Below are 576,716 nucleotides of genomic sequence, written 5' to 3'. Positions count from 1 at the left end.
GGTGGAGTATTCTTCAACATTGGACCAATACTTAGTTAATATTTATCGAGGACTCCCTCATGCTGGAAAGTACCAAACGACTTATCTAAGAAGGGTAGAACAACGGATCCTCAAAATTATACACTAATGGGAAAAATCGCAACACGAAGAAAGAGATGCGCAACTTATTCGAAAATTGGTAGGCGTGTTTCAACATCTGAAAGATCATATCTGTTCAAATTCAAGACCGGTCGCATAACAGTGGAACTACTAGTGCCACTATGAAGATGCAAATCATGTTGTAACGGTCCTGAGCGGTAGTTACCCTTGAGACCGGGCGTGGTGATTTGATGTTAGTCAAGAATAACTTTAAGCTGACAAACACGCCATTATCTACACCTCACTGAGTTTGAATGAGGTCGTGTACTAGGGATACGAAAAGCTGAATGTTCCTTCTGCAATACTGCAGAAAGACTTGGCAGGAACGTAGCCACTGTACGTGATTGCTGGCAGCGGTGGTCAGTAGAATGTTCCATCGCAGGGAGACCGGGCTCTGGACAGCCACATGGCACTACCGAGAGGAAAGACCATCGATTTCGGTGCATGGCTCTGGCGTATCGTACTGCATCTGCAGCAGCAGTTTGTGCAGCAGTTGGCACCGCAGTGACACAAGCAACTGTTACAAATCGGTTACTTCAAAGACAGCTCCGAGCGAGACGCTCTGTAGTGTACATTCGACTAAACCCAAACCACCGCCATTTGCGACTTCAGTGGTGTCAAGCGAAAGGTCATTGCAGGGAAGGGTGGAGTTTTGTTGTTTTTTTTATTAAGAAAGCTGGTTCTGCCTTAATGCCAGTGATGGTCGTGTGTTTATTACGAGGAGGCCAGTTGTGGCCCTGCAACCAATCTATCTTTATGCTAGTTACATTGGACCTACGTCTTGATTTATGGTCTGGGTTGCGATTTCGTATGACAGCAGGAGCACAATCGTCGTTATCCCAAACCGTTGGTCAGTCTGGTGATTCAAGCTGTTGTGTTGCTATTCATGAACAGAATACCAGGGGATGTTTTCCAACAGGATGACGCTCACCCACATACCATTGCTATAACCCAACATGCTCTATAGAGAGTCGACATGTTGCCTTCGTCTACTTGATCATCAAATCTATCTTCAATGGAGCACATCTGGGACATCATAGGACGATACGTTCAGCGTCATGCAAAACCAGCGCTAACCATTCCTCTACTGACAGATCAAGTACAATTGGCATGGAGCTCCATCCTACAAACTGACATCTAGCACCTGTGCAACACAATGGACGCAGGTCTACATGCTTCTGGCGGTTACACAGGTTATTATTGAACCAGCATTTCACATTTAAAATGGACTCTCTTACCACTTATTCTGATTTACGATATTCTAATGTTAATCAGTTAAATATCTAAGCGTAATGTTGCAAGTGAGAGGAAATGGAACGAGCACGTGGGGTCTGGGCACGGAAGGCGAATGGTCCATTCCGGTTTATTGGGAGACTTCTGGAAAAATGTGTGTCATCTGTCCAGTATATTGTGTACAAAACAACTGTGAAACACGTTGTTGAGTACTGCTCGTGTGTCTGCGATTCTCCCTACACCCCCACCCCACTAACCCGCGGCGGGTTAAAGGAAGACATGGAAGCGATTTGTTACCGGCTTGTTCGAGCAACACGCGAGTGTTACGGAAACGCTTCATGATCTCAAATGATAATTCCTGGACGAAAGAAGACGTCTTTTTGACGAAAATCCAAGTTTTGAGTAAAGCCAATTGCGTCAGATTGCAGAACGTCCGACGGCCAATAACATACGTATCACCTAAGTACCACGAAAAAGGAAAGGTCATAGGAATCAGAGCTCGTACGGTAGGATATAGACCCCGTTAAGTGGTTACAAAGGAAAAACCAGTCGGGAAGTCATTTTACTGGCACGCGCGAATTTGTTAAAGGATCATGGAGGCTGTTGAGGTTTCATATTAATTTCTGCACGCGTTTGGTTTCTGTTTGGGCATATATAAAGTAACCTTTAAGACACGCTTTCATTTAAACACTATACAGGTTAATTATAGGTTGATATAACCATTACGCTCCGATGGTTCGAACTTTTCTCAATACAACTATTCGATAAAGTGATGTGACAATGCATCAAGTACACATTGACGTCTGCATATACACGATTAGTCTGCAATTCAGAATGTCTCCTACAGAGGGTTCATCAAACCACCTTCGAGCTATTTCTCTAAAGTTCCATTCTCGAACAGAACGCAAAAACATGGATACTTAAATCATCCCGCAGGAGCTCTGATTTCTCTTATTTAATTATGATTATCGTGTCCCCCTCTGTAGGAGGGCGTCAACCAAATATTTTCTCATTTGGAGGGGAAAGTTGGAAATTGAAATTTCGTGAAAGATCATCCAGCAATGAAGAACTGCTTTGTTTCTATATTTGCCACCCTAATTCACGTATAATATCCGTGACACTCTCTCTCCTGTTTCGTGTTAATACTAAATGAGCTGCCTTTTCTTAACTTTTTTGTATCCTGATACGGATCCCACACCGCGCAGCAATACTTCAGAAGAGGACGGATAAGCGCAGTGAAGGCAGTCAGCTTAGTGACCGTGTTGCCAATAAATCTCAGCCTATGGTTCAACTTTCCCCACACTAATACTATCGTTCCAATTTAATCTGTTCTGAAAGGTAATCCCTAAGCGTTCACTTGAATTTAGAGCCTTCATGCGAGCGTTGGAAATTTAATAGTGTATACTATTTATTTACAGCTCGTACAAAATAGATACGTTTTTCAAACTTTTACTGACCTTCAAAGTAGTCACCAGTATTGTGTATAGCACGTTGCCAGCGATGTGGAAACGGTAGGATACTCTTAGCAGTGCCAAATGTGTAGACAGCTAGTTGCAACATATGACATAGCTCCATTCAGCAATACTAAACAGTCCTCCAAAGTAGTACGTTCAGTCAACGATTTAACAATTGCAAATTTCAGGGAGAGCCTACAGCAGTTAGACTGGGATGAGGTGTACCGTGAACCTGATGCCAATTTAAAATATAATTTATTTCATGACATTTTTGTAAATGCATTTGAAAACCGCTTCCCCAAGAAAATAGTTAAATATACTCATAAGAAACCTTGTAACAAACCATGGCTTACTAAGTGTATAAAAATATCTTGTAACCGGAAAAGGGAAATGTATCTGACAGCAAGAAAGAGTAGTGACCCAGAAACTATCAAACATTATAAAAACTACTGTGTTATATTGAGAAAAGTTATTAAAAAATCCAGAAGTATGTGTATCATGTCTGAAATCAGCAACTCTGATAATAAAATTAAAACAATTTGGAATATTATTAAAAGACAAGCAGGTCAACCAAGAGCACAGGAAGCCAGTATTACCATCAAATTGAATGAAAAATTTTCAAACAAGAAGTCAGACGTTGAAAATATTTTTAATAATGATTTTCTAAATGTTGTGGATATAGTAGGATCCAGGTGTTCATTAGAAGATGCTAGGCTGTTAATGGAAGAGGCCATACCTATGCAATTTGATACAATTGAAATCTCACCCACTTCTCCCTCTGAAATTAGGAAAATAATAAACTTGCTTAAAAGCAAAAACTCACATGGAACTGATGGTATTTCCAGCAAAATACTAAAAGCTTGTTCTCAACAGATTAGTAAGATTCTCAGCCACCTGTGTAATAGCTCTGTGGAACAGGGCATTTTCCCTGATAGACTGAAATATAGTATTGTTATACCTTTGCATAAAAAGGGGATAGATCTGATGTCAACAATTACTGTCCAATCTCCCTTCTAACAGCTTTATCCAAAATTTTTGAGAAAGTAGTGTATTCAAGAGTAGCTTCACATATCTGTAAAAATGAAGTACTGACAAAATGTCAGTTTGGTTTCCAGAAGGGTTTTTCAACAGAAAATGCCATATATGCTTTCACCAATCAAATTTTGAATGATCTGAATAACCGAACGCCACCCATTGGGATTTTTGTGATCTCTCAAAGGCTTTTGATTGTGTAAATCATCAAATTCTGCTAGAGAAGCTCAAGTATTGTGGCATGAGTGGGACAGTGCACAAATGGTTTAATTTGTACCTAACTGGAAGAGTGCAGAAAGTTGAAATAAGAAGTTCTCATAATATGCAGAGATCAGCACATTCCTCCAAGTGGGGAACTATCAAGAATGGTGTTCCACAAGGGTCAGTCTTTGGTCCTTTGTTGTTCTTAATATACACTCCTGGAAATGGTAAAAAGAACACATTGACACCGGTGTGTCAGACCCACCATACTTGCTCCGGACACTGCAAGAGGGCTGTACAAGCAATGATCACACGCACGGCACAGCGGACACACCAGGAACCGCGGTGTTGGCCGTCGAATGGCGCTAGCTGCGCAGCATTTGTGCACCGCCGCCGTCAGTGTCAGCCAGTTTGCCGTGGCATACGGAGCTCCATCGCAGTCTTCAACACTGGTAGCATGCCACGACAGCGTGGACTTGAACCGTATGTGCAGTTGACGGACTTTGAGCGAGGGCGTATAGTGGGCATGCGGGAGGCCACGTGGACGTACCGCCGAATTGCTCAACACGTGGGGCGTGAGGTCTCCACAGTACATCGATGTTGTCGCCAGTGGTCGGCGGAAGGTGCACGTGCCCGTCGACCTGGGACCGGACCGCAGCGACGCACGGAAGCACGCCAAGACCGTAGGATCCTACGCAGTGCCGTAGGGGACCGCACCGCCACTTCCCAGCAAATTAGGGACACTGTTGCTCCTGGGGTATCGGCGAGGACCATTCGCAACCGTCTCCATGAAGCTGGGCTACGGTCCCGCACACCGTTAGGCCGTCTTCCGCTCACGCCCCAACATCGTGCAGCCCGCCTCCAGTGGTGTCGCGTCAGGCGTGAATGGAGGGACGAATGGAGACGTGTCGTCTTCAGCGATGAGAGTCGCTTCTGCCTTGGTGCCAATGATGGTCGTATGCGTGTTTGGCGCCGTGCAGGTGAGCGCCACAATCAGGACTGCATACGACCGAGGCACACAGGGCCAACACCCGGCATCATGGTGTGGGGAGCCATCTCCTACACTGGCCGTACACCACTGGTGATCGTCGAGGGGACACTGAATAGTGCACGGTACATCCAAACCGTCATCGAACCCATCGTTCTACCATTCCTAGACCGGCAAGGGAACTTGCTGTTCCAACAGGACAATGCACATCCGCATGTATCCCGTGCCACCCAACGTGCTCTAGAAGGTGTAAGTCAACTACCCTGGCCAGCAAGATCTCCGGATCTGTCCCCCATTGAGCATGTTTGGGACTGGATGAAGCGTCGTCTCACGCGGTCTGCACGTCCAGCACGAACGCTGGTCCAACTGAGGCGCCAGGTGGAAATGGCATGGCAAGCCGTTCCACAGGACTACATGCAGCATCTCTACGATCGTCTCCATGGGAGAGTAGCAGCCTGCATTGCTGCGAAAGGTGGATATACACTGTACTAGTGCCGACATTGTGCGTGCTCTGTTGCCTGTGTCTATGTGCCTGTGGTTCTGTCAGTGTGATCATGTGATGTATCTGACCCCAGGAATGTGTCAATAAAGTTTCCCCTTCCTGGGACAATGAATTCACGATGTTCTTATTTCAATTTCCAGGAGTGTATATTAATGACTTGCCATTCTATATTCATGAAGAGGCAAAGTTAGTTCTCTTTGCTGATGATACAAGTATAATAATCACACCTGACAAACAAGAATTAACTGATGAAATGGTCAATACTGTCTTTCAGAAAATTACTAAGTGGTTCCTTGTAAACGGACTCTCACTGAATTTTGATAAGACATAGTTCTGTACAGTGAATGGTATGACGCCATTAATAAATATAGACCTTAATCAGAAGCATATAGCTAAGGTAGAATATTCCAAATTTTTAGGTGTATCCATTGATGAGAGATTAAACTGGAAGAAACACATTGATGATCTGCTGAAACGTTTGAGTTCAGCTACTTATGCAATAAGGGTCATTGCAAATTTTGGTGATAAACATCTTAGTAAATTAGCTTACTACGCCTATTTTCACTCATTGCTTTCATATGGCATCATATTTTGGGGTAATTCATCACTGAGGAATAAAGTATTTATTGCACAAAAGCGTGTAATCAGAATAATAGTTGGAGTCCACCCAAGATCATCCTGCAGACATTTATTTAAGGATCTAGGGATATTCACAGTAGCTTTTCAGTGTATATACTCTCTTACGAAATTTGTTATTAACGACCAAACCCAATTCAAAAGTAATAGCAGTGTGCGTAACTACAATACTAGGAGAAAGGATGATCTTCACTACTCAAGATTAAATCTAATTTTGACACAGAAAGGGGTGAATTATACTGCCTCTAAAGTATTTGGTCACTTACCAAATAGTATCAAAAGTCTGACAGATAACCAACAAGTATTTAAGAAGGAATTAAAAGAATTTCTAAATGACAACTCCTTGTACTCCATAGAGGAATTTTTAGATATAAATTAAGAAAAAAAAGAAAAACAATCAAACAAAAAATTATAACAAAAATTAAATAAAAATAAAAAAACACAAAAAAATAAAAAAGTTGTTATATTAACTTAAGTATGTTGTTAAATTAACTTAATTGTGTCATGTATTGGAAAATTTGACTCGTTCCACATCATTACGAAATATCGTATTCATGATCCATGGAACTAGTATTAATCTAATCTAATCTAACAGTTCGAGAGGCGCGGTCTATTGCCTGACGAATTTGTAGAAGTTGCGAAGCGAATCCCGTGAAGTGTTTATCTCAGTTCATAAATCGAGTTGAACTCACGAGGGCTTAAGTCAGCTGATTGCAGTAGGTGGTATAGCACGTAGCAGTCCCATCTCTCAAACAAATTAGTAACAACTTGCATTGTCCTGCAAAATGATGGTCAGGTCCTGCAAAAAGTGTTATCACTTCTGTCTCTAAGCTGATCGTAGGTTCTGTTCCAAAAATGAACAGCCTAGAGATTAACTCTCCTTTTAGTCTGAGAAATAACAATATATCCAGTTCTACACAACAAATAGTGAAACAAACGAAGTGAAGTAACAAACGACCAGGAGCCTGCTGATGTGGCCGAGCGGTTCTAGGCGCTACAGTCTGGAACCGCGCGACTGCTTTGGTCGCATGAGCGTGGATGTGTGTGATGTCCTTAGGTTAGTTAGGTTTAAGTAGTTCTAAGTTCTAGGGGACTGATGACCTCAGAAGTTAAGTCCCAAAGTGCGCAGAGCCAATTGAACCATTTTTTTGAAACGACCAGGAGTCAGTAAACAGAACAGAAAGTTCGAGTGTTTTGGGTGTACAGATCGATAAAAGCTCGTTCTAGAAGAAGCATATTACTGAGTTGCACAATTATTTCAGTTTAGTTACTTTTTCTCGTCTTGGAAAGAAATGCGTCACCCTACCAATATAATTAGCATATTTTTACTCTTGGTCTTTTGGAATAACTTTATCAGGTGATTCATTACTTAGAGAGTAGTAGTTGGACAAAGGCGAGCAGTGAGAATAATATGTGATGTCCACCAGTAGTCATTTTCTAGGCCTTTGTTCAAGGTAGTTTAACTGCTCCCCCTAGATACATAAAAATTCGCTAGTTAAATTCGTCCTAATTAAACCATCATAATTTCAGTAAAGCAGCAGTATCCATACCTATAACGTTAGGAGGAAAAACAATTGTTATTACTCATTATCAAAGCTGTCAGTTCGACTAGCATGACAAGATGTTTTGATCAAGAATGCCTGACATAGTAAAGATATTTATAAAATTAATGTGAATTATTTCATGTGTTCCCTTTTGTTCCATAGAAGAATAATCATTTAGGAAGTGGTTGCCCACTTAAAAAAAAAGAAATGCTGCATTAGTTTCTGTTGTAACCGCGTGAGTATACCTAAAAAATAATGTGTTCATTAATTTTGAATGAAGGTTAGTTTGTCGCTTAGGAGTCTGTAAATGACCAATATACTAATATGTGAGACATCTTTTCAGTTAAAAAAGTCATTGAAGGGATCTGTGGAATACATAAATAAGTAATACATAATGAGAACCATGTTTCTTTTGATGAAGACATAGTACTGAGCGCCGCTTGTGCCTATAACGATTAATATCATCTTTTATTGCTTTTTCCATTGATCCTTATTTGATTAAAAATATATTAATATCACATCGCGAGATTTGTGCTACAAAAATTGATTCTAATCTGTAAAACAAGTAACGTATCGTAACTACTACATAACACATGAATTACAGCCTACTGAAGATGCTTCACAAATAAAATAAGCCAAATGCGTATGGCAACAAACAAATTGCCTTTCATTCAGTTGCGTAGATGGAACATACCTCCATGAATATTGAAGAACCTGAGGGAGACGGAAAATGGGAAAAACTTCAATCATACAGCCATGTCACGCATTTCCCGTCAAGGTATACAACAGTTTCAAGAATATCAATCCCAGACTGCAAAAGACCATCCAACATATTACATTCAATGAGACTTGCAAAATAAATAATAATTCCGAGTTATATTAATGTAAAGGTCAGGATAACTCTTTTGTAACCCAAGGAACGAAGTCATTTGCTGGAAAGACTTGGTTAGGGATTGAAATCAAACCTCTTTACACAGAGAAGTTCACGCTTAACAGAAAGCTATATGATGTGCATCTTACGATAGCTGCATTTATTAACAGCTCAAGAGAGACGAGCTACATAATACAAAAAACTGAACACATCATAGCAAGAACACTGCAATGTACACAGAACAAATACAAATGCAAGATCAGAACACTCACTAAAAAAATAAGCTGAAAGAAAAGCAAGATAAAGTACTACACTCACCACCACACGTTACACCCAAAATTCACAGATTCAGAATTAACAGAGAAAGAAAAACAGCTTTTAGACAAAGGGGTCAAACACAACATTAGAACAAAAATATACAACCACTATATAGAAAACCATATTGTAGAAACAGAAAGCATCCTGACAGTGACGGAGGAACAAGAAAATACTACTATAAATATTGGGCTAACACGCAAACGAGTGAAGAAAGTAATAATCAACTTAATCACCATATCAAAGAAAGAATAAAACAAGAAACTTCAAACAGAAAACAATGTCATTAGGAAATTAAAAGCAAAATTACAATCGAACAACAACATAGCCACAAGAGCTGATATAGAGAACAGCAGAGTACTGATGAATAAAGAGCAATATACAGAAAAGAAACTAAAGATTTCACCTCCTCTAACAAGATCACAAAATTGAAGCCTGAAAACAGTGTATCTTCAGACTTACATAAAAAACAACCACAAAGACATGAAACACATACTCACAGATAAACAAAAACAACACATCATAGAGAAGAATCCAAAATCACCAACACTCAAAAGCCAACCCATATTTCACAAACCACTTTGTCCATTGAGGATTGTTATTAATTTCACGAATACACCATCATACCATGCAGCAAAACACAAGAAACAATTATAATGCAACATTATGAGATGAAGGACAGCAGAACAGTGAAAAACGCAAGTGAATTGATAATACAAATAAAAGACTTACATATTCCAAAACTGGCATCACTCATCTCTTCTGACTTAGACAACATGTTAACCTCAGTACCCACTGCAGACAGAACAAAACTAACTGACGAAAACTTACTGACATGCAACAAACTACCTGCAGCCAATATAGATGTAACAACTAAAACCCTCAAAGCAATCACACCCCAAAATTACGTCCAATTTGAAAAGGAATTTTATTTACAGAAGGATGGGCTTCCAGTGGGATCCCCAATATCAGGAACATTGGAAAATATATTCATCAACCACACAGAAAACACAATCTTTGATACAGTCATCACAAAGAGAGGATACAATATTGTTTACTGTTACAGCTATGTGGATGACATAATCAGTTTGATAGATGAAACAACAGAGAAAATTAATAAACTTCATACAGATATAAACAATATGCATAAAAATATTCAATTCACCATGGAAAAATAAATACGAAAGCAGTTACATTTCTTGAATATAGCAATAAAGAGAGACAGCAATAAGCAAACATCTGACATCTTCAGAAAGCCACAGATACAATTATAGATGTTTCATTCAACCATCCATAAAATGAAAAATAAACGGCCCCATGGCATAAGTTACACAGACTAAATAACATGACAATCAGCAAAGAAAATTATTAAAAACAATTATAAACAGTATAACTCATAACCATAAACAATGGAAAATACAGTACAAAAACTCAAAGAAAAATTTAAAACACAACTAAAGAAAAATAAAAATGAACTTAGAATACAAACACGAAAGAAATCCACAGACATTAGAGCACACACAGAAACACAAAACAGTAACACCCATGACATGGCAAACAGTGAAATATGGTGTAATTTAACATGCAGACACAAAACAATTCGCAGGATACGAATATGTTAAAGAAACAATAATTAGACATTGCTTGCAGAACAAGAAACACACTCCAGTCACATTTACAAACAATAAACTAACCAGATAAATACCAAGGAGCAGGCATATACCAGTTACAGTGTAAAGAATGTAAAACAGTATATCTGGGGATGACAGGTAGGAATTACAAAACTAGGTATAAAGAACATTTAAGAAGCTGGAAGTACGAAAATAGCCATTCCACCTTCGCCGAACACCTGATGAGACATGGACATGAACCATCCAACATGGAACAAGACATTCAAGTTATTAGAGTGTATAATCACAACAAAAAACTCCTGACATTACAAGAAAACTTTCACATACAAAAGGCCCTAGCAGTGAAAAAGAAAGCACATAGTGGACAAATCCTTGTATAAGCAATAACTCTCTGACCATGTCAGTCGCTAAAACAATAACAAACAGAAATCATCTGAAACATAATCAGAATAAATAATTAATGAATATTCGTCTCCACCTTCTCTCTGTCTCTCTCTCTCTCGCTCTCTCTCTCTCTCTCACACACGCACACACACACACACACACACACACACACACACACGCACACACTCAAACATGTCCATTTAAGAAACACCACACTCTCACAAAGAACGACACAATTTACACATAGCAAAATAAACACACCCTCACACGTAATACAAATGAAAAGTATCAAACCACACACACGCAACACAAACAAAAGACAAACGATAAACACGCAGCGACACCTGGCAACACTATACACTGTAAACACACACATGTTGCTCACAAAATGAAAAGTGTATGTGATCTATAAAAACAAATTGTGGGTGAGAAAACGCCGGAAATCGGCAAGCTGGAGTATGGGGACTAATGAACTCATCTCCAGGATCATACATTCGGGATAATAGCACTCGTAATCGTAAGTCACACCAACCGATAATTTCACCCATGAAATTTGTGCTGGAAAAGTTAATTATAATGTAAAAATCAAGAGGAAAACATGACAAAATGTAACATAGTAACATATTGTAAGTACTTCATAAAACATTGATTATATGTCTAAAAAGGAACATGTATTACAGGCCAATGAAAATGCTTCACAAATAAAAGAAGCGAAACGCATATGGCAATAAACAAACTACCTGTTATTTAGATGCATAGACGGAACATACCTCCATGAGAAAATAGTAATAACTAACGGAAAACCTTAATAGAGCATGTTTGACAGTAGGCTTCAAAATGAAATGGTGAAAAAAATAAATGTATTGAAAAGAAAAGTGTGTAAGTTGAAAATGGATTCATACAACCATATGATTGAGTTCTGTAATTAGAGAGTTGAAGATAGCGACTGGACGTCTAGTAAAAAACGAACATAACCTTAAGATTGCAGAGGAGTGGTTTATATGATATAGGACGTTGTTAAAAACTAAACTTCCGACGTGTTTGACAAGGAAAGTTTTCTGCCAGCGTCGAACAACAGCTCTGATTTCTGGCAGTGTGGCATTGTCTCTTAATGAAAAAAAAAAAAAAACGTTAATAATCTGAAATTTTCGCAGGAAGCAATCGACAGTTGCATGTTGGTACTTGCTAGAAGAGACAGAAAGGCCACATGTAATGGGTCAGGAAATAGACGACCGTGGATTCTGTAATTGTGAGCAACACAAAACTGAAGTTCAAGGCAGGTAGCCAAGCGAATTGATTGTGGAAGAGGAAAGGAAATTTTTACTATTCCAAAAGATAAACGCAGGCCGACACGACGCCCAATGGAAGGCCAGTGGATAACATAAGTAAATGACTTGCAGCAACATAGACAGGTCAGCTGAAGACTGTAATGTACGGAAAACTTAGAGTTGGCTTTTTGTCCGACAGTGGATGTGAAGTTACCTGGCGGCGATGATGAGGATGAGTTTATTTTTTGTACCGCATGTAAGTTCTCGAGCAAGCAGCATTGGAAATTGTAGAATTGATTGTATGCGACACCAGTGAGTTAACAGTCATCTGATTAGTGTAAGATAGTGCAGGGAGATTATCAGCGAGCAAATGAGTTTGGCATGTCTTTTCGGTACTCACGTTTTGCATTATAATATCTCGTAGCTACGGTTCATTATAAGCTGTTGCCAGCGGCAGTTCTGTTGTAAGAAATTAGTTTACAAGTGCGGATATCAATCCTTCATTATTGCAAATATGTGAAAAAAGCTAATAATATCAAGATATAAGACAGGTGTCCAGTTGTGGTAGTATTTGCTTTTCGCCCTCGAGGACGCCAAACGCACAATGAGTCTGCCCGATACAAAGGCGTCCGTTATTACACCCTCCTCTTCATCATTTTAATCTTCCAGACACAATGAAACAGCACCTGCTACGCGCAGAATAAATTGTTCCTTTGAAGAAGACTGATTTCTGATCCCCACAATAACAAAGAGCTTATTTGTGAAACTCTCTCATTAGCGAGATTCCTACTGCAGCGTATTTTGGAAATAGCCCGGAAAAAGGTTTCTCTCGACATCATCTGAGCGAAAGTCTAGATATCTGTTTTACAAGCAGTCATAATCGGGAGAAATGAACAAAAATTTTTCATTGAAAATCAAGGCAAAATCTCGCTCCAAGAAAATCCTCAACAGCACTTCGTGTCGATTGTGGAGAAATTATGTTTTCCATGGATTTCTTATATCACCTAATGCCAATGCCAGTTTTCTAGCGTGACTGGCTTCATTGAATTTAAACAGACTATGTTTTGAATTAATCTCTGTTCGTTAGCCGAGGGTAGCCCAAGGCCAGTATATAACTACATGAATGTGGAAAATTTCCCAAAATTATTTACAAAATATTCAGCAAAACCTATTTGTAGCTGCATAGGATTGCGGCAAAGTAATTTTTTTCTGTCGAGATCGGCACATTATTGTGCAACATGCCAGGTGGAATCCATAAATCGTAGCTCTTTGCATGTGGTGTTTTGTGGCACCCATAGATTTTGAGAAGTTCCCAATCATGGTGATCATGTTTATTTTCCCCTTCTAGCGCAGAAAATGTTTGTTCCCATTTTTTCTTTGACCTGTAGCACAATAGCTCTTACACGTAGAACTGATTTCAGAATCAGGAAGTTGTCATGGATTTTCCTTTATCACAGATAAACGGCAAACTACTGCTGTAATTCTGAAGTGCGTCAACGGGAGGGGACGTCCTTAGGGGAAATGCGGTCAGATGACTGGTACGTACAATGCTCCCACGCTTATTTCATGGGAATCGGCGCCGGAGTAGGCCATTAACGAGAAAGTGACAGAGCAAAACTTGGAGACATTATTTCGACACGGTTCTGTTAAGGTCTCGTATCCATCTTCACTGAAGGTCAGAGCTAAAACTACATCATCACCAAGGAATCAGTACAGAATGAGGAAACCAATGATGAGGGATAGTTGTTAAAGCTGCAGTACTTCTCGGTGCGGTTGGCAGTGTTAAATGTGCAATTTAGTGGAGTCGTAGATAAGGATTGTTATAAATTCGAGGGAATACTACCACGAATAACGAGCAACTGTCCTGATTCCAGTGGAGGGTTCCTTCAACATTTACATCTACATAAATATTCCGCAGCTCAGCGTACTACGCATGTCAGAGGATATCACGTATCACTGATAGTCATCTCCTTTCATGTTGCACTCGCAAATAGTGAAGGAAAAACGATTATCTGTATGCCCCATACGAACCCTAATTTCTCCCGTCTTCGCAGTCCTTACGCTAAGTGTACGTTGGCGGTAGCAGAATCAATTTGCAGTCGGTCTCAAATGCCAGATCTCTGAATTTCCGCAATAGTGCCTCACGAGAACATCGTCGTCTTCCTTCCAGAGATTACCAGTTGAGTTCATTAAGTATTGCATAAAAACGTGCATGATGATCGAACCTACCGGTAACAAATCTAGCAGCACGCTTCAGAATTGCTTTGAAGTCTTCCTTTAATCCGACTTGACAGTGAACCCAAACGCTCGAGCAGTACTCAGGAAATATTCGCACTAACTTTCTATACGCCGTCTAGATGAGTTACACTTTCCCAAAATTAACCCAATAAAACGAAGTCGAGCTTTCGTCTTGGCAACTGCCAACCTGAGGTGTTCATTCCCTTGCATTTCGCTATGTGACGTTACGCATAGATGTGACTGTGCCAAGAAGCACCCTACAAACGCCTGTAGTCGAAGGTTACAGGATGGTTATTCCTACTCATCCATATTAACTTCTATTTTTCTACATTTATAGCAAGCTGCCATTCATTTCTCAGACTGCAAATTCATAATGTTATTTTTTATTCAGTGATCGCGACTGATTGTCATGATCGCCAGTGGACGAGATGGACAAGTTTCTGCATTGACGGACATTGTCCCTCATGAATGTGGTGCTCTGTTGGCTCAGTAGATGACAGTTTCAGGCACGGGATTCCGTCTGAAGTTTATTTTTCTCCTAGAACGCTCTAAAATCTTCGGTGTTTTTTGGTATTCAGGAGGAAAATAAAAGCCAAATGGAAATCCTTGTCCAAAATCGCCATCCACTGAGGCAACAGCGTTTTGCGTTCAAGGGAGACAAGGCTATCGACGAAGTAGCTAGCCCCATCCTCTTCACTAGGGATCGTGGCAGGCAGTTGCGATCGCTGAATGAGAAATGACATTCCTAGACGTTACACCTACCGTTCAACAGCGTATAAAGCCACATTTGCTGTTGAACAGGTGGCATAGCGGCAGGCACCGATGCCTATAGCTTCAACGCTCTGTATCGTCGTTGGATGAGGTTCTTATCCTTAGTTTATTTCTCAACACTCCCTCTTAAAACCGTCGAATTTTCTTCGATAGCATTTCTTAACACACTGTGTACATCCCGGAGGCCTAAAAGTTTCAAAGGGGATTAATAATAAATAGAGAAATTGTTAATATTATGGTTATAATGCTTCAGATGTTTCAACAGGTCTCCCTTCACTTGAATCCGACGCTGAGAACTTTCATATAACCACTTGATACTGCCAGGAAAGTCCTTCTTTGGGATGTTGTTTTCAAGAGGAAAATAAACTGCTAATAGAAAGCCTTGTCCAAAACCGTCATCCAGGGAGGCAACAGAGCATTGCCCTCATGAGAAACGATGTCTTTCTATGCAGTAACTACCTCCATCCTCTTCACATGTTGGCTTGAATTTCGGTTTTGTCGCCAAAGTGTTAATCCTTCATGTGAATTTATGCACTCTGTCATTTTGTGGCAGATTCGTATTGATACTATCAAGTCTCGCCACCAGTGAAGGTTTTCTCAAGAAAGAACTGCCCGCATTTTGACCTGCAATCGAGAAGCGGCAGGCGACCAGGTGTCATCGTTATTGGTTGGGATTCGAGGTGTGTGAGAAAAACTTTGTACACACTTTCCTCTTCCTCAAAACATTCTTGAACACTTGATTTGGAAATGATGCCCTACTGCGATTTGTGGCGCAACGATGTTGACACATTGTGGCCGTACGTACACTGCTTAAAATTGCGTGCTCTCAACTGGCAGGTCGATTGCATATCTGTTGATTACATTTGTTAGTTCAAGCTGGTACGGAAGTTACTGCGCTGAAGCCGCTTACATGCCACAAGTAAAATCAGTCTCGGAACTTTTGGGACAGACAGTCCATCGAAGACGTACCAGATATAGCCTTTTTCTGTGTACCTTACCCATCAATAATGAAAGGATTATTTATTTAGATAGTTTTCCACAGTTACGAGCATAGTTTGTTTAATTCTTTACAGTTACACCGAAGAGTTGAATTTTTTTGTTAGAATAGTTTTTTGTAGAACACAGGTTTTATCTTTAAACTGACTGAGTAAAAATCAATGTAAATAAAATAGCTATCCATTACAGTTAGGAAACTATAAATTTATAAAGATTTAGGGAGGGACGCAACGTATTGTTCATAGCTAGGTGTATATAGGTGGATGTTCTGGTGGCGGAATTTTCATTTAGGTCAGATGTTCAAACGAGTGCTCGTTACCCTGGAAGCACCTCTGCGCCTTCTAAACGATATGTGGACGCTATACAAAGTGGCTGTCTTCACGAAGCTCGTCATGGAGCTGCCTCTGCACACCCACCATCCCCGTCCTTCACCCCTCGCATGTTGCTAAACACTTGTGCACAGGAAGAAGACCCCTTGAATTTTCAGTATCCATTGGAAACTTTTTTTCTGTGCAGCTCAATTCACCAACTGCTGGAGATAACAGTAGCAGTTTTTGGGTTTCATTGTGATTAATTGAGAGGGTGAGAGTACAAGTGGTAGAAGTGCTAGCTGGAGCAAACTGGGTAAATGACTGCCAAAGTTGAATAACTATTTATAAATGACGTGTGTTACCAAACTGCCTATTGGCTTCCGTCTCGGGTTCTTCGGCCGACGTTCATGTAATGATTTTTCTGACGTTTCGCCAGCACGAGTGGCTGGCATTGTCAAAGCTTCACCCTCCATTGCCGGTGGTGAACTGGGGCCGAGCTCGCGGCCGCAGACTATATGTACCTGTCGCGCCAACGTCCGAGGGCTTCTCCGCGGTCATTTCCGGTGCGGTTCTCCTCTTGCTACCTGCGACGGTCGTTCGCTGCAGTACGGGAAGCCAGGATCCGTTTACCTTAAGGCTTTCCTCTTTCTTGTTGAAACTGTTAGCGTGTTTTTGTATTTCTACAGCTTCTCTAAACAAGCGCGTGTGATAGTGCTTCTCTAAAGCCAGAACTTCCGTGTCGGCGAATTTTATTACGTGGTCGGTCTCATTCAGTGCGTGCTCTGCCACGGCCGATTTCTCCACCTGCCCCAACCTGCAATGTCGCTTATGCTCTTTGATCCTGGTGTTAATTGACCGTCCAGTCATTCCGACATAAACTTTTACGCATGTGCATGGTATACGGTATATTCCCGACGTTGCAAGTGGGTCTCTTTTTCTCCTTCGCCGATCTAAGACATTCTTTGATCTTCCTTGTCGGTTTGAAAATCGTCTTTACGCCATGTTTGCGCAATATACGGCCGATTCTGTCCGTCACTCTGGGAATGTATGGCAGAAAGGCCGTACCCGACATTTCTTTTTGTGGTTCCTTACTTCGCCGAGTGTTTGGCTCTGTTACACTTCTAATGTAATTTGTGGAGTACCCATTGCTCCTCAGAACAGTTTCCAGGTGTTGCATTTCTCGTTTGAGGTGTTGCGGCTCACATATTCGTCCTGCTCTCGTTACGAGCATACTAATCATGCCTCCTTTCTGGCTCGAGTGGTGGTTTGACAGTTTGTGCAGGTATCGGTCCGTGTGTGTCGGTTTTCGATACACGCTGTGTCCCAGGTTTCCGCCGTCCCTTGTGACCAGCACATCTAGAAATGGCAGTTTCTTGTCTTTTTCTACTTCCATGGTAAATGTTATGTTGGCATGGAGGCTGTTCAAGTGCCTTAGAAAGTCACCGAGCTGTTCTTCGCCATGGCTCCACACCACGAAAGTATCATCGACGTACCTGTACCACACCTTAGGTTTGCAAGTCGCCGAGTCCTTAATGTATGTGTCGGTCTTCCCCACGTGTGGCTGGAGCAGAGAGGCCAAGTGTTTTGCCAGTTCATACGTTGGTGAGCCAGGAACGCTAACGATCCGTCTCAGTGGAACGTTGTTCTTACGGATCTTGGGTAATCCATACAGCCGAGGTGGTAGGGCTTCTGTGTTGCGCAGGTTTCTCTGTATGTCCCCCGGCAGAGAAGACGCCTTGATTAATTGATTCGTATTCCGAGTGATACGTTGCGTCGGATCTGCACTTTGTTTTCGGTACGTCGTCGGATCTAATAGGTCTCGGATCTTTTGCTCATAATCTTCGGTCTTCATTACGACTGTCGCATTCCCCTTATCGGCAGGCACTACCAATATACTCTTGTCGGCGTTGAGATTCTTAATGGCTTGTACCTCTTCTTCCTTCAGGTTGCAAGCTGATGGTTTTGCTCGGCGCAGTATCCTGGCTGTTTCAGTTCGTATTTCCTCTGCCCTTTCACAAGGAATGGTCCGAATGGCTGCTTCGGTGTTGGCAATATTTCCTCCATAGGTATAGTTCTCGGGACGATAGCGAAATTCCCTCCCTTTTGAAGAACAGACACTTCCTCTTCCGTCAATTGTCGTTCAGTGAGGTTGAACACTGTGTGTGACATGTCGGGAATCGTCTTGTCGGTTTGCTTCCGGCATCTTTCAAACTTTTTCTTCTGCCGCTCGGTGCAGCGCTCGAGTTCGTTCTGCATGCTCCTGTGAGTGATGCTGTCGATCTTGTCCCAGTCGTCTCGATGCATTCTGCTACTTAGTTGATAGAAAATGTCCAGAAGTTCCTCACCCGTTCTTGCCAAGACTCTCCGTGTTGTATGTATTCGCTCACGAAGAAAAACTCGTTCCATTCTGTTGTGGATACGATGTGCTTGGGCGGTGGTGAATAGGCGCTTACATCTCAAGAACTTCGGTGTAGCACATTAATCTCGGCATCGTGACAGAAAGGCGAGAGAGGACATCAGTCGCGCTTTCTTCTTCCGTCGTTGGTCAAGGCGTCGGTACAATCTGCAAATCTCCTCCCCGTAGAGGCGTAATACAAAATTGTTAAGGCTTTCGTGGCCACTTGTTGACAAACTGCCTATTGGCTTCTGTCTCGGGTTCTTCGGCCGACGTTCATCTAATGATTTTTCTGACATCCTCTCAGTCCAGTGGTGGCCAACTTCTTCATGGAACAGTTCGAAGCACAGGCACTGGACTCGGCGACTTGCAAACCTAAGGTGTGGTACAGGTACGTCGATGATACTTTCGTGGTGTGGAGCCATGGTGAAGAACAGCTCGGTGACTTCCTAAGGCACTTGAACAGCCTCCATGCCAACATAACATTTACCATGGAAGTAGAAAAAGACAAGAAACTGCCATTTCTAGATGTGCTGGTCACAAGGGACGGCGGAAACCTGGGACACAGCGTGTATCGAAAACCGACACACACGGACCGATACCTGCACAAACTGTCAAACCACCACTCGAGCCAGAAAGGAGGCATGATTAGTATGCTCGTAACGAGAGCAGGACGAATATGTGAGCCGCAACACCTCAAACGAGAAATGCAACACCTGGAAACTGTTCTGAGGAGCAATGGGTACTCCACAAATTACATTAGAAGTGTAACAGAGCCAAACACTCGGCGAAGTAAGGAACCACAAAAAGAAATGTCGGGTACGGCCTTTCTGCCATACATTCCCAGAGTGACGGACAGAATCAGCCGTATATTGCGCAAACATGGCGTAAAGACGATTTTCAAACCGACAAGGAAGATCAAAGAATGTCTTAGATCGGCGAAGGAGAAAAAGAGACCCACTTGCAACGTCGGGAATATACCGTATACCATGCACATGCGTAAAAGTTTATGTCGGAATGACTGGACGATCAATTAACACCAGGATCAAAGAGCATAAGCGACATTGCAGGTTGGGGCAGGTGGAGAAATCGGCCGTGGCAGAGCACGCACTGAATGAGACCGACCACGTAATAAAATTCGCCGACACGGAAGTTCTGGCTTTAGAGAAGCACTATCACACGCGCTTGTTTAGAGAAGCTGTAGAAATACAAAAACACGCTAACAGTTTCAACAAGAAAGAGGAAAGCCTTAAGGTAAACGGATCCTGGCTTCCCGTACTGCAGCGAACGACCGTCGCAGGTAGCAAGAGGAGAACCGCACCGGAAATGACCGCGGAGAAGCCCTCGGACGTTGGCGCGACAGGTACATGTAGTCTGCGGCCGCGAGCTCGGCCCCAGTTCACCACCGGCAATGGAGGGTGAAGCTTTGACAATGCCAGCCTCTCGTGCTGGCGAAACGTCAGAAAAATCATTAAATGAACGTCGGCCGAAGAACCCGAGACAGAAGCCAATAGGCAGTTTGTCAACAAGTGGCCACGAAAGCCTTAACAATTTTGTATGACGTGTGTTACCATCGAAACACTAGACATCTTTTTCTAATGGTCAGATAATCTCTGCGTAGTTGTAGGTACGTATATGCATTGTAATGCCCTTGTGTTTTTCTTTTTTTTTTTTTTTTTGTAAGATATATTTATATTCCTTCATCTTAAACTTTTTCGAGTAAAACAGGTACAAGAACAAAAAAAATTTTTTACAATACTTTATTTTAAAGATTTTTGGGTACAACACATATGATATGAATAGTGCAAGAAGTAATTATTACAAAACAAGAATATATAACTAATTAAAGCGAAATTAATACAAAGAGATGAAAAAGAGTACGTAAATAGCAAATAAAATTAAAATACAAAATAGATCGTGTATTGGTGTCTTTCCAACACATATGGGAGATTATTCATAGTCACCTTCAACAATCCCCTTTCTGTTAAAGTCTATGGACTAAAAATAATTTCCGTGAAGAACGTTCTTTCTGGTTAACACTTGTTATAATGTACCATTGTACATTTTTCAGTCATTTCGTGCCCTTCTTTGACAACGTCCTCTACTTTCTCCCTTCCCTCTTCTTACGCCCATGGTAAATCCTGTCGGGAAGTGGGATATATTGTTATAGAACTTGTGCTAAGGAGGACGGATAAGGTTCTTGATCTCCTGAAGAAATTTGTATTTCCAAATTTTATCTTGCTGCAAATGCTAGAGAATAGATACTGACGGAAGTCCAACACAGGGCCTGCTAAAGTTCGTTTCTTCAACAGAAGATCACGTTTTAATGAATATTTGAACTGAATTGTTAGATGATTGTTTGGCTGAATCAGATCCACCTGGAATTCCTCCGTTGTATTTTGTCTCCTTCTGTTTTTTATCAACTTTAGCTTTTGCTATGGACAAGATGAATTCAACTGAAATATATTTCTTTGTTTTCATCTCCACTACGAAAAACTTTCTGCTGAGCTGCTTCACTGTTTCCATCCTACTAATACTTGTTTGCGGTGCGCCTTTGCCTTTTCCGAGAGACCAAAATCTTTATCAAATTCGATATATGTCTCGCCAGGCTCAACGACTTAATGATCTATTGTGTCAAAATGCTGATTTTGCTCAAGATTTATAAGCGGTATTTCAAAACATGATTTACTTAAATAGGCATCAGATGTATAAATACTCTTACAAGCGTACAAATTAGGCCACTGCTATATTTTCAGCAATACTTACCTGAACTTTCTTTCAAAATACCAGCAATTCTCCTTGTGTCCGTTATTTCGCTTGTACTAGTTGTATCTTAAATGCTGACCAGGCACTTGCTTAGACGTCAAAATTTATCATGAGAGAGTGCAGCAACATACAAGAAATCGCTTGTAGTTATTTTACTCATAAGAGATCCACATATAAGCTTTCCGAAAGTGCGCTTGTATCACTTTTTTGTGAAATGTCACTTGCATCACTTTTAGTTCAGTCCCTCAATTGTTTGTCAAACATAGGTCACATTTTTCGGTCTTTTCGTGGATTCCGAAATGATTTAAAAGATATATAGACTGGTCGGTAAGCATGTCACATGATGATACTGTTTGAATGTGGTATCAGTAGTGATATTATTTTCGAATGATGACTGTTTTGCTACCAATGAAATGTTATTGGTGAACGATTTCATGACGCTGGAAAGAGAGCGTCAATCGCAGTCACTGATCATGAATACCAAAGGATGAATTCCTTTATTTTATGTAATGTATGAGGAAAAAAGTAGGAAAAATCTACAACCGTGCTTCGGGCAGCCTGGAATATATTCACTGAACAGGATAGAAGCCTGTCTCGAGAAGAGAGTGATTAAGAAATTTCGAGATGATACCCCTCAAAGTAAATCAGTGCCAAGATGTATGAAGATAAATTTACCACTGATGCGAAGTACTTGAGCGACAGATGAACGAACATGATACAAACACAAGTCAAAGGAGCAAATTCTTCCATCAACGCATTACTTCCATAGAAGGAAGCAGTCGTGAATCTTCTTCTCCGCGGCACAAAATGTGATGAGGGAATGTGTTTTTTCGAAAATTATGACACTTATTTCTGCAATAAATCCCCCCTGTGCAATTTCGTCCTCTCATGTGTGCAGTAGTTGGATTTATCCTGGTTTGATCAAAGGAAAAATAGCAAATGCATACTTTCTTCGTGCAGTGACAGAAAGTAAGAAGTGTTGTAAATCACCCGAGAGGACGGAGGAAATAAAACCATTACAAAGGTAAGATAGGCGAAACGAACACTGATGAGGCAAAGCATTACGACCACTGCCCACCTGAGATTGAAAATCACCTGGTGGCATAGAGGAGATGTGAAACGCTAAAGGAAATACCAGAGGCGTTCAGTAAGTAATGCAACACATTTTTCTGAAAACAGGCTAGTAGGTGCTGGTTGATTATTCAGGATTCCAATACAACATATTACTCCCCACTCTTTGAGCAGCCGGCCGTGGTGGCCGAGCGGTTCTAGACGCTTCAGTCTGGAACCGCGTGAACGCAACGGTCGCAGGTTCGAATCCTGCCTCGGGCATGGATGTGTGTGATGTCCTTAGGTTAGTTAGGTTTACGTAGTTCTAAGTTCTAGGGGACTGATGACCTCAGATGTTAAGTCCCATAGTGCTCAGAGCCATTTGAACCAATTTGAACTCTTTGAGCTACAATAAGCCAGTTTTCAACACAACCACCGTTTAGTGCAACTTACTGGACGGCCCGTGTGCCCACATGGTACCAGTCTACGACGACGGAGCCAACGTCTTGCTGCAACAATAAGCTCCCCATCATCTACTTACTACTTCCCCCTTAGTACATCCATTGGGCCAAACATATGGAAGTCGTTATATGCGAGATCCGGCTGAGGAAGAACAATCCAATGAAGTTTCATGAGCTCCTCTCGGGTGTGCAGACTTGTGTGAGGCGTTATGTTGTCACGTAGAAAGAGAAGTTCGTTTGCATTTTTGTGCCGACAAACACGCTGAAGTCCAACACTGCAGGAGTCACAATTGTGTGTGGCCGGCAGGCAAGCGGGAGATGGGACAGGTTTGCTCTATCTTCCTGCAATGGTCACAGACTCCTCGCCTAGTGGCTCAAAGTACTTTTGTTCACTGCCAGATCTCAGTACACATTTTGCAGGCAGCTGAGAAAATCTGCCATGCTGTGGTTTTCCGCCAAAAGTAATTCAATGCTAACTCTCTGTTTGAAGCGCACCGTTGTTACAAACGCCATTTTGAAGTCAACGTATAGCGCCGCTGCCTACTGGGACTTCATGAAGCGGGAATAATCCACGACGTCCCACAACAAATTCCACATGTTTTCAACCGAAACGGGTCGAGATGAAGAACGTATTGCGTTATTTATGGACCGTCTCTCCTAAATGAGTGGAAAAGTGGAGGAATAGGGAATCAATCTAGCGACGAGAGACGAACCGTAAATGGGGGAAACCCACAAATAAAAGCGACTTTGATAAAGGGTAAATGCTTGTTGACCGGCGACGGTCAACGAGCATCGCGGAAACGAATCTGGTGGGCTGTTCGGAAGCTACCACTGTGAGAATCAGTGTGAAGTGGTTGAAGGACGAGTATGTGACAAAGTGTTGGACATCCACGCCTCATCACCTGAGGGTAGATCGCTTTGTAAAATTGGAGAGGTGTCGATGTGTGGTAGATTTGACGCCATGCAGGTGATGTCACAAGAGTGCCGGAGCACGTGGTTTAGTGCACACTATCGAACTTCGAGTTCCGCAGCAAACGGTCTCTAAATGTCCCCATGTTGATCCAGTTCCTGTTATAGTGAGTCAACGAGATTGTATCGGAGATCAATGGAAACTTATTGCCTGGTCGGATGAATCATGGTTCTTGTTATACCAGGTAATGGTTGTTTTTCGATATGCTGACGTCTAGGCCACCGTTTGTCAACCTTTCATTATTCGCGACCCATTTTCCATTCCATAATTTACCTTTAACCACATACCTTATTTTCAATATTTTGATGCTACAGCTACAGATTTACAAACCTTACCAACTATCAAGAATAAGTAAGTTAACTGCTGTTTCGTAACACCCATCCGCTTCATTGACACTGCGAAAATCGATGACCCTCTATTGCCATCTGTGTTACAAGCAGCGAGCGAAAATACTCCTGAAGGCTGCTCAATTGTCGAAGAAGGAGTCTGTCATAGACGTCGCTGCAGGTGGCCAAGTCAAAAGACAATTTAGTAATAACCCGCTCTTTGAATTTAGGGCACTGATGGAATGATAAGTCTTCTGTACTGAAAGCGGGGATATTTCGTAATTATCTGCTTTGAAGACAAAACATAGATTTCAAATGAACACTGAATAAGAACTCAGAATGACTGTTTTGTATTATTTAACCCTACACTGAAAAAATTTGCCCTGCAATTCAGGCCTAAAGAATGCACTAATGATAACAAAATTTAGTTTTTAGTGTAATGATGAAAAGTTTATTATTAAATTAATTGTCAAGTACTGATACAATCTTATTTAGAAGTGCAGTATATCAATGTAAATGTGAATTTTAGTTTTTCATTACATCAGATTCTGTTTTGCTTTTCTTTTTTTTCAGTAAATTAATCCATTTATAAATTCATTTTCTTTTTCTTTTCAATAAGTCCGCGTCCCCATTTAGAGTTATCATGGTCCTCTAATGGGGCGCGCCCCACAGTTTGAGAATCGCTGATCTTGGCGAATGGCTGCTCAGAACAGTCATCAAGTTACGTACGCATTCCCGTGGGGGTAGAATTGTGCCATGGATTATATTCATGTGGGATATGGGACATTCATTAGTAATCGAATGCACCAGGGCAGCTGCGGACTACATGAACATTATGGTGGAGCTCCTGAATTCCATCGTACTTGATGACTTCCCTGATGCCGATATCACAAAGATACAATCATGCTGCAGTATTTTTTAGAGCATGACCGCGAACTCATGCACATGTTTTGGCTACCAGATTAGCCTGAGCTGAGCCCTGTGGAGTCCATCTGGGACACAATTGTGTGCCAACTCCGTAATTTACGGGAACTGCGTGACCTCCATTTTCCTGATGTCACCGTTCTAAAAAATAATAGAATCAACTGTGAAAGATAGATTAATGAATTACTCGAATAAATGCAACGTTTTAAGTGAATCAGAGTTTGGTTTTGAGAGTGACAGAAGCACAGAGTCAGCCATGACAGAAGCACAGAGTCAGCCATAGTAGAAAAATCACAGTTTGGGAGTGACAGAAGTACAGAATCAATCCTGGTCGAATTCACGAAAGTGTTACTTGGTGGAGTTGACAAAGGTTTTCGTCACAGCCATATTTTGAGATCTTTCTAGGCCTTTTAATTCTGTTGGCTGTAATATTTTTCTAAATAAGCCAGAAGTATTAGGAATAAGAGGGGTACCTGATAACTGGTTTCCAAAAAATGTGTGTGAGGTCTTATGGGACTTAAACGCTAAGGTCATCAGTCACTAAGCTTACACACCACTTAACCTATATTATCCTAAGGACAAACACAGACACCCATGCCCGAGGGAGGACTCGAACCTCCGCCGGGACCAGCCGCACAGCCCATGACTGTAACTGGTTTCGATCATACCTATCAGGTAGAATACCAAGAGTAGAGATATCATGTACTTCAAATGAAACACGTATCAAGAACTAATACATTAACATAAGAATTCGTCAGGATAGTAGATTAGGACCAATACTGTTCCTGATATACATCACTGACTTTCCCAGTGGCATTAAACATGGAGAAAATTTCTTTTTGCTGATTAAGGCCGTATTATAGCCACTGAGAAAACAAGAAAACTCCCTGCAGAGAAAGCAGATGAAACCGTCAAGAAAACTTACAGTATTGGTCAATAGTCAATAAAGTGACACCTATGATAAACAAAACAAATGCCACGAATTCCGGTTTGAAGACTGAAAGTGACCTAGTTACATTAAATGTAGACAACAGTACTATAGACTGCGTAACAAACACAAAATTTATAAGAATGAATATTCATTCTCGGTTGGAGTGGTGTGAATACGCAAAAATATTAGGGAACAATTTCACCAACATGTTACGCGCCTGGCTTCCTTTCATCAGTATGCAAGAGGTAGCGTCTTTTAGTTACGCACTATTCATATGTACTCTCAGTTCTTAGCTACGGCATTCTTTTCTGGGTAACAAATGGACAAAATATGAACACAGTTTTCAAATTTCAGATAAGGGCCATAAGAACAACAAGTAAAAACGGTAGTCGAGATGCTGGGGATTTTAAATGCACCACGTGAGTACCTGTACCAATCCCCTGTATGCATCGAAAATAACATTGATGATTGCTGCATGGACAGCTCCATCAGTGACCATGGAACAAATTCTAGGTCGAACTTTCTTTGAGCATGAAAGAATAAACATAAAACTGGAAACAGGATTTTCTTTCAAGAAGTAAATTGCCAAGGGGGATCACAGGAATTTCTAAAACTACCTAATTAAAAAGGCAGTTAAGCAATATATGTTATGCAGTGCACTCAACATATTGAAAGATTACTTTGGTAACACAGAATAGGGATTTCTAAATAATGTAACACAAATAAATAATAATAACGATAGTAAAACATTCATTCGATAAAGTAGTTTCACACTACATTTTTTGTTCTTTTCTTTTCTTTCCTGGGAAACATTTCCAATACTAACGACTTATGCTCTCCCTGAGCTCAACGTGTCACTCGTCACAAAGGGAATGCTGACTCAGTTTTTGAGGCTAGAAAATGAGATGTTGTGCTGTACAAAATGGTAACATCGTCTGCTGATCCTGTGTATAGTGTTTCGAGCCAATTTGTTTATAGTGTGTGTAGTGTGTGCCACGACTGGGAGTGAGAAATGAATGAGCACTGTAGCGTTAGAATTTTATATTATGAAATAACACTATTCAAAACTTGGGATGGACAAAATGAGATAGCACTGCTTTACACCGAGTGGCCTCGTATTCGGGAAGACGGAGGCTCCAAACTTCATCCGAACATCCTGATTTCGCTTTTCCCTCATTTTCCCAAATTGATTCCGGCGAATTCTCGGTTGCTTCTTGCTATAAAAGTAACGTAAATGTCCAGTATCCCTGTTAAAGATATCTATGAATAAATAAAACTCCCCCACTTCTTCCTCCTCCTCCTCCTCCTAGTACTACTACTATTACCGATATCCTCTACCAGATTTTTCCGAGAAACTTATCAAGGGGTTGTTATATCCGTATCACGCCGAATCGCTACTGCATTGAGTTCCAAAGGCTGACCAACCTGCTGAGTGTCAGAAACGACGTTAGAGAAATGAACTACATAAAGCTCCTTCTGCGAATTTTTATTTAATACTTTTGTGAATAAAAACACATATTTTTTGCCAAAGTTTTGGTTTGTTCTTCAGAAACACCTAGTGGGTTTCAGAAGTGAGTGTGCGAAAACTATAAGATACACAGACAATATACACAGATTGGAGAGAGCATTGCTAGAAGTTTTTAACTTTCATTATAGGTGCACTGTTTATGATGTAGAGTTGTAAAACTAAATAGGCTATAGTAGACTATCGTAATAGGTGTACACAACAGTAATTTTCCTAGACACTTGGTAGTTAAAATCCTACCCGTCTTAGATGTAATTAGGTGGTTTGCATACCTATCAGGCGGACCTCATTTCGATAGCTTTGTTTACATGTGTGATCAGTGTCTTACCGGATTCACCACGAAACGGGAAGCGTTCTACAGAACCCGTGGAACATTAGTAGGCGACTAACGTTCTTCAGCATGCCTCTTTGTTTGGAAATGTGGGAATTGTACAATACAAGGACCACTGAAAACATGACAGAAGCCATCTGTGAGTTCTGTGGAATCATATGTATGTCACAACACGGTGGCTCTCGTCTGCGAGATATCCTCCAGCAGTGTAGATTCTGTTCACTGTCTATATGTGTTTGGGGCAAGAACCTTTACAGAGATCAGGAAAAAATTTTGAGGACCACTTCTGAAACAAGTAATGAAGCAACGATGTCTACTATGTCTGACACCTCACTTGATGAAGAATTAGTCTCTTGAATGGCACATCGTCAGTTTGTCAAGCACTAGTACAACAACTTCTGACTGACGTAGAAGTTGTCGCTAGAACCGTTTATGCTTCACGAGCCTCGTTATCGTTGTTACAGACCCAGTACTGGAGGAAAGCTTTCCATTTAACTTGTCCTGCTTATGAACTATCTAACCACCAAGCTATGGGTACCATGTTGCTCAACACTGAATATCAACATGTTCACGCTCTTGTCACAGAAAAGATTAAACGCTAAAATGCTCCCGTTGGTGGATGGACAGATGTGTCCAGACAGCAAATGATTTATTCCATTGTCAACACACCAGAAAAAATTTTGTTCGATAGTATTCGTTCTGCTGAGTGCAGACGAACAGCACAATTAAGGATGAAAAATACACAAGAAGTCGTCAGTTCCCCATTTCACCAATACACATTCAGTTATGTTTATTTCCCTACCAGTGCTACCGATACTACTGGTAATCCTTCCAATTACTACTTCATTTATGTACTGTACGAAAGCTACCGAACCGTCGTTTTGGTAGAACACAACAGTAGCCAGATGGTCAATGTGGTTCGGAGCGAACGCCCATGCGATTGAAGTCACTGCTGTTGCTGCCAGGAAGGCGCAACGACAGGAGCTCGCTTTGGAAGTCTGCTTTTGGGTTATCTCTCTGCAGGCGTGAACTAATCAGATGGTACAATATAGAGTAGATGATTTGCCTACATGGTCTGACATGCCTGCTCCCTAGTGGTGCGCTCTGCAACTACTCCATGGCATGTATTAAAAATCTAAGCTTGGAGTGATACTGTATCTACTGATACATGTCATTTTCCTTTGTTTCTTATAATGATTTTGCTCATTAGATTCAGTTTTCGTTCCATAGACCCATAAATGAGATGATTCTCGTGGATGTGGAGCAAGTCAGAAAGTATAACATGAAAAATATAAAACAGCTGAATATAATACACAACTACTCCCATTGTTTGGCAGGATATTGTCAAAATAGGTGATTACATTACAGTAAATTGGTTAAATATTTACTGTGTTTTAGAAAGCACCGAGACATTAGGCTATTGGCCTCCTTTTGTTTCTATTCCTTTGATATAAGTTTATTTGATTTGTTTATGTATTTAATAATGTGTGTTAGAGCATGTTTATGGTCCACCTGTAGGAGTATGAATTTAATTTCAAGTTATTTAAACGTAAATCCAGTATTTCGTATGTGTTTCAATATGTTTTTGATTGTGTGTTGGCTTGAAGAAATGGCGGGAGTGCTCTAGCCAATCACAGTGTTCGTTAATGGGGAGACTGGATGTAAGTAAGGGGAGAGTGCGGGACAGGACAATGGGTGCTGGACTAGAAGTCGGGACAGGCAGCCGCAGGAACTACGTTGGAGAGTAGGGCAGTTTGCGTATGGTCACAAGAGATAGAAATATTTCGTAGTGACGACTTGTGCACGTGTCAGATTTCCATGGCTTCTGCAGTGAAGGTGTAGTATGCATTTAAAAGTGAATATCTCATGAGCTATGTTGTTGTTCATAACTAATTATGTGAAGTGGTGGTGGTGGTTAGTTTTTAACGTCCCGTCGACAACGAGCTCATTAGAGACGGAGCGCAAGCTCGGGTTAGGGAAGGATTGGGAAGGAAATCGGCCGTGCCCTTTCAAAGGAACCATCCCGGCATTTGCCTGAAACGATTTAGGGAAATCACGGAAAACCTAAATCAGGATGGCTGGAGACTGGATTGAACCGTCGTCGCCTCGTGATGACTGGGTGTTGTGTGATGTCCTTAGGTTAGTTGGGTTTAAGTAGTTCTAAGTTCTAGGGGACTGATGACCATAGATGTTAAGTCTCATAGTGCTCAGAACCATTTGAACCATTTTTTTTGAACCGTCGTCCTCCCGAATGCGAGTCCAGTGTGCTAACCACTGCGCCACCTCGCTCGGTAACTATGTGAAGTAGGAGAATCTATTGATTCTCTGTTATTCAATTTATATTTTATTCAACTGCTGGACCATCGACACCAATAAGTGTTTTGCAGCAATAAAAGGCATTCCTAAAGGCACTTCTGCTATTGTACTCGTCATTTAAAATCGTTAAAAGTCTTACCTGCAGGTTTTATTTAATTGCAATCTTTCGTTTATAAATTTCTTTGACACATTCAAAATTCGCAATTGCCAAGTGATAGGAACCTTCGACCATTCGATTCATGTGTATATTCATGTTGTATACTGTAGACTCAGCAGTATTTGTCTTGTAATGCGGCAACTACGTATCTCGGCCCCTAGACAAAGAAAGCAGCCAAAACTGTCAATATTTCAACTCTGAGTCTTAGAGTACGTACTTGAGGGCCACACCTCATTTTTTTTGAAAGCCTGCATTCTTCATTCTGATACACCACAGACCTGCTCGGTGTGAAGTGACACATGCACACTAATTCCAGCTTTGCAAGAACTCAACAGTGCCCGTACCATTATTTTTTTGCAAGACGGGGCTACAGGACATATCGCTTTCCAGGAGAAAGATTTGCTTGGAGAACATGCCAGTAACGACCGCATCATGTATATGCAATTCGAAGAGTTATAGCCTCCATATTCCCTACCATAAATCCGTGTGACTTCCAGTTATGGAGTATTCGAAACATCATTTCTATCAGGAGCGCATCCGAACGTATGACTCTACACCGGGTGTGCTGCAGGCGATGTTGACCATGCCCCATTAGACATGCAGCATGTTGCTGAATGGAGAGACCATATTTAACATATATTCCTCCCCTTTTCCTGCACCCACACCACATTCTTACTGCTTATAGCGTCATATTTTCACCTGGTCGCAAAAAGTGGAACAATTATTTTTATCAGAATACTGAGCAAGTTCACCGCTTAAAGAACATAACTACGCTGTTTCCGCGTCCTGCGATCTATGCAACCTGCACTGCAGCACTTGGAACACAGTCCCTTTAATTATAACCACCAAATACATCGATGGAAGAAGCCTGTAAATGTCATTTAACTGTATTGATTTAATGTACATAATTTCTACAAGACTTCAAAGACTCTCGAAAAGTGGTTCAACTACCGTTCTGTTTACGATGTTGTGAAGTCTGCTATTCTAATAATTTCTTTTTCCATAAATGTGACTTTATTGTCACCCTTTTTTTACCTTATTTGTATCTGGAGTTACAAACGCTAAGTACTGACCTAGCCACCCTGTTTTCGGAGACCGTATCATCTCTACAGACTGGCCCTATTCAATTCCATTCACTCGATCCCTACAGACACATCTCCCGGAACCACGGTTATCGATCGCATAATTCCCGGCTTCCTCCGTCATTACTGCTTCAAAAGATTTTTGCAGACTTAATTAGCGATCTCCGGTGCTTGACTGGTTAATTTCCGCTCCCTCTACCTGGAAGGCCGCGCCAGCGGCGACACTCAACGGCGATAGGCCACCGGCGACAATGAAAGGAAATGGTCGCAGGCGTGAGGAGGTTCCCCCCTGGGGGGGGGGGGGGGGGGGGGGATGGAGGGGGAAGGGAGGCGGGGCCGAGTGTGGGAGGGAGGAAGCGGAGATTCGGCAGTCGCTCCCTGATACCGCTCTTATGATTAAGATTCGGCGACACCAAAAGAGTCGCCGCGCTTAGCGCCTCCTAAGTTCTAATATAAGGCGGCGGTCTTTGTGCTCGCTGAGCCCTGCCGCTGACGAGAAAAGGAACAAAGGCACAAAGGGCGCCCCCTGCAATTCTCGAAGGAAATGCTCGTTGTCCGAACGCCGCTCTCACCAACGGTGAAGAATAAGTAAGCGGACTGTCTCTGAAATGTGTCACGTAATTCGCCTGAACATAAGCAAAAAGTAATGGTGTTGCAGACAGGTCGGTAAGGAAGTGTCACTATAGACACAAGGAAACACACTTAAACGAAATACAGTGAAACAACACAAACGACTGAGCAGAACCATTTCGAGGAGGATGCGATATAGGCCACCGAAAAGAGCGCAGACACAAGGGTGCAAAAACTGACTGGAAATAAAGAAAAAGTAAGGAAGAACGAAGCTTTACAAAACATAATAAATAAACAAATTCCGTGTAGATCACTTCTTTTATTACCGGCTGCCGGTTTCATTCTACGCTGCAGACCATCTTCATGTCCAGCTGGGACATGGAAAAGAGGCAACAATAGTAAAAATTACAAAAGTGGGGCATTACAAACATTTCCGTCAGAGGCTGTACAATCAACAATAAAATATTATGAGAACCGACACATACATGACGCCGCAAAATTCCGTTTGTAGAAGACAAAAATACTAGGAGTACACAGAGATTGGAGTATGTTCAACACACACACACACACACACACACACACACACAGACAGATACACGATTTTAAAGCTACTCGTTATAAAAAGATCGACCCTGCACAGTAGTTTGCGTACGTAAACAATAGTATTAAGTTTTTGAGGAGAAATTTCATTAAATAATCCAAACCTATTATTATTTTACATCACGACTTTAAGAGGTGATGTATAAAATGACAATTCGATCAAGTTGAAACTCGTGTCAGTTGTGAGCAAAACTTTTCGCGTGACGCTCGGAAATTTACAACACTTTGAGAGATATGTTGGAATAGTGTAGTGACTAGTAGCACAGTATACGGTAATCTGCTCGTTTCCGTGAACGCTGCGTAAGCACTGAGGAGAACTCAAGAAGTGGAAGGCCGTCAATTGCAACAGTCTACGGCTCTCAGGTTATCGTTAATGTCATTTTGAGAAATAGTAGATGAAAAACATGTGAGGGAGCTGCATGTGAGTTAGTGTGTCTGTCACATCAGTGTACAGAATCATAACTGGAAAGTTAAAGATGTGTAACATTGCTGCCAGCTGGGCTCCACATGATCTAACAGAAGAGGAGATAGCAGGTCGCAGAAGAATTGCTTGAACGTTATCCAACAGACAGAAAACAGTTCCGGAAAAGGATTGTTGCACTTGATCAAACCTGGATACCAGATTTTAAGCCATAACTGAAGTCCCAGTCGTCAAAATGGAAACGTTCATGCTCTCCACGCCCGAAATATCTCTATCGGTAACCTTCAAAGGAAAAACTAATAACGATCTTTCCAAATGGCATGAATGGAGTCGTAGCCACAAATAGTGCCCCGGTGGACGTCTGTAAGAGGCAAATAACATAAGCTACTTCTGCAAAAGGTTTTGCACCCCAAAATTCATCAAACACGGCCAGCCATGCTTGCAGCTGGTGTCCTCATTTTGCACGCCAATGCAACACCACGTATTGCCATATCAGTGAGAAAAACGCTCCCTAAATATGGATGGGAAATACTTCCCCATCCACAATACAACCCTGTCATGAGCCAACCAGACTCTGATCTGTTTCACAAGTTGAAGCAACCACTCCTTGAGAAAAGTCTTGATACAACTGATGAAGCTCCCAGTGAGGTGACCTGAGTAATCAGATAACTCAACAACTAAGATGTCCACTCCGGAATACAGAAGTCGTCAGAAAGTTGGGAAGCTGTCATAAGCAAGAAGGAGATTATATTGAAGGCTTGTAAAAGTATTTTGCAAAATAAATTGTTGTTTCAGCTCTGTCTGACAGTGTTCTGAATTTCTCAAATGACCATCGAATGAATGAATCTGATATTAAAATAATACCAAAGAGGAGCCCAAGTAACTGATTACGATGTCAGGACGGGCACACGCAATCTCTTCTTAAGCTACTGATAGGGTCCTCCGAATACAAAATCATTCAAGGTAGAGTTAAGCTTACACATGTATTGACATAAGATTTACTGAGAAGGAATGAAAGAAAACCAGTACAATAATGAACGTAATATAAACAGAGATATCGAAAGTCACACTGAAACATTGAAACAATTAACAACTATAATATGTGGTTCGCAACACCATTCATTCGATGGGTGTAAGTTACGGATGCTAACGTGCTACATCTGCTTGGCCACAATGGAACTATAACGGCACATACTTTTAAGGAGGGTGGTTGTACGATCGGACTGCTTATTTAGATATTTCCCATGTACCGAATCCTCGCTTAAAGATAAGCGAGCCTTGTGAAGAACTGTAAGAGAAAGCACGTGATACTTGTCAAGGAAGACCCCCTTGACCTAACCGTTTATAATTGTAACTGTAGTTTTGAGATCGCGCTCCTCCGACATGCCTTACCGTTCGTGTGCTGGTACTGCTGTCGTGTAGAACATGATACTGCCGCCGGAAGTGTCCTAACTGTCCATGGTGTATCGCCAAGTAGCTCCACGTCTCCGTCCTCCGTCCAACTCCGCAGTACCGTAGCACTGAAAAATCTTAAAGTCCCTGTCTATCCTGAATTGGCACCCACGATGTTGAGATACCGAAGGGCCCCAGCTCTAAGAGAGCCTAAGGCGGAATGCTCTTACCTCATGTGTTCCACTCCTGACTTAGCTAAGGTGCTGTGCCTCCTCGCTTAGCCCTCGAACGATACCTGGGACCACGCGAAATGCAACTTCCAATAAGAAAAATTTGCTCCTACCACGTGACGAAGAGAGCCAATCAGATTTGCTCCCACGTAAGACAGAAAGCGCGTCGAGAACCATGCCTCCAGCGACATGCTGCTATGAAACTTCGTCTGCCACAAAAATTTAGAATGACAACAAACATACTATTTTCTGTTGCTTATCTGATCACCAGAATCCAGCGAAATTGCTATTGTGCGCTGAAAGCCCTGTCACTTGCGTTGCTAGGTCGCGGGACAGATTCGAGCATCAACTGACGCCTATTCGCTCGACCTCCACGACTGAAGCGAAAATTAATGCCCTATCTCAGCTGCCCAGTATTGTTCTTTCTTACGTATCTGAGAAGGACTGGACTGCCCGTGTGGCACAGTCCGTACGTAACAATGACCCCCTGCTGTCTCAACTGTACTTTGGCGGCGGCCCATACAGCATCTGAACGCGACTGCGTATTACCCATGCGAATACCTGGGTGGCGACGCTCAGCTGACACCCTGTCGGGCATAGCATCGTTTTCCAGTTTTTGGTTCTCAACTGAACCGAGGGGCACAAACTGGCCCAGAAAACTACCGGTGAGAACACTTGCACTGTTAGAATAAAAGCTGCAAGAAAAAGTTGTGAAAATAATTTACTGAACAAACATTATCCCCGAACCTCGTAGGCACTCACTTATTGATCGATACAAAATTGAAGGTAACATCGACACAAAATTGTATAAACTCGAATGAGATTAATAACATTGCAGAATTGAATGCGAGGGGGTCGCCAAATAGTACGTCACATCATACAGCTCATGGTTCTGAGTTGGGATTTTGTTCTTTCTGAATATAGCGGAGTACCTCATACGTCGCTTCATACTTTAGGAGCTCTTCAAAAAGCTTGGCCAATATCTGACTGTTTCCCATGTCACTATATGCTACTGCTCCTTCGTTGTTCTTAAAAACTAAGGTTTGGCGTGTTGGGGCTTATATCTATACAAATTATTATGTGATGGGGGCAAGATTGTTTACTACGAAATAGATATATCAAATTCAGATTTGCCTAGTTTAATTTCTGTAACAAACACGTAAATGAGCAAATAAATGTATAGGATAACTGCGTACGAGTGGGAAACAAGAACTTTTAACAAACATTCGAAAGGATTACTTTGATTATACATTAAGTACTGTTAAGTGGGCGAAACTAAATGATATTTATCATCTCTTAAGATGTCGCTTAAATTTACGTTCATCGCCTGCGCAAATACATTTTCATGGACCATGTCATATAAACAAGGTGTTAATTAAACATGGAAGACGTTAATGGTACGCACTTGGCACTGTACGAGCTGTGTTGCGAAATTGTGCGCACTCGAGTCATTTACGTAACGTCCAGTCGTGAATCAGAGAAATGTAATGATTAAATCATTCACGTAGACCTGAGTAAATCACGCGACCCTGTAATGTCCGGTAAGGATTTACGATTGCCACTCGAGCCTACACCCTATCACTTGCACTGCAGCGAAACAGTGCTTACCAGACAAAGAGTCGAGGAGTCCGAAATCAGAGACTGAGGCCTGCAGATACGGCTGCCAGCACCTCAAGGCAGCGTCTGTGCCAGTATAAATCTCAACCCAGAGCCCGAGTCTGGAACCATCGGAACCCAGTGATAGAATGTCAAATGCACCCTGTGTGTGCAGGTCGAGGTCTGAACCTAGAATCCGTGTCTGTGTCCGTTGGAATCCGATACCAAAGTGTCAAGACAGCGTCTGTGTTGGTCCACATATGAACCCAGAGTCCATCTCTTGACCGGCCAGAATCCCATGTTAGAGTAAAAGGTTCTGGTCGGAATCTGAAGACAGAGTACCAAAAGATCTTCGGTCTTTCACTCCCTCTAGCGTTCCTGTGGAGAAAACCGTGGCTAGACTTGTATCAGCCATAACACTCGTCACCAGTGGAAACACAGTTTGATGAGTGGAGACCGACTTTTCGAAAAGAATTTTGAGAGTTACCAAATGGACGTTTCAGCTCATGAAGGAGAAGCTTGTTTTATTCATAAAACATCAAACGCAACCGAAAATTCTCTTCTTAAAAACATGAGGAATGTAGCTGAACGTGGCAGTCGCCCTCGGTGGCACATAACGTTCCACCGTCGTACCCACGGTGGCCGCTGAACCATGCACAGAGGCTGTGGATACAGAGAACTGCCGGCGCTCACCTGCGTCCGCTCAGGAGCAGCTGTTCCACTGAACACCGACTCATCTCACAAAGACTGACCTACTTGAGATACTCGTCATTTGACAAGCCCCAGGAGGTATAGGTGGCTTATTGAATACCACTGACGCAGTGAGCATCTTGTAAACTGAATGATGTTGTATAGTGAGCATGGCTCTTGTAAGAAGTATATGACGCTATTCTTAATATTTGTTCAACTGCCAATGAATCCATAGATTACATGGTTCAAATGGCTCTAAGCACTATGGGACTTAACATCTGAGGTCATCAGTCCCCTAGACTTAGAACTACTTAAACCTAACTAACTTAAGGACATCGCACACACCCATGGCCGAGGCAGGATTGGAACCTGCGGCCGTAGCAGCAGCGCGATTCCGGGCTGAAGCGCCTAGAGCCGCTCGGTCACAGCGGCCGGCATAGATTCCATGATTCGAGCACCTAGTGTCGACTTATAATTATCATCGCTATTAGTGACTCTTTTCTCAGATTGAGAAGTGATAAACATGAGAACAGGCACTGCGAAAGTGACAGGCAATTACTTCCTAAGAGAACTGTAACGCGAAACAGTTTTAGGAAATACATGAGAGATCTAAATGCCACTGTTCGTCGTCCCAAGTAGAGAACGGAGTGCGGTGTGGTGGGGTTGCGGGTGGCGGAGAACGCCGTTTCCGCTGCTTTGTCTCGCCTGTGTAACGACTGTAGTAGGCGAAAGTGGCTCTAACTAAACAGCCAGCAACAAGCAGCGAAACGTGCTGCTGAGACGTTCACAGCACGCATAGGATCGATAATGTAATCTTTGACTAGACTATTTGATGCCCGGCAACTGTATGTAGTAAATAGCATGTGCATTGTACGGGTATATCCATTAAAGATATATTTATCGGTACTTGCTTCAAGTGCTTTAGAGTATCTCATCGAATATACTTGACGTTGTATTATTTCAGCCATCCGACAGGATAATTTAGAGCTCTGATCGTGCCATATTTAAAATTAATCTGTTTTCAGCGTTCAAGCTTCTCAACAAAACACAACTACATTGTTATTTTTTTTTACCTACTCTTAAACCGACAAAAGTTAGAAGAGGAATAATGTAAAAGAGTAGATAAAATGTTCCAAATTTGTTATGGTAAGAAAAAAACAAAAATCATAGTTACGTAAAAATACCTAGCTCTCAACCTGGATTTGACCTACACATTTTGAAGATGTGAGTATTTGAAACACATTCACTCTGATGGTGTTGAAAACTGCGAAGTAAGTATGTTCTACAAGGCTGGAGGAAAAGAAAGACTGTAGTGTTAAACTTCCTGATAGATTAATGCCATGATTAGGAGCGACCTTCTGCTTTATCAGGCACCGCTCTACCCCAGTGAGCTGTCCGGCATTGACCAGCAACTCACTTCACTGCTCCATTCCTCCAGTTCCTCTTTCCCGTAGGTATTTTCTGTGGTAACTTCCCGAATCTGCGTTGAATTAATCAATGAAATACAAAAAACATGAGTATAGTTGTTCTGGTATTGAGAAAAAGTTGGAACCGATCGCTGTGAAATACGAGCGTTGTGTCAGCGACCGAGCTACCCACCCGACCAAAAATTAATACTTCGTGGTTAATTTATTACAAATTAGTCCAACAGAGCTCTTCATTCTATCTTACGCCCACGTCACGCTATTACCTAAGTTGGCGGTGTATTTTAAGATGAAATATGGAAAGACTAATTTTTACTGCACGCATACTTACTCATTTCGCTGTTGTCTTAGGTAACGGTGACTAACTGAAGTCAAATTAGGTTTAATATGTTTATGCAGCAGATGATTTGCATACATCCAAGTATTAATTAGGAACGTTGAGTCTATTCAGGAAACTAATACATAACTAAGTTATGGCGAAAGTGTGATGCTTAGTCGTCCTTCTGACATACAATAAACGTTCTAAGAAGCAGCGTTATATGAACTTTGTTTCTCTATAAATAGAAGAATAAAAACAGTTTATCGTCCTTCCTCGAATGGTAAAAGGACCATCGATAAATTCATTCGTCAATGGCTTATCAGTGGAGTGATCGCGAATTTGTCTCACTCCGTTACCCATTGCTCCTCTACTAAAGCGTTTAACGACGTTCGGTAATGTGATTTGCTTTGCTTACCAAATGAAGATCAATTTACATGCAAACTAGTTTCCTAAATGCTGATTTACGTATCACATTTGAAGTGCAAATTGTTGGCTCCGTATCGCCTGTGAGAAACTGTACCCTTAAGCAACCTAAATGCGTTTACTAAAACACATCAACACACAACACTGGCATATTTCCAGTGGACTGAAAGTATACAGTTGAGTAATAGACACACACAAATGGAGTGCATTTAATGTAAATCAAGTTTAAGACTTAAGTATCACTTTTATTTTCTTTATTTATTTAATCGTATGGCTAGGGCCCCCGTTGGGCAGACCGTTCGCCGGGTGCCGGTCTTTTAATTTGACGCCACTTCGGCGACCTGCAGTCGATGAGGGTGATAGGATGATAATGAGGACAGCACAACACCCAGTCCCTGGGCGAAGAAAATTCCCATACGCAGCCGGGTATCGAACCTGAGCCTAGAGAATTGACAAACCGTCATGCTAATAGTTTTCTTTTCTGATGGAAGCAGACCGACAGAAAAGACTTGAAGATGAATGAATAAATCACAGCTAAATATTTGACATTGTCCTGGAATAGAACAGCAACACCCGTTAGTAGCTATCGCTGCAGTAGGAATATGACATATCATTGCAATACTGATACCTGCCATTTATTTAACCTTTAGCACTGCCAACGTTCTGTTTTCTTCTGCTGAGGTATTTAGATGCGTGCGTTCGTAGTAGGCTCCGTGTAATGGTTTTCAGGCGGATAAAATGGTCAAAATTAATAGCACTGACACCGAGTGCAAGAAATGCGATTGGATCTTTTTTATAATCGTATTAACTTAAAATTAACATCACTTTATTTTCTGTCTCTCATTTTTTAAAACGTCAGAAAACTATGAAAACCGGAGGTTACAATATTTGAATGTCCCAATATCAAGAAGATCATATTAGCGATATTCCATCTTCTGTACATTAATGTTGTTATAATTAGTAATTCATATGAATGGAGACCTAGAAAAGAAAAGATTCTCACCATAATTGTAAAGAAATAATTTGCATTAGTTGATAGAGCGATGTACATGGGTTGCGGCTTTTGTTCTGTCGGTGGTCTTAGGGTATGCATCACAGGAGAGGGCACATCTTGATGCCATACGCTATGGTTTTGACTTCTTCCCACGTGGTGCATGGGAATTTAGCCATAAATATCAGCATTATGGCTACATTCTCTGCAGTAATTCTCACAACTAAATTACGTCATTATTCCAGAAGATTCATGGCATCTGTGGTAGGGCTCCAGCTTGTGAATTAGGTCTTACTTTATGTTCTTCTTTGTGGTTTTGACTAACCTGTCATATGTAGAAGATTTAGAGAATAAAGGTCTACCTTGTAATTTGCCGTAATAATGAAAAATTAAGCAAGATGGAATAATTGACACTTTTGTCGCGAGAAAGAGACTTGACACGTGGCTGACTAGTTGTAAGTCATTACATCTAAATGATTCCGGCTTGAATCATAATGAATTAAAACATTCCAAAGTCTTACAGCTCCGTCGTTCCCCTGCGCAGTATGGAGACTGAACGCTTTTGAAATATCAGGACCGTTTCCATACTCTGATCTTTCAGAGTCATTTTACCGCTGTGTGTGTTGTCTTTAGCATAAGTTAGTTTAAGTTAGATTAATTAGTGTGTAAGCTTAGGGACCGATGACCTCAGCAGTTTGATCCTATAGAACCTTACCACAAATTTCCATTTTACCGTTGACCACAAAAATGATGATCCAAGACACTCTGAATGGTTCGCCTCATATGCTCAAACAGAATAATATGTGAAAACAGTTCAATTTCTTTCTTACCACAACGAACAATATTTCTCTTAATCAGTAAACCCCATGTCGAATTTGCAAACACAAAATCCCATGTCAGTTTTTCATTGCCACAGGAACAAACTAACTTAATGACGTCAGCAGGTGAACTGTAGAGAGGATAGTTTCGAAAGGGAGTGCAGCCCGTGTGCGTACAGTTTCTCTCCCGCCAAGAGATTACTACGGAGATGAATCACGCATAAGAGATGAAAGCCTTAAACTGGTACTTTGAAGCACCCCCGAAATATAAACGGAGAAAAGTTACCTAAAATTTATACTTTTGTACACGAACAGCTACACTATCGTTTGGCCTTTCGTTGTACTCAGATGAGCCAAAACATTATGACCACTCAAAACATTATGACCACTGCCCAACGCAAGATTGATTGCCGCCAGCTAGCGATGCGGCCACGTGGTGGAGTGACGAAAGTACGAGAATATGCGTGAAGCATAGGCGACGATACGAGCCGAAAACTGGGAAATCCACTGAACACAAGCAACTGTGGCAGAGGGCAGAGTGTTGTGGTTCGTCTTTCAGGAACGAGGGACTCGGAAACTGTGAAGATATTTGGCTGATCGCCGGCCGGAGTGGCCGAGCGGTTCTACGCGCTACAGTCTGGAACCGAGCGACCGCTACGTTCGCAGGTACGAATCCTGCCTCGGGCAAGGATGTGTGTGATGTCCTTAGGTTAGTTAGGTTTAAGTAGTTCTAAGTTCTAGGGGACTGATGACCTCAGAAGTTAAGTCCCATAGTACTCAGAGCCATTTGAACCATTTGAAGTATTTGGCTGTTCGCGACAAGGTGTTCGACTTAACTCGACTCGTCACAGAATTTGGCGGTCAGAGGCTTGTTTGCTCTGTGAAATGGGGTAGGCCCTGATCTGTGGCAGATGTGACGGCAGGGAACAACGATGGTTCAGGGACAAATGTTTCCGAATACAACGTCGAGCGCCAATTGTTGAAAATAAGACTTCGTAACAGACGACCCCTATACACTCCCGTACTGACCTAAGAACATCGTTAGTTGTGACTTGCAGTGGGCACAGGATCATCGACATTGGACAGTGAATCAACTGAAAAGTACCGCTTGGTCTGATAATTCGCATTTCTTGTTGCATCAGGTCGATGCTAGTGTTAGGATCCGTCTTTATCCAGGCGAAAGATTGCTTGAAACATTCTCCGTGTCACGGAAGTAGGCCGATGGTGATAGCATTATGCTATGGGGCACATTCATCTGTGCTTCCCTGGATTCTCTGGTAGTAATCGAAGACACCATGACAGCCGTACTCTACGTGAACATTATTGTGTAGCATCCGAAGTCCATCGTGCTGGATGTCCTCCTTCATGGCGAAGGCATCTTCCAGCAGGATAACAGGCCAGATACTTTCGACAGTGGTTTAACTTCTTTATTTGTGAATTTTAGGTGATAGCCTTCCTATCAAATTCACCTCAAATGAATCCGATGGAACACAACTGAGACGGTATCTGGCGCCAGCTCTACACCCACACACCAACATCTCGTAATTTTCTGATATTGCTGACCTGCGCTCAGCCATCTGGTGCCACACCCCACTGGAAACATTCCAAGGACTTAACGAATCAATGTCACGCAAATCGCAGCTGTATTGCAATCGGAATGTGGCTCAACATGCTACTGGCCACGTTGTAATAATATTTTGGCTCATCCGCGAATATTACTACTTTTCCCCGTTGCCAAAAGTGGTCCTTTCATCTCCTTTAACGTCTCACGGTCCTTCCTCTTGGGTGATATAAATACATGGATCCCTTTGGAAACATCAGTGGGCCCATGCCATGATTGTATCTGTTCCATTCTTTTCCTTCCACCGATGTTTATTATCTCTTGTTTTGGTGCTTCTGCGTTGCTTTACGTATTTATTCACTCACATGATATCGCACACGCTGCAATTCCTTCCATTGTCTTCATTTTTACTACTGTTATACTTTTTATTTCTCTTTGTGAGAATCTGTACAAAACATTTCTAAAGTACAGTAGGAACGGCAAGCGTTACTTAAACTTTCACAACGTTCTCCCTTTCTTCTCTTTCCTCTTTTTGGTAAAATATTAGAATGTTCCCATTTTATTTTAAACGTCAATTTTATCCGGAAAATAATTTGAATGAAATATACCTTTCTGTATGTTTATGTTGCATTAGTGCTTTATTTCTGGTAAGTTCGATCTACGATGTACACTACTGCCATTAAAACTGCTACACCACGAATATGACGTGCTACAGACGCGAAATTTAACCGACAGGAAGAAGATACTGTGATATCCAAATGATTAGCTTTTCAGAGAATTCACACAAGGTTGGCGCCGGTGGCGACACATACAACGTGCTGACATGAGGAAGTTTCCAAACGATTTCTCATACACACACAGCGGTTGATCGGCGTTACCTGATGAAACGTTGTTGTGATGCCTCGTGTAACGGGGAGAAATGCATACCATCCCGTTTCCGACATTGATAAAGGTCGAATTGTAGCCTGGGGCGATTACGGTTTATGGTATCGCGACATTGCTACTCCCGTTGGTCGAGATTCAATGACTGTTAGCAGAATAGGGAATCGGTAGGTTCAGGAGGGTAATATGGAACGCCGTATTGGATCCCAACGGTCTCTTATCACTAGCAGTCGAGATCACAGGCATCTTACCCGCATGGCTGTAACGGATCGTGCTGCCACGTCTCGATCCCTGAGTCAACAGATGGGGACGTTTGCAAGACAACAACCATCTGCACGAACAGTTCGACGACGTTTTCCGTAGCATGGACTATCAGACAAGAGCGCCTGCGATGGTGTATTCAACGACGAAACTGGGTGCACGAATGACAAAACGTCATTCTTTCGGATGAATCCAGGTTCTGTTTGCAGCATCATGATGGTCGCATCCGTGTTTGGCGACATCGCCGTGAATGTACATTGGAAGTGTGTATTCGTCATCGCCATTCTGGCGTATCACCCGGCGTGGTGGTATGGGGTGCCATTGGTTACACGTCTCGGTCACCTCTTGTTCGCATTGGCGGCACTTTGAACAGTGGACGTTACATTTCAGATATATTACGACCCGTGGCTCTACCCTTCATTCGACCCCTGCTAACCCTACATTTCAGCAGGATAATGCACGACCGCATGTTGCAGGTCCTGTACGGGCCTTTCTGGATACAGAAAATGTTCGACTGCTGCCCTGGCCAGCACATTCTCCAAATCTCTCGCCAATTGAAAACGTCTGGTCAATGGTGGCTGAGCAACTGGCTCGTCACAATACGCCAGTCACTACTCTTGATGAACTGTGGTATCGTGTTGAAGCTGCATGGGTAGCTGTATCTGTACACGCCATCCAAGCTCTGTTTGCCTCAATGCCCACACGTATCAAGGCCGTTATTACGGCCAGAGGTGATTGTTCTGGGCACTGATTTCTCAGGATCTAAGCGCCCAAATTGCGTGAAAATGTAATCACATGTCAGTTCTGGTATAATTTATGTGTGCAATGAATACCCGTTTATCATCTGCATTTCTTCTTGTTGTAGCAATTTTAACGGCCAGTAGTGTATTTGATCAAAATACGATGGTTTCCTAGAAAGTCAAGCATTACACTTCTTTTCTTCAACACTCCTTTATTGAACATGATAAGTATTACATACACGAAGGAATGGTGTTCATCTACACATCCTATTTTGTTACGTAATCTCCATCCCGTTCTATGGCCTTCGTCCAGCGCGAAACAGGGGCGTGTATGTCCTCAAACTGCCTCCCATTAATGAGATCTTTTAATGACCCTAACAAGTTGAAGTCCGAGGGGGCTAGGTCAGGAGTGACAGCCGTGGATGGTCACCCCGACCGCTGCAAATCGTGGAGCTCCGCCGAACCGCCTTGTGATGGCCTCAGCCTCTGTGGCTAACGACTAACTATACTTGTGTCGCTAGCTGTCCATATACTTTCCACAAGCGTTTGTGAATATTCCCCAAAGTTTCTTTCTCTGCAATGAGAAATTCAGTGGCGGCACGTTGCTTGTAACGTACATCACCTACAGACGCTATCTGGAAACTCTATATGTCGCAAGTTACGGAAACTTGGCGCGCTCACTCAGGAGACTCCAAATAATACGTACGTAACGTTTGGCATTCGTAGCATTGTTTCCGGCTGAGAAAAAAAAATGCGGTGCATTCCTTTCTGGGCAGCCCTCGTATTAATGCATTTTAACTATGAATAGGAGTTCATAAATGGCTCTTTTAAATATTGATCTCTGTTCGAAATTAATTTGTTATAAAGTCGTCAGGAACTACAAAAGTCAATATGTGACTGCGTTACATAATTGATGACGTCGTCGTGACTGGACGTCTATGTGCCGACAGCACATTGAGGGATTAAATTTTTGAAAATCCTTTCGTAGCCGGCGTATTCTTCACATCTCTATGGTGAATTGTTGAAACTGTACTTGGCTTCATAGACTGCAGCACGTCGCCTCGAAATTATTCGTACTCGTCTAAGCCGCTTAGGTCTTGAATTTTACAAAATAATTTCGCACTGTGTGCCTCTGACGAATAAAAAATTTCTAGTCAAATTCATTATTTTTAATGCCAATGGTTTTGACAGTGAGTCAATTAAGCAAAATCTTTCAACTTCCATTTCACCCCCTAGGAGCGGTAATTTGAAAAATTCTATCTTAGCAGCACCCCATGTCATATTCCCTCCAAATTTCACTTCATAGTTATATCAGAAGACCAGTTATTCCTTTTATGTATGTAGAAGGTACACATATACACTCCTGGAAATGGAAAAAAGAACACATTGACACCGGTGTGTCAGACCCACCATACTTGCTCCGGACACTGCGAGAGGGCTGTACAAGCAATGATCACACGCACGGCACAGCGGACACACCAGGAACCGCGGTGTTGGCCGTCGAATGGCGCTAGCTGCGCAGCATTTGTGCACCGCCGCCGTCAGTGTCAGCCAGTTTGCCGTGGCATACGGAGCTCCATCGCAGTCTTTAACACTGGTTGCATGCCGCGACAGCGTGGACGTGAACCGTATGTGCAGTTGACGGACTTTAGCGAGGGCGTATAGTGGGCATGCGGGAGGCCGGGTGGACGTACCACCGAATTGCTCAACACGTGGGGCGTGAGGTTTCCACAGTACATCGATGTTGTCGCCAGTGGTCGGCGGAAGGTGCACGTGCCCGTCGACCTGGAACCGGACCGCAGCGACGCACGGATGCACGCCAAGACCGTAGGATCCTACGCAGTGCCGTAGGGGACCGCACCGCGACTTTCCAGCAAATTAGGGACACTGTTGCCCCTGGGGTATCGGCAAGGACCATTCGCAACCGTCTCCATGAAGCTGGGCTACGGTCCCGCACACCGTTAGGCCGTCTTCCGCTCACGCCCCAACATCGTGCAGCCCGCCTCCAGTGGTGTCGCGACAGGCGTGAATGGAGGGACGAATGGAGACGTGTCGTCTTCAGCGATGAGAGTCGCTTCTGCCTTGGTGCCAATGATGGTCGTATGCGTGTTTGGCGCCGTGCAGGTGAGCGCCACAATCAGGACTGCATACGACCGAGGCACACAGGGCCATACCCGGCATCATGGTGTGGGGAGCGATCTCCTACACTGGCCGTACACCACTGGTGATCGTCGAGGGGACACTGAATAGTGCACGGTACATCCAAACCGTCATCGAACCCATCGTTCTACCATTCCTAGACCGGCAAGGGAACTTGCTGTTCCAACAGGACAATGCACGTCCGCGTGTATCCCGTGTCACCCCACGTGCTCTAGAAGGTGTAAGTCAACTACCCTGGCCAGCAAGATCTCCGGATCTGTCCCCCATTGAGCATGTTTGGGACTGGATGAAGCGTCGTCTCACGCGGTCTGCACGTCCAGCACGAACGCTGGTCCAACTGAGGCGCCAGGTGGAAATGTCATGGCAAGCCGTTCCACAGGACTACATCCAGCATCTCTACGATCGTCTCCATGGGAGAATAGCAGCCTGCATTGCTGCGAAAGGTGGATATACACTGTACTAGTGCCGACATTGTGCATGCTCTGTTGCCTGTGTCTATGTGCCTGTGGTTCTGTCAGTGTGATCATGTGATGTATCTGACCCCAGGAATGTGTCAATAAGGTTTCCCCTTTCTGGGACAATGAATTCACGGTGTTCTTATTTCAATTTCCAGGAGTGTAGTAACAAATACACTGTGCAAAACGTAAGGACGAAAATAACTCCCGTGTGATGTGGCACTCTCAAGTAAAATAACTCAGTCAAACACGGACCATACAGAGAAATAACTGCTGCAATCTAGTACTCCAGATAATTTTTTCACGGGTTCGTTTTTTATGGCAACTCAGCGAAGGTACGTCTATTGCCGTCCTATTAAAAATGTGATCAAATGACTATATTTAATTTTTGATAATTTTATTTTTGTGATTTAGGACTAAAAATTATGGCGGTACGTAATATCACCACTGCACCTTTGTAAGGTATTAAAACTGGGGAGGGGGGGGGGGGGGTGAATGGATTTCCCACTTCCCTTTTGTGTGCTGTTATGTGTTGCCATTGTACGTAAAACATTAATTAATAGAATTTTCTGTTTTTATTTTATGTTTTCTTTTACTTTATTACAAAAATTTCTTACCGGTATTAAAGTTTACTTACCACAGTATGAAAACAATCCTTGAAACTTTATCACACAATAAAGGTATGAGCTGTTACAGGTCACAATAAGAGCTTATTACAGTTGCCTACCAATGTGTTCTGACGACAGTATTAATCCCACGAGAAACAGAAACTGAATGCTGCACCAGTTTCCATGCACCTGGTGCAGAGCACTACCACAAGACGTCAGACATAGTTAGAGTTAGGACAACATATTCCCAAAACCTTTCCGACTCCTCCAGTTGGTGGTAAGTATGCTTCCTAATGACAACGAATGAATTTTGCGGTAAGTATAATTCCCAAGCCCCTTCCAGAAACTAAATTGGTGGTAACCATACTTCCAAATAACCGTTACAACACCGTTGTTGGGTGGGATATATACCGCCTACAGTCCTCAAGGCTATATATCACAACAAACAGAAAGTAAAGCTCTGCAGCAGACTGCCACTGGTGGCCAAGATGGTATAGAATTGGTAACACTTATTCCCTTACACGATGTAAAGAAATAGTTTGGTGAGATGTATGTCCCCCATGGCCTGGGGAAGGGATAAATTAAAGAAGTACCTAACGAGACGAATACAAACTATACTTTTATTCAAAGACAATAATTACTCAGAAGCCACCGTGATTTATGATGGTGCCCTGAAAGTTACAAAAGGCGGGACATGGTTGTTAATAGGGTATGTGATTATGACAGACATCAGTGCATGTTACGCAACGTGCACCCGTCCTGACCACGGGGTTGCTAAGGAGTTATTGCGTTAGGGCGTTCCATTCGTCTACCAACGCCATTAACAACTGAAGTATGGGCGTTAGTGCATGTCGGCGTGCTACAATATGTCATCCCACCGCATTGCACACGTGCTCGATGGCATTTAACTCGGGGGACGGGCTGGACGGTCCATTCGCCGAGTACCTTCTAGTTTCAAGAGCTGCTACACAGTCTCCTTTCGATGCGGTAGCGTATTATCATCCATAAAATTAAAATATGGGTCGCATGTAGACCTGAAAGGCGCATATGGGACAGAAGTGCATTGTCACAAAAAAATAACGTTCATCGGTGGATGTGCCTTGCTCAAAGAACTGGAGGTGTGTACGTCCAAGAAACTTTATGAATCCCCACACCACAAAACTGTGACCAGCAAGTCGATCGCGTTCGACAGTGTTTGCTGGGTGTATCAGTTTTATTGTGTGAGGAGGCATAAAGTTTCTTGGAGGTAAACACGTCCAAATCTTTCAAATGCTTCAAATGGCTCTGAGCACTATGGGCCTTATCATCTGAGGTCATCAGTCCCCTAGAACGCAGAACTACTTAAACCTCACTAACCTAAGGACATCACACACATCCATGCCCGAGGCAGGATTCGAACCTCCGACCGTATCGTTCGTTTGGTGACAGACTGAAGCGCCTAGAACCGCTCGGCCACAGCGGCCAGCTCCCAATCTTTGAGCAAGGCACACTCACCGAGCTACGTTATTGTGACCACTGTGCTTATCCTCATTTGCATTTTTCAGGTCTACATTCGGCACTGACTTCATTGTTACAAATGACAGTGTATCACGCTTTGACGTACTCTTGCAAGGGAAACGTGCTCAGCGAATGTACTGGCCTGCCAGTTCACACCATTTAAACCCTATCGAGTACATATGGGACCCTTTGAGGAGACGTATTGCAAAACGTCCACAAGCACAAGCGATCATGCAGCGGCTGTGAACCTGACTGGTGTAGGAATGGAATATCCTACCGCAAGGATTGCGTACCAACCTTACGGGCAGCATGGGAACAAGTTGCAGACCAAGCATTGTCGTCCATGGTGATCACCCACCCTATTCATAACCACGTCCCGCCCATTGTAATGTCCAGCGGACCATCATAAATCGCGATGTCTTCAGTGTAATTATTGTCTTCGAATAATAGTGTCACTTCTGATTACTTCGGTCCGTCAGTTTTGCACGCATGTGTTTACTGATATATGAGATGACGGCAGTCGAGAGATAGCGATATGCCCATATACAGACGACGTTAGTACCGCATGCACAAGGTATAAAAGGGCACTGCATTAGCTGAGCTGTCATTCGTACTCAGGTGAATCATGTGAAAATGTTCACGACATGACTGTCGGCGCACGACTTTGAACGCGGAGTTGTAGTTGGAACTAGACGCATGGGACATTCCATTTCACATATTGTTAGGGAATTTAGTATTCCGAGATCCAGAATGTCAAGAGTGTGCTGAGAAAACCGGATTTCAGGCATTACCTGTCACTACAGACAAAGCTGTGACCGCAGGCCTTCACTTAACGGCCTAGAGAAGCGGCGTTTGCGACGAGTTGTCAGTGCTAACAAACAAGCAACACTGCGTGAAATAACCGTAAAAATCAAGGTGGCACGTACGACGAACGTACGCTTTAGGACAGTGCGACAAAATTTGGCGTTAATGGGCTATGGCAGCAGGTGACCGACGCGAGTGTCTTTCGCTGACGCCACGATTATCGCCTGAGGCGCTTCTCCTGGGCTCGTGACCATATTGGTTGGACCCTAAACGATTGGAAAACCATGGTCCGGTCAGATGAGTCCAGATTTTAGTGCCTAAGGGCTGATGATAGGGTTCCAGAGTGGCACAGACCGCACGAAGACATGGACGTAATTTGTCAACAAGGTACTGTGTCAGCTATTGGTGGCTCCATAATGGTGCCAGCTGGGTCCACTGGTCCTAATGAATAGATAATTGACTGGAAGTGATTATATTCGGCTACTTGAAGACCATTTGCGGTCTTTCATGGGCTTCATGTTCCCAAACAACAATGGAATTTTTATGAATGGCAATGCCCCACGTCATCAGGTCACAATTTTCCGCGACTAGTTTGAAGAAAATTCTGGACAATTGGAGCGAATGATTTGACCACGCAGATCACCCAAAATGAACCGCATTGAACATTTATGGGACGTAACCTAGCGGTTAGTTCGTGCACAAAATCCTACACCAGCAACACTTGCGCAGTTATCGACGTCTATAGAGGCCGCGTGGGTCGCTATATCTGCAGGGGACTTCCAAGGACTTGTACAGTCCGTGCCACGTGGAGTTGCTGCACTACGTCAGCGAAAGGACGAGTGACACGGTATTGAGCTGTGTCTCATGTCTTTCGTCACCTCAATGTATGTTCGATCGAAGACGCAACTTGTAACTACACCACTTAGTTTCGTATTGCAGTATATAAATTTAAAAAATGAAGGTTCCGTACGAACAGAACGCGTACATCGGCAGTATTAATGACAGTGGTATCCACAGGGTTGCCTTCGGTTTTACTGAGAACTATCATAATGTCTGAATATAGCGTTATCTTTCAAATGCCCTGTTGAAGAAGAAGTCGCAAGGACCGTATTTACAAACGCCGGTATTCGCCGCAAGTCTTTTCGGGGAAAATATGGAATAACACCTTTATTTTGCGCAAACCAGCCGAGTGAGCTCTCCACGTCATTGGTCTTTCAGAACAGTTAAACTACTTTCGCCCCTTCTGTCGTATGTCTTCTTAACGTAGAACACGTTCTGCAGTGACCATTTATCAAGTACAATCAAATGGCTCTTATCACTATGGGACTTAACATCTATGGTCATCAGTCCCCTAGAACTTAGAACTACTTAAACCTAACGAACCTAAGGACATCACACACATCCATGCCCGAGGCAGGATTCGAACCTGCGACCGTAGCAGTCGCGCGGCTCCGGACTGAGCGCCTAGAACCGCTAGACCACCGCGGCCGGCTATCAAGTACATGCGGAAATAAATTGTAACTTGTTGTCTTGTTGGGTCATCTAAATTAGGATTTCCCAAATTGTGTTCCGCGTAACGGTGGTGTTAACGCAGTAAGTGAATAAATCACCCACGAGAAACTATCAGTAACATGACGTTATTTTCGACATTCCTTCTTATTTATTTAAAATTTTATTGTGATTTCTGCGTTATTAGTTATGATTTTTTAATTGAAGTAATCACAGAGTAAAACAAGTTTTCCTGATTTCAAAAATTTTTGATAATATTATTAAAATTAAAATAAACAAACTGTTCAATCAAAGTACCAGAATACTCAATGTTCCGTCGGAGGAAAAGTGTGAGAAGCTCTGGTCTAGATAAGAGTGTCTCAGACGAGTCAATCCACATCATTTGTGATAGATGAAGGCCTTCACCTAACCGTTTTATAGAATTCTTATTTACACATTCATAAAAAAATTTTTTAAACTGTGTGATACTGAAATTACAAGTTTGCACTGTTTAATCGTTAAAATATTCTCTGCAGAAAGGTGAACCATTTCGAGTAATTTACCCTGTTTCGTTTCACTATGTTGTGGAATAAATCCAGCACATTTAACTAGCAATATGGTATAATACTGAAATAAAGGACTTTTCGGCAAGGATGGATTTCATCACTCTGTTCCTTGTGCGCTATGTTGACTACAAGGGACGAGTTAGAAGTGTGTTTGCGACCATGGGAGCATGTCATATTTCAGAACTTTTTCCGCGACTCAACTACCAATCCGGCAAAGCGTTTGAACCACTCACGTATAGTATTTTGAATAGTTAATTAGCTTTTTAAATTTATTAGGTTACTCTAGCAACAGCAGTAATTACACGTTTGTGATACATTTTTAACCTGTCTGTATATAAATACAGTTAGCAATTGCAGACTGACGACGTCTTCAATTCCCATTTGGGCCAACACCTATTCCACTACTTATCCTTATTCTATTGAGCGCAGACCAGATTTGCGATGATCTTGAAAACCTGGTTGACTGACATATTTATGTCCGTCGGTCAGTTTAAATTACTCCGTAGGCCTTCTAACACTTGGGATCTTAGAGAGGTGGATGAAGGGAGCGTCGTCTGCTTTTATGCTGCAATGTAAAGCAAACGGCAGGGAAATGTCCAAAAAGAAAATTTGCCACCATTTAAATAAAAGGAAGCTTTTATAATGAAATTTTTATATTGAGAAAAACCATAATGGAACTATAATGCCAGATTTTTTTTAAAATATTCACTTACTTTCAGAAGACTATGTATTCTACATGGATGGAGATAGACACTCGTGCATTTCATTTTATGCGCCGAAAATAAAAGTTTACGTTGGTGCCAGCTTTTAAGTTGCCACTTTGTGTGATTACTGGTTGGCCATTTCCTCATGTAGTTATCTGTATAGTTCACCATCTGATGTGCGTCCAGTCGAGATGATGACAACCCAACAAAATGTTTTGCGTTCTGTATTTCAACAGGTGCAGTGCAATTACAGCGCGTGGCGTTATTTTCTTCGTTAAGACCAGGTTCTCGTTCAAAATGGTCGAAAATTCGATATTTTCAGTTGAATTTTTTTAAAGTACATGTGTCCAGAAGCTTGGGACGAAAAGGCCCTTTGATCCGTGCATTACAAAAGTTTCTACAGCCCAGTGTCACGGCCGCCGAGGAGCGCTCTAAGCCGCAGACACCCGGCCCAGGTAGAGTCCTTGTCTTGCCGTGAAGCACGTTCACAAAAGATGTATACTGCAGTACACATCAAAACATATTCGCTGAAAGAGCGGCGTGTGCAGGCTGCCGAAAGCAGCATATCCAGCTCAGCCAGATCGGCTTTTCTCGCCAAGAAGAACGAGGGAACTCCTCTCCACGAAAAATTCGAGATAGACAAAGAATTCATATAGGTCCTGGTATTACAGTCTAAATGTAAGTATCGACCGGCCTCTGTGTCCGAGCGGTTCTAGGCGCTCCACTCTGGAACCGCGCGACCTGTTACGGTCGCAGGTTCGAACCCTGCCTCGGGAATGGCTGTGTGTGATGTCCTTAGGTTAGTTAGGTTCAAGTAGTTCTAAGTTCCAGGGGACTGATGACCTCAGATGTTAAGTCCCATAGTGCTCAGAGCCATTTGAACCATTTGATTTTGTAAATATGGAAAACAATTTTTTTTGCTCAAATTTTGGTCAAAACATATTTTTTTCGTGCCATATTGGATTATCCATATTAAATTTTGAAAATCTAATTTCACATTTGTTTTCAGCGACATCAAAAATATATAATAACACGTAGTTTTTGCGCTAATTGAACTATTTTCGAGAAAAGATGAACATTAATTTTCATACTTTTGTAAAACTCTATGGGATGTTTCATCGATCTTGGACTGTCTGTGTTTTTCCATCTATGATAGATAGAGGACATGTATTTCTGTTTAGTTCACCAGTAATTTGAAATATATTAATTCTTATGGTACGAAGTGAACTTCACTTACTAGCACATTATTTACCTGATCTGTCAAACTGTGGACCGGTATCTGTAATACGTCGCATAAACAAGAAATCTGAGCATTGTCTTCGAAGAAGAAGAAGAGGAGTTAAATAACTTCAAGGCTCGAAGAACTATCACCAATTAATACAATTTTATATGTTACAGATTCTTCGTATATACAAAAAAATCACAATCTTCACAGTCTGGAATGTGCGTCGCTGTGCGTGAATTACCTGAGACACACGCTCCTGAGAAATTTACTATTGTTGGGCCTTTTGTGCGGCGCCAGCAAGTCTCCTTCGTAATTGCTATTCTTAAAATTATTAATTAATCAGTAGAACTGACGGCCGTTCAGTGGACATTGCGAAATACATTAGACAGTTCCAATAATTAAGCGATTAAAACATGTTGTACAACATTCTATTGTACTAATTGCTCTTTATTTATTTTATTTCATGATTGAATATTGCCGAGGGAAAACGAAGGTCAAACACTACATGGTATACGCAAACTAAAGATAATTAACCGTCGGAAGTGTAGCAGCAACATTTAAGAAGATTGTCTAAGGTAGAAGAGAACTCCCAACTCATAGCTCGCCTGACTGGAACTCCTCCATCAAAAGTAATATCGTTACCTTACCCTACCCAATCACAAAATTTAAGCATTTTTAAAAAAAGTTGGTATCTGGGTTAACATTATTTTGATTTTTTGAAATGTAAATACAAAAATTGAAAAAGGCAACAATAAGCTGGATAATTGACGTATATTACATCACGTCCTGATCGGTAAAATTATCGGAATCAATTTTAAGATTAAAATTCAGTTTTATTTCATATTCATAAGTTTAAAAAATAATTACAAAATGGAACCAGTTAGAAAGGTTGCACCTACTAATGAAAACAGTGTTGTTATTGTGATCTTCAGTCCTGAGATTGGTTTGATGCAGCTCTCCATGCTACGCTATCCTGTGCAAGCTGCTTCATCTCCCGGTGCTTACTGCAGCCTACATCCTTCTGCATCTGTTTAGTGTATTCATCTCTTGGTCTCCCTCTACGATTTTTAACCTCCACGCTGCCCTTCAATGCTAAATTTGTGATCCCTCGATGCCTCAGAACATGTCCTACTAACCGGTCCCTTCTTTTTGTCAAGTTGTGCCACATACTCCTCTTCTCCCCAATTCTATTCAATACTTCATTAGTTATGTGACCTACCCATCTAATCTTCAGCATTCTTCTGTAGCACCACATTTCGAAAGCTTCTATTCTCTTCTTGTCCAAACTAGTTATCGTCCATGTTTCACTTCCATACATGGCTACACTCCATACAAATACTTTCAGAAACGGCTTCCTGACACTTAACTCAATACTTGATGTTAACAAATTTCTCTTCTTCAGAAACGCTTTCCTTGCCATTGCCAGTCTGCATTTTATATCCTCTCTACTTCGACCATCATCAATTATTTTGCTCCCCAAATAGCAAAACTCCTTTACTACTTTAAGTGCCTCATTTCCTAATCTAATTCCCTCAGCATCACCCAACTTAATTAGACTACATTCCATTATCCTTGTTTTGCTTTTGTTGATGTTCATCTTATATCCTCCTTTCAAGACACTGTCCATTCCATTCAACTGCTCTTCCAAGTCCTTTGCTGTCTCTGACAGAATTACAATGTCATCGGCGAACCTCAAAGTTTTTATTTCTTCTCCATGAATTTTAATACCTACCCCGAATTTTTCTTTTGTTTCCTTTACTGCTTGCTCAGTATACAGATTGAATAACATCGGGGAGAGGCTACAACCCTGTCTCACTCCCTTCCCAACCACTGCTTCCCTTTCATGCCCCGCGACTCCTATAACAGCCATCTGGTTTCTGTACAAATTGTAAATAGCCTTTCGCTCCCTGTGTTTTACGCCTACCATCTTTAGAATTTGAAAGAGAGTATTCCAGTCAACATTTTCTCAAAAGCTTTCTCTAAGTCTACAAATGCTATAAACGTAGGTTTGCCTTTCCTTAATCTTTCTTCTAAGATAAGTCGTAACGTCAGTATTGTCTCACGTGTTCCAATATTTCTACGGAATCCAAACTGATCTTCCCCGAGGTCGGCTTCTACTAGTTTCTCCATTCGTCTGTAAAGAATTCGCGTTAGTATTTTGCAGCTGTGACTTATTAAACTGATAGTTCGGTAATTTTCACATCTGTCAACACCTGCTTTCTTTGGGATTAGAATTATTATATTCTTCTTGAAGTCTGAGGGTATTTCCCCTGTCTCATACATCTTGCTCACTAGATGGTAGAGTTTTGTCAGGACTAGCTCTCCCAAGGCCATCAGTAGTTCTAATGGAATGTGGTCTACTCCGGGAGCCTTGTTTCGACTCAGGTCTTTCAGTGCTCTGTCAAACTCTTCACGCAGTATCGTATCTCCCATTTCATCTTCATCTACATCCTCTTCCATTTCCATAACATTGTCCTCAATTACATCGCCCTTGTATAGACCCTCTATACACTCTTTCCGCCTTTCAGCTTTCCCTTCTTTGCTTAGAACTGGGTTTCCATCTGAGCTCTTGATATTCATACAAGTGGTTCTCTTTTCTCCAAAGGTCTCTTTAATTTTCCTGTAGGCAGTATCTATCTTACCTCTAGTGCGATAAGCCTCTACATCCTTACATTTGTCCTCTAGCCATCCCTGCTTAGCCATTTTGCACTTCCTGTCGATTTCATGTTTGAGACGTTTATATTGCTTTTTGCCTGCTTCATCAACTAAATTCAATATTTCTTCTGTTACCCAAGGAGTTCTACTAGCCCACGTCTTTTTACCTACTTGATACTCTGCTGCCTTCACTACTTCATCCCTCAGAGCTACCCATTCTTCTTCTACTGTACTTCTTTCCCCCATTCCTGTCAATTGTTCCCTTATGCTCTCCCTGAAACTCTGTACAACCTCTGGTTCTTTCAGTTTATCCAGGTCCCGTCTCCTTAAATTCCCACCTTTTTACAGTTTCTTCAGTTTTAATCTACAGTTCATAACCAATAGATTGTGGTCAGAGTCCACATCTGCCCCTGGAAATGTCTTACAATTTAAAACCTAGTTTCTATATTTCTGTCTTACCATTATATAATTTATCTGAACCTTCTAGTATCAGAGAGATAGTGTAGAGATATAAAAATGTCGCCTCAATGGGTGCGACGACAAATGACAATGACACCAACAATTACACATTACACAGATTCTATTTATGCTGATGACCATAATGTCTTATTTCATGACGCCACCATGCTCACGGTAGGCGAGACTAATTCCAAAATCTAACCGCGAAACATTTTCTCGCATGAAGGCACTGAAAGACGCGTTAGTGCAGAATCAGTAAATTTCAATTTCTACATGTCACGAGAACTTTTATCAAATGTGACAGAACAAGGTACTAGGTACACAAGACCCTAATGAGTCAACAGTGCATTCAGTTCAGGACATGCACGGCGTGGATGTGCAACACTGAACTTTCAGAACATGTAAATAAAACCGTAAAGTAAGAGAGCTGGCACGTCTTAAATATACATTAAAATAAGATTGGCTTCAATAAAGGTACTTTAAACTCTGGTCAGACCAAAGATACAATATAAGTTACAACTGAAAATAAAGTAAAATACGTTATGATAGTATATAGAAAGGGCACCGCCTCTGTATACTGTTGTCTGGTAATCGTGGACCACGCTATAATACAATAGGGGGACAGTTGTACTGGAACCTACGCTGGTTTACCTAATGGATATATTTTTTTATTTTTCGGTCTATTTTTATCCATTCATCCCCCTAAGCAGCTTACGGCAGCGGTTAAAATGCGCTATGCCTACAGCAATCAAGCCTGCGAAGCTATCAAGAAAAGATGAAGAACATTAATTTTCTTATGCTTGTAAAAATCCTATTGGATGTTTCATCGATCTTGTACTGTCTCTCTTTTCCCATCCATGATAGTGAGAGGACTTGGATCTCTGTTTAGTTCACAAGTAATGCGAAATATATTAATTATTACGGTAAGAAGTCAACTTCATTTACTAGTACCTTATTTCACCTGGTCTATGTATCTGCGTGCTGGTATCTGTAATACTTAGAGAAGCAAGATATTTGAGAAGAGCAAGCCGTACACCACAACATTGTCTCCAAAGAAGAAGAGAGGGTTCGAAGAACTGTCCTCTAATAACACAATTTTGTATGTTACAGATTTCTTCGTGTGTACAAAGAAAAAAAATCTTAAGGCTGTCTGCCAGGAGTGTGCGCCGCAGTGCGTAAATTCGCTGGGATACAAGTTCCCAAGCGAACTCACTATAATAACACTTGTTGTGCGGCAACAGCAAATTTCCATCGTAATTATTATCCATAAAATTACGAATTAATCAGTAGAAACAGTGTGCGATTTCTTAGCGTGGGGCTTGTGCAAGATTCCATCTATGTGCCTCCCCTTCCAACAAATTTGAGTGAATAGCAACGATACAATGCAGTAGAAGTGAATGCAATAACTCGAGATATAATTGTGAAAGTATGAGACAGATTTGAATATTATCTGAATGTTAATCCCAGTTCCGGTGGAGGGGACGTAGACAACTTCTGAAACGTAAATGAAAACATTTATTCAAAACGTATTATAAAAAGTAGCCAAGGTTGTGTGTATATGTACGTAATATGTATATACTCGTAACACTGGATGGTTCTTCATTAAAAAAAAAAAATTGTCAGTTCAATACGTAAGTTGAACTTCGTCCCAAGCTTTCGTCTTCATTGATGTCGAAGGTAATGTTTTATACCTACTGAATTTTATTGAAATAACCCTTATTTTTTACTTCAATTTGAAGGGATATTACGGTTTAACGTGTCGTCGGCATCGAGGTCATTGGAAATGGTGCACATGCTCGCATTGTTTCAAGGATGGGGAAGGAAATCGGCAGTGCTCTTCCAAAGGAACCATCTCGACATTTCCGACCAGTTAGGATCACCTGTTATAATATTTGTGGGATATACATGTAATATGGTAATATGCCAATATTATCCGTGTTAAGCATACATAAGAAATTGGTATTTCATGAGACAATCGGCAGTACAGTAGGAATTGATTAAATTTTGAACCACATAGACTGGAGTATAGCGATGTATGGAAGTCAAAAATCTATGATTAATAGTTTAGACGAGAAGAGAAGCTTTTCAGATGTGGTGCTACTGAAAAATGCTGAAGATTAGATTGATAGACCGCGTAACTAATGAGGAGGTACTGAACAGGACTGGGGAGACAAGAAACTTATAGCACAACTTGACTGAAAGAAGGGATCAGTTGATAGGACATATTCTGAGACATCAGGAGATTATGCTTTACTATTGAAGGGAAGTGTTGGGTGTAAAAATCGTAGAGGGCGACAAAGAGATGAAGCCAGTAAGCACATGAAGAAGGATGTGCGTTGCAGTAGTTATTCTGAAATAAAGAGGCTTGCACGGGATACAGTAGCACGATGAACTGCATCAAACCAGTCTTCGAACTGAAGACCACAACAACAACTACAACAACAAGAACAGACGTATTACTAACATACGAGTAGATGAGAAGAATTATGCAATGAACAGGAAAGAGGCGAGATTTCATCATGTCAATGGGGACAGGTCCAAAACGTTTCAAATTCTCTCATCTAGAAAACTCTACATTGAATTTCATAAGCCTATGTTTCTATAAATTTATCTTCTTATACAGTGATTTATTTAAAAACTCAACTACTCCCAAACGAATTATGCCATCGATATCTCTAGTACTGAACAGAACCTGATAACTGGAAACGTCGTCGTGATTAACTGTCTGCACCGATTATCTCTAACTGCGTTCTTTCCTCCAAAATCCTAACAAATGTAAGATTGCTAAGGAATAGCAGTCTATAAGGCACGAAGCAACAATGGATAAGCCACAAAAAAACAGTTGGTACGTCTCTCTCGCAACGGTGTTTCGTAATATGCAGCGGTACAACTCGAGACCTTTTTGTTTTACTTATCTTCCACAGTCACCCATTCATAATCTGAATATAGGATGCGAACACGTCTTCATTCTGTTTTTCGAAAATGTGAACATGAGATAGCTCTCCAGCGAACAGTACGTTGGTGAAGTCTAATTTGTGTGCACACAGAACGTATTTACACACACGGTTTGCATGCTGATTTACAGGATACAATCCTGTTAGAATAGATCCCCTAAAAGCATGCATTATCCTTTGAGATGGCCCTTAATGATTCTTGTTTATGTGCTGTTACGTTGCGCACACCTTGAGTCTACTCCCACATGAAAACCACTATTTACATTAATATTAACATGTAACTGAAATATTTTCTGCATTTTCCAACCGGAATAGAGAATTTGAATGTTTCCGGTTCTTTCAAATGTTGCTCTGGCATGTTTCAAGTACTATTCACTGATATCCGCAGACAGCGATAGAGGCGCGGTCTTTGTTTTGAAGTACAATCGTGGACAAAACGAGCGAGACCCCTCGGCTTTTCGTTATGCTGATCTGCACAGCTGTAAAGTCTGCTATACAGCATAACAGGCAAGGCGACGAAGTGCTACCAACATGGACATGCGTGAAATTGACGAACTATCCAAACTTTGTCAGACAGTTTTCAATCATATGTAAGACTATACGAAGGTTGGAACTTTAGTGGCAACTATTTATTCACATCCGATACAAAAGAGTTACATGCTTGCACCTGTTACTGTCCTTCAAAGTAGCCACCATCGTTGTGTAGAACCTGTTGCCGTTACTCGCTAATAACAGTATTTTGTTATTTAGATAAACATCCCGAATGATTGTCATATAAGTGGTGACATAAAGGTAGAAAATTCACGTTTTAGAGTAAAGAAAGTTCTGTGCAACAGAAACTGCAGATCATTTTGCCATTTACATTGTGAAATTGCCGTCTTATTCATGTCTGGGGTTTTGTCCACGACTGTACATCTGCTTTTCCTGGGTTGTCTGCTAGCGTAGTGAAAGGTAATTGTTACTGCAACGGAGGTCTGGTTTGTTTTCGGTTCTAATCTCGATGGAGGAAGGTAGACTATCAGTAAAGCAATTTGAAGAAATTCTAGCGCCCCCAATACGTTTTATTGCTACATTTATTCTCTACTGGCGCCCTGTGGATGTCAATATGAATCTCCTGTAGAATTTCATACTTGTTACTGCCTTCCCTTTTCCGATTCTGTCAATAATTGAATTCACTTACGTGTGGCAGTGAATGATTTTTAACTGAATTTCGTTATGAATATTCACGCATTGCTAAATTTGCACATGGTAGGTCACCAACGGTAATCCACTATGACTGGTCTGAAAGCTGACACAAACCGTTTCGCGACCGAATGCACATAATACCTTGCTAATTCGTAACGATCTGGGGTACTTTGTCTTACTAGAACAATTGTGTTATCTCGATAAGCTGAAATTCATTTTTATTAATAAAGTCATACTAATTAGCGTTTCTTCTTTCATTTATATATTATATTTGCATATTGTGTTTATCACACTAATCAGCATTAGTATAGTCTTACACATGACTGAAAACAGTCCGACAAAGTTCGGATAGTTTGTCAATTTTACGACTGTGCATAGTATGTTGGTAGCACTTCGTCGCCTTGCCTGTTATGCTGTGTAACAGATTTTAAAGCTCTGCGGATCAGCATAACGAAAAGGCGACTGGTCTCGCTCGTTTTGTCCACGTCTGTACATCTGCTTTTCCTGACCTGACTTTGGTAGGAGAATGTTGCCAACTAGCGAACACGCGATCTTAATATGGCCACTGCATGCTCTACCAGTTACAGTTAAGGTCGCACCTTAAGAATAAACAGGGTGAATCACCTAAAACTTCAACCGCAAATATTGCGGAACTGGAATGTGCTATTGATGTGCTGTTTTGACACACTAAATTGGTAGCTAGGAACTCGTAATGTTAGCGAGTTAATAGACTGTAACAATACTTTAAAGTATGCATTTGTGAAAGCATACACTTTTTTTAAATGGAACAATGCTTATTGATATTAACAGACAAAAAGTGAGGTAAATTAGAATGTCAGTAGTGCAGGATTCTCCCAACTGACACGTGTACAACACCGGCCGCACACAATCTAAAGGACATTACAAGTACATACAATAGTTACTTCTATACTGACCAGTAACGAGACGACAATTGACCATCATAAGTTGTGTTATCTGTAATTGTCGCTCTAGTTGTCATTTCGCTAGAATGAACATACATTTAAAATTTGAAAAACGTAACTCCGCGTCGGACGTGTTACTTGTTCATTTTGGTGGATTGTGCACAGCTTCCCATTGTGAGAGCCCCGGACACAGGCAGCGTGAGGTGCACGCTTGAGTCTCAGGACCTGCGCTAGCTGTGCACTTCATTGATTTCAAGTGTCAACTTCGCTTGGCAATTTCTCGGGATGTAATTGATGTATTGCGATGTAACCAGCGACATTATTTTTGTGATGTTTCATGCTGTTGAATGAATACAAAATAATAGGGAGTGTCCATTTAAAAATACACAAGTTTGTGTTGAAAACAATAATACTGTACGTCTTATAATTTCGCATAGTATTTGATTTTCTAAGATCCCTGCCGTACGTTCATGCTGGTTAAAATCTTTTTTGATTATCTATTATTGTTCCAGAGGTATTTGAGGTATCAGAGTTAGGTGAGACACCATATATCGACTACTGGCCATTAAAATTGCTACACCGAGAAGAAATGCACATGATAAACGGGTATTCATTGGACAAATATATAATACTTGAACTGACATGTGATTACATTTTCACGCCATTTGGGTGGATAGATCTTGAGAAATCAGTACCAAAAACAACCACCTCTGGCCGTAATAACGGCCTTGATATGCCGGGGCATTGAGTCAAACAGAGTTAGGATAGCGTGTACAGGTACAGCTGCCCATGCAGCTTCAACACGATACCACAGTTCATCAAGTGTAGTGACTGGCGTATTGTGACGAGCCACTTTCTCAGCCACTATTGACCAGACGTTTTCAGTTGGTGAGAGATCTGAAGAATGTGCTGGCTAGGGCAGCAGTCGAACATTTTCTGTATCCAGAAAGGCCCGTACAGGACCTGCAACATGCGGTCGTGCATTATCCTGTTGAAATGTAGGGTTTAGCAGGGATCGGATGAATGGTAGAGCCACGGGTCGTAAGACATCTCAAATGTAACGTCCACTGTTCAAAGTGCCGTAAATGTCAACAAGAGGTGACCGAGACGTGTAACCAATGGCACTCCATACCATCACGCCGGGTGATACGCCAGTATGGCGATGACGAATACACGCTTCCAATGTGCGTTCACCGCGATGTCGCCAAACACGGATGCGACCATCATGATGCTGTAAACAGAACCTGGATTAATCCGAGAAAATGAGGTTTTGGCATTCGTGCACCCAGGATCGTCGTTGAGTACACCATCTCAGGCGCTCCTGTCTATGGTTCAAATCGCTCTGACCACTATGCGACTTACTTTCTGAGGTCATCAGTCGCCTAGAACATTGAACTAATTAAACCTAACTAACCTAAGGACATCACACACATCCATGCCCGAGGCAGGATTCGAACCTGCGACCGTAGCGGTCGCTCGGTTCCAGACTGTAGCGCCCAGAACCGCACGGCCACTCCGGCCGGCGCTCCTGTCTATGATGCAGCGTCATTGGTAACTGCAGCCGTGGTCTCCGAGCTGATAGTCCATGCTGCTGCAAACTTCGTCGAACTGTTTGTGCAGATGGTTGTTGTCTTGCAAACGTCCCCATCTGTTGACTCAGGGATCGAGACGAGGCTGCACGATCCGTTACAGCCATGCGGATAAGATGCCTGTCATCTCGACTGCTAGTAATACGAGGCCGTTGGGATCCAGCACGGCTTTCCATATTACCCTCCTGAACCCACCGATTCCATATCCTGCTAATAGCCATTGGATCTTGACCAACGCGAGTAGCAATGTCGCGATACCATAAACCGTAATCGCCACAGGCTACAATCCGGCCTTTATAAAGTCGGAAACGTGATGGTACGCATTTCTCCTCCTTACACGAGGCATCACGACAACGTTTCACCAGGCAACGCCGGTCAACTGCCGTTTGTGTATGAGAAATCGGTTGGATACCGTCCTCATGTCAGCACGTTGTAGGTTTCGCCACCGGCGCCAACCTTGTGTAAATGCTCTGAAAAGATAATCATTTGCATATCACAGCATCTTCTTGCTGTCGGTTAAATTTCGCGTCTGTGGCAAGTCATCTTCGTAGTGTAGCAATTTTAATGGGCAGTAGTATCTATCTCTCTCTCTCTCTCTCTCTCTCTCTCTCTATATATATATATATATATATATATATATATATATAGAGAGAGAGAGAGAGAGAGAGAGAGAGAGAGACAGAGAGAGAGAGAGAGAGAGTGTTAGATAATATATATTGATAATGAAGCAGTACAAAAGAAAAGAAGTTAATTAAGAAATTTCTATATGTAGCCACAAATTATTAATTACACAGTTTTTACACATTTAAATACGATCATTCTGAAAATTCTGAATGTACCATTAACTTCACTAAAAATCGGAAGACTTGTTTTGCTTACTCTCAGTTCTGTTAAGCTTTTTATTACATCTTTTAAATTTACCTGACCAACAATTTCATGCCCAGCTGCCAAAATGACCAAGCTATTAAGACGACTGTGTGCAGCAGTCGAACGTAGAAAGTTCTTTCACCACTTGTAACACTTACTGGTATCGTTAGTGATATTCATAATGATGTAGTAAGACTTGGGGCGAAATTTAACTTTATACTGGAAACAGGATTCCATACGTTAAGCGTAGGCATCAGTTAACCAAGCTGGTTTCGATGAAAGGATCGCTGAGCAGGAAGCCGCCCAAGCTCTTTACCTGGACATCTCTTTGGAAAAAAAAGTAACGTTAAAATTTCCTTTTTACACGTTGGTACTTTAACAGTTGTCCCACAAGATGTCCGAAACAAACAGGGTAATGGCTTATGGCCCTCGAGTAATTAAGAAACAAATATTTGTGTACAACCTTTGAAACATATATTAAGAATTCCCACAGTTAAGAATTCAAACAACTAGAAAAATGTATTAAAAAAGCTCAACACATCAGATATACAGTCAGAGAGCTCATAGCCATCTTAAACAAGGTTCAGTAATTTAAAGAGCACATCAAGCAGAATTCAGTACTTATTATGAAAACACCAATTTTTAAATAATAATATCGCTCAGTAGAAACTTACAACAACAATATTCGCGCACAACAAAGCTTTACTTTCTACTATTGAAGCAAGTTTTGCAGGTTAACAAATTAACAATTGACCCAAAGCACTGGTATTAACAACGTTAATTAGAAAAAAGAATATATAGGAAAATAAGAACATATATAAATATGAGACAGTAAGCGAAAATAGTCCTCCTGTCAGAGAAATAAAATTATCTGTACAAGAAAAAAATGTTCAGTAATGTGTAAAACATCTGTTTACGTTTATTGTATAGCGTAGTAATTTGCTTCATGCTGTACATGCTCGTATTTATTTGAAAGTTGTTTTAATCCCACAGGATTCAATAATATAGTTAAGAGCAATCTATCTAATTTTTTTAAAAAAGGGTCTCTTTCACTATCGAGAAATAACAACGGCTTGTCAAACGGCCCCTTTTCTAAATCTTGCGTATGCAGTGCCTCACAAAATAGTTTCTCCTAAATTTTATAGGCATTTTATGGACCTCGTAGTAGCTTTGTGTAAAAGAACGTTTCGTGAATACAATATGAGTGTTATAAATGCCTACAGATGTTACCAATTTGAGGTGGCACCCGTTAAGTGCCACCTGACAGCTAACGTTAATCCAACAACAGAAACTTACACCTACAAGAAATGTTAATTCTGTTGTTGATTCCAGAAACGAAAAAGGTGAAGTTATTGTGAATACATATGACAGGCAAAATATCTTGAAGATTAGTAATGCTAACAAAGTGCCTCACAAAACCAAATACATCCACTTTGAGAACATCGTTAGCTACAAATATTGTGTACTTTGCAAAAGTGAACGATGGCGGAAATATATTGGCGAAATGCACCTATCCAGAGGCAAATGGACCTGCTGGGTTTCCTGGAACAAAATCATAGCAGAAAGAACAAGACAACGAAAAGATTATCTTTAAAAAAAATCAGGTCCTACAGTAAAGAGGAATAAAAAAGCATTCCGTGTTCTGAGATAGAATCAGAACCTGAAGGAAGACCTCAAGTCAGTGTCCACGAGAAATCCTAAGGAAGAACCTGATCAGCACATATTCCAGAATCAGAGAATAAGAGGCGAAAATGCTGTTTCTGAGCGATCTTGAACCCTTCAGACGCAAGTATTTTAGAAGTACAAATTAAATCCTTTGATACCTATAAAGTATGGGAACTCAGAAATCTGTCTTGCGGGCTTTTGAGAATTCAAAATTGTAGGTGTTTTCTGGCCCATTAGTGCCATAACACAGAGTAAAAGTACCAATGTTTTGCCAAAAAAAAACTGTAAATTGTACGTTATTTTCTTTCAATATGGAAGTCACTTTATGTACAATGTTAACTCAGAAAAGCCTGTACAGTTTAACAAAGAACATTTCAAAGGAAATAAATATGCAGAACGTGTTTCTTAATTATCTCAAATGGAAAAGTGGTGATAAAGTGAAACTTTAAAAAGCATTAAGTAAAAACACCTACTTTCCATCCCCATTACTCACCCTGTCATAACTCACTCAAGTTTAAGAACAGAACTTTTGAGCATTCATGTGGTTCAAATGGCTCTGAGCACTATGGGACCTAATTTCTTACGTCATCAGTCCCCTAGAAGTTAGAACCACTTAAACCTAACTAACCCAAGGACATCACACACATCCATGCTCGAGGCAGGATTCGAACCTGCAACAACAGCGGTCGCGTGGTTCCAGACTGTAGCGCCTAGAACCACTTTTGGGCATTAAAATTACTCAGTACCCGAAATTTTCGACAAGAGGTCTCTTTCGCTTCAGGTGTCACAAAACAGCCCTTTTCTGACTAGACATCCACTGCGGCGCTTTACCCCATTTGGGGGCACATGTTCAGTAAACTGGCGTCGGCTCTGTCACATCTGGCTGAAGCACAACCTTCGACTTCCATTTGTATCGTCTGCCAGTTTGTCACGCCACGTGCCAAATTAATTAAATGCTTCAAAAGTAATAAAAGGTCTCTACAGCAGAGAGCGGCACAATTAATTCACATGTAATAAAGTAAGTTAAATAAACAACGAGTAAAACTACCCTACCCCAGATAAATAAATGGCTGCTACTGACAGTGTAACAAAAACCAGTAATTTAAACAAATCACGGCCACATTGGTCAACAGTTTAAGAAACAAAGTATAATACAGTGTAATGCTAAAAGAGCACATGCTGGAACCTGTCTTCTCTGAGAGCAACGTGCAAGACCGACCTTTATTCCGAGGTTCGAACTAACGGCCTTTCGTTCGCCACTCATACCCGACCCAATGATCACCAAGCAAATTTTATTGTTCAGAAGATATGAAGAAACTTCACTTGGCTGTAATGGCCAGCAACCTCCCTGCGTTGATCAGACGTAGAGGTTGAGAGCGAAACTTCAGCTTTCAGTACAATGTGGTTTTCACCTCGCATACCATGGCCGTTTGGCCCAGCGACAACCACTGCTCTTTCTCTCTCTCTCTCTCTCGCTCTCGCTCTCTCTCCCTCTCTCGCCCACCTTCGTGTATCTTCCGGACGACGGCAAATCTAAAACCGCCGGTCCGTCTGGCTGTCGGTCTCGGGCTTGAACACCAGTAAGTGACCCCGAGCACCGACTTCCTCCTGCTGCCCGGATTACGCCCCACTCACTCTCCACAGGCGAGACTCAGTTTCGCGCTTGTGCGCTGCTTAAAAGTTCTCCCGACACTGCAGCAAGCGCCCTCTCGTAACGAGGAGAACCAGTAATCCCTTACGACGGTGCAGTCGATCCGGAGAGAAATCGATACAAACGTATCAGTAATTAGACTCAGTACACTGCTAAGGCTTTCTCCGTTGCCCGAAAGTGCAGATACTGCTGCAACGTCCTCTGCTAATTCTACTTCGCTTACGTCAACAGATACACCACCAGCTGAAATACATTCTAAATTCTCACAGTGTTTCAGTAGTACTTCTGGTCTTTAAGTCGTAAATGCAAAGAAACTGGTATAAGTATGCGTATTCAAATACAGAGATATGTGAACAGGCAGAAAACGGCGCTCCCATCGGCAATGTCTGTATAACACAACAAGTGTCTGGCGCAGTTGTTAGAATGGTTACCGCTGCTAGAATGGCAGGTTATCAAGGTTTAACAGAGTTTGAACGAGGTGTAATAACCCCCTCCCAGATGATGAACTTCACCCTTCACTGTGACATATACCCTTCCTTCCAACTATAATCTTGGTCTTGTTCTCCCCCCCCCCCCCCCCCTAACGCACCTGGGCCCCTCCTTCTCCCAGGGCGGAAATCTCCCCCCCCCCCCCGCCTCCTGAGACACTGCACCCCATCCTTGCCTCTTTCTCTCCCACGTCCCTCCTTACCTGGCCCTCTTCAAGGCGCCCCCCACCCATCTCCTCCTGGCTCTTCCCCTCCCACCCTTCTTCCCTTTTCCCTCATCTCCTTGCGCTCGGCAGATCCTCCGTTTTGATCATCGCCAGTACGTCACGTAAATGTTGTGTTCAGTGCGGTTTCTCATGTGCGTCGAGAAGTCTGATCTTAATTATGTACTGGTCTTGTACTTAGTGTTACTATCAGCGTTTGTTATGTGCTACGCCATCCATCGATATTTTTATGCTCTGGTCATACTGCGCCTTGTGTTCTTTTAATTGTCCCAGTGTGTGGTTTTTTGAGTGCGCTACTTTTTTACGGTTTTTATCTCCATTTTACAGTCGCCCCTTTTTTTGTCTATTATATTCCATGATGTTCCCCTTTTCTATATATCTATGTTAACCATGTTTTCTCCTTTGTTATGTTCAAATGTCTTCTATTGTTTGTTCTATGTCTTTGGGCTGAAAATCAGTGCATATGCTGCTGCCAGCCCACCCCGATGGGGAATTGAAACACAATAAAGGAAGAAAAAATGGTGTTATAATCGGTGCACGAGCGGTGTGTCACAGCATCCCCAAGGCTCCCATAAAGTGGGGATTTCCCCTTGCGATCATTTCACGAGTGTACAGTGAATATCAGCAATTTGGTAAGACATCAAATCTCCGACATCATTGCGGCCGGAAAAAGATCCTGTTGGAACGGGACCACTGACCGTTGAAGAGAATCGTTCAGTGTGAGAAAGTACAACCCTTCTGCAAATTGCTGCAGATTTCAATGGTGGGCCGTCATCAATGCTAGCGTGCTAACCATTCAACAAAACATCATCGTTATTGGCCTTCGGAGCCAAACGTACCCCAGTGTATCTTTGATGACTGCACGACACAAAGCTTTACGCCTTGCCTGGGCCCATCAACACCGACATTGAACTGTTGATGACTGGAAACATGTTGCCTGGTCGGTCGAGTCACTTTTCAAATTGTATCGAGCAGATGGACGTGTACTGGGGCGGAGACAACATCATGGATCCATGGACCCTAAATCTCAGCAGGAGACTGTTTAAGCTGGTGGAGGCTCTGTGCAGTTTGTGTGATGTGGGACCTATTATATGTCTAGATACGACTCTGACAGGTGACACATGCATAAGCATTCCGTCTGGTCACCTGCATCCATTCATGTCCGACGTGCATTCCGACGGACTTGAGCAATACCAGCAGGACAATGCGACATCCCACAGGTCCAAAATTCCTATAGAGTTTCCCCAGGAACAGTCTTCTGAGTTTAAACACAGCCACTAGCCACCAATCTCCCAGACATGAGCATTATTGAGTATTTCTGGGATGCTTTGCAACTTGGTGTTTAGAAGAGATATCCACCCCCTTGTATTCTTCCGGATTTATGGACAACACTGCTGGATTCGTGATGTCATTTCCCTCCAGCAATACTTCAGACTTTAATAGTCTTAGCCACGCCGTGTTGCGACACTTCTGCGTGCTCGCGGCGACCTACACAATATTAGGAAGGTGTACCAGTTTCTTTGGCTCTTCAGTGTATAAGAATCGAAAATAGTTACTACGATTCCTTGGTTGTTCACTTGTTCAGTCTAGAATCCATTTCATTTAGTATTTGATCGATTCCCCCTAAGAGACATTGCTTACAGCAGAAACATCCAGAGGTGTTTTCAGTCTCGACATGAGTAACGAATCCATACAACAACAACAACAAAAAAAGAGAGAGATCGCTTCTGTATAGTCGTAGAGAATCACAGGGAATGTTTCCCGTTGCGCGCCTTGATGTTTTAACTATCATTTTACCAAGACAGAGTTGTTGTTGTTGTGGTCTTCAGTCCTGAGACTGGTTTGATGCAGCTCTCCATGCTACTCTATCCTGTGCAAGCTTTTTCATCACTCAGTACCTACTGCAACCTACATCCTTCTGAATCTGCTTAGTGTATTCATCTATTGGTCTCCCTCTACGATTTTTACCCTCCACGCTGCCCTCCAATACTAATTTGGTGACCCCTTGATGCCTCAGAACATATCCTACCAACCGATCCCTTCTTCTGGTCAAGTTGTGCCACAAACTTCTCCCCAATCCTATTCAATACTTCCTCATTAGTTATGTGATCTACCCATCTAATCTTCAGCATTCTTCTGTAGCACCACATTTCGAAAGCTTCTATTCTCTTCTTGTCCAAACTATTTATCGTCCATGTTTCACTTCCATACATGGCTACACTCCAGACAAATACTTTCAGAAACGACTTCCTGACACTTAAATCTGTACTCGATGTTAACAAATTTCTCTTCTTCAGAAACGCTTTCCTTGCCATTGCCAGTCTACATTTTATATCCTCTCTACTTCGACCATCATCAGTTATCTTGCTCCCCAAATAGCAAAACTCCTTTACTACTTTAAGTGCCTCATTCCTAATCTAATTCCCTCAGCATCACCCGACTTAATTAGACTACATTCCATTATCCTTGTTTTGCTTTTGTTGATGTTCATCTTATATCCTCCTTTCAAGACACTGTCCATTCCATTCAACTGCTCTTCCAAGTCCTTTGCTGTCTCAGACAGAATTACAATGTCATCGGCGAACCTCAAAGTTTTTATTTCTTCTTCATGAATTTTAATACCTACTCCGAATTTTTCTTTTGTTTCTTTCACTGCTTGCTCAATATACAGATTGAACAACATCGGGGAGAGGCTACAACCCTGTCTTACTCCATTCCCAACCACTGCTTCCCTTTCATGTCCCTCGACTCTTATAACTGCCATCTGGTTTCTGTACAAATTGTAAATAGCCTTTCGCTCCCTGTATATTACCCCTGCCACCTTTAGAATTTGAAAGAGAGTATTCCAGTCAACATTGTCAAAAGCTTTCTCTAAGTCTACAAATGCTAGAAACGTAGGTTTGCCCTTCCTTAATCTTTCTTCTAAGATAAGTCGTAAGGTCAGTATTGCCTCACGTGTTCCAGTGTTTCTACGGAATCCAAACTGATCTTCCCCGAGGTCGGCTTCTACTAGTTTTTCCATTCGTCTGTAAAGAATTCGTGTTAGTATTTTGCAGCTGTGACTTATTAAACTGATAGTTCGGTAATTTTCACATCTGTCAACACCTGCTTTCTTTGGGATTGGAATTATTATATTCTTCTGGAAGTCTGAGGGTATTTCGCCTGTTTCATACATCTTGCTCACCAGATGGTAGAGTTTTGTGAGGACTGGCTCTCCCAAGGCCGTCAGTAGTTCTAATGGAATGTTGTCTACTCCGGGGGCCTTGTTTCGACTCAGGTCTTTCAGACAGAGTATACCGCTTAAATCTTGATTTAGTACCACCCTGCACGTATGGTGATCAGCAATATGACCTATACAAGAGATACGGTGGTAAAGCATTTCAGCACAATAGCCTGATTATTCCACGTAATGAAATAAAATCAATATTATATGGTGACAGAGGAGACTCACTCAGAAACGGTAGACAAATTTTACAAAAGACCATAAATTGACCTGGGTGGTCTCCAGGTTTGGTGTAAGAGATTGAAATTAGGTGTGGGTCATTTATCACTTCACCATCATTAATCATATGAGCTTCATAATGTAATAGACCTCTTTTCATCTAACAAGCATAGATGTGTGATGCAAAGACTTTGGAACACATAGTATATACTGTCTGACAAGAGAAGTGAAGCACCCAGAAAACACGATCGGTTGTCAGTGGATACGTAAGTGATTGAAGCTGCATTTCTCTGTGACAAGTAGAACGGCAACCAGAGTGCATTGGTATTGTTCATGTTTAATGTTGTTACCAGGAGTTGTAATGGATATAAAGGCTGTGAACACCGTCAGTTGAGTGATGGTAGTGAAGGACCCAAAGGTGTCTCGTATTCATAAGAGACAGAGTTATCTACTCCTGCAGAGTTTTGAAGTATCCTAAAAGTGAGCCTCCATTTGGCCAGCTGGTCGAATCGTCTAGTTTCCAGATTAGTGGGACGTTTGGACGTGACAGTGAACTGACGCTGGACTGGGATGGAACATTAGGGCACACAAGCTCCTCGTCAAGGTTCCAGTCGACAGAACTGACCACCGCAGAGGAGGATCGCCATATTGTGCACCAAGCATACCCTAACACCTGCACACTGCACCTGGCGTCTGAGAAAAAATAATGGACTCCCTGTAACATTCTGCTTCATTTTGCAGTGCTGATCGGTCACTGGAGAACAGGTCTAGGACATTACCGTCCGGTGTGCAGGCTGCTGTTAATATAACAACACAAAAGGTTGCGTTTGGAGATATCCTATGATCAGGATACATGCACTGCCGATGAATGGTACCGCATCATGTCCAGCGATGAATCGTGGTTTTCTGCATTATCCCGCATCACTATAGCCAATGAGTATGGACTCGATGTAGGTAGACGGCCCGTTCTGCCAATGTTTTCGGGAGTCACAGTGGTATTACTAGTGGCCGCATTGTGTGGTGACCTCATGACATGTCCTGTAGTGATTGCGGGAACTCTGACTGCACAACAGTACGTCATCAACATTGTGAGTCCTCATGTGTTATCTTTCATGCAGTAGTATCGTGGCGCAATTTTTGCAACAAGACAACGCTCTGCCAGACATGTCAGGTGACGATGAGCTGTCTGTGAGGTGCTGAGGTACTGCTGTGGCCACCAAGATCTCCGGATCTCATCCAAATAGAACACGTATGGGACCAACTCTGTCCTAGCGCAAGTGTCCAGTGTATAAAGGAGCAGTTGCAAAGAGCGTGGGCCGTTTTGCCTCAGATCATATAACGTCTGTGACAGCCCTCCCCTCTATTGTGTTCCCTGGATTTCAAGATTACGATGTGCCGTTTCCTTCTCCACGCGGATGTCTTCGACAACACGATGACGTAGATGTAGTGGCAGCCACGCAGATGGATATTATTTACATGTTCATTGTGTCAATTACGCATCCAATAAGATGTTATCAAGAAGCCGTTGGAAAGGTTCAGAAAGTTCATATAAGAAAGTTCAGAAAGTTCATATAACGGCGAAATGAATTTTATATTTTGCGCTCCAGATCATAGGGATATTTACTACCTACGGGGAAAAGACGAAAGAAGGAAGATTAGACTTACCGTCTCGTTGAAATTGAGGTCATTAGAGATGGAACACAAGCTCGGATTGTGGCAACGATGGGGAAGGCAATCGGCCATGCCCTTTCAAAGGAACCATCCCGGAATTTTCCTGGTTCGATTTACGGAAATCATGGAAGACCTAAATTTGGATGGCCGGATGCAGGTTTAAATCGTCGTCTTTCCGATTCCGAATCCATGGGGAGAATCCTCTGTGTTATTGCACATCGCAGCATCTCCACTTATTTAAAAAGCCTGCAGCAGACGGTGTTCCCACAATCTTCGGAGCACAGACTGCAAGCGAGACCTGTAGTGTAGCGCGGCTTTAAATCCTCGGTGAGCTGGGATGTGCCGACACAGACCACAGAAGAGAGCAAACAGGCAGGCGAAATACATTGTGAGCACTGCCCACGACTAAAACAAGGGAACACCGCCATCAAGGATTCGGTAAGGAGCAAGAGGCAGAAGGAGTAAAGTAGGTAAACTGTTTATTATTTTACAAGTTATCGCCAAAACTGATAATACATTTTCCAATGCCTTCGTGAAAAATGTTTGCAGCTGCCTACGGAACCATAATTGTGCCCAGGCGTATACCTCGTCCTAATCAAATTGACGACCACGAATGTCTTTCTTCAGGGCACCAAAACTGTGAAAATCGCATAGGGGGATATAAGGACTGTATTGAGTATACGAAAGGAGTTTCCAGCGATTCTTCTGCAGCGGAGCCGAAACAACCTTGGCATCATGTTGCTTACGCTGCAGAAGCATCGCTGAGAATCCCTTTAATATCATCCATACAGTCCCGGTATCTACCCACGCGATTTACATTCCTTTGGTACCCTGAAGAAAGACGTTCGTGGCATTGACCGTCTTGTCTCGTAGTGGGAGAATATATTAACAGTTATCGCAATTACTTTTCAAATAATTAACGGTCTACTTAGAAGTAGCGGTGTAAATGTGGAAACCGAATTTGTTTTTGCTGTATAAAAGAAATGTTTACTTCTCTTTTAGCTTCAAAAATTAGCCAACGCTAATTGTTTTAACAATGAATGTAATATTATGAAACAAAAAAACTAAAAATGTTAAAAATTAAAAAACATTTTTTGCTTACACAACTCATTAATTTTTCAGGAAGTGCGGGTAATGGGAAGCGCCTTAAATTTGTGGGAAACTGACTACTTCAAACGAAAACTATTAAAAATTTTAGGAACTTTTTTATTTTATATTAAATTTAAATTACACAAAAATATTTTTAAACGCAACTGTAATAGAAAAATGCTTCATAAGCGAAGTTCACTTGCAAAAATCACATTTGTAAATATCTCCTTCATTTCAGGCGCACAAAGAGTGACTCCACTCCTCACACACTACACACTTAATCCACAATTTTCCCCGAACGTCTTTGGAAAATGCGCCTCCACAAAAAATACAAATGGCATCTTGTTCAGTAGGTTTTTCTACCCCAACTGGGAGATTCAAATCTCACTCGCCTGAAGATACAGTTGGTGCATTGGGCTCTTCAGCTGAATCATCAGGTAACTTAAGGAGTGTTTACTGTACTCAGCTTCCAAAATATCAAAAAACTTGTCTACAGCCTCTTTGTTGAACCCGTTTGCTCTCAAGAATGAGGTCCCCATAGGTTTGTGGATTGTGACTTTATTTCTGTATCGTCTGAGAAAAAGGTCAAACAAAGTTCTACCTGCAGCATTTAAAGTAAAGGGATGATTAATATTATTTCTTTCCGCTAGCCGATATGCCTTTGTCTTGACATCTAATCTGGTAAGGCCGTAGAAGCGATTATCCATTTCAATGAGATACTGTACCAACTGTTTCTCAATAGCATCAGGTAGTACAGGTTTACGTACAAATCTCAAAGAAACACATTCTTCAGGTGACATATCACTATGTACAAACCTTTGAAGTGTCGTCTGAGGTACACTGAAAGCTTTTACTGCTCTTCTTAACCCCAACTGGTTTTCCCTTAAGGCTATTACAGCCTTAATCATGTTTCCAGCATCCCACATCTTCACAATTGCTCTTGGCTTCCGATCAGTTAGCTTTCGTGACATCTAGAAACAGACGCAAAACGTATTGGAAGTAATGTATTTGATGCTGGTATTGTGGAAACGTTTCCACAATGCCATCGTACGTATGCTTCCACATTATCTACACAGTGGTCATTTTAAATTTCGGTAGATTACATTAAGCAACTACCCATCTAAGGCTGACAAACGACTGCTAAAACCTATGTACCTCCCTTTATAAGCTATCAGACGTAAAGAAAAGATAACTACAAAGTATGTAGATAAATATAATACCAAAACTTGCCTTGAAAAAGGTTTAGAAAATGCGCGAACATAAACTGCATCATTGTCTCGACGTCTGTTACTCAACTCACTGCTAACACTCTGTCGTGACAAATAGGAACTATTGCAACAATTTCTGGCTGCCTCTCTACAGTGCAGCACTCTGCAGGCCAGACACTAGACGTTTCCACATAACCCACACGCTTGCACATTTACACCCCTACCTCTACTTTTTTCCACCTGTCTCATTTTTATTTGACTGCCACTTATACTACAGCTGCAGCGCATTGCAAATAGCATAGAGTGATTTCCACTCAGTTACTCTGTTGGTGTTACAATGGGAGCTCAAGTCTCATGCACTATTTAAACTAAACAGCCCCGTCCCTGGTTAATTTCTGTCTGTCCTCTTAGGACACTGTCCAGATATTTAGAACTGGACGCAATAAGCTTTGAATCCGAGTTGTACTCGTATATGGGCCGCAAGTAGCGAGGCAGCGCTCCGTAACCAGTGACTTGTATGTCTCGAGTAAACGATTCATCTCTATCGTCCACTGCGCCAAGCTTCTACAGTGACGTACAAAAAGCAAGCCACTGCTGCATTAAACACGATAGACCCTTAGTATTCCCTAGACATATAAGACGTTAGTGGAATCTGTCAAGTAGTTTCCTTCTTAAGTGAAAACAAGAAAAGAAAAAACAGGTAGAGGCCACTTAAGAAAGAACTACGTATTTTGAGTTTGGGCCAGCAATTTTCTGACTGGTTTCATACTTCTCCTGTGACTTCATCTCGGAACAACACTTGCACTCAATGTGCTCGACCATTTGTTAGATATATCCCCGTCTTTTTCTTCCTCTATAGGTCTCACCCTCTACAGCACTCTCAAGTAAAGAGGACGGTATTCGTTCGTGTCTCAGTAGATGTCCTATCATACTGTACCTTCTTCTTGCCAATATTGATCGATGTTTCCTTAAGGACCCTCTCCGTGACGCTTCCGTGCAGAATCTTCTCATTTCTTATCAGCCCACTTATCTTGCAACTTTCCTCTATAACAGAGGTTTCTAACCTTTCTGGGAACTTTACTCCTGAGTGCAAACACGTATTAGCTAGAATGAGATTTTCACTCTGCAGCGGAGTGTGCTCTGATATGAAACTTCCTGGCAGATTAAAACTGTGTGGCGGACCGAGACTCGAACTCGTGACCTTTGCAGGAGAGCTTCTGTAAAATTTGGAAGGTAGGAGACGAGATACTGGCAGAAGTGAAGCTGTGAGGACGGGGCGTGAATTGTGCTTAGGTAGCTCATTTGGTAGAGCACTTGCCCCCGAAAGGCAAAGGTCTCGAGTCCGGCACACAGTTTTAATCTGCCAGAAAGTTTCACATATTGGCTAGTGTCCTATTCCTCCCCCCACCATCATCAACATTAACGGCTAACTAGACTTTAGAATGAGAAAGAACTTTTTGACACTTTCATTTTAAAAATGACGTAAGGTAAATATATTACATTTAGTTTATGTACGTGTCTATTTAAATTGTGAACTAATGCGCCGGTAAGGCAACTGATACTCTTTGTTTCTACCAACCATTTTTATTCGATGATGAAGCAGTTCTCAGTGTATCGCAAGTTCTACCTACAATTCCTTCTCAGAAAAGAAGCAAACTATCCACATTGAGGACAGCCACTTGTTATAAAACATACACCCTCTGCGCAGCTTCTGTCCCTAGTTACACTTGTTTCACACACACAATACACCCACAGTTAAGTTACTTTAAGTTCGTACCGTACACGGCTCAGGAATTTCTTCGTCACCGAAATATGGAATAGTTGCTGTTCGCGATAAATCAGGTTTTTAAGGGTGATGTCGTACAGCAGATGCGGTGGTAGCTACTCCTCACGATGGACCCGCATATATTGTGGTAGTGCTACACTTGTTGCTAGTAATAGAACCTTCGATAGTTAACGCACTGCTTCCTCTTTCCGAAAGTTTGAATGTTGCGGCGCGAGCTCTTGTGCCTACTCAAATGTTATCCAGAACCCATCCAATGTGACTACTCGCAGTTTGGTATTACGCCGTTATCTTGTAATCGATTCAAAGCTGGCGTCGAAAATCGCGGGTATGTGATCGGAAGAGCAGCATTCCTAACGTTACACAAACAGTCTATGCACAGTGGGCCATCTTAGATTGCTAGGTAGATGGTTGAGTTTTAAAGGCAAATTAGTTAGAGGTTCCTATCATTAACAGCCAGTAATTTGAAACATAATGATATAAGGAAGTTTACACTAATTTTGGATATTTTTCGATTACAGATCTCTTACAATTTATAAACACATTTAAAGGTAGTAACTGTTACTCGTACATTTTCCTTTTTCCGGCACCACGTTTAGCCATAGAAGTCTCATCAGCAGGTAACTGTAATATTAAATAATATCCTACTGATACAATGATTGTGCATCACATTAGTGTGTTAGCGAGTGCTGTTGAGAGTTAAAGAGAAAGAAAATCTTCAGATTTTTTTAAAAAAAGTTGTAACACTATAATTAATACTGTAAATATTTTGTACTGATTAATTCTGTTCAATGTCAACTATGTAATTTTCACTATGTAATGTCTTTGACCTATTGTAAGGAAGTGGAAAGTTGTGTAGAATGTTTTCTCTTTACTATATAAATTCTTTGTATTAATTGGAGGAAATTGTTATATAAATATGTGGTTTTTGTGTTGACATGTTAATGCATTTAAATGTTAAGATTTTTTAAAAAGATGTTTGTTTACAACTACGTACAAGCTGGTTCATACCTAGGGACTTGCATTGTATAAAATGAAAAGCAACAGTAATTCCCATTTCCAACTGAAGCGCACGCTAAAAAGTGGTTGGCGCGGGCTAAAAGGTGGATGTGGAGCTCGGTCTGGGCGCCAAGTTAGAGAGCCCAGTCAGTCGGCAGCTAGCTACTGGACAGTTTGGTCTAAGCAGCAATAGAGTGAACTGCGGGGGTCCTGGGTGAGGCTTCCAGTAAATGGAAGTGATATGGAAAGGTCTCGGATGTGTGTACGGCTATAAATTGGTGCTCTATTAATGGAAAAGGCTCTAATGTTGCAAATGTCGTCGCCAAGAAGAAGATAATAGGGCCAATTACATCCAGATAAGAGACCAGTAGCCTATATGTACTCGCCATCGATATTGCGCAATCACTTCAGCAGTTACAATAGGTCAGAATTTTGTCAAAGTATGAACCAGTGCATTTATGTGAAACTTGTGTCCAATCCTTGATTTGGTTCCCCTCATGATACCTCTTAGGTTCGACTGCACATAAATACTAACTTCCGAGTATTCTGTGGGTTAAAAACTGATGAAAATGAATATATGTGTATTTGCATAATTCTGAATACAAAAAGATATATAGAAATAAGGTCGGTTTCATTGAAATCAAGGGAGGCAGTTGATATTGTATTTATGAATACCTCCATAATGTTTGATTTGTTTTAATTCAAAGTATTTGTGCTTCAGAGACTAACTGCATTTAATTCTGTCAGTGAAAATTACTGGTTGTGCTAATGACAAAAGGAAGCTCGTTATTTTGAGGTTGGTTAGAGTAAAATGCATTTAAAGTCATACTTAAGAACCTGTATAAAAATCACCGGCATTCACTGTTTTAAAAGTCCTGCATGCTGAGTGCAATTTGTGAAAGACTAATTCCTACATTTCCATCTTACAAATTGTCTCAGAAAAGTGTGTTTAGTTTGCTTGAAACTAATGGACAGTTTAAGGGTCCCCAAATTTGAGTTGCTTAAAATGAAAAAACAACCTGCTTGAATAATGAATATATTAGTTGCAGTTGAAGTTAATTTTTAATTTTGTGTACTTTGTGTGATGAAGATAGGAAAGCCAGTTTGAGATCCCCCACCAATAATTGTGTTTATTGAAGATAAAGTTATTGTAATTTGCCCTTATTCATAAAAATAGAAACAAGATTGCTTCATAGAGAGTGTAAATATCCTATTGCAAGTGTCTTGTAATTATCTTTGCTCTATATGAAAAGTAGCTATTGAAACAGGACTATGTCCATGTCCTATATGGATTAGTAGTGTCGTTAAAAACATTTGATGATGAAATAACTTATATATGACAAAGTATTGCTGTTAAGAAGAGATAAAGTGTCAATTGCTCCTGTGAGAGCTTGCACATACTATTTATATCTGCTGGTATTCACTGTATCACTTATCTGATTATAGATTCATTGCACTACTCTGGAAAAGAAGTAATGATAGCTTTCCTTATACCAAAATTCAATACGAATTCTTTAAAAGTAATGTTTCATATTACTATGCCTAATTAGGTTGGCGACCGTATTTTATTTCCTTTAAGTAAACTTGCTTACTTAAGAAGTTTTCCAAATTTCAATCTTTAGCTTTCTGTTTTCTACTATTATATTAAATTCAGGTTCGATAATTCAAATCCATTAGGTAACTCACGGTCAGTTTACCTAAATACTCCCAGAGGGTAACATTTACTGCAACGTATTACCATATTTGGTAATATACGTTGTGCCAGTATAACAAACGGCGCAGTATAGTGTTGTATTTGGCTTTTCCCATTGTAGTAGCTTTATAAAGTGTTACTTCGTTCACTGGTCGCTTATAAATCTGAGATAGCGTACCAATACATAAATTTATTCATTTTCACAATAGTCGAATAGCTATGGCGGCTCCACCCTACACTGACCAACTTTGAACTCTGGCAACGTCTTCTGCGGTCACAGACTTTTAATGTGCAGGGTGATTCAAAAAGAATACCACAACTTTAGGAATTTAAAACTCTGCAACGACAAAAGGCAGAGCTAAGCACTATCTGTCGGCGAATTAAGGGAGCTATAAAGTTTCATTTAGTTGTACATTTGTTCGCTTGAGGCGCTGTTGACTAGGCGTCAGCGTCAGTTGATGCTAAGATGGCGACCGCTCAACAGAAAGCTTTTTGTGTTATTGAGTATGGCAGAAGTGAATCGACGACAGTTGTTCAGCGTGCATTTCGAAAGAAGTATGGTGTTAAACCTCCTGATAGGTGGTGTGTTAAACGTTGGTATAAACAGTTTACAGAGAATGGGTGTTTGTGCAAAGGGAAAAGTTCTGGACGGCCGAGAACGAGTGATGAAAATGTAGCACGCATCCAGCAAGCATTTGTTCGCAGCCCAGGAAAATCGACTCGCAGAGCTAGCAGAGAGCTGCAAATTCCACAATCAACTGTATGGAGAGTCCTACGAAAAAGGTTAGTTATGAAACGTTATCGTCTGAAATTGGTTCAAGCACTGTCTGCAGCTGATAAGATTAAAAGAATCGATTTCTGTGATTTTATCCTTGCTCAAACGGAAACAGATGAATCTTTCGTTTCAAAGATTGTGTTTAGTGATGAAGCAACTTTCCACACTAACGGGAAAGTCAACCGTCACAATGTCTGTATATGGGGCACTGAGAATCCGCGGGAAACAACTCAGTATGAACGTGACTCGCCTAAGGTGAGCGTTTTCTGTGCCATTTCAGCCAATAAAGTTTTTGGTCCCTTTTTCCTTGAAGGTGCTACTGTAACTGGACTACAGTATCTGGAGATGTTAGACAATTGGCTGTTCCCTCAGCTCGAACAAGAAGCGCAACAATTCATATTTCAGCAGGATGGAGCGCCACCACATTGGCACTTATCTGTCCGTAACTACCTGAACGTCAACTACCCGAGGCGATGGATCGGCCGCCAGGCAGTCCGTGTCAGAGCACTTCATCACTAGCCTCCAAGAAGCCCTAATCTTACCCCCTGCGATTTTTTCTTATGGGGGTATGTTAAGGATATGGGATTTCGGCCACCTCTCCCAGCCACCATTGATGATTTGAAACGAGAAATAACAGCAGCTATCCAAACTGTTACGCCTGATATGCTACAGAGAGTGTGGAATGAGTTAGAGTATCGGGTTGATATTGCTCGAGTGTCTGGAGGGGGCCATATTGAACATCTCTGAACTTGTTTTTGAGTGAAAAAAAAACCTTTTTAAATACTCTTTGTAATGATGTATAACAGAAGGTTATATTATGTTTCTTTCATTAAATACACATTTTTAAAGTTGTGGTATTCTTTTTGAATCACCCTGTATAATGTCACATGCAGAGTTAGAAGTCACGCCCTCCTTCTATAACTTCGTAATCGTGATGATACAAGCCAAAATCCATTTACATTATATCACAGTGGGGAGAAATTAAAAATACTGACCATGAGAACAAAACAGTCAATCACAGGGCAGTATTTATCCATCCATTAAAATGAAACAGTCAGTCAGTAAGTAGCCACTGTATTCGAAAGTCTTTGAATGATCTGAATTTTTAGCCATCTTCAGAAATATCGTATCAACCAACCTTATTTAACAACATATGTAATCTTCACCTAAATCCCCTGAATGGTGTTACGGCTTAAAGTCAAGTGTCGGCACGCCAGTCGATGACAAGAGAGCAGAGAGGGCAGTAAAGAGGACGTCAGCCAATTGCACCCTGACCGACGCCTCTCCAGGACGACAACGCGACAGCAGCCACATCAATGCGAAGAGAAACTAAGCGCCGTGCCCGACATGTCGCCGACCAGTACTGCAGCTGCTTCAAGACTAGTCACTTTGCTAGTACGAGGTGCATTCAAGTTCTAAGGCCTCCGATTTTATTTCTCCGGACTGGAAAGAGATAGAAACATGCACATTGTTTTAAAATGAGGCCAAGTTCATTGTTAATACGTCCCAGAGATGGCAGCACCATACGGCAGATGGAATTTTACCGCCAGCGGCGAGAATGAGAACTGTTTTAAATACTTAAAATGGCGACGTTTGTCTTACTTGAACAGCGTGCAATCATTCGTTTTCTGAATTTGCGTGGTGTGAAACCAATTGAAATTCATCGACAGTTGAAGGAGACATGTGGTGATGGAGTTATGGATGTGTCGAAAGTGCATTCGTGGGTGCGACGGTTTAATGAAGGCAGAACATTGTGTGACAACAGACCGAAACAACCTCGGGCTCGCACAAGCTGGTCTGACGACATAATCGAGAAAGTGGAGAGAACTGTTTTGGGGGATCGCCCAATGACTGTTGACTAGATCTCCTCCAGAGTTGGCATTTCTGTGGGTTCTGTGCACACAATCCTGCATGACGACCTGAGAATGCGAAAAGGGTCATCCAGGTGGGTGCCATGAATGCTGACGGACGACCACATGGCTGCCCGTGTGGCATGTGGCCAAGCAATGTTGACGCACAACGACAGCATGAATGGGAATTTCTTTTCGTCAGTTGTGACAATGGATGAGTCATGGATGCCATTTTTCAATCCAGAAACAAAGCGCCAGTGAGCTCAATGCAAGCACACAGATTCAGCGCCACCAAAAAAATTTCGGGTAACCGCCAGTGCTGAAAAAATGATGGTGTTCATGTTCTGGGACAGCGAGGGCGTCATCCTTACCCATTGGGTTCCAAAGGGCACTACGGTAACAGGTGAATCCCACGAAAATGTTTTGAAGAACAAATTCCTTCCTGCACTGCAACAAGAACTCCTGGGAAGGGCTGCGCGTGTGCTGTTTCACCAAGACAACGCACCCGCATATCGAGCTAACGTTACGCAACAGTTTCTTCGTGATAACATCTTTGAAGTCATTCCTCATGCTCCCTACTCACCTGACCTGGCTGCTAGTGACATTTGGCTTTTTCCAACAATGAAAGACACTCTCCGTGGCCGCACATTCACCAGCCGTGCTGCTATTGCCTCAGCGATTTTCCAGTCGTCAAAACAGACTCCTAAAGAAGCCTTCGCCGCTGCCATGGAATCATGGCGTCAGCGTTGTGAAAAATGTGTACGTCTGCAGGGCGATTACGTCGAGAAGTAACGCCGGTTTCATCGATTTCGGGTGAGTAGTTAATTAGAAAAAAAGTCGGAGGCCTTAGAACTTGAATGCACCTCGTACTACGTAGCATTGTCTATACCGAACAATCATGTTTATTTCATAAGTCGCCCTTTGCTTGCGACACTTATGTGTTATTGTCAAAGTTAAGTACTGTCATTGTTCATTTCGTGATAAAATTCATTAATACGATTTGCTTGAATTATATGTCCAGCGATCCGAGAAAGCGGGTTTCCTAGACACCCCATATCGACGACTAGGCAGGTTTCAACATGTCGCCAAACACACACAAGTTTGTGTCATGTGACACGACATTAATTTCTTGTCTAACATGTCTGTCAGTATATGATAACAGTGTAGTTTAATAGATTTCCACATGTAAAATATATGTTAAAACTATGTCAACAATATGCACAATGTTCATGTCTGGTGTCACATGTTATTAGCAAGTATCACCTGACAACTGCAACATTACTGAAAACTTAATAATTACGTGGAACTGTGCTAAATGCACGTCTAAATTGTTCTATAGCTGTAAGAATTGTATGTAGCTAAAAGTGGGCTCTCACACTATAACGATTACTTACGCTATACTGAGTTGTTTTTTAAATTTCTCACCATTTTAATCTTAGCACAATCAGGCTAGTTCCATCTTCAGTTTTTAAAATTTTCCACCACCAGTATCTCGGATATTTTTGCGTTTTCTGCCACCGCCAGCTTGCATTTTTCAAACTCACTTTAACATCATATTGCAGTTCTGTGGCCGGTCGGAGTGGCCGAGCGGTTCTAGGCGCTACAGTCTGGAACCGCGCTACCGCTACGGTCGCAGGTTCGAATCCTGCCTCGAGCGTGGATGTGTGTGAGGTCCTTAGGTTAGTTAGGTTTAAGTAGTTCTAAGTTCTAGGGGACTGATGACCACAGCAGTTAAGTCCCATAGTGCTCAGAGCCATTTGAACCATTTTTTGCAGTTCTGAATTTCCCACCACACTAATCTTTGAATTTTTCAGCGACTGCAGCACCGACCAGCGGAGGCCGCTTAAGTTTTGAACTGTAATGCCTATAGTCTCTCTACTCACGGTGGATGAATTGGTGGTGGTATTTAATGCCACTTGGTAATCTCATCTACACAGGTAGCCTATGGACACTTACTAACATAACACTGTGTAAAAAAATGGTTCAAATGGCTCTGAGCACTATGCGACTTAACTTCTGAGGTCATCAGTCGCCTAGAACTTAGAACTAATTAAACCTAACTAACCTAAGGACATCACACACACCCATGCCCGACGCAGGATCCGAACCTGCGACCGTAGCGGCCGCTCGGCTCCAGACTGCAGCGCCTAGAACCGCACGGCCACTCCGGCCAGCTGTAACACCGTGTAGTTTTAGCTCTTAGCACCAATGGAGCTTTAATCAACTGTGCAGGCGACATTGCGAAGTGACTGCTCTTAGCATCACTATCAGGAAGAACATTTACTCTTGATTTTTCAGTTTCAACACTCCATGATAATCTCTTTACTAAACACCATCTAGACAGAGAAGGAGACAGACTTTACACAGTGATTTCCGAAAGTTAGTCAGATAAGTGTGCCTCAAGTATCCAAAATTGCCGAACACAGTGAGTTCTTATTCAACAGCACACAAGTGAACTAATTAATTCAATCTTAGACGTGTTACACTTCCGTTACATCATAGGTGTTCTACAATTCATACCAAGACAATAGCAACACGAAAAATTATTTTATATTTAGAAAAAAATGTTTTTCTGTTCTCATATTCACCCGAAAGTGGGCTGAAAACTTGTTGAACAAATAAAAACTTAGACGAGACACAAAGAAACTCTGACTAGCACTGGTTACTGTAAAACGTTTTATCAGTGATCTTCCTCTTCCCTCTCGATGAAACGAATTTCTCCGGTTCCACGCTACTAATATTTTTTCTTGGAATAACACGACAATTATGCTCTGAAATGAAAAAAATCGGCTTCTGTTCGCACGAAACAGGGTAATTACGCAGCTGCAACGACTCACCCTATAAAAACATTCAGGAGCTTGTGCACGTCGTTGAGGCCGCCTCTGTCTCCCCGTTTCTGGCCATCTCAGTGTGTCCGTAGTTTCAGGCGTCCCCGGGGCGGCGGTGCGCTGGAGCGACCCTGCACGGCAAACGCAGAGCATCGACCTACGGCCTCAGCCCGTGTCTGACGCCTCTCGGGTAACCGCGGCAGTTTACCGGCGGCTTCTGCTGCCTCACAGCGGCCGAGGGCCTCTTGAGAACTTCAAGCACAGCCACGGACAGCGGTCGCTGCGCTACTGTTCGCACTGTACGTCCCATAACGAAGGCCGAACACGAAGTGCTCAGAATTATGCTGTCTCTCAGTGCCTGACACATGGTAACTTCGTCTGTGCAGATCGTATTCACAACAACATTTCGCAAAGATTCACATTCTACATACCCGTGAACCGTTTAGAAGCGTTGCGTGCATTAATTATTCGTTTGGTATATAGTTGTGTAACCAAACTTCTAAAACAAAGACAGGTAGCTGAATGGAAATTTAAATGAGATGGGAATTGGGGAAAACCTTTGAGGTTGTTACTAACTCGTCACGCTTGCTTCAGCTGCTGTATATTCAAATTTAAGACACCATTTTTTTCGGGTAGTTCTCTGTTGTTTGATATGCCACTTGACGACTTTTACATTTGAAAATTACGATTTACATCCAAGATGGCTGTTTCCGAAAGTACTGCCACATAACATAGTAAGTTTCCACCCTCTCTCATCTCATACTGTTTGAGTTTTGAATAACTGTTTATCCACGTGTATTTGTTTCAGACTCGTGATCCACACCTATGAAACACCCACTACTCTGCTGGCCATCAAAGTTTCAGCACGGCAAAGGATATCAAATAACGAAGTTTTACTAACTTTCCGTTAAATAAAAAACTATCGCCTTTAGTCAAAATCGTGATTTTATTTCCTTGCGCGATGCTTTTCGAGCCTTGAGTCTCATTTTCAGGTACTTGGTCGTATTCACAAATATTCGTTTTACAGATTATATATCTGTATAATTAATAATATAAAAGCTTCGGATATTCTTTGAAACAATAACAGCTACGTGTTTGTACAAATTCTGTGACTGATTGTGACTTGCATTTACAAATTTTCTGAATAATGGGAAGTATATATAAGTACATAAACACACTTATACGTCATCATGGTGCTGGTCACCCAGCCTAGAGTCGTCTGGAAGAGCGATGTAAAGTCATAGAGCACTGGTCGTCAAACTTCGTCCTGCGGACCGCATGAGGCCCTGTCAAATATTTGTGTGGCCCGCGATTCTCGGCCGTATTTTGTAAAGATACGGATCTACCAACTAATGGCACAATTCAAATTCGTGCACTAGCGTTTAGAACTTCGATGTTAACGTGTGCTTAATTTTAATTAACTTTGGTAGACTCGGCCGTGAGCTAAGTGAAACTGATCGCTTACCTCGAGGGAAGAGGGGTAAGTAGCGTGGCCACAACAGGGCTAGACGATGTGCGAGAGGGAATGTTTTACTGGCGGACATGTGCGACTCTTACCGACCACCTACTGTGGTATAAATTTCAGAAATTTCAAATAGAAGTACATGGATTCATGAACGTGTTATAAAGATTGTCATCATCAAATTCAGTATGTATTTGTAGCAAGGAAGCCTGTGCTTAAGGCCCCCGAGGAATGGCTCCAGTGCGATTGCATAAAGGTAGGATGGCTCTGAGCAGTATGGGACTCAACATCTGAGGTCATCAGTCCCCTAGAACTTAGAACTAGTTAAACCTAACTAACCTAAGGACATCACACACATCCATGCCCGAGGCAGGATTCGAACCTGCGACCGTAGCGGTCTCGCGGTTCCAGACTGCAGCGCCAGAACCGCGCGGCCACTTCGGCCGGCTACAAAGGTAGGAAGAAAGTGGACAACCTTGTCGTAGAAACCTCTCAGTGCGTACTGGTCTTACCGTCCTTCCATTGACCTGGACGTGTGAGTTGGCTGCGGTCCAAAGACGATTGAAATCGATGGAGACGATCGCCGCTCTCAGACGGCACGCAGAGGCGTTCGCTATTAAGTCCCTCCAGTCACCGGTGGCCGTGTGTATGTTGGCTTCTCCCCACTACGACGTCTGTTCTGGGGCGAGAATCATCGGCAATGTCGTCTTAATACGGCCCGCCATGAGCCTGGTGAAAATCTTGTAGTCGGAGTTCAGCATTGTGAGTGGCCGATAGTCGTTTATTGATAGCCCTCCACCTGGATTGTGTACCGGTATGAGAAGCCTTTCTACAAACGTTGGTGGCACAACGCAGTCTGGAGACATTCGTTCGTGGAACATTATAACTCAGCGAGGCATCATGATGGCACCGAAGGTCCGGTAGAACTCGACGGGCAATCCATCAGGCCCAGGAGACTTATTGGCCGCACCTTTGTCCAGGGCGTCTTCGACTTCTTCGAGGGAGACTTACTCCGTTAGTGCATTTACTGTAGCCTCATCGATAGTACGTGTTACCTGCTGCAACACTTCTGTAGTGGCCTCATCATCTACGGTTCTCTCCTGGTAAAGATGACCGTCTTGTGTCCTGAGTTGTGTGATTAAGTTTTGGCGATGTCGGTGCATATCCGCCACAACGTGGTGCGTAGTGGGTTCCTCCGCGGCCGTTAGGTCGTGTCGTCGCGAGTGGACTGCGGCACCTTCTACTGGGCGCTTCGTCAATGATAGTATGTGAGCCTTGATTCTGCATTGGTCATGTTGTCTCTCCGGCGAAGGGGGGTAAGTTATCAGGGTCCCACAGTGCCGCGTTGTAAAAATTTAGGACCTGCTGATGCAACGCACCTACATCTTTGACAAACTGGATAAAGGAGCCACCACTCCAGAGTCGAGGTGTATTGAGGGTGTTGGCGTTCACAGTCAGTCCACGTTGCTTCAACTCGACAACGGCAACCCAGATCCTGGAGGTGAGATCTTCCAAAAACTATTGCTGCGCCAGACTTGTTGGGGGAGGAGATGTATAGTGCAGATACAGGCACTATTATCGGAAAAGTGCTGAGGCCATAGTTCGGCGGCCACCACTCCTTGTGAGAGGCCTTTCGACACATATATGCGATCTAGTCGGCTGGCCGAATGACTGGAAAGATGAGTATGGCCAGAGCGATTACCGTGGACTTCTTCCCACGTGTCGCACAAGTGAAGTTCCTGGGCCCATCGCACCCAGTTCCCGACAGGGCATGTAGTGTGGGATTTGGTCCTTGGGGTCAAGTACGCAATTAAAATCGACGGCGAAGATGTTATCGTACTGTCCGAGGAAAAGGGGGGCCACATCTGTGGAGTAGAATCTGGCGCGATCGAGACGTCTGGTGGTACCCGACGGCGCGTAAACATTAATGAATCGGGTGCTGAGCACCGTAAGTGCTATTCCTCGAGCAGAGGGAAGATACGTGACGTCATTAACTTCAATACCATCACGCATTAATATTTCCACTCCAGTGTCTGCAGGGCCATCGGGCGTCACATATGTTGCGTAACCATAAAACTTCGAGAGTGCGGTCGTTTTCACTTCTTGCAGGAAAGCAATATCAACTCCAGTGGCTCGTATTGTTTCTTTCAAAAGTTGGATCTTGACAGAAGAACTTATCATGTAGATATTCATTGTCGCCAGGCGGTAGGTTGGGCGAGGCTATCCATGTCGATGTTGGAGAGAAGCGTACATCGGAAGTGTTGTCACCCGCCGCTGAACGTGGTCCTCCTTGTGCTGCTTATGCTGCATGATCCGGCGGCGCCGCAGCTGGCCCCGGGTCGGGACGTCCTCGGCCCACGAAGCGGGCACGGATGTCTGTTCATGTTCCATAAGCTCGGAATGTTTCATAGGAAGGGACCGCGCGACTTTGCTGCCTGCACTGGTACCTTCCTGCTGCTCACTGTTTATTTCAAGGGGCTGGTAGTTCAAGGCTGCATGTTGCTAAGTCTGTTCTGCAAGGTTGGAGTCAGTGGAAACGTTCTCAGCCCCGCGGTTGGCTTCTTGAGTGGTCAGTTGTTCTTCCCTGGCCGAATGGGAACCGCCGTATTCCGACACGTCTCCCGACACGGTCCTACGACGGCGCTTTCAGCATTTCGGTGATCGCTGCTTCCGTACGTGGCCTTCATTGTCAGAAGACGGCACTGACTAATGCGTCGCCGGGACATATGCTTCCGTCTGTACGATAAGTGAATCGATTGCATCTTGCTGTCGTCAATGTCTGTCGTATATGATAGACTATTTTCCACCACTAGCCAGGCCGGAAAATCAACCAGGTTTCTGCCCGTGGAAGATTATTCCCTTACCGCTCAATCAGTCGGCTGTGTCTGTTTTGTTGAGAACGTCGTGAGCGCCGCCGCGTAAGTCACAGGGAGAATAGTCTTCGTCGGTGGAGGTGCAACGTCCGTCGGTGGTAGTTGTGTGATCCGACGCTGGAGGCTCCTAGACAGAAGGTGACCTTCCTTGCCGCATACGGATCACGTCTTCAGCTGGCCGTCATAGCTATGGTCCGACACCCTCCTGTCTGTAGGTAGGACGGTACGTGTCGTCGGAGGTGAATGCGCACTTGGCGTACTCCATTGAGCACTGGGTACGTCTTAAACTGGGTCCATTTTTCAGCCACGTGTTCGTGTACCGTGCCGTAGGGGCGGAGGGCCGCCATAACGTCTGCCGCAGGGAGTTCAAATGGTAGTTCGAATATACGGATAGTTGCCAACATTTCCGTCTGCGTGGCAGAAACGGAGTTATTGCCTCATCTCACGAAGCATCTTGGCGGATGTAGCTTTGTTTATTACATAAACTGTGCTACTGACGATCTAAGATTGGATGCCGACAATGTCGGCAACCGGGATCTTGGCTTCCTCTTTTAAAAAGCGTTCGATTTCGAGCGCCTTTGGTCTGGTAAAGTCGTTCCGAAAGGAGAATTTCGAGTTTGATCTTCTGTATTCGTTTACCATGATCTTGTATCGCTACAGCATCACGTAGTGTCGGCCGAAGGAAGTAAACAAGGTGCTGGCGGAAAGCACACTCTGCACGTCTGCCTCGCTCGGCTGTGAGAGCCGGACTTTACAAGGCAGGAGAGTGATGATGATGTTTGGCTTGTGGGCACTCAACTGCGCGGTCATCAGCGCCCATATCAAGTCCCAATTGTTTTCACTCTTCAATTTTTTACATTGTCCAATTGAGCCATTGGCACGAATGATGATGATGGTGAAATAATGAGGACAACACAAACACCCAGTCCCCGGCAGAGAAAATCCGCAACCCAGCCGGGAGTCGAACCCGGGACCCCTTGATCCAGCGGCAGCAACACTGTCCACTAGACCACGAGCTGCGGACACCACCAGGCAGATGTGTTAACCATTGCTCCATACGGGACACAGTGTTATCGCAGCTGCCCGGACTATCTCGGCACGATTCACGGCCGATCCACAATCCCCCGAGCGCCACCTACCAGCAGACCCAGTCCATTCCCTCCAGGCTCGGTAGTCTGAGCTACTCGCAAGAGACCAGAGATACTGGTGCAACAGCAATGAAGAAGGCAAATCCACTGCAAATCTAGGCGAATTAACGATATGAAAGGACATGTCCCAAAGGACAGACACCACACATTCACATAATTCGCATAGATGGGCAGTGGATCCCCATTCTTCAGTGCAGAGGCACAAATGCGCCCAACCTCCTGCGGAAATCTCAGAGTTGTGAGCATGGAGGAAATGGCCATGAGTATGAGTGTGACTCGGCCCTGAGGCGTGCCGGGACAATCCGTGAAATTGCGATAATACTGTGTCCCGCTTGGCGCAGTGGTTAACGCATCTACCTAGTAAGCAGGAGATCCCGGGTTTGAATCCAAGTCCCGTACACATTTGCACTCGTCGCAGCAGATTCCACGTAATGTCCCGATATAGCTGACATCAGAAATCCCTTTCCTTTCTCCCCACCTCAACCTTCAATTTTCGTACAATACATTACCATGTGTAGTACGGTACAGGGTAAACGCTTTCGCTCAAAACAGCTTACAGTTGTCTCAGAATGGACAAATTGAGTTCTTGAGTGGTTTTCAAGGGAATATTACACCATTCTTCCGGCAATATTGTGGCAGTTTCAGGAAACGATGATGATGGCGAATAGTAACACGCATCGTTTCCCTAAAGTAGACGACACAGGTTTAATAGCAATGAGATCTGGTGACTTTGGTGGCCGCGAGAGATGTCTCAATTTATCCGCTTGCTCTAAAAACCTGTCCCGGACGATGCGAACGGCCTCAACATTATCCCTGCCGTCTTGGATCACATCGTCACCATTGGGGAACAAACACTGTACCACCTGATAAAATTGCACCACAATGGTATACTAACGTCACTAGTGGGTTACGGCTCGGGAGTCTGGGCACACAGGCTCACAAGGATGGTGCCCGCCATGACAGTGAGAAGAGTACAGAGAAACATGTTGTTAAGATCTTTGGGGCTTATAGGAAATCTCCAGGGGGCCCTATTAGTGATAATGCGGCTCTGTCCTCTGGACATCAAAATTAAAGAGTAAGCAGCATGGTATTGATCTAAGAAAGGTGATGATATGAAAATGGAAAACATTTTGGGAGTTCAAGCTAGGGACAAGGGTGAAATAAAGAAAAGGGGCGAAGATATATGGTAGGAATTATGGGAAATGGACGAATCTGGTAGAAGAACTTTCCGAGTCTTACCAAACGTAAAAGATAGGTTAGGTATGGGGTATTTTGAGCCAACCAGGTGTTCAATTCATTTTCTCACTGCTCAGGAGACCTATCCGATATATCTATGCCGGTTTGGGAAGAGGGCTACGTCCGAGTGTGACTGTGGCGCATCGGAGGATACTCCCGACCATGTGGTTTACGAGCTCCCCCTTTTCGATGATGTAGCAGCTGCATTACGACAGCAACTACCAACCAGCGACACATACGACTTGCTGGGACACGGTGAGACTTTCCAAACCTTGAATAATCTGGCTAACGAGGTATCACGAAAAGTTCTGACAGCATACCTGAGGGACATGCGTAATCAATAACAAACTACTAAACGTGTCCTAGTACCCTAATCCTGTACCGGCTGTGCGTGTGCAGGTCGACTCGTAAGTTGGAATCCGTCACGTGCAGGACTAGGGGGAGTGGGGTACATTAACTTCACAATAATGACATGCTCCGGACTTGACGTAGGTTAGTTAGTAGTTAGTAGGATTTAGAAATAGATAACGAAATAGGAACCTGCAGCGACTAGTAATTTTCGCTTGTCTAGTGTCAGGAGCACGCTCATCGGGATTAGCTCGATGATCAAAGCATTGCAGTAGGTTTATATCCACACTGACACACCTGTAACGCTGCAGGCAGTTAAGATTACGTACAGGTAGGTAGTAGTGTGTATAGCTTAACATAGATCTAAGTTTGCCCATTAACCTGTACTGTCTATACTGTCTGTAGTTTACAAGTTAAAATGTGATTAGCTGCAAATAACAACATTGTATCACTTAGGATCCACTAATCATTAAGGTGGTGGGTTAAATTTGTGTAATTATAATGTATTGTAAATAAAGATTTTTATTAAAAAAAAGAAACGTTGTACCATGCGATGGGCGTGGTCAGCAAAAATGGCCACATTATTCTTGGCATTAATGCGATCTTGCAGAGTATCAGGAGCCCCATAGAACACAACAATATGGCTGCCCACATTAACAACGAACACCAGTCATGTTTCACTCTCTGGACGTAAACCCAGCGAGCATTTGGAAATAGTGTGAAACAAGACCAATCTGACAAAATACCATTTATTCATTGCTTTCTAGTCCACGTTTAATGGCTTCGGCTCAACGTTTCCCCGTTACTTGCGTTTGTGTCGCTCATGATCCTTTTTGTACTTCTAGCTGTGCCAGCAATTTCCGTCTGACGGAGCTCTCTTCTTGTTGTTTTGGTGCTGTCAGTGTCCGCGCGTCTGACATTCAGTTCCGCAGTGACTCTCGCAGCTGTCGCCCTCTTATATTTCCTCACAACCTTCCTCAATGGCCGTCTGCCAAAATCACTTAACACTCACTTTCGTCCGCATTGTGACTTAGTGCATGATATTTTTTCCCCTTTCCCCGTATGCGTCATAAATCTTCTATACAGCGACTCCTGAAGCGCCAAACAATTTGGCTACCTCGATTACGGAAGCATCCACCGCTGGAACACCTACATTTTGGCCGCGTTCGACTTCACTTTGCTACGACACAGTGCAGATATTAACACAAGGAACACTGTTCTGACCGAGTCTTTTGCAAAGTACTGAGGAGACTGCACAGGTGCCGTTCGTGGTCGAATACAACATCTCAACCTGCAGACTTGGACAGCATCTACATCTATGTTCGAGCCTGCATTTCTAGCGGTGTCTCCATATTTTCGTCCAACTGTAGTCTTGATAGGCCACGAACCTGTCGCTGTCTAATTTGGGAACGGGTTAGTAGGCGTTTCTCCCTCTCACACATGGCTTAACACAATCCTTCCACAAACAAACAACAATCAAATGCAATTTGTGAATGCGAAACTCGTTGTGTAATCTTTCCTCATATGAGGATTGTAGATGGCGTTCCACATACCTGTATTGGACTGATGCATTGAAAGGCAAATCATTTGTATATCCAAATATGTGGAGCACATCATTTCAATTTGACGTTTATTGCACTTCACAGAGCTGCTTGTTTAATTGACAACCGTGTATTCGGGACCCTGTTGCATCGATTTTGCGAGTTACTGGTTTATTCCACATAGCACAACTATCTGCAGTTGCAGTGATCACTGCATTCGTATTTTAAATACAAACAGGGCAAGATACTGCCAGTGCGTGGCCGACGAATATTTCATATTACTATAGCTACATTCTATCAAATTCGGCATGAATATGGAATGAAGGAAAGCTGACCGTCTTTAGGCCTGCATGTAGAGCAGTCTTTTGTACCTATTTCGTAGAGAGTTCAACCCTCATCTACCATTTATGAAGTTGCAAGTCGATTCAAATCTCTTTTAATTGAAACGGCAGTAACGAGAAACGGTGCACTAGAGAATAGAGGTTTTTCTGAACTTATTAGTAACTTCTGCAGCTGAGCCAGGTAGCCGGTAGAAAGACAGAATTCAAACTTTTATGCATTTCTTTATGGTTAATCGTTCTAAAATAATTTCTTATGCACACCCAATTTTAACTCAGTATATTCAAGATGCTTAGCTTCTACTACAAATACACTTCTTCCCATGTCAGGAGCTTGTCTCTTCGATTGACATTTCCGTTTGCCATGAAAATGTTCAAAAAATGTTCAGATGTGTGTGAATTCTTATGGGACTAAACTGCTAAGGTCATCAGTCCCTAAGCTTACACACTACTTAACCTAAATCATCCTAAGGACAAACACTCACACCCATGCCCAAGGGAGGACTCGAACCTCCGCCGGGACCAGCCCCACATAAAAATGTCATTGCTATAAATTTCTGGCCTTAGAAAACTTAGAATTCCAAGTATCATGTAGGCCCCGCATCGTTTCAACAATGTTTAGGTCTCCGGCAGTGTTTTTATGTGTTTCTTTCTACAATTCATAACTAATTTCGAGACACATTCATCTATATGACTCAGTTCTTGAAGTGTGATGTACTTTAAGCCATCTGCAGAAAAGTTTATCTTGACAAGATCGAGAGACGGCCATACTAAAAAAAAAAAAAATTTAAAAAAACACGCCTTTTGGATATTACTCGTACTCAGCTACACTGTTAGGTGAATATAATGTGCGATGAATCCCAGATATGTTGATTCGTGTAGCGGGACCGTGCAGCTCTCAACTCTGTGGAATAAGTACAGGAATTATCAGGTTCGGTTCTCACACAACCAGCAAAGTCTCTGGTTCTGGCCTTCCACAGGCTGACAATCAGAGATCCACGTTCTAATAACACTGCTGTAGCTTACTGGCTTCGTTGGAACACAAATAACGTGGCTAGTAGTTCTCATGTCCTTTTGAAGCCTTCAGAAGGTACTAATACGACGTCAGAACCCATGCAACAGAATAATTTGTTGCGAAGTTGGAAATACTCAGGAGGTGACTGCACTGTGTGTCCTATGTTCCTGCTGGGACGGCATCTTCAGCTTGTAAGCTTATTCACCGCGTTTGCCCATCGCAGTTTCACAAGGCGGATAAAACGACCAAAAATATGCAGCGCCTCTTTGGAAAACAGTTCTCTACAGAAAAAGGCACGTGTTATCTAGTGTTAATCAGAATTACCTGTTGATTTCTGCAACTGGATCAGTATCAAAGACACAGCAACCGGTTTAAACTCACCTACCTTACCATGCCTGCAATCGCTATGATATTGTGCTCAAACTGGTAGCACAAATACAATCTTTTATATAAATGACAGGTCCGGGAAGAGGTCTATTGGCCTTTAAATAAGTAGTGAATGATTCTGGTAAAAGTTGACTATATTCTTGACTCCTTGGATCTCCAATTAGGTTGGTGTTTACAGAAACAATTTAAAATCAAAGATAAATGTGCATCTCACTACAATTTGAGGAGCTTTCACGGAAGCCACCAACTGAAAGAAATCGCCCACCAAATGTTAATTTGACAAACTAGCAACACCGGTGGGAAACCAGACAGAATAAACTGCCACGCAGGACTTTTTAATAGAAATATCGGGATAGTTTCAATCTGCTCAACCCAAGAGATTCTCCACTACCATTAAATTTCAGCACTAGATCGCAAGCAAAAGGCCATCTACGTTTACCTACCACAACAATGAGTGTGTACGCAGTAAGACAGAAAATGTAACACTGCTTACCAGTACGAACCTGAGACATGACGAAATAGCACGACATAAGCTTTGTTCATCTGATGTAACCAAACTAAAATTTGAGGTTACTGTCACATTTTAAAATATATCTTTTGAGCACCAAAGTCACTTCCTATGCGCATAAAACTACATCCGAATAGGCCTCGTCAGGCCCAATGGGGACCGACCGACCGCCGTGTCATCCACAGCCGATAGATATCACTGGATGCGGGTATGGAGGGGCATATAGTCAGCACACCTCTCTCCTGGCCGTTGTCAGTTTTCGCTATTGACGCCACTACTTTTCAATCAAGAAGCTCCTTAATTGGTCTCACAAGGGCTGAGTGCATCCCACATGCCAACAGCGTTTGGCAGACCGTCTACGATCACCCATCCAGCTGCTGGCAAAGCCTGACAGCATTTAACTTCGCTAATCTGACAGGAACCGGTGTTACCACTGCAGCAAATCCGCTGGCCAAACATCGTATGAACTTACAATAAAGCTTAAAAATGGCTCTGAGCACTATGGGACTTAACTTCTGAGGTCATCAGTCCCCTAGAACTAAGAACTACTTAAACCTAACTAACCTAAGGACGTCCCACACATCCATGCCCGAGGCAGGATTCGAACCTGCGAACGTAGCGGTCGCGCGGTTCCAGAGTGTAGCGCCTAGAACCCCACAGCCACTCTAGCCGGCAATAAAGCTTACTGTGGTGCTGAGGCTCACTTGTCACTTGTTATGTGAGGGCTGGCCACTGCGTACCAAACTTCACGCGTGCAACATGTGCGGATTGTGTGAGGGCCAAGGCCTGGCCTGCCACTCGGCTTTTCTCGGTCCTTCTCGGAAGTACCCGGAATAGCACGACATTTCATTTGGCATTACGGCGCGGCATATTTCGGTCGGCACAACTCTCTGAGTTCGGCAGAATCGTGGTGTCAGCGCTCTTTACCTTTCGCTGTTTGTTCGTGATATGAAGGAGTTTCACAGGTACAGTGGCCTTTTCCACACAAAGGGGCTCCCTTGCAATCTGTCGTCACAATCCTTTAAAATGTAAGGTAATGACAGAAGAGAGGGATGAGAATTCTCAATCCGCGTAAGTGATGGGTACAGCATACTTGCTATGAAATGACATTACAGTACCATGTAGAAAGAATTTAAGGTTCAAAATTGGCTCTGAGTACTATGGGACTTAACTACTGTGGTCATCAGTACCCTAGAACTTAGAACTACTTAAACCTAACTAACCTAAGGACATCACACACATCCATGCCCGAGGCAGGATTCGAACCTGCGACCGTAGCGGTCACGCGGTTCCAGACTGTAGCGCCTATAACCGCACGGCCACTCCGGCCGGCAAAGAATTTAAGGATTCAGTTGCCAATAAAAGAGCAGAATATTACAACCATTGACAGACGGGATACATTGATCTGTACATCAAGAAGCACTTTATGCAAAATTCCCAGGCATGGATCTCTTGAGGAAATTGGTGGTACCAATAGCAAAATTTGTGAAGTTGCACACATTATTCCATTTTCAATTCCAACAGTATTAAATGGAACTGAACGATGAGTATGGACACTTCATATTTTACTGCAAAGTACGATGGTTAAGTCTCGAGTTAAACTTCGCTATTGTTGAATTTATGAAGGGAAAAATACCGCAGGAACGAATATTACAACATCGGGAATGGATTGGAGACTCGCATTTTAAGTAAACTTAACTGCACACTGACCACAGTAACACACAGCAAGATAACTTCTTTCTGATTTGACGAGGATGTATTTAAAAGCAAAATCGCGTTGCGGAAGGAATACATTTTGACAAATACAGTCCAATTCCATAAGTTCACAAGGCAGTAAAGAAAACGCGAGGTTTGAAGAGTTCATTGCATCCTTGAAATATAAGACTAGTTTTGTAAGGGTTTGCGGACACTGTCAATATTGCATCTTTTTCAATCTGTTTTCGAGACCGATTGCCGTTTCAGTTGAAAAGTTCCCTTTGCGTTTGTAGAAGTAACTGATTGACCTCCAGGATAATCCCATTTTTAAGGACAAATCTTTTTACGTTAAAAGTGCACTGGACATCTACATTGCTATCCTAAGGTAGAGCTCCCAATTCCCCAGAATGAAATTGCAGAAGTGCTACAATATTTCGATCTACATACTTATATGACAGACTGTTATACATTATGAAACACAATAAGTCACGAATGCATGGCAATCTGAGTGTGAAACTCTGTGAAATTCTCTGCGTCTGTACATCTGCCGACAGCTTCTACCAGATAAAAATTATATTATGTCTTCATCAAGCCAAAAATAATTTATTAATGGTGAAAATCTGTTTTGTCTGCGTTCTGTTTGTTGAGAAATTTGAAATAAAAAACCAAGTCAAACGCAGTGCAAGTGCTCTGCTATTGAAATGCGGTGCGTTTGCAGTTTTCCCCCGTTCCTCCCACTAGCACTCAGGTAGTGTAGCTTGGCGGTGGGACAAATGTGCAGTGAGGCTGAGCACTTTTGCCCTTCAGCCTGGGCATGGCATGCGAACCAAAATTTTGGCCACCGATGTGCTATATGATGTGACTTCAGTGAACACACGTCACTGTCTACCGTAAACAAAGAGACATTAGCGCTATTAGCAATTTTTCAGCAAACTGTGATATCAGATACATAACGTTTCTAGGTATTCACATTTAACCTACTTTTCTTAGTTACACCAGTACCTCATGCTTATACTTGCTCAGAGCACTTCTTTAAATAATTTTGCTATTCCTCTGTACACTATGAAACCAATTTTTATGGAGTGACTGTTTTGTTTAACCACACTTCAGGGCCAGGAACTAAACCAACCTGTTGTTTATAAGGGGTGTCCTTCCTGTAAAACTACATCTTAATCTTGAGTTTCGGCAGAAGTATTCCTACACTAATGTTGTAGAACATTCGAGACGCCTCGCTTCCATAAATGATTTGGACAGGGAAATATATGCAAGTGCCATGTCCCAAGTTGTGTATCGGTGTCATTTGCGCACATTAAGACACACGTGTATTCCATGGCGCAGCAGGCAGTAATTGTTCAGTGCAGCTATACTCTAAAGCTGTGTTGTGAATAGTACTGGGTCGTATTGTGCCAAATGAACACAGTTCGTTAAAGGATATGCCATTACTGAAAATAGAGCTAAGTGGATGCTTTCATACTGAACCATTTATGTAATTTGCAGCGTTTTGTACATCGTCCGCTGTAGTGTAGTCGCTGCCTGATGACACTCGGGCCACCGCATCAGTCCCCGTCTTCTGCAGCTAACAACGTTTAACATATGTAATTTCTGGAAACGTATGTGATGTACTTCTGTATGGATGCTGAAATGGACTACGATATCTTATCTAAATCATTTTGCAATTGGTTTTGATCTTTCGATGACTTCTCTAGACGATAAACGAAAGTATCATCCGAAAGCAACCTGAGACGGTTGCTTAAATTGTCTCCGAAATTGTTTATATTTATGGTGCAGCAAGGGGCCTTGGGGAACTCCAGAAATCACTTCTGTTGTACTCGATGACTTTTCGTCAGTTTCTACGAACTGCGACCTCTCTGACAGGAAATCGCGAATCCCATCACATAACTGAGACGATATACCATACGCGCGTAATCTGGTTACAAGCTGCTTGTCAGGTACGATGTCAAAAGCTGTCTGTAAATTTATAAATACGGAATAAATTTGAAATTCCTTGTCTACAGCACTACATGCTTCGTGTGAGTAAAGAGCTAGTTGTGTTTCAGAAGAACGATGTGTTTTAAATTCGTGTCAATGGCAGTTCTCTTCAAGGTAATTTATGATGTTCGAACACAATATAGGTTCCAAAACCCTGTTGCATAGCGATGTTAATGATGTGGGCTTCCAATTTAGTGGATCACTCCCATTGCCCTTCTTGAACATTTGGTGTGATCCGTGCAACTTTCCAATCTTTGGGTACGGATATTTCGTCGAGCGAGCGATTTTATACGATGGTTAAGTATGGAGCTATTGCATCAGCATACTCTGAAGAGGACCTAATTGGTGTGCACTCTAGACTTTCTTTTATTAAATGATTTAAGTTGCTACACTACTCCGAGGATATGTACTTCTGAGTTACTCACATTCGGAGCTGTTCCTGATTTGAATTCCGAAATTTTTACTTCGTCTTCTTTTATGAATGAATTCCGAAATGCTGTGTTTAGTAATTCCGCTTTAGCACCACCGTAATCGATAGCATTTCCATTGCTGTTGGGCAGAGAAGGCATTGATTGTGTCTTTCCGCTAGCATACTTTAGATACGACCATAATTTCTTTGAATTTTCTACCAGGTTTCGAAATAATGTTTCGTTGCGGAAACTATCATTAACATTATGCATTGAAGCACGCTAAATTTTGAGATTTCAGAAGTATGTAACATTTCAGTTCGATCACGTTACGAGGAAACCTGAGAAGGATAAGGCCTGAAAGTTGGTGAGACAATTCATGGCACCTGTATCACGATAACGCACACGCACATTCGTCCCTGTTGGTGCGTGACTATTGCACAGAGAAGGAAATCACTGTGCTACCTGATTCTCCGTATTCCCCAGACCTGGCCCCTGAGGACTTTTTTTATTTAAAAAGTTGAAAATCCCGCGGAAAGGACGAATATTTCCTACCGTAGACGAGATAAAAGAAATTTCGCTGACGACACTTCATGCGATCCAACAAGAGGCATACCAAAATAGTTTCCGAAAGTGGAAACAGCGTTGAAAGCAGTGTATAAACTGTGGAGGACAGTATTTCGAATGAGAAGATGCACAATACGTAACAAGTAAGCGTAGAAAAATTTTGCTGAATTTTTAGAGCAGACCTTTTATGCTGAAATTAAGAAAACATTTAACGACAGCCAGCATCAGGTCCGCATATAAACAGAAGATTTGATCCGAATTTCAGTGGGGGAATACAGAGTTATACATACACACATCTTTGTCGTTGTACAACACTGTCAAGTTTAATACGTTTGTTTATTCTTTGTTGAAGCTGTTCAGCGTTCGGTACTACTAACACGTAAGAGTGAAAGTTCAGAAATGGCTCTGAGCACTATGGGACTTAACATCTGAGGTCATCAGTCCCCTAGAACTTAGAACTTCTTAAACCTAACTAACTTAAGGACATCACACACATCCATGGCCGAGACAGGATTCGAACCTGCGACCGGAGCGGTCACGCGGTTCCAGACTGTAGCGCCTAGAACCACTCGGAAATTTCGGCCGGTTAAGAGTGAAAGTGTTTGTAGACTTTCTTCCTAAGCCGATTAGCCACATACCCTACAATCCGGCGATGTGACAATACTTCAGCCATACAGAATTAACTCCTGCTAGTTTATTATAATATTTTCTTCTTGCCCTTTTCGTCCATGTAATAATTTAAGGATGTTGAATAGATGTGTCCTTCTCCATATTCTCTCCACTCAAACGAAAACGACGACAAATACTGCAGTTGGTTGATTATACCCATTCGTCATGCATCCGAATGAGTCTGAGCCGTGAATTTCCGCGATGGCCTTGGCAGGACAGAATCTCTGTCGCGGTTACGCGCTTTGCGGCGTCCTGGTTGGCTGGCCTGTTTAGGAGGCCGTGGCTCGCGACGTGACGGGGACTCGGTCGGGGCAGTGAGGGAAACTCGGTCGGTGGCAGTAACAAAGGGAAGACAGCGCACGGAGAATCGCGAGTGATCAGTCGGCGCATGGTTTACTGCGAGGACGCACGGTGTTGACACTCCGGCCCCTGGGTCTGGCACCGAGCAGGACTGGAGTGCGGAAGCAACCACCGGTCAACATAGACTAAGTGTAATAGTAGTGTCTACCTCGAATCCTGAGGAGAGCGCGGATGTTTAACCTGGAGTGAAAGATATCAGCAAGCTCCTGGACTAACGTTAAATGGTGAGCAATTTTGTGGTGGAACTTTTGGATGTGATTGCCCCCTCGCCAGTCATTACTCGAACCACTTGGACGTGGAGTCGGAATACTTGGTAGTGCAAGTCCACATAACTGCGCTGTGCCCTGGCTACCTTGCAATTATCTTGAATTACAAGTGTGGCCGATATTCGGCGGTTCCTCTGTATATTATTATTGTCAATATGTTAAGTGATAAATTTTATGAATCAAAGTTTATTCTCTGCATAAAACTTCAGCCGCTAATTTAAATTGGAAATGCAATTTCTTCCTTGTTGGCAACTATAATGGTAACAATTTTGCGCCATCAAACGGTACTTTGATATTTAAGGTTGTGTGCGGATTGTCTGATCATGATCACTTTGAGCTGTTTGTGGTTTATAAACTTATCAGCTGAAATTTCACATCATAGGAGATTGTTTAATGAAATATTATTTTAATAGTAACTGCGGTTGTCACACTGTAACGATTAACATCTCTTCCTGCATTTGGCGCTACCCACTGCTTGACTGTTGGTTTTAGTATTTTAGTGAACTGTGTATTAATACTGGCTTTTTGTGTTCTAGAGGCCGTTATTGGTGGCGAAGGCCCTCCTGCCTGTTGTTGTCTCTTGAGCTCTCGTGCACGGAATTCAGACACGCGACCGATGCGAACGCCAAACGTCGAGAATGTGCTGATTGCTGTGTAGCAATAACAATCAGGCTATTATGACATCATATTGCCGAATGTTTTCCATAATACGCTCATGCTCATAAATTAAGGATAGTGCTGATACATGGTGAAACAACACTCTGGTGGGCGGTTTTGCGTTTAAATCACCTAGGGGTATGACTATGCCGTGCATTTGACCTGAGGTCGTCGCAGGGTGGCGCTGGCAGCAGTCCGCATACGCAAAGGTGTGTTGGTGCATGTCAGAGTACGGTGCAGCGAGTAAGTGCGCAGACGTTTCCAGACGCGCTAATTGTGACTGTGTCATGAAAATGGCTCAAAGAACACATATTGATGACGTTATGAGGGGTAGAATGCTAGGACGACTGGAGGCTGGACAAACACAGCAGATCGTAGCACGGGCCCTCCGTGTGTCAAAAACTGCGATCTCAAGGTTATGGCAACGATTCCAGCAGACAGGAAAAGTGCCCAGGCGCAACAGTACAGGACGTCCACAGTGTACAACACCGCAAGAAGACCGATAACACACCATCAGTGCCCGCAGACGGCTACAGGCTACTGCAGGTAACCTTGCTCGGGACCTTACCGCAGCCACTGGAACAGTTGTCTCCAGACACACAGTCTACAGACGACTGAACACACATAGTTTATCCGCCCGGAGAACTGCAAGGTGCTTTCCACTGAACCCTGGTTACAGGAGAGCCCGTAAAGCCAGGTGTCAAGAACACAGTACATGGTCATTGGAACAGTGGTCCCAGGTTATGTTCACGGACGAGTCCAGATATAGTCTGAACAGTGATTCTCGCCGGGTTTTCATCTGGCGTGAACCAGGAACCAGATACCAACCCCTTAATGTCCTTGAAAGGGACCTGTATGGAAGTCGTGGTTTGATGGTGTGGGGTGGGATTATGATTGGTCCATGTTCACCCCTGCATGTCTTTGACAGAGGAACTGTAACAGGTCAGGTGTATCAGGATGTCATTTTGCACTAGTATGTCCGCCTTTTCAATGGTACACCTTCCTCCTGATGGATGATAACGCACGGCCCCACCGAGATGCCATCGTGGAGGGGTACCTTGAAACAGAGGATATCAGGCGAATGGAGTGGCTTGCCTGTTCTCCATACTTAAACACTATCGACCACGTATGGGATGCTCTCGGCCCACGTATCGCCCCACGTCTTCAAACCCGTACCGCACTTCAGGAGCTCTGACAGGCACTGGTGCAAGAATGGGAGGCTATAGCCCAGCTGCTGCTCGACCATTTGATCCAGAGTATGCCAACTCGTTGTACGGCCTGTGTACGTGTGCATGGGGTACATATCCCATATAGATGTCAGAGTACATGCACAGGAAACAGGGCGTTTTTGTAGCACATGTGTTTCGGGACGGTTTTCTCAACATATCACCAATACCGTGGACTTACAGATCTGTGTCGTGTGTGTTCCCTATGTGCCTACGCTATTAACATCAGTTTTGTGTAGTGCCACGTTCTGTGGCAGAACCTTCTGCAATTATCCTTAATTTATGAGCATGAGTGTAGTTAATTCACGTATTTTTGAAATCTTGCTATTTGAGTATTTATGAAACCAAATAGCTTTTACAAATTGTTATGTTTTGTATTCACAAGGCTTGATAATTGACTTAATTTCACGACTAGTGAGCTCAGATCTGCAGTTATGTTATAGTTATATTTGTGTAAAGTAACTTTTTATTAATCCAACGTTGGGGTCATAAGGTTGTTTTTCTTTTAAAATTATTTGAACTCTTCTCATTGCTTTTATACCATTGACTTATCGGTATAGATCACCGCAATTTGCAAATGCTAATTAATTATTGTGTTGTTTCCAGTACTCTGTTCTAATTAATGTGGTAAAAATAAATTTTTTTACCCTCAAATGGGATCAGCGTTCCACTCCAGTAGCCCATGTGCCCTTCTTACCAATCTCTTCTTACCAGAGTCTACTGCATTTGGCTATGAAGGTAATGTAATTTAAAATTAATGTCTATCGCAGTACGACAGGGGGGGGGGGGGGGGGCGGCAAAATATAAGACGTATCAGATCGTCAAAAAGTTCCAAAAGCTAGATATAAAAGTCCCGCCGACAGACTTTCATTATAAACACAGGTCAAGCTAGCTTGGTTTCAAACTTGGGAGGAGTATTCTACATTGCTTTGAGATGTTACATCATCAGGCTTTTGTACTGACCGTGTACCATGTTTCCCAAGATTCACCATGGAGATACGATTTCACTTCGCATTCGCAGGTCCACGTATACAACACAAAGAAGTGCAATTTGCGGTTGCTGTGCTGCGGATTCCGCCTCCCAAGTCTCTGTACGTATTCAGTTTCTGTTAATTAACATCGAACAGAGCATCTACAGTTTTCTCTTTTTTCAATTTATTTTTAATGTCTGCAACGTTGCGGGTGTGTAATTGAAGTTAATTATCGACTATCACACGCTTCATTACCGGTGAACGAACTTCAGTGAAATGTTATTAATCAAATTACGCAATGATATGAAATTAATTACAATTTGAATGAAAAATTTCCACAAAATGATAAAAGAAAAATTGCCACAATTGAAGAAATCATCATCAGTTCAATTTAAAGCTATCTCGCTGACCTCTGACCCATCTTACTATTGGCGTTGATAACCTTTAGTGTTTTTTCCTTGGAAAGATCAGTACGGTGTGACACACAGAGGGATTAAAACAAAACATGGAAGACTGGGACATCGGTTTACCGAAAAGTACTTAGGTATCGTAATTTATGAAAGCTATTCCCTATAAATAATGTAGTGCAATGAAACTACAGTCTTTGGGTGGCTTCTATAATGACTTCTGTCTACGTTATATGTTCAAAAGTATCCGGACACCTGGCTGAAAATGACTTACAAGTTCGTGGCGACCTTCATCAATAATGCTGGAATTCAATATGGTGCTGGTCCAGCCTTAGCCTTGATGACAGCTCTCATTCTCGGAGGCATACGTTCAATCAAATGCTGGAAGGTTTCTGGGGAATGGCAGCACATTCTTCACGGAGTGCTGCACTGAGAAAAGGGATCGATGTCGGTCTGTGCGCCTGGCACGAAGTCGGTGTTCCAAAACTTCCCAAAGATGTTCTATAGGATTCAGGTGAGGACTCTGTGCAGGCCAGTCCATTACAGGGATGTTATTGACATGTAACCACTCCGCTACAGGCCGTGCGTTATGAACAGGTGCTCGATCGGGTTGAAAGATGCAGTCGCCATCCCGGAATTGCTCTTCAACAGTGGAACGCGAGATGCAGGCCTGTGCTGTGATAGTGCCACGCAAAACAACAAGAGGCGCAAGCCCCCTCCATGAAAATACGACCACACTATAACGCCACCGCCTCCGAATTTTACTGTTAGCACTACACAAGCTGGCAGAAGACGTTCACCGGCTATTCGCCACACCCACACCTTGCCATCGGATCCCCACGTTGTTTAATGTGAATCGTTACTCCACACAACGTTTTTCCACTGTTGAATCGTCCAATGTTTACGCTCGTTACACCAAGCGAGTAGTCGTTTGGCTTTTACCGGCGTGAAATTCAAATTTTCTCACCTCCCGTCTAACTGTTATAGTACTTGCAGTGGATCCTTATGCAGTATGGAATTCCTGTGTTATGATCTGGATAGATGGTTGGCTATTACACATTACGACCCTCTTCAACTGTCGGCGGTCCCTTACAATCAACAGACGAGGTCGGCCTTTGCGCGTTACTGCTGTACATGTCCCTTCACGTTTCCACTTCACTATCACATCGGAAACAATGGATCCAGGGATCTTTATGAGTGTGGCAATCCCATGTACAGACGTATGACCCAAGTTACACCAAATCAGCTGACCACGTTCGAAGTCCGTGAGTTCCGTGGAGTGTCCCATTCTGCTCTATCACGATGTCTAATGACTACTGAGGTCGCTGATATGCAGTACCTGGCAGTAGACGGCAGTACAATGCACCTAATATGAAAAACGTATTATTTTGGGGGTGTCTGGATACTTTTGATCATATAGTGTATCGCTACACTCTCATGAGTATCACCATCCGGAAGAACTGATCTGCACGGCAATTATTATTGTATTTTTGAAATTGTGCTCCTTTATACTGTAGGGGATCAATAGAAACACATAAATCGAAGCACGAAGTTTATTAGCAAGCTCTGAACTCATTTTGATGAAGATTCTTGGTAAACTGGCCACGTCAAATTCGAATTAAGTCACAGCCTCTCGATGACTGCCTCCATCGTGATGTCAGTGGATACGTCAGACATATGAGGGAGGCACTCATCGAAAGCTCGGAATTTTATAAGACTTTTACGAGGCAAGTTTAGCAAGAACTTTTTATTCAACGATTCCGTCGTACGAGGTTAGTTAACCCATGCACGTCTTCTTTGCCTGTTGGCTCTTGTCTCGCGTTCTTCGGCCGATGTTTGTTTTATGATTTTAATGACGTTTCGCCAGTACGACTGCGTGGCGTTATCAAAGCTTCACACTCCATTGCTGGCGGTGGACTGCTAACAAGTGGCCACGAAGGCCTTAACAATTTCGCTGTAGAAACTAAAAAGCTAGATAGTTTTGTGCTGGTTTGCAACCATTTACGCTTTTATTTATTGTGGAGAAATTGTACTAGTGCATTAAAATCGTATTCTGAATCACTCATCGTTCAATTGTATTCGTCGTCCAAGTAAAATCGCTTGTCCAAAAAATAGGTGCTGAGTACGTTAAGACAGCAAATTTTAAATAATTCAGAATCACTTATATCTCTTCCATTTTGTGGTCATGTTTCTGTGCAACAGAGCCGAGAGACCTGTCTCGGTAACAACCTTTCTTCGTAATAAGCAGTCAGAGCTCGAAAATGTGTCTGTAAAATTTTGTTTAAATATTCTGTTATGGCATTACGAAATGAGTGAGGCATTAATCAGTGAGATCTAGTGTCTGGGTTTTTGGCAGTGAAATAAAAGTTTTGAATGTTTGTTTAAGTGTGATTGATCTATTTTTGGTCGGAACAGAGACCAAACACAGATTTTAATGGAGCTTTGCTACTTTTCACACAATGTAAGGACCATAATTTCTCTGTTTATTTCCGATACTATGTAAATTATCTTCTTCGGCAATTAGACGACGAATAAACTTGATATATGTGGATGGCTTTGCATAAAAAGTTATTAAATGTTCGTAACTATGTGTCTGCTTTATGTGCAGAAATTATTGTTGTTGGTTGTCAGGTTTTCCAGCGTTCACATTTTCTGTTCTCTTTGCGAGTTCTGAATTTGACGAGTTTGAAACTAGTCCAGTTGTACACGTGGGATCAACTCTGTGAGAAGAAGTCGCAGCTTATAGGCGGTTCATTTGGTACGCTATGTCTGGCATTTAACATTTTACTCCAATAGCCCCTCATGATAATATGCTGTTACTGTACAGGGCGTTAACTACCATGTGGGAAACCTCTGCGGAACCGGTGGAGGACAAAAAGAAGCAATAAAGCTCATACACACCTACAAATGGTCAATGTTTTTATTTTGGTAATTACAGATACATTTTGTTACATGTTTTCTTCTTTTCTTTACTTTTGTTTTCAAATTTCCAAGTTTTACGTCCAAAATGTTATCGAAATAAAACGCTCAGAATGTCTACCATTAACTCTAACACATGCCTCTAAACGCCGCAACATGGGCTGTCTTGCTCTATTTTTCAGGTGTCTGCAGTATCTGCTGAAATCTTTCTTGAACAAGCTGGCGGAGACTATCAACAATCGCAATAGGTTTGAAAAACTCTAGGTCGTTAAAATTCCCCAAAAAGTAAAATCAATTGGATTTAGAACAGGAGATCGAGCAGGTAAAGGTGTTGGTGCCCTTACAGGCGGCGAATCATCCTGCAGGAACCAAACGTTCTGACTTATGTGTAGCGTAACGTCTTCCAGCAAAACACTTAAATATAGAATTAAAAATTCATTGTGTGATGTTCCAGTCAGTGTTCGATAGAAAATGGATGATCCAGTCAATTCATCTCCAATTATGCCGGACAGTAAATTACTACTGAACAGTTGTTGATGTTATTTTTCCAAAGCAGCAAAGGGATTCTCATTCGCACTTAAACGGATGTTGTGACATTTCTGCTCTCCATTCCTGGTAACTTTGCTTCATCAACGAGTAGTATTGTGGACAGAACGAGTTTGTCCTGAGGATACGTCCCTAGTAACAAAGTACGAAAAGCTTCTCTGGATTGAAAATCTGTTCCAATAAAACCTTGTACTATCTGAAGATGGCGTGGACAAAGCAGATGCTCTCTTAATACTTTCCATACATGACCCACATTCTCAGTTTCAGCTATTTCTCGGTATTGCTTCCATTGATGTCCTCAATACATTGAAGTACTCGATCTTCTAAATAAGTTATTCTGACGTTATTTGGTCTTCAAAAATGAAATGATCTTTTCTCAGAATAGCCGGCCCGTGTGGCCGTGCGGTTCTAGCCGCTTCAGTCTGGAACCGCGTGACCGCTACGGTCGCAGGTTCGAATCCTGCCTCGGTCACGGATGTGTGTGATGTCCTTAGGTTAGTTAGGTTTAAGTAGTTCTAAGTTGTAGGGGACTGATGACCTCAGATGTTGAGTCCCATACTGCTCAGAGCCATTTGAAAAAATTTTTCCCTCAGAATAGCCTGTCTCCACGAGACGTTCGTGTAATACTCGACACTTGCCCAGTAAGAACACGGCCGGGCAGGTGTCACGCCCGTGAGTGGAAGCCAGGCGCTACACGACGCCCTGCAGCTGAAGTCGTTAGCGCACGCTTGTTTGGCGACGCCCTCCGCGGAAACAGCGGATTCGGTCCCTTGCGGGGGAAGAATGTTCGGTACACACTAAACATCAGTCCACTAAGAAAGGTAGAGTAAGCTGCCACTACTGAGTGTGTTCTCAATACTTAAAGTATTTCTTTATTTACTGGTAACATGGCAAGTAAGTTAAACACAAGAAGGTTTTAATTTAACACCTTCCAAGACGATGCCGGCCGGTGTGGCCGTGCGGTTCTAGGCGCTTCAGTCTGGAACAGCGTGACCGCTACGGTCGCAGGTTCGAATCCTGCCTCGGGCATCGATGTGTGTGATGTCCTTGGGTTAGTTAGGTTTAAGTAGTTCTAAGTTCTAGGGGACTGATGACCACAGATGTTAAGTCCCATTGTGCCCAGAGCCATTTGAACCATTTTGAACCCACGATAATCAACGTTGAAAAGTAAAAATACCTGTGGAACCTAGCTGGAAATCTGAAAATAGAAAGACATGAAACAACAAAAAGTGTAACTTAATAAAAAAAACTGACGAGTTGTAAATCTGAACTTTTTGCTTATTTGTAAGTCCTCTATCCACTGGCGTTTTCATGCCGAAGGAGAGGTTGCTGCACGTGTAGACGAAGTCTTCGAAATTCGATTATAGCACGCTGTTGCTCACCCACTGGCTTGATTCGTTACGCACCGCGATGTTACACGCTACGATTCTGAGACCTGTAGGACCGAGGGCTGCAAAAATGTAGACAAGAAGAATAGATATGTATTATGTTGATAAAGTTTGTTTCATTTAAAATGCTTTAAGAGTTTTGACGTAAAAAATTCGGAGGAATTACTTTTCAGCACGCTCTCGTACAATCAAAATATCTACCTGAAATTTACGGGAATGAGGTGACTTATGTATGCAGATGCGGTACCAACTCCCTCCAGCGATCGTGCGTCTTCCCCATTCTACGCACGGAGAGCACGGTCACTAATACCATATCCACCGTGCGTGTGCCTTACTAGCAGTCATTCCTCGCCATCAGCACAAGGATTGGTACCGATAGAGTATACACGTCCTTGTATCGCGCTGTGGGAAGGCCATAGAACGGGGTGGAGATTACGTGGAAAAGTAGGGTGTGTAGACAAAACACAATTTTTTCGTTTGTGTGGTTCTCATTACGTTCAGTGAAGAACCGTTGAAGAAAAAAAATGTGATTCATTACTTTCTCGTCAACCCTCGTAATGCACTTTGAAGAAAATATCACAATTTTCACCTGTTTCAAATTTCGTTTGATCTGAAAAAAAAAGTTTTTAATGGACGTGTGCCAACATTAGTACCGTCAGCAACAGAGAATTCGCTGACGACCGCTTCCCGCTTCCCCTTAACCACAGGCCGATCCTCCGGCCCTGTCCACCGGCACAGCCCTCCCTGCCGAGCCCTGTCTGCCGACGGTGGACCGCCCGCCAGACCACACATCAGCGCTCGCTTCTACTTCAGTCCAGCTGACACACTGCCGCCATCGGAGCATCTACCCAGAACGGCCAATGTGCATTACAGAACTGTGATCTTTTTCGATTTTGGGGCTCAGTAATCACGAATGCGATCTCGGAATTACAGAGTTCAAAACGAAGATTCCAGTATGGTTGAATGAAAATTATAATGATGAAATTTTCAAGGACTTCAAGCCGCGTCCGGAGGTTTAAAATCCCCGAGATATCGCCCGAGTTCTCCTCGGGCATTGTGCAGTGGTGACTGTCGAATGATTGCTGTTCCCGTCTTTATATACACTACTGGCCATTGAGATTGCTACACCAAGAAAAAATGCAGATGATAAACGGGTATTCATTGGACAAATATATTGTACTAGAACTGACATGTGATTACAGTTTCACGCAATTTGGGTGCATAGATCCTGAGAAACCAATACCCAGAACAAACACCTCTGGCCGTAATAACAGCCTTGATACGCCTGGGCATTGACGAAAACAGAGCTTGGATGGCGTCTACAGGTACAGCTGCCCATGCAGTTTCAACGCAATACCACAGTTCATCAAGAGTAGTGACTGGCGTATTGTGAGGAACCAGTTGCTCGGCCACCATTGACCAGACGTTTTCAATTGGTGAGAGATCTGGAGAATGTGCTGGCCATGGCAGCAGTCGAATTCTTTCTGTATCCAGAAAGGCCCGTACAGGACCTGCAACATGCGATCGTCCATTATCGTGCTGAAATGTAGGGTTTCGCATGGATCAAATGAAGGGTAGAGCCACTGTTCAAAGTGTCGTCAATGCGAACAAGTAGTGACCGAGACGTGTAACCAATGGCACCCCATACCATCACGCCGGGTCATACGCCAGTATGGCGATGACGAATACACGCTTCCAATGTTTGTTCACCGCGTTGTCGCCAAACACGGATGCGACCATCATGATGCTGTAAACCGAACCTGGATTCATCCGAAATAATGACACTTTGCCATTCGTGCACCCAAGTTCGTCGTTGAGTACACCATCGCAGGCGCTCCTGTCTGTGATGCAGCGTCAAGGGTAACCGCAGCCATGGTATCCGAGCTGATAGTCCATGCTGCTGCAAACCTCGCCGAACTGTTCGTGCAGATGATTGTTGTCTTGCAAACGTCCCTATCTGTTGACTCAGAGATCGAGACGTGGCTGCACGATCCGTTACAGCCATGCGGATAAGATGCCTGTCATGTCGACTGCTAGTGATACGAGGCTGTTGGGATGCACCACGGCGTTCCGTATTACCCTCCTGAACCCACCGATTCCATATTCTGCTAACAGTAATTGCATCTCGACCAACGCGAACAGCAATGTCGCGATACAATAAACCGCAACCTCGATAGGCTATAATCCGACCCTTATCAAAGTCGGAAACGTGATCGTACGCATTTCCCCTCCTTACACGTGGCATCACAACAACGTTTCACCAGGCAATAGCGGTCAACTGCTGTTTGTGTATGAGAAATCGGTTGGAAACTTTCCTCATGTCATCACGTTGTAGGTGTCGCCACCGGCGCCAGCCTTGTGTGAATGCCCTGAAAAGCTAATCATTTGCATATCACTACATCTTCTTCCTGTCGGTTAAATTTCGCGTCTGTAGCACGTTATCTTCTTGGTGTGGCAATTTTAATTGCCAGTAGTGTAGCTGCGCTGTATAAGGACGCCATCAGAAATCATTCAGCAGTCACCACTGGACAATGGCCGAGGAGACTCGTTCATTGTCAAGCTGTGCTGTATAAGGACGGCTGCAGCAATCATTCGACAGTCACCACGGCGCAATGGCCGAGGAGGATTCAGCCGAAAGCTCGATGAGTTTAAACCACTAGACGCGGCTAGAACCCCGACAAAATTGTATCAGTATATATCACTGCCAAGCTATGCATTCGTATAAAAGTTATAAATTTGGGGATTCGATTCAAACGTCGATGATAACGTAGTTTGAGGTGACTGACAATGAATCAGAAATCGGAATTGCCGCACTGCAGTATTTTAAGCGGTGTTTTACATTTTCAGTCGAAATCGTTGCCATATTCGTTGCTTGTGTCATTTTCGTTATCAGAAAGGTCGCTCTCGGGTTGCCGACTGGGAGATGATCCGATCTCTTACCTCAGGCGGCATGTGATTATGTTCTTCAATTGTAGTTTACTGGAAGCGTGAGATCAGTGGACCCGAAGATCCAACGAGACGATGGAATACGTCCTACATTGGTTTCTGAATGAATGTTTCAACATTTACGATTGTAAATGCGTAAAATTTTCTTTACATTCCGAATCTGATAATCAAGAGCATTAAATGTGACATTATTTATTGGAACTCTGTCTTTGGCGGTAATGGTATTAGAAAACTGGTGCCTTTTATTATCTTTGGTTAAATCTCACTTCTTTCGTAAAAATAGAGAATGGTAATAATACATTTAACTTTTATTTAGTAGCTTCGAAACAATTCGTTTGGTTTTTTACTGACCGCGAAGAAAAAGGAAGTTTAGTTTCATAATAAGTGCACTCAAAAAATATATGGGACTTAGAGAAAAACAAATGACTGCGGGTTGTAATGAATGTGATATGCAAATAGTAATTATATAAAATATGGTTTTAAAATAATCGCAAACCAGACAAAAATCTTCCATATTTAATTTCTTCACTTTTTTATGAAAGAAATCTGTTTTCTCTTTTTATCCAAAACGGAAACCGATCGTCAAATAGTATATTACATATTGCTTTAATGAGCATTTAATCTACACACTTATATATAACTCACTTTTAATAATATAGCTCAGCGACAGCGATCGAGAAAAACCTTATTCCCAACAAGACCTAATCGCTAGAGAACAAGAACGTAAGGGAGCGTTAAAGAAAAGAGGGTTTTTCACACTCATAGATGTCGTTTATTAATATTGTGACAGTGTTACTTACTCACTGGTCATACCGGACTCGAGAGTCTACCGCAGCAACGTATTTTCGCCATCTGTCACTGTCTTGGGCTATTTCCTTCCATTCACCTTCAATACCGAGGCTCCTCAAATCAGCCTTCACATTGTCCTCCCATCTACGCCTCGGTCTCCCCACAGGAGGTTTTCCCTCCAAGTACCCTACCAGTACTTTGCGCGCTGCCCTGCCCTCATCCATTCGAGCTACGTGACCCGCCCATCGCAGCCTACGTGATTTAATAATACTGATTATGTCAGGGCTTGAATAGAGTTCGTGAACCTCTTCGTTATGCAGTTTTCACCACTCTCCGCTAATGTCATCCCTTTTTGATCCGAAAATTTTCCTCAAAATTTTATTTTCAAATACTCGGAACGGCTTTTCGTTTTACACAGTGAGAGACCAAGTCTCACACCCATACAGCATAACTGGTAGAATAATAGTTTTGTATATTCTAATCTTTAAATTCCTAGACAATATCCGTGATGAAAGTAATCTATTCAATGAGAAGTAGCACGCATTTCCCACCCGTAATCTCTTCTTCAATTCGGATTCAACCTCAATTCTCAAAGTGATGTCCACGCCTTGATACTTAAATGTGTCCACTTTTTCAAACTGCATGTCTCCAACTCTTAACATTTCCTTATCTACTGCTGTTGGCATTCTAGTAGTAACCAGGTATTTAGTTTTGTCTTCACTTATCCTTAGACCTACATCTTCACTAGCCTTGATTAACGCATTCGCATTTGCTGTTACAGAGTCTTTCCTATGGCTAACGATGTTTAGATCATCTGCATACCCTAATATCCTAATATTTCCATTTAACTCCACACCCTCTGAATTGTCTGCTACCAGTCGTACAATATATTCTAGGACTAAATTAAAAAGTAGCGGAGACAGGGCATCTCCCTGCGTAAGTCCGTTCTTTATTACAAATTCTTCTCACTCCAATTTCCCCACGCGTACTCCACCTTTTGTGTTTTCCAAACTCGCTTCTATAAGACTAACATACTTCTTTGGTATTCCAAGTTTCAAAAGAATTCTGTACAATTTTGATTGCAATACTGAATCATATGCTTTTGTAAAATCTATGAAAAGATTATGAACTGGTTTATTGTATTCCCATTTCCTTTCCAAAATTTGATGCAGGGTGAATATTTGGTCTATAGTTGATCTGTTCCTCCGAAAGCCGGCTTGGTAATCCGCCACAATTTCGTCTGCATATGGTGTAAGCCTGCTTAGCAGAATATTCGAGAAAATTTTGGAACATACTGGTATTAGCGATATCCCTCTATAATTACTACAATCCATTTTGTCACCTTTCTTAAATTTGGGATCAGAATCGAATCCTGCCACTCTTCAGGTATCATCTCTGTGTTCCATACTTTAGTTATCATTTTGTGAACTACTTCCACCAATTTCTGTCCCGCATTTTTAACTAATTCTGCAGCTATGCAATCTGATCCTGGTGCTTTATGGTTTTTCAAATTAATGATTGCATCTCTTACTTCCTTTAACGTTGGCTCAGGTATCTGGGGTTCTGCTGTATGTATTTCGTACGCCTGCTCATTTCCTGCTTCCTGGTGTACGTTTAATAGATGCTCAAAATACGCCCTCCATTTACTTAATATAGCACTGGGGTCTATCGGTATACCCCCAGCATCCCCTTGAAGTGAATTTGTCCTAGCCTTGAAGCCCTTCCTATACCCATTTATGTCTAGGTAAAGTTCCCTAATGTTTTTTTGTTTTACTGTTTGTTTCCATTTTTGTAATTTGATTGTTCAAATAACCCCTCTTCTTTGCCCGTAGCCTACGACCAACTTCCCTTCTCAAGTTCAAGCACTCCTCTCGTTTTCTGTCGCCCATTTTATCCCAATCTAATCGCGCTTTTCTCATTTCCTCTACCAATTTCTTGCATTCCTCATCAAACCACGGTTTCCTCCTGTTCTTCTTAATTGAACCTATTGTGACCTTCGCTGCCTCTTTGGTATTATTCCTCACAGTGATCCACTGTTTATTTACATCCTCGTCTTGATCTTCCTGTGTCCTGAGAGCATCAAACCTATTTGAAATTTCTATCATGTACCTTCTTCTAAAGTTTTCATCATTTAGCTTGTCAGTGTCGAACCTAACAAGTTCTGCATTGTGACAGCCGGCCGCGGTGGTCTAGCGGTTCTAGGCGCTCAGTCCGGAGCCGCGCGACTGCTACGGTCGCAGGTTCGAATCCTGCCTCGGGCATGGATGTGTGTGATGTCCTTAGGTTAGTTAGGTTTAAGCAGTTCTAAGTTCTAGGGGACTGATGACCACAGATGTTAAGTCCCATAGTGCTCAGAGCCATTTGCATTGTGACACTTTGATGTTGCTGTAGATAGCCGTTGGTGAACTTTGGCAACTACAAGAAATTGATCAGAATCTCAGTCTCCTCCCCTGAAAGTTCTAGCATTTTCTATACTAGTGTGCCATCTCCGATCTACAAGAACATGATCAATTTGGTTTCGGGTGTGTCCATCAGGAGAGACCCAAGTTGCTTTATGAATGTCCTTCCTTTTGAAGTATGTGCTCTCAATAATCATGTCTTTTGAAACAGCAAAATGAACCACCCTTGTACCATTATCATTCGAAATGTTATGCAAACTTTCTTTCTCAATTGTAGGCCGGAATACTTCCTCCTTCCGTATCTTCGCATTAAAATCACCTATGATTAATTTTGTATCATACGAGGAGAACTCATCCCACAGTTGATATAGTTCTTCATAAAAACCGTCTTTAACAACCTCTTCAGTTGGTGCGTGTACATTAATTACAACTAGTCTATTCCACCTGTCGGAGAACACTATAACGGATAGTCGGTCACTAATGAACCTTATATCTCTGATTGCGTGAAGCACTTTTTTTACGTACTGCGAAACCTGTTCCGAAACTGTGAGCTTCCGCACCTCCATAGAAAAATATACATTTACCCCGCTTTATGCTACCCTCCCCCTGCCACCGAGTTTGTTGAATAGCTGTAATGTCTACATCGTATCTATCTAATCCGTCTAATAATGTCTGGAACGTTCCTGGCCTGTTCAAACTTTTAACGTTCCATGTTCCCAACCTGAAAGTTTCTTTCAGCCTGAATCTCTTCGAAGTAGGTTCCGCCCGGAGATCCGAATAGGAACCTAGTTTACCTCCAGAATATTTTACTTCAAAGGGACCCATGCCCATTAATGTTGCTGATTCTTGATGAATAGATTTGATAGTAAGAGAAGAAGAAACAGGGATGGTTCATCACGCCGTCGCCTGCTCCCCATCGGCTGTCCGCGACTGCTTATTTTTTGTATTCGCAGCTACCCTTCATATCTGAAGGCCGTATCCCCTATCCGCAACCTGGGGACGCGCTGTGCCGTGGTGGTAGGGGCCCACGAGACAGTGTTGTCTTCGCGTAATTCTTATTTCAGTTACTTGTTACACAGTTCGTGCACCGCTGAATTACATACATGTCTTAATCGGTAACATTAAATATTGTTTTGTTAAAACTTACTATTCGCCGTAATTTAGTAATTACTTTTCTTGATATGGAGGTAAATTTGTGAAGCCTGGCGGTGATGCCACCATGTCTGTGCTGATTTCTGTGGGTCTCTATGCGCCTTCTGGTATCTGGCCGCTTGCTGTGGTGAATTTGTTGCAGCGGCTGTCTTGCAATATACTGAACGGAGCAGGTGCAGCACCCGCACAAACGCTCATTTGCGTGCAATACACGAACTCAGCAGCTCCGGTACGCGATCTGAGTTCATGCTGAGGCGCTTCGTTCCTTCGGTCTGGTCGTCTAAGGCGGAACGATTCCAGTTAGACGTCTTCCTTCCGGTCGTTTGTCTGGGTTGCTGCTCTGCATCTACGGCATTCTCATTAACGCAGAATTAATACTATCACATTAACATAAAAGCACGAAGTGTTGAAATTAACGATAGTACGAACGCGGACGGTATTCACTACAAATGCAATTGACCCGTTCAATCACACATTATCAGCAATGTCAAATCAGTCGTGTTTCGTTCGGATTCGTTTCACCTCATCTACAATTTCGAAAAAAACTAATCGCCATTCATTTTCATTAGCAGCATTCGGTTGCTCCAGACTGCCTCAGTCCTCAGACAATTTTCACTATACAGTCGCGACTTGACTGTCAGTTCCTTCTGGGCATACATCTTGCACCAAGTCTCCATACGTGTCGAGGTTTCTGAATGGGAAACAGATGCTGAAAAAGAAATCAATCTAAATGTTCATCACAGAACAATCCAAAGTAGGTTTGTCGATTATTTTTCAGTTTACTAATAATCAAGTGTCTAAATGATTGTCAATTTCTTTGTTAATTATTGTAGATTATTGCGCAATAATTTCCACAATATTGAGGATTTTTACAGAATACTGTGCACTAAGTACAATTTTTGTCTACTGTGTGATATTACCCCGGCCGGCCGCGGTGGTCTCGCGGTTCTAGGCGCGCAGTCCGGAACCGTGCGACTGCTACGGTCGCAGGTTCGAATCCTGCCTCGGGCATGGATGTGTGTGATGTCCTTAGGTTAGTTAGGTTTAAGTAGTTCTAAGTCCTAGGGGACTGATAACCACAGCAGTTGAGTCCCATAGTGCACAGAGCCATTTGAACCATTTTTTTTTTTTTGATATTACCGCACCGTAGAGAACGGATCGTCTATTAAAACGACCAAATATGCACACATAAACACGTTTGAACTTGTTAACTGTAGTACTAAGATTATAGGAGGGCCATTTACAAAAATGAAGACCCGCAGAGGAAATTTGGTAACGAATGATTTCGGGTAATATCGGTGGTAGTTACGTTTTAATTCGATACACATCGTAACAACAGTTAAAAAGTCATAAACACACGTTCTGGACCATTCTAATTTATTCGGACGCCTGGGCAAAATCGGTATCCTCGTACTAAACAGGGCAAACAAACAGTAACTGAGAATTGTGTTGCCGCTCGGTTCACTGTTGCTGATAACTATCGCAGCAAATATCAACTCGACTTGTGACTGGAATGTAACCGCAGCATTGAAGAAGTTCTCGTATGCACCAATGCTGACTGCATAAAATTTCGAGGGACGAAAGTCGAACCGCGCACCTTTTCCCATTTCTGTTCTGTCCAGTTTTCAAGCGGGTTGGCCAACTGTCAAAAGGTTCAATAACGAACTATTGCAGCATGGAGTCGGCCGCTGTGGGCGAGCGGTTCTAGGCGCTTCAGTCCGGAACCGCGCTGCTGTTACGGTCGCAGGTTCGAATCCTGCCTCTTGCATGGATGTGTGTGATGTCCTTAGGTTAGTTAGGTTTAAGTAGTTCTAAGTCTAGGGGACTGATGACCTCAGATGTTAAGTCCCACAGTGTTTAGAGCCTCTTTTTTTTTTTTTTTTTTTTTTTTCAGCGTGAACTGCTGCGATGTGTACATGAAGAGAGTCAGTAAGGTTTTGAAAGATACTGACTGTTTGAATAATGAATTATTAAAGTGCCGACTACTGAGATGTGTGCAGGAGGAGAGTGAGTAAGGTTCTAGAAGATACTGAGAGGGATGTGGAACCATGACGGCTCCAATGCCGCGTTCAGCTGCGCAGGGTTCCTCGGTTGACGATGCATGTCGCGAACAGCCCGATTTAGGTTGGCTCACAGATCGGGTTTAAACCTAGGGAATTTGGTTCAAAAATGATTCAAGTGGCTCTAAGCACTGTGGGACTCAACATCTGAGTCAGTCCCCTAGACTTAGAACTACGTAAACCTAAATAACCTAAGGACATCAAACACATCCATGCCCCAGGCAGGATTCGAACCTGCGACCGTAGCAGCCGCGTGGTTCTGGACTGAAGCGCCTAGAACCGATCGGCCACCGCGGCCGGTGGAATTTATGGCGAGGGAAGTACAGTAAACTCATCCTGATGCTCTTCGAATCACGCTCGCACTGTGCGGGCTGTATGACGCTTTGTATTGCCCTGCTGGTAGATGACGTCGTGGCGAGGAGGAACAAATTGCGAGTAGACGTAGACCAGGTCCCCAAGTATGCATGCCTATACATGTTGATCCATTGTGCTACATGTGTTGACCCATTGTACCTTCCATAATAACGAGATCACCCAGGGAATGCCCCAAAAACATTCCCCAGAACGTAACGGTGCCTCCTCATGGCAGAATCCTTCAGACGGTTATTACAGCGTGTTCCCTTCCAGACATTTCACGCCGTACACCCCAATGGATATCTGTCCGATGGACCATAAAAAACGATTCGTTTGAAAAGGTCACCTGTCGCCACCCTGTTGACGTCCTGTTGTGGTACTGGACGCAGATGAAAAGCATTCAGCATGGGTGGTTAAACGAGGCACTTGCTATGGAGGTTCATATGCTGAACGGTCGTTGGGGAAACACTATTGGAAGCTCCGTGGTTCATCTTGGCGGTCAGCTGCTAAATAGTCGCCCGTAAACACCTCTGCAACAATCGTTCACCCATGCCATCTACAGCCGGTGGTGCAAAACAGGTGGCCAGCCCTCCGTTTAAAATAGCGCCATTTTGCCATCCACGACAAACTTTAACTAGTGACACGCTAACAGTTTATAGACTCAGCCGTTTCGAACATGTTTTCACGCTTGTCCCGAAGGCCAAGGATCATGCCCTGTTTCTGTTATCCGACAAGGCCTTCACTGTTTCCCGCGTCCTCCCTACTTGCTTTACGTACCCCACATTGGCAGTAGTGCCAACTGCTGACTGTGAGCGGTTATTGTACGTTGACACCGAACGTAGGCGGCGGTCACATTAGTATGACTGGACAGTGTACTAGGTTCTAAATCTTAAGCATGTCACCTGTGCCATATATCCTTTCTATTTGAAGAGTGTTTTTATTTTCATTTAGATTTCCTGTCAATCAGAATGTCTATTCTCGTTTGTCGGCTCTCAGCTTAAAACGTTGAACTTCTATTTTTTGTCCTTTCGTAAATGGTTCAAATGGCGTTGTGGTCAGTGCTCGAGAAGTCTACACTCTACAATCATAAGCCACGAGTTATTCAGAATTCAACTGAAACATGAATATAAATTCTACACCACCACAGAAATTCAAGATTTATGTACGCAACTTCCAGCAAAAGTATTGAACAGTCCTAACTGCAGGAGGGATTGACAAAATTTACAGCGTAATGCTTCGGACTGAGTGATTAAGACAAGATTCTATAATCAACTTCCAGCTCACAAAAAACAAACTGTCCCTAAGACTCTGTTACATCTCGCTTCTAAGTACCAAAACAATTTCGCAGTTTGCGAGAAGTTCAACTCGCGAAATGACTGCAACATAATTGTGCGAATACGCATACCACTTGACGGGAAGGACTGAAAACGTTGCCCTTTAACAACCACTGCACATAACTGCAACGGTCTCACCAAATTTCGAAACTCTAGCCCTCTCTTCAGAATCTGCTACTACTCCTCGCCTCGACGTCCCGAAACAAAGTGTCTCGATGTCTCGAGCGTAGCCCAACTAACCTTCCAATTCGTTGATTGATTGGACCCGTGAGGAACGCACGCTAGCACAGCAGTGCCTCAAATACCGATACAGGTAACTGTAGTCTTTGTGAAAAGTTTTCAAAGAATAATTTTCAGAATTAAATAAATAAACTGTGGCAAAATTGAAAGTTTTGACTCAACTTACTAGTGAGGAACTCAATCTGAAGGTAGCTCGTTAATATCCTGGTGGACTTCAGGCGGTAACACGAAGACGTGTTGTGCAGTCCTGAACGTCACACTGTTGTATCGAAATCCCATATTAAACGGTCAATATTTCCGCAATCTCATATGTAGTGAAATATGTATAAGGAATTCACCAGATAGTTTTAAAATCACAATCATAGTTTTGAAAGCCGTTCTGTAGAATGGCAAAAGCTTGTCTCTGAAACATCCGAAGGAAATAATGAAAGACTTGGTGTTTCCAGATAGGATGCTCAATGGCAGATCTAATGAAATAAACAGTGCAAAAACATATTAAGATTACGCAGTTTCACCCTCTATAAATAAATCAAAAATGAGATTTATTCTCAAGTTAATTGGTATCTGTATTTTTAAGTGTTACCAGCTAAAAGCGTGAGCTCGTTGTCACATGAAATCAGTCTTCGTCACATATGAAGAAGTTGTAATACTTTACTGTAATGCGACTTTAGTGCAATTGTAAAAGTGGTTATTCTATGAAAAGTAGCTTTGTAGTAGTTATTCTATTAGCATGTGATGTGGAGGGACAGTTTGAATTCGAATATTTATCAGCACTAAATTGGAAGGAAGAATTCAAGTTATTCATTCAATGATACTCTTTCTTGGGATGATGAACCGCTTCCCGCCAGAGTTCCTTCCATCATTAGGCTATTGTAACACCAACTGGAGCTTTGTTTGGCTCGCATTGTCTCCCGGTCAGGCGGCCTGGCCTTCTCAGGCCGCCAGATGGTTGCGAGGCGCCAAGTTGGCGCGGCCAGAGTGGCGCCCACTATTTTTACTACAGGTATTCTCAGAGCCGCAAATGGACCGTGCGTAATTAATTTTTAAACTTCAACGACGGCAGGGTTTTCCCAGACGGTCACTGACCAAGGCAGTTACAGCTGCCAGCTACAGGATGCTGTTGGCAGATGTTTGCTCCATGCAGTTCGTTACGTCAGTGTTGGAATAACGTGTTAACATGAGCGTCATTCAATGGAAAAAGAAAACCGAAGGGGAAACAATCAGGCATCTTTGTTAGTTCCACTGTGGCAATAATAATACTTAAATCACAGAGGCGGAAATGGATGCCTCGATACCTCTGTCTCTCCTGTGTGGTACGTACGGCTGTGGCCACAAATTTGTCGTCATCCGTTTCTATCTTGCCATTCACTCTACACTTCTTCTATTACTCACTTTCTCGTGGCCTTCTGCAACCCATCTAACGAGGCAATCTTCGGTCCTCATCTTTTTTCCAGAGGATTATATAAGATTTTCTTTGGGCATCTTTCATTCGCACTCCACAGAGGGCGAGTTGTCGCTCGTCTGTTCTACCTGTGATGCTCCCTTCAGTCTGATTCATTTGCCTAATCGTTTTAGTTCTTACCTGGTCTCACCGATGTATTCTACACGGACTTGTGAGATATGTAGCTCATTTCTACAACTCTTGGTTTGTTTTTATTTTTTACAACAAGCTCTCAGCGCTTGAATCCATAGGTCATTATACGGGGTCATTCTGCGATAATGTTACAAAGTTTCAAAGATAATGGAGTAGGGATAGCTATTTGAGGCAAGGGACCCTGCTCACGAAAGTCCGTATCGAGAGATACGATTATGTGTGAAAATCGTTCTGACAGTTTTGACAGTGGATCTCTTCTACTGAAAGCTCTTAGCTATCATGTTTTTGGAGTAGGTAGCATGGAGTAAAACAAGAAAAACTGTGTAGTGAACATGGGTTTGGAGACGCATACCTTAAGAGCTATGAGCACTCTTTCGTCAGAGATAAATAATTTACAGTAGCAAAGCTCAATAGATGTTCATAGCTCCTAAGGTATGCATTTTAGAGTCAATGTTCATTTCAAATTTTTTATCCACTTTGGTCCAAAGTATGGAAAGCAAAGAGCTTGCAGTAGAGCTCCGAAAGATTTTCTCTTATAACTATCGACTAGGTCGTTCCCGGACCAGGGTTCCTGAAACTGATGCATTTACACTTCTCCATCACCCTTTAAGGTTTCTAATATCATCACGGAATTAACCGGGGCTCGGCAGTACTCTATAGGTCTTCGTTGCTTTCCATCTTATCCTAGAAGAGAGTAACAGAGTAGTTCGCTTCTGAACTGCCACATATTCACTTTAAGATAAGGAAAAACGATGCCTAACGAAGCAATTATGCAAATGAGACGCAATTTGGTAGATGTGATGCAGATATACAGACAATTAAATAAATGTAGGTTACTTATTACAAAGAAGAAAACAGCAACCAGCCACTATTAACACTGCTATTTATTTAGGTAAATAGTGCCATTACCGGTTTCGAACTGGCAAGTTCATCATCGGACGGCTGTTCACATGATTTTAAAGATACACTTTACATTGTCGTCCGCTTTTAATTTTTTAGAGAGAACGTCTCTGACACTGTTGTGTATGTAAATCTGCAATCTCTGTGATAACTTCACATGTGGCATATTCTTTTTGGAGTGTGTGTTGTGTGTGGTGCTTTGCACAATATGTTGATATACAAGTTACATAAGTGCTGGATATATTTAGGAATATGCGAAAAATACAATCCTGCAACTTCGCAACAAAATCGCTCGGAATTTTCGACGGCAACAACATATCAAAAATAATTCGCCACAGTAGAATAATAAAAAAAAAATTAAAAAAACGGACGATAATGTAAAGTATATCTTTAAAATCATGTGAACAGCCGTCTGATGATGAACTTGCCGGTTCGAAACCGGTAACGGCGCTATTTACCTAAATAAATAGCAGTGATAATACTGGCTGGTTGCTGTTTTCTTCTTTGTAAGAACTAACCTACATTAATACTATACAGCCACGGTCTCACCATGTCAGTTTTAGACAAAATAGCATATGACAATTAAATATTTAGAGTTTCAGAAAAAATTGGAGGATTTACTCAAGAGAAAGAGCTTCTCTAATTGAGTAAGTCAATAACGCGTTGGTCCACCCCTGGTTCTTATGAAAGCAGTTCAAATGGCTCTGAGAACAATGGGACTTAACATCTGAGGTCATCAGTCCCCTAGACTTAGAACTACTTAAACCTAACTAACCTAAGGACATCACATACATCCACGCGCGAGGCAGGATTCGAACCTGCGACCGTAGCAGCACCGCGGTTACGGACTGAAGCGCCTATAACCGCTTGGCCACAGCGGCCGGATGAAAGCAGTTATTTGGCTTGGCACTGATTGAATGAATTGGTCGATGTCGTCCTGAAGGATATCGTGCCAGATTATGTCCAACTGGTGCGTTAGATCGTCAAAATTCAGAGCTGGTTGGAAGGCCCTGCCCACAATCCTCCAAATGTCCTCAGTTGGGAAGAGATCCGGCGACATTGCTGTCCTAGGTGGGACTTGGCAAGCACGAAGTAGAAACCCTCACCGTGAGTGGGAGGACTTTATCTTATTGAAATGTAAGCTCACGATGGTTTTCCATGAAAAGCAACAAAACGGACCACAGAATTTCGTCGACGTACCGGTGTGCTGTATGGGGGCCGCGGACGACAACCAAATGGGTCCTGTTATGTAAGGAAATGACACCCTAGAATGTCACTCCTGGCTGTTGGACCGCATGGCAGGCGACAGTCATGTTCGTATCCCATCGCTATCAGGGGCTTCTCCAGATAAGTCTTCGCTGGTCAGCGGGGTTCATTTCGAAGTGGATCTCTTCATTGAAGACAGTTCTGCTCCAGTCACAGAGATTCCAGGCCGCAGATGAGTCTGGAGACGACCGGTACAGAAGTTCTGTACCATCGTTACTCTCGCCCTCCATACGGCCCGACGACCTGAACTGATTGTCTTGGGTGTCATTTCATTTCATAGCAGAACCCATTTGGTTCTCATCAGTGGCACCCTTAGGAGACAGAGGCACTTCGATGAAATTCTATTCCCCGTTATGTAGCCCTTCATGGCAAATCATCCTGTTCTTATATTCGAATAGGGTAAAGGTCACCCTTACACGGGGAAGGTTTCTATTGCTTGTCATAGTGCTTGCTAAGCCCTACCTTGGGCAGCAAGGTCGTCAGATCTCTCTCTATTTGACAACGTTTGGAGCATTGTGGGTAGCGTTGCACTACCATTTTTTAACAATCTTTATAGCAGCGCTATGCCAAACGCCTTACCGAGGTCTATGAGCACTTAATGGCTGATCATATTCCTTTCAAGTCTCTTTAGCGTTTGTTATCGTAAAGTAAAAATGCTGTCATTACTAGAATTTCCATTTCGAAATCCTCTTTTAGAACCTTATAACATACCAATAGAGTTTGTAACACTAATCTACGGTAATTTCCACAAAAGTTTATATTACCTTCTTGTAATCTGGACTTAGATACCGATATCCTTCGATATCGAGATCATTAAGAACGAAGTATTAATTTAGTTGGAGATCGATGTGGCAAGACATTAACTATGTAATTGTTTAATGACCCATCTTAGTATTTGCATCAAGCCACTTCAAAGAACAATCCGTATTGCTAAAACGCTGAATCTGCCACCTAGTCGTCCTTTCTAGTTGTGGGTCGGCTATCTAAGAACTTCGAGTGACAACAAAATTTTCGTGTTCAGGATTTCATATAATTGGTTAATGAATCCAAAAATTTGACGATCTGTCATTAGCTACTCATTAACACGATTATCACGGATAACATTACGTTAAAGGTTTAACACAGTATTCCAGTATTAAAGTTACAAACTGTGGAGGCAGTGTACCTCAGAGTACGCAAATTACCAACAGTGCATTCACACAGTATTTGAGAATGAGAGAAATTAGCGATTTGTAACAAATTTCATACATGTAATTTGTATTCTAAACATTTTGTCACTGATACTCCCAGAAAAATAATGAGGGGAAAATAGATTTGTCACTTGTTACAATATCACTGTTCATGCAATAAAACTTAATCATCAAGCTGGACTTTTTAATTTATTACTTCTTTATTACTGATCGTAATCGCAACGCACTTTGCAGGCCATATCTACATGTAAGATTAAATGCTCCTGCAAAGTTATGTTGTTGTGCGATGCACAGTTCATGAGATACGACGTGGTACACATGGGGGGGGGGGGGGGTTGCATAGTTTTTCTTGAACCTGATCGAAAATTAACCAGTTTTTCTTGAACCTGATCGAAAATTAACCAGACTATATTCATCCAGTGTTTGATAATGAGAGCGCTTAGCGACTTCTAACAATCTCATCTGTATAGTAACCTGACGTTTGAGGCTGTTTTATACACGTACTTCCGACTCCTTACTGGATCGGTGGTGCAGGTGTTTAGTGGTAGGAAATCTGGAAATCTAAAGGTACAACTGCGTGCACATGTAAGTTAAATAGCACGAGCAACCGAGCAGTACATGGTGGAATGAACATCATATCAGTATTACTGCCACTCTATGAAAAGAGTGAAACATGACTGTCTATAAGAGATGTTGAGTAGCACATTGTAGGTTGTATACTAGCTCCAAGTACATGTTACGTTTATTTTCCCCCAGACAGCAGGTTAGGTTTTGAAATGCGGATTAGCCGTAGTCCACTTACTGGTGCAGTTGCGACAGTGCAGAAAACTTCGGGTAATAAATTATGTGGCGTGTTTGCGGGAAGACTGTTTGATGAAGGGAAAAAACAACAAACACACCGATGTAGGTTAATACTCAGATACCAGCTATCACAATATCTGCAATTGTATCCCTAACACCCTGTATGCCTCGGTGCTCTGTCTTATCTCCATTACTTTATCCTCGTTGTCCTCACGTGCGATGTACAACGGAGGCAGTCTTCCTCAACTACTGATTCTCTAAATTACCCACCAGGGATTCGCGAGAACGACAGAGATTCGTATCTAAGATCCCCAAACATCTCTTCTACACTTTTGTGTGAACTGAACTGGTTTACCACTATTCCAGCAGCTTCAACTACTGCTGTGTTACCTACTTGACAAGGACCTCAAATGTTGGAGAAGTACTCTAGCTTCCCCTTACGTCAAAAAGCGGAGAAATGGAGGCGGACCAGAATCCACTGCAGGCACAAGACTACTTCTAAATGACCAGGGTGCAAGGATAGAAATCCAAAGACAAAACTTTAACTTCACAAATCGACAGTCTATCCAATAATCTTAAATGGTTGCGCGGCTGTCAGTGTCAGTCAACTGCGTCAGTTCGCTGATGTCGGTCCACAACATTCTTCTTCTTGTGCACTTTCCGTGTTGGGCTAATTGTGGATTTCACAGTTTCAACCTTCCTCTCGTCCTGCCAGGATCTCTTTTCCCTTCTGATTTAAGGCTATTTATCTGTTTTGGCAGCCTCTCTGGATCCATTCTTCGTAGGTGGTCATGCCATTTCTATTTGTTTTCATCAGTTTTTCTTTAATACTTCACATTTTCAACTCCTTTCGAATACCTTCATTTCGTATTTTGTCTGTTTTTTACATCTCTTCACTGCTCTAAGTAACCTCATTTCTACACACTTTATTTATCTTTTATTCAAAATCCGAGGTTCACTTCCGGATAGTAAGTAAAATGTGACCGTTGTTTCAAAATTCTCTTAGATGGTTCAAATGGCTCTGAGCACTATGGGATTCAACTGCTGTGGTCATAAGTCCCCTAGAACTTAGAACTACTTAAGCCTAACTAACCTAAGGACATCACACACATCCATGCCCGAGGGAGGATTCGAACCTGCGACCGTAGCGGTCGTGATGTTCCAGACTGTAGCGCCTTTAACCGCTCGGCCACTCCGGCCGGCTCTCTTAGATGTTCCACAGGTACTTCCAAATTTATTTAACTTAATCTACATATCTTCTTCGTATCTATACGTTAGTTTACGTCAAAGATAGTTAAGTATTAAACCTGTTGTTTTGATTTTCATGAACGACTAAATTAGCTCTCATTGAATATTTTGCATGAAATGCCATTCAGTTAGATTTACTACAAAAATTTTGATATTTTTGTACATATTTTATTTAGTTCAAAAATTCCTTCTTGTAAATCATCTTGCCCTTAAAATATATATTAGTGATCTAACTTTACGAATTGTTAAATTACACCTCAATGCTTATCCTAGTAATCTGCGAACTGCATAGTCAATGTAAATACTGTACAGCATAGAGGAAAACTGCCACCTTGGCTCACTCATTTACTCTTTTATTAATTTTTTTTATTTTCTGTATTCCACAACCAGGGACAAATGTAGTCCCTCTAACAATAACTACGAGAAATACAATACGAATCAGTCAGTACTAACCATAAGCCCACAGAATGTCACACTATTTCGAAACGGACTATCTTCTCTGAAAGTAACACTACAGGCAAGGTGAAAAATAGGTTTGAATAATAAAGAATGCTAACGTTTACTCTCAAACCTCACATCCACCCACCACTTCAGAAGCACGAGTAGTTCGTAACAATGGCCAAACCTGCGAATGGGCGACGTTCCCCCTAAAGCCGTTGCCCTGTCTGCGTGCTTCCAGAGCTTTCCATAGTTTTCGAGCGGCTATATCTGAAGAGGCTGCAGCAACCCAACCAGGACGAGCAGTTCCAACGCGTTGAGTAGCTGGAATTCCAGCGCTACCAATCTACGACGTACCAGTTGCTTCTACTTGCAGAGAATGCCATGGAAGCTACGGAGCGTCGGCAGGTCTTTAAGACACGACATTTCCCGATCCTTTGATACCCTCTGGCACGAGGACCTACTCTACAAACTTCTGATCCTCCGAGTCCTCGTGGTAAATGTGAAGCTGCTCGAAACCTTCCTGTAGCAGTGGTCCTTCCATGTCCGCACTGGATTGGTAAAGTAAACATGTTGGAAAATCTGCGCTGGGCTACCGCAGCGCTTTCTACTGGGAACGGTGTTGTGTTTACTCTTCATGAGTGACACGTCACAGGTGAGAAACAGACGGTTGGCGCTATATGCTGATGATACAGAGCCCCTGAATAAGATTAGGATTCCCCGCACGCACCAACGTCTTCTACGACGATGTCTGGACTAACTCACTAACTGGGTCACCACAGATCACCTGGCACACGACACAGACAAAACAAAGTGCATCATTATTGCCTGGTGATAAATTCCAGTCGCACACCTATCAGTTGCGACCCATGGCACACCAGTTCCACGGATGAAGGCAATCAAGCAGTTGGGTGTCGCACTTGCCACCCGTCTCATGTGACCCAATAACGTTGAGAATATTTGCTGCCAGGCTGTGGAATGACTGCACCAATTTTATCAAATTGCCAATCATCGATCAACACTGCCACCAGGCATTTCTCTCACCATTTAGAAGATGCTCTTACAGCGGCTCATTTATTTTGCAGCTTTCGTCTGGACAACGCCACAGAACAGTACGTCGGCCGACTCCCCGTGTCCAATACTGGGCTCTTAACTTTGCGCTGCATCTACCGTAGGACTTCCCAACGGGGCTGGTGCACCAGATGGCAAGTGAGCAGTTCCTCATAAAGTCACGAGCCTTCTTCTAAACGACAGAAGAACCCGTGAACAGACACAACTGGGTGACGGGATACAGTCTCCGCGTAGCAGCACCCACTGGCCATACCTGATGCGCATTTTAAAAGTGCCAGCCAGTAACAGATAGAACAAACGAAAAGAATGAGTACCACAAACAGCCAGGCATGAATGGAATAAAGGACTACTCAAAAATAGGAGATTCACCCTCCACCATTCTCAGGAAGAAAGTAGCCCATTTCTCTGGAAAGAAGTAGCCCATTAAAGATCTCTTGACTACTGTTGACAGGCACTTCGTGCTTAAATGTCTGTCTGCCTTATGTCATACACCACGCTGCCACCTCTGTAACCATGATTTTGCTTGCAGATTCACCTTAGACTAACGAGTTATTGCTGTCCATCGAACTCTGCACTTGACTGTCCTACGAACTATTATTATAGTCAAACTGTCTAACTTACTGGTGAGTGCTAACCCCGGACTCTCATTGGATCTTTGAAACACAAAAAGAATCATTGAAGAAAAACCGATTGAACAATGTGAGAAGCGCATAGCTCTAAATTTGAACACTAGCGTAATACAAAATAAAGAGTGGTGCTTGTCACACATCTATCTCACCTGATCCCCCGAGCCATAAATCCATTTCCAAGAGATTTACGCTCCCTGGCCGCCCGCCGCCGTGGTGGAGGAAATGCGTCTCAAAGAAGATTACCGATTCCTGACCAACTTAGCGAAAACACACTTTGTCTAGACGCCCAACGTGTTGTGGTGGTAACCGCCCTGTCAATGCACCAATATTTTAGGATTGATAAATCTCCGTTAGCTCACATGCTACCCATCGGCCAAAGAGCATATTCAACCTGTTTTTAAAACATTTTATTTCCATACATACACAGGAGGAGGAAAGCAGCAATGAATGCACAATTATTAATTCAACCTTGTATTCAAATTGTCCTACAAGCAGGATGGGGAGAACAGCAGTCATACTGAATCCTTTTCTAAATCACTGAAATGAACACATCGACACACTTCTCTTCCCTCGAGGTCTACTACTGGCACCACTGAGTAGCGAGGTGCAGAAATGATAACACAGACATGTCAGTTACGTGAAAGGGATGTAGTGCAATCCTTTCAACAGAAATGCTCGAACCACTGAATAATGATAGGATGACAAAAAGTCCTACTTGGAGCAAGAAAGGCACCACAGGTAATTTTAATTTCTACTACTATACTTTTACCAATAAATTCATAAAATTTTGTCATAATGACCAGGAAGAGTTCAGGATTCACACTCACAGCAGTGGAATTTCATAAATATAACAAAATAAATTTTTGTTCATGTAAATTTCAAAAAGCGAAACTTCACATTTAGAAATAAACTCAAATTTTATTGTTAATTATCTCAATTTTAACCACAGTTTTTAACGGATTTGGAAAATTCTAGAGTTTCATTGACCTGTAAGTATGTTTTGTATGCTATGAAAAATTCATCGAAGAATCTCTCTTACTTATGAAGAAAAGTGTACCTACAGCAACAAATGCAGCCAATAGTAAGTAAAAAAATGATGCAATTTCACACGTAAAAAAATTATTTTGTTATGTTTTTGATCTTCCACTGCTATAAGTGCTAATCCTTCCTGGTCATGCCAACAAAGTTTTATGAATTTATTTGCGAAAGTATAGACATTGGAAATTAAAATGTCCTGTGGTGCCTCTCCTGCTCCAAGTAAGCACGTTTGACGTCCAAACCCCACCCTTTAAGTGAGAATCCTTGGATGAAAGAAGACGTAGTTCTCGTGAAAGCATGTTAGAAAAATTTAAAGAATCTGTAATCCAAGAATACTGTGCCATCATTGTGCAGCCAGTTGACATCTCGAGTAGGTATCACGAGAACACGACACGAGTGATGAGGGCATGTGCAGAGGCGCGTTGGCAGGAAGTTTTCCGTCGCTGAGTACGCGAATGGAACAGCAAAGCAAAACGATGATGTTGGCACAATGTGCCCTCTGTCACAAACTGCACTGTTGCTTGCCGAGTATGTACGTATATATAGACGGTGAATTATGATTCCTGAATCCTTGTTGACTTGTGATGAAATCTTCTCGGGCTTCCATCCGGGTAGGTGCATCGAAAATCCGCGACGTTTCTGGCGAAGATGATGAGAATGACACTCATCGAAACGTCGCGGATTTTCGACGCACCTACCCGGATGGAAGCCTGAGAAGATTTCATCAGCAGTATACACCGGGAAAGCCTACATTCACATACTCTGCTGACTTGTTTGCATAAAGATTCTATTACTTGAGGAATGAATGTGCAACCGTCGATCGTTAAAGATAGGACGACAATGTAAACCGTGCACCCTCTAATGCGATATCGTCCCTGCACCCCGATGTGACGGACAGTGCGCTCGTGGCTGCGAGACACGTGATACGTCACGGCAGATGGGCCGTCGCTGTGTCCGCAGGACCGGGATCACACACGGGCCCTTATCTCCAGCAGTCAGGACACCTCCTGAACAATCACCCAATCCGTCTCCCGTGGCGACGGTATCACATCTGCATCTACTGTGTACTCGATACTTGGTGAATAAGCCGACATTCATAACTGTGGTTTGTTCTATATTTCTACCTGTAGTTAAAGGCAACGGCCAGAACAGAAAATGTGATTCCGTCGAGGTTACTCTGGCTTACTGTACAAAGTCACTACAAATGACTGACGCGATTTCACAGATTTGCTGTAGCTATATTACAGTACTATCCATTAAAACTGCTACACCACGAAGATGACGTGCTACACACGCGAAATTTAACCGACTGGAAGAAGATGCTGTGATACGCAAATGATTAGCTTTTCAGAGCATTCACACAAGGTTGGCGCCGGTGACGACACCTACAACGTGCTGACATGAGGAAAGTTTCCAACCGATTTCTCATACACAAACAGCACTTGACCGGCGTTGCCTGGTGAAACGTAGTTATGACGCCTCGTGTAAGGAGGAAAAATGTGTACGATCACGTTTCCGACTTTGATAAAGGTCGGATTGTAGCCTATCGCGATTGCGGTTTATCGTATCGCGACATTACTGCTCGCGTTGGTCGGGATCCAATGACTGTTAGCAGAATATGGAATCGGTGGGTTCAGGAGGGTAACACGGAACGCCGTGCTGGATCCCTACGGCTTCGTATCACTAGCAGTCGAGATGACAGGCATCTTATCCGTATGGCTGTAACGGATCGTGAAGCCACATCTCGATCCCTTAGTCAACAAATGGGGACGTTTGCAAGGCAACAACCATTAGCACGAACAGTTCGACGACGTATGCAGCAGCATGGACTGTCAGCTGAGAAACCATGGCTGCGGTTACCCTTGACGCTGCACCACTGACAGGAGCGCCTGCGATGGTGTACTCAACGACAAACCTGCGTACACCAATGGCAAAACATCATTTTTTCGGATGATTCCAGGTTCTGTTTACAGCATCATGATGGTCGCATCCGTGTTTGGCGACATTGCGGTGAACGCACATTGAAAGCGTGTATTCGTCATCGCCATACTGGCGTATCACCCGGCGTGGTGGTATGGGGTGCCATTGGTTACGTGTCTCGGTCACCTCTTGTTCGCATTGGCGGCACAATTGACGTTACATTTCAGATGTGTTACGACCCGTGGCTCTACCCTTAATGCGATCCCTGCGAAACCCTACATTTCAGCAGGATAATGCACGACCGCATGTTGCAGGTCCTGTACGGGCCTTTCTGGATATAGAAAATGTTCGACTGCTGTCCTGGTCAGCACAGTCTCCAGATCTTTCACCAAGTGAAAACGTCTGGTCAATGGTGGCCGAGCAACTGGCTCGTCACAACACGCTAGTCTCTACTCTTGATGAACTGTGGTATCGTGTTGAAGCTGCATGGGGAGCTGTACCTGTAGACGCCATCCAAGCTCTCTTTGACTCAATACCCAGGCGTATCAAGGCTGTTATTACGGCCAGAGGTGGTGGTTTTGGGTACTGATTTCTCAGGATCTATGCACCCAAATTGCGTGAAAATGTAATCGCATGTCAGTTCTAGTATAATTAATTTGTCCAATGAATTCCCGTTTATCATCGGCAATTCTTCTTGCTCTGTTTGTGGCCCACTACTGATTCTGCAGATGTCAATTTTATAATCAAGGCCTTCCCACGTTCAGATCAGACGTCCTTATCAGTCTGTTGACGCGAGCTCACTGTTGTGGTAGGGTTATTGGTAGGAGGCGCAAACACTGAATCTTTCACATAAATTCAACAGAAAAATCGCATGGGATTAACCCGGGAGAGCGTGGAGGCCATGACGTGAATTACTGATTATAATCCTCACCACCTCGGTTTCTTCACTTGCTGTTTTAAAATTCTTGAACAGCGTGACGGAAGTGGTGCGAAGCATCATCGAATCTGTAGACAAAGTCCACATTGTAGGTCTCCAGTTGTGGCATGAGCCGATTTTCCAGCACGTCCAGATAAACGTGTCCCTTAACGGTCTTTTAGTTTACTCGGCGCCTGTCGTCATCTTACCAAGCTGCTCACTGGTGATTCTCGTAGCATAAATCTGAAGAACAGCTGCAAAAATATAAAACTTTTTTAGTTTTGCTATGTGTGTGCTGAGTATTGTGACAAAATTTAACGTAGCTACACTGAATTTATGAAATTGTTCAATGATTTATGATAACCTAATTCTCTGTTGATTGGCGGCTGTGGACGAGTACTGTTCACACGGATATCTTGGACTCGGTTCTCTGTAACCGAGATATTTTTCGAACGAGAGGGCCTGGATCAGCAACCGGTCAGCCTGCTAACTTTAAATGAGAATACTAATAAAATGATACGTATCTCGTTTTTCAGGAAAGATAGATTTTTCTCGAACTTGAAGACTAACTTGTGTAGCCTCTGTGCCAGTTTTTTAATAACTGCTGACGCTTAAAACACTATTCCATAATTATAACAAATTAATACGTATTTTATGTTGTGGCGTAACAAGCTAGCTACGCCACACTGAGAAGGGAGCCGAAAGGCACGCGTACACACACGCCGACTGGCGTCAAGTCTGGAACAGGATACGTTATGACTGCTATAAGGAAAATACGTAGCTTTGGTATATACTTAACTTTTAATCACTCCTTGTGATACATCTCTCTTGACTATACAAATGAGACTCGTAAGATACATGCACTGTTACAATTGGCGCCTTGATAGGTCGTAGCCATGGACTTAGCTGAAGGCTATTCTAACTGTCTCTCGGCAAATGAGAGAAAGGCTTCGTCCGTATAGTCGCTAGCAATGTCGTCGTACAACTGGGGTCGAGTGCTCTATCGTATCTCGAGACCTGCCTTGTGGTGGCGCTCGGTCTGCGATCACACAGTGGCGACACGCGGGTCCGACATGTACTAAATGGACCGCGGCCGATTTAAGCTACCACCTAGCAAGTGTGGTGTCTGGCGGTGACACCACATTTTATCTTTGGAGATATTTATACAGAGATTCCCAAATTTTTGGGGCAAGAGGATAGGTGCTCAGTAAATGTATATATTAAAATACTATTATCATAAAATCTGAGGCACTCTACCGTTCACATAAATGCTGTATGAATACACAATGGAAAAGGAAAAAGTGTTAAACGAATTGTAGTTTATTCACCAGATACTAGGTAATGTGTATTCCTGTCGTAAAAGCATCTTTCATTTTGAATCATACATAAGCTCGTGTTAAATCTTTTGATGCATATGAAATACGTGTCTGGCTCTAGTCTTGGCCTTGGGAAACGAGAGCTAAGCTCACACTGCCACCCCAGCACATATCGAAGCCTTGAGTACAAAGTAAGGCGAATTTAGAGGCAAACAAACTTTGAACCAAACTACGGAACATTTCTGAAGCTTTTTGCTAGTCCTACGCACGAATTAAAATATATTTATTAGGAAGTTTCTTGCTTTATATTGCTATGTCAGTTTAGCGTGGAGAGTGAAGGCGGTAACAGCTCATAGACGAAGTTCGTGGATAGGGGATTGAGTTATGTTTCCGACACAGGTTTCATCCGGAAGGAAGTTCCATTACAGTATGCTCTCCACGGAGGAGAGATAATCTCTTTTCCGTCATATATTTCCCGCCATGCGAGCTGGACCTGGAAACAGTGGAGAAGAGTTCCTGAAGAATGTGTGAAGTGGGAGATGTGGAGGACAGCGAGTTGTGCCACGATGTTTCATACGGTAACAGTATTAGGTGAGGAGTGCAAAGAGTTCCAATCCGGCAATCATATTTAATCTGCCTAGAAGCTTTGAAATCATTTTCCTTGTTCCTGTTGTCACCGCATTATCAATTACATAAGCTCACTGAACATAGAGTTAGTCACCCTAGTGCGCACGCTCAGATTGATCGTCAAATCTTTACAGATGGTGCAGCAATCGCGTCATATGTCAGCTGCGCACGTACTGCCTCCTCGAGAGCATAAGGCAGCGCGGTCAGTGAGATAATTACGTTCCACGCAGGCATTGTACGTAAATTTTGGTAAACGCAAGGACCTGACAGAGTGGCAGGGAGGAGCAATTGTGATTGGCCGCGCCCATGGTAATACAGTGTGTTAGGTTGCTGAATTTGTTGGACTGTTCAACGTGTGTACAAGCAGTGGAGTAACACACGTGACCACGAAACGTGACGTCGGAACTGTGATCGGCCTAAGATCCCTCCCGTTAGGGATCAGAGACTCGTTACACGGCTTGTGAATAAACGTCGGTTTCCAACTCCACAGGAATTTCTATAGGCAGTGAATGAAGGTCCGTCCCAACCTGTTAACGAGAGAACATTGGGACAGGAACTCTGTGTAGCGAACATTTGGAGTAGGCCATTGCTCACTCAGGCACATTCTAAGTGGGCAGCTACTGTGTTTGCAGCGCTGTGTAGCGCTTTGCATTGGATCTCTGACTGCGCTCTCTCTGTAAGAGACTCTGTGGCTGGTTGGACACGTTTTTGGAAGTTAGAGGCCAGCAGTGATGGATGTGCTGTTGGGTAGTTGGAGGTGAACAGTCAGCAGTGATGGATGTTAGATGTGAGAAGTCAGCATTGATGGAGGGAAGAGGTCTGAAGTGTTAGCCTAGGCTAACGATCTGTGCATGTTCGACTTGGATATTGAATAATATCCATGATCTTTGTACTGGATGTCAATGACGATTTATATTCGTGTTTGAACTGGATGTCGTATTATTAAGGTAATAAATACATTATTTGGTTTGCAACAAAATCTTTCCTTTGCTAACCACATTACTATTAGTAGTTTGTGGCTTTAATAGTTATAATCTTTTATTTAGCTGGCAATATTGACGCTCGCTCTATTTCAGTAGTTCGCGTAATGAGGATTTTTGTGAGGTAGGTGCTTAGTGAAATGTATAGGTTATTGTTAGGATTTCTCTTTAGTCAGGACCATTCTTTTGAATTAATTATTTGAAGTCAGGTTATTTTTATTTTGAGCTGTCAGATTGTGTGGTGCTAGGATATTCATTCAGCAATTTAAGTACACACTCACACATGTAAATAAAGATGTTTCAAAATGAACATGACAATAACAAAGTTATCGGTCTGAAGGAACATGTAAATCAGTACATCCCTATCCTATTTTATCTCGATTGCCCTGCAGAATCATTTGACTTGCACCCCGTAGAACATCTGTGGGACTTGTTGGAATAGCGGGTGAAACACTGACACCAGCATCGCTACAATATGGTGGAATTGCGCGATCAAATCCTCAGCCTGGATGCGACGTACCTGCACAACCTTGCCAAGACACTTCTTAATCGAATCAGGAAGTTATCAAATGCAGAGGCGCATTACACGGTATTAAATGATGCTAGTAATGATTTCTCTATTTGGGTGACTAATTTTTGTCCGGTGAATTCATCTGCATGCTATGGCTAAGGGTGACATGCGATTTCAGCAATAAAGCTTCTACTTTCATACAACAGAAAAGGGTTGTCAGGTTCATCGTTCCCATCATATGGATGAACATATGGATAAAAACATCTCACCCAACAAGGAACATGCGTTACTTGTCTCCAACTCAGATCACCGATGACACTAAAAATTTGGTTTTCAAAATGGCTCTGAGCACTATGGGACTCAACTGCTGAGGTCATTAGTCCCCTAGAACTTAGAACTAGTTAAACCTAACTAACCTAAGGACATCACAAACATCCATGCCCGAGGCAGGATTCGAACCTGCGACCGTAGCGGTCTTGCGGTTCCAGACTGCAGCGCCTTTAACCGCACGGCCACTTCGGCCGGCAAAATTTGGTTTTACACGGGAAGTTAGGATTTGAGTAACACATTTTTTTAAGAAGGTCAAGATGGACGGCCGAAACTAAACAGTGTTAGTGATTAATTTCATGTGGACAACGACAGCACTACCAACGAAAACAATTATCTTGTTGGGCAAAATCCAATGGAACATAAAAACAATCATTGTCTATGTTTAGGAATTTTCGTTACGAAACTTTCACAGAAGATACAAGAAAATCAAAGCACCCCTCTACAGCTTTGGATCTGCCCATAGAACAATTAACGAGAGAACACAAAGTAAGCACATCAGATTTACATAGTATAGAGCAATGAAACTATTGAAACTCCCTGGCAGATTAAAACTGTGTGCCGGACCGAGACTCGAACTCGGGACCTTTGCCTTTCGTGGGCAAGTGCTCTACCAACTGAGCTACCCAAGCACGACTCACACCCCGTCGGAACAGCTTTACTTCTGCCAGTACCTCGTCTCCTACCTGTGTGAGGACGGGGCGTGAGTCGTGCTTGGGTAGCTCAGTTGGTAGAGCACTTTCCCGCGAAAGGCAAAGGTCCCGAGTTCGAGTCTCGGTCCGGCAAACAGTTTTAATCTGCCAGGAAGTTTCATGTCAGCGCACACTCCGCTGCAGAGTGAAAATCTCATTCTGGAATGAAACTATTGTCGCACCAGATTTCATCATAACTCCAGTTAAAATAGGTATCGGGAGAGAAATAGTGTTCCCACCCCGTGTATCATGTTGTTTACTTCATTGCCATAATACTATTCAATAAATAATGGAATGTATAACCGGAGTCAGATCTAAGTATAAAGAAATAAAGAACTAGTTTGCATTAGTAGTCATAGCGTATGAGTTATTAAAGTATACAGAAATAATGACACAGTGGCAAGTCAAAAATACGGAGGCACCTAGGACAGTTGGATGGTATCGCAAAACCTGGAGATCTTGGTGTCAAAGTCCTGATGCCATAGTAATGAGACTTTCCAGCTGATATCCATGAAGCTTCACTTGAAGCATCAAGTAACACTACATAGCTATTCCTTTCAATAGTCATCATTTCAGATTAACTGCGGCATTTGGCTGGGCAGAATATGAGAAATCTGTTACTCATACTTGTTGAATTTGAAGTGTATGGGGTGAATGTATTCCGGGACGAGTTCGTCACAGCGGCAGTGATGATCTCTGTTCACAGATGACATTATGGACTGCCTGGCTCCGTTAGAAATAGATATCACTCCGCGTGTCCCAACCTGCAATACCGTTCAAGTACAATGATCCTGTTAGTGATGGATCGTCCAGCCATTTCCGCATAATTTTTTCTGTAAGTACACTGTACGTGCTATATTCCCACATGTCAGTGGGTCCCGTTTGGCGTTTTCCGATTCGGGACACTTTTTGATCATCGTTTTCTGTGTGTGTGAAGTATTCAGGAGTGTTTGCGCAATATACGGCCGCGTCAATCTGAGACTGTCTGGCAGAGAGATCGTATCCGTCATTTCTTCTCCCGACATGTCACTTGCATAGTTCGTTTCACGACAATTCTTATGCAGCATTTGGAGTACCCTGAGCCCTTCAGAATGCATTTCAACTGTTGCATCTTGCGACCGAGATTATGTGGCTCTCTTATTCGTTTTGCGCACATTACGACAACATGAATTATTCTTCTCCTCTGGTTCAGTAACGTACAACACTAACATGTGAGTCGCTGCACCTCAGACACGAAATTCAACATCTGTAATATGTTCCGAGGAGCAAAATTAAACACAGCAGCACTAGGAGGTCATCAATCACCCGCAGCTTCGTGTGATAAGATGGCATCACCTGGACGCTACCTCAAGACATGCCCCTTCGTACGGACCCGGGCTCTGCAGTTACCCTACGTGAAGTGTTTCCAGAAATTTTGTGGGTTTCTTATTTCTACAAATGGAATATTTTGCAGCTGATCCGTCATAAAACTTAAGCAAAAATCGAAGATAATATCGCTAAACATTCAGCCTAGTTTACGCCAGAGCGAACAAGCAGACAATTCTCCACCATTCGCTTATACAAGCTTTTGCACTAGAGTGAACAGAAGAAACACGAGCATAGCCCATGAATACGGCGTTAGAGTTGATGCAAGTAATCAGTATACCACACAGTTAGATCCACGACGCAAATCTCTTTGATGTATTATTTTATACACTGTTTTCACGATGGATGATGGTTCAAATGGCTCTAAGCGCTGTGGGACTTAAAAGCTGAGGTCATCAGTTCCCTAGACTTAGAACTACTTAAACTTAACCAACCAAAGGACATCACAGACATCCATGCCCGAGGCAGGATTCGAACCTGCGACCGTAGCAGCAGCGCGGTTCCAGACTGAAGCGCCAATAAGCGCTCGGCCACAGCGGCCGGCTTCACGAAGGAAGATGAGTGGTGTAGTAAACAAGAATTTACGTACCTGAATTTGTACGTAGGCGTTAAATGAATGGATAAAGTGCCCTTAACACTAAATTGCAGCTTAATCTTTGCTTAGCATTAATCTAAAGCTTTGGACATATATCGGATGACACTCGTCAATACAATTAAAAATCAGAACACTACCATAAATACTCTCATTATTACCAACGAGATTCGTTTACGTTTTTTAAATAGCTTCTATGACTCTGATAATTTATGATGGCGCTTTTCAAGAATTTATGTGTAAAGAAGATACTGTCAACAATATTCAATGTGAACTGTATGTACAACCTGTCACACTGCCTACTTGAGAAAATCTGTTATTTATCATCAAAAAATCACTAGCAATGCATCAGACGTGTAGTTATAGCTTGAATTAACGTAAGAATTCTTAGGACTTTCGTATATTTTAAGTAGCATAACAGATATATGTTCACACCTGCATACTTGTAGAATAGTTATTCACGTGCGTTTCGTTCTTAATACAAAGTTTGTATTCATTCGCGCCTGATGCAAGCATCTCATGTTTGCCACATCTCCAGTTGGAACAACTGAGTGATTCGGCAATTTTCTATCGGTATGATTACATTTTCTTCAACTAATATCAACAAAACCACAAGTAAAAAAGGCAATAAACGAAAGCTTTCTGTATTGGATGGGGTGTGAAATTCCTGACAACGACTGGAACGCAAGAGAACGCGGCTGAATGCAGATCGTTCACACTAGCCCATCGAAAGAATTCTTAGCTCATTCGCCTTGGCATTTTTTAGAATCTGCACTCTGAGTGAGCTTTTTAGTCTGGAATTATATGTGTAATACAAATAAATAGTGACGTTTTGAGCCGGCCGGTTTGGCCGTGCGGTTCTAGGCGCTTCAGTCTGGAACCGTGTGACGGCTACGGTCGCAGGTTCAAATCCTGTCTCGGGCATGGATGTGTGTGATGTCCTTAGGTTAGTTAGGTTTAAGTAGTTCTAAGTTCTAGGGGACTGATGACCACAGATGTTAAGTCCCATAGTGCTCAGAGCCATTTGAACCATTTTTTTGACGTTTTGAAACAGGTTTCATCTGGTTCGTAACGATTATTTTTTAAATCTAGTGCAAAACGCTGCCTTCTTTTCTCTGGGCGGAGATAACCCGAGGAAAATATTCTTCCACGATTTTATTTCTTCGAAATGGAGAAAAGGAAGATTATGGAAGAGTAGGCTTATGTGTCTCCTGTTGCTTGAGAAGGATGAAGGAAGAGGTGGACTGGAATCTGGAAACTGATGGGTTCTTGATGAGTAGACAGTTCACACCAGATAAGAAAATGCCGAGAATGCTCATATACAGGTACTTTATCTGCTGGGTTGGGTTCTGGTATAATATCAGAGCCTCAATTTGCGGAAGTCATTCATGTCTTGAGGTTTGGAACGTATGTTTCTCTGCTTTCGGCTACCTAGTTGTACCTATTTTTCAGGGTAACCCAGCTACCGACATTCGGCTAATTGTTAAGATCACTATTACATGAAGAAGCAACATCCACAGTCTTCTATATGTAGGAGGCATAGCCAAATTTTTGAGTATCTAAGAGACTGGATTGCAAGTACAAGCATATTTAGAAAATATGACCGGAAGTGCCATCACGAGCTCTTGGAGATTTCGAGTATACACCAAGCCTTGAGGGCCACAACGGTCAGTATTCTGTGGTAGCATAAAGTATCGATATGGCTACCTCCAAAGTGCTGTAAGCGGAAGAGAGGATGACTGGGTCTTGTCATGGTTCTCTGCCGGATATTAGATGCAGTTGCAAACCAGAAGAACGTCCTGGTGAAGGTACAGTAACTTCTTTATGCCTGCTTCGTTAATTTATTCAGCTTAGCTCCTACATGTAACTGGTCAGAAGTATCTGCAGACTGCATGAGGGTCAACACAGACAAGTCTTTAATCTATCCATCCAACTCATATAGTCATCAGAGTGATTTTCCGTCTTCATCTAATATCCTGGTTGCAGGGGCAGGTGAAACAATGGGCAGAGGCACAGGAATACGAGCCACTGACAAAGTGGTATGCCGTCCCGTCGCACTCACATGAAGGCCACATTGCAGCCACTGCTTGTGGCTCAGCTGCGGGGCAGTGCGGGGCAAGGCACTTGTACTTTGTGGCAGGTCGTGGCGACGGCGTTGCCCAAGAACAAAGTCTGGACCAGTAGCTGAAGAGAGGAACGAATAGCCGGCTGACCGTTGGCTGCAAGGGCCAGCAATAGGCGAGGTTCCCCCGATTGCGGCTCGTTATCGACAGTGGCGAAGATTCCCCTTTTCTCCGGATGGGTATCACATACTGCCCAGCTGACCGAATGCTCAAAGGATACTCCAGGCGTAGTGCTGTGGCTCCCAGCTGAATTAATGGAAAGGCTGCGTTTGGGTGTCAGCCCGAACCATTGGGAACAGGGCCATAACTGGGGTCTGTTTTAATCGGTAGTAGGTCGCCTTTAGTAATTAACTCAAGACTGTGCTGGTGTCTTCACGTAGAAGGATACGACACGAAAACGGTGGCTGTTACACTGAGCACGTGTGCAGACGACCAGTACTTGGCTGACTCCCTTGTGACGTTATTACAGTCCTGGTATTTTTCCACAGTCTCCAGCAACCGTTATATCTTTCACCCTTCACAATTCTCCACTCTTTGGGAAAAATACGCTCTCAGATTTTGATGAAACATAGACATTGGCTTATTTACAATTATTTGCTCTTCACTTTTCCTCCTCCACTCACAGTGTCACTTTGACTTTGCACAACGTACATATTTTGTCTGACATCACTGGTACTCGGCTCTAAACGGAGGTGTTTGCTAATGGTTCATTTTGATTTAATCAAATTATTTCTCATCGGCAACCAGCTATTGCCTTCACTAAGTGGAAGGAAACAGGTATCAGGGAGGATTCGCAGCACTTGCATCTGATTTCCTCTAGCCTGTTCCTCCGCATATCATCGCCTACTAGTTTTACGGTAACAGCTTACTACACTCAGTTTCACAAAAAAAAAAAAAAAAAAAAAAAAATGCTAGAGCGACTAGGGACATGACGTGCATATTCACAGTTCATGTACATTAGCATGTTCTTCATAAATGGTTAGCGTTGCACCATGTCAGCCGTCGTGTTCAAGGTCAACATCGATATTGCACCTCCTGCCGCTAAAATGTGCCTGCGGCTGTCGTTGTTGCTATAAAGCGAAGGTAATGGATCAGTGTGACTGGAGCAGACGTGCAGAATTCCTCGTAGACGTATGAGGGAGCAGTAACAGCAAGTAACTGAGTTTCAAAGATTGTGTATTACTGGCATGAGCGAATGTGGTGCAGCAATCCCGGAAACTGCAGCTCGTGTGGGACGGTGTGTTCTTGCAGTGCAACGGGCGTATACAGAATGGTTCACGGAATGCCGTAGAACGCGTGATGGGTCACGTTGCACCACACAGACCACACCACGACAAGATCAGCACGTCATCCGAATGGCATTGCAGGACAGATCTGCGTCCTAGCCACAGACCACACAACGACAAGATCTGCACGTCATCCGAATGGCATTGCAGGACATATCTGCGTCCTAGTCGGCTCTGGTGCAACAGCGGAACAGCGTAACACATCGTACACTACCAGGAGTGCCAGTCCGTCGCTGTGTATTACGACATGCTTACGTGCGCGCCGTCCACTTCTCAGCCTACCTTTGCCGAATGTGCAAAAACATGCTAGACGCGATAGTGTATCTCATTGGGGACAGGAATGACATCAGATAGTATTTTCGGAGGAATCCGGGTTCTGTTTGTTTGAAAATGATAGCAGCATGTCGGTTCGCCACAGAGAGGGGGAGAGGCGTCACAGTGACTGAGTTTGCATAAGACATAAAAAGCCAGCTCGTGGCCTTATGGCGTGAGGTGCTACTGGGTACAGCCACATCACAGTTGGTGCGTGTCCAGCGCAGTGTGACCTACGTGAATGACATCCTGAGACTCGTAGCCACACCCTTTCTGCACAACACCCCAGACGTCATTTTTCAGCAAGGTAATGCATGACCACATGTTGCCACACGAACACGTGCCTACTTGGAGTCACGAGATGTCAGCCTTTTCCCTGGCCCGCCAGATCACCAAACCTGCCACCATTCGAAGACGTGTAGGATATGGTGAAACGACGGGTGCAGTTCTGTGAGCCGATGCCAACCTCCACACGTGAACTTTGGAACCAGGTGAATGCAGCATGAACGTCTATACCACAGTGTACCATTCGCGCCTTATACGCGACTATTCATCACGCATGGAACAAGATATCAGGGCACATGCCGGACAATTTTCCTACTAGCCAACAGGACACATGCTGAACCGAGGTGACAAATGCTAATCATTTCTGCAGAACATATTAATATACTTGGTGGTCCATTGATAGTGACCGGACCAAATATCTCACGAAATAAGCATTAAACGAAAAAACTACAAAGAACGAAACTCATCTAGCTTGAGGGGGAAAAAAAGATGGCGCTATGGTTGGCCCGCTAGATGGCGCTGCCATAGGTCAAACGGATATCAACTGCGTTTTTTTTAACAGGAACCCCCATTTTTATTACAACTTCGTGCAGTACGTAAAGAAATATGAATGTTTTAGTTGGACCACTTTTTTCGCTTTGTGATGGATGGCGCTGTAATCGTGATACATTACTCGTCTTAAAATGGATCGTTTACCAACTGTGGAAAACGTCGATATCGTGTTGATGTATGGCTATTGTGATCAAAATGCCCAACGGGCGTGTGCTATCTATGCTGCTCGGTATCCTGGACGACATCATCCAAGTGTCCGGACCGTTCGCCGGGTAGTTACGTTATTTAAGGAAACAGGAAGTGTTCAGCCACATGTGAAACGTCAACCACGACTTGCAACACATGATGATGGCCAAGTAGGTGTTTTAGCTGCTGTCGTGGCTAATCCGCACATCAGTGGCAGACAAATTGCGCGAGAATCGAGAATCTCAGAAACGTGTTGAGAATGCTCCATCAACATCGATTGCACCAGTACCATATTTCTATGCACCAGGAACTGCTCGGCGACGACTTTGAACGTCGCGTACAGTTCTGCCACTAGGCACAAGAGAAATACGGGACGATGACAGATTTTTAGCAGGCGTTCTATTTAGCGACGAAGCGTTTCACCAGCAGCGGTAACGTAAACCGGAATAATATGTACTATTAGGCAACGGAAAATCCACGATGGCTGCGACAAGTAGAACATCAGTGACCTTGGAGGGTTAATGTACGGGAGGAAGGATAATTGGCATGACAGAATGACGATGAACTTCCAACTTGATGGATGTCCGGCACATAGCTCGCGTGCGGTTTAAGCGGTATTGAATAGCATATTTCATGACAGGTATATTGGTCGTTCATGTTCACCGGATCTGTCGTCCCCGGATTTCTTTCTGTGAGGAAACTTGAGGGATATTTGCTATCGTGATCCACCGACAACTTACGTTAGCGCATTGTCAATGTATGCGCGAACATTACGGAAGGCTAACTACTCGCTGTTGAGAGGAATGTCGTTACACTTATTGCCAAATGCACTGAGGTTGACGGACATCATTTTGAGCATTTATTGCAAAAAAATGGCTCTCAGCACTATGGGACTTAACATCTGAGGTAATCAGTCCCCTAGAACTTAGAATTACTTAAACCTAACTAACCTAAGGATATCACACACATCCATGCCCGAGGCAGGATTCGAACCTGCCACCGTAGCGGTATTTATTACATTAATGTGGTATTTACATGTAATCACGCTGTAACAGCATGCGTTCTCAGAAATGATAAGTTCACAAAGGTACATGTATCACACTGGAACAACCGAAATAAAATGTTCAAACGTATCTAAGTTCTGTATTTTAATCTAAAAAACCTACCTGTTACCAACTGTTCGTCTAAAATTGTGAGCCATATGTTTGTGACTATTACAGCGCCATCTATCACAAAGCATTCATATTTCTTTACGTACTACACGAATATGTAATAAAAATGGGGGTTCCTATTTAAAAAACGCAGTTGATATCCGATTGACCTATAGCAGCGCCATCTATCGGGCCAGCCATAGCGCCATCTGGTTTCCCCCTTCAAGCTTGACAAGTTTTGTTGTTTGTAGTTTTTTCGTTTGACGCTTATTTCGTGAGATATTTGCCCCGGTCACGATCAGTGGGCCACTCTGTATATGTCCAGTGGGCTATATCCTACCTTAAATAACCGGCAACAAAACTGACATAGGCAAACAAAATAATACGTGCACTGACTTATAGTTTGGCGATACTGGTCTTCATGAACTCTACGGTTTGCACACTGTCCTCTTGCTCACTATTCCTATAGTGGCATGTTAGCAATTCTCGAGACATCGTGACTCGGTAATCCATTCAAACTCTCCTGATATTTTTGTTGAATATGCAATACAATCTCTGTCTTCCTCTACAGTTGCTATCCTCAGCAGCTCCGATTAGAACCATGCAAGTTATTCCCTGATGTCTCAACACACGTCCTATCATCCCGTTCCTCCTCCTTGCCAGTGTTTTTCAGTCTTCCACATGATCGTTTCTTCATCGATTTTGCGGAGAAGTTCCTTATACATTACTTTATCAGCCCACTCAATTTTCAGCTTCTTGTGTAACACTACAACGCGTATGCTTCGATTCTCTTCTCCTCTGGTTTTCCCACGGTCCTTGAATCACTACCATATAACGCTGTGCTCCATACGAACATTGTCAAAAGTGTCTTCCTCAAATTGTGGTGTATTTTTTTATCTTAATAGGCTTGTTTTGGCCAGGAATAACCTCGCTGGTTGTGCTAGTCTCCTTTGTATGTCGTCATTTCTTTGTCCATCTTGCTTATTGTGCTTCCAGGGTGGCAGAAGTCCTTCACTTCGTCCATTTCGTGATTACCAATTTTGATGTTAAGTTTCTCGTTATTCTAATTTGAGTTACTTCTCTTTATTTTCGTTTTTCTGCGGTTAACTGTCAATCCAAAATCTGTTTCCACTAGAATGTTCATTACATTTAATAGGTAGCGTAATTATTCGTCACCCTCTGTAAGTGTAGCAGTCTTATGAGTGACTCTTATAAATGATATCCTTTCAGCCTGAATTTTAAACCCATTCTTGGACCTTCCTTTTCTTTCCATCGTTGCTACGTTGACTTATTAGTTAAACGGTACGAGGCGAAGATTGTATCCCCATCTTAGACCGTTTTTAATCCTGGCACTTCGTTCTTGGTCTCCCAATCTTATTGATCCCTATTGATTCCAGTACGCACTGAACATTACCCGTCTTTCCCTGTACCTCACCGCTATATTTCGCAGAATTTCTGTATTACACCATAATATATTGTTGCACGCTCTTTCCAGGTCGGCAAATCCTATCAGCGTGTCTTTATTTTTCTTCAGTCTTACTTCCATTATCAAGCACCTTTGGCGTCATCACCTTTCATAAAGCCAAATCCATCATTATGTAACAGATTCTCAGGTTGCATTTCCATTTTCCTGTAAATATTTCTTGTCAACAGCTTGACTGCATTAGCTGTTAAACTGACTGTGCAATAGCTTTCCGCCCTTGCTATCTTCGGAACTGTGTTTACAATATTTTTCAGAAATACATAATGGTATATCACCATTTTTACTGACTGCACACACCAACTTGCCTATTCGTGTGTTTGCCACTTCCCACAACGGCATAGAAATTCCGCTGGAATATTATCTACTCGTACTGTCGTATTTGACCACAAGTCTCATAAAGTTCCTTTAAATTCTGTCTCTAATACGGGATCCTCTATGTCTTCCATATCGACTCCAACTACTTTTTCTTCTGTCACGTCATCAGACAAGTAGTCCCCCTCACTGAGGCTTTCGATGTACTCTTCCACCTATTCACTCTCTCCTCTGCGTTTAATCCTTCAGCATTTAGCGAGGAAGGCTAGATCAACTAACAAATATTCTGAGTTTTGATTATTATTGGAGAACCTGCACAATGTTGTTATTGATGCTAGCAACATAAATTACGCCTAAAACGGCATCGTTCTTAGTAACAAGAATTTAAATGTGCTTGCATTCATTGCAGAACCGTTCTGTGACACCATTATAGCGATTAAAATCTGTGATCAAGCGTACAGGCAAAAAAAATTAGGGAAGAGATGGCCAGTAAATGCTACCGAATGAAATGTGTAGTTCGTTTAACTATTTTCTATTAATAATTGTCAACGTGAGAAATTCTCCAATTTGATTTCTGTGAGAGTTGGTGTCGAGGTGAAACTACAATTTCTGCTACTTAGAGAATGCGGATACCAGAGGAATGCCAAAAAAAATTGAGAAGGAAATCATTTCAAGGAAATGTAAAATCCTGTGGCGATACAGTTTTAAGTGGAACTGGCTGATGTCAAATTGGATGTTCTGATGTACTTCTGGCGGAATATTGCAACAGTTCTATGTAGACGACTATTGCCTTGTGGACCTGGATCGAATGAAAGATTTTGCTGGGACTTTTAACAAAATGGAGATATATGACAATCTAAAATTATACCATGACTTCCATGTCAAGTAGACGGCTAAGGAAACAGCACTGTATTTGTGAACAACGATAAGCCTGTTGCAATAGACTGTTAAATATGATCAGATCCATCTGCCGTATAAAGATACATAACAAATTTATGTGACACATAAGAAGCCTATGAACCAACAAAATTATTGATAATCATCTTGCCGGTTTTATAAAGTTTGCGAATATGCATCTACAACAACTTTTACCTGTTCTTTGGCTAAAGAACGTGCTATTACCGAACTGGAAACTGCGATTTATAGCTACTGATCAGACGGCGTCTTTGACCCCGTGGAAGACTGGGTCAGTGTACTAAGTGCCAATGAACAATATTTACATTGCGCTCAGCGCCAATAGCTTCGATGTCATGTCAACTATCAGATAGATTACAGAACAGTTCCTGTTTAATATTTAACACTGTTTCCAATTTTCCTATAGGGGTAATAAAAATACGCCAAAGCTGGCTGGTTTAGAAGCAAACCTCCAAGAAAAACAAGGTCTTGCAAAAATCGTAAGCTATGTTCTGTAAGTCTATACTTTTAATTATTTGCATTTAAACTGTGTGGAAATTTTAACACAGACAAAAACCAAAATAACCTAAGTCTTGCACTAAGTGTTATAGTAAAGCTAAGAAAACACATTTTTCTCAATCCAGGATATCGTTCACCACGATAATATCAAATATAGCATTAGCCTATTAATACTGTTTTCCACAAAGATGTCTTTCTACAGTCTTAACAAAAGGAACAAATATATCTGATAGACTTGGATCATTTCCTTCTTAAGGAGATGAGTCCTTTACGTGCAATTAACGTATTGTGGATACGTAAAAGAAAACTGATGATGGAAGAGATAGAAGTCAGAAAGCGAAAACTGGAGCATATGGTGAAAAGTTGACTTAGCCAAAGAATATAAACCGTAGTTGCAACAAGAAGGAGTCATTTCAGATGTGTAGACAAACTTCACAATTTACTTCAAACACAGTGTATGGAAAAATGTGGTAATTGCCAGATCATCGGCATACAAGGAATTTGGCAATACGGACCGGTGTTGGTTGATCATTTGTGTATGGATTAAATTAAAGGAAGAGCCAGGACACTGCCATAAGGGAGACCGTCCTTTTGTCGACTTTTTGTAACCTCCAGCGTGGCATAAAACCGTCTGTTTCGTAATAGAGGTTAAATAATGTTTATAAGCTAATGCTCCTTCACTGAAGTGCGCAGTTTATTTATGAGCATTCTATGCATAGAATTTGACAAAGAATGGGAATTTGAAGATCGCTATATGATGTACATGTTTTTTATTTAATTGTCTCGATAAAATTATATCTTCGAGGTATACAATAGCCATATTCTGAATGTACAATAGATGTAAAAACAACACTATTTTCTGCTACAATAAGAGACTAAAGACAAAGGACGTAAAATGCAACATAAAAACGATCAACCTCTTATTCTTCTGCAGTGAAACAACTCGTAACAATGTAAAATAACGTGAGTCAAAACTGGCATGCATACTTTAGTAAGTATTCCAGAGGTCGTCGATAAATGCTCAATGTGCACATAAATCATCACTGTAATTCAGTGGAGTTTCACTTAATAGTATATATCTGTATAGAATTATCAGTTGTATTTAACTAAGAAAAATTTTTATTCAACCATCTGAAGAATCTATTTGTCTTCGGACATTATAAAGCTGGTAAAAATATAAGAAAACGTTCGAAAAAAACTGATTATCGATATAATTTTAACTTCATTACACTGTAATAACTTTGAGCAATATAAAGGAAGGAAATGGAATCAACTTCGAGAAAACGTGTATTGATCTGTCTCGCGTTCAAACATAAATTGTGATTAGAGCAGCAACTTATGAAAATAGACCTGAAAGGAAACGAACGTGAAGTGACAAAAAAGAAGAAAGTTACGTGAGCATTTCAATAAAGTAAGAGGGAGATAACATAATTTGTAGTCAGAAGGAAGTGAAGGACAGCTGTCGTCGCCTTATGGCACAGGCGAGACGTAATTTTAAACGAGGTCTGTTCAAAAAGTTCCGAACTACTTCCAGAAAATATACCTTTTACTTATTCTACATGGTCTTCTTCGAAATACTCTCCTCCACAATTGATACACCGCTCCCAACGCCGTCTTTGCTTCCGGGAGCATTCTAGGTGCGCCTCTTGCTGGATCGCTCGAAGTGCTATATGCGAATTTTCTTTTATCTCGTCTGTCGTTGAAATATTCGTCCTTTGGACGGGGTTTTCAACTTTGGAAATAAAAGAAATCCGCAGGGGCCATGTTCGGAGAGTACGGAGGATAAGGAAGCACCGACATTTTCGTTTTTTGCTCATTAGTCACGCACCAACAGGGATGAATGTGCGAGTGTACTATCGTGATGCTAGAGCCATGAATTGTCTCGTCACATTTCAGGCCGTTTCTTTCTCACGTTTTCTCTCATGCGTCGGAATTCGTCGCGATAGTACCAACGATTGACAGATTGTCCATGTGGTACGAATTCATGATGAACTAATCCGTTAGAGGCAAAGAAAATTACGAGCATGGCTTTGACATTTGGCCTCTCCTGCCGACCTTTTAATGGTCTTGGAGGACCTTTCCCGACCCACTGTGAAGATTAGACCAACGTCTTATCACCAGTTACGATTCTCTTAAGGAATATTTCGTTCTCACTTGCGCTATCCAAAAGCTGTTCGCTGACTGGTGGGGAAAAGTCTTTCTGTCTCGACTCATGAGCCCCGAGACGATGTTTTCTTGGCGGCAAAGCGATTAATTCCAAAATGTTGTGTCAGGATTTCATGACATCATCAAACTGAAGCCTTACACTCTTCTTCAGTCTCTAGAACAGTGAGCCTTCGATTGGCACGCACAATTTCGTCAACGTTCCTGACTTGAACGTCGTCGGTAGACGTCGAATCGCGTCCTGAACGAGGGTCATCTTTAACTTCCGTCCGCCATTTTTAAACCATGGGAACCATTCTAAGACCGATTACGGCTGAAGCACTAATCACCGTAGGCTTCCTGCATCTTTTAGTGTGTCTCTGTAAAGATTTTCTTGAGTTTCACGCAACATTTAATGAAAGCACTTTGCTCCTCTATCTCCGCCATCTCGCAATTCGCAAACTGTGCGACGTAACGTTCTATTCAATACAGCACTGAGGAATAACTAACAGACATGCAACAATGAAACTTACGGCAGTTACACATTAAACACTTGCATCTGCAGGGATGTCAATCGCATTTCGCTCCAACACACCTTTGACGCGAAATTACAAATGTTCCGGAATTCTTTTAACAGACCTCGTATTAGCGTATCTTGGCTAGATTCTTGCTGGCCTGCTCCCTGCAGGAGAATGAGAGGTATATCGTGTTAATATTATAAGGGGTTATTCAAACTTTTTATTACAGGCTTCTACGGATCGTAGAGGGAACCTAGTATGGGAAGTTTTGTTAAGGAACCCATGTTCAGAAATGTACCGTTTGGACGTTTGAAGAACGGAACACTTCAAATCTTTCGCTTCAGGTACACACACAAGCTGAGAAGAGAGCGCCGTGTTAGTCCATGTTACAATATTGTGACATCGCATTGACACCTTCGCCCGACTACAAGAACAGCTGCTAAAAATTGGCATGTTTGTGGCTACGGAGCTCTACGAACGCGCCGCACTCTTGACTTTGAAGTGGACGTCCTTCATGATGCAGAAGAGAACCTGAGGACAAGTACTCGAAATGGTACCCCAGCCATGTGCTTCTACAGCACATTGGTCAGAATTCGCTGTCTTCAGAAGACAGTTCAACTGGAAAAAGCTCCTTCGGCTCAATTTTTTCAGAACGTGGATGAAGAAGTCATAAAAAGCAGGCCTTATCCAGAAAAATACGGAGATTTTGTGTAGTTAGTAAAGAGCATCTCCTGTATACGCATTCCAGGAAGAACTAGAACTGTGTTCTTACCTGGAGTTGTCATACGCTTAAAAGTGCTGATTCAGAGGTATGAACTGCTTTTCGAAAACGATCTATTCTCAAAAGAGACAAGACAAACAGGAGAACAACTTAGCCAATCGATGGCAACAACACAAACAAACAAAAATGAGATAATCTACTCGAAAGTTTGGGTATGAAACACAGTTGTCGACAAGCCTGGAAGCTTTTGAGAAACCTTAACGGAGGTCCTACACTTTCGGGAGTGAGCAAGGTCATCGCTGAGCAAATGGCACGCCAATGCTGTTGAATAGCAAAACCACAAAAAGAACAAAAGAAACAAAACTCAAACGGTGTGATGAGATGAATGATTATCTTCGCACCCCTTTCACTTATGAAGAACTGAGAACTGCTATTCTTCGGATGAAAAATAACAAATCTGCAGCCTTAGACAACATGAGATCAGAATAAATAGAATACTTTGGCCCTGTAACTATCAACTACAGCTGCAAATGATACACACTTGTATTGCTAGTAAGGTTAACCAAAAGATCTGGCACAAGGAAAAAGTGGAGGCATTGTTTAAACCTGGCTGAGAACCTCATAACCCCAAGAACTTCAGACATCTATCACTTCTGTGAAATCCATTTAAAGTTCTGGTGAGAAGGATTTTGCATCGAATTTATAAGTCTGACGAAAGAAATATAATTAAAGAAGAGCCAGTTTTCAGTTCAGGTCATGTAGTAGTCAGGTACTTACCATAACCAAGAAAATCGCGGAAGGGTATGAAAGAAAGCAGATCACAGGATTTGTCATTATCGATATTAAAGCTGCTTTGGACACCGTGAATCATGAGAACCTAACAAAGAATCTGTACACAACATCTGAGGACTAAGGATGGACGCAGCTTACTCAGTGTCTGCTGCTGAAGAGACTATTTCCGTCACTCTAAATGGCAAAAAGAATCGATGGGAAATGCAGAAGAATGGCCTTCCCCAGGGAAGTGTGCTGGCCCTAATATTATATGACTTATATACCAATGATCAGACAGTCAATAATGGAACCTGTTCCATCATCTACGTAGATGACACAACTGTTGCTGCTCAGGAAGCGACATTTGAAAAAGAAAATTCCAAGCTAATATCTACTCTTGCAGAACTTGACATCAACTATGACAAAAACCACTTGAAACTGAAGCCGCGTAAAACTCAAATGTGTGCATTCTGCCTACGCATTAAGATGGCCAGAATAAAGTTGAACATCATCTGGAAAGGACGCAGTCCAAATCACTGTGCCCACTCCCAATATCTAGTTCTGAAGTTGGATCGTGTCTTATCCTATAAAAACGTTGTACATATACGAGACAGAAGGTATACACTACGAAAAACCTTATCCGAAAGCTGACCAACACCACATGGTGAGTGTGGCCCAGCGTTCTCAGACCACCCGCACTTGGGCTGTTTTTCTTTGCTGGAGAGTATGCCGCGCCAGTTTGGAAGAACTGTGCACATGGTAACCAAGTTGATGTGGCCAGAATGACATTTTCACTCTGCAGCGGAGTGTGCGCTGATATGAAACTTCCTGGCAGATTAAAACTGTGTGCCCGACCGAGACTCGAACTCGAGACCTCTGCCTTTCGCGGGCAAGTGCTCTACCATCCGAGCTACCGAAACACGACTCACGCCCGGTACACACAGCTTCACTTCTGCCAGTACCTCGTCTCCTACCTTCCAAACTTTACAGAAGCTCTCCTGCGAACCTCGCAGAACTAGCACTCCTGAAAGAAAGGATACTGCGGAGACATGGCTTAGCCACAGCCTGGGGGATGTTTCCAGAATGAGATTTTCACTCTGCAGCGGAGTGTGCGCTGATATGAAACTTCTTGGCGGATTAAAACTGTGTGCCCGACCGAGACTCGAACTCGGGACCTCTGCCTTTCGCGGGCAAGTGCTCTACCATCTGAGCTACCGAAGCACTTGCCCGCGAAAGGCAGAGGTCCCGAGTTCGAGTCTCGGTCGGGCACACAGTTTTAATCTGCCAGGAAGTTTCATATCAGCGCACACTCCGCTGCAGAGTGAAAATCTCATTCTGGAAACATCCCTCAGGCTGTGGCTAAGCCATGTCTCCGCAGTATCCTTTCTTTAAGGAGTGCTAGTTCTGCAAGGTTCGCAGGAGAGCTTCTGTAAAGTTTGGAAGGTAGGAGACGAGGTACTGGCAGAAGTGAAGCTGTGAGTACCGGGCGTGAGTCGTGTTTCGGTAGCTCAGATGGTAGAGCACTTGCCCGTGATAGGCAGAGGTCCTCAGTTCGAGTCTCGGTCGGGCACACAGTTTTAATCTGCCATGAAGTTTCAAGTTGATGTGGTATTGCATGAGTAAGGCCGCATGGTCACAGGGTGCCTAAGACCAACCCTTCATTCAATGGAGTGGCACCTTCAAATGTAAGAAGACAGGGAGCAGCAGAGAATGTAAAGGAAAAAAAGAAACAGATCCAAGGTATCAATTATTCGGAGTCCACATCTATCCACTGCGACTGAAATCCAGATGTAACTTACTCAGACCTGCAGCAACTTCAAGTTCAGCGAAGCCCGCCGACCTCAGACCTGAGCTGTGGAGAACAAAATCTCCTGGAGGATTACGGACAGCAAAAAAGAAGCTATCATCAGGCTTCCATCTGCAATATGGAACCTCGGAACCCTCACATTTCGAGATTAAGGTTGACAAGGTGCAAGACCAATTAGAAAACGTGGGGTATCAGTGGTGAAGAATGTAGTGAATGTGGTACTAGGCAGTACTCAGAACAGTTGTTGGTCTACAGTAGCCTGAGCGAACCCTGTGACGAGGAAGAATTAATTGCAGCGAATAACTGTAATATGCTGGTTGCCGAACATGGGAGCCATAAATTGTGAAATTCTCTGTAATCAACATTAGATTGTAGTTTTTATCATATTGTAATTTAGTGTTCTATGAACTCGGATGAATGAAAAAATAAATTTTACTCCACTGTGTTTGAGAGTAGGGCAATGGCCTTGCCGCACTGGATACACCGGTTCCCGTCAGATCACCGAAGCTAAGCGCTGTCAGACGTGGCCGGCTCTTGGATGGGTGACCACCGGGACCGCGCTGCGCTGTTGCCATTTTTTGGGGTGCACTCGGACTCGTGATGCCAGTTGAGGATCTAATCGACCGAATAGTAGCGGCTCCGGTCAAAGAAAACATCGTAACGACCGGGAGAGCGATGTGCTGACCACACGCCCTTGCTACCCGCTTCCTCTATGAGGATGACACGGCGGTCGGATGGTCCCGATGGGCCACTTTTGGCCTGACGACGGAGTGCTGTGTTTGAGAGTGATCCGATCCTCAAAAGGATTTTACATCCAAACACTACACTTCCCGATGTGGGTCCCTTATCGTTACTTCTCTAACTTTGTACACAAGCCTGTAATAGGAATTTTGAACCACCCTGTATTTTCCGTCCTTTGTTTTTAATCTCTTATTGTATCAGAGAGCATTTTTTTCTACTGTTGTAAGTTCTGAAGATGGCTACTGAGTAGCCGAAACCGGTAATTCTATTGAAAAACTTTCGGGATCAAGACAATTACATAAAATTTTATGAGCATTCTACGGTTGAAAATTTAATCACCCTATGGGTTTATCTTCAAGAAGAGCGTGCAACTGACGTAGCAGTGTGCCGAGATTTTAGAGGAAGAATGGGGAGCGCATTTGCGACGGCTGCTGGTTTTATGCACATCGGGAGAGTGGAGGGCTGCGAGGCGGAGGGGCCGCTTTTACGAGCCCGAGACGCGCGACGGGACAGACGAGAGCCGGGGACCGGGCCAGCCAGCGGCAGCGGGTCATTTCGGAGCTGAACGAGCGGCGACCTCGGCGGCCCGGGGCGCGCTCGACAACTTCTGTGAGAGGCCCTCGTCCTGTGAGCTCCTTTCAGTGTTCGTCAAAGGGCCGACTTTCAGACTGATTTGTGGACACACAAACACAAACGCACGTACACGCGGACGGCGCAAGAGCAGTTTCTGGGGCTTTCAGGAAAAGTTCCGCTCACTAAAAGTAAATGGCCATATGCGTATACGTCAAATGCATGACTGAAGTTACTTGCAGACAGGTGGCCAAAATAGTGTGACCAAGAAAATTTTCTTTTGGAACATGTACGTTTGAAGTATGACATTACGTAATTGACAGTAGTCTGAAACACAGCTGTTAGAATGGGAATGGCATGTGAACGCGTATTTTATCTCGTTTTCGCGTTTTCGTCAATACGGTATCAGAACGTTTAAGTTCTAAAGTTCTACCACTGTAAAAACGGAACAACCGCGATTCGGAATGTCAGAACCGTGTAGTAAGTAGTGGCAGGATCACCACCACAAAATTAAGTTATACTAACACTCCAAACCATCGACTGTCGGAGAGAGATTTTAACCGTGTTCAACCTAATGGTAAAGTATCGATCTATTTTTCTCCGAATCATACAGTTTGTGGGAAAAAGCAATGAGGATAATTACTTTTGGAAACCTTTTATCAGACAAATCCTGTTATAACAATAAACTGTTTCGCTTAATAAAACGGCCGCCAGCCAAAATCGGGCACAGTGTCTACACAAAAAGATGAAGTCAAATTTCGACACTGAATAAATAACTACTTTCACTTACTACGTGATTTAAACACAAACACTTAATTTCCATTTACTACGGTCACTTGGCAGTAGGTACCATTAATCCCACTTTCCGTTACTTATGGAATTTATCACTATACTTCAGAAATTGCTGGCCGGTGTGGCTGAGCGTTTCTAGGCGCTTCAGTCTGGAACCCCGAGACCGCTACGGTCGCTGGTTTGAATCCTGCCTCGGGCATGGATATGTATGATGTCCTTAGATTAGTTAGGTTTAAGTAGTTCTAAGTTCTAGGGAATTGATGACCTCAGATGTTAAGTCACATAGTCCTCAGAGTCATTTTTTTCAGAAATTATTTAAAGAAGACACATATGTTTCAACAAGGATACAAAAAAAATTAAACTTATAGCTATCATTCATATCACCAAAACTATTGTTTAACACGCCTAACTTTCATATCTTTAGGACTGTTATTTGTTAACATTTTACTAACACCAATATTTGTCTGGCATTCTTTGACATGGAGAACGAACACGAACAATTACTGTTAAGATTGTTGCAGTTAAACAATTGTGTTACTTTACTTTCAGAAATGCTATTGAAAACTTGTCGTCATGGTCAGGCAAAGCGGTGGCCCTTAAAGTGATACGTGCAAACTTTAGTATTTAATAATGATTTTCAAAATTTACTACCAAAACAGTACTATTGCCAATAATTTACTATTATTCAAGCTTCAATAAACATCAGGATACTCAGAATAAATTCGTTTAGGTACGGTTAAACACAAAGGTACATTTAACACTTATATTCCACTGATTGAAGATGGATGGTTCATACTGTGATACATTTCTAAATAAAGCACTTTGCCTGTTACTGACGTTGAAGGTGGCGTGAGGCGGTGCTGCGTAGTAACATTGCGCAGGTACGGCTCTTGATGTACATAGCTCTGTCTTCCTCTTGGTGTCGACGATAAAATTGCAAATTTCTGGTCTATTAATTTATTGCCGTACTGCGCCAATCATGTGTAACACGTCCGAGGCCAAAACCCAGTCTTGCAGGTAAATTTGGGGCCTCTAGTGCTTGACCAACGTAATGCGTGTTCACCACTTGCAGGGCAGCTACTGACTGTCTGAGCCACTTGCGCGCCAAATCTCACTCGCGCGCCCCACCACCTTTTCCATTCCACCAAAGAACGGCGTTCCGTTCTACCAAAGATCCCTACATCTTTTCAATTTACGCTTCTGCTTACAAAAACCATAAGTATGAACCATCTACAATTGTATGACAGCATATACATACAAAATTGACATAATTAATTACAGTTGTACTTGAAATATTACATAAGTACTTATAAAATATGTTTCAATACATTTATTCCACCTACATCAAAGAGATTATTTTAAACATGTAAACTACACTTAACAAAAGCTTACTCTCGTTATACTATTTGCTTAATTTTTAAAAGTATTACAGAATAAATTTTTTTAAAATATACAGATTAATGGCAGTGTTATATTTACAATAGCATTACACCTTGTGCGCTTTGCCCTGTACTGAAATTTTCTGATTGCGAGAATGTAAATTTAATTGAGCTGCGAGAATGTAAACCGTCAGTAATTTTAAACCAAACCAAAACTGCATGAATTTACATAACTCAAGAACTGAATCTGATGAAACACTATTGATTCGAAATTGGCCCTGGTAATAAAGCAAAACTTGGTCAATTTGAAAATAATGGTCCCTGTGCTTAATAAATGCTGTCCCTGAAATAATAAAATTTCTTATATATATCTGCGCAGTGGCAGCACTCCCCGTACTGCTCTCTGTTAGTGTTTTACATTGCATATTTAGCAAACAGCTATTGTGCAAGGCTATTGCTTAGCATTCATTTTAATTAAATCGAATATTACCTAGACAATAGCGTCTTGAGAAAAATGGGAACTGAAATTGACTTGGAGTAACAGTATGGCACTACCTTTAAAACTTTTGAGTTTTTAAAATCAATAATGCTCACAATTAACACACTCAAACTGATTATACATTAACAATTAGCTTTACAAAATCATTGAATGTTACAGCTATACATTGTCTCAATCATCACTTATGAATATGCACATTAGTAACAGATCAACATTATTGACCTTAATTATTTACAACTACTGTTGAGATTCCTTTTACAGTCGTCAAACATCATAGTATCTTGCAAATACGAGAGCTTTTCAATAAAGAATGACCATAATATTTTCATGGTCATAATTTCTAGCGCTAAAATTTAGTCTTATGATATTCTGTTAGATTAATGTGCAACAAACACGCCGTAGTAGTTTCATTGTTGGGTCTCCTGGTTCCCGCCTGTGAGAGGCAGGAAAGGTCAGACATGTTCAGTAACGCCTACTGCTGCAATGTAGGCAACACGCGAGGAACAAAATGCGACTTTGAAATTCTGCTTTCGTCTCAACAAATCTTCATCTGAGACCTATACAGTGTTACCGGAGGCCTATGGAGAGTCTGTTCTTTCCTACAGCACAGCTCGAAGGCGATTTAAAATGTTAAAGGAGGGTAGACAATCAATTTCAAAGGAAAGTAGACCCGGCGCTCCAGTTACTACTCTTAACGAAAAAACATCAACACTGCTGCTGCCATTGTGAGAGAGGATCGACGAATTACCTTAACATCACTTTCTGAAATACTGAACATTTCATTGGGTGCTACCCACATGTTGGTGACAGAAAAATTACACATGACACGTGTTTGTGCGCGATGGGTTCCCAGACTGTTTATTCCCGAACAAAAGGACAATTGCGGGCAGGTCTGCATACAGTTAAAGTTGATGTAACAGGAAGATCCTGAGTTTCTTTCAAATGTAATCACTGCTGATGAAGTTTGGCTACATCATTTTGATCCTAAGAACAAACAGCAAAGCTCAGTGTGAAATATCCTTCATCACCAAAAAGCAAAAGTGGTTGCTTCTGCTGGGAAAGTTATGTCATTGTTTATCAGCAAGTTGTACCTGCACGCACATCAGTAACTGGACAATACTACAGGGATCTCCTGAAAACATTGCAAGTCCATATCAAGCGCAAAAGACCACATTTCCGTGAATCAGGCTGGATATAGCATCACGATAATGCGTGGCTGCATATTTCCAATGTTGTTGCTGAATATCTAGGAAAAAATCGACGTGAAGTGCGTCCCTCACTCTCCCTGTATTCAAGATTTAGCCACATGTGACTTTTTCTATTTCCTAACAAGAAGAAACATCTTCGTGGGAGGCATTGTCAATCATCAGAAGCACTGGTAAAGGCTGCGGAGGCTATTTTGAAGGACCTCTGAAAAAATGGTTTCCAGCACGTATATGAAGATTGGTAGAAACGCTGTAACAATTGCATCGCATTCATGGGAAACTACTTTGAGGTGGACCATCAACATTATGAGGATGAGTAAAGGTATGTTGTCAAAAAAAATTATGATCATTCTTCATCGAACAGCCCTCGTAAAAATCGCTACTGCCCATGGCGAGGATGTATATGTCCAGCACACATGAGATACATCACGTCTTTAAACTTGAGATTCCTTCACACTGCTCTCGATATGTAGTTACTCTAATACATTACCCATAACACCTTGAATCAGCGATCGCTATTGAGCAGCGACGGTACCAAGCAATCGATACTGCATTTGGCCATCTCTGGTTCAATATAATATTTTCTTGCAAAACTTGAATTAATTTACCCTGTGTAATATGCCTTTCACTTTTTTCTTGCGGCAGGTTATAAATTCTACACTGCCGCTATCCAGTAGTTCAGTTTTTCACTTGAACATGTCTACTACACTGTACATTCGACCCCACGGGTTCTAGAAGCATACATGCAGCAGCAGACAGTAGATGTCCCACTGAGTTGAACCACCTTCTTATGGTTTTTACGCAGGTTCACTCCCTTACCGCTGTTCTCCAATACTTCTTTATAGCGTAATTTTTAACGACCTTCTAAAACCGAAGTCCGATTATGAGTTGTAATAAGTGTTTTTCAGCTGTGAAGACCCGTAGAATCTGTGATTCAGGCTGAAACAACGAGCGATATTCCCTATGTACGCTAATGGTTAAAGGTTTTCCATCACCCGTGCTAAAAACTATATACTTTATTTCAATGTATAAACACATAATACAAACTAAATAGACATCTACATCTACATTTACTTGGATACCCTGCCAATCACATTTAAGTGCCTGGCAGAGGATTCATCGAACCACCTTCATAATTCTCTATTATTCCAATCTCGTATAGCGCGCGGAAAGAATGAACACCTATATCTTTCTGTACGAGCACTGATTTCCCTTATTTTATAGTGGTGATCGTTCATCCCTAAGTAGGTCGGTGTCAGCAAAATATTTTCGCATTCGGAGGAGAAAGTTGGTGATTGGAATTTCGTGAAAAGATTCCGTCCCAACGAAAAACACCTTTCTTTTAATGATTTCCAGCCCAAATCCTGTATCATTTCTGCAACACTCTCTCCCATATTTCGCGATAATGCAAAACGTGCTGCCTTACTTCGAACTTTTCTATGTACTCCGTCAGTCCTATCCGCGAAGCAGTGTTCTAAAAGAGGACGGACAAGCGTAGTGTAGGCAGTCCCCTTAGCCCCTCAGTAGGTCTGTTACATTTTCTGAGTGTCCTGCCAATAATACGCAGTCTTTGGTTAGCCTTCCCCACAACATTTTCTGTGTGCTCCTTCCAATTTAAGTTGTTCGTATTTTGTAATACCTCGGTATTTAGTTGAATTTATGCTTTTAGATTAGACTACTTTATAGTGTAACCGAAGTTCAACGAGTTCCTTTTAGCACTCATGTGGATGACCTCACACTTTTCGTTATTTAGGGTCAACTGCCACTTTTCACACCATTCACATATTTTTTCTAAATCGTGTTGCAGTTTGTTTTGATCTTCTGATGACTTTATTAGTCGATAAACGACAGCGTCATCTGCAAACAACCGAAGGCGGCTGCTCAGATTGTCTCCCAAATCGTTTATATAGATAAGGAACAGCAAAGGGCCTATAACACTACCTTGGGGAACGCCAGAAATCACTTCTGTTTTACTCGATGACTTTCTGTCAGTTACTACGAACTGTGACCTCTCTGACAGGAAATCACAAATCCAGTCACATAACTGAGATGATATTCCATAAGCACGCAATTTCACTACGAGCCGCTTGTGTGGTACAGTGTCAAAAGCCTTCCGGATATCCAGAAATACGGAATCGATCTGAAATCCCTTGTCAATGGCACTCAACACTTCATGTGAATACAGAGCTAGTTGTATTTCACAGGAACGATGTTTTCTAAACCCGTGTTGACTGTGTGTCAATAGACCGTTTCCTTCGAGGTAATTCATAAGGTTCGAACACAATGTAGGTTTTAAAATCCTGCTGCATATCAAAGTTAACGATATGGGCCTGCAATTTAGTGGATTACTCGTACTACATTTCTTGAATAATGATGTGACCTGTGCAACTTCCCAGTCGTTGGGTACGGATCTTTCGTCGAGCGAACGGTTGTATATGATTGTTACGTATAGAGCTAAAGCATCAGCATACTCCGAAAGGAACCTAATTGGTATACAGTTTGGACCAGAAGACTTGCTTTTATTAAGTGATTTAAGTTGCTTCACTACTCCGAGGATATTTACTTACACGTTACTCATGTTGGCAGCTGTTCTCGATTCGAATTCTGGAATATTTACTTCGTCTTCTTTTGTGAAGGCATTTCGGAAGGCTGTGTTTAGTAACTCTGCATTGGCAGAACTGTCTTCGATAGCATCTCCATTGCTATAGCGCAGAGAAGGAACTGATTGTTTCTTGCCGCTAATTTACTTCACAAACGGCCAGAATCTCTTTGGATTGGATTGGACAAAATAAACATTTTCTCTCTCATCATGAAGAACATCACGATATGTTTTAGTTTTTACCATCTTTAAAGTATCCATTCTTTTGCCTTCAGAACAGCTGCTCAAGCTCTTGGCCTTCTGGAGATAAAGTTTTGTAGTGTTTTTGTACATATTGCAGTCCAACAAGTCTGTAAGTTATTATTTAGATTTTCAGCATTAGGTGATGTGAGTTTTCAACACCCCGTCTTAAGTTCGTCCCGTAGGAGTACAATGGTAGTTAAGTCGGGTGACTGACTTTGCCATATCATATTCTGCATTTCTCCACATTTCCCTCTTGTTTTCACACTCCAGTGCGCAATTGGAAGCATGGCTGCGATCATTGTACATCTCCAGAACAAACGTAGACCAGGGGCTTTTGATATCCATCCGTCTTAAACGTTCCAATAATTATCACTAGATCGCCGACTTTATCATCCACAAAACATTCTCACACCATCAGCGACACTCCACCATGGTTCACCGTTGCCGTGCACGCTGACTCTTCATAGTTCTCCGCGAAGTCGAAGAACAAATATCAGACGATGGGTTACAAATACATCAATCTTTGGTTCCTACGCGAATAACATCTTGGGACACTGCTGCATGCACGTGTTCTTATTGTGCTCTGCCAATTGCAGTCTTTTCACCTAATCTTGTTGGCGTAATACAGGTTTTTTGGTCGCTATGCCCCTCTTTATTCTACATATACGTAGATACTCCACAAGGATACTGTATGTGGCGGAGGCTACTCTGTGCCGCCATTAGTCATTTCCTTCCCCATTCCACTGGCAAACAGAGCGAGGGAAAAACGACTATCTATATGCCTCCGTATCAGCTGCAATTTTTCGAATCATCTTCGTGCCCTTAAGCGCTATGTTTGTTGGTGGCAGTCGAATCGTTCGGCAGTCAGCTTCAAATGCTAAATCCCGAAATTTTCTAGACTGTGTTTCTCGAAAAGAACGTCGTCTTCAAATGATTCAAATGGCTCTGAGCTCTATGCGACTTAACGTCTAAGGTCATCAGTCCCCTAGAACTTAGAACTACTTAAACCTAACTAACCTAAGGACATCACACACATCCATGCCCGAGGCAGGATTCGAACCTGCGACCGTAGCGGTCACGTGGTTCCAGACTGAAGCGCTTAGAAGCGCACGGCCACAATGGCCGGCACGTCATCTTCCATCCAGACATTCCTGCTTGAGTTTCCAAAGCATCTCCGTAACACCTAGGCGTTGTTCGAACCTACCGGTAACAAATCTAGCAGTTGTTGTTGTTGTGGTCTTCAGTACTGAGACTGGTTTGATGCAGCTCTCCATGCTACCCTATCCTGTGCAAGTTTCTTCATCTCCCAGTACCTACTGCAACCTACATCCTTCTGAATCTGCTTAGTGTATTCATCTCTTGGTCTCCTTCTACGATTTTTACCCTCCACGCTGCCCTCCAATGCTAAATTTGTGATCCCTTTGTGCCTCAGAACATGTCCTACCAACCGATCCCTTCTTCTCGTCAAGTTGTGCCACAAACTCCTCCCCAGTTCCATTCAATTCCTCCTCATTAGTTATGTGATATACCCATCTAATCTTCAGCATTCTTCTGTAGCACCACATTTCGAAAGCTTCTATTCTCTTCCTGTCCCAACTATTTATCGTCCATGTTTCACTTCCATACATGGCTACACTCGATACAAATACTTTCAGAAACGACTTCCTGACACTTAAATCTATACTAGATGTTAACAAATTTCTCTTCTACATTTTATATCTTCTCTACCTCGACCATCATCAGTTATTTTGCTCCCCAAATAGCAAAACTCCTTTACTACTTTAACTGTCTCATTTCCTAATCTAATTCCCTCAGCATCGCCCGACTTAATTCGACTACATTCCATTATCCTCGTTTTGCTTTTGTTGATGTTCATCTTATATCCTCCTTTCAAGACAATGTCCATTCCGTTCAACTGCTCTTCCAAGTCCTTTGCTGTCTCTGACAGAATTACAATGTCATCGGAGAACCTCAAAGTTTTTATTTCTTCTCCATGGATTTTAATACCTACTCCGAATTTTTGTTTTGTTTCCTTTACTGCTTGCTCAATATACAGATTGAGTAACATTGGAGAGAGGCTACAACCCTGTCTCACTCCCTTCCCAACCACTCGCAATCTAGCAGACCGCCTCTGAAATTCTTCGACGTCTACGTTCAATCTGACATGGTACGGATCCCAAACACTCGAGCAGTACTCAAGAATAGGTCGCCCCGGCGTCCTTTTCACGCTCTCCTTTACAGGTGAACCACTATTTTTTAAATTCTCCCAATAAACCGAAGTCGACTATTCGCCTTCCCTACCACAGTTCCCATATGCTCGTACTATTTCATATCGCTTTGCAACGTTAGTCCGTCCCTCAGATATTTAAATGGCTTGATTGTGTCAAGCGGGACACAAGTAATACTGTAACCGAAAGTTACAGGTTTGTTGTTCAAACTCATCCGCATTAATTTACATTTTTCCACATTTAGAGCTAGCTGCCATTCATCACACCAACTAGAGATTATGTCTAAGTCGTCTTGTATCAGCCTACAGTCACTCACTTTAACTCCTTAGCATACATCGCAGCATCGTGAGTAAATAACCGCAGATTTTGCCCAACCTTACCGCCAAACAATTTATGTATTCAGAGAACGACAGTGGCCCTGTCTCACTTCCCTAGGGCACTCCTGACGATACCCTTGTCACTGATGAACATTCGCCATCGAAGACAATACATTGGGGGTTCTATTACACAAGACGTCTTCGAGGTACGCACAAACATGTGAACTCACTCTTTATGCTCGTACTTCGTCAACAGCCTGTAATAGGGCACCGTGACAAATGCTTCCCGGAAATATAGAGATATGGAAATATGGAATCTGGCTGTTGACCTCCATTCGTAGTTCACAGTATATCATGTGAGAAAAGGGCAAGCTGAGTTCCGCACGAGCGATGCTTTCTAATACCATGCTGATTCGTGGACATAAGCTTCTCAGTCTCAAGAACGTTTATTACATTCGAATTGAGAATATGTTCAAGCATTATGCAGCAAACCGAAAATTGGAATATTTGTCAGTAATTGTGCGGGTCTGTTAGCCTTCTTATATATTGGAATCACTTTTGCTGTTTTTCAGTCACTTGGGACTTTGTGGTGGGCGAGAGATTCGCCATAAACACAAGGTAGGTAAGGGGTCGATGCCGTACAGTATTCTTTGTAAAACACAATTGGCATTCCATCCGGACCTGGTGATTTATTTGCTTCCAAATTTTTCAGTTTTTTTCCTACGCCAGGGATGCTTATTGCTATGTCGTCCATACGGAAGTCTGTTTGGCTGTCAATTACGGCATGTTTGTGCGATTTTCCTGTTTTAACGATTTCTTGAAAGTGAAATTTAAAACTTCGGCGTTCATTTTCCTACCTTCAACTGGCACACCAGACTAGTCAAGAAGGGACTGAATGGAAGTTTTACAGCCACTTCATGGTTTTACATAGGACCAGAACTATCTCGGGTCCACTGCCAGATTTTTTGCTAAGGTGTGGTGGTAATTGTTGTACGCGTCGCTCATCCATCTTACTGGAACTAAGTGATGTCACTTCGCTGTGTAAGTGAGACGCTAACAACAACTTAGTATCTGCTCAGTCTAGCGGGAACACTATCCTAGCCTTCTTGATTGATTTATTAACTTTCGTAACCATAGTTGCTATAATGACATCATGATTGCTAATACCCATTTCTATGCCGATATTGACGATAAGGTCCGTCCTGTTTCTAGTTACAAGATCTAAAATATCTGCATTGCGTGTGGGCCGCCGAGCTAGCTGCTCAAGACAGTTTTTAGAAAACGTGTTCAAAAGTATTTTGGATGACTGGCTGTACCCCCTCCATCTCCGCAATAAATCCTTAGACACCCCAGTCTACATTCGATAGGCTAAAGTCGCCTCCAACTTTTATTGCAAGATCTGGGTATTTTCGCGCTACTGACAGTACACTTTCTTTGAATGACTCTGGAACTGTCACAGCGGAATCAGAAAATTAACCGGTTTCACTTACACCTATTGTACACGACCAGATTACTTCACTGTCATCCTCAACTTCGACCTCAATAGAAACATTACTTTTGTCAATTGCAGTGAACACTCCCCCACGTATGGCCTCTATTCTGTCTTTCCGATATACGTCCCACGACTCGCTAAATATCTCATCGCTTCCCACTTCCTCATTCACGAAGACGGGATGTGGCAAAGGGGAGTGAGTTCTTACAACCAGAATCCTGCTTATTTTGAACCATTTACGATTCGCTTTAAACGTGCACACGGCCTAGTGAGCTTACGTTATGCCACGACCATAGGCAAAACACAAGTTCAGACACCGCATGATGCATGCGCGGACCTTAGCGTCAGTTGCTTTCCGCATAGCCAGCTCTATGTGGCTCACTTCCGTCTTAGTGAAGAAAACAAGCTCATCGGAAATATCGGCAATTATACTGCTTCTAACGTCGTATACAAAGAAGCTTTATAAGTGAAAAATGAATTTCACATTTAGGAAGTCTCTTTTTCTCCCTTTATTGTTATTTCATTCCACTTGGCCTATATGGGCAATGAATGGGCTGCAGCAACACGTACTCCCCTCTTCAGCTAAGTGTATGTATGTGTAGGGATGGAGGGATGTGTTTGTGAAGATGCGGCAGCACACCAGGGCTGGTGAGCAGAGGTGAGACAATGGAGTTATTGGAATCTAGTTTGCGGTGGTATATGACATGCCAAGGTGTTCGATGTGGGTGAACAGATGGGAGAATTCTATGAGATGGTAGAGGGTCCATGGGCAGAAATCGAGACGGAGTGCAAGGCGTCCGAGTATTTGGAGGGTCTAACACCACCTTGGTGGGGCAGAGATCTATGCCAAATTTGCGTTGCAGAGGTTGGATCAGATCAGGGTATCGTAAATATGGAGAATAGTAGAGGGGTGTTTGCCCCAAGTTCGGCCTGTTAGTGGTTTTAGTCTATTGTGGTTTTCTGTTGGATGGCTAGTAGGTGAAATTTGGAAATTTGTGGTAAGGTTTTATGGGACTAAACTGCGGAGGTCGTCGGTCTTAACTTAAACTAACTTAGGCTGAGGACAACACACACAACCATGCCATGCTGGCCGAGGGTTAGTGGAAGACATAGTGTGTTACTTAACTGGATGTGACGGTCGTATATTGTGTTACTTAACTGGATAGGGCAGTCGTATATCGTGTTACTTAACTGGATAGGACAGTCGTATATCGTAAGGCAGAAGTCAAGGAGGCAGAAGGTGCAAGTGGTAGCATCATATTAATTATTGCCTGATTTTTTTGGAGGGGTTGATCTTGAGAAGCCATTGGTCACATTAGGAAGTATACTGACTGAGGTGCATTTAGAGGATTCGATGGGGTTTCTAGACGTATGAAGTCTCGCGCACAGATGCAAATAAGCAACCGGGTTACAATATGCATAATACTACACAAGAGCGAATTAAGTAGCCCGGCCGTACCGGACACGAGATTCGAACGTGTGATCAATTCACGACGCAGCAACGTTCCTCTGGCTACATGGTCTTTGTGTTTTTGTGGGCTTGAGGACGATTGGCCGGGAGCAGCCGCCGTGTAAACAATCCAATCTCGGGCGGAAGCTGAGCCGTGGATCATCTTGGCTTACGGGCGCCGTAGCGCCAATGCGTGAGCGCTGCTTGCCGACTCCAGTGAGAAAGGAGCACACACCTGGTGCCCCCAGGCTGTTCACTAACGATGAGGGACAACCCTGTCTATATCTACGTGCACAGCACGGAGGTGTCTAATGTAGGACAGATTTTTTCGTGCCATTCGAGGATCAACTTGGCTGGCTTCGTTGTTATAGATAGTTGTTCTCTGGTGAGTCACAACAGAATAATTAAATTTCGTCTTGGATTTCAGGGAGGTCACCACCACCTACGAATTATATATTATAAATAGCGACCTACCGCAGCTTCACGCTGGTAGCAGCAAGTATCTGCGGCACGACCGACTTGTCTGGCGTAGTGGTAATCTATACTACATAACGAAAAGTCATAGTGTAACTTTGTTACCAAACTTCTTGAGAAGTTCTTTACCGATTTATCTCATACTTTCACACGACATTCAAATGGAAGTTCTGAGGACATAGGGTACACATTTTTAAATAAAAAAATGGTTCAAATAGCTCTGAGCACTATGGGACTTAACTTCTGAGGTCATCTGTCCCCTAGAACTTAGAACTACTTAAACCTAACTAACCTAAGGACACCACACACATCCATGCCCGAGGCAGGATTCGAACCTGCGACCGTAGCGGTCGCGCAGTTCCAGACGGTAGCGCCTAGAACCGCTCCGCCACCCCGGCCGGCCCATTTTTGAATATATATGGTATATAAATATATGTTTATAACTATAAGTACCGGAAAGTTCTTGACAGATTTACTCCAAGTTTATACACGATACTCTACTAAACGTAAGGATAGACATGTGTAATTATATGGATACTATATAAATGGGAAAGGTTTTTAACTAAAATCTTGAAAATTTCTTGACCTATTTCCTTCAAATTTTTACGTGATACTCTAAATAAACATTTTGGCGCACACGCACTGTGTTCTTTTTTAATATATGATTCATAAAAATACAATGATGGAAAAAAAATTTAGTACACATTTTTAGGAATTTCAAATTTGGTTGTTGTAACAGCTCATATGGAGTACATCAGATGATTATATTTACACATCAGCAGCACAAGCGGTTCTGAGGTGCCAGATTTCGTCACATACTGAGACACCCATATTATTACGTGATGAACCGTCCACGAGCAGTCACACAGGCGATGACTCTGGCACCCAGAAGATCGTACTTGCCAGAGACAATCCTGGGATATGTTATGCCTCGCCTACTTCAACTGTTCACATAGTTCTGTATGAGTTGTTGGCTGATGAGCCTCAAGAGTCAATTCTCGTCCCATTGTATCCCATACGTGCTCATCTGGAAATTTTGGTGGCCAGGGGAGGTGCTTCACGTCTTGCAAAGCACGTTCAGTTTAATGCGCAGTGTGTGGCAGAGCAGTATCCCGTTCGAATCATACATCATCTTCCTGTTACCAGAACGTCAAACGAATGGGTCTAACAACATTCTCCACGTACCGAGCGCTTGTTAGCGTCTCTTCGAGAAACACTAAATTTGAACGATAGTTGCAGCTTATCGCTCTCCAGACCATGAGGACTGGGGTGGAGCCAATGTGTCTTGGAAGAATGCACTTTATCGAACAGCGCTCACCAGGCCTACGACGTACTCGCAAACGACCATCACTTGCGGCAGGCAAACATCTTCTTTCATCGCTGAAGAATAGGGTGCGTCATTCCATCTTCCAAGTGATGCTCTGATGGCACCAGTCGAGCAACGCAAGTCGATGCTCTGACGTGAGTGGAAGGTATGCGCGCTTGTAACACCACTGGTAACAACAGGTTCGCTACAGTTCGAGTTGGCACGTCTGGCCCCACAAGCCCTCTTCTTTGTGCTATTGTAGCTGTACGATCTGCCACTGCTGCCCTTACCATGCGACGTGTACAGGTTTTCTTTTAAAATCGACTCTGTGGAAAAAATGCTTATGCTATGAAAATATGTCATTTAGTTTCCCTTCTCGAAGTCAAATTTAACTGCGATATCAGACTATGTAAGCCATGAGATAAATTGTTTCTCCTATATACACTTTTCTCTGTACCAATAATTCCAAACTGTATTTCTGTACTTATTGGTTTCCATTTACTTATCACAGTTGGTTTTAACAGCAAACTGTATTTATTACTTACTGGCTTATTATTAGAATATTACTGCAAAAATTGATTCTTCCGAAACTTTCAAATCCTACCTGTCTGCTAATTAAAACCATGCGAAGTACTCTCACAGAAGCTGCTATCACAAAGATACAGCGGCTGTAGAGGTCTCTCTCAACACCATACTCCGACCATCTCAACCATTTTATTCAGTTCTTAGTGACGGTTTCTTTTAAAACACCAATAAACAAGGCTTCAAGTGAGAGAGAGGGGAAGAGTAGGTAGACAGAGAGGGGGCAGGAAATGAACACAGACACACACACACACACACAGAGAGAGAGAGAGAGAGAGAGAGAGAGAGAGAGACAGAGACAGACAGACAGACAGAGAGATGGGGTGGAGGAAATGGACAAGAGGGAGAGAGGAAGGACCTGAACGACAGCGAGAGAGGTGGACAGTGAAAGGGGCTAGAAGGAAGAAATGGACAAAGAGATGAAGGAGGAATAGGTGGACAGACAGAGGAGAAAGCTGGATATTGGTATTTCCAGCCCAGTCCCACATATATTTACCAGTTCCGAATCATTGTCGGGTTCGCAAATATATTATACACACAAAACTTCGTTGTGAATCGGCCTATCCGTTACTGAAAACCGTATGAAAATCCCTACAGTAGTTCCTGAGACTAGCGTCCAGATGCAGACAGAAAAACAAGGAGGGGCACTTTAATTTATAATTTGAACAGATCGTCAATGTATCGAAAATGTTGCATTGTCTTTCACTTCAACAGAATATTTAACGAAACTTCCTGGCAGATTAAAACTGTCTGCCAGGAAGTTTCATATCAGCGCACACTCCGCTGTAGAGTGAAAATCTCACTCTGGAAACATCCCGCAGGCTGTGGCTAAGCCATGTCTCCGCAGTATCCTTTCTTTCACGAGTGCTAGTTTTGCAAGGTTCGCAGGAGAGCTTCTGTAAAGTTTGGAAGGTAGGAGACGAGATACTGACAGAAGTAAAGCTGTGAGGACCGGGCGAGAGTCGTGCTTCGGTATCTCAGATGGTAGAGCACTTGCCCGCGAAAGGCAAAGGTCCAGAGTTCGACTCTCGGTCGGGCACAAAGTTTTAATCTGCCAAGAAGTTTCATATCAGCGCACACTCCGCTGCAGAGTGAAAATCTCATTCTAGAACATTTAATATCCGTCAGGATCAGGAATACACATTGTGTGAGGATTATCAGTTCTAGTTTATTTAACATATGGTTCAAATGGCTATGAGCACTATGGGACTTAACATCTGTCGTCATCAGTTCCCTAGAACTTAGAACTACTTAAAAGCTAACTAACCTAAGGACATCACACACATCCATGCCCGAGGCAGGATTCGAACCTGCGACCGTAGCGGTCACACGGTTCCAGACTGAAGCTCCTAGAACCGCACGGTCACACCGGCTGGCATTTAACAAATGATTTTATAATATTCCACTAAGGTAGTGGTATGTCTTTTCAACAAGCCTATTCCAAGGAAAATCTTTCCAAACTCTCTCTTTCACTCATAAGCAGTGTACCTTCTTTGATACATAATGCATGTCATTAAACGATGTCATGATAAAAAATACCTGTGACATTTTTATGTGAAAGTTCTTGCATTATTTTAAGCGAAACAAACTTTATTAACGTCATGCATTTTAATTCTTCATATTCACATATTTTTCCCTCTGCCGCTAAGGCCTCCGAACTATAGCATGCAACAATGCGGTGTGAAACGTAACTACCGTATGTAGGTGGGTGAGAAACAGTGTGCTGTACTCGAGTTTCGAAATCGAAGAGTTCGACCACACTCGGAGAACTCACTTCTTCAGTATGACAATGCCACGTCACAAGCGGTTGCTGTCACAGCTGCAGCAATCCGATGCGTTTGGCTCCCTGTTATCGATCGTTCTCCATACAGTCCCGAATTGGCCCAATCCGATTTTCATGTATTTCCAAAACTTGAAGGACACCTTCAAGGACCTGAGATTTATGGTAATGAAGCGGTGTACATAGAGATACTGTTGAGGCTCCCTCAACAAAGTCGAACTTTTTACAGTAACAGTATCAACAAACTGGTCACTCGTCGGCAGAAACGCGTTCGTCACCAGAACGACTATGTTGAGAAATAAATATATAGACAAAAAAAATAAAGATGTACAATGTTAATAATATACAAGGTATTTGAAAAGCAATAGGAGTTTTCAGTAAAACATTCCCCAGCATCTCTTTTCAGTACGCTCCCATGGGTTTTATACTATTAATAAACTGGTATGACACAAGGTTCTCGGCAGAATCGGCGACGAGAGAAACATTTGGAACATTTCAACTAGTAAAAAGAAGAATATGATAGAACTTGTGAGAGAATGAGTGTTCCTAGAAGAAGCCATAAAAGGCAATAATTACAGGAGAAGACGCAAACTGCATCGCATAAAACAAATGATTGCACGTGGTGTAAATAGTACTCTGAGATGAAGGGATTACCACAGGAGACAAATTCGTGGCTGGTCGCATCAAAACAGTCTGAAGTCAATGTGACACTAGTGGTATCTGTTCCACTTCCAAAGTCGCAATACGGTAGACGCTGCACGTTGCTCAATATTGTTTCCCTCATTCTATTTTACACTCTTGAATGAAGTGGTAGTAAGTGGCTGTGTGTATGTGTGTGTGTGTGTGTGTGTCTGGTTTTCCGTTAAACTTGTGGCAGATACAATGGAAATAATTTATAGAATACCCCAAAAGTTGGATCAATAAAACTGCTAAGCACTCTTTCCCAGGTTGGATGTACTATTTTTTTGAGACGTTCACATAAGGATTGTAGTAAAACCATTGTTGGAACTAAGATGACCGCTTATACGTTTAGAAATATATCTGGTAGTATACCTTCTGTCAGTCTTATATCATCCCAGGTATAGGAATTTCTATTCAAAACGTGGTATGCCCTTGGATCTTACATAGAGTCTCATCAGCAGTTACTCTACGAATGAATTCAGTTCTCCCAATAAATTTAAGTCCATTCCTCCATCTCATAAACAACTGCTTTTATGCGCTCATACCCTAACATATCGCTTTCCAACATTACGTTTATAAATTATGTTGGTAAAGGGACCGCCGCATTTTACGGTGTAAACAATTCCCAGTAAGGAATATTGACCGTCGACTTATCGGACGTCGTGAAACAACAAAAAATTTCAAGCAAACGTAGTAGGAGTACCGTACTTTATAGTGTCTCTTTACAAATGAAATAATTCAACAAAGTCATTTCATATAATCAAGGCTGACAAAGGTGTGGTCAACGATTTATAATAAGGACTATCAGCAGAACAAGTCCGTAAGAAGTAAATAATAAATTAAACAAAATGGCTTCAGAAAAGCACACACACACGCACACACACACACACACACACACACACACACACACACACACACACACTACACTACACCACACCATGTGGACTACGTTATTATGAAACATACAGAAAAATAATACTGCAAATGGTGAAAATAGCCGGCCGATGTGACCGAGCGCTTCTAGGCGCTTCAGTCTGAAACCGTACGACCGCTACGGTCGCAGGTTCGAATCCTGCCCCCTTAGGTTAGTTAGGTTTAAGTAGTTCAAAGTCTAGGGGACTGATGACCTCAGTGCTCAGTGCTCCCATAGTGCTCAGAGCCATTTGAACCATTTAAGCCAATAAGCTATAAATACAACTTTTCTGTTTGCTAACAACGTTTCGCCTTACACACGCACATATAAAGCCTGTATATGTAATATATAAAGAGAAAATACAGTTACCAAAAAAATGTCAAAATACAGAATGTAAGTTCCTGATTTTCTTCAAATTTTTATGCGTTTTACCCCATATATATAATAGATAATGTGAAAACACTGTTAGCGAAAATCTCAAAATATAGCTTCCCGATTCCCTTAAAATTTTTACTGGTTACAGCAATAAACTTTTGTGTGTACAAATTTGAAGGAAATCGGAAAGGTACATTTTGATATTTTTGCTGACAGTGCTTTCCCTTTATACATTACATCTACAGGGTGAATCACCTCAGACTTACACTGCAAATACTGCGGAAATGGAAAGTGTTTTTGATGAGTGGTTTTCACAAACTGTCAGGGATTCGTATTGTTAGCCAATAAACAGAGTGTTATAATACTTCGTAATTTTATTTTTTGTCCAAGCATACACTTCTTTAAAAGTATCAATGCCTATCGACATTATTACAGTAAAAGTACGGTATATTAGAATGTCAGTTCCGTTTGTGCAGTGTTTTAGTGCGATTCTTATACAAGAGATCGTATTCTGAAAAGTTTCCACACCAGCACGTGTCGCTGAATGTACCAAAACAAATATACCATTGTGCGACACATAGTTCAAGAGATATGACATCATACACTGAGAGGCGTTAAAAATGCCAAAGAAAGCATAAAGTTTTAATATATTGTTGCGGCTACATGTAGTAAGCATTGCCTCACGCAGTGGAGAATGGCAAAACAGAGGCAGCTGGCGATCGCGGCATTGCGAAGTAAGCGCGGCACAGATAGCCTTGCTGACAGTTGCAGTCTACCAACCGTGTGATGCAAGGACGCACGCAGACCGAGCGCCGACTGAAGCCTGGAGAGTGCTGAGTAAGGGGAAATGAGGCCAGCACTCTAAGTTTCGATGCAATATCCTGTGGGAGTAACAACAAGAAGCTACCACCGAGGGTAAAAAACGTCCTGCTGCCGGATATAAACAGTGGAGCGCAGGCAGCAACGGACAGAAGCCAATAGGAGGCAGTTCGGATCTGAGGACGGACGTGGTCCGTGTCCGAATGTTCAATCTTCGTAGGTGACGATTCCGGAAGTCTGTTCCAGCTCGCTGGACTCATCCGTTCGCCGCCAGATCTAAACCTCAGCTCTGGGGGTCAGCCCGAGTTCGGTCGGCACCATGGCTGAGTAACTACAGCGAGAACTTCCAGCAGGACCGGCCGCAGCGCGGTCTTGGTCACAGGCGCCGCCGGGTATTGACGCCCGGACTTCACGGCAACCCGGCCTCCCCGCGTGGTCCGTCCATGACGGGACCTCGCGGACATCGCGACTGACGGCTTCCCAGCCGACGGAGCAGCAGACATCGGCAGCTGACCTCACGGCGACGCGGCTGCCGAGCGGCGACGAGTTCATCTCAACCACAGGGCATCCTGACTTCAGCGGAGCCATGGTAGCCTGAGGCTCCGAGTGCGATCGGCGGCGCGCATTGTCGGCGAATCTACACAGCAGCAGCCAGGCGGGGGGATCATCAGGGCTGGGCAGCGACGACGAGGGAGAAATTGTAAAGAAAGTTCAATAAATAATTATAAAACTCCACACCGTCTCAGTCTTTGGCGCAGCCACTGTGTGTGCTGCTAAAAAGTACTGCAGAAGTCTTAACAAGTGGCCAACGGCCGTAACAATATTTATTCTGTAATACTAAGGCACTCGTACAGTCGAGTCAGCTTAAGGATTCCCTGATACCTGGTAGCTTTTCTGACAATTTTCAAACGCATTGCGGAAACTTATGTAGACGAAAACAAAAGCCGTCTGCGGGGCTATGAAGAGGCGTTGCCATAGAAACGTTCATAAAAAAATTTGGATACTGTACTTTACATTTGCACATTATGTTTATTTCTTTATACGACTGTTTCATAATTTCAAAGGTGATTTCAAGAATACACGGAAATGAGATTTTGTCGAAGTTACAACACAGACACAGTTAATTTTTTATATTTAATCGAAAACTGGCAAAATGAATTCCAGGTCAGTGCCGGGATTGTGGGCTATTCATATAATAACAATGTAGGAAAACATTGCTGCTTACCGTACCTACCTTGAAGAAGACTTGCCGGCCGAAGTGGCCGTGCGGTTAAAGGCGCTGCAGTCTGGAACCGCAAGACCGCTACGGTCGCAGGTTCGAATCCTGCCTCGGGCATGGATGTTTGTGATGTCCTTAGGTTAGTTAGGTTTAACTAGTTCTAAGTTCTAGGGGACTAATGACCTCAGAAGTTGAGTCCCATAGTGCTCAGAGCCATTTGAACTTAAAGAAGGCTTGTTAAGCTGCAGACAGGAAGAATGAATATGCACTTATACGAAGCAAAATGAATTCCAGGTCAGTGCCGGGATTATGAGCTAGTCATATAATAACAATGTAGGAAAACATTGCTGCTTACCGTACCTACCTTAAAGAAGACTTGTTAAGTTGCAGACAGGAAGAATGAAAATGCACTTATACGAAGCTTTCGGCCACAGCCTTCATCAGCAAAAGAGAAACATAGATCATTCAACACACAAGAAAGTACACCTCACGCACTCATGTTCGCTAGCTCCGGCAGTCGAGCCAGGATTCGAACCTGCGACCGTAGCAGTCGCGCGGTTCCGGACTGAGCGCCTTAACCGCGAGACCACCGCGGCCGGCGGACTAACTGACATCAAGTCTAAAGCGATGGCATTGTATGTCAAACGAACATGGAGCATAATGTGTAACGACCCGGGGCGCATTACAGCAAAACTATACGACATTGTAAAGCTAGAAAGTGTTGAGCCGCCGATTAATATACAAAAAATAAGTTTTAAACTAAAACATTTTAGGGAGTTTTATCTTGAACTAAGCTATCTCGGTAAAAAGCTTTTAAACTCCAAAAACGTTACAGTCAAGGTGATTTTAGCTGAAAAACAGAAACATAAAAGGAAAAATAACATAGGAACTAAATATGCTGGAATAGCATGGAACGTGATCTGGAAAAACATCAGTAGTGGTGTTCTTTCGTCTGACGTGAGAACAGCGCGGTACAAGGTATTCAATAACATCATATGCACTAATGAGCGTCTCTTTTCCATCAGTTTAAGTGGTTCAAATAGTTCAAATGGCTCTGAGCACTATGGGACTTAACATCTGCGGTCATCAGTCCCCTAGAACTTACAACTACTTAAACCTAACTAACTAAGGACATCACACACATCCATGCCCGAGGCAGGATTCGAACCTGCGACTGTAGCGGTCGCGCGGTTCCAGACTGAAGCGCCTAGAACCGCTCGGCCACACCGGCCGGCTCAGTTTAAGTGACACTACCCTCTGCAGCAAAAGCAACCTCGTTGACAGTGTGCGTCATCGGTACATATGCGCAGATCGGAGTATCAACTCGAAGTGTACCAGGGAGAAAATTGCTCAAATGAAAACATCTTCAGCAAACGATATACCGAGTACCATTTTCTTCAGACCAGAGGACAGTTACTACCCTCAAGCCAAAAATAACGCAGTGATATGGTTAATGGGCAAATATACGGGTTACTCATCGGCACACATGTGGAGATCGGATTTGGGCAAATATAGAGGTTAAATTTTTAACAATACTGGGAGCGATGAACATATCGAATACAAGATGTAAATGATAAATGAATTCGAGAAAACACGTAAGTATCAAAATCACAAGAGGTTTGGTAACATCCTCTGAATTGTCTTCTACAGAATGGGTATAAGTTAAGATCACGTGGTTTCCTCGTGGAGAGGGGATGGGTTGGGTCACGTTTCCGACCCTAACATCACCTGCAAGTCACACATAAAAGTGAATCAGTAGTATAACAGATACAGGAATGAGATGGCAAACATTTCCTGTCTGTTATAAAGGGAGACCTTGAACTCCCTAGAGATGCTTTTAGAAGGCTTAAACTGACAAAAAAAACAAGGTAGTGAAGGACTTTGCGATGTCACTGTTCGGGACTGCTCTTATGTCCACGTAATTTACTCTGGAAGGAACACATTTCAAGGATTTACTGAATGATCAGTTAGGGCCTGGGATATGATGATGAGGAACGCCAGTCTGCTAAAGCAGTTGAGGGTGACAGTGAAGATGGTAAACGTGTGCTACTGCTACAGGGTGTTTAAAAATGACCGGTATATTTGAAACGGCAATAAAAACTAAACGAGCAGCGATAGAAATACACCGTTTGTTGCAATATGCTTGGGACAACAGTACATTTTCAGGCAGACAAACTTTCGAAATTACAGTAGTTACAATTTTCAACAACAGATGGCGCTGCGGTCTGGGAAACTCTATAGTACGATATTTTCCACATATCCACCATGCGTAGCAATAATATGGCGTGGTCTCTGAATGAAATTACCCGAAACCTTTGACAACGTGTCTGGCGGAATGGCTTCACATGCAGATGAGATGTACTGCTTCAGCTGTTCAATTGTTTCTGGATTCTGGCGGTACACCTGGTCATTCTAGTGTCCCCACAGAAAGAAGTAACAGGGGTTCATGTCTGGCGAATAGGGAGGCCAATCCACGCCGCCTCCTGTATGTTTCGGATAGCCCAAAGCAATCACACGATCATCGAAATATTCATTCAGGAAATTAAAGACGTCGGCCGTGCGATGTGGCCGGGCACCATCTTGCATAAACCACGAGGTGTTCGCAGTGTCGTCTAAGGCAGTTTGTACCGCCACAAATTCACGAAGAATGTCCAGATAGCGTGATGCAGTAATCGTTTCGGATCTGAAAAATGGGCCAATGATTCCTTTGGAAGAAATGGCGGCCCAGACCAGTACTTTTTGAGGATGCAGGGACGATGGGAATGCAACATGGGACTTTTCGATTCCCCATATGCGCCAGTTCTGTTTATTGACGAAGCCGTCCAGGTAAAAATAAGCTTCGTCAGTAAACCAAATTCTGCCCACATGCATATCGCCGTCATCAATCCTGTGCACTATATCGTTAGCGAATGTCTCTCGTGCAGCAATGGTAGCAGCGCTGAGGGGTTGCCGCGTTTGAATTTTGTATGGATAGAGGTGTAAACTCTGGCGCATGAGACGATACGTGGACGTTGGCGTCATTTGGACCGCAGCTGAAACACGGCGAACGGAAACCCGAGGCCGCTGTTGGATCACCTGCTGCACTAGCTGCGCGTTGCCCTCTGTGGTTGCCGTACGCGGTCGCCCTACCTTTCCAGCACGTTCATCCGTCACGTTACCAGTCCGTTGAAATTTTTCAAACAGATCCTTTATTGTATCGCTTTTCGGTCCTTTGGTTACATTAAACCTCCGTTGAAAACTTTGTCTTGTTGCAACAACACTGTGTTCTAGGCTGTGGAATTCCAACACCAGAAAAACCCTCTGTTCTAAGGAATAAACCATGTTGTCTACAGCACACTTGTACGTTGTGAACAGCACACGCTTACAGCAGAAAGACGACGTACAGAATGGCGCACCCAAAGACTGCGTTGTCTTCTATATCTTTCACATCACTTGCAGCGCCATCTGTTGTTGAAAATTGTAACTACTGTAATTTCGAAAGTTTATCCGCCTGAAAATGTACTGTTGTCCCAAGCATATTGCAACAAACGGTGTATTTCTATCGCTGCTCGTTTAGTTTTTATTGCCGTTTCAAATATACCGGTCATTTTTGAAACACCCTGTAAACACTGAATATCATTCCTCGTTATATGAATGCTGTAATTTATGACTGCAAATATCTGTCACCTTATTTATGTCATTTCATTGTAAGCTAGCCAGTTTTGTTACTGTATTTGGGGAATAAAAAGAAAAAAAAAACAGGCATCATTGGATTCGGATATGGAGGGGCATGTGGTCAGCACACCACTCTCCGGCTATATGTCAGTTTACGAGACTGCAGCCGCTACTTCTCAGTCAAGTAGCTCCTCAGTTTGCCTCACAAGTGCTGAGTGCACTCCGCTTGCCAACAGCGCTCGGCAGACCAGATGGTGAACCATCCAAGTGCTAGTCCATCCCGACAGCGCTTCGCTTCAGTGATCTGACGGGAAAGGTGTTACCACTACGCCAGGGCCGTTTCCTATCTGAGAAAGAATCGAATTTACTGTGTCATTACAAGTAGCATGCCGGTATCGTGTGAGAAACATATAGTGCCATCACAAGGATATTCTGCAAGCCATGAAAGCAAGGAATTGTTCGCCCAGACACAATGACAAGTAGCATAAAACTGGCAAAAGGCACTGTGTCGTTTAGGTGAACCTCCTTAAATAGCAGACAACCAACAAAAGAAAATCGGACCGTTAGTTTTCTTACAGGAAATCATTGTTTACCCCCTGCATCCATAGATCTACATGGTACTCCCTTAATGTCTGGCTTTGGCGTTTTCCTTGCGGTTCAGTTAAATTGGGCTCGTAGGAAAATTGGCTTTACATTAGAACCTTAACTTTTTATGGCAGAATTTAATAAACCCTTGCTATTATTATTAGCTGGTCTGTTAATTTCATTATGATTATGAATGGAGTAAATAAAATGTGAAACATACCTGAAAAGAAATTATAATTATATTAATACCTTCAGCTGTTAATGGGCGTTGATATATATCAACTGGGACAGGTGAAAATTTCTGACCCGACCGGGACTCGAACCCGGGATCTCCTGCTTACATGGCAGACGATCTATCCATCTTTTTTTTAATAAAAAATCTCATTTTGTTCGTTTTCGTTTGTTGTATCTGCTCGGGGCGGACGTTGCAAGACACCCGTTTCAGTTCGTCGTTGATCCATTAACTCAGTTTTTTTATTACAATAGAGGGCAGCTAACTATTTGACCGAACACGCAGAGCTACCGTGCCGACGTATCCATCTGGGCCACTGAGGGCACAGAGGACAGCGCGACTGCAGGGACTACCTCGCGCACTCCTCCGGCGAGACCCACATTCTCACCTTGTATGTCCACACACTACGTCCGTAGTATCCCACCGCAACACACTCATTACTCGTGGAAGACATCCTTACCAAGTCCCGTAAGAGTTCGGGGAATATGTGTGCATCCACACAGAAGGAGGAGGTCATGGCCGGTATTGCCAGAACTATACACTTATATGGATATGGTGTCTGTTCATTCGGATATGTCCGAAAGAACAGACACCATATCTCTATAAGTATACCTGAAGCGATCCTCCTCTCCATTCACCTATCAAAGTACTCCTGAGGTAATAAGTTTGGCATATTTCAGGTGAATAGTTTCTTACCACCTTAAAGTGACTATCTTTTCCATTTATTTTGTTGTTCAGTTCATATAGCAGTTGGCATAGGATTATTAATTTGAAATTGTATTATACACAGAAAGGTGTCCAGTGGAAACATGTAGCAGATTTAATTTTTTTCTTCAACTGTGAGATGGACATAGAAAAAATTTTTCCAATGCTTCATATAACATAATGGTGGTTTTTCACATTTATAACATTTTAATTACGCAGAAGAATACCTCAGTATTGAAACTACTCATTGATCGGTCGATACTGTTTCCCTTACGTTAACTGCAATTACGATCACCGTACATGATACAGGGTAAAATTTCTATCCGATCTCCTGCAGAGTACATGGTACCTTTAACTTTATTTCTTGGCTGGTCAGGTACTATTCGTACAGTAAAGATATTGACGAAAGTTCTTGAAAGATGGAAGAGTACCGAAAATGTGCAACAAATGACATTGATAGAACCTATCTGTCAAACTGCGTGGCGTGCTAGAATATCTCAGTCTATTGTACCTTATTTTACTACTTGGGAGACGAAGTAATTGGTGCCTCTAGAATTTAGAGGGAAACGATCGTCAAGATTTGGAAACTGGGTTTTTCCTGCAGGCAGCACCTGCTGTGAAAGGTTCCCCAGAAACGCGCACGAAAGCTGGGCAGCGGGTTTTAAGATGTTCCAGGAAGGTTACGGTAGCTGCCCAATGATTCGTGGGAGCTCAAACACGATAAAATGCAGCCTGGCTAACAAGCTTGCAACGGGAGGTGATTTTCCTGCCACAGAGAAAATTTACATTACGGAGTAATTTAAAGCCATATTTACTGTTAATCGACCGTGACTGTTGCATAAATATGGAAAGCTTTTTCAGAGGCCACTACCAGTCATAAATTTTTCTTGGCTTACTTGTGTTATTTAATAAAGCAACACGTTTCGAGGTACAAACTGCACCTTCCGGCTACAATGGCCACGTAAAAAAATATTTAACAAGCGTATACATAAATATTGAAGGCTGTAGGATTCCTGCTGGGTTTCAAAGGGGATTAACTATGAAAGTAATCGCTAATATGATCTAAATTAAGTAAACAATGCCCTCTCATATACAAGGTTTCGAGTAATGAATGAAATTAGTCGCGCGATCTGACTGCAAGGAGTGTGTAGAAAATTACTCAGGCAGTGAAAACATACTTTTATAGCATAACAATTTACAGTGGGCGTAGCAGAAGGAAAAATGAATTTAAGTGAGCATGAACAATTGTACCAAATATCATGCATAAAAATGTTTAAGGAATGTGGCTTATGGCCATTTGCAGTGCAACGGGAATGTGAACGCATTCTGTTGTAGTGGGACACAAAAACGTAAGACATCGAATTAACGCTCGTTCATTAGAACAAAGCGCTGCTTCCCTGCCATCTGCGTCTGAACCAAAACTCACCTGCTGAAACCATGCAAAGAAGTGTGAAGTAAAAGCACTTAGAAAAACAAATGCAGGACCAATAAGGAGTTGAGCGACATAATCACAATTGAGCAGGCATTTTTCTATATCTGAAAGATTATGTCTATTCAGATTTCGCGCTAATAGCGCCACTATGAGAATTCATATCAGGTTTCCCTTAAATGCAGTGTGTAACGCTCATGATCGTTAGCTACCTTCGAGATTGGACGTGGTGGGTTAATGTTAGTCAAGAATGTCTTTAAGATGACAAAGATATCATTATCTCACTGAGTTTGAACGACGTCGTGTAATAGGGCTACAAGAAGCTGCATGTTCCTTGTGCGATACTGCAGAAACGCTTTGCAGGAATGAAGCTTCTGTCAGCGGTGGTTAAGAGAATGTACCACCACAAGAAAACAAGACTCCTGACGTCCACGTGGCACTTCCGAAGATAAGACCAAAATTTTCGGCGTATGGCTGTGGTACATCATATTGCATTTACAGCAGCATTTTGAGCAGCAATTGGCACGACAGTGACACAACGAACGTAACAAAAAGCAGGTTACTTCAAGGACAGCTCAGAGCCAGACACCCTGGTCAATTCACTGACCCCAAACCACCGCCATTTGCGACTTTGTTGATGTCAAGCGAGAGATCGGTGGAGGGAAGGTGGATGTCTGTTGTCTTTTATGAGGAAAGCTGATTCTGTCTCGGTACCAATGATGGTCGTGTGTTGTTTAGAAGCAGACCACTTGAGGTCCTGCAACCAGCTTGTCTGCATGTTATACACACTGGATCTACTACACTTGGAATTAGGGACCGATTTGCTGTTTCGTGTAACCGTAGGAGCGCACTCGTGGTTACGCCTCGCACCCTGAACACAAATTTTACGCCAGTCTGGAGATTCTAATATTTGCTCTGCCATTCGTGAACAGCATTCCAGGGTGTATTTCTCAGAGGGATAACGGTTGACTGCGTACCACAGTTGTAACCCTACATGCTCTTTATACTGCCGCCATGTTGCCATGGCCTACTAAATCACCAGATCTGTCACCAGTCGAGCACGTATGGGACATAATCGGACGACACCTCCAGCATCATACACCAACAGCACTAGTCACCCCTATACGGACCGACCAAGTGAAACAGGCAATGGAACACCATACCACAAACTGACATCTGGCTCATGGACAACACAATGCATGCATGTTTACATGCTCGCATTTGACATTCTGGCCGTTACAACAGTTATTGATATATCAGTATTTCACAGTTGTAGTGGCTTACCTCGTGCTTACGTCCGTCAGCCTGTGATCTTTCAGTGTTAATCATTTAAACACGTTACCTATGCAAATGTATTTCCAAAATTTCATTACTCAAATTAAGTTTTGGAGTTCAGTTTTTTCCGTCACTGTGTTTGTAATGCCGGCCACGGTGGTCTAGTGGTTCTAGGCGCGCAGTCCGGAACCGCGGGACTGCTACGGTCGCAGGTTCGAATCCTGCCTCGGGCATGGATGTGTGTGATGTCCTTAGGTTAGTTAGGTTTAATTAATTCTGTTCTAGGCGACTGATGACCTCAGAAGTTAAGTCGCATAGTGCTCAGGTTAGTTCGGTTTAAGTAGTTTTAAGTTCTAGAGGACTAATGACCACAGATGCTAAGTCCCATAGTGCTCAGAGCCATTTGATTTTGTTAAGTGCCATAGTGCTCAGAGCCATTTGGACCATTTGAACCACCTGTCAAACGCCTGAATAACCACCTTTTGCGAAGCAGACTGCTGCGAGATGTGCAGAAAGAGGGCCGAGGAGGTTATGGAAGGTAGCGACAGGCATATGGAGCCATGTAGACTCTAGTGCCGTAGCTAGCTGCGTTGTTTTCCGGTTGAGGGTCATGTAGTAAACGGTCCAGTCGAGGTGGTCCCACAGATACTCGATTGGCTTTAAGTCCGGGGACTTTGATGGCCAGAGGAGTACGGTAAACTGATCCTGATGCTCTTCAAACTACGCACGTACACTACCAACTTTGTGGCATGTTGCATTGTCGTGCTGGTAAATGCCACAATACCTAGGAAAAAGAGATCCCATATAGGGATGGACATCGTCTCTAAATGTAGATCCATATTTGTGATAACCCATTGTGTCTTCCCGAGTGGCACGTTGCATTGTCCTACTGGTAAATGCCACCATGCCGAGGAAAAAGGGACCGCATGTAGGGATGCATATCGTCTCTAGATGTAGTTCCATACTTGTGATAGCCCATAGTGTCTTCCAGATAGACGAGATCACGCAGTGAATGTCACGAAACCATTTTCCATCTCATAACGCTCGCTCCTGCGACCTTGACCCTTCCGACGGCTGTTGCAGTGTGTTTGTTTTCAGAGGTTTCATTGCATGCGCGCCAACGGCGATCTGTCCGATGGAGCATTAAGCGTGAATCATCTGGAAAGGCCACCTGTCACCATTCTGGGTCATCCATTTGCGGTACCGGGGTACAAATTGCAGCCTTGTTCTCCAGACGCATGAACCAGGAATCTGCAGCAACTTCCGCTGAACAGTCGTTGAAGAAACACTGTTGGCAGGCCCACGGCCATAGGCGGTCAGTTTCTGAGAGATGCACGCCTATTCTCCCATTCACATCGCTGAAGCCGTCCTTCGCCCCTATCAAATATGGTTCATCGTGTATCCCACTTGCCTCGGCGCCTATTTTGGATAGCGCCATTTTGCCATGCACGGTTTATTTTAACCACAGTGATGTTCGAACAGTTTACCAACTTAGTCGTTTTGACTTCCAGCCTTGGCCCGAAGGCCAACAACTATGTCCTTCCGGGCGTCAGAGAAATTTCTCCGTTTCGGCATTACATCGCCTGCACTGTTTCCCGCGTAATCCCTACACGTTTCATATACCATCCAACGACGGTGCCACATGGCTATGGTCACAATAATGTCACTTGACAGTGTATATTGCTTGAATGATATTAACAAGCTACAAGTTTACACAGCGAAAGCGGGCTAGGCGCGATATTTTGGCGTGACGACGTCCAAAGGTACCGTCCATTCATTGAAATTGAAATTTGTGGTTGGGTCTTATGGGACCAAACTGCTGAGGTCATCGATCCCTAAGCCTACACACTACTGAATCTAACTTAAACTAACTTACACTATGGACAGCACAAACACCCATACCCGATGGAGGACTCAATCCTCCGACGGGGGCAGCCGCACGGACCGTGACAAGGCGCCCTAGACCGCGCGGCTACCAAGCGCGGCGTCGTCCATTCATTAACGCCTCTAATAGGTTGAGGAAGACATCTGCAATTGAAGTTGTGGCATATGTCAAGACCATCACAAAAAAGTTTGACACAGAGTGTTCTCCAGACTTAGATTCTGAATGGTTTACAAGCATTTACACTAATGCAGTCTGTTTAGTTTTATAGGGATCTCAGGAATAATACTGATTCTCCCACCTTCGCTGCCAGTTCATGCAAGTAACCGAATCAAGCGAGTAGTGCAGAAATTTCGGACAAGCGCGCTGAGGCCTTCGATTATTCGGCTATTTCAACATCTGACCATTAACCTACATGTGTACTGTATCTGCCGTGATCCAGTCAGATGTAACCAGAAATTAGGTCACCACAGATGATATAAGGGCTTTCGTAATGGCTATCTCGTAACACTGATGGATTAAATCCAGAGCAGCTTACCTGTCAGTGCTGCGGCATACACGTTCGGGGATCTAGTGGAAGCGATAACATATTATACATGACGAAGACCGTTTCTTGATGATCAGAAACAATTGAAAATAGCAGTAATGTAATATCCGTCCAAATTACAACCAAATTATAATGGAACGGTTCTGTTTATCACAGGTAAGCGCACAAAGCTATGCTATTTGCATTCCATTATTAGGATCATCTTTGGGAAAGCTTAGATGTGCCGTGAAATACTCATGCAAATACCGACACGTCTGAACGAAAAAGTAAGAAATTCACAACTATTAAAGGAAAGACTAAAGAATCTTTTCAACGTCATTGCTAACGAGGAATAATCCTAACTTTTCTTATTGTAATTCTGTAGAAGCAGTTAATTTTCTATTTCTTTTCTGTTGTAAAGGAATGTCTCGATCGTCATTTTAAACTTCCCACTTCTCTGCATGTATGCCGATGTCTGTCTTCTGTCAGTCTAGGCCTTATGGCCTGTTACGGTCTCACCATTTCTTCCTTGACATTCCCGCACTCTTCTTCCAATTGGATTGTATTCCGTTGCTTGTCGAAGGATTCTCTGAGATGACACGCGCAATACATGCACCCTCTCGAATCCTGCTTTCGTTGGATTACTTTCTCGGTCAGTGGCTGTACCCCAAGTCCTTTCCTTATTTCTTCATTTATTATTCTGTCTTCTCTTCTGCAGCCTTTCACTGATCTAAGTAACTTCATTTCTGATGTTTCAAGTTGTCTTAGATCATTTGATCTTGATGTCCAACTTTCTGCTCCAGATATTACTGTGGGTAGTGCCATGACTTTGTATATTTGATTTCATTTTCTCTTCTAGTTTTAACCTTTCGTGCCACATTTGTGTTGATAGGTGTTGCGTTTCTTATTTACGTCTTTCTTTTCTTCAAAAGTTACTTCACATCATATACACCTGTTTTCATGTTATTGACGATTATCTTAATCCTTATTGGGCACTTTCTAAATGAGAACTGTTTTTCTTTTTTATGTGTGTAGATTTTAATTTAGGCTTATACTGTTTAATCTATGTACTGCTATCTGTGATTTGTCTTCTGTGTTCTCCTCGTCGGCAAAAAGCATTATATTTGGAAATGTTCCCGGCCCAGTTTTTCTACCTTCAGGTATTCTCTCCATCATCCATTCCCCGACCAAGTCACCGGTGTAGGTGTTGAACAGTGTTAAAGACATACTACATCCTTGCCTTACTTCCTGGTGTATCTCCATTTCTGATGTCAGTTCTTTGCCAGTATCTGTTCTTATTTTGGTGTTTTTGTTTAAACTTTGGCATACTATTATCAGGTGTGTGGGGAAACCTCTTTCCTCTATTACTGTCTGAGCTTTTGTCTGTGGGTATAGTCAAATGGCTTCTCAAAGTCGGCAAATGTTGGCTGTGATCCCAAGTTGAATTCTCGTGAAGCGAGTATGAAAATTTGTACAAGGACAGGGTACCAGCCTTATCGCATTGCTCTCAACTTGGAGGAGCAGGCTTTGTTACTGAACGTTCCGGAAAGTATAAATGATTTTATATTGGTGTTGCATTTACTGCATAATCTACTGCATCTGTTTCCGTGTCAAAATGGCTCTGAGCACTATGCGACTTAACTTCTGAGGTCATCAGTCGCCTAGAACTTAGAACTAATTAAACCTAACTAACCTATGGACATTACACACATCCATGCCCGAGGCAGGATTCGAACCTGCGACCGCAGCGGTCACGCGGTTCCAGACTGAAGCCCCTTTAACCGGTTTCCGTGTCTATTGATAATCAATTTATTAGTTAGTTAGTTAGTTGTAAGTTTCGTAAATCACGATTCTATTATGGAAATGATTTGGAACGAGGCAGTTTTCAAGATACGTATACACATCTTTTGTCTCCTCCTGCTCATGCAACTTCACTTAAAACTTGTTTCATTTATATTTTTTATTGGTTTTAATTTCATTTACAGATCATCAGTTTTTAAATAAAAATTCGTCTGCGGAATATAAAATGATATTAGGTTAGACTTAAAACTTGCTTTTCTACCTGTGAGACATATTGTTTTATTGGGAAAATTATCAAGAATGTTTGCTGCTGCATATTGAACTTATGTGAGCCACTGCCAGCTTAAATAATGGGCAATAAAGGTCGTTCTTCCTCTGGTGTTGTAGATATGCACGTCACTACTCTTCTCTAATTGTGATGGATAAAGTATGACCAATCTCACTAGCGAATTTTGATGGTGGAGTTAAAATTCCTGACTCTTTGATAAAGTACCGACATGACGACCTTAAGTGAACACCTCTTTGTACTTCTCCTTGTGTGCAATCGATAGTTTTCTTCTAACTGATGAGTTACACTAGAAAGCTATTACATAAGACGTATTCAGTTGAAATATTCCAAATGTTGTGTCTAGACAAGACAGCCTAGACACAATGAGAGGAAGCCGAAAGGCACGCGCTAAGCTAAAGCAGGATGGCGTGAGGTCTGAAACAGGATACGTAATGAATGCTATAAAGAAAAGTACGTAGCTGCTGGAATACTTAACTTTAATCCATCCTTTTGGTACATCTGGAGATTGTGGCGATACAAGTGAGACTCTTTAGATACATGCAATGTTACTAATGGCGCCTTGCTAGGTCGTAGCCATTGACTTAGCTGAAGGCTATTCTAACTATCTGCTCTGCAAAGGAGCGAGGCTTCGTCAGTGTAGTCGCTAGCTACGTCCTCCGTACAACTGGGGCGAGTGGTAGTCAGTCTCTCGAGACCTGCCTTGTGGTGGCGCTCGGTCTGCGATCACACAGTGGCGACACGCGGGTCCGACATGTACTAATGGACCGCGGCCGATTTAAAGCTACCACCTAGCAAGTGTGGTGTCTGGCGGTGACACCACACCAAATATGTCAGAACGCTGATTCGTTTGTTTCCAAGACTGGGAATTATACGAAGAACAAAAACAGCTGCAAATAGTTGTTTGAGAAGTTTAGAAATATGCTTCTTCCAGTTCAAGTTTGCATCAATATGTACACCCAAAAATTTGAAGCACTCTGCCCTACTTGCTGACTTCTCTTAATGTTCTACAGCAATTGTTGGTATGACTCTACTTGTTGAGCAGAATTGAATATAATGTTTTACCACAAAATTAAGAAAAAGTACGTTTTCAGGGAACCACTTAATGATTCTTTGAAAAACATCATTAACAATCTATTTTGTTGCTTTCTCTCTAATGGGCTTTATTATATTAGTAGTTTCGTTTTCAGAAGGTACCAATTCCGAATGGTGACTATTAAGTAGATTGTCATTCATATATACAAAGAAAAGAAATGGACCCAAAATAGAATCCTGTGAGAGTCCCTTTGTGATTTCTCCCCAGCTCCTTTTAGAATGTTATTTGAATTTGTCAGCATAACATTAGCATTTGTTTGTTAAGTATGATGCAAACTACTGGTGTGTAAAACCATCAATTCCATGAAACGTACGGTTTTCTACGAATGTAATATGAGCTACACAATCAAACGCCTTGAAAAGATCACAAGAAATACCTATTGGCAATATTTTATTATTTAAGGCTTGTAATGTACGGCGGCTGACTGTGTAAGTTGCATTCTGAGTCGAGCGACCCTCCTGGACTCGAAATTGTGATATGCTAACGAAACTGTTTGTAGTTAAATGTGAGACTGCTCTGGACAACATAACTTTTCAAACATTTCGGCAAAACTACTTTGGCAGGTCATAGTACTCCACCCCCCCCCTCCCCCCAATGAACCATGGACCTTCCCGTCGGTGGGGAGGCTTGCGTGCCTCAGCGATACAGATAGCCGTACCGTAGGTGCAACCACAACGGAGGGGTATCTGTTGAGAGGCCAGACAAACGTGTGGTTCCTGAAGAGGGGCAGCAGCCTTTTCAGTAGTTGCAGGGGCAACAGTCTGGATGATTGACTGATCTGGCCTTGTAACACTAACCAAAACAGCCTTGCTGCGCTGGTACTGCGAACGGTTGAAAGCAAGGGGAAACTAGAGCCGTAATTTTTCCCGAGGGCATGCAGCTCTACTGTATGGTTAATGATGATGGCATCCTCTTGGGTAAAATATTCCGGAGGTAAAATAATCCCCCATTCGGATCTCCGGGCGGGAACTACTCAAGAGAACGTCGTTATCAGGAGAAAGAAAACTGGTGTTCTACGGATCGGAGCGTGGAATATCAGATCCCTTAATCGGGCAGGTAGGTTAAAAAATTTAAAAAGGGTAATGGATAGGTTAAAGTTAGATATAGTGGGAATTAGTGAAGTTCGGTGGCAGGAGGAACAAGACTTTTGGTCAGGCGAATACAGGGTTATAAATACAAAGTCAAATAGGGGTAATGCAGGAGTAGGTTTAATAATGAATAAAAATAATAGGAATGCGGGTAAGCTACTACAAACAGCATAGTGAACGCATTATTGTGGCCAAGATAGACACAAAGCCCACGCCTACTACAGTAGTACAAATTTATATGCCAACTAGCTCTGCAGATGACGAAGAAATTGAAGAAATGTATAACGAAATAAAAGAAATTATTCAGATAGTGAAGGAAGAAGGAAATTTAATAGTCTTGGGTGACTGGAATTCGGTAGTAGGAAAAGGGAGAAAAGGAAACGTAGTAGGTGAATATGGATTGGGGGTAAGAAATGAAAAAGGAAGCCGCCTGGCAGAATTTTGCACAGAGCACAACTTAATCATAGCTAACACTTGGTTCACGAATCATAAAAGAAGGTTGTATACATGGAAGAAGCCTGGAGATACTGACAGATTTCAGACAGATTATATAACGGTAAGACAGAGATTTAGGAACCAGGTTTTAAATTATAAGACATTTCCAGGGGCAGATGTGGATTCTGACCACAATCTATTGGTTATGAACTGTAGTTTAAAACTGACGAAACTGCAGAAAGGAGGGAATTTAAGGAGATGGGACCTGGATAAACTGACTAAACAAGAGGTTGAACAGAGTTTCAGGGAGAGTGTAAGGGAACAAATGGCAGGAATGAGGGAAAGAATACAGTAGAAGAAGAATGGGTAGCTTTGAGGGATGAAGTAGTGAAGGCACCAGAGGATCAAGTAGGTAAAAAGACGAGGGCTAGTAGAAATCCTTGGGTAACAGAAGAAATATTGAATTTAATTGATGAAAGGAGAAAATATAAAAATGCAGTAAATGAAGCAGGCAAAAAGGAATACAAACGTCTCAAAAATGAGATCGGCAGGAAGTGCAAAATGGCTAAGCAGGGATGGCTAGAGGATAAATGTAAGGATGTAGAGGCTTATCTCACTAGGGGTAAGATATATACTGCCTACAGGAAAATTAAAGAGATCTTTGGAGAAAAGAGAACCACTTGTATGAATATTAAGAGCTCAGATGGAAACCCAGTTCTAAGCAAAGAAGGGAAAGCAGAAAGGTGGAAGGAGTATATAGAGGGTCTATACAAGGGCGGTGTACTTGAGGACAACGCTATGGAAATGGAAGAGGATGTAGATGAAGATGAAATGGGAGATATGATACTGCGTGAAGAGTTTGACAGAGCACTGAAAGACCTGAGTCGAAAAAAGGCCCCGGGAGTAGACAACATTCCATTAGAACTACTGACGGCCTTAGGAGAGCCAGTCGTGTCAAAACTCTACCATCTGGTGAGCAAGATATATGAGACAGGCGAAATATCCTCAGACTTCAAGAAGAATATAATAATTCCGATCCCAAAGAAAGCAGGTGTTGACAGATGTGAAAATTACCGAACTATCAGTTTAATAAGTCACGGCTGCAAAATACTAACGCGAATTCTTTACAGACGAATGGAAAAACTAGTAGAAGCCGACCTAGGGGCAGATCAGTTTGGATTCCGTAGAAATATTGGAACACGTGAGGCAAACTTATCTTAGAAGCTAGATTAAGGAAAGGCAAGCCTACGTTTCTAGCACTTGTAGACTTAGAGAAAGCTTTTGACAATGTTGACTGGAATACTCTCTTTCAAATTCTGAAGATGGCAGGGGTAAAATGTAGGGAGCGAAAGGCTATTTACAAATTGTATAGAAACCAAATCCCAGTTATAGGAGTTGAGGGGCATGAAAGGGAAGCAGTGGTTGGGAAGGGAGTGAGACAGGGTTGTAGCCTCTCCCCGATGTTATTCAATCTGTATATTGAGCAAGCAGTGAAGGAAACAAAAGAAAAATTTGGAGTAGGTATTAAAATCCATGGTGCAGAAATAAAAACTTTGAGGTTCACCGATGACATTGTAATTCTGTCAGAGACAGCAAAGGACTTGGAAGAGCAGTTGAATGGAATGGATAATGTCTTGAAAGGAGGATATAAGATGAACAACGAGGATAATGGAATGTAGTCGAATTAAGTCGCGTGATGCTGAGGGAATTGGATTAGGAAATGAGACGCTTAAAGTAGTAGAGGAGTTTTGCTATTTGGGGAGCAAAATAACTGATGATGGTCGAAGTAGAGAGGATATAAAATGTATACTGGCAATGGGTAGGAAAGCGTTTCTGAAGAAGAAAAATTTGTTAACATCGAGTATAGATTTAAATGTCAGGAAGTCGTTCCTGAAAGTATTTGTATGGAGTGTAGCCATGAATGGAAGTGAAACATGGACGATAAATAGTTTGGACAAGAAGAGAATAGAAGCTTTCGAAATGTGGTGCTACAGAAGAATGCTGAAAATTTGATGGGTAGATCACATAACTAATGAGGAGGTGTTGAGTAGGATCGGGAAGAAGGGAAGTTTGTAACACAACTTGACTAGAAGAAGGGATCGGTTGGTAGGACATGTTCTGAGACATCGAGGGATCACCAATTTAGTATTGGAGGGCAGCGTGGAGGGTAAAAATCGTAGAGGGAGACCAAGAGATGAATACACCAAGGAGATTCAGAAGGATGTAGGTTGCAGTAGGTACTGGGAGATGATGAAGCTTGCACAGGATAGAGTAGCATGGAGAGCTGCATCAACCCAGTCTCAGGACTGAATACCACAACAACAACAACAACAGTACTCCACAGGGACCTCTTAGCCAGTACCAATGGCCACCATCGCGCAGTAAAACTGTAATACGCAGTTGAGGCCACAGGCTGTGTTGCCCATGCAACACCACATGGAGGTGAGGTTGCGTGGAGATCTTTTGTCTGCACTTTTGTGATGTCTTTTATTGTCTTACTGCAAAAATACTTTTTAAAGAATACAAGAATTTGGAAGAAGAAAATTATAAATTTATGGTATAGTTAAGAAAAGAATAGAAGAAGACAGAGAAGGGTAGATATAGATATCGCTTCATCAGCACCTCCTGGACTTGGTATTGAACTTCAAGTCCATCGTCCACATGTGGTGCTATCCATTTTAGTAACCATCCACATCAACATCCCTCTTCGAGAAAACTCTATTTGGTCAATTAAAAAAAAAAAAAATGTTTCAAATGGCTCTGAGCACTGTGAGACTTAACATCTATGGTCATCCGTCCCCTAGAACTTAGAACTACTTAAACCTAACTAACCTAAGGACATCACACAACACCCAGTGATCGCGAGGCAGAGAAAATTCCTGACCCTGCCGGGAATCGAACTCGGGAACCCGGGCGTGGGAAGCGAGAACGCTACCGCACGACCACGAGCTGCGGACTTCGGTCACTCCATGAGGATTTAATCTATGACACTGTTTTTTGTTAGGCTGCTATGTGAGTTGACATTTGCTACGTTGTACAATAACGAGGTTATTTAGTAAACAAATTCTTCATAGCTTCGGGACAATATCCTGCCTCAGTATGAACTAATTAAGTTATATACTGTTCCTACATAGCTGTAGGAGGAATAACAAGACACCACTAACCTATTATTAATCTTGTAAAAATATTTTTGTAGAATAAAATTAAAGTTTTTGGGATAGCGTACTCATAAGTTTGTATAATTGCGTAATATGCATGGTCCGTTTCTACTGTGTATTTATTCGTACACTGTTTGCGTTTGCTTGTTTATTCAACATAAAATTTATATTACATTCAAAATATTACATTTACAATGACGTATTCATTTACGCAACTACTTAACATTGTTGGGCACAGGTTTAACATGGATTCTAGTACAATATCTATCCACGGACTATTCTAATTATTCCTACTTCCACTTACATTTATTCATAATAAGATATAAATTGCAATCTTAAATTAATTTTCCACGTGAGTAGTTGTGCACGTTTTGCGTGTTTTATGTTATGTGTATTTTGTGTATCTATGTTATGTCAGTGTTGTCACTGCCACTCGTACCATCGTCAGTACAGGAGCTACTACACCTATCCATGTCGGCCTGTCTTCGTCTTCTGCGCCTTCTATATTGGTGAGTCAGGTCGTATATGCCATGTTCCGTTTTGAGATGTTGTTGACGATTGTGCTCAACTGTGTCCATGCATCTGGGTTCCTCAGTGCATGGTGTAGTGTTCCTTCCGTTACGTATTCTACATTACTGCGTAAATGCCTGTACCTAGTGCATTTCAATGGGAACTGTTGTGGGGAACCGATTTCCTCGCATGTGCAACGTTTGGTTTCTCAAAGCGACATGCACTGCAAGTGCGTAGGATAAGGGCCATATCCAGTCACAAAAGTGATTGTTAAAAGTACTCTAAGCCTGTGAATTACCACTGACAACTTTGTAGTTTGAAACTGCACAGTGGATGGTAACGCCATGCGATGTCGTTTTGTGTTGCAGACGGAGCAGCTGACAGTTCTGTGGATCCTTTTCGCTCTGATCGTGCTCGGCAACTCGGCCGTGCTCATAGCGCTCTACCTCAACAAGAACCGCAAATCCCGCATGAACTTCTTTATCATGCAGCTGGCGTTTGCAGGTAAGTTCTACAAGAGAACATTGTATTTATCACGTCGAATACTTAACTCAGTAGGTGCGGTCTCTCAGACTGCGCGAGGATTTTCGCACTCGCTCTCCAAAGCAAATTCTGGCAGATTTCTTCAGAACCCCATCTACCCTCCATAAATCGTCAAATCTATTTTTTTTTCGGTTGCGTTATCGCGTTCTATATTTATTGCTGACACGTGTTTGGATCTCCTATATCGCACCTCGTGAATTACGCACCCATTTTCTTAGTATAGCACAAATTGTGTTCACAGGAAAGTCTCTCTTTTAACTCTCCTAGGTGTGAGAAAGTAGTTAGTTGATAAAGAGAGGAAGCTGTCAGTGACAGAGATAAAAACAGAATAAAAAGACGACGAGTTTACTGTGGACAGTGATCACAATTTTGCTGGCGTACAAGTGTATCATTCAGGGAAAGAAATTTAGGACAACGGTGCTCGGCACTTCTCTGTTTCTCCAATAAAATACTTAAAGTGTTAGTTAACATCAAATGTCTTCTGAGTGGTGGTAAAGGGAAATGTTGATCCGAGCAGTGAATGTCAGCTTTGCAGGTATTTATTCTGTCCTATCGAGTGCAATTTTTATGTGAAAGCCTAAACTCTGGAATCTAGCCTTATGTTAACATTTACATTCTGTAGAGATTCTACAATTTTCAGAATGTAAAATTTAATTCTCTAACAGTTTGTCAGTTTATTTATGTCTGCTATTTAAAAAACCGCAATAAAGTAGGTGATTTTGTGTAATAAAAAAGAAATACTGGAGATTTTATTCAGTGGAATAAAATCAACAACGAGGATTTAAACAGGTAAAAATTAATGTTATATGTTACATGGATATTTTCAAATGTTTTATCCCCTAAATATCAGTTTAAACATAGGAGTCTCAGAGACCACACCTCGCAGTATATGTTACAGAAAAGTCATTACGTGAGTTACGGGTTAATCTGCTCAAAGTGTAGGCATAGATTATTTCTGTTGCGGCCTCTCTCTGATCTATTTACATACGTTTCATATGCAGTTTCTTTTCTGGCTTCTCTCTTCCCACGGATCTTATCGGCTGTAGTCCTTCACCACATTTCTTCCCTCACGTTTGTTTTATCTCTGTCCAACGATGTTCATCCGTCCATTACGCCTAACTCTATCCCCAATGGCACTCGTATAATAATCTTTGGTTTTCTTCCTGAGTGCTAAATTGTTGAACAGTTTTTCATCCAACAGATTGTCACTCTACCGCTGCAGCTTCTTGCAGTTGGCACTCTACGGGGATGCACCAATGGTCTAGGGGTAATGTCTTTGACTGGTAATGAAAGACAGTATAGACAGGCCACCGGTGCGTCTCCGTAGAGGAATCAAGACGTTCCACTGCTACAAGACTGAATGGCGGCCGAAGACTACTGGCATAAAAATCACCCTCGCTCTGCCAACAGCCTGGAAAAACAGGGCGGAGGAGCAGGCAGAGATCAGGGAAACCTCTTGCTGTAGGAGTGGCATACTGCCCTTAAATGGTTGAAGAACAAGCAAAGATTAACTGCATCAGGATGTAGAAGATAAGAGGAACCACTGTGTTAAAGACACATAATGTATAACCACATGACATGTGCCCTATAGCCGGAAAAAGTGTTATGATCAACTCTCCATTGTCCTGAGATTCCGTACTAGTCCCCCATTCGGATCTCTGAGAGAGCACTGCCAAGAGAGAGGTAACCATAAAAAAATGATGAAGTAATCAACGAAAGGATAAAATTCTAAGTGTCGAGCATGGTATATCAGAAGTTTGAATGTGGTAGGTAAGCTAGGAAAACTGAAAAAGGAACTGCAAAGGCTCAGCCTAGAAACAGTTGGGGACAGTAAGTGAAATGGAAAGAAGGTATGGGTTTCTGGTCAGTTATGTGTGGGGTAATCTCAACAGCAGCATAAATTCGTGTAAGGGGACCAGGGTTCCTCATGGACAGGATTTGTAGAGTGGGAATTGAGTTCGCAATTGGAAATAGTCAGCATGTAGCCATATATACGCATGAATGTGAAATCTGGCTATAAAATGACTCGTTCTACATCATTACGGTAAATAGCGAAAATGATCCGTGAACAAGAAACTAAATGTAAACAGTTTAATAACTGGTTGTTCTCTTCACAACCGAGAGGAGACCTACGCAAAAAGCAGTAGTTGTGGTGTATATGCAGAGATCACAAGTAGCTAGTGAAGAATTAGGTAAAGTATACGACGATGTTCAACGGGAAATTAAGTATCTAGAGGAAGATGATAATCTATTAATTATGGCAGATTAGAATACGGTTGTAGCGGAAGGAACAGAAGACAGTTACGGGAGACTAGGGGCTTGACAGTAGGAACGAGGAAAGAAATAACTTTCTACAATAAATTTCAGCTAGTAGTAGCCAAAACACTGGTAAAAAATCACAAGAAGACGATGTATACGAGGAAAATCTCCAGAGACACGAGAAGATTCGAGATGGACTACTTCATGCTCAGGAAGAGGTTTCAATATCAGATATAGACTATCTTGGAGCAGATACAGACACGGATCCCAATTCATTAATGATGAGTAGACTGAACTTTAAGAGACCTCAAGAATCATTGCGCAGAGAAGTGGGATAACCAAGTATTGTGGAATGGTGAGTTGTGTTTGATGTTCTCTACGGCTGTAGATACTGAAATAATAAATTCCGCAGTAGGCAGTTGCGTTGAAGAGGAAAGGACACCTCAAAGAAGGGAAATTACAGAAGTGGAAGAAAGAACCGTAGAAACTTGTAAGATAATTGCGAATAGGCCTTGTATCATCTTTTCCTTTGGTCCTTACCCTGTACCTGCACGGGATCGGGACGGTTAAAGTCGGATTTGGTATTGGTAATGTTAGAGGGTTGCCAGTTGCTCTTCTGACGCCACCCCTTTGCCCAGTGAGAACGAATTTTTGTACCCCATCTCTCTGTTACCCATGTATCATGTTGACCATGTGAAAGTATGCGAACATCTCCTAAAAGTTTGGATATCGTGGAATTGGTACCGAATGTGGGTACCAGTCTGGTATTCACATATTTGAATGATCGAAACCACCTAAAAACAGGCTTGCCGGCCGTGCATCGGGCAGTTTCCGCCTGCCCGAATACCAGAAGTGGTGCGCTAACACGTGCGGTTATCGGCGTGCTTGCAAAGAAACTTTGGATAAGAAAATAAATACTCCAACTGATCAAAGAAAGAAGGAAGTACAAAAATATTCACTGAAAGATGGGAATACAGGAATATGAATCACGAATGAAATAAACAGAAAGTGTGGGGATACCAAGGAGAAATGCATGCAGGAAAAAAGTGAGGAAATCGCAAAAGAAATGGTCGTCGGTAGGACTGATTCAGCAGGTACAAAACTCAAAACAACTGTCACTGAAATTAATAATATGGGCGTCAACATTAAAAGTAAAATAGGAATTCCACTGTTAAACGCAAGCAGCGTTTTACGTCTCTATGCTCGTCGTCGAATGTGAGGAGTCTAACAATCCTATGTACCCGGTTCGCTAGACAGACAGTTCAAACAAATCGTATTAGTGACTTTTAGTACAAAATGAAAAGAGACAGTACTTTGAGAATTACATAGATGTGTCGCAAGCAAAGGGTGATATGCAGAATAAGCAATTTTCTTCAGTAAAGGTAATCCTAAGTCGCTGCTATACAATAGCCTAATCTTGAAGCTACTATGCAAGTGGGCCGGAACCAACCGGGCCGCGGCGCTTACGTCCTCTTCACATAGGGTCCGCCGCTGTCGCGTTGTCGTCCTGGAGAAGCGTCGGTCAGCGTTCGATTCGCTGACGACTTTTCACAGCCAGTTCTTCTCTATCGTTCCCGACTGGCGTGCCGGCGCTTGACTTTACGCCGTAACAAAACGGATAAATGGAAAGAGTACACCGAAAGCCCCTAAGAGGTGCCATTATAGAAGAGACGGGAGTAAGTGTGAAAGACATTGGGAATCCTATATGACTCAGGGTTTAAAAGAGCCTCGAAGAACTTGATATCAAATAAGGCAGAAAAGATGGACAAAATTTCTTTGCAATTTCAAAAATCACTGAGGGAAGTGTCAAAGAAACAGTAATTGAACTTTCGTGCGTAGAATCTATGAAACTCGAGACATGCCGTTAGACTTCCTTAAACATGTCATCCACTTTATACCGAAGCCAGCAAGTGCAGATAAGTGGAAGAACTATCGCGTAATCAGGTTAACAGCTTATGCCTCATAGATCCAACTTAGTGACAAGAATAATATACAAAAGAATGGAAAAGAAATTGATGATCTATTAGACGATGACCAGGGCGGATTTCGCAAAGAGGCATTTCTGAGACTGCGCTTGAAAATAAGATAGGTTAGAAGAAATTTAGATACGTTTGTGAGAAAGGCGTTCGGAAGTGTAAAATGATGTAAACTGTCCATAGTTCTGAGAAGAATTGGAGTACGCTATATGGAGAGACAGGTTATAAGCAGTATGTACAAGAACCAAGAGAGAACGATAAGAATGGAAAACCAAGAACGAAATGCTTGGATTGAAAGGGTGTAAGATGAGTAGTGGTGCAACCTGACTACAAGAAGATTTCGGTTGGTAGGACACATTCTGAAACATCAGGAAAGCACCAATTTAGTACTGGAGGGAAGCGTTGAGGGAGGGGGGTTAAAAATCGTAGAGATGAATACTGTCAGCAGATTCAGAAGGATGTAAATGGCAGTAGTTACTCAGCGATGAAGAGGATTGCAGAAGACAAAGTAGCGCGGAGAGCTGTATCAAGCCAGTTTTCAGACTGGACACCACAACAACAAAGACATTGTTGTAGTCTTTCGCTGCTACTGTTCAGTTTATATATCGAAGAAGCAAGGCAGATATAAAAGAAAGGTACTGGAGTGAAGTTAAAGTTTAGGGTGAAAGTGTGTCAATGATAAGTCCTCAGTGAAGGTGAAGAAGAATTACAGGCTCTGATTAATGGAATTAACTGTCTAACAAGTATGGAATATGAGCTAAGAGTAAACCGAAGAAAGACGAAAGTATTGAGATTAACGATAAACTTTACATCAAAATAGGTGGCCAAGAAGTAGATGAAGTAAAGGAATTCCGATACCTTGCAAGTAAAATAACAAGTTCAAAATGGTTCAAATGGCTCAGAGCACTATGGGACTTAACATCTTAAGTCATCATTTCCCTTGAACTCTGAACTATTTAAACATAGCTGACCTAAGGACATCACACACATCCATGTCCGAGGCAGGATTCGAACCTGCTACCGTAGTAGTCGCGCGGTTCCGGACTGAAATGCCTAGAACCAAAACAACAAGTGATGGGCATAGCAAAGGGGATATAAGACGCAGATTAGCGTGAGTTAAAAGGGTATTCTAAACCCAGGGAATCTGCTAGTATGAAACTTAGGCCTTGATTTGAGAAACAAATTTCTGAAAATGTACGACTGGAGCACTACACGGTATGGCAGTGATTCATCGGTTGTTGGAAACTCGGGAAAGGAGAGATTCGAAGAATCTGAGATGTGGTGCTACGAAATGGTGTTGAATAAGGAAATGGCGTGGAATAAGGAAAAGAAGTTTCTGCACAAAATCGATGAAGACATTTCTCTGTGAGAAACGCTGACAAGACGAAGGGACACATTGCTGGGATATGTGTAAAGAAATTTGCGAATAACTTGCTTGGTACGAGGAAAATCCCAAAAGTAAGGTCTGCTATTTTTTATAAGTATATAGACCTGTTTATTTCTACAATGGCTTACATCAGTTTACAGTTTGAACATTTAGCTACTTTTCGACTTAATCACCATTTCTGTCGATGCATTTTTGTAGACACTGTGGCAGTTTTTGTATGTCCGTGTCATACCAGCTTGCCGCCATGCTGTTCAGAAACTTATGAACATCTTCTTTCACCTCGTCGTCGGAGCTGAATCGCTGGGACCACAGTTAACGCTGACAGGTACTGTGAGGTTCTGAAAAAACTCAAGTGGGCAATTCAGAACCGGAGAAGAGGAATGTTGAGCAAGGGGGTACACATTCTCCATGACAACGCTCGCCAACACATCGCTCGGCAAACCGTTGCCCTCCTGCAGCAGTTTCAGTGGAACATAATCGTCCACCCACCCTATAGTCTACAAAAAAGCATCGACAGAAATGGTGATTATGTCGAAAAATAGCAAAATGTTCAAGCTGTAAACTGATGTAAACCATTGTAGAAATAAAGAGGTCCATGTACTTATAAAAAAAATAGGAGACCTTACTTTTGGGATTACCCTCGTACTAGATGAAGCTGTAGAGGGTAAAAACTATAGAGAAAGATAGAAGCTGGAACACATCCAACAAAGAACTGAGGTCATATGGTGGACGTGCTACTCTGAGATGAAGAGATTGGCGCAAGAGGGGATTTCGTGCAGGCCCCATCAGACTAGTGCGAACACTGCTGACTTATATACAGGATGATTGTTCCACCGTGTACGAATTTTAGGGATTCATCGACGAGAGCATACGGAACAAAAAAAAAAAAAAAGGTCTAGTGAACTTACGTACGGAAAAGCATGGTTTGCATGCTAGAGACCATTTATTAGATCATACATTGTTACAGAGACTGCGGTCTAATACGAGCTGTACCATGCAGCCACAGTTGCAATATGTTCAAAAATGGTGCAAATGGCTCTGAGCACTATGGGACTTAACGTCTGAGGTCATCAGTCCCCTAGAACGTAGAACTACCTAAAACTAATTAACCTAAGGACATCACACACATCCATGCCCGAGGCAGGATTCGAACCTGCGGCCGTAGCAGTCACGCGGTTCCGGACTGCAGCGCCTAGAACCGCTCGGCCACCGCGGCCGGCCGTTACAATATGTACTGAAAATGGTTTCCATGTGCCTCAACGCATGCGTGTACGTGCCGTAGCATTTTCTGTCCCACACATTCTCATTGGCCAGGCTGCATCCGAACAGTGTCAAAGACAGCGTGAATACGCTGCTCCAGTGTCTCTACATCTGGAACGGGCTCTGCATACACGATACGTTTGAGATGTCCCCATGACCAGATATCGCACAAGTTTAGATCCACTGAACGAGCAGGCCATGCAACTGGACCCCCTCGACCCGTCCATCGACCAGGGAAGACACGAGTGAGATGCGTCCGAAGTGGTCTGGTGCACTATCATGTAGCAGCCCCATAATCCTTCGATGGTAGCACTTCTTCCAGCAGGGGATTCAAAGTCATCTGCAGGAAAGGATGATAGTTCCGACATGTTAGGTGACATAAAAGGTAGACTGGTTCCAAAATACAGTCGCCAATTATCTCGGCCTTCACCTTCCAGCTGCACAGATGACGATGATTCGCCGTCACCATACCATGGTGGTTCTGCATACTATCCTGCAGATGACTGTTAAGAAAGTCGAAGATAACACGTAAAGGCAGCCTCATCTGTGAATAGGATAGATGACACAAATCTCTGAATAGTGGTTGCCTGGTGAAGAAACCAGTCACAGAACTGCTCTGTCGCTAGTAAGCTGTGCACACGCTGTAAGTCTTAAGGGCAGCAACAATTGTCATGGAGAATGTACACACGATCGTTAGATTAAGTAGTGTGTAAGCCTAGTCACTGATGACCTCAGCAGTTTGGTCCCATAGGAACTTACCACAAATTTCCAAATTTTCCTCCAAATCTGGTGTCCGAACATTTCGGGTACGTCCTTCATGAGTTCCTGATTCCTGAAACGACCCTGCTTCAGAGAAACGGCGAAACACTATTGCAAACAGTAAATGCTGCGGTTGTTGTCGGAGAGTATAGGTCCCCCGATACGAAGGCACAACCTTGCTGTCCGCCGCCTGTTGCCATTTGATTTTCCGTAAGCAAATATCATGTGGGCAAGCTCTCGATTCGAATACGGAACCATTGTGTACAACGCTGTATCACACCCACTACAAGATGAGTCAGCAAGCGAACTGATTCGGACTCAACATTACCAATCACTACTGCAGGAGAGGGCGCTAGGGCACGATGTAGGAGGAAACAATCCATATTTAACTGTGGCTGCATCGTACAGCGTGTATTAGACCGCAGTCTCGGTAACAAATTATGATTGAATAAATGATCTTTAGGATGCAAACCATGCATTTCCGGACGTAAGTTCATTAGGCTCTTTTTGTTCCCTACCTTTTCAACGACCAGTCCCTAGAGTTTGTACACGGCGGAAAAAATCACCCTATATTCACGGTTTCACAATTTATGTCACATACTTCTAGAGGTTGTAGAGGGGACTTAGTAGATCAAGTTTTAAATAGAAATTCATATACGGAAACGTCATCCAACGACGCCACGGAGCCGTTAAATGTATGTATATGCAGGGTGTATCCGTGATGATGTTACAAACTTTCTATGATGGTAGAGAAGGGAAAATGTATCAATTTGAGGTAAGGGTCCCTGTACCGGAAACGAATGAGTCGAAAGTTATGAGTAAAACCATTCTGATACCCCTGACAGTGGAATAAATATATTGGTACTGTTGTTGCTAATATTATAGGGTAGGCATCTTTCATAGGTGGTAGTACGGACCGAAGCAAGAAAAAATGGCGACTAATCATGGGCTCTTAAATATAAACCTTAAGAATTATGAGCACTTGTTCAATAGGGGAGATATGTTTCACAGTACCGTAAACGAACAAGTGTTCACAGCTCCTCAGATACACCTCTTACAGCCAATGTTTACTGGACATATTTTCCTTGTTTAGGTCCATACATCATCAGGGCATTACACTATACATATGTAAATTCAGAGGCTCCCGATCCTATAATTTTGACTCTCTGTACACGTTTCCGGACCGTTTCGATAATATCACATTTACTACACTCCAGCAGAAGAATCAGACGCTTATATGATTGATAGATATTTCTTTTTTTGATAAAACCGAAAGAAAATCATATAGCAACTCTCTTCGCAGAATCAAGCAGAGAAACCCCACATATACTTTATGTGTGCACAGGAAACTTGTTTCCAGCGTGGCATCCTTTTTCTTTTTGGCACACCGTGCTCGCGTAATATTCGGTACAGAATTCTACGTCGCGTTGTCGTCGTCTTCTTTTATCTTTAAGTAAGCAATAACACAAACAAATTACTTACCACGGAATTTTGTTTCGGTTTTATCAGAAAAAAGAAATACCTATCGCCGGCCGTGGTGGCCGTGCAGTTCTAGCCGTTTCAGTGTGGAACTGCGCGACTGCTACAGTCGCAGGTTCGAATTCTGCCTCAGGCATGGATGTGTGTGATGTCCTTAGGTTAGTTAGGTTTAAGTAGTTCTTAGTTCTAGGGGGCTGATGACCTCAGATATTAAGTCCCATAGTGCTCAGAGCCATTTAGAAATGTGTATCGACTGCTACGCTCGCAGGTTCGAATCCAGCCTCGGGCATGGATGTGTGTGATGTCCTTAGGTTAGTTAGGTTCAAGTAGTTCAAAGTTCTAGGGCACTGATGATCACAGACGTTAAGTCCCACAGTGCTCAGAGCCATTTGAAATATGTATCAATGATATAAGCGTTTGGTCTTCCGTTGGAAGATAGTACTACTCTTAAAAGAAAGAAAGAAAAATGAAGTGAATGAACTAAGTAAGACAGTCGACAGTTTCAACATAACGTCTGAAGACACTTTTGCTGGACCATGGGAGTGCGACGGGGCGAAAAGTTCAAAATGGTTCAAATGGCTCTGAGCACTATGGGACTTAACATCTGAGGTCATCAGTCCCCTAGAACTTAGAACTACTTAAACCTAACTAAGCTAAGGACATCACAGACATCCATGCCCGAGGCAGGATTCGAACCTGCGACCATAGCGGTCGCGCGGTTCCAGACTGTAGCGCCTAGAACCTCTCGGCCACACCGGCCGGCAGGGTGAAAGGAGTACTTTTGGTAATCATTCCTGTTTCTAGGTGGCATAAATATCAACTACGTGCATCATAATATCATTGTCATCTACGTAAATCTCAGGACGTAGTGAAATTTAGGGGGGACTTTTATCCTGCACATAAACATAGTTATTTCTTTCTTGGCGTTTAGCTGAACAGTTTTTAGCATTTTGTACGAAGTTCGCAATGTAACGACATTAAGACGTCCATGCCTCACCACCGTCGTGTGTCACAGGCTAGACGAAAAAAAAACAACGCAATAATTTATTTGTATGAAAAATGAATGGAATTTTATGTCCAGAGTATATATGACTTTATGTCACCAGAAACAATCTTCAACACGTATTCATAAGCTTGTCGATTGCTTATGCAAGGGAGGGTGCGAGTACAGTATTAAGTTAAACCTGCGGACGAAGTAAACTGGGTCATTTAAGCACTGGAATTACTTGTCTACGGACCGATGAGCAGCGAGCCTTTCGTCCCCAAGGCAATTTGTATACAAATGGAGGCTCTATCCCTTCCTAACTCGATCGCAACACTAGTAAGCACGATGTTCACTGTGATTTCATTCGACGTGTATGCATGTTGGTATTTCAGGAAACAAATGACACAAGATTAAAGCTGTTGGTTGGTTTAATGTCTCCTAATTTACATGATCCATTAAGTTCACAAACACACATTCGCAATCCGTAATGGCTCGTGAGGTTTACTTTGTCATCAAATCGAGACTCCCTAACACTGGTAATGCACGATGGCTTGTGGCAGATATACGCGTAGCTTTAAGCCAGAAGTCGCTCTGAGGCCTCAAAAGCCTCATGACTGGTCTCCCGTACTAAATTCGGTGCATCAACATCTCTCTCTCTCTCTCTCTCTCTCTCTCTCTCTCTCTCTCTCTCTCTGTGTGTGTGTGTGTGTGTGTGTGTGTGTGTGTGTGTAATGGTGCTAACAAAGTGAAAATTCACTCTTGATTGCAGTTCATGTGGAAATAATCTCACTTCTCTTTTTGTTAAGAAGATAAGCATAGCTACAGATGCGATTTTATCACCGAGTTCACCAGTAATATTCAACTCCTGTCTAGATTCCAGATAAATACAGCTTTGCCCCTCAGTTAAATGCTTTGTAAATTGTTCTTATTCTGAAATATCGAAAATCAAACAAATTTTCTGTGAGAACGCACAAACCAATTAATAAAGGTCCTCTGAGCCTTTCGAGGGGAGTAAACCCTACAGTTTAAAATCAACTGCGTATATCACATAAGATCTCAAAAAAATCATTTTTCTGCTGTCGTGATTCTGTGTATTAATATTAGCGGAAGAATTTTCTCTACCACCATAAATGTTGCGAAATAACCTAACAAAGATTTTTTAATCTGTATTATTATTTCTCTTTCTGAACAGGAAGCACCAGAACCTTGGTCCCATGGTGTGTACAGAACTATTCCGTCATCACAAAACCTTTATTCCCAAAAGACAGTTTGTTTCGACACGTCATTCACCGCATAGCAATGAAAGTATATCAAATAAAGCACTTGCAGAGGGAGGTGGGAACGAAATTAAACTTCACGGGTTGAGAGGGTATGTGATGTTAGTAGATCAATTACAAAAATCGAGTAAAATTTTCGAAGAATTTTGCAGTATGAACCCCTTTAGCAGTATGACGTTACATCACCCTCTGTCTTGAATGAGCGGTTACTGTGTTCAGAAGAGCACCATTTTTAGGATAGGGAGAACGGACATAAACCAAGTTTTAAGAGTGGCTAGGACTGAAACAAACCTTCAGTCTGAGAATGAAACAGATGAACATAATCCTGGCACATTGCATGAATACGAACAGGTGTTAGATAAAAATTTTCATCAATGAGCAGAAATTATGTTTCCACCCAATATTATCTCAGTCAATGCGAAATATCTTCATCGCATAAAAATATTCGAGGACTAAAAGTAAAATTGATGAACTATTTATCTTCTTAGATGAAGCAGAGTCAACAAACCCGTCTCAAATATTCTGGCCTTGTGAACACCACGTGACCGCTGGTATAGATATGATAAGTGTTACAGGATTCACGTTAGCATCTCACTTTTGTAGATCAGAGATGCATAAGGGAGGAATTGCCACATTCATTAGGAATTTTCAGAAATTTGAGAACATAGACATTCGTAATTTTTGACCAGAGCAGCATATGGAATCACGTGCGATAGAACTAAAATTTAATATTTTTTTATAGTAAGTCCTTACAGAACACCTGTGAGTAATTTTAATCTGTCCACAAACCACGTTGAAGCTCTATTGGTATATTTAACAGAAAAAAAGCGGTTGTTGGTAATTTTATGTAGATTTTTTTTTAATTTCTTACAGTAAGAAGTTATTAGCGAGTAACGCAATAATTCAATTTAATTCCAGCAATAAACTCCCCAAGTAGAGTAGATAATCGCTCGTAAACAGCCGTTGATAATATCTCTTCAGGAAGGTTGAATGAACAAAATTACATAACTAAACTAATGGTCAATGGCTTCTCATACCATGACTAAAACTTAAGTTTAGTAAACGTTAATACTGAACAGTATGTTTATAACTACTAAATACCAATTCAAGAAAGTAGCCAGTAAACCAAATATTGATTATTTTAGGACACAGTGTACAATGCTCGTGGCATGAATATAAAATACGATAGTTTTATCCATTAAGTCTTTGCCGTACACTCATACTCACACAGTTTAAACAGAATGTATAAAGTATCACGGATTTCATAAGGAATAAGGATATGTCATAGCAGAAAAAGGATACTATACCTCTCAGTCAGAAACAGCTCAGATACTGGTGCTGTAGCTCATTACAAGACATAATGCAGTACTTTAGAGGTAGTAATATGAACATCAAAACAAATGTATTATGAGAAAAAGTTAATCACATCAGATAAAAATGTTAAAACACTGTGGGATGTAGTAAAGGGAGGCCAAGTAGAACCAGACTGAATAATAGCAGATAGCATTAAGGGTGATTGATGCATTGGTAGCAGATTCGTGCAGTGATGCAAAATCGTTTAGGAAGAATTTCGTGGCTATTACTGAAAAAATGGAGTTGTCAGATTCAGTAGATGCTGACATACAATATCTCAAGCTATTCATTACGAATAACCTTAGTACATTAAATATGATACTCAGTACACTACTAAAAGTAATGTCCAACATGAAATTTTTAAAAGCAAAAAACCCTAGTGGTTATGATAAAATATCAAAAAAGTTAATTAAAAAGTCTGCTTGTGAGCAGAATTTGAAACATATTAAGTTATCTGTGTAGCCATTTATTTATCAGTAGAACATTTCCTCAATGGCTGAAATATGCGGAAGTTCAACCTTTGTTTAAGGGAACAGATAAAGAAATACGGTCCAATTACCGTTCAGTTCCACTTTAGTAAATATTGACCAAAATTTTATAAAGGACGGTAAAAAGTCGGCTTCTTAACCTTCTGACAACAAATAAAGTATTGTCATATTCACTGTTTGGATTTCTAAAGGGTTCTGATATTGAGAAAGCTATCTATACATACAGCGACAATGTAGTTAACTCATTAGACAGTTAATTACAGGCTACTGTACATTTTCTGATCTGTCAAAGGCATTTGCCTGAGTAAATCAGAATATCTTTTGAAGCAAATCAGAATATTACGATGTAATGGGATATGCTGCCAAATGGTTTAACTCCTGTATCTCTTATAAGAAAAAAGTGTCATTAGGAAATAGATAAGTATTAAGCTATCAGGCTTCAAACAGCTGTGAAGTAATTACACGTGGCTTTCCACAATGTTTCATTTTACGGCCCTTGCTTTTATTTGTTAATGTGAATGGGCTTTCACCTGTAACACTTCCAGATGCCAAGTTTGTTCTATTTGTGGATGATACAAACATTGCATTAAGTAGCATATCAGGAATAATGTTGGAAAGAATGGCTACTGAAATGACTATAGACATTTGTAAATAGTTTTAGACAATTCCTTGTCAATCAAGTTTAAAAAAAAAAGAATTACTTGCAGTTTAGGATGTGTAAGAAGTTTCCCGCCAGTATGTGCTGAAATGCGGTGACAAACAGACAGAAGAAGCTGACAGTATTAAATTCTTAGAGCTACAGATTGATAATAAATTGAAGTGGAAAGAGCACAATATATAACTGCCAGAGCACCTTAACAGATCTCTAGTTCGCAATATGAATAATATCAGGTAGAGGTGGTATAAATATAAAATAGTAGACAATATATACTTACGTTCGATAATATCAGACTAGTTTATTTTTTGTGATAACTCATCAACGCAAGATAATGCTTGTGGGGCCAAAAAAAAAAAGACGGGCATTAAGAATTGTTTATGGTATGAACTCAAGAACATCCAGCGGAGGTCTGTTTAGGGAACTATAAATAATTGCCACTACTTCCTAATATACAGTCTAAGACAGAGAAAAGACGCATCAAGACGCAACACGAAGAAATCATTCAAATGGGATGGTAATCGGTAGGTGATTACAAGTTCGGAAGAAATCGATGATTTACTTAAGACGAAGAGCTTTAGTAACTAAGCAAGCCAATAACGCGCAGTTCCACTTTGGCTCTTGTGCAAACAGTTCTTCGGCTTGGAATTGGCTAGCAAAGTTGTTGGATATCCTGAGCGTATCGTGGAAAATCCTGTCGAAATTGCACATTAGACAGTCGAAATCCCGAACTGGAGGGAGGCCTTGCCAATAGTACTCCAAATGGCGACCTTGATGGTTAAGGTACTCTTTGGCAAGGAAACGATAAGCAGTAGAAACTCTCGCCATGTGGAGGTGGGCATTATTTTACTGAAAGATAAACCCAGTATGACTTGTAATGAAGGGCGGCAAAACGGAGCGTACAATATTGTCGAAACACCTCTGTGAGTTAAGGACTGGTATCCCACCACTAGCAAAAATGGTTGAGATGGCTCTGAGCACTGTGGGATTTAACATCTGAGGTCATCAGTCCCCTAGCATTTAGGACTACTTAAAACTAACTAACCTAAGGACATAACATACATCCGTGCCCGTGGCAGGAGTCGAAGCTGCTGCCGTAGCGGTCACGCGGTTCCAGACTGAAGAGCCTAGAACCGCTCGTCCATAGCCGCCGGCTCCACCACTATCCGTGGCGTCTCCAAACACGTCGTCGTAGGTCATCAGGGCTCAGTTCTAAACAGATATCGTCGCTGAAGACAATAATACTCCAATCTATGAGATTCCTGGCGGAAGATGTGTCTGGAGACGTCCTTGAGAGTGGTGGGATGTCAACCTGACTGTCGCCCTCCACACTGCTCGACCACCAGGAGTGTCATTTCTTTCCATAGCAGGACCCTTTTGGTTGTCATCCGCGGTAGCCGTACAGCATAACGTTACGTTTACGGTATTCTACAACCCATTTTGTTGCCCTTCACGATAAGCCATCCTTCGTTTACATTTCAGTAAGGTAACGTCCGCCCGCACACGGCGAGGGTTTCCACTGCTTGTCTTCGTGCGTCCCAAACCCTTCTGTAACTAGCAAGATCTCTCCCAAGTTAAGAACGTCTGGGGAATTGTGGGCAGGACCGGCCAACCACCTTGGGATTCTGATGATCTCGCGTGGCAGCTGTATAGAATTTGGCACGAAATCCCACAGGAGGCTATCCAACAATCCCATCAATCAATACTAAGCCAAATAACTGCTTGCATTAGAGCCAGATGTGAGCCAACGGAGTGTTGATTGTTTTCTATTTCTGAAGCTTTTTCTCCTCGGTAAATCATCGAGTTTTTCTGAAACTGTAATCATTTGTTTATCTGTACATGAACATCACATCTGAGGATGTCTGCCACATTTGGATAGTTCCTACGTGATACGTCGTATTTCTTTGGTCTTATTGGGTATTTATTCCGTGATGAAATTTGTCGTTAAAACATATCTGTTTTTCAAAGCAGCATCTCAGTTCAAGGAATAAATGTCAAAAATGCAAAAAACCTCCACAGAGATTTAATGTCACTTATTTTGGTCCAGGAAGGTGTCCATTATTCAGTATCACACATTTTCAATAACTTGTCAGCAGGTATAAAAAGTTTGACCCGCAAATAAAGTTCGTTTAAGAGAAGCGTAAAGGATTAATTGGTGGCCAATTCTTTCAACTAGATTAATGACGTTCTAAGAAGACCAAACTTATTTCTATATGTTACTAATAATATGAAGTAATGCGAGTAGTAGTTCATCCTATCTTCTGCACAGATTCTTTACAGTACTGCAGTCATTTGAATAAGTGTTTCAAAATGAATTTTCTGTTTGACGATGAATGGTTACAATAGCGTAAGAACAACCATATACACTTCAGTATGCTGAACATTCGCATGTTTTGTGACAAGTCATTTATTAACTTATCAATGAGAATATGTTAAAGATATTTTCGAAGTAGTCCACACCCATGAGAAAGATTTCACTTGGTATCTGTGGAAGTTACATCAGGATATTTGTTTTACTTTGTAAATATTTGTTATGTGTTCTTGTTTTTCTTAAATTTTCTGCATCGGGCGGATATCTTCACTATAGATCTAGTCGATAGACACGTATGTCTAACCTAATTTAGTATAGTCTAATCTGCATGGGAAGCTGGTATATTCTCTCCTGAGACAGTCTGGCCCACACAAGTATTGTAATTGGTCCTTAACATCCTAATACTGGCACTGGGACGCAGCTGATGTTCGAGCTGATCACACACACTGAAAGAAGCCTGTTATTAACGAGTATGTGAATATCCTGACTGGGTGAGTGAAATAGAGCATGTGTAATATTATCGAGTATGTGAGGAAGTACTAGGTATCCTTTTGCTATAGCATTCTACTAATGACTCAATACAAGGGTTGCCAGATACTGGAGTATCATTGACTAATACAAAATGGAGGAATATATCCTATCTCCAGCAGATTGACTGGAAGCTATCTGTTATATTGAAAAATAACGCTCACCACGGAAATGTCATAGAAGACAACGTCCCTAATATACGAGTATACGTATGGCTGATGACCTTCGTTGATCTGTATTCAAACGATATGAGACCAACTGACAACCGAAACGATATCATGAACAATTAGATTACCGCACACTTACACTACAGAGATCTACACTTATGGGAAAAGCTAAACATGGCGAACTCATGAAAGTAGTCCAGGAATTTTTTAACCGCTGACACTGCGCAAACGAGAGAGATTCATCGAACGACAGAAAATCTTGCAGAACATGTCATCAATACGGGGTGGCTACAGCCCCATTGCGGTTAAAATAAGTAATTATTCTTGAAGCTACGAAACGGTGAGCTTTCGTACTGGAGAATCATACTGGAGAATCCGATTATAACAGCCGTCTTCCAGTGACGCAGAAACATCAGAGTAGCGGTTAACAATGCAATAAAAAGGCACTATTATGACTTAAATCTTATCTTAGGGCACATTACCAACTCGACCTCATATTTTAAGGATAAATAAGCATTCTTCCAAGATATAATTCCCAGCAGTCGATCCCGCACGAAAATTTGGGCCATTATTCTAGCAGTAAGAAGTTATGATTTTGTAAACTTTGGCCCGCAACGATTATTTGTTATGATCCGACCCACTGAAGCCGCCCAATGTCCGAGCAGGAAGTATTCTGCAGAGGAGCAAGTAAGAGGTTCATTAAATACTGTTTTGGCGCTGGTGATATATTTTGCACATTGTGTCAAAGTGCGCAGTTTCTATCCTACAGCTGGTTCCGGATATCTCTTTACATTGAACATTTTAATGTTTTGAAACAAAAATTCAGTGTGGATGAATGAAATGAATAAATGTCTCAGTAAAGAAGTAGCGTAGGGCTATTTGGTTATTAACGTCGCTGTTGAACGTTAATTTCATTGGATTTAAAAGGGCACTGTTAAAGTGAAGTACATTTGTAAGAGATACGAGGTGTGGCTAGAAAAAAACCGGACTAGTACTGGTGAAACAATAAAACGAATGCAATAAGGCTGAAAGTCGCGTGGCCTGTCACGTGACTCTCGCTCCGCCTACTGCTCGAGTTTCATCTGCCTCCTGCACTCAGTCTTCCCGTGGCGTCTGTTTTAAGTAGTTGACGTTTTGTCTGTGCGTCGGAAAATGTTGAGTGTACAGAAAGAACAGCGTGTTAACATCAAATTTTGTTTCAAACTAGGAAAATCTGCAAGTGAAACGTTTGTAATGTTACAACAAGTGTACGGCGATGATTGTTTATCGCGAACACAAGTGTTTGAGTGGTTTAAACGATTCAAAGATGGCCGCGAAGATACCAGTGATGACACTCGCACTGGCAGACCATTGTCAGCAAAAACTGATGCAAACATTGAAAAAATCGGTAAACTTGTTCGACAAGATTGCCGTTTAACAATCAGAGCAGTGTCTGAGTTAACAGGAGTTGACAAGGAAAGTGTTAGGCAGATTCTTCATGAAAGTTTCAACATGAACAAAGTGTGTTCAAAAATGGTTCCAAAGTGTCTCACAATTGAACAGAAGGAACGCTGAAGAATGATTTGTTCTGACATCCTGGAAAACATTGAAAGTGATCCCACCTTCTTACAAAATGTTATTACTTGCGATGAATCGTGGTTTTTTACTTACGATCCCGAAACTAAACGCCAATCGATGCAGTGGAAAACTCCTGGTTCTCCACGACAAAAAAAAGCACGAATGTCAAAATCGAAATTCAAGGCAATGATGATTGTTGTTTTTTGACATCAAAGGGATTGTGCACATTGATTGGGTACAAGAGGGACAAACAGTGAATTAGCATTACTACATTAGCGTCCTGGCTACCCTACGTGAGCGAGTACGGAGAAAACGGAACGATTTGTGGAGAAAAAAGTCATGGATCCTTCACCAAGACAATGCCCCAGCTAACAGTGCGTTGGCAGTGAAGACGTTTTTGGCAAAACACAACATTCCCATCTTAGATTACCCACCATACTCACCTGATTTGGCCCCCTGTGACTTTTTTCTTTTCCCTAAAGTCAAGTCAGCTTTGAAAGGAACTAGATTTGAGACTGCTGAAGCAGTAAAAGAAAAAGCGACGGAAGTAATGTATGGACTTACCGAAAATGATCTGCAGCATTGCTATGAACAGTGGAGAATTCGTATGGATCGGTGTAGAGACCGAGGGGGAGAGTACATTGAAGGAGATAACATGAAATTGTAAATAATTGTAAATAAATGTTTTTACCAGCATCAGTCCGGTTTTTTTCTAGCCGCACCTCGTAAACTGTTCTTACCGTTACTGGCATGACTAAATTGTAGATCGAAAATCATTAGCTTAATTTCATAACTATTCTCAGTTACTTAGGGTTATCAACTTTTATCATGTGGTGCACTAGAATATCAGTAATAGAATACTGTTAAAATAGTATTGAACGTAAATGTGCGTGAGACTGACATATTAAGTATTAATATACTCATATTACATACGAGGCCTATTCAGAAAATAAGAACCGATCCGTCGCAAAATGGAAACCTCTGTGAACCGAAAAGTGTTTTATTTGCAGCTCGTTGTCTGTGACAGAACACTTGTCTTCATAGTCAGCGGTTCATGTGAGCATATGACACTCAGGGAGAGTCAATTATGGGCTCTATTGTGGGTGACCAAACACTTCCCATCGGAAACGCTGCTGGAGTATCTTCATTTTCCCTATAGAGTGCGGCCGAGAATTGTCACGAAGAAGTAGACGCATGATAGCTGTGTTATGTGGGCTGCATGACATCAGGCGAGATATCACAACAGGCCCTCATATTTGGCGTGAAACACTATTGTTCTAAGCATTTTTACGTGCTCACTGTGGGCTCAGAACCGAAAAGAGTGAAGTGACGCTATCGACGGGCGTATTAGAGACACTGCCTAACGCATCTGTGCAAAGCTTCATAGGGTTTTCACTGTGGCTTCCATTTCGCACCCCATCGGATCTTTCTTTCCCAATTACCCTCGTAGTGTTTCTCGCTTAAAATAATTCGTATTCTTCAACAACAGTTCAAAACACATTGGGCAGAGATGTCAACCTCTCTTCTCACTATCCCCCCTCCTCCCACTCCTTCGACACACTGCGATTAGGAGGGCTCTTGTTGTCACTTCAGTGTACAGCACTTCGCGCTCAGACCCCAGGCGCTCGCCATAGTTAAAGTTTAAAAGGTGTACTTTCGGATCATAACAGCCTACTAACAGGATAATGCTTCACTTTCTCGAGCACGATCGGTTGTGAGACCAATATCTAGCAAGTGTACTTTTTTATATCCTTAGAATATGAGGTCGAGTTTGTGACAAGTCCTTGTTTGACCATGTACACTACACTTGCCACTCTGCTCCTTTGAGTTATAAAAACAACACCAAAGTCACCAAAGGTGGCTGTTATAGTTATTCTAATTTACACCTGATACAGAGCACTAATATTGAAGTTGAAGGAGATTCTGTATTACTGTTTCATATGAAGCACGAGGAGTAATTTCATTCCACGGAATATTTCAATGTTAATAAAATGCTTATTATTTTAACATATATCAGGTAAGAGATCACCTTAATGTTATAAGACTGTATTTAAATTTCTTTCTGTATACAGCATACACAGTTGCCTTTTATTTCATGTATTCCGCTTGTCAGCTAGGCTGTGCACCAGTTGATTGTCATTCACAAATGACTGGAAGCAAAGTATCAGTTTGGTTGGAAGCATTTCGTTTTCATACGATTCGTAGAACATTTGTTAAATGTTTTGTATGGTATTATCAGAGAGTCATTTCTTGTAGTTCTGGTCCATAGCCTGTTTATATCATTTAAGTTAATTCACTTACTGTATTTCGTCGGCACTGTTTTTATGGTACTATTGCAATTTCGGCTTATGTGCCATTACCAAGGAAAAGTTTCAGTGTCATGTTTCAGCATAGTAACAGGTTAAAAATGACAGCATTGTTGTAGCGTTGTGTCATCGTTGATTTTATTGGAGTCAGCCGAGATTATTACTGACACAGGTGACACGATATGCAAATTCGTGTCATTTACGTGCAGGAGGACGTTATTCCACTCGTTTATGTAAACGTTTTACATTGCTATCTCTTCTCAACGTTGACTGACTTACACCGAAACTGCAATACCACAATTAACGCAATTACTGACATTCTGCTGTAAATTGCGTCATTTAAAGAGCTATCATAAACGATATCCCTCCGAAACAAAAAGTAGGCATGACTGTTGTTATAACTAGTACAGATACTGGATTGTACTTAAGACAATAAGATGAGTGTATTAGAAATTTTTATTATTGAGAAAACAGTTGTAGTGACACAGATAATACACTGTTTTGCAAAATTTAGAGACGAAATAGATAAAGTGACTTAACATATTAATTACTCGGTAGAAATGAATGAAAACGCGACAAAATTTTGCAAGATATCTCCCAGTCGTACACAGAATGTTTGACAACATATGAGAAGAGGTCGGCGTGACTATAACACCAAATGGGATGGGCTCCGCAACAAAGGCCGTTGAAGGAACGGGAAAAGGCAGCATTAATCAATCATCGAACTGTTACGGTGCATTGTGGTGGTGTTTTCCATTACACCATCACCCGGAGCCACAATCTGGATGACTTCGCGCAGGGAAGAATCACCGGGAAACTGGAAGAAGAACAACGCGTGACGAGTCTAGTCCAGCGGTTTGGTATTGCTGCGCACGTGCACGGGGAGCGTTCCAAACCACGAACACTGTTGACCGAAAGTGAGGAGGTGGTCTACAACGGTCAGATATAGCAAAAGATGACCGCTATGTTGTGCAACAATAAGAACGAGCCCACATCAAGCAGAAAGTGCAATTGCAACCACATCTAACACGATTGCAAGGCACGCAATCTCACGCTCCACAATGTCACGGCGACTGTATGGAGTTGGTCTCTCTGCCCGACGACCAGTAAGTTGTATCACGTTCACACCTGTGCAGCGGCGGGACTTTTTACGATGGTATCAAGAGCATAGATATTTGATCAGTTAGGACTGTCATCGCGTGCTGTTCTCAGATGAGATCAGATTGATTATGAGTACTGCTTCGGGACGTACCTATATATGGCGAGAGATGAGAACACGTGAAGCGCCCAAGAACACTGTCGAGCATGATCGTTCTGGTGGTCCAGTGGTATGGTGTGGGGAGGCATAACGTTGTATGGACATACTGAGCTCCAAATCTCTGAACATGTTACACTTGCTGGTCATAGTTATTGAGACACTCAACCCCCGAACAGATGATAATGCGCGATCGCATCGAAAAGTGCAGGTGGAGGTCTTCATGGAACAATAGGTTATTTGGTGAATGGACCGGCCTGACCGTTCCCCTGAAGTAAATCCCACACAGGACATGCGGGATACGTTGGAGAGACATACTGCAGGACTAACAGGCGCACCAGCGACCATCCAGCAGTTATCAACTGAACAAGTGGAGGAATGGGATGCCCTGTCGCACGACCACTTTTCCAACCTTGTGGCCAGTATGGGTGTATGGGTGTAAGTGATAGAGCATGCTTCGCCGTGGTGATCGCACACCATAGTAAGAATCATGTCCCGCTTTTAGTAATGTCCAGGGGCCCATCATGAATAGCGGGATTTCACTGTAATTATTGGCTTTGAATAAAAGTTTTATTTCCGTCCGTGCCAGTGCGTATTTCTTTCAATTACCTACTGTACTATACTGTAGCAGTTATTTCTATGTATGGTCCAAGTTTGGTAGAGCTATGCTACTTGAATGTGACGCATCATGCAAGACTTCCTTCGTCCATACGTGTTGCACGCCAGTGTATGTCGTGACCATATATCGTGACTATAGACAGTGAGAATATTCGACTTTACGAACACTCCAAGAAGGAAGAATTTTGCAAGCAGTACATTGCAAGATGTAAATAAGATAATATATGAGCGCAGTAAATAAGCATAAACATTCTCTAATGTGAAGTTAATCCACCAGAAAATGTTTGGAATAATTAAGATAAGACTAAAATATTTTATTTCGAAATAATACAACAACATAGCAAAACAGTGGAATATATTTCGTACCAACAGCTTATCTGTTGGCGAAATGTATCTGATTTCGGAAATCCTCGTGTGATAGTGGGTTCAATGCCATAGCGATCTAAAATAAATTTTGATTTATTAGACGATTTTTAAATGCGTATATTTTTCTTCATTTCGTAGTGACTCCTAAAGAGGCCTTTCCGTGTTAGTAGTGGATGTCCGAAATTTGATTCTTTAGTTACATACAGTACGTTTATCAAAGTTTTGAAGAGGACGTTTGATTACCAATATATCACGTCTGTCACAGTCACTACGAGTTGCGAAATGCAATATTGGCTGTTACGTGCTGCTGCACTCCGTTAATTGCCCTGAGTAACGGAAGCGGCTTACAGCAGCACACAGCTATAGGTTCAGTGGCCGCTGGTTAGTTAAAAACCGTTTTGTACTTAGAAAGTTGTGGAATACTCAGGAGGCACATCCGTATAAGACGCAGTTAGCAAGCAACGATTATCTCGTGTATCTTGTTACTTAAACTACCGTCGTTTAGTTTAAAAATTATAGGTAAGGTCTGTCTCAATAACTTCATTATCTGTGTCCTGCTTGATCCACCGATATGTTCCATCAGAAGCCCTCCATACCTGTTTTCAAACCGTCAGGAAAATGTAACGAAAAAAAAAGAAAAACCGCTGATATACGCTGCGAGAGAAGCAAGCCAATAGAAACTCAATAGAAACTATACACAGATCAATTAAATACTGCTGCAATTAGACTAGTTGGCACACGCGCATGTGTACGCTTGTGTGTGTGTGATTGTGGGAGGGGGGGGGGGGGGGGGGAGTGGATGTGTGGGTAGGTTGATGTGGGTGAGTGGCTAACAATTGCAAACAGTTTGTACATTTTTTAATGCTGAATTACCGCAGACATATTACGTTTAAGTGTGTTCTTTACTAATTATTTTCTGAAACTGATTCTGATAATGAATGAACGTTATTGTAGTATGTACAAAAAAGTTTACTTTTTCACTTTTGCGTAACATGCCAGTATCATGTAGAGGACAGTAATTGGTTATGTGTCCAGCTATCTACGTACATGATTTCCTGTACTACACTTTACTGAAGTCATGTAACTTTCTATAAACGCAGGTCACAACGAATCTAGTGATTCGTTTTACTAGATTGTTTATGTACAGGACTACCTATTGAAGATTAATTAACTGGATTACCAGTAAGAGTAAAGCTACGCCACAATCAAATCAACGGGAAGAATATTTCTGTGACAGTGGTGTGCCGTCAGTGCATGAAAACAGAAACTAGGGAAACTGTCGCGATGTCAGGAGAAATACATGCTCATTCATGTCTTATGGGATATATGCTACTCTAAGCTAATTTGTATTTGAATCACGCGTCAGAAAGCAGTTGGGGAGACTCATTCAGGCAATGCTATAGGCAAGGTCTGTGTCGGTCTGGGCAGATATTTGCCTACATCAGTTTCTATATTTGTAAAATTTTATGTTTTGTGTGACATAAAATATTTACGTTTGGCGTCTCACAACACCTAAAATTGTTTATTTCGATGTTTGGAAGTTTAATGCAAACCATGGGCGATTTTTGTGGGTCTCTCTCATGTTTTTGCTGGTCGAGCTGACTTCTCCTTTAGTTAAGGTTTAACTTCGCATTTCTATGTATTAAATTTAATTGAAAACATTATTTGGTCAGAATTTTGAGTAGTTCAGTAATTAAACTCCTTACACAATTATTGGCCCACAGTATTCCATTCAAGGCAACTCTACCGCTTGGAGCGCTTATATTTTCCGCTACAGGTAACATAAAAATGGAGTAGAGAAAATTTGCCTCTGTATTTTCTGCAAGAAACTGGAAACAGTGCCTTAGCTAAGTGGTACAGAACTCTGTTAATTTACGAAGAAGCTTGCAAGATTCCTTTTTTTGGACCGCTGGATGATAGCACAAACGAAACATTTATTCCCGTTTTCTTTTTTATTCACTCGTCTTCTTTTTCAAAATTACAGCACTGTTGCCGGGCAATATAATTAGGCTGCAGGCCAGCTTTGAGTCTCACTGCAACAACAAAGAGGTGAGCAGCTTCACTGAGTTTATAAACGACAGCCAAGTCAGGCCAGAGTTGCTACAAAGGGACGCGTGATTAATTACTCCTAGAGACGGTCGACCGGAGTTCCGTATCTAGCCGGCGAGCTGACCTACTTCATGCGTGTGTTTTACTGACCTCCAACTCGCGAAGTAGTTCTTAGATATAATCGCTATATCACTCTCCCCTTATGCTTTCCTTAAACTCTTATTAATGGGTTTGTTTTTTGCATCTGTCGCTGATAACTGGGGCTGCTTCTCAAGGGGGATTCGGATAATACATCCTAAATTCCTTAAGACAATAAAGTAAGATATCTGACAAGTTGAGACTGTGCAAAGCTACGTATTTTCCCTCAAGGACAACAGTCAGAACTCTTACAGTTACATAGAGAGATGTTTGAAAACATATATATCAAGGTGGTAACCACATGTATTGATTATGTGAAGTGCCCATTGCAATAACTTAATTCGATATGTGTAACCCAAGACATAAATGCAATAAGTATCTTTTTCACCATTTAATACCCAATTTTAAATAATAATTGAGACACATGACGCTCCTGACTTTTGTGTTTCTGTTTCCATATGACTGAATGTTCAGAGGCTTCTTCTGTACTCATATTTTGAATAATGAGCTCTGTATTTAGATACATTTGAATGTCTATTTTATCGTAGTTAGAGTAGCTTCCTGCAATAATGATATGTCTTGATGGTTTCTCATTTCTTCAGTTTTAATTACGTGGGAAGCGATTGGTTTGGTGACATGTCGATTTGCGAGTCATCAGTGCGCCATTGTGTGCTAATTTACACTCTACAAGTAATCGAACTTGGCAGTCTAAATTTCTTGTCACGAAGTCGGATCAATGTTTTTAGTATAGTGTAAATCTTTCGGTCGCCTTATGCTTAATATTAGTACTGTCCGTCGTCACCACACTTATCTGCTCCCCAACAACAAATCTGAAAACTACGAAATCAAGTAACGAAGAAAATCTGCTTTGCGAGGAAAAGGAAAATTTATTAAAATTAAATTTATCCTACCATATCTTTCATTGCTCTCCTATTGCTATAATAACTATGATATATTCCACTATGAGCAATAAGTATTCGGAAGAATACAACATTTGCATTTCAGGTCAATTACCTTTCTTCTCTTTTTTTATTGTATGGGATACATTACACCAGTTATTCAATGTTCTACTTGGTACCTGACAATAGACAAACTAATTGTGAAACTTAATTATTCTGTCAATCACCTTGTTTTTACCACTCCAGTATGTCAATGTGTCCCATTAACAAATATACTGTAAGAAAGTGGTATTGTGCAAAACTTTGTGAAGCAGTTTGACAATGGGCAAAAAAAATTCTTAATTCAGATTTTTTTATATCTGTTTTTCTTTCCTTCCCTTATGGCTTCTGTAGGTCCACGGATAGTCCCTTTGTGGGCTGCATATTCTTCTTCTTCTGCCAGAACATCTTGATCCTTTCTTTTCTGCACTCCCACTCTTTTCCCGAGACCTCTTGTTTGCTCCACTGGTGACTCTCCATCATTTACCTGTATTCTTCTCTCTCGTTGATCTCTGGCATATTGATAGATGCATACTTGCTTCTCCATTTTCTTTCCTTTCCTCCTTGATTTCCAGTTGAGACCAATCCTTCCTGAGTTTAACAGCATACGTGGTCCCCATCTTTACTATTCTTCCCCCAGTTGGTTCCCACAATCTCTTCGATATTCAATCCATAATCATTCTGATCGCATATTACTCCTCATGTTGCTCCAGTACAATTATTTCCTAGGTCTTTTACACCTCTCTCAAGGTCCAGTGTTCTGCTGGACATCTGACATCTGTCTGTCTTAGTGTACCGGGTGTTCTGCACTATATCTTCTTAGTGTTATCGCCTCAGCCGCATGTAACGCTGCAGTCTCCACTGTTGTTCTGTAGTGACCTTTTGGTCTGTAAATAAATTGTTTTTATTGTATATATCTCTGCTCATACAGAGGAATGACTTTTTCTTCTTCATCCTTTCTATTACTTCCTCATTGCTCCAGTATCTGTGTATTATACACTGAAGAGCCAAAAAAACTGGTACACTGGAAGTGCCGCGATACGATTTGGCAAGGACTATACTAATGTTTGAAGTAATGCTCGAGGGAACTGACACCATGAATCCTACAGGGCTGTCCATAAATTCGTAAGAACACGAGGGACTGGAGATCTCTTCCGAGGAACACGTTGCACGGCATCCAAGATATGCTCAATAATGTTCATGTCTAATGAGTTTGTTCACCAGCGGAAGTGTTTAAGGTCAGAAGAGCGTTCCTGGAGCCACTCTGTAGCAATTCTGGACGTATAGGGTGGCGCATTGTCCCACTGGAATCGCCCAAGTCTGTCGGAATGCACAATGAACACGAATGGACGCAGGTGATCAGACAGGATGCCTACGTACGTGTCATCTGTCAGAGTCTTATCTAGATGTTTCAGGGGACCAATATCACTCCAACTGCACACGCTCTACACCATTACAGAGCCTTCATCAGTTTGAACGGTCCCCTGCTGACATGCAGCGTCCATGGATTCATGAGGTTGTCTTTATACCAGTGCAGGTCCATCTGCTCGATACAATTTGGAAACGATACTCGTTCTACCAGGCAATAAGTTTCCAGTCATCAACAGTCAATGTCAGTGTTGTCAGGACCAGGCGAGGCGTAGAGCGTTGTGTCGTGCAGTCAACAAGGGTACACGTGTGGGCCTTCGGCTCTGAAAGCCCACATCGATGATGTTTTGTTGAATGGTTCGCACGCTTACACTTGTCGATGGAGCAGCACTGAAATATGCAACAATTTGCGGATGTATTGCACTTGTGTCACGTTGAACGATTCTCTTTAGTTTTCGTTGATCCCGTCTTTGCAGGATCTTCTTCCGGCCGAAGTGATGTCGGAGATTTGTTGTTTCACCGGGTTCCTGATATCCACTGTATACTAATGAAACGGTCGTGCAGGAAAATCCCCACTTTCATGGCTACCTCGGAGATGCCGTGTCCCATCGCTTTGTAACACGCCCGGGAGTACAAATGAGGGTGGCCGACCCTTAAACTGGTACTGTTTCTGCTTTTCTTGACCGTGCTCCCTATCCACACCACGTACCTGGTAGTCCCGCGGTGGTCGTACTGTTCTGCTCCACACTGCTGTTGGCTTGCCTGAAATTATCTATCGAAATAAGCAAGCGGGTTAGGGGAGCCACTCAACGTTAAAACACAACCGTGTTCGACGTCTGGTATGAACAACTATATTCTGAGACGATTAAAGGAAAATCGCAGGTTGCACTGTTTACATTCCAGTTCAGAAGTGTTATCCCAATTAATGGATGATTAACAGTCCACAAAATATCATTTCGACGAGCGTACGCGTAACCGACACGACGCGGGTGATTGTTGATGATACGGAAGCCGAATGATCGAACGAAAGTTCTTACGCTCGTCACACATACAGATACCTGGTAGTAGTCCTCCTTGTCACTAGTAATGATTTAACACTGTTCGTAAGTTAATTTTTCACTTCTCAGTTCTCACTTGTACGAGCGTGCGCGTAACCGTCGCGGCGCGGGTGATTGTTGATAGTGCGGAAACGCGATGATCGAACACACGTCCTCACGCTCGCTACAAGACACTGGTACTTGGCTACACTCTTTTATGGTAACTAATTTCTAGTGATTCACATTGGTTCATTCTGGGAGATCGAACACGGCGCGGATGATCGATGCTGTGCGACACGCAACGAGAGGATACATAAATACGTTATCGACGGCACTGCTCATTTTTTCATTACTTCTTGACGCACTTTCCTCTGAATCACTTCCATATTTCATCACTTTATTGTAACAGCACTTGTAGCAACACTTCAACCTGAATACTAAAAAAGCCTCTCACATGCAGAGCTACACACTATACAACATAACAGTACCGTGTCCCGCGCTCTACTCCCTGCAGACGCGGCTGTCCGCAAAGATACTCCACAACTAAGCCAGCGATATGACAATACTCTTACAGCTTGTGCGGTGATTATAACTCCACGTTCAAACTAACTTAAATCTTGATAACCTGGAATTCAGGAGTAACCGATCCGACAAGGCAGATGCCTTTAATCTTATACAGGCGTTGCCGATCCCAGCGCCGTCTTCTGCTTGTTCGCATATCTGAATACGCATGCTGATACAGGTTCCTTTGGCGCTTCAGAGTGTGTGGATTTCAAAGACGTTCTTGTGAAACCCATATTGTTATCCTCTTTAACAACGTTAGCTCTTCTGGCTAATAAGTATGAACAGGCAACTTTTCATTAATCTTAGAGCTTTCATACTATTCTCTCATTTTACGTCATCCACGCTATCTGTTTGTCTCTGAGAAAGCAGTTTTTATGAAATGAATGCATTATATCTGATACCCGTACATATCCTAACACAGATTGCTTAAAAGTTGAATAAATATACAGGGTGTCCCTCCTCAAGGCCGTCACCCGCATTTTCTCTGGCGTTTCGGGATATATTTAAAATTTAGTTTTTTTCATGTGTAGCTGGACTCAGCCCAAAAAAATACTGCTCGTTTTATCTTTCATGTGACACCCAGCGACAACGGAAAGCGTAGATTTGTTTGCCGTTACATACAAAATTATATCTAACGGGGACTTTTACGTGCCCATTCGATAGAGAGGCCCCAAATTACTCCGCTGCGATAATTGTTTCATCGATACGTGCAGACATGGTCAGCAAATCACGGAGAGTCACCAGTACTCCACCAGCCTTACCACCTTGGCTCGCTTCAACTGCTACTGCCATGCAGCAACGCCGCTGAGTCGCTACTGGAGTAAGTTTTATTTTTCCTGTTTCATTCCTGTTCACACACGTCTATAAACCGAATATTGCACTATTCTAATTTGGGGCCGCTCTGTTGAATGAGTACCTAAAATACGGAATTGAAAATAATTTCCTTTATAACAGCAAACAAAACCGAGTCTTCCCGTCGGCGCAGGGTGTCGCATGTGAGACTTGTTGAGCGGTATTCGTTTATGCTGAGTCCTGCTACTCATCACAAAAAATATACTGTATATATCCTCCGAAATACCAGAGATAAAGGGCCTGAGGACTCTTAGGACAGACACTCGGTTGATACACGAGGCTGATCCCGGCGGAAGTTCGAGTCCTCCCTCAGGCATGGGTGTGTGTCTTTGTCCTTAGGATAATTTAGGTTAAGTAGTGTGTAAGCTTAGGGACTGATGACCTTAGCAGTTAAGTCCCATAAGATTTCACACACATGTGGACATTTGATACACGAACTGGGTTAGCAGAAGTAAATTTCTTATCCACATGTGTCTTCCTCGATTCTGTTTTAATACCTCTTACCTTAGAAATAGTGCAGTAGCTACTTATAAAGCAATACGTACGGCTTCCAGCCATAATCAGCAGACAGATACAACAATGAAAGTGTTATCAACGGCTACACTGTCAAATCGCCGTATTCTTTTTCGATCATTCAGTCTTGGAATATTCTCACATGAATAAGTGAGACGGGCTATACCTTGAGACAGTCCCTAATGGAGAGAAGGAACTTGTTGTGGTCTTCTGTCCAGAGACTGGTTTGATGCAGCTCTCCGTGCTACTCTATCCTGTGCAAGCTTCTTCATCTCCCAGTACCTACTGCAACCTACATCCTTCTGAATCTGCTAAGTGTATTCATCTCTTGGTCTCGCTCTACAATTTTTAACCTCCACGCTGCCCTCCAATACTAAACTGGTGATCCCTTGATGCCTCAGAACATCTCCTACCAACCGATCCCTTCTTCTAGTCAAGTTGTGCTACAAATTTCTCTTCTTCCTAATTCTATTCAATACCTCCTCAATAGTTATGCGATTTACCCATCTAATCTTCAACATTTTTCTGTAGACCACATTTCGAAAACTTCTATTCTCTTCTTGTCCAAACTATTTATCGTCCACGTTTCACTTCCATACATGGCTACACTCCATACAAATACTTTTAAAAAATACTTCCTGACACTTAAATCTATGCTCCATGTTAACAAATTTCTCTTCTTCAAAAACGCTTTCCTTGCCATTGAATGTCTATATTGTATATCCTCTCTACTTCGACCATCATCAGTTATTTTTCTCCCCAAATAGCAAAACTCATTTACTACTTTAAGTGTCTCATTTCCTAATCTAACTTCCTCAACATCACCCGATTTAATTCGACTACATTCCATTATCCTCGTTTTGCTTTTGTTGATGTTCATCTTATATCCTGCTTTCAAGACACTGTCCATTCCGTTCAACTGCTCTTCCAGATCCTTTGCTGTCTCTGGCAGAATTACAGTGTTATCGGCAAACGTTTTTATTTCTTCTCCATGGATTTTAATTCCTACTACGAATTTGTCTTTTGTTTCCTTTACTGCTTGCTCTATATACAGATTGAATAACATTGGGGAGAGGCTACAACCCTGTCTCACTCCCTTTCCAACCATTGCTTCCCTTTCAGGTCCCTCCACTCTTATAACTGCCATCTGGTTCCTGTATAAATTGTAAATAGCCTTTCGCTCCCTGTATTTTACCCCTGCCACCTTCAGAATTTGAAAGAGAGTATTCCAGTCAACATTGTCAACAGTTTTCTTTAAGTCTACAAATGCTAGAAACGTAGGTTTGCCTTTCCTTAATCTATTTTCTAAGATAAATCGTAGGGTCAGTATTGCCTCACGTTTTCCAACATTTGTACGGAATCCAAACTGATCTTCCCCGAGGTCGGCTTTTACTAGTTTTTCCATTCGCCTGTAAAGAATTCGTGTTAGTATTTTGCAGCCGTGGCTTATTAAGCTGATAGTTCGGTAATTTTCTCATCTATCAACACCTGCTTTCTTTGAGATTGGAATTATTATATCGTTCTTGATGTCTGAGGGTATTTCGCCTGTCTCATACATTTTGCATGGAAGTATTGCACTAGTATTTCAGTTTAGTTCAGAAGTAAAAAAAAAATTAATTTTGCTTAGAAATATTTGAAAATTGAGGCGTAAAATTTTCTGTTGAGCTACTCCAAATTATATTTGCTTAGCACTAACACTTACTAGTACTATTTTAACGAAATTTCCATTCCATTTCTGCTTCCTCACATCACTTTCCCATCCCCCCCTTCCACCATCCCAGCTGACCTCAATAGCGTGGCCTGTTCTCCCAACACTGAATAATTTCTTATCATTAGTTTAAAACATTCTTGATTTCCGGTTTTGTTGAGTAAAAGAGTGTGAATTTCAATTACTCTTGTATCTTGTTAAAATATCAAGAATCCAAGTAATGCGTTCGTCACTTCTCCCATCTGTTCTCAGCTCTACATTCTAGGTCACACAAGCATGCTCCTAAAGGGTCATTAGCTCGAGACTTCTTGTTACGATTGTGGTCTTCGGCCCCAAGACTCGTTTGATGCAGCTCTTCCATCTCGTCTTCCCTGCGTAAGCCTCTTCATCTCTGCATAACTTTGCTATTACACCCTACACCATTTTGAAACTTCTTTCTTTCCGCAATTTCATCGCACTCTTTTCAAATGTTAGGTTCCGGGAGTTACTTTTTTAACTTTCCATCGCTTTTCAAAACACTGTTCCTCCAACTGTTCCCTTTATATAAAGCCTGTCGTTGATTCCTATGTTTTTAATAGGCAGAAATATTTTGGCCAAAATTTCAGATGTCCCATCACTGCATGATCTGGAGAAATGGAAATCGAGTTTGTAAATTTTGGGTGTGCTTACTTACTTCCTATGGTCGCTAGAACTAAAAAATAAAAAATAAAAAAATGCCAAGCGATTAGCGCTGCGTGCAAGATCTTTGGGTCGAAACTCGCTGCTGGAATTTTTTTAGTATGCATGCAAATACAGACATGCTTGTATAGCATCTTCGAATTTCGGCAAACTCACAACACCAATATACAAAAATTTTCTAACGACGCCTTGAAGCCACACGTGACAGAACAATTTTTCTTTGCTCCTCGAGTCACGGGGTCGATAAATGAACCAAGGTTTATACGACTAAAGTTTTCCAAATGGAGAGGGCTGCCAACGTGCAGTATTAAATCAGTTCCTCCAAAATGTATTCCGGTGGTGCACCCTTGCAGGTTTATTCTTCCAGGCAGGTTAAGGACATTATAAAACAACTATGAAATTGCGCGTTCACCAACGAACAAAATAGTTTCTAGAAAATGCTGCGTAAGCTTTCAGTCAGTCTTCCTCCATTAGTTGTCGGCGACCAGAATTCGCTAATATGTTTGTAGAAGTGGGAACCCATGAAATTCTATAGTGTCAAAGAAGCCATTATGAGTGAAATCAGGTTTCTCGCAACAGGCACATTGAAAAATCCATGAACATGCAGAAATGTGGCTTTTATTACATATGCTGTAGGTCTCAATAACTATCCTTTTACATGTTTGTACGGTCAGTATCATCGTCATTCGTGCGGTGCTCCATGGGGTAAGCATTATACTAATGGCAAATGCTGACCCAATAATATAAATAAAATGACCGTTCTGAATTGCTCGAAACTCTCGTGTTTCCTGTTTTCAGGTCGCCGAAGTGGCGTCAAATCGAAAGACCTGCACCAGGCGAGCGGTCTACCCGACGGGAGGCCCTAGCCACACGACATTTCCATTTACAACCTCCTCACGATTTTTTTTTCATTTTACATGAATATTATAAAAAATAAATGATTAATGACATGTTTATAATTTGCACAGTCGTAAAAAACCTGTTGTTAGAATTAAGCGGAATTGAAGGAAATTAATGTGGAAATAAAGAAAAATATCGGCAGTGAGAGTCGATCCAGAGGCTTCACGGCTATGAAACTAAGCGTTTACTCTCTCGGCTGAGGGCTGTTTGCCTGCTGTAGTCAGATTCATGAACGATGGAGATTCGTACAGGTCGAGAAATGAGCAGGAATTACATTGATATCGATTCCAAGCGACAGTTACGGTAGGCGCTTATACGTGCTTTACGCTTGATGTAAGCGTGTATCTTGCAAATTATGACTCACTTGTTTGTGTAGAATTTGTGGCTTACCACCACCATCAGCTATGACAATCCGCAATAAATGGAATAAAAAATCACTAAACAACTGGCTTCTATCATGTTTAACGCTCGCATCAGGCACAACATTGACCGCAGAGCGCCTATTACGCTACAGAACGCTCATTGGCTGTTGGAAAATACATTGCGCAAATGCACAGAACGAGCTAAAATCTCGACCGCCATCATTTGCGACTCTACAAATTATATGAGCCCACATGAAATTTTCAAACTCGAATTTCTCGATAACGGTTGGGGGCTGCACCTTCCAGTTTACATATGTCAAAGTCCCAGTCATGGCTACACACCCTGCCAATATGAATGAGATCTGTGATGGGAGGTTTGTATGGTCCCTTTGTTAGCTGATTGTCCATGTATAGTATAATGTGTTTCGTTCAGTTTCCCCTATTTAAGGCTCGTTTTGGTATTCGTTTCACTTCATCTAGAAATGGGCTAAAATATATGTCTTGGAATAATGTTACAATTTTTGTGATACCGAAGCTTTCTTAGACAGTTCCATTCGAAAATACTGATAATTTCTATTTTCATAATCATTAACTTAGCAGTTCAGTGATGAAATATGTCTCCCCAGGAAGAATATGAAAATTTCTATACTGCATAAAAGTACTGGTTATAAATGATCTTGTTCTTTATGTGCAAATATTGTCATTAACCTTACCGAATACTAGGAATTTAAAACATATTTTTCTTGTATACTTACTTTTCTCTAATAGACTACCATATCTCAGCAGGTTATGTTGGTAGAAGAAGAGGAAACCTGCGGAAAGGAACATTCATCATAGAAGCAAAAACAAGTTCTGACGCTCTCAAGGCAATCTGTGAATAAAAAAAAGCAGAATTCTGTAACTCATCCGCTCGGTCTCAGATACAGCCGCTCACACGAAGATAAATTGTGTTCATCGAAGAATGGAGTCGGCGAATCAATGCACCGGCAGTAATTCATCAAAAGCGCCTCCCTCGCGGGCAAATCGCAATCTCAGCTGCCATTCACACGGACCCAAGCGCCGAAAATCGGCCCTCAAATTGAATTCCACACTGTATCCGCGCCGAGTTCGCACATAAATCGATTAGTGGAGAAATTAGTAAAGGATCCGGAAGGCTGATTCAGGGCGTTGCGTTTTCTCCTCGGTGCGTCGCAGGGGTAGACAGAGGTCAGGACTCGCTACGGCGGGGAAACAGGTTCGCTGCCAAGAGCGGGCGTAATTAATTTTGCTCGCACGCAGCACAAAGTAAACGCTTGTACCGGACAAATATTTCATCTTGAAAATTATTTGTTTCTGTGAGCTGTTCAGCGCCACGTAGCTTCATCCGTGTTTAATTATGAGGCCTAATCTGCCAAATTATGGTCTGTTGAACGTATGGATTTATTCTTACGAGAAAACTCTGGCGGCGATTAAATCGCCTGTTGTAAGAGGATTATTCCGGGCTACTACTTGCTACATCCAGCGTCTGTGCGTTGTTCTCTCATCTCCTTTCTCTTCTCTTTCTTTCCTGCTGCCCTTGTCTTTCACTTTCAGTGAAAGCTACTAAGCCGGCCGAAGTGGCCGTGCGGTTCTAGGCGCTACAGTCTGGAGCCGGGCGACCGCTACGGTCGCTGGTTCGAATCCTGCCTCGGGCATGGATGTGTGTGATGTCCTTAGGTTAGTTAGGTTGAATTAGTTCTAAGTTCTAGGCGACTGATGACCTCAGCAGTTAAGTCGCGTAGTGCTCAGAGCCATTTGCACCATTTGAAAGCTACTAACAAGGAAGTTTTGTATACGAGAGGGAAAACTGTAAACGGGGTTGAGTGGGTACTCTCGATGTTAAGACGCAGTTATAAATAAACAATAAGTGATAAATTTTTGGAAAACTAGTATGTTCCTTAACGACAACATCCATATGCTTACTGAAAGAAAATTACAATTGTGGCAAGTAAGTAAACAGCGCGTCAAGCGCCAAATAAGGAGGATTTGAGTCATTGAAGAAATTCCGTCGTAAATGCCGAGGTCAATGACATATATTCTGACACAAGCACCAGAACAACAGGAAATAGGGTTTAGAGCTGTATGAAGACGGCATTCGTATCTAAAACCAGCATCGATGTTCAAACAATGAGTCATACACCAATTCTCTGTTAGTGTCTTGGCATACACTTTTGTGAATTACTGACAGTTAAAGTAGCTCTGCGGTTTGTTTGTAACAATAGGGCATTTCTGAAATAATTAGTGCATGTAAATGACACACTATCCAGCAAAATAGAGTGGAAAACTGCACCAAAACGGAGGAAGAGAGATGAAGGTAGAGCTCAAAGTGAAAATACGAAAGTAGGCAGCGAACGAAAGGTATATACTCGAAAAGACAATATCATGGTTCCAGCTAAAGAGGTTCCCAAGCACCAAGCTCATCTTGACTATCAATTTAACATTTATTGTGAGCCTTCGACACATCGTAAGTGCTGTTACAGTATTCTAATGCGTTTAATTTATTATTGAAAGGAATTTCTTATCGGCAAAAATCATCCTTCTGATAATGAGGTTAAAGTTGACTAGTTGCAGACAATCATTTACTTATCTAACAAACGAGGGTTACTTTACAGGAATACAACCCAAGTTTTTGGTGAAACACTTATGTATTGCGATCGTGATTTTGCTCACATTGAGAAACGGAAGAGGCTAACTATGTGTCAAGTTCACTGTATCTACGTGCACAACACCAATCACAGTGATTGTTACGCACGAAAGATATTTTCACGACTTTAAGTCAGCCGCAGAAACAAAAATACAAATCCCACCAATGTGCATATATCAAAAGCTCAGTGGATCAGACTGACTGCTGAACGACTAGGAGTACTGCAAGCTCGGGCAACTTTCAACGCAATTGGAGAGTTCAGGGAACATTACCTACAGAAGAGAAACGTGAAGCTTTCTGATGTTCAACAGGCGCACCACCTCACTTTGAGCCTAGGTTGCCTGAAGAAAAGAGAAGGCATTTACCTAAAACGATTCCATTTGTAAAAGAGGAGACGAAGTGATTTTACGAGAACCTTGTAAAATGAGTGAAAATGGGTATGATGGCATTTGCATTGTTATTTACCTTAGAGCCGCTGCATGCGGAATATTTACTTTTCTTCTAATTTTATATCATTCTGTTCTTAAACCGACTGGCGTAGAATAAAAACACGCATATGCCGTAAGACCTGCACAGTTTTTGTGTTTGTGTCGAAATTCCCAGTTTTTATATTGCTCTTGTATAACTACTATGCACACTAAACCAGATTTTTGATGCTTGACCCAGTATTTACTTGTAAGCCATAATTATATATACACAGGAAACATAACAAGCAATCTTTGTTTTTTACTCACATCATAAAAAACTGCAGACACAGCGAGTAACAATATTGTCCGGCTTGGGATGAAGTTATTATTAAGCACATTCACCACAAACGAAGACGTTTTTCTTTCACCCTATTATATAATGCTCGTGGTACAATACGCTGTTTCGCATTGATTATAGTCACATAATGTACTGTCAATTTGTTCAAAGTAGAACCTGCCACAAAACCGACATACGGGTCCAAGTTTGTTCTTTCAAGGCTCACCTACCCCTTCATATGTCTTAAGAGAAACACACAGTCGTTTCCTGACGTACATATAGTGTATTCTCTGAGGAGTTGTCGATAGTTCTGGCCTCTGGCCACTGCCTCTTTATACGACCCCTCCCCTTGGTGCTCTTATCAAGTTTATTGGAAGACAATAATATGCTTCTTGCTTGTTGCTGAAGTTGGTCATTGAATGTTGCCTGTGCTGTTAGTAAAATAAGCTTTGCTTTGGGAACTAGAGAGAAACTTCCTGTCCCTCTGAAAGATCCTACGGCATTTGGGACTGCAGTTGAATTACCCGCGGCTTCTTTCAAGGTATAACCAAACTAAGGTTTTTCTATCGCTTATTGTGGATGACTGAACACCCATTGACGTCTAGAAAACTCCCTTGTACGAAAGCTGGAGTGCACGTGTTGTACAGCTGATGAGGTGTAAAGTAACAATATTAAGTTCCATACCATATTCAAGAGTACTTCGTATGAGTCGTGTGACCGTCCAGCAAATACTATTGGATATTACTTATAAAAATATTTTACCCACGCACAGAATCCTTCTTCGTTAACGGAGATTGATTCTGTCACTTCTACAGCTGATTCTGTCGGCTATTCACAATTCTTTGAGGACAAGAATAATGAATCAACATTCGTGTATCACAGAAACAGGACACTATAGCCACGTCTTCTCTTCTGGTTATTGAGAGCAAGACGTTGGACAAACTCTCGCCTTTGTCTGACGAGTTCAGTTATGGCAGTATTGATCCGAAAAGGTCGTAGAATTCACTGACGGCTTTCCTTCTCAGTCCAGAATCTCAGAACTCTGCACAGCCCACAAACGTTGTTAGCGGCAAAGTTCTTGTGTCCGCGTGTATATTTCTGGGACCAGTCGTACCCAGCTATTATCTCTTTTCCGTTGAAATAATATCGCATTTTCAGACCTGCGTAATTTAAGGCAACCTCCCGGAAATGCTGAGTGGGAGAGGAAAACCACATTTCGCCATATCTGGAAACCTCTTTGCTAGACCGATTTCCTGCTCGTTGTTGTTCTACGTTTCACGTTACCCCATCCCCTCCCCGCCCCCACTTTAATAGAGCCATCTGCAAAAAAAAAAAAAAAATAATAGTTCACTTTTAACCAGACATGATTAAATTCGCTTCCAGTGCGTTCTTACTCATACTACTCCACAGCGTAACGTTTGCTTCTATTCGCAGTATTCCTATTTATGAAACGTAGTAACCAATGCAGGTATTGCAGATTACAACGCCAGTACATGTATAAATACCGTACCAAATTATTATCAATCTAAACCGCTTAACAAACGACGTTTCATTTCAAATGATCTAATCAAATCTTAAGCAGGGTGCCTCTCGTAAGAGACGTGAGGTGCATTTACTCTGGTGTTTCGCCAGGTATTTTCAATTTAGTTTCTATTATGTATAGACAGAGTCATCCCGAACATGTACCCAGTGTCGACGGAAAACGTCGGTTTGTTTCCTTTTACAAAAAGAATTACTTTTATGGCGGAGTTTTACGTGCCTATTTCATAGAGAGGTCCCAGATTAGTCTTTTGCGATATTTTATTTATCGATGTGTATTACCATGGGCAGTAACCAAGGAAGAATAACCAGTAATCCATCAATGACACCATAGCCATGACTGCTGCCGCCATGCAGTAGCAGCGCTGTTCAGTCGCTACTGGAGTGCACGTTATGCTTTGCGTTTTACATCCTCTATTGATACATATCGATAACACGAATGTCTCACTAGACTAATTTGGGACCGCTCTGTCGAATGGGAACGTAAAATTTCGCTAAAACCCTTTCAGGCCTAAATTTTCTCTGGCGGAAGACAAGTTTTTCTTTATGCTCTAATGCTCTTAGGTGACTTTTTAATGATTTGAGGTGCAAGATTTATACACTTGTACGTGACTGTTTTCAAAGTGTGTGTTGTACACTCGACATCTTTTTATGACTAAGACAATTCTGAAATCATCAGTGCTATTATAAACAAACTTATCATTCAATAATTACCACGCAAAATAACAGTAACAATATTCAATTACACAGTGGAATGTAAGTAACCACCACTTCCATGCATTCCGGCGGTCTCAAGCTGCTGCGTATTGCTCATTCACTTGTTGATATTTTTGTAATTATGTCCAACAGGTGGCAGCACTTGTGCATGTTGGAATGGTTGAACACTCACAAATGTGTACATGAGGTTTCCATTGAAGAAAAATATTTATGTTGCAGCTAATACACACCAAGCATTAATATACACAATTTTAGCCAAAGGTTCTGAAACTGTTATTTCTTTTTTTTTTTTTTTTTTTTTTTTTTTTTTTTTTTTTTGTAACGGCAAACATACCGACACTTTCTGCCTGCTGTGGGCATAATATGATGCGTATGATGTACAGTATTTGTCCCATACACCCCAGGTCGAACACCACGAACTTACACTCCACTCGCCCGACGACAACTCCCGAATCACTGCCTTCTTCCACCAGACATTGTCGGACGTCGTAGTCACCCATATCCCTACCAAAGCCATCAACCCTCACCGCCAAGCCCTGCCCCAAAGGCCATCCTTGTCCTTCGTGAATCCCGTCGCCTCTACCGATCCTTCCTCTGCACTCTTGACCGTGACACACTCACTCGTCACCGGCAACTTGCTTACTGCGAAGAAACGCCGTGCCTGGCGACAGACATACACACAACTCAACGCCACACTCCCAATAAACTCTTCCAAGAATTGATCTGCTTTCCACTGCCTTACTGGGAACTACCTTACCCCACAGTACCCTCTCCTCCTTGATGACTGTCCCTTCCCTGACAACCTCAGTAAGGCCAACCACTTTGCCTCCCACCTATCCGATGTCTTTTCCATTCCAGATGATCCCCAATTTGATTATTTCCCCTTCCCCAACGTCATCGAATGTACGAATACCCCTGCTCCTCCTCTTACTCCTATCTTCCAGTACTTGGGCCACACACCACCATCAGAACTTAACACTCCCATCACTAAAATTCATCCTTACCTTACGCATCCATAAGCACTTCCATCGACACCACCTCCTCCCCAACACCAAATGTCTCCACTGACCTTCCTTCTCTGCCAACGACCAACTCCTACATCTCACCCATCTCCTCTCCCACCACGTTAACTCCCGTCTCTCTGCCATTTTTGCCTTTTTGCCACATGGTGTGGCCAGTGGCTCCTCAAAATCGATCCTTCCAAGACCCAGGCAATCATCATAGGTCGTACCTTCTGGCTCCTTGATTTTTCCCTTACCATCTGCAATCTACACCTGTCCTGTCTGCCTCTCCCCCACCCTCACCCACCTTGGACTCACCATTTCACCATTGACCGTCACCTCACCTGAATCCCTGATCTCCACTCTATCCAATCCAAAGCCCACAACTGCCTTCATGTCTTTAAACACCTCTCTGGCCACATATGGGGGTAGAACCCCTCTACCATCCTCCACACCCAGAAATCCTTACCCATCCCATCCTCTGTAATTCCAGTCCTGGCTGGATATCCGTCGCCCCCTCGTAATTCTATAAGTCCCTTCAGATCCTCGAGCCCCATGCACTCCGCCTCTCCTTCCATAAACGAGAGGTTAGCGTTCGTATTTCGTAAGACGAACATGTATGAGGTGACAGTTCGACTCCCACGGAAACTTAATTTTTAATCTGCATTTTTTCATCTCTGGTCATATTAGTTATTTTATATTGCGTTTGGAGGTAATATGATAAAAAAACACCAGTATTTGCATGAAATTGTAGTGAATTTCATATTATTTGGCCACATACTACAGGGCTATTACAAATGATTGAAGCGATTTCATAAATTCACTGTAGCTCCATTCATTGACATATGGTCACGACACACTACAGATACGTAGAAAAACTCATAAAGTTTTGTTCGGCTGAAGCCGCACTTCAGGTTTCTGCCGCCAGAGCGCTCGAGAGCGCAGTGAGACAAAATGGCAACAGGAGCCGAGAAAGCGTATGTCGTGCTTGAAATGCACTCACATCAGTCAGTCATAACAGTTTAACAACACTTCAGGACGAAGTTCAACAAAGATCCACCAACTGCTAACTCCATTCGGCGATGGTATGCGCAGTTTAAGGCTTCTGGATGCCTCTGTAAGGGGAAATCAACGGGTCGGCCTGCAGTGAGCGAAGAAACGGTTGAACGCGTGCGGGCAAGTTTCACGCATAGTGATGTGAAAGATTCAGTGTTGAAACCTCCTCTACCAAGAAACGTGCCAGAACTGCGAGCTCGCATCAACAATGCTTTCGAACTCATTGATGGGGAGATCCTGCGCCGAGTGTGGGAGGAACTTGATTATCGGTTTGATGTCTGCCGAATCACTAAAGGGGCACATATCGAACATTTGTGAATGCCTAAAAAAACTTTTTGAGTTTTTGTATGTGTGTGCAAAGCATTGTGAAAATACCTCAAATAATAAAGTTATTGTAGAGCTGTGAAATCGCTTCAATCATTTGTAAAAACCCTGTATTATCAATTAAATTTAATTGCTAGAACAATTATAACTGTAAGTATCGTCAAGTAAACGAAGAAAGGCATAAAGTTTTTCTGAAAATGTATGCCTGTCGTGATTTGCTAAATCCATTATACATGCGATCTGGTAGGGAACCCAGAACTACTTTACACCTTCACTTTCGTGCTGCAGACACAGAGGCAGGCCCCATTTGGCAGTTAACCTGCGTAGCGGTGAGAAGTTGCTAATGTAGCAAAAACGAATAGAGTAGGTGCAAATTTTTTGATTGTCACAGACTTTTCACCTGTACTACACAAATGAAGGTCTGAGCGGGAGCTGAACGGTCGCCTCATACACGTTCGTCTTTCGAAGATCGAACTCTAATCAGTTTACCGCCATGTGGCACCTACGTATAGATACATCATGTAACGGGACATCGTCCTCTACCACTACTTTTCCTGAACAGTAGTTGTTGAGACCAGTAGTTTTTTTCGAATTTTGGACAGGTCAATATTTTCTCAGCTGCTTTTCTGAAAAGTTTCATATAATTTTATACTCAGTTTGTTATATGCAATCTAAAATTTATGAAAAGGGATTTCTTCATAAAATATTTTAATTTCGATGTTGTAATCTATAAAACCTAGTTCTGAATCTACAGTCATTTTTTTGGAAACATTTTAAATTACGTATTATCTGCACACTTAAAATTTCTATTATTAATTATGCAATCCTGTACTGTTTACTGGATTCATTTATGAAGTAATAATCTAAATTAATAATGTAACGAGAACTACTAGGAATTCATTTCTTAACAAAAATTGTAAACCCTTTGGAATATTGTTATTTCCTTAGAGTTTGGGAGTCGTAAGCTTTTCTCTGATGTGATCGGACGCATTTTTGTATAATATGTGCAAAAAATGTAATTTCGGCTTTGTTAATGTGAAAAATTAAAATACTGTATGATATACTAAAATGTGAGAAAAGAAGGCAGTATCTGCTGCATACCAATGGTGCCAACTGTTGAAGAGTTAAGAAGGTGTAGGCATTACTTTTCAGTCAATCCTCGTGTTTAATTGAAACCAACTGTGAGGACCTAATGATATATTTTCAGCTTCAAGAATCAGACCGCTATACAGGAAGAACTGGATCCATCTCAACATGACAAGCTAAGTAAATTTGAATGTTTATTGTAATCTTCCCTCTTCTCAAATGTTCATAAAAGACTTTGCTTATTAATTACTTTGACTGGGCATTGTTTAATGTGTACAACAGATGGAAGAAGGAAGGAGGGGGAAGATTACAATCAGTTACATAACAGGTGCTTGAAACTTCTCTTGAGATTTTCTCGGAATTTTGAGAGTTGTGAATCTTACTACTTGCACATTATGTTGTTTTAATAGCCTACTAAAGGTGTGTAAAATCTGAAGTAAATCTGTGAGCCCAACATCGTGGTCTCCCCCTGTTAGTCTGGGTATAAAAGACATATTCACCTGTCCAGTACTATAAGGAAAAATGATGAGCAATACCCTTTAATAAATCTAACTTTGGCACAGACAAAGGGGTTATATGCAGCCATAAAATTATTTGACAGTCTACCTATGCAAATAAAATGTCTGACAGATACAGAAGTGTTCTCAAATTCATATTAAAAAAACTTTCTCCTGAACAACTCCTTCTATACGTAGAGAAATTCCTCAGAACATATAATTAGTCATTAAAAAACTTTAAATGGCCAGCCTGCATCAATATGACAGATAATTAGTCATTAAAAGACTTTAAATGGCCAGCCTGCATCAATATGACTACTTTTTGTGATACAGGGCGTTTCCAAAAGAACGTACGTAATAACAAAATATTATTTTGTCCACACTATCCATCGCTGCGCCTCGGCTCGGCTATTGGAGAAACGAATACATAGTCTAGTTTACATTAATAGCCGCTGGATGTCAGTTGTATTCTGTTTTGCTTGGTAACCGTCGTATGTTTAAAATGGATACTCCGCACCAGAAATAATTTTATGTTCTCGAGTTTGCGAAGCGCAACTACGTGACTACAGTGCAAAGACTTTTCAGGTTGAGGTACCAAATTGATCATCCGAATGGGTGGGACATTCGCAGATGCTACCAACTGTTTCAAGATACAGAATGTGTATGTAAAGGAAGGAATCCTGGCCGCCCTCATGTTGCTGAAGAAAATGGTGCACGAATTCAAACTGCTTTCCAACACTTTCCTTCAAAATCAACTCGTTGTGCCAGTCTACAACCACAATTTGGGATGTTTTGAGAAATCGGTTGGTTATGAAGCCGTACAATTTACAGCTGTTACAAGCTCTGCGTCCTGACAATAAACGCGAACGTGTGGCATTTTGAAACGAGATTATTGATGCTATTGACAACAATAACAATTTCGCACAACGCATCGTCTTCAATGATGAAGCGACTTTCCATGTTAGTGAGCAGGTAAACAACCACAATGTTCGAATTTGGGGCCTACGTAACTCACATGCAGCCATTGAACATGTACGAGATTCACCAAAAGTCAATGTGTTTCGTGAGATATCAGAACCATCTGTTTATGGCCCATTCTTCTTTGATGGAAACAAACGATCAGCAGTATCTCACTTGTTACAAAACTGGTTGTTTCCGAGAGTGCACGAAGACACCTTCATTTTTCTACAAGAGGGACACCCCCTCACTGGAGTCGCCAAGTGCGTGAATATCTGAAGGAAACTCTACCAAACCTTTGGATTGGTCGTCAAGGAGCTGGCGACTTAACATGTCTCAGCTGGGCTCCACGGTTACCGGATTTTACACCCTCTGACATCTTACTGTTGGGTTTCGTTAAAGACAACGTTTATGTATCACCACTCCACAGAACTTGGAGGACTTCAAGAACCGGAACCGTACTGCCATAACATCAGTGACAAAGGACATGCTTGTCCGAGTATGGGAGGAATTTGAGTATCGATGTGATATTCTTCGTGTCGCTGATGGGGGACATATTCAACATCTGTAATCTGAATATGAGAGATTCGTAAATATGTGTGTAATGTTTCATATTCGTATGTCTTAAAGCAATAAATGCATTCGAAATACGTATATTATTTTTGGAACACCCTGTTCAAATGGTTCAAATGGCTCTGAGCACTATGGGACTTAACATCTATGGTCATCAGTCCCCTAGAACTTAGAACTACCTAAACCTAACTAACCTAAGGACATCACACACATCCATGCCCGATGCAGGATTCGAACCCGCGACCGTAGCAGTCGCGTGGCCCCGAACTGAGCGCCTAGAACCGCTAGACCACCGCGCCCGGCGAACACCCTGTATTTGTTGTTTAGTTGTGTGTAAATATTCAATATTTGTTCTGCTGACATGTTCCGCAGCGTAACACTTATCCTGGATTTCATCTGTAGAATAAGTCACTAGCAAAGTAATTGATAGCAGATACTCGTTTGTGCAAATACTACCTTTTACTGATTACAATATTCGTCATTGTCTTTTACCTGCCTAACAAGCTGAAGCTGCAAGTCATGTCATGCTTTAAGGAGAGGGGATGCCAGTGTGTCATTCGCATCAAGGTATTTCTTCTGAATTTCAGGATTTTTGAAGTGCAATATGCACTTAGAAGACTGAACAGACAAAGAGAGTGAAATTAAAAAGATGATGAAAATTTGGCCAGTTCTTTTAAACATTTCGGATCATTAATGGGATGTATAGCAAGAGATGGTAAGTTAAATACTTCGAAGAACACTACAGAAGGAAAACGAAACTCAGAGCGCTCTTAAAACGTTGCTTCTTTAATCAAAAACACTGGCGCGGAACATGCGCAATTCGAGAAAAACCTCGGCCAAGCTGCGCTCATTTCACGGTTACCTGATCGCTACGGTGGATATTTAAGATGTCTTTCACTGCCTGTATTTGCACTAGCGGAGAGGCCCAGTTTAAACATTACCGTGCGTAGTGCATTACACACACAAGAGGTAAGTTAACACTGCTGTGAAGTAGAGATATACTCCGCAACTGCTAAATTCAGAGTCGTGTATCTGCGTTATCGAATCGAAATGACAAAGAACTAGATGCTTCTGACGATAAGTTCCTCTTGCATACTTCAACAGGAGACAGTTATTATGTAGGCATGGCTTAAGTAGTACCTTTGTTGCAAACAGCTCTCTGTAGTCGTCTTCTTATTTCTTCTCTTGTTAGCAGTTTGTAAGATAATTCAGTACAGTACATATTCGTGCTAGCCACACAATTTAAGACACAGAGCAATTAACGACATTCGGTGATGGAAGGCACTGATTTAAATCAATGGGAAAAGTTGAAAATTTGTGCTCGAGTGGGATTCGAACCTGGGTCTCTTGTTTACTAAACAGATGTACTGACCACTGCGCCATCAGGACAAACTGGTCATCGTAACTGCACGGACTTACCTAGCACTTATCTACACACTACTGACGTAGTGCTACTTGCCATTACTGGATTGATTACATTTGTGGTCTCTTCTTTCGGAAATGTCCGGAAGAACAGACACAGGTATCTGGTTGGTTCAAATGGCTCTGAGCACTATGGGACTTAACATCTGCGGTCATCAGTCCCCTAGAACGTAGAACTACTTAAATCTAACTGACCTAAGGACATCACACACATCCATGCCCGAGGCAGGATTCGAACCTGCGACCGTAGCGGTCACGCGGTTCCAGACTGTAGCGCCTAGAAACGCACGGCCACCACGGCCGGCCCACAGGTATCTGCAAGTTTCGCGACCGTTACAATGTAAATGGCGGATGGCCACCAGGCATGCGCACAATTTACAGCGCGAAGTTTTACTGACTCTCATTATTAAGACATGCTGACGTGGGTCTGTTGCTCGATCCCAGTGCGTATTCTAAACTCAAACATTTTATGTTGCTGGGAGAAAGCAAGTTTCTCACAAAGAAACAACATGAATGCAGAAAAAGGCCATTCATCTTAAGCACAGCTTTCTCTAGTCATACAGGATTTCTAGCAAACAATAGACACACAAGCGCAGAGTCGATGTTGTCTTCCTAGATTTCTGAAAGGTGTTCGGCATTGTTCGAAGTCGTCAACTACCAACAAACATAAAATGTAAAGATTTTCTTCGGAGATACGTTATTGTCTCAAGGAATGTTTGATTGTCGTTGTTGTTGTGGTTTTCAGTCCTGAGACTGAAGATATTCACACCTAATGTAATCAGGTACCATATGTCACTTTTATTTTTTACAGTCACTGTATTACACTTGTTGTTATGGGCTTCAGTCCAGAGACTTGTTTGATGCAGCTCTCCATGATACTCTATCCGATACAAACTCCTCCATCTTCCACTACCTACTGCAACCTACATCTTTCTGAATCTGTTTAGTGTATTCATCTCTTGGTCTCCCTCTACGATTTTTACCCTCCACGCTGCCCTCCAATACTAAATTGGTGATTCCTTGATGTCTCAGAACATGTCCAACCAACCGAACCCTACTTCTAGTCACAAACTCCGCTTGTCCCCAGTTCTATTCAGTACTTCTTCATTAGTTATGTGATCTACCCATCTAATATTCAGCATTCTTTTGTAGCACCATATTTCGAAAGCTTCTATTCTCTTCTTGTCCAAACTATTTATCGTCCATGTTTCACTTCCATACATGGCTACACTCCATACAAATTCTTTCAGAAACAACTTCCTGACACTTAAATCTCTACTCGATGTTAACAAATTTCTCTTCTTCAGAAACGCTTTCCTTGCCATTGACAGTCTACATTTTATATCCTCTCTACTTCGACCATCATCAGTTATTTTGCTCCCCAAATAGCAAAACTCCTTTATTACTTTAAGCGTCTCATTTCCTAATCTAACACTCTCAGCGTCACCCGATTTAATTCGACTACATTCCACTATCCCCGTTTTGCTTTTGTTGATGTTCGTCTTATATCCTCCTTTCAAGACATTGTCCATTCCGTTCAACTGCTCTTCAGAGTCCTTTGCTGTCTCTGACAGAATTACAATGTCATCGGCAAACCTCAAAGTTTTTATTACTTCTCCATGGATTTTAGTACCGTCTCCGAATTTTTCTATTGTTTCCTTTACTGCTTACTCAGTATACAGATTGAATAACATCGGGGAGAGGCTCCAACCCTGTCTCACTCCCTTCCCAAGCACTGCTTCCCTTTCATGTCCCTCGACTCTTGTAACTGCCAACTGGTTTCTGCGCAGATTGTAAGTAGCCTTACGCTTCCTGTATTTTAACCCTACTACCTTCAGAATTTGAAAGAGAGTATTCCAGTCAACATTGTCAAAAGCTTTCTCTAAGTCTACAAATGCTAGAAACGTAGGTTTGCCTTTCCTTAATCTACCTTCTAAGGTAAGTCGTAAGGTCAGTATTGCCTCACGTGTTCAACATTTCTACGGAATCCAAACTGATCTTCCCCAAGGTCGGCTTCTACCAGTTTTTCCATTCGCCTGTAAAGAATTCGCGTTAGTATTTTGCAGGCGTGACTTATTAAACTGATAGGTAATTTTCACATTTGTCAACATCTGCTTTCCTTGGGATTGGAATTATTATATTCTTCTTGAAATCTGAGGGTATTTCACTTGTCCCATACATCTTGCTCACCAGATGGTAGAGTGTCTCCAGGGCTGACTTTCCCAAGGACGCCAGTAGTTGTAATGAAATGTTGTCTATTCCCGGGCCCTTGTATCGACTTAGGCCTTTCAGTGCTTTGTCAAACTCTTCACGCGGTACCATATCTCCCACTTCATCTTCATCTACATCCTCTTCCATTTCCATAATATTGATTAATGGTACGCAATGCATTATACTGGATGGCATATATTCCACAGAAACAGAAATGCGCCCGAAGGAAGCTTGACACGATCAATGTTTTCAGTGTACAGATTGTTTCAAAACATTACCAACATACTTCGATGGGTTGTAGAGGGTGCTGTGAGGATCACATTGATGGTGGGGCCCATGTCTGGAAGCATCATCCGATGACGCTACATAGCGTCGACGTTATCGTCGCTGGGGACTGCTGCCATCTCTTCGGCAGCAGATGTGACTTCGTATACTCCACACCAGGTATCTGAAAGCTTCGCGACCGTTGCAATGTAAATGGAGGATGGCCACCAGGCATGCACAAGGAGGTACCGCTCAACGACATTTGGTTGCCTTTAGTTTGCCACATGTGTCCATTGTCAGTACAGTACAAGTTCGATCGTCCTTTTTGCTTTTCCGTGTTTGTATTTCTAGTGCAGAGCGACTTCAGATTGAAATTATGACGCCTATTAGTACTTCAAAATTTAAAGACAAAAACCTAAATAGTCAGTCTCAGGAAATTGTATAAACTCTACATAACGTTGTAATGTTTTGGGAAGATGATTCGTCTCGGGGAAGGAACATCCGGTGCAGCAAGTTCAGCCGAGAGCCCAAGTGGCCACAGGTATTTCGCGTAGCACCGTCCAGAAAATTAAAAGGGAAACCAGACTGTGAGAGTCTGGCAGACGAAGGAAGTTTGTAATTCGAGATAAAAAAAACGTAAGCTCAAAACTGTTATGGGCATAGTTTCGATGAGGCCGTGTTAGGAGAAATGTTTACAGCTTTTATCTGACCGAAAAACGAGTGCTTACAACGGAAGGAATTAATCTGAAGTTGAAAGAAGCTATAGAGTTTCAAGATAACAACACAAAGGTAAGGCAGTTTTTAAAGAAGTTAGGTTTCAGTTGAAAATAGGCCCAATGGTTAGAGAGAAGCGATATCTGAGAAGAAAGTTTTGCGTATCAGAAACAATTTAAAAAATTTTCGGAGGAAAACGGAAACACAGTTTACGTTGTTGAAACGTAACTGGGACATCCTGAAGTGATAATACAATTCACGGTCTCCTCAGTCACTGTCGAAGGGACAACGCCTAACAGTAACTCATGCAGGCGGTGAAAATAGCTTTATTCGTAATGCAGTTGTCATGTGGAAGTAAAATCAAGCAACAGGGGATTATCGCAATCAAATGAACCAACAAAATTATTAAGAGTAGTTGACAGAAAAGATAATTCTCAATTTAAAACCATACTCCATGCTAATTCTCGATAATGATCCACATCACAAACTTAGAATAAGCCAAACTCCAGCGCCTAGTTCTGCTGAAGACGAAATCAGAAAATGGCTAACAGGGGAACATATTCCATTCTCGGATAACATGCAGGAACCTGTTCTATATGTGCTCGTTCGGAGTATTCCACCGATACGTTTCTACAAACTACTCGGCATGTTGCTTTATGTCTTTCCCCTTACCACTCGGAATCAGATTAAATGGAGAATATTTGGTCTATTGTGAAAAGTTTGGTAGCTGCTAGGAGAGTCTCTAAAAGTAACAGCTACAAACGTTTTGCGATGAGAAGTTTAATTCAGTGAGTGAAGATTATTGAATTCCTTTGAACACGTAAAAAGTGAGCGAGAGTACATGCAGCAAGAAATGTCCTTCGACGGTGAAATAGGTAAAGCAATAATTAGTTTAAGTGTCTTAGATAGTGACAGCAAAAGTGAGTCTCACACTTAAGAAAATGGCTCTGAGCACTATGCGACTTAACTTCTGAGGTCATCAGTCGCCTAGAACTTAGAACTAATTAAACCTAACTAACCTAAGGACATCACACACATCCATGCCCGAGGCAGGATTCGAACCTGCGACCGTAGCGGTCGCGCGGTTCCAGACTGTAGCGCCTAGAACCGCTCGGCCTCTCCGGCCGGCTCACACTTAAGATGATGGAGAACTGGAAGCAGTAACTTTGCTGCCTTATAGTGATTGGAGGTGCGTACTCGCGGCCAACGTTTTCTTTTCAGAATGCATACGTTTATGCTGAACTCCGCGACAGCTCTCTCCTCGATATCACTCATGCTGTACGGGGCCACCAAGACATTCGTGCCCTATGGAGTAAGTCACAACACGTGACAAAACAGGTCATACAAGTTGAAGCGATTGTCTCCAGTCCAGTAGGGACTAAGTTTCTGTTTGAGATCTTTTAATACGTCGTAACTGTAGTTTAAATAGACTCACACTCTCTATAACACAAGAAAAAGCTAAGGACTGTACTGTGTACCTTTTCATTGCCATTACCCCTAGCCCCAAGCTCATCTGAGCATTTGCGATGTTTGTCGAGCAAGGCAACTAGTGTGACGTCACAAGTTTGTTAAGGGGCCCATACTTAGTCCGTTCGCCCCAGTGGAAGTCTCACAATGTTGTTTGTTATTCAGTGATCACCGCTCATTGCCACGATTATTTGTATGCCGAAAAACATTTGAGATTTGGAGGATGACAGGAGGAAAACTGTTCAAAATGGCTCTGAGCACTATGGGACTTAACTTCTAAGGTCATCAGTCCCCTAGAACTTAGAACTACTTAAACCTAATTAACCAAAACACATCACACACATCCATGTCCGAGGCAGAATTCGAACCTGCGACCGTAGCGGTAGCGCGGTTCCAGACTGTAGCGCCTAGAAACGCTCGGCCATCTCGGCCGGCCGGGGGAAAACTGTGGATGGTTCAAATCGTTCAAATGGCTCTACGTACTATGGGACTTAACATCTGAGGTCATCAGTCACCTAGACTTAAAACTAGTTAAACCTAATCAACTTAAGGACAACACACACTTCCATGCCCGACGCAGGATTCGAACCTACGACCGTAGCAGCAGCGCGGTTCCGGACTGAAGGGCCTACAACCGTTCGGCCACAGTGGACGGCAACTGTGGATAGAAAGCCGTGTCGGAACCCGTCTTCCACTGAAGCAACACGGCATCGCTTTCAGAGGAGACTAGGCCCATCTACGAAGTAGCTAGCTCCGTCTTCCTCATTGACCATTGCACCAATCACGTGCGACCACTGAATAACAAACAGCACTGCGAGAGGTTCTGCCTACGGTCTACAAGAGTACAAAGTCTTGTTTGCTGCTGAAAGGATGGCCTAGGGTGTCGATATCGCTTTTTAACAGTCTGTATGCGAACTATTTATCACATAGGACCTGCAGCAAGGAGGGCCTGGTCACCAAATATGTTTTCCGGTGCTGGGAAGTATCGTCTTAGGGGAGTCCTAAGAAAACAGACAGACAGCCAAAATTTCCACTAAGTTTAATGGTTGGCAGCAGTATTTGGGTGTGAATAAATGTAATACTAATATTTACTAGCATCTAACTAATGTAATAAATCCTTCCTCCTTTAAGCAAGGACTTGCCGTTGGTGGTGAGGTGTGCCTCAGCGATACAGGTAGCCATACCGTAGGTGCAACCACAACGGAGGGGTGTCTGTTGAGAGGCCAGACAAACATGTGGTTCCTGAAGAGGGGCAACAGCCTTTAACAGTAGTTGCAGGGCCAACAGTCTGGATGATTGACTGATCTGACCTTGTAACACTAACCAAAATGGCCTTGCTGTGCTGGTACTGCGAACGGCTGAAAGAAAGGCAAAACTACAGCATTAAATTTTTCCCGAGGGTATGCTCCTTTACTGCATGGTTAAACGATGATGGCGTTCTCTTGGGTAAAATATTCCGGAGGTAAAGTAGTCCCCCATTCGGATCTCCGAGCGGATGTCGTTATCACGAGAAAGGAAACTGGCGTTCTACGGATCGGAGCGTGGAATGTCAGATCCTTTAATCGGGCAGTTACGCTACAAAATTTAAAAAGAGAAATAGATAGGTCAAAGTTAGATATAGTGGGAATTAGTGAAGTTCGGTGGCAGGAGGAGCAATAATTCTCGTCAGGTGAATACAGGGCTATAAATACAAAATCAAATAGGAGTAATGCAGGAGTACGTTTAATAACGAATAAGAAAAATTGGACTGCGTGTAAGCTACTACAAGCAGCATAGTCAACGCATTATTGTGGCCAAGATAGACACGAAGCCCACGCCTACCACAGTAGTACAAGTTTATATGCCAACTACCTCCACAGATGACGAAGAGATTGATGAAATATATGATGATATAAAAGAAATTTTTCAGATAATGAAGGAGACGAAAATTTAATAGTCGTGGGTGACTGGAATTCGGTAGTAGGAAAAGGAAGAGAAGGAAAAGTAGTAGGTGAATATGGATTGGGGGTAAGGAATGAAAGAGGAAGCCGCCTGGTAGAATATTGCAGAGAGAATAACTTAATCATAGCTAACACTTGGTTCAAGAATCTTAAGAGAAGGTTGTAGACATGGAAGAATCCTGGACATACTGACAGGTTTCAGATGGATTATATAATGGTAAGACAGAGATTTAGGAACCAGGTTTTAACTTGTAAAACATTTCCAGGGGCAGATGTGGACTCTGACCACAATGTAATGGTTATAAACTGTAGATTAAAACTAAATAAACTGCAAAAAGGTGCGAATTTAGGGAGATGGGTCCTGGATAAACTGAGAGACCAGAGGTTGTACAGAGTTTCAGAGAGAGCATAAGGAACGATTGACAAGAAGGGAGGAAAGAAATACAGTAGAAGAATAACGGATAGCTTTAAGGGGTGAAATAGTGAAGGCAGCAGAGGATCAAGTAGGTAAAAAGACGAGGGCTAATAGAAATAACAGAAGAGATACTGAATTTAATTGATGAAGGAGAAAATACAAAAATGCAGTAAATGAAGAAAGCAGAAAGGAATACAAACGTCGCAAAAATGAGATCGGCAGAAAGTGCAAAATGGTTAAGCAGGGATGGCTAGATGACAAATGTAAGGATGTAGAGGTGTATTTCACTAGGGGTAAGATAGATACCGTCTACAGGAAAATTAGAGAGACCTTTGGAGAAAAGAGAACCACTTGCATCAATATCAAGAGCTCAGATGAAAAACCAGTTCTAAGCAACGAAGGGAAAGCAGAAAGGTGGAAGGAATATATGGAGGGGCTATACAAGGGCGATGTTCTTGAGACCAATATTATGGAAATGGAAGAGGATGTAGATAAAAATGAAATGGGAGATATGATACTGCACGTAGATTTTGACAGACCACTGAAAGACCTGAGTCGAAATAAGCCCCCGAGAGTAGACAACATTCCGTTAGAACTACTTATAGCCTTCTACCATCTGGTGAGCAAGATGTATGAGACAGCCGAAATACCCTCAGACTTCAAGAAGAATATAATAATTCCAGTCACAAAGAAAGCTGGGTTTGACAGATGTGAAAATTACCGAACTATCAGTTTAATAAGTTACGGCTGCAAAATACTAACGCAAATTCCTTACAGACAAATGGAAAAACTGTTAGAAGCCGACGTCGGGGAAGATCAGTCTTGATTCCGCAGAAATGTTGGAATACGTGAGGCAATACAGACCCTAGGACTTATCTTAGGAAAAAGATTGGGGAAAGGAAAACCTTCGTTTCTAGCATTTGTAGACTTAGAGAAAGCTTTGGACAATGTTGACTGGAATACTCTCTTTCAAATTCTGAAGGTGTCAGGTGCAAAATACAGAGAGCGAAAGGCGAATTGCAATTTGTGTAGAAACCAGATGGCGGTTATTAGAGTTGAGAGGCATGAAAGGGAAGCAGTGGTTGGGAAAAGAGTGAGACAGGGTTGTAGCCTATCCCCAATGTTATTCAAGCAAGCAGTAAAGGAAACAAAAGAAAAATTCGTGAAGGAATTAAAATCCATGGAGAAGAAATAAAAACTTTGACGTTTGCCGATAACATTGTAATTCTGCCAGAGACAGCAAAGGACCTGGCAGAGCAGTTGAACGGAATGGACAGTGTCTTGAAAGGAGGATATAAGATGAACATCAGCAAAAGCGAAACGAGGATAATGGAATGTAGTCGAATTAAATCAGGTGATGCTGGCGCAATTAGATTAGGAGATGAGACTCTTAAAGTAGTAGATGATTTTTGCTATTTGGGGAGCAAAATAACTGATGATGGCCGAAGTAGAGAGAATATAAAATGTAGACTGGCAATGGCAAGGAAAGCGTTTCTGAAGAAGAGAAATTTGCTAACATCCAGTATAGAGTTAAGTGTCAGGAAGTAGCTTCTGAAAGTATTTGTATGGAGTGTAATCATGTATGGAAGTGAAACGTGGACGATAAATAGTTTGGACAAGAAGAGAATAGAAGCTTTCGAAATGTGGTGCTACAGAAGAATGCTGAAGATTAGATGGGTAGGCTACATAACTAATGAGGAAGTATTGAATTGAATTTGGGAGAAGAGAAATTTGTGGCACAACTTCACCAGAAGAAGGGATCGGTTGGTAGGACATGTTCTGAGGCATCAAGGAATCACCAATTAAGTACTGGAGGGCAGTGTGGAGGGTAAAAATCGTAGAGGGAGACCAATAGATGAATACACTGTGCAGATTCAGAAGGAAGTAGGTTGCGGTAGGTACTGGGAGATGAAGAAGCTTGCACGGCATAGAATAGCATGAAGAGCTGCATCAAACCAGTCTCTGGACTGAAGCCCACAACAGCAAATGTAATACAGTGACTGTAACAAATAAAAGTGACATATGGTACCTGATTACACTAGCTGTGAATATTTTCAGCATCTTATATCAAATTAGAGGTAACACCAAGATGAGAAACGGAGTTGTACGATCATTTAAAATCAGTATTAGGAAATGCGAATGGAAATCTTTGTTTTGATGGTGTCTGGAAAAAAAATAACGGATCTGAAAATTACAAGGTGATAGTGCGACAAATTCAATTGTTCCAAAACACATCGCGTGGGCATGACAACAGATAAAAAGAATCAGAGACTCGTCACTAGGATTGTGACAGGGCAGTATAACACACACGAAAGTGTAGCAGAAATGGGCAGAGAATTTAAATGGAAATTACTGGAAGAATAACGCCGTATCTCCCGTGAAATTTAGAGGATCTACACTGTTCTGCCAAACTTAAAGACGAGCTAGGTAGAGGAGGATAACATACTAACCACAAGGTGGAAGTGAATCAAAGTGAGGGATCATGTAACCAGAGGTCTGCCAATCGCACTCAGAAGGCTGGACGTCATTTGGCGTGAAAACAGCGTGACTCCAGAGCCAAACTGGGCTGGACCCGCAATACAAGGCAGTAGAAGGAACGACAAATGGTAATGTGCGTCAAACGGCGAGCAACTACGGCGCACTTTCGTGGTGTTTCATCATTACAACATGGTTCGGAAATAACATCTGGATGACTTTGCACGGTGAAGAAGCACAGGATACTGGGAAAAAGACGAGTTGTGAAGAATATAGGTTAGGATTTTGATACTGCTTACAGTAACATTTAGAGTGAATTGGAACCGTTCCGAACCACAGGCACTGCCGTCCGAAGCAGAGAATGTGGTCGACCATAGTCAACTACAACAGCAGATTATCGCTACATTGGACAACAGGCAAGAAGGGACCTATGTCGAACAACAGCTGCAAGTGCAACCACATTTAACAGAACTTTAAGGAAAGCAATCACAGTGGTACGGCGACAGCGTGGGGGAGATCTGTCTTCCTGATGACTATACGATGTGTTTCGTTGGCCACCGCAGAGCGGCGTCAACGTTTGCGGTGATGCAAAAAGCACAGCGACTGGACCATCGACAAGTAGGGTCCCATGCTCTTCTCGTATGGTAGATTCAAGCTGAGTAGTGATTCTAGACATGCTTCCAAATGGCAAGATATGGAAACACATAATGAACACTGAAATATTGTTGAAAAATGACCGTTTTCATGGTATAGTTGTTAAGTTGCGTGGATGCATATTGTTTCAAGGGCGTAATGACCTCCAGTTCTGTGTCGCTGTACTCCTTTTCAGGCGTACATTCACCCATATTTCATACTTATGGATGGCAATGCGTAGCAACACTGAACAGTGCAGGAGAAAGAGCTCTTGAACGAAAAGATATTCGAGGTGTGAACTGGCTTGCTAGTTTCCCCAACTTAAATCCCAGTGAACACACGTGAGGTGTGTTGGGAAGAAGTATTCCAGGAGATGCATATGCTCCAATGACCATCCAGCAGTTATCAACCGCGCTGGTGGAGGAATGGAACACCTTACCACAAAAACTCCTTACCAACCTTGTGGCCAACATGGGAACACGTTACAGAGCATCCATTCCTGTCTGTGGCGATCAAACACCCCATTAAGAAACATATCTGGCGTTTTGTAACTTCCAGAAGACCATCCTAACTTGCGATGACTTTAGTGTGACTATGTATTTGAGTATAAACGTCGTTTCTGTTCATCTCAATGCGTATTTCTTTGAGTTACCTTCTGTAGTATACTGTAGCAGTTCTTTCCACTTATGGTAAAAGTCTAGTCGAGCTATATTACACACACCAAAAAAAGTTTTGCATCACCCCAGTTCGCAGAACTCCCAAAGATAGACGATGACAGTGTATATTGTAACACAGACACAGTCCGTTTGATTGTTCAGAGACGTCACTAGACCAGCCCAAAAATGTAAATGACCATGCATGAGCAGCGCCTGTTAGATGGAGGGCGTCCGACAGCCTATCAGTTCCAGTCATTCCACCAGGAAGGAAGTGTTGTCTGTAATTCAACCATGCCTAGACGGGCAACACGCCACTAAGGGCTCTCAACAAGGGAAGTGTCCAGGCGTCTATCTTTTCAACGATGATACCATGCAGCACGGTACAGATGGGCCCAATAACATGCCGAATGGACAGCTCAGGATTGGCATCATGTTCTCTTCGCCGATGAGTGTCGCATATGCCTTCAACCAGACCATAGTCAGAGACGCATTTGGAGGCAACCCTGTCAGGCTGAACTCCTTAGACACACTGTAAAGAGCGAGTGCAGCAAGGTGGAGGATCCCTGCTGTTTTGGGGTGGCATTATGTGGGACCGACGTACGCCGCTGGTAGACATGGAAGGCGCCGTAAGGGCGTTAGGTAAATGTCATCCTGCGACCGATAGTGCAACCATATCGGCAGCATATTGGCGAGGTATTCGTCTTCATGGACGACAATTCGCGCCCCCGTCGTGCATATCTTGTGAATGGCTTGCTTCAAGATAACGAAATCACTCGACTAGAGTTGCCAGCATGTTCTCTAGATGTTCCCCATCGAACATGCCTGTGATAGACTGAAGAGGACTGCTTATGGACGACGTGACCCACCAACTATTCCGAGATATGTACGCCGAATCGCCGTTGAGGAGTGGGACAATCTGGACCAACAGTGCCTTGATGAACTTGTGGATAGTATGCCCCGACGAATACACGCACGTGTTGTTGGATATTAGAGGTACCGGTGTTTACAGTAATCTGGACCACCACAGCTGAAAGTCTCATTGTATGGTGGTACAACATGCAATGTGTGTGGTTTTCATGAGCAATAGAAAGGGCGGAAATGATGTTTATGTTGATCTCTATTCCAATTTTCTGTACAGGTTCCGGAACTCTCGGAACCGAGGTGATGCAAAACTTTTTTTGATGTGTGTACTTGACAGTGACACATTGTGTGGAAGTTACCTTTGTCCTTCAATTTTAAACATCACTTAACATTCGAACAAGACCATTACGCTGCCACCAATCACTTCCACCGGTACGGAACATGAGATTAAGTTCAGAGCATTTAGGAGTGCATATGGAGGCAATGCACAGCCATTATTTCCTCCTTCAGTAAGGGAATGCAATAGGAACGATAATCGATAACATTATCACGACGTTCCCTCCCCATGGGGAGTGTATTTTCTTATGAAGTATTTATGTAGATATTCGACGGTCACCCAGAAAGTGTTCCCACTTTTTTCCTTTAGCTTTTGTTTATTCCACACAGTGAAAATTACACACATAAAACAATCGTGTTTTTTTTCTATTCCCTATTTTTCGCGTGAAGTCTGCCTACTGCAAGGAACAAGGGCGTGCATGCCCTGTCGGTAGCAGTCCTAGTTGTGGTCACAAATTTTTTCTTAACTCTATGGATGACCTCCTTGTCGTTCTCATGAAGTCTTTTTAACGAAGTCCGTGCTACATTGTTCAGGGCTGTAGGGTGGACTGGATAACACTGCCAGTTTCGTGGTATGTCCAGACGTCCGAGCGTTATCGTGTTGAATCCTAACTTCTCCTGAGTTATTATGGCGCCGAAGTCACCCGAAATACTTCCTGAGTGTGATCAATGTGTTCACGTATGCCTCCTATTTAATGGTACTGTCATCTGGCATCACATCAGCGAGAATCAGACCTGATATTCCTAAGAGAGAGTCATCATCATCTTATAGGCAGAAGCAGCTGCTTGGAGTGCTTTCTTCTGTGGAGAGTGATAATGAGGCCAGTGCATCGATTGTCTTTCGTTCGGGCTCAAACTGCAAACTGCTGAACCTATCATCAACTGTCATAGTCAAGGACAAGCTGGTCTCCCCCTCAACTTCAGTAGGTTGCAATACCTCTAATGTGGGATTAGGGTTCCATCGTAAGACAGCGTGGAACCCACCTTGCTCACACTTTTGAGTATCCAAGAGAGCAGCTAATTGCATCAAATGGTTCAAATGGCTCTGAGCACTATGGGACTTAACTGCTGTGGTCATCAGTCCCCTAGAACTTTTATTTTTGGTCATCAGTCTACTGACTGGTTTGATGCGGCCCGCCACGAATTCCTTTCCTGTGCTAACCTCTTCATCTCAGAGTAGCACTTGCAACCTGCGTCCTCAATTATTTGCTTGACGTATTCCAATCTCTGTCTTCCTCTACAGTTTTTGCCCTCTACAGCTCCCTCTAGTACCATGGAAGTCATTCCCTCGTGTCTTAGCAGATGTCGTATCATCCTGTCCCTTCTCCTTATCAGTGTTTTCCACATATTCCTTTCCTCTCCGATTCTGCGTAGAACCTCCTCATTCCTTACCTTATCAGTCCACCTAATTTTCAACATTCGTCTATAGCACCACACCTCAAATGCTTCGATTCTCTTCTGTTCCGGTTTTCCCACAGTCCATGTTTCACTACCATACAATGCTGTACTCCAGACGTACATCCTCAGAAATTTCTTCCTCAAGTGAAGGCCGGTATTTGATATTAGCAGACTTCTCTTGGCCAGAAATGCCTTTTTTGCCGTAGCGAGTCTGCTTTTGATGTCCTCCTTGCTCCGTCCGTCATTGGTTATTTTACTGCCTAGGTAGCAGAATTCCTTAACTTCATTGACTTCGTGACCATCAATCCTGATGTTTTTCTCGCTGTTCTCATTTCTACTACTTCTCATTATCTTCGTCTTTCTCCGATTTACTCTCAAACCATACTGTGTCCTCATTAGACTGTTCATTCCGTTCAGCAGATCATTTAATTCTTCTTCAATTTCACTGAGGATAGCAATGTCATCAGCGAATCGTATCATTGATATCCGTTCACTTTGTATTTTAATTCCACTCCTGAACCTTTCTTTTATTTCCATCATTGCTTCCTCGATGTACAGATTGAAGAGTAGGGGCGAAAGGCTACTGCCTTGTCTTACACCCTTCTTAATACGAGCACTTCGTTCTTGATCGTCCACTCTTATTATTCCCTCTTGGTTGTTGTACATATTGTATATGACCCGTCTCTCCCTATAGCTTACCCCTACTTTCTTCAGAATCTCGAACAGCTTGCACCATTTTATATTGTCGAACGCTTTTTCCAGGTCGACAAATCCTATGAAAGTGTCCTGATTTTTCTTTAGCCTTGCTTCCATTATTAGCCGTAACGTCACAATTGCCTCTCTCGTCCCTTTACTTTTCCTAAAGCCAAACTGATCGTCACCTAGCGCATTCTCAATTTTCTTTTCCATTCTTCTGTATATTATTCTTGTAAGCAGCTTCGATGCATGAGCTGTTAAGCTGATTGTGCGATAATTCTCGCACTTGTCTGCTCTTGCCGTCTTCGGAATTGTGTGGATGATGCTTTTCCGAAAGTCAGATGGTATATCGCCAGACTCATATATTCTACACACCAACGTGAATAGTCGTTTTGTTGCCACTTCCCCCAATGATTTTAGAAATGCTGATGGAATGTTATCTATCCCTTCTGCCTCATTTGACCGTCAGTCCTCCAAAGCTCTTTTAAATTCCGATTCTAATACTGGATCCCCTATCTCTTCTAAATCGACTCCTGTTTCTTCTTCTATCACATCAGACACATCTTCACCCTCATAGAGGCTTTCAATGTATTCTTTCCACCTATCTGCTCTCTCTTCTGCATTTAATAGTGGAATTCCCGTTGCACTCTTAATGTTACCACCGTTGCTTTTAATGTCACCAAAGGTTGTTTGGACTTTCCTGTACACTGAGTCTGTCCTTCCGACAATCATATCTTTTTCGATGTATTCACATTTTATCTGCAGCCATTTCGTCTTAGCTTCCCTGCACTTCCTATTTATTTCATTCCTCAGCGACTTGTATTTCTGTATTCCTGATTTTCTCGGAACATGTTTGTACTTCCTCCTTTCATCAATCAACTGAAGTATTTCTTCTGGTTTCTTCGCAGCTACCTTCTTTGTACCTATGTTTTCCTTCCCAACTTCTGTGATGGCCCTTTTTAGAGATGTCCATTCCTCTTCAACTGTACTGCCTACTGCGGTATTCCTTATTGCTGTATCTATAGCGTTAGAGAACTTCAAACGTATCTCGTCATTCCTTACTACTTCCGTATCCCACTTCTTTGCGTATTGATTCTTCCTGACTAATGTCATGAACTTCAGCCTACTCTTCATCACTACTATATTGTTATCTGAGTCTATATCTGCTCCTGGGTACGCCTTACAATCCAGTATCTGATTTCGGAATCCTCGTCTGACTATGATGTAATCTAATTGAAATCTTCCCGTATCTCCCGGCCTTTTACAAGCATACCTCCTCCTCTTGTGATTATTGAACAGGGCATTCGCTATTACTAGAAACTTGTTACAGAACTCAATTAGTGTTTCTCCTCTTTCATTCCTTGTCCCAAGCCCATATTCTCCTGTCACCTTTTCTTCTACTCCTTCCCCTACAACTGCATTCCAGTCGCCCATGACTATTAGATTTTCGTCCCCCTTTACATACTGCATTACCCTTTCAATATCCTCATACACTTTCTCTATCTGTTCATGTTCAGCTTGCGACGTCGGCATGTATACCTGAACTATCGTTGTCGGTGTTGGTCTGCTGTCGATTCTGATTAGAACAACCCGGTCACTGAACTGTTCACAGTAACACACCCTCTGCCCTACCTTCCTATTCATAACGAATCCTACACCTGTTATACCATTTTCTGCTGCTGTTGATATTACCCGATACTCATCTGACCAGAAATCCTGGTCTTCCTTCCACTTCACATCACTGACATCTACTATACCTAGGTTGAGCCTTTGCATTTCCCTTTTCGGATTTTCTAGTTTCCCTACCACGTACAAGCTTGTGACATTCCACGCCCCGACTCGTAGAACGTTATCCTTTCGTTGATTATTCAATCTTTTTCTCATGGTAACCTCCCTCTTGGCAGTCCCCTCCCGGAGATCCGAATGGGGGACTATTTCGGAATCTTTTGCCAATGGATAGATCATCATGACACTTCTTCAATTACAGGCCACATGTCCTGTGGATACACGTTACATGTCTTTAATGCAGTGGTTTCCATTGCCTTCTGCATCCTCATGTCGTTGATCATTGCTGATTCTTCCGCCTTTAGGGGCAGTTTCCCACCCCAAGGACAAAAGAGTGCCCTGAACCTCTATGCGCTCCTCCGCCCTCTTTGACAAGGCCGTTGGGAGAATGAGGCTGACTTATTATGCTGGAAGTCTTCGGCCGCCAATGCTGATTATTTATCAAAATTTAGGCAGTGGCGGGGTTCGAACCCGGGACCGAAGAGGTTTTGAGTATGAATCAAAGACGCTACCCCTTTTTTTTTTTTTTTTTTTTTTTTTTTTTTTTTTTTTTTTTTTTTTTTTACTCTCATTTTGTTCGCTTTTGTTCGTTGCATCTGCTCGGGGCGGACGTCGTAAGACGTCAATTGAAGTTCGTTGTTGATCGATTAACTCAGTTTTTTATTACAGAGGGCAGCTAACCCTCTGGCCGAACACGCTGAGCTACCGTGCCGGCGCCCCTAGACCACAGGTAAAACTTAGAATGACTTAAACCTAACTAACCTAAGGACATCACACACATCAATGCCCGAGGCAGGATTCGAACCTGCCACCGTAGTGGTCACGCGGTTCAAGACTGAAGTGCCTAGAACCGCTCGGCCACCATGGCCGGCGCTAATTGCATCCACACTTCCTTTGCTGACTGACAGTGGCAGCGCCATGACAACATGTAATGCGTCGAATCTCGCGAATGAGGACATGCTGCAACATATCAGGTGTGGCGGCCGTGGACGATGTCCCCGCTCGCTGCATATCACGGAGCTGTGCTGAACCGCCTTCTGATGTGCTCACCCTCTGGGGCCAGCGATCAACTCCACCTTCTCGACCACAGATGCTCTACAGCATGCACACAAACATTTGTAAACGTTCCCGCACTTTTCTTCCCCGCAGTGAGACACTCAGTGACAAAACGCTGCTTGTAAGGCACAGCTGTTGCTGCAGCTGTGCCATATGTCGGAGGAAATGGCAATTTTGTGCGCACGTTCGCGAAATTTCAAAGAGTTCATACCTAATCCTTCGCATTTGCAAGTTATCGGCTGAGAAAATGACTTGTGTGGCACTACTTTCTGGCTGATCGTTGTATATTTTCTCGGTCATCACTTGCAAGAATACATGGTGAAAGCATAAGGCCATTGTCTCTTTTCTGTAACCTCAATATGTGTGAGAGGATAAGCTCTAACCTACGTTTCTTCTCTTTAACTCTTCACTACATCCGTGAGGTAACTTATTATCCCACAGGTCGCTCTTCTGTTGACAATTCACTTCCAATTGCAATGTTACCTCCCGGCTTGTATGTGATCTTAGTACCTGTTGTCGATCTGTATTACGTGGGAGCGTGATAGCCACCGATAATTACTTCCGTAGGTACGTACCAGTTGGTATAGAAATCTATCCCATCGTGTTGATTTTGACAGAATGGAGCGCCATTTGAACGATGATGAAATTTAGGAGTAATTTTTAGCTACTGAAAATGTTCATTCATCGGATGTACCAGATTCTTCTGAATATGAAGTCGAAATTAGTAACGATGAAACAGAAATATCTCATCATGAAACTGATATTGAAATGGAGGAGAATCTTTGCAAAGAAAACCAAGAAACAGTATGACACTCAGCCTATTCTGTATGGAAAAAAATCGTTGTAAAGCAGAACAGGTAGATGGTATATCGTGATTTCATAAAACAGTTTAGGTTGGCATTGATCAAAGAAAATATGAAACAGGAAAATCTCAGGAATAGAGAAATCCCAGAAATTTTTCTAGGCACTTCCAGACTGCACGTCACAAATTTCTTTGCAAAAATTTTGAAAATGATAGCACTGTCGACGAATCTAATGTGCAAGTCCAAGTGGTATCAAATCGGCCAAAAACGTCAAAAGTGTCACGATGCTACATATGTTGACGCTTTAAAGGTACTATGACTACCATAACATGTTCTAAATGCCAACAATGGGCGTGTGAAATTCATTTCATTGCCAGAAAGTTCCTGACTGTGCCGAACGAAGGTAAGTGCTTAGGTGATTCGTTCATGCATTTATTTACTTTTTGATTTATAGTTTAGGTAATTGATCATGATTTGACCGCTAAACGTTTTTCTGAACGTTTTGAAGTTGATTTTGCTTGTTTTGTAATTCCATGAATTCTGTTTAAGAGGCCAGTGTTAGTGCAAGAGGCTTAATTGTTGGTAAGATCTTGTTTCTTTTTTTTAATTAAACATTGATTTTTCATACATAGAAGCCATTTTATCGATTCTTTAACCACAGTTTAGAGTGACGTAGAAGTAAATGAGTTTCTGATGGGATTTTGTTTTTGGGCTCGAAAACGCTCCACCAAGTTACTAACGTCAGTGTAATTGTGAATGTAGTTAAGGGTGAATAAAAGAAAGTGAAGATGGGTAGTGTAAAGATATTCTATGACAGCGACCAAGGAAGAAATAGCTAAGTTAAACTACCTGTGTATTGTGTCCAAGCAATGTATTGACATTTGTGTGCTCCATTCCGCCCCTAAAGGATTCAGGATATTAAAGTTTTCTGTTGCGACGTATGAGGTAACAATAACGCAAGCTGTCTTTCGGGTAGGGTCGAAAATTGATGCGGTTTACAACTGTGCGTAGAACTACGCTCTTGGTGTGACACAAAATATACCGTTGCCGTCGCAAGTTTAGGGAATGGGTGGAGTAAGTGCGGAGGATAATGAGAGGCGACAGCACCAAGCAGATGGGCGGCTTCTCGACTCAGATGTCGCTGCGTGTACAGAAAGCTCGTTTAGGCCTGTTAGCAAACTTGGATGGTATTTCAGCGAGAGGATCTGTTTTCACGTTCAGGAACCATCTGCAAGGACAAATGTGAAGCTGTCTACGTAGGCAGTGTTAATGTTTCGCAGCATGCAGTCCGCAAGAGGCCGGCAACTGTAGTATCCAGATTTTTCATCTGGCGATGAATGACAACGAGACTTTGGCTGCTGTCATTGGCAACAGCAGGGTACTAGATTCTCCCGAAACAGGAATTTTACAACTTTTCCATAGCTAATAGCTCCAGCGATACCACATCGAGCAGCCACTACCCTCTAGACGCCACTCCTTTCTTCGTGAGAGTCTAGAGCGGGCTTGTTGAAAATTTGACAGTATAGTTAGCAGATGCCCACAGAAAGGCACTTTTATCTACTTGGAAAGCACTTCCGACTCTTCTACTACCCCCCCCCCCCCCCCCCCAGCCCCGTGTTTTGCTATGCCATCCTCCACAATGTATCACGTATTTACTGGTCAACTTTGCCAAAGGGCCTTGCCACAGTGACAACACCGGTTCTCGTCAGATGACCGAAATTAAACGCTGTCGGGTTTGGTGGCTACCACTTGGATGGGTGACCGTATGGGTCTGCCGAGCGCTGTTGGCAGACTGGGTGCGCTCAGCTCTTGTCAGGCCAACTGAGGAGCCGCTTGATCGAGAAGTTACGGCTCTAGCCACCAAAGCTGACAATGGCCGGGAGAGGCGAGTGTTCACCATATATCGCTCACCATATCCGCATCCAATGGCGCCTAACGGCGAAGCATGACACGGCGGTCGGTCAGTACCGTTGAGCCTTCTGAGACACGTTAGGATACAATTTTAACTCTTGTTAGCTCCTTAAACTTGATACACGGGTATACTATCATCGTTTATACTATTTAAAGTTACCGCCACTGTTTCTCGGCACTATACAGGGTGATTCAAAAAGAATACCACAACTTTAAAAATGTGTATTTAATGAAAGAAACATAATATAACCTTCTGTTATACATCATTACAAAGAGTATTTAAAAAGGTTTTTTTTCACTCAAAAACAAGTTCAGAGATGTTCAATATGGCCCCCTCCAGACACACGAACAATATCAACCCGATACTCCAACTCGTTCCACACTCTCTGTAGCATATCAGGCGTAACAGTTTGGATAGCTGCTGTTATTTCTCGTTTCAAATCATCAATGGTGGCTGGGAGAGGTGACCGAAACACCATATCCTTAACATACCCCCATAAGAAAAAATCGCAGGGGGTACGATCAGGGCTTCTTGGAGGCCAGTGATGAAGTGCTCTGTCACGGGCTGCCTGGCGGCCGATCCATCGCCTCGGGTAGTTGACGTTCAGGTAGTTACGGACAGATAAGTGCCAATGTGGTGGCGCTCCATCCTGCTGACAAATGAATTGTTGTGCTTTTGTTCGAGCTGAGGGAACAGCCAATTCTCTTACATCTCCAGATACTGTAGTCCAGTTACAGAAGCACCTTCGAAGAAAAAGGGACCAAAAACTTTACTGGCTGAAATGGCGAACAAATGTACAACTAAATGAAACTTTATAGCTCCCTTAATTCGCCGACAGATAGTGCTTAGCTCTGCCTTTTGTCGTTGCAGAGTTTTAAATTCCTAAAGTTGTGGTATTCTTTTTGAATCACCCTGTATACCATCCCTCACATATTTCCTTTCAATAACTTAATAAAACAAGATTTTGTTTTACCTATATTTCATGTATTTAAACGGTCCAGGCACCATCTCTCAAAAGCCTGAATAAGCACTTTCTGCGTCACGGGCATGCGTACTGCGTAGCCATATACGCTATAGCGTTTGCTGAATGGGCATTTAGGAGGCACTGTTGCTAGCCCCATGGTTTCTCTGGGCGGTCAGTTGCTCTACAGTTGCACGTCTGTTCGCCCGTACACGTCTACCCAGCCGTCATTCACGCCTGCCATCTGTAGACCATGGTGCACCACAATTGTCTCGGAGTCGGTTTTGAATAGCGCCATTTTGCCATGCACAAGTATACTTTAACCACATAGGCACGCGAATAGTTGAAAAACTTATCCGTTTTGGAAATGTTACAACCCTTGGCTGAAAAGCCAATGATCGTGTCGTTTCCACTCCGTTTCCGCATTACGACAATGACTGCAATTTGTTTTCCTCCACGTCCCCGGTACGATTTATGTATCCTTCACAATTAGAGCTGCCACCTGCATCTGTGAGTGGTTACTGTACGTTAACATCGAACATATGCGGTGGTCACATTACTGTGTCTGGACCGTGTATTACAGTAGATTTTTTTTGCGTAACTGTATGTCTTTACTTAATCATATGATGTATATATTTGTCAAACATTTATGCAATAGAAGCATCTGAAGGTTATACGTGATAAACATGTGCTTCTTGCCGGAACTGCGGCACAGTTCGCTATAAACAGAATTGCTTCCACATTACGTTTATTCCGGAACTCTAGAGTAGTTTGCTTTGTGTTTATACAATATACCCAATAAACTATGCCAAGCTAGCATAGTACTATGACGATGCCACTTAATTTTAGGATAATTAAGGGCTTCTTTTGTTTTATAGAGGTATGATTCATCAACAGCTAAGTTCGTGTTTTATGTACGTATCAAATGAGTAGTTCTTTATCTTTCTTTCTTTGGGCCTCTGTCCCATGTCACGTGGGGTCGGCTGTGTTACTATTGATTTAGCAGTTTTAGTTGCAGAGGGTGACCTGATGCCCTGCCTGCCACCACCCCGTTTCTCCCCCATCCCCAGGACGGAATTAGTGTACCCCAGCTGTCTGCGTCTAGTGTAAGCGATGGAATAGTGCGAACGTTTTCAAACGTCTGCGAGTCGTGTAAGTGAGGCGGAACGTGGGGACCAGCCCTGTATTCACCTAGTGGGATGTGGAAAACAGCCTAAAAACCGCATCCAGCCTGGCTGGCATACCGGCCCTCGTCGTTAATCCGCCGGGCGGATTCGCTCTCGGCTACCCTGGCGGGTGAGTACTTCTTGATCTATACATATTAAATATTGAAGGGTTTGTCGCGTTTCTTATGTAGGAATGTAGAGGTTATTTCAGGAAGTACTGTGGGGATTTTGATAATTATTGGCACTACACCAAACAATTCGTCTGGCCATAGATACTTAATGCTACTTGGGGAGTGGTGAGGGGGTCATTAGTTATTTTGAAAACTCTGAGTACTTTGCACAACGTGTGTGCTCAATCTGCTTCTACTACAGCTAGCGAAACAACAATGTCATGGCGTTAAATTTGGCCACGGTATATAATGGACAACCCGCCACAGTAAATCACTGCTTGGTAGTCCACCAATTTTTCTTTATCCTATCCATCCAAGAAAGCTACGGGACAAGTTAAAGGGGTCGTAATGGCAATCAGATCTGCTTTTCACAAAAATTTTATTTATTCTAAAATTCGACAGCGTGAGTCAAAAAGTTATTTGTCTTCAGCAGCCTTTTTTAGTTTTTCCTTGCGTGAAACAACGATTACTTACAATAACTCTGCTCTTAGCGGAATCTCGTTATTGTGTTAAATTGAGGACGTATTCAGCCAACGTTGACAATGAAAGATACAATAAATGTCTTTTTCGCACACCACGTGTACACCCGCCACGTGATCTACTCCGGTTCAAAGCGTGGTGCGGGCTGTGTCAATGTAAGTGGAACAATGCGAAGGTACCGATGTACTGACTTTGGAGCAGCGGGTATTTGTTGCGGAAAGTTATGTGACAACAAGGTCGTCGAAACGGTGTGGTCAGTTGTTTGCTGAGAAGCTTAATTGCGTCAATGTGCCAGAAAAGAGTGCCATGCAACGTTTGGTCCGTAAATGGCATCAGAGAGGATCTGCTCTGAACAAGTCAAAAAAACATTCCGACAAGTGCCCGCACACAAGAAAACGTGGCTGCAGTCCACCAGAAAATTGTGTCGCGTCCTACTAAATCAACCTGTCACCTATCGCAAGAGAACTGCATATTACGTCGACCGTGTGAAATAATACTCCATCTGGACCCCCACATGCATCCTCAACAAGTGTCTATTGTTTATCCATTAAAGCCAACAGATGCTCCTCAACGCCTCCAGTTTCGTGACATAACAATGGCTGACCTTGGACATGGATCTGTTCTTCATGTCTGATGAAACCTGGTTTCAACTCAGTGGCTATGTTAACTCACAGATTCACAGGTTATGGGTAGCAAAGAATCCGTGTCACTTCCACGAAACACCATTGCACCATCAGAATGTTGGGGTTTGGTGTGCAGAGCCTGCGCCGACCGGGGTGGCCAAGCGGTCCTAGGCGCTACAGTCTGGAACCGCGCGACCGCTACGGCCGCAGGTTGGATTCCTGCCTCGGGCATGGATGTGTGTGATGTCGTTAGGTTAGTTAGGTTTAAGTAGTTCTAAGTTTTAGGGGACTGATGACCACTGCACTTAAGTCCCATAGTGCTCAGTGACATTTGAACCTGTTTTTTGCAGTGCCTGCACGCTGCATTATTGGTCCCATCTTTTAATAACCGCTAAAGTCAGGTCAGTACCGTATTTTCTTTCCTCTGCTGTGTTTCTTCCTATCCTCGAACTCTGTTCTTCGGACCAATTTTATTTGGCCCACGCAGTACAATATGTACAAGAATCAAGGGGGAACAAGAGAGTTGGTTCAAATGTCACTGAGCACTATGGGACTTAAGTGCAGTGGTCATCAGTCCCCTAGCACTTAGAACTACTTAAACCTAACTGACCTAAGGACATCACACACATCCATGCCCGAGGCAGGATTCGAACCTGCGACCGTAGCGGTCGCGCGGTTCCAGACTGTAGCGCCTAGAACCGCTCGGCCACTCTGGCCGGCGAATAAGAGAGTGAAAGACCAAGATCTAAGTGCTCGGATAAAAAAGGGTCTAAGACAAATAAGCAGTCTCTCGCCCCTACTATTCAATCACATCGATGAAGCAGTGAAGAAAATAAACTGAAGTTTCAAGAGTGGCATTAAAATTCTGGGTGAAAGGATTTCGATGATAAGATTCACTGATTACATTGCTATCCTCACTGAATGGGAAGGATATTTACAGGATCTGTAGAATGCAAAGGACAATATAATGAACACAGATTATGGATTGATCTTAAACCGAAAAAAGACAGAAAAGAAGAAAGGAGCATGCGGAAATCACAGACGAGAAGATGGGACAGAATGACAAGAGATGTGTTAAGACATCACGGAATAACTTTCATGATTCTAGAGAGTGCTGTAGAGGTTAAAAATTGTAGATAAAGACGGAGACTGGAAGATATACACCAACTAATTCAGGACGTAGGCACATGAAAAGTTTGGCAAAGAGAGGCATTCATGCCGCGCAGCATCAATCCAGTCATTGGAAGCCATTTAAGCTAAGGAACAATTTATAACATGAAGTAAAGAAATACGAGAGAAATGATATCTACAAAATCTATTGTAACACGTGCAACGCGAAATACATAGACCAAACTAAAAAATATGTGTGAAATCTTATGGGACTTGACTGCTAAGATCATCAGGCCCTACGCTTACACACTACTTAACCTAAATTATCTTAAGGAGAAACACACACACCCATGCCCGAGGGAGGACTCGAACCTCCGCCGGGACCAGCCGCACAGTCCATGACTGCAGTACACCAAACTAGTAGCTCCTTTAACGTAAGGTACAAAGAACAAAGACACGCTTTCCGTTTCAACAGTTTCGCGAAGATAGCCATAGGTGTGCAAATTCACGAATCCGGCAACTCCATGCTGGGATTTGATGAATATTTCGCAATTTCGCATATACAACATAAAGAAACTGCATCTACTCGGTCAGTTAGAGATTACAACACATACCGTGGTAAATCCTAATACACCGAATGAATAGCTTACAGATGGCACAAATAACTTTTCCAGAAACTTTGCAGAGAGTTTTCAACATCTCTATTTACAGCAGACGATTAGATTTCGGTCCATGACGGAATTTGAATCTCCGGGCTATCTGGCTTGGTTATACATCATCTTTTTTTCTTCGATATCTCCCTGATTTCATGTTTACATTCATGGAGAGCTCATCGGCACTGCTCTGTGTTTGTCTGCAGGATGTGACTTTCAGGAAGATACATAGGTTGCGCATGCACAGGCCTGTTTTTGTAACGCAGCAAGTATCTATGGTCGACATTCGTCATTCCATTTTGATGTATTTCATCAGTTGAGGGTGATATTGACGTACACGTTAGAAAGGTACGTCTGCTAGAGAAGGTTATTTTGTTATTTTTATTGCTGTTCTTTATGTTTTATACCAGTCTTCCTTAGAGGTTTCTTGTACGATAATTCTGAAGATGAAGGCTTAACCTTCGAAATGAATAAATTTTCCTTTGCTTTAAACTATAAATAGGTGTTTGAGCCTAAAGGCTCAGACAGAAGAGACTATTCTCTCAATGCGACAGACGATTACCGTCGTTGACTAATTAGAAATGTTCCCACAGCTTTCCTAAGACGCGCTGGAAAATTTAATGAACGGGGCTTATGCATTGTATAACTTTCCACTGAGTTATCAAGATCTCTCATCGCTGAATATTTAGTAGTCCTTATATCGGCACATTAACTCTCTAGAGATAGAAAACAGGTGCCTAATTTTGAATGGGAAATGAATTTGGGGTGCCTTCCGTCTAAATAGTTTACTATACAAACTGTAATTGAAAAGAGAATTAATGAGTCAAATTTATGAAGTTTGTTTAACACGACTCTTAAACTAACGACTTTTTTCAAATGCTCACTCTGATACCAGTCCCAGGCAAGCCTGAAACAGTGATTCGACAGCCCTCTTAAGAAACAGCAGCATATTTGTCCCTTTCGTTTTATTGCTGAAATTTCCCATTCAGTTAACTAAGTAATGAGCTCTCTAAGAAGACGTTGCAGTTCTTTGCGTGAGGGTGTTTCTATTGATAATGTCCAATATTGTATAACTGGCCATTTCCTTCTTTACACAGCAACTAAACGGAAGATTCTGTATATGAACCCATGCCTGCGTGCTATTACTTATGTCCAGTATACTCATCAGTTGCAGATATTGTCTGTAAGTCATGTAAAAATACTTGTGGACATTAATCTCACTGTTCCTGCGTGTTCTGGAACTGAACTGGTGATTCTAATGAGCTGATTTAACAGCTGTAAAACTGGAGACACCCATGATGTCGTGCTCTAACATTTCATCGATCATTTTCAAGTGTTCTTTGGCATGAAGAAGACAAGCGCGTATTAAAGCAGACTGGGGCGTCAGAAGCTACACCACAGTCGGCAGCGTCCATCGTAGGTCATAAGGTCACACTGCATTTAACCCCGTCATGTGACTATATTGACGCCGGCCGTTGTGGCCGAGCAGTTCTAGGCGCTTCATTCTGGAACCGCGCGATTGCTAAGGTCGCAGGTTCGAATCCTGCCTCGGACATGGCTGTGTGTGATGTCCTTAGGTTAGTTAGGTTTAAGTAGTTCTGAGTCTAGGGGACTGATGACATCAGATGCCAAGTCCCACAGGGCTCAGAGCCATTTGAACCATTCTGACTATATTGTATGCTACACGACTTTTATTAGTGTACTCCACCGTTATGTCATAAGAGTAGGCGCTGCGAGAACGTTCAACAACTGAAGTTCATGAGACATCGATATACGGCCATATATAATGCACAGTTGGCTTGTATATACAGCCCCTTAAATAGTTGCGTTCTCGGAAATTATGGTGATATTTATTAGACATCGCATAATAATCATTTCCCGATTTATATGTTGAAGAGAGCCACGAATACCTGGTGTGAAAAGTGAGCACTCTCTCAGAGATTTACTACTGGAAAGAATAGATACTAATTGAACTCGGGTAGCCTTCACAGACGATTGTTAGCGCGCCTACAGAAACTGACGATGTTGCCCACGCATCCATAATGATCTCCCACAATGTAATGTGCACGAAATACACAAGCAACGAATCTGACCGTGGTTGTCGAGGTTTAAAAATGACGTATTGATTAGACACTTTAATCCCTGACAGAGATTCATGTGAAGGTTGGTAATCGTACACATTTAATCGTACATATTTAATCCACTTTCCGTTCTTTCTAGCTACAGAGGAACTGTAAAGCAGATTCCGGGTGCAGAGAAACGGTAGGAAGAAAATTTGTGTCCGCTGATCGCTTATAGTTGCAGTCGCTATGCGGGCTTCTCTCGGAACTTTTCCTCGTTTAAAGTTTTTAAAATATCATATCGTCGAAATAACGAGGAACTTAACCGGATGAACTCAACGTAAGTAATAAGTGCATCACAAAACTGTACCAAAATCTCATCTCTCGAGTTAACAGTTTTTTTGGCGGGCGAGATAGGAGAGGTTCAGACGTACAGCTCCTCATTGCTAGACTTCGTGTTACTTTCCTGCGTTAAGCCGAAAAACTCTTCGCGGTTTATCACTGAGTGAAGACGTGTGACGCACGGGTGGAGACCCACCTACCAGTTATGAGCGTTAAGCTCTGTGGCCCCCTATCAAAGCAGGTAGATATCCAACAGGTAACCTTCCGCACGACTGTAGTACGGTGCATAGGTTACTTAGATGTGACGAAACTTGATTTGACTGATGCACTTTTCAAGTGTTCTCGAGTAATAGAGGTCCACAGTTTGACAAACATGTTGAGTAACACACGAAAACGTCACCGTCGAGCGGTGGCGTTAGCACAAACGGTTGGTAATGATAATCATTGTGGTACCGTATATTCGTGGCGAGATATAATCGTGGTATAGTAGGGAATCGCTATGAAATGAACATGTTGTTACTGTTTCAATCACACGCGTATCGGAAATATAGTGTACGAGGGATATTCAATAAAGACTGGAACAATGGTCATGCAACAATTTGTTCTAGAATATCATTCATGCATACCTTTGTCCTCTGAAAATACTTCTCGTCCCTGAGCAACACGTTTGTCCCACCTCCTTTGCCGTTCCTGGAAGACATGCAGGAAGTCATTCCTTTTCATTCTCTTGGGGGTCTCCTCCAAATCTTTCACTATGAGGCGAATAGGGTACCGCAGAGATGCGTTTTTGTGCCAAGAACCCGACACTAACATCAGCTACACCTGGCCTGGCTTTTTCTTAATGAAGCTTCCATTGTTCATTGAGATTCCTTAAGTGTCAGGGGATGTGATCCTTCAACAGTCTCTTAAGGACGTACCAACGCCAGTCTGTATTTGCTAAGGAGTAATCAGTTGTGGTATCCACCGTGTACACACCGTACATATTTGCAATTTTTTTTAACTTTTTGTGTGCTCCCACATGATACACCAAGGTGGTGTGGCAGCTATCTCACACAGAGACGTGAGTCATCATAAATAATGGCGACTGCTGTATTTCTTTTTGTTTCAGTTATGGCAGTAACAGGTGTACCTGCCACTCCATGCAATTCAGCATTTTGCCGGTCATTTTTGAAAGAATTGTACCAGCAGAAATATGCTGACAAAATATCGCACAGCGAACATAAGCTCTGTTCAGATCGCAGTAGGGTTTCGGTGCCATTTTTCTTCAACAGAACACAAAACTTTAATGCATAACGATATTCACGAAAATCAGTCATGACGACGTTCAGTGCCCGTTACGAAACACTTTCACTCTCACAGATAAAGTTATGGCTGTGAAATCTGCAGTGATTAGCTATTCAAGAGCCAACTGCCTTGCCGCAGTGGTAACACCGGCTCCCGTCAGATCGCCAAAGTTAACCAATGTCGGGCTTGGCAGGCACTTGGCTGGGTGATTATCCGAGTCTTCCGAGCGCTGCTGGGAAGCAGTGTGCACTCAGCCCTCATGAGGCATACTGAAGAGCTGCCTGATTGAGAGGTAGCGGCTCCGTTCACAAAAGCCGACAGTAGGCAGCAGAAGCCGTGTGTTGACCAAATGTCTCTCCGTTCTGGGTGCAGTGACGCCTGTGGACTGAGGTTCACACGGCGGTCGGTCGGTATCTTTGGGCCTTCAAGCCCTGTTCGAATGGAGCTTAGTTTTAATTTAGCGATTAGCGTTTGTCGTTCAACGGTGCGAGGACAGTTGTTCAATGTAGGCACTTTACAGAAAGAAAAGTCATTGTCATTCCTTACTGAACGTCTCTCGTATGTTATTCGAAACAGGATTAGCCTAGTGAGAGTTTATTGCAATATGTACATGAATAAAATTATTATTACTATTGTTATTATTTCTTTTCGAAGAACGATGATTCATAGTTTATGTTATTATTTCTTTTCGAAGAACCATGATTTGTTGTAGTGATACAAGTGTTTTGTAAAATACGACGAAAAAAAAATTTCACACTCCCTCCTCACAATCACCTACACTGAACAGATGCACTTCAGACACACCACTCACACTTTGTGAAAGAGAGTTGCTATTCTATGCAAAGAAGGTCAGCTTTTTGAATTAGAAGAAGTAATAACATCGTTCCTCTAGCCAACATTGTCACATAGTTTTATCTTACTTTCTTCTTTTATATGCTGACGCTACTGCTACTTACAAAATCTTTAAATAAGTGTGGCTCCGTCATTTTTAACTGTGATCATTTGTCTCAAGTAGCACCATTCTTTACCATTCAGCACTGTCCGTATCTTACTGACATTTGTCACACAGTTTTTCGGTGCCTGCACAGATGGCATCTGCTTTATGTTCCTGTGATTAATCTCTTAAACCATTCCACCATTTGTACTTGATACCCTATCAATTCCTTCTATTGTTAGTCTATACATTTACAACGCTTCATAATTACTAAAACTCCATATATAACAAGAACGCTGTAGGGTCTCTTATAGTGTTGTCGCCCCTTTCTGCATCACATTTATCTCAATGCTACCATTGTTGTTTTGCGTGACACTATCATAGCACAGGCCTACATTTATGTATTAAGCACTTTCTTGCTTCCCACTGTTAAAGAACCATTTCGGGGATGACGATTGCATCTTTCAACACGATTGAGCACCTGTTCATAATGCACTGCCTATTTTGGAGTGTTTACACGACAATAAGATCCCTGTAATGGAGTGGCCTGCAAAGAGTCCTGACCTTAATCCTACAGAACACCTTTGGGATGTTTTGGATCGCCGACTTCGTGCGAGACCTCACCTACCGACATCGATACCTCTCCTCAGTGCAGCACCTCGTGAAGAATGGGCTGCCGTTCCCCAAGAAACCTTCCAGCTCATGATTGAACGTATGCCTGCGAGAGTGGAAGATGCCAAGGCTAATACCATATTTAATTTCAGCATTACGGTTGGCGGGCGCCACGAACTTGTAAGTCATTTTCAGGCAGGTGCCCGGATACTTTTCATCACATAGTGTATGTCTGTGAAAGCTACTGAAGATATTAACATCCTACGTTATAATGGCCTTCATTTTTTATATTCTGCCACATCTGATCCAATGCTAGGTCAGATACTACAAACACTGCTACATCGATGTATATTTTCCGCTAAGCAACATATGAATCAATGGCAGTTGATTCTTACACCGAATCTCAGGTCTAAATTCTGATTTCGACAGTACACATCTTTACATCTAACTGGCAGTAATATAGAGAGTGGTCAGAAAGTGTGGAAATCCTGTAAAGATGTTGCAAGGTAGGTTGCACTAAGAAATAACTGTTAACGAACAAATTCGGTGCATTACGCTGTTTCCAAGTTAACTAGCACTAAACTGAGCCCATCAGGCCGTTGCGTCTGCAAATCCAAGCGGCCCGCCAGAAAAAAATTTGCCTCAGTTGCTCTCATAGCGTACGTGATAACACTCAACACCAGTCTGCCTTTGTCTCGTGTTCGATCCTTACTACCGTCCCATGTCTAAGTTTCGTTGTTCACTCAGTTTTTCGGTTGTAGGAAACCAAATGAACAACACATTTGGCAACACCGTCTCTGACGGGCCACTTGAATTTGCTTTTTAGACTGTTTCTCACGACCTTGTATTTTTGGAACATCCTACTCAGCCTTCTTCATTTATGATATACACTCCTGGAAATGGAAAAAAGAACACATTGACACCGGTGTGTCAGACCCACCATACTTGCTCCGGACACTGCGAGAGGGCTGTTCAAGCAATGATCACACGCACGGCACAGCGGACACACCAAGAACCGCGGTGTTGGCCGTCGAATGGCGCTAGCTGCGCAGCATTTGTGCACCGCCGCCGTCAGTGTCAGTCAGTTTGCCGTGGCATACGGAGCTCCATCGCAGTCTTTAACACTGGTAGCATGCCGCGACAGCGTGGACGTGAACCGTATGTGCAGTTGACGGACTTTGTGTGAGGGCGTATAGTGGGCATGCGGGAGGCCGGGTGGAAGTACCGCCGAATTGCTCAACACGTGGGGCGTGAGGTCTCCACAGTACATCGATGTTGTCGCCAGTGGTCGGCGGAAGGTGCACGTGCCCGTCGACCTGGGACCGGACCGCAGCGACGCACGGATGCACGCCAAGACCGTAGGATCCTTTGCAGTGCCGTAGGGGACCGCACCGCCACTTCCCAGCAAGTTAGGGACACTGTTGCTCCTGGGGTATCGGCGAGGACCATTCGCAACCGTCTCCATGAAGCTGGGCTACGGTCCCGTACACCGTTAGGCCGTCTTCCGCTCACGCCCCAACATCGTGCAGCCCGCCTCCAGTGGTGTCGCGACAGGCGTGAATGGAGGGACGAATGGAGACGTGTCGTCTTCAGCGATGAGAGTCGCTTCTGCCTTGGTGCCAATGATGGTCGTATGCGTGTTTGGCGCCGTGCAGGTGGGCGCCACAATCAGGACTGCATACGACCGAGGCACACAGGGCCAACACCCGGCATCATGGTGTGGGGAGCGATCTCCTACACTGGCCGTACACCACTGGTGATCGTCGAGGGGACACTGAATAGTGCACGGTACATCCAAACCGTCATCGAACCCATCGTTCTACCATTCCTAGACTGGCAAGGGAACTTGCTGTTCCAACAGGACAATGCACGTCCGCATGTATCCCGTGCCACCCAACGTGCTCTAGAAGGCGTAAGTCAACTACCCTGGCCAGCAAGATCTTCGGATCTGTCCCCCATTGAGCATGTTTGGGACTGGATGAAGCGTCGTCTCACGCGGTCTGCACGTCCAGCACCAACGCTGGTCCAACTGAGGCGCCAGGTGGAAATGGCATGGCAAGCCGTTCCACAGGACTACATCCAGCATCTCTACGATCGTTTTCATGGGAGAATAGCAGCCTGCATTGCTGCGAAAGGTGGATATACACCGTACTAGTGCCGACATTGTGCATGCTCTGTTGCCTGTGTCTATGTGCCTGTGGGTCTGTCAGTGTGATCATGTGATGTATCTGACCCCAGGAATGTGTCAATAAAGTTTCCCCTTCCTGGGACAATGAATTCACGGTGTTCTTATTTCAATTTCCAGGAGTGTGTTTACATTACGTTGTCGACTTCGAATTATGTAGCTCTATCCTCGGAAATCTATCGGGGACTGGGCGTCACTGTGGTCCTCCTCCTCATCATCATACGTCACAGTAGCTAGATTGGACTGTTTAAAAAAATGGACTGTGCAAAAAATGGGGACTTTGTACAGGCGCTGATGACCGCGCAGTTGAGCGCCCAACAACAAAAGATCATCGGAAATCTAAATGAGTAGACAGTATTCCTTGCTAGCATCTTCTTGAATCGTTTACTTCTAAAGTTGGCTTCCAGAGAGCATCTTTTTTGTGCACGCAACTTGAATTGCTCGATGAACTTCATGATCGACTGATTTGGATAGTCATATGACACATGAGGAAAAGAGTTATAGATCTCCGAAATCTGTAACAATATGTAAATATGAACATTAGCTGAGTGGAATATCCTAATACATGGGGTGATTCTGTTTGCATCCGGAAGAGTTGCAATAAACTTCTCACTAAACGATGAACAGTGTCTTTTCATAATATGTTCAAATGTGTGTGAATTCCTAAGGGACCAAACTGCTGAGGTCATAGGTTCCTAGACTTACACTCTACTTGAACTAACGTATGCTAAGAACAACACACACACCCGTGCCCGAGGGAGGACTCGAACCTCCGTCAGGAGGAGCCGCGCAAACCGCGACATGGCGCCTCTAAACGCGCGGCCACTCCGCGCGGCTCTTTTCATAGTTAAATTAATTACAGAGATATCGGTATCAGCTTTGCTTTTTTTCATATTACTGCTGCTAGAATGGTAATACTAAGGATAGTCGCCCTCCCATTCGAGCTTGCGTCCCACAGGGCTCAGTGCTGGAGCCCCTGTTTTAAGTGTTACACACAGCAGACATACTGCACCCGCTGAGTGTGCAGTTGGCGCTGTGCGCTGGTGACATGGCGTTATGTTCTAAGAATCGAAGCGTCGATTTGATGATACTGACGCTTCTACAGGGAGCAGAAGACTAACTAGCTGACAGGGCAATCACATGGCGGCTTGCGTTAATGCAGCCAAAACGCAAGTTTCGGTTATCGCTGAGAGGCGAATACCAGCTGCAGTACGGAGGCACTCCAGTACAAGCGGACCGACAAAGTCTGCTATCTGAATGTCACGATAGACAAGCTTCTAACTTGGTGAAATCACAGTGGCGACGTCGGACGAAACAGACTATGACGAATCCGTCACGTATACCTAGTGCCTTGTACGACCTCTTTAGGGATTACATACAGGTTGTATGGTCCATACCACCGACATCCAAATCGACTGTCTGCAAACCATACAAAATTGAGAACCCAGCGCTGCTCTCCAGCTCCCATGGGGTACCCAACGCACGTGTTGTATCAACTGGCGGGTATGCGGAGACTAAATTAAATATTCCGGGCGACCAGTGAGCACTTCGGACCAATGAAAACATCGCTTCCCTCGCCCACAGACTATACTCCAGCTTCGTGCAATCAGATGGTCGGACCTTCTGGGACACGAAGAAGACGCAGATTTCGGCAGTGGTCCTCCCAAATCTTCTTGCTCGCAGGGAACATGCGCAGGCAGCTAACAGGTGCAGGAACCCCGTTAGTCGTCCGTGAGCAATCACAGCTGAGGTTTCCAACAGCGCCGGCGCCTACACCCATCATGCTGTGCTGACGAGTTGTTACAGAACACTAGACGGAAAAAACGTAGAAACAATCCGAAACGTTGAGAATACCAAAAAAGCCAAGACAAACAATTTCAGATCCTTTTAAATGAAAATTTCGCTACTTGCCTGTATAGATCGTTTATTCTGTTCTACAGTCAACATTTTGGGCTTTGCCCATTTTCTGGTGTCACCGTTTTGGGCATTCTCAGACTATTAAACGAATTCATCGTCGAAGTATATTAAACTTGGTTATTAATGCAGCTGTTACAACCTTTTTATGCTGTGACATGTGCATTATATAACCAACTTTAATATAACTCTGGGACAAAAGGAAAAGGACAAACATCATACCACGAAGAAATCCTTAGATGTGATGTTCATGTAAAGACAAACTAATGACTACGTTTTCAAAAAGCTGAATAGTTTTCCCAGGGAAAAGAGGTTTCTAATTGAGCAACTCTGGCTCTTATACAAGCAGTTAAACGGCTTGTCATTGACTGTCAGATTTGTTGGCTGTTTATCTGAGGGATATCATACCAAATTCTTTCCAACTGGCGCCCTACATCGTGAAAATCCCTATTTGATTGGACGGCCTCCCCCGTTATGCTCCAAACGCTCTCAATTCGGGAGAGATCTCGACGAGCAGTAGAAACTCTCGCCGGGGGCCCTATCTTGCTGAAATGTAAGGCCAGCTGTACGACAGGGGTGCGTCAGGTTGATATCCTACTGCTCTCCAGGGCGTCTCCAGACATGCCTTCGTTGGCCGTCGGGGCTCAGTTCGAAGTGGAACTCATCACTGAAGACTACTGCCGTGGCGCGCACAGCCACACAAACGTAACGGCCAGCTACCGCGTCAGAGTTAAGCGGCGGCTGGAACTTAGTGCCGGCGCGTTCAGCCAGCCGGCGCTAGAGGCGCTCCCACCTAACATTCAACCAGCCGCGAACTATGCCGCCCGCAAGATACGTCGACGCAGCCGGAACGTCCATGTGGCACGTCTTCGCTACGCCGGCCATCGACCCCCGACTCTGCGCCTGTCTACTTCCTCGGCATCCTCCGGAAGGCGTCGAGAGAAAACCCGACAAAGGAACGTAAATTCAGTTCAGTTGCTAATATTTCAATTCAATAAGGTGGCATATTCTTTGGCTTGTTATAAAATTTTGGTAGGAGAAGAAGTCTTTTGTTTTCGAAGAAAGTTTATCTTTTTGTAAAATTCAGCGGTGGCCTTACTCCACCTAATAAAAAATAACAACTACTGTACTCCAATCGACGTGATTACAGCCCGTAGACGTATCCGGAGACTTTCCAGGCAGCGGTGGGATATCATCCTGACTCCCGCCTTCCATACCTTTCGACAACCACGAATGATGGTCTGGGTTGGCATTTCTTTTCGTGGCAGGGCCACAGTCATTGTCATCCTTGGCACCCTTGCAGCCAGCAGTAAATCGACAAAATGGCTCTGAGCTCTATCCGACTTAACTTCTGAGGTCATCAGTCCCCTAGAACTTAGAACTAATTAAACCTAACTAACCTAAGTACATCACACACATCCATGCCCGAGGCAGGATACGAACCTGCGACCGTAGCCGTCACGCGGTTCCAAACTGAAGCGCCTAGAACCGCACGGCCACACCGGCCGGCAGTAAATCGACAACGATACTCTACACGCCGTTTTGTTATCCTTCGTGATAAGCAATCCTGGGATTATATTTAGCTAGATAATGCCCGTACGCACGCGGTGAGAGTTTCTGCTGCTTGCCTTCGTGATTCCCGAACCCTACCTTGGCGAGAAAATTCGCGCGATCTTTCCCCAATTGAGTACGTTTCAAGCATTAAGTACAGGGTCCTCCAACCAGCTCTGGACTGACGATCTCACACAATTTGACACGTACATCACATCTACAGATCTCTGTCCCATTCCGATAATTGCTTCATGATCCGTCTTTTTTGTGCCTAATAGGGAATTTTGACGATGACTTCCTTTATAGAAGTGTTATCATGACCAACATTGGAGTACTTGAAAATGGTTAATGGGCGAAATCATAATTCTATAATTCTACAACAGAAAGAATGGTCTACGACTATACAGTCAAAGGGCTGAATTTTCATTAAAAAGAAAAAAAAAACTTAAGTGGCTCTGGTCCCAAACTATGGTAAATATTGTTAATCTCAGACCCGTTTAAGAAAGAGAAAGAGTCAAATGCCCAATTTACAAACAATTCTGGCCTAGCGAAATCATAGAGATAAATGATGAGTGTGCGGCTTTCATTCTGTCTTCCTCCATCACATCCGTCCAGTGCGGGTCAGTTTGAAAAAATAAAATGCCTTTTACAAACTAAGAGAAATTAGAGTGCAGGTTCTATATGGAGAAAGTAGAAACAATGTGAAGAGAATAGTTGACTTGTACGCAAAAAGCTGTACCCGACAGCCGGTGTGTTAACTAACTACCCAGCAAACGTGCAAATAATTGATATTAGGTTACTGGAATAGTACGGAGAGGTAAGAAAGAAGCCTAGAACTAGTCGTTTGAGCGAAATACAGGATGTCTCAAAACAGACGCTGCAACTTTAATGTGGTATAACTTCACAACTAATTAATATATTCACACCCTGTTTGGCTTCTGTGACACACTATGTCACAGAATTTTCATACCAATGAGTCAATTCCAGCACGTGAGCCTTTAATGGCACGTACAAGAAGCAGTCTGTATTCAAGCTCTATTCACACTCGGTGCAACATACCCGCATCTACTGTGTCAATAGTAGCAACGATTCGGTTCTTTAAATCATTTATGTGATTGACAGGCGTTTGGTACACCCTACAATTGACGTAGCTACATAGAAAGAAGTCCAACGGTGTAATCTCAGGAGACCTAGGAGGCCAGGGGACTTTACGACATCTGCCATTCCTGCTATATGGGAGCATCTGGTCTAGAACATCTGGCACAATCTGAACCCAATGTGGCGGTGCACCATCTTGTTGGTGAACGACTCTGGCTTGGCAGAGAGCCAGTTGTGGTCCCGCAAACGGCTCCAATATATCAAGGTAATAGTTCGAAGTAACTGTTTTTGTTTGAGAAAAAAACTGTCCCTCAGTGCGGTCAACCATCAAGGAAGACCACACTTTCACTTTGAGCTGCCAGCCAACTCTTCCGTGGGAGTATGCGTATTGGTTTTGCCCCAGATGCGAAAATTGTGGAATGTTGCTTCGTCAGAAAATGCTCTTCAACGCTGGGAAGAAAGAAGGTGCTTAAAAAGTCAATGTAGGCCTGTGCTGTGATAATGCCACGTAAAACAACACGGGGTGCAAGTCCACTCCATGAAAAACACAACCACACCAGAACACCACCGCCTCCGCATTTTACTTTTGGCACTACACACGCTGGGATATGACGTTCACCGGGCATTCGCCATACCCACATCCTGCCATCGGATCGCCACATTGTGTTCCGTGATTCGTCACTCCACACAACGCTTTTCCACTGTTCAATTGTCCAATGTTTACGCTCCGTACACCGAGTGGGGCGTCGTTTGGCATTTACCAGCGTGATGTGTGCCTTATGACCAGCCGCTCGACCATGAAATCCAAGTTCTCTCATCTTCCGCCTAACTGACATACTACTTTAAGCTGATCGGGATGCAGTTTGGAATTCGTGGGTTATGGTCGGGACAGAAGTCTGCCTACTGCACATTACGCCCCTCTTCAACTGTCGGCGGTCTCTGTCAGTCAACAGACGAGGTCGGCCTGTACTTTTTTGTGCTGTGTGTGTCCCTTCACGTTTCCACTTCACTATCACGTCGGAGACAATGGACCTACGGATGTTTATGAGTGTTGAAATCTCGCCTGCAGACGTATGACACAAGTGACACCCAATCACCTGGCTATGTTCGAAGTCCGTGAGTTCCTCGGAGCACCCCATTTTGCTCTCTCACGATGTCTGTTGACTACTGAGATCGCTGATATGGAAGAGCTGACAGTAGATGGCAGCACAATGCACTTAATATGTAAAACATATGTTTTTCGAGGTGTCAGGATACTTTTGATCACATAGTGCACCTTCACAAACCATGAAAAGCTTGATGTAAGAAATACTGGTACAGATTAGTGTGGCAAGAGATATGGAGGTGTGAAACCAACGTAAAAGTCAACGCACTTCATGGTTGGTGGAAACAGCATAGTTCATTCCTATAAAATTCGCCAAGTCTGGTCACCTCACTAGCATTACCTCCATACACCTGTGAAGCTCTCTGGTCTAGAGGTGTGCAAGTACGAAGGCGCAGAACGTGGTTTGGTCACCAACGTGCGTACTCTCTTTCCCACGTCAGCGGCGCCAGTCCTTACCTACCGTACCAACGCAACGCTGAGTTGAGCGCCACATTCGGGCACTGTTTGTGCTTCTGACTCTAACTAGAAAAATTAGCATCCTAGGAAAAATATCGACTTGGTTCCTTAACATAATACTTGTCGTGTTTGCTTTATGCCAACTACAATGAACAGTACAATGGATAAGTACGTACATGTATAACTTCCCTGCGGCTATGGCAACAATGAAAATCATTAATCTCAGGGTGATATCAATTAGTGTCCAACTAACCAGCAGAGAGCAAGTTCACGACTTTCAATTTTAAAATGACTTGCTAAATGAAGAAAACGTTTGGTCATGTAAAGTTATTTTTAAACCGTAAGAGCAATATGGATCAATCACGACACTCATTCATTAGCATAGGCATTAGCAAATAATTGAAAAAGCTATAAACAGATAATGAACATTAAAGGGTATCAATGTGAAATAATCACAGGAGTTAAAACCGTGAGCTACAATAGTTGGTTTAACTATATGACATAAGTTTATAAAAATAAACACACACACACACACACACACACACACACACACACACACACACACACACACACACAACATTCCATTAGAACTACTGATAGCCTTAGGATAGCCAGCAGCCCTGACAAAATTCTACCATCTGGTGAACACGATGTATGAGACAGGTGAAATATATTCAGACTTTAAGAAGAATATAATAATTCCAATCCCAAAGAAAGCAGGGGTTGACCGATGTGAAAATTGCTGAACTATCAGTTTAATAAGCCACGACTGCAAAATACTAACACGAATTCTTTGCAGAAGAAAGGAAAAACTGGTAGAAGCCGACCTCGGGGAAGATCAGTTTCGATTTAGTAGAAATGTTGTAACACGTGAGGCAATACTGACCCTACGACTTACCTTAGAAAATAGATTAAGGAAAGGCAAACCTACGTTTCTAGCATTTGCAGACTTAGAGGAAGCTTTGGACAATGTTGAATGGAATACTCTCAAACTCTGAAGGTGGCAGGGGTGAAGCACAGGGAGCGAAAGACTAATTACAATTTGTACAGAAACCAGATGGCAGTTATAAGGGTCGAGTATCATGAAAGGAAAGCAATGGTTGGGAAAGATGTGAGACAGCGTTGTAGCCTATCCCCGATGTTATTCAATCTGTATATTGAGCAAGCAGTAAAGGAAACAAAAGAAAAATTAGGAGTAGGAATTAAAATTCATGAAGAAGAAATAAAAACTTTGAGCTTCGCTGATGACATTGTAATTCTGTCAGAGACAGCAAAGGAGCTGGAAGAGCAGCTGAACGGAATGGACAGTGTCTTGAAAGAAGGATATAAGATGAACATCAACAAAAGCAAAACGAGGATAATGGAATGTAGTCGAATTAAATCGGGTGATGCTGAGGGAATTAGGTTAAGAAATGAGACGCTTAAAGTAGTAAATGATTTTTGCTATTTGGGGAGAAAAATAGCTGATGATGGTCGAAGTAGAGAGGATATAAAATGTAGACTGGCAATGTCAAGGAAAGCGTTTCTGAAGAAGACAAATTTCTTAACATCGAGTGTAGATTGAAGTGTCAGGAAGTCGTTTCTGAAAGTATTTGTATGGAGTGTAGCCATGTAGGGAAGTGAAACGTGGACGATAGTTTAGACAAAAAGAGAATGGAAGCTTTCTAAATGTGGTGCTATAGAAGGATCCTAAAGATTAGATGGGTGGATCACGTAACTAATGAGAAGGTATCGAATAGAATTGAGGAGAAGAGAAATTTGTGGCAGAACTCGTCTAGAAGAAGGTATCGGTTGGTAGGACATATTCTGAGGCATCAAGGGATCACCAATTTAAATTGGTGGGCAGCGCGGAGTGTAAAAATTGTAGAGGGAGACCAAGAGATGAATACACTAAACAGATTCAGGAAGATGTAAGTTGCAGTAGGTACTCGGAGATGAAGAGGCTTGCACAGGGTAGAGTAGAATGGAGAGCTGCATCAAAGCTGTCTCTTGACTGAAGACTGAAGACCACAACAATATATATATATATATATATATATATATATATATATATATATATATATATATATGCTGTCCTCACATCGATTGTTAAGAGCCGTCCGCTGTGTCGAGCGGTTCTAGGTTCTTCATTCCGGAACCACACGGCTTCTACGATCGAATTCTGCCTCGGGCATGGATGTTTGTGATGTCCTTAGGTTAGTTAGGTTTAAGTAGTTCTAAGTCTAGGGGAATGATGACCTCAGATGTTAAGTCCCATAGCCATTTGAACCATTTGACTGTTAAGACAATATCCAATCAAGAAGACAAAGATATATTGATTCATAGTGCAAGCGAGGCATTGGAAGTCAGCAGCAAGTGTACACCAAATGCTCTGACCCGAGTAAAAAGATCACAGGAACCTGCAGCCAAAATCTCAAAGTTCAACAGCTGTATACAAGTCTTTAAACAGCAACTGAGTGCAGTTGAAAATATTCAGTCACTGGTAACCGTGTTGTGACTCTAAGTTCAACAGCATTCAGGATTGCAAAATATAAGTTCTGAACAGGAGGACAATCAAATATATTTTAGTCCCAAGCTCGAGTGGCGCTGTGGCCGCACAATACGTTCAAAGACCTTACTAATCTAACAGAATACCGACAAACGACCACGAGCTCTCCACTCCTCGGTTATTTAAAACCTTGGTCACATGACCACTATATTAGCACAGTGCCTTTTAACATGACCACCATTCGCGAGAATAGACATATCATAACAGTTGTTTAATTTAAATACACTCAAAAAAATAATATTAAAAAAAACGACGCACCACGAAGAAATTATCCGAATGGGACAGAAATCGGTAGATATAATGTCTGTATAGACAAACAAACGATTACCGTATCAGAAAAATTGGATCATTTATTCAAAAGCAAGAGCTAGACAGAACAAGCAAGTCAGTAACGCGTTAGTTCAGCTCTGGCCCTTATGGAAGCAGTTACTCAGCTTGGCATTGCTTGACAGAGTTGTTGGTGATCCTGAAGGATATCGTGCCTCATTCCGTCCAGTTGGTACTTTAGATCTTTCTGTGCAGTTGGCGTGTTAGGTCGTCAAAATTTCGGTCTGGTTGGAGGGGCTTCCCCATAATGCCCCAAACGTTCTCAGTTGGGGAGAGATGCGGCGAACGTGCTGGCAAGGTAGGATCTGTTAAGTAGGAAGACAAGCAGTAGAAACCCTCACCGTGTGTAGTCAAGTATTATCTTGCCATGAGGCGCGACAAAACTGGGCGTAGAATATCGTCGACTTATGGCTGTGCTGTGAGGGTGCCGCGGATTACAACGTAAGGGGTCCAGATTTGAAAATGAATGGCACCCCAGACCATCACTCCTGGTTATCGCGCTGTATGGCGGGCGACAGTGAGTTTGTATCCCACCGATATCCAGGGAGTCTCCAGAATACTGGTGACCGTATGTCTATCGCTAACATGATGTATGTGGCAATGGTGTGCTTAATTCAAACAGCTACCGCCTAAACAGCCTGCTCACGTGCAACAGCTGTGTTGTTATTGCAACTTCGTTACATCATTGGATGATCTTTAACGTCGTTAAGTGGGAAGTGATAGAAATATGCTATGTGATCGAAAACTTGTAATTTGAGCTAGAATATTTGGAAGTATTTGCGAGAATAACAAGTGAAATGCAAAACTGATCTTACGTGCATTACACCATTTCACAAGACGTTTAGTTTCCTCAGGAACCACCGTAAATGAAAGAAATGATAGCCTGGAAATGTGCAGCTTTGGTGACAAATATAGCATAAATATTGATACAGCGGATCTTTCGATTTGTAGGGGAAGGCGTGGACGAAGATCATTGAAAGAGCTTCCCCTTAAAAGACTTTTAAAAGTCTGGTTTAAGAGACGCTTATCCAAGCGATGAAATGCCGTTGAGGATTTTTTTGAAAATTCTTGTGACTGTTTTATGTTTCAGTAACTTAAAGATGATAAGAAAAACTACGAAAACCGAGAATGGTGTAAAGTAGGTAGTGAAGTTTCTATGCCGTACCATGCATATCATGCAAAAATTTAGGCACCATTTTTTTTGAAACTTTATGAAGGAAAATGGCTTCCTACGGACTGTGAGATGATACTATGAATATTTTTGGGAATAATTCCTATATAAAATTGACAATGTATAACTAAACAAAAAATTTACGGGAACGGCAGGTGATTTTTTATCCACAAAACATTATCAAAAATGTAAATACTTGATGCTATTGAACAGTCTTATAAACGGATCAGCACACAAAGCGACATTGGATTTTGAGTGTATTATTCATGTTATTTCTTTTTTTTTTTTTTTTGTTTTTGTATACTACACAAATATTCTGAGTTGGTCAGGAACACAATGGTGTCCGCTTTGTTCGAGGTGAATACAGATAGATGCCAATGTCGATTCCTTGATGAGAACCTGACAATAATTGTCTTCCTAACTTTAAACGGGATATTAGCTGCACACTATTTCCTGCGGCTGCTGCTTTTATTATAAAGTACTTCACAATACCAGCATAAACTTCAAAAATAAAAAATTATCTGCCACCGCTTTAGGTAATTTCTTCCAAATATTTTAGGCTTTTCACAGTCATCACTTTCGACACTAATTCAACATACAAAAGAGTATCTGAACGTCATTGGTTGGATAAATGTGCAATTTGTGGATGCCCGTATTGGTAACTAACCCAACAAATGCTTTGATTTCAGCTTCTGTCGTGCCCCTTCGCCCCCATTTCTTTATTATTACAAGTGCTCCAGGACTCAATCGAAAATGCTATTTCTCTCGCGATGTGTACAAGTTCGTTTGTTTAACAATATTATTAATTATATTTTCATTGAAGATGTCCCGTAAATAATCGGATGGACGGTTCGTTTTAGAGCATGATTTATTTGGCAATGCTAAGCATTTTCTGACAGAATCTATAAACACTGAGGCAGTGTTCCACCCAGTCAGTTACAGGGCTCTCACCATTATCACTTACAGCCGAAAGTTTTCTCGAGTCTGTGGGAGAATCCGCGGAGACAGAAACGTCTATTATTGCGGATGCTTGTTGTTGAAAAGTAGCAAGAGAATGTGGGTGGATGTTAGGTATATTACGTTCCTCATCTCTTGAAGCATAGACTGATTCATCCTAGGAAGTGACAGAATATACGCTGGCATGCATTCCTCGCTAAACTAAGTGAATGTGCCTAATAGCACCTCAATAAACAGGATTATTGTCTACGCTAATAGTGTGAAAAACTGTCAGATGTGTGGTCAACATGTACCATGGGACCAAATATTCTCACATATATACAGTGACAATTATTGAAATATATGGAAAACGCGTAAATTAGTGAGAAACTACGGCGTGCACACACCTTATAACCATGTATACGTCACTACAGATATTCGGATCTAGGTTACGACATGTTCAATATGCCTGCCATCATTGACGATAATGTGGCACAGACAAATAGCGAAATTCTGCATGGCCCGCTGAAGTGTCGGAAAAATGGTGTTGTCGATGACTTCCAGAATGGCTGTTTTCACCTCAGCAATGGTTTTGTGGTTATTTCTGTACACCTTGTCTTTAATATAGCCTCACAAAATGGATTCGCATTTGTTCCCAACCGGAGAATCCAGAATGTGGTCCCTAAAGTGCCCCTCCAGGAAATCAAACACTCTCCTGCTTCTATTGTGTCGAGCTCCGTCTTGCATGAACCACATCCTGTCGAAATCAGGGTCACTTTGGATAACGGGGATCAAATCATCTTCCAAAACCATCACGTACTGTTCGGTAGTTACCATGCCATCAGAGAATATCGCACCAATTATTCCGTGATTGTACACTGCACACCACACAGTCACCCGTTGAGGGTCAAGAGACTTTTCGATTCTCAGTCCTACAAATGCGCCAATTTTTCTAATTGACGAACCCATCCAAATGAAAGTGGGCTTCGTCGCTACACCAAACCACATTCACATCGAATTCCTTTTAGTCAGTTCTGCGGAAAATAATGTTGGTGAAACACACCCGCTATTCCATGGCCCTGGGGCTTAATGTTTGATGGGTTTGACATCTGTATGGGAAGAGATCAAGGTCTTCAACAACAATTAGTCACAGTGCCTCCTGGTTGGCTCCCACCTATTGCGCAGCCCGTCTGATCGATTCCCTGGGGCTGGTTTGTAACACAGCATGTGTCTTCTTGACGTTTTCAGGCGTTTTTGGATGGCCGACATTGCCAACACTGACACCACAAACACTATCCGTTCTCTCAAATTTGCAAATCAAATTCTTGATTCTTAGCAAACTCGGACCAGTTGTCTTCTGCTTGAACACGGTCGCAAACTTCCTTTGAGCCACAGTTTGCCTGTTATTGGTCGCTTAGCCCGCATCTCGTGGTCGTGCGGTAGCGTTCTCGCTTCCCACGCCCGGGTTCCCGGGTTCGATTCCCGGCGGGGTCAGGGATTTTCTCTACCTCGTGATGGCTGGGTGTTGTGTGCTGTCCTTAGGTTAGTTAGGTTTAAGTAGTTCTAAGTTCTAGGGGACTGATGACCATAGATGTTAAGTCCCATAGTGCTCAGAGCCATTTGAACCATTGGTCGCTTAATAGGCCTTCACAAGTGCTATACGGTGAGGCACACTGTACCATGACATTTTTAAGTCCAAATGGCCGACAACGACAAGGCGCGTGAGCATGCGCATACTTTCCCATCATGCCCAGCGGCGTGCTGTTTGCACGCCCGAAGTCAAACTGTTCGGAAGTTATAACGATTTTATTTCTTATAGTTCAATGATTGCCACCCTGTACACAAAAAGTTTTCATGTATTAGAATGCACTGAAAATTTTGTGTGTTGACATTAAAAAAAATCCATAAAATTAAATATAAACGCGAAATAGTTGTAGTCTGCTTAGTGTGTAGTTACGACCGCGCAGAAAACAGCAGGTAGTAAATTATGTGACATATTTGCAGGAAGAGTGAAAACAATCAACACACTGATGTGTGCACGTTTGAAGGTGCCACTTATAAAAATGTCTGCACTTATAACCGTTACACCCTGTATAAAGCACCATCAGCTGTTGCCATTCCGACTACTGTGAGCGGAATTTACAGGTGTTTCTCATTCTAAAGTACACATGGTACCACCAGCTAGATGCGGGTATGTCAAGTCCCTTGATCCCTGGAGAATATTAAAGTGTGTGGTGTGTGGGAACGTATTTTCTCCTCCGCCCACCCCCCACCCTCACGCCCTTCTCCCACTGCCCATGAAATGGATACGACACTGTTGTAAAACCTGAGTGACCTAATCAATAAGTTTGCTTCCTTCAAGACAAGAAAATGCAAAGTATAATAAAAATCGTATTTCCTGGAAAAGTATAGCAACTAAACTGTTCATTATAGCCCTTTTCTTTTAATTCTGATCAATCGTTCGTGCACTATTAGTAATTTGAGGAACAAATAAAAATGTACTTTATTATACATCATATGAAAACCAGTATGCAGTAGATGCCGTAACAAATAAGGTAACATGTTCTGTATGCAGTATTTTTTATCAGTATAGTTCATGTAAACAACCTTTTTCAGTACTGCTTTATACTCACAAAATCATAAAATTCGCTAAATCTGTCGAGAAAAAAGAATAGAAAGGTGGTTGTACTGTAAGGTGATGACGGGGGCACAGCATCACCTCGTGGCAGTTCTTCAGTAGGGACGGGAAATGTCGACCGGTTAAAACCGATATCGGTATTTTAGTTCTCAATAACCGATATTTTGTGGTATTTGTTTGGTCTCGTTTATAACAGGTTTGTTTTCTATTTCTACTAATAATCGAATAAAAAGTCCGAAATATCAATTATCCATTGCAGCAATACTAATGCGTTTCTGAAAAGTATTGCTTTTTGTTAGTAACATTTGCATAGGTTCGAAATATTGCATTATAACAGAAAGTGGAAAAAGTGATCAGTGCTCCCTTAGTGACAATGCCGACAGACACGAGCAACAAGCACATGGGATAAGAATTGGAACAGGATTGCTGAGACAATGATGTCCCTGTTGCCTTGGGTCGTGGCTTGAGGTACGCACGTACGTGCGGCGTGCAATACTTGCCCCCACCTGATCTACGCGATACTTTCTCGCTGTCTCTACGTGATAGTTTTTCCCTGTCGTCGCCAGAAATTATTTCTATTGCAGAACGGCACAACCCCTACTATGGAAACATTTTTACGAAGGGACGTAGCAGTGAAGTACGATGTTTCATTTACTCTAAAAGATTAAAGATTCGTCTGCCATTTCTGTGAAGTAATAAAAGAGGAAGGAAATAAGGGTGATGTTGTTGTTGTGGTCTTCAGTCGTGAGACTGGTTTGATGCAGCTCTCCATGCTACTCTATCCTGTGCAAGCTGCTTCATCTCCTAGTACCTACTGCAACCTACATTCTTCTGAATCTGCTTATTGTATTCACCTCTCGGTCTCCCTCTACGATTTTTACCCTCCACGCTGCCCTCCAGCACTAAATTGGTCATCCCTTGATGCCTCAGAACATGTCCTACCAACCGATCCCTTCTTCTGGTCAAGTTGTGCCACAAACTTCTCTTCTCCCCAATCTTATTCAATACTTCCTCATTAGTTATGTGATCTACCCATCTAATCTTCAGCATTCTTCTGTAGCACTACATTTCGAAAGCTTCTATTCTCTTCTTGTCCAAGCTATTTATCGTCCATGTTTCACTTCCATACATGGCTACACTCCATACAAATACTTACAGAAATGACTTCCTGACACTTAAATCTATACTCGATGTTAACAAATTTCTCTTCTTCAGAAACGCTTTCCTTGCCATTGCCAGTCTACATTTGATGTCCTCTCTACTTCGACCATCATCAGTTATTTTTCTCCCCAAATAGCAAAACTCCTTTACTACTTTAAGTGTCTCATTTCGTAATCTAATACCCTCAGCATCACCCGATTTAATTCGACTACATTCCATTATTCTCGTTTTGCTTTTGTTGATGTTCATCTTATATCCTCCTTTCAAGGCACTGTCCATTCCGTTCAACTGCTCATCCAAGTCCTTTCCCGTCTCTGACAGAATTACAATGTTATCGGTGAACCTCAAAGTTTTTATTTCTTCTTCATGAATTTTAATACCTATACCGAACTTTTGTTTTGTTTCCTGTACTGCTTGCTCAGTATACAGATTGAATAACATGGGGGAGAGACTCCAACCCTGTCTTACTCCCTTTCCAACCATTGCTTCCCTTTCATGTCCCTCGACTCTTATAACTGCCATCTGGTGTAGTTCTAAGTTCTAGGGTACTGATGACCACAGCTGTTAAGTCCCATAGTGCTCAGAGCCATTTGAATTATTATCTGCTTCTTGAAGTCTGAGGGTATTTCGGCTGTCTCATACATCTTGCTCACCAGATAGTAGGACTGGATCTCCCAAGGCTGTCAGTAGTTTTAATGGAATGTTGTCTACTCCCAGGGCCTTGTTTCGACTCAGGTCTTTCAGTGCTCTGTCAAACTATTCACGCAGTATCATATCTCCCATTTCATCGTCATCTACATCCTCTTCCATTTCCATAATATTGTCCTCAAGTACATCGCCCTTGTATAGACCCTCTACATACAACTTCCACCGCCCGCCTCTCGTGGTCGTGCGGTAGCGTTCTTGCTTCCCACGCCCGGGTTCCTGGGTTCGATTCCCGGCGGGGTCAGGGATTTTCTCTGCCTCGAGATGGCTGGGTGTTGTGTGCTGTCCTTAGGTTAGTTAGGTTTAAGTAGTTCTAAGTTCTAGGGGACTGATGACCATAGATGTTAAGTCCCATAGTGCTCAGAGCCAGCCACATACACCTTCCCGCTTTCCCTTCTTTGCTTCGAACTGGGTTTCCATCTGAGCTCTTATATTCATACAAGTGGTTCTCTTTTCTCCAAAGGTCTCTTTAATTTTCCTGTAGGCAGTATCTGTCCTACCGCTAGTGAGACAAGCCTCTGCATTCTTACATTTGTCCTCTAGTCATTCGTGCTTAGCCATTTTGCACTTCCTGTCGATCTCATTTTTGAGACGTTTGTATTCCTTTTTGCCTGCTTCATTTACTGCATTTTTATATTTTCTCCTTTCATCAGTTAAATTCAATTTTTCTTCTGTTACCCAAGGATTTCTACCACCCTCGTCTTTTTACCTACTTGATCCTCTGCTGCCTTCATCCCTCAAAGCTACTTATTGTTCTTCTACTGTATTTCTTTCCCCCATTCCTGCCAATTGTTGCCTTATGCTCTCGCTGAAACTCTGTGCAACCTCTGGTTTAGTCAGTTTATCCAGGTCCCATCTCCTTAAATTCCCACCTTAGAGTAATGGTAGTAAATTAAAAACTTAACAACAGTTCATTCATAGTCTACAATAAAGAGAGGAAGTAGGTGATCTGTAGCCTGTGGCTACACATTGTGCCTTTATGTACCTGTAGTCCTTGAAAATGAAAAAAATTACTAGGAAAAACGAGTCCCTCAACTTAAAAATAGAGTTCCTCAACTTCAGTTTTAACCCTGTAGCATTGACAATTCGTAAAGCCCAGGTAGTGGTGGATCTGCGATTACAACATAATTTTTGAGAAGAGTTTCAAAAGCTAGAATCGGTAGGGGAATACTGGTGATTTCTTACAGTACTCGACCACTTTTGACTTTTCGTGACAATCCGCGACCTGTAGATGGACTAAGTTTCTGACTTATTTGCCTATTTAATTTAACATTTTGATTCAACGTATCTTGTAGCCGGAAGATACAAAACGTTATATATAATAAAGGAAAAGTGATTATTTCAGAAACCAGTTACTTTGAGCTGTTTAACAGTGAGGTTAAAGTGGCGTGAAAAAAAAGCCATATATCCGAAAACAGGTCGTTATAGCGACAACCGCCATCGCTGCTCTGCAATGAACCGTACAATATGGCCGTCCTCTATGAGCTTCATATATCGCTTGGAAATCGCGGTATCGCGACCAACGCGAGGAGCATTACCTGGGAACGATGAACTGCATTCCATAAAGGCCAAACTCCTCGCGCTGTCGGATCACACACGAGCTGGCAGATGGTTCCCTTTCTTACACGAGCCGCAACTGGATCGTTCAAAAAAATGGTTCAAATGGCTCTGAGCACTATGGGACTCAACTGCTGAGGTCATTAGTCCCCTAGAACTTAGAACTAGTTAAACCTAACTAACCTAAGGACATCACAAACATCCATGCCCGAGGCAGGATTCGAACCTGCGACCGTAGCGGTCTTGCGGTTCCAGACTGCAGCGCCTTTAACCGCACGGCCACTTCGGCCGGCCAACTGGATCGTCTAATGAACGACAAAGTTTGAAACACGAGAAACCAGTTCAGTAACGTTACCTTATGTAGGAGATATAAAATGATTCCAATGGCTCTGAGCACTATGGAACATAACGTCTGAGGTCATCAGTCCCCTAAAACTTAGAACTACTTGAACCTAACTAACCTGAGGACATCTCACACATCCATGCCCGAGGCAGGATTCGAACCTGCGACCGTAGCGTATGTAGGAGATATAGTTGGCATTATTCTACATCTTTTTTTCGATTTTTTTACATATTTTGTTCGGTTACGTAGGAATGCGAATTTTTGCATATTCAAGTAACTTGTACATTTCATGCCACGTTGACGTTTGTACGTTTTTTGCGTCTTCTTTTATACTGTTGCAGCTTTAATGGCCAGAAGCGTACACAGCACTGTACATAAAGTGCATTAAATTATGCTCACACAAGTTCAGAAGATTCAGTAGTGTGGTTAAGCTATGTTATTTTGTTTCGCCTGTCTCGAGTCACATTCCACACCATCAGCTGTAAATGGAAACGGAGGTAGTCTCCCATAATACTATCCGAAATCCAGTTAATTTTTGTGATGAATTTAATGTTACCTAAACGTGAATTGTTTTGTAGCGCAACGGAGGGATACATCTCGTAGTTGCAGGAAAATAAAATAGTTATTTCGCCTCAGAACAGAGGAGTGTCCAGATTAGGCGTAGGGAGGTATTAATTTTTCTTTCCTTTATTGTGGATTTCTGTCGTCGCTAACAAAACAGAAGCAATTTCTTTAACCAGAAATCCTTCTGTGACTTGCTTATGTCACCTGCAACCCCCAGCATACTGTAGGATTTTGCGTCAGATCTTGCTGGCAGTAACTGCTAAGGTGACACGTGTTCCAGCGGCAGTGAGATGCAGTTCTGTAGCATACTGTAATAGCTGCCACTGTGTTCGTCGGTCTTAATTGGAACACTATTCAGCTGTGGCGTCACAAAATCAAACCGTAATACACCGTCACAGGCCGCCCATCGCTTCGTCCTTTGAACAGATTGGTCTCGTGTCAAGGGCAGCTAGCAGCGTGTATTGTGCAAGCCTAATGTGACCGCGGCATTTCGCTTTAAACGGTCCGCTGGGTATTGCACGCTGGCGTGGCTCACGCGAGGGAACAATGCGAGCGAGGGTACGGCCTGACGCCACAAAAGGCTGGCCGCCGGTTCTGTCGCCGACAGCGCGCACCAAGCTGGGACACGGCCAGAACAATTAGCGCTTTGCCGTTGATTAGCTGCGGACTTCAAAATCGCCGATCAATTTTCTATTTGAGTACCGCGTTTGTTTCATGCGCTTGTTTACTCATAAACACCACCATCATCACCCTTTCAGGGATTAGGCCCTTCGCTTGTTCCTGCCTCAATCCACTACTGCGTCGGTCTTGCTTGAGCCTCTTCAGCCAATAGATCTACATTAGAGGACAATTTTCTGAATGCCTGTAAGGTTCATTCTTCCTGTGTGCTATTCCCTCTTGCTTCTATTAGGTGCATCCGTAAGTTCGTAGAGTCCTTGTTTTGTACGAGGGTGAGTCAAATGAAAACCTTAAATTTATGATAACAAATCGAAATTTCGCGCCGTTATCCTGTAAGTTGGTAAGAGTGCTACAAACAGCGAGCGGAATGGCCTGTAGGTGGCAGCATAGTGCAGATGCACACATACCGTCGCAGTATCAGCATAAAGATGGCCGCCCCACTTGCCACTTGCACTAGGGAAGAACAGCGTTCTGTGATTCGGTTTTTGCGTAGTGAAGGTGTGAAACCTATTGAAATTCATCTACGAATGAAATTCATTACGGTGATGCATGTTTGTCACAGCAACAAGTCTACGAATGGAGTAGGAAGTTCGCAAATGGAGTGACTTCAATGGAAGATACACCTTGTCCAAGTCAGGCACAACGAGTTGTGACTCCACAGAACATTGCAGCAGTTGAAGCCATAGTGAAGGAAAACTGCCGAGTGACACTGAATGGCTGCGCGGGATTAGCCGAGCAGTCTAAGGGCGCTGCAGTCACGGACTGTGCGGCTGGTTCCGGTGGAGGTCCGAGTCCTCCCTCGGACATGGGTGTGTGTGTTTGTGCTTAGGATAATTTAGGTTAAATAGTGTGTAAGCTTAGGGACTGATGACCTTAGCAGTTAAGACGCATAAGATTTCACACACATTTGAACGTATTTTTTTTTTTTTTTTTTTGACACTGAATGACACTGCAACATGTTCACAGATTAGTCATGGGTCAGCACACCACATTGTGCATGATGTGTTCGAGTTTCACAAAGTATCTGCAAGATGGGTGCCACGGCAGCTTACTCCTGAAATGAGAGAACGACGTGTTGATGCTTGTGAAGAACTTCTTCGGCGCTTTGAACGAGAAGATGATGGCTTCCTTGCAAGAATCGTTCCTGGGGAAGAAACCTGGGTTCACTTCCACCAACCGGAAGCGAAGAGGGCGAGCAAGGAATGGCGCCATTCCTCATCGCCAAAACCAAATATGTTTCGAAGAGAACCATCAGCAGGGAAGGCTATGCTGACTCTCTTTTGGGACAAAAAACGCGCCATTTTGGAGAAATACATGCCTAGAGGGACCACTGTCACCAGTGCATCTTAAACAGATCTCCTAAAAAATCATCTGCGGTCTGCAATCAAATCAAACCGACGTGGATTGCTGTCAGCAGGTGTCCTTTTGCAACATGGCAATGCCAGGCCCCACACTGCCCATGCAACAGTTGCAACAATCACATACCTACATTTTGAGTGTCTTCCTCATCCAACATGCTCACCAGACCTTGCCCCAAGTGATTTCCATATGTTTGGAACACTCAAAGGTGCAATGGGAGGAAAGATGTTCCGTTCTGATGAAGAGGTATGCCACGCGATGCATTAGTGGTTGCGCGGGATACCAAAAGATTTTTTTGTAAAGGAATTTATGCACTTTGTAAGCGCTGGAGGACTTGCATTGAGCGTGGGGGAGAATACGTTGAAACGTGATACAGCTTTGTACCACTTCTGCACAATAAATAATATTTTTAAAAAATATTTAAGGTTTTCGTTTGACTCACCCTCGTATGATCGTATTCCAGTTGCTAAGGATGTATTATTCATTTGGAGCTCACTGTTCGTATTTGAGTTTACATATAGACATTTTGTCATTTGGAGATAGTGAATTGAGCTTCCGATGCCATAGATTGAAGTGGGAAGTGGAGAAATCGTAACATTTCACACAAATTCTTCTGCTTCAGTTCAATAGGGGGGTGACAGCAGCGGAGGCAGTCAGAAATATTTCTGCCATGTATGGGGATAATGCCATTGGACAGAGCACGGCAACAAAATGGTTTTCTCGTCTTAAGAGAGTCCGTTTTACCATTAGGGCCTCAATGCTTTTGGGAAGATCTCGGCGTTTTGATGAAGCTCACCAGGTATTCCACTCTTGTGCCAACCTTTTCATCTTAGAGTAGCACTTGCAACCTACGTCCTCAACTATTTGCTGGATGTACTCCAATTTCTGGAGTTTTTGCCCTCTACAACAGCCTCTAGTACCATGGAAGCCATACCCTGATGTTTCAACAGATGTCCTATCATTCTGTCCCTTGTCGTTGTCAGTTTTTTTTAATCACATATTCCTTTCCTCTCCGACTCTGCGTAGAACCTGCTCATTCCTTACCTTGTCAGTCAAACCTAATTTTCAACATTCGTCTATAGCACCACATCTCCAATGCTTCAATTCTCTGTTGTTCCGGTTTTCCCACAGTCCATGTTTCACTAGGATAGTGCTGTGCTCCAAACGTACATTTTCGGGCATTTCTTCCTAAAATAAGGCCTATGTTTGATACTAGTACAGTTATCTTGACCAGTAAAGCCCTTTTGGCCAGTGCTAGACTGCTTTTGATGTCCTCCTTGCTCCGTCTGTCATTGGCTATTTTATTGCAGAGGTGGCAGAATTCCTTAACTTCTTCTGCTTCGTGACCATCAGCCCTTATGTTAAGTTTCTCACTGTTCTCATTTCTGCCACTTCTCATTACTTTTGTCTTACTTCGATTTACTCTCAGCCATATTCTATACTCATTAGACTGTAGCATATGATCAGCGAATAGAATCATTCATATCCTTTCACCTTGAATTTTGATTCCACTTCTGAACCTTTCTTTTATTTCCATCATTGCTTTTTCGATGTACTGATTGAACAGCAGGGGTGGAATACCGGAATACTACATTTTGCCTTACACCCTTTTTAATCCGAGAATTTTGTTCTTGGACCGAGCGAGGTGGCGCAGTGGTTAGACACTGGACTCGCATTCGGGAGGACGACGCTTCAATCCCGCGTCCGGCCATCCTGATTTAGGTTTTCCGTGATTACCCTAAATCGCTCCAGGTAAATACCGGGATGGTTCCTTTCAAAGGGCACGGCCGTCTTCCTTCCCTGTCCTTCCCTAACCCTATGAGACCGATGACCTCGCTGTCTGATCTCCTTCCCCAAAACAACCATTTTGTTCTTAGTCGTCCACCCTCGTTATTCCCTCTTGTTCATATTGTACTTTATCAGTTCTGGCTATAGCTTTCCCCTATTTTTCTCAGAATTTCGAACATCTTGCACCATTTTACGCTGTTAATGACACTGTTTTAAGTGGAAAAATTTTGGAAATTTGTGGTAAAGTCTTATGGGACCAAACAGCGGATGTCATCGATCCCTAAGCTTACACACTACTTAATCTAACTTAAACTAGCTTACGCTAAGGACAACAAACACCCATGTCCCAGGGAGGACTTCAACCTCCAACGGGAGGAGCCGCGCGGACCGTGACAAAGCGCCCTAGACCGCTCGGCTACCCCGCGCGGCTGTTTTACGTGAACGACAGCAATTACAGTGCTGCATTAAGAGAGTACTGCCGACTGAAAAGTATGAGGAGAGGCCCGATTTCATTAAATGGTTTAAAGAAGATGATAATGAAATTCGAAAATACGTTTGAGCTTGGTGTGGCACTGGAAGAGGAGGGCGTCCTATCTGGGTGGAAGTTATTGTCAAGGTTGCTGTGTCTACAAGTGGCCGTGGTGATAGTTACAGGTGGGTCGTTCGAAACCGAGCAGGTCCAAAGTAACAGTTCACTAAACAGGACCCCAGTACTCAGGAATGACTTCTAAGGAACGGTCGTTCACCGTTAACTTTCGTCGCAGTCGGTCTCGTTCCCGAGAACGGTCGTTCATAACTCACTTTGGCCAGTTCAGTTCTTCCATTCCTCATTCCCGCCTTGGTCGCACTCGACTGGTCTCGTTGCGTTTTGTATAGTAGTTTGTTGCAGTCAAACTTTTTTTATAATTATATGAAAATTAAGTTTTTCAAAGAGGTGGAGCCCCTCCACGCCCACACCGGCATGATGGCCACTTCAAAAGCTCTACTGCCATCTCTGCATAAGGGTTAGTTTTCACTAAAGTGAGGTGTCGCAGGATGTGGGTACTGCGATGTTTGCGTACGTCTGGTTAAGGTTAACCATTAATATACGCTTATCTGGAGAAAGATTGGGGCGAAGGTCGAACTAAGGGTAACGGTTTGAAGGGCAGAGGAAAAGAAGTGCCAAGTCAACAAGGAGGAGGAGAAGGAGATTAGTGTTTAACGTCCCGTAGACAACGAGGTCATTAGAGACGGAGCGCAAGCTCGGGTGAGGGAAGGATGGGGAAGGAAATCGGCCGTGCCCTTTCCAAGGAACCATCCCGGCATTTGCCTGAAGCGATGTAGGGAAATCACGGAAAACCTAAATCAGGATGGCCGGAGACGGGATTGAACCGTCGTCCTCCCGAATGCGAGTCCAGTGTACAAACAAGTCAACAAGGGAAAAAATCTCTGCGATAGTTATGTCGCGTAGTAAGAGCAGTAGCCGATGTCTTGCTGCCTGCGGCAGGTCATGCAAGAGTAGGCTTTGTTAGTAGTGGGTATCATGCGTGTCTATAACTTTGACTTTGTGTGGTGCTGTTACTCGGCGGGTGCCGTTGGGTGCCGGTGTTGAACTCTCGGTCATCGTCAGCAAACCTGTAACAGTTAGGCTCATTCATCATCGTTTTGTGTCCGATAGGTCATATATCAGATGCACAGTGTAGGGTGATGTTGGCGATTTGTTTGTGCGTCAGTGGGAGAGCTCGTCCGTTTCGCTGCTGTAGCCTGTTAGTTGGCTTTGATAGCAGCTGGTATATCCAGTGAACGTTGCTGATATGCAAGGGCTTGCCGACGTTTGTCGCTTGTTGGTGTGTATTAGCTTGCTATATGTGGTTATCCCCCAGCTAGTAGTGTCTTTGGCCACTTATGCTTCCACCTATGGTTGTGATCATAGTTTCCCAGAGCATGGATGAAAGGATTTTTCGAGTATCTCGAGTTCCTGTATAGTCGTGTGGCATGTCTTTTGAATACTTTCTTGAGGGTTTCAGGCGGTATTCATTGTGAAGATCCACGGTGCGTGTATAGCGTGGAACGTTGCTAATGATTCGTAGCACTTTGTTCTGTATGATCTGCAGGCGGCGCAGGCGTATAGGAGCTGCATGTCCCCAGACGGCAGCTGCGTACGTCATAATTAAGTTGTATGTAACACATACATATTTTCAGGCGATAAAAAGGAAAATCTGCTTATTTCTTTCTTGTTTCGGTTAACCCTACAACACATATTTACCACAAGACAAGGCGATTTTTTCTGTTCGACCATTTATACCTTCAGGCATCGGGCAATGGGCGACCACATTTTGATTTGAAACAACACATCAGGAAACAGTAGTCTCCCCGGAAACACAAAAAACGCCGTCGAATACCCTCTGATGGCGCCCTCCTTCAGACAGCCTCACAAGACGACGCCTGGATGTCTGACGGAGCCCTCCCATATAGCGTCCAGTCACATGGTGCGGCTCTTCCAGGCTCCCCTCCTATAACATATCCTTTCTCAATCCAGAACATGTACACATTGTTGCCACTACATGAGGACTATGGAATCCAACACTAGCTTTTGTCGCAGCAGACACTTCACCCGTTCGGAGAGTACACGACCGTCACATGTTTTCGAATTCAGCATCCCGAGCCGATGATACTGAAGATGGAGCGGATCAGACTGTCAGCGTGTCCGAGTGGGTGTATCCCACAGAGAGGCCTGAGTTGGCGCCCTGCCATTAATCAGAGCCACTGCGGCAGACCCTGCGTTTCTATACCTGAGGGATGCTTCCTTCAGGCATTCTGCATCAACTGCAAGTGAACATACACATCAATATCGTGTCGCCAAAGTGAATGTATCCTCCATCCGACCCCTCACAAGCTGACCATGTTCCGAGACACCATCTGCTCTGTAGGTGATGATATTGCACTCCTAAAGGAAGCGTTCGTTGTTGACTTCTAAGTGCCCACTGGCTACACCGCCCATGTTTCTCATGCCTCTGAAACTGATAGTGGAATCGTCATCCTCCTACGCAATGGGATCCATGCAGAGGACGTCGTATACCTCCCAACAGCACGGGGTGTATCCCTCACCCTATTTAGCGCTTGTATCATTAATATCCCTGCACTGTCTGCCTGTAACCACCGTCATAACCAACATACATTCTTTGTCGAGGAAGTCACACCGCTCTTCACAGGTCCAGAAGGCGATTTGGTGCTGAGTGGGGACTTCAACTCGACACAAGGATCCGCTAACAGTTTCCCATGGCATTCGCTTTGTGCAGCTCTCTCGGTGGTCATCGATCACCTGCTACCAACAGACACCTGTACGAAGCTCCATGGAACCCTACAGGAAACACATTTTACACCGCTCACTTCATAAATCGCATCTACGTCACCTGCCCTCTTGCTGATGGCACCATCCATCCTAAAGTCTGGCCCATAGCCTTCTCCAACCAAGACTCATACATCTGCCATGTCACTCTCGCCCGACAGCGCGTGGCGTAGTTGTGGTCTGTGGAAATTCAATGTCGCCCTCCTGACTTCCCCAGACTGTCGCCATATCGCCGTGCTGGCGTCATTGTGATCCCTATGTTTCCACCTTATCTTGGTGGTTCTCCTGTGCAACGCCGACCCTATGTAAGACATTGATATGTTAAGGAAGCCTAGGCACGGTGACCTAACACCTTGCACTTCTATTACACCATTCTCTGTAACTGTGTGAAATCTGGTTTCGCAGGACAGAGCGGATCGGTTTATGGTTGTGGAAATGGGCCAAAAACAGTTACTAGCAGTTGCACCAAACACACAAAGTTTATTTTCCTTAAAACACTTAATGACACATGCCCTTAAAAGGACTCAGAACAATACGGCTGAAAGCCCGAACAAGAGTTATTACAACTGCTTTAAGAAATACACGCGGCTGAAAGCCTTACTTAAAGATATTTCACGTAAAAGCTCGGCTGTAGGCCACTTACTGAATATTGAACAACTCAGGGCTTAAAGCCTGGATTCAAATGATTTCAAATGGAGCCAAATCTCTTTTTTAAAATAGTTTTAAACATATCAGTCTATAAAGCTTTGTTTAAGTCGGCTGCAGACGTTATTTTAAAATTAAAACAAACTAAACTAATAGACGGCAGAAGGCCTCGCACAGTACATCAGACTAAAATGAAAATCACAATCTAAAACCAACAGAACAGTGGTGCTCAGAAGTGTTCCCAGGGTCGGCCTGAGGAAGTAACTCTAACGGAAAGTGAGACAGTTGACCAAAAGTAAGATTAAATAATCGGATGACAACCCGAACCAGGGACGGCTGAAGGACCTATCAACCACCTAATCAATTCCCTTCCGCCCGACCTACGGCACTACAACGGAAAATGTGAGCGAGGACGAAGATACCAGGCAGCACTACGTCTTCAAATAATGGCGTCTAAATACAGCCAAGGCGCAATAACCACTCAAAAATATGAACACCACCAATGGCTGCCGCACTACACGCCGCGCCGGACTCTGTCCCAACAGACCGACTGACAACTCCAGTGCGCAGGCAGCATTAACATAACTGCTCAGTCGAAATCACTCAGTTGCATGAAAACACTTCCACAAGAACTCGAACAATCCTAAAAGCAATCACTGTGGATCAACAAGGACGAATCACAAGTCAAGACCCACAGAGAACCCATAAGAGGTCGGCGACCAAATAAACGTCGTCCAATGAGAGGACCGACTGAAAGACCAACTCAGGTCGTCCCCACTCAAGTCATATGTGTCGGCAACGGTTGGGCGAGACTTGGCTGTCCGGATCTCACTGCATCTCCATCCCGACTCCTTGATGTCCGTTCGGAACTCAGAGACACGATGACCGAGACACACTTGCTAGGACCCAACCATACAGTGGGAGAACACTTGCCCATTGGCCACCCGACATTTCTGCACAAGGGAGGAACCGACCCACGTCCGGCAAGATGACCAACTGACGCGGCCCAGAAACGGTCAAATGGCCAAATACACATAGCGCGATGAGACGACCGACCGAATGACCAACCAACGGTCGTTCCTGCTCCAGTCTCATTCCGTCGGATAGTGCATGTGTGTCGCCAGTGGTCGGCGAGTACTGATTGTCATGACCTCACTGGCGCTCCGTCCCCCTACTAAACTACCGACAGACCACGACCCGGAAATACTAGCGGTCGCTCCAGAGACAGTACGACAGTGCATTTATCGCTAAGCGCTGCTGCTGCTACTCACGAGTAAGCAACACAGAAACAAAGTGAAGCCAGTAAATCGAATAAAAAAAAAAATCAAGGAAACGACGGTAGCCGGTCTGTGCGGCCGAACGGTTCCAGGCGCTTCAGTCTGGAACCGCGCGATCGCTACGATTGCAGGTCTGAATCTTGCTTCGGGGATGGATGTGTGTGATATCCTTGGGTTAGTTAGGTTTAAGTAGTTCTAAGTTCTAGGGGACTGATGACCTCAGATGTTAAGTCACATAGTGCTCAGAGCCATTTGAATCATTTGAAACGGCGGCACCGCAAAGACAAGCTGTCAAGCAGCAAACGGCACGAACGCGAGTCGCGCACGGCTCACTGTGAGGTGATACCTTTCTCACCAGCCAGGCAGATCATGGTACATCGAACGAAGCGCAGATCCCCTTGCTCATGCGTCATCACCTGGAAGTAACTATAGTCCGACCTCGAACCCCTAATCGTATACCTCAGGAACATCTGCTGATTTATCAGTTCCTCCAGGAAAGACAACAACGATACATTGCACTTACCCATGTCCTCACTGATTCGGAAGGCCACCGGCATGAGACCCAACTAATCATCGCTCATGCTGTCCACAACCATTTCATCAGACTGTAAGCAAGTGTACCGGATTCCAAGAAACTGATCACGCAATTTGCACGACATACTACAGGCGCTCTCCCCATAGGTTGTGCATGAACTCCAGGAAGACATGAAAACTGATGAAGAGCCCGATGCTATCCAAGGCAGTATCTGATAACAGATCACCCGGACCCGATGGTATTCCCATCTAACCTTGCAAAAGTCTTCACTCTTTGTTGGCTTCCACGTGGACGGCCATCGCACAAGAGCTGATGTCTTTCTCTATGGCATCATTATTCCCATTCACAAACCGCAGGCTATCGAATATCCATGATTATCGACACGATACGAAAATACGTATATGGCTGCTGGCATCGTGACTCAAGAAGGTCACATGTTACATCATATCCTGTGACAGACTTCCGTATGAGGCGAAAACAGTATCCGTACTGCCCTTTGCAGATACCGAGACATGATAACATTTGCTCGTTACCAACGTCTCCCTGGTGCTTCGGCTTTGGTGGATTTTATCCAGGCCATTGACTGTAATGACCACTCATATCTGCGGACAGTCCTTCAGTATATGGGTTTCCCCGGCTGTATTATCAAAGTAGTTTTGCTCCAGGGACTGCGCCAACATTTGGAAGGTATGACGTTGGGTAGTCATCGTTTCTGTTGCATGGCCTACGAAGACAACTTAGTCCTTTATATGCAAAATGAGGATGAAGTTCGAGCAACCATGATGCGGGTGGCGACTTACGTTGAAGCATCGGGCAGCTCTCTGAACGTGTCCAAATCCAAGGTCTTGCTCTTTGGTGAGGGTCTACCGGAGAGAAACGTCGTCCCCCTTTGTGTCGCCACCTTCGTTCGACGTCTTGGCGTTGATTTCATAGCCGATCTCTGTAGCAGAGCAGTTATCAACGTAAGTTGTTTGCTACAGAAAATCTGAGCAAGCCTTGCAGATCATCAGCTATGAGCCCTTGACATTATCCAACGTTCGCAGTATGTGAACATTGATCATGCCTCCTGTATATCACGCTTGGCCCAGCTACTGCCGGTCACTAAACTCATGGACCGAATATGTTGATGGCATTGGGCTCCTTCATCAGCTCAGGTATGTCATTCAAGGCGCAGTACGATCCTTTTTGCGCTCCCACTGGACCAGGGTGGTGTGGGACTAACATACGTGCCTACCAGAGTCACGGTGCTGTACGTTAGTTCCCAACTAAAACTCTAGCCTCGTTTCCTGCAGAGCCACAGTGGACTCCTATTCCTAGACTTTGTGCCGGTCTCTTTGTCCACTGCAGTTTTGGTATCGACCATTCCAACCACTTTTTATCATATCCGACGGTTTTTGCTGGACTTCAGTTATGTCTACCGGTCTTTACCACTTATACGTTTGTACCAGATGAAACCAGTTTACAAAGTGTTGCAACAGTACTGCCAGCCCGACTCCATCGAAATTAAATATCCCCAGTATTTGTGATGGCGCACATGGAAAGGGATTCACGCACGCTTTCTCGAACAAAACGTCCAACCAACGTGTTATATCGCAGAGAATGACAAATAAGTTAACCGACATCGACTGCGTCGCATCCATCTAGCCGATTCGCCCCTCTGCACCCACTGTGGAGTGGACGATACAGACGGCCACTGGTTCCACTGTGGTCCAGCATCCAGTGCCTTGACGCTTAAGCGGGGTATTTTCGCGTTTCTTACTCGCCAAACACCCGCTCAGATCGACATCCACACACTTTTGTTCCCGGAGAGGTCTTTTTACCCCGCCACCAAAGCTCAATCTGTGAACTGGATCTGTGGTCACACGATCCGTAATCTTTTAATTCTGGTAATAATTCAGTGTTAGAGTTTTGGAATTAGCTCAACGAACGACACTGTATCTTAACACGTAAGCAACACTTTTCCAGTTTTTAAAAGAGCACTTTCAATGATCCGCCTCGTAGATGGAACGTTCAAGCCATGATAATCTGAAAACTGATCTGAACCTATCCGAACCCATCCGAACAGAGCCGATAACGTAATCTACGCCCACTCAATGAGAAGACACATTTGGACGGGCTGCCCGACGCAGGACCTTCTACTCAAAGCACTGATATAAAAAATATATTTATGTTTAATTTTCACGCCTCCCCTGCGGTTTCCTTCCCTTTTATCCTTTCTCGCCCCCTCACAGCTCTAGGTTAGTCGTACTGTCAATATTATTAGAGATGGTCAATGCCAAAAGTGGTTTTTTTCCGTAAAACGGGATATCCACTTTCGAATCCCAGTAAAAATGGTGGGAGGGGGGGGGGCATCCTTTTGATTAACAATCAAACAGCCCTCGATCCCGGGTTCGAAACTCCCCACCGCCTAAATTTTAAACAGAAATAATCAGCAGTGACGGCCGAATACTTCCTGTTTAAGAAGTCACCCTCATTCTGAAAGCCGGCCGAAGTAGCCGTGCGGTTAAAGGCGCTGCAGTCTGGAACCGCAAGACTGCTACGGTCGCAGGTTCGAATCCTGCCTCGGGCATGGATGTTTGTGATGTCCTTAGGTTAGCTAGGTTTAACTAGTTCTAAGTTCTAGGGGACTAATGACCTCAGAAGTTGAGTCCCATAGTGCACAGAGCCATTTGAACCATTTTTTTCATTCTGAAAATGGCCTTGCCAGAGAGGGCGGACGAGCGGACAGAGATTCGGCTCCCAGATAAGCCTTGACATTCCTCGTGCGTGTCCGGAATGCGCTCTGTACGAGTATGTAGTAGTCAATCTGGAACATATTTTGTCCATACTCGATGCCCATGTGTACTGTCTCCTCTTGCGACCTACAAAAGCTATCTTTCCAACTACGAACGAATTTTCCTTACAGAAGTGGATATTTCTTGCACTTATCCCGCTTCTCTTACCAAAACCAAATGTTTCAACCACCTCTCCGTCTTTCCCTTCGCCGAACACAGCATTCCAATCACCCATCACTATGATGCACGTCTTTTTCTTCTCTCCCTGCGCCAGTGATTCAATTCTACTGCAACACTCTTCAGTCTCATCTTTACTGCGTTGGCTTCTTAGCATGTAAATCTATATTAAAACTACTTCATTCTTGTGACCTTCCCATCTCAGCGTCATCAGTGCGTTATTTATGTATTCTGCTTTCATTAATTTACTCTTCATTTTCTTCCCTGTAATGATATCTTGTGCATCCCTGTGGTTTTATTCCTGATCTAGTAGAATTTTTTGTAGTCGTCACTTTACAGCTCCCCGCTGCTTTGCCATCTCACCTTGGTCATTCCAAGATTCCCTAGATTTTAGTGGCCCGTCTCCTTTTTTTCCATTTTCAAATTTACCAGATTGTAACAGAAAGCGAATGTTTATGTGCCAATATTCAGTTTTTCCTCATCGTTTTTCTTGTCTGAACACTTTTGATTAACCTCGATGTAGTGCCCTTCTGGAGATCCGATTGGCGTGAAGTTTTACCTCCAAATTATTTTCTTTGTAGAGGGCATGTCAAGTGCGCGTTGGGGGCAGTAACGTGGTATCTTCCCGTTGCTTGTCACATATGATGTCAGCCACCCACTCTGGGCAGACGCTGTCTGCAGTCGCTCAGTCTGAATCAGACAATGCCGGGTGCCTGTTGCTCAGCGGGAGGTATCTGAGTTCCCTTCAATCACCCATAAATAAGGCGACTCGATGCTGCAATTTCTATTGGAAGAAAAGAAATCTTCTTCCTAGTAGCCTTGGAAAGTGCATTTCTCTGTCTGGTTGTTCTAAGTAAAGTCATATGGCATTACTGGCTGGTAGAGGCCAAAAGGCAGGTCCGCCGACCTAATTTTGAAAGGATTCCCCTCTCTCCCGCTCACGCAGGCACCTATCCTGCTCGAAATTTGAGAAATATGTTAATATGTGTACGTGTTAAGTGCAGACGATTAATTCAATGTGTGTGTGTGTGTGTGTGTGTGTGTGTGTGTGTAAAGCGCAGCGTCGTGTTCGAAATGATGCGAGAAGGGAGTGGGTGAAACCTGGAACCGGCACATAATCTCTCGCAGAGCACCAAGGGTGACGCTGAGCTTAACGGCCCCATCTGAGTGACAGATCATCATCATCAGTGTCGCATGCCATCGATTCACGAGACACTGCGGACAGCTTTTTAATTTATTATATGAAAATTTTGGTAAACATTTTTGGAAACAGTGATCAATAGAGTATATATTTTTAACTAAAGTTGAGTCTTGATCACAACACTTATGTCTCAGTAATGTCTTATTGTCTTATTGAGACATAAGTGTTGTGATCAAGACTGAACTTTAGTTAAAAAAATATATTATTCTATGACATTGGCGCAAGGACTGGTGGTCACGGACTTTACGCCACCACGCCTCCTGTACTATGTGCCGCAAAGGCAAAGGGGCAAATGGTCAACCTTATGCAGCGCACACGGTTGGCCATCGATCCAAGTACTGACCACGCCCAACGGTGTTTAATTTCGGTTCTCTGGCGGTAAACAGTGCATCCACTTCGGTAGCGCTTTGATTTTAGTTGCACTGTAAAACTGATAAATGAAATATTTATTTCCGTATGTAAAAAGATGAAATTATAAGCGAGTTGCACCCATCAGAAGGGCGCCACGAAGAAATCAGAGCACCGGCCAGTCTGTCGGAGCCAGCGAAGAGGCTGAATGGTTGGCGACTTCAGTGGCTACAGACGACGTTTGCCGCTGATGCGTGACGCAGCCTACAGAAGTACTGCATCCAATTATTACCGCTGGGAGGTTACCGAAACGTTCCAGGTGGTTCGGTGCGGCACACTAACCACGGTAAGTAACAGATATCAGTACGGAGAAGGAATATTTAACGATGCTCAAACCACACTGCCACCGCACCATAATGCAGACACTTCTGCCACAGTTGGGACCCGAACCACTGTCTGCTTACCAGTCCTCTGGGACCCAGGGATCACTCTACGCTCTACTGCCATCACGTGAGTACCATGCCACAGTCCAGCGTCTCAGGCCCCCACGGGGTACCAACAGAAGACCGCCACGCTCCCAGCCATAGAGTGTGCCACGGCCCGACGCTCTGTAACTGCCATCACCAGCCAGAATCACTACGGCTAGGAAACATGGGAACCTGGCGACGCAGCACCAGCCACCCAGCAGTGGACTGCGTAATCAGCAGCCTCTGGGGAGAAGCCGTTATGTTCTCCTCGCCGCCCACTATTAATTGTAATCAAGCCATAATAAAGAAGTCATTGTGACCGGCACTAGGCCTTCTTCAGCTGCCCAAAATACTCCCTTACCAAGAGAATCCTAGTCCATACTAAGCTATCATAGACACCACGTTACATGTAATTCACTGACTGCTCATATTCTCTGCGCAGAATTATTTTACCATCAGTAGAAAATACGTCGGAACCGAACGACTAACGTAACTTAGCAGTTTACTGCATAAAACAACACTGAACATTAGCGTGATAACTTGCACTACAACGCCGCAATGAAAACTGAACGAAAGAGGACTTTAGAACAATAATGAAACCACGTTTTAACGTCGGTACTGATTGATGTTATTGAAGCCAAGTAAACACAAGCGATAATTAAAATCCTTGTCCACTAGTATCCCCTTTTACGACGACTCACGTGGGTATTTGTAATAAGAAAGCAATAAATAACGATCCAAAACACAACATAAGACATTTACTTTTGTAATTCGGCAATTATATAAAAAAGGCAGAAAAAGGCAACATAAAACTGTAGCATTTCAGTCCCAAAGATGTAAGTCGTAAATATTGACTTTGAAATTAAAGATAGATTTAACACATTCAGAAAGGCATTTGGCCGAGCTCCTGTCTCTTGTTATAATAGTTTGTACTTTCGCATTATACATTCATGAGTTAGTAACCCTGGAGTCCACACAAATTAACGTGGGTCCAAAATAGCAATATATTCCCGTTCTGAGCGCAGGATGTGTCTACCCATTTTTCCCACATGAGTTGACTGTCGCCTGCTGACCTGTGCACTTTTAACGTTCTTGTAATTGTTTACTACATAGCACGACGGTGCAGTCTTCGCACACTTGTCTCCAGTTCTGCATAATCAGGAACCTGTGATTCCATGCAGTACTATCACATTTGTACCAGAAGAGACTCCGGCCGCTGTTGCCGAGCGGTACTAGGCGCTTCAGTCCTGAACCGCGCTGCTGCTACGGTCGCAGGTTCGAATCCTGCCTCGGGCATGGATGTGTGTGTTGTCCTTAGGTTAGTTAGGTTTAAGTAGTTCTAAGTCTAGTGGACTGATGACCTAAGATGTTAAGTTCCATAGTGGTTAGACCCATCAGACCCCAAGTCATACAGACCAATTTGCCTTATCAATACACTCGGTAAAGTACAAGAAAAACTACTCTTCAAATGACTACAAGCACACCGAACACTACGGGGACTAACAGCACACCAATACGGCTTCAGGGAAGGGAAATCTATGGACGACGCAATTAACTCCAAATAGTACACGACACACCTTCCAAATACACACTTGAAATTATGATAGACATATCAGGTGCCTTCGACAACCTCTGGTGGCCGGCCTTGTTCAAGAGGCTCAGACTCCTGCTGGTACTGGAGTCCCTGTATAATAGTTTCATGGACTATTGCAGAGACAGAACGGTCGTTTGGCAAATGGACAACCAGAAAGTGATTAAACGAATTACAAAAGGCTGTCCACAAGGGTCGATCTGCTGCCCCATCTTCTGGGACATAGTTATAGAACCGCTCCCACAGTTACTACAGGAGCACATCTTGACAGATGGAGTTGTCGCTTATGCTGTGATGATCTACTCGTCGTAGTTTCAGCAAACAACCGTGCCCAGCTAGAATAAAGAGCCAATGGAACACTTCGGACAATAACCCAATGTTGCACAGATAATAAATTAAAGGTAGCAGGAAACAAAACAACTTATACAATGCTAAAGGGTATCCTGCACAGGAACCCAATAGTCAAAATCGGGGACACAAAAAGACTAGCAGTCACATGCTATCTAGTAATATACATTGACGAACGATTGAGCTTCCACGAACACATGCGAAGATGCACACACAAAGCAGAAAAGATACTACAGAAACTGTCTAGGCTAAATTCGGAACAATTCAGACTACCCCTGTCAGTCACACGAACATACCGTTGCGCTCTCTTCGAGTCAGTACTATGCTTTGCTGCCAGTACGTGGGCCCACAGATTAAATCTCTCAACCAACAGAACCATTGTACGTCGAGGGCAACGAAGTGTTCTACTTCGACTAACAGGAGCATTCAACACAACGTCAAATGACGCACTATGTGTGGTCTGGGAATCTTCCCCATAGATATCACCATCAGGTACCGCGAAGCGATGTACTGGCTTAGGATGGGGAGAATGGACCAGGTTCGGCAGATCACTGGTGTACTGATTGAGACAACACGCCAACTCAGAGCATGGCGAGTGGATACCTGGCAGAGCGTGTGGGCCAACAGTGATAAGGGCCACCGTGTATACAACTTCTTCCCCGACATCCGGGAAAGACTAAAACTAAAACATATCTATCCCAGCCGCGGTATGGTACATTTCATCACAGGACATGGCCCATATCCCACGCACTTGTACCGCGTGAGTCTGCAGCAGACTGATAGATGCACATGCGGGGAAGAAGGTTCCCCTGAACACACTGTCTTCTTCTGCGGACAACGCACGAACACAAGACACACAGTACACATAAATCGCCTGAACACACAGAACGAACTACATGCCATAATACGCGACCCGGAAAGGTGGACTGAACTCAACAAACTAACTGACGAAATCTCGAAGATCCAACAGACAGAATACTTGAGCAACAGACCCTACCGAAGGCAAGTCGGTCCAGACAGACATCATGATGCCCAGGAGTACACAGACATGATTAGCACCACAAGTGATGAAGAAGAAACAGATACAGACCAGGGCACCAACACAGATATTGAAGCGTCCATAGTGTCAACCAAGTCCACTTCAAAGAACAGTCTGGAACAACCGACAACAGGTGCACTAGTCACACACAATCCTAAAAGCAGATTGCACCTTATACGTAAAAAATGTAAATAGTTAACAGTACCTCCATGTATAATAAGAGCTTAAAGCTAGGTACTTCTTCAAGGGACCTACGCCTTCCGTTAAGAGGCAGCGAACAGTCTGGTTGGAATGATCTTAATTGTTGGTTCCTCTCTTTTGAGTCCAACCCGACGGATACCTATGGTAGATCGGGGAAAACCACCGTTCAGGTCGAGTTGTCGGCGGGGCCGGGAGGTGCTTGCGCCTGATGTACTCTACTAGGAGCCTTGTAGGTTCAACACAAACCGTTAGCGTCATTACCTTTATTACTTTTACCACAAGTACCCTTTCATTAGCAACTTTGAGCCAAGCACAAAATCAGTTACCTCTCTATTGGATATCGTAAAAAGTTTAGTAGGCTGGACATGGAGGTCTCAGTCTTAGTTTATAGCTTTAACGTACCCTAATCTCTTCTAGTTAAGTTGGTTTTTAGGATGATAGATGTTAGAGGCATGGTGAGCGATGGCTAGCGGCTTGAGGGTCATTCCAAGACCCGGGCCACCGCCCAAAATCAGGTGACGGGCAATATTATACCTATCTCTTCTCTATTCAATTGTCTTCCTTCCTTCTTTCTAAATATTTAATTTCGTTTGGTTTATTAATATCTCACTTGATTTTGTATTAGTTATAAGTTTTTCTAATGCTGCACAAATAAGATATGCACTCCTGGAAATGGAAAAAATAACACATTGACACCGGTGTGTCAGACCCACCATACTTGCTCCGGACACTGCGAGTGGGCTGTACAAGCAATGATCACACGCACGGCACAGCGGACACACCAGGAACCGCGGTGTTGGCCGTCGAATGCCGCTAGCTGCGCAGCATTTGTGCACCGCCGCCGTCAGTGTCAGCCAGTTTGCCGTGGCATACGGAGCTCCATCGCAGTCTTTAACACTGGTAGCATGCCGCGACAGCGTGGACGTGAACCGTATATGCAGTTGACGGACTTTGAGCGAGGGCGTATAGTGGGCATGCGGGAGGCCAGGTGGACGTACCGCCGAATTGCTCAACACGTGGGGCGTGAGGTCTCCACAGTACATCGATGTTGTCGCCAGTGGTCGGCGGAAGGTGCACGTGCCCGTCGACCTGGGACCGGACCGCAGCGACGCACGGATGCACGGCAAGACCGTAGGATCCTACGCAGTGCCGTAGGGGACCGCACCGCCACTTCCACCGCACACTGTTGCTCCTGGGGTATCGGCGAGGACCATTCGCAACCGTCTCCATGAAGCTGGGCTACGGTCCCGCACACCGTTAGGCCGTCTTCCGCTCACGCCCCAACATCGTGCAGCCCGCCTCCAGTGGTGTCGCGACAGGCGTGAATGGAGGGACGAATGGAGACGTGTCGTCTTCAGCGATGAGAGTCGCTTCTGCCTTGGTGCCAATGATGGTCGTATGCGTGTTTGGCGCCGTGCAGGTGAGCGCCACAATCAGGACTGCATACGACCGAGGCACACAGGGCCAACACCCGGCATCATGGTGTGGGGAGCGATCTCCTACACTGGCCGAACACCACTGGTGATCGTCGAGGGGACACTGAATAGTGCACGGTACATCCAAACCGTCATCGAACCCATCGTTCTACCATTCCTAGACCGGCAAGGGAACTTGCTGTTCCAACAGGACAATGCACGTCCGCATGTATCCCGTGCCACCCAACGTGCTCTAGAAGGTGTAAGTCAACTACCCTGGCCAACAAGATCTCCGGATCTGTCCCCCATTGAGCATGTTTGGGACTGGATGAAGCGTCGTCTCACGCGGTCTGCAGGTCCAGCACGAACGCTGGTCCAACTGAGGCGCCAGGTGGAAATGGCATGGCGAGCCGTTCCACAGGACTACATCCAGCATCTCTACGATCGTCTCCATGGGAGAATAGCTGCCTGCATTGCTGCGAAAGGTGGATATACACTGTACTAGTGCCGACATTGTGCATGCTCTGTTGCCTGTGTCTATGTGCCTGTGGTTCTGTCAGTGTGATCATGTGATGTATCTGACCCCAGGAATGTGTCAATAAAGTTTCCCCTTCCTGGGACAATGAATTCACGGTGTTCTTATTTCAATTTCCAGGAGTGTAAAATGGATGTAAACAAACAGAGCCCGCATCCACGTGGCGGGACACGGGCAACAGTGTGAGTGGGGACAGGAGCCGGGGTGATATTACTTTCAGTTACACCGGACCCTGGACCCAGTCATAGCGGCTAAGTGGCAACATACGACCCACCGTAAGAAATTAGACGGTGGGTCATAAAAAATAAGCAGCTAGTGAAAAAAAAGTGCTTAGAGCTATTTGAACCATTTTGAACCAGAAGAGGAATACGAGGAAGCAATCTGCTTCAGAAGGTAACAGATATTCCTGTTTGTTATATTTATAAAGCAGAGTGTATGTCATACTGTAAGAAACTGAGACGCCTACAGTCGTACTTACGGTCTTATTTACTGTGTATCTATCAGTGATGGGGCTTCAATTTGCCATCTTACAGTAGTGAACGGCTGTGGTCCCCAAGACCTCCAGTCCAAAAGGTGGACATACAAAAACTGTCTGTTTTATGTCCAGCATCTCCTCCCAAAGCCCTGGATCGACTTTAACCAAATTAGGTACAAAAACAGCAGGCCTGAGGAGTATCAGCACTGTGACTTATATAGCCCCATGGCTCCAATAGGAGCAGAGATACAAGCAAAAACCGGTTTTCCCCTCCCCCAGCATATACGCTATCATACATGACATATATTGTATGGTAACAGTTTAGGCCTGCTTTATAGACATGCTTTGCAGGATGGCTTGTACATTAGGGGCAAATATATGATTTTCAAGTCCCTACTATGTGGCTTGCCCTGCATGACAGATGTGTTGTGGTATTAGTAATGGTGTACTTAATTGAATTCTATTGCAGGGGTTTCACATATCCATGAACATGCGTGAGAACAGGTCGACACGAATAGAGGAGGGATTGGACAGAGAGAAAGGAAGGTGGAAATTTATGGAGAGAGTGGAGGAGATGAAGATAAACGATGCAGGTGGAAAGTGTAGAAGGGCAGGTGGAAGAGGGAGAGGAGTTGTGGAGAAGAAAAGAGAGATGCGGTAACGAATATGGTGAGAGGTGTGGTGGAGGAAGATATGGTCAGAGAAAGGGGATGAAGAAGCATACAAAGAGAGTGGGAGACGTAGATGAAGAGGCAGAGAGAATGGGGAAGTGGAAGTAAGCAGATAGAGGTGGGAGGATGAGATGGACAAACAGAGGGAGAAAGAGGTGGACACAGAGAGAGGGAGGAGGAAGTGTGTTCAATATATGTGATGAACACATATGTGAGAGAACCTTAAGGGAAAAGGCTAGTCACACAACAAAGAAAACAAACGAAGAGAGAGAAAACAACGCTACAAGTTCTTCCCAAGGCTCCACCACTTCAGGAAATAAAGCGGAAGAAGGAGAAGAAATTTTTATTATTAGACAATACAGACGAATCAGTTATCAGGTCATAAGCCATAACTTCCATGTGACACATGATCCTTAATTTACCTTGTCAGTATCATTTCTTATACTTTTTTGTTTAATGAAATTTCATTCTGGGAGTTTATAGCTACATTTCTTTCACTTGAGGTAATTTTTTACTCGATCCTCTACTGAGAAATTACTTGCTTTAAAGGTCTATATTTTAGAATCATTGGTCGTACTCAACTAACCTGTTAATTCAATGTCCAGTCAAATTAATGTGACCACCACTCAACAACCTGAATCGTCAGCTTTTGCTGTGCGTACTGCTGCAAGACGCGCAGGAAGTGAGTCTGTGAGGTTCTGGAGGGTACGGACTCCAGTCCTAGATTTCTCGGTTGAGAATCGATGGCGCGCACAGCTCAGTATATGTGGTCCCACGGAGTCTCGCTTGGGTGCATATCCAGGAACTTTGATAGCTGGGGTACAACAATAAACTACTCCTGGTGCTCTTCGAACTGCACATGTACACAGCTAGCTGTGTGATACGCTACATTTTCCTGCAGATACGTACCACTGTGCCGAGGAAAACAAAAAGGATGTAAGAGTGGTCATGGTCCCCAAAGGTAGAGGCGTACTTTTCTTGACCCACTGTGCCTTCGAGTATGATGAGATCACCATGGAAAAATTCACCAGACAATAAGGCTCCCACCTCCGACTTGGCCCCTTCTGAAGATTGTTTCAGGATGTCTGCTTTCTCTGCTGCCGTCACTCAGTAGAAGACCAGTTACGGCACTGGAGTGCAAATACCATCCTTAGTCCCCAATGAACAGGAGTCAGCGTTGGTGCACCAACCAGGAGTCAGTTTTGTCAACGGTCATTGAGAAGATGCTGTTGGTAGCCACATGGTTCATCTGGGTTGTCAGTTGTTCAACAGGTCGACGTCTATTCGTCCTTACACATCTCCATAGTCGTCGTTACAGTTGTCAGTTATGGTCTGTGGTGTACTATTGCAGCCTTTGCCCCGGTTTTAGATAGTGCCATTTTATCCTGCATGGTTTACTTTCACCACAGTGGCACACGAGTAGTTTACAGATTTAGCCGTTTTGGAAATGCTTTCATTGTTGACCCAAAATGCAATGAGCGTTCCGTTTGGACTTGAAATAAAGCACTCTGTTCCCGCATTAGGACCACGACTGGACTGTTATTCGCGTCACCCAGGTACGCTTTATATACTCTCCTCTGCTGGTGCCGCCACTGGCCGTCTGTGACTGGTTATTGCACCTTGACATCGAATATAGGCGGTGGTTACATTAATGTGACTGAGGTGTGTGCGATCGTTTGCAGATTCGCTAGTTGTAGCTTACAAGTTATGAGGGATACACGTTGTGCGATGGATACAACCGTCCACTTCTGCTGTAGCCTCGGCTGCTGGAGTGGCGAGTTTGAATTGTCGGCAGAAAACGTACTGACTATCATCGTGCTAGTCCAGTGCAGAATGGCCATTCAAGCGCTTCATCAAAAGTATGTTTCGGATAGTACTCCATGGAAAGTGATGCACGGATTGGGACTTGTACTTGGCACCGAGTCAAGGGTGTAATGTAAGTACCTCGATTCGGGAAACCCACAGCGGACAGTATCAACTGCCTTCCGAAGCACGTGATGATGACACGGTCAGCGTCGTCTATCACGGATCGTAACAGATAATGTATGAGTAACGTTGTAGCAGAACCCTTCTGTCTAGATTAATGAAGCCTGCCACGAATTTCTCTCCTGTGTCGACCTCTTCCTCTCAGACTAGCACTTGCACCATCCTTCCCAAGTCAATTGTTATTACTTATTTACCAGTTCCTGCTTTATCGTCCACCAATTGACAGCCAGTTGGAAGGCAATACGAATGGAAACGACTAAGGATTTCAATGAAAATTGAAATGAAGGCCAACGATGTCTGAGAAGCTTCATGACAGTAAATGAGTTCTAGAACTAACAGTACTTTCTGAAGTAAGGCAGGCCACCATCACAGCTACAGTGGCTGCCTGAATCTCACTTCTTTGGACAATCAAAGGAAAACTAGAAATTTTCGTTCAAGGCACTTTACATGGTAATAGGTTGTTAAATGGTAAACTAGGAAGTAACAATGCAAAATTGGGTAAAAATTTCCCCATTGTGGAATGCTTGCCTTAATAACATAAAGAATTAACTCAAAAACGTGTGTTGATATTACTGAATAATCAAGATAGACCAAATGATCATACAATTTAATACCGCCGCGACCTAAATATACTTACATAAATACATTGGAGTTTCATTGCCTGTACTATCTTAGCAACTGAAGTAAGTTTATGAGCAAAAATGTAAGTAAAACTGTTAATGAAATCATTTGTTCGTACAGTTCAAAGAACGTATACCCTAAACTTATCGAATCATTCTGTACAGTGCTAAATTTCGGTACATTCCCTGACTGGCACACCCAACAAACAATCCTCATCACGCTTCAGATTAACGTACGTTTCGCTGTAACACATGCATCTCGTGATGGCAGCATGCCTCGAAAAACGCGTCTTCCTAATGAAAATTTGCACTGCTTTAGTCACTTTCAACTAATAACTTCATAAATATACTTTATAAAACAAAGTTAAGTTAAATAAATATTTCTACTTATAGTAAATGAAGCTTCCGCAAGCAGCATTTTGTACGATATACAGACTTCAAGTTCTGAATCCGTAAAGTACATGAGACGCCCTGCTAAACCCGCAGGACACGACAGGTAGTTTAAGTTATGGAAAGGGGCCAAAATAAGCGGCTGTCAGTTACACTCGAACATACAACCTTTTATCTGATCAAACATTACAAGAACCAAGAAAAAAAATTTTTTTTTTAAAAAAGAAAAACACAGGTTTAGTTTTAGAACGGCTGAATACACCGTACAATCTCATGCCTTAAGGGCAAGACCACATTAATTTAAAAACGGCTGAAAGCCAATAAGTTAAAGCTCAACCCAAATCAGAAATTTAAAAGGCATAGCCTTATCTCAAAACAGTTCCTTAATTAGGCTGAAGGCCCAAAGAATCTAACACTTTAAGAGCAAACAACTTAAATTCAGAATTGCCTGAAGGCCGAACACTTAAGACTCAATAACATTAATTTAAAAAGAATTCCAGAGGCTTTAGTAAAGCAGTTCTTAAATTAGGCTGAAGGCCCTAACCTAAAAATCGGCTAGAAGCCATACAAGTACAAACAACAAGAACAAACAAGAAAAGTCAGTACACCGAAGGGCGCTCAGAAGTTCCGAGGGTCGGCCTGGAATTAAAACACTAACGCTCGCTTAGGTGAGACAGGCAGTCGGCCCAACCATTGTCAATCTGACGACAACCCAACCGCCAGACAGTCAACGGACCCACCGACAAGATAACCTGAGCTTCACCCGACCAGCACACAACAGGGAGTTCAAGGGGACAACGTAGTAGGTATTGATGCCCACAACAAATCATACATTGAGCTGTCAAACTACACACTGTGCTGGACAGCGACAACACGATGAGGAAAATACACTGCCTGAATTTACGTCACCGGCCAGGGCAGGTAACCGGAACGTTAACGGCCACAAGGTAGAAGGTTCCGTTGGTGCACTTCAATTCAAATAATTAAGTACAGTTAAACTCCACCGGAGGGTGGCTGAAATTTGCCAACTTGAAACACACATTATTGCTCGTGGGAATATCCAAACAGCCGACAAAGAAATCCAAACGACACTATGTGAACAGTCATAACTTGCTGGTAGATTAAGTCAAAACTCAACTTTCATGTCCAGGATCGGTGAGCCACGAACCTCGTAGCAATGGGAACAGCACCACACAATCCGACACCGCATAGAGACCGCTAGCGGGCACGGCCAAACTATGCGCTGCAGAGATTTCCTCGCTGCTCCACGCCAACCGACCAACGGCCGACACACATCCCAGCCGGAAACTACAAGCGCCAGGCAAGAATAGTGCAAAGTGCGAATATCGATACACACCGCTGCTGCCATCTGCGGAAAGAGAGGATATCAGCACAAACGCGATAACCGAGGGAGACTAAACACAGAATAGCAACCAGTGTTCAATCCAACGCATTGCATGAGCTAGCCACGGCTCAGTACAACTGAGGATGTAGACATTTTAAATTGTCACATATGGACACTGCAAAATACTTTCCATACAGGGTGCGAGAGGCTTCATGAACATTATCTTAAGTTTACGGAAACTACATTGATTGGAAAACAATATTCTGTTCCATTCTTTTGGTGATATCGGACATCGAACTATGTAGACACATCTTGTTGACACCTTTTGCTGATTGCTGTACATAAACTTTACATGCAGATGGAAATAAGGAGCTTATGAGCTTTCCTGAACAAATCCACCACCCATCTTGCAAACTACAGTAATGATGCAGCCTAGTGGACATACAGTCTTCTACTAGAGGCTAATCTGAGAAGTCGTCTCCGTGGTAACACAGAAAGGCCACGCCTTAGGGAACATCGTTTTGTTCCCGGTTATCTGTAGTGGCGGGATGTTCTGCGCGGCCTCCGTACGTTACTCTGGCCGAGGAAACTGTATTATGTCCGCCCGCCCTCGACATGGGTGTCATTTTATTTACTCCTCTGCTACACTCAAGATTTGATTCCCACGTCCACAAACAGCCTCACCTTTGTCTCTTCCACAGTTACGAAAGTCTGGTGCTAGAGGTTATCTCAAAGTTCACTGTTGGCCATTTAAACTACAGCGCCACGAACGCGGCGTCCAATAAACGTACACTCAGCATTAGGTTTACTACGTGCTTGGCTATTCGAATGATTAGCATTTCAGCACAGCCGCTCAAAATAGTTTGAAATGACACCATCTACGATCTGCGTTTAAGAAAAGATTACGCAACGGCTTTGTCACTCAGAGATAACGTTGTTTTCTGTGAGAGAATCGTGTTCTGCCACCTGTACGAAGGAGAAACGTCCACCAACATGTATCAAAATTCGTAACCTATCGAACATTTTTTTTCGTCAGCGGTATTACTGTTTGCATTGATCGGTGTTTCATGCCTGTCAGGTGACTATTGATTCTGTGCGTTCAGGAGGACCAGATTCAACGCCATCAACGATGTCCATGGCCCCACGTGCCTAGCGCCAGAGAGGACAGATGTTGTTCGCTTGACGGAGCAGGATCACACAGTTTGACACTAAAATGACATGAAATGGGGAGCACTTACCATGAACAAGCTCCCAGGTACACAAGTAACAATAAACACTTTAATACACAAAGGAATTACAGACCATGGCTGCGAGTGAGCATTGATTGAAATCACTGGGAAAGTTGAAAATTTGTGCGACACCAGGATTCGAACCTCGATCTCCTGCATACTAGGCAGATGCTCTAACCACTTGTTTTTATTTTTATTTTTTATTTTTCTTTAATCTCATTTTGTTCGCTTTTGTTCGTTGCATTTGCTCGGGGCGGACGTCGTAAGACATCCCTTTTAAGTTCGTTGTTGATCGATTAGCTCAGTTTTTTTATTACAGAGGGCTGCTAACCCTCTGACCGAACACGCTGAGCTACCGTGCCGGCGTACCACTGACCCATCCAGACACAGTGGTCATTGCAACTGCACGGACTACCCTGGACCCCTGGACGCTCTCCGTCAAACCCAAACTTTCAGTTTATCCACACACTACAAACGTAGTGCCCCTTGTCCGTTACTTTCACTGCTCGTTGCTTTTCGCTGATTCCCGTAAGATTTGAGCCTGGTCTGCATGAAGTGCACTGAAGAGATCATTGGCCATCTCACACACACACACACACACACACACACACACACACACACACATATATATATATATATATATATATATATATATATATATGTGTGTGTGTGTGTGTGTTTTCCTTTTCCATTTTTTCAATTTCTTTTTACTTGGCGGGTGCGTTAGACACTTTTTTGGAGGGTGGGGAATCATCTTGGCAGCCAAAGGGAGCGATGGGGCAAAGTGGGCTGGATCGCAACCCTCCAGGAACCTAGGAAAGCGTAGGAAAGGTGGAGTAGAGGTTCTGTGAACATCAAAGATTTACTTATTTATTTATTTTTGTAATACCACCGAGAACAGCAGGAAACTGGCGTCACGAGGAGGAGGGGGCAGCAAGACGTCAGACAAATTGAGACTATCGACGTATAGTTTTTCCGAGAAGAACATTCCGATGGCCACAGAATATATCGGTTCTAAGTGTGGAAGATTCGGGGATTAACCCTTCATGACCGGAACAATTCAGCTCTGGGGTTGACTGAGGGAGACACTGCAAGGGAAATTAGAAACAAATGGTCTTCATTTTGGATTGCGGACAGCAGCAAAAGGGCGCTCATTAGGAACCGCCAACAAATCGAGGATATTTTTCTCGCCATCAAAAAATTAGTAGTGACCTGTGTGTCCACAAATCCAAATCATAGAGTTCGTCTTCACTTGCGAAAAATATCCCGCGTCCGGAAAGAGGGGCAGTTGAGGAGGCATCTGATGAGGAGTCGTACGGGTAATCAGGGTCAACATTCGTCGCACCAGACACCTCTTCCGATTTGCGCACGAGGCGATTCTCGTCTGCGTCAAAAATATTACAAGCGACACACAACAGGGTGTCTGCGAGGTGAACCCCATGGAGGCGTGACCGTGATACTTGCTTCCCGTTGAAAGTAAGGTACTATGCAGGATGCACGTCATTGTCAAGATAAGGAGAGCACACCGATCGCCTAACGGCAAGCCAGTCGACGTGAGGATGCTTCCCCTCAACCACATTCGGTGAACTGTGCTGGCGAAGAAAGCCATAGATTGCATTCGCGGATCTCAAGTGCTCTGGCATTGTCACAGTTTGGACGTAGCTAAGGTCGAGGAAAAAGTGGCGGGTGTAAAATAATGTGGGCAAGGAGTCAGAAAGCGGGATAGGTGCTTAGAGAGAGTGTGATGCAAGGGCCTCCCGCAATAAACTGGTAAGGCATGTAGGTCAAGGTTGCCACAATTCCATATAAGAGCCAATGAAAAGGGCTATCGCTTTGTCAGGCACATGCGACAGAAGTAAACGGCCTCTGCACGGCGGGAGGGTGAGGGTCTCATACCTTGTATTGCAAGTCGTAGGGAACTAAGTAACCCAATGCTGTTAGCGTGCGGGGGGCTATGGATGGCGGAATAGGAAGTGTCTGTGCCACGTGGAGGATACGTGACGCCAAATATAGATTAACATATTGTGTCCGTTACAGGAGACCAAGCGCTCGTAAATGGTGCCCTTAGAGCCTGGCTCGTAGTTGGGGAAGTAGGTGCCGGCAGTTGAGGCCAATCATGTGCCGCAGACCACTTGCGAAATCGAGTCCAAAGCATCGGATAGTATCAGCTATACGCATAGGAGCAGCACTGTTCGCAGGCAGCCCCACATCTATGTTCATCGCGTTCGATTTGGGGACGTGAAGACACAGCTACCAGAAGCTTCGCCGTGGGTGGTAACCCGTGCCAGTGACTCCCTGACCTCAGAGCCGCTACGAAGAACTGGGACGAGGTTCTCTGCTTAAACAGTGCAGCTGAACACATGGTCACGGAGAGACATCCCAGAGTGGCGTTGAAAGAAGCCGCAGAGCAGTTCCATGGCGAAAACATACAACAGTGCAAAGAGCATGCAGCCATGACGCACTGATCGAAATGGGAAGAATGAGACGGACATTGTAGAGTACACGACACGTAGCTCTCCGAAGGAGACGCATTACAACGTCGACGGTAGTATCAGGGTATCTCATATTATAGAGCACATCTTCTCGATCGAATGCCTGCCTGAAATGAAGAGCTGCGAAAGTCCAGGCATACGACGAGCATGAGTAAGAGCGATTATGACCCGATAGGGACATAAGGCAGTGCGGATGTTATTAGCATCTCACTAAGAAGTTTGATCGGGGGAATCCATGTACCGAGCTATCCGTTTAAGCCACGCAGCCAAGAGCCGGGTAAAGATGTTTGTATCGCTGTTAAGCAACGTCAAGCGGCGATAATCGTATATCCGTAAGGTACCCCGAGGTTGTGGATGGGAATGAGTAAACCATCGAGTAACAGTCTGGAATCGGGACGAAAGATGACATAAGGTCCTGACAAATTTCCGTCCACACTGGCGCCAGAAGGGGACAAAATGTCCGAAAGAAGTCTAATGGAAGACAATCAGGTCATAATTTCTGCTGTCACTACCATCAGTATGGCTCAGTGTTGTACAGAATTACCATGTCATGAATAGTAGTAGGGTAGATTCCAATGTGGGATGGCATCAGTGCACTAAAATTACTTCATTCATTTCTCTGGGAACCAACAAAGTCCATTCATATAAACAGCTGCGGGCTGCTGAAGGTCTTTTTTATTTTATTGCTTCAGTAGGTTTACAATGCTATCAATAACCAATCCTTGCTTGACAAAAGGCAAAGTCAGCTTGAAAAATTCACTCACTCCAATTCAAGAAAAATGTTTACAATGTAATCTGCTTTAAACTTCACTCGTTCCTCAAGTGTTCCTGCATGAGTCCTTTAGTTTGTTAATTAGGTTAATCTATTGACGGTTTCCTATTTATAAAATCGTGTGTTTATTCATAGTTAAATACAAAGACAAAATCAGTCATTATTGATGTATAACATTGTGAGCACCTCTTCTTGCTCGTAATCAGTCACGCTTGTCGTCCCTAGGACTCCATGCATTCGTATAATATAAACAATGAATATAAAAATTCAATGGATTGGAAGTAACAGCCAACCAGTTGCGAAATAAAGGTTTACTAAACCTTGACCACGGTTTCGATAGTTTTAAAACTGTATGACTCGGAAAGTATTGAACAGAGAATCAAGTTATCGACATCCAATGTGATTCTACGTAGAATACCTTCTGTCTAAACCGTGGTCAAGGTTTAATAAACTTGTATTTTGCAAACGGGTTGACTGTTTTTCCAATCTAATGAAGCTCTTGCAAGCACAGTTGAAGAACCGAAGCCAAGTTTAAAAAAAAAATAGATCAATGACAGCAAAATTTCACTATATAGAGCAAAGAAGTACTATGGCAGCAGTCTGTAATAAAAACATGGTTACTTAAATGGTGGATTCCCTCTGTAGGATGTGACTGAACATCAGCTTTTCTTATAAGGACATCTGTTTACTGTAGTCATCAAGAGTAGTTTCAATCTGCAAACAAAAACCTAAATTAATGTGTCGTATCTGTATATGTGATACCTGTTGTGTCGCTGTTAATATTAAACAAATGGTTAAAGCATTTAAACGTACACATTTTATATCATGTGACAAGAGTTCTGTACTAAATAAATGAAATACTATGCAATTACTGCATTTTCTCAAGTGGACAGTTTCTGTAAGCGTGACAAAAAGGTGTGTGGTGCACAAAAAATTAGTACATAACAACATGCACTGAAAGAAACAGATCCAACAGAATAAAAATTACTGTGTTTTTGAAACGATAGCGTATGTAATTGTCACAAACATGTGGTACAGTAATATACAGTAAGTAAAAATAACATTTAACAAAATATTACGTACTGCCGACGAAATATGTCTCTTGTAGATAGAATTACAAACTGATACACAAAACAATGATACACTAGAGCAGCAATGGTATATACAAGAAAGCCTAGCTTCATTTGAGAGGGTACCATTGTTTTGGTTCGGTGTACGAAACAATAAAGTTTGTGGGCACTGGCACACGAATGTTCACGAAACACAAGCTAACGTTCCATTCTTGGGGAGGTGGGTGTTTGTCGGTTCCATGCGTAGTGGTAAGAAAGGTACTTATCGCGTCCTTTTGCGCTGTTGGTCTACTTTTCTTGTGGGAGGTGTAGAGTGGAAAAACTCCCTTGTTGTAGGTCATTGATGTTTCAAGGTGACCAGTATCGTCTACTGTCAGAACTAAAGATTCTCCTCCTTGACATCTTCTCGCTCCTTCTGCATCCTGCTTCCTTTGGAGAGAGAGTAATAGTATCGTTTCCGCAGTTTGTGTCAGACCACAAATTTGGCATGTAAAACGATGTTTCTCAACTGAGACAACACCAGTTAGAAAGATCAGGTCGCTCGTTGAGCAAAAAGGATAGAGATTTTGTGGAGAGACAGTACTGTGTGTGAAGTGGTCTTTCATCATTGGTGGTTTCTTGACGAGTTGCCATTGACAGCGCTTCTGCACGAGTGATAGCAAGAATGTTTCTCGTGGAAACAAAATTTAAGATTATCTGCTTGTGTGTCAGTCTGCATAATGTAATTGTCTTCAGAAGGGGAATGCTGTGGCACTAATTATACGCTTCGGAACTCGCCGATGTGAACCGAGTTGCAAATAAATGTCCGGCCTATGTGGTTTGACCCTCCCCCCCATTAACCATGGACCTTGCCGTTGGTGGGGAGGCTTGTGTGCCTCAGCGATACAGATGGCCGTACCGTAGGTGCAACCACAACGGAGGGGTATCTGTTGAGAGGCCAGACAAACGCGTGCTTCCTGAAGAGGGGCAGCAGCCTTTTCAGTAGTTGCAGGGGCAACAGTCTGGATGATTGACTGATCTGGCCTTTTACCTCTAACCAAAACGGCCTTGCTGTGCTGGTACTGCGAACGGTTGAAAGCAAGGGGAAACTAGAGCCGTAATTTTTCCCGAGGGCATGCAGCTTTACTGTATGGTTAATGATGATGACGTCCTCTTGGGTAAAATATTCCGGAGGTAAAATTGTCCCCCATTCGAATCTCCGGGCGGGGACTACTCAAGAGGACGTCGTTATCAGGAGAAAGAAAACTGGCGTTCTACGGATCGGAGCGTGGAATGTCAGATCCCTTAATCGGGCAGGTAGGTTAGAAAATTTAAAAATGGAAATGGATAGGTTAAAGTTAGATATAGTGGGAATTAGTGAAGTTCGGTGACAGGAGGAACAAGACTTTTGGTCAGCCGAATACAGGGTTATAAATACAAAGTCAAATAGGGGGAATGCAGGAGTAGGTTTAATAATGAACAAAAAATAGGAATGCGGGTAAGCTACTACAAACAGCATAGTGATCGCATTATTGTGGCCAAGATAGACACGAAGCCCACGCCTACTACAGTAGTAGAAGTTTATACGCCAACTAGCTCTCCAGATGACGAATAAATTGAAGAAATGTATGATGAAATAAAAGAAATTATTCAGATAGTGAAGGTAGACGAAAATTTAATAGTCATGGGTGACTGGAATTCGGTAGTAGGAAAAGGAAGAGAAGGAAACGCAGTAGGTGAATATGGATTGGGGGTAAGAAATGAAAAAGGAAGCCGCCTGGTAGAATTTTGCACAGAGCATAATTTAATCATAGCTAACACTTGGTTCAAGAATCATGAAAGAAGGTTGTATACATGGAAGAACCCAGGAGATGCTAAAAGGTATCAGATAGATTATATAGTGGTAAGACAGAGATTTAGGAACCAGGTATTATATTGTAAGACATTTCCAGGGGCAGATGTGGACTCTGACCACAATCTATTGGTTATCAACTGTAGATTAAAACTGCAGAAACTGCAAAAAGGTGGGAATTTAAGAAGATGGGACCTGGATAAACTGACTAAACCAGAGGTTGTACAGAGTTTCAGGGAGAGCGTAAGGGAACAAATGGCAGGAATGAGGGAAAGAAATACAGTAGAAAAAGAATGGGTAGCTTTGAGGGATGAAGTAGTGAAGGCAGCAGAGGATTAAGTAGGTAAAAAGACTAGGGCTAGTAGAAATCCTTGGGTAACAGAAGAAATATTGAATTTAATTGATGAAAGGAGAAAATATAAAAATGCAGTAAATGAGGCAGGCGAAAAGGAATACAAACGTCTCAAAAATGAAATCGACAGGAAGTGCAAAGTGGCTAAGCAGCGATGGCTAGAAGACAAATGTAAGGATGTAGAAGCTTATCTCACTAGGGGTAAGATAGATACTGCCTATAGGAAAATTAAAGAGACCTTTGGAGAAAAGAGAACCACTTGTATAAACATCAAGAGCTCAGATGGAAACCCAGTTCTAAGCAAAGAAGGGAAAGCAGAAAGGTGGAAGGAGTATATAGAGGGTCTATACAAGGGCGATGTACTTGAGGACAATATTATGGAAATGGAAGAGGATGTAGATGAAGATGAAATGGGAGATATGATATTGCGTGAAGAGTTTGACAGAGCACTAAAATACCTGAGTCGAAACAAGGCCCCGAGAGTATACAACATTCCATTAGAACTACTGACGGCCTTGGGAGAGCCAGTCCTGACAAAACTCTACCATCTGGTGAGCAAGATGTATGAGACAGGCGAAAAACCCTCAGACTTCAAGAAGAATATAATAATTCCAATCCCAAAGAAAGCAGGTGTTGACAGATATGAAAATTACCGAACCATCAGTTTAATAAGTCACGGCTGCAAAATACTAACGCGAATTCTTTACAGACGAATGGAAAAACTAGTAGAAGCCGACCTTGGGGGCGATCAGTTGGGATTCCGTAGAAATATTGGATCACTTGAGGCAATACTGACCCTATAGCTTATCTTAGAAGCTAGATTAAGGAAAGGCAAAGCTACGTTTCTAGCATTTGTAGACATAGAGAAAGCTTTTGACAATGTTGACTGGAATACTCTCTTTCAAATTTTGAAGGTGGCAGTTGTAAAACATAGGGAGCGAAAGGCTATTTACAATTTGTATAGAAACCAAATGGCTGTTATAGGAGTTGGGGGGCATGAAAGGGAAGCAGTGTTTGGGAAGGCAGTGAGACAGGGTTGTAGCCTCTCCCCGATGTTATTCAATCTGTACATTGAGCATGCAATGAAGGAAACAAAATAAAAGTTCGGAGTGGGTATTAAAATCCATGGAGAAGAAATAAAAACTTTGAGGTTTGTGGATGACACTGTAATTCTGTCAGAGACAGCAAAGGACTTGGAAGAGCAGTTGAACGGAATGGATAGTGTCTTGAAGGGAGGATATAAGATGAAAATCAACAAAAGCAAAACGAGGATAATGGAATGTAGTCAAATTAAGTCGGGTGATGTTGAGGGTATTAGATTAGGAAATGAGATACTTAAAGTAGTAAAGGAGTTTTGCTATTTGGGGAGCAAAATAACTGATGATGGTCGAAGTAGAGAGGATATAAAATGTAGACTGGCAATGTCAAGGAAAGCGTTTCTGAAGAAGAGAAATTTGTTAACATCGAGTATAGATTTAAGTGTCAGGAAGTCGTTTCTGAACGTATTTGTATGGAGTGTAGCCATGTATGGAAGTGAAACATGGACGATAAATAGATTAGATAAGAAGAGAATAGAAGCTTGTGAAACGTGGTGCTACAGAAGAATGCTGAAGCTTAGATGGGCATGTCATATAGCTAATGAGGAGGAACGTAATAGGATTGGGGAGAAGAGACGTTTGTGGCACAACTTGACCAGAAGAAGGGATCGGTTGGTAGGACATGTTCTGAGGCATCAAGGGATCACCAATTTAGTATTGGAGGGCAGCGTGGAGGGTAAAAATCGTAGAGGGAGACCAAGAGATGAATACACCAAGCAGATTCAGAAGAATGTAGGTTGCAGTAGGTACTGGGGGATGAAGCTTGCACAGGATAGAGTAGCATGGAGAGCTGCATCAAACCAGTCGCAGGACTGAAGACCACAACAACAACAACATGTGGTTTGAGAGCAAGTGCGTGACAGATTCTGCGTTTCCGTTGACCCTTGCCGTGTATATCCATTCACAGAGATTGCAGGCAGAGCACCTGCTGTTTGTCTTAGCAACAACCCGCACAGTTGTGGTGGGATTCTGTCCGACTGAGCAGGGACTCTGTTGTCTGGAAAACTTGTTTCCACAGACTTAAATGTGGAGCTCGCACCTCCCTTTGCTCTGTAGTGAAAGCAACAGAGGAAATGAGCCAATCGCAGCTGCGCCGCCTCGCTCGGAAACCCTGTGGCTGCCACGCGCTGCGACCCGCTTTCATCGTGCGCTCCGTTTCTGTGACCATCGTTCCCGATCGCTCGTCTGTACACAGTTCTCAAAGATTACAAATTACCAACTTATCCTAATTTTATACTAAATGCGTGTCATACATAACAAGGAATTATTTTATGTGGTGTGCATCAAGTGCACTCTTCACTCTTACTTAAGCTGTCACTTCCGTTTTTACGTTAGCTAAGCATTTAATTGGAAAACAAATGGTTCAAATGGCTCTGAGCACTATGGGACTTAACATCTGAGGTCATCAGTCTCCTAGAACTTAGAACTACTTAAACCTACCTAACCTAAGGACACCACACACATCCATGCCCGGGGCAGGATGAGGGACTTAACATCTGAGGTCATTAGTCTCCTAGAACTTAGAACTACTTAAACCTACCTAACCTACGGACATCACACACATCCATGCCCGGGGCAGGATTGGAACCTGCGACCGTAGCGGTCGCGCGGTTCCAGACTGAAGCGCCTAGAACCGCTCGGCCACATCGGCCGACTAATTGGAAAATAAATGCTTTATAAAGATTATTTGTATCTTATCTTACTTTTAATATTTCTATTTGTCATTATTGATAAAATAGGAAAATCTCTTCTTAAATAATTATCTGAAACCCTACTTTTCTTCCGCACACACAATCTTCTTACTTTAAGTTATTCTTCTTTAAAGGTTAGTTATTACATATAATCTCATTTTCCATGCATATAGTCTTTTGTTTCCCAGACAGGCGCCTAATTACGCAGAATCTCATATTTAGTGTGATCATCACCTGCTAATGTTGGTAATAATAAAAGTTGAGAAGGAAAATACAAACTCTATTCCTATTATATCCAGTACTGACGAAGTGGCCATTCTCTTCGTTTTCTTTCTTTCTTTCTTTTTATTTATTTATTTACCATTTTCTCTTTCTGAAATGTCTCGCTTAGTTATTATTTAACGGCTTCCTCAACGTCTTTGAATAATAGTTATAGATGGTTGATCCCTCCCATTCAAATAGTACTTCATATGTAACATACACCATTCTGTGAACATACTTAAAACTCACAACTATTATGACATACAAAAAAATTATTTTTTTACCTATGTGGAGCAACAAAATCTATGAAATAATATTTATTTAGTTTCGATTAGGCTATTCATTCTTTGCTTACACGTAGTCATATGTGGTAATATTGCTAATTGCCAGTACATTCCTACATTTTACATTTCTCAAAAAATCTCTATCTTATTAGCCCACACATTTTTCTGTGCACGCAGGACAAGGCTCTGCCTCTTGCTTGCTTCTATTAGATCTCGAAGTAACTAACCTTGACTCTTTAATACCACAAAACACGGTCATTATATTTATACACTCTTCTCATCAAGTCAATACGTATTCGTTATTGCCCAGCTCATGTATTTACTTTTGATCACCAAAGTTCCATCTTAAAAAATAATTTCTAGAAGTCCTTTCTATCCCAGTAAGCCAAAAATTTCCTTGCAATAACGATGTCGCTTCACCTTACACGCTCACAAACAAAAATAATTTTAAAAAGTCCGCAACAACGTTATACTTGTGCCCCCACGCACAATTTGATCTTGGACAAATTCTCTACAAAACTACCAGGCAACACTCTCTTCACATATAAGTCCTGACGTAAACTTTCCCATTGACCTGAGCCACCTAAGACTCGGTTCATCTCATGGCCCAGACTCTCATTTGGAACGGACATAAAAATATGCCTCTATGTACATCGCAACTCATCCTACCAACTACAGACAACATGGACAATAAAAGAGCTCCAGCTATCCTTCACTATATTATACACGGGAATTTATACACGTTGTTACAAGATTGTACTCAAATGGATCGTTACTCTGTATTCTTCACTCATTTGTGTGGATCCTTACCCCATAGTTTGCTCAGTTGAGTTCAACGATGGGTGGTGGACTGAGATGTACAGGGTGGTTAGAAACAGTCTGTAGAGCCTGTAATGGTGTTGCAGGGGAATTTGCGTTGGGAAACAATTGCTACGAAAAAAAATTTGATATGTTGAGCCGTTTCCGATTTATTTAACAATGAAGTTAGGCAATAAGTTCGTTATACGTTCAGATTCAACTAGACTGTCTCATGTGGAGTTGCCATACGTCTTCATCGTTTCTTTCCTCAAACCGAAGAAACGTAACTACTGCTCACCTAATTTATAATTTATGAAAAAGATTCATTTTAAGTGGTAATGAGCATTTCAGCAAGAGGTAACTCACATACACACAGATGTCTGTGCGTTACTGCATTTTAGCACATACGGGTGCTACACAGTGTAATTAGTATGCAGTGAGGGTGTACTGTTTAAAAAATGAACTCCAATAACAACTCCACAGCGTAACTACTATGCAGCAACAGCGCACTTTGATTAAAAAACTGCAACACATAGAAGTGGGGTAGATCGGCCATCTTGTTTATCGCTGTTCCGAAACGAGTCTGTAATAATAATAATAAATGATTTTGGGCAACCTGCAGGTGTGCTGACGATGTCTCTCTATGGTTTGCAGAATACCTGTATTAAAATACAGCTAAAGAAATGTCGCAATGTATTCTAAAAGTATAAATTAATTCTCCATGAACCTGCTACATTTTTTTTAATTTTACGCCATTTTACAATGCGTGGTTACGGGAGGGGGGATCCTGGGATAATTTCATTGGATCGTAAATTATCCCAATTAAGACAGTGATGAGGTTAATGGTCATGAATTATCCCAGTTGGTTCATAAATAACGCAATAATTACAAGGGTAATAAAGTGTGCTAAATGGGTAATAAATTATAGCAGTAAAGATAAACCTCCTCATCTGGCCCTCAACCAAAAGGGTAACAGTAATCCTAATGGGGTGATAAATTATGGCTAAACGATCACAAATGATCCTAATTGGGTGATAAATATCACCAACAAGGCACATTAAGTATCTTAACTGTATAATGAATATCAGAAATAAGGTTCAAAAATTATCCTAATCTAGTGATAATTATTAGCAATAAGTACAAGGGTCATAAATGTTTTTTCACTGGATAATAAATATCGGAAATAAGGATACGGATAATAAAGTATCCTAACGAAGCCAGCGATAAGGGAACAGGGGAGGGGCAGGACCATAAATCATGATAAGAGGGGAGAAAAGGATGACAGGTCATATACTATTTGTGTCAGATATGTCATAGCTCCAATATGAACCCTGTCTGTGCTATAGTTGATACAGGTTCGTCATAGCGTCGGTTTCATACAAAATGTCCACCATATTACAGAACTGCCATGTGTCACTTTCCTGCAGGGTCTGTTTCCACGAATGGACAATCGCACAGCGGAAGCTAGCGTCTTGGAGAAGTTTAGACTTCCGGGTGTCGTCAATGTATTGTACTGTGAAAGTGTACGCGGCAGAAGTATGCGAAGTGGTTCGAGAATCAGGGTGGTAACACATGGCAACCGAGTACTGGATCAGGACAGCACCAGTATGCATGTAGAGACTATCGATTCTCCTTCGTACTTAAAACGTGTAGCGAAAGGTCTGTCACGTGGGTGGAGCTGCCATTACGTGTCTACCAGATGCAGTTTCTCTACCAGAGTCTGGAGTTTGCGACATTATTCTTCACTGTGCAACGCACTATTAAAGTGGCTTTCTGTAACTGAAGCAGTTTACAAATTTCTGTTCTGAAGATACGACCCCGTGGCCCGAAGGCACAAAAATGTTATCATAATGTGTGTTGTCAATCGTGTACACAATTCCTCGTCCGCTAAGTAACGAAGTTAAATGAGCAACTTCTAGATATGGCTTGACTAAAATGGTGGATGCACATTTGGTTTCGGCGACTATGTTGAAGTGGGTGTAATAGCCCTGTCCATTTTCTATACACTCACTTGTCACTGCCTGTAACAATATGACATGCCTGTAGTATAGGTGATTACGTCTTCTCCGATTAGTATTTTATAATGTGCTTTAATTCTCTTGGTGTTTGTTGAAATGGTATTACACGCACATGGTTCAATTAGAGCTGCATTAAAATGTTGCTTTACAACTCTAGGAGACGTCAGATTTTGAGTCCTGAATTAAGGAACTGTTTGCCTACTGCTAGTAGATACTCCATTTTTACGATCTGTCGTGATTATTTTAAGTCACATATTTCATTAAAAATATGTATAAACCATGTGAAAAATTATACAAAGTAATGCAGAACTTCTGAGGCGCTTGCCCAGCTATAGTTTTTCCCAGTCTCATTGACAGAGTCCTCCTGATCATCTTGCGTGCTGTATATACCGTGAGGAGAGTTGTTGACGGGGCTCAGTCAACACTGTCTCATCCCTACTGCTCGGTGGCTTCTACGACTTTGAGATAAGGGCGGTGCATGACTGAGTGCTCTTCGCTAAGTTGAAGTTGTTTCACTGCCTTTTCTGTTGTTGCACCCAACGCCGTCAACGCAGTTGGTGGGACTGCTCTGTAGCGGAGTAGGGTCTGGACTTTCTTGTGGTATCCTCCCTTTGTCGGTCGTCGGCTGCCTATCTACGATAGATGTGATTTATGGGACGGGTAGTACACGCCCCCGAACTTATCCACAGTGTGTTGTCGCACTACTTTTTGCATTGTCGCAAAGAAGTTTTACTGGTTTTCCTTGCAGTAATTACTTTATCTCTGCACTCGTTTGTCTACGTTGGCTCTTATGAAGATTAAGAGATTTCCGAAGAAATCTGTGAAAAAGAATGCAGGAAGAAACAATCCACGTAGATGCACGAAGGAATGGCGTCAGTGCTAACGTCTGGTGAAATTCGAGGCAATGACTGTACAGTGGCCGTGCGGTTTGAGGCGCCATGTCACGGATTGCGCGGCCCCTCCCGCCGGAGGTTCGACTCCTCACTCAGGCATGGATGTGTGTGTTGTTCTTAGCACAAGTTAGTTTAAGTAGTGTGTAAGTCTCGAGACCGGTGACCTCAGCAGTTTGGTCCCTTAGGAATTCACACACATTTGAACATTTGAACAGATTCTGGTGGTAACCGTGCATTTCGCTGTAGAAGGCTGCCAGATATGAAATTTGCCCAATCCACTCTCCTGCTAGTTGTACTGTCTTTCTGTAGTTTTCTTTGCAGCTGATTGGTGTGACATGCCGTATTGATACGTCTTTACTGCCATCTCTTGTGGAGCAGTAGAACAAATTTCATTGAAGTTACGGACATCCTTAACTGGCAGAAACTTAAAAAAAATTTTTTTCAGCGTATTCATTATGGATGATGAACTGCAACTCTGATTTAAATTGTCTGTGTATCTACATACAAATGAATGTAAATGAATGATTTCAGGAAATCAGCCAACCAGCTGCAGTTACATTATGATGATTTGTTAAAAACCTGTACCGTGGTTTCAACAATTCTTAAATGGATTTTTTTAGAAATACATTGACCTATTGAGGAAATTTCTTTACATCACATTTAAACTATTTCTTTCTAAATAAAAACAATCTTGGTTGCGAAATTATTTAATGTCAATAACACGTTTCAGCGTTTTGGAGGATCATCAGACTTTGAAAAAGTAGGAGAATATGAAACGCATCCGTCATATAGACATATAAAATGGAAAATGGATCCAGCAGTAACTGGATTTCATATCCAGCTATTTATGCATCCAATTGTATACAGATATATAAAATGCAAAATTAATGCAAAAGTAACTGGATAAGTAATCCAGTTCCAGTTACTGTTCCAGCCATTTTTCATTTCATATGTCTACATGATAATCTGATGATGCTCCCAAAAGGCTGAACCGCGACACTGACATTAAATAATTTCGTAACTAAGACTGATTTTATCCTGAAATAATTCGCAACCGGTTGCTGTAACACCCTGCCACAATAGAATGGAATATTCTTTACAGTTAAAAGAATGGTCAAAAGTGTAAAGAATGTAAACAACTACCGGATAAAAATATAACAAATAAGCATTTCTTGCACTTAAAATCACATACTGTTGACGACAAATTTCAGAGCAAAGAAGGTCATGTCGAGTAACTTGGTATCTTTGCCCATCAGTAAAACCAAATAAAATTCATTAAAAAACATATATTCCCATCGGAACTGGGCTAAGCGTAAAAGTGTTTACACTTAAATGTAGATGGAATCAAAAGGGAGTGAAACGGTTCATATGTGAATGGTGTCATGATGCGAATGACAAAGTTATTACAGTGCACGAAATAGGAAACATTAGTAGGTCGCATACCTGCGTAAAAACACACGTGCATGGCAAATAAAGAAAGTGTAAAGCATAAATCACCTAGTTATACCGAAAAGGGACTGAGAAAACTTTTAGACAGAGAAAAATGGGGGAAGATGGGAGGTAGGAACGAGGAAAGGAAAATTTGAAGATGAATTATAACAGCAAGAAGAAGAATAAATAGAAAGAGAGGAAATATTTTACATGAAAAATAGAAGTTTGTTGAGAATGAGTGACAATTGGAGGCCACTAACGAACTGTAACTACATTAACCAGTCTGAAGTATCGACCTAAGCCCTTCAGGTAACTGTCGACTCGCAAGACGCAGCTGATTATTTAACAAGTTATCATCCCTACTGAATGTGTGGTTAAAAATTTCCTGTTCTCCACATGTCTAATTCCCGTCCTTTAACCTCCTTACGCAAAATTGCGGTTTCTCTTAGAGTTTTACACTAATGATTAGTAATGGGTAAGGGCTCGACAAATGTAGAGTGGTGCACATTACCACGCTTTTTCCCTAGTAAATGTTCTTTATACCTTACTTTCATCGCCCTGCCAGTTTGACCTACATAGTAACAGAGACACTTACTAAAAATCATTTTATAAACACATTAATTAGAAAAGCGGTTCCTAATCATGTTAATCGTGTGCATAAGGTTTTTCTTTAACCTGTTGTCAGTGGAGAAGGGTACATTATATTTGTATTTACTTTTTAGTAAGCGTTTTATCTCATACGGTACATTTCTTAGCAAAGGAACAAAAATTCGTTTACTATTTTGCCGTTGGTTGGCGCTGGATGTATTTCTCTGTAACTTGGATTATTTTTTAGAGGTTTTCTTGTTGATAATGCAATCAACTAAATTTTGATCGTGTCCGTTGTTAACGGCAATAAACATTGTGAAAGCAGTTTCATTCTGTAAATTAATTGGGGTAAGGGGCGTTGGTAAGGCGCGGTCAATAGTGAAACTAAAGAATGCAACATTGTGTGCATGTGGATGGGCAAAATCAGTTGGAATTGTGTTACCTGACTAGCTAGGCGCGAGGAAAATGTTAAAGCTCAATTATGATCTATTACTGAAACTATTAAATCGAGAAAATTAAGCTCGCCGTTTTTCACTGCCTTTTAATGGCATATCAAGGCATTTACGATTAACTCCGCTCCAATGGGAATGATTTTTAGTGTATTTCATTTGGTTTTACTGACGGTCACACATACCATGCTACTTAGCATGAGCTCCTTTGCTCTGAAATACGTCGTCGCCAATATGCGATTTTACGAGTAAGTAATTTTTGTTTATAATAAGTAAAATATAATATTTTCATCCAGTGGTTTGTACATCCATTATACCTTAATATTTAATTCTTTTTAATTATAATATAAAAAATTTCCTCAATAGGTTGATGTACCTCTAAAGAAGACAGTTTTACTGTCGTCGAAACCATGGTCAAGGGTTCTTAATAAACCTTTATACCTGAAACTGATTTGCTGACTATCGTGTATCATTCAGAAATTTAGTAAGTGGTATCGAAGAGTTCATGAAACGAGAAGGTTGTTACGATTCGTGTACTTATAGTGCACATACTCGTTATATCCACGACAAAACCGTTCTCATAATGTACATTTTCTAGCTATACGCAAACATAAACAGTATTTGGCTGCACTTGGCTTTACATTAATTCACAGTAAGTAAGCAGAAAATGTAAATACAAATAATATGAATATGACACATATCACAGTTTCCCACATTGTTATTTCAAGTCTGAGATGCACAATATTACAGGTAAAATATTAATATGTAGAGATAACAGATTTAAGTGAATATTGCTAGCTGCGAATGTGTTCTTATATTGACAACATATATGTCATGTGCATTAAAGCGTTACACACAACATAGTGCAATGACAAATTTGCTTCATAAGTAAAGAGTAACTGAGTTACTATTGAATGTGACAGAGCTTATTGCCTTTTTTCTTGTTTTAGTGCTAGGATGTCTTGAAAATTCTGGAAGAAAAAGTTCTTATTGATACAGTTTGTTCTTAAGCATTATTTTGAAATGTTTTTAGTTTGTGTACGTAAATCTCTAATTGTCCGACGATATCCTTTTCCGGCAGTGTCTAGCATAGGTTTCTTTACATTGATATCGCCAACAGAGTATTAAGGATGAGCAACGTGTAATTAAAAACTGATTCTTTAAGTTTTTTAAGATGAGGGCATGGACATGTTATTTGTACCGGATTGCAAAATTTCTCCCAGTTTATCCTATACAGAAGCAAGATCGAGAACATGTGAGTTGGTACTCGTAGGACTCTCTCCGGTGGACTTATTATTATGAACAATCTTATTCTGTACCTTATTTGCTGCGAGGAATGATATTTTTATATTAGGTGGTCTGAAAATGTTTTTACGTTTGTACGAGGGTAAGTCAGTTATTATCCACAAAGTAGTTATAAAATTTTATTGTAATCAAATAGGAAACTTACAAGAACATCATTTTTCGACACAGTCTCTGTGCGTTTCAACGGATTTGTCCCATCGCTGTGCGAGCTTCCTAATGCCCTCATAAAAGAAGGTTCTTGGTTGAGCTGCGAGCCAGGAATGCACCGCTTCTTTCACTGCTCCATCCGTGGCAAATCGACGGCCCTTTAATGCCTGTATGAGTGGACTAAACAAGTGATAGAAGGGGCAAGATCGGGCCTATATGGAGTACGATCCAGTACTTCAGATTTGAGTTTCTGGAGCGCTTCAGCAGTGTGGGCAGCAGTATGCGGACGGTCATTGTTGTGCAACAACACAACACTTTTTGGCACCAATCCGCGGCGTTTGCTTCGAATTGCAGGCTTTAGCCTGGCAGTAAGCATCTCACTCTAACGTACACTTTTTATTGTTGTGCCCCTTTCCCCATAATGTTCGTTACTGAACCTTGTGCGTCCCAAAAAAACCGTAAGCATCAGTTTTCCTGCGGGTGGTTAGGTCTTGAACTTTCTCTTGCACGGCGAATTTGGGTCTTTCTATTCCATACTCTGTCGTTTACTCTCCTGCTCGTAATGATGGGTCCATGTTTCGTCAGCAGTAATTACCCTGTCTAAGAAGTTGTCCCCTTTATTGGCATAGCGATCCAAATGTTTTTTGCAGATATCCAAGCGCGTTTGTTTAAGCAACTTTGTGAACTGTTTTGGTACCCATCTTGCACAAAGTTTATGAAACCCAAGTCTGTTGTGAATGATTTTGTAGACAGAACCGTGACTAATTTGCAGACGATGTGCCACTTCGTCAATAGTTAATCGTCTAACTAAGAGAATCATTTCACGTGAACGCTCAATGGTTTCTTCGTTTGGGGCGGTAAACGGTCGTCCAGCTCCTTCATCGTGCGTCACTCTTATGCGACCATTTCGGAAATTTTCAGTCCATTCGTAGACATTCAGTTGTAGCAAAATACTGTCCCCGTACTGTACCGAAAGTCTTCGATACATTTCGGCCCCCGACACGCCTTCCGACCACAAAAAACGGATCACTAAACGTTGCTCTTCTTTGGTGCAAATAGACAGCGGTGTAGCCATGGTTAACAGCACGGCAGCGATAACGAAACTAACCTAGCAGCTTGAAAATTGTAAAGATATAACAACAAATAAACAAAGCATGCGTCATCAACGTAAAACCGTAGTACTACCAAAATAAAGAAAAATATAGCTAAATTGCGGATAGTTATTGACTTACTCTCGTATTATGCTTTGCCAAGGTAGGGAATACTGGCAAATATTGAATTTTTCTCTTTTAACTTGCAGTGATGGTGGTGGTGGTGGTGGTGGTGCCTGATTCAGTTTACTTTGGATTTGTTCGTCTAGGGTGTTTGTGGGGGTGCTTCAAGGCACAAGTTTCCAAAGTGATGTCAAATTAAAAGACACTATGCACCCCAAACAATTCCAAATGAGGTTTCCTGGCCAATAACGCCGCACGATCATTTCATTTCATAAGGGAGATATTACATCGATTTTTTTCGGCTATAGATTTTAGGGTGTTCGTTTCAGTGCCTATATCTGCTTCCCGATGGGAATGTGGAGTATTCACAGTTAACCTGACGAAAGCATTTTATGTTGGTTTGAGTGGCATGAGATGTTGTTATGATGCTTGCTATAAATTTCGAATGTGTGTTTGTTGTGGCGATTGGAAATATTCACATCAAGGAAATTAATTCTGTCAGTTGTCTGACATTCAACTGCGAATCTGATGTTTAGGTGTGTTTTATTCATTTCATTTGCTGGTTTACTTACTTATTCTTTTGGATCAATAAGAATTAATGTTATATAATTTACATATCGTTTAAAATATGGAATCTTTCTGTAAATTGTGGATGAGTTAAGAAGATATTATGAAAAAAAATGTCAATAAGCGGTGCTTAAAGGCTGGTATCTATTCACAGACCACTGTGTTCCAATGGCTCGAAAACTAGTTAACAGTACAGAAAATAAATCGCATCAAAAATCAAAAGAAAGTTGTTGGTTGCATAAAAATAAATCGCAAACAGTAATATTCCTTCTTCCCAAATATACTCGATATGACTGACATGAACCCCCCCCCCCCCCCCCCCCTCCTCTCGACGCTGGAGTAGTGAGCGCTACTGTTTGCACTGCTTGAAGTGGTCGAGGCTTGAACGCAGTCTCGGTAGATTTTGATGGTGGATCACCCATGTTGGTGGTGAAGTCCAAATTTGGGTTTCGTGGCTTCCGTGTCCCTTTTCAAGACTAATTACCTTGTTGATGATGAGGATGAACAGGGCTCCATTCCACCTATGAAACCGGTACAGGAGCCTGCCCTGTCGCTGACAGTGACCAGTGGCTCGATAAATGTGGAAGACTGTTGGTTGGTCTGTCGCTGAGCAGTTCCCATGTGAGTAGCCGTGGTATCACAACCAAACCTTAACCAGAGCCACAGATTCGAATAGGGTCCTGTTGTTGGAATGAGTGTTGTGCATCTTGTATTAGTTGTTGGCAGTCTGCGTGCAGTGGATGAAGCACTGTCGGTGGTATGTTCGTGATGGCTGCTGGAAGTTGATTCTCAATGTGACAACAAATCTATTGAGAGGAGTGAAAGGCCTTCTACAAGCCCAACGGTAACCGCGATAAAACTTCTGCATAGTCAATATGGGCTTTGGTCCAAAATGAAATTTTATGTTGGTAGTTCCTGAAGGAGAGGTCTAACTGTGTAATCGTTCGACAGTGTTGTGAGATATGGTGGAGCAGAGAAGAGGTTGCATAAGGGGTTTATGATTATTGACTGGTTCTAATAACGTACCAAACAGTTATTCACTGAATTTTACAACGCCAAATGTGGCTATGTGTGATATTTTGGTTTTCGACGCATTAGCGATTGTGGGATAAGGCCGCCCATAATCCATGGTCGGACTAGTTCGTTGCAAGAATTGGAGGAACGACCTGGACGGAAATGACTTAGGCAAGGTGGTAGAATCGTGCAGCATCTGAGGATAGCAAAAGCATGTTCACATTCCATAGGCCAAACAAAAGGGGAGGTGAGCCGATTTTTGCTATATTTGATACGAAATATTCAAAATAATTTTACTCAAATTATTTGTTTTCCACACATTCATTGTTTATTTTGTTTTACTGAAATGTAATGTTAGGCGTTTCGCGAATGTCCTGCACATCACCATCCGTGTTTTGTTGCATAGATACGAAATCGAAAGTTCATGAAATAATATAAAATTAACTGGTTGATAATATACAAGTTATGTCTAAAGTACTAACGGGGCAATCGTTTTCATCTTAGAAAGTAGGTTAAGAGTGGTTGGGGGAGGGGGAGGAGGAGGAGAAAGTTACGCCCATTGGTGTTAACTGTTTTTGTTGTTCATTACGAAATTGCTAAGTTTCTCAGTATTATCCAAGCTGGATAATACTGGTTCAGGTGACATGGTTCAGTTATTACTTCACATTCTGCATTTCAGAAACTTTACTTACGATTTATGCTTTCCATCCTCCGTTTCTCGCGCATTGTTGATGAAATCAATACAGTATATTGCAAAACGGCGTCATAGCATTATAAGCTGTGAGCTCAAAACGTAGCTCGAGGAACTTTATGAATCTCACTCCAGAACTTGGCTTGTAAGTGCCTATAAACAATCACAATATTACTACACTATGGAGAACGCTGGTCTTGTGTCTATAAGCAAACACTCTAGAGCGTATGAATCTGTGTCTGTATGTGTGTTGCACGAGTGTCTGCTGGTGTGTACATTTGAAAATGTGATTCAGAGAGGAGAAGGAATTATGGAAGTGGTCTCACGCTTGATTGATCATGCCGTGATTGATTATTAGTGTACTTATGGGTGTACAGCCGTGTTTTTTATAGGAGTATTTTTTATTAATCAGTCCAGACATACAACGTCTTAATAAATTAAAAATGTAGTTCCATAGGGAATAATACAGAAATCCAAACTTACATCGTAATTAATAGTTAAAACAAAATAATACAATCAGGTCTCAAATATATATATATATATATATATATATATATATATATATATATATATATATATATATACACACACACGCACGCACGCGTGCTGAATAGGAATGTGGAAATGGAAATAGATTAATAATTAGATTAATAATTGCTTGAATAATTGAAAAAATTGATTGGAAAGATTGCTTGCTCAATCCTGGGTGAACTTTAACTGATACCAGTATCAACAGACTTTGTATATCATTAAATTCAAAGTCGATGAACATAATTTGCTTTACGTACTGCTGCTTCCAGTAGCGTGCGGTACCAAATAATCACCGCATCCATCGAAATTGTCGATCTGCCTGTAAGTTATTAAACACGCTATGCACAATATTTTTAGTGTAAGTAAACCAAGTTCAGAAGGTGCCTAACAAGTCTGAGTCATTACCCTCACTCTCACATCGTGTTTAGTCTTGGGTGTAACAATATCGATGCAGGAACGCTTCTCTAGATACGGCATTAATTATTCTTGTCTGCACCGAACCTCTTGATGCAGAATCTCAGCGGTGAGTGAAATGATGAGCGGATAGGAGTTGAACTTATAACCATGAAATCAAATATTCCTTTTCTAATAACATAGTGCAATACTTTTAATTAACGGTTAAAATACACATTTTTAACGTAGAGAGTACGACAGATCTAAGCATATGTCCCTATGCTATAACTTCCCGAAAGGAAAGGGTGAAGATAGATGGATTAATAAATTGAAGAGCGTATTTCTTACTTTCTTTCATTCAGATATTTAACGATATATCAAAGCAGAATCCTTGCCACAAAACAACTCGTTAATTTACTTCTAGCGGTGTCTTTGGTTTTTAGCTCATTCAGTTCACATGTAGCTCATATATAAGAAAAGAAAAGAAAGAAAAATAATATTCAATACAGCGTGACACACGACAAACGGACATACCAAAACTGAACAGTTCCAATGTAATTCCAACTTTTAAGAAAAATTCCGCTAGCACTTGATAAATGGCTAAATTCTTCATAAACAAGAGGAATAACACATGAGAAGGAAGTGCCTGATGGATGTGAACCAGTTCCTTATGTACCCTGGGAGATTTCATTCAGAGTAGAGAGCAGCCGACGAAGATCTCATTAATGTCCTGGAGCTCACCACAGTCGCAATATGGTGATGGTGGAGTATGAAGGTATTTGTTGTGTTGGCAGAAGAACCAACACCGTGTTACTAGAGGAGGCCGATATGCACGCGTTTTAGCTCACGCAGGCTGGCGTGAGGAGGAAGAACTATACTGACGTGAAGTCTGGAACGTGACAAGGAATTAGAATTCAGAAAACGGACGTAATTGGTTTGATACTTAACTTTAATCCATTAATGATGAACGTCACTCTTGACGGTACATGATTCACAATATTATCAGTTCAGAATACATTATTGAAGAATATGGCGCCTTGCTAGGTCGTAGCAAATGAAATAGCTGAAGGCTATGTTAAACTGTCATCTCTGCAAATGAGAGCGTATGTAGTTAGTGAACCATCGCTAGCAAAGTCGGTTGTACAACTGGGGCGAGTGCTAGGGAGTCTCTCTAAACTAGACCTGCCGTGTGGCGGCGCTCGGTCTGCAATCACTGATAGTGGTGACACGCGTGTCCGACGTATACTAACGGACCGCTGCCGATTTAAAGGTTACCACCTTGCAAGTGTGGTGTCTGGCGGTGACACCACAGTATTGTCTGTGGTCGAATTTCAATTTGGCAATGTTCCTCACAAACTCTCTCTCATTACCCACACCAGTTCAGCTACAGTCAAGCTCCCACTGTTCAACATAGTATTGAGCCTACGGTAGATGCGGGTGGATTTGTTTGCAACAGGTGCCTTTGTGCAGATCTTAGATCTCCTACACCTTGTTCCATTCGTTTCTCGTCATGTTCCTAACTACCTACCTACTGTATGGAGATCATCCCCTGAGATGCATTGTTCTTGCGTGCCTATCAATGTTGTATCCTTAGCCAAATGGTCAGCTTTCTCATTCCACATAATCCCTGCATGGCCGTTTATACACACAAATGGTACCTCCGTACCGGCATTATACATTTCTAATATAGCTGCAGCTATTTGGTATGGGAAATACCAACTCCCTTTGTCCTTGCCAATTGACGACAGTATTTGTCCCGCTGCAGGTTGTTGTTATGGTGATCCCATGTCTCGGTGCCCGTCCGTTTAATTGCTAGTTCAGCACTGTAAGTTGGCGCCTATTTTGGTAGGCGTAATACGAGTGTTGCACAGAAAATAATGCACAGCGAACTATAACAACTCCCAACTGCTTCAAGAGGCCTTACAATATAAAAATTGGAAGCAGGGAGCAGTGGGGAAAAACAGTTCGATACCGTACGGGGGACATTGTTTGGTTCACCGATAGGTTGAAATCAGACCAAGGCTTTGCGGCAGGGATGCACCGCGTTTAGCCAAGACTGGAGGGCATCATCTCTCTAGGAAAATTGGCCTCTTTATTCCAAGCTGAAATTACTGCAATCAGGATATGTTTTTAGGAGAATATGCGTATGTGCTACAATGACCGCTGTATCTACATCTATTCAGACAGTCAGGCAGCCCTGAAATCACTGGCAGCTCCTGCAACAGGATCTAAGATTGTTGCAGAATTCCACAGCGCTCTGGTGGAGCTAGGGAGAAGCAATAGGGTACACCTAGTGTGGGTCCCTGGCCACTCAGTGATCTGTGACGATGAACAATCCGACAGATGGTCAGGATGGGGGCAACGACTCCTTTATTGGACCGGAAACTGTCCTGACAATCACCAAGGCTATGATAAAATTGGAACTACGGAACTGGCTCAGGAAACAGCACGTAGAATATTGGACCAAGGTCCATAAACAAAATCATGGTAAGGTAATGATGCCCAAGCCATGTTTTAAAAGAAGCTCTGTAATCCTTGTTATTGAAGATTAAAGAGATCAAACTCATGACACAACTAATGACCGGCCATGGGAATTTCAAAACACCTACACACCATGGGTATAACGCAAGAAGACCCTAGATGTAAGATCTGTGATGAGGGTGAAGAAAATGCATCACACTTAATCTTCGAATGCATGGCACTGGAGAGCAGAAGATACAGAATCTTCGGGACAACTAGACCTAAAGAGTCTTTGTATTTAGACCCGTCGGTATACACACAAGTGGCACCTAGACATTGTTTGAGAAGGCAGGATTCTCATAGCGGTCCATATGAATGCGTATGTTCAGTACCTGGTTGACATGTTGATACTTCTGCTCAAAGATGGGTAGCCGTTGCGTTCTGTGAACTGGGATCCAGTAACGGCCGGTGTGGCATCGCACTGCAATGTCGCACATCCGCCAGCCGTAGTGGGTGTTCCAGAATATTAACGAAAAGCCGCTCTAGTTGCATTTTAAGTTCACACTACCGGTTTTGGTTTTTATATTAGACCATTATCATGTGTATCGGAAACTACCAAACGTTAATACGTGATACAATGGGTATATAGACACTTTCGATTTTTTTTTATAATACGAAATAAGACACAAAGTCTACATGACATACATTGCAAGTACAGAAATAGCATAGTGTTACATTATGCTATAGAGACGCAACGTCAAATGATGAAAGTAGTAGAAGTAAAACGGATTTTAAAAAGTGTCACCTCTAATGATGTCATGAGAAAAATGGGTGCGTCGTAGTTATAAAAACGTACAGTAGGAGAAACTGTTAACACTGGGGTTGAAAGATTATATTTCGACGTCTTTCAGCATTATAAATACATGTTTTTCAAATAAAATCTGATAGTAATTATTCGGGATTAATAAATGTGTAAAACAGTGGCAATGAACGAGTTTTTCAAGTCGAGCATAAAGGTACGAATTGTAACAGGTAAACTTTGTACCTCCTGGAACCGATAAAGCTCTATAATGGTATGTATCCAAGGAAATAGCTACAGCCGCGAACTTGCGGAAAATCTTTAAAAGAAGTTTTCAATAACTGGGTGCCCATATCCATGAAATTGGTGCTCCTTAATGTGCATCAGTCGTTAAGGGCCTTTTCTTCGAGATTTTCCAGGTAAGCGTAGACTCCTCTCTCTTCATAAATGTCCAAAAAACAGCCCTTCTCATTGTACGAAGAGTTACAAGCTTAGTTTAGACACTGTTTACCTTGTGACTCTCTTCAATAAGGTGAGCTGCCAATGTGGAATTTTTACCTACGATTTTTTTTTTTTTTATTCTGTGGTTTTCTTGCACCGCGTTTTGAACTTTCTTTCGGTTTACTAAAAGTACCTCACCTTACAACCAAAGCAGTGACTTTTGAATGTACTACTGTTTCGCTATACATCAATGTTAATGCCTTGTATTAAAAGGCGTAGAAATGATTGTTGAGATACGTATATGCGATTTGTACCTAGTATTTTTAAAGAGGTTACTTAATCTCAATGGGATCCGTCCACTGAAAGGATAACATTTTAAGTTAAACCATGTTAACAGTTTTAAAATATTGGACTATACATTTTTTAATAATTACGGCACGCCCGTTATCCTCCTGACGTCATTGGGCAATTTAAATCCACTTCTACTGTTTTTATCGTTTGACATTGCTTCTCTGCAGCATAACATAAGGTGTATATTATTTCAGCACTTGTACTGTACATTTTATAAGCATTGTCTCTCACATCGTGTTATTAAAAAACAAAACTAAAGAAACAACAAATATCTCTATATATTGATCATATTACGGCAGTTTCAGATCCACTTGATAATGGCCTAATACAGGGTGGTCCATTAATCGTGACCGGGCCAAATATGTCACGAAAAAAGCGTCAAACGAAAAAACTACAAAGAACGAAACTCGTCTAGCTTGAAGGGGGAAACCAGATGGTGCTATGGTTGGCCCGCTAGATGGCGTTGCCATAGATCAAACGGATATCAACTGCGTTTTTTTAAATAGGAACCCCATTTTTATTACATATGCGTGTAGTACGTAAAGACATACGAATGTTTCAGTTGGACCACTTATTTCGCTTTGTAATAGATGACGCAGTAATAGTCGCAAACATATGGCTCACAATTTTAGACGAACAGTTGGTAACAGGTAGGTTTTGTAAATTAAAATACAGAACGTAGATACGTTTGAACATTTTATTTCGGTTGTTCCAATGTGATACATGTACCTTTGTGAACTTATCATTTCTGAGAACGCATGCTGTAAATACCTCATTAATGCAATAAATGCTCAAAATGATATCCGTCAACCTCAAGGCATTTGGCAATAAGTGTAACGACATTCCTGTTAACAGTGAGTAGTCCGCCTTCCGAACTGTTCGCACATGCATTGACAATGCGCTGACGCATGATGTCAGAAGTTGTTGGTGGATCACGATGGCAAATATCCTTCAGATTTCCCCACAGAAAGAAATCCGAGGACGTAAGAGCCGGTGAACGTGAGGGCCATGCTATGGTGCTTCGTTGACCAATCCAAATGTCATGAACTATGCTATTCAATACCGCTTCAACCGCGTGCGAGCTATGGGTCGGACATCCATCATGTTGGAAGTACATCGCCATTATGTCATGCAGTGAAACGTCTTGTAGTAACACCGGTAGAACATTACGGAGGAAATCAGCATACATTGCACCATTTAGATTGCCATCGATAAAATGGGAGCCAATTATCCTTCCTCCCACAATGCCACACCGCACATTAACCCACCAAGGTCGCAGATGTAACACTTTTTACAGCCATCGTGGATTTTCCGTTGCCCAATAATGCATATTATGCCGGTTTACGTTACCGCTGTTGGTGAATGACGCTTCGTCGCTAAATTGAACGCGTGCAAAAATTAGTCATCGTCCCGTAATTTCTCTTGTGCTCAGTGGCAGAACTGTACACAACGTTCAAAGTCGTCGCCAGGCTATTCCTGGTGCATAGAAATATGGTACGGGCGCAATCGGTGTTGATGTAGCATTCTCAGCACCGACGTTTTTGAGATTCCCGATTCCCGCGCAATTTGTCTGCTACTGATGTGTGGATTAGCCGGTTCAAAAATGGTTCAAATGGCTCTGAGCACTATGGGACTTAACAGCTGTGGTCATCAGTTCCCTACAACTTAGAACTACTTAAACCTAACTAACCTAAGGACATCACACACATCCAAGCCCGAGGCAGGATTCGAACCTGCGACCGTAGCAGTCGCGCGGTTCCGGACTGCGCGCCTAGAACCGCGAGACCACCGCGGCCGGCTGTGGATTAGCCGCAACAGCTGCTAAACACCTACTTGGGCATCATCATTTGTTACAGGTCTTGGTTTACATTTCACAGTTGGCTGAACACTTCCTGTTTCCTTAAATAACGTAACTATCCGGCGTGCGGTCCGGACACTTGGATGATGTCTTCCAGAATACCGAGCAGCGTACATATCAAATGGCTCTGAGTACTATGGGACTTAACATCTATGGTCATCAGTCCCCTAGAACTTAGAACTACTTAAACCTAACTAACCTAAGGACATCACATATCATCCAGTCATCACGAGGCAGAGAAAATCCCTGATCCCGCCGGGAATCGAACCCGGGAACCCGGGCGCGGGAAGTGAGAACGCTACCGCACGACCACCAGCTGCGGACGCAGCATACATAGCACATGCCCGTGGGGCATTTTGATCACAATAGCCATACATAAACACGATATCGACCTTTTCCGCAATTGGTAAACGGTCCATTTTAACAAGGGTAATGTATCACGAAGCAAATACCGTCCGCACTGGCGGAATGTTACATGATACCACGTATTTATAAGTTTGTGACTATTACAGCGCCATCTATTACAAGGCGAAAAAAGAGGTCCCACTGAAACATTCATATTTCTTTACGTACTACTCGAATATATAATAAAAAATGGGGGTTCCTATTTAAAAAAACGCAGTTGATACCCATTTTACCAATGGCAGCGCCATCTAGCGGGCCAACCATAGCGCCATCTGGTTTCCCCCTTCAAGCTAGACGAGTTTCGTTCTTTGTAGTTTTTTCGTTTGATGCTTATTTCGTGAGATATTTGGCCCGGTCACTATCAATGGACCACCCTTTATAAATGATGAAACCGGTCGTATGAACTCAAAAGCACTAAACAGCAACTGGAGCAGCTTTTCATAAACTGAAAAACAGTTGCGGGATGAGCGTCATTCAGACTTGGAGAAACGAACAACGTTCCAAAATAAATTTTCTACTGAAGTGTCGTCTAGGTATTGATAAGGGAGCTTCCATTGTTTCAACTAACAATGCATTCGTCGGGGCGGATCCAAGGCCTCATATGCATAGTCGCAGGGCTTTGTACTGACACCTGTCAAGTGTCTGCTGCAGCCGCCAGGAGGTTTCGCCATACAGCATGGATGCGTAGTCTGAGAGAGGGCGCAGCAGGCGCGATGCATATGTAGAGCTATTGCAGGATCCATACCGCATGTGTTTCCCGTAACGGCAGAAGTTTATTCAGAGCGTTTTCGCACTTAGCTTTGACATTGGCTTTATGGTGGAGCTATCAATGTTTCTGTCTATGTGAAGGCCTAGATACTGTATTTGATGACGCCCTTTAAAGTTTATCTAGAACACATCTAGTGATATGGCTTCAATCAAAGGAATGTTTCAAATGGCTCTGAGCACTATGGGACTTAACATTTGTGATCATCACTAACCTAAGGACATCACACACATCCACGCCCGAGGCAGGATTCGATCCTGCGACCGTGGCTTCAATCGTTTTGTATGTGCGTCGTGATTATATGCTGACTGCCGACTTAATAGATGAAATTGTAAATATTTTCTCCTGTAACCATTGTCCGAAGTGATGTATTATTTCGCTAACGTTATCTTTCACAGCCATCAAGTAAGCATCAATAGGATAAAAACACAATCGTCCATACATTGGATATGCTTATTCTATCTTAGAAGAGACATCGGCGCTCACTGGTATAAATACTAAACCACAAGGGGAAAGGAATTGGTCCTTCTGACATTCCCGTGCTGGTCGTCTTCGGTCCGAAAGTGCCCTGACCCGAAAACACCATTTACCTCCAACAGAGACGAAACTTCGTGGTGTTTGCAATTTCTCAGTAAGAATAGGTATCAAGAATTTTAAGTCAGTATAAAAGTCATTAATTAATATTCAAGGCATTGCAGAACTTTGTGTCCATTATGATATACGATAAATACACTCCTGGAAATTGAAATAAGAACACCGTGAATTCATTGTCCCAGGAAGGGGAAACTTTATTGACACATTCCTGGGGTCAGATACATCACATGATCACACTGACAGAACCACAGGCACATAGACACAGGCAACAGAGCATGCACAATGTCGGCACTAGTACAGTGTATATCCACCTTTCGCAGCAATGCAGGCTGCTATTCTCCCATGGAGACGATCGTACAGATGCTGGATGTAGTCCTGTGGAACGGCTTGCCATGCCATTTCCACCTGGCGCCTCAGTTGGACCAGCGTTCGTGCTGGACGTGCAGACCGCGTGAGACGACGCTTCATCCAGTCCCAAACATGCTCAATGGGGGACAGATCCGGAGATCTTGCTGGCCAGGGTAGTTGACTTACACCTTCTAGAGCACGTTGGGTGGCACGGGATACATGCGGACGTGCATTGTCCTGTTGGAACAGCAAGTTCTCTTGCCGGTCTAGGAATGGTAGAACGATGGGTTCGATGACGGATTGGATGTACCGTGCACTATTCAGTGTCCCTTCGACGATCACCAGTGGTGTACGGCCAGTGTAGGAGATCGCTCCCCACACCATGATGCCGGGTGTTGGCCCTGTGTGCCTCCGTCGTATGCAGTCCTGATTGTGGCGCTCACCTGCACGGCACCAAACACGCATACGACCATCATTGGCACCAAGGCAGAAGCGACTCTCATCGCTGAAGACGACACGTCTCCATTCGTCCCTCCATTCACGCCTGTCGCGACACCATTGGAGGCGGGCTGCACGATGTTGGGGCGTGAGCGGAAGACGGCCTAACGGTGTGCGGGACCGTAGCCCAGCTACGGTTGCGAATGGTCCTCGCCGATACCCCAGGAGCAACAGTGTCCCTAATTTGCTGGGAAGTGGCGGTGCGGTCCCCTACGGCACTGCGTAGGATCCTACGGTCTTGGCGTGCATCCGTGCGTCGCTGCGGTCCGGTCCCAGGTCGACGGGCACGTGCACCTTCCGCCGACCACTGGCGACAACATCGATGTACTGTGGAGACCTCACGCCCCACGTGTTGAGCAATTCGGCGGTACTTCCACCCGGCCTCCCGCATGCCCACTATACGCCCTCGCTCAAAGTCCGTCAACTGCACATACGGTTCACGTCCACGCTGTCGCGGCATGCTACCAGTGTTAAAGACTGCGATGGAGCTCCGTATGCCACGGCAAACTGGCTGACACTGACGGCGGCGGTGCACAAATGCTGCGCAGCTAGCGCCATTCGACGGCCAACACCGCGGTTCCTGGTGTGTCCGCTGTGCCGTGCGTGTGATCATTGCTTGTACAGCCCTCTCGCAGTGTCCGGAGCAAGTATGGTGGGTCTGACACACCGGTGTCAATGTGTTCTTTTTTCCATTTCCAGGAGTGTATCTGTTGTGATTTGTCCACGCCGAAAACTTGATTGATCTATGGTACTAGTTCAAAACGCTCTCCCATAGCAAACACCTCTTAATGAAACGTTTCAAAATTTATCTACACGGGATAACAATGATATCGGTCTACATGAGCAGGCTCACGAAGCGTCTTTCCCTTTCTTTTAAATGGGCATATTGTGTATCGTTTTCACACCTGCGATCTTAATGCTATCCTTCCACGCAGTGTTTAATAAGCTTAATAGCATATGTTTGCCCCCTGAGGTCGGGAGCCTGATTGTGGGATATCAGATATTATCTAGTTTGGGTGCTGATCTTTTGGATGATTTGGTGGCTATTTCTAGCTCAGTTAGTCTGAAATATTGCGTAAGTCGATTATCATCGTTATCGACTGGGCCAGTTTCAGTCATATTCTCTAGCGTTGGAGGGGCTATCCCGGACAAAATTTTCTCCGTCACAAGGCGTTTTATCTGTGTAGGGAGGTGCACAACCACAGCATCAAGGAACCACCGAATTTGTTTCCAGATTGTCGTTGTTGGGGTTCCATGATGCAACTTATGATAGTATTCTGTCTCTTATATCTTTTCTTTCAGTTTTCTTTCCACTTGTGCCTGCAGAATGATTAGTTACCATTATTTTGTAGGAAAGGAGTTTACGGAATGTGACTCCAGCACTCTAAGAATATGATGTTTCAAGTTCTTTGAGACTGCACGTGCATCTGCCGTACTAATGATGGACGCATACAAAAAAATGGTTCATATGGCTCTGAGCACTATGGGACTCAACTGCTGAGGTCATTAGTCCCCTAGAACTTAGAACTAGTTAAACCTAACTAACCTAAGGACATCACAAACATCCATGCCCGAGGCAGGATTCGAACCTGCGACCGTAGCGGTCTTGCGGTTCCAGACTTCAGCGCCTTTAACCGCACGGCCACTTCGGCCGGCCTGGACGCATACATGTCGCATAGATTGTCGAAGGATGGCACCGTTCGGAATGGGTTCTGTAATATCTGGGATGCAGAGAGAGGTACATCGTAGGACGAACCTCTGGTCATTCGGACCATTGGTTGTGACCGCGTCCAGTGTTGTTGAGCCGGACGAACGGCGTGGTGGCTGCGTTGCGGGTGCAGATGTTGCAGCACGTATGTGGGCCGACGGCATTGTATGTGTAACTGGAATGAAATTACATACACTCCAGTGGCGGTCGCGAGGTCAGTGTGATGCTGGTGAAACCACATGCACGGTTGCGTAGATACTCCGGAAGCCCCCGTATGGCGTGTCGCCGAAGGTACCCTGTACTACTACTAGTCACTTCCCTTTCTGTGTCGTGTATGTGGATGATCTCGTAATTCTGGTAGAAGGTGACACACATAATTCGATTGAGGAACGCTCTCGGCTGGCTATTGCCCTGTTGAAAAGGTTGGTGTCAGAAGACCAAAATGTCTATTGCGCCACAGATACCACTATATATGCTGTTGAAAAGCAAGTTAAACAGGGACCCGATAGTCAGAATTAATGGGCAGGTAGTATCACGTCAGAGGTATGGCCGTTACTTAGGGGTATATCTAGATGAGACATGGAGTTTCATTCCGCATATCGAGCAAATGACATCTACTCGTAAGTCCTTGGCATTGTTCAACAAATTAATTGGGCAAAGAAGATTTCATCTACCTTCAAAGCCAATCCATATTTATCACAACAGTATATTGGCTCCAATAGTAGGGAATGCATTTAGTGCGTGGGCCCACAGATTAGATCTGCTGCAGCCTGCCGCTGCTGTCAGGCGAATATAGAGGAATATATTGTGTAGATGTATTGGTGCATTTAACACCAGTCCCACAGATGATCTGTTGACAATCGTGGGGCTATGCCCACTAGACTTGATATCAAGGCAGCAGGCAACCTATCCTAAGTACCTACATCGAATAGGAATAAGGCCAACACCAGAGTGTGACTGTGGTGCGCAAGAGGGATCACCTGAACATACAGTGTTTGACTGTCCAATATATGAACAAGCTGTCTCAGTTGAGAGGCAGCTTTTACCAAGGAGAAATATTGAGGAAATTTTGTGGAATAGAGACAGTTTCGAAAAATTGGTAAACAAAATCTCAAAGGAGGCTCACAAGGGGAGGCCACCAATTGTGAAATTCAGATTCGATTCATACTGCGCATAATAAAAGCTCATGGCCAAAGGTGTAATGTGGCAAAGCACCAAGATGCACTTCTCAGCCGTTGTCGAGAAAATCGACAGTTAAAAGAAACAGTTGCGGTGAAATGCTCTCTACGATTAACAATTTTCTACAGCGTCGTGGCGCAGCGGAATGCGCTTGGGTTAGTAATCCGAAGGTCGCCGTTTCGAATCTCGCGCCATGCAACTTTTTTTTTATTATTAGTTTTTTGTAATTTTATATATATATATATATATATATATATATATATATATATATATATATATATATACTGTTAATGAATTGCTTATGCATGTTGGTGAAGGCGGATCGCTCTCCAATTGTACCGCCTCAATTTTTCCCTTTTTTTTTAACAGGGTGTACCAAAGCTCTCCCGTCCGCACTGATTTTCGACGATGTTATAAGTTGCGCTAGGGACCGCATCTACCTTGTTTCGAAGTTAGCACGCAACTACGCTGTTATGCGGCGGCTCGTTTCGGCCCATTCAACATCTGTCCTTCAAGTGTAACGAGCGAGTAACGGAGTTTATATTTCATACCTGCCACAGCAAATTTGTGTTCGTGGTGTCAATATTCTAATTCGAACGTTTGACTTACGTTATACGTATTCGTTTCGGAATATCGTTTCTACGTCTTCCGTTAACTATACGTGGATAACATTATGAAGATAAATAATAACATTTGTGAAATACAACTTTGTTTGCGGAAAACATAATGATGTTCGAAGTCGCCAGTTTTTCCACGACAAACGACTTTCGACAACTTATTATACGCATAATTGTTGCAACTGATTGCCGGGAATTATATATATATATATATATATATATATATATATATATATATATATACGAATTACAAAAAACAAATACTATATATGTATATGTATATGTACATTTATATTTATATGAATTACAAAAAACAAACACTAAAAAAAAAAAGTTGCATGGCGCGAGATTCGATCCGGCTACCTTCGGATTACGAACCCGAGCGCTTACCGCTGCGCCACGACGCTGTGGAAAATTATCGATCGTAGAGAGCATTTCACCGCAACGGTTTCTTTTAACTGTCGATTTTCTCGACAACGGCTGAGAAGTGAATCTTGGTGCTTTGCCACATTACACCTCTGGCCATGAGCTTTTATTACGCTCAGTATGAATCGAATCTGAATTTCACAATTGGCGGCCTCCCCTTGTCAGAGCCTATCTTGTTAGAGTTTAACTAGCCCACGAATATGACGCACAGTGCGGCTCTGGTAATCAGAGTCGGCATTGTTACCAATAGTGGCAAACCTAGACAGGACAGAGCGAATCCGCCCTGTGATGAGGCGACCATTGGTCGGACCACTTGGGAATAAGTCCCTATACTTCGCCGACATGGATTGCAAGACAGGCTGCTGGAATGTCGCGCTGGTTGGCCTCCCATTGCTGGAAGCAGTGACCGGGAGGTCAGGAGTGGTACTGGTGAGGGTTGCCTCTTGATAATCCGTTAGCGCGTGCGCGCTCAAGATCTACTGCGCAAAAATCGAAATATGTAAATATATTGTTTGTTTAAATCTTTGACTTGTAGTAGATTGTAGTTGTAGTTAGTTCAGTATGGTGGTGGAGGCATCAAAAGTATGTTATAGAAGTAGCGGTTTCCCTGGTAGTACCGGCCCGCCTCCCCGTGGCAAGGAATGGACAACTCTCTGTGAAAGATTTCAGAGAAGCTAAGCGGCCGATTATTTGTTTCTTATTACTACTTAGTTTATTTACATTGCAGTGTGCTCAAATTAATGAACCATTTCGTAAAACAGTAGCAACGTTTAGTGTTAATACACTCACTCAAAAGTGTTAGGAAGTGGGTTATTGTATGTATCAATAAATCTGGAAAAAAATCTGTACTACCAATAGTCACTTCCTTTCCTGTTTCACTCGCAAACAGATCGACCTTATCCGCTATGTATGCTGTCGGCAGTAGAATCGTTTGCCAGTTACATTCCTGTACCGGTTCTCTAAATTTTCTCGTTAGTGTTTGTCGAAAAGAACGTCGCCCTCCCTCCAGGGATTCCCATTTAATTTGCCGAAGCCTCTCAGTAACACTTAAGTGTTGTTCCAACCTGCCGGTTATATAACAGACCAACTCTGAATTGCTTCGATGACTTCTTTCAATCCGACCTGGTACGCATCCCAAACACTCCAACAATACTCAAGAATAAGTGGCACCAGCGTCCTATATGCGGTCTCCTTTACAGGAACCACTCTTTCTTAAAATTCTCCTAAGAGATGTCGACCATTGGCCTTCCCTACCACAGTTCTCACGTGCCCCTTCCATTTCATATCGCCTTGCAACGTTACGCCCAGATACTTAAACGACTCTACTGTGTCAAGCAGGACACTAGTAATACTGTACACGAACATTACAGGTTTGTTCTTCCTACTCATTTGCATTAACCTGAATGACTCAGAAAACCATTCTTCAGTGGCGGAAAGTCGGAAGAAAAGAGTGTCGGAGAGGAAGCACCAGGTCTTGTTTAGGAGCTAGCGTTTTCCAGTTTTAGTGCCATTTCCGTGGCGCTACGTCGACATCCATATTTTGTCCAACTTTAAAACTTCCTCTTTTCTATTAAAACTGTTATAGTGTTTGTGAATTTCTATTGCTTCTCTACACATGTGCGCATGATAATGGGATGTTCGTGCTAGAACACTTGTCTCATTAAATTTAATTTCCATTTTGCTCCTTTCAGCTCGGAATTATTGTGCCCACGACACGATTTAATTTCTTGAGGGTTTTCAATTCTTTTTATTACCACAGCAAGCGTACGCACCTTTTTCGAAAACACTGCTAGACCACCTCGTTTCTTCCGTATTGTACTCAATCGTTCCACCGTAAGCTCACTGTCTTTAGCTACAAGTTTTCCTCCACTGTTATCTTTTTCAGTGGATGACATAACTTTGATTAATGGAGTTTAATGCAATGCTACCCACCCTTGATAGCCATCGTCCTGAGTAGGTTCGCTTGTTTCACACGAATTCCTTAGCGTATCGGAATGCAGTTTTGTCTGCACAGACGAAGCATATTCTACTCCGCTCGTGCCGAAATAACATAAGCTCATTCACTTACAGTCAACCGGAGCACTGTCTCCCCCACGATGTTAGCGAGGCGGATGTTAGGCATGGACGTGACAACATGACTACCACGGAATTATCAGCGAAACAATGCAGATTTATTAATATTACGCGGAACAAGATCAATTTTTATTTATTTATTTATTCACATGTCATGTTCCGTAGGACCAAACTGAGGAGAAAATCTCCTAGGGCATGGAACGTGCCAGTACATGAACTCACAACATAAAAGTAATAACAGATAAAAATAAATGTTCATGAACTTGAAAGAAAATCAGTCCATAAGTTTAAGCAAACGCTGTCAGCAATACAATGAGAATCAGCTTAATTTTTCAAGGAACTCCTCGACAGAATAGAAGGAGTGACCCATGAGGAAACTCTTCAGTTTCGATTTGAAAGCGCGTGGATTACTGCTAAGATTTTTGAATTCGAGTGGCAGCTTATTGAAAATGGATGCAGCAGTATACTGCACACCTTTTTGCACAAGAGTTAAGGATGTCCGATCCAAATGGAGGTTTGATTTCTGCCGAGTATTAACCGAGTGAAAGCTGCTTATTGTTGGAAATAAACTAATACTGGTAACAAGAAACGACAATAAGGAATATACATATTGAGAGGCCAGTGTCAAAATACCCAGGCTCGTGAACAGAGGTCGAAAAGAGGTTCGTGAACTCATACCACTTATTGCCCGAACCGCCCGTTTCTGAGCCAAAAATATCCTTCTAGAATGGGAAGAGTTACCCCAAAACACAATACCATACCACATAAGTGAATAAAAATAAGCAAAGTAGACTAATTTACGTATCGAAGTATCACTCACTTTCGATACCGTTCGAATAGTGAAAATGGCAGTATTATGTCTTTGAACAAGATCCTGAATGTGGGCTTTACACGACAGTTACAATCTATCTGAACACCTAGGAATTTGATCTGTTCAGTTTCACTAATCATATGCCCGTTCTGTGAGATTAAAACTCAGGTTTTGTTGAATTGTGTGTTAGAAACTGTAAAAACTGAGTCTTACTGTGATTTAACGTTAGTTTATTTTCTACAAGCCATGAACTGAGGTCATGTACTGCACAACTTGAAACCGAGTCAATGTTGCACACAACATCCTTTACTACCAAGCTAGTGTCATCAGCAAACAGAAATATTTTTGAGTTACCCATAATACTAGAAGGCATATCATTTATATAAATAAGGGACAGGAGTGGCCCCAACACTGATCCCTGGGGCACCCCCCACTTGACAGTACCCCACTCAGATCCCAAATCACAGCCGTTATCAACATTGTGAATAACGACCTTTTGCTGCCTGTTGCTAAAGTAAGAGGTGAACCAGTTGTGAGCTACTCCCCTTATTCCGTAATGGTCCAACTTCTGGAGCAATATTGTGAGGTCAACACAGTCAAATACCTTTGTTAAATCAAAAAATACGCCAAGCGTTCGAAACTTTTTGTTTAGCCCATCCAGTACCTCACAGAGAAAAGAGAATATAGCATTTTCAGTTGTCAAACGACTTCTAAAGCTGAACTGTACATTTGACAGCAAATCGTGTGATATAAAATGATCAATTAACCTTACATACACAGCCTTTTCGATAACTTTTGCAAACACTGATGGCATAGAAATAGGTCTAAAATTATCTACATTATCCCTTTCTCCCTTTTTATAAAGCGGCTTTACTACTGAGTACTTTAATCGCTCAGGAAACTGACAATTCCTAAAGGAAAAATTACAAATATGGCTAAATACAGGGCTAACATGTGTAGCACAGTACTTTAATATTTTACTAGACACCCCATCATAACCATGAGAGTCCTTAGTCTTCAGTGATTTAATTATTGACTCAATCTCCCTCTTGTCTCTATGACAGAGGAGTATTGCAGACGTCAATCTTGGAAAGGCATTTGCTAAGAAATTTATATGATTTCCTCTAGAAACTAAATTTTTATTTAATTCACCAGCAATGCTCAGAAAATGGTTGTTAAATACTGTACATATATCTGATTTATCAGTATCAGAAATATTATTACTGCGAACTGACATTGTATCATCAACCTTGGGCTGCTGACCAGACACTTCCTTCACAACTGACCATATGGCTTTAATTTTATCCTGTGAATTAGCTATTCTATTTGCATACCACCTACTTTTTGCCTTGCTGATAACATTTTTAAGTACCTTACAATACTGTTTGTAATGGGCTACCGTAGCTTGATTGTGACTACTTCTAACATTTTGATATAATTCCCGCTTTGTTCTACATGATATCCTTATCCCACTAGTCAGCCAACCGGGCTGTCCATTACTGCTACTACCTCGTTTAGAATGTTCTAACGGAAAGCAACTCTCAAAGAGCATGAGAAATGTGTTATGGAAAGCATTGTATTTATCATCTATATTATCGGTACTATAAACATCTTGCCACTCTTGTTCCTTGACAAGTTTTGAAAAACTCTCTATCGCTGTTGGATTAACTTTCCTACGTAGTTTGTAATTAAATACGACACTGGTTTGGGTACAAAAATCTTTTAGTGTTAAAATTTGTGCATCATGGTCTGAAAGGCCATTCACCCTTTTACTAACAGAATGCCCATCTAGTAATGAAGAATGAATAAAAATATTGTCTATGACTGTGCTACTGCTCCCCTGCACCCTATTTCGAAATAACACAGTTTGCATCAGATCATATGAATTTAGATCTACCAACATCCTTTTTCTTGCACAATCATGTACAAAATTAATATTGAAGTCACCACATGTAACTACTTTCTGGTACTTCCTACAAAGTGAATCAAGAACCCTCTCTAGCTTAAGCAAAAATGCTCTGAAGTAGGAGTTAGGGGACCTATAAACAACAGCAATTAGAAGTTTAGTTTCACTAAATTCAACTAAGGCTGCACAACTTTCAAATATCTGTTCAGTGCAGTGTCGTGATACGTCTATGGACTCAAATGAAATACTGTTTTTTACGTACAGAGCCACTTCCCCACCCCACAAGGAACTCCTTGAGAAACAGCCAGCTAATCCGTAGCCTGGTAAAGGAAGCCTCTCAATTATCAAATTATTTAAGTGGTGCTCTGATATACAAATAATTTCAGAGTTAACATCTATTAGCAGTTCACTAACTTTGTCTCTAATACCTCTTATATTTTGATGAGATATGCTAATTCCTTCTCTACTTGGAAACATTACATCCTCTGGAGGTGAGCCCTTAGTTAGAGGCACTTCCTTTAAGCAGGTATACCTATCAGCTGACTTCAGTCTAAAAAAGGTGCAGCTCTAACACCATCTACTACAGGAATTTTTCCATGAGTGATACCACTACCACCACCAACACCCACTACACTGTCACCTATAAGCTTAGCCAGCCTCCCCTTCCCATACCTATTGAGGTGCAGGCCATGCCTAGTGAAGCCCCATCTGCTGATAGACCCAACTGGCACCACTGAGATATGATCCATGCTCTCCGCCATCAGTGCCCTCCCCAGCCCCACATTAACGCACCTAACAGCTGCATTAAGGTGATGCCGATCATGACGCTCAAACTGTTACTCTTGTTTACGTTACTAGGCAACGAAAATGCACAGCAGAGTTGCTGTTTACATTGTAGTATAATATTTCGACGAACGGAGCAATCGTCTGTTTCAGGTCCTCCGTGCTAGTTGTGTCGTTAGTTGTACTGGTTGTATTAGAGATCAATCATCGAGTACACGTAATAGCAAAATCTGCGAAATCTGAAGAAAACGGTTGCGACGATCGGAAAAATATTGTGCAAGAATTACAACAATAGCTGGGGATTATGGAAGTTTGACAAAAGAGTGTAGAGTTCGCGAATAAAGACATGCCTCTCCGTTCCACAGACATCTGGGAACGCCAAGCTCCTAGCGTGTGTGTCTGAACATTGAGCTCTTACAGACACACTAAATTAGCTACGCACTGACGCAGGCTGTACTTTATAGCGTAAGAAGCTAAACAGCCCGTGCACAGGGGGATAATGTACACTAAATTAGCTACGAAATGACGCAGGCTCTATTTTATAGCGTAATAAGCTAAACAGCACGTCTACAGAAGGGTAACGTGTTGCTATCGATTTTCCTCGCAGACAAAGATGCAGACAGAGAGTAACCATAAAGTAACAGCAAATTGTTGTAGAGTCTCACATTTGGTAAAACATTTTAGTAGTACCACGTAATGCGTTGTCTGTACCATACAAACGGTGTGTTTCGAAACTAATACCGTAATCTTAAAGAAACACAATTAATGCTACGTTCTTCTGATAATTCGCAGCTGGGACGTTTCGTTCACCATCACTCCCCTGTTCTTAGACGATCTTTTTCAGATACGTCAATTTCCGAATGAACCAATGAGTAGTTCTGTAATATTTTCTAATTTCCATGCACTTACTAAGTGATATATTTCCTTATAATTTCTTGTTCAAGTTACGGAACATTTTGATGCAGGTTCCGCAACTGCAATTTTGGTATGAAAACGTTCAAACCCAGAAGTTGCTCTTTGATTTTTCTTTTAAATGCCGAGTGTGGTTTTACAATGATTAAATGTTACTCGCTTTATATGTTAGCAGGAAGAGAAGACGGAATTACGTTAGTGACGGGAGCGAGTTTAAAAATATGGACAATCAGTGATTATTGATCCGCTACTAATAACATGATTGAAATATCAGTATTTCAATCATAGTATTTGCGTTGAATAGCAGTGTTTCTTTAAATGAATCGGACTCTGAAAAACAAAATTCAGAATCAACGTGGGTTATTTTTATTGATCGTGAAATATGCATGTAAGACTGCAGCAGTGGCAGCCATTCAACAGCATCACCGTATTATTAAGACCAATTTCGTTTTCGCTCCCTGTTCACAAAGCTGTGAAATATATTAAAAAACGAAATATTAGTAGTATTAATAAAGTAAATTAAGCTTTGATTTACATGTAATTAATGTAATTTCTATACGGAATAATGATTTCACCTCTACTATCCATGCAGAACGACAGACAGCAGAAAGTAAGTGATGCAAAAGCGAGAGGTGCCTGTTGTTTTAAAAACAAAACCATAGCGGAAATATTTCACAGAGGTTATAATCTCTCCTCCATTTCAGCTACCGGAAAGCTATAGATTTTCATTTGTAATGTTCGATTACAGTTTCGCCCCACAGAACCATTTTGCAGTAGCTATACAGTATATCTCTGGTACGAGAGTACGCATCCTGTCTCTCTGTTACTCCCTCGAACGTGAAAATCGCACATCTGAAGAACTTTTAGAGTTTAGCTGTTTTGCTAAACATAAAACGAGCCAAATTTTAATAGCCGAACGGGATTCCAGCCTCCATTCTCACGAAAGTACCCAGTGGCGTAGTTGGCCTTTTAACTGCTTATGCAATATATGTCTCACGTTTGACTGTAAGTTTGTTTTGCCTCAGCGTAGAGAATCAGTTTCGTCTCTTTAAGGTCCTGAATCCCTTTTAATCAACAAAACTAGTAATGGTTCAAATGGCTCTGAGCACTATGGGACTCAACTGCTGAGGTCATTAGTCCCCTAGAACTTAGAACTAGTTAAACCTAACTAACCTAAGAACATCACAAACATCCATGCCCGAGGCAGGATTCGAACCTGCGACCGTAGGGTCTTGCGGTTCCAGACTGCAGCGCCTTTAACTACACAGCCACTTCGGCCGGCTACAAAACTAGTAACTCGTGACTCCGTGCAGTATAGTCATACCAACAGGTAACTTGTTATGGTGGTAATGGGCGTAACTATATGTATAATTCGGCTGTAATACAAACAGTTATAAGAGCCAGTCGATGAGAAACGTGTTACATGCTGTGTTTTATTCAAGTTAGTTGATACTGCGCGATAAATCTAAATCTGGTACCTGTACCTCTAATATGAGATTCTCACTAATGGCAACTTCATCAGGATGAGTCCATGTGAACAATGGTAAATGCCAAAAACATGTCTCTCTGTATTATAAATGTGTGCAATTTTCGTGTCAGGAAAACGATTTTATGGGCGATTTGTACAATTCTGATGGTCATTTAGATAATTACCACTCAGATAAAGATCCTGGAAGCAGATGTGCTTCAAAAATTGTTGAAATCATATAAATATTATAATTCTTTAATCCTCACAATACCTATTGAAAATATTGTAATCCAGTTCGTTATAACTATTTAAAAATTTAAAAATTAAATAATTGTAATTTTTAATGAGTTCCTTTAACAGATTCCATAAATATTTTAAATAATTCAGTTAAACTGTACCCAAAACGTAAAGTCCAATTCGTATACGTCACTTTTCACATGGAATGTTATTCAGTGTTTAGAGGTTCTGAAACTTCCTTAGGTATCAAAATCTCCTTAGAAATATTTTTTGGGTGCCAGTCTACAAATAATAGCAAAATTTGCCTTTCTTCAAATTGTCGTTGTCATAAAAACACCCCTGATTGGTTGTACGTTTTGAAAATCTATTGATATCGCTAAGTGTATGATGATAGATCTTTTGAGGTTCTGAGCCTTACTTAAAACGTCAGAACTTCTTTAAAACGAGGGTTGTTAGTACGTCAACAACAGCTAAGGAATTTTTTTAAGGAGGACATACAGTACAACCTCTGCAATCCTACATGGTAATGTGTTTAAAGGAAAATGCCCTGGTATTGCTACTGTTAAGCTAGGAAACATTGTTGTGCCCTTCGATGAGAGTGACAGTGTGATGGCAGCAGTGTTAAGTACCATCCTTAACATTGTTTATATGCTGTATTAAGGCGATGGTATAATTAATTTTATATTGTGTTGAATCACAGATTAATTTTTTAAGTTGATATGCTGTATTATTACAAAAATTGGTAATCTGTAGTATGAAACTGGAGTGATTCAGGCCTTTAAAACTCATATTGTTGTGAAGTTTCACGGTAATGATTCGTTAACTCTTCCAGTATATAAAGAGAGGTCAATGCTAATCGATGTTAAGTGCAGTCCGTTTGCAAGTAAAAATTGTTTAATACCTTGTTACATATTGTTAACAATAAAATTTTAGACAGACTCTGTAATTTTAATAACATGCCTTTCGTGTAGAAATATATGAAAACCATGACTTATTTCAATCAAATAAATCACAATGGACTTACTCGGAGTGTCTTATTTATGAAATTTTATTGAAACTTTACTGCGCAAATTCTCGAAACACTCAACATGTATCGTACCATTGTTTGCTAACCCGCTATGTCGGAACAAAAAAAACAGTTGCAGGTTAACAGCTTCCAGGGGCTACTAAAATCAAATTTTCAATATTACGCGTAATCGTTGACAGAATTTAAAAATTGTATATACTGTCTTAATCTACTTATTAAGAGGTAAAATCTGATGTTGCAAATTTAACACAATAAGACAAGTATTATTACAATTAGAAGCTGTATTTGAGAATTAGAGCATTTCCAATAAACTTTACACGTAATTTCACACCTTTAGGAAAATTTTCCTCGATGACCTCCTCCCACTTCAATATGATGAAAGGTAAACAGTTTATCGATTACTACGTTTCCGGGGTAGGTGCACTCACAAGGGGAAGGCCTCAGACACGGCCAACCGATTCGGCTCAGATTTGTCAGGTCGCTTGTGTACAACCTAAAACGAAGGAATCTAAGATATTTTGGGTCAACACCACCACGTTTTTGAGAAAATCACTCTTAAAAGTTACGACGAGCAATCGACTCAAAACTGGCGGGAACGATAGATAATTGTAAATAGAGCATTTTTCATCATCAGGTATGGGGTCCGAAAACGCATACTTTTGCAGAAATAGAGGTAAGAAACTTTTACAACTGCCGCTTCTGTACCCACATGGTAAACGCTTTTCGCCGACAGCACCGATAGCGCAACGGCCAATGTAACTAGCTGGCATGGTAGCTCAGCGTGTTCGGTCAGAGGGCGGGCTGCCCTCTGTATTAAAGAAACTGAGTTAATCGATCAACGACGAACTTAAACGGGTGTCTTACGACGTCCGGCCGGAGCAGATGCAACGAACGAAGTGAGATTAAACAAAAAGAAGAAAAAAGGTAACGGGCTGAGAATCGGAGAACCCGGGTTCGAATCTCGAAGAAACCTAGCGAATGTTTTTCTTTTCGTTTATATGTTTCTATATCGCAATTGATAAGGATAGGAGGGTTAATAAAGTAAGTAAATCAATAAGGAATGATAATAATAAGGTACGCAAATAAATTTCTCAAACCTCTTGGGTTAGTAAACAACTAAAATGTTACTCCAGGTCACTTTGCAATGGCTCTTCCAGTCGCTGTTCCGTGTCCTCACTTTTCTTCGAACAACTAGATGGATGGTACTTGTCATATAAACATTCGAAACAAATGTACTAACGGTACCAAGAACATTTAATGAATGCAGTCTTTAGACAGCTACACTGTTCCTTCCGAAGAATCGGCGGAAAACAAACTTAGTTTACATTTAAAAATATGTATTTTTCGGGAATTAATTTTGATGCGTACCACGCATACGATATCATTGCCTGAAAAATCCGTGCTGAAAGTTGGTTATGAATTATCTTGTGAATAGTTATTGCATCCCTTCGGTTGTGCAATTCCCGCTGGATTTCCAGAAGCACACTGCAATTCTGTAGCCTGGAAATAACGTTTTCAAACTGGCGAATCTGGAACGCCGAGAAACAGAACTGCCTGCTTCCGATAGTGCATTGATAATGCATCTGTCTTGCAACACTTTTACAAACCAAAACACAGCGCTAGGTAACTTCCCGCTTACCATCGTCTGTGACAGGCTCCAAACTATATACACTCCTGGAAATGGAAAAAAGAACACATTGACACCGGTGTGTCAGACCCACCATACTTGCCCCGGACACTGCGAGAGGGCTGTACAAGCAATGATCACACGCACGGCACAGCGGACACACCAGGAACCGCGGTGTTGGCCGTCGAATGGCGCTAGCTGCGCAGCATTTGTGCACCGCCGCCGTCAGTGTCAGCCAGTTTGCCGTGGCATACGGAGCTCCATCGCAGTCTTTGACACTGGTAGCATGCCGCGACAGCGTGGACGTGAACCGTATGTGCAGTTGACGGACTTTGAGCGAGGGTGTATAGTGGGCATGCGGGAGGCCGGATGGACGTACAGGCCGGAGGATGTACACCCTTCGACTAGCGCTGTAATACACTCCTGGAAATTGAAATAAGAACACCGTGAATTCATTGTCCCAGGAAGGGGATACTTTATTGACACATTCCTGGGGTCAGATACATCACATGATCACACTGACAGAACCACAGGCACATAGACACAGGCAACAGAGCATGCACAATGTCGGCACTAGTACAGTGTATATCCACCTTTCGCAGCAATGCAGGCTGCTATTCTCCCATGGAGACGATCGTAGAGATGCTGGATGTAGTCCTGTGGAACGGCTTGCCATGCCATTTCCACCTGGCGCCTCAGTTGGACCAGCGTTCGTGCTGGACGTGCAGACCGCGTGAGACGACGCTTCATCCAGTCCCAAACATGCTCAATGGGGGACAGATCCGGAGATCTTGCTGGCCAGGGTAGTTGACTTACACCTTCTAGAGCACGTTGGGTGGCACGGGATACATGCGGACGTGCATTGTCCTGTTGGAGCAGCAAGTTCCCTTTCCGGTCTAGGAATGGAAGAACGATGGGTTCGATGACGGTTTGGATGTACCGTGCACTATTCAGTGTCCCCTCGACGATCACCAGTGGTGTACGGCCAGTGTAGGAGATCGCTCCCCACACCATGATGCCGGGTGTTGGCCCTGTGTGCCTCGGTCGTATGCAGTCCTGATTGTGGCGCTCACCTGCACGGCGCCAAACACGCATACGACCATCATTGGCACCAAGGCAGAAGCGACTCTCATCGCTGAAGACGACACGTCTCCATTCGTCCCTCCATTCACGCCTGTCGCGACACCACTGGAGGCGGGCTGCACGATGTTGGGGCGTGAGCGGAAGACGGCCTAACGGTGTGCGGGACCGTAGCCCAGCTTCATGGAGACGGTTGCGAATGGTCCTCGCCGATACCCCAGGAGCAACAGTGTCCCTAATTTGCTGGGAAGTGGCGGTGCGGTCCCCTACGGCACTGCGTAGGATCCTACGGTCTCGGCGTGCATCCGTGCGTCGCTGCGGTCCGGTCCCAGGTCGACGGGCACGTGCACCTTCCGCCGACCACTGGCGACAACATCGATGTACTGTGGAGACCTCACGCCCCACGTGTTGAGCAATTCGGCGGTACGTCCACCCGACCTCCCGCATGCCCACTATACGCCCTCGCTCAAAGTCCGTCAACTGCACATACGGTTCACGTCCACGCTGTCGCGGCATGCTACCAGTGTTAAAGACTGCGATGGAGCTCCGTATGCCACGGCAAACTGGCTGACACTGACGGCGGCGGTGCACAAATGCTGCGCAGCTAGCGCCATTCGACGGCCAACACCGCGGTTCCTGGTGTGTCCGCTGTGCCGTGCGTGTGATCATTGCTTGTACAGCCCTCTCGCAGTGTCCGGAGCAAGTATGGTGGGTCTGACACACCGGTGTCAATGTGTTCTTTTTTCCATTTCCAGGAGTGTATGATATAACGGAGAGGCAACCGGGACAAAATAACTCTCCCCGCGTGCATTCTGACCCGTGCCACACTGTAAACAAGCGTCTCGCGGTTGGCTATCTGTGATCCCTCGTGAGGAATTCGCAGCACTCTTACTCAGAGTTGTTTCCATGTGACAATGCTTAAAAGTTTAATACTTCACTAACTCAAGGCGTTGGGGAAATCAGTTTGCCTATCTTAATATTATCATTCCTTGTTGAATTACTTACCTCATTAACCCCCCTATCCCTATCAGTTGAGATATGGAACAATACAAACGAAAAGAATAACATCCGCGAGGTTTCTTCGAGATTCGAACCCGGGTTTTCTGATTCCCAGCCAGTTACCTTGGCCGTTGCGCTATCGGCGCTGTCGGCGAAAAGCGTTTACCATGTGAGTACAGAAGACGCAGTTGTAAAAGTTTCTTTTCTCTATGTCTGGAAAAGTTTGCGTTTGCGGACCCCATGCCTGCTGATGAAAAATTCTCTGTTTACAATTATCCATCGATCCCTCCAATTTTGAATCGATTGCTCGTCTTAACATTTAGGGGTGATTTTCTCAAAAACGCGGGGGTGTTGACCCAAAGTATTTTAGAGTCCTTCGTCTTAGGTTGTACACAAGCGACCTGCCAAATTTGAGTCGAATCGGTTGGCCGTGTCTGAGGCCTTCCCCTTCTCAGACTTTCGCATCAGACACTACGTTTTAATTTATTGCTTCATTACTGCCGGCTCTATTCATAACAAAGTTGGAACACAGTATCCACCTATACCACTGAATCTACCGGCAAAATTATAACATGGTACGACATATAATTCAATAGGTAATACTTCATAAAAATTTAAATTCGGGAAAAACCAGGCTAAGCGTAACGTGACGCACACTAACACTTGGCTAACAGGTATGGCCCTGTAATTTATTACTGCTTTACTACTAATCGCATTTGCAACATACTTTACAGGCAGCATCTACATAAGTGACTCTTCAAGCTTTCCCGGCGGATGTGTTGTTTACAGCATCTACATATATCTGTGACTGTTCCTAAAAAATTATGTAATGTACAACATATCATATTCATCCAGTGTTTCATAATGAGAGCATTTAGCTTCTTTCAAAAAGCTATAGCCGTAATTTCAAACCACTCGTAAATTTTTTCTCGCTTAAATGCTTAAAGTCAAATATTTGACACATTAACTCATTTGTAATTAGAAGTCTGAAAATGTTTTACAATGGGGGTTCGAGTGTTTAGCGAATCGCGGGGTTAATTTGTAGTGATTGGTCCGTAAGCAGTCTATTAACGTCTCTCACATGTTGTCTTGTCTTTTCACGTGCTCCAATGTCGGAATTTAGAATAGCATAAAGTATCTCCAATGTACAGTTTCTCTCTAAGACGACGGAAATCTATCTTCACGTATCTCAGTACATACTGCAGTACAGCCAGGTGAACTAAATGCCATTATAACGCCTGTATTTAACCCAGCTCTCTGTGCACTATTTGATCACATTTATCAGCAGCACAACGAAGTCTTGCAGAATTTCTTCCGAATTTGCTGATTCCCACTGTCATAATGTCGTTGTAGGATAAAACACTTTTACAGAAATTAGGCGTGTTTTGTCTCTCAGCTGTGATTAGATACTTAGAAATATTATTGCTTTTCGTAAGGTATTGAGATTTCTAGAACGCTTCTACATGAATTAGGAGTTTGCCACTGCGAAGCCACGCCATTTAACGCTTTCTGAATGTAAAACGGACACTCCTTCTAAAACGCGTCTTCTTCTACTCTCACAACTATAAACACATTATCATGCTAATTTTCTTTATTTTTGATACCCTTTTAGAATTGTACTTTGCTCTGCAGATTACTCAGTTTCAATTAGTAACAGTTCTGCTGTACAATATTCCAAAGGATTCACTTGATTGTAGTATTAATGTGATTGTAATATTAATGTGAGAACTTAAATTGCTTCTCAAATAGAGTCCTCAGTCACTCCATATCAAGTTGAATGGCAAATGACTGAAACGTACTCTATGTTTGCCCTGCTGTCTTGGGCGGGTACGAAGTTAAATATTAGCACACTGGACTCGCATTCGGGAGGACGACGGTTCAATCCCGTCTCCGGCCATCCTGATTTAGGTTTTCCGTGATTTCCCTAAATCGTTTCAGGCAAATGCCGGGATGGTTCCTTTGAAAGGGCACGGCCGATTTCCTTCCCAACCCTAACCCGAGCTTGCGCTCCGTCTCTAATGGCCTCGTTGTCGACGGGACGTTAAACACTAACCACCACCACCACCACCGAAGTTAAATAAACATATAAAAGAACGTAGAGGGGGAGAGAGAGCCTGATATAATTCAATAAATCTCCAGAAGTCCATCGATCTTACTGACTGCCACACAGAAACTGCTGCACAAACGTGCACCAGCTTTACTATGAAACTTACAGACAAAATGAAACTGTGTGCAAGACCGTGAATTGAACCTGATCTCCTGCATACTATCCTATACGAGCAACAGTCTCGACCGACTGTTGATGCGGCATAAGTTCTCTTTGTTGTCTTGCTAATATGTTGCAACGAATAAACATTTCACAAAACATATACTTGTCTACCTTCTTATAAAATTGGAGCCGATTCTCACAAGTTTGAAACACAAAACTGGCACGTGTAAGAAAATAAAAAAAAACGCAAAAATGTGTCCTTTTGAAAGTCAAATCCGAATGAAGCTAGATTTCTGAAAGCAAATTTTCAGCTTTATTGTAAGAGCGCGTATTTTATTTATTTGAACCACTTTAAATCGCATTCATTTCACGTAAGAATGAAATTGACGTGCTACATTTAGCTCGACTTTAAATCACCTTACATAAATGTCGGACAAAGAATGCTAGATAAAATATTTCTTTTTGAATTAATCAATTTATCTGCCTTCGTGCAACGTTTGAAATGATTCGAATAACTTTAAAGTATAGAAAAGGCGCGCTTTCAAATTATCCCTGAAGAACGCCTTTTTCCACTTATTTGCACGTAAAATTCGAAGTGTGCACACGCAGATGATGCTATTAGTTGAAAATTAACCTCATCCCTATCAACATCTTTTTGCAAAATGAATTAATCGGTTAGCACAATTTTTCTGGGCTCTAGCTCCCGTTCAACGTTCAGACCTTTTTTTAGCATACTGTAACATAGGTACAATAAGGCAGATGAAAGTTCCTAGCAGATTGAGGTTTCATTCTGGAGTAAGATGTTAGATATTGGGATGGCTTTACAAAAGGCCGCTGGTCCGGTCTCAACCAAAAAGTTTCTGCCCCATGATCCTAGTTCAAATCGGAACCGAGCACGAAGCGACCTCCACCCCCCCCCCCCTTTCCTAGGCGCGCAGTGCGGAACCACGCGACTGCTACGGTCGCAGGTTCGAATCCTGCCTCGGGCATGGATGTGTGTGATGTCCTTAGGGTAGTTTGGTTTAAGTAGTTCTAAGTTCTAGGGGACTGATGACCACAGCTGTTAAGTACCATAGTGCTCAGAGCCATTTGAACCATTTGAACCTCCCCTCTCCCAAGCAGAGACGCAATGTGCGGCCTTCTAAAACACATTTGTTACAAGGGTTTTTCGCTTTAACGATTACGATTATTTGTTTGTTTCATTGTTCTCAGCTTGCTTCTTTCCTTTGTATCTGCGAGCACCCTGTGAGGGAACGTCTTGCATAATGTTAACGTTCCTTGGTAGGATTATCTTCTTCCTCCTTTGTTTTATCTCTGGAACGCTGCTGGAGAGGGAATGCTTGTCATCCAGTAGCCTACCGGCTGCAACCGGACTCCCGAGACTGGACGAGAGCTGCTATCGCAGTAGTCTACACAGTAGTTTAATCGTCAAGAGCCCTGCTGAGAAGTCCTCGGAAAGCCGAGCCGCGTGGAGGGGCCTGCGTGGCGCTAAGCTAAATTGGAGCTTAGCACTGAGCCGCCGGCTTGTTCCCTGCAGATTGTGGAAAGACAAACCCTCGCTGTTAGCTCTTGTTCAGCTGACAGTCCACTGCGTTTCCTAACGCTTCACACGCCAAAGAGAGCTGCTCTCCGCTGCTGTCTGCTCAAACACCAAAACCAGTAAATACAGGGTGTATCAACAAGACTCATCCGATTTGAAAAAAAAAAAAAAAACTATACAGGGTGGTCCATTGATAGTGACCGGTCCAAATATCTCACGAAATAAGCATCGAACGAAAAAATTACAAAGAACGAAACTGGTCTAGCCTAAAGGGGGAAACCAGATGGCGCTATGGTTGGCCCGCTAGATGGCGCTGCCATAGGACAAACGGATATCGACTGCGTTTTTTATAGAATAGGAACCCCCATTTATTATTTCATATTCGTGTAGTACGTTAACAAATATGAATGTTTTAGTAGGATCCCCTTTTTCTTTTTGTAATAGATGGCGCTGTAATAGTCACAAACGTACATTACTTGGCTCGTGAACAACCCTGACCATTCGTATTCTGTATCGTTACTGTTGACGAGAAATGGTGTCTTTATGTTTATATAAGGAAAAGAATGGAATGGTTGAGTCCAAACAAAGTAGCAACTACTTGTCCAAAGATCCGCGCACATCCAGCAAGGAAAATGTTACGCATCTTGTGGAAGAGTGAAGATGAGGTGTACTACAAATTACTTCCCCGATGAATGACCGTTACCGCTGACATTTATTGGCGACAATTGAGACGTTTTTCAGACGCAATCTAAGAACAATGACCACAAAGATAGAGTGAAGTGATGCTATTCCTCGACAACGCCAGCCCGCATCCTGCTAGACTGACAAAGAACATTGTACAGAAGTTGGGTTGAAAAGTCATTCCATACCCATCTTATTCACCTGATCTTGCGCCCTCATATTTTCACCATTTTCTGTCGAACAACCTATAAGGAATTTTCTTTCCGGATGAAAATGCGCTCCGATGATGGCTCGACCACTTCTTTGCCTCTAAATTACATGATTTATACAGTCACAGAATCGAAAAGTTACCCTAGCGTTGGCAGACTGTTGGGAACAGTGAAGGAGAATATACTGCTGAAGGCCACAGTCTCTATTACGTGCACATGTTGTGTTGTGTTTACTAAACTAAGGAAAAACGCTACGAACTTATGCACCAACCTAATACGTGACTTAAATTTTTGTGTCACATGTGGCCCCACCCATTTTATTGCACCTATATCTAGAACTACATGACTACTATGCAGTTCACACTTATGTGCTTGACAGGGTTCATGAAACAGTCTTCTGACTGTTTCTCTACCGTACCACTCTAGGATAGCGGGCGGGGAAAATTGACACTTAAACCTTTCTATACGAGTCAGATTTCTCATATTTTTTGCGATGATCTTTTCTCCCTATGTAGTTTGGCGTCAATAAAGTACATTCTCATTAAGAGGAGGAGGTCGGTGGTTGAAAACGTCGCAACGAAATGTGTCTTTGTTTTAATGGTTGCTGCTCAACTCTCTCACTCTAACGCTCTCACCCACAAAACGAGCTCCGTTTCTTTGGAGTTTTCCGATATCTTCCGTCGATCCTATCCGACAAGAATGCCATCTGGCACAGCAGTACTCCAGCAGAAGACAGACAATTGCAGTGTAGGCACTCTCTTTAACAGAGCTGTTGTATCTTTAAGTGTCCTGTCAGTAAAATGCAGTCTTTGATTTGCCCTCCAAATAACATTACCTATGTGTTCGTCCCAATTTAAGCTGTTCCGAGTTGAAAACCTCTAGTTTTGTGCGATTTATCGTGTAACCCAAAATTTAATCGATTTCTTTTAGAACTCACGTGGATCACCTTACACTTTTCCTCAACTAGATTCAACTGTCACTTTTCGCACCATACGGCTATACGGCTATCGTGTCTATGCCATTTTTTAGTTGGTGTTGATCGTCTGATGACTAAACTAGACCGTAAATGACAGCATTACGTACAGAGCAGTCTAAGAGAGCTGTTCAGATTGTTTCGTAAATCGCTTATGTAGACCTGACCGTGGTAATACGAGTATTTAATTGTAGTTTTAATTTAAGGAGAAAGTTTATTCAGCCCCATAGCCAAACATGAGAAGATTGAGAGAGCCATTCAGATATAAACGACGTCTTACAATCCGAAATGTACTTTTAGTAAATTTAAATGACTGCTCGCTAGTGCGAAATAAGGATAGATTCTTACTCGTAACCCCTATGTAGCTAACATTATCGTAAGTTACTGTAACCAAACGATCACATAACGCTAACTCTGAGGTACGTAATGTGCGTTAACAACAGTGGGACTGAGTAACAAGAAAAAAGCTTCGGAAGAACAAAATATTCTTTCATCAGTTTGGAAGGAGTGCATAATTTTGTAATTGCAACATGGAATATCCTACTCAAAATAGCATACTCATATTGTTATTAGCCCACGAATCTTTTTGTGCAAAACGCACTGAGCTACAGTGATATGCACTCAGTAGTAATAGTAATATGTTCCGACGAAGAAGAAACGTACAAAGGTGTGTGAAATCTTATGGGACTTTACTTTTAAGGTCGTAAGTCCCTAAGCTTACACACTACTTAACCTAAATTAACCTAAGGACAAACACACACACCCACGCCCGAGGGAGGACTCGAATCTCCGCCGGGACAAGCCTCACAGTCCATGACTGCGGCGCCTTACACCGCTCGGCTAATCCCGCGCGGCAGCGAAGAACAAACAACGCAGATAAAACACTGTTTCACTTCAGACAGGAGATCAGAACAAACGTATATTTACAGTGTTGCCATAAATGACCGTATTATTTTCGTAGTCATGATCAATTTAACTTCGAAATTGTATTAACATACAGCAAAGCAATTATCATTGTAACCAAATTGTCCAAATATTTTATTACTATGGAAGATATTCACTCATGTTTTAACGCATGTCCTATCACCCTTTCCCTTCTTCTTTCTTTCCTAATCGGTTCTATGGAGAACTTACTCATTTCTTATGTTATTTGTACGAATATTTTCAATACCTCTCTATAGCACCACATCTCAAATGCTTCGATTCTCCTTTCTTCCGGTTTTGCCACCGTCCGTGACTCACTTACATACAATGTTGTGCTCCAAACAGACATTCTCATAAATTTCTTCCTTGTGATTGGACTGAAGATTTTCTATGACACAGTACACAGCATATCATTCTCAATGGACAAAAATCTTCAGACGGAAAAGTGACTTTCTGTATAATCCAATGAACTGTTATAGTTGCAACGATAGAAAATTGTAGCGATATGCAAGAAGACCCGTAGAGGATCAACGCCTGATGCAGGGAGTGAATGCAATACAAATGTGACGTATTGCACGTAAACAGGCAGAACGACACATTACTGTACGATTACACAGTTGCAGAACAATCACTGGAAGCAGTTACTTCCATAAAATACCTAGGAGTATTGGTAGAGTGAGCTTTCAAGTGGAACAAGCACATCAAACTATTCACAGGAGAGACAAATGCCAGAGATTGTAAGACTCTTCAGGAAATGTTGTCCATCAACATAGCAGGTGGCTTACAAAACCTTCATTCGACCAGTAGTTGAATATTGCTCGTCAGTATGGGATCTGTACCGGATGGAACTGGTAGACAGAGAAGTTTTTGTATGACCAATATTTTGGCAGAAGGTCTTTGCGACGACAGCCGTTTACTATTGTGAGAGAATAAAACCTCTACAGCCGTCCTTATGATTTTATTTATTTTGGTTCAAATGGCTCTGAGCACTATGGGACTCAACATCTAAGGTCATCAGTCCCCTAGAACTTAGAACTACTTAAACCTAACTAACCTAAGGACATCACACAACACCCAGTCATCACGAGGCAGAGAAAATCCCTGACCCCGCCGGGAATCGAACCCGGGCGTGGGAAGCGAGAACGCTACCGCACGACCACGAGCTGCGGACTATTTATTTTGTTGCAGCCAGTTTCGGTGCTTCAATACGCCATCTTCAGGCTGTAGTATCAACAGATGTGAGGACCGGGCGTGAGTCGCGCTTCGGTAGCTCAGATGGTAGAGCACTTGCCCGCGAGAGGCAAAGGTCCCGAGTTCGAGTCTCGGTCGGGCACACAGTTTTAATCTGCCAGGAAGTTTCATATCAGCGCACACTCCGCTGCAGAGTGAAAATCTCATTCTGGAAACATCACCCAGGCTGTGGCTAAGCCATGTCTCCGCAATATCCTTTCTTTCAGGAGTGCTAGTTCTGCAAGGTTCGCAGGAGAGCTTCTGTAAAGTTTGGAAGGTAGGAGACGAGATACTGGCAGAGGTAGAGCTGTGAGGACCGGGCGTAAGTCGTGCTTTGGTAGCTCAGATGGTAGAGCGTGCGGTTAAAGGCGTTTCAGTCTGGAACCGCGTGACCGCTACGGTCGCAGGTTCGAATCCTGCCTCGGGCATGGATGTGTGTGATGTCCTTAGGTTAGTTACGTTTAATTAGTTCTAAGTTCTAGGCGAATGATGACCTCAGAAGTTAAGTCGCATAGTGCTCAGAGCCATTTGAACCATTTTTGGTAGAGCACTTGCCCGCGAATGGCAAAGGTTCCGAGTTCGAGTCTCGATCGGGCACACAGTTTTAATCTGCCAGGAAGTTTCATATCAGCGCACACTCCGCTGCAGAGTGAAAATCTCATTCTGAAAACATCGCCCAGGGACCTTTGGGACTTTGGGTCTTTATTTACTTCATTTCCAACTCGTTAACTTGTTAACTTTTGCTATCCGTTTAATTCTTGTAGGCAGCTAATATTCAGTAAATTACCATCAGTCTGCATTGCCCCTGGAAATCACAGTTTAAAATCTGGTTTAAAAAACTCTATTTTGACATTATATATGCCATCCAAAACATTGCAGTGTTTCTAGATCAATTGGATGTTTGATATCTTCTTTCGTGGTTCCTAAACGTAGTTCTAACGATTATTTAATTATGTTCTGTGCAAAATTCTATGAGGCTGCACTCTTTTCATTCCTTCTCGGAGTCTATGTTCTCCGACTTTTTTCTCTTCCTTTTCCTGCTGCCTAATTCCAGTCTTGTACCACACTTTAGATTTTAGTCTCCCGTAAATAACGGAATAATTTCTTTTATCATATCATAAATTCTTTCAATCTCTTTCTTATCTGTGGAGTTGGTAAATATGTAAATGTGTACGAGGGTGTTGGGTGTAGGTTTTACGTATATCTTGGCTATGATAACATTAATGGAAATTTACGGGTAGGGTTAGCTGTTGTGACACTACTTCATTGATTGTTTCAATAACTAACACTTGAAGAGTGGTTAAACTACGTGATCTCAATGAAGCCAATTCTCAAATGGTTCTGAGCACTATTTGACTTAACATCTGAGGTCATCAGTCCACTAGAACGCAGAAATATTTAAACCTAACTAACTAAAGACATCACACGTATCCACGCCCGAGGCAGGATTCGAGCATGCGACCGTAGCGGTCACGCGGTTCCGGACTGAAGCGCCTAGAACCGCTCGGCCACACGGGCTGGCCAATTCTCAAATCAAATGGCTCTGAGCACTATGGGACTGAACTGCAGTGGTCATCAGTCCCCTAGAACTTAGAACTACTTAAACTTAACTAACCTAAGGACATCACACACATCCATGCCCGAGGCAGGATTCGAACCTGAGATCGTAGCGGTTGCGCGGTTCCAGACTGCAGCACCTAAAACCCCTCGTCCATTCAGGCCGGCGCCAATTCTCAGTATCAACTGTCATACATTATCAGTTATAAATGAAGGCCTACTGCATAAAAGGTGATGTGCTCATTTTGGTGAAATATATTTAAGTACTGAAAATTGCAGTACTAGGAGCCGTTATGAGAGTTGGTCGGTTGGTTGGTTGGTTGGCTGATTTGGAGGAGGGGACCAAAGTGCAAACTCGTCCGTCCCATCGGGTTAGGGAAGAATGGGGAATAAAGTCTGCTGTGACCTGTTAAAGGAACCATCCTGGCATTTGCCTGAAGCGTTTTAGAGAAATCACGGAAAACCTAAATCAGGTTGGCTAGACGCGGGTTTGAACTGTCGTCCTCTCGAATGCGCGTCCAGTATGCTAATCACTGCGCCTCCTGGCTCGGAGTTGTGAGAGTGTTCGCATTTATTTGTTCTGGAGTGATCAGTTTTTTTGATGTTGTCGTCTACATAGTGAGATAGGGAGCAACATGAATAATTAAATATGTGAAAGAATAATAAAAATATGTGAAAGAATATTTCACAAAGGGAAAAAAATGTTGTGATTTCACCCAAAATTTTCTTCGTCTCGTTCATGGTACTCTTAATTAAATGTATTGCACATTTCAGTGGGTCTCGTCAACCATACCTCCCGTCCGTCCATACCCGTCATTTGCTGTCACTAGACTCTGGCGCTTCCAGATGGGAAAGCCAATTCCGCGTATCGCCGCGGAAAACGCTTACCGCTGCCGCTGCCGCTGCCGCGCGCCGCGCTGCCTCTCTCCAGTGGGATAGTGGGAGCCGGCCTTTGCGCGAATTGCGGTTCTGGCGCGAGGCGAACTGCCGGCGCACAATTAGGTGAGCGCGCACCAGACCGGGACGGAAGGCGGCGCGCGGCTCCGTTTCAGGTGGGGCCGCCACGCCGTCCGACGGCCCGCAGCGGTAATTAACCGCCAAGTCGGGCTGCAACTCTGGCCGTGCCGAATTTAGGATGACACCAGACGCCGCCCCAACTAGTACCCTCGAAGACAGAAAATTACAAGGGCGAGGACGGAATTTTAAGAATTAGCGTTCCCTAATTTTATTGCTGCATACCTTTCTTTCAACTGTCTTTGTTCGGCGTAGTGGAAATAAAAGCACTACGGAAAACCCTTGATCAGCTATCTGACTGTCTATTGTAATTTACAATATTTCGTGCGTCACTATTGTGTAATTTACAATATTTCGTGCATCACTATTGGTATTACTAAATGGAGAAAACGGTCACTCTGTCGCCCACCGTCTAATGGCTTCCAGAAGCAGCAAAAATTTTAGATTCCGTAATTTACGTAATTATTCACCGACTGCAGAAATTTAAAATGGAGTTACAATCGACTTGTTGTGTATATAGTTCCGCGTAGTCAGCGCGTACACAACTTTCCCACTAGAGCGCGCCCCGCTAAGCACAACAGCGCAGGCAAAGCGCTCGTCCGTCTCTGCACTACGAAATGGCGCTGCCATAGTGACAGACCAAATTCTGCTTCCGCCGATCCGCGTATTAATATGTAACGCAGCCACTGAGATTGCTGCCAACGTAGAACATTTTCTCCTCGCGGATCACACTCGCGCAGTGATACATGAACGCGCGAGGTATTATAACGAGTGTACAGACGTCCTATTTGTCAGTCTGCATGTGTCTGCACCAGTCTGTACCAGTCTGCATTAGTCTGTACCAGTCTATAGTTTCAGTCAAGTTTCAGTCTGCGCCTAGTAAGATTACCATATTCCTGTACATAGCCATGAAGATAAATGTATAGACACTTTTGTCAAGTATCAGAGATATATGTGAGAATAAGATTAACGTACCAATACCAAAGGAACTTCAGATTGTCAATTGTAAATAGCATCCGGAACCAAGTTACGTAATGTCTATGATTTTTATTATTTTAATAAATGTGTGTGAAAATTAATCAAGTTCTGTTTAAAGTTGGTCACCGTCAATCTGCTACTCTAAGCGTGCAAGTGGCATTTCTATCGTCTGACCTAACGGCAGAAGATAAACACGGCACAACAAGACCACGAGACATATTGCTGACACTCGCCTACTTCGTTAGAGCGACAAGTCAAATAACCGGATGGTGTGTGTACTGAAGGTCTTACAGTATGCACACCATACTACTAATTAAGAATTATAATATTATGTGAAAGTTTCAATTAAATAAGTGAAATATTAAGGTCTGAAACTTTAGACAGCCTAAGCCACAGTGCTAAAATTAGCAGCACTATATTCATCCAATATTTGAGGGTGTGAGCAGTTAACATCTTCCATGATATTTTACACTTAATTTCAAAACTTTTTGAAGCTTTTTCTCGATGACACCCCCTCACAAAATAATTAAAGGGTAAACGTTTCTCTCTTAAAACATATTCGCTGCTCATGCAGTAAAATTTCTGCATCAGGTATGAGATTTCAATTTATTACTTCTTTACTACTATCTCAGTTCACATCAAATCTCGCTGACATTATTTGCCTATATTGTAAGTAGGCTGTTTAGGATTTCTATTTTGGTAACGCCACATAGCGCTCTGTATGAAAATCACTGACTGTGCTGTGTGCAGTCAGTAGCTGGCTGTCATTGTTGGAATATTCGCTAGTGTAGTGTTGGGCAGTTGGATGTGAACAGCAGGTAGCGTTGAGCAGTTGGAGGTGAACCGCCAGCAGCGGTGGATGTGGAGAGAGAGAAATACTAGAGTTTTGAGAGGTTGCTATAAGCGGAAGCGGACGATCTGGACGTGTGTCCGTCAGAAAAAGGATGTGTATATATATATATATATATATATATATATATATATATATATGATGAATTTTGAACACTAGTAAGGAAAATACATTGTTTGTTCACTATCAAAATCTTTGATTTGCTAACTATGCCTATCAGTAGTTAGTGCCTTCAGTAGTTAGAATCTCTTGATTAGCTGTCAGTAACGGCGCTCGCTGTATTTCAGTAGTTCGAGTAACGAAGATTTTTGTGAGGTAAGTGATTCATGAAAGGCATAGGTTATTGTTAGTCAGGGCCATCCTTTCGTAGGGATTTTTGAAAGTCAGACTGCGTTGCGCTAAAAATATTGTGTGACATTTTACTGATGATCAGAATAACTAAAGAGATAACTGTTTGAGTACGTTTAGTTTTGCTCAGCTGTTTGAAAATGAAATAACGTAGAAGTTTACCAGCACAGTCATTCAAAATTTTTCTAGGGGGACGTTACAATATCACTGAACATAATTGCAAAATTATATCATTATGTGACACATAGTTTAAGAGATAAGGCGTCATAAGCATTGAGACGCTTGAAAAACTTCAGCTTAACATGATGCGCAAATCACCCAGTCTATACATGAAAATTCGATTTCTCTTAGAATCGGGAATTGTGTAAGAGGGTGCCGAGGGATGTCACTGGTTGATACCGAAAGCCGACATGTACAGCACGGCTCCACGGCTGAACCGTTTACGGGACAATTGCGAAGTTTTAAACATTGTTCTAATTACTACAAATGCATTTGAAATGTAAGTGTTTGGATTGGGTCTTCGTCTCATTGGGTTGAGGTCCAGCACTTTAACAGGAAATACAGTATTGTCCCAGCGTGTTACATGTTCGAAATTTGTATACACACGTACTTGTTAAAAGTGGTCCTACAAATATCGTTCTCACACTTCGATGCAGTACTGTACTTCACTCTGCAGTTAGCCCCAGACTCTTTCGAACATCCCAAACCATCTTATAAATCTTGACATAACCGTTCAGTTTAAATACTCTAGAAAAAACAAGTTAATTTCAGCTGCAAGTTTGCTGGTGGATAAAAATGTTTTACTACATAGAGAACGTTGACTTTAACATTATGTTGGTTTTCGCTATGTAGTCAGGACGCAGTTTACATTGTTCAGTTTTGCTGTCACTGCAAGAAATTGCGCGTACCCCTGAACATTAGAAAGCTGCAAGTAATGCTGCAATTTCTGAAGGTATATCTGGTATAATAATATGTTGAACATTACATAATTCGTAGTTACAGTTATTTACGAAACGAAGTGACTGATGGATCGCAAGAATGCAGCAGTTTCCTGGAATGAAATATACGTAGGGCAGTGTACAGTAGAACGTTCAGACAGAACGGTCACTGAATGTCAGACACTGGTCTCGTCTAAATAATATCGCACATTTAGTTTATATTTAAGCAAATGAGAGATGGTTTATTGTATTTATGACAAGAAATTAGCCATACTACATCCGCACTCTTTACACAGAAGCCCTTCGGAAACGTAACAGTCTTTCACCGAATAAATGCAGCATTTTATCCAACCCGTTCCTTAGTGTTACCTTTATAAACACTCTAACATTCTGCGTGGTGTCTGTTTGTTCTATATCGTGTCTCCCTACCACTTTCGCGCAACGACGCTCTGAGCGTGTTTTTTAGGGAATTGACTAGTTTGAACCTGGGACCTGTTGCTGGTAAGGAGACGCCAGACCACACATGACATGTAGAGTTCAGAAGAGTTCAGTGAGACTAGCGATAATATAACCAAATACTTAATGATTTCAGCGTCAGCTCCATTGCACTCCCTGTAAAAGAATCTTAATACTAACTAAATTTAGTGGAAGGGGTTCAAGGCTTTCCTATTTTTAATTAGCTGGTAAAATAACGTCGAAAAAGCAGTTAAGTTTACCGTTGGAAATTTTATTCTACTCACAAAATATTGTTTATAAATTGCACTATTGATAAAAGGAAATGTTTTAGTACAGGATGATAAAAACCAACTGCGTTCAACAAAAATGTGAACGAATATTCCCTGAGTGGGTTTCCAAGTTCTACAATGGATCGAAGGATGACCTATGCCATATCACATCTATAATCTAGGTTTAAATTAAGTTTCACGAGAGAGAAAACTATCAAAATGGTCTACATTGACTCTCAATTATCTCTAATTACTTATTTAACTTGTCGTAAATAACAGTGGTTGTTGTGGCTTCTCAATAACTATATAACAGAAAAATCATCGAGTTTCAGATTTTTACTTCAAGTGGCAAATGTGAACACCATGAGCTTTAATTGACGATCGACACTAGTATTACGCAAAAAGGGGGTGTAACAGATGAGACTTCTGCAGTTCTGAGTGACGCTTTATACGCTGTTATGCGGCATTCCGTGCGTTCATTACCTTGTCGGTGTTCGTCAGGGGGCAGCGGGCAGCACAGCTCCGCTCACCTCGCCGTCTCGGAAGCAACTCTTTCCTAACTTCTCCTTACTACAATTTACTGAAGTTGGTTTAAAAAAACTATCTGGCTGTGTTTTCATCTGACCAATCAGGGTCTCAATGTTAACCTTAAGCTCCGCCTGCAAAAATTCTGTCCATCCAATGAGAAACGTTATACTTTTCGTTGTGGGACAATGTTTTTAAAGTTTGCAGCGTAACAGAGACGCGAAAAAGTCTCACGCTAAAACTTGCAGCTGGCGTGGTCCTTTTAGTGTTATCGTAAGATCTATACTGTTCTTCTGGAGGGCTCTATCTTTTAACATGGGCTGGGGGGTGGTCCTAGCGTAACAGAGACACGAAAAAGTCTCACGCTAAAACTTGCGGTTGGGGTGGCCCTTTTTGTGTTATCGTAAGATCTATACTGTTCTTCTGGAGGGCTCTAGCTTTTAACATGGGCTGGGGGGTGGTCCTAGCGGTTAGCTGTAGACGTGGGTGTCCGTCCCTTATCGTAGGACCTTCCATTTTACACGGTTCTGCTCTCGGCTTCTGTTCTCGTTTCTCCCCTCGGAACTGCGTCTGTCTCTTGGTGGGAAGGTATGACATGCATTCAGGCATTCTTGTGTTAGTCTGTGGTATTCCATTTGCTCACTCGTTACTCGTATTACTTTGGTTAATTTAATGTCACGATTTATTCTGAGCTATGTGACATACTACTGGATTTGCTTATCATGTCAGGGACTGGATTTGCTTATCATGTCAGGGTTTTAATGGAAGGTGTTGGATTTGCCTGACACCTTACAACACTACAACTCGACCTCCGACAGCCTGAAACTTTTTCCACATCATTAATTGATTCGTAGTCTACTCTATGTCGTGTTATAACACATGTGAGACTGGTTTTGACCTATCGTCCAACCACAGCTGCGCGAGGACGCTTTGTGAGTGTTGTAGGAATTTGGTGTTGAACCAACGGACTGCAAGGCAGGAGCATACCATCTCACTCATGCAGAGTTCAGGAGAGTGCACCAGTACGGACAATGATATAATCAGACAATGATCTCAACGTCGGTTCCACTACACTCCCTGTAAAGGAAACGTTATCACTAACAGAAATTTATGTACGAGTTAAGCGTAACTAAATGTTAGCAAAAAATGAAAATATTAGATTTTCGTTGTTAAAGTTTATTTCTGCTCTAAGTATGACTTCATGGCATAGCAATGTTAGCAAAAATGGTAAAATATTGATACTTGGAGTACAAAACTGTGAAGGGAAATCCCTAACTATTATAAGGTTCTTTAATGGTAAGATGATTGATGACTGTGTCTCAAAAATGGTTCAAATGGCTCTGAGCGCTATGGGGCTTAACAGCTGAGGTCCTCAGTCCCCCAGAGCTTAGAACTACTTAAACCTAACTAACCTAAGGACATCACACACATCCATGCCCGAGGCAGGATTCGAACCTGCGACCGTAGCGGTTGCGCGATTCCAGACTGTAGCGCCTAGAACAGCTCGGCCAATCCAGCCGGCAATGACTTTGTCTGGGGGTCGATATAAATACAAACCAATTAAATACAGTTGGAGCCAGAGATATCAATTACGCTAAAATGCACAATGAAAGTACTCAAAATCGAATGAGGATCGGTACAGAGCAATCAAAAGGAAGTACACATTTAAGACAATTCATAACTCTACAACGGCAGATCAATCCTTTCCGTTAGGTCGGAAATCTCGACTGTCTTCTTCAATAATGCCCAACATTCGTTAATATGTTTAACAACAGGTCATGGTCGAATGTACCAAAATTAGGGAGGACGGAGACGACCGCTGTTCTGAGTGTCAATTTAACATCACTTGCTAGCGTAGCGCGAGCGCGTCTGGTTACCTGGTGTCAGCGGCGGCAGTGGCGGCTGTCGGCGTAAGCTGTGAACCTGAGAATATATTCTAAATCTCTCCCGGTTGTTAAACACCAGTCTGATACATTTCCTAAGTCTTTGGTGAAGGCGAGACTCCTATTTATTCCCTAGCTAAGTTAATTGGCATGGCACATGCTATTTGACTGAAAATGCGCGAATGTCGTTGCCCTCAAATCGGTCGCAAGTGTTAACTGTCAGTGCTCGGTTAGATTCTCCGTACTAGGACTCTTTGCAGTTTAACTCCTTACGAGTTCAGACGAATCTGTGAACAAGTGTTCACAAAATGACTCTCGCAGTCGTCTCAGCCTGGAGCGAGTTGCCTTGCTCAAACACTCGACGATGTTCTGCAAGAGAAGAAGCCAATTATTCTCTCTGCAAATAGCCTATATCGAAGCTGGTGGCCACGTGTTTTTTTTTTTTTTTTTTTTTTTTGTGTCCAATCAGGGCATTCGTACTTGCTAAACTCCACCCACTAGAATTTTTGTAGCCTATCTAAGGCGTCGTTTCTTTTGCAGAGTTTAACTTCTGCTGCGTAATACTGAGATAAATAGCTTTTTCTTTCAAGAGAGGTTTGATGCAGGTGGGTACAGTGAGTCACCATTTCTTGACTTGTATTCTCCAGACGTTTTTCTGCAGTATCCGGCCGTGTTCCTGTAGAAAGGCTTTCCGAAGGGTCGTCGTTAAAAGTAGGAACAAGGGCTGCCTTTGCCAGCGGCCTAAGCGGTGGCTGCAGCGTCTCATTGTGTCCGTTAGGTATCTCATGGCGAGGGCACCAGCTGCGCGAGATAGTGAGCCTTCATAAAGTTCTCCTTTCCCTCAGAACGGCGTTTCGTTCTCGGAACAGGGAAATTACTAACATGCAATTACTAGTTTGAGTGTTAGGGATTGATATTCACTAAATGTCAATTTGTTTATACACTTTGCTTTGCCTATCAATAAAATTTGTACATTTTCACATAATTATGTTGTGTGACATATGGAGTTAACCGGAATTGTTTCAGGAATTTAATATAAGGTGTGTTATTAGTTTGACATCTTAGGATCATTTATGTTTCTCAGTCATCGTACCGTTAAGTAGTACACCAAACGCTATTGCTTGTCTCTCTCCACTCAGCTGCCTCCGTTTCACTGTTTCTCTGATTTTGCATACTTTGGCCATGGTTCTTATACAGCAGGAAGTGAACATGCATGGTTTTTCATATATAAGTTTACGTAAGTGATGGAACATAATTAACCAAACGAAATCCCGTTACACCACTATGTCTCTGTACTAGTTTTAGTCAGTCTCTTACATGATGTGATGTGCGTCGTCTTTGACTAACAAACTTGTATTACTGTGAAAAGGCTACAGCCAAAGCTCTTTTCACAGTACCTGGTGAGCAGTCAGTACCAACCAGCCGTGGTGTGACCCTCTGCGAACGGCGTCATGAGGTGTGTATGGGGGTGTGGGGTCAGCGCACCGCTCTCGCAGCACTTGCCAGCTTCCCTGACCTTGGAGCTGCTAACTATTTCCCACTCACGTAGCTGGCTCTGAGCACTATGGGACTCAACTGCTGAGGTCATTAGTCCCCTAGGACTTAGAACTAGTTAAACCTAACACAAACATCCATGCCCGAGGCACGATTCGAACCTGCGACCGTAGCGGTCTTGCGGTTCCAGACTGCAGCGCCTTTAACCGCACGGCCACTTGGGCCGGCACTCACGTAGCTCCTCAGTTCGAAACACGAGGCTGAGTGAACACCATTCCAGTCTACACATTTACGAAAAAACTCTGGCAGTACTGGGAATACATCTCGGGCCTTCATTACAGTAGTCAGGCACGCTGACCACTGACCATTAACATTAGTGTCCTGCCAAGCAAATTTTTCAGTTACAAAAATGGACAAGATAACCAGCGGAAGTCTTCAGATTCCACACTTGCCTACAACCCACTCTCTACGAAATGTCTCTAGAACAAAAACCAGTCTCGCTAAAATCTTCTGTTGAACCAAGACAAATTGTCACTACTGTATGGTTATAAGTTATACAGACTGCTTTTAACTTTTCCCATGTTACACAGCACAAGCTCAAGATACTTATTATACTCTTTGTATTCCCGCGTCCGGCTATCCTGATTTAGGTTTTCCGTGATTTGCCTAAATCGCTCCAGGCAAATGCCGGGATGGTTCCTCTGAAAGGGCACGGCCGACTTCCTTCCCCATCCTTCCCTAATCCGATGAGACCGATGACCACGCTGTCTGATCTCCTTCCCCAAAACCAACCAACCAACTCTTTGTATTCAAATTGTAGTCGCTACTAGCAACCAGAAGAGTCCCCCTCCACCTGGAGCACAATGTCTGTTAAGAAACGTAGCTGTATACCGTCTGATAGTACAATATCTCTTAGACAAATCCTTTGGTACGAGCACAGACTTTTGGTAACCATTTGTCTTTCACTTTGCACACGTTTTCCCTGCTGCCTATTAATTGCATTTTTAAGGAACTTACATTGCTGTATTCCCTTCTTTTTTTCTTGAACAGTTTCACATTTGTTTCCTGTCAACAGGACGTAAAAGAGTAAAACCAAATGCTCGACCCACACCTAGGTGGCGCCTAGTTTTTCAAAGCGACAGCAAGTGTCGTCTGGTAGTTAACAGAGAAGGATTTTGAACAGTTGCCCTAGACACTCTTGTTCTGGAGGTATTGGTAACGTTGACAATATAAAAAAATGATATTCTGCAACACTGCAACGGGCATATATGACCAGTTAAAAAATACTAACGGCACGTTCAAAGATAAAATGCAGAACAAGGTAAGAGCAGGACCAGATTGAAGGACACGAGTTGTGTGTTGCGAAAAACCATTGGGTTTCATTTTCCCTTTCGAACTGGTTTAATGACAGCTACGATCTTCAATAAGCTGACTTTTAAAACTCTACCTCTACTATCACACACTGAGGTGACAAAAGTCATGCGAAACCTCCTAATATTGTATCGGACTTACTTTTGCCAGGCTAGTGCAAGAATTCGACGTCGTACGGATTCAACAAGTCGCAGGAAGTCCTCTGCACTTACTTTACTTTACTCTTTCGAGTCCGGAAACCAGATCACAATCCTTCAGCCCAGTACAGCATCACGTCCAAGGCTTCTTTCTCGTCCAGCCACAAAGGGCACTGGGCAGGCGAGCAGCGCCACAGTCGCACTTATCATCCGTGGTTCCAGGAGTCCACCTAATCATATTTGTCTTCACTAGGGCCACCTCTGTCCTTATTTGGTTCAATGTCCTCAGTGTCGTACAGTTTGTGCAGAATCCGCCGGGCATTTCCTGTGCAGGTGGGTAATCAGCTGGTGGTTCTTCTATTACCATGGCTAAGAACCATTTACAGGATTTCAATCGCCCTGGTTTACAATTACTGCCAAAAATGGAATGCCGATCGTCAATAATTCGTTTGAGCCTCTCTGTGAATTCATGTGATGTTCTCCGAGAGTTGGGATCCACAAACGCAGCAGTTCTATATAGTTTTGATAGGGAAGTAGGTTTCATGCATCCCGTTGTTAATTGACATGCTTCATTAAGACTTGTGTCGACCGTCTTTGTATGGATTGATCTGCACCATACTGGGCAGGCATATTCGACTGTAGAGAAGCATAAGGCTTGTGCGGTGGTTCTTAATATGGAAAGTTTAGCACCCCATTTCCTGTTAGGTAGTTTCCACAGTATATTATTTCTGGAAGTTACCATTTGTCGCGTCTTTTCGCAATGGTACATGTATGTCAGAGATCTATCGAGCATGACGCCCAGGTAAGTTGGTTTGTCGGTTTGCTCCAGTATAGTATTATTCCCAGAGACGTTAAGTTTACGGATAGCTTGCCATGATCGAAGGTGAGAGACGCTGATTTGTGTTTTGACGGGTTTGGCTTAAGAAAGTTGTTTTTGTAATACTATGACATTTCTGTAAGAGCTTTCTCCAGCTCCTGTTCTATATCCTCAAAGGTCCTCCCCTGTGCTGTAAGTGCCATGTCATCCGCATACAGAAAATGTTTTGTATACTTAGGCATCGGTTGGTCGTTGGTGTACAGATTAAATTCGGAGGCCAGCAAAACGCTTCCTTGGGTCAGACCATTTTCATGATTTCTCCATCTGCTCCTTTTCCCATTGAGGACAACATAAAATTGTCTATTTTGTAATAGAGACTCGATAATCTTAACAAACTGATAGTTCACTATAGAGCTTCTGGAGCAGCAGCCTGTGGTTCATTGTATCACATGCAGAGCTAAGGTCGACCAGGGCTAGCCCTGTTATTTTTTATTTTCGTATCCTTCCTCTACGTGTTCTTTTAAGCACAGAATTTGACTAGTACATCATTTTCCAGATCGAAAACCATCTTGTTGAGGAATAAGTTTCATCCCAATAGAGTCTGTCATACGATTTAAAATAAGTCTCTCATACAGTTTGTAAAGATGACACAGGAAAGATATTGGGCGATAGTTCTTTGGTGAATCAGGTGCCTTCCCGGGTTTCAAGAGTGACACTATCCTTGCCTTATTCCACATCTTGGGGATCTTACGTGTTTCGCGACATTGATTGGGAAGTAGCAGGATTCAGTTCTTCGTGCCCGGTCCAAAGTGTTTGATCTGCTCCGTGCACATGCCATCCGCCCCAGCTGCTTTGCCGCTTTTCATATTGCTGACACCATAATTGAATTCCTTCATTGTCAAGGGTGTTAAAAACCTATTAGTTTCTGATTCTAAAGACCTGTTAATTTTTACTTTCTGTTGTTTTGTATTAGTCTTTCCATTCCGGACCAGTAGATGAGCAACTTGATTAGGTGTTACCCCAGCAGACTGTTTGCGACCATTTGGTAGCTGATCAGGAAAAACTGCTTTTCTACCTTTTGCCGTTCCTATTGCTCTTCTGATTTTATATCTTGTGATGGCAGGACCCGATAGACCCTCGTCATCTTTATTTTCTATTTCTGGTCTTTCATCTGCAAAAAGGTTGTTTATATAGTTTTTCCAGATAGTTTTCTTTTGCTGATCGTCCTGTGCTATTTCTCCTCGGTAATTTTCTATATCTGAGAAGATTTTCTTACAATATATACCAGCCTTTCCTTTATCTTCTTATGTAAGCTAAAGTCGTCAATTATTTGTTGCAATCGTTCCAATTCTCTACATTAAGGACTCAGCAAGTTATTTTTTGGAGCTCTTATCTCCTGGTTTATGACTTTCTGCATGTCCCTGTATTTTTCCTGGTTTCTTTCGTTTTCATATTTTCTTTTTTTTTTCAAATAATGTCAAAATTTCGTGTTTCATCCAATTTTTCTTTAATGTTTTCTGATTGTAACCTATTTCACTTTCTGCAACATCTGTCAATATTTTCTGCATTTCCTCACATACGCTGTTTGTATCTGTCACTTCTTCTAGTTATGGTTTGACTGAATCTGTAATTCCTTCCCTGATTTTTCTGGTTACCCTGTTTTCGATATCTTCATCTTTAAGGCGATCGTATTTTATTTTCCGCTGTTGTGTATGTTCTTGGACATTTGTAATTTTTATTTTTAGTTCTGCTACAAGCAGGACGTGGTCTGAGGGAACGTCAGCTCCCGGACAGGTGCATGCCCTCGTTATCTAGGATCCAAAGGGCTTGTTTATCACAATGTAATGTATTTGATTCCGTAATACCCCGAAATTGCAAACACCAGAGAACACGTACTACAGATGAGACGTTCCTTAACATTTGTTATATTAAAATAAACGACATTTCACAAATGTTGTCATTCTCATTAGTATCTGAAGAAACAAATACCCGTAACTCTATATCACAAATCGTTCACTAATCCTTACTCAGAACTCAGGCCGCGCGGGGTTGCCGCGCGGTCTTGGGCCTCTTGTCACGGTCCGCACGGCTCCACTCGTCGGAGGTTCGAGTCCTCCTTCGGGCATGGGTGGGTGTGTGTGTTGTCCATAGCGTAAGTTAGTTTAAGTTAGATTAAGTAGTGTGTAAGCTTAGGGACCGATGACCTCAGCAGTTTGGTCCCATAAGATCTTACCACAAATTTCCAAAACTTCAGAACTAAATTTTTCGTAAATAAGCTATTCTGCAAGAATATTTGGACTCACAGAGCACTATTAAAATTTGTTCTTTTTCTTTAAAAGTATATTCAACTCTCTGCTAACCATTCTTTGAGTTGTTTGGCATAAACTGGTCACTAAACCAAATAGTTAGATAAATAGCGAGTAAGCACTATATGAAAACCTCTAAATCACTGTAACTGTATGCAATAATGCACATGAATCTATGTGCAGGTCTAAAGTCAACTGTCACCCTTGAGGAGGCCTTATATAATTAAGATATTCATGAGCAGGTAGTTCTACACATATTTCAACTTTAATGACATTTTGTTCTGTATTTCGATTCAAACCCAGCATCTGTAGCCAATGACAAATAAGGAAATCTTTGTTACTAAGTTAGAGTAATGCAGCACTGACCACCATTGCTGGAATTTTTGGATAGTATCAGCAAGTCTGATCTTGAAAATACATGGCCAAAAAATTACACCATTTTAACGGCTATTGCCCCTGTTAACTAACAACGAAACATATTAAAAATGGTTTCATTCACAAACAACAAATCGTGCGTGTGAAAATACGCGATCAATTTTTATGCTATGTGGGGTTTAGAAACCAGCTCCCAATCAGATTGGTAACTAAGAAAAATAAAACTTCAGCTAGCGAATTATTTTCACTAGTGACATGATGTAATGAGACGAAAACTGTTTGTCATTCCAGTATCCGAAGCCTGCTCACATCCCCGTTGTCTTTTTGTTACGGGTATCGTAGAGGAAAGTTCTGTGCCTGACTGGGAGTCGAAACGGGCAACTATCGTAATTCTCTACAACGCATCAAGAGACATTAAAAATCAACTTTCCCCAGTAGTGAAATGAAAGTCACTGCTCGGGGACTATGTGTTGCAATTAGTTAAAAAAAACGTGTTCAATACAGTGCTTCTCGAATTCTTTTGTCTGTGTCACAAGGCTAGACTGGTACTAAAGCGATTTGAGCAAGAAAATGGTGAAATCACGTTGATGTTTGGGACAATAACACTCCTGGCACGCTAATCGCGTCCAAAAACCACCGGCTTGTAATTTTTGGGAATTGCGTTGCCTATGCGTTGAAGCCTGGCCTCACATTCCAACGGAAAGAGTTTTAAGGCTAGCAATTTTTTGTTGATAAATGAGGAAGCGAAACTGGATACAAAGCCCTATAGAAGTTTGGATATCTCGTTTTAGTCTGAGCTCCACTGAGCCAAAGATGTAATCACACGAACGACCAGAGCAAATTAGGTTTCACGTGAACAGTACTTGAGTAATCTGTTGATTGCAATGAAGGAATGGTTCGGACCACTGACATACCTATACCTTTGACATGGGGGTGTCGAACATTGCTCCTGAGACAGGTGAAGTGGATTTGGTCCATAATTTCGTTCACGCTATGAAAAGGCTTTCATGCTAATCCCAATAAAATCAATCAACTAGAAATTAAATTTCCCCCAAACATGCTACAATTCATATCACACGCAAGTAAAGCTGCAAGTAAACGCTAATTAATCAATGTATATTTAAATATTACACATATAATGTACGTATTAAGGTACGCGTTTGACCCCATGGTGGGGTGGTAGTGTGCCTCAATCATACAGATAGCAGTACCGTACCTGTAATCACAACGGAGAGGTATTTCTTCAGAGGCCAGACAAACGTGTGCTTCCCGATGAGATTTTTCAGTAGCTGCAGGGAAAGCAGTCTAGATGACCTAACTGATCTGACCGTGTAACATCAGCGAACATGCTCTTACTGTGCTAGTACTGCGAACGGCTAAGCAAGGGGAAACTGATGTCATAATTTTTCCCGAGGGCATGCATATGTACTGCGCGGTTAACTGATGATGGCATCCTATTCGCAAACCAATCCACCTTTAGGATCTTCAGTAGGGTTGTACTCAGGAGGATGTCGTTATCAGGAGAAAGAAAACTGGCGGAGCGTGGAACGTAGATGGACTGTCACATGCTTTAGTCGTGAAGGTAGGTTAGAAAATTCAAAACGGGAGATGCATAGATTTAATTTAGATATAGAGGGATTTAGCGAAATTCGGTGACAGAAGGTCAGTAGCAACATACTGTAGTCAAATGAATACAAGGTTATGAATACAGGATCAAATAGGAGTAATGCAGGAGTAGGCCAAATATTGAATAAGAAAACAGGACTTTGGGTAATCTACTATGAACAGCATGAAGGCATTATTGTAGCCACGACAGACAGGTGATCAAGAAACTAAAGAAATATATGATAATAGAAATTATTCTGATAGTTAAGTGCGACGAAAATTTAATTGTCGTGGGGGACTGGAGTTCCATAGTAGGAAAATGGAGAGAAGGAAAAATAGTAGAAGAAATCTTCTGGTAGAAGTTTACACAGAACATAATTTAATCATCGGTAGCATTTGGTTTAGGAAACTTGAAAGAAGGTTGTGTACGTGGAAGAGACCTGGAGACACCGGCAGTTATGAGATTTATTATTTAATCGTATGTAAGAGACTTAGGAATCAGATTTTAAACTATAAGACATTTACAGGGGACTCTGACGATAATTTTAAGATTAAAGCTGAAGAAGTTGTTAAAAGGTAGGAATTTAAGGAGATAAGACCTGGATAATTTAAAATAAGAAGAGGTTTTTGAGAGTTTCAGAGGTAGCATTAGACAGCGATTGACTACAACAAGGGAAAGGATTACAGTAGAAGACGAATGGGCAGCTCTGAGAGATGGAATAGTGACGGCACCAGAGGATCAAGCAGGTAAATGATAAGGGCTAGTAAAAATGCTTTGGTATCACAGGAGGTACAGAATTTAACTGATGAAAGTAGAAAATATAAAAATGTAGCTGATGAAGAAAGCGAAAGGGAATAGAAACCTCGACAAAGTGAGACTTTCAGGAAGCGCAAAACGGAAAAGCAGGTATTTCCAGGGGACAACTGTGCAGATAGTGAAGCATGCATTACTAATGGAAAGATAGATACCGCCAATAGGAAAATTAAAGAGGCATTTCGAAGAATGAGAGGCAGCCTTATGAATATCGGGAAACCAGCAAACAAGGCAGGAAGGATACATAGGAGCACTACACAAGCGATATGAACTTGAAGGGAATATTATACATAAGCATGAAGACATAGATGAAAATCAGATGGGAGATACGATTCTGCGAGAAAATTTTGACAGAGAACTGAAAGACCTAAGTCGAAACAAGGCCCTTGGGGTAGAGGACTTCCTTCAAAACTACTAATATCCTTGGGAGAACCAGCGCTGGCGGAACTATTCCTCCTATTGTGCAAGATGTATCAGGCAGGCGAAATACCCTCAGACTTCAAGAAGAATGTAGTAATGCCAATTGCAAAGAACGCAGGAGCAAACGGGAGTTTGTTAACAGGTTAATGACTAATGGTTGCATAATACTAACAATAAATGTTTACTGAAGAATGGAAAAAAAACAAGTAGAAGCCGACTTCGGGAAAGATAAGTTTGGATTTCGGGGATACATGGAAACACACGAGGCAATACTTCTCTTAGAAGATAGGTCAAGGAAGAGCAAACCTCTGTTTATAGCATTTGTAAACGTACAGAATGTTCTTTACAATGTTGAATAGGACACAGTCTTTGAAATTCTGAAGGCAGCAGGTTTGAAATAGAGAGAGTGAAATGCTATTTGCAAGTTTCACAGAAACCAGTCGACAATATTAGAAACGAAGGAAATAGAAGGGAATCCGTAATGGAGTAGGAGTGAGACATGGTTGTAGCCTTTCCCCGACGTTATTCAATTTGTGTATTGACGAAGCTGTAAAGGACACCAAAGACAAAATTGGAGGAGGGAATAAAAGAAGAAATAAAACACTTGAGGTTTCCGATGACGTAATTTTATTATACACAGCAAACGAGTTGGAAAAGCAATTGAATGGAATGGACAGAGTCTTGAAAAGAGGCTATAAGATGAACCCAACAAAAGCAATACAAGTGTACTGGAACGTAGTCTAATTAAATTAGGTAACGCTGAGGGAATTAGACTAGAAAACGAAAGCCTAAAAGTAGTAAACGGGTTTTTCTGTATTCGCAGCAAAATAATGAACGATAGTCGAGGCAGAGAGGGTATGAAATGTAGATAGCTAATATGAAGAAAAGTGTTTCTGAAGAAGGGAAATTTATTAACATCGAATATAGATTTAAGTGTAGGGCGTTTTTTCTGAAGGTAATTTTTTGGAGTGTGGGTTTATATGGAACTGAAACATGCACGATAAACAGTTCGGACAAGAAGAGAATGAAAGCTTTAAAAATGTGGTGCTACAGAGAATACTGAAAGTAAGAGTAGAAAATAAATTTGTGCAACAAATTTATTAGAAAAAGGGAGAGATTGGTAGGATACATTCTGAGACTTCAAAGGATCACTAATTTAGTGTTGGAAGCTAATGTGGGAGGTGAGGAGCTTAACATGTAGAGGAGACAAAGCGTTGAATACAGCAAGCAGACTGTGAAGGATGTAGATTCGACCAGTTATTAGCAAATGAGGGGGTTTACACAGAATACAGTAGCGTGGAGAGCTGGAGCAAACCAGGCTTTGGACTGATGATCACATCAACCTCAATTAATTTCATTATACAATAAAATATTATTGTATTATTCTTTGTTTGTATTTAAGTTAGAGATAATTTGCCTCCTAGCTGTAGTTCATAATTAATGTATTTTAATAAATAACAATAATTCCTTTTGTTTGAAGTGTATACTTACACATAATACTGCTAACTGATTTAAAATTTCTTCACATTTAGTTTCAGTGCCAGATCTATCAAAGTTAAAATCTGTTCATCGCACTGATCAATAGCTTCTATTGGAACGGCAAATTTTTGTTCTAAGTATATACAGTGACTGTACCATATTCAATACGAACTCTGAAATATAGTGCCTGCATTTTCACTCACAAATACTTGTGCTATGGCAATTCCTTTTTCTCCTGGAGTAATTACTGGTTTTCTCGGGCAGAAGCACCTGAATCCCTTCGCTCATTTCTTCACCTGGTTTAAAACGAGCACCGGCATCTGTAACATGTTCAATAAAAGTTTTAAACATAGCTGTTACTCAGCAACCGTATACTAGTTTCAACATAAGTTCTTACAGCCAACCGGTTGCAAATAAGTGTTAGGTACATTGACTTAGATGAGGGTGTCTTCATCACAATGAAACGTGGCAAAGGCAACGGGGCAAAGGCAATGTGCAAAGGCTGGAAAGTTTTATTTAACTTTTGACTTAAGCATTGCTCTCTAAATTCTGACCTTTGCTTTATAGCAATGTAATTTTACGATTTATCAACATTTCATTCTGATGAAGACAACCTTGGAGGTTGTCGAAACCTAATTCAGTGTACCTAACAGTTATTTGCAACCGGTTTTTCTGTTTAATCCTATGTTGAGTTCAGTAAAAGTGTAAAATACACTCGTGCTCAGAAGAAATCAGAACACTTTGAACGACATGAGATAGGACGTTCATATTCACAGGACATGTAAAATAGTATTTTCTGGAGAAATGTCTGCAGGCCAGTGTGGCAGAGCAGTTCTAGGCGCTATAGTCTGGAACCGCGTGCCGGGATGGTTCCTTTGAAAGGAGACAGCCGATTTCCTTCCCCATCCTTCATTCATCCGATGGGAACGATGACCTCGCTGTTTGGTTCACTCCTCGAAATCAACCAACCAAACTAACAGATCAGTGTGAGTTGAAAACACGTGCAGGATGCCCCGCAGAAGTATGCTCAAACGGTACCTTCAAATCAGTCAGTTTGAAAGAGGGCGCATTATTGACGTGAGAGAATGTGATGCAGCCATCTGGGAAATCGCTGCTCCTGTGGGACTAAGTGTTTTGGCAGTGCCATTGGGTGTCTCCCGGAAGGTCGTAGAACACGACGAGATGGTCAGGTCGCACCACCCAGACCACCCCCGAGAAGATCGACAGCTCATCAGAATGGCACTGCAGGACTGATCTGCATCCTCCTCGGCTCTGGTCCAACAGTGTAACGGCCTAACACATCATACGCTATCAGGGGTGGCAGTCCGTCGCCGTTTGTTACGGCAAGCGTTACGTGCGTGTCGTCCACTTTTCCACCTACCTTTGACGAATGTGCACAAACATGCTAGATGTAAATTGTGTATGGAACGACGTCACTGATGGCAAGAATGGTATCAAATAATGTTTCCGAACGAATCTAGGTCTGTTTGTTTGAAAACGATGGCCGCATTTTGGTTCACCTCAGGCAGGGGTGGTGGCATCACAGTGACTGCATTCACACAAGACATACAGTTCCAACTCAAGGCCTTATGGTATGGGGTGCTATTGGGTACAACAAAAAAATCACAGTGGTTGACGTCCAGGGCACTGTGTCTAGTGTATCTTTCATGAATGGCATCCTGCGACCCGTAGCCATAGTCTTTCTGCAGGACACCCAATACGCCATTTTTCAGCAAGATAATGGACGAACATACGTTGTTGCACGAACACACGCCTTATTACTGTCACAGGATGTCAGCCTTTTGCCTTGCCCCGCTAGCTCTACCAGACTTGACGCCAGTCGAAAATGTGTGGGATATGGTGATATGACGGGTGCAGCGCTGTGACCCAGTGACAACAACCACAGATGAACTTTGGAACCATGTAAATGCAGCATGGATGGCTATGTCATAACACGACATTCCTGCCTTTTACGCGTCGATGCCACCACGCACGGGACAAGTTATTAAGGCCCATGTGCCTACTAGGAAACAGGATACATGCTGAACCGAGATGACAAAAATGCTAATAATTTCTGCAGAACATATTAATTTACAAGTCGTGTAAATATGAAAGTCCTGTCTTTAGTCGCTCAAGGTGTTCTGTTTCCTTCTGAACGTGAGTGTGCCGTTCAGTGGTAAGATAATGCGGAAATTTCTCGTGGAATGTTACAGCGTCGGTGTGTGCCTTCCGGTCATTCTTGAAACAACTGTGTCGCTTGAATTCGTCTGTTTTGCCTGATCGAAAAGGACTGACGACTGACTTTCACTCCAGATATTTTCTAAAGTAGTTTTTAGTGCAAAATATTTGTACATGGCTGCACGTTCAGAGTCCGTGAATGGTTACAATTGTCGGCCGCGGTGGCAGTGCGGTTCTGGCGCTGCAGTCCGGAGCCGCGGGACTGCTACGGTCGCAGGTTCGAATCCTGCCTCTGGCATGGGTGTGTGTGATGTCCTTAGGTAAGTTAGGTTTAAGTAGTTCTAAGTTCTAGGGGACTTATGACCTAAGATGTTGAGTCCCATAGTGCTCAGAGCCATTTGAACCATTTTGAATGGTTACAACTGAAAGAAAAACAGTGTCACTGAGTCCGTTTTGCAACCTGCACCACGCAACTAACGAGCAGCCCTTAGTGGCTCGACATCACTCTTTTCTTTACCTTAAATATCTTTAAGACTAATGCCCTTTTGGCATATTTATTATTTTATAAATGACATATAAGTACTGTCAGTCTTTTACGATGATTCCGTACTTACACCCTACCATACATTTTTAGTCATTATCCGGCGACCATGTTATAGAATATAGACCATTCTTTGATTTAAATTCTGAAGAAGACACTCCTAGCAGTGTTGAAACCAGGTTAATTTGTTAAAAATAGTGACCGAGGGCTGTTTTTTTTTCTTTCAATTGTAGTTTTTATTGCTTTCGCCTAGCTGCATGTGTCGGTCAAGTCCACAGTTACCTTTTGCATTTCTTTCTTTAGATTCGCTGTATGTGAAAAAAATTTGTCATATTAATGCTAGCGACAAGATAAAATGGCTTTTTTCCAACGCAGTTTGCAGTTGGTATGCTTCAGTAACGACATGCTACTAGCAGCATCTTGAAGTGCCCCAAAGGTTGTGCGTACAACAGGAAGCATTTCTGGGAAATTTTTCGTCTGCCACGTGGGAACTTCAGACTACAAAAACGTCATGTGATAACTAATTTATTCATAATGGGAACGTGGTGAAAAATAGATTTCACTGAAAACACAAGATAGCGGGAAATAAATTATAAGTACAAATATCTCGTTACTGAAAGTTTCAAGGAGCGACGGTCGTAGTCTGTGTACTGTGGTGTGCGTGGCATGACAAAAGTGAAAAGAGCTACTGGGATATTATATGATATCCGTGAACTCTAATCGATAAACATAAACCGACCTAGCATTGAACAGAGACTAAACAGGACTAACGTCGCTGACAGCTGGGACACAGAGAAGGGTAAATAAAGAAGGAGGGCGTTCCGACACTGCACCGTGTGATATAATGTGTACAGGAAGGATTTCGAAGAATTTAAATATGAGAAGGTTATAGAAAATCGGAGTTCTGCATGGAGATTACCTGAAAAGCGCGTAAAACAGAGATTGCTAAGCAGGGGTCTGCTTAAACCCTGAAGTTCCGTTAGATTCTAAAGCTTTGTGCTATGATGATATTAACATGTTACATTGCTCCTCCTTCATTATTTCCTTATTATCACATACAAATTTGCTATGCTTTATGTGACATCCATGATGATGACGACATTGTATGCTTGTAAAAATGTTTCTGGATTCGTAGCTGCCGAATGTACGAGGGATAACAAAATTTTACCAATGCGCTGCGCCTTTTTATTTTGCATCGACTAGTGGCTTACAACTGTGCTGTGGAGCGGGGATTTCGTTCAGTAGTGTACAGCTGGTAGTTGAATTCTTGTTCTTGCGAAGCTTTTAGGCCTGTATGTCTTCTGCAAAAGCCAATGCCCACGTACAGCCGGCTGCATATAATAAAATTACTCTCTGTATGTGTCTACATCTACATCTACATTTATACTCCGCAAGCCACCCAACGGTGTGTGGCGGAGGGCACTTTACGTGCCACTGTCATTACCTCCCTTTCCTGTTCCAGTCGCGTATGGTTCGCAGGAAGAACGACTGCCGGAAAGCCTCCGTGCACGCTCTAATCTCTCTAATTTTATATTCGTGATCTCCTCGGGAGATATAATTAGGGGGAAGCAATATATTCGATACCTCATCCAGAAACGCACCCTCTCGAAAGCCGGACAGCAAGCTACACCACGATGCAGAGCGCCTCTCTTGCAGAGTCTGCCACTTGAGTTTGCTAAACATCTCCGTAAGGCTATCACGCTTTCTAAATAACCCTGTGACGAAACGCACCGCTCTTCTTTGGATCTTCTCTACCTCCGCTGTCAACCCGAACTGGTACGGATCCCACACTGATAAGCAATACTCAAGTATATTTCGAACGAGTGTTTTGTTAGCCACCTGCTTTGTTGATGGACTACATTTTCTAAGGACTCTCCCAATGAATCTCAACCTGGCACCCACCTTACCAACATTTAATTTTACATGATCATTGCACTTCAAATCGTTCCGCACGCATACTCCCAGATATTTTACAAAAGTAACTGCTACCAGTGTTTGTTCCGATATCATATAATCACAGAATCTTTCTATGTATTCGCAATTCATTACATTTCTCTATGTTAAAGGTCAGTTGCCACTCCCTGCACCAAGAGGCTATCCGCTGCAGATCTTCCTGCATTTCGCTGCAATATTCTAATGCTGCAACTTCTCTGTATATTACAGCATCATCCGCGAAAAGCCGCATGCAACTTCCGACACTATCTACTAGGTCATTTATATATATTGTGAAAAGCAATGGTCCCATAACACTCCCCTGGGGCACGCCAGAGGTTACTTTAACGTCTGTAGACGTCTCTCCATTGAGAACAACATGCTGTGTTCTGTTTGCTAAAAACACTTCAGTCCAGCCACACTGCTGGTCTGATATTCCGTAGGCTCTTACTTTGTTTATCAGGCGACAGTGCGGAACTGTATCGAACGCCTTCCGGAAGTCAAGGAAAATGGCATCTACCTGGGAGCCTGTATCTAGTATTGTCTGGGTCTCATGAACAAATAAAGCGAGTTGGGTCTCACACGATCGCTGTTTCCGGAATCCATGTTGATTCCTACATAGTAGATTCTGGGTTTCCAGAAATGACATCATACACGAGCAAAAAACATACAGGTGTTACACGTAAAATTCAGGTGCCCTATTAAAAGAAAATGAACAATACGTACTGTCTTATCATTGTGATGGGCTTAAGACTGTCGTAGTTGATAAAGAAGGTGCTTAATTCGTGGCGGGTAGTGAATACATGCAACTCAGATTTTTTACAAGCTTTTGTTGGATTTTTAAAAGTACATTTTCTCTAACGCGGTACATATCTAGTTCACTCAATCTCCTTTTTGTATTAATAATTTTATTATTTTTTGGTGTCTAATTTACTGAGAAGCTGAGTAAAAGATAATTTTAAAGTGAAAAGGAAATCTGACGAACACTTCTTCTGACTAAATGATACCATTTCAGTCGAGATGACTGTCCGCGAGATGATTTTGACAAATTTATACAGTAATTTCGCCAATGTAGTGCTTGTGATCAGCTAATGAAGATATTAGTAAGAAGTTGTTTAACACTACTAATGACTTTAAATACTATGCCTTGGCATTTACAAAGAACTGGTTGCGAAAAATCACTACTATGGCTTCTTAGAAACATACTAGTGTTGCTTAAACTCCTATGTAAGTAAATAACATACGAGTTTAGATGTTTTACTGAATATCGCTGTTCATCTTTGATGCATTTTACACCGAGGTGACAAAAATCGTGGGATCCTTTTTAATATCGTGTCGGACTTCCTTTAGCCCAGCGTAGTTCAGCAACTCGACAAGGCACGGACTCAACAAATCGTTGGAAGTCCCCTGCAGAAATATTGAGGCATGCTACCTTTATCGCCGCCCATAAAGGTGAGGTGCAGGGTTTTGTGCACGGACAGAGCTCTCGATTATGATCTATGGACGTTCGATAGGATTTATGCTGGGCGATCTGGGTGGTCAGATCATTCGCTCGAATTCTCCAGAATGTTCTTCAACAAACCGCTAACTGTTATGACCCGGTGACATAACTCCCTAGTTTGGCAACATGAAGTCTATGAATGCCTGCAAATTGTCTCCAAGTAACCAAGCACAGTCATTTTCCAGTGAATGATCAGATCACTTTGAACAGAGGACCCACACCAGTCCATGTAAACACGGCCTACGTCACTACGGAGCCACCACCGGCTTGCACAGTGCTTGGGTCCATGGCTTCGTGGGGTCTGCGCCACATTCGAACCCTACCATCATCTCATTTTGTTACCTGCACTTCGTTCTTTGTCTACCAGTCTCCCTTTTTTCTCTTGGTATAAATATTGTATATAACCCGTGTTTCCCTTCAGCTTACTCCCATTTTTCTCAGAATTTCGAACATCATGCATCGTTTTACAATGCTGAACTCTTCTGGGTTGACGAATGCTATGCCTTCGTCTTGTTTCTTCTTCAACCTTGTCTCCATTATCAAGAGGAACGTGAGAACAGCATCTCTTGACCTTTACCTTTCCTAAAGCTGAACTGATTGTCACCCAACTCTTTCTCAGTTTTCTTTTCCATTCGTGTGCATATTAGTCTTGTGATCAGCTTAAATGAGCAAGCTGTTCAGCTGATTGTGCGACAGTTTTGCACTTATCTGTCTTTTATATCTTTGGAATAGTGTTCAATGATATTTTTACGAAAGTCTGATGGTAAGTCACCACAGAACCTAACAGTGGAATTCCCATTAGTATCTTAATGTTACCACCCTTGCCTTCAGTTTCACCGAAGGTTCTTTGATTTTTCTGTACATTGAGTCAGGCATTCCGACAATCATTTCTTTTGGGAATTCTTCATATCTTTCTCACAGCCATTTCGCCTCGGCTGCCCTGCATTTTCTGTTTATTTCATTTCCAAGCGATTTATGTTGATGTATTCACGTCTTTCCCTGAACATGTTTTGTATCTCCTTCTTTCATGGCTCAACTGAAGTATTTCATCCACTACCCATTGTTTCTTCGCGTTTACCTTCCTTGCACTTTGTCTGTCCAACATCTATGATTGTAGTTTTTAGACATGACCTGCCTACTCTGGTGTTCCTTATAGCAGTACCAACATCCTCAGTGAACTTCAAACACATCTCATAATTCCTCAGTACTTCAGAATCGCACTTCCTTTCACATTGATTCTCTTACTTCACCCACGCCCGGGTTCCCGGGTTCGATTCCCGGCGGGGTCAGGGACTTTCTCTGCCTCGTGATGGCTGGGTGTTGTGTGCTGTCCTTAGGTTAGTTAGGTTTAATTAGTCCTAAGTTCTAGGCGACTGACGACCTTAGCAGTTGAGTCGCATAGTGCTCAGAGCCATTTCTCTTACTTCAGAACCTCACTTCCTTCCAAGTTGATTTTTTCGGGTGATTCTCTTAAACTTCAGTGGATCGTTCATCATTTCTAAATCGATATGTGGCTCTGTATCCGCACCTGGGTACGCTTTACAATCCAGTACCTGATTTCCAAATCTCTGTCTGACAATGGTGAATTCCAGCTGGAATATTCCTCCAGCTGGACCTTCCCGTGCCTCCAGGCCTTTCCCAAGTGTATCTCCTTCTCTTGTGATTCTAGAACAGAATATTCGCTGTTACCCTCTGAAATTTAATTCACAATTCAATTAGTCTTTCTCCTAATACCAAGGCCTCTTCTATTCCTTCCGCTACAACCGCCTTCCAAAACCTCATGGCTATTAACAGACTCATCCTCCTTTACAAACAGGATTACCGTTCATTATCCTCGTATACTTCCTCTATCTCTTCACCTTCTGTTTGTGATGTAGCTTGTGTACCAGAACTATCGTTGTCGGTGTTGGTTTGCTGTCAAATGTGATGAGATCAAACCCATCACTGAACCATTCACAGTAGCGCACTCTCTCTCTTCATAAATAATCCTACACCCAACGGTGTGTGGCGGAGGGCACTTTACGTGCCACTGTCATTACCTCCCTTTCCTGTTCCAGTCGCGTATGGTTCGCGGGAAGAACGACTGTCTGAAAGCCTCCGTGTGCGCTCTAATCTCTCTAATTTTACTTTCTGATGCTGTTGATATTACCCTGTAATTGCCAGAGTAAAAATCCTTATATTATTTCCTTTTCACTTCACTGACCCCACCATTCATCTAGATTGAGCCCTTGCATTTCCGTTTTCATATTTTTAGCTTTCCTACTACGTTCAAATCTCTGACATTCCATGTCGAACTCGTAGAATGTTATGCTGTCGCTGATCATTTCATCTTTTTCTCATTGTCACCACCCGATTAGCGGTCCTCTAATATGACATCCTTTTGTAGTGAAAAGAACATAATGTCAATATTTTTCAGTTGCAAACCACACATACTGTGGATACATATTATGCGTCTTTATTGCTTTGGTTTCCATTGCCTTGTGCAGCCACACGTCGGTCGTCATTGCTGATTCTTCCACCTCTTAGGGGCAGTTTCCCATCTCCAGGGCAACAAAGTTCCCTGAAACTTTGCTCGCTTCTGTACTCTCTGACAAGGCCGTTGGCAGAACGAGGGTGACTTAGTGTGGCGGAAGTTCCCGGCTGACATTGTTGATGATGTTTATTCAAAATTTGAACAGTGGCGGGTTTCGAACTCGTGATCCAATACAGCCAGAGTAGAAGTGAAAGACCCTACCGCTAGACAATTTGTACATTCCCTCAAAAACGTTTGCGTCAAATCAGCTCTGATCTGGAACTGAGACAATTTGTATGCTCTTTGTGACCATTAAAATATTAACAGTAAGAATCCACTGTTGTCGGCAGATTCTGCTTCGGCCCCAAAATTGATTATTCTTGGGCACCAGTGTGGTTACTCCCATATAACAGGTGCAGATATCTTGCGTAGTTGCTAGTCTAGCAATTAGCCATTGTTTGAGCTACAATGTCCAGGTGTGCTCCGTTTATATATTATGAATCTATGAACAAATTAGCGGAATAACGGTGTAGCCCTATAACCCGAAGCTGCTGCACAAACAATGGTGGAATGCAGACAGCTCTCGTGAGGCTAAATGAGGAGCTATTTGACTGAGAAGTAGTAGCTCCACTCATTCAATCTGACAACGGCCGGGAGGGCAGTGATCTTTCGGTACCGTTAGAAGGAGTTTAGAGTTTTTTGAAAGATACACATTTAGCAAATGCAGCATTACTAAAGAGGTGACCATATGACAAAACATTTGTTTTTTAACTTAATTCCACGTTGACTAAACAGTGCGTGCCTTTTTTTTTCCAGACCTGACGGTCGGCCTCATCAATGTGTTGACGGACATCGTGACAAGGATCACCATTGTATGGTACGCGGGCAACGTGGCCTGCAAGATCGTACGTTTCCTGCAGGTAAGGACCCACCATGATAAAAGCATGCATGTCACTCTCATACAGGTATAGCGATGAACTTACGCTCTAATGAGCTTCTTCTTTGGCAGCTTGAGCTTCTTGTAAATCACTGAAGAAGGAAAAATGTTACATTACTACTATGCCATGGTAAATTGCACTACTCCAAATTTATTCAAAGGGAGTCATGATTTATAGGTTAACCAATACTTATTTACAATTATTAGATCACCAATGGTATGTTACCGTCCGCTGTGGCCGAGCAGTTCCAGGGGCTTCAGTCCGGAACCGCGCTGCTGCTACGGTCACAGGTTCGAATCCTGCCAGTGGGATGGATGTGTGTGATGTGCTTAGGTTAGTTAGGTTTAAGTAGTTCTGAGTCTAGGGGACTGATGACCTCAGATGTTAAGGTCCATAGTGCTTAGAGCCATTTGAACCATTTGAATGGTATGTTAAGTACCAAATCACACTACTGGCCATTAAAATTGCTACACCAAGAAGAAACGCAGATGATAAACGGGTATTCATTGGACAAATATATTATTTTACTAGAACTGATATGTGATCATATTTTCACTTAATTTGGGTGCATAGATCCTGAGAAATCAGTACCCAGAACAACCACCTCTGGCCGTAATAACGGTCTTGATACGCCTGGGCATTGAGTCAAACAGAGCTTGGATGGCGTGTATAGGTACAGCTGCCCATGCAGCTTCGACACGACACCACAGTTCATCAAGAGTAGTGACCGGCGTATTGTGACGAGGCAGTTGCTCGGCCACCATTGACCAGACGTTTCCTTTTGTTGAGAGATCTGGAGAATGCGCTGACCATTGCAGCAGTAGAACATTTTCTGTATACAGAAAGGCCCGTACAGGACCTGAAACATGTGATCGTGCATTATCCTGCTGAAATGTACAGTTTCGCAGGAATCGAGTGAAGGGTAGAGCCACGGGTCGTAACACATCTGAAATGTAACACCCACTGTTCAAACTGCCGTCAATGCGAGCAAGAGGTGACCGAGACGTGTAACCAATGGCACCCCATACCATCAAGCCGGCTGACACGCCAGTATGGCGATGGCGAATACACGCTTCCAATGTGCATTCACCGCGATGTCGCCAAACACGGATTCGACCATCATGATGCTGTAAACTTCCACCATCATGATGCTGTAAACAGAACCTAGATTCATCCGAAAAAAAGTCGTTTTGCCATTCGTGCACCCAGGTTCGTCGTTGAGTACACCATCGCAGGCGATCTTGTCTGTGATGCAGCGTCAAGGGTAACCGCAGCCATGGTCTCCGAGCTAATAGTCCATGCCGCTGCAGACGTCGTCGAACTGCTCGTGCAGATGGTTGTTGTCTTGCAAACGTCCCCATCGGCTGACTCACGGATCGAGACGTGGCTGCACGATCCGTTACAGCCATGCGGGTAAGATGCCTGTCATCTCGACTGCTAGCGATACGAGGCCGTTGGGATCCAGCACAGCGTTCCGTATTACCCTCCTGAACCCACCGATTTCATATTCTGCTAACAGTCATTGGATCTCGACCAAGGCGAGCAGCAATGTCGCGATACGATAAACCGCAATCGCGATAGGCTACAATCCGACCTTTATCAAAGACGGAACCGTGATGGTACGCATTTCTCCTCCTTACACGAGGCATCACAACAACGTTTCACCTGGCATTGCCGGTCAACTGCTGTTTGTGTATGAGAAATCGGTTGGAAACTTTCCTCGTGTCAGCACGTTGTAGGTGTCGCTACCGGCGCCAACCTGTGTGAATGCTCTGAAAAACTAATCATTTGTATATCACAGCATCTTCTTCCTGTCGGTTAAATTTCGCGTCTGTTTCACGTCATCTTCGTGGTGTAGCAATTTTAATGGCCTGTAGTATAAGTACAAAAATGTCCTGTTCTACTCCCTACTGCAGTCGTAATACTTTTTCTCCTCTTCGTGTTTGTAACATGTTCTGAGAATTCGTTAACCGTCAAAGGTAAACATTTTTCTGATATATTCGTCGTTATTTACACGTAAGAGCGCGTTTTCTCACTAGTATCCTAAATTTCGTGACTTCCATATGTTTAATAAATGAAAGATGAAATTACTGTGCTTGAAACAATTGACAGTGACATTTATACTTTTTCTTGTCACGTATAATTCACCATTTTCTTTCTCAAACCGTAGCGATTTCCGAGTGTGCGCTCAGACAGGAATCTAAGAACACAAGTTAAATTACTGTGATTGAAACTAGCAGCAATCGTCTTTATACTTTAGCTTATCACAAGTATTTGTCTGTGATCGAATCCTTAACAACAGTAGACGGAGGTGAAAAACTCAGGGTCGCCATATGAAACATCCCCTTAGAAAAATTTTATAAATGACAGTACTGGAAAACCTCTACGTTATTTGATTTTCAAAAAGCTGAGCAAAACTGAACGTACTCAGACATTTCTCTCTTTACTTGTTCTGATCATCACTAAACTGACACACAATATTTTTTTAGCGCAACGCAATCAGACTTTCAATAATCCCTTCAAAAGAATGGCCCTGACTAACAACAGCCTACACCTTTCATGAATCACTTACCCCACAAAAATCTTCGTTACTCGAACTACTGCAATACAGCGTGCACCCATACTGCCAGTTCATGATATCCCATATTACAAATTTACTCTTTCTGATGGACACACGTCCACAGCGTCTGCTCTCAAAATTCTGCCATCTCTCTCCCCACATCCAGCACTGCCGGCAGCTCACCTCCAACTACGCAACGCTATGCGTTGTTCACTTCCAACTGCCCAACACTACAATAGCAAATATTCCAACAATGCAAACCAGCCACAGACTGCACACAGCACAGTCAGTGATTTTCATACAGAGCGGAAAAATTTTGTGGTTGAGAGCAAGATGTAATCATATGCCACCTATCATCGCTACAGACTAGGGCATTACGATTGATGTAACAAGCATCAAGTGTAACGTACTCCATACCGGTGAATAATAACACCTGATTTGTAATTATAGTCAACAGCATATTGATGAGGAAATATTTCACAAATTCCATACGATGTAAAAAAAAAATGGTTCAAATGGCTCTGAGCACTATGGGACTCAACTGCTGAGGTCATTAGTCCCCTAGAACTTAGAACTAGTTAAACCTAACTAACCTAAGGACATCACAAACATCCATGCCCGAGGCAGGATTCGAACCTGCGGCCGTAGCGGTCTCGCGGTTCCAGACTGCAGCGCCTTTAACCGCACGGCCACTTCGGCCGTCCATACGATGTAAGAAATCGTGTGTTCCTAGTACTTGTAGTTTATGGAGGCGGCGTATCTGAAATTATAACACGGTATCACGGTCCGTTCTGTAAAATATGCCACAGCTCTTGTGACTGAAGGTGTACTGTTTGTAGGTGTGGGCATCCTTTAAATCTGGAGTTATTACATAACTCTTCCTCCTCCAACATTCTCAGGAATAAGACTCGTTGTTACTCGAAGAGGTCAACGAAGTTCAGTGACAAATGTTCTGAGGAACTCTATCTTCGAACAGAAGCTCTCAAATACAGTGAGTCAATTTTCCGTTATTCTCCGCCACGCTAATAAGCTGCTAGTAAGTTTAAGTAATTCGCAATCCGAGCTGGAACCGTGTTTTTGCATGTCCAATACGACTGGTAAAGTATACTGAGTGCATAGAAGCGCATCAATACTTATCATTTAGTTACAGTGCTCAGTGTGTGAACATAACTCATAAATAACGCTCTGAAAATAGTACCCTGGTTGTGTTCAAACAGTGACAGGAATTTCATAGTTTCCCTTGCGTTATTAGTACGATTCTTTTGGTTTTTTTTGTTGTCGTGTCGTGCAAAGATGTTCAAAAAATAATTTGTACTGGATATCTGTTGTCATCTGTTAGAATGTTACAAATGTTTTGGTAGAATCAGCGATTACTTTATTTTGCACAAAAAAAAAAATGGTTCAAATGGCTCTGAGCTCTAAGCGACTTAACTTCAGAGGTCATCAGTCGCCTAGAACTTAGAACTAATTAAACCTAACTAACCTAAGGACATCACACACATCCATGCCCGAGGCAGGATTCGAACCTGCGACCGTAGCGGTCGCTCGGCTCCAGACTGTAGCGCCTACAACCGCACGCCCACTCCGCCCGGCATATTTTGTACAAAAATGGCTCAAGGAATTTGTATTAAATATTTCACAATAAAGTGGAGCAAAAATATTACATATCTCTTTTGGTGACTTTCTATGAGTAAAACTATGGTTTACGTTTGATATAAGCGTTTTGAAGAAGGCCGGGAAGAAGTTTAAGAATACAAATGACCTAGAGGCTGCAGCACATCATCAACAGATGGAATTGTGGAAAAAGTGAAAGAAGTGATTATAAACTATCGGTGAATCACAATCAGAGAAGTCGCTGAAAATTCTGACACATCAATCGCCTCATGCCATAAAACTTTTCCTATGTATTCTATATGAAATGTGTGGCAGCAAAGTTTTTTTTCCGAAACTGGTGAACTTAGAAGAAAAACAGAGCCGTTGCAAGTAACTCGGTATTCACTAGATGAAGTAAAAAACAATAGAGAACTACTGTAACGTGTCACAACAGGAGACGAAATATAAATTTACGAACTTGACGGCGGAATTAAGACCCGGTACTTCCATCGGAAGCATTAAGCACCACAAAGATAAAAAGAAACCTGACTTAGTGCTGTCGAAAGTTAACGTTATCCTCTTTTTGTTATTTTATTTTAACGGCATAATGCGCCAAGTGTTATTGTTATAAGATCTAACGATTAATAATTATTATTTACAACATCGTAAGCGTGAAGCATTTCGAAAAATAAAGTCCGGATTTGCTGTGAAACAACTGACATGTTTTACTCTACGGTCAATCCATCACTCACACTTTGTTGCTTGTTCGCTAATTTGTGTCCAAATTCAATACTGCATTGTACCCCAGATTCCATATTCGAGACACATGGCCTCATGTGACGTTTCCCTGTTACCAAAACAGGGCGTCAGGTGTAGATGAAATTAGAAACGTTTCGCGGAGAGAGGTATAAGCTAATCCAAATCGAGAGTTCCAGAAGTATCTCGGAGATTGGAAAAAAGGCTGGCATAAGAGTTATCTAATGGAACTGCTTTTCAAGCGGGCAGCTTTGTTAGGCACGAATAATTAATTTTTTTCCAAAAAAAGCAAAATTTATCGTTGTTTCTCTGACGCAGCTCGTATTCCTTAACAAATATGTTCGTGTCTAACATCACAATTTTTTCTCTGAGTCTATTCTGATATTAGTCATAAGATATGTAAGACAGTATCTCGCTCCTCTCTTCAATGTGAGGAATAAATTTCAGAATTGCTCTTCTCCAGAAACTCCTGTGAAATCTCGAACATCTGACCACAGTGTTGTTAATTATGTTGCGCCAAAGTCCTGTAGTATTTAGAACGCCCGAAGGGCGCTTTTGGCTTGCAGCCGCTTTGCACACAGAATGTGACTGGGATTTCCAGGCTGGCTCTCCGATCTCTGGCTGGTAATCGAACTGCCGCTTCACAACAAAAGGCATTGTACTGACACACAGACGACCGTCCCTGCTCAAGTGCTCCAGAACGAAGCCGCGAGGAAATGGTTAGTGGGTAGCTCAGGTCCAGTTTCCCCCCAGGAATCTCTGCGCTGCTACGTTTTATACAGGTACCAGCACCTGAATGGTTGAACAGCACTTCTGAGAAATTCGTTACTAGTTGTGCTCTTCAAAATCTGCAGTTAACTCTGTTTCACTCCAAACCCTGCATTATATAGATTATTGTACCCAATGTTACTAATGCTATCTTGTCTAAATTAACATTTCTAGAACCGCGAGTATAATTCTGTAACGTTTGTAATTGTAACAGCATCCAGCCACAAGTATGGTTTGAAAAGGTTTATTTGAACAGAACCACGGCGGATTTCGGTATTCTTACATGCCAACCCGTTTTTGGATGTGCACTATCGATCAACTATTTCTCAATAATGTTGTCTGTTTTTTCTACACTCCTTACCATCGAGCTAACGATTATCGTTTGACCATCCGCCATTCTCTCGGCTTACCGGAGCACGACGCATCTGATCTTGCGGTATGTCCCGCTACATCTCTCCTGCACAGCCGGTGGCTACTTTTGATGTCCTCTTGTAATACAAATATTTCTCCAACCCGTCGTGCTCGAGCCTGTCGTGCTAGAATGCGCCCAATCTCGTGGTGGTGCCTTTAGCAGCGTGAGATACTCAGTCTAACATTGACTCCAGGGACTGTCATTGACTCCACACCAACGTGACCACTCTACATTTCACACTTGATTGTTTGGCAGAGTGTTCATAGAGCCACTTCCACGCTATTATTCCCCCGTAGGTGGGCGCCAACAAAATATTTTGCCATTCGGTATACAAAGTTGGTCACTGTAAAAGTTTTGTATTTATGGTGTCCTGTAGCCTTTATGAAGCTTGGGAGTGGCACTGTATGCATACCCACAGACAAGAGTGATACCATTCCTGCCAACATAAAACAAACAGTAAAACAAGGTGGCTTGTCCACATCTATATACTCAGTGTCATTCACTAGCTTCGAGAAAAGATCTCGCCGCAACAGAAAACATCTTTATTTTAAAGACTGCCTAACCCCCGCCCCCATCCACAGCACGCTTATCATACCCAGTGATATCCGCTCCCCTATTTCGCAATAACATAAAACCATCTGCCTTTCTTTGCATACTGCGCAGCAATATTCCATAAAACGAAGAACGAGCGTATTAAAGGCAGTCCTTTCAGTAGATTTGTTCCATATTTTAACTTTCTGCGACTAAATTACACTGTTCACCTTTCGCATAACATTTTGAATGTCATGGTTAAGATTTAAGTCGGTCGTAAGTGTGATACCTAGGTCTTTAGTTGAACTGACAACCTTTAAATTTTTGAATTATCATGTAACCGAAGCTTAATAGAATTTTTAGTCGTCATGTGGTGGACCCCACATCATTCTCTTTTTGTTTCTCAGGGTCAGCTGTCACTTATCGATCGATGCAGATATCTCGTCTGAATCACTTTGCAGCTCTTTTGCTCTTTAGATCTTCTGATGACTTTAATTGAAGGTAAATGACTGCAGCAGCTGCAGACAATTTATGCGGAATACTAAGATTGTCTCCTAAATCGTTTGTATAGATTAAGAGCAGCATAGGGGCTACGACACTTCCTTGGGAAGCCCAGGTATAACTTCGGTCTCACTGGATGACTTCCGTCAGTTACTACGAATCGTGTCCTTTGTGACAAAAAAACACGAATCCGGTTGCACACCTGAGCCGATATTCCGAAGACACACAGTTTCATTGGAAACAGTATGACGAGCATGTTGTCTAAAGACTTCGGGAAATCTGGAAATATGGAATTAACTTTGAGATCTGCTGACGTTGATGATGATGATGATGATGATTGGTTTGTGGGGCGCTCAACTGCGCGGTCATCAGCGCTCGTACAAAGTCCCAATTTTTTTACCCAATCCAATCTAGCCACTGTCATGAATAATGATGATGATGAAGTGATGAGAACAACACAAACACCCAATCCCCAGGCGGAGAATATCCCAAACCCGGTCGGAAATCGAACCCGGGACCCCGTGATCCAGAGTCAGCAACGCTCGCCACTAGACCACGAGCTGCGGACAGATCTGCTGACGACAGCATTCGTTCGTTCGTCAGATTAATGGCCAATTGTGTTTCACGAGAATGATGTATCCTAAACCCTTGCTAGTTACGTGGCAACAGATCATTCTCATCAACGTACTTCATAATTTTGCAGCAAGTGGTAACACATTGTCACTGAAAACGTAGATGCTTATCAGCATACTCTGAAACGAACCTACTTGGTATACAGTCACCGAAAGATCTATTTATTGACTTAAATTACTTCGTAACACCCGGGCTATTTACTTCCTAATTACTCACCTTGACTCTTTTTCTTGGTTCTAATTCTGGAGTATTTTCTGCGTAGTGAAAGAATATCGTGATCATTGATATCGTACAGTGAAGGGAATGACTTTGTCATGCTGCTGAAGTGGTAAATGACCAAAGTGTATTTGAATTTTCTGCCAGATTCTGAGTTTTCTATTGAAGTAATTAAAAGCGCCTCGTATTTAAGTCGTCACTAGGTTTCTGTATCTTTCAACGGTCGCAAAACTCGTAAAGTTTCTGATCTAATGTAGCATGCTGTTTTCGGCAATTCTCCAGCAGTGTAGTAACCGGTTTTGTGTATCCTGGAGGATCTTTTCGCTTTCTTGTTAATTTAGATGGCAAATAACTATCAGTTTTCATCAACACTGTTTCTACAATTTTGAGCCACATTGGGTTTACCCTTACACAGTTAGTACAGAAGGGATAGAGACAGTATCTTACGATGACGTCAAGCGAGATTTTATCTTCTTTCTAATTGGATATATTTTACGTTAATTTTCCTGTGGATTTGGATTTTAAGGTATTCAGTTTCTCTACAATGGCCTTGTGGCCACTAATTCGTGTATCCATCAATCTGCTCAGTACTATTTGTAACTTGGAAGTCCGGCGTGTCCTTGCAACCATTTACACTCTTGTGGGCTCCTCAACTACTCGCTCGAAGTAATTTTCAGAGAAAGCATTCAGTACGTTTTCCGATGATGTCTTATGTCTTCCACCGACTTTCAACATTTACTTTCACCCACATAGTGAGGGTAGATTGACGTCTCCATCAGCTACAACTGTATCAGTTACCGAAATTTTCCATCACCTTTCGACCAAGTACGTCATCTGCCGAGGAGGAGACGGATGTTGTCAAAAGGAACCAACTATGTTTTTGTTTTATCTACCTCAATGTCACTAAAAGATAAGCTACTTCTAGCAGAAACATAATTAGTTCAGTCTGTCCTTAGTGTACATTGTTAAGTATTTCATCAATGGTTTAGCCGAACTTATCTCCGGCTTTAGTACCTACGATGATTTTAGGTTCAGTGCTTCGCAGCTATAATTGTTATCGTTTCTTGAAATTTTGGATGAACTGCAGCCTGACATAACTTGTTGCCACGACTTTCTGGCGCAAGGAACTTGGCCGTCTGCTGGTGTATATTGATGGACGTAACTAAAGATGAACAAAGGCTCTGCCTTGAAATATCCTAACAGAAAGTTATTGACTTCTGGCAGTTCGCCTGAAATTTCATCTCTACTCCACCTGAAAAAATCTTAATTTCTTACAACAACGTTTTCTGGATCGGCCTTCGTCCTGTGTTTGACCCGCTACCTTCTAGAATGTAACAGCTTCTGAGATATTCTGAGAATATCTTACCTAAATATCTGCCTTGTCCAGGGATGACCAAGAATTCGGCATGTGAGCAGGGGTCTGGCTCATGTGTCATAGCCCTCTTGCCTTGCAGCATACTTTCTCTACCTCAGTGATACGCTGTCTTAGTGGAAGAAAGGGAAAGAGGGGGAATATGCAAACGCACCGCATTAAAATGGCAGTGCAGTATGTGACTTGGTTTCATATTTCACACTTCCCGACAATGAAGGGCACAAACTAATATTTTCAGCATTATTTAACAATTTTAAGGCAATGAAGACAATATAATTTTCCGCTGGTACAAACTGTTGACATGCGAACAGATGCAGTCAATGTGAGACCTGAGTTTCTCCAGGTGTATACAATTTTCAAACAACTTACGGGAATTCAGCCAGGTAATATTAACAGCGACCACCAATATTTCGGCGGGAGCACAGCCAGCCATTTTCAAGGGAAACTGCAACGGATAGGCGATGTACAGGGAAATTTAAAACCTCGGTTCTAGGACTACTGCAGGAAAGATAACACACACACTGAACACTAGTGCCACCATAGATGACCAAAGTCAGAGATATTAGTTTCACGATGAAGGTGGAAGAGGATGGTTGCCTTCCCTTTCTTGACGTTTTGGTTAGGAGGTAGGATGATGGATCATTGGGTCATGCAGTTTACAGCAAACGTACTCACACCGACTTGTATTTACAGGCTAATAGTTGTCACCATCCGGCTCAGCGTGAGGGGGTACTTCGTACCTTGGTACACAGAGCACATGTCATTTCCGACACTGAGACTTTGGCAGCTGAGCTGTCCCATCTTGAAGCTACGTTTCGTCAAAATGGTTATAGTGAAAGACAGATTGAACGAGCGTTGCGCTATCGATCAACTCTGCATCGGGTGATTGATGGCAATACTGAGTCGACACCTCAGTCTATTGCCTTTTTGCCTTACGTAGGAAGCACTTCCAACAAGGTCGGAAATACGATGAGAAATGTGTTTTCCGACCTCCATCTAAAATTAGAGTGCTTTTCAGTTCCGCTAAGGATGATCTTGGTTTACGTAAGGCGGGTGTATATCGTGTTCTTTGTAGCTGTGGCTTGACATATATTGTTCAAACTATCAGGACCGTGGAAGACCGATGTACTGAGCATAAAGGGCACACCCGATTACAGAAGCCAAGTCGATCTGTTATTGACGAACATTGCTTGGATACTGGTCACCCTATGTTATGCAACAACACCGAGATATTGGCATGCACGTCCAGCTACTGGGACAGTGTTATTAAAGAGGCAGTTGAGATTAAATTAGCGAGCAACTTTGTAAACAGGGGTGGAGGGTTTTGTTTAAACTCTGTTTCGAATCCTGCTCTCTTCCTTGTCAAGAAACAGAGAGGCAGAGTAATGCTGCTTCACCAGCTACTTCATAGTCTCACTATCGATATCTCTGACTTTGGTCATCTATGGTGGCACTAGTGTTCAGTGTGTGTGTTATCTTTCCTGCAGCAGTCCTAGAACAGAGGTTTTAAATTTGCTTGTACATCGCCTAGCCGTTGCAGTTTGCCTTGAAAATGGCGGGGGTGTTCTCCCACCGAAATATCGGCGATCGCTCTTAATATTACCTGGCTGAATTCCTGTAACTTGTTTGAAAAAAGAAGAATGACAACTTCATAGACTTTCCCACTCCGGTTGTCACATCATGTTTTCGTGCAGCTGACACCAGACCCCTGTAAGGCGAGTCAAAGAACCTGTAGCACCGTCTCTGAGTCTGATCCCTTACTCGGCTCTATAACTAACGCTGGTCCTGTCAATGATGCTGCAGATGGTGAGCTAATCCTTCATCTTTGAAGAAAGGCTAGCTATCTTTACCACTTCAGACAGTTGCCGAGAACCAAGAAGAATCTCTTATAATTCAAAGCGACCCACATTACTGGTAACGATATGAGTAACAATATGAGCTACCACCTGCGCTTGGAAGCATGCTGTGCTCTTCATGGCATCTCGAAGGTAGCGTTCCATATCTGGTATAAGACCACCCTCTATGCACACACGGTGAAAACTGGAGTTCTACCTCAACTTTGCAGACTTATCACAAAGAGGCTCCATATGTACCAGACATTGAAGCACTCAGCTATCAGTAATCCCACACTCTGTTAATGCCTAGATCTTGCAGGCTGAGAGGCTTCCAGAGAAACAGGGTAGACGACTGCAGATGGCCTAGCATCATTGGCTCTGAGCACTATGGGACTCAACTGCTGAGGTCATTAGTCCCCTAGAACTTAGAACTAGTTAAACCTAACTGACCTAAGGACATCACAAACATCCATGTCCGAGGCAGGATTCGAACCTGCGACCGTAGCGGTCTTGCGGTTCCAGACTGCAGCGCCTTTAACCGCACGGCCACTTCGGCCGGCCCTAGCATCATTATCAGACACAGACAGCACTTGTAACCGGGAGACTTTCGACTGATGTCTCAAGAAGTCTTTCGCAGCGCCTCACACCTTGTAATGAGGTGCAACTCGATCACTGGTGAAGGAACAACATCAATGCAGGCATTAATCGGACCGAAAACAGCGGTGGTCTTACCAGGAAAAGCCTTCGACGTGTTGGGCGTACCATTTGACTTCTAGCTACATCCCTTTACCTCTTGGTTTCCCAAAATGTGTTCCGCGGAACAGTGGAGTTCCACTGGAAGTGAGTAAGTGCTCCACAAAAACTATTACTAACACGGTGCATTTTTTCATCGACATTTTGCACTATACTACTTTAAAACTTAATTATAATTTCTGTGTTATTACTTACAATTTGAAATTAAAGTAATCTCTGAATAAAAGAAGCTTTTCGTATTTTTCAAAATTCCTCATAACCTTCAAAATGAACAAAGTGTTCCATCAAAGTACCAGGATTTTCGAAGTGTTCTGTCAGAGAAAAAGTTCTGAAACCCCTACTCTACAATGAGACCCATTGGAAACAACCTCAAACTGCCTGTTTTAAGCCTGCACCACCTTGAGACGTGAGAGGAGAGAATCAAAGCTCGTTCAAATGCCGCATTCATACTAAACAACGTCACCAAATTCGGTGTGAGTCCACATTACATGTGAGGGCTATTCGGAAAGTGAAGTCCGCTCGTGTGCAAAATTGGAACCACAGGGGAAAACTAATGAAGCACTGCACATACGTATTGGACAGTGTCTTTAGTACAACCATCGTTTACGTCGCGTCGCTCTTTTCAGTTCAGAGCGCAAAGTGAGCACGTAAAGAGGCATAGAAAATGGTGTCTCAGCCAAGTACGAGGACCTGGTGAGATACTTCGCCTGATGCCACGCAGGACTCACAACTCTCATGCGTTCCCTTCCTCATGACAGTTCTCGGCTGCACTCTGCAGGGGGCAATGAAAATCCTCCTGCAGCGTTTTCAATGGGGAGTGTTTCATCACCCACAGTACAGCCGTAGCTGGAGCCCTCTGAGTTTCATCTCCGCTCCCGTGGAAGCACAACATGTTGGGGCAGACAACGAGCTGTAGACTAGCGTAGGCGGTTGCCTTCTACAATGAGGGTACTGCAAAGCTGGTACAGAGAAGCAGCTCGAAGGTGTAGCTAACTGCTGCAAATGAATTTTTTTCGATTTTCACACTGGTTTCCATTTCTCGACTAATCGGACCGTACTTACGGTTATGCCACGGTTAATATGCACTAGTCTGCGCTTAGTAAATATAGAGAGAGGCAAGAAATTAATGACCGAGCCTTGGAAGCACAAAGGCCAGGCTGCTTAAGTGACTCGCCTCTATTTAGAAGCTTGTATGTCAAGAGGATCTCTCTGTTGGTAGACACCTGAATAGTCCCTCATTCGGATCTCCGGGAGTTGAGTGCCAAGTGGGAGGTGACCATTGGAAAAGGAAGATCAACATTCGATGAATTGTAGTATGTAATGTCAAAAGTCTGAAAGTATTTGGAAAGCTAGAAAACGAAAAAAAGGAAATAAAAATGCGAGGATAGAGGTAATAGAGGTCATTGAACTTAAGATAGGGACTTTCCGCCACTCGAACGTACTATTGACAACAGAAGAGAAGGATGTCGCGTGAGTAGTGTTAGTCATGAATAGCTGGTAGGTTAGAGAGTAAATTACTGTTAACAGTTAAGTGACAGAACTTTTCTTCTCGGAATCGACAGTAAACTAACGTCAACAAGAATAGTTCAGATATACATCTCGATGTCACCAACAACAAATGAAGAAGTACAGGACAGATACTTAAAGTACTGATTCAGTATTTAAAAAGAGGTAACAATCTAATAATCGTGGGGGATTGGAACGCTGAAGCACTGGAAGAAACTGATGACAAGAAAGCTTCTTCTAAGTTTGAAAGGTAGGAGACGAGGTACTGGCAGAAGTAAAGCTGTGAGGTCGGGGTGTGAGTCGTGCTTGGGTAGCTCAGTTGGTACAGCACTTGCCCGCGAAAGGCAAAGGTCCCGAGTTCGAGTCTCGGTCCGTCACACAGTTTTAATCTGCCAGGAAGTTTCATATCAGCGCACACTCCGCTGCAGAGTGAAAATCTCATTCTGGAAACTGATGACAAGAGTTGCGACAGTACATGGACTCGGTAGTAGGAAATAGAGAGGAGAAGGACTAACGAACTTCTGGAACAAATCTGAGCTAGGTAATGGCGAATAGACTGTTAAAGGTACACAAGAGGAGATGGTATGCTCGGAAATGGTCTGAAAATGTGGGAAGGTTCCACTTCGATTACACCATGGGCAGACAGAAGCTCTGGATTTAGGTATTGGATTGTGAGGCGTAACCAGGATCAGATATAGACTCGCATTGTGATTTAGTAACGATGGAGAGTGACAGAAACTTAAGAAACACGTTTGGATGGATCATTGTGCAAAGACGTGTGATACTGGAATACTGAAAATTGATATGACACCTCTGAAGCTCTAACGCTTTAGATAATGCGATAATGAATATCACAGTAGGCACTTCAGCGAAAAACAATGCAGATTTCTACAAAGAGCATTCACAGAAGACGTACTGACAAATATAGGTACTGAGAACGTAACAGCAAAGAAATGTTGGCAGTGCAGTGGTAGAGAATTTGGCATCTGTAAAGAGAGCAGTACAGTTACCAGAAACGTAACTGCAAGGAAATATATATTTTCAGAAGAAATTCTTCAACCAGTTGGAGAAAGAAAGAAGAACAAAAGTGTTCAAGATAAGACAGGAGTTCCACAATATAAGTCATTAGCAGGAAGTGCAGGAAAGCCAAATGAAATAGCAGCGGGATGGATGCGAAAATATCTACGAGTAAAAAGAGTAAGAGATTCAACATACAGAAAAATGCAGACAACCTTCAATGAAATTAAAAGCAAATGCTTTCACATTAAAAATGCAAGAGGAATTCCATGTTAAACACGGAGAAGAGAATGGGTAGGTGGCAACAGCACACAGAAGGCCTCTACGAAGCAGACGAACTGTCTGATGACGTGATAGAAGAAGAAACAAGAATCAAGATGAAAAATAAAGGGGATCCAGTATTAGAGCAGGAGGTTAACAGAGCTTTGGAAGATCTGTGATCAAACATGGTGACACATCTGATACGCTTTAGACATTGTTTGCTGCGCTGAAAGTGTAGGAAGCCTAATTCTATACTGATGAATGGTCACTATGGTCTCGTTACGTAGCGAACTGTAATCATAACCTTATTAATTACAAGGATACATGTATTAAATACATTTTTCGTATGAAGAATACTACGTACAGATGAGTTTGGCTATTCTGCATACGTTCTCCATAAGTTAGTAAGTTGTCAGAAATTTCTTGATTATAGAAAATCATTGTACACCTAATTTTGTTTCAAATTATGGCCATTAAGCCATTAAATATTTTCGTAAATCAAGTTAATATTCGAATATGCCCCAGTACGCGTGAGCTAACCTGACTTCGTATTCACTGTACTTGAATCTACAGAAAGTAAAGACTCAGTTAATCGTGTATGTTCGATAGCGATGAATTTTACTGTTGGTAGAAGGAGCATAAAATTTATGATGCTGTATACATGCTCTGTTTTCCTGTTGAATGTTTTACGCGGTTTACTTAAAATTATCTTCAGAATTTTTTATGTAAGTTATATCGTCTTTGCACTTCGAGAACTCCTTAGTTTTTTGGCCCGTCATCATTATAATACTACACCTACTACATGTACTACAGCTACATCTCTGGCTGTATCCACACTTTGCAAACAACTATGAAATGCATGGCAGAGGGTACATTCGGTTGTACCAGTTATTAGTTCTTCTTTCCTTTGCATTCACGAAAGGAGCACGACTGTTTAAATACGACTGGCAGAATGCAATTAATCTGGAATGAGTTAATAATGCCCTCACGACCCCTGCAGTAGCAATATGTTTGGGATTTTAGTATGGTCCTAAAGTCATTATTTACAGGTGGGTTTTGAAACTTTGTAAGTAGGCTTTGTCGGAATAGTTTACGTCTGTCTACAAGAGTCTGCAAGTTGATTTCCTTCAAAATATCTGTGACACTTTCCCATAGGTCAGACAAACCTCTGAGAATTCGTGTTGCCCTTCTTTATATCTTTTCAAGTTGTCGTTGTTGTTTTTAGGGGTGTACTGGTGCTCCCTTACAAATATTAAAAGCACTGAATTTTTGTAAAAGAGCTGAAAACGTTGCCACACATGCTCAATCACTCACTCACTCCCACCTAACACGCATTGACCGACACAATCACTCCACACCCCTCCACGCCACACGCCATAAGACCAAGGAAGAACAGTGGAAGGTGATACACCTGTGATGAAAACAGAAGTAAAACGACAAGGGAGCTAAAACAAATGCACGGGAATGTATACCTGGCTGACCACATAAGACAAGAAAGAAATGGGGAAGACAGTCACCCTGTAAACACATAAATAAATTACCCTAAAGTTTTTGGAAACAGGTTTGGGCAGGTCAGAAAATCTTAAAAACTCTAACCACACTCGTTTCAAAGTAATTTAAAACAGAAGTCAGTTCTGCTGGCAAATCTGTCACTGCCCTCTGGTCCGAAAATGAAACACGGTTTGTTAAAATTTGGCGCACAGTGATCTGTACACAACAAGCATCACACATTGGAGGGTTCTCTCACTCTAGCAAGAAGCCATGCATCAGAGGACTATAGCCTACGCAAATATGACCATCCCCCGTCTACGTGCCTACACAGAGGTGCTCCACGGCCTCGTATTGGCTTTTACTAGACGTAGCCTGTTATCTGTCACTTTCAGCAACTTGCCTTTCCAGCGACGCATGACTGTGTACCTCAATAGCGAGATGACAGCATGCAGGGGGAAAGCACAATGAAATAACATAGGGTGACGATATGCCTTCTTGGCTGCTCCATCCTCCCTTGCATTCCCGGCAGTACACATGCACCGTGGTACCCAACAGAAAGACACCTCATTTCTCAGTCGCTGGAGTTGGAGGATGGCGTCCTGGATATTCTGGACTAATTTACAGACAAGGAATTTAGCACTCGAAGCAGTCGTCTGCTCTATTGCCCACAATATCGCATGTATTTCCACGTCGAAGGCAGCAAAGTCTCGATGCAGTCGGACCTTGATGACACTATCAGGAAAAACAACAGAGCAACCAAAAGCGTCCCTCTGTTTCGAACCACCCGCAGAAACGGCTGTATAGTTGTGGTGTTCAGTTAAGATGTCATAAAAAAGTTTATTAAAAACATATGCAGGAGTGCAATCTCTCGTGTGCAGCAGCAGATCGAAAATTTCCCAGGGCCTCCGCAGCGGCAGACGGTGAAAACACTGGATTTAGGGTTGTACTTGCTCCGCTCCAAATGACTCGATCACATACTACACACGGATTCAAATGGCTCTGAGCACTATGGGACTTAACTTCTGTGGTCATCAGTCCCCTAGAACTTAGAACTACTTAAACCTAACTAACCTAAGGACATCACACACATCCAGGATTCGAACCTGGGACCGTAGCGGTCACGCGGTTCCAGACTGAAGCGCCTTTAACCGCACGGCCACACCGGCCGGCACACACGGATTCCAGACGGTATTGTTGCTCATGTACGACTACAGGAAAGGTGTTCCTGAGGTGGACGAGCAGCCGTAAGTTATGCAGACGAAGTCGGAGCTGTGAGTCTTCATGCACCGTGAGGAGGTGCCAATGGATGGAGAGGCGGTTCACCATCTTCACCACAGGGACTGAGTATGGTGCTGGTCCTGTAAGCACCCCTGGCCAGCCTTATCTCCGTATGGAGGATAGCGTCAATAATCCTCATGTAAGAAGTCCTCGCTGATCCGACCTGTGTGCTCCAATAGTCTAGCCACGAACGCACTAAATCAGTCTGGAGCAGACGCGCTCTGTCTGCAGAAAACTGAAAAACCGTCTTTGCACCCCACTCCTCTTACCTTCACGATGCAAGCTGCAACTGACATGTCGCTGTTGCAGCTCTGCATGAGCAACAGAAAACAGCAAAACGTTCAAAAAGAAGGAGTATTGTCCAGGACACCTTACCATAGACGCGATACTGTTTATGGCTAGGGCAAAGAGGGCAACACTTAAAACACTGTCCTGAGGGCCACCATTCTCCTACTCAAATCAGTCTTACAGTGTGTCACCAATGTGTGGCTTAAAAAATCACCCATCCAGGAAGATCTGTATGAAGATGATCACAAAAGCCCCATTGATGGAGTTGCACGAGAAGACTGTGTTCCAAGTAGTGTTGTACGCCGAACCGATACCAAAGAATATACCGAAATGGTGATGTTGATGTAGGAAAGCCAGCTAAATCGCTGCATCTGCTAATGCTAGGTGATGAGCAGTTGACCAAAATCTCAGAAATTCACACCAATAGCGGCTACTGAATTGACTAGTGTCTGACAACCAGACCAGACGACAGTTAACCAATTCGTACCACAGACTTTTCTACACATCTCATTAGGGCGATACTTGGTAACTACTGGAACAAGTGTCGTCTTTTACCGATTTGAGGAGAGGTATCAGAATTGTTTGTCTCCAAGAGTTGGGAAAGTGCCCTGTCTTAAATATCAAGTTAAGACATTCGACTAGGGTTTCCTTGGACGCTGCTGGCAAATGTCGAAGCTTGCAGTACCGGATCCGTCGCAACTGGAAGCTTCATCAAGAATCTCAGTGCCAATTTCAGTTCCCAAATGGAGAAAGGACATTGTGGGATATGGAGTCCAATTTGCTCCTTTCTACAGTCGCACAGTAGCGGCGAAACGCAAGATCCAGGCCTGGCAATGGCAGTAGTCCCTGAAAAATGCTCTGACATCCTCTGAGCGATGTCTCTGGGCGTTCTTTGGAGACACCTCTGATTCAGCACTGCCGTTATTGGGAAACAGCTGTATTTACTGAAAGTCCTCGTGGTAACGTCCCATACGTTTTCAGAACAAGTGCTGAGTCTGCAAGGACCACTAAGCAGAAACATGGTCGATGGCTGAGGACGACGCAGTAGCAGGTGAGAAATGTGTGTGGCCACCTGTACTGAGGATGCACATTACCTGAGACATCAAGATGTTTTCGAAGTCTCGACCTGGGGCAAGTATAGTTCAAGCCCCATAACGCATTAAGGGGTTTTGAAATCGTGCAGTAGGAAAATAGCTGTATTAGTTGTTCAGTAAGGCCTGTGAGAGTCTCACAGTCTATCACATCCTATGGAGGTATGTACAGAGAGCAGATAGTGATCTTCTAATCCACATGAACTGCAATGGCTTCTGCTTGTAGGTCAGTAAGCGAGGAGAGAGCAGAGGACTGGTGGGTGATATTGACAATCACAGCAAGCGCTCACTTCGCTCTTTCCCCTGTCAGCTCATCCTTTTGGCGTAGGGTATAGCACCATACCACAGGGACGTGAAGGCAGTTGTGAGAGGAGCTTCAGGCCCACCACATGGTTCCTGAACACATTCATGTTCCACTGTAATGTGGAAGTCATTTATCATTGGTGTTGTACTTTCACTTTGCCTTTCCAACGGCATGGGGAGCCCACAGCGAATGGAGATTCATCCTTGGTCCAAAATTTTTGCCCTTGGCTGACGTGGCATTCCATTGGCTCTGAAGCAGAAGCAGCACAACCATCATGTCGAATAACATTGATGTGGTCTTATCGTCTACTGCCTGTTTTCGCCTGTGTTGACGCTTCCCATTTGCATTTTTGGCCTGGGAGCACTTCATAGGAACTTCTGGACTGTGAATCAACTGCAGCTTGAAAAATGCACTAACAAACGCAGGTACTAATGCTGACACTAGCAAACCCCCGTTAGTATAGGAACATAGACTGACGCACTAGGTATTTTAAGGGCCAAAGCAAAATATGTAATCAATGTGCGAGGTTGCATGGCTTTATAGATCTTCTTGGCCTGAACGTATGGGTTGTGTTTCGATGTTTTAATCTCCTTATCTTCCTTTCTTCAAGGAAGACACTGCATTCTCTACTCCAGAGCAGGTGATCGCTACAGCATTTTACACACCTCGGAGAAGAGGAGCAACCAACTCCGTCTTGCCACATTTGGCATAGTTAGCTTTAGCCTTAAATACTAAGGTGGCGTGCCAAGAGCGCTGACACTGAAAACAGCGTATTGGGATGAGCACATGAGGCCAATCACTCAGGCAAAGGAAACCTGCCTTTATACGCTCCGGTAGTTTCGTGATATTGAAGATAAGGATGAGGCAGTCAGAGTTTGCTAGATCCCCAAACAACCTTTTCAATACATGCGTTTGCAGGCTTTCTCGGCGTATTCAACTTATGAAATTTTCAGCCACTCTGCTGATAACCAGTGAAGATTTCATAACCTGTTCAATACATTTTGCACATCGACGATTCTTCTTGAGCTCACCCATCATTCAATCCGTCCTTGGGAATGTTGACCAGATTTCTACATGACACAACGTATTTGCTGTAGTTCAAGATGTTTCGGAGCACACTTTCTATGGCATATTCCACAAGGCGTTTACCTTTAATGAGGTTTGTCAGTTGTGGAGAACTACCAATTTCAGCCAAATGTATTCCATTACACAATCGCAAATTATAATCTATATAGGGGTGATATCTGCCGCAAATTTATGGAATAGAAATTATTGTTACTAGGCGTCTCTACAACCATACAATTTCCTTATATTATGTTTCTGCCTCTCATCTCTTTCAAGAAACTGCCACATATCCGATCTTTGTTTTTGCATACTTAAATAATATTAATCTTCCAGTTGCAATAACATCCTCAGATGAAGCGCTTTTACAATAACATTCGTGAATGTACAGAAAATTCATAGTATCTGCTTCTCTGTATAATACATAATGTACAGGATGGGGCAAATAAAAGTAGCCAGAGAACAGAGTTCCAGGGTGCAAAGAAACACAGCATGAAGGGAAATACAGTACTAACCTGACTATAGCATATGTTGAAAGTGACCACCAATCATCTCCTGGCACTTTTGGGCCCTAGTCAGCGTGTTGATGAAGGTGGATCAAAGGTGGACTGTTGGAATTGTTGAAGTCTCATCAGAAATGATCTGCTGCGCCTCGTGAAGACTATGAGGGTTGTTGCGATACACCTTACACCTGATGGCTCCCCACGCAAAGTAAACGCTCACTGACAGATCAGGTGACGTGGATGGCCAGTCAGGGCCGGGACCAGACTGACCTCTGCTAACAACCCCGTCAGTCCTGAAGATTGCGCAAATATGCTCAAATGTGTGCAGTAAAAGTGGTGCGCGTGTGACGGGGTGTGGTTATATGCATACATTCACTTCTAGTTGCATCCACATCACGGGGCCGTTTTTATTTGCCCCAAAACGAATTGTGCCAGTCAGACGTGCCTTTAACTGCAGCTACTGTATCTCCCATCTGAAACTTAGTTTCAATTATTACTGAACCGTCAATTAGGGAGGTTCACAAACAACAAGTCAAGTACGCATGTTATTCCAAAACCTTATCGTGGAAGTACGGGCCAGGAGGTGCTGGTGAAATAACACACACTGCTAAAGATACCTTTTTATTTTAAAGACTTTCTCAATAATGCATTTTTAAGTCTGGCATTTAAAAAAAAAGTTCAAAACAATTCCCAATAGTTAACAAGTTTTCTTTATGAAAAGGAGATTGCAAGGTATGACGTTAACAACTTCCCAATAATAAGATTTTAAACTCATATATATATATATATAGGGTGAGTCACCTAACATTACCGCTGGATATATTTCGTAAACCACATCAAATACTGACGAATCGATTCCTCGGACCGAACGTCAGGAGAGGGGCTAGTGTAATTGGTTAATACAAACCATAAAAAAAATGCACGGAAGTATGTTTTTTAACACAAACCTACGTTTTTTTAAATGGAACCCCGTTAGTGTTGTTAGCACATCTGAACATATAAACAAATATGTAATCAGTGCCGTTTGTTGCATTGTAAAATGTTAATTACATCCGGAGATATTGTAACCTAAAGTTGACGCTTGAGTACCACTCCTCCACTGTTCGATCGTGTGTACCGGAGAGCACCGAATGACGTAGGGATCCAAAGGGAACGGTGATGGACCTTAGGTACAGAAGAGACTGGAACAGCACATTACGTCCACATGCTAACACCTTTTTATTGGTCTTTTTCACTGACGCACATGTGCATTACCATGAGGAGTGAGGTACACGTTCGACGGGCGTTTCATAGGACGTGGAGGACGCATAAATTGGCCAGCCCGTTCTCCTGATCTTACACCTCTGGACTTCTTTCTGTGGGGTACGTTAAAGGAGGATGTGTACCGTGATGTGCCTACAATCCCAGAGGATATGAAACAACGTATTGTGGCAGCCTGCGGCGACATTACACCAGATGTACTGCGGCGTGTACGACATTCATTACGCCAGAGATTGCAATTGTATGCAGCAAATGATGGCCACTACATTGAACATCTATTGGCCTGACATGTCGGGACACACTCTATTACACTCCGTAATTGAAAACGGAAACCACATGTGTACGTGTACCTCACTCCTCATGGTAATGTACATGTGCGTCAGTGAAAATGACCGATAAAAGGGTGTTAGCATGTGGACGTAATGTGCTGTTCCAGTCTCTGCTGTACCTAAGGTCCATCACCGTTCCCTATGGATCCCTACGCAATTCGGTGCTCTCCGATACACACGATCGAACAGCGGAGGAGTGGTACTCAAGCGTCAACTTTAGGTTACAATATCTCCGGATGTAATTAACATTTTACAATGCAACAAACGGCACTGATTACATATTTGTTTATATGTTCAGATGTGCTAACAAAACTAACGGGGTTCCATTAAAAATAACGTAGGTTTGTGTTAAAAAACATACTTCCGTGCATTTTTTTTATGGTTTGTATTAACCAATTACACTAGCCCCTCTCCTCACGTTCGGTCTGTGGAATCGATTCGTCAGTATTTGATGTGGTTTACGAAATATATCCAGCGGTAAGGTTGGGTTACTCACCCTGTATATATATATATATATATATATATATATATATATATATGACAGCGTGCTTGGTGGCCAAATTCGTACCTGCTTAGTCTTCCGTTCCGCCCTGTAGCAGTAGAAACTGTGCTCAACAGGCGGCTGTACATTAGCAGCGCCAGACAAGCTCGGGGTACGGCGGTGGTGGGCGTCTATCCCGTCGACCTTCGCCCGGGGTGCAAAGGACGCGGAGCGCGTCCCGGCGTGGCGTGCGTTAATAGCGTCAGCGGCGCTAAGTACGTTACTGCAATTACACAGCCGCGGGGCAGAGACCGCCCCGTCACCACCGGAATGCTGTACTATTGATCCAGGGGGCTGGTGCCGCCTGAGGGCTCGTGTCTCGCACTCCGCGACACCAACCAGTCGTATCTTCTCATGGCCAGCCGCGAAAAGTCTGTGTATTGTTCTAAACATACAACAGCTCTTAGCCCAGAAGAAACACTGTGGTTCATTCGAAAACACAGCACGAATTAGTTCAAAAATACCGTCTGGCTTCACTTGTAAATTTAAACAGTATAATAATACTCCCTTGCAGCTATTGACGCATAAACGAAGCTAGGTACTTGGACTGTGTGCCTCGGATACTCCTTATTGGGCATAGGAGGTGCCGCGAGCGACTGGCTGTGCCCCTTGCAGATCAATCACACCGCACATTCTTGGAAATTACGGCCCTTAAGGCCAGAACTTTGGTGCTAGTGGGTTTCAGCGAACAGCAAGAATACCTGAAGGTCCTCCCAACGTTTGGCTAGCAAGGACTGCGCGGCAAACATTTTCACATAAAATCACAGAATAGAGATAATTGTAGCCATAGTTGTGTCCGGCTCTTCGAAAAGCGCACCAGGCGGCCTGACAGGTGTAATATAAGTTATGACTGGGTGTTGTGTGATGTCCTTAGGTTAGTTAGGTTTAAGTAGTTCTAAGTTCTACTGCTACACGGCGGAACGGAAGACTAAGCAGGTGCGAATTTGGCCACCAAGCACGCTGTCATTATTTTGAAATAAACGGAATACTTGCTATAGCATACCTCTGTTTCTGTCAAATGACATACTGCTGTGGTGTACCCACTGGACTTATTTTTGTGAGGAGCGGCATACAAAACACTTTTCGCCCAATCTGATTCCTCCTTTTCCATTCTCGGACATTGATTTCCGGAATAAAGATGTCGATCTATTCCACCACCTTCCTCCAGTTCTGCGCCTTTAGTAAATCCAACATCGAGTAGTTAAAGTCTAATGCGAGTATAAGTGGTGTCCCAAAACCTGCGTAATCCCTCGACCGTGCTGTTTGTTGTGGCGAAAAGCGCCCTTTGGCGGGCTATTGTCGGCCGCTGCAGCGCTGCTCAGGTGGGCAGTTTTGGCGCCTAGAATCGTTACCGCGCGTCTAATTCTTTCCGCGCCTCTAGCGCTTGTTGTAGCCAGGGGTGGGCCAGTGGGGGCAGTTGCCCCTAGTGAGAATTCATTCAGTTTACCAATATAAAAATACCTGTAACTTTAGGGCTCAGTTATGTATGATTTAAAATACCTGTAAAATTACCACTAAAATATCCGGAAAATATCGATAAAATGACGTAAAAATGATACAAAACATATGTAAACAGAATACAGGATGAACGAGTGTTGAGTAGAGCAATGAAAAACTTTAAAGGAGAATCGAACTAAAATTAAAAAATGATGATAAATTTAAAAATGGTATCTTTTTCTTTAAGAAATCCCGTTCGTTGAAGATGTGCAAAATTGTTGTATATCCGTCTTACAGCTGTTGCCTACGAAGTATCTTTATTTTTATTTCTACACCCACACGTGGTAGAAATTAACAACAGCAAGTGAGGCAACAATGGGAATAATCAGATGCACCAGCAGTTTATTGTTAACTTTTACAAATGCATTCTTGAGCAACATTTAAGCGTTTTTCCTGAAGGCACGCCCATTGTTTGTTCTTTGGTTCAAATGGCTCTGAGCGCTATGGGACTTAACATCTATGGTCATCAGCCCCTAGAACTTAGAACTACTTAAACCAAACTAACCTAAGGACAGCATACAACACCCAGTCATCACGAGGCAGAGAAAATCCCTGACCCATCCGGGAATCGAACCCGGGAACCCAGGCGTGGGAAGCGAGAACGCTACCACACGACCACGAGCTGCGGACAAGTTTGTTCTTTCCATATTAAATGAATCAGTTGTGTCATAAAGGGACGTTAAACACAAACGTAAAAAAATTATATCTTCCTTGAAATATAATGTTCGATACAGTATCTATATGACGAAAAATACAAAATTAAAGATAGATATCTATAGCCGGAATATTCGAGATATTAGTAACTGTAAACAATTCATATCTGATAAGGAAAGACCGTTTACATGTTAACAATGTCTGGGCATTACTAATAACCTAAAATAAAATAAAGCGAATCTGCCGATCGACAAACTACTACATGTGTACGTGGTCCCATTAAGAATGGTACCCATGGTGAGAGTTCCATCTCGAAAATGTTGACTTATAGGGTACTAAAATGTCACCCTCTCTGTTCCCACCTCACTAAGTACAAACCTCTTCATAAACCTCAACTGGCAACACAATACAGTTGCACAACAAAACACACTCGGCAAAATTTTATTCTTTCAAATTTCAAATAATGGTTATCAATTGCCAGCCGCTAATTTATATTAGCGTATTGTATTAGGTTCCTTTTCGTATGCTGAAGAAGTGTTCGTGGGCTACTGTGTGGCCACTAATATCGCTACTTGTCTGTGGAAGTAAGCAATATTCGTCATTGAAACTACTGTCAACGAACGTGATCTAGCAGGATGTGGCGTGAGCTACCTTCATTTCTGGAACGTTCTAGATGAGTCTTGCTATGTTCTAATAGGAACATATCGCATAAATATTTCCACATCCATCGCAAGAAACAATTATTAGTGGTAAGAAAACAATTTATTGGCAGAATACGGTTCAGAAACATAAAATATGGGATCATATATATATATATATATATATATATATATATATATATATGTGTGTGTGTGTGTGTGTGTATGTGTGTGTGTGTGTGTGTGTGTGTGTGTGTCTGTGTGTGTGGGGGGGTTAAAATTTTTTGCCCCTACTGAGACAAAAACCTGCGGGAGCCCCTGACTGTAGCGGCGCGTATTTGACACGCTTATGTGCGATTGCTGTGACGGAAATGATTATCTAACAACCGATCACCTAACAATTCGAAGGTTTTCACTTAGTAACACTTCTGTTGAAATAATAAATACTTATTATTCAGTTTTATATTCTGAGGACGGGTTTTAGTAGTAGAGCTAAAGGAAATACGGATTCTTGAAGAATATTTATTAGAAATTATTCTTTGTATGGTAAAACTCAAAACATGAAATTGCACACAAGCCAACATCGCACTCTTCACAGTACACACGCGTTTCTCTTCTCATTTCTTTCCCAATGTCATCCAGTTTGCTGCAACACACTCGGCATTTTCGTTTCGGCGCCTTCTTATTTTCAGTAGCTGGAATGTGTTTGGGAAAGTTCCGTCCTACCAAACGTGTTGGGGCTGAGACTAAGCAGAGGCATCCAACCCTACAGTGCTGAGAGGACTAAACAACATGTGCACTGTATTTTTCCAGTAAACTTTCGATTTGACGAAATTGAAAATCGAGTCGTCCCAATTTTCCACCAAATTTCTTATGAATAAGGTAGGAATTGAGAGATGTAATGTCCATGAAATAGCGAAAGTGCTTCATATAATATTTTCGCAGGGGGTTTCTTGTGGCAGTATAATTTGTCGTGTACTAGTCGGCCAAATCAACGCCGCCCATTCTGTCCCTGTATCTCAGTATAAGTTCAGCCTTTGTTTTTACTGTTCTTCTATTCTCAGTTTGTTTCAGTTCGCTACGACAGATTCTGGATAGAGTGTACGCATCATTTTTATCTCGCAATCGCATCGCCATCACCTTTCCTCTATAAAAGGCCTTAACTTGACCCTTCTCGAGTTTTCCTTCCCTCAAAGCTGCTGGCATTTCTTTTCTGTTCACCATAACTGTTCCCATACAGTCATAGCTTTTACATATAAGAAAATTTAACAGCTGGGGACTTGATTAGAATCGGTAAGTAAAAACCGTACATCCATTGTCAAAATACCCTTCGAGTAACGACAAAACAACTTTCGACGCTAAAGGATATTAAGTATATTGTGGCTCAAGTACTGTCTTTTCCTATGTAAATGTTGTTGTTGTTGTGGTTTTCAGTCCTGAGACTGGTTTGATGCAGCTCTCCATGCTACTCTATTCTGTGCAAGCTTCTTCATCTCCCAGTACCTTCTGCAACCTACATCCTTCTGAATCTGCTTAGTGTATTCATCTCTTGGTCACCCTCTACGATTTTTACCCTCCACGCTGCCCTCCAATACTAAATTGGTGATCCCTCGATGCCTCAGAACATGTCCTACCAACCGATCCCTTCTTCTGGTCAAGTTGTGCCACAAAATTCTCTTCTCCCCAATCCTATTCAATACCTCCTCATTAGTTATGTGATCTACCCATCTAATCATCAGCATTCTTCTGTAGCACCACATTTCGAAAGCTTCTATTCTCTTCTTGTCCAAACTATTTATCGTACATGTTTCACTTCCATACATGGCTACACTCCATACAAATACTTTCGGAAATGACTTCCTCACACTTAAATCTATACTCAGTGTTAACAAATGTCTCTTCTTCAGAAACGCTTTCCTTGCCATTGCCAGTCTACATTTTATATCCTCTCTACTTCGACCATCATCAGTTATTTTGCTCCCCAAATAGCAAAACTCCTTTACTACTTTAAGTGTCTCATTTCCTAATCTGATTCCCTCAGCATCACCCGACTTAATTCGACTACATTCCATTATCCTCGTTCTGCTTTTGTTGATGTTCATCTTATATCCTCCTTTCAAGATGCTATCCATTCCGTTCAACTGCTCTTCCAAGTCCTTTGCTGTCTCTGACAGAATTACAATGTCATCGGCGAACCTCAAAGTTTTTATTTCTTCTCCATGGATTTTAATACCTACTCCGAATTTTTTTTTTTTTTGTTTCGTTTACTGTTTGCTCAATATACAGATTGAATAACATCGGGGAGAGGCTACAACCCTGTCTTACTCCCTTCCCAACAACTGCTTCCCTTTCATGTCCCTCGACTCTTATAACTGCCAACTGGTTTCTGTACAAATTGTGAATAGCCTTTCGCTCCCCGTATTTTACACCTGCCACATTCAGAATCTGAAAGAGAGTATTCCAGTCAACATTGTCAAAAGCTCTCTCTAAGTCTACAAATGCTAGAAACGTAGGTTTGCATTTCCTTAATCTTTCCTCTAAGATAAGTCGTAAGGTCAGTATTGCCTCACGTGTTCCAGTATTTCTACGGAATCCAAACGGATCTTCCCCGAGGTCGGCTTCTACTAGTTTTTCCATTCGTCTGTAAAGAATTCGTGTTAGTATTTTGCAGCTGTGGCTAAGTAAACTGACTGTTCGGTAATTTTCACATCTGACAACACCCGCATCCTTTGGGATTGGAATTCTTATATTCTTCTTGAAGTCTGAGGGTATTTCGCCTGTTTCATACATCTTGCTCACCAGATGGTAGTGTTTTGTCAGGACTGGCTCTCCCAAGGCCGTCAGTAGTTACAATGGAATGTTGTCTACTCCCGGGGCCTTGTTTCGACTCAGGTCTTTCAGTGCTCTGTCAAACTCTTCACGCAGTATCGTATCTCCCATGTCATCTTCATCTACATCCTCTTCCATTTCCATAATATTGTCCTCAAGTACATCGCCCTTGTATAGATCCTCTATATACTCCTTCCACCTTTCTGCTCTCCCTTATTTGCTTAGAACTGGGTTTCCATCTGAGCTCTTGATGTTCCTACAAGTGGTTGTCTTACCTCCAAAGGTCTCTTTAATTTTCCTGTAGGCAGTATCTATCTTACCCCTAGTGAGATAAGCCTCTACATCCTTACATTTGTCCTCTAGCCATCCCTGCTTAGCCATTTTGCACTTCCTGTCGATCACATTTTTGAGTCGTTTGTATTCCTTTTTGGCTGCTTCATTTACTGCATTTTTATATTTTCTCCTTTCATCAATTAAATTCAATATTTCTTCTGTTACCCAAGGATTTCTACTAGCCCTCGTCTTTTTACCTACTTGATCCTCTGCTGCCTTCACTACTTCATCCTCAAAGCTACCCATTCTTCTTCTACTGTGCTTCTTTGCCCCATTCCTGTCAATTGTTCCCTTATGCTCTCCCTGAAACTCAGTACAACCTCTGGTTCTTTCAGTTTATCCAGGTCCCATTTCCTTAAGTTCCCATCTTTTTGCAGTGTCTTCAGTTTTAATCTACAGGTCATAACCAATAGATTATGGTCAGAGTCCATATCTGCTCCTGGAAATGTCTTACAATTTAAAACCTGTTTCCTAAATCTCTGTCTTACCATTATATAATCTATCTGACACCTTTTAGTATTTCCAGGGTTCTTCCATGTATACAACCTCCTTTCATCATTCTTAAACCAAGTGTTTGCTATGATTAAGTTATGCTTTGTGCAAAATTCTACCAGACGGCTTCCTCTTTCACTTCTCTCCCCCAATTAATATTCACCCACTACGTTTCCTTCTCTCCCTTTTCCTACTTTCGAATTCCAGTCACCTATGACTATTAAATTTTCGTCACCCTTCACCCTTCACTGTCGTAGGCGTGGGCTTCGTATCTACACTCCTGGAAATGGAAAAAAGAACACATTGACACCGGTGTGTCAGACCCACCATACTTGCTCCGGACACTGCGAGAGGGCTGTACGAGCAATGATCACACGCACGGCACAGCGGACACACCAGGAACCGCGGTGTTGGCCGTCGAATGGCGCTAGCTGCGCAGCATTTGTGCACCGCCGCCGTCAGTGTCAGCCAGTTTGCCGTGGCATACGGAGCTCCATCGCAGTCTTTAACACTGGTAGCATGCCGCGACAGCGTGGACGTGAACCGTACGTGCAATTGACGGACTTTGAGCGAGGGCGTATAGTGGGCATGCGGGAGGCCAGGTGGACGTACCGCCGAATTGCTCAACACGTGGGGCGTGAGGTCTCCACAGTACATCGATGTTGTCGCCAGTGGTCAGCGGAAGGTGCACGTGCCCGTCGACCTGGGACCGGACCGCAGCGACGCACGGATGCCCGCCAAGACCGTAGGATCCTACGCAGTGCCGTAGGGGACCGCACCGCCACTTCCCAGCAAATTAGGGACACTGTTGCTCCTGGGGTATCGGCGAGGACCATTCGCAACCGTCTCCATGAAGCTGGGCTACGGTCCCGCACACCGTTAGGCCGTCTTCCGCTCACGCCCCAACATCGTGCAGCCCGCCTCCAGTGGTGTCGCGCCAGGCGTGAATGGAGGGACGAATGGAGACGTGTCGTCTTCAGCGATGAGAGTCGCTTCTGCCTTGGTGCCAATGATGGTCGTATGCGTGTTTGGCGCCGTGCAGGTGAGCGCCACAATCAGGACTGCATACGACCGAGGCACACAGGGCCAACACCCGGCATCATGGTGTGGGGAGCGATCTCCTACACTGGCCGTACACCACTGGTGATCGTCGAGGGGACACTGAATAGTGCACGGTACATCCAAACCGTCATCGAACCCATTGTTCTACCATTCCTAGACTGGCAAGGGAACTTGCTGTTCCAACAGGACAATGCACGTCCGCATGTATCCCGTGCCACCCAACGTGCTCTAGAAGGTGTAAGTCAACTACCCTGGCCAGCAAGATCTCCGGATCTGTCCCCCATTGAGCATGTATGGGACTGGATGAAGCGTCGTCTCACGCGGTCTGCACGTCCAGCACGAACGCTGGTCCAACTGAGGCGCCAGGTGGAAATGGCATGGCAAGCCGTTCCACAGGACTACATCCAGCATCTCTACGATCGTCTCCATGGGAGAATAGCAGCCTGCATTGCTGCGAAAGGTGGATATACACTGTACTAGTGCCGACATTGTGCATGCTTTGTTGCCTGTGTCTATGTGCCTGTGGTTCTGTCAGTGTGATCATGTGATGTATCTGACCCCAGGAATGTGTCAATAAAGTTTCCCCTTCCTGGGACAATGAATTCACGGTGTTCTTATTTCAATTTCCAGGAGTGTATCTTGGCCACAATAATGCGTTCACTATGCTGTTTGTAGTAGCTTTCCCGCATTCCTATTTTCCTATTCATTATTAAACCTACTCCTGCATTACCCCTATTTGATTTTGTGTTTATAACCCAGTAGTCACCTGGCCAGAAGTCTTGTTCCTCCTGTCACCGAACTTCACTATTTCCCACTATATCTAACTTTAACCTATGCATTTCCCTTTTTACGTTTTCTAACCTACCTGCCCGATTAAGTGATCTGAAATTCCACGCTCCGATCCGTAGAACGCCAGTTTTCTTCCTCCTGATAACGACATCCTCTTGAGTAGTCCCCGCCTGGAGATCCGAATGGGGGACTATTTTACCTCCGGAATATTTTACCCAAGAGGACGCCATCATCATTTAATCATACAGGAAAGCTGCATGCCCTCGAGAAAAATTACGGCTGTAGTTTCCCCTTGCTTTCAGCCGTTCGCAGTACCAGCACAGCAAGGCCGTTTTGGTTATTGTGACAAGGCCAGATCAGTCAATCATCCAGACTGTTGCCATTGCAACTACTGAAAAGGCTGCTGCCCCTCTTCAGGAACCACACGTTTGTCTGGCCTCTCAACAGATACCCCTCCGTTGTGGTGGCACCTACGGTACGGCTATTTGTATCGCTGAGGCACGCAAGCCTCCCCACCAACGGCAAGGTCCATGGTTCATGGGGGGGAGGATGTAAATTATAAAGCGACACAAATAACCACTTTTTGCTTCGCACAGACAAAATTACTTAATTCCAAAACGAATACGTTTCTATTGAAGATAATGCTTCATAGGAAGCCGCTCTTTCCACAATAGGAGGGAGTCATCAATTGACAATTCTTGTTCCGGAGTATAAGCAACTTTAAATTCTTTTTTGTTAATGGTCAAGTACAGGTTTCAGTTTGAACAGTTTGGAAGGAATTTAACAGTCTTGCGAATACAAAGTATTGTCACTGAAATGAAGGAAAATCAAGAGAAGACCACATCTCCTTTCACGAATAATACATTTCGTATTCGGGTTTTTGCACAAATCCTTGGAGAAATAGCAGTGAAAAGAACGAATAGGGCTCTACATTATTTGTACACTACTGGCCATTAAAATTGCTACACCACGAAGATGACGTGCTACAGACGCGAAATTTAACAGACAGGAAGTAGATGCTGTGATATGCAAATGACTAGCTTTTCAGATCATTGACGTAAGGTTGGCGCCGGTGGCTTCACCTACAACGTGCTGACGTGTGGAAAATTTCCAACCGATTTCTCATACACAAACAGCAGTCGACGGGCGTTTCCTGGTGAAACGTTGTTGTGATGCATCGTGTAAGGAGGAAAAATGCGTACCAACACATTTCCGGCTTTCATAAAGGTTGGATTGTAGCCTATCGCGATTGCGGTTTATCGTATCGCGACATTGCTGCTCGCGTTGGTCGAGATCCAATGACAATTAGCAGAATATGGAATCTGTGGCTTCAGGAGGGTAATACGGAACACCGTGCTGGATCCCAGTGGCATCGTATCACTAGCAGTGGCGGTGACAGGCATCTTATTCGCATGGCTGCAACGGACCGTGCAGCCACGAAAAAAAAAAAATGTTGAAATCTGTGTGAAATCTTATGGGACTTAACTGCCAAGGTCACCAGTCCCTAACCTTACACACTGCTTATCCTAAATTAACTTAAGGACAGACACACACACCCATGCCCAAGGGAGGACTCGAACCTCCGCCGGGACCAGTGCAACCACGTCTCGATCCCTGAGTCAACACATGGGAAGTTTGCAAGTCAACAACCATCTGCACCAACAGTTCGACGACGTTTGCAGCAACATGCACTATCAGCTCGGAGACCATGGCTGCGCTTACCATTGACGCTGCATCACAGACAGGAGCGCCAACGACGAATATGGGTGCACGAACGGCAAAACGTCATTTTTTCGGATGAATTCAGGTTCTGTTTACAGCATCATGATGGTCGCATAGGTGTTTGGCGACATCGTGGTGAACGCACATTGGAAGAGTGTATTCGTCATCGCCATACTGGCGTATCACTCGGCGTTATGATACGGGGTGCCATTGGTTACACGTCTCGGTCAGCTCTTGTTCGCATTGACGGCACTTTGATCAGTGGACGTTACATTTCAGATGTGTTGCGACCCGTGCCTCTGCCTGTCATTCGATTCCTGCGAAACCCTACATTTCAGCAGAATAATGTACGATCGCATGTTGCAGGTCCTGTTCGGGCCTTTCTGGATACAGAAAATATTCGACTGTTGCCCTGGCCAGCAGATTCTCCAGATCTCTCACCAACTGAAAACGTCTGGTCAATGGTGGCCGAGCAACTCGCTCGTCAAAATACGCCAGTTGCTACTCTTGATGAACTGTGGTATCGTGTTGAAGGTGCATGGGCAGCTGTACCTGTACATGCCATCCAAGCTCTGTTTGACTTAATGCCCAGGCGTATCAAGGCCGTCATTACGGTGAGAGGTGGTTGTTCTGGGTACTGATTTCTCAGGATCTATGCACTCAAATTGCGTGAAAATGTAATCACTTGTCAGTTCTAGTATAATATATTTGTCCAATGAATACTCGTTTCTCATCTATATTCTTCTTGGTGTAGCAATTTTAATGATTAGTAGTATAGGTAGCCACTTGCAACCGCGAGATCGATGGTTCAGTGTGTCTGAATTTGCGCTTTTAAATCGTTCAGCTTATTTGTTTGCTCTCCCCCCCCCCCCCCCAAATGAACCATGATCCTTGCCGTTGGTGGGGAGGCTTGCGTGTCTCAGCGATACAGATAGCCGTACCGTAGGTGCACAAACAACGGAGGGGTATCTGTTGAGAGGCCAGACAAACGTGTGGTTCCTGAAGAGGGGCAGCAGCCTTTCAGTAGATGCAAGGGCAACAGTCTGGATGATTGAATTATCTGGCCTTGTAACACTAACCAAAACGGCCTTGTTGTGCTGGTACTGCAAACGGCTGAAAGCAAGGGGAAACTACAGCCGTAATTTTTCCCGAGGGCATGCATCTTTCCTGTATGGTTAAATGATGATGGCGTCCTCTTGGGTAAAATATTCCGGAGGTAAAATAGTCCCCCATTCAGATCTTCGGGCGGGGACTACTCAAGAGGATGTCATTATCAGGAGAAAGAAAACTGGCGTTCTACGGATCAGAGCGTGGAATGTCAGATCCCTTAGTCGAGCAGGTAGGTTAGAAAATTTAAAAAGGGAATTGGATTGGTTAAAGTTAGATATAGTGGGAAATAGTGAAGTTCGGTGGCGGGAGGAACAAGACTTCGGGTCAGGTGACTAAAGGTTTATAAACACAAAATCAAATAGGGGTAATGCAGGAGTAGGTTTAATAATGAATAGGAAAATAGGAATGCGGGTAAGCTACTACAAACAGGGTAGTGATCGCATTATTGTGGCCAAGATAGATACGAAGCCCACGCCTATGACAGTAGTACAAGTTTATATGCCGACTAGCTCTGAAGATGACGAAGAAATTGACGAAATGTATGATGAAATAAAAGAAATTATTCAGATAGCGAAGGGAGACGAAAATTTAATAGTAATGGGTGACTGGAATTCACCTGTAGGAAAAGGGAAAGAAGGAAACGTAGTAGGTGAATATGGATTGGGGCTAAGAAATGAAAGAGGTGGCCGCCTGGTAGAATTTTGCACAGAGCATAACTTAATCATAGCTAACACTTGGTTTAAGAATCATGATAGAAGGTTGTATACATGGAAGAACCAGGGAGATACTAAAAGGTATCAGATAGATTATATAATGGTAAGACAGAGATTTAGGAACCGGGTTTTAAATTGTAAGACATTTCCAGGGGCAGATGTGTACTCTGACCACAATCTATTGGTTATGACCTGTAGATTAAAACTGAAGAAACTGCAAAAAGGTGGGAATTTAATGAGATGGGTCCTGGATAAACTGAAAGAACCAGAGGTTGTACAGAGTTTCAGGGAGAGCATAAGGGAACAATTGACAGGAACGGGGGAAAGAAATACAATAGAAGAAGAATGGGTAGCTCAGAGGGATGAAGTAGCGAAGGCAGCAGAGGATCAAGTAGGTAAAAAGACAAGGGCTAGTAGAAATCCTTGGGTAACAGAAGAAATATTGAATTTAATTGATGAAAGGAGAAAATATAAAACTGCAGTAAATGAAGGAGGCAAAAAGGAATACAAACATTTCAAAAATGAGATCGACAGTGAGTGCAAAGTGGCAAAGCAGGGATGGCTGGAGGACAAATGTAAGGATGTTGAGTCTTATCTCACTATGGGTAAGATAGATACTGCCTGCAGGAAAATTAAAGAGACCTTTGGAGAAAAGAGAACCATTTGTATGAATATCAAGAGCTCAGATGGAAACCCAGTTCTAAGCAAAGAAGGGAGAGCAGAAAGGTGGGAGGAGTATATAGAGGGTCTATACAAGGGCGATGTACTTGAGGACAATATTATGGAAATGGAAGAGGATGTAGATATAAGATGAAATGGGAGATATGATACTGCGTGAAGACTTTGACAGAGCACTGAAAGACCTGAGTCGAAACAAGGCCTCGGGAGTAGACAACATTCCATTAGAACTACTGTCAGCCTTGGGAGAGCCAGACCTCATGAAACTCTACCATCTGGTGAGCAAGATGTATGAGACAGGCAAAACACCCTCAGACTTCAAGAAGAATATGAGAATTCCAATCCCAAAGAAAGCAGGTGTTGACAGATGTGAAAATTACCGAACAGTCAGTTTACTTAGCCACAGCTGCAAAATACTAACACGAATTCTTTACAGACGAATGGAAAAACTAGTAGAAGCCGACCTCGTAGATTCCGTAGAAATATCGGAACACGTGTGCAGTACTGACCATACGACTTATCTTAGAAGCTAAATTAAGGAAAGGCAAACCTACGTTTCTAGCATTTGTAGACGTGGAGAAAGCTTTTGACAATGTTGACTGGAATACTCTCTTAAAAATTCTGAAGGTGGCAGGGGTAAAATACAGGGAGAGAAAAGCTATTTACAATTTGTACAGAGAGCAGAGGGTAGTTATAAGAGTCGAGGGACATGAAAGGGAAGCAGAGGTTGGGAAGGGAGTGAGACAGGGTTGTAGCCCTCCCCGATGTTATTCAATCTGTATATTGAGCATGCAGTAAAGGAAACAAAAGAAAAATTCGGAGTTGGTTTCAAAATCCATGGAGAAGAAATAAAAACTTTTGAGGTTCGCCGATGATATTGTAATTCTGTCAGAGACAGCAAAGGACTTGGAAGAGCAGTTGAACGGAATGGATAGAATCTTGAAAGGAGGATATACGATGAACATCAACAAAAGCAAAACGAGGATAATGGAATGTAGTCGAATTAAGTCGGGTGATGCTGAGGGAATTAGATTAGGAAATGAGACACTTAAAGTAGTAAAGGAGTTTTGCTATTTGGGGAGCAAAATAACTGATGATGGTCGAAGTAGAGAGGATATAAAATGTAGACTGGCAATGGCAAGGAAAGCGTTTCTGAAGAAGAGAAATTTGTAACATCGAGTATAGATTTAAGTGTCAGGAAGTCATTTCTGAAAGTATTCGTATGGAGTGTAGCCATGTATGGAAGTGAAACATGTACGATAAATAGTTTGGACAAGAAGAGAATAGAAGCTTTCGAAATGTGGTGCTACAGAAGAATGCTGAAGATTAGATGGGTAGATCACATAACTAATGAGGAGGTACTGAATAGGATTGGGGAGAAGAGAAGTTTGTGGCACAACTTGACTAGAAGAAGGGATCGGTTGGTAGAACATATTCTGAGGCATCAAGGGATCACCAATTTGGTATTGGAGGGCAGCGTGGAGGGTAAAAATCGTAGAGGGAGACCAAGAGATGAATACATCAAACAGATACAGAAGGATGCAGGTTGCAGTAGGTAGTTGGAGATGGTGAAAGTTGCACAGGATAGAGTAGCATGGAGAGCTGCATCAAACCAATCTCAGGACTGAAGCGCACAACAACAACACATTTGTTTGTTTCACTTGATATATTTGTTAACAAGCTGTCAACAAAAATTTACGTAAAATATTTAATCGATCTGGAGAATCGACGAAACTCAATTTTACTCCAGGAGTGCCTGTGAAAGGAAACTTACTCCTATCAGCACTACATTTAACTGACCAAAATCATGGCGTCAGCAGTCAAGATCAGATCAGATCACTTTTTCTGCGACGTTCTCTTCCACACTTGACGTTTCTGTATCACTCTCACTGAAATTCTCATCACTGACTCCTCCACCGCTCGAAAAACTGTCACTAGACCACTCATTATCACTTCGGTTTAATAATAGTACAATGTCTTCATCAAGCAAAGACGAAGAAAATGGGCGCTTCCACTTATTTGCACTTGGAAAATTCTACTGTCTCACAAAATATATTGTTTCACTGAAAAGACCACCAGCGACCTCTGTTGATAGAACTTTACACTGTGTAGAGCGACTCTAGCGGCTGATATAGACGTCAAAATGAATTTCATAGGCGACCGACTGTACGCCCGAGCCCCGTTCGTCGAGCACGTACCATAGCACCAACAGGCACTCGAACTCAATTCGACGAGCGCGCCATGTGAGAAAGCACGGTTGGACGAACGCAGTTTCTCGAGCACGATGACAGTGCAACAGTTGCCCCCGAGCCCAGTTCGTCGAGCACAGTCGAAGGGTTAATAGTGAATTCCTGCAAGTTTGGAACGGAATAAAGCGGCCATTCTACGTCGCATGGACTCTACAGGTCATCAGTAGATTTCTGAAGGCATGTGGCACAAGATGTCTACGCACCATTTTCCACAAATTACAGGCCGGTGCCTTGTGGGACTGAAGATGACACCTATAGCATCCCAAATGTGTTCCATGGGGTTCAGATCAGGTGAATTTGGTGGCCAAGACATCAGCATTAGTTTACTATTATGCTCCTTAAATCAATACGATGTTGGCACTGCGATACGGACAGTTATTTTGCCGGAAGTTATTGTGTGCCCTATGATAAGTTTCAGGTAGCGCACAGCCTTTATAACCCCTTCGATTACTACCGCAGGTCCCACAGCATAACACTGATCGCAGTAGCCTAGCGCGTGGTGTGGAGCATTTTATGAGCAGGCATTCGACTGGATGACGGCATATCCGAACACGACCAGCGATTAGTGTAACAAGATTCGTGATTCATCCCTGCAGGCGACACGTATCCAGTCACCCACGGTTCAATCTCGATTATCGCTTGACCACTGTAACTACAAGGATGTGAATGGACGTAAGAGAAGATGATCTGCTGTGGAGTCCCATGTTCAAAACTGTGCGCTGGGTAATATGCTGCTAAATCATTTTATCTGCACCAGAATTGTACTCCGTCGTCAGATCTGTCATCTACCACGCTTTACAGACCGAGAAAGTCTCCGATCTCCTCGTTCAGTGATAAGTCACAGACGCCGAATGTTTTATCGCCCATTTGTGGTTTCACGTCCTTCAACCACTTTCCATAGATAGTCACGCCAGTAACACGCGAACAACGGTCCAGCTTCGCCGTTTCCGAGATGTTGGTTACCAGGGACGAGAACTTAACCGTATGGTCTTTATGAAAGTCGCCAGTGAGAGTGGATTTCCCTCTTTGTGGTTCGGATCGTGGTGAGGATGATTTTGCATTCTTCTCTGTTCCGCTTATACTTGGCGAGGCAACTAAGAGGGGCCACCCCAGATATATCCAGAAAAGTAATTGTGAAACGTCCCCTTTGAACAATTATACATGACTGTGCTTAAACTGACGCACAATATTTTGTTAGCGCAACGCAATCTGACTTTCAAAATTCCCTACAAAAGAATGGCCCTGACTAACATTAACCTGTACGTTTCACAAATCACTTACCTCACAAAAATCTTCGCTACTCAAGCTACTGCAATACAGCAGGCGCCACTACTGCCAGCTAAATAAACGATTCAAACTACTGAAGGCACTAACTACTGATAGTGATAGTTAGCAAATGAAAGATATTAATAGAGAACAAACAATGTATTTACCTTGATATCATCATATATAAATATAGCAGTTCATGACAAATTTCAAAACTCCGCCATCTCTCTCCCCACATCCACCACTGCTGGCGGCTCACCTCCAACTGCACAACGCTACGCGCTGTTCACATCCAGCTGCCGCTGCCCAACACTACAATGGCAGACAACAATGCAAAACTAGCCACAGACTGCACACAGCACAGCCAGTGATTTTCATACAGAGGTGGCGTTACCAATAAAAAAACTTAAACAGCCTACTTACATAGCCCCCATGCTCCCCACAAAAAATTTTACAAATTGGTTTGGGCAGTGGCCAATAATGATTTGATAAAATTTATCATAATTACAATAACAAAGATATCAAATGCACACACTTATTGATACAATGTTGGTCAAAAGCTCAAATTTTCTCACAGTCCATAAAGACAGTCCTGATCGTTCATCAAGGTAAAATAGTAGTGTTTTCCTCAAAGTCTGAGCAGTAGAAGAAAATGCACACGGAAGTAGTGGATTTCCATGCAGTCTTGAAGAAGTAGCGTTGTCCTTCCAACGGAAAGACAGTGCTGACTCTTGACATGCTGACAGATAATGCGCCACAACAGAGCAAACCCACAGCAGAGTCAGTCGAAGTTTTGAAGAATATTGGTGGGTAGGTCATCACAGAGCAGACCCACTGTAGTCCTGGTAGAGATGGCCAGCAGCCATCTGTTGTGACTGTGCAGGTGCACAATCACCACTGAAGAGTCTTGCGGATAATGTAGCAAGTCCATAAACCACCACTTGTGCACTCACAAAGTTTTTTGGAATTGTCCTTAGAACGAGCAATGCTGTTATCCAGTCCCTTGCTGAATTATCAACACACGTGCAAACACTAACAGTCCCTACTTCTCACATATTGTCCATATACTATGACCAACGGAAATGTGTGCAATGAAATGAATGCTTACAAGTTACTTAGTTTGATAAACTAGTGTCAATTACAATTTTATAACATGAGAATACAATAACAAAGGTACAGAATACATCATTAAAAACATAACAATACAGATAACATTTGTAGTACAGGCTTTACAAAAGAATCGAACAAACATATACATCAGTGGAATTATGACATGAGTACAAAAATAAAAGATCAGAATCACTTTCGAAACATCAACTTCACACATGAGCATTAAAACAAAACAGAATAAATAATGTGTAAGCATATTTATAAGGTAAATAACATATTATTAATGCCAATTATATTTGAGGATAACAGTATTCCTCATCATAGTGAATGTAGCTTAGTACTAGAAAAATTCTACAATTCTTATCAGATAAACACATAAAGACAGGAAAAACACAAATACACAAGGGTACACAAACATATAGAGGGATGACACAAAAGGAAAGGACAGGGTTTGTTTTACTGCAGTATTTTGCATGGAGATCTCCCTTTGTTCCTCATTATTCCCAATTGTACTATCTAAGCCTGCTGTCTGTATTCTGTTCACATCCTCTTTCAAAATAGTTTTTCTCCACTGCACAATACTCATTTTGGTCCAAATCTTTTTCATATAACTTCTCAATGCATTTTTTTCCTATTGTCCATAGTCAGTTTCTTATATAGTCTACCCCCTCTTAAGCTAACTTAAATCTACTGAGCTCAGATGCTAAACTAAGGGACGAGGCAATGCAGCATCACATAAAACAATTAATATAAACAGGAATGAAAAAAAAATGCAGATTTGCGAAGCAAGCAGCATTAAGAAATTAGCAAAGCAATTGTAATATTACAACTAATCTAAGGCAATGTGCAGCAAACAATAAAAATAAATCATTAGTAAAACTGGCTTAACAGAATAATGTAAAGTCAAATTCAATAACACTATGCCTGGCAAACAGCAGCAACTTATACCTAAACATGACATAGCTCAAGCAGAAAAAATATTACAGTAAAAACAACAATGCATATAAGGGAAATGTATATTCACATCTTAATGTCTATGTAATTAAAGTGGTGCACCACAACAACTTATTGTAAAAAAAGTATTACCATGTACTTGAAAAGAAAATTATGTGTCCAGTTACTGTTTCTAGTCCCTTCTTATTGTTCTTTCCTTTCCAAGTGCTCCTTTTTTTAAAGAATGTGGATTACAAAATTATCATTTAATAGATCTGTTGACAGAAAGTGTTCACATTAGCTAATGCATCTAAGTTTATTTTATAAAACTAATGCTGCAACACAGCTGGAAACCAGATATTAAACAAAATGAGCAATCTCTTAACTACAAAGACAATAGATGTAAAATGTTTCTAATCATTTCATTAGGCATTTTAGTAAATATCATAAGTTACGAGCTCCACAGTATGCTTTCAACAATGAAATGTCAATAGCGAGGACAATGGCCTCCCCTTTCTTTTATTCTACCTGTGCTTCTGATGAGGCACTCACTAATGACTTGTTCTCCCGGCGTCTGACACAGCTGCGTGCCCACGACGCATTACGTGCTGGTGGCCACTTAATTTTCTTACGGAAATATTTACGACAGCAGTTTCCGCTACAGTGACAGTCTCATATACAAAATTTCACGGGTCGAGAATTTGCGTTGCAAATGTGTAGAAACAAAACCCTATAAATATAAGTGTCCAAATAAAATATTCGTCAGCATTGTGATACAGTCGCGCATTTACGCACATTTCATAACTCTTAAAGTACGCTTCTTGGTTTCTAACATACTTCTTATTCCTCATATACGGTAGCATCATCTTATTGATCATAAACATATCTCAACAGCACAGTACACATCGTCGTCGTAATAATAACATCATAACACCTCAGTCAAATCTCAAAAAGGTCGTAGCTTTCTGCAATAATTTCAAAACATAAAAAATATTCTCTGCTCATTTCAATAGTGTCATCTGCCTCAAACGTACTTTAAAAATCATGATCTCATACCAAATACATCATTCAAAGCTCTCGTAGTATCACAATGGTTCCGAAAAATATGAGCAGTTCACAAAGTACAGACAAATACAATTTCATAAGTGTGAAGTTACCCAACTGTGTAATTGCGTAAACATGTGTCACTGATGTAGTAAAAAAAAGTTTATCTCTCAGTTAAATGATCAGATAGCTGTGTAATTTATGTTTCAGAGAAATATGGTACCGATGTATAAAGTTGTATAAGCAAATACCATATTAGCTAGGGTTCCTTGTGCTTGCCAAACACATGGTACACAAAGTAGGCGTGTACCCCCCTGAGGATCTTTTGAAGCTTTTCTTCCATTGCGTCTAACTGTTGCTGTGTTTCTCTCTGGTGTTGTTCCATTGTGTCTAACTTTTGAAGCTTTCGTCCCATTTGTTGCATTAATTGTAATAACAATGCACTGGTGTCTGAAACATGTTCCTCAGTGATTTTCGGCAATGAATTTGCACCGGTAACATTCACATTTTGACAAGCGGAAAATGTGGCTTGACTCATTTGAGAAAACGGTGAGAACCCAAAACCTGAGTCTACAGTATTTGCAATATTGTGTTCTGTCATTCCCGATTCCTGAGGCGAGCTGTTGCCGACCGATCGATCGATAATGCTTCCCCGTTCACTACCTGTTTCACTGTCTACACCATTATTTGACGCCCGCTCCATTTCCCTATGCACAGTTACCAAATTACTACTTTGAACATCAGTTAATTCATTACTCGGTGGCGCTAACACACTGCTTTCATTTTCACTGTCATTTCTCAGTTTACTTTGGAGCCTAGTATTACGTTTTTCACACGCCATTATTGTCACAATATTTCACACGACAACACAGAAAAGCACAATTTCAAGAGCAAAAATAAGAGAACACATTAACATAGCACTGAAAATAATATCTCGTTAATTGCAAGCGCAGCAGCGAAATACTTGGTGCAAATCTACATGCATGCCACAACTGTTTTACTGTACAACAATGAAAGGCTGCAACTATAAAGGAGATTCTCTCTACAATTACGCGCTAGCAACAAACAAAATCTACGCTAATTACACAAACTACAAGGAAAAAATCAGAAGATTCCAGTGAGGTATCCTCGGCTAAGGGTCGACATATGAAACTTCCCCTTTGAACAATTATACATGACTGTGCTTAAACTGACACACAATATTTTATTAGCGCAACGCAATCTGACTTTCAAAATTCCCTACAAAAGAATGGCCCTGACTAACATCAACCTATACGTTTCACAAATCACTTACCTCACAAAAATCTTCGCTACTCAAGCTACTGCAATACAGCAGGCGCCACTACTGCCAGCTAGATAAAAGATTCAAACTACTGAAGGCACTAACTACTGATAGGGATAGTTAGCAAATGAAAGATATTAATAGAGAACAAACAATGTATTTACCTTGATATCATCATATATAAATATAGCAGTTCATGACAAATTTCAAAACTCCGCCATCTCTCTCCCCACATCCACCACTGCTGGCGGCTCACCTCCAACTGCACAACGCTACGCGCTGTTCATATCCAGCTGCCGCTGCCCAACACTAAAATGGCAGACAACAATGCAAAACTAGCCACGGACTGCACACAGCACAGCCAGTGATTTTCATACAGAGGTGGCGTTACCAATAAAAAAACTTAAACAGCCTACTTACAATTGTAACGTGACACGGTTTTTGTCAAGCGGACAATATGGCGAATTTTGTGACGTGCCAAATTAATTTTTATCGTTCATAATCTCCGAATTACGACACTGACTCCGTTTTTCGTTTTTTTCCTGGAAAGGAACTATATATATATATTTCTGTGGAATTTGAAAGAGGCTTCTAAGAGAACTTCAACAACATAACATGTGTGGGACTTGATAAAATAATATCAAGATAACAGCATCGCAAAGGACCATCCCGCAATCACGAGCCTGCCCTATTATACCAAATGTAAGCAAACACGTAACTGAAGTATGATAGGTGTGTTTACCATCACGGTTCTCACGTCAAATGCTCACAATATTGACCTCCAGCATTTCTGTACGTCATTAAATGATGCTGGGGGAACAATACTGCACGTTGAATTTCGTCTGGATTTAATGGCACTACAGGTCCATGTTACAAAGCATGTCGTACCTTCAGGAGTTGTCGGTGTTTCCTACTAGAAATCTTGTTTAAATTTTCACTAATTATAAAAGTACAGAAATACTGAGTTTAGTGAGTGTGCAGCCTATTTGTGCATCCTGAAAGATCGTTCTAATGGTCTCCAAATGTTCCCTCAAGAGGGTCTGTCATTAGATATGCGGAATGGGAGGGACATCCGTCATGTCAGTACCAAAGTGACTGCCTTATGTCCAGTTGGATGTCTTCCAATAACTGCGGCACCACCATATCTTAGGAACTCCAGATACTTGAGTGGACGCAGTCTCCAATCAACAAAACAGGAACCAGTCATGCAGGCCTCAAAAAAACGTGCACAAAACGTTGAAAGACCAGGAGTGTTGTTATTACCTATTTGTTTGAGGCAGTGTGTATTTTCTACTGATGATTAGTGCATATTGTGAAGACTGACTTGCCCACAGTTTGTAAGTGATGCTTCTTCCTGACACAAAATTTTGCATCCATGTGTCACATTTCTTTGCACTTTTCATAGATAACGTTCGTTGAACTGTAACCGATGTTCGAAGTCATTGGTATGAAGGTGTAGATGCAGCGAAATATGAGGAGGATGAAATGCGATGGAATGTATTGTTCGCAAAATACTAGTTTGGTTGACCCCTTCGTACTTCTTAGATGCCTCTTAGTGACATTTCATTGTGAGTTACTGCTGAAAAAATGTCAGTTTAGTGTTACAGGGCGTCATGCAAAGCAGGTCGATAATGCAGGCTGATACTACTCCAACACAATATGCTCTCATTCAGGAAAGCCTAAATGTTGGCGCCCACACAGCCGTTTATTGCCCTTGAATTGTAGGCTACCTGGCAAAGCAGGTTGATGCAGAATGATACTGTTCGCACACAACATGTCTACCATGCATGGTACCCTATATGCCAGGGGCTAGAAAACATGCTTTTGCATTTATCTCCGCTCCTATTGGAGCTAGAAGTTTATAGAGCCTGCAGTGCTGGTACTGTTCCTCTGCCAAATTTGGCTGAAATTGATCCAAGGGATTGGAGGATGTCTTAGATATGCCCACATACATTCTGCATTATACATGTAACAGATCATCCTTTACGCTAATTTTACCAAAAATTAGAGCCTTTTAAAGCTGAATGGTATGGTAGTTGATACAGATGTAATTAGTGATATTAGTACTGATTTGTTCTTTTTTTCTTCTCCAGTAAATCTATGGTGTTGTTTAGTACTTCTTTTGCGATGCAATATTGAGAACCATGACTGAATGGGAAATTCTTGCATACTGTGAATACACATAAATGACAACTATTTGCAAAACACTAAAATTTGTGCCGAACTTGAATTTCCTGCTTATTGCAAGTGGTCACCGTAACAACTCCGGCCGTATGAGCACACATCTAAGACCGATTCAGGTTTCCATATGCCGTGTCGTCCACATCCCAGATCTTCACACATAGTGATTCCCACACTTGCAAAGACATACATTTTTTACTGTCATTTTCAGATTATCAAAGCAGCTACAAGCTTTGTTATTACAATGTCTCTGCATATACATGCATAGATGTCTGAAGGACATTGTAATGTAAGGTACACGCACTGTAGAAACAGACATTGTAGTAATAAATGACACAGATGCCTCTATATGCTCAACATGACAATACCAACAAAAATACTGTCTCTACCTGTGTAGGAATCATAAAGTGCGTGCGTCAGGGATACGGGTGACGTGACATATGGATGTCTGAATCGGTCATGGAGGCATGCTCTGATAGCCGAATTCGTTAAGGCAGTCACTCGCAATAAGAAAGAAATCCGAGTTAGAGCGCTGTACCACTTTTCAAGTCTCCCAAACGATGACATTCACGTCTCTTCACAATACACGAATCCAATAACTAATATTTTCAATAGATGTAATCATCAGAACAGTGTCTGTTTCTTCAGACCTGCACACATGTTTCAAGAATGTTGTAATGTAAGGTACAGACACTGTATAAACACAGACATTGTAATAATGAATAAAAGGTTTACGCATTCGTCCTGGTTCCACACTGTTCCAAAGAATTCAAGCTTTTTTCTTCTCCTACTACGAAATTCTGTAATCGCTGATTTCTTGTTGAGCTACCGGTACTTCACACATGAAAGTTTTCTGGGTTATGGTACCGTGTCATAGCTCAAAAAACTATTACTGGTGAAACCAACATTTCGGTCATGATTAGTCATCTTCCTCTGGATCTAATGGTATATTGCTGTCCAGATTCGCGTATATTTCGTCATGATTGCTTACTTATCATGACATTCCTTCATAATTTAAAATAAAATTAGGTGTTACATGAATGCGCGGTGTACCTGCTGCTCAGTGGGAGTATGGGTCGGCCGTGAGGCAGTGGTTAACGCACTTGACTAGTAAGCAGAAGGTCGCGGATTAGAATCTCGCTCCAGTAGGCATTTTCACTCGTCGCCACTGATTCCGCCTTATTTCTCGATGCAGCTGACTCAGTAATCCGTGTGAGCTGTCTACTGCTCAAATTACACAGATACTCAAGGAAATAGGAAGCTAGGGATCTTTGCTGATGGACAAACTGGTGGTTGGTACATAATTTTAATTTTGACTAGAGAACAACTTCCATTATTACAAAATTACAGAATCAAAAAAATAGCAATAGAAAAATTTAATTCGGACCTTTTTCCCTTTTCTTTTTTACTGATACAACATCAAACGTATTTTTCACAAACTGAATTACATTAAACACAAGTAAGATTTTAATTAAACAATTAATTTGAATACTGAACCATAATCAGCGATGGCAGAATACGTCAATTATAACTCACACGCAATCATCCTTTGCCGGACCACAAGATAAGATACTAATGATACAACCCTCAAACCAAATGTAAACAGCCATAAAATTACCAAAACTTCGTGATCACAAGAGAGAATAAAAATTTAATAAAACTGAACGGATCACATAATAGTCCACAGTCCAAAACCTCTCATAGTAAAACACAAGGTTAGAAAAGAAGGAGAACCCGGAGTTGAAAACCTCACCAAACAGGAATGATATCAAGGGTTACAGCGCTCCCCAACAATACGCAAATAAGTAAAATTTCCGTTAAATAAGAATGACGGTCTTTATCTCAACCACTAGTATAATGTTTGTATCACTTCCAGAATCAATACAGTTATAAAATGGTAGCCTCTCTTAATTAACAAATGGAATGAATCAAAATCGTTCTAAAATTGCAACTTAACTTTAAACAACAGCGTTAAAGGCCATAGCGGCGCTTGGAAAAAATAACACTTCGGAATACAGACAGCGTGAGATTTCGCTGCCAAAAACTTGTTTACAGGATCGCATAAAACGGCGGATGTGTAATCTGACTGGGCCCAACATAAGTAGCCCTGACAATGATTTGTAAAAAGCACCGACCCCGGAGCACACGTAGTCTTAACCAACTTCCCTGCACCACAAAAAAATTCCGATAAGTGCAGGCTCCAGTCACAGCCAATGTTATAATTAATAATAATTACGCTCCCAAGAGTTAATGCAAATTCTAACGGAGCGGTCCTGGAAATTAGCACTCTCCTAAGAAATTAGCAAAAATTTAAGACACCGCTTACAGTAGATTTAAGGAAATTCCTGCATTAAATAATTATACCAAATCCTGCTGGAAAAAGTGATTAAACCAACCCCGAGCAAACTGCTTGAATTCTACGGCTGCTGGGCACGTACACAGTTCCGGCCAAGCTCTGACCGGATAGTGTGTCCTAAAACAGACTAAAATTTCCATTTCAATCACTTAAAATAACACACACTGCACATGCCCTGATGCAGAATAAACGGTACATTAGCCTCAATGAATAAGACACTGTGGAACCAACTTCAGAACTATCCTTAACTAATCTCCGGCAGATACCACATGCCACCATAAGTCTCACACATCTTCACTGGTTATCAGAATATGAATCATACGTAACTTAATGCTTCCAGTTACGCGATGAGAAGATGTCCAGCATGAGACAACGAACCCGCCACCGTTTCGCACGCAAAGGCCCCTACTAATCAGTACCATGCACCCACCCGCGGATGGAGACGAAGGCTTCCCTTCAAAACAACAGGAGAGAGACCCCGGCCACACGCCAAGCCGGAAAACCAAAGGAGGAAAAGTCAGAGATACAAGACCAGACGAGTATCGATATCAGCGACGCAAGTGGAACATGACTAGCACCAGTCGCCACGGTTCACCCTGCCCTTTTCATTTCTTTCTGCTTCCTCCACCTTCATTTTACAGATAAAATTTGATTTAATTGGTCGCCTGACTCGGAAGGAGTTGGAATTTGATAGTGGATAGATGTGGACTTGCTGTTTTCTATTGCTTCTTACAGCGTGTACCATGGTTGTAGTCATGGGCGCATGAGGCGTGGACCGCTGTTTCCCTTCTGCTGGACACAAGTCGCACGGCGTCAGTTACTTGCCGGTAGCGCTCCCGTATCGTGTTGTTAGTACTGTCTGCTGGTTTGTGATGCCCGGCAGCCAAGATGGTGCTAGCCCGAGGCCAACCTCTCTGTTCATACGGATAGCGCGTGTTGATATTTCAATGGCCTTAAGAATCTTGCGTTTCAGCGTCCTCTGCTGCTCGGTTACTATGCGGGTTTCGTCATATTTTATCTCCTTGTCGCTGTCTTTCTGGTGTTCAGCCACTGCAGGCTTGTTGTGCTGCCAGAGTCGAATTAGCGCTCGTGCTCCTGTATGCGCGTTGCTAATAGCCTGTTAGTTTCGCCATTTACACTTCTCCGCACTCATACTCCACCATGTACACGCCTGCAGTGTGCAGAGTATCTACCTTGTCCTTGGTGGAGCCTATCAGATCCTGGACTTTGCTGCTGCTGTAGGACACAGGCTGGACAGCAACCTTTCGAGGGTGCCAATCTTGTGACGTGGAGTAAGTGCACTGCTAACTGCAGTTTGTCGATTTCCTACCTGTCGTGCGTTCTTTTCTTCGTTAGTATGGCTGTTTGAAAGGACGAGACGGATGCTATGCACACTGCAGGCGTGTGCAACGTGAAATGTAGGTAAGTCCACAGAGGCGAAACCATCAGGTCAGTATCAACGTGAAGACGGGAACAGAGCGCCACATTCGACTTGGGCAGCACAAGAAATATACATTGGTTGACGACCATAGAGACTGGGGCGAAGAAGAAAAATTTCACTAAAAGGGCGTACCTCCCACGCAACTGGGGTTGGTGAAACACAAGAGCAAGGAGACCATAGGAACATCAACACACCCTAACGATATGAACACGCGGGATGTACACAGGTTTACCCAACCCTGGCTGCCACCCATCAGAGCCCAACATGCCGCGCCAGAAACATGAGACGCGAGCGCTACCGGCGAGCAAACGCCGCCGAGCAGCCTGCGCCCGCCAGAAGGGAAACTGCAGCCCACACCTCATCCGCGGAAGACTATCAGCCATGGCACCTGCTATAAGAGGCAACAGACAACAACGGATCCCCACTCCCTCCACCGCTGTTACCTATCACAAAAAAAGTTTCTCACTCCTTCCGCCTCAAGAGACAAATTACATCGACATGTGTTTTAATTGTGAGCAGTCACGAGGAAATACAGGTGACTCTGGACAGCAAAATATGCCAGTAGTCAAAGAAGGGGAGCACTGTAACCAAGGCCAAAATACTTTTTTCACCAGTAATTACTTTTTTTACAATATGATGCGATGCTATACTCAGAAATTACGTATATCAACTGACTCTGACCGCGGAAGCCTACACAACTATATTACCGGTACTTCGAACTTCGTCCGTAAATGGCCGAGGCACTAGCTATACGACAAAATCTTTCTGACATCTCCGACAGAGGAGTCCATATACCGGCTCTTTTGTTGCTAAGATTTTACGGAAGTCGATTTTCAGATATGGTAGTACGGACTAAAAAAAGAAAAAAAAATCTAGTAAATACTGGCTCTAAAATGCACGACTGCAGAGCTTTGAGCACTTGTTCGTCTTTACTCTTATGAAACACATCTCATCATTTGTAGTGATTAACCTCGGCGTTTTACATAGTTGTTGTGTTCTGAATTGTTCTGTTTGACTTTAATTATGTACCTTGCATTGCGAAAAAATGTGTGATACATAATTTAGGGTTTGTAATTGCATATTTGTCTACCGTGAACATGGCCGTGGAGTGAAACACGGTGGTAAATACATTGCATTAAAGTCAGTATCTCTGTTATGCATTTCGTACCGTTGAAAATTGTATTCGGTGTTAATAAAACTCTTTCCTTCAGAGGTGCTTTTCTTGTTATTGTCAGTCTGCATTTAATGTCCTCTCTACTTTGAGCTTCATCAGTTACTTTCATGCCCAAATAGTAAAACTCGCTTATTACTTTTAGTGTCTCATTTCCGAATCTAATTTCCTAAAAATCATCTGGTTTAATTCGATAACATTCCATTACAATTGGTTTAATTATGTTGATGTTCATCTTATTGCAACTTTTCAAGACGCTATCCACATTGCATAACACAAAAAAGTATTTTTACGCTTTCTTTCAAATCTCGGAGCTTCAGTCTTTCCAGGTCTGCAGTATTCTTCCCCTACTTCATTTGTGTTTTCCGGTTGCTAATAAATTTCCTTAACGTACAGCATCATCAAGTATTGTGTGATATTTGAAATAATACTGGCAATATCAAGTTCAAGTTTGAATGAACAATAAAGATCGCAATAATAAATGTTTATGAACCGGTTTCGGCTTATGTAAAAGCCATCTGCTGAATTTTTGGCCCCCTATCACTGGTGTTGGCGGCTCTTCATGGTATCACTTGACAACCGAGGAGCCGCCAGCACTAACCAAAGGGGATCCAACATTCTGAAGATGGCTTTTACATAAGCCGAAAGGGGTTAGCAAATATTTATTATTGGGATCTTGACTGCTCATTCAACTTTAAGCATCGCATCAGGTCGCTATGTCCATACAGTATGTTGTCTAAATTTATGAATCAAGTTCTGTATTAGCTCATCGCCATATTGAGCAGATTCAGGTACAGAGTGAGGGATTCTTCTGACTTGAATCCACTTGCTACGACTGATACCAGAAATTTATTTTTTGTTTTCTCTTCTTCGACCGGTTTCAAACGAAAATTAGTCGCCAGCAGAGATACAAATAGTTCAAATGGCTCTGAGCGCTATGGGACTTAACATCTGGGGTCATCAGTCCCCTATAACTTAGAACTACTTAAACCTAACTAACCTATGGACATCACACACATCCATGCCCGAGGCAGGATTCGAACCTGACTGAAGTGCCTAGAACCACCACACCGCCCGGCAACAGAGATATATCTGTGTTGAGTGAGTACCCAGTCGATATGAAAAGAATACTGGAAAAAAGTAATAAAAAAGCATATGCTACATTGCAACCACGAAATTAAGTGGACTTCGTGTCACAGCTGGGGGACATACGAGGTATTATAGTGACCCAGCGCAAGCCGAACTCCAAGCAATAGGCTCGACAGCGTTTAAGAAGTTCGTGGTAGCGAACGCGTCCTCATACTCTGTCCGGACAACTATTGTGAACATTAGTACGTGATATGTCCTCCTTCCGCCTTTATGATTTCTTGAGTTCTGCTGGGGACACTTTCGATGAAGAGTCTGAATGTTTGTAGAGGAATGGCGGCCCATTCTTCCTCGATAACTGTTATTTGAGGAGATAGTGCTGTTTGACGCCGGGATCAGGAGCCAAGTTGACATTCTTACTGATCTCAAAGAAGCTTTATTGGGTTCAGGGCGCTACTCTGGGTGGACCTATTTCACGAATACTATTGTCCGCAAACCGTTGTCTCAGAGATGTTGCTTTTGACGGTATGCTTTGGCATGCTGATACAGTCAATCATCATCTCCGAACTGTTCTTCTACTTTATGTATTACACACTGCTGTAAAACGTGTTCCTATCGTTCATTATTTAGAATTTTCCTTAGCTCAAGAAGACGGCCAACCCCTAATCTAGCCCTCACACCGTAACACAACCGCCTCGGTACCTCACTGTTCTCACGACACGTGGTAAGAGGTGAGTTTCTGCAGTCATTAGCCAAAGCCACACACTTCCATCGAATTGCCACCGGGTACAGCGTGGCGCATCACTCAAAACCACTCCTTTCCGGTCACCCATTGACAGTGGCGTCCCTCTTGACACAACCTAACGCGTCGCTTCGTATTGATTACAGACGAGCTGCTCGGCCATTGTACCCAATCCCCTTTTTAACCCTACGCACAGTAATTGGGCTTTCTGGATTGCTGGAAACACCTTGGAGCTCACGAGTGAGTCCGTTGGTTTCAAGCGGTCTTTTACAGCCTCACTTAGCAATGTCCAACGCTCTGTGTCAGTCTTCAGTACATGCGGTCTGCCTGGTCTTGGTTTAGCATTATTCGTTTCTTACCGTTTCGACTTTGGAACCACATCACCAGCAGTCGACGTGGCGGTTATAAGAAATTGAAATGTCCCTGATGGATATTTTATCCAAGTGACACCCAATGACTAGTCCAAGATCAAAGTCACTTGCGCTCTCTTGACCGAGGCGTTTTATTATTGCTTCTCTACTGACAACACAATATTTCTGGCCCCCTTTTGTACTGGCGGGTCCGCTTGTCGTGACTTCTAGTGGTCAATTACTTGCTACACAGCGGTGTCCGAATACTTTTGATGAGATACACTCCTGGAAATTGAAATAAGAACACCGTGAATTCATTGTCCCAGGAAGGGGAAACTTTATTGACACATTCCTGGGGTCAGATACATCACATGATCACACTGACAGAACCACAGGCACATAGACACAGGCAACAGAGCATGCACAATGTCGGCACTAGTACAGTGTATATCCACCTTTCGCAGCAATGCAGGCTGCTATTCTCCAATGGAGACGATCGTAGAGATGCCGGATGTAGTCCTGTGGAACGGCTTGCCATGCCAATTCCACCTGGCGCCTCAGTTGGACCAGCGTTCGTGCTGGACGCGCAGACCGCGTGAGACGACGCTTCATCCAGTCCCAAACATGCTCAATGGGGGACAGATCCGGAGATCTTGCTGGCCAGGGTACTTGACTTACACCTTCTAGAGCACGTTGGGTGGCGCGGGATACATGCGGACGTGCATTGTCCTGTTGGAACAGCAAGTTCCCTTGCCGGTCTAGGAATGGTAGAACGATGGGTTCGATGACGGTTTGGATGTACCGTGCACTATTCAGTGTCCCTTCGACGATCACCAGTGGTGTACGGCCAGTGTAGGAGATCGCTCCCCACACCATGATGCCGGGTGTTGGCCCTGTGTGCCTCGGTCGTATGCAGTCCTGATTGTGGCGCTCACCTGCACGGCGCCAAACACGCATACGACCATCATTGGCACCAAGGCAGAAGCGACTCTCATCGCTGAAGACGACACGTCTCCATTCGTCCCTCCATTCACGCCTGGCGCGACACCACTGGAGGCGGGCTGCACGATGTTGGGGCGTGAGCGGAAGACGGCCTAACGGTGTGCGGGACCGTAGCCCAGCTTCATGGAGACGGTTGCGAATGGTCCTCGCCGATACCCCAGGAGCAACAGTGTCCCTAATTTGCTGGGAAGTGGCGGTGCGGTCCCCTACGGCACTGCGTAGGATCCTACGGTCTTGGCGTGCATCCGTGCGTCGCTGCGGTCCGGTCCCAGGTCGACGGGCACGTGCACCTTCCGCCGACCACTGGCGACAACATCAATGTACTGTGGAGACCTCACGCCCCACGTGTTGAGCAATTCGGCGGTACGTCCACCCGGCCTCCCGCATGCCCACTATACGCCCTCGCTCAAAGTCCGTCAATTGCACGTACGGTTCACGTCCACGCTGTCGCGGCATGCTACCAGTGTTAAAGACTGCGATGGAGCTCCGTATGCCACGGCAAACTGGCTGACACTGACGGCGGCGGTGCACAAATGCTGGGCAGCTAGCGCCATTCGACGGCCAACACCGCGGTTCCTGGTGTGTCCGCTGTGCCGTGCGTGTGATCATTGCTTGTACAGCCCTCTAGCAGTGTCCGGAGCAAGTATGGTGGATCTGACACACCGGTGTCAATGTGTTCTTTTTTCCATTTCCAGGAGTGTAGTTTACAACTCTGCATCTCTGCATAGTGTACAGTCTCACGTTCACTACATAAACTGGGAAGCCAAAAGTCACCAGCTGGCGGCTGAATTAAGTAGCTGTACACTGATGTGACGAAAGCCATGGGACAGCGATATGGACATACAAAGATGGTGATATTATGGCTTACACAAGGTATAAAATGGCAGCGCATTGTTGAAACTGTCATTGGTAGTCAAGTGGTTCATGTGGAAAGGTTTCCACCGTGATTAAGGATGCACGACGGGATTACGAACGCGGAATGGCAGTTGGAGCTAGATGTATGGGACATTCAATTTCGGAAATCGCTAAGGATTCGATATTCCGAGATCCACAGTGTCAAGAGTGTGTCGAGAACACCAAATTCCAGGCATTATCTCTCACCACGGACAATGCAGTGGCCGACAGCCTTCACTTAACGACCGAGAGAGCAACTGTATTTCCGTATAGTTGTCAGTGTTAGTCGACAATAATAGACAAGCAACACTGCGTGAAATAACGACAGAAAACGATGTGAGGCGTAAGATGAGTATATCCATTAGAGCAGTGCTGCAAAATTTGACGTTAATGGGGTATACATAGAAATTGTAAGATCTCACCGAAACAGTGTAAGGAAAAGAAACATGCGACTAGTCCTGCTCAACTGGTAATGGATGATCCCTCATGAGTTTAATAAACAGTCGAAAATCGCCTAATTTTACGCTTCGCTAATAAGCTGATGCTTACCATAATCAATGTGTAGGAGTGCAAGCTGCATACACTGCAGATGGCCGCCACTGGATACGCTGCCTCTCAAAGCAGACGCTCTGCTCGCTGCTGCATCCCATCACTGATGTTTGACGTCTCCAGTCCTAGCGATGGACGTGTGTATTCCCTCGCTTCTTTTTGCACAATCTACTAAAAATTTCCTCTCTGGATCTTGCCGTGCCTCAAAACACAGTCTATATATAAAATTATCATCCAAACATGGTACTTGGAGCTAGATGCATGGGATATTCCAATTCGCAAATGCTTAAGGGGAGCCAGAGGTGCCTATGCTGCCCATGTTAAAATCAGTAAGTTTGAGGAACATTTATGAATAATCTACCAAATAGAAAAATTTGAATTTTTTTTTTACATACAGAGTGGTTTACTATTGCAGTTATGACACAGGGATTTTGGAGTATCTTTTCTAGTTTCCTTCCCATTATTTTTTTTATTAATGACCCAAATTATGTTACAAATAATTGCTTTATAATTAAACTGAAATGAAACTACTGAACATATTGCAAAATGGCTGTGTTACAATGTAAGTTTGATCACTAGGAGTGCTGTATAAAAATTTCATCTCTCTAGCTTGAGTGGATTTTGAGAAAATGTTCCTTATATTCGAAAAATTCTAATTTACGGGAAGTGGCTATCAAAGTTTCTCAATACATTCCTGCACTATAGGATGGATTATCAGGGTCTTCTTCTTTATCCTCCAAAAGCTTCCTCTTCTGTCTTTTTTTCTGGCCTGTTGTTCCATCATACTTCATATGCCTTTCACTTCTTTCTGCTCCTCTTATCCTTTCTCTGTCAATATTTCTTAGTGCTCGTACAGTGTTCACCCCAGCTGTAAATCCTAATGCCTTCAGAACTTCAGGGGACTAATAACCTCAGCAGTTGAGTCCCATAGTGCTCAGAGCTATTTGAACCTTCAGAACTTCACACTTCACACTGTTCCCTTGGTTGTAGGTTGCTATTGCATAATAAATGCCAAAGTGCAGTGTTTTTATGCTTACAAACACCCTTTTAGGAATCACTTTCCAAATCAAATTGTTCACGCTCTCATTAGGATTCTGCGTCTTTCCGTGTAGACATTTGTGTAACAATTCTGGCAGTGCTAAGTCATGAAAAATATCATCACTGTCACTAACATATTCACGAAATTTGTCACTTCCACCAGTCAGCTTCTTGCTAGAAGATGTCACAGGGCTATGGCCGGCCATGTGTTGCTTAGCAGCACTGTTTCAGTAATTGTAGTATCGCTACTTGGTATTAGTGTTAATTTTCTTTTACCTACGTTCTTCCTCTTATTATATACACGGTCACTAAAACGTGGCATCGTAACCAGAACAACGCTTTACACACGAAGTATAATACTACCAACAACAGGCGCAACACTGAACTAATTCGAAACGGTAAACAGCAAAGAGACGATGTTCCGCGCTCTTAGCGCTTCATTTGTCACAGAAAACAATGTAGCCAACCCTTGCACACTCGCTGTATGCGTAACATAAGGCGCTGTATGCGTAACAGGCCGAGAAAATCCCAAGCAGTTCGCCAGGAACTCACGAGAGGGTGTTAGATGCATTCAGCGCCCGCCCATTTCCTCTGCAGGCGTGGTGGAAAATGGTAACAACTCCATTTCCAGGGCGAGTAGAACAATAATTCAAAGTTTACATTAAAGAAGAATGTTCCAATTAATTTACGGTAGCAAAAAAAAAAATCGTAATTTTTTGGATTTGACCACCTCCGGCTCCCCTTAAGGATTCAATACTACGAGATCCACAGAGTCAAGAATTGCCGAGGACACCAAATTCCAGGCGTTAGCTTTCACCACGGACAACGCAGTGGAGGACAGCCTTCAATTAACGCTGTCAACCGCGAGGCTGGATGTCGCCTGATGGCTTGCGGGAATGTAATGCGGTATGGAAAGTGTATAAGCGGAGGAGAGTCGTATGGGGCAATCATTCTAGCGACGATACAGCCAGAAAATGAAGAAATACACTGACATAAACGTCTTTGACAAATAGCAGGTTGTTATTACCCGGAGCTGGTAAACGGGTATCTCGAAAACAGTGAATCTGGCCGAATGTTAACGTGCAGCTGTCATGAGCATCTATGGAAAGTAGTAGACAGTGAAAATACCACTTGGAGCTAAATAGTTGGACGTCCACGACTCTACACAGAACAAGAAGGAGTTCGGAGCATTTCCTGCTCGGTAACATAGGATAGGCGGTGACCTATGCCATCTTTGGTGGAAAAGCACAATGCTGGTGGACACACAAGTCTTCCGGGGCGCAACATTCAGCACACATTGGTCTCCGCAACAGACCCTAGTCCCATGTTGACCCAACAGCATCGTCAGTAACGATTGCCGTGGGCGTGGCATCAGTGAGATTGGAGAGCAGATTAATGGAATCTTGTCATCCGGGCAGATTGATCACGTTCTTGTTACACCAGGTCGATGGTCATCTCGATAAACGCCGATAGCGAGATGAACGACGGCTCAAAACGTGCACCACGCCATGGATGCAGGCTGATAGTAGCGCTATTACGATATTATATTCTCCTGCGCTTGCATAAGGCCTGTGGTAGCAGTTAAAAACGCGCTGACAGCTGCAGAGCAGCTGCACTGCTGCGTCCTTGATTTTTTCCCCGATGGCGATGTCGTCTTTTGATAGCATAATAGTCCGCGTGTAAAAGACAGAATCGTGTCAAGCAGTTTGGTCCAGTGGTCTAAGGAGCATGATAGTGAAATCACGTTAGTGTCTTGGCCACCAAATTTGCCTGATGTGAATCTGATGCACCCATATGGGTGCTACAAGATGCCATCACCGCGTACACAAATCATGGGCCTTTATTTACGGGAATTACATGACTTAGACATGCACTGCCACACACTCCACAAGTCTACCAACGAACTGTAGAATAGATGATACGCAGAATCGCCGGCCATGGTGGCCGTGCGGTTCTAGGCACTTCAGTCCGGAACCGCGTGACTGCTACGGTCGCAGGTTCGAATCCTGCTTCGGGCATGGATGGGTGTGATGTCCTTAGGTTAGTTAGGTTTAAGTAGTTCTAATTTCTAGGGAACTGATGACCTCAGATGTTGAGTCCCATAGTGCTCAGAGCCATTTGAGCCATTTGATACGCAGAATCGATGATGTATTGCATTCCAAAGATGACCGAACGACCTTTTAAGCAGGTAGTCGTAATCTTTTGGTTCGTCAGTTCGTGTGGTTGTAATTAATACAGATTTGCCATTTCATTGCAATTTTTATGAAATTTTGCACTCTTTACCTTCAAGGCAAGAGGAAGATCTCTATCTACACAAGATTTCGTAATCTGATTTGAAAAATATATGTATGTAATACATAAAGGGGAAAGCCTGTCACGAAAAGTCTCTAAAATTTCTTGGCCGATTTCAAGCAAATTTCTACACTAACTTCTCCCCTAATGAATGTTTGCGGACATTTGTTTAACCAGTAAACCTCAAACGCAGATTTGACGAGAAGAATACAATTATTTACAACAGCGATGAGTCAGCAAAGACTGCGCATCTACCGTATGCGAAGCGAGGCGGAATGATCTAAGGCTTTGATACAGTTCTAGAGATACACCCAGATGGAACTGCATTCTGCCTTCCTTGTCTACGTGACTCTTCAGCCAAATAATAGGTCTGTAACAGTGTAAGCATCACCTCACGCACCTACTTCCCCAAACTGAATCAGTACGCCGTTTATAATGTCTTCACTGCGGATTAGCAACAATGCTTGACACCAGTATCCTTCAATAAATTTTTATTTAATCTGCAAGACAGGTTTCACCATTTAATAATGTAATCTTCAAGTGATAGAAACACTCGTCATGTGTAGTCACCCAAACCCCATAACTATGAGCCAGCATATATATTTAACTCGCATGTCAACAAGACTGCATATATCATGCTCACAAAGAACCGTCTACTTTCAGGTCCTGCATAACGTTGCAGACAGTTTTAAAAATTCGCACCAATCCGTTACCTAATAGACAGATTTATTCTGTATCCGCAGTCTCGTTGGTATCTGTCATCTAACCGAGCACTCGGCTTACAATAGACGAATCAGGGATACAATAGTGGTCGTAAGGGATTGGTGCGAAATATGGGGCGATTATGATTAAAGTTCTAGTTTCAGTACACCGTAAAAGCTAACCAGTGCTCACAATGACATCTGATTTGAAATAAATATGATCGAAGAAGGGAGAGACAGTATGGAGGGCAAAAATAAAAAAACGAAATATTTTCCACTAGATGCCACTGTAAGCGGCAAAATACACGAAAGAAATGGTGTTCCTTCCCTTAGTTTGCACCTAAGGCACTAGGCGTGACTGTCAACGCAGGACGTCGCGCTGGTGGGTGTGTCTCTTTTACAAGAATGATGACCGCGCCAGTAGTTCTGAATAAGTTCCGAACACTAAAGGGTATGAAGAAAAGCGTTAGTCCGACCCTTGTCAAGGATATGAGGAAATGATAACGAAATTCGAAAAGTCTTGTTCTTTGGAAATACAGTGTGGCAGAAGGAGGAAAACAATTGATCCGACGTCAGTAGAACACGTGGCCAAAGCAATGCTGGAGGGGTCCAACGGTGGTGTGCAAACATGCATCCCACGGAGAACTGCCTGAACTTAGGTCATGCCTGCGAGCACGATTCCTCGGAACATCCTGCGCTGCTATCCATCAAGAACAACTCATGTTCAGGAGTTGCTTCCTGCTGACCTTCCTGCAAGACAAACGACTGCACTAGAATTTCTTGCTCGCATGCAAGTGGACAGTGAATGGTAGTGGAACATTCTGTGGACAGACAAACCGCTTTCCATTTACAAAGACATGACAGTACACAGCATTTCAATATATTGGCAACGGAAAGTCTGCTCGCACATTAACCGGTACTGCTTCTTACTACGAAGATAATTATGGGGTGCGGGTTAATCCTAGGGCCATATATCTTTCGAGGAGATGAGCCCTGTGATTACTATTACCTGAACCGTCACCTTTTTATGAGAGTCTATTGCGCACTAATGTCATTCTAACAGCTTGGTTGTGAATGAACCGTCAGTGGAGCGGCTGCTGCAGAGACAGTTTTCCCTACAGCTTGGCCGTAGAGATGACCTGATCTTAATCCGTGTTTGTTCTGGCTGTGCGGTTATCTGAAAGACGTGATGTTTAGTGCTCCGATTACAAACGTGGTTGAACTGAAGGCACGAATTTCGAAACGCATTCTGATCGTGAAGCCTGAGACACTCCGCTCTGTTGTGCAATATGTTGTTTCTCGATTTCAATTTGAAGCAAAAAACGTTGGATAGCATATTGAACATGTCTTGCGCCAGTCCCATACCAGTTAGAAACCGACTTCAGTATTGTTTTTTATGCTGTTTTTGGGGTCAGAACAACAACAAAAAAAACGAGTTTTCCCATCCGATATGGTGCCTTAGCATTGTGGATGGACTTACCTAACTAACAGTGCTACGACTATAGACCGTCGAACTTGTACAGCTAAACACATTGCACAGTACGGTTGGTTTGAAGTACAACAGACACCATAGCCAACACACACACCCTTTACGTTCTCACACTTACAGCGTCATCTAGTGGGAAAAGTTTCGTAAATTTTTTGAGTTCTGTAACGTTTCCCCATTTTTCATTATTTTTCCGTTCAAATTTGGCATAGTTGTGAGCAGCGGTTCTCTTTTTACAGCGTTTTGAAACGGGAACTTTAATTATAATCACCCTGTACATAAGAGAAGGAAAAGGCTTATTACAAATTGCCCTTCACTCCTGATTTCGTTGCTAACATTCGGATGTTATCGCAGTAAGAAACCTAATGCCGGTGAATATAAGAGTTTTCTCACCAGGTGAATTTTCCTTCAGATATTTTTCGCGACTTTGAACTCTTGTACCGTTAAAGTTGTATGGAAGCTTCAACTGGAAAACCCATTTTGCAAATAATGGGATGTCCTTCAATTGATAATAAGTGCGGAAAGACAAAAGATTTTCCTTATTCCATGGCATTACGACATATTAAAAACAGAAAATGAATAATCAACAATCCGATATGCACAAGTTCACCGACAGCGTTTTATTTTGATTCGTGGATCTCTATGATGTGTATGAGAATATGGTGCCTGTATCACATTGGCCTGTATCGTACAATAAACACTATTTTTTACGAATCCATTTGACTCGGCCATACTTTTAAACTAAATCTGAACGTCTGTAAGTGAAGATGATAGTGAAACTAGTATAAAAAATGAAATGATTCAATCTACAGTGATTATACTCGTCATAGATCATTTATGGTAAACCGAACTTGATGTTGGAAACGGGATTCGAATGTGGACACATGCTTTCGCGTGTGTTGGACCTCCGGTTGAGAGACGGAAGCACAGTTATGAGATCCAGTGAAAGCCTTCATCGCTTGTTCCTCTCCATTATTTCAAAAAAAATTTAAGGAGTCTCCCATGACGCGATGGATTTAACTACTCGGGAAATTGGTAGAGGGTGCTTTCATCATATCCTGAGAGGTGTAACTGAGACTGAATTAGCGGAGAAATATTCTCATAAGAGATGAAAAAGAATGGCAAGAAATCGATGACGTTTGGGTTCGTATCCCGGCCTAGCCTAGGTACGAGTGTTAGGATATCATGAAACAAATACCTAAAACGACCGTGCAACAGACTCGGAAGATTAATCAAAGTCTGCCGTAAGGATGTTAAATTTTGCAATCTCATAATGGTGTAAATCCCGATGCAGTACAATCTGATGACGTATCTCGTTCCCAGTGAGAGTGGAATAATAGTACTTGCAGCGTGAGCTCACAATCAGTAGCATTCCGAGAACTGAAGCAGAGCTTGCTCCGGCTTTTCATTATAAATCATGGCCTTCACGAAATAATTGCATTACCGCAATCTCTTTTAAAAGAATCTCTAAATTTCAACAACCCAGCTCAAAAATAATTTCAAAAAAATGCAGTAACAACATCCTCTCTGTCTTCCTGGAAGCGTATATACGGCCGTAATTGCATTTGGAGTTTGCTGCGACACAACCACTGATGCAAGATAAAAATTAGATTTCATATGGAACGCCCCATTTTTCCTTTTTCCCCCGTAAGTAGAAATCTTCTGCGTGATGTACGGTTCAGAGAATTGGACTGGCGTGATGCACTCTAGCTGCTGTGCTCTCGTTTTCATGTTTCAGGCAGTCGTTACGTACTCGTCGACCTACATGCTGGTGGCACTGAGCATTGACCGCTACGACGCAATCACGCACCCCATGAACTTCTCAGGAAGCTGTGAGTAACAACATATTTACTTTCATATAGTACATTAGTACGTAGCTGCTTTCCGGTAATATTTGTTCTATGGGAAAGCTGTAAATTATTACTACGCCAGGATGTGCAGAAAGTCCATTGAAATTTTTAAAAGAATTAACCCCCGTAATACCAAGGTGAAGGAGGGCGGAAATATTTATGTCCATGATTTGAACATATTGCAATCTAATCAGTTACTTGATATTTTAAAATCTCGAAAAAAAAACATATTTATTATGTGTAATGAAAATTCTATCTGAGTCCATAAATGTTTCAAATTTTTCAGGTGTACATAATCCAAAACTTAAGTCCATTTAACTTTCCTCAATGAACGTCGTATTCAATATTTTGAGGATCATGACCTTAGTTACACATTAGTATCTCTTTAAAAAGTATGTTATGAGTAAAACTCAACAACAGTTAACAATTTTTTTTGAGTGGGCATAAGTACCCTAATACCACGCCTCCCTACCCCAGGAAACACACGTTACTGAAACTGTGTTGATGTCGCTAAAAGTTTGCTTAAAGATATTTCCGTGTCCTGGACCATACTAACACATCAATATCGCTTTTAAAAGTATGATGTTAAATAACTCAACAACAATTAACGAATTTTGAATTTAGTTTTTTAAACTTTCTTAGTGTTGGCATAAGGTACCTACCCCCATTGGTTATATGCGTCATGAAAAATGAGTTCTATTGACAGGTTCAACAGAAAAGAAGATATAGTGAAATGAGACAAGTTGTGAGCCTCAATACTAAACACATAACACACGTCGGCTCTACCCCGCAATCTTGGGCTGTGGTCTGATGACATCACAAATCGACCGTAACCTGGATACGTAAAAACACTTCAGCTTGCTGAAGTTTTTTGAGACTGTAAATGGTTTCTCAGTTATTATAACCTCTGATGATGTCACCAGTAGCAGATAACGAAATGTTAGAAAGAGAAGTGTGCATTGAAAATTTGTGGGAAGTTTTTATGAGACCAGACTAGTGAGGTCATCCGTCCCTAGACTTACACACTACTCAATCTAACTGAAACTAACTTACGCTAAGGACAACACACACACACCCGTGCCCGAGGGAGGACTCGAACCTCCGACCGGGCGAGCCGCGCGAACCTTGGGTAGGCGCCCCTAGACCGTGCGGCTAACCCGCACGGCGAAGTGTGCTTTCCTCAACACCCTAACAACCTTGAAACAAATGTCACCTGTAATGCAAACATCGCCAGTAAAACCCTTCTGCATTGTATGAGCTACGCTGATCATCCATCCTGTTCTTTTTTTTTCCAAGAGGTCACGAGTTTTGTAGCAGCTTTTTATCCTGGATGTAATAATAATAAACTGTTTACACCGAATTAGATATTTCTTTCGCCTTTATCGATGTGTTACATTATTAGTGCAGTGAAGTTGGCGAAACCGTTTGACAAAGATACTCTATTGCTACCAGAGTGCACCCACTGACATTATTGTGCAGAAGGTATCAAGCTGGTTTCCACCATCATACACCGATGAGCCAAAACATTATGACCACCTTCTTAACAGCTTGTTTGTCCGTCTTTGGAACGAAGTAAAACAATTATTCAGCGTATTAGGAATCCGACAATTCATTGCTAGGTTTGTGGAGGTACGTGTCTACTGGCCATTAAAATTGCTACACCACGAAGATGACGTGCTACAGACGGGAAATTTAACCAACAGGAAAAAGATGCTGTGATATGTAAATGATTAGCTTTCAGAGCATTCACACAAGGTTGGCACCGGTGCCGACACCTACAACGTGCTGACATCAGGAAAGTTTCCAACTGATTTCTCATACACAAACAGCAGTTGACCGGCGTTGCCTGGTGAAACGTTGTTGTAATGCCTCGTGTAATGAGAGAAATACCTACCATCACGTTTCCGACTTTGATAAAGGTCGGATTCTAGCTTACTGCGATTGCGGTCTATCGTATCGCGACATTGCTGCTCACGTTGATCGAGATACAATGACTGTTAGCAGAATACGGGATCGGTGGATTCAGGAGGGCAATACGGACCGCCGTGTTGGATGCCAACGGCCTTGTATCACTAGCAGTCGAGATGACAGGCATCTTATCCGTATAGCTGTAACGGATCGTGCAGCCACGTCTCGATCCCTGAGTCAACAGACGGGGACGTTTGCAAGACAACAACCATCAGCACGAACAGTTGGACGACGTTTGCAGCAGCATGGACTATCAGTTCGGAGACCATGGCTGCGGTTACCCTTGACGCTGCACCATAGACAGGAGCGCCTGCGGTGGTGTACTCAACGACGAACCTGGGTGCACGAATGCCAAAACGTCATATTTTCGGATGAATCCAGATTTTGTTTACAGCATCATGGTGGTCGCATCGGCGTTTGGCGACATCGCGGTGAACACACATGGGAAGCGTGTATTCGTCATCGCTATACTGGCGTATCACCCGGCCTGATGGTATGCGGTGTCATTGGTTACACGTCTCGGTCACCTCTTATTCGCACAGACTGCACTTTGAACAGTGGACGTTACATTTCAGATGTGTTACGACCCGTGGCTGTACCCTTCATTCGATCCCTGCGAAACCCTACATTTCAGCAGGATAATGTACGACCGCATGTTGCAGGTCCTGTACGGGCCTTTCTGGATATAGAAAATGTTCGACTGCTGTCCTGGCCAGCACATTCTCCAAGTGAAGACGTCTGGTCAATGGTGGGCGAGCAACTGGCTCGTCACAATACGCCAGTCACTACTCTTGATTAACTGTGGTGTCGTGTTGAAGCTGCATGGGCAGCTGTACGTGTACACACCATCGAAGCTCTGTTTGACTCAATGCCCAGGCGTATCAAGACCGTTATTACGCCAGAGGTGGTTGTTCTGGGTACTGATTACTCAGGATCTATGCAGCCAAATTGCGTGAAAATGTAATTACTTGTCAGTTCTAGTGTAATATATTTGTCCAATGAATACCCGTTTATCATTTGCATTTCTTCTTGTTGTAGCAATTTTAATGTCCAGCAGTGTAATAACGGGCCGCTGATTGGTGTACGGGGTCACGGCACCCGATAGCGATCTAGATGGGTTCCATAGGATTTACGTCAAGCGAATTTGGTCGCCGACACACCAACAAGAGTTCACTATAATGCTTCTCAAAGCACTGTATCACGGTTCCTGCTGAAAGAAGACATCACAATCGGGGAACACATCAAGCATGAATGGATGCAGCTGTCAGTGTGTCTTTGATTACTACCACAGGTCCTATGCAATCGCAGGAGAATGGCTCCAATAGCATTATACTGCTCCCATCAGCCTGTGTCCGTGGCGCGCTGCACTTTTCGAGCAGCTTTCACCTCGATGACGGCTATTGTGGAGACGATCATCGACCGAGTGTAGTAAAAATGTGAGTCACTTGAAGAGCCGACTCGTTTCCATTGATCGACGGTCGAATTCCGATGGTCCGTTGCCCACTGCAATCTTAATTAACGATGTCGTTTGGTCAGCATGTGAGCACGTAGGGGTCGTCTGCTGCGGGGCTCCATGTTCAACAATGTACGATGAATGGCGTGCTCAGAAACACTTGTAGGTGCACCATCATTGTACTCTTTCGGCAGAGGCGCCAGAGATCCTATTTTAGCGAGAAAACAAGCCTCCGTATCCACGTTCTCTGAAGATTCGTGGACGTCCAACCATTTAGCACCTAGTTATAATTTCACAGTCCTGCCTCTTTCCGTAGATGCTCACAACAGCAACACGTAAACATTCGACCAACTTCGCCGTTTTCGAGATACTCGTTCATAGACTCTACATAGTAATAATCTGTCAATTGTCCGTGTCTGCTCCTCTTACATACCTTCTGTACAGCATCATGTGCCCATAACAGCACCAGGCGGCGTCAAATGTCGCGATCGGCAGTGGCAGAAACGTTTTGGCTTATGTTCAAATGTGTGTGAAATCTTATGGGACTTAACTGCTGAGGTCATCAGTCCCTAAGCCTACACACTACTTAACCTAAATTATCCTAAGGACAAACACACACACCCATGCCCGAGGGAGGACTCGAACCTCTGCCGGGACCAGCCGCACAGTCCATGACTGCAGCGCCCTAGACCGCTCGGCTAATCCCACGTGGCGGTTTGGCTTACCAGTGAATGTTACCTGTAAACGCGAAATTGTATCTAGTTTTATTGAGTGGTATGTAGTGTTATGCTATATTGCTTTAGTTAAGTTTAGTTGTTTTTCTTCATCAATAACCACACTCCGGGCGGAATGAGTCCATAGATGCGCAAGTACTCCATCAGTGAACAGTTGCAAAAAGCATTTCCATTCGTCAGTGACATTAGGTCTTCTGACTCAAAAGGAAAAGAGAGATGCAACATGGCCGGCCGGAGTGGCCGAGCGGTTCTAGGCGCTACAGTCTGGAACCACTACGGTCGCAGGTTCGAATCCTGCCTCGTGCATGGATTTGTGTGATGTCCTTAGGTTGGTTAGGTTTAAGTAGTTCTAAGTTCTAGGGGACTGATGGCCTCAGAAGTTAAGTCCCATAGTGCTCAGAGCCATTTGAGATGCAACATGTGTGCTTCAAATTTCATATGCTGTTTAAGGCTGATTGGTTGATTCGGGGGAGGGTACCAAACAGCGAGGTTATCAGTCACTTCGGATTAGGGAAGGATGGGGAAGGAAGTAGGCCGTGCCCTTTCACAGGAAACATCACGCCATTTGCCTGGAGCGATTTAGGGAAATCACGGAAAACTGAATCAGGATAGCCGGACGCGGGTTTGAACCGTGGTCCTTCCGAATGGGAGTCCAGTGTGGCAACCACTGCTCCACCTCTCTCGGCGCTCTTTAAGAATACAGACTGATGAAGAAAATTCACTACACTGACAGATGCACTTGGTAAGCTCTCAGTACTTTCTCTTAGTAGGTATCAGTAAAGTAAGGTAAAAGCTGAAGTCGCATTTCGAATTTAATACATTCAATTAAGTTCTTCTTTTAATGTCTCCCGAGTTATGGTCGATAAAATATGCTCACTTTATATGAATACATTGTTCATTTGACAATAAATATCATCAGGCTTTCTCACTGTTGCTACAGTGATCCAAGAAGGTATGGAATCCAGTATTTAAAATTAGATACAAATCTGTGGACAGACAAACCGCTTTCCATTTACAAAGACATGACAGTACACAGCATTTCAATACATTGGCAACGGAGCGGAATATGATAACTGACCGATCATGTCTGGAGAGCGGAGAAGTGATAGTAGTGGGATGATTTCAGCATAGCTGTTTCTCCCCGCTCAGAACGAGTATGACAGTGCTGTGGAAAGTTTATCGAAGTGTTGTTTCTGCCGTAACTGTAAATCGAAATGGTCGCTTTCACAGAAAATCCCATCGCCAGCAAATTCCGTGCTGTAGTCCCTTCTGTACGCGGAGAGGACTTTGATTGATATTACTATTATACACGCTTTAGTCACTTTAACGTGACCACTGCCTATGTTCAAAGTCAACGTGTAATAACTACGTAAAATATCCTGTGCATGGCAAAAGGTTGCTATGTAAACTCGCAGCCGAGGCGACTTTGGTGCACCATCGGCCGTAGATGACAGGAATGAACGAAGGCTGAGGGATGTGTACGAGAGAACAGACGTGCAACTGTTGAGCAACTGATCGACCGGATGAACCAACGGGCTACCAAAAGTGCCTCTTCAACGACAGTTCAGCGAACGTTGCTATGTGTAGGTCTCCGCAGCCATGGATCCTCAAACGATAAACCTTGGGCAGCTGGCAACGGTATTGGAGTCGGCGTGGCTCCGTATTCCAGTCGGTACATTCCAGGACCCCAATGACTCTCTTCGGTACGCGCCGCAAAACGTGCTTTTTCTGCTTGACCGGTGATCATATTAATGTTAGTTGACAGTGTCAAATGGCGCCGTTTTTTTCCTAAGGGCCAGATCAACGTCGATAATGTACGAACGACAAATGAACTTGTTACAAAGGTTAATAACAAAATTAGGGAAAATCGACAGTTCACTGTTACGGAATTAGCAGTCAATTTCTCTTAGATATCACGGACAGTGTTTTACTTACTTCTGACTGACAAACTCCGTTACCAAATACTATGTGCGCGATGGGTCCCGACGTATCTGCCCACCAAAACGAAGAGACTGAGAGCCGGATCGACTTTTCTGTTGCTGTACGGTGCAGGACACTAACTCCTTAATGACAATGACACGGGAAAACATGAGTTGCTTATATCAACGTAACCAACCAATACATTGAATCCACGTCAATTCTCCTTGTAAACCTTTATAAGAGACGCCCAACATTTTCTGTACGAAACTCTTTGTTGAGTTTGTGGAAAGGCGCACAAAATTATGCTGTGAAACCCTAAACAACATCAGAAGAACTATCCAGAACAGAAGGAAATGCTTGTTCAACCTCCGTACAGCCCTGATTTGTCTTCCAAAGTTTTTCACCCATTTTTAAGAAGAAAAATGGCTAATATCACAGCGTTTGAAGACGACGGCCAGTTAAACGAGAGTACCGAAACATGGCTTAAATCACAAGTGGCAGAATACTGTTAGGACGGCACTGAAAAACTCGTTCCTCGATATGACGACCGCCATAATGTAGGAGGCAATGACATAGAAAACTACCTGACGGTCTTGGCGTTAAGTTGTATTCAATAAAAAAAAACTCTTAATAAATTGACGTTTATTTTATAATTCAACAAGCTTTACTTTCCGAAAATCCCTCGTAGGGCCGTTAATTTTCTCATTGTACTTAAACGATATATCACACCGTATCGGCAGTTCTCTCATTATTTGCATGCTGTACTATAGACTACACGACAGTGATTAATGATCGCAAGAAAATTAGCAACGACGTAGACAGCATTATACATGCTGTAATGAACGGTAGCGCCCTTTATATATTAATAAATGCGCAGTAATGTTCACAAAATGCAAGAAGCTCCGATGGCATCCGATTACAAGATCATTGGAAACATTTGGAATTTGTCACATTCAGTAGCTTGAATCAGTGAAACCTGACCCCTTTTTATTTTGTGGACGATCCAAGAAATCGAAACGAACTTTTCGGAAATTGATAGTAGGCGGACGCCCACGTTTTTAAAGAGAAACTGATGTAATGCCAACTGGAAATGTGCTCTCTTTTTAAATGCTTATGTTCTCTGCTGTAAACAATGCTAAAGGAGTAGAATATTGATTTGTGAAATTTCGCAGTAAAATTTCAATAAAATCTCATAAATAAAATATTTCAATTATATCCGTTGTGGTTATTGACATATATGTCTGTTTTAAAGTAGTATTTTTTTAAATGAAAAATCATACCATAAATTTTATTAATAAAACACGTCAGTAGGTACTTAACATAGTTTACTTGCAAAATGAATGCACTTAAGAAGGCTATGTATTGTTTTACCATCGTTTACTTGCTTGGTGACTTAACGATACAATACTGTGAAATCTCTCAAAAAATAACAACTTTGAAAGGTCCAAAATGTTTCAGTTTATGTTAGTAAGATTTCCATTAAGTACAACAGCAGTAATAAAGTATGACAAACACGAAAATTAATCTTTGGTACACTATGGTATAAAATTCATTTTACTGTAGCCTCACTGCAGTAAGTAAACAATGTTAACGATGGCCATTAACCTTTCTGCCATCACACACAAATTCACACGAACCTTGGTAAGAGACCAAATACTGTTTACTTGATAAAATAATTATTCACATTTCCTTGATGAAGAACGCCTTTTGAACCGCATTTGCGGTTAGGAACATATTCTGGGTCTTTATCTGAGAGGCAGTTATCGACATAATGCTTGGATTTGCACAAACTGTCCCTGAAAAGCATTTTCCTGACACGAATATCTTACACGTTACTACTAATGGCAGCCAAGATTTTTACGCTTACCACTGTTTCATGTACACGCCCTGACCAATTCCCATTAGTGAGAACCTGAAATTAGAGAGCGACAGTTGACATTTCTCGGTTTACATGAAAAGTATTCGCATTTGCGAATATGGACAAACATCAGTTGCGTAATGGAATGACGACGGATTCTAACCAGAATCGCCTTATAATTAGACATTCCGTGCACGATTCCCATCCAAACCCAAACTTAGCAACTTCCGATTAAAATGTTTCACCTGTAAGGGAATACACGTAATGGATGTACGAATACAGGTTGCAGCCACGTGGGTGACGACAGGTGGAAGATTGTGTCTCATCATGAGTCGTACTTTGACAGCCTAATGGTAAGAAGACCGCTCAAAAACCGAGAAATCGGTATTCGAGTGCCGCTCCGGCACAAGTTTTCATTGTTCTCATTCCATATACAGCTGATAGTTGTCCATATTAGTAAGCACGAATACATTTAATGTATTTCTTAACGGCTGTAGTCGCCGCTGCCTGTTCCTTTGGACATGCATGCATGTCCGAAGGAACTTTTTTGCATCGTATTTCTGAACACATAGGCAATGCAATATCAAATGTCTCGGTTTATCGAGGAATTATCAACGAATATGAATAAATCTCATCACATGTCACGTTTGACATGTAAAAACTCTGCTATTCATCGACGAGCCTTCACTGTCTACAGCCAAGGTCTTCTTATACAGGGTGGTCCATTGATCGTGACCGGGCCAAATATCTCACGAAATAAGAGTCAAACTAAAAAAACTAAAAAGCACGAAACTTGTCTAGCTTGAAGGGGGAAACCAGACGGCGCTATGGTTGGCCCGCTAGATGGCGCTGCCATAGGTCAATCGGATATCAACTGCGTTTTTTTAAAAATGGGAACCCCCATTTTTATTACATATTCCTGTAGTACGTAAAGAAATATGAATGTTTTAGTTGGATCACTTTTTTCGCTTTGTGACAGATGGCATTGTAATAGTGACAAACATATGTCTCACAATTTTAGACGAACGGTTGGTAACAGGTAGGTTTTTTAACGTAAAATACAGAACGTAGGTACGTTTGAACATTTTATTTCGGCTGTTCCAATGGAATACATGTACCTTAGTGAACTTATCATTTCTGAGAAGGCATGCTGTTACAGCGTGATTACCTATAAATACCACATTAATGCAATAAATGCTCAAAATGATGACCGTCAACCTCAATGCATTTGGCAATACGTGTAACGACATTCCTCTCAACAGCGAGTAGTTCGCCTTACGTAATGTTCGCACATGCATTGACAATGCGCTGACGCATGTTGTCAGGCGTTGTCGGTGGATCACGACAGCAAATATCCTTCAACTTTCTCCACAGAGAGAAATCCGGGGACGTCAGATCCGGTGAACGTGCGGGGCATGGTATGGTGCTTCGACGACCAATCCACCTGTCATGAAATATGCTATTCAATACCGCTTCAACCTCACGCGAGCTATGTGCCGGATATCCATCATGTTGGATGAACATCGCCATTAAGTCATGCAGTGAAACATCTTGTAGTAACATCGGTAGAACATTACGTAGGAAATCAGCATACACTGCACCATTTAGATTGCCATCGATAAAATGAGGGCCAATTATCCTTCCTCCTGTAATGCCACACCATACATTAACCCGCCAAGGTAGCTGATGTTCCACTTGTCGCAGCCATCGTGGATTTTCCGTTGTCCAATAGTGCGTGTTATGCCGGTTTACGTTACCGCTGTTGGTGAATGACGCTTCGTCGCTAAATAGAACGCGTGCAAAGAATCTATCATCGTCCGGTAATTTCTCTTGTACCCAGTGGCAGAACTGTACACGACGTTCAAAGTCGTCGCCATGTAATTTCTGGTGCATTGAAATATGGTACGGGTGCCATCGATGTTCATGTAGCATTCTCAACACCAACGTTTTAGGGATTCCCGATTCTCGCGCAGTTTGTCTGCTACTGATGTGCGGATGAGCCGCGACACCAGCTAAAACACCTACTTGGGCATCATCATTTTTTGCAGGTCGTGGTTGACGTTCCACATGTGGCTGAACAGTTCCTGTTTCCTTAAATAACATAACTATCCGGTGAACGGTCCGGACACTTGGATGATGTCGTCCAGGATACCGAGCAGCCTACAGAGCACACGCCCGTTGGGCATTTTGATCAAAATAGTCATACATCGACACGACATCGACCTTTTCCGCAATTGCTAAACAGTCCATTTTAACAGGGGTAATGTATCACGAAGCAAATATCGTCCGCACTGGCCGAATGTTAAGTGATACCACGTACTTATACGTTTGTGACTGTTACAGCGCCATCTATCACAAAGCGAAAAGAGTGGTCCAACTAAAACATTCATATTTCTTTACGTACTACACGAATATGTAATAAATAATGGGGGTTCCTATTTTAAAAAACGCAGTTGATATCTGTTTGACCTATGGCAGCGCCATCTGGTGGGCGAACCATGGCGCCATCTGGTTTCCTCCTTCAAGCTAGATGAGTTTCGTTCTTCTTAGTTTTTTCGTTTGATGCTTATTTCGTGAGATATTTTGGCTGGTGACTATCAATGGACCAGCCTGTATATTAATTAGCATGTCACGATCGGTTAGAGAAAACACTGGGGTTCGAAATTTAAGGACGAAAATAAAACGTATCACTTCCAAGTAACATAGCTCGATGAAACTTGCACGATACATTGCTACAGAACAGTACAGTACGGTACAGAGGATAACAGAAGGAAATACCCCATGAGACGAACAGAAATGATGAATTAAGGTAATAATTACACTAAATTCATCGCAATTATAGCGGTCTCCTGGACAGTACAAAAGGCAGGACATTGTTCCTCATAGCTTGTATCACCAGCATGAACTGCAATGCTTTATCAACAATGTGCTCACATGTTGGCTATAAGGTTGGTAAGAAGTTAGTCAGAGAGTTCCATTCCTCCAACATCACGATTGGCAACTGGTGGATGATCGGGGGCGCATGTGAATGTGTTGCAGTATGTCTCTGCGATGCTTCCAACATGTAATAAATTGTATTTAAGTCGGGGGAACCGTCAGGGCAGTCCACTCGCCGAGTGCCCTCTCATTCTACAGCTCCTCCACCTGCGCAGTTCGATTCTGTCGCGCATTATCATCTATAAATTGAGGACTTGGCCGCATGCAGCTTCGGAAAGAAGCGAACAGGGAAGGAGTTCCTTGTCACAAAACCGTAGACCGCCGAGTAATCGTGTTCAGAGATTTGGAGGACAGTATGCTGATGCAATATTGTGGCTCCCCACACCATAACGGCTTAACCATCGAATCGATCTTGTTCGACAAAGTTCCTAGGTGCATTACGTAACCTCATGCGGCGAGAGGAACATTGTCGAACACGGCAGTTTTCTTGCTTCAGGTGTTATTATGTGTTGTTTACTGTTGTGGTCTCCAGTCCAAAGACTGGTTTGATGCAGTTCTCCATGCTACTCTATCGTGTGCAACCATCTCCATCTCAAAGTACCTACAGTTAACTACATCCTTCTGAATGTACTTAGTGTAGCCATCTCTTGGTCTCCCTCTACGACTTTTATGCTCCACGCTGCCCTCCAATACTAAACTGGTGATACCTTGATGCCTCAGAACATGTCCTACCAACCGATCCCTTCTTCTAGTCAAGTTGTGCCACAAACTCCTCTTCTCCCCAATTCTATTCAATACCTCCTCATTAGTTATGTGATCTACCCATCTAATCTTCAGCATTCTTCTGTAGCACCACATTTCGAAAGCTTCTATTCTCTTCTTGTCCAAAGTATTTATTGTCCATGTTTCGCTTCCATACATGGCTACACTCCATACAAATACTTTCAGAAACGACTTCCTGACACTTAAATCTGTATTCGATGTTAACCAGTTTCTCTTCTTCAGAAACGCTTTCCTTGCCATTGCCAGTCTACATTTTATATCCTCTCTACTTCGACCATTATCAGTTATTTTGCTCTCCAAATAGCAAACCTCCTTTACTACTTTAAGTATCCCATTTCCTAATCTAATTCCCTGAGCATCACCTGATTTAATTCGACTACATTCCATTATCCTCGTTTTGCTTTTGTTGATGTTCATCTTACATCCTCCTTTCAAGACACTGTCCATTCCGTTCAACTCCTCTCCCAAGTCCTTTGCTGTCTCTGACAGAATTACAATGTCATCGGCGGACCTCAAAGTTTTTATTTCTTCTCCATGGATTTTAATACCTACTCAGAATTTTTTTTGTTTCCTTTACTGCTTCCTCAATATACAGATTTAATAACATCGGGGAGAGGCTACCACCCTGTCTCACTCCCTTCCCAACCACTGCTTCTCTTTCACGTCCCTCGACTCTTATAACTGCCAACTGGTTTCTGTACAAGCTCCATATAGCCTTTCGCTCCCTGTATTTTATCCCTGCCACTTTCAGAATTTGGAACAGAGTATTCCAGTCAACATTTTCAAAAGCTTTCTCTAGGTCTACAAACGCTAGAAACGTAGGTTTTCCTTTCCTTAATCTATCTTTTAAGATAAGTCGTAGGGTCAGTATCATTAAGGTAACAATTACACTAAATATATCGCAATTATTGTCGTCTCCTGGACATTACAAAAGGCAGGACATTGTTTTTCATAGCATGTATCACCAGCATGGACTGCAATGCTTCATCTACAATGTTGGCCAAGGGTTGGTGAGAAGTTCTTGCGTCAGGGATCCAATCCTCCAACATCACCACTGACAGCTGGTGGATGATCGATGGGGCATGTGAATGTGCTGCTATATGTCCCCGCAACGCATCCAACACGTAATCGATGGGGTTTAAGTCGGGAGGACTGTCAGGCCAGACCACTCGACGAGTGCCCTCCCATTCTACAAAATGGTTGAAATGGCTCTGAGCACTATGGGACTTAACTGCTGTGGTCATCAGTCCCCTATAACTTAGAACTACTTAAACCTAACTAGCCTAAGGACATCACACACGTCCATGCGCGAAGCAGGATTCGAACCTGTGACTGTAGCGGTCGCGCGGTTCCAGACTGTAGCGCCTAGAAACGCTCGGCCACTCCGGCCGGCCCCCATTCTACAGCTCCTCTATATGTGCAGTTCGATGCTGTGGCGCATTATCATCTATAAAATGAGGACTGGGCCGAATACAATGAAAAGGAGCGGACGTTCCTAGGTGCATTACGTAATCTCATACGGCGAGAGGAACATTGTCGAACACGACTGTTTTCTTAGTTCAGATGTTATTACGTAGGAGGCATAGTGTTGTCTGGGCGTAGTGATCTCCAGATCTTTGAACACAATACACTCACCGGTCAACGTTATTGTGAATTCATACTCCTTCCCCACGTAAATCTTTTAAGGACGTGCATTCGACCCTGACTTCATTTTTTAGATTATCTCATCGAACAGCACAGGTGGAGGAACTCGTGAAAGGGGAGAATATTCGGCCAAAGACTGTCCTGCCCGTTTCCCCGACTTAAATTCCACGGAGCAGGTGTGGTTTGCATTGGGCAGACGTACTGTAGGACGCCCACATGCACAAACGACCATTCAGTACTTGTCAACGTCACAAGTACGGGAAGAGAACGCCCTATCGCATGAGTTTCTTGCTACACTTGTAGTCAGCATGGGAACACATTATAGAGCATGCTGCACGTGGTGATAATATACTGAAGTGCCAAAGAAACTGGTAAAGGCATGCATATTGAAATACAGGCAGAATACGGCGCTGCGGTCGGCATCTTATTTGTTCATGAGACCCAGAAAATATTAGATACAGGCTCCCAGGTAGATGCTATTTTTCTTGACTTCCGGAAGGCGTTCGATACAGTTCCGCACTGTCGCCTGATAAACAAAGTAAGAGCCTACGGAATATCAGACCAGCTGTGTGGCTGGATTGAAGAGTTTTTAGCAAACAGAACACAGCATGTTGTTATCAATGGAGAGACGTCTACAGACGTTAAAGTAACCTCTGGCGTGCCACAGGGGAGTGTTATGGGACCATTGCTTTTCACAATATATATAAATGACTTAGTAGATAGTGTCGGAAGTTCCATGCGGCTTTTCGCGGATGATGCTGTAGTATACAGAGAAGTTGCAGCATTAGAAAATTGTAGCGAAATGCAGGAAGATCTGCAGCGGATAGGCACTTGGTGCAGGGAGTGGCAACTGACCCTTAACATAGACAAATGTAATGTATTGCGAATACATAGAAAGAAGGATCCTTTATTGTATGATTATATGATAGCGGAACAAACACTGGTAGCAGTTACTTCTGTAAAATATCTGGGAGTATGCGTGCGGAACGATTTGAAGTGGAATGATCATATAAAATTAATTGTTGGTAAGGCGGGTACCAGGTTGAGATTCATTGGGAGAGTGCTTAGAAAATGTAGTCCATCAACAAAGGAGGTGGCTTACAAAACACTCGTTCGACCTATACTTGAGTATTGCTCATCAGTGTGGGATCCGTACCAGATCGGTCTGACGGAGGAGATAGAGAAGATCCAAAGAAGGGCGGCGCGTTTCGTCACAGGGTTATTTGGTAACCGTGATAGCGTTACGGAGATGTTTAATAAACTCAAGTGGCAGACTCTGCAAGAGAGGCGCTCTGCATCGCGGTGGAGCTTGCTCGCCAGGTTTCGAGAGGGTGCGTTTCTGGATGAGGTATCGAATATATTGCTTCCCCCTACTTATACCTCCCGAGGAGATCACGAATGTAAAATCAGAGAGATTAGAGCGCGCACGGAGGCTTTCAGACAGTCGTTCTTCCCGCGAACCATACGCGACTGGAACAGGAAACGGAGGTAATGACAGTGGCACGTAAAGTGCCCTCCGCCACACACCGTTGGGTGGCTTGCGGAGTATCAATGTAGATGTAGATGTAGATGTAGGACAACAAGTCTCACGTCAGGCACAGTTGTTAGATCTGCTGCTACAATGGCAGGTTATCAATATTTACGAGAGTTCGAATGTGGTGTTACACTGTAGTTTGTGAAAAGTGCAACACCGAGAAGGAATTAGCCGAATAGCGCCACACTTGGTGGAAGTGGCGACGGGTGTGCAGGCAACACTTGATACGTTTTGCAGTGACATGGGGTACACATAGGCCGAGCAGAGCTCTCTCGTGTCGATCCGACTGGGCCAGTGTTGCGCCTGGTGTAGTCGGTGCGGAGGTGTCACACGAGGTGGAAACAATACAGTGAGTGCCAGTATGCCGCGTCGATGTCAAAAGGAGCCATGTGGGCATGTGAGTGAGTTCGAACGGGGCAGAATGACCTGTCTCCGGGAAACTGGGTTGTCATACCGTGACATTTCGGCTCGCATAGGGCATGCTGCTACGACAGTGATGAGTGTGTGGAAGCAATGGATAGAGGAAGGACGTACGCAGTGACGAGCGGGAACTGGACCACGGAACATGACCACAGCACCGTCATCCTGTCCGCTTGGCCATTACGGACCGTACAGCGTCATCCATATTGTTGGCTCGTCGCTGGAGCACTGGAACAGGTGTGAACTTATCTGCATCGACGGCTCGTCTCCGTCCGCTGTAGGTTGGACTTGTTGCACGCATTCCATTACGCCAGCTTCCATTATCCAGAAACCACAAGCTATTTCGACTGCAATGGGCACGTGAACACCGTCACTGCGGTGCTGAGTGGCGGCAACATGTAATCTTTTCGGATGAGTCCCGCTTCAACGTGTCCTATAGTGATGGCCGCATAAGTGCCCGGCGGTTCCGTGGTGAGGGCAACCTGAAGGGCTGCATTTTGGAGCGGCGTAGAAGACAAACACCAGGTGTGATGGTTTGGGGCGCCATTGGTTACAACAACCGATCTCGCTTCGTACGTATGCGGGCACTTTGAAGAGCTTCCGGTACCCAACGGAGGTTATGGAGCCTAAGAAACTCCCCCTGTTTCAGGCATCTCTGCAGGCTGCATTTGAAAGGGACAATGCCCGGCCACATATTGCGAGGAATGTGCTGGCTTCTTCGAAGAGCGACGGGTACCATTCCTTCCCTGGCCTACACGTTCGCCAGACATGTCGCCCATCGAACATGTCTGGGATATGTTTGGTCAGCACCTGGTGCGTCATTCTCCTCCAGTAACTGGTGTAACGGATTTGTGGGCTCGGATACAAACTGCGTGGAAGAAAATCCCTCAGGAACGTATTCAGAACCCTATTGATTCAACGCCACGGCGTATAGCAGCTCTAATTGAAGCGCATGGTAGTCACACGACGTACTGAATAGTAGGGCTCAAAGAACATGTACAGATCCGAAAACTGTGGTATTAAATTAATTTAATTCATACGTTTCCTTCTTGGTGTGCTATTTCCACAAACGGTAGTGTATAATCGGCGCACAAGCGATGGGACACAGCGTATCCGAGGTAGCGATGAATTGGAGATTTTCTCATACGACCATTTCACGAGTGTTACGTGAATATCAGGAATGCGGTAAAACATCAAATCTCCGACGTCATTGGGGCTGGAAAAAGATCGTCCAAGAACGGCACCAACGAAGACTGAGCAGAATAGGTCAACGTGACAGAAGTGCAACCCTTCCGCAAATAGCTGCAGCTTTTAGTGCTCGGGCATCAACAAGTGTCAGCGTCCGAACCATTCAACGAAACATCATCGATAAGGGCTTTCGAAGCCGAAGGCCCATTCATGTGCTCTTGATGACTGCACGACACCAAGCTTTACGCCTCGCCTGGGCCCGTCAACACCGACATTAGACTGTTGATGATTGGAAACATGTTGCCTGATCGGACGAGTCTCTTTTCAAATAGTATCAAGCGGGTGGACATGTATGTGGCGCGGTATGGAGACAACCTCATCATCAACCCATCGACCCTGCGTGTCAGCAGGGGAGGCTCTATAATGCTGTGGGGCGTGTGTAGTTGGAGTCATATGGAGCCCCTGACACATCTAGATACGATTTTGACAGGTGACACGTAAGCATCCTGTCTGATCGCTTGCGCCCATTCATGTCCATTGTCCATTCGGACGGGAAATTGCAGGAACAGAATGCGATATCCCACATGTCCAGAACTGCTACGGAGTGGCTTCAGGGTCACTCTCCCGTGTTTAAACACTCCCGCTGGCCACCAAACACTGCAGACATGAACATTATTGAACATATCATGGATGTCTTGCAACGTGCTGATCACAAGAGACCTCCACCGCCTCGTCCTCTTACTGGTTTATGGTTCAAAAACGGCTCAGCACTATGGGACTTAACTTCTAAGGTCATCAGTCCCCTAGAACTTAGAATTACTTAAACCTAACTAACCTAAGGACATTACACACATCCATGCCCGAGGCAGGATTCGAACCTGCGACCATAGCGGTCGCGCGGTTCCAGACTATAGCGCCTAGAACCGCTCGACCACCCTGGCCGGTACTGGTTTATGGACAGCCCTGCAGGATTCATGGTGTCAGTTCCCTCCAGCGTTACCTCAGACATTACTCGAGTCCAGGCCACGTCGTGTTGCCGCACTTCTGCTTGCTGGGTCCCTACAAGTTATTAGGCAAGTGTACCTGTGTACCTGTTTCTGTGGCTCTTCAGTGTGTACAGAATCAGGAAACAGTTCCGCCTTTTGCAATGTACAGGGGAACAACATAAATAGCAGTGCATTCATTGTAGTTATTGTATTTAAATAAAATTGTCGTTCGTGTTCATGTCATTAAATAAAATTGTCGTTTGTGTTCACGTCATTGCGTACTTTCTGAGTATTCCGCTTTGCCCGGATATGTTCTTATTCCAGTGTTCTATTAGTTCATCTCCTCTTTCCCCCTATCTCTGTCCATCTGCACCCCCTCACTTTGTCAATCTACTTCCTTCTGCCCGTCTCTTCCCTCACCCCTTTAGGTCACCTCCTTCCCCTCTATGACCTCCTCCACACTCTCTGCGCATCTCCTACTCCCCTGTCTCTGTCTGCCTTCTCCTCTCCTTTTTGTCTGTAAATTTCCCCCTGCGCCTCTCCCTTCTCTTTTCCTTCTGACACCCGTCTCTCCGTCCATATCTTCTTCCTCTCTCTCTCTCTCTCTCTCTCTCTCTCTCTCTCTATCTCCTCCTCTTTCTATACATTTACCCATCGCCCTCATACACCTCGACTTCCCCCCTATCATTCTTAATCTCCTCCTACGACTTTCTCTCTCCACATTGGCACCCCTTCCCTGATAGGAGATTGGTGGTTGTTAACTCAATAGTATTTATTTCCAGACAGTAAGTAGCATGCTCCATTAAATTTCGGGAATGCAGCCGCATAAATTCTGCTTCTTCTTCTAATATTTCGGCTGTATATCTTTCAGCCATCTTCAGAGAGAGCCGTACGACTGACGCTCCAGCGCTCGCTCCATCCTTTTAAACTCGCGGACCGCGCCACTGCGCATGCGGCACAGATGAACAAGGCGCCAGTGATGTTGATCGGCGGCAAAGACGTAACATATGCATGAGTTACGTCTGTGGCTGCGCATTCGATCCACGCTGGGAGATCGATATATTACTGGGAGCTGAACTGTAGCGACGTCTTTGTAAGTTCAATATTGAAAGTGCCGGATTCCATGATCTATCTAATGTGAAACCGCTGTCTCTATTAATTAAATTCTTCACCAAGCGGATTTCAATGGCCTCTTTTACTACGGAGTCCCAGAAAGATGAAACAGAAGTCAGAATTTCGACATTTTCATATACCATAGAGTGACCTGAATCAATACAATGCTCTGCCACGGCCGATTTACTGGGTTGTAAGAGCCGAGTGTACCTGCGATGTTCCGTACACCTCTCTTGGACTGTACGATTCGTTTGTCCGATATATGAAAGGCCACATTCACATGGTATTTTGTAAACTCCAGGTTTGCGGAGTAGTAAGTCATCTTTAACGGAACCCAGGAGTGCAGCCGTCTTCGCCGGTGGACGAAAAATCACTTTTACTTTATGTTTAGTGAGGATCCGTCCTATTTTGGATGAAAGGCTTCCCACATACGGCAGGACAGCCATGGATTTAAATGTTTCCTCGTCATCTTCTGCATTCCTTACGGACACCTTAGGTTTTATTTGTAGTGCCTTACGTATCTGTTGTGGAGAATACCCGTTGTCCTCAAAAACTCTCTTCAAATGTAAAAGTTCGTCTTTTAAACTACTTTCATCAGATATGACGTGTGCTCGGTGTACCAAAGTTCTTAGAACACTACTCGTCTGCGAAGGATGGTGACAGCTATTTGCATGTAAATATAAGTCCGTATGGGTCGGTTTCCGATATACTGCATGACCCAGAGTGCCATCTTCTTTACGCCGAACCAAGACATCCAAAAATGGAAGACATCCCTCGTTTTCCACTTCCATTGTAAACTGAATTTGTCCATGGATGGAATTCAGATGGTTTAAGAAGTCCTGCAATTTGTCCTCGCCATGGGGCCACACTACAAAGGTGTCGTCAACGTACCTCCAAAAAACTGTAGGCTTCAAACTAGCAGACTCCAGGGCCTTCTCCTCGAAATCCTCCATAAATAAATTGGCCACCAAGGGTGACAAAGGACTACCCATGGCAACACCGTCAGTCTGTTCAAAAAAGTCGTTATTAAATAAAAAGTATGTGGAGGTCATCACATGGTGAAACAAAGCTAAAATCTCCTTATCAAAACTTTTTCCAATGAGATCTAAAGATTCAGAGAGAGGTACCTTAGTAAATAGCGACACTACATCAAAGCTGACTAATAGATCAGAGGCGTTCAGTTTCAAAGATTTTAATTTGCCAATGAAATCTGCAGAGTTCCTTATATGATGATCACATTTTCCCACAAGCGGCCTCAATAGTGACGCCAGGTGCTTGGCACAATCATAGTTGGGAGAACCGATATTGCTCACGATAGGACGTAGAGGAACGTCTTTCTTATGGATCTTTGGGAGACCATAAAGCCTTGGAGGCACTGCACCACTTGGTTTCAGTCTTCGTATGACTTCCGGTGGAAATGGGGAGGCATTCAAAAGCGACGCCGTCTTCCTTACCACCTTGTTGGTGGGGTCCTTACTGATCTTCCGGTACATACTATCATTCAGTAAGCTGTATATCTTATCATGGTAGTCGTCACGGGACATTAAAACAGTGGCATTACCTTTATCAGCAGGGAGAACCATCGTTTCGGTATCTTGGCGGAGCATACGTAGTGCAGTCCTCTCTGCCACTGATATATTGCTTCTTTGGGGGCGAGCCTTCATAACAGCTCGACAAGTTTCGCGTCTTATTTCATCTGCAGAATCCGTAGAGAGTGGTCGAACAGCTTCTTCAACGGCACTGATGAATGCAGGTATAGGCAAAACCTTTGGCGTGGGTGCAAAATTCAGTCCTTTGCTTAAGACCATCATCGTAGCGTCGTCCAAATCTCTATCCGTCATATTAATGACGGAGCGTCGAATGATGCTTTCTTGCTGTGGAGATGGCTCAAGTCGGCTGAACTTTGCAGTCTGTCTTGATGTCGCTACCTCACGAACCCAGTCTGATTTGGCCCATGTTGTACCCTCTATCCAGTTCCAAGAGTCCCTGGGTAACTCCACAGACATCTTCAGGTGCAGACGATAAAGTTCTTGAGAAACAAGATCCAGCTTCCTTCGTGTAAATCGGATCCTCTCCTTAACGATAGCAGAACCAGCTTTAAATAAAATCTTATTCATGGAAGTCGATTTTATAAAATGTACTAACCTGGCAAACCTCGGAATTATGCCATGGTAACGGCACCTCAGTAAAAAACTTAAAGAGCTCAATAATCTCGCTCTCAAATGTCGTAGCTTGTCCAGTCGTCGAAAACATAAAATCATCTCCTCCCCGAAGAGGTACTTGATGTGAATCTTCGGGTTTTCGCGGCGCAAAGACTGCTCCATTAAATTTCGGGAATGCAGCCGCATAAATTCTGCTTCTTCTTCTAATATTTCGGCTGTATATCTTTCAGCCATCTTCAGAGAGAGCCGTACGACTGACGCTCCAGCGCTCGCTCCATCCTTTTAAACTCGCGGACCGCGCCACTGAGCATGCGGCCACAGATGAACAAGGCGCCAGTGATGTTGATCGGCGGCAGAGACGTAACATATGCATGAGTTACGTCTGTGGCTGCGCATTCGATCCACGCTGGGAGATCGATGTATTACTGGGAGCTGAACTGTAGCGACGTCTTTGTAAGTTCAATATTGAAAGTGCCGGATTCCATGATCTATCTAATGTGAAACCGCTGTCTCTATTAATTAAATTCTTCGCCAAGCGGATTTCAATGGCCTCTTTTACTACGGAGTCCCAGAAAGATGAAACAGAAGTCAGAATTTCGACATTTTCATATACCATAGAGTGACCTGAATCAATACAATGCTCTGCCACGGCCGATTTACTGGGTTGTAAGAGCCGAGTGCGGCTGCATTCCCGAAATTTAATGGAGCAGTCTTTGCGCCGCGAAAACCTGAAGATTCACATCAAGGACCTCTTCGGGGAGGAGATGATTTTATGTTTTCGACGACTGGACAAGCTACGATATTTGAGAGCGAGATTATTGAGCTCTTTAAGTTTTTTACTGAGGTGCCGTGACCATGGCATAATTCCGAGGTTTGCCAGGTTAGTACATTTTATAAAATCGACTTCCATGAATAAGATTTTATTTAAAGCTGGTTTTGCTATCGTTAAGGAGAGGATCCGATTTACACGAAGGAAGCTGGATCTTGTTTCTCAAGAACTTTATCGTCTGCACCTGAAGATGTCTGTGGAGTTACCCAGGGACTCTTGGAACTGGATAGAGGGTACAACATGGGCCAAATCAGACTGTGTTCGTGAGGTAGCGACATCAAGACAGACTGCAAAGTTCAGCCGACTTGAGCCATCTCCACAGCAAGAAAGCATCATTCGACGCTCCGTTATTAATATGACGGATAGAGATTTGGACGACGCTACGATGATGGTCTTAAGCAAAGGACTGAATTTTGCACCCACGCCAAAGGTTTTGCCTATACCTGCATTCATCAGTGCCGTTGAAGAAGCTGTTCGACCACTCTCTACGGATTCTGCAGATGAAATAAGACGCGAAACTTGTCGAGCTGTTATGAAGGCTCGCCCCCAAAGAAGCAATATATCAGTGGCAGAGAGGACTGCACTACGTATGCTCCGCCAAGATACCGAAACGATGGTTCTCCCTGCTGATAAAGGTAATGCCACTGTTTTAATGTCCCGTGACGACTACCATGATAAGATATACAGCTTACTGAATGATAGTATGTACCGGAAGATCAGTAAGGACCCCACCAACAAGGTGGTAAGGAAGACGGCGTCGCTTTTGAATGCCTCCCCATTTCCACCGGAAGTCATACGAAGACTGAAACCAAGTGGTGCAGTGCCTCCAAGGCTTTATGGTCTCCCAAAGATCCATAAGAAAGACGTTCCTCTACGTCCTATCGTGAGCAATATTGGTTCTCCCAACTATGATTGTGCCAAGCACCTGGCGTTACTATTGAGGCCGCTTGTGGGAAAATGTGATCATCATATAAGGAACTCTGCAGATTTCATTGGCAAATTAAAATCTTTGAAACTGAACGCCTCTGATCTATTAGTCAGCTTTGATGTAGTGTCGCTATTTACTAAGGTACCTCTCTCTGAATCTTTAGATCTCGTTGGAAAAAGTTTTGATAAGGAGATTTTAGCTTTGTTTCACCATGTGATGACCTCCACATACTTTTTATTTAATAACGACTTTTTTGAACAGACTGACGGTGTTGCCATGGGTAGTCCTTTGTCACCCTTGGTGGCCAATTTATTTATGGAGGATTTCGAGGAGAAGGCCCTGGAGTCTGCTAGTTTGAAGCCTACAGTTTTTTGGAGGTACGTTGACGACACCTTTGTAGTGTGGCCCCATGGCGAGGACAAATTGCAGGACTTCTTAAACCATCTGAATTCCATCCATGGACAAATTCAGTTTACAATGGAAGTGGAAAACGAGGGATGTCTTCCATTTTTGGATGTCTTGGTTCGGCGTAAAGAAGATGGCACTCTGGGTCATGCAGTATATCGGAAACCGACCCATACGGACTTATATTTACATGCAAATAGCTGTCACCATCCTTCGCAGACGAGTAGTGTTCTAAGAACTTTGGTACACCGAGCACACGTCATATCTGATGAAAGTAGTTTAAAAGACGAACTTTTACATTTGAAGAGAGTTTTTGAGGACAACGGGTATTCTCCACAACAGATACGTAAGGCACTACAAATAAAACCTAAGGTGTCCGTAAGGAATGCAGAAGATGACGAGGAAACATTTAAATCCATGGCTGTCCTGCCGTATGTGGGAAGCCTTTCATCCAAAATAGGACGGATCCTCACTAAACATAAAGTAAAAGTGATTTTTCGTCCACCGGCGAAGACGGCTGCACTCCTGGGTTCCGTTAAAGATGACTTACTACTCCGCAAACCTGGAGTTTACAAAATACCATGTGAATGTGGCCTTTCATATATCGGACAAACGAATCGTACAGTCCAAGAGAGGTGTACGGAACATCGCAGGTACACTCGGCTCTTACAACCCAGTAAATCGGCCGTGGCAGAGCATTGTATTGATTCAGGTCACTCTATGGTATATGAAAATGTCGAAATTCTGACTTCTGTTTCATCTTTCTGGGACTCCGTAGTAAAAGAGGCCATTGAAATCCGCTTGGCTAAGAATTTAATTAATAGAGACAGCGGTTTCACATTAGATAGATCATGGAATCCGGCACTTTCAATATTGAACTTACAAAGACGTCGCTACAGTTCAGCTCCCAGTAATACATCGATCTCCCAGCGTGGATCGAATGCGCAGCCACAGACGTAACTCATGCATATGTTACGTCTTTGCCGCCGATCAACATCACTGGCGCCTTGTTCATCTGTGGCCGCATGCGCAGTGGCGCGGTCCGCGAGTTTAAAAGGATGGAGCGAGCGCTGGAGCGTCAGTCGTACGGCTCTCTCTGAAGATGGCTGAAAGATATACAGCCGAAATATTAGAAGAAGAAGCAGAATTTATGCGGCTGCATTCCCGAAATTTAATGGAGCAGTCTTTGCGCCGCGAAAACCTGAAGAGTAAGTATCATGTGTACCAAGTTTGGACGAAGTCGTCCCGGGGGTTTAGTAGGAGCTTTTTATCCGTGGTTTTATCTGCGCATGCAACTTTCACATACATTTTACGTATATTTAACATATTTCACACATATTTGTAGACGTAATTCACTTGTATCTCTAGCGAATCTTGTCTCCCAGTTTCGTTTTCACGCAGCTCATTGTATATCTCCTGATTCTTTCGTCGTACTTTTGTAGGTACTTTCAACGGTATACATGGATATGGCGCGTGAAGTGCGTTGCGAATAAAGATAGTAGCAACAGGTAATAACTTTCAGTGTCATGCATGATGCGGCAGCTTTTCATGCATCTCACTCAGCATGACGTCATGTCTCCTGAACTACTTGTGGTAAAATGCTATAAACTTGCAGGTACATTCAGTGGTATATGTGAATTCCGTCTACAAAGACTTGTCACGAGTACAGTTGGTAGCAGAGAAGTAAGAGATTTAAACGTCATGCCTGAAGCGGCAGTTTTCCTGCATGAACAGCAAAAATGCACCAGGCGATAAACTTTTTTCCTCTCATCGTTTTGTTGGGGATTTCAGCGAGAATAATTTTCGTAAATGTTTGTAACTGTGTGTAAAGTTAGTCGGAAGTCACTAACTGCTCTCATTCTCAAATGCCGGATGAATAAACCCTGGGTATTCACGCGTCGCGGGCTACACTTCTTTTTCACCTCCTCCCCACCCTCTTTTTTGATAGGCTGGTGGATCTTACCCCAAAGCGATTGTTTCCCGACAAGTTATATGCGTACCAAGTTATGTTTAAATCGGTCTTGTGGTTTAGGAGGAGATGTGGAACATACAGCACATACATAAATTTTTGTAATATGTATGCATTTCTTTCAGTTACCTCCGGTACTGTAGCAATTCATTCTATGTATAGTTCAAGTTTCATCGAGCTGTGTTGTTTTCCAGTGGCACATCATGCTAAATTGACTTTAGTTGTTCAGTTTTACGCTGCAGTGTACAAAAAATATTCACTTTGCCAGTTTCGACAGGTAGCTGCCATCTTCAGGCATGTTTAATGCACTATAAAGCTCCGTACAGATGTCTGGACAGACAAGTAATTTGTTGTATGGATAATACTTTTAATTCTTGTGTCAGCTGAGATAAGGAAAAAGGGAAATGTTCCTTTATTAAAGGACAGATGTATCGCTGAAGGGCACGCTTAAGCTCTTGAAAAAACTAGCTCAGTAGAACTCGTATATCGCTTCTTAATGTTGGTGCTGAAAGTTTTCACAAAAATGCCTGAGAAATGAGCTAAAAATGAAAGAAAAGGCATGCGGAATCGGCTGTTCAGGAGCAAACACCAAGTGCCGCACCCACGCCAGCCTCTCACGATGTGTGAAGCTGGTGTTGACCAACACAACTGGAAGTGCAAAACTTGCAGGTGTGGGCGTTGCCATCCACTGTGCGTGGCAGTGGATGGGGGCACTATTAGTCGTTGTCGCAGTCACTTTGCGCGCAGCAGGTCAGAACATTTTGTTGTCTCACACAGATGGACGCTGCGGCACAGAGCGCCAATATTTCGATTTCTGGCGTCGGCAGTTTTTCGTGGAAGTGTTTCGTCACGTCTTGAGGCATCCCAGCCATTTCGTGGTTCGTTTAGGTTGGATACCAAAAAGCTCCATTCAGTGCACGTTTTAAGGCGTGGTTCTGTAATGTCTGCAGCATTCGTAGGTTCCATTCTACAGTGTTTCCCCAAACAATAGCAGCATATTCCAGTATCGGCCACACCATCCATACTAATATTATAAATGCCAAACTAGATCCGTCTGTTGCATTTTCACGACCAAGCCACTAAACCGATTGCCATGAAATCAGGTGTGGATATAGCTTAAACCCTGCAGGAGAACGTAAGCTACTTTAGAAAGTATGTGGTACAAGATATTTGTTGATTTCAAGAAATTTCCATGAAGTAGGGAAGAATTATTATTCTTTTAAATAGCCGTTTATTCTTGAACTTTTAACTATATCATGTGTATGAAAATGCTTTTTCTGGTTCATTTATTCTCTGGTAAACCATCCGACATAATGAATACAACGCTTATACATCCTGTTTAAACCATACATTCTTACCAATGGTATAACTGAATGTGAAAGTAACTGTGTTACTTTTTCGCGACTAAGTGGCTGAACAGGTTTCGATGAAGGGCTTTAGAAACTAAGAATAAAAGAATATATAACTCTGAGAGTGGTCTATTCATATTGGAGCGTAGAACGTATGGGGCTGACGCCATACCAATAGATTTCGGAAAAACATCATCCACACAATTCCGAAGATATCAAGAGCCTACTTTCAGCTTAAAAAAAAAGTGTGTGAAATCTTATGGGACTTAACTGCTGAGGTCATCAGTCCCTAAGCTTACACACTACTTAACCTAAATGATCCTAAGGACAAACACACACACCCGTGCCCGAGGGAGGACTTGAACCTCCGCCGGGACCAGCCGCGCAGTCCATGACTGCAGCGCCCTAGACCGCTCGGCTAATTCCGCGCGGCTCAGCTTAACAGCTCATGCAGCCAAACTGATGACAAGAATGATATACAAAAGAATGGAAAAGAAACATAAGATCTGTTAGGTGACTGTTTGGCTTTAAGAAAGGTAAAGGCACCAGAGCGGCAGCTTTGACGTTGCCCCAATGGAAACAAAATTAAAGAAAAATCAAGATAACAATATATGTTCATAGGTTTTATCAACCTGGAACAAGCGTTCGACTGTGTAAAACAGTGCAAGCTGTTCAGAACTCTGACAAAAATAGGGGTAAGCTACAAGGAAAGATAGGTACCATACAATATGTACAAGAACCAATGTGGAACAGTAACAGTGAGAAGCCGAGACCGAAGTAATTGGAGTAAAAAGAGGGTAAGAGGGGATGTATTATTACATCCCTACTGCTCAATATGTACAGTCGTGCTCAAAAATATCCGAACGACATGAATTGCATTTCGCCTGATCGAATGCAAGCCACATAGCGCAGCTGTCTAGCAGGTCGTCTAATCGCCCCTCGGTACAGTCGTTTGACTATTGAAGATTGTTCCAACAAGTTAACCACTAGAAAACACTGCTCTGCACCGCAATAACTCAAGATGTAAAGTCATACCAAGGACTATAAATATCAGAGAACATCTTATCACAGATAGGACGGCTCTTCAGGCTTGTAAGCTCGCATTTATTACAATAAATAACATGAAATGTCACCGCTCTCATTATTACGTCAGATAAGTAATTCACGCAGTAAGTTCGTCGTATTCATGATTTCCTCTTCAAAATAACATACCGTACTTATTATTTAACACAAAATGAAATTAAAAATTGAAGTTATTCACGAGCAGCTAGCTGAGAATATGTATGAACTTCAAATGACACGACGAACCGTCTCGTTCTGCATATGGATTCGAACCCAGGTCATGCAGACGAAGAAAAGACTTCGTGACTGACGGAAACTAACCATCATTCCTGACTAGGTATACAGAGAGTGATATACCTCGATTTTAGACAGTATCAGTTAGCAAATATCAACTTTAAATTACATAACGCAAACATTGTTAACGGACGCGGATTCCTACCCAGCATCTATTGTCCTTGTTAACGAACTACGAGAGATGTTAAATATTGCTTCTTTACAACTAACTTACTTTAAATGCCGCGAGGTACAGCTTTGTGTTGGACAGGGATTAGAACCCAGAACCTAACTGGATTGTCATCGAAGCACAATCAACTGTGACATATCGGATTTTCTCGGCAGTAGCTAGATGTTTTAACTGAAATGACGAGACGAAATATTAACTTTTTTTTCTTTCCCAGGACTCCAACCTGGCACCTATTGCTGTTATATTCTAGAGAAAACGAACGTTAAAAATGGGTTTGTTACACCAGCAGCGACATGTGAGCGTGTTTGAACTAGAAATAATATGACGAAGAGTTCAGTGCTGACTGGGAATCGAGCCCCACACAAATCGTTGTTGACTGCACACAAAGAGACGTCAGCTACCAAATTTTTCTCCACCAGCAGCTCGGAATAACATCCCTGAATTTACAATGATTTCGTAAACAGTTCTGTATCTCACTGGGACTCAAAAACGTCAGATACCGTTAGTTTTGACAACGAATGAAAATACATTAAAAATCAAAATTATTACCCACCAGCTGATAGGTGTTCTCATGCCACAGCTTCATAATACATAATGAAAGGTTTATTGCCAGGCCAGGATTCGAACCCTTTCACGCGCAATAGGTGGAGATGTTGAGGAATCTGCATTTTTGAACAAACAACAAATTGCAGTCGAGCTGCATTGTCACGAAGGGATCAAATTCCGCGTTAAGGGCGGTATGAGTTGCATTCTCAGATCAGAATCAATTTTATCGACATGCAGAAGCACAAATAAAAGATGGAATAAGTGTCCTGTGACCCTACATAGCGTTTGTTTCGTCACTAGAAATAAATGACCAGTATAAGAAAGGTTACTGTAGATGGAGTTTCTACGCGTCAAGACTCCTGACTTTAATGTGGTTCAACCTAACGTCTACTTGGTAGAGAAGGAATATCATGTTCAACATGAATGTCAGACCACAACGCCATTGTACGTTCTTCACTTGGGGTAGCCAGAAGAGAACAGAATCTATCTCTCCTTATCAAAAACCTCAGCAGAAGTTGGAATCGAACCCAGACCATAAGTGTATGAATCTAGCATCAATCCAAGAGACGACCAGACTTTCTTCTCTATCACTCATTTTTCTACCATAACAATGTTGCGCCACAGTGGATGACAATTCTGACACACAGACTCCTTTTAGTGGCTTGCAGCATGTTCAGTACATTCATTTACTTGGTTGACCGAATCGCCATGAACTAGCTGCCTCGGCTACCCAGTACCTACATTCTACTCTATTTTGTAATCACCGAAATAAAATCACGTAACTGACACCTACACAGAACTGCCAACTGTGTCGGATGCAGAAATTTAAACAAGAAGTGTTCCTTTCGACTTGAGCTACTCTATTGCGCTATCTGTTTGTTAAAAACGTCGTGCAGTGCAAAAGAAAAGCTGTAAATGTCTGTCTCTCAGAGGTCTAGATCCGGCCATATGCATTATCTCACAGCACTGTGCAATGCGCAAGTTCTAGAGGAATTGTTGTTGAGTTCTGGAGGTGATGTAGCTATGTGTCAGTTAGTAGCGTAACGGTAAGCGTCGCGCACTGTTGGTAAGACGTAGTGAGTTGGGGGACATTCACTGCAACATTTTTTAAATCGCCATACTGCTTTCTGCTGAAGTTATCGATGTAATGGAACTTTGAACATAATTCCCTTCACTTCTCCACCCAAAATACTCGCATGTAGAAAAAGGGCTAACATCTGCGACATTTTGTTCTTTTCGGGTTTAATAGATTGCCAGGCTGCAGATGCATCTCGAAACTTTTGTATTATGTATGGGGAGAGCACATCGTGCCAGAATACGTCAGAAAAGAATTTTCTACATTAGCTGTCGTGTGGAAGTGGCATTTTATTCTTCATAAAACCTTGTTTGACAGCTTTAACTCGGAACATGTTTTCTACATGCATGTAATCAATAAACTGCATGTGTATTGTCAGTTCGTTCCACCAGACCATTGTGGCCACATTTCCCAGCCCCAGGAGTGTGCTGTAACGGATGTTGTGCTTAGCTTACAAAATTAGTCACGGTGGAAAAAATGCGAGTCTATTACATGGTTAAGTAGAATCAATCTTACCGCGCGACTGCTACGGTCGCAGGTTTGAATCCTGCCTCGGGCATGGATGTGAGCGATGTCCTTAGGTTACTTAGTTTTAATTAGTTCAAAGTTCTAGTGCACTGATGACCTCAGATGTTAAGTCCCATCGTGCTTAGAGCCATCTGAAGCAATCTTCTGACGTGGAGATTATGCTATTCTCATGTCAGCAGGATTTAAAGACTCTTCTAGGCATCATAGCCTCGATGTAAAGCCATTTTGAAATATTCACTAATTAAGAAAATTTCTTAGTTCGAGAAAATCCACTGTGAAGTGTGAAGTTACCGGATAATTCGATTATTACCATCATTGTTACTATCATTTTTTTCATACCGTTGGTAGAACACATGTGCTTGAGGATCATTTAATGCTTTTTGGTCATTATAGAAGTAGTTGCCCTAGAAGACGTTCTTTCCCTGTCTACGGAGTCCTTTTCATGTTAATATAATTATTCGCACATTACATTAAAACTAAAGTAATTGATGAAGACGTTACTTGATAACAAAAGCGTGCTGCCTTTCTTAATTTACTTGCGCCTAGAAATGGCTGTCGAATACTGCCAAACCAAAAGCCAAGGGATCTTACTGCCTAGCGTTATACGTCGCTGTCAGTTCTTCCACAAGATTTGGTCGACGTGACCTGTTTCAAGATGTGTATGGTAGAGAATGTTTTAGAATATCAATTGTTTTCCTTTGGAATAAACAAGGATTTTCATTATAAACTCTTCCCAGAACAAAATTTTCGCATTATTAGCTCAGATTAAATATTCACTTCTATAATGTAGGAAAGTATTTCACAGTTGCAAAACCAGCATCCGACTCATTAACCTTATACTTAGTAGCTGACCGTAAATTCTAGCTCAGAGTGACACCAGTGTAAGTAAGCTAATGTAGCGAAGACTGTTTGCCAGTGCTCTTTTTCACCGGAAAATATGCAATTCACTCACTGGGCTCCAGTATTACACTGTAACAGTAATTTCTGTGTGTATGCAATGCATGCGGATTGTGGAATTTAGTAGTGCTCTCTCTTCCACATCTGTATACAATATGCCTGAAGTAAACGGGCCCTTTGTCATTACAGGCCCTGGGCAGTCCAACGTCATTCTGACAAGAGTAATGTGCTTATACTTGCAGCCTCACTGTTGTTTTAGCTGATTTTGTAATCATTTAAATAGAACAACATGACCTTCCAGTGGGAGACATTTCGGCCCCCTTTTCCTTGTGTGAAATTTGTCAGTAAGCTTTTTGCCTCCCAACTAACGAAATGCGGCAGAGTACAGCCAGTAAACGATTCACAAACGACGATTTAGTGCCGTTAAGACGATTTCATTAAACATTGTCGTAGCTGAAGGAATTTAGTTTCTTCCTAAATCGTCTTATGCAGCAACGTTCACAGATATCTCAAACAGGAGAAGCTCTTTATCCAGGTACGAAGGTTGCGAGACAAACTTCCCACAGTTTGTGTCAGGTTGATCTTTTCGTCTGCTAGCACTGCGTAAGTATTTTGTGTAAGAGGTATCACAAGTAGTGTTCCTGTAGCTGTGGGAATCATTGGTTGAAAACGAGTTTAACGCCAATGGGTACAGTACCTCCAAATATTCAAAATGATTATCAACCTGTCTGAGTTCACCCACAAACTGAGGCGTATTTATAATACGGTAGCTAGACTGTGTATCCTTGTCTTCCTTGAGTGGGAATTACACACACGTATACAATACCATGAATATTTCGAACGCTGTAGTTAACGTTGCTCTCACAAAATAGTTTTCTTTTGTTAATTTTTCTGGGTTTTGAGCGTGCAATATGTGTTTAAATACAGTCTTAAACAAAAAAATTGTCCGTAAGGTGGACAATACAATCGTGCTGCCATCAGAATTCTATATCCGGCATTATGCTCTATCTGGCTACGTTGTAGACTGCGTCACTTCCTGGAAGAAGTCTTGAGTGCAGTCTGAGTCCATAATTTTCCACTGCGACTCCAGACTTGATGTAAAACGCGGGACTAGCTACTACGACATCTGGCAACCGAGAGCACACATCGACATAATTTTTATCGCCCCTTTCCTCTCGGTGCTGAAGCTATGAGTGTATTTCAAGCGAATCTACAAAATATTTCGCTTTCTGTCACATTGTTAACAACAGTTTGGTTCAACAATATTTTAGCGAGAGATTTCTTGGCCGACCATCCGCCTCTGAACACCGCATGCGTCTGAGCCCTCTGTGACCCGTATGCTGCCTACCGGCGGGGGCTAAGGCGCTGCATTTTCTCGCCTTCTGCCGACAACGTCTGCTCCACTCCGCATTCTCGACGATGTAAAATGCTTTAATGTTGTTGAGTGGTGACCCATAAAATCTGTCAACAATTTGTATTTCACACTCTATTGCAACGGAGGCACAAAACCGTTTTCATTTGGTGAGTATTTTATTACACTAGAATGCAATACATCAATGTGGCACAGATGTAATTTCATTGTGATCTAGTGCGCTATAATTAAAGTGTCTTATCCTGTTCTTTATCCTTTCACAAGAGATTCTTCAAATAATTTATTTTTTTCATGGATTCAAATGTGTTAGTCAAGGCGCAGAGAGTAAATGCAGTGTAATGTGTTTGGTTCCTTTCTTTGATTCCCTCTGGTAAAGGGATGCAAAACATAGTGTCAATGCCCTTCAGAATCTGCTAAACAGCTACTCAGGCATATTGCTTGTTTTGAGGTCTATACATTAATTAATGGAGAAGTGAACGCTGTTCAGAAGTGATATTTAAAATATTCAATTGGATTTAAGGCGACAAAATTGCCCATATTTGAAGCTACCCAGAGAAAAAGTAAGTCGCTAGATCCGCTGTTAGTAAATGTCTACAGAGAGTTCTTAACTGCTACTGTGGAAATTTAGCATAGAGGCCCTACAGTAATCAACAGGTTCATTCCCTTCATACTTATCACCCTGGTATGTGAGTCTCATGTGAAGAACATGATTGAAATACGTATCGTTGACGGTCGATTCGAATTTCTTCAGAAATGCTTGTATTGTGAAGCAGCTTGACAGTCAGAAAGCCGAGATCTATGACCATTAACACAACTTACTGGGTCGAGTTACCAAGAGGACTTGAAGTGTAACGGTTTTTCTTCCGACTTCGTTATTGAATTTTTTCTGGAAATTCGTAGCTCCATAAAATAAATCAGAAAAAAGTGCGCACACGCTACCACGGTTAGAACTGACGATTCTTTTTTTTTTTTTTTTTTTTTTTTTTTTAAGGAAGGTGGGGGAGGGCCCGGAAGGCAGAGCGATCACGGGTCGTAACCCGAGGCCTGGTCGCAGTGTCCCCCTCGTCCGTCAAGGAATCAGGGATGGGAAGGGGAAATCTTGTGTGGGAATTATTATTTATTTATTTATTTTTATTTACTGTTTATAATACATTCTTAATGTGGTTTTACTTTATACCACAACAAAAATAAATGTATCTAGCACCGCATCGTGCTCTGAGAAAAAGAAAACAATATCTCGGCACGTTCCTACACCGAGGTAATGTATATGGGGAAAACGAAAAAAAAGTGCTTCATACAGGATGCAGAAGGGTGTGTCGCTACTCTCCTTACGCTTTATCATCCAGGTACGTCTTCACGTATATCATGTTGTTCCACCGAGAATCGAACTTAGTCATGTCTGCTCACTCAGTGGGTATCTTCTCCTACCTGTTGATGATCCAGCTGCGTGGAGGGTCGCGTAGGGCACTCCCTAAGTAATTAGAATAATACTGTCTGTATTTTGGGTTCCGTACGATCTTGCAATGACGTTCTTGTAGGTAGTTCCAAAAGTCTAATACATCTTTAGGTCCATCGTGAAATAAATAGTGCCGGCCGCGGTGGTCTCGCGGTTCTAGGCGCGCAGTCCGGAACCGTGTGACTGCTACGGTCGCAGGTTCGAATCCTGCCTCGGGCATGGATGTGTGTGATGTCCTTAGGTTAGTTAGGTTTAAGTAGTTCTAAGTTCTAGGGGACTGATGACCACAGCAGTTGAGTCCCATAGTGCTCAGAGCCATTTGAACCATTTTGAAATAAATAGTGTACCGCATGCGCACGGATCCACGTGACAGCGTTGGTCTTGGCGCGCGGGAAATACTGTTGATCCGGAAATAGTAGAAACCGAGGTGTAATGTGTTCCGGAGTCACTCGTAGAAAATACGACAAAATTTGTCGCACCAATCGCCATACGTCTTCTGCCGCGCCACATGTGAGACGGTGTTCGTCCGTGTCTGGTATTCCGCAGTCTACCCAGAGAGGCGATTCCGCCATGTTTATCTTGTGTAGGCGTGATCGGGTGATCTGTTTACCATTGACTGTGATGTACCATGTGGATCGGACGGCTGTGTCCAGTGGAATCGCGTGAATCGTCTTCCACACCACCTTCCAATTAACCTGAGGGCTTTTGGTCTCCACGATGTTTGGTGGGCGCCTCTGCTGTAGGACATGATATATATCCCGCGCCGACGCCTGTTTCGTCGGTGGTACTGCGATACCGAAATATCTTTGTTCAATGTATAAGTCCCCGAAGTAGTAGAAGGGTGGGGGTATGTCTTGCGTCGTCAGTGGGGGCATAATGGACGGCGGAGCTAAGGACTCCAACAGCAAACCTGTCAAACTTTCCGGGTGGTGGTGCCACAGCTTGATGTGTGAGCTGACATACAGGGCCACAGCTCTGTCGAGGACATGGACTAGGCCAAGACCTCCCCTTTCTGGGGGAAGGGTCAGTGACTCATAACTGACTTTGAAGAGCATGCCTGTACTGACGTAGGCTCCGAATGCCGCTAATAGACGTCGAGCCATCAGTAACGGTATTGGGAGAACACCCGCTATGTGTGGAAGGCGCGATGCGAGGTAAACATTAACGAAGGGTGTCCTTTGGAGAATGTCGAGGGTCCGCAGACGAAGGTTGTAGATCTGGACCCGAATTTGTTGTAATAAGCGGCGGTAGTTAAGAGCCGCGGTGCGCCGTATGTCGTCGTGAAACTCTATTCCGAGACATTTGATAGTGCCACGAAGCTGTAGGGGTTCGACACACGCTGGGGTCAACCCGTCTCCTATGGCCATGGCGACCGATTTGGCGACTTTGAGACAGCTGCCGGAAGCCATACCGTACGTGGTAATCCATTCTAGTGCTCTGTTGACATCGTCGCGATTGCGGAACACGAGAACCAGGTCGTCTGCACATGCTGTACAGCGAAATGTGACATCACGTAGGGTAAGACCGGTGAGGCGTTGATGGAGACCACAGAGGAGCGGTTCCAGTGCCAGAGCATATAGTAACGTTTACAGGGGCAGCCTTGACGGACGGAGCGAAAAATCGGGAGGACCTGCGAGAGACGCCCGTTAACGAGCACTTTGGAAGTCGCCCCTCGGAGTAGGCGCATCACGACGGCTGCGAATTGCTGTGGGTACTGCATGTGCAGGAGAACGGACGTTAGGTAAACGTGATCCACTCGATCAAACGCTTGGCTAAAATCTAGTGATGCCAGCGCTCCCGGGATGCGGCGTGCCCTGGCTAGGGCTATTAAGTCACGGTATCGACACAGTGCTGTGTGGATGTTGTTGATACCCCCTAGGGAAGTCTGATCTGGCGTAAGGTAGGGTCGGTCGTAGACGGTTTGCTAATAGTCTGGTGAATATCTTCATGTCGCAGTTGACGAGTGTTAGCGGGCGGTAATCTTGTATTCGAGCCCCACCTTTAGGCTTGTGAACCGGTATAATTATTCCTTCTACGAAGGTCGCAGGGAGCGGCACAGCGGGGGACATAAGCTCCCGACAGATGTCTGTTAACTTGGGAGCCAGTAAATACTGGAAAGTTCTATAAAACTCCACAGGGAGCCCGTCGGGGCCAGGAGACTTATTCGCCGCTCCTTTACATGGCGTCGATAACTTCGTCTTCCGTAATGTCGTTCAATAATTCAGTTTGTAAATCCTCTGGGACAATGCCGTAAACCAGTTGTGAGACTGCTGTCACCGTCGTCGGGTCGGAACATTGAGCAGAATAAAGTCGTGCGTAATGGTCGAAGAAGGCTGCAGCAATATCGCGTTGTGTGGTGTGATGAAGGCCGTCCTCAGTGGTGATGGCATGTATCAGCGCCCGTCTTCGCAATGCACGTTCTCGGATGACGTGGTACATGATGGGTCGTTCCGTTGCGAGTCTGTCTTGTGTCCGCGCTCGGACGATCGTCCCTTCGAGGTGTCGGCGCATATGGGCTACGATCTGTGCTTTCGCACGCTGAACTGTCAGCTGTCGTTTCGGTGTGGGTGGCAAGGAGGCACATTCGCGAGTGACGGTGAAATAAAAATGAAGGGTCTGCCGCCTCCAAGCAGCAGTCTCACGACCATACGTAATAAAGGTTCGACGTAGGGCCGGCTTTGCGCAGGTTAACCACCAACTAATCGACGTAGGATACGTTGGGAGGCGGCGGACGCACAAAGTCCACGTGTCTTCGATGGCGCGTCGACAATCCGGAGAAGCGAGATGAGCAAGGTTTAATTTCCAGGGATGTCGGCTGCGCCACACCCGTTGGCGACGAAGTGTGACGGCACATATATAGGCCTCGTGATCAGAAAAGGCTATTGGCCACACCTCCGCGTCACTCACCGTTGCCGCGAGAGAACGGGAGACGTAAATCCTATCGATGCGACTAGACGAGTGACTCGTGAAATGGGTGTATCCCGGTCTATTTCCTCGGACATGTTCCCATGTATCTACTAGCTGGAGATCGCCGATGAGTGTCCCAAGTTCGGGGCACGGTGAATGGCGTGGCAGCTGATCTTTAGGTGCTTGGGTGCAATTGAAATCGCCCCCTAATATCAAGTCATCGTGGCTGCCCTGAAAAAGCGGTGCTATTCCTTCTGCAAAGAAGAGCGATCGGTCACGACGGCGAGTCGTTCTGGAAGGGGCGTACACATTGATAAACCGGACGCCTTGCACCGTTACGGCCATTCCTCTAGCGTCGGGGAGATATCGGACTTCTTCCGCCTCGAGGCCCTCTCTGAGGAGAATGGCGACTCCACTGTTAGTTGGCGAGGCGTTGGACACATGAGCCGTATAACCATACATACCCTGGAAATCGTCGACGACGACTTCTTGGAGAAAGACAATGTCAACGTCTGCTGCATTCAGCATGTCTTGGAGCAGCGACAACTTCGTACGTGTCCGAATGGTGTTAATGTTGATGGTCGTTAAGCGATAGGTTTGTAGATCGTCTCCTGCGGTGGGGGCTGCCGTCAGTGTCGCCGTAAATGGTGGGGCCTGTGATCTGCTGGCCGCGTCCGCGCCGTCATCTGTTGCTACTCGGGAGGGGCCGAGGTGTGGGAGGAGAGACCCCTCTCCTCATCCACCACAGCGGCCGTAGAATCGTCTTCAATGTCATCCACCCAAGGTCCGCAAGTTAACGGTGGCTGCGGTAGAACACTTGTTGGCTGAGTGACTAAGGGTGAATCCGCAGTTGTTTCCGGTTGTGTACCAACGGCGGGCGCTGTGCTGGCCATCCGTTTGTCCGAGGGAGTGGAATCGGATTTGTCAAAATCAGACAAACTGACAGGTGAGAGCGATCTCGTGTCATCCATTCTCCTCGTCGTTTCGTCGGCCGTCCGGTCGTCAACTGGAGAAGACGTCCGATGGAGGCAATCGTCTGAGGGTGTGCGACGTCGCTTTTTATGTCTTCTCGGTGACCTTTGTTTGCGGACGTGGGTTTCTGAGTCCGAAAGAGTTTGTGGTTCCCGTATAGCATCCCCCTCAGGGAGAAAGGCAGAGGTCGGTACAACCCTAGCGTCGAGTTCCATTCTCTCGTCCGAATCTTCATGTGGAGTCGATGGGCGGCGTTCTTCAACCCCTGCAGACACCGTTATGGTGTTGGTCAATACAGGACCGGCGACAGGTGCGCGTTCTAACGCTTCCTGTCTTCCGGGGGGGGGGGGGGGGGGTTGTCGCCTGTCATGACGGTCGATCGTGTCACCTCTGCGTAATTGAGGGGGAGGGACGTGAGCGTAGGAGGTGGTGTCGTGTCATGCAATGGAAGTTGTGTAACTCGACGTTGAATACACGCCGAGCGCACATGACCCTCCTGGCCGCAACCAGAACAAATACGAGGTTGACCGTCGTACATTATTATTGCTCGACAGCCACCTATGACTAAGTAGGACGGCACATGTTTCTTTAATTCAATTTTCACTTGTCGGACGCCGTTGAGGACTTGGTACGTCTCGAAGGTGTTCCATTTTTGGGCCACGTGGCTAATTACCGTCCCATAAGGGCGGAAAGCTGAGGTAACGACGTCCGGTGGTACTTCGAAAGGGAGTTCGAAGACTCTTAGTGTGCGTAATCCTAGTCCAGCATGGTCAACAGTAACCTCTCCGATGTGACCATCGGAGTGTTTGAACTTGAGAGTGTTCGCGCATCTGTTCACAACTGCGTGACATAACTCGTCATCGACCATCTTGACGTAAACGACGCTGCTTGTGATGGATAGGTGGATACCGATGATGTGCTGTGTTGATATTTGAACTTCGTCACGGATAAATCGTTCGACTTCAAAGGCTGGTGGTCGTGCGTAGTCGGGCTGGAAGCTGATCTTGATGGTAGGTTCTCTGTACGAATGAACCATGGCGACTCAGTGTTAACGGACGCGAGTATTAGCTGCGGCGAGGAAGTAAACAAACTACGCGCGCTCGCGACTCTGCGGACGGGACCGCGACTCTGCGGACTATTCATTGAGCCATTGCGACACGAGACACGGGCTGTACCGCGGGGCTACGGACACACTGCTGCAAGCACTCCACTCTCATCATGGTATTGGTTGCTCAGCCTCATAACACATCGCGAAAGATAATAAAAGTTGTCACTTATGTGAAGAACAGCATTTCTTTAGCAAAAAATAGAGTTTTCAGTCTCAGTGTCTTAGTTTACATAAGGATTATATAGCACGAGTCATTCAAATGAGAAGGGAATATCAAGTGAATTTAGCGAGTCGATTCTGTACCATACGTGGAAGTGATTGCACTGTCACAGTGTTGCCAAATATTTGTGACGGTGTTGCCATTTCTCTGCTGTGCTAGGAACAGCTCCGTAGCGGTATGTAAGGAGAATCCCATGCTCATGTCATAGCAGGATACGGAGAGGAGGCGTGTGGTTTAGTTAATATGCAGCGTTTTCTCCTACCAGTTGTGTCAAACATTCAGGTGTATAATCTTCCATAACGTTTACAGTTTCCCACAAAATATATACAAATAAAACACTTACCTTGTTACTTTGTGACAAAAGATTATTTCAGGACAATAAAAAGTTTTTGGAAATAAACTTCGCTCACCTGTCACAAAAAGTAAGATAACAAACACTATGCACCTCGAAATCGATTGCACCTATGTGCAGTCTGGTGATCATACAGGTATAATTTCATGATTTAAACGAGAATGTAGAAAAATGTTGCTGCGAATGGATGCTGTAAGAAATACAGTTAACTAATTATTCTGTGCCATGTAATAATCAACACCATGACGACGGACAAATTGGCGTCTCAGTGTATTTTGATTATAATACGTTAGCCTCCTTGCGACCTTGTTCTAATACCTCGTAGGAACAGGCATAATTTGTTGCTTTTTGAACACCGAGCAGTAACACACAAAGATAGTAGTTGCAAGGATACAAAGAAACAATACTATTCACGGGTGTGGATCCACTTCATCATTAGAAGACTAAACAAGAGGGAAACATTATGAAAGCAACACTGATTTGTATACATTATTTGTATAGATCGGAAGAAGAAAAAGCGCAGAACTGCACAGTGCCCGCATTTGCCCATTAGTTTCTGTCCACACCCACGAGTCTGATTGTTTCTTTGTATCCTCCCATCTACTAAAATTAGATTTGAGAGCAACGACAGCTACAGCGTTCGAAGTATTCATAGTATTGTATACGTGTGTGTAAATGTCTTCCAACGCCCACTCAAAGAAGACAAGGATACAAAGTCTAGCTACCGTATTATATATACGCCTAGAGTTTGTGGATGAACGGAGACAGGTTGATAATCATTCTGAATATTTGGAAGTACTGTACCCATTGGTGTTAAACTCGTTTTAAACCAATGATACCCAGAGCTACAGGAACACTATTGTGATACCTCTTACACAAAATACTTATGCAGTGCTACCAGACGAAAAGATCAACCTGACACAAACTGTGGGAAGTTTGTCTCGCAACCTTCGTACCTGTATAAAGAGCTTTCCCTATTTGAGATATCAGTGAACGTTGCTGCATAAGACAATTTAAGAAGAAACTAAATTCCCTCAGCTACGACAATGTTTAAAGAAATCGTCTTAACGGCACTAAATCGTCGTTTGTGAATCGTTTACTGGCTGTAATATGCCGCATTTCGTTGGTTGGAAGGCAAAAATCTTACTGACAAATTTCACACAAGGAAAAGGGGGACGAAATGTCTCCCACTGGAAGGTCATGTTGTTCTATTTAAATGATTACAAAATCAGCTAATACAACAGTGAGGCTGTCAGTATAAGCACATTACTGTTGTCAGAATGACGTTGCACTGCCCAGGGCCTGTAATGATAAAGGGCCCGTTTACGTCTGGCATATTGTATACAGAAGTGGAAGAGAGAGCACTACTAAATTCCACAATCCGTATGCATTGCATACAGACAGAAATTACTGTTACAGTGTAATATTGGAGCCCAATGAGTGAATTGCATATTTTCCGGTGAAAAAGAGCACTGGCAAACAGTCTTCGCTACATTAGCTTACTTACACTGGTGTCACTCTCAGCTAGAATTTATGGTCAGCTACTAAGTATAAGGTTAATGAGTCGAATGCTGATTTTGCAACTGTGAAATACTTTCCTACATTATAGAAGTGAGTATTAAATCTGAGCTAATAATTCGAAAATTTTGTTCTGGGAAGAGTTTACAATGAAAATCTTTGTTTATTCCAAAGGAAAACAATTGATTTTCTAAAACATTCTCTGCCGTACACATCTTGAAACAGGTCACGTCGACCAAATCTTGTGGAAGAACTGACAGCGACGTATAACGGAAGGCAGTTAGATCCCTTGGCTTTTGGTTTGGTAGTAATCGACAGCCATTTCTAGGCGCAAGTAAATTAAGAAAGGCAGCACGTTTTTGTTATCAAGTAACGTCTTCATCAATTACTTTAGTTTTAATGTAATGTGCGAATAATTATATTAACATGAAAAGGACTCCGTAGACAGGGAAAGAACCTCTTCTAGGGCAACTACTTCTATAATGACCAAAAGCCATTAAATGATCCTCAAGCACATGTGTTCCAGCAACGGTATGAAGAAAATGATAGTAACAATGATGGTAATAATCGAATTATCTGGTAACTTCACACTTCACAGTGGATTTTTTCGAACTAAGAAATTTTCTGAATTAGTGAATATTTCGAAATGGCTTTACATCGAGACTATGATGCCTAGAAGAGTCTTTACATCCTGCTGACATGAGAATAGCATAATCTCCACGTCAGAAGATTGCTTCTGGTGGCTCTGAGTACTATGGGACTTAACATCTGAGGTCATCAGTCCCCTAGAACTTAGAACTAATTAAACCTAAGTAACCCAAGGACATCGCTCACATCCATGCCCGAGGCAGGATTCAAACCTGAGACCGTAGCATTCGCGCGGTGAGATTGCTTCAACTTAACCATTGAATGGACTCGCATTTTTTCCACCGTGACTAATTTTGTAAGCTAAGCACATCATCCGTTACAGCACACTCCTGGGGCTGAGAAATGTGGCCACAATGGTCTGGTGGAACGAACTATCACAGGTGCAATGCGTGGGTTCAGGTATTTACTTTTAAGAGGCACAAACATATTTACTTTACCCCTGGCAACCTCAAGAGATAGACGTTATAATGCAGAATCCGCATTAAGCATCACGTTCCCTCATTACCAATTGGACAGAGCCGGTTTACGTTGGGAAATGACATAGGCGGAAGTCATGGTAAACAGAAATGATGTCTCCAGTAAACTTACTTGTATTAGAAAATTTTATTTTATTTGATGAAAGGATAGCCATTTAAAGGAACAGGGCTCTTATTTTTCTTGTACTTGATTGAACTAGAGACGTTGAAAAATTTGGTGCTGGACTCTGATTCGAATTCGTATCTCATCTTTCGAGGATCTGAATCTCTCGGGACAGTATAGTTCAATCATTTCGTTCCTTTTCCCAAGACTGCAATCTTCTCTAGGTCTCCTCCAAAGGTGAGTATGTGGGTCCGAATCCTGATCCAGTACAAATATATTCATAATTTCATTTCAAGCCCTGTCACGTGCATACCAGTCTGCTAGTGAAAATTAACGTGCATTTTTAATATCTGTTCATGTGTTGCCAACAATCGCTATAGGTGTCGTTATTTCTGGTCAAACACGCAAACATCTTACTGTTGGTGAGTAAGCAAGTGTTACTTAAGCTATGTTCGTGGATGATGAAGAAGGACGGTAGGTGTGCGGTTCGATTGTCGCTCAGGCACAAAAATTTGTATCCTTCAAACATCTAGCAGTTGGTAAGGAAAACCGATACTTAACATTTGATTTTACTTAGTTAACAATCCGATTGCGTGCTGGGTTCGTTTCTCCGTCACTGAACTTCACATCATGCGCTTCATCTTTAAATGCATGATCACTTTGTTCCTTCTGAATGGAGGTATATCACACATATTTAGTTATTAGTTAACAGGGACGAAAGGGCCTTTACAGGAGTCCCGGTTTATTACAAAACTGTCTTTTTTTCAAATTTAGATTTGTTTACTGATATTGGCGAAAATTTCTGTAATTCGTGCCTCTTCATGACTAGTCATCAATATGACATGATTAGATTAGTTTAGATTAATACTTATTCCATAGATCATGAATACGCCATTTCATAATGATGTAGAACGTGTCATTTCAATGAAAGATTTCTTTACATGCCATGATTCAGTTTCTTTGCAACAATTTTTTACTCTCTCTCTCTCTCTCTCTCATTCTTTTTTATTTTTATCCCTCTCCCTCACTCTCTCTCTCTCTCTCTCTCTGTCTCTGTCTCTCTCTCTCTCTCTCTCACACACACACACACACACACACACACACATACACACACACACACACACACACACGCACTCACATGCACACAGTCTTTTTTTATTTTTATTTGTTTGTTGTGCTCGACAATCGGCGAGGTATGAAAACGTTCGTCAATGATTTTCTTAGTTTTGAGTACACTTGCGAAAGACATAAAAATAACTATGAGAGCTACTGATTTATGAAGCTTAGTTTGCAGTCAGTTCTGAGTATTATTAGTAACTATGCTCCAGTCCCTAAACCCAGTTACAGAAATGTGAAACGGACGGCATACGTATTCCAGGCCGTAGCAGCCGTGTCTTTCAGACGTCAGCTATGGTCACTTCCCAGCCCATTGTAGGATCACGTCGGTTCGTCTTCTTCCTGCTGGTAATATAACAGAGATTTGGCAACAAGGCAAGGTATATTTGGCAACTCTGTGATCGACGAGTTACTTCCTGGTGTGCACGGAATTAAACCTCAAAGTTCACTTGATTTTTTCTGTCATTTCCATTGAATAATCTGAGTTATTATTAACGCTTGAGCTGTAACAAAAGATTGTAAATTTACGGTTTTCTGGTCAGGAAAGCCGTTGCACGTGAAAATCGCATCTAATCTCGTCCTTTAAATAGCGGTTTACGAGTTCTAGCCACTACTCGTCTCTTAAGAACAGACGTAGAGGCATGGCCCCTTACCTGCAGTCTGCTTTCCGCAGCGCTGCGGCGAGGACGTCTTGTTTACGTCCCGTCCGCGCGGTCGCGAGTGCCCGTAGTTGTTTACTACTTCGTCGCCGCTAGTTTAGAGTCCATCACTACCGACGCAACATGGCACATTCATACAGACAAACCACCATCAAGATCAGTTTTCAAACCGATCATGCACGACCGCGAGCTTTTGAAGTGGAACGTTTTCTACGTGACGACGTTAAAATTGACCCGCGAGACATAATTGGTATCCATCTCTCTATCACGAGCAGTGTTGTCTACGTCAAGCTAGTAAGTGACGAGGTGTGCAACAGAATCGTGAGCGCACATGCGAACGATCTTAAATTCAAACATTCTGATGGCCATATTGGGGCGGTCTCTATCGATCACGCGGGGCTTGTCCTCCGTACGATACGCGTCTTCGAACTCCCTTTCGAAGTACCACCGGACGTAGTCACCGCGGCTTTCCAGCCCTACGGCAGAGTGATCAGCCATATGGCCGAAAAATGGACCACCTTTACAACGTACCCCGTTCTTAACGGGGTACGACAGATTAAAATTGAACTGACCAAACATGTTCCGTCATATCTTGTCATCGGCGGATGTAGGGCGATCATTATGTATGACGGTCAGCCACGCACTTGTTCTGGTTGTGGCCAAGAAGGGCACGTCCGGTCGGATTGTCTCCGACGACGGCTTACTCAAATCCCGACAGGTGAATCTATGACTCCTCCTACGGTGACGAACCTTCCTCTCAATTACGCCGAAGTTACACGGGCAGCAACTCTTTCCGATGCTGACGACAGTAGTCAGATAGCCGCCCCCGATGGAGAGACCAAAATGGCTTCTGCAGTACAGGATCCGGCCTCTACAACGGCGCCCCCACCTGAAGATAATCACCGATCGACCTTGCAAGAAGGCGTGGATGCCAGAATGGACATTGACCCACGGGTTGTGCCGACAGCGGCTTTTCTTCCAGACACCGGAGCAGCTGACGAAATCCACCCACATTCAGATACTGAAACACACGTCCGTAAACAGCGTTCCCCGCGAAAACACAAGAGACGGCGGCGTGCTCCATCGGACGAGTGTTTGCAGCGATCGTCTGACATGTACTATGGAAATTCCGACGACGGTACCGGCGGTACAGAGGCCGCTGTAACTTCAAACTCAACAGATCGCCGTGGTGACGGCTTCAGCCCCTCAGACCCCACAGCACAGCAGGATCACAAGCAGACACCCGCTGCCGATTCTCAGCCAGCAGAGCCGATGGAGTCAGCGCCGAGTGCCGCAGCAGCCACTAACAGCCACCAACAGCCGATGGTGTTTCACGGCGACTGGGCGGACGACTGTGAGGAACACTCCTTGCCCATCGTGTCGGACGACACGGGGGGAAATTTACCCCACCAGTGTTGATCCTTTCCCGCCGTCAGTTACAGTGACGAGCCAGCCTTACCAGGGTATTGATGGCCAACACGGATGCTGTGGATAGACCTCAAACTTATCGCGTTGCAACTATAAACATTAACACTATACGGACGCGCGCTAAGTTATCCTTGCTTCAGGATATGTTGAACTCTGCTTCCATCGACATAGCCCTTCTCCAGGAAGTGTACGTCGACGACTTCCCAGGCATGTACGGTTACGATGCTTGCGTCTCTCCAGCTTCCCCAACAGGCAGCGGTGTCGCTGTACTTCTTCGGGAAGGGATAGTGGCGGACGATATCCTGTTTCTGCCTGGGGCAAGAGGAATGGCACTCACAGTACTGGGGGTCCGCCCTATCAATATCTACGCACCTTCCGGGACGGACAAACGTCGCGAACGTTCACGATTCTTTGCGGAAGACGTCGCCCCGCTCCTCCAAGGCCGCCACGACCATCTGGTGTTTGGAGGTGACTACAATTGCGTACTGGCGCCCAGAGATCAACTCCCACGACATAATCCGTGCCCGGAACTCGGGACGCTAATTCGAGACCTGCAGATGGTGGACACTTGGGAACATCTTCACGGCCACCGACCGGGATTCACGCACTTCACAAGTCACTCTTCCAGTCGTATCGATCGGATTTATGTCTCACGCTCTCTCGCCGCTGGAACACAGGATGCGGAACTGTGGCCTGCAGCATTCTCGGACCACTCAGCTTACATTTGTGCCGTCACCCTGCGGCGGCAACAAGTGTGGAGAAGCCGCAGCCCGTGGAAATTAAACATCGCTCACCTGTCGTACCCGGATTGCCGCCAAGCCGTTGAGGATACGTGGCATTCGTGTGAAAATCGCCTCCGTGCATATCCCACAACGATCCGCTGGTGGTTGGACTGCGCCAAACCGGCACTGAGGCGAACGTTGATAACCTACGGTCGTGACCACGCTACCTGGCGAAGACATACACTCGACTTTTACTTCCGGGTCCTGCGCGACTGCGATGCTATGGCGCCGTCTCCGGAACGACAAACGGCGGTCCACCGTGCTAAGGCTCAGATCCTCGCTCATATGCGACGCCACCTAGAGGGGGTAGTCATCCGCTCGAGGACGCAGGATCGGATACCGAGCGAACGCCCGTCAATGTTCCACGTCCTTCGTGAACGTAAACGACGCAAACGAGCGCTGATACGCTTCATCGACACGGAGGACGGTCATCGCCTCACCACGCAACAAGACATAAACACAGCGTTCTACAATCATTATTCCCAACTCTATTCCGCTCAGACCCCTGATCCGACAGCACTGGAGGACGCCTCTCAGACGATTTACGGCACCGTCACCCCGGCAATGGAAGCGGCCTTGATGGAAGAAATTACAGAAGAAGAAGTGATCGACGCCTTTCGAAAAGGTGCTGTCAACAAGTCTCCGGGTCCTGATGGCCTCCCCTTGGGATTTTACCGGACGTTTCAATATTTATTAGCCTCCCGATGGACGGACATCTGTCGCGAACTCCTATCCCCGGACGTGCCGCTCCCTGCGGCCCTTGTGGAAGGAATGATTATTCCTATTCACAAACCGTCCGGTGGCTCACGACTGCAGGACTACCGCCCGTTGACGCTATTGAACTGCGACTTTAAGATCTTTTCTCGGCTGTTGGCGGCGCGGATACGCCAGACCCTACGAAATGTTATCTCACCCGATCAAACGTCATTAGGAGGCGACAATAATATTCAAACAGCACTCAGTGAATATCGTGACTTGATCTCACTGGCGAGGGCATGTCGTCTGAAGGGTGCACTGGCGGCAATCGATTTTAGTCAAGCTTTCGACCGAGTGGACCACAACTATTTGGAAGCGGTCCTCCAACATATGCGGTACCCACAGCCATTCGTCACTGTCGTCATGCGACTCCTCCGTGGCGCGACGTCCAAGGTGATCGTCAACGGCCGACCTTCGCAGCCCCTCACCATTTCTCGATCGATACGCCAAGGGTGCCCTCTGTCCACTTTACTTTACGCTGTGGCCATGGAACCTCTCCTCTGCGGCCTGCGCCAACGACTAACGGGTATGACGTTACGAGGCCACACTTTCCGGTGTAAAGCGTACGCTGACGACCTGGTGATTGTCATCCGCCACGGTGACGACACCGCTAGCGCACTAAATTGGATAACGAAATATGGCATGGCCGCTGGTAGTCGTATCAACGTCGCAAAATCGGTGGCGATGAACATCGGGGTCGGATTGTCTGAGAACAGTGTCACCCCCTTACAGCTCAGAGATAGTTTGAAATGTCTCGGCATTGACTTTACAGACGATATACGACGGACCGCTGCTCACAACTTTCGACGGCTTTTACGGAATGTTCGGACTGGAATTGCCAACAACCGCCTACGAGCCCTGGACATCGTCCAACGGACCCAGTGTGTTAACTCACATTTAGCGTCACGCATTCCGCACATCGCCCAGATATTACCTATACCGGTGATGTTAGCACGCCGTATACATGCGGCTTTTGGGTCCTTCGTGAGTTCAGGAATGCTTTTCAAGATCAAATATGAGACTCTCACCCTTCCTCCGGATCGGGGAGGGCTTGGCCTTTATCACGTTTATGACAGAGCGGTCGCCCTATTTGTGAGCACATTAGTCAAACTACGGCACCGCCGTCCGGACAGTCTGACCAGTTTGTTAATAGAAGAACTAGCACCGCCCTCCCTGTTGCCGCCTGTGCCGATACACCACGTCCCCTCCTCGCTCTTCTACATCGGTGTCTTTTACCTCGAACTCAGTTACGTTCGACTTGCCTTACCAGCGACTCAACTAGCGACGGCAAAGACGGTTTATAGGGTCCTACAACGTGGACGACCCGATAACGTCGTGGAGAGTAAGCACCCGAACGTCAACTGGCGAGTAGTGTGGAGGACAATTCACCACGTAACACTGGACACTGACGTCACGTCGATGTGGTATATCACTGTCAACGGTAAGCAGGTGACCAGATCAAGGCTACATGCGATCCACATGGTGGACTCACCCACGTGCACGTACTGTGGCGTTCAAGACGACGATGAACACCGTCTTAGCTGTGGCGAGTCTACGGCAGTGTGGCACTTAGTGAGGCAAATGTCAGTATACTTCCTTCGGGTAACGCCGAATCATATCGATCCCACGACTATCTTATTCCCGGATGAAACGTATTACCCACGCACTAAAACTAATGCAATGACGTGGCTTCGTGGACATGCAGTGCAATATTTGTTTCAAGACGGCACTAAGGACACTTTAGACTTTTGGAACTATTTGCAGGAACGACATTGCAAGATCCTTCGTAACCCTAAGTATCGACAATATTTTTCCAATTTTTTGTGGAGTGCGTTCCATGACCCTCCACGTAGCTGGAACATCACGGGTAAGAGAAGCTAAAATTACAATACGATGATAGAACACTACACGGTACGACGTGGGATCTACTTTCATCATTACGAGAAGTCATACCTGGATGATACAGCAGATGGAGAGTTTCGTTGTGAACCCTCACACTCTGTAGCAGTATTTGCCCCATTTCCTCTTTTTGTCCCCGATGCGAAAAGGTCTTCGCAGTTTTAGTTTCCCCATCCGGTGCAAGATGTAGCACTGGTTAATGGTGGTATGGATTCCACCCTTCAGTTTTGTTTCATGGTTTCCTTCGCCCCGCACTTTGTTCTCTTTCTTTATGCCTTTTTCTACGACTATTAGCATGGTTTTAGTTATGTGCGTCCCCAACTCGACGAAAAGAGTGCACTTACTAGTTTTCAGTTCCTTACTGTTATATTCAAAAAAAATTTAAAAAAAGAAAAAAAAAAAAAAGAAGCTCTGTGGAAACGTGCTAACGTGAGAGAAAGCGTCTGTTATGGTTTGCGGTTCCAGTCTTGCTGGCTGTAACGTTTTTATCCCTTCTGTGAAAGAGCTACAAGCAGTCAGATCACACATCGATAAGGAAATCGCAAGAAAATACTTTCGGCTCATAGTGCAATGGTGAAAAACTTACAATGCTGCACAACAGGTAACGCCTCTTTCCGCTGCTGACAAACAAATTTTACGTTTCTAGGAATACATAACTTAATTTATGAAATGCCGCATTTGCATACCACTTGAGTATGACACAGCATACCAATCAAACACAGACCCAAGCGAAATCTAAGTGATTAGTATTTTACTAATTAGTGCCGATCGGGGCACGCTTGTGTACAGATACTCAGTTTTATTGAAACAGACTTTCGTCGTAAGGTTATCGTGGGTAGTTTTATTTCATTTCTTGTAATACAGTGAACAATTTTCGTACGGTTTCTTTTAGTGTTGTTAAAACATTAGTTACCATGAGAGAGAAATTAATCATCAACGATATATGCGAATTCTCTGATGTTATCTATAACAGTCTGACAATGCACATGCAGTTTATTGATTACATGCATGTAGAAAACTTGTTCCGAATTAAAGCTATCAAACAAGGTTTTATGAAGAATAAAATGCCACTTCCACAAGACAGCTAATGTAGAAAGTTCTTTTCTGACGTATTTTGGCACGATGTGCTCTCCCCATACATAATACAAAAGTTTCGAGATGCATCTGCAGCCTGACAATCTATTAAACCTGAAAAGAACAAAATGTCGCAGATGTTAGCCCTTTTTCCACATGCGACTATTTTGGGTTGAGAAGTGAAGGGAATTATGTTCAAAGTTCCATTACATCGATAACTTCAGCAGAAAGCAGTATGGCGTTTTTAAAAAAATGTTGCAGTGAATGTACCCAAACTCGCTACGTCTTACCAACAGTCCGCGACACTTACCGTTACGCTACTAACTGACACATAGCTACATCACCTCCAGAACTCAACAACAATTCCTCTAGAACTTGCGCATTGCACAGTGCTGTGAGATAATGCATATGGCCGGATCTAGACCTCTGAGAGACAGACATATACAGCTTTTCTTTTGCACTGCACGACGTTTTTAACAAACAGATAGCGCAATAGAGTAGCTCAAGTCGAAAGGAACACTTCTTGTTTAAATTTCTGCATCCGACACAGTTGGCAGTTCTGTGTAGGTGTCAGTTACGTGATTTTATTTCGGTGATTACAAAATAGAGTAGAATGTAGGTACTGGGTAGCCGAGGCAGCTAGTTCATGGCGATTCGGTCAACCAAGTAAATGAATGTACTGAACATGCTGCAAACCACTACAGGGAGTCTGTGTGTCAGAATTGTCATCCACTGTGGCGCAACATTGTTGTGGTAGAAAAATGAGTGATAGAGAAGAAAATTTGGTGGTCTCTTGGATTGATGCTAGATTCATACACTTATGGTCTGGGTTCGATTCTAACTTCTGCTGATGGTTTTTGATAAGGAGAGACAGATTCTGTTCTCTTCTGGCTACCCCAAGTGAAGAACGTATAATGGCGTTGTGGTCTGACATTCATGTTAAACATGATATTCCTTCTCTACCAAGTAGACGTTAGGTTGAACCACATTAAAGTCAGGAGTCGTGACACGTAGAAACTCCATCAACAGTAACCTTTCTTATACTAGTCATTTATTTCTAGTGACGAAACAAACGCTATGTAGGGTCACAGGACACTTATTCCATCTTTTATTTGAGCTTCTGCATGTCGATAAAATTGATTCTGATCTGAGAATGCAACTCAGACCGCCCTTAACGCGGAATTTGATCCCTTCGTGACAATGCAGCTCGACTGCAATTTGTTGTTTGTTCAAAAATGCAGATTCCTCACCTCCACATATTGCGCGTGAAAGTGTTCGAATCCTGGCCTGGCAATAAACCTTCCATTATGTATTATGAAGCTCTAGCATGAGAACACCTATCTGCTGGTGGGTAATAATTTTGATTTTTAATGTATTTTCATTCGTTGTCAACACTAACGGTATCTGACGTTTTTGAGTACCAGTGAGATACAGAACTGTTTGCGAAATCATTATAAATTCAAGGATGTTATTCCGATCTGCTGGTGGAGAAAAATTCGGTAGCTGACGTCTCTTTGTGTGCAGTCAACAACGATTTGTGTGGGGCTCGATTCCCAGTCAGCACTGAACTCTTCGTCATATTATTTCTAGTTCAAACATGCTCACATGTCGCTGCTGGTGTAACAAACCCATTTTTAACGTTCGTTTTCTCTAAAATATAACAGCGATAGGTGCCAGGTTGGAGTCCTGGGAATGAAAAAAAAGTTAATATTTCGTCTCGTCATTTCAGTTAAAACATCTAGCTACTGCCTAGAAAATCCGATATGCCACAGTTGATTATGCTTCGATAACGATCCAGTTGGGCTCTGGGTTCGAATCCCACACAAAGCTTTACCTCTCGGCATTTCAAGTAAGTCACTTGTGAAGAAGCAATATTTAACATCTCTCGTAGTTCGTTAACAAGGACAATAGATGCTGGGTAGGAATTCGCGTCCGTTAACAATGTTTACGTTATGTAATTTAAAGTTGATATTTGCTGACTGATACTGTCTAAAATCGAGGTATATCACTCTCTGTATGCCTAGTCAGGAATGACTGTTAGTTTCCGTCAGTCACGAAGTCATTGCTTCGTCTGCATGTTCTGGGTTCGAATCCATATGCAGAACGAGACGGTTCGTCGTGTCATTTGAAGTTCATACATATTCTCAGCTAGCTGCTCGTGAATAACTTAAGTTTTTAATGTCATTTTGTGTTAAATAATAAGTACGGTATGTTATTTTGAAGAGGAAATCATGAATACGACGAACTTACTATGTGAATTACCTATCTGATGTGATAATGAGAGTGGTGACATTTCATGTATGTCATTTATTGTAATAAATGTGAGCTTACAAGCCTGAAGAACCATCTTATCTGTGATACGATGTTCCCTGATATTTGTAGTACCTTGGTGTGACTTTACATCTTGAGTTATTGCGATGCAGAGTAGTGTTTTCTAGTGGTGACTTGTTGGAACCATTTTCAATAGTCAAACGACTGTACCGAGGGGCGATTGGAGGACCTGCTAGACAGCTGCGCTATGTGGCTTGCATTCGATCAGGCGAAATGCAATTCATTTCGTTCGGATACTTTTGAACATGACTGTACATCGAAGAAGCAATGACTCAGATACAAGAAATGTTCACGAGTGGGATTAAAATGCAGGTTCAAAGAATCTCAATGATAAATTCGCTGTTGACATTGGTGCCCTCAGTGAAAGTGAAGAAGCATTACAGGAGCTGCTGAATGGAATGAACAGTCTCATGAGTAGACAATATCGATTGAGAGTAGATAGAAGATAGACGAAAATAATGAGAAGTAGCAGAAATGAGAACAATGACAAACTTACCATTAAAATTGCGGGTTACGAAGTAGATGAAATATGTCTAAGAAGTACACCTAGGAAGCAAAGCAAACCATGAGAGCCGGAGCAAGGAGTACACAAAAATCAAACTAGCACTGACACTGGCCAAGAGAAATCTGCTAGTATCAACAAGGTTTTAATTTGAGGAAGAACAGCATTGTATTGTGGACTACGAGGAAACTGGAACAGAAGAGAATCGAAGCATTTGGGATGTGGTGGAACAGAAGAACGTTAAAAGTTAGATGGATTGTTAAGATAGGGAATAAGGAGGTTCTCCTTAGAGTCGACAAGGAGGCAAATATCTGCAAAACACTGACAAAAAGAAGGGACAGTATGGTATGAAGATGAAAAGATTGTCACAGGAGAGGAATTGATGGCGGGACGCGTGTTGGGTTTGGCGTAGGAGAGGGACGGACGAACTGGAAGTGGCTTACATCAAGATATGTACTTACCTGAGAGGCAGACACGCGAGGGCAGTTGATATTACTGCATGTAAAATAGCTTACTTCACACTATCACTCAGCCTAAGATAGCTGTTAAGCGAGTACCAGCAACGGGAAACAGCTTGTAGTTTTATATAGGATGAATTCAATGTGACAAGGAAGAGAAGAAATGATATTTGAGAGAGACTGTATCTAGTGTTTCGACTGCTTGCTTGTCTCCACAAAAGCAGTTCACTTAATCGTTAGTATGTATGCACATTTGAAAGCCCCTGTTACTACACCTGAAGTTACCATACACAGCGAATAACAACAATATACTGCATTACTAGTACGACATATTCCTCACATGTAGTTGAAGAAATTATGTTATATGAACTTGGGCCTGGAAATGCTTTGTTTCCGTGTCACAGTTCATTTTTTCCAACGAGTTTCGACGAGATCAGATTGTAAATTCTCATAGTGAGCAAGCATAGAGAGACTAAGCAACTGCTGAAGCAAGTCATCAGCACATATTTTCTGTCAGTGTTGTTGGTGACTGTTTAGTAGAGCATCACTTTCTTCCACCCACGTTCAACAGACAAAGTTGCCCTAATTTCGTAGAGAACGTTCTACTGATCTATTAGCAGATGTGCCTTTAGTTGTGCGACAAAATATGTACTTTATTCACGATGGAACACCTCCTCATTTTAGTGTTAATGTTCATTGGCTTCTAAATAATAGATTCGGTGACAGATTGATGTGTAGAGAAGGTCCAATTCCCTGGCCTTCACGCTCCCCAGACCTAATCCTACTAGACTTTTATTTGTATAGGGCATTTGAAAGCTCTTGTGTGCGGAACCCCAATACAAGATGTGCAGAGTCTCCGTGTCCGTGTTACGGACGGCTGCGGAACCATCTGCAGTACTCCAGGGTCAGATCAGCGCATGCGAGATTCACTACTACGGCGGGTTGATGCATGTATCAGCGCCGTCAGAGGGCCTATTGGACATCTCCTTTGAGAAAAAGGTGGTTTGCTGCTGCTTTCTGTTGGTGTGTCTTTCCCGTGATTAATGAGTTAGAGAAAATGAGTTGCAGCATGGGAACAAAGCTTTCCAGACCAATGATCATATAATGCAATTTCTTCATCTACTTGTGACGAATGAGTCCTGCAATTAGTGCTGCACATTTTTGTTACATCTCCTTCGTCTATCTGCAAGAGCTAATACGTTTTATTTGAGTTGCTTAGGTCTATCTTCTGAATGCACATAATAGCGGCACCTGGCACAAAACCACACACCTCACTTGCTGCTCAATACACCAATTCCAGACGTCTCGCCTTTCTGATTTATCACATTTCTTGGGCATTTTTGCGAAAATTTACAGTGTCTGCGTTTGTGCACTCGTATTTTTAAGAGTTTTGGAATGACGCAAAAAGTACATACACTGATGATTGGAAAAGACGCGCAAACAAGGAGTTGTGCGACATCAGTGAAAGTTGATAAATATGTTTCTAAGTCTGAAATATGATTATTCTAAGTTCGCACCAGTCGCACAACAGTGGCGCTACTGGTGCCACTATGAGGATGCAAATCAGGTTTGCTTTTGGTATACGCGGTAACTTTTTTTGTTCCCTTATTGTAATTTTGATACCTGTACAAACAACAGGTAGGCAGGCAGCAGCATTCTACGCTGCTCTTCAGCCTTAGAGTAGACAATGAGAAAACAGATAGAGTACTCATAATTGACATAGTGGCAGGTAAAAAACAGTAGACATAGAATACAAAAACACGGAGCCGTTCACACTCGACGATAATCCACACTACAAGCTGTTGACACGACGAACTAACATTGATGATTTCGATGGCACATGTGAACGATGGAGCGTGACGGCGAACACTAAACACAAAACACTGTGGCACACACGAGAAACGGATGGCGATGATCTCCGGCGCCCGAATGTCCACGTAACGTGTGCGAGTCTGGGGACCTGCCAAGAGGGGAAGAAGGGTGAGGGGGAGGGAGAGGGGAGAGCAAAGATGCCAATGGCAGAGGAGATGGGAGGAGGAGTGGAGGGTCGGGGGTAGGGGAAGCCCGGGGGAGGAGTAGGGAGAAAGGGAGGAGGGAGGGAAGGAGGAGAGAAGGTAGAGAGGGTGCCCAAAGGAACAAACACAGGAAGAGGGAGGGAGGATCAAAGTTGGTAGGAGGGGTAGATGGAGGGGAGGAGGGCATCATCAGGGAGGGGGAGCTGGCGGAAGCCAGAGGGTGTGGAGAGTGGAGAGATGGAGAGCGGGTGGGATGTGGAAGTACAGGTGCGGCAGTGGACAGAGGTGGGAGAGGATGGGAGAGACAAGCAGGTGAGGAAGATCGAGTTTGCAGGAGGTGTAGAGGATCCGTATCTGTTCGAGGAAAAGGAGGAGGTGGGGGAAGGGAATTAGGTCGCACAGGATCCACATGGGGGAGGCGAGACGGATACGATGGGCGAGGCGAAGAGCATGGCGTTCTAGGGTCAGGGTGGGCATAGCAAAGGATAGGGCGAATGAGAGATTTATAGGTATGGAGGATGGTGGAGGGGTCCAGACCCCAAGTTCGGCCGGAAAGGAGTTTGAGGAGACAGAGGCGGGAGCGTGCCTTGGCTTGGATTATCCGGAGGTGGGGGGTCCAGGTGAGGCGACGGTCGAGGGTGACACCAAGGTACTTAAGGGTGGGGGTGAGGGCGATAGGATGGCCGTAGCTGATGATGTAGAAATCGAGGAGGCGGAAGGAAGGGGTGGTTTTGCCTACTATGATTGCCTGGGTTTTGGCAGGATTGACCTTAAGCAACCACTGGTTGCACCAAGCGGTGAACTGGTCAAGATGGGAATGGAGAAGGTGTTGGGAGCGCTGAAAGGTGGGGGCAAGGGCAAGGAGGGCAGTGTCATCGGCGTACTGGAGAAGGTGGATGGGGGGTGAAGGCGGCGGCATGTCCGCCGTATCCAAGAGGTACAGAAGAGGAGAGAGGACGGAACCATGGGGCATACCAGTGGAGGGGAAAAAGGTGTAGGAATCCGTGTTGTGGATTTTGACGTAGGAAGGACGTTGGGAAAGAAAGGAGCCGATCAGACAGACATAGTTAATAGGAAGGGCGAAGGTTTGGAGCCTGAAGAGGAGACAGGAAATGCCACATGCGGTCATAGGCTCGTTCAAGGTCAAGGGAGAGGAAGATAGCGGAACGACGGGAATTAAGCTGTTCGGAGAGGAGATGAGTGAGGTAAAGAAGAAGGTCATCAGAAGAGAAGGACGGCCAAAAGCCACACTGTGTAACGGGAAGGAGGTGGTGCTGGCAGAGATGCTGGTGGACGTGTCGGGTGAGGATGGATTCCAGGACCCAGCTGAAGACCAAGGTAAGGCTGATGGGATGGTAGGAGGAGACAGCGGATGGCGGTTTACCGGATTTAAGGAACATCGCGATATGGGAGGTTTTCCACAGGTCGGGGTAGTAGCCGGTGGACAGGACTACATTGTAGAGCCTGGCCAGGGTGGAGAGGAAAGAGGCAGGAGCTTCACGAAGGTGGCGATAGGTGACATGATATTGACCGGGAGTGGTGTTGCGTTTTGTGTGGAGTGTAGCGTTGAGATCTTGTGTAGTGATAGGGGCATTGAGTTCTGTGTGTGCAATGTTTTCCAAGTACTGGAAACCAGGTGCGAAGGGAGGGACAGATGTGCCAGTTCGATCGCGGACATCTGGGAAGAGGGAGTAATCGAACTGGGGATCGTCAGGGATGGTAAAGACATCGGAGAGGTAGAAGGTAAAGTGATTGGCCTTAGTAATGTTGTCAGCTAAGGGTTGGTTATCATGAAGGAGAGGATAGTAGGGCGGGATTTAGATCTGGTAAGGCGGCGGAAGGCTGACCGGTATTTGGATGAGTTGATAGGAAGGGTAGCGTTTAAATGGGTGCATGTTTGTCGCCAGTCCTGGCGTTTCTTAGCCGCGAGCAAGTTACGGATGTGTCTCTGGAGTTGCTGGTGGCATCGTAGTGTGTCCGGGTCACATGTGTGGAGGAATGCACGGTAGAGATGGCGGAATTCACGGAGGAGAAGGACGGCCTGTGGGGGTAAGGTAGGACGGTGTGGATGGATGGCGACAGAAGGGTCGTGGGCCTCCACAGCCTCAGACAAGGTCTGCTGGAGAAAGGAGGCTGCATGGGTAATATCATCAGGGTGGCAGTAGGTGAAGGGGTGGCCATCGGCCTGGGTGGATAGGGTATCCCGGTAGGCATTCCAGTCAGCACGGGAATAATCATGGATGTACTTCGGGGGAGGGTCATGACGGGGGTTGGGGCAGGGGCGACGAATGTCTGAAACAGTGAGGAGGATAGGGAGATGGTCACTACCAATGGGGTCCAGGACATCCACCGTTATGTGGCCAAGGAGGGTAGGGGAGGGTGTGCTGGGGAATGGGGACAAGGTCACCTTGAAGGGAGGAGAGGAACCGATGCCACCGCCATAACTGGGAGGCGGAACGACAATGGATGTTGAGGTTGGCGGCGATCACATAGGAGGAGAAGGTACGGACAATGGGGGAGAGGAAGTCGAAGGGAATAGGGGCGGTAGGGCGGACGTAGATGGTGGCGCAAGTGATGGTAAGGCCAGGAAAGAACAGACTAAGGATCAGGTGTTCTGTGGGGTCAGGAAGGAGAGGTTGGAGCCGAACTGGGACCTGATGGTGATGACCAATGGCAACTCTGCCACGCGCTATAATGAAGGGATTGTCAGAGCGGTGAAGGAGGTAGGGCGAGGTGTGAACGGTGTGGTGTGGCTGAAGAAAGGTTTCATTGAGGAGGAAGGCATCCATGCGGTGGGTGGCGAGGGTGTGCATGAAGAGGTTCTTGTTGGCGGGAAGAGAACGGATGTTGTTGAACAGGATACTGTGCTGTCGTGCCACGACAGGGATTTAGACGAGGGTGTCGAGACGGGAGAACGTGAAATGGGCCTGGTTGTGGGAGTAGGTGGCATTCATTTTAAGGTGGAAGACGGAACGGGCAGCAAGGGATATCTGCTGGAGGGTGTGAGGGCGCTGGAAAGGGTGGACATTCTGTAGAACAATGGTGAGGAACCTGATGATGGGGTCCTCGCAGCACTCAGCTGTTGTGTGTGCATTGTAGTGCAGACACCTCTGGCAGCGAAGGGATTGAGGAGGGGAACGGGATAGGTCGACCTTGTATCTCTGGTTGAAGAGGAGGGCACCCTCCTCCAGGAGGCGGTCAATGGAGGTGACGTCTTCCAAAAAAACCCACATAAGGTGGGTGGGACCAGCAGAGTTAAAAATGTGGCAGACCTCCAACGATGGATGTGCCTTAAGCTCCGCCAACACCTTCTCCTCTGTGATCGTCAGACTAAGCCGAGTGATCACGGCGGTGAGGGTCGGTGGGTGATGCGGGGGTTGGTGCTGTCAGGTAGGAGATGGGGAAGGAGCAGGGATGAGGGAGGCCTTGGGGCCAAAACGGGTGATGGGGTGGCGGGACAGGATGTCAGTATGAAGGGTGAGGCTTGGGGAGGAGATGAGAACAGAGTCTCTGCGGGGAGTGAGGAGGGAGATGGGGGCTCCAGGGAGGAGGATGGAGAGGTTCCGGGCCTTGAGGAGGGAAGGGTCGGGATGAGAGAGGAGGTATTTGTAGGAAGAGGGGGATTGATGAGGAGGAGTAAGTGGAGGGAGCAGGGCCTGGTGGGGAGACATCCATGGCATCCTGGGGGGGGGGAAGGAGGGCAGGGTGGGGCCTTTTTGGGAACTGAGGAGGTGGTGGTGCCACCAGGGCGTTTGAGGGCAGTGGAAGGGTGAGTGGTGACATGTGGGACGGGAGCAACAGGGAGGTGGTGGGAAGTGGCAAATCCCAGCGTGGACACAGTAGACAGTCCCAGAGATGGCGATGGTGAAGGCGATGGCGACAGCGATGACGGTGATGGCGAAGCGTGGGGGAGAGCTGGGCATGGGCAGTGGCCCATCAGGCCACCACCCTAGCTGGGGCTGCAGTGACAGGCTGGGGGAGTGGGGGGAAAGGATCAGAAGTGGAGGTGTGGGAGGAAGAAGCTGGGGAGGGGGCGACGAAGAGCGAGTGCGAAGGGAGAGTTAGAAGAGGAGGGATGGAAAGAGTGGGGGGGGGGGGGCAACTGGGCACACCATGTAATGGTGGTGGTGGCGGCGGAAGGCGAAGTATAAACTATGGCAGAGTTGTTGGTAGTGGCAGTGGTGGTGGGGGCTGACATGACGACAGGTAGGAACTAAGACAGTACAGGACGAAAACGAGAGAGGAAAACCGTGACGGACGAAGGCGGACGAAGACGGACGAAGACGGATGAAGACGGACGCCAAAGTCCCACACTGCTGGCGCTGGCGACTGCTGGCAGGAACGCCGCAGCTACTGCTGCCGCGGACGGGGCCGCCGCTGCTGCTGCTGCTGCTGCTGTGGGCTGGACCGCTCCTGGCTGGCTGGACCGCTGCTGGCTGGCTGGACCGCTACTGCTATCGACTGGCAGGCTGGCTGGCTGGCTGGCTGGCACCTGCAAACCTAACACTTCGATTAGTGACAAATCACGAATCAAAGGGCGGTACTCATTGCGAGGTACCGCCTGAGATGCCTACGCGGTAACGGTCGTGAGCATTAGTTTTGTTTCAGATTGTAGCTGATGAATTTATGTTAGTTAAGAACGCCTTTAAGGCGACAAAGGCCATTATCAACACGTCACTGAGTTTTAACAAGGTCGTGTATGAAGGCTACGAGAAGATGGATGTTGCTTCTGGTATTCTGCAGAAATACTTGGCAGGAGTGCAGCCAATGTACATGATTGCTAGAAGCGGTGGTCACGAGAATGTACGGTCACAAGAAGCCCGAGCTCCATACGGCTACGTAGCACCACTGGGAGGGAAGACAACTGTGTTCAACAGATGTCTCTGGTCCGTCGTATTGAATCTGCAGCAGCAACTGGAGCAGTACAGTGACACAACCAATAGTTACGAGTCGGTTACTTCAAGGTCAATTGAGAGCCAGAAGCTCAGTATCTTGCATTCCACTGACCCCAAACCACCGCCATTTGCGAGCTAATTGGGAGGCTGTTGTGTTTTATGATGAAAGCTAGTTCTGCCTCAGTGCCAGCGATAGCTGTGTATTGGTTAGAAGCAGGCCAGTTGAGAGCCTGCTACTAACCTCTCTATGTGCTAGACACACTGGACCACATGTGGAGTTATTGCGTGGAGTGCGACATCATATGACAGCAGGAGCGCTCTCCTGGTTATCCCACTCTCCCTGGCTATAAATTTGTACGTCAGTCTGGTGGTTCGACCTGTTGTGCTGCCATTCGTGAACAGCATTCCGGGGGCTGTTTTGCAACAACGTAATGCTCGCCCGTTTACCGCTGTTGTAATTCAACATGCTCATCAGAGTGTAGCCCATGTCGCCTTGACCTGCTCGATCACCGGATCAGTCTCCATTAGAGCACATTATGGACATCATTGGACAACAACTCCAGCATTATCCACGCACAACATTAACCGCCCGATGACTGGGTGTTGTGTGATGTCCTTAGGTTAGTTAGGTTTAAGTAGTTCTAAGTTCTAGGGGACTGATGACCATAGATGTTAAGTGCCATAGTGCTCAGAGCCATTTGAACCATTAACCGCCCCTGTATTGACCAAATAAGTGCAAGTAGCATTGAACATCATTCCACAAACTGACATCCGGCACTTGTTCAACACAATATATGCGCATTTGCATCCTCGCATTCAACATATTGGCTGCTGCAAAATGTACCAGCATTTCACATTTACAATGATTCATCTCACGCTTGTATTAACCTAGACAAATTTATTCTTGAAATGTCATTATCCGACATTAATTATTTTTTGGTCTTTGGATTTTTTCCGTTAGTACAGTTCCATTAAGAAAACATACTTGCTTAAATTTCCCAGTTATTACAAGACTGAAGAGTATTACCCACACAACAGAATTACGTGTCCTCTGTCTACTAATATTTGCCGAAAACATCGTTGCGAATTTTTTGATTGACTCCCTTTCTTAAAAATGAGACTTCGAATATTTTTAAACGTTATTTAAGATTTTTCTGCAGTCCAAAGCGCTAAGGTTCAATGATAGCTGAGGTGTTACACTTTGCCTTAGATGAACCACCGCAAAAAGGAGTCTAAAAAAATGCCATGAGAAATTTAAGTTACAAGAATGCAAATCGTAACTGGAAGGTGCTGACACTACCTACTTCAGTACCGGGCCTCCACAGCCGGACCCGGAAATCGTTGACCATAGCAAGTCGGATCCGATAGCGGATGATACGTAAGGGCATCAACCCCACCAGCCGAAGCTGTCGCTGGCGCCCGTCTACTGCCACTGTCATTCTGCCCTCTCCCTCAAACCGGAGACCCGAAACAGCTGGGCTCACCTGATGACACCCTAGCCACACACAAGGGCACAATCGCAACTGCTGCTTAGGGCCTTTTGGCTTGAGAACCTCTCCACAGCTCACCGGGTCTAAAGCTGGACTGTCCATCAGATACGTCGCGTCGAACAAGGCCCGTCCCACCACTTTCACTGGCTGAACTATTAAATGCCGCTCGCTTGTCTTACAGGGAGGCGGGCACGAGCGCTCGTGGTGACAGCCTGGGGTCTCAGCTTCCTTTTCTCCATACCCAGCATGATCTTTTTCGAGGAGCAGCCCATCCAAGGTAAGTGATAAGCTATGCGAATAAGAGGGTTTCCATTAATTTCCACTATCATTTCAAAAAAATATCTGAACATGGAAACTGTTAGAGAGCGAACATTCTGGTACTTGTACAACGTTTTGCAGCTCTCAGAGAGTGTTTCTGTTGTGCTAGACATTCAATGTATGTCCCACTCGCCGCTCGTAGAACATCAAGGCAATATTCGAGCTCCGATCATGCATATGTCGGTATTGCAGTATCGACAGCTCTGAGTGTTTCATTGATTAGTGCACGAAGGATAGCAAGGGTAGTAATGCCATTGCCAGGTGATGAGTCATTAAGCACAGTACCCACACATTCAAACCCCTATGTGCAGATACGCAATCGTGCTGGAAGTTTATTGGCTGTTGCGGCTCTTCGATCGATGGTAGGATGAAATGTTCGAGCATGTCCGGGTAAACATTTCCCGTTATGGTTCTCTCTGCGAAGAAAAAAGGGCCTATCTACCTATCGAGCACCTATTAAGGCCAGCATGGAATACGGGAATGAATACCATAGTGGACGATCGTTTGACGGTGATGGTTGGTGTATTCACACTTTGCACGCAAAGCGGCGTAACCGCGTGTCAAACACATTATGAGCAGTTGATTTTGCTTCTTGTAATCCTCTTGATGCACGGCGATTTGACTTTTGGGGTCTGCGTTGGGAGATGCAACCTGCACTACATCAACAAGTACTTCAGACAGAAGGGGAAGTCCACTTCGAGGAAATTCGTTGACACTGCCTCTCTCTTTGAAGTTTTTCAACCATCTAATTATTCTTGTTTCTGCTGGTGGTGAACTCCCATATTAGCATCGACAGTTCCGTGGTACCATTGTAGCAGATTTGGATTGTGCATAGGGGACTGATGACCCCAGAAGTTAAGTCGCATAGTGCTCAGAGCCATTTGAACCATTTGATTCTGCATACGACATGACACCTTGCACCTTCTCCTGGTCTGTTGCCATTTTGATGCACTCCAAACCTCCAGCAGGGAACAAAGGAAAAAAAAATTAGAGCTACTAAGCATTTTGCAAAAAGCCACGAGTCTCTGTCTTTTAAGTTTCCCACTTAATGGTTTTCTGAAATAATAGCGCTTTATGGACTCTCTTCGTAACCATTTACAGTCACAACCTGCACTTACTCATTATCAGTATAATCACTATATACCGACCGTTTAGCTCTACTCAGCTACATCTTCACTCCACAAGCCACCATACGGTATGTGGTTGACATTATGTCTGGTACCTCTGTCTTGTTTCAAAAGTGGATGGAAATGGTTGTCAGTAAACCTCTGTATGCGATGTTGTAATTTCGTGGGACTTTTGTGGGAGGGACCAATGTCTTTCCTGATTACTGTCTGAATCTCCTCTCCCGATATTTCAAAAGTAAACGCCTCTTTTCTACCGTCTATTACTGGAGTTTGTTGAGCATCTCCGAAACACTCTCCCGCCGACTAAAGGCCCAGTCACAAAAAGTGCCGCTTTTCGTTGGATCTTGTCTATTCTCCTATTAATCCAACCTGTTTGGGGTTCCATGCTGATGAGTAGTACTCAAAAATCGGTCGAATAAGTGTCTTACTAGCCACATCTGTCGTGGATGAATACGTTGAATTTATTTATGTTCAGGGTCAGCCGGTAGATCGTGTACCATTCATCGATCCTCTCTACGGGTCATCCTGGAATTCGCTACAGTCTTCTGGTGTTTGCTGCCTTATTATAGACAACTGCTTCATCTGCGAGCAGCCTAATTGATATTCCGATGTTATACACAATAAAATTTATAAATATTCTAAATAGTAATGGTACTCTAACACTCGCTCGAGCTACTCGTGACCTTACATTTGTCGATTCTCACTAAGGTGACAAATGTAGTGGGATAGCGATATCCACATATACAGATGGCGGTGACATAGCGTACACAAGGCATAAAAGGCCGTTGCATTAGCAGAGCTGTCATTTGTACTCAGGTTTTACGTGTGGAAGGTTTTCCGACGTGATTATGGCCGCACGACGGGAATTAACAGACTCTGGTAGGTGGAGTTAAGTTCATGGAGCATTCCGTTTTCGAAATCGTTAGGGAATTCAATATTTCGAGATCCACAGTGTCAAGAGCGCACCTAGAATACCAAAATTCAGGCATTACCTATCGCCAGGAGCAACATCCTGGCTGACTGCCTTCACTTAATGCCCGAAAGCGGAGGCGTTTGCGTAGTTGTCAGTGCTAACACACAAGCAACACTGTTTGAAATAACCGGACAAATATATATGGGATGTTCGACGAACGTATCTGCTATGACAATGCTGCGAAATTTCGCGTTAATGGCCTACGGCACCAAACAACTGACTCACGGTCCTTTGCTAACAGCACGACGTCGCCTGCAGTGCCTTTCTTGGACTCGTGACCATATCGGTTAGACCCTAGCCGACTCGAAAATCATGATCAGGTCAGATAAGTCCCGATTTCAATCGCTAATAGCTGATGGCATGGTTTAAGTTTGGTGCAGACCCCACGAAGCCATGACTGCAAGTTGTCAACAAGGCATTATGCAAGCTGGTGTTGGGTCCATAATGGTGCGGCTGTGTTTACATGGAATGGACTGGTCCAACTGAATCAATCATTGACTGGATTTGGTTATGATCGGCTACCTGGAGACCATTTGCACGCACACCCATTCGTAGACTTCATGCTCCGAAACAACGATGGAATTTTTATGATGACAATGCCCCATGTTCCCGGGGCAATTCGAGTGAATGGTTTGCCCTCCCAGAACGCCAGACATGAATACCTTCGAATATTTATGGGACACAATCGAGAGTTTAGTGTTTGTACAAAATCCTAAACAGCAACACTTTTTCAGTTATGGACTGCTATAGAAGCAGCATGGCTCAGCATTTCTGCAGTAGACATCCAACGATTTGTTGAGCCCTTGCCACGTCGAGTTGCTGGATTACGCTGGGTAAAAGGTCCGACACGATATTAGGAGGTTTCCCATGGCTTTTTACGCCTCATTGTAGTTCCATTAAGAGCCACATGTCAGTTCTATCTGCAAGAATATTCTGAATCTAAGAGCAGAAGTGATCCGATACCTGCTAAAGTCATATTGTTTTCGATAAATTACAGTCTGAAATTGTATCAAAGACCCTCCTTATGTCCATTACCTCAGCATCAATCTAGTGGACATTGTTTACGGCGCTAAAGATCTAGTGGGTGATTGGAGCGGCCTGAATTCCGCTAAATCTCTCTTTGCGGAATCTATGTTCATTTTTAAAGAGGAGAGTTTCGTTTTACAAAACCCTTATAATACGTCAAAGTAAAACAGGTTTCATAGTTCTACGATAGATTCACATCAGTGATATAGGCCTGTAATTATGTTCATCTGACTAACGACCCTTCACCAACTAACGAGAAACAAATAGACGTGACACTACGTCTATGCGACTGTCAAACTACCTTAGACACTACGAACGGAACTGAGGGAGAAGGAGGACTGGATGTGAGGTTACTTTAGCTCCCACCCATATTCACGATTTGAGTTGCTGAAGCCGTCTACGATGTAACGTTCCTCGAATCATTCTTGCGCAGAATACGCTCGGTAGAAGGGATACGGTTGTCTTGGATGGCGCTATCACCGTTAGGAGAATGATTGGAATATTTTCAGATCCACATTATTCGTGCGTTCTCCTGAGAATACAAGACGGTTAAGTTTAAGATATAAGTCACTTCATATAATACTGCTGTCAGGGCTTTCATCAGCAACACCACAATGCCTTTAATGCGGGAAACCCACGAGCCAATCTACAGACTGAAGTAAAATCGGTAATTCGTCAGCCAAAACGGCACACCCACAGCACGAGGTGTCGAATGTCTGCTCTGCGATTGGTTGGTCCTCGGTCGTCACAAATCTGGTACTGGTCTGAACATAACTGTAATGCGTTTTGAGATGTTCTCATGCTACACCATATGTCGCTGGGTCCTTTGTTTGATATGACTGTCATCCTTTCTATGTTATTTTCAGATGATCATAGTTTGACATTTCCCTGTATTCACGTCAGTCTCCATTTGCAACAAATAGACTTTTCAACAACTCAGAAAATCAGTATGTTAGAAGATTACTGGGTCCTGCCCTATACAGAATGCAGTCCGCGTTACTTACTATAGCTCAAACTAAACCTGACTTTATCGACGTACTACTGTTATTTGTCAAATAACTTCTGCTGCGGCCGCAGTCTGTAGCATACCAGCTTCCACCATCTTTAATATACCAGCTTATGGTAGTGAACTGAGTAGTTCTTTGTCCATTACGGCTGACACGCTACAGCACGGCTTCCAATGAAATTGCGTGCCTACGGACAACCGGTTGTGCGACAAGATTCTTGATTTCCTGACAGACAGGTCACAGTTCGTAGTGGTTGACGGTGAGCCATCGAGGGTAAAACAGGTGTGTTATCTGGGATTCCTGAAGGAAAAATTATAGGTCTCGTGCAGTTTTTAATGTCTGTAAATTTAGGACACAGTTTGAGTAACCGTGTTAGACTGTTTGCAGAGGACTCTGTAGGTTACCGCCTAGTATACTTATCAGAAGCCGGCCGGTGTGGCCGTGCGGTTCTAGGCGCTTCAGTCTGGAACCGCGTGACCGCTACGGTCGCAGGTTCGAAGCCTGCCTCGGGCATGGATGTGTGTGATGTCCTTAGGTTGGTTAAGTTTAAGTAGTTCTAAGTTCTAGGGGACTGATGGCTACAGATGTTAAGTCCCATAGTGCTCAGAGCCATTTGAACCATTTTGAACTTATCAGAAGATCAAAATGAATTGCAAAATTATTTATACGAGATATCTGCATTGTGCGTAAAGCGGCAATTAACCCTAATTAATAAAACAAAAATTGTGAGATCCTCCACGTAAGTAGTAAAACAGTTCCGTTAATCCTTTCGTGTTTAAAACTTATTTTACATACAACTGAAAAATAGGTCAAAAACTGTCTTCCGTTATGGTAACGGATAAAAGATTTTCAGGTGACCTATTTTTAAAACCGGTGATGTGAGACATAAGTGTGCCACGAACCGTACTAGGCACACGTTTACATGTGACTCAAGAGTTTTGAAAGTATTTTTTTAGTTTTTCGAGTGATTTTATCAGCACACCAAATACGGAAAATACTATAACAAAGCAGCAGCAAAACACAGTATTTTCTCGACAGTGAAAAACACGAAATATCATATTCAACAAGAAATTTCGAGATAGCTTAGACATATCACATGGCAATGTTTTATAAATCCTTTGGACTTTTAGGGTTGCATGTGTCCCATTAAATAAAATTATGCAGTATTCAGCAGAATTACTGGCGAGTGTAGTTACGTTTCAAAATGATGTCTATGACGTATTAGAAAACACAAGCAGCTATTCCTGTCGTTCTTGTAAGGGAGAAAACGATTTCGTTTGATTTTCGTGGCACAAGGGTATTTTGCCAGCTATAAACATAGGTATTCCTATTTGATAGCTCACAACTTTTATACAGGGTGGTCAGAAAGACTCTGAGCAGCACGTCCAAGTATTGGGTGATAGGCTGTGCTGCGAAATGATTGTTAAGAAAAATTCCATATGTTACAACATTTCCGTGTTAATTAGCATTGAAGTTAGCAAATCAGTTCGCTACACGAGCAAATTCAACCGGCCCGCCAGGTGCAGTTAATGTCAGTCGCTTTCTTAGCGTAGACAATGGCCCACGGGACCACTTCGGCTCGAGTTCAATCCTCACTATCGTCCCATGTCCAATTTTTATCTCGCTCTGTTCTCTCTTGTTTGGTTTTAGGAAACGAAACGAATAACACGCTTCGCTATACCGTCTCTGGCAAGCCGCTTGAATTTATGCGTGCAACAGCCTTTCAGATTTTTTTCTTTACGATTCTTTCTCAGCACAAAGTATCCTGCACACCTATGGATTCTTTTCATACTGTTTTTGACCACCCTGTATAGTCAATCTATGGTCCGTAGTACTTTTCACCAAGTTCTGAAGGCGTCTCGTTAAATGATTGCACTATACAGAAATAGGATGTAGACGTCCTAACGCTCAAAATAGGATATTACTTTAGTGAAGCGTATATGCGGGCCATCAAGCACTTGTAGCGACTGGCCTGTAGTTGATGAATCATATGAATAAAACTGGGGAACTCACTGCGTATCACAGTTTTCGTGTCAGACAGGTAGTAGCATTACTTTATAATGTAGCTTTACCACGATGCTGTCGGGCTTCTTCCCTTGGCAAGTGTAACATCTCCTAATTGACTGTTAATTAAAAAAACAAAGATCAGTATTAGCCAGAAAACGCGATTAAATTTGGATATCCAATGCAGGAAGACACGCAAATGAGAGGTAGCCTGTCACAATGTTTTACAGTACGTATTCTGCATGACTTGACGGGATGCTGACTTGCTGTAGGACAAGGAACGAAACTACAAAAATACTCGAGACACCATGAGAAAAATTAGGTTTAGTCTCTAGAGATAGCGAGGAATGTTTGACTGAAACGAATTAAAAAGGATGGAAATAATAAAATAAAATAAAAATGAAAAATAAACAATAAAAGCAGAGACGTGCGACTATGATTCGCGATCCGAAGGTTCTGTACAAACTTAGTTACGTACGTAGATAGTTCATCAATCACGAGAATCGAAAATCTCTAGGATTTTTCCCTGTTATCGATATCGTTATTGGTAAGACATCTATCCGCGGAATTCCAAGACTTTCGATAATCTTCTTGTAGCAATATTAGCAGCTTTCGAGAGTGTATTAATTTTGGCTGTTGAAGTTAATTTTTTTGTTTCGCATTCAGTACTGTAATTTCTCATTTACTTTATTAATTCTGAAGTTATATTTGCATGTTTTGTTAATCGAATCCCGCAGATACTGTGATTTCGTCTGCTCTCGTCGTTTTTGCGGATGCTGGTAAGATTTGTGGATGTCTCCAGAGAAGAAAACGGTACAGCTGGACGTAGGGTTGTTGTTGTTACACAAATGTCGAATTGTCCTGTGGAACACTTGAATAGATATTTTATGGGATATTGAAACCTCACCCAAACAATGGAACTCTAATCGTGCATTACTTACAGTACTACTTTGCTCTGAAACATTACAAATGCTGTACTTGTCGCAAGCCGTGGGAATGCGGTGGACAATTACCTCGAAATATTTGTAAATTACACACACAAACGTTCTTCTTGAATCACTCTTACCTCTTGCTGAAAACCAGAAAAAAATTACTGCTGTACATCCTGAGATTTTTGACAGATTATGAATGCAGTTTAAGTTTGCAATCGTAAAAAAATACTTTCATGTAATGTAATTACAAATTAACAATTTTTGAAATTTGTCCTGTACTTGTAGTGTGAAACCGCGCTTCTTGCCAAATTTCATGATTCCAGATCAACGGTAAGTACCCTATATGTTTTGGTAAATGATTTCGCGAAAGTTAAATAATGGCTGTATTTTTTGCTTCAGTGACTTAGAAGCCCAAATTTTTTACACCGCCAAGCACTGTAGACCTTACAATGGGACCTAAATAACTAGACTGCATTTTAAAAGATTTAGTCAAATGATTTGCTGAAAATAAGTGTTACTTATAAATTTTTATGCTTATTCTAGAAATAACCATCGTTTTTGTCTATCACGTCAGGTTTTTAAACAAAATACGAAGTAATATTTTGAAGATTTTTCACTTCTGTGCCCACAAATATACTCTAACACTATTTCACGAAAGGTGAGTTTTTAAAAAATAAAATATATTTAAGAAAAACGCATCAGAACTGTCCTAACTTGTTTCTTCGTTACGTTGTATAAAAACAAGAAGTCAACAGTGTTCCATAAGTTTTTGAACTTTCTCTTCTTAGAATTCCTTGTATATGATGACTGCCCTTCTTCAACATCCAACAGCAGTCAGCCAACAAAGCTGCTTCCAGTGTTGCCGGTACCATCTCTTAATATCTCGGTGAATACGTTCACTCTGCTCTTCAATAAAATGTCCCAAATTTCCGGAAACTAGTCGATATGTGAGTGTAGGAAGTGTACTTTCACACTCATTTCGCAGCACTTCTTCTTGAAATTTTGAAACTTTTTAGAACAATGGCCTTATAATTAGGATCTTTGTTATTCCATAGAAAGTTCTCAGTAACTGATCGGAAGGCGGTCATGCGCCTTTTTCTCTTTTCTTCATTCTCAGAATCTTCAGCCTTCGTCAATTTCTTTATCCAAGGACTAAAAAAAATCCAGCTTCCAGTTTGTCTCGTGTGGTGAAGGGAAATTTCTTGGAAAGGTACTTGATGCTAGGTCCATCCTGTGGTGGAGCCTTTGCAAAATACTTCATCTAGCCCAGTTTTATTTGTAGAGGACGAAGGAAGACTTTTTTCGTCTGCAAGCGGTTCATGGAGGATACTTTTACACTCCTGGAAATTGAAATAAGAACACCGTGAATTCATTGTCCCAGGAAGGGGAAACTTTATTGACACATTCCTGGGGTCAGATACATCACATGATCACACTATCAGAACCACAGGCACATAGACACAGGCAACAGAGCATGCACAATGTCGGCACTAGTACAGTGTATATCCACCTTTCGCAGCAATTCAGGCTGCTATTCTCCCATGGAGACGATCGTAGAGATGCTGGATGTAGTCCTGTGGAACGGCTTGCCATGCCATTTCCACCTGGCGCCTCAGTTGGACCAGCGTTCGTGCTGGACGTGCAGACCGCGTGAGACGACGTTTCATTCAGTCCCAAACATGCTCAATGGGGGACAGATCCGGAGATCTTGCTGGCCAGGGTAGTTGACTTACACCTTCTAGAGCACGTTGGGTGGCACGGGATACATGCGGACGTGCATTGTCCTGTTGGAACAGCAAGTTCCCTTGCCGGTCTAGGAATGGTAGAATGATGGGTTCGATGACGGTTTGGATGTACCGTGCACTATTCAGTGTCCACTCGACGATCACCAGTGGTGTACGGCCAGTGTAGGAGATCGCTCCCCACACCATGATGCCGGGTGTTGGCCCTGTGTGCCTCGGTCGTATGCAGTCCTGATTGTGGCGCTCACCTGCACGGCGCCAAACACGCATACGACCATCATTGGCACCAAGGCAGAAGCGACTCTCATCGCTGAAGACGACACGTCTCCATTCGTCCCTCCATTCACGCCTGTCGCGACACCACTGGAGGCGGGCTGCACGATGTTGGGGCGTGAGCGGAAGACGGCCTAACGGTGTGCGGGACCGTAGCCCAGCTTCATGGAGACGGTTGCGAATGGTCCTCGCCGATACCCCAGGAGCAACAGTGTCCCTAATTTGCTGGGAAGTGGCGGTGCGGTCCCCTACGGCACTGCGTAGGATCCTACGGTCTTGGCGTGCATCCGTGCGTCGCTGCGGCCCGGTCCCAGGTCGACGGGCACGTGCACCTTCCGCCGACCACTGGCGACAACATCGATGTACTGTGGAGACCTCACGCCCCACGTGTTGAGCAATTCGGCGGTACGTCCACCCGGCCTCCCGCATGCCCACTATACGCCCTCGCTCAAGTCCGTCAACTGCACATACGGTTCACGTCCACGCTGTCGCGGCATGCTACCAGTGTTAAAGACTGCGATGGAGCTCCGTATGCCACGGCAAACTGGCTGACACTGACGGCGGCGGTGCACAAATGCTGCGCAGCTAGCGCCATTCGACGGCCAACACCGCGGTTCCTGGTGTGTCCGCTGTGCCGTGCGTGTGATCATTGCTTGTACAGCCCTCTCGCAGTGTCCGGAGCAAGTATGGTGGGTCTGACACACCGGTGTCAATGTGTTCTTTTTTCCATTTCCAGGAGTGTAGTTACAGGCACGAAATTTATGAGCCCTGATCAAACTCTCACACTCCAATGACTTCACCCTACCCGACTGTCCCATTCGCATAAAAAGCAAAGCATTTTTGTTAACGCAGCTTGTTGTCCTGATAGTATTCCCATAACTCTGAAGCGAACGCAGATAAGCTAAGTGTGTTCGTCATATTGGATAATCGTTAATAGTATCTTCATGTTCTCACATGTCGCTTTCATTTGAACTGAATGGGCCACAAGAATGGACCCATACACGTACCATCATGCAGTAACACGCCTTTCAGACTCGTCACTGGCGAGTCTATATGAGTCTTTACTGTGTAGAGTCGTGTTCAATGCCATAGAAGTGCATTAACTCGTTCTGTGAGAATAAATTAAGTAATTATTTCTCTCTATATCTGTACCAACAGCAACGCGTTCCTGATTCCAGAGGATTTTTACTTTTTGCCCGGGAGCCAAGTAGTCGCGCAGATTCCTTAGGCAAACTCAAGTCTCGTAGACGGCATTACGTTCACTCTGAAAGAACAATTAGGAGTACAGTCGCATTCAGGCTGTGGACATCACTATCGTCTTCGGTAATTGCATCAACTTATTTTCCCTTACCGTCTTTTGCCACGTTTTCTGTAACAACTGCACCCCTGAAGTAATAGTCATTAAGGCGATTTTTAGGCTCCCTTCACACTACTGGAATCAAAGATGGCGTACTTGTTTTCTTTTCTTTTGTTCACAGTCTTAACCTTCCCACACAATAGCGCAAACTGTCTCTGGCACCCATCCCTTGTGCTGGTTACCAAGTTTTTTATTTTTATTTTTTTTTTTTTAAATAAGCATGGTAAGCTTTTTACGCGAAGTCTGTTTACCCACTGTGTAATTCCCAAAATGTAACAGAAAAAATTTCTTCACACACTTGCTTGTTGACATAGTAGTAACTATCAACAGTAGGCGTGGTGTTTTACTTATACTGTCTTAAATATACAGAATAATCACAATATAGCACTGGTAATCCAAGCCTGTGAGACAAGCAACACTTGGAAGATCAAACAACAACAAGAACTAGCATCAACAGGTGTAACAACCTGAAGTTATCCAGGGCCGTAGTGAGAAATTTCCCTCCAACAATACGCATAGCCTACTGGCAAAGCAATATACGTTTGAAGTCAACTTGCGACGAAACTGTACGTGATAGGAAAAAACTGAAACAGATTTGGAATCAGCTTAAAACGTTGAGGTAGTATCACACATTAGTTTTCCGTCGTCTGATACCACGCAGACTAGTGAATACCTTCAACCATTCCTCAGAAAAAGTGGTCTTGTCAGTTGTACAGATAGATGAACAACGAAGTGATCGCACAAGGGTTTCGTTTTAACCGACTAAGGTAGGGAAGCCTAAAATTGTTAGTTGTGGGTTACGAGTTCCATATTAAGTGCACCAGAGGAATTGCCTGAGCGACAGAGTTTACTACATTCCCGTCAGTGCAGTCGCGATGGCGGATTCTCGCCGTGAAAAACGGCATGATCGCACGATAGTAACCACCGCAGTTGTTACACGTTTTCTAACGCGAAACGTGCTGACCAAATGGGAACAGTCACACAAGGCTGCTACCAAGGCAATTGAAGGCAATAGTTGCATATTAGAATGGCGGTAACCATCGCACGCCTTTTATCTGCGATGTGAACTCGTCCAAGATCAGCAACTGAATGGGTTGAAGAGTGCCTCTCCATGTTATTTCTAAACTAGGACGCCGCACCGTAATATGTGCCCGCAGTTATAAAGTAAGTACCCCCAAGAAACATGACAAGGGGAGGAGAAGAACCGCTGTTGCAGCCTCACGCTGACAGGCGTCTCGGTCTCTTTAACTCACCAGACACCATGTGGCTCCAACTAAACTTCAAATGTAATGGCCATTTTGAGGAATCTCACCATCTTCAGCATCTTCTACATCAAACAAATGGAGAATTTGAAAATTACCTCGCCCCCTCCATTCGATGGTCCTTCGTGTAAGCAGTCCATTGGTGGTATTCGTTAACTGGAGAAATTAGTCTACTTGCGGACGTTTATTTGTTAAGCTCTGCGACTTTTTAACTAATGATACGTCCGGTCTGAGATCATTATCAATAAACTTGAAATTTTGTAGGCAAGCCGAATCCGTGGTTGTAATCATGAAATTAATTTATTAGGTCCTCTTTCTTCTTTCTAGGATCTGGCCTGGACATCCATATGGCTCCAAAAAGTCTCCGTATTATACACTGAAGGGTTGAATATCGCTTAAACGGTAAAGTAGGTATACAAATTTAAAGATTGTCTACTCAAAAAAATAATAGCCATTGCATTTGTAAACTCCTATAATTGCAAGCATCACATTGAAAATATTGTGGAGAAAGCGGACCGAAGACTGCTTATTATTGACCAAGCACTTGAAGATATATCGTATCTACTTAGGAGACTGCCTTCATTAGGACTATCCGTCTTCTTTTGGAATACCTCTTCACGGCATACGATACGATGCTTACCAGACTGGGGTTGGTAGTTGAATTCGAAGAAGTCCTGCCACTAGAGAGGCCCTAACATGGTGGTATGTAACGTAATCAAATTGATGCGTGAGAAAAAATCTCCTGTAATCGATTTTCGAATTCGAAGAGTTAGTCCACACATGGACCCCCTCTCCTTCAGTATGACAGTGCAGACCAAACATGAATGCTGCGACTATTAAAATTGCTACACCACGAAGATGACGTGCTACAAACACTAAACTTAACCAACGGGAAGAACTTGCTGTGATGTGCAAATGATTAGCTTTTCAGAGCATTCACACAAGGTGGACGCCGGTGGCGACACCTACAACGTGCTGACATGAGGAAAGTTTCCAACCGATTTCTCATACACAAACAGCATTTGACCGCCGTTGCCTGGTGGACCGTTTTTGTGATACCACGTGTAAGGAGGAGAAATGCGTACCATCACGTTTCCGACTTTGATAAAGGTCGGATTGTAGCCTATCGCGATTGGGGTTTATCGTATCGCGACATTGCTGCTCCCGTTGGTCGAGATCCAATGACTGTTAGCAGAATATGGAATCGGTGGGTTCAGGAGGGTAATACGGAACCCCGTGCTCGATCCCAACGGCCTCGTATCACTAGCAGTCGAGATGAGAGGCATCTTATCCGCATGCCTGTAACGGATCGTGCAGCCACGTCTCGATCCCTGAGTCAACAGACGGGGACGTTTGCTAGACAACAACCATCTGCACGAACAGTTCGACGACGTCTGCAGCAGCATGGACTATCAGCTCGCAGACCCTGGCTGCGGTTACCCTTGACGCAGCATCACTGACAGGAGCGCCTGCAATGGTGTACTCAACGACGGAACTGGGTGCACGAATGGCAAAACCTCATTTTTTCGGATGAATCCAGGTTCTGTTTACAGCATCATGATGGTCGCATCCGTGTTTGACGACATCGCGGTGAACGCACATTGGAAGCGTGTATTCGTCATCGCCATACTGGCGTATCAACCGGCGTCATGGTATCGGGTGCCATTGGTTACACGTCTCGGTCACCTCTTGTTCGCATTGACGGCACTTTGAACAGTGGACCCTACATTTCTGATGTGTTACGACCCGTGGCTCTCCCCTTCATTCGATCCCTGCGAAACCCTACATTTCAGCAGGATAATGCACGACCGCATGTTGCAGGTTCTGTACGAGCCTTTCTGGATACAGAAAATGTTCGACTGCTGTCCTGGCCAGCACAGTCTCCAGATCTCTCACCAACTGAAAACGTCTGGTCAATGGTGGCCGAGCAACTGGCTCGTCACAATACGCGTCACTACTCTTGATGAACTGTGGCATCGTGTTGAAACTGCATGGGCAGCTGTACCTGTACACACTATCCAAGCTTTGTTTGACTGTATGCCCAGGCGTATCAAGGCCGTTATTACGGCCAGAGGTGGTTATTATTGGTACTGATTTCTCAGGATCTCTGCCCCCCGAATTGCGTGAAAATGTTATCACATGCCAGTTCTAGTATAATATATTTCTCCAATGAATACCTGTTTATCATCTGCATTTCTTCTTGGTGTAGCTATTTTAATGGCCAGTAGCGCATATATTTGTTTATTCCTATTGAAGAATTCATCTATGGTATATAAGTAGCTGTCAAGGTGATACGATTTCAATTTATTTTTAAAACTGTTACTGCTGTCTGTCAGACATTTTATTTCACCCGGTAATTTACCAAAAAGCTATAGAGCATCATACTTTACTCCATTTTGTGCCACAGATAGGTTAAGTAGAGGACAGTGCAAGTCTTTCTTTCTTCTGGTGTTAGAAACGTAAATGTCACTGTTGTTTTGAAACTCATCCATGTTGTTGAGAACAAATTTCATTACTGAGTAAATGTACTGTGAGGTTGTTGTAAGAATTCCTAACCTTTTAAAGAGATGCCTACAAGATGTGAAACTGTGAGCATCACACATTATTCTAACCACATTCTTTTCAGCAGTGAATACTATTTGCTTAACTGTTGAGCTACTCCAGACATCACAAAATAAAAGTATGTTACCAGAATGAAATTTTCACTCTGCAGCGGAGTGTGCGCTGATATGAAAATTCATGGCAGATTTAAAACTGTGTGCCCGACCGAGACTCGAACTCGGGACCTTTGCCTTTCGCGGGCAAGTGCTCTGCCAACTGAGCTACCGAAGCACGACTCACGCCCGGTACTCACAGCTTTACTTCTGCCAGTACCTCGTCTCCTACTTTCCAAACTTTACAGAAGCTCTTCTGCGAACTATGCAGAACTAGCACTCCTGAAATAAAGGATATTGCGGAGACATGGCTTAGCCAAAGCCTGGGGGATGTTTCCAGAATGAGATTTTTGGAAGGTAGGAGACGAGGTACTGACAGAAGTAAAGCTGTGAGTACCGGGCGTGAGTCGTGCTTCGGTAGCTCAGTTGGTAGAGCACTTGCCCGCGAAAGGCAAAGGTCCCAAGTTCGAGTGTCGGTCGGGCACACAGTTTTAATCTGCCAGGAAGTTTCATATCAGCGCACACTCCGCTGCAGAGCGAAAATCTCATTCTGGAAACATCCCCCAGGCTGTGGCTAAGCCATGTCTCCGCAACATCCTTTCTTTCAGGAGTGCTAGTTCTGCAAGGTTCGCAGGAGAGCTTCTGTAAAGTTTGGAAGGTAGGAGACGAGGTACTGGCAGAAGTAAAGCTGTGAGTAGCGGCCGTGAGTCATGCTTCGGTAGCTCAGTTTGTAGAGCACTTGCCCCCGAAAGGCAAAGGTCCCGAGTTCGAGTCTCGGTCGGGCACACAGTTTTAATCTGCCAGGAAGTTTCCTATCAGCGCACACTCCGCTGCAGAGCGAAAATCTCATTCTGGAAACATCCCCCAGGCTGTGGCTAAGCCATGTCTCCGCAATATCCTTTCTTTCAGGAGTGCTAGTTCTGCAAGGTTCGCAGGAGAGCTTCTGTAAAGTTTGGAAGGTAGAAGACGAGGTACTGGCAGAAATAAAGCTGTGAGTACCGGGCGTGAGTCGTGCTTCGGTAGCTCAGTTGGTAGAGCACTTGCCCGCGAAAGGCAAAGGTCCCGAGCTCGAGTCTCGGTCGGGCACACAGTTTTAATCTGCCAGGAAGTTTCGAAAGTATGTTTGCTTGTAAATTTCTATATCCTCAAAATCAGCAACTATTTTGGTTGCAAAAGTTGCTGAACCTAGTCACTTTAGGATATCGAAAATATGAACTTTACAATTAAGATTGTTATCTATATGTACTACCAAAAACTTAGTATGCTTCACCCTGGCTATTGACTTCTGTTTATGTGTTATATTTATTGAAGGAATTTTACTCCTTGCAGTAGAAAATTGGCTGTACTCTATTTTCTCATAGTTCAGAGCAAGCCCATTCGCAGAAAACCAATCAATAACTTTTCCTAAGACATAATTCGTATCATTTTCTATTGGAGTTTCTTTTACTGGATTGTTAATGATGCTTGTATCATCAGCAAACAGTGTCAGTTTAGCTTCTAGTTTCAGATAAGAAGGGAGTACATTCAGAGATATCAAGAACAAAAGGGGATCCATGATCGAACCCTGTGGGACACCGAATATAATTTCACCCCTGTTAGATGCAGTGGGAAACTTCCTTAAATCACTTAAACTATATGAAGAAACTTTTTACTTCCTGTTCTGTAGGTATAACTCAGACCACTCATATGCTGTTCCATGTTGGAATGACAGTGATTAAAACATAGTTTTTTTATTGCAGGGAGATATTTTCACGAAATTTCAGTCATCAACTTTCTCCTCCGAACGCCAAATTATTTCACTGACATCCATCCACATAGGGAGAAATTATCATTGTAATAAAGTAAGACAAGTCAAAGCTCACATGAAAGATTTACAAGTTCGTTTTCCCACGTCCAATTCGAGAGTGCAACGGTCAAAATATTATCTACAAGTGATTCTAAGAATCCTCTGGCATACACTTGAGTGTGAAATGTAGAATAATCATGTACGAGAGCGTGCTGAAAAGTAATGCCTCCGAATATTTTATTCTGTTCTCAATATTCGTTGACGTATTACATCCGATACAAATTACTCGGTGTACTTTTTCTCTTTGCTGTCGCAAATCGCAACCTTCTGGCACTAGAGTGCTCCGAACTGTAGCGTGTAAAATTGTGTGTGCAATGCAACCATGTCGGTGTGTGAGAAACAGCCTGCTGTAACTGATGTTTGAATTCGAAGAGATAGTCCACATATGGAGCACCCTCACCTTCATCATGACACTGTCAGACCACACATGAATGCTCAGTCTGCAACATTCCGATACCTTGGGTTTACTGTCATCGATAATCCTCCATACAGTAGCGACTTGGTCCCCATTCAATTTTCGTCTATTTCCAAAACTTAAAGAACGCATTCGAGGACTTCGAATTGATACTGATGGAGCCTTGGAAGTGCAGGTGAGATAGTAGCTCCTTGAACAAATTCAAACGTTCGTGAGTGAACATATTAAGAAACTGGTCCCTCACGGGGAGAAATGTCTCTCGCCAGGGTAACTATGTTGAGAAATGTATATTTAGACGTGGAGGATAAAGATGTAGAACGTTAACAAACTTTTTTTTTTTTTTTTCAAGGCGTTAAGAGTTTTCAAACAAACAATTTGGAGATATTACTTTTCGGCACGCCCTCGTAGATGTAGATATAAGGTCATTATTGTGGGACTTACTTGGTTTTCACTGGCGTAGAGCAAGAGTGAAGGTAGTTGTAGCAATAGGGGACTGGGAAGTGGCGAGATGCAGGACGTGAGTGTCTCGTACGCAGGGCACGCGCAGTGCTGGATCGACTTCCCGCACAACTGGCAGTGGCAGGTCTACATGACGCTGGTGGCGGTGGCGCTGTTCATCGTGCCCACGGTGATCATCTCGGCGTGCTACGCCGTCATCGTGTTCACCATCTGGAGCAAGAGCAAGCTGCTGGCGCCCAGTGTGCGGCCGTCCAGGTACTCCGCCAGCCGTGAGTACCACACACCGCCGCTGCCTCTAACCTCCGCCACACCAGCCTGCCTGCCGCGACCACCACCCGCCACATCATCCACCACCAAGGCCCCACATCATCTGTCCTTGATCACATTCGTGCTCCTCTTCACACACTCCAAGCTGACTATGCCGGACCACCTGCTTGAGCTATCAAACGTCGCAGACCCCAGCTTGTAGACCTCAAAGCTTCTGATCCTGGTTACATTAACAACCCTCTCCATAGGCATCTTGCTCCATCTACCATGACACAACCGACCACCATTTACAGAACTAGTCTGAAACTAACTTACATGCCCTTGGTGAGTAAAATCGTATAATTTATCACCATGCGGCCGGCCGGAGTGGCCGTGCGGTTCTAGGCGCTACAGTCTGGAACCGCGTAACCGCCACGGTCGCAGGTTCGAATCCTGCCTCGGGCATGGATGTGTGTGATGTCTTTAGGTTAGTTAGGTTTAAGTAATTCTAAGTTCTAGGGGACTGATGACCTCAGTAGTTAAGTCCCATAGTGCTCAGAGCCACTTATCACCGTTCCTGAATCTAACAAAAATTTACTACTAATAGAATCCTATTGTCCTATCACCACGCTAAACAGACCTGAGTAAATTCTTTGAGCTAATAATCCTTATCCTACCTGAACGACAGGGTTTACCAGGGAAACAATCACACATGTGCTGACCTCAAGTGCAGCTTATCGAGAGAGGTAGCCAGCATACCTACGGACATGCTTCGTTCTGCTGCGCAGGAGCCATATTGAGTCCATTTTGTAGCAGTAATGGTTGCGGTATGTAATGGTATGATGCACCGTATTAGCAAATTAAAATTTTTTCGATTGAACTGATTCTGCATTATTTCTCGTCCCCGTGTCCTTGACATTAATGCTACCAGGTTTGGTACTCGTACGGTAATTAGTTTCCGTGTTATAACGTGCAAGATAGGGAAAGTTTAATTATAACCATCCCGTACTTCTAGCGATGTTATACTATAAGGCCTTTCTCACGAAAGCTCAAGGTGTCTGTAACTGGTTATGAATGCCTGTGTTCACTATATCTGTGATGTGCCCATGTATGATCAGTTTCGTCACCACAGCTATCCTGGCTGCGGGCAGACAAGAGCAGAGATTTCCATACTCCCTGTGTTCTTTACTGTTTTATGAAAGTGCACTGTCCCTCATATCTCTCGTCGCCTTTAGTTCTCTTGTCTGAACAGCAAAGCAAAAATACCCGTACCCATCAGAGCAAATCCTTTCTGTCCGATTCCATTGTTCTCTCAATTTCTTGAAGGTTTTCTCAGTAGCCGGCCAGAGTGGCCGAGCGGTTCAAGGCGCTGCAGTCTGGAACCGCGCTACCGCTACGGTCGCAGGTTCGAATCCTGTCTTGGGCATGGATGTGTGTGATGTCCTCAGGTTAGTTAGGTTTAAGTAGTTCTAAGTTCTATGGGATTGATGACCTCAGAAGTTAAGTCCTATAGTGCTCAGAGCCATTTGAACCATTTTTCTCAGTAGCAGGAACCTGACTCTGGAATAATCTCCCGCATTTGATTTAAGAACAGAATAACATCAACTATTTCAGAACACAGTTAATCACATATGTACTAAACCATTGTGCTTGTAGGCATTCGTTACCGTTGTACAACCTTCTCTCCAACAGTATCTTCCTAATTTCCCAATATTATTATCTGATGCAGTCTCCTATAAATTTCCTTTCCGCAGAACTCGCTATGTCTGAAAACATGTATCTTATGCACTTACAAACTCTTTTTATATCTGCCACTACCATTCTTCTTCTTCTTATTATTATTTTTATTATTATTATTACTGTTATTACTGTTAGTGACATCAGCAGCAGTAGTACGAATAATGCCAGTATTAACTTTATTAGTTCATAGTCGGTATTGTTTACCCATACTGCCGCTGGAAACAGATCATGTTAATGCTATTTGTCATATTAAATTCGTTATTTCTTAGGTAACTATGAAGGAAAGAAAAAGGTACAGTAAATGTGAAACCCTTATCCAATGTAACAGAACGCCCGATGGCTCTAATCAGATTAAGTTACATAAATAATTAAATAAACATAGAACTCAAATAAAAGTGGAGAATTAGCAATTAGCGAGATACAAATCAGGTACTTTACGATAACATGACTTATGCATTATGCACAACAGATATCGGCGACTATGTCAGATGGCTCGAAATGTTTTGTCTTTACTGTTGTTCGGAAGTTTTCGTACCTTCAAACTCAATATCTTGGAAGCATTCCTATTTTTTTGTTTATTGCCTCGTACTGCCTTAGGAATTTAATGTCGGAGCACCGACCTACAAATCCTCTGTGTATTAACACGTCAGAGGACGGTCAGTCGGTATGGTTTCTAGTCACACATTAGAGAATAAATTATAATGTGCTGTTTTTTCTTTATGTGGATGACGATGCTCTTCGAAGAGCTCTTCCGAGAAATAGCAAGATTAACATTTGTTGAAATTAATGTCATTTATCTAACTTTACTCTGGTTTCATCTTTTCCAGATTAAACTTTCACACATTCCCGAAAATAAAGAAAAAAACGATGACACCTCATATAATATGGTATCGCACAGCCCATTCATAACCTTGATTTGTAGTGTTCTTTTGTGTGAAACAGTATTTCACGCCCCCAGCGTGCGGCGTTATTTGACGGTTCCACTCGTTGTCACGTGTGGACGAACTGTCGGCGCGGACGGCAGGAACCACTGTGTGTGCTCTTGTCGGCAGGTGGCAACAGCCGCGCGGGCAGCGGCGTCGGCAGGGGTCCGGCGCCGAGCTTCTCGGACGATCAGGACTGCCGGCGCGCCAGCTCGCGGGGACTCATACCCCGGGCCAAGATCAAGACCGTCAAGATGACCTTCGTCATCGTCTTCGGTGAGTGCTGGTGGTGACTCTGGATGAATTAACAAATGTGGCATCAGGAATATTACCTCCGCACAGTTTAGGCAAAGCTCCTAACTTCGAGGACATGTAGCCGCGCGGTGTGGCTGCACGGTTAGAGGCGCCATGTCACGGATTGCGTAGCCCCTCCCACCGCAGGTTCGACTCCTCCCTCAGGCTTCGGTGTGAGTGTTGTCTTTAGCGTTAAGTTAGTTTTAGTGTGTAAGTCTAGGGACCGATGACCTCAGCAGTTTGGTCCCTTAGGAATTCACACATACACATACACACACACACACACACACACACACACACACACACACACACACACACACACACACAAAGACAGACGGATTCACTAACTAGTCACCTTCGTGCTACTGAATGTAAAATGCTTAATTTTTGACTGAAACTTTCTTGTTGTGATATTTTAATTTCAGTTATATTCAGAGACAGCAAAGGACCAGGAAGACGAACGGAATGTGCTTGAAAGGACATGGAGGGGAAAAAAAGTTGATGGCCGGCAGTCCCCACTTGGAGAACTTCGGCCGCCGAGTCGCAAATATTTTCAGTTGATGCCACGTTGGGTGACTCTCAAGTCAATCAAGATGAAATGATGATTATGGCAACAGACTACCCCGTCTTCGAGCGGAGAAAAATCTTCGCCCAGATCGGAAATCGAACTCTGACCCGCTGCAGGGCATACAGGCGCTCTTGTCACTCAGGAGACGGAGAAAATGTTATAAGATTAACATCAACAAAAGCAAAACAAGGGTAATGGAAAGCAGCTGAATTAAATCAGGCAATAACGAGGGAGTTAGATTATGGGATGAAACACTAAAAATAATAAATGCGTTTTGTTATATGGGCAGTAAAGTAATTAATCATAGCCGAAATAGAGGGGATATAATATGTAGACTGGCAAGAAAAGTGTTTCTTAAGAAGAGTCAACATCGAATTAAAAATTAATCTTAGAAAGTCTTTTCTGAAGGAATTTGTCTGATGTGTAGCCTTGTAGGGATGTGAAATGCGGACGAGACAGAGTTGAGACGTGAAGAGAATAAAAGCTTTTGAAATGTGGTGCTAAAGAAGAACGATGAAGGTTAGACCGCTGTATCATGTAACCAATGAGGAGGGACTGAGTAGAACTCAAAGAAGACTAATCTGTGGCATAATTTAATTGAAAGGGTTGGATCGGTTGGTAGGACACATTCTGAGACATCAGGACACATTCTGAGAGTAATGGAGGGAAGTGTGGGCCAGGGATAAAAGTCGTGAGGGGAGGCCAAGAAATGAATACAGTAAACAAGTGCAAAAAATGTAGGTTGCAGTAATTATGCAGAGTTGAAGAGGCTTGAACGGCGTAAAGTAGCACGGAGAGCTGCTTTAAACCAGTCTTCGGACTGAGGACCAATAACAGCTATTTTCGAATTAGGAAGAGTGCAACAAAGGGATTGGGTCTTTTTTCCCCGCTGTTCCGTTTATGCGTCGAAGATGCATTTAAGGAGATACAAGAGTGGGATTAAAAGTCAGGGTGAACTGGTATGAATTGTAAGATTTGCTGAACTCATTTCTATAGTCAGTGAAAGTCAAGGCTATTGAATCGAAAGGTCTGATTAGCACAAACTACGCTTTGGGGTTTAGCCAAAGACGAAAGTAATGAGAAGTAGTAGAAATGACATAATCGTTGAACTTAACACCAAAACAGCGGTCACAAGTTCGACGAAGCGAATGACGCACAATAACACCTGTGGGACGAAACAAGGAGGTCATAAAAAGCAGAATATCACAGGCAGATAGGGCATTTCTGGCCAGAAAAATCTACTTGTACCGAACATCAGCTTTCATTTCAGGAAGAAAATTGTGAGGATGTATGTTGGGACCGGGGATTGTGTGTAAGGAATCATGGACTGTGGGAAACCGAAAAAAAAAACGAGTCAAAGAGTACGAGATTTGGTACTACAGGAGGATGTTTAAAATTGAAAGGATGATGAAAATTAAAAGCTTCTCCGCACTGGTGCCGAGCAGACAAACGTGCGAAAAATATTCTTAAGAAAAAGGGGCAGTGTGATAGGCCATGCATAGACATTAAGAAATAACTTACATGGTACATATGTTGTAGATGTTGCAACTTGTAGGGGAAGGCACAGATTTGAATACATCCAACAAATAATTCAGCACGGCAAGTTGAAAAAGAGGCGAATTAGAGTAAGGAACAAGTGATGTATATGTGTGTATAATGAACCCTTTCTCTCAAAAATATTTCTCTTTCACACATCCTCTGTGTCACCTCAGACAACGTGTCACTGATCTAAATTGTACTAAGATTGCAGTACAGGCGAGGTTCTTATTTGCTTCCACCGCCCAGAGTGGAACGCATAAGTTCTAATAAACGTTCACCAACCCGCAGTCTACCACAGTTGTTGTCACCTGCGCAGAAAACTGCAGGAAGGCAGTGAATCCGTAACCTTGAGACTGTAAGAAACTCTTAGCGAGGAACTATTGTTTTAGAAACGATTAAATTTCCAATCAGTTTGTTTATACGTGACGCCACTCGCTTTTTATTGGCAAACAGGAGAAACTGCACAGTTACTTTCCTTTTTAGAGTCACAAATGATTTTTATTCTTCAACAAATTAATGAACTGCATATTTCCGTAATTAGTATCACACTGTTCTCAAATGTAGGTCCAAATAATCACATGTTGCTAATAAAGTCTTAACTAATACTGACCGCGGCAGACTACATGTTTGTCTTCCGACACTACCGAACCGGCTCCGATTTTTGCACTAGACATTGCCAACTCAGTCTTAACTGATAGCGTGGGGGAAAAATGTCCGTCCCCGAGACAGCCGAACGAGCTCTCACATTTACAGAATAGACACTGCAAATTAAGTCTAAACTGATACGGCGGGAGACAACATATGTGTCCTCCGGCACTGCCAAACTAGCTCTGATCTTACAGCCGAACCACTTCGCCGCCATCCAATTTAGGCGTGATACGAGGACCACCGGAGTGCTTCTCCTGCCTTTACGATTAGCAATGTTTATTATTCCGCTGGTTATTAATACCTTTGAAATAACGGAATGATACACGCTTCTGAGAGATGCATTAATTATGACATGCAAGTAAATATTCTGTTTAATTTTTAAAATATTAGTAGTAGAAGATTATCGTTTTGGTGCGCAACTTCCGAACACAGCAGCCAATCGCGGAGAACGACCACAACTTAGACGATCTATCTCACGGTACCCGTACCGAACAAACCATCTGTCATCAGTACCTTACACTATATTACGTCATTTTGCCACAGCTGCCTTCTCAACTGCTGTAAAAAAAGCTTCTTGTAGCCGAATATGATGGCTGTGAAGCCAGAAATACTACAACGAAAGATAAATTCGTGAATCCACCAGTCAGAATGATGACAAAAAAGTTAACTTTTGTTTTCAGCTGTTACTGATATAGTAAAGTTGTATCTTAGAGTATCTGGATATGGTAACACTCTTCTTGGAACGGATTTACGATATGCAGTAACGAAACTTAAAACGTTAAAGCTTGTATATCACAGTCTCTCAAGAGATAAAACTTTAGGTATTGTACACTAATACCTAGCGACAACAGCGGTCGAGGGGGAAGACACATAAACGGTTGCCACCGTAAGTCTGCAACGAATAGAAATCATTCATTCTTCATGCATCAGATAACAGTCACTCTTCAAATAACATGAACGAAATACGAAAAAAAATTGATAAATGTCTCATCGCCGATGTCACAGTATTTAGTTCAGGCCTGTTATGGTAATACAATACCTATTCTCAGTAATCGCTCAACCATGATTTGAGACTAATAATATGTAATAATTTCTTACCTAAAAAACAAAAACGCACATAGAGTGAAGCATTTATTATAGAGCGTTGATCTAGACCGGAACAATCCACGATTATGATGCTTGATTTTATTTTCTTGAGTTGGAATGAACAACTACTCTTTGGAATTTTGAGTAAGCTTGAAACAATCAAACATTTTAAAAAGAAATAGACCGCGATACCACTCACACAGACAAACAAACAGAGAATCACGTTGCTGAAAAACTTAAACTGAACTGAGATAAGGGACCATAATGAAACTCAGCAGTGTTACCGCAAAACGATACCCCTTAAGGGACTCAGTCAGGTGGGATAATAAAAACTTCATTTATTTAACTTTACAGCTGAAGCATAGATCCACTCAAGAATTTGAAGAAAAATTATGTAGTATGAGAGTATTTATCTGAAATTCGAATTCCGCGACAAATGGCCTGTCGCGAGAATATTTTTCGGGCCACCGATTTCTTTGATCTGAGACCTGGAGTGCCATGAAAAACCTGGACATGTGGCAATCCTGTTCTTGGAACAAAAACTTTCTTCCTGCTGTTTTGTCGGAAACTCACATTTAGAGGCGTTGGCTGTGGACAAAATACAAGCTGATTCTTACAAATAGTAGCTACGGTTAATAAAGATGTTTCTTTGCGCAAATAGCTCCGCTACAGGTTTCAAACCGACAGGTTCATCTTCAAACGGCTGCTCACATCCATACCGCATTTGTTGTTGGTGACATTAATTGGTGAAAAATAACAAAGAACAACTAATGTAAGGAATAACTAATTTACAGTATGCTGGAAGTTCGTAAACAACAAATGTAATTGTACGTGAACAGCAGTCTGACGACTAATCTGTCGTCACGAAACTGGTGACGGTGTGTTTGTGTAAATAAATAGTATTATTACCTTTAAGTGCTTACTGTTTTCTTCAATGTAAGAATGATGTTGTAACTACTTTTTATTGGCACCTATAAACAACCAGGTTCCCGGTACGGCGTTTACGTCATACTTAATAATATATTTATTGCCTGATTTGCCTCACTATTGTTTGCGGTAATACGGTGAACACTACATGTCTTCTCACTTGTCTGGATACAAATCAGTTACACAGAAGAGGGATAGAATATTTTTTATTCTTCTGACAAAAGTGAGATTTGGCACTTTCAAACGTTTCACATTCCAACCTTCAAATAACCCCAATGAAGCTCGACAATTTTTAATCAGATAACAAACATAGAGTTCAACAAGATGTACCAATGATAAAATAACACATAAATAAAGTTTTTGTAACTAGTATCGACACAGTAAATGATAAATCTTCTTGAGACTAATTGTTTGGAAGGTTGGGGTTCGACTTTTCAACGTTCCTCTGGCTGATGGGAGAAATAACACAGATACAGTCACTGCCTGTAAGCTGGGCTGTCAAGCCGAAACAGCAGGATACGTTTCAGTAAGCTCATATATCAGAGGAGAGTGTCCGCCGAGTTAGACAGTGACCTCATCACAATGCATGAGCCGACAACGCCAGTTGAATGTTACCTAACACCACCGGTGCAGGCGCCGAGTGCAGCAGAGACTGTTTATTCCATTATTACCGGCGGCCGGGGCACACACGCCAAAGGCAGCTCACTAATTACCACGGGAGGACCTGTGACGTGGGAGCGTCAACGCAGAGCACTGGCCAATAATGGACTCCAGCATCCGGCCACGTCCCATAGATCCACCGTAATGTCGTTTGCTCCGCTCGCTGGCGCGTCTGAAGCCTGGCAATTTCCGTTCGAGCCTTACAGCCCACTTTAAAGCAGGTATAGAGGCAAAGCACACTGACAGTTCAGTTTAAGCCTCTAGGAAGATGACATATTTAGAAGCTTACTGAATCAGTGCCTGAACTCTGATTTCTACGCACGTGCAGTCCTATGACAGATGTCCGACGAGACACGTTACTCGTTAATTCTGAATTGTTCCACTAAACAATCCTCGGAAATAGGATGTAAAAAAACTGTGGATGTATTGTATACTACACTACTGGCCATTAAAATTTCTACACCAAGAAGAAATGCAGATTATAAACGGGTATTCATTGGACAAATATATTACACTAAAACTGACATGTGATTACATTATCACGCAGTTTGGGTGCATAGATCCTGAGAAATCAGTACCCAGTACAACCACCTCTGGCCGTAATAACGGCCTTGATACGCCTGGGCATTGAGTCAAACAGAGCTTTGATGGCGTGTACAGGTACAGCTGCCCATGCAGCTTCAACATGATACCACAGTTCATCAAGAGTAGTGACTGGCGTTTTGTGGCGAACCAGTTGCTCGGCCGCCATTGACCAGACGTTTTCAATTTGTGAGATATCAGGAGAATGTGTAGGCCAGGGCAGCAGTCGAACATTTTGGTATCCAGAAAGGCCGTACAGGACCTGCAACATGCGGTGGTGCATTATCCTGCTGAAATGTAGGGTTCCGCAGGGATCGAATGAAGGGTAGAACCACGGGTAGTAACATATCTGAAATGTAACGTCCACTGTTCAAAGTGCCGTCAATGCGAACAAGAGGTGACCGAGACATGTAACCAATGACATCTCATACCATCACGCCGGGTGATACGCCAATATGGTGATGACGAATACACACTTCCAATGTGCGGTCACCGCGATGTCGCCAAACATGGATGCGACCATCATGATGCTGTAAACAGAATCTGGATTCATCCGAAAAAATGACGTTTTGCCATTCGTGCACCCGGGTTCGTCGTTGATTACACCATCGCAGGCGCTCCTGTCTGTGATGCAGCATCAAGGGTAACCACAGCCATGGTCTCCGAGTTGATAGTCCATGCTGCTGCAAACGTCATCGAACTGTTTTTGCAGATGGTTGTTGTCTTGCAAACGTCCCCATCTGTTGACTCAGGGATCGAGCCGTGGCTGCACGATCTCGACCAACGCGAGCAGCAATGTTGCGGTACGATAAACCGCCATCGCGATAGGCTACAATCCGACCTTTATCAAAGTCGGAAACGTGATGGTACGCATTTCTCCTGCTTACACGAGGCATCACATCAACGTTTCACCAGGCAAAGCCGGACAACTGCTGTTTGTGTATGAGAAATCGGTTGGAAACTTTCCTCATGTCAGCACGGTGTAGGTGTCGCCATCGGCGCCAAGCTTGTGTGAATGCCTTGTAAAGCTAATCATTTGCATATCACAGTATCTTCTTCCTGTCAGTTAAATTTCGTGTCCGTAGCACATCATCTTCGTGGTGTAGCAATTTTAATGGCCAGTAGTGTATGTAGCCTACTAGGAGCGCTCTCATATGGTATTCAACAGGGTTGTAAATCCTTAATTACTTGAAAGATACTTGGTAAGTGTACCACACTGGAGTTGCGTTTGTCACATCTAAGCACGTATTACAAATATGAGAAAGATGAGAAATATCGTTGACCAGTCGATATGACGATATGTTTCCCTTGTCCATATTGTTATGTCGGCTACTATGGGAGTCAACACGGACACTAACAAGAAAGGAGGGAAGTTACGATGGCCGGTAGCAGGAATCCAAAAGGGTCTATAATTTATTTATTTTTTTCTTTTTTTTCTTTTTGTAGCAATGGAGCCCCTCCACGCCAGCAATGGCATGGTGGCCAACTCAAAAGGTCTACTGCTATCTCTGCATAAGGGTATATTTTCACTAAAGTGAGGTGTCGCAGGATGCGGGTACTGCTATGTTTGCGTACGTCTGGTTAAGTTTAACCATTAGTACGCGCTCATCTGGAGATAGATTGGGTCTAAATTTGAACGAAGGGTAGCGGTTTGAAGAGCAGAGGGAAAAAAGTGCCAAGGCAAGATCCAAGTGAAGAATAACTTCTGCGATAGTTAGGTCGGGTAATAAGAGCAGTAGGGGATATTTTGCTGCCTACAACAGGTCATGCAAGGGTAGGCTTTGTTAGCAGTGGGTGTCATGCATGTCGATAGCTTTGACTTTGTGCGGTGCTGTTACTCGGCGGCTGCCGCTGGGAGCCGGTGTTGATCTCTCGGTCAGCGTCAGCAAGCCTGTAACAGTTAGGCTTATCATCGTTTTGTGTCCGATGGATCATATATCAGATGCACAGTTAGGGTGATGTTGGCGATATGTTTGTGGGTCAGTGGGCGAGCTCGCCGGTTTCCCTGCTGTAGCCTGTCAGTCGGCTTTAATAGCAGTAGCAGCTGGTACATCCAGTCAGGGGCTTGCCGACGTTTGTCGCTTGTTGATGTATGTTAGGTTGGCATAGGTGGTAATGCCCTAGCTAGTAGTGTCTAGGGCATAACCACCTACGGCAAGCTAATACACACCAACAAGCGACAAACGTCGGCAAGCCCCTGCATGTCAGCATCGTTGATTTGATATACCAGCTGCTATCACAGCCGACCAACAGGCTACAGCAGGGAAACCGACGACCTCGCCCACTGACGCACAAACAAATCGCCAACATCACCCTACACTATGTATCTGATATATGACCTATTGGACACAAAACGATGATGAATCTGTTACAGGTTTGTTGACGCTGACGAAGAGATGGTCTATACATATCACATGCTGATTAATATAATACTTTATTTCTAAAATGAAAAGAAACTTAACTTCTTGTCCCTTCTATGTGTAATTACGTTACTCGCTCTCACTACTCGCAGAACGAAGGCTACGTAACGTCTTCTTATTACTCAGTACTGATGCTCTCGGAGTCTGCGACCGAACTGGGTCCGACCAGCGATGGGCTGCTGGTTAAGTCGGCACTGACAGGGGGTGCTGAACTCTTTCTTCCTGGAGGACTGGCGTTCCCCTCTTTTTCTACTGGCGTGCCGGTCAGTGTCTTTTTGATGCCTTTTCGCGGTGCTGCGCTGGTCGGTGTGCAGTGGATGCTTTAGGACTGCACATGTATTAGCACTAAATATTTATAGGATACAATGTCCTCACCTTATTCCCTGTCTTGTAATCGGACTCCGTCCGTTGGGGACACGTAATGAATATTTCGCCTGACAAAGATTAAAGCACCCAGACATGGTCGGAGGTCAATGAAACTTCGTACAAACGCTTCATCGGCGGGTATGTAAATAATTAGAAATGCAATTCTCTATGACACCAGATTGGCCACCAAAGTGCCTTAAAGTGCGTATAACTCACATGATTGGCGTCCAATGTCGAGTGATCATTGTGAAGCCGACGATGATCACTAGTCCTCATGTGAAAAAGCTTTATCAGCATATGACAGATTTTCAGAAACACCTTGTTGTGGATCTCCATTTGGACGGCTGGTCGAATCGTGGAATATTCGGCGTTGTGGGACATTAGATGTGACAGTGGCCTGATGTGGGACCGTATGGTAACGTGAATGCGGGCATACTCATCATCAAGGTTCTGCTCGACCATATCTGATCACTACAAAGCAGGACCGCTACATTGTGCAGTAAGTACATCGTAACCGCTTAACATATTCGCTGCCATCCGAGAAAAAGTAACAGAACTCCTTTCAGCATTGCGTTATCCCGCGCCATATATCAGAGGCTAGAAGAAGATGGACTAAGGAATTACTGCCGTTAGCGCTACCATATGAAGACTGTTGTTGGAGTAGTATCATGACATGAAATAATGGAGTGATGATTAATGGCGTCGATTTGTGTTCACTGATGAATAGCGGTTCTGCACTGTCTCAGACCACCGTCGGCAAGTATGGAGGCTACCCGGAATAGGTCCCATACTTCCAACGCTTTGGAGACGCACAGTGGTGCTGCTGCCGGCATCATGGAGTTCGGAGCCATTGTGTATGACTTCTTCACGCCGCGGCTATTAGTCCTGCGTTATCGTCTCCTGTATCTCAAGCGATACTATTATGGTTCCATTTTGCAACAGGACATGCTCATTCACGCTTAGAAAGTGTTTCCATGAACTGTGTACGTGATGTTAAAGTACCGGGTGATCAAAAAGTCAGTATAAATTTCAAAACTGAATAAATCACGGAATAATGTAGATAGAGAGGTACAAATTGACACACATGCTTGGAATGACATGAGGTTTTATTGGTACCAAAAAAATACAAAAGTTGAAAAAATGTCCGACAGATGGCGCTTCATCTGATCAGAATTGCAATAATTAGCATAACAAAGTAAGACAAAGCAAAGATGATGTTCTTTACAGGAAATGCTCAATCTGTTCACCATCATTCCTCAACAATAGCTGTAGTCGAGAAATAATGTTGTGAACAGCACTGTAAAGCATGTCCGGAGTTATGGTGAGGCATTGGCGTCGTATGTTGTCTTTTAGCCTCCCTAGAGATGTCGGTCGATCACGATACACTTGCCACTTCAGGTAACCCCAAAGCCAATAATCGCACGGACTGAGGTCTGGGGACCCGGGAGGCCAAGCGCGACGAAAGTGGCGGCTGAGCACATGATCATCACCAAACGACGCGCGCAGGAGATCTTTCACGGGTCTAGTAATATGGAGTGGAGCGCCATCTTTCATAAACATCGTACGTTCCAGCAGGTGTTTATCAGCCAGGCTGGGGATGATGCGATTCTGTAACATATCGACGTACCTCTCACCCATCACGGTGGCAGTTACAAAACCAGGATAACGCATTTCCTCGAAGAAAAAAGACCTTATAACGGTAGACGTGGTAAATCCAAACCATACCGTGACTTTCTCGTCGTGCAATGGAGTTTCCACGACAATTCTATCATTTTCGGTAGCCCAAATTCTGAAGTTGTGGGCGTTGACAGACCCTCAGAGCGTGAAATGAGCTTCGTCGGTCCACAACACGTTACTCAACCAATCGCCATCTTCCGCCATCTTTTGAAACGCCCACACTGCAATTGCCCTCCGCTACACTAAATCGCCAGGTAACAGTTCATGATGCCAGTGGATTTTGTACGGATAGGATCGGAGGGTACGCCTCAGAGCCAACCAAACACTAGTATATGGAATGCCGGTGCGACGTGCGACTGCACGAGCGCTGACTTCCCCGTGCATAGACGAACCCGCTACGGTCTCCATTTCTTCCTGAACTGTCTCAGCAGCATTACGCCTTGTGCTCGGTCGGCCACTACGGGATCTATCGTCTAAACACCCCGTGGCTTCGAACTTCGAAATCATTCTGGCCACAGCTGCATTTGTCATCGGACCTTCACCCGCTTGAATCCCCTTCCTATGGCGATAGGATCGTAACGCTGAACTTACACATTCCCCATTCCGATAATACAGCTTCAATAAAAGCGCCTTTTCAGGTAACGTCAACACGCTGCGACTACTGGCGCATCTGGCATCTGATTCTCTCTCTTTTTTTTTTTTTTTTTTTTTTTTTTTCTTTATTGAATTTCAATTCCCCCCAAAGGGGGCGGGCTGGCAGCAGCTTAGGACGCCGCTCTGCAGCCTACAGATTTTCTGACAAAGAGCAGGAGAATAAATAATAATAAAAAACAGGCGATAAAATCGGGGACTTAGTGGGTAACAAGGTGAAAAGAAAATGGGGAAATTAAAACAAGCAACAGAGGGATGATGAAGCGAATAAAAATACATACGGAGCAGACAGGGAAAACAATAGACAGTTAAAAGAAACACGGCGACAGTCTGGATTCTGTTCGCAAAGTATATAAAATTCACACCCAGCGACGGCATGGTTTCTGTTCGCAACACAACACTGAATAGGCACTAGAACACAGCACGAAAAAGTCGGCAAAGGTGAGATTCTCTCTCTCATTACAGCTCCTTTTATACACGATTGTCATGCGCAGTCACCTGACGTTTTGCTGTCCAGCGCCATCTGTTGCACATTTTGTGAACTTTGTTTTTTTTTAGTTCTAGTAAACCCCATGTCATTCCAAGCGTGTGTGTCAATTTTTACCTCCCTATCTACATTATTCCGTGGTTTACTAAGTTTTCAAATTTATACTGATTTTTTGATCACCCGGTACTCCCCTGGCCAGAAACACCCCCTGATCTGCCCCCTATAGGATATATGTGCGACGGTAACTCAGCCCCAGTGCTAGTGTGTAGGATATTAAGGACCTGTTGCTACATTGTAGACCAGATTGGCTAAGGAGAGGGTACAGAGGCTTTATGAGCCCCTTACCAACCGATTCCGTGCATGCTTCCGGCCCGAATGCGGTGCAACATCACGGTGGGCACAGTTTGCCAAGTTCTGTGTAAACTTCACTCACGATTTGATTTGTGGTAAGTTCCTATGGGACCAAACTGCTGAGACCATCGGTCTCTAGACCTACACACTACTTAATCTAACTTAAAGTAACTTGCCCTAAGGACAACACGCACACCCATGCCCGAGGGAGGACCCAGATTCAAACCTCCGAAGGGGGTTGGGGGAGGGGGGGGGGGGGGGTGCGAGCCGCGAGAACCGTGGCAAGGCGCACAGACCGCGCGGCAAAAATCGAAGAAATCTTGACTCACTTTAGTAATTACTGCACTGACATCACATACCTTTTCTACCCGTCACGTATCATTTCGTCTTCTCTTCCTCTTCTGGATGCAGCGCACTTCGGTAGTATTTCAAGGTCTAATGGTGACACTTGGATGACGTAGGTGATCGTGCTACAGCAAAAAAACAGGGAGTGTTCCACCAGGCTGAGACTCTCGCGCCTCTGTGTTGCAGTGTTCGTGCTGTGCTGGAGCCCGTACTTCGTGTTCGACCTGCTGCAGGTGTTCGGCCACGTGCCGAGGACGCAGACGATGGTGGCGCTGGCGACGTTCATACAGAGTCTGGCGCCGCTCAACAGCGCAGCCAACCCGGTCATCTACTGCGTCTTCTCCACGCAGATATGCCGCACGCTCAGGTAAGCCCACCTCTTTAGGACGAGGCTGCAGAATGAGAGCTCACCGCTTCCTTGGTTGAGGAGCAGAGCTGTTCCCTAGTAAAACAGATGTCGTCAGTTGGGTTCCCCTCTCGGAACACGGATGTTGAAAGTATCTAACCGAAATTGTATCCTTTTATTCTGTGAAAGTATCAGTGATAAGACTAGTCTAAATTAATTATTCAGCAAACCTGTATCTGACTGCGTCTGTGAACCTGTTTCTTGCACTCCACCATTTTGCCAGAAATGCAACATGTATTTGACTCAGCAATGAAGTTTAAGAGAATAATGCCGTTTGTGCAATGGCATTAACTTTTGGCCCTGATGTTTACTTGGTTCTTTAATTGGTGGGTAACTTTAGTTTACTACTCATTTTCATATTCCATACAAGCAAAGGATGTGGATTATGATTCAGGCTGTTAGATTTAAACGCAATGTTGATCTTAATATATATATATATATATATATATATATATATATATATATATATATATATATATATATATATATATTGTTAAAATTTTAAGTCATACACAAAACCTACAATTTCAAACATTTTCGTAGCACGAATCACTCTTACAAAAAATTTTGCAAAACGCTTAGTGCGTCAAACCTTGGACATACAAATCCTAACTCTGAACATTATCTAACAAAAACCAATTTGAAATGATTATATATCTTCTCTCATTTACATGGTAAAGTTTGGTCAGGGTCAGCGACCTACCTTAACGTTGTCAACACACGTCTGCTTCCTCCGCGCACCTAGCTGTGACTCCTCCTTTAAAGCTGCCTGCACACGTCTGCTTCCTCTGGGCACCTACCTGCGACTCACCGGTTTTTTACTACGCGCGCCCGCCTCTCGTAACCATCAAATATCCTCCTACTCAAAGATATTATACTCGTTCCACCTTGCGGTTGACAACTACCGACTATTTTCTGGAGCTACTCTGATCAGTCCTTAGCACATACCTCTCAATGTGGCTGTTCAGAATGTTGCTACTGTGTATACCAGGCACACCCATTTAAAGAAAGAGGTACCGATGTCTTCTTCGTACTAATAAAACTAAAACTACATCCCAACAGGCGTTGAAGGACAAACCGTACTGACATCCTCAGCCCACAGGCGTCACTGGATGCGGATATGGAGGGGCATGTGACCAGCTCGCTGCTCTCCCGGTAGTTGTTAGGTTTCGTGACCGGAACCGTTACTTCCCCTCAGTTACTTTCTAAATTGGCTTCACATGTTCTGAGGGCAGGCCGGCCGGTATGGCCGAGTGGTTCTAGGTGCTTCAGTCTGGAACCGCGCGACCGCTACGATCGCAGCTTCGAATCCTGCCTCGGGCATGGGTGTGTGTGATGTCCTTAGGTTAGTTACATTTAAGTAGTTCTAAGTTCTAGCGGACTGATGACCTCAGATGTTAAGTCTCATAGTGCTCCGAGCCATTTGAACCATATGCTGAGTGCAGCCCGCTCGGCAGAGCGCTTAACTTCCATGATCTGACGGGAACCGGTGTTACCGCTGCGGCAAGGCTGTTGGCGTCTATATACTAACAATAAAACTGTAATACCGTCGTCTCTGTAGGTTTGGCTGAAAACGCTAATCTTCAAAACCACTAGACGAATTTTTATGGTAACTTTATGGTAGCTCAGGGATACGCATAGACACTGTTTCATCAAAACCGGAACACGGAAAAACTACCTCGTAGTTCAGAGTTTTATCTAAATTCACCTGCTAAGCCTAGTAGCTCGCATGTTCGAATCACCACTGCTTAGATAGCCAAGGAATCAATCGATTCTCCTGTTAGCTCTTTTAATTCAGTAACAGATGTACTTTCGGAAATTGACGCCAGTGTCAGTTTTAAGCGCCGCAATCTTATCTCTTCGAACACATACCAACAGCGTATTTGCTTGGCTATGATACATGGAATTATTGATATCGGTCTCTGTATTAAAATATTAAAGACACTGATTTTCTTCTTTCAATAAGCTTTATTAATATTCTTTGCTAGAGAAACGATTTTATTAAGTCTGCTATGTGATTTGGGCGCCTAGATATTACATTTTCGTGGGCGAGCAATTCTAGACGCTTCAGTCTGGAACCGCGCGACCGATACGGTCGCAGGTTAGAATCCTGCCTCGGGCATGGATGGGTGTGATGTCCTTAGGTTAGTTAGGTTTAAGTAGTTCTACGTTCTAGGGGACTGATGACCTCATATGTTAAGTCCCATAGTGCTCAGAGCCATTTTTTAATTACATTTTCATTTCGTATCGTTACGAATAAAAATGACCAAAATACGCTCCTCTTTCTGAATACATCAGAATGGCTAAAAGACTGAGGACTACGCAGTCATAAGAATCCATTATAGCTCGTGAGTCAACCCTTTCTGTGGCTGATAAGGGCTCATTTGAAACTCCTTTCGAAAGTGAGGGGTGATTTATCTCAGATCGAGAGCGTCATGCACTATCTCGCCTCTCAAAAATCTTGTGTCATAGAAGTTTCAAGTTACGTCTCTCCAATGTAACATCGTGTAAGCAGAAGTTTCGACGTGAAGTGGCGCAGGCGAGCGGATTGTAAACATGTTATCATTTCACTTTAAACATGTACGCTTCCCGGTGACCGTCTGTTACGCCATGACCATAAACGAAGCCCAAGTCCAGACGCTGCATGTCGTAGATGTGGACATTAGTGTCAGCTGCTCTTCGCACCGTCAGCTGAGGTTGTTTCTTTCCCGTTCTAGTTTTGTTAATGTCCACAACGTTGTAGACAAAAATAAATTTAACATGCACGAAATCTCTGGCACAGGTACAAATGAGAATCGGGCAACGCGGAGTTTCTCCGGTAGTATAAACTAAATTCCAAAGCCGTTAGCTCAGTTGTGTTACAAGGACTTGTCATAATGTTTTATTCGTTACCTCGAAAATCGTAGGTTACTTAATTAATTTTTGATCATAAGGCTATCACGACAGCTTTTCTTAGTTGCTAGGTTGTATGGGTAATATAGTCAATGAAACTTGTATGGTCCATGGAAACTTTTTCGTTCCTGATGTTTCTTCCAGAATTGTTGGATTCATAGGTTCTGCTGGCTCCCCTGAGTCTTGCTGACTAACAGGTCGGACGTCGAACAGTGACGTATATAGCACGACAGGGGAACGTGACAGGTGATCTGCAGAGATAGTCCTTGTCAAATGATGTATCGAAATGCCGTCTGGTGTAGTCTTAAATGAGACGTATTCTAAGCTTCTTCACCCATGAAAATACGATTACTAGTTTTCGAGTAATTACAAACTTTCGAACTTCCGACGTTATCGAATTTTTAACATCAAACCGAATGTTGTACATTGCGGGAGTTCGTGATTTTACACCAAAGTGGGGAAATACAGCACGTCGAATAAGGATGAAATAACACCAAGACACCGATATGTTTGATGCATAGAGGACTTTCGTTAAGTCCTTCGTCGTTCATGTGTGTCAAGTACGTGATACCCGCACAATGGGTGCCCGACACACTACCCGCTTGTGGCTAGGAAAGAGCTCAAACAGATCATTTCTAGCCACTGGTTAGGGCAGGAAGGCGTTATCAGTCGGCTTACACGTCCGCCTGATTTGAGGAAACCAGGCTTTCTTCTCTAAGCTAAACTCACAGCGACATCTGTGCACAAGCTACGACCATCCAGGCGGATTTAAAACATCGCCATGTTGCAGAATATGGAATGATAACGAATTGTAATAGTGTGGATAGTATGGGCGAATGGTTCGCTGGTAAAAGAGCAGAAAATGAAGCCAGGAGTGATGAAACATAGACTACTGACCACTAAAATAGCTACACCACGAAGATGACGTGCTACAGACGCGAAATTTAACCGACAGGAAGAAGATGCTGTGATACGCAAATGATTAGCTTTTCAGAGCATTCACACAAGGTTGGCGCCGGTGGCGACACCTACAAGGTGCTGACATGAGGAAAGTTTCCAACCGATTTCTCATACACAAACAGCAGTTGACCGCCATTGCCTGGTGAAACGTTGTTGTGATGCCTCGTGTAAGTAGGAGAAATGCGTACCATCATGTTTCCGACTTTGATAAAGGTCAGACTGTAGCCTATCGGGATTGCGGTTTATCGTATCGAGACACTGCTGCTCGCGTTGGTCGAAATCCAATGACTGTTAGTAGAATATGGAATCAGTGGGTTCAGGAGGGTAATACGGAACGCCGTGCTCGATCCCAACGGCCTCGTATCACTAGCAGTCGAGATGACAGGCATCCTATCCACATGGCCGTAATGGATCGTGCAGCCACGTCTCAATCCCTGAGTCAACAGATGGGGACGTTTGCAAGACAACAACCATCTGCACGAACAGTTCGACGACCTTTGCAGCAGCATGGACTATCAGCTCGGAGACCATGGCTGTGGTTACCCTTGACGCTGCATCACAGACAGGAGCGCCTGCGATGGTGTCCTCAAAAATAAACCTGGGCGCACGTATGACTAAACGTCATTTTTTCGGATGAATCCAGGATTTGTTTACAGCATCATGATGGTCGCATCCGTGTTTAGCGACATCGCGGTGAACGCAAATTGGAAGCGTGTATTCGGCATCTTCATATTGGCGTATCACCCGGCGTCAAGGTATTGGATGCCATTGGTTACACGTCTCGGTCACCTCTTGTTCGCATTGACGGCACATTGAACAGTGGACGTTACATTTCAGATGTGTTACGACCGGTGGCTCTACCCTTCATTCAATCCCTGCGAAACCCTACATTTCAGCAGGATAATGCACGACTGCATGTTGCAGGTCCTGTACGGGCCTTTCGGGATACAGAAAATGTTCGACTGCTGTCCTGGCCAGCACATTCTCCAGATCTCTCACCAATTGAAAACGTCTGGTCAATGGTGGATGAGCAACTGGCTTGTCACAATACGCCAGTCACTACTCTTGATGAATTGTGGTATCGTGTTGAAGCTGCATGGGCAGCTGTACCTGTACCCGCCATCCAAGCTCTGTTTGACTCAATGCCCAGGCGTATCAAGGCCGTTATTACGGCCAGAGGTGGTTGTTCTGGGTACTGATTACTCAGGATCTCTGCATCCAAATTGCGTGAAAATGTAATCACATGTCAGTTCTAGTATAATATATTTGTCTAACGAATACCCGTTTATCATCTGCATTTCTTCTTGGTGTAGCAATTTCAATGGCCAGTAGCGTGATTTATTGACTTCCTGCTTCGGCAGGCACAGAAAAGCAGCACCCATTGGAGGCGGGTGGCATCATCGGCTGTAGCCAATGACCATCAATCTGCGAAGGGCTGGTGATGATGCCCTAGTGTCATTGATTCCCGTCGACGTGGCTCGCTAGCGACCTTGCCAACACAGCATTCCAGCTGCCTCGCAGTGCGGTGTCAGGCGGTGGCTTGTGTGCTCTCCTAAATAGTCTAGCGGTGGTCAGCAGAGTTGTCCAGGCTCGAACGCCGAGCCCGTGGCTGGAGAGTGGTGGCCAGTGTTGACGCACACGAGAGACTCAGGGCTGTGCGAACCTCAGTTTGACCTACGCTCCATCGACGCCGCAGCTGGAGCACCGAGCTGGCAGTCCCGTCGGAATGGAGGAAGAACATTGGCTTCCTCACAGCGGAAGCCAGGACACAGTGGACGCCGATTCGAAGCCTCCGCTTTACCCTGCCCACCATGGCTGGAGTACTGGCATATGTACAAGACAGGCAGGACTGAGATCCCGTACGCGCCTTGGGACCGCCGCCCGAACCTCTTGAACGCCGGCTATTGCCCCAGTGTCCTGGTCGCGGTTGCGGAGTCGATGGCACTGAGCCAGCGTGTGTCGGCAAGTGCATTGATTTTGGCATCAAGACAGAGCTTCAGCTCTTGTCAATACGGAAGAGCCATATTCAGTCTGTCCTAAAGCCCCTGCACCAGCGATTACAAACCTGTATTAATGTCGACAGTGGGTACTGCGAACATTCGATATCATTAGTGGAATTTTGAGGAAGTGCTGAAGGCCATATGCCTTTGCTATTTCCCTTTTTTATCGGTACTTAAGTAATTTTTCAATGAAAATGAGTATATTGACAATATGCTCACGATGAAAAGTTACTGTTTAACAACTTTAAAATCTCAAATCTGTACTTTACAAATTCATTCAATTTTTGATGTGCATCTTTCTTTCGAGGCTTTGGCAGAGACAGGAGCACAACTTTAACCGTAGTTAGCTGATGAACCATCCTCAGACGCCAGTTCCATTACCTTCCAGCTGGTGTGTTGATCCAACTGCATATACTCAAGCTTGATTCGTATATTTTTCCTTTTTTTTTCATTAAACTTTTCTCCACTGTTCCGTTTTCCTAAGTAGACTGTTAGCTGCGTCAAGCTCAAATCCCCTACCAGCGTGACGTGGCAATTCCGTGTAACAACACGAACTCCTGCATAATGCAGAAATTGTTGTCTGGATCAAACCAGTTAAATCCTGAAGTCTAAATATGGTGATATCTCTGAGGATAGTAAGTGGATTGAAACCCAGCTGAATTTATCTAGTTTATAACTATGATATTAGCAGCCGAAATTATTGTAGTTCTACTTGAAAAAACAAAGATAACAATGACATGTCTATATCTAATGTAGGTATCAAAAGAGATGAAACATCAATCAATGGAGGTTTATTAATATTTAATTAGGGTTAAAATAGAACTATTACTCGAATATCTCAAACATTGAGTGAAATGTCTGAACAGCCTTTTGCAATCTTCAAGTGCATGAACCTTTTATCATTCTTGTGGAGCCGGCCGCGGTGGCCGTGCGGTTCTAGGCGCTTCAGTCCAGAAGCGCGAGACTGCCCATAGTGCTCGGAGCCATTTGTATTCTTGTGGAGGCATTCATCCTAACTTTGTCGCCTTGACCAAAATTTAGTAATATTTTCCATCGTTCCATCCTCCTTCACGTCGAGTCACATAACTTATCCTGCATAACCCACAGCTACCATTCAGGTTGTTGTCTCTTGTTCTGGATGTTCAATTAACGCCAATATCGGCTCACACTTACCTCCTTAGACCTCACTTCTGATTACCTAGTGTAAAAATGAAGAAAATCATTTAGCACCGATTCAAATTTTGGAATCACGGGAATCCACTTGGTGCGCTAGGCATCAGTCATACAATCTGGGTCCCATCCTCCCCTTCATGATGATCTGAGGTGCACTTATCAACTAACTATTGTCTCAAAATTAAATAAAAACACAATCAACATTGTACAATTTTACAATTAGTATTGGAGCAGGTTCACGTGACCTCCACCCAGTGATGCTAAATCAGTCCAAACTACATGAAGCTCAAGTAGGCTCCACTTGGTAGCATTGCAGTCACGGAACCCAAGATGGCGGCGAGAGAAAGTAAAAAATGCGTGGTAGCAGCGTACGAAAATTCAAAAAATGCAAGATAGGAGAACTAGCCCAGTTGTGATAATGAGAAATAAAGAAAAAAGTCAATGATGGTGGAACGAGCCAAGCTATGTTTTACAGCTACTCTGATCTCAGGCTCCAGGTTGGTGTCATGTTTTGAAAGTATCCGAAAAATCTAAAGTATTTATCAAAAATACCCAAGGATATTGACAGTATAGTGTAACTTACAGTATTTTTACAGCTAAAATACCTATCAAAATGAACGTGATCCAACTTTAATTTGAAGCTGAACTGGACAACCAGCAAATTTCGATATATCTATCACACGTCGTGTAACGCACAAAGGAGATCCAAATTAAATTTTTCCGTACCTAAATTATGTGAATATTGTTCTATAATTGTACAACAACATATTATCCAAAGGAATGTGCCAGCTACTGAAACCGTGCAATTATTATGTAACTTACAAGTTAATACACGCTTGACATCGAAAACGTGATGGTGGGACTCTTAAAATAATGGCGCAATACTCTTTCTGACTCTAAATTGTCTCTATTATTGATCTGCAACAGTAGAAAACTCATGTGTCACAAATAACATGCTAAGCAAGGAATGCAGTGATTGTTGATACTTCTCCTTAGGTGTAAATGAGATTGCGTTACTGGTGGTACAAAAACAAACCAGTCCCTGTCCCATTTGAGAGGAGGGGGGGGGGGGGGAAGTAGATAATACATCATGATAAATATAACTGACGCTGTTGATTGGCTAATATAGCTTTTTTACTACTTTTGATCTTGCCTCCACTTGTCGTTACATTTTACTAACTCCTTTTTCCACCGACGTCACATTTTCTGGTAGTTTAACGCAACACACCGTACTAAAAAGGACGCATTTTAATGAGCTGTTTTATGTATAATGTAACTTAAACCGCTTATTTTCGTAATGTGCTAAAATATCTTTGAAATTCACCAAATACGAGTTGTGAATACTGTTTGTTCAAAGAGAGTGGTGGACAATCTTCCACAGAGAACTGTGATCGAAAGGAAGATTCGACCTTCAAACCAAAATAAAACTGCCTGCATTCTTTGTCAAAATATGTGAGGAATTCTTCTATAACGACATTAAAATGTAAGGAGGTCACTTATCGTAACATACAAGCATACCTTCAAAACGCATGAAACATATAAACACAGTGTGGTCAAAGCCAATTATGGACAAGGTTGCACACAAGTTTCTGTTGGCCAACAATAATTTTATCTTGCCTCCAAAATAAAGTTGTCGGTATTACTTAGGAAATACCTAATAATTTCTTCCATAATGGTGCAAAACAAATGTGCCTCTATTGTTTGTACTTAACTGTACTGTAACAGTAAAAATACACATTGCGTTTACGCTGACACTACTGTTCTAATTTAAAGATTAAGGTAGACTGAGTGAGGACTGACTAATGCTGTCACACTGTGCAGTATATATGGCACTTCGATGAAATAGTGTACTGAACAGTAGTTTTAATGTCTGTATTTAATACAAAGGCTGCTTCGCTTTCAGCTGCGTAATTGGCATTACTTTCCGAGTCACCCAAACATTATAATGACTCCATGCTGGGGTAAATACCTTGTCTCGTGATAAAAAACATTTCTTGTCTTCTGCTGATAGTGCTCACTTATGCCATTGCACACTGGAAATTCATGTCACTTTGATGAAATAAAATACTGAACAGTAGATGGTGACTGCCATTATCAGTCATGGAGATTAACATTACACAGAAACCATGGTATACACTTTTGGAGTTATGTGGTGAATACTACCATTAACCCAATGATGATGACAATCATTACCCCAGATACATGTTTGGTTGTAGATAACCATCAAATTGAACTATAACGAATTGCTCCGTTATATGTTTGTTTACATATAATCATGAAACAAAATTTGTAATAAATTGTCCCTTGCATCACCAGTTACATATAAGTGTCAAACTAAATTGTAACTATCTGCCCCATACATCTCCAGTTACAGACTGCCCTATACGTCATAACTGTAGCAGGTAAACAGCAAACGAAGCGGCAACAAAGTACCTCACACATCACGAATGTTACATGAGATTATAACAAATTGTCTCATATGACGCCTATGTCACCTAAAATTGCAACAAACTCTCCCAATACATTGTCATTGTTATACAAAATTGCAGCAGATTCTCCCATTTATCATCAAGGTTCCAAGAAGTTGTATCACATTCTCCACATGTTACTATTGTTACAGATAAGCATGAAACAGAATTGTAACTAAATGCCTCATATATTTCCATCAGTGGTAAGACATGTGTAGTTGGCAAGGTATTGGGCAATCTGTTACTATTTTATTTCATGATTATCTGTAACAGTCGTGGTGTACTGGACATTTTGTAACAAGTTTATGTCAACTTGATGATGTGTGGCGGCAATTTGTTACAATTCTGTGTAATAATGGCGAGTTATTGGGCAGTGTGTAATAATTTTGTTTGATACCTACTTGTAACTGGCGATGTAAGGGACAATTTATCACAACACCTGTATCTGTAATGTATGTGGCAGTTTGCTACAATTTAGTTTAATGCTTATCGTTAACTGAATATAACATGGGACAATTTGTTGAAATGTTGTTTGATGCTTATCTGTAACTAAACCATGTATATGGGTTAATAGTAGCTGCCCTAACAGTCACGTCAGCTGGCCCTCATTACCACAGTTGTATGCACAATGCATTTGGTATAACGGTAGTTCTCATAACTGGGGTGCTGGCAGTCAGCATGTCAGCTGACTCTCATTATGCCAGTAGTATACACCATGCAAACAGGATAATGGAAGTCAGCATCTACAATTCATCGAAGTGTTATGTAGTCTCCACTGTGCGACAACATAATTTACCATTGTTAGCTGAAAAAGAAAAACGTTTTGTAATGCAGGATAAAGAATTTAATTAGCATGGAGTTGCTAAAATGTTTTCGCTGACTTTGAAAAGTATTTGAAAGCGACTGGCTGAAAGTATAGGAACTGCACAAAATCACGGAATCATTGTAATGCTTGTGTGACTGAAAAGTAGTTGAAAGTGGGTAGCTGGAAGTACAACAACCATCATTTCTTACCTATATGAATGGGTATTAAATTCATGTGTTAAGACTTCTTTTGAGTACGCTATTTCATCAAAGTATGCACTGTGTGGCAGCATAAGAAAGTCCTCACCAAGTGCACCTTAACCTGCAAATTAATCATTAGTGCTACGTGTGTCTTAACTGTTATAGAACTAACCTTTACATGTATTGTTAGATAATACAGACAATTCTTTATCTCTTTAAAGTGTGCTGCAGAGATCAAACTATTCTTGTCGACAAATGCACTTTAAAATCTAAGTGAGATCAGTATTGCCATGTGTGCTTTGTAATGCTAGAGAACAAATCTTTACACTATATGATTTTTTTTCTTCAAATGTAGTAGAGTCAGCAAACTTTGCTCATTGCCTATTAAAGGTTACCCTGTAAGTCAGATCAGTAGTGCCAATATACAATCTATCTGTTTCTTTTTTATTGTTATAAAACAATCAAGTTACAAAAGTTGTGACACGTTATTGGTAGGGTTATAGAAGAAATCAATATGTATCTCTTTAAGTAATACAGTGTTATTTACATGCATATATCGAATTTTGGTTGAATATCAGAGATCTTGTCTTTCACTATTCTACTGAGCATTGTTAACATAATGAACGTATTTGGTATTTGGTACATTTCGAAATTATATTTGCATATCACGGAAGTTCGCAGTTCAAATCATGCAAGACTTTAAATATCTCATCAAAATGCTCCTTTTTAGTATATTTCGTCGTGCCAAAGCGTTGAAAGATCTGATGCTGGTAGATAAACATGGTAGTAGTGGAACATAATCACAGATCTGCCCAAGATCAAAAGTAATATAAAACAATGTCAGCCAGTGAAAAACATTCATTATATTTTTCTTGGTAGAGTATCTCCTTCCCTTCTAGAAGTTGTGCTTGGTCAGATTCGTAACACAGCGTCATTTACGCGTAAGTGAAAGTGCCAAGCATTATTAATTGCCTCCTTAGCATGTTACCTTACCCATATGCATTTTGTAATGTTATGGAACAGTAATACAGACGATTTAGATGTGTAAATAGCATTATAGCATTTAATTTGAGAGTCCACAGACATGTTTAGGCACCAACTGTATATTACTGTGTACGTTTGACAATAATTGCACTCTTACTGTAGCTGCCACGTTATTTTAGGTAACATGTATCTTCATTGTGCCTTGCACTGGTGCAGCACAAAAATCGAAGATTTCTCAGTGTCCAGTCCAGTTTCACCTATAAGCTAGATCAGCAATACCGCATGTGATCTGATGGACACTTTAGGTGTGGAAATACTGTAAGTTATACCAGTATTGTCAATATTGTTACTTTACTTATGAACATTTTAGATACTGACTTACGCGTGAGTGTGCTTATGTATTTTTGACAGTTAATACAAGCATTTTAGCCGTGTAAATAACGTATGTCGCTTTTGTTATGTATTTTGGCAACACACTGTATATGTGAGAATAATGTTGTGTGTATATGTTGCTAACAGAGCTTACATTTTTTGATAGATGACAGAGATGTTTTAGATGAGGAAATACTGTAGGTTACATCAGTATCGTCCATTTAATTACTTTCGGTTATGATACCAGTTTACACATCTCAGGATTTTCAGATGCTTTTTAACATGGCACCAAGTAGGATTGTTGGGTCAGAGGGTTGCCAACCATACCTGTGCTTGTTTCACCAGCTTCGATTGTTTTTAATTTTCCAAATAGCACAAGTGGGGTTGTTCCACAATCTTGAATTTTTAATAACCCATTTTACCGCCATCTTGGATTTCACCATCTTGGACTATCGTGCCAAAGCAAAACCCCTGCATCTAGGCAACCCATAAGTGTGACATATACTGTAACAAGAATGATCTCTATAATACTAAAGTCTCTATCGTGATCTACTTTTTGATATAGTTTCCATCAATAGCAAAGCAATTGCTGTGCCACATGGCCAGCTTCGAAATCCATCATCACAGAAATCAGACACCTGTTTTTAAATTTATTTTTTTCACATTTTTGTTTACATTTTCTGACTTTTGACACCGTCATCGTAGTGCTAACAGGCAATATGCCCCTTAGAATGCATTAACAAACGACAGTCATTAGGTTCTAGGTCAGGCTCTAACAGAGAGAGATCACATTCTTTCCAACCATACAAGGTGATGAGATCTTGAATGTGATGAGCCACATGGGGACGGTCACTGTCATGCAGCAAAACGATCTCTCTGTTTAGCGCGACATGCCTTTTGCTTTGGATTGCACCCTGCAGTTTCTTTAAATTCATATAACAAGTGTGCAATGACGGTGTTACTCTGAGGCCGAAATGTCGACTATCAGAACACCCCGACTATCCCTAAACCCAGTGTACCTGATTTTTTTTCGATTGATATTGTTTGCTGGAGCTTCACTTTCTTGGGGGATTCTCAACTCCTCCATTTCAAGGACTTTTGTTTTGATTCTTGTTTAACAGGACAACTTAGTGTAAAGCTGTGTCCCCTCAAAAAATCAAAAAATGTTTAATGTGTGTGAATTCCTAAGGGACCAAACTACGGAGGTCATTGGTCCCTAGACTTACACACTACTTAATCTAACTTATGCCAAGAACAGCACACATGCCCATACCCAAGGGAGGACTCGAACCTCCGGCGGGAGGGGCCTCGCAATCCGTGACATGGCGCCTCTAACCGCGCGGCCACTCCGAGAGGCGTGTTCCCTTCGACACAGTACCTCTAGAGGAAAGTCATTTTAGTTTTGTGCAACTCATTCAACTTTCTGTAACTCAGTATCCCCACAACTTCCGATAATGTAGCGGTCCTTTCGCAGACTCACACAGAACACCTCTTGAAACGTGAGCAAAGGCGCGAGCTAATGATGATATCGTGTGATTTCTATCTTTTCGATTTTAACGACTCCCTGCAGTGTCATTAAAGTCGGACGGTCACCCTCTTTGTTGATCATCATGCACATTTGACCGGCCACATTTAAATGCTATACACCATTTACAAAGCATTCCAGCGCTCATTGCATTTTTTCCATTCGCTTTTCTAATCTGGGGAGGGATTTCAGCAGCTTCCACGTCTCTTCATATAAGAAACGAACAACAGCGCCTATTTCCCAATTGGTGGCATTTCCAATCGACCGAACCATTTTAAATAGGTGTAGATAAACGTTCACGCAAACTACCGTAATGGAGTTTGTGGATAGACGACGGATAAAGTTACTCTGCAAGCACGCATAATATGGAAAACACCATGTTACAAAATGGTAAACTACAAACTCGTCTGATAATAAAAAAATTATTACGGAACATACATTATCTTCTAACGAAATGTTATCGAAATATCAAGAATCAGTAAGACTATTTTCAGATAGAAATACGATGTTTCCCTATTTTTATTACATAATCTTGTCGGATGGATCATAGAATAGGTGGAATAATATAGGTTTTCTTAATGAGGAATTCCATTATTAAAGGCAGAGGAGAGAGCGGATGGGTGAAATAAGTTCACTGTAGGCCTCTACAAGGGGGAAGAACTGTTTGCTGACATGACTGAAGAGATCGGAGTCGATAATAAAGATATCGGGATTTCAGTATTGGATTCCGAGATCAATAGAGCTTTGTAAGACTTGAGATTAAGCAAGGCCGAAGATATCGACAACATTCCTTCTCAACTTCAAAGATCATTGGAGGGAGTGGCTACCTAACGACTTTTCAAATTGATTTGTAGAATCTACGAGGCTGGGGATATTCTATGAGACTACTGGCAAAATATCCTCCGCGTCGTTTCGAAGACAAAAAGAGAAGATGTTGAAATTATCTGACAGATAGATGTTGTTATCTGATAGTCGAGGTGTAGT

General features: G+C 43.0%; 1 protein-coding gene and 1 non-coding gene across 2 annotated transcripts; both read left to right on the top strand.

Annotated features, from left to right (window-relative positions):
- Positions 1-197,571: 197,571 nt before the first annotated feature.
- LOC124622317 (cardioacceleratory peptide receptor-like) lies at positions 197,572-562,318 on the top strand. The gene is made up of 7 exons (XM_047147994.1): positions 197,572-197,679; positions 405,232-405,335; positions 467,643-467,736; positions 529,224-529,319; positions 546,515-546,706; positions 549,476-549,622; positions 562,134-562,318. Exons 1-7 carry the CDS (start codon positions 197,646-197,648, stop codon positions 562,316-562,318), a joined length of 852 nt encoding a protein of 283 aa, XP_047003950.1. The 5' UTR covers positions 197,572-197,645.
- Positions 376,447-376,543, top strand: Trnaf-aaa. Its single transcript is given in 2 exon segments — positions 376,447-376,483; positions 376,499-376,543. It is a non-coding gene; the product is annotated as a tRNA-Phe (tRNA).
- Positions 562,319-576,716: the final 14,398 nt, after the last annotated feature.

Source organism: Schistocerca americana, chromosome 7 (genome assembly GCF_021461395.2).
Source record: "Schistocerca americana isolate TAMUIC-IGC-003095 chromosome 7, iqSchAmer2.1, whole genome shotgun sequence".
NCBI classification, from domain to species: Eukaryota; Metazoa; Arthropoda; class Insecta; order Orthoptera; family Acrididae; genus Schistocerca; species Schistocerca americana.
The sequence above is the reverse complement of the archived record's forward strand: the minus strand, read 5'-3'. Positions and strand labels throughout refer to the sequence as shown.

Excerpts from the sequence above, each read along its gene's own strand:
- LOC124622317 (XM_047147994.1), top strand. The coding sequence starts at position 197,646 with ATGAACTTCTTTATCATGCAGCTGGCGTTTGCAG. Across the intron at positions 405,336-467,642 it reads AGATCGTACGTTTCCTGCAG|GCAGTCGTTACGTACTCGTC; the intron begins GTAAGGACCCAC and ends TTCATGTTTCAG. Across the intron at positions 546,707-549,475 it reads GTCCAGGTACTCCGCCAGCC|GTGGCAACAGCCGCGCGGGC; the intron begins GTGAGTACCACA and ends TCTTGTCGGCAG.